The sequence below is a fragment of the Scyliorhinus torazame genome, chromosome 2 (assembly GCF_047496885.1).
Source record: "Scyliorhinus torazame isolate Kashiwa2021f chromosome 2, sScyTor2.1, whole genome shotgun sequence".
In the NCBI taxonomy this organism is placed as follows: domain Eukaryota; kingdom Metazoa; phylum Chordata; class Chondrichthyes; order Carcharhiniformes; family Scyliorhinidae; genus Scyliorhinus; species Scyliorhinus torazame.
Window position 1 is genome coordinate 82225155 of NC_092708.1, and position 569069 is coordinate 82794223.

General features: G+C 48.1%; 5 protein-coding genes across 8 annotated transcripts in view; 3 read left to right on the plus strand and 2 right to left on the minus strand.

The window, feature by feature from the left end:
* The window catches only part of faima (Fas apoptotic inhibitory molecule a), a 43029-nt gene extending 6721 nt beyond the window's left edge, over positions 1-36308 (plus strand). For both annotated transcript variants that reach the window (XM_072473175.1, XM_072473174.1), the window contains 4 exons: positions 5941-6074; positions 20221-20449; positions 33622-33671; positions 35122-36308. In XM_072473175.1, the coding sequence (XP_072329276.1) occupies positions 5964-6074; positions 20221-20449; positions 33622-33671; positions 35122-35271 (540 nt within the window). In that variant the 5' untranslated portion in view covers positions 5941-5963 and the 3' untranslated portion in view covers positions 35272-36308. The remainder of the gene's footprint in view (positions 1-5940; positions 6075-20220; positions 20450-33621; positions 33672-35121) is intronic.
* A 16850-nt stretch (positions 36309-53158) lies between these two features.
* On the minus strand, positions 53159-201958 carry parp9 (poly(ADP-ribose) polymerase family member 9). The gene is made up of 13 exons (XM_072473177.1): positions 200068-201958; positions 156550-156784; positions 155282-155409; positions 151243-151273; positions 149558-149647; positions 125046-125983; positions 114101-114331; positions 113775-113996; positions 92020-92089; positions 77902-78465; positions 61204-61352; positions 54664-54838; positions 53159-53466 (listed from the first exon to the last, which is right to left on the minus strand). Exons 2-13 carry the CDS (start codon positions 156740-156742, stop codon positions 53177-53179), a joined length of 3081 nt encoding a protein of 1026 aa, XP_072329278.1. The 5' UTR covers positions 156743-156784; positions 200068-201958; the 3' UTR covers positions 53159-53176.
* Positions 201959-202314: 356 nt separating this feature from the next.
* parp14rs1 (poly(ADP-ribose) polymerase family member 14-related sequence 1) lies at positions 202315-294723 on the plus strand. Its single transcript, XM_072473176.1, has 18 exons — positions 202315-202604; positions 217167-217309; positions 226551-226590; positions 241300-241482; positions 242261-242521; positions 248198-248434; positions 249225-251479; positions 251569-251805; positions 251904-252125; positions 254546-254624; positions 265720-265872; positions 267772-267834; positions 269657-269833; positions 276818-277024; positions 277103-277732; positions 278507-278652; positions 289006-289183; positions 290695-294723. The coding sequence occupies exons 1-18, from the start codon at positions 202412-202414 to the stop codon at positions 290979-290981; spliced, it is 5691 nt and encodes a 1896-aa protein (XP_072329277.1). The 5' UTR covers positions 202315-202411; the 3' UTR covers positions 290982-294723.
* Positions 294724-306734: 12011 nt separating this feature from the next.
* Positions 306735-472823, plus strand: lmln (leishmanolysin-like (metallopeptidase M8 family)). Of its 2 annotated transcripts, XM_072473178.1 has the most exons (17): positions 306735-306888; positions 340811-340908; positions 341023-341053; positions 368065-368147; positions 369025-369142; positions 372023-372201; positions 388451-388556; positions 390472-390566; positions 390813-390930; positions 400099-400206; positions 416671-416747; positions 432546-432656; positions 437170-437302; positions 442932-443091; positions 453346-453476; positions 461099-461309; positions 471159-472823. In XM_072473178.1, the coding sequence occupies exons 1-17, from the start codon at positions 306754-306756 to the stop codon at positions 471257-471259; spliced, it is 1995 nt and encodes a 664-aa protein (XP_072329279.1). In that variant the 5' UTR covers positions 306735-306753; the 3' UTR covers positions 471260-472823. The 2 variants fall into 2 exon arrangements, with proteins under 2 accessions (XP_072329279.1, XP_072329280.1); XM_072473179.1 differs by lacking the exon at positions 432546-432656.
* A 48739-nt stretch (positions 472824-521562) lies between these two features.
* Positions 521563-555421, minus strand: LOC140388943 (glycerol-3-phosphate dehydrogenase [NAD(+)], cytoplasmic-like). Of its 2 annotated transcripts, XM_072473180.1 has the most exons (8): positions 555195-555354; positions 542469-542646; positions 531479-531619; positions 528779-528917; positions 528378-528490; positions 523342-523575; positions 522914-523020; positions 521563-522505 (listed from the first exon to the last, which is right to left on the minus strand). In XM_072473180.1, the coding sequence occupies exons 1-8, from the start codon at positions 555236-555238 to the stop codon at positions 522409-522411; spliced, it is 1053 nt and encodes a 350-aa protein (XP_072329281.1). In that variant the 5' UTR covers positions 555239-555354; the 3' UTR covers positions 521563-522408. The 2 variants fall into 2 exon arrangements, with proteins under 2 accessions (XP_072329281.1, XP_072329282.1); XM_072473181.1 differs by lacking the exon at positions 542469-542646 and having other exon boundaries at positions 555195-555421.
* Between the last annotated feature and the right edge of the window lie 13648 nt (positions 555422-569069).

Sequence of the window (569069 nt, forward strand, 5' to 3'; positions counted from 1 at the left end):
TTTCATTTAGTTCTTTTGAAAAGATTGTTTTTCAGGATTGCCACAAAATGATAACCATAAATGATTTGTTGCCAGATGAAATATGTGTGATAAGGTACTCTGCATCAATGGAAGAAAATCTCATATTGGAACAATATTACTGTGCAAATATTCCTGTTAAATCAGCAACAATTGTTGTCCCCAAGGCATAAATCTAATTCCAAGACAATTAATAGCATAGCTTTGGAATTTGTTTTCAATGTGCTGAAAGAATTTGTGTAAGAAATTGGATATTGCAGGGCCAAAACTTCCAACTAGTGTTGATAAGTCACGGCCCACTGGAATGACAAGAGTTTAAAGCACACTTACCCACTCTTGTACACATTTTTGAAACCCCCCATGCCCAGAGCTGCTTGTGGCCTGCAACAATTAGTCCCCACAGGTTCTAGCAGTGTCAAAATCAGGGAGGCATGCCCCTTTTTTTACTGCATTAGCTGCATGAGGCAGATAGATTTCAATTGTCCAGACCAGGGAGAAGGTAGGTGGATGGGATTTGGGTGGTCAGGAAGGTGGTAGGGGTTGATCGCCGGGGGTAGGGATTGGGGCAGCGGTTTTGTCAGGGGTGGAGGTCGGTCATCGGGAGATGTTGGGGTTCGGATGAGTTGACGGGAGTGTGGGTATAAGGGTGGTTGTCAGTGGGCTGGGTGGGGTTGGTCATCGGGTGGAGGTGGGGAGGGTTGGGCATGGGGGCAGGCGGGGCGGGTAGAGGATTAGAGTCGGGTTTGGGCAAAGTGAGTCATGTGTGGCGGTGTTGGGGGGAATCCCATGGGGTGGTCAGGGGAAGTGTGATTATTTGGAGGGTGGGTAAGTCCCCTGGGTGCATTCAGGAATGTGGGGAGTGTCCTGTGCGGGGCTCAGTCTGGGTGTTTAAAATATTTATATTGTGTTAGAAGTGGTTTTATTTTGTTAACATAACTGACAGAACCATCGGAAGTCAGTGATTTAAATTTCTTTGTTGGATGGTTCCCAACGCACCACAATTGTGCAGGGAACTTGGTGCTTCTGGACAATTGCCACTTAAACTCTTACCTGGGAACTTCCAAGTGGAATTCCCCAGCGCATCTTTGGGGTAGTCCCCAAATCCGTCTCCAGAGTGCCAGGATGTTATGTGCCTATTAGTTCTCTATATTTATTTTTTGTCGACTCCTGATCAATTTTTAAAATTTGTTCTGAATTGCAAAGAACATTTAATAATGGAACCGATGCTGAGGCTGTATAAGGCTCTCGTCAGACCTCATTTGGAGTATTGTGAGCAGTTTTGGGCCTCGTATGTAAGAAAGGATGTGCTGGCCTTAGAAATCATCCAGAAGAAGTTCACAAGGATGATCCCTGGAATAAAGAGCTTGTCTTATGAAGAACTCAAAACATTAGCTCCCTTCTCACTCCACAGATGCTGCAGACCTGCTGAGATTGTCCAGTATTTTCTCTTTTCGTTTCAGTTTCCAGCATCTGCAGTAATTTGCTTTGATAAGGTTCCTTCTGCTTTTCCAGCAAACACAAGAAATAGAAGCAGCGGTAGGCCACCAAGCCCCTCGAGACTGCCCCGCTATTCAATGTGATCATGGATGATCTATGCCAGTCTCAACTCCTGTTTTGTCCATTTCCCCATAGTCCTCTGTTCCTCGATCTATCAAACATTTATCCACCTCCACTTTAAATACTTCTAATGATCCACCCTCCAGGGAATTCCAGAGATTTACCACCCTCTGCGAGAATACATTTCCATGCACCTTAGTTTTAAATGACCAGGCCTTTATCTTGTAGCTATGTCCCTTTATTTGACACTCCCACTAGTGAAAGCATCTCACCATCTACCTGTCAAGCCCCCTCAAGATCTTGTATGTTTGAATAAGGTCTTCTAAGCTCCCAAAGAATACAGACCCGGACTATTTAGTCTCTTTATCGGACAACCCCGAAGGTTAAGACGGTGGTTTACATAGAACATACAGTGCAGAAGGAGGCCATTCGGCCCATCGAGTCTGCACCGACCCACTTAAGCCCTCACTTCCACCCTATCCCCCTAACCCAATAACCCCTCCTAACCTTTTTTGGACATTAAGGGCAATTAAGCATGCCCAATCCACCTAACCTGCATGTCTTTGGACTGCGGGAGGAAACCGGAGCACCCGGAGGAAACCCACGCAGACACGAGGAGAACGTGCAGACTCTGCACAGACAGTGACCCAGCAGGCAATCGAACCTGGGACCCTGGCGCTGTGAAGCCACAGTGCTATCCACTTGTGCTACCATGCTGCTCTTTTACATTTTCCTGTGCTGTTTAATGGAAGAATCCAAGTTCAAAGCTTCAATCCTCGAGTCTCAGTTTCATACTTTAAAATCTACATTACAATATGCATTAGGGTAAACGAGAGTGAAAATTGAAGCGGATGGTATTGCAATGGAACAAGTTTGTCTATTTAGGACAAATAACAACAGAAAATGTTAGCTGTCAGAAGGATAGAAATAACCACGGTAATTCCGTGAAGATGAAAGATGTGTTAATAACAAGGCAGGCTTGTAAAAATGAAAATATTCATAAAATGCTACATTCTAACCACTTTCATGTATACCTCCGAAAGCTAGCCAGTAAAGGAAAGACTGGAAGAAAATTTAGCCTTTGAAACATGGGTGCTAAGGTGTATGCTTAAAATTCCAAAAACAGGCTATCAGAAAAATGAAGAGATACTTAACCAAAAAGAACTCTTAAAGTGACGTCCAAAAAAGAAAATGTCAATATTTCAACTTTTTGATCAGAGCTGAAAAGTTGCAAAGATCTCTTCTAGAAGATAAAGTGGAGGGCATCAGAAAGAGAGGTTGACCTGTGCATAGTTGGATGACCGAAATCCCAGAGCAATTGCAGACAAGCTACAGTGGATGTGTGTTGATGGCGTAGGACAAACCAGCATGATATATCTCTCCTGCTAGGAAAAGCTACTGGCAACAGGTGGGCGGCAAGGTGGTGCAGTGGTTAGCACTGCTGCCTCGGAGTGTCGATGATCCAGATTCGATCCCGACCCAGGTCATTGTCCGTGTGGAGGTTGCACGTATCTCCACCCCCATAACCCAAAGATATGCAGGGTAGGTAAATTGACCACGCCAAATTGCCCCTTAATTGGGGGAAAAAATGAATTAGGTACTCTCGATTTATAAAAAAAAGGGGAAAAGCTACCAGCGACAGATAAGTATAGCACGTGTAAGCCATTTTAGATAGAGATGTTCCCTTGTAAGAAAATCAAATTTTAGGCATGTTTTCAAACTGTATAGATTAGTGATCAGATATGAGGATTCAATATTTTATAGAAAATAATGATGACCACCAAGATTTAATATTTCTGGTAGTGCAGTCTGGTTGTAAAATAATTCTGTGTCCTGCCTTAGGCAACTACTGAAAGGAGCTTTATGCAAGCACATTAACCAGAACGCTGTGAAAGAAAATTAAACTTGTTAGCTGTCTTACTAATGTGAAACATCACTTGCAGTAATGATTATAATGGAAATTTATTAATGCTATTTGTCAGTACTGCGAATGGAACATCATGGTATATTACTAAAGTACTATAATGCACTACCTACAGTAATCAGTCCAGTGCGCTGAGCAAATAATATGGAGTCCTTTGTAAGATCTGCTTTATTTAATCTGCTACTGATCAAAGCATAATCTGAAGATCATGTTTGTCAGCTATGACTCAGTAGACAGCACAACTGCCATTGAGTCAGAAGGTTCTGGATTCAAATCCCACTCCACTCCGTTTACTAGCAAATCTATTCATAAAAGGATCTTAAAATCTGGTAGGAAACTAGTTGAGTGTGTCAAAAATGTAATTTTCCTGAGTTACTGAATGTTCAAGTAAGTGTACAAGAATTTGTCTATTTAGATCCAAATTCTTAATATGGTCATTAGGGAAGTTGCTGAGTTGCAAAATTAGCTAAGACAAACCAACTGAGCATTGATAACTGGATCGATGGACTGTTACATTCCAGCTCTTAACATCTTTGCTGCATGTTATTCTTTGCCATTATGCTAATTGTATAAGAAAATAATAAATTGGTTTCTACAGCATTCTGGGAGGGGATTACTATTACCATAGCCAATAAGTAAAACTCTTGCTCGTAATATTCATAATAATAATGTAAATTGAATCTATTTCCTGCATCGTGAAGTAAAGTAGGATTTCAAAAAAAGATTTGAACGCAAATGTGCAGTAATGATGTTCAGCCTACGAAGATAGTGTACCAAACTTATCAAGTAATTCTGCAATATTGTTTATTTATTAAACATAACTAAGGAAACAATTAATAGTTTTTAGGGGAAGATTATTTTGTTAAATAATGAACAGTATTAATTGGTAGAAAGAATTATCTCATTTTCTAGGAGTATTTTCTCATAAAATATGCCTTCATCTTTTCATATGTCTGCCTTTGTATTTACTCTCTACACTACAGGAATATGGATCTATATTTCATCATTTCCCACTATCCAAGGATCTATCTCTGACTGTCTTTACAAATTTTTTTTAAAAAATGCTATGCATTGCTCATCTCTATTCGTGTTTTCACCTGTTAGAATGTGCAGTTTACAGAATTTACAGTGCAGAAGGAGGCCATTCAGCCCATCGAGTCTGCACCGGCTCTTGGAAAGAGCACCCTACCCAAGGTCAACACCTCCACCCTATCCCCATAACCCAGTAACCCCACCCAACACTATGGGCAATTTTGGACACTAAGGGCAGTTGTCAGTTATGGACTTGTTGCTTTCTGCTTCTTTAACTGTGTCTTTCTAAGTTTCTTACATTGAAGTATTTGCTGCTGTTTATTTGCTACCATTGTGATCTGGAGTGCTGACTTTGAACACCTGTATTTGAACTTTCAAATACAATAAACATGTTGAAATGATTTATTAGATTTTATGATGCAAAGAAATTTTCAATAGTATTATGTGTGTCAATTAGAATTCTAGGTTACCATGACAAAGTTCACAGTTTTGGTATCTAGTTGGGCAACAAGATGGCAGATGGTGTATATAATGTAGGGAAGTGTGAAGTTAGTCACACTGGTCAGAATAGAAACACAGAATTTTTTTTAACAAGTGTGAAATGTCAGTGTTGATATTCAAAGAGACTAGCATGTGCTGAAACAAAGAACACAGAAAGGTAGCATGCAGGTACAGCAAACAGTTAGGAATAAGCAAAATACTGTGGATGCTAGAATCTGAATCAAACAAACAAATGCTGGAAGAACTCAGCAGGGGAAGCGAAACAGAGTTAATGTTTCAAGTCCATTGGCTCTTGATGAAGAGCCAGACTCAAAGGAATGTTGGTCTTCATTTCAAGGAGATTGGGGTACAAGAACGCAGAAGTCTTGCTGTAATTGCACAGGGTTTCGTGAGATCACATCTGGAAACTATGCAGTTTTGGTCTCCACATATATGAAAGGATATGCTTCCATTGGAGACGGTACTGTGACCATTTACTGGATTGGTCCCTGGGATGAGGGGGTTTGAGAGGCTGAGTAAATTGAACTTTTATTCTGTAAAAGAGTTTTGATAGGGTAGATGCTTGTTTCTGCTGACCAGGTAATCTAAAACATGCAGTCTCTGGATAAGGCGCAAATCATTTAGGACTGAGATAAGGAGAAATTATTTCACTCTAGAGGTTCTGATTTTCTGGAATTGTCAACTCTAGAGGATTTTCCATTTTTGAATATAATTAAGATTGGAATAGATGGATCTTTGGTCTCAGAGAATTAAGGGATATGGGTGTGGGCGGAAACATTGAGTTGAAGCTCATGTTCGTATTGAAAGGCAGAGCAGGCTCAGTGGGGTATCTGGTCTATTTCTGCTTCTGTTTCCATGTTTTTGAGCGTATGCCTCTTGCCTAAGAGATTATATTTTTGTATTTTTAGGTCTCAATATACCCACTGAGAGAATGGCTGACCTCGTGGCATTTTGGGAAGTTGCACTGAGTGATGGTGTGCACAAAATAGAATTTGAGCATGGCACCACCTCAGGAAAGCGAGTGGTGTATGTTGATGGAAAGGTAAGATGTTCAAAGTTTATTTCAATATTGTCTCAATTATTACATTTAATTTTCCAAGTTTTTACATAAGCAAACTCTCCTAGTGAACACGTATAATAATCGCTTATTGTCACAAGTAGGCTTCAATGAAGTTACTGTGAAAAGCCCCTAGTTGCCACATTCCAGTGTCTGTTCGGGGAGGCCGGTACGGGAATTGAACCCGCGCTGCTGGCCTTGTTCTGCATTACAAGCCAGCTGTTTAGCCCATTGTGCTGAACCAGCGTATACCTTATGGTCTAATGCTAATCCATATAAACCCAAAGGTTATAGGATAGGTCCTTGATTGGAACATTAATTGGGATGCTGAGATTGATATTGATGTTGGTTCGGAAGAGTGAAAATTGAGCAAAAGTTCTTGTCGACTATTCAATAAACATGTTGGGAAACACACATAAGTGGATGTTAGTTGAGAACAAAATCAACCTGTGCTGCAATGCTTCCTATTGTCAAGTAAGCGGAGGTGGTGGCATAGTAGCATTGTCACTGGACTAGTAATCCAGGGACCCAGGGTAAGGCTCTTGCCATCCAGATTCAAATTGCACCAGGCAGATGGCAACATTTGAATTCAATAAAAATCTGGAATTGAAAGTCCAATGATGACCGTGAAACCATTCTCGATTGTCGTTTAAAAACCCATCTGGTTCACTTTATGGAAGGAAATCTGCCATCCTTACCTGGCCTGGCCTACATGTGACTCCATATCCACACCAATGTAGTTAACTCTTAAATGCCTGTGCAAGCCTGGCCCAGCCAGTGACACCCACATCCCATGAATGAATAGAAAAAAAAGGTTGTCAATACTGAGTTCCCACAAGAAGATTGGTCACCTGAGCAAAGTATCAAGGGACATGTTAATGATTATTTTGTTAATGATGCTGAAAGATCAATGCTCAGGAGGGAAAAAAATCAAATTTTGCTATATATACATGCATAAATTCATCAAAAGATTATTTATTTAAAAATCAGCTTATGACGTATGGCCGAATTGAGGTAAGTTTTACAATCAACATATTGCAAATAAAAGATAAAATACAAAAAATGATAGAACAGATTAAGATAGTGTATTGAACATCCGATTTGGGTCTTTACACTATCAGGGTTCAAACTTTGCTAATTGTGCAGATGAGGTATGGTATTGGACTATTCGTAAATCTTGTAATTTTACATCTTAATTCAGGGTCAGTTGTTTGAGTTCCATAGCTGGTGGGCACTGTTGGTCACTGCTAAGAATTTTTTGTTAAACTTCTTGAGTATTGCTGAACAATATTTTGTCGAAGCTTTTTATGTTGCATAATCACAAAAATATCAACGTCAAGGAAAACCGCAAGCTTATACTGTATGAAAAGAGAGTGCTGATTGGTTGACAAGTGGACTTTGATTGGTCAAAGTGTTGCTATAGAGAGTGCATCATTTAATGGTGACTGACAGTTAACTACTAAACATTGTATGAAAATTTAAACCAGGCAGCTTGACTCTGATTTGTCAAGACGGTGTAGAAACAGTTTGGGTAGTAATGATAAAGGTAAGAAGTCACTACTGGGAGTGATGTACAGGCCATGTAACAGTTACCATATGGTAGGACAGGATTTAAAGAAAGAAATAAAGGGAGCTTGTCAGAAAGGTACGGTGATAATCGTGGGGAGTTTTAATCTACATATAAACTGGAAAAATCAGATGGGCAAAGGTAGCCTAGATGAGGAATCCATAATGTTTTCAGTGTATTTTCTTTGAATGACTTGTTCTGCCACCAACCAGAAGCAGGCTATATTAGAGCTGGTATCGTGCAGTGAGATGAGATTAATCGATAACCTCATAGTGAAGGCATCTCTTGGTGGCAGCAATCATCATGTGATTAGATTTTGCATTCAGGTTTGAGGGAGAGAACAGTGGGTCCAAGACTAGTATTTTATTTTAAACTTAAATAAGGGCAGTTATGAGGGCAAGAAAGCACAGCTAGTTGAATTGAACTGTCAAATTAGGTTACGGGAAAGGTCAGTAGAGATGTAGTGGCAGACATTAAGGGGCTAAGCAGCATGGTGGCACGGTGTTTCACACTGCTCCAGGAACCCGGGTTCAATTACGGCTTTGGTGACTGTCCGTGTGGAGTTTTCACTTTCTCCCCGTGTCTGCGTGGGTTTCCTCCCACAGTCCAAAGATGTACAGGTTAGGTGGATTGACCATGCTAAATTGCCCCTTATTGTCCAAAAAGGTTAGTGTTCGTGGGTTACGAGGATAGGGTGGAGACATGGGTTTAAGAAGGGTGCTCTTTCCAAGGGCTTGTGCAGGCTCAATGTGCCGCATGTCCTCATTCTGCGCTGTAAATTCTATGATTGCCCTGAGGAATGAACCACAAAATGGCTATCACTTTTTTTATTCGTTCATGGGATATGGGCATCGAAGGCTGTGCCAGCATTTATTGGCCATCCCTAATTATCGTTGAGGGGCAGCTAAACGTCAACCAGATTGCTATGGGTCCGGATCACGTGTAGGCTAAACCAGGTAAGGATGGCAAATTCTCTTCCCTAAAGGACATTAGTGAACCAGTGGGTTTTTACGACAATCGACAATGGTTTCATGGTCATCACTAGAATTTTAGTTCCAGATTTTTATTGAATTCAGATTTTACTATATGCAGTGGCGTGATTTGAACCTGGGACCCCAGGCAGTACTCCAGGTCTCTGGATTACTAGTCCAGTGACAATACCACTATGCCACCAGCTCCCTGAAACAGGCGCGATGTGTGCACTTGCTCATTTTGTTTGCAAGTGCCCTGTGTATTAATATATGTAGCTTCCACTGTATGCAAATGTGCCACACTGTGAGCCCGACTGACGATTTTAAATTGGTTGTCAGCATAATTTTCAGCAGATGTTGTCCAATCGCGGGATTACATCTAATGTAAACTGTGTCTTGGGCAGCATGTTGGCGCAGTGGTAAGCACTGCTGCCTCACGGTGCCGAGGACCCGGGTTCGATCCCAGCCCCGGGTCACTGTCCGTGTGAAGTTTGCACATTCTCTGTGTTTGCATGAGTCTCACCCACACAACCCAAAGATGTGCAGGGTAGGTGGATTGGCCATGCTAAATTACCCCTTAATTGAGAAAAAAAAGAATTGGGTCCTCTAAATTTATTTAAAATAAACTGTGTCTTGAGTTTCCGAGCATGGCTTAGGTATGTATCTTGCCTGTTGCGAACAGCGGAAAGGTACATGCAGTTTGATATGCCACCAGTCTTTGGGATGTATGGCCGACATACCTAGCATCACACTGGCACTGAAATTCATATACTATGTTGCTCATTTGTGTGATGGGCGGAAAGTGTTTTGGCTTGACCACATTGTTAGTAACGAACACCGCTCTGCATAACAATTGCATACAGCATGAGATGGTCAGTGTTGTAGTATTTCTGGCGACTCCCCTCTTTCGTCAAAGAGCTGTATACACTTGGATTTTATAGGATCGTGAAATAGAGGATACCTTAAAACAATTTCAGTCTGAAATGATACTTGAATGCTGCTCTCTGAGCGTTTAAAATGTGGTGGTGCCCAAGTTGGAAAAGGAAGAAGATGCAGTGTGTTCTTTTCTAGTTCTGGTCAGGTCACTGAACTTCATCCTGCATAGTTCTTCTGTCACTGGAGCATGGAACTGTCAAATATTGCCTATGTCAACTTTCTGTACCTCTCCATGTGCCCCTCAGCTGACCTCCCAAGTTGGTTTAGCTTATCGAAGCTAATGAACCACTCTGACTAGGTATCTTTCCCCTCAAAGAAGGCGTGCATAAAGAAATATTGTTGGTGGGTGCAAATTTGGGAGAAAATGTGAAAAAGGAGGAGAATATTTTTTTTAAAACAGTGCAAACACTCTGGAAAAGCAGAGTGGTTAGCACTACTGCCTCACAGCGCCGGGGAATCAGGTTCAATTACAACTTTGGGTGACTGTGTGGAGTTTGCAGATTCGCCCCATATCTGTATGGGTTTTCTCCGGATGCTCCGGTTTCCTCCCACAGTCCAAAAATTTGCAGATTAGGTGGATTGGCTATGTTAATTTGCTCCTTTGACAAAATACAAATTTCTTTACCCGTCAGTCTGGCCTCAATAAAAGTCAAGATGGATTTGCAGATACAGCATTAGTTATTTTATTTGGCTTGCAAGTTTGATTCATTTCACAGAGGTATAAGACACATCCAGTCTCCTACACCCCAGAAAGCAAATGAACAAAGAGATCTATGCAAATCAATTCAAATGGTATCAAGTTTCACATACACGACTCCCATAGGTCATCCTATACCCCTCCTGACCTGGTCATACATTCTGATTGGCTCACTTCCAATCCCTTCCTCTGGCCCCTATTACCCAGCATCCTTTTCTCCTCCTTTGGTGGACACACCTCCTCCTTGCTTTGCCATGCAGTCTGAAATCCTTTGTCTGTGAACTCACCAGAATGAGACTGGCCTATCTCTACATTACAGTAACTAATACCTCTAAAGTAACTATTTTATATCACGTTCGTCATTCCCTCCTTTTATCATTCCATGATAACCGAACTATACAATCCATAGCTACGGTCCCTCATATAAAAAGATCCGTCACTGCATCTCCAATTCCTGGCGTAGCCCCCCTTCATCTGCTGCACCCTCATGGATTTTGACAGCTAAGATTTTAGGGGCGTTGATCTGTTCCAGTGTACCCCGCATTCTACCCATCACACATTTAAGGATGGCTGGGCCCACAAAGATGCAGCCAATAGCCACTGCTAAATACATGGCCATATTTATCAACCAGTCCTTCCAACCTCCAAATCCCCAGTTACCCCAAGAGCCAGGATCCTGCATTCCGTCCAGGTGATCCCGTATGTGATCCATAAATTTAGTGATGTTAGCGGTCAAGTCTTGAACTCCCATGAGACACTTGCCCTGTACTATGGCGCATACCCCACCCTCACGGGCCAGGAGATCGTCAAGAGCATACCGGTTCTGCATTGCAAACAACCGCAGCTGAGACAATTCCTTGGTTATTGCCCCGAGGGCTCCCAAGGTTTCATTTCCCAAGATGGTAGGCCACAAATAAAATAATTCCTATCGCTGACAGCCAAGGAACCCCCACACCTCCCAGTGTCAAGACGCTCCGAATTCCCCACCGGGCTGAGGGGCCCCGGTTGGGTGCGAAAACCTGAGGTTTTTTCCAGTTCTCGCAGAATTCAGCTGAGACTGCCCGGCATGCTAACTGATTATGCAGCATCCACGCCGAAGGGCAGGGGACTGTGGTAGGGACTAGAGTCCCAATAGCAATTTGGCGGGGAAATGGGGGTGACAAAACATTGGTCGCTGTGCCATTAAATAAAAAGTAGTATCCTTGCTCCGTGTGCAGGCTAGCATCACAATCAGTATATCGGTTGCGTAAGGATCCCCCAGTAGCCCAGTTTATCCAGCTTTGGAACGCCCATTCGGGCCGCCTAGCAATGCGGAAAGCCCTAGTCCCAACAGTGATATGAGAAACATTCGCCCAGCCACAAAGGAGCTGGAGGCCGGGGTTGAATAGAACGCCAGTGGTGTTGTAACAAACGCATTGGCCAGACGCCTGGGTGATATGACACCTCCTGTCCGTACAGGTGGGGAACAGACATGTTATATTCGTTTCCACCTCTACCAGCAAACAGCCGTATCCTTCACTGCTGAAACAATTCTCGTACGACCGGGAATCCCTATTGGGAGCGAAGTGGCTCGGTATGTACGCCCTCCACCGTTGCAGCCTATCATACTGTGAATGGGGATTATCCCGAGGAAGGGGAAGGCAAATAACCGTTGGTGCTGAACCCGGATCGTAAGGAAGAGTGACTTGCTCGGGCGGTGGCTCGGAACGCTGACAATGAACCACCGTTTGGGGAGTGCCCCAAAGCGGTGAAACAGAAAATAACCTAGACACCGCTGCGGGGTTCGGGTAGCAGACAACCCGTCCGTGGCCATACAAGCGGTGGTAAATCTGGTAGAAGTGATTCATACTACCCAGGTTTTCCTCAGTTTGGCCTTTAACTAAATTAAGTGTATCTCCCGATAACCTACGTTCTAGCTGTACTTCCCTTCTCACACGCCCCGTCCTCTCTCTAGTCCCTCTCTCTCTCTCTCACAGCCTCTTCCTACGCTCTCCTGACGGTCTGATGTTACCTTTATCGGACCAATCTTAACACATCCAAAATCAACTTTACATGTACTCCAAAAACAAGGCAATGTCCATATAATGTTCCCTTCCCATCGCCGGGACCGGTGCAATTGCTTCATGACTCCTGCATTCTCCTTAACCTTGACGACCTTCCACGAGTCAATACCATGTCCTCGTATATGGGGGCAGCGAAGAACATCACCTTTGCATAACTGAAATGTCCTTGTAGCTTGGTTGGGGTTACAAATGTAGATAATATTTCCCTTTTCCATGTCCGTCGCCAATAACACTCCAAGCGAGGTGAGGCCGAATATCACACAGACGGTGCGTAGCCACCCCATCATGCTCCACACCTGTAAAATAGCACTGGGGAAGGGAGGCAGGTTAATCTGTCCAAGAAAATGAGGCCCGTTATCAGAACTCAACTGAGCTGGTATACTGTACCGGGGAATGATTTCCCGCATCAGAACTTTAACCACAGTAGCAGCTTTATTATCGGTAGTCGGATACGCCTCAACCCATCTGCTGAACCCATCCACAATGTCCAAAACATATTTATAACATTGACACCTTTCCAACTCAATGTAATCCATTTGTAGCGCCTCAAAGGGACCACTGGGCAATGGGGTTTGCCCCATCCCACAAGGGATACCTTTTCCGGTGTTATATTGCTGACAAATCAAACACCGATTACTGATACTCTGGGCCAACCCCTGCATTTTAGGGTGCCACCAAGTGTCCAGCAACTAATCACTAGTCCCCCGAGCCCCACAATGAGTTGCAAAGTGTACTCATTCGATTACCCATAAAGCCAGTACATCAGACCTACAAGTCTGATGTGCTGGCGTGGTCCATAAAGAGGAAACAGAATCATATGTACAACCTAACCGTTTCCACATTTGTTTATCACTCTCAGGAGCGTCCTCCTGTAACCTTATGACGTCTTGGATGGTTGGCATTGACTTGTCAGAAGCAGACATATTTATAGTAGATAGTTTAGTCTGACTTAACATTTTAGGCACCATCTCTTGCTGAATTTGCGCGGCTGTCCGCGCTGCACAATCTGCTTGTTCATTACCAACGTCAACTGGGGTCTTACCATTTGTGTGGGCAGCGCATTTAATGACGAAAATCTGCACGGGCATAAGGAGGGCCTGCAGTAAGTCATTAACTAAACCCCGGTGGGATATTTGACCACACATAATCATGTCAGGTTGTTCTGACGAAATATCACTCAAATCGTCCCTTATTGTGGTAGTTTCCTGAATCAAGGCTAAACAGTCGTGGCCAGGTGCGTCTTCATGGACAGGGGGACCACTAAGAAAACAGGCTGGATTGATAGTGGTACAGTGTTTAAATGTCAGACGTGGATTGTTCAAAAGGTATATCTCATACCTATTCTGACGAGCTGTGGTAAGATGCTGAGTCTGCAGTTGCCTCAGTAGTGCGATGACCGAGTGGAAGCTATACACCGTAATATCCTGTTGGAGTGTGAGAGCATGTAACGGCTATGCAATGGCATTGATTGAACGTAAATCCTGTACTAATCAGTACTGGTCTGGCTTGGCTGGTTTAGGCACAGCAAGTATGGGGGTGTTACATTCTGATTGGCAAGGGACCAAAATACCCTGTTGCAACAGCTCTCGGATTAATTTGTCCATAGACGAGGCTGCAGTCGAGTGTTAATCGTTTCAGGGACCTCAAAATATTTTATGGCAGTGCCGTCTGGCGTGACTTGAAGTGCGTACTCTGTTGGATCTGAATGATCCACTGCCCTCCTTACCATAGGCCCCAAATCCCTGGCATGGTACTGGTCGTGGACCTGACGTGTAATATGAGGGCTTACCGAAGCTGACTGTGGCCATAAATGTGGTGGTATTGTAACAAAATCGGCTGTACCTTCTTTTCCCGTGACTGTGGCTGTAACTTTGACTGGCCATTCGGTCCCAATTAATGGCCGGTATTTGTCCTCCAACTCCCTGTTTTGTCCGGTTCTGTCATAGGCCAGGGTAACGTGATGCAGTGAATGTTCAATGTCTAACGTCCACCACTGGGGGTGATAGAAATATAGCACTGTTGTCTCATCCTCCATGATTGGACCGTTACCGTTTTGTCTCCGTACTCTAGCTGTAGCTGGAAGATACACAGTAAATCTCGGGCCAACAAATTACAGTCCAATCCAGTAGTCACTACAAACTGATGATCTGCAGACTTATTCTCGTAAGTGACTGTCACAGGTTCAGAAATAGGATACTCACACACCTGTCCTTGGAACCCCAACAAATGCTGGGTGTGGTCAGATAGTGGTAGGCGAAGTTCTGATTGCTGAGAAGACATGGCTGCTCCAGTGTCGATTACAAATGGGTAATGTTCATCTCCTATCTGCAGAGAGATAATAGGTTCCCTGTCCGATTGGAGAGTCCTTATGACTAAATTAGCTAGTCAATCCTGTGTTGGGAAAGGGTTTGCCTAGGAGAAGTCAGTGTATCTTGTCTGTCCTCCCCTTGGTGGGTACCCCCTCCTTCTGCTGCCTGTCTTTTAAAGGGGCATTCCTGTTGCCAGTGATCTGCACGGCCGCAATTAAAACATGCATTGCTCCCTCTATATCTGCCCCATCCTCTTCTCCCAGTAGACCAATGGCCCCTCAGAGGGGGCGGCGGTTGTAAAGCTGTTGGTGCATACGGTGGGCCATAAAAAGGAGCTGAGGGTCCCTTTGGGTGGGTTTGATATCCTCCCCCTCGCTGATCCACTCACCCAAAGTCACAATATTGGGGCTCCAGCTGGAAAGCTACCGTTTCTGCTGCTTGTTGGGGTCGCAGATCATCCTTTTTCATTACATACTCAGTCTTAATCTTTGTAACTGAGCCTCCTTCCTGGCCTACACCCTCCTTCCAATAAAATCTGACTGCCCTTGCCATCTGGGAAGGGTCGTTCTCTGTCCAATTCATGTTATTACATTTCACAGCAGTAGCCACGGAAGGTGGTAGGCAATGCATTAACATAGCACAATATTGAGGGGAATTCTGACCATTTTGATATGGCAAGTCGCCTGACTGCCCACGGTAGATTTCATTAAAACGTTCCAGAAATTCCTCTGGCTCTTCAATCTTCTTAAGTTTTAGGTCTAAGATAGCAGAAATATTTATGGGCTTTTGAAATGTGCTATTCAACGCATTCAGGATTTGTGTCCCACTATCGTAGTCTTAACGCATGGGCTTGCTGAAGTGCGGCGTGGCTAGCATAATTCAGGTGATTGGTATCTTCCTAATCGGTAACTGTCTCCAAGTCTCACCAGGGGGCACTCTAGCTATTTCCTCTGGTTCTTCCAAGACTTCGACGTCCCTCCTTGTCACTAGAGGGAGTTCTTTCTCTTTCAATCCTGGCATCTCCCTTTGTTCTCGAAATTTGCGGTTTCCCCTTGGTCTGAAGGGATTCAGGCGGTATGCTTAATTGTTTCTGGTTAGGATCAAGCCCTTCTCTCGCTGTCCGAGATCGGGTCCTAGAGCTAACTGGGCTTGCGGAACAGAGCTCCTCTTCCCCTACTGATCGTGAAGATGGTAAATCGGGACCCACGCTATCAACCAAAAGGGCTGGAGTTACTGGCATGATTGGAATCTGGGGAGCAGTGACTGGATATAAATTATTATACTCTGGTGGTTCTGGAATTAGTGCAGACAATGCTACAGGTGCAGTCGGAACTTTTACTGACATTTTTAAATCATCAAATTGATCATTTCCTGTCAATTCAAGGCCAGCCATTGAACTACGTAGCCCATCTTTTGTTTGACCCGAGCCTTTCCTGTCTTTACTTGCGCGTTTTTTTTTGAATGCACATTCCTTTTTCAAGACCTGTAATGGGTTTTTTTCCCTGTTCACTAATTGGAATTCCCATTTTAAGGGCATTGTCCTGCCAACTTGATAACATCCTATCTCTTTCCTCTTGACAATATTGTCTCCATAATCTAATTAACTCTTTAGCTTTCATACTTTGGCTCTTTCTTTTTTTTTAAATTATATGGTTTTTTTTTATTTGCTTATTTACAACCAATGGCAAATTTTTTTTATTTTTTTTTCCTTGGCAAAACGATTGAAAAGGTTCTAACAGTGTTCTTTTAAAACTTAAAATGTTTGAAAATTCAAATTGAATTACTGCAACTTGCAAGCTTAGCTCTGATCTCAACTCAGAACTAAATTTCCGATTTGCTTAACACAAACTTGTATAACATTTACAACTTAATTAATTCTTTATCTTAACAATTTTTCTTTTAACAAGTTTTTCTTACATTCTCAAAAATGTTGGCTGCTATCAATGAGGGAGGTGATGTATACCGGAGCAAAGTCAACTGTCATCTCCAGATTTACACTTTTTAAAATGGTGTCAGTGATCATCTTTAAGTTTCTATTAATTCACAAATAAAATGAGATAAACATTATTTCAAGTAAGTAAAACTTAAGATTCTGGCAATTTCAATCAATTGCTTTCGAAAATAATAACTTTTATCAAAGAGGTGGAGAAACCCACTGGTTTCCTTTAATTAATTCAAAACGTAACTTTGCTGGAGTTCACTGACTCAAAGGAAAGGTATCCGATTACACTACAGGCTGCTGCTGTTATCTCAAGGCCTGAGTGAGAAGCACTGTCTGTCGTCTTTAACTTTGGCTGCTGCTGTTAACCCTTTGAGAGACTTCTGCTTCAACCAATATGCAGCATCCAGCTATATGGATGTTCTTTGTCTTGAAATTTATCCAAGCAATTCACCACAATCTCAACTAGTCCTCAGGACTGCGCCCTTCGTCACCACAGTCCAAGGGTACAATTTTAGCTTAATCAACTATAGATTTAAAACACTCGCACACGGAATTGAATCATCTGTTTTAGATGTCACATCAACCCATAACCTAACCCAAGCCGAATCAGAACTCACACATGGAATTGAACCACCTTCAGATTTTAAAACACTTATTTAACTGAACCCTCATCTGCTGAAGTCACATCAGTCGTCAACAACACAATTAACCCAAAACTGAACTATCAATTACGATATCCCATCAGTTTAATTTGCTAATCCCCAGACTGACCTTTGATTTCGTCGAGACGATCTTTCCGTACCAACCGCGAGTGACCAGACTAATCAGACGATAAGAAGAGGGGAAAAAGCAATGCGCGGTCATTTTCCAGCTATACATTGTGGGCCCCTTCTTCCCACTCTCCCTGTTCATAATCAGTCTAATTCTGATTTCGCGGTTGGTCAGAACCGTCTTGAGAAATCCCGGGTTTCGGCACCAAATGACAAAATACAAATTTCTTTACCCGTCAGTCTGGCCTCAATAAAAGTCGAGATGGATTTGCAGGTACAGCATTAGTTATTTTATTTGGCTTGCAAGCTTGATTCATTTCACAGAGGCATAAGACACATCCAGTCGCCTACACCCCGGAAAGCGAATGAACAAAGAGACAAAGGGATCTCTGCAAATCAATTCAAATGGTATCAAGTTTCACATACACGATTCCCATAGGTCATCCTATACCCCTCCTGACCTGGTCATACATTCTGATTGGCTCACTTCCAATCCCTTCCTCTGGCCCCTATTACCCAGCATCCTTTTCTCCTCCTTTGGTGGACACACCTCCTCCTTGCTTTGCCATGCGGTCTGAAATCCTTTGTCTGTGAACTCACCAGAATGAGACTAGCCTATCTCTACATTACAGTAACTAATATCTCTAAAGTAACTATTTTATATCACATTCGTCACCTTTGTGTCCAAAAATGTGTAGGTTAGATTAAGGATTTGTTGGGATAGGGTGGGGGTGTGAGCTTGGGTGGAGTGCTCTTTCAAAGGGTCGGTGCAGACTTGATGGGCCGATTGGCCTCATTCTGAACTGTGAGGATTCAATGATTCTATGAAATTACAGACAAAAAACTGCCCGTCACTTACCTAAAATTCCTAGGCCATACTCTCTCGTTCTATTACCCATCCTAGATTTCCTGGGAATCTTATTGGCTACAGTGAACACATGGTAGTTTATCTGTTCTTTATTTTTAAAGGTGCCGCATGATTAATGAGCTTTGCAGGAGATTTCTGCTTAAACAGTCATTCACATTAAAATGGGCTTAAATTTATTTTTAAATTAATTCTTTCATGGGATGTGGGCAACATAGCAGTGTCCTTGGGCCAGTGCCTATCCCTAACTGCCTTCAACTGAATGACTTGCTAATATTTCAGAGGGCAGTTGAAGTCAACCAGATCTGGAGTCACATGTAGGCCAGACGAGACAAGGATGGCAGATTTCCGTCTTTAAAGGACGTTAATCACCAGATAAATTTTTACGACAATCAAAGGTAGTTTCATGGTCATGCATTTTCGGGCACTATCTTCATGTCCCACCAGTGATAACCCCCTGTGGCGGGTTCCTACGTGCCATAGCAGTGAATAATGCAAAGCATTGTTGACATCAGCATGATCAGAAGATCCCGCCGCCGGCAATAGCGAGCCACCTCGGCTGCTGGAAATGGCGAGTCCCGCCCATTATCACTACACCACAATCTCCCTTTATGTCATTATTTGTCAGCTACGTTGTTGCAGGAAGCTTCGGGCCTATATCAGTGGTGGTCAACCTGCGGCTCACGTCAGAGTGCACCTGTTGAGTCTTGTCAACGGTGCAGCAGACAGGCAGAGGAATCGGGAATTAATTCTGGTCTGGGATCGCACTGCTACATATTGACGCCAGGCTGCGCCGCTCGCGGAAGTTCGCACCAGGCTGCGCCGCTCGCGGAGTTTCTCGTTCGTGCCAGGCCGCGCCGCTCGCGGAGGTTCGCGCCAGGCCGCGCCGCTCGCGGAGGTTCGCGCCAGGCCGCGCCGCTCGCGGAGGTTCGCGCCAGGCCGCGCCGCTCGCGGAGGTTCGCGCCAGGCCGCGCCGCTCGCGGAGGTTCACGCCAGGCCGCGTCGCTCACGGGAGGTTCTCGCCAGGCCGCGTCGCTCACGGGAGGTTCTCGCCAGGGCCTGCTCTCTTGCAGTTGATTCCAGGATCGCAATGTTGCAGTTCCATTAATACTGTTAGTGTAAATATTACATTTGATTTTGCCATTTGAAGACAGTTCTCCTAATCTGGGAATGTTACAGAGCCACAGAATATGAATATTTATTTAAGCATCTTCTGTAACTGGTTATGAAATATTTGACGTGTGTTAAATGTATTTAATCTTATTAATGGGGTCATGGTTAATGCAAACGCCCAATTTCACTCATGCGCCCCACGGACATGATGGAGGGCCAATCATGCGGCCTACTCCCTAGCTTAGGTTGCCTATCACTGGCCTATATGGTTTTGTTGGTGCATCAACTTTGCTCATTTGGGAGCTCTCTCATTTCTTATAAGATTACAAGCTCAAAATGTAGCTTGATATCCAGTGGAGTATTAACGTTGCTTTGTTTGAGATGCCATCTTTAAGACATAAAAGATTCCACAAGACTATTCAAAGAACAGGGAGATCTCCAACTGTCTCGGCTAGCATTCTTCCCTCAAGCAGCGACAGAAATAGATTATCTTATTATCTTAATAATTTATTTGTTATTTGTGAGACTTCGCTGTGTGTAAATGAGCTGCTTTGTTTGCCTACTTAATTGTGCCTACTTAATCTTTGAGATGCAGTCACAATAATGAATTGATTTGAAGTCACTCTGCAAGGTTCTGATGACTTGATTAGGCACAATATTAATCTACGTTTGTTTATTTCTGCTGTCCATACAATGGTTTGATACACTCTCGCCTCTGCTGATTAATTTGGTTTTATTAATGTCTTAATGGCCCATTATGATTTTTAAATGCTCCCATTAGTCTTTGATTCAGCATACAATATATTTTATTTTGGATGACTAACCTTTGGTATAACATCTGAAAATCTTCAATAATTGAAGTTTTTATTTTTTTGTACAAACAATATTTTATTGTCAGGAAGTTATACGGAGAGACTGGATGTTCAAACTTGTTGGGAAGGAAACCTTTACAGTTGGGTCTACTAACACAAAAGCAACAATCAACATTGATGCAATTAGTGGTTTTGCTTATGAATACACATTGGAGATCAATGGGAAAAGTCTGAAGAAATATATGGAGAATAGGTCAAAGACGACAAACACATGGATATTAAATCTGGATGGAATAGATTCTCGAGTAGTCCTGGGTAGGTGATGTGAGGGTAGGAAATGTTTTATTTTTTCACGAAGTGATTGTATATTAAATTATCCTGGTTGGTGAAATCCCATCCAAATGTGTCTCTCATCACTCTCTCTAGTCTCATTTGATGCACACCTGCTGTACTTTCAACCTCTCATTCCAACCGCTTGTCACATTATCATTCTCTCTGACCTAATGCTGACTGAATATCAAGATCAGGATTTTTCAGCCCCGCCATGGCGGATGCCGTGAGCCATTCAAATGCCAGTTGACTTCAGTGGGATCCCACCGGCAGGAGGGGCCAGAAGATTCCCGCCCAGAAACTCTCTTTCCTCAGAGTCTCTTCTACCTTTTCAAATTGCTGCTATCACCCCCTTCAAAAGCCACTCTTCAACCATCCAACTTATCAAACTGTTATGTACAACCTCCTTTCCTCTCCATGGTCCTTGAATGCCAACCAATTATGTGCTCACATCTTCCATCATTGCGTTTCAAATTCTTTCAGTCACTGTTATTTTCTCCTACAGTGTAACTGCCCTGGTCGAAGTCACTAACAGCATTCGTTGGTTGCAATTATGATAAATGATTCATACCCCTTCTGTCATCTTCACCCTTTCTCTGGCATTCATTGGGCAGGTGTGGGGAGGACGTCTAGAACAAGAGGGCATAACTTCAAAAGTCAAGGATGATGTGAGGAAGCACTTCTTCACACAAAGCAGTGAAAATTTGCATCTTCTATTCCAATCCCAGACCAGACCCAACAGTGGTTAAGATACTGGACCGAAACCCCGACATTTTAGTTTATTTTGCAAAACTGCGGAAAGAATGATTCACTCCAGGAGTGATTGCATGAAGAAATAGAGATTTGGTATTTTTAAAACTAAACTTTATTATGCATACATTATTAAACTCTAACTTCACAACCAAAAACATCAGCTTACAATTGCACCTTAAACAATCCTACTCTATTCCTCATTAAACAACAAGAAAAGAAGCATACAGCTCTCAATCCTTCTTAAAATCAGCATGGCATGGGGTAATACTTGCTTCACAGACAGATTTGGACTCCTGTTAGAGCCCCTTCAGACTCTAGCTAAATATCTTCAAAAAACTGGTTCAGCTGCCATATTTCAGCTTCTTCCTTGTCCTCTGACAAGACTGCTTTGTTTTAAATATTTTTACTCTTTTTTTTTTTAAATTATCCTACTGGAGAGAGAACTGCCTTGTGGTCAAAACAAGAGTTGACAGGTCAGACAGATTAGACTTCAACTCCTCATCAAAACTTTTCTCAAACTCTCTGAATCTCTTAGCGCCACCCAGCAATGACATTATCTCCCCAAACTGAAAAAACAAATTAACTTTACAGGGACTGAAAGCACATTAACTCCCCAGGACTGCCCCCAGTCAAACCACAGTGCATTAGCACAGACTGAAAAATACATCCTTGTGGTCAATTTCACCTGGCTCCTAAAAGCTTGCAGGCCCTGCAAAACAGGATTATCTTTAAAAAGCATTGCCACTGCAGTCAAACACACTATACCCCAGGCGTTTAACCCTTAAATTGTCCAATACAGCGTGATTTTACGGCCATTCTGCGCCCGCAAAGCAGCTCGCCACAATGCCTTGCGAGATCTAATGCGATCTCGCGAGACATTGCAATGTAAATCCTGCCCATTGTGGGCGGAATCACTTTTTAGCAAATCTGCAAGACAGCTAGTCTCCCTTTAATGTGCAGATTCCCAAGGTACCCAAGGCGTGGAATCTATCTCCTTCACCTCAAAGACCTTGGGTGAGCGCTGTTCAGTACTGATCCCCACAAACGGAGACCCGACGGATTAGCACTCGTGGTAGTCTCCCAGGGGATCGGAGGCCCCCAGGTGCATGTCCTCTGGGCAGGGTAGTACCATGGTGAAGCGGTATAAAATACAGTTACCACAATCCCAGTCCATGCTTCTGCACAAATGCCTCGGCCTCCTTCTGAGTTTTAAAGTAGCCATCTTTCGAGTCATAAGTCACTCAGAGGGTAACCACATCAAATCGAACTTTACATTAATACAACACAGCCTTGGCCTTGTTGAAAGCTGACCTCCTCCTGGCCAGCTCCGCTCCAGCATCATGATAGATCCTCACAACATAGCCTTCCCATCTGGAGTCCTAAAGTTCTTTTGCCAACCACCGAACTCTTTCTTTCCGTTGAAAACTGTGAAAGTGCACGATGATCGCATGCGGTGGCTCACCAACACTGTTTCTGCCTCAACGACTCTGGCCCTCCAAGCCCTCCGGCAACCCAATCACCCTCGAATAAATGGCAGAGGAACAGAATAGTTACTTTGCATCAGTCTTCACGGTGGAAGACACCAGTGGGATGCTAGAGCTCCAGGAGAATCCGAGGGCACAGATGAGTGTGGTGGCCATCACTAAGGAGAAGGTTCTGGGGAAACTGAAAGATCTGAAGGTGGATAAATCACCTGGACCGGATGGACTAGGGTTGTAAAAGAGATAGCTCAGGAGTTTGTGGAGGCATTAGGGATGATCTTTCAGGAATCACTGGAGGCAGGGAAGGTCCCAGAGGACTGGAATATAGCTAAAGTAACACCTCTGTTTAAGAAGTGAGGGAGGCAGAAGACGGGATATGATAGGCCGGTTAGCCTGATTTCGAACATTGGTAAGATTTTAGTCCATTATTAAAGATGAGATCACGGAGAACTTGGAAGTGCATGGTAAAATAGGACTGAGTCAGAACGGCTTTGTCAAGGGGAGATCATGTCTGACAAATCTGTTAGAGTTCTTTGAGGAGGTAACAAGGAAGTTCGACAAAGGAGAACCAGTGGACGTGATTATTTAGACTGCTGAATAAGTTTTTTTTTATTAAATATTTTATTGAAAATTTTTGGTCAACCAACACAGTACATTGTGCATTCTTTACACAATATTATAACAACACAAATAACAATGACCTATTTTATAAACAAAAAATGAATAAATAATAAATAACAAAAATGAAAACTAGCCCTAATTGGCAACTGCCTTGTCACAAGTAACACTCTCCAAAAATATAATTTAACAGTCCAATATATAATTATCTGTAGCAACGACCTATACATACTATACAGTATATATTAACAACCCTGAGAGTCCTTCTGGTTCCTCCTCCCCCCCCCCACCCCTCCCCCCCCCCCCCCCCCCCCCGATCCTGGGCTGCTGCTGCTGCCTTCTTTTTCCCATTCCGTCTATCTTTCTGCAAGGTATTCGACGAACGGTTGCCACCGCCTGGTGAACCCTTGAGCCGACCCCCTTAGGACGAACTTAATCCGCTCTAGCTTTATAAACCCCGCCATGTCATTTATCCAGGTCTCCACCCCCGGGGGCTTGGCTTCTTTCCACATTAGCAATATCCTGCGCCGGGCTACTAGGGACGCAAAGGCCAAAACATCGGCCTCTCTCGCCTCCTGCACTCCCGGCTCTTGTGCAACCCCAAATATAGCCAACCCCCAGCTTGGTTCGACCCGGACTCCTACTACTTTTGAAAGCACCTTTGTCACCCCCATCCAAAACCTCTGTAGTGCCGGGCATGACCAAAACATATGGGTATGATTCGCTGGGCTTCTCGAGCACCTCGCACACCTATCCTCCACCCCAAAAAATTTACTGAGCCGTGCTCCAGTCATATGTGCCCTGTGTAATACCTTAAACTGAATCAGGCTTAGCCTGGCACACGAGGACGACGAGTTTACCCTGCTTAGGGCATCTGCCCACAGCCCCTCCTCGATCTCCTCCCCCAGCTCTTCTTCCCATTTCCCTTTTAGTTCATCTACCATAGTCTCCCCTTCGTCCCTCATTTCCCTATATATATCTGACACCTTACCATCCCCCACCCATGTCTTTGAGATCACTCTGTCCTGCACCTCTTGTGTCGGGAGCTGCGGGAATTCCCTCACCTGTTGCCTCGCAAAAGCCCTCAGTTGCATATACCTGAATGCATTCCCTTGGGGCAACCCATATTTCTCGGGAAGACCCCGGTGGTGGTGGCTACACTGAAGATTTGGGGACAGTGGAGACGGCATAGGGGAAAGACTGGAGCCTTGGGGGGGTCCCCGATAAGAAACAACCATAGGTTTGCCCCGGGGGGAATGGATGGGGGATGGCTCCCAGACTCGCGAACTTCCCATCCACAAACAGATCTTTCAGTTGCGTTATTCCTGCTCTTTGCCACATTCCATATCCCCCATCCATTCCCCCCGGGGCAAACCTATGGTTGTTTCTTATCGGGGACCCCCCCAAGGCTCCAGTCTTTCCCCTATGCCGTCTCCACTGTCCCCAAATCTTCAGTGTAGCCACCACCACCGGGCTTGTGGTGTAGTTCCTCGGTGAGAACGGCAATGGGGCTGTCACCATAGCCTGTAGGCTAGTCCCCCTACAGGACGCCCTCTCTAATCTCTTCCACGCCGCTCCCTCCTCCTCTCCCATCCACTTACTCACCATTGAAATATTAGCGGCCCAATAATACTCACTTAGGCTCGGTAGTGCCAGCCCCCCCCCTATCCCTGCTACGCTGTAAGAATCCCTTCCTCACTCTCGGGGTCTTCCCGGCCCACACAAAACCCATGATGCTCTTTTCAATCCTTTTTTAAAAAAAAAGCCTTCGTGATCACCACCGGGAGGCACTGAAACACAAAGAGGAATCTCGGGAGGACCACCATCTTAACCGCCTGCACCCTCCCTGCCATTGACAGGGGTACCATATCCCATCTCTTGAAATCCTCCTCCATCTGTTCCACCAACCGCGTTAAATTTAACCTATGCAATGTGCCCCAATTCTTAGCTATCTGGATCCCCAGGTAACGAAAGTCCCTTGTTAACTTCCTCAGCGGTAGGTCCTCTATTTCTCTACTCTGCTCCCCTGGATGCACCACAAACAACTCACTTTTCCCCATGTTCAATTTATACCCTGAAAAATCCCCAAACTCCCCAAGTATCCGCATTATTTCTGGCATCCCCTCCGCCGGGTCCGCCACGTATAGTAGCAAATCGTCCGCATACAAAGATACCCGGTGCTCTTCTCCTCCCCTAAGTACTCCCCTCCACTTCTTGGAACCCCTCAACGCTATCGCCAGGGGCTCAATCGCCAGTGCAAACAATAATGGGGACAGAGGGCATCCCTGCCTTGTCCCTCTATGGAGCCGAAAATATGCAGATCCCCGTCCATTCGTGACCACGCTCGCCATTGGGGCCCTATACAACAGCTGCACCCATCTAACATACCCCTCTCCAAAACCAAATCTCCTCAACACCTCCCACAAATAATCCCACTCCACTCTATCAAATGCTTTCTCGGCATCCATCGCCACTACTATCTCCGTTTCTCCCTCTGGTGGGGACATCATCATTACCCCTAACAACTTCCGTATATTCGTGTTCAGCTGTCTCCCCTTCACAAACCCAGTTTGGTCCTCGTGGACCACCCCCGGGACACATTCCTCTATTCTCATTGCCATTACCTTGGCCAGGACCTTGGCATCTACATTTAGGAGGGAAATAGGTCTATAGGACCCGCATTGTAGCGGGTCCTTTTCCTTCTTTAAGAGAAGCGATATCGTTGCTTCAGACATAGTCGGGGGCAGTTGTCCCCTTTCCTTTGCCTCATTAAAGGTCCTCGTCAGTACCGGGGCGAGCAAGTCCACATATTTTCTATAGAATTCGACTGGGAATCCATCCGGTCCCGGGGCCTTTCCCGCCTGCATGCTCCTAATTCCTTTCACCACTTCTTCTACCTCGATCTGTGCTCCCAGTCCCACCCTTTCCTGCTCTTCCACCTTGGGAAATTCCAGCCGATCCAAGAAGCCCATCATTCTCTCCCTCCCATCCGGGGGTTGAGCTTCATATAATTTTTTATAAAATGTCTTGAACACTCCATTCACTCTCTCCGCTCCCCGCTCCATCTCTCCTTCCTCATCCCTCACTCCCCCTATTTCCCTCGCTGCTCCCCTTTTCCTCAATTGGTGTGCCAGCAACCTGCTCGCCTTCTCCCCATATTCGTACTGTACACCCTGTGCCTTCCTCCATTGTGCCTCTGCAGTGCCCGTAGTCAGCAAGTCAAATTCTATATGTAGCCTTTGCCTTTCCCTGTACAGTCCCTCCTCCGGTGCTTCCGCATATTGTCTGTCCACCCTCAAAAGTTCTTGCAGCAACCGCTCCCGTTCCTTACTCTCCTGCTTCCCTTTATGTGCCCTTATTGATATCAGCTCCCCTCTAACCACCGCCTTCAACGCCTCCCAGACCACTCCCACCTGGACCTCCCCATTATCATTGAGTTCCAAGTACTTTTCAATGCACCCCCTCACCCTTAGACACACCCCCTCATCTGCCATTAGTCCCATGTCCATTCTCCAGGGTGGGCGCCCTCCTGTTTCCTCCCCTATCTCCAAGTCCACCCAGTGTGGAGCGTGATCCGAAATGGCTATAGCCGTATACTCCGTTCCCCTCACCTTCGGGATCAATGCCCTACCCAGCACAAAAAAGTCTATTCGCGAGTAGACTTTATGGACATAGGAGAAAAACGAGAACTCCTTACTCCTAGGTCTGCTAAATCTCCACGGGTCTACACCTCCCATCTGCTCCATAAAATCTTTAAGCACCTTGGCTGCTGCCGGCCTCCTTCCAGTCCTGGACTTCGACCTATCCAGCCCTGGTTCCAACACCGTATTAAAATCTCCCCCCATTATCAGCTTTCCCATCTCTAGGTCCGGAATGCGTCCTAGCATCCGCCTCATAAAATTGGCATCATCCCAGTTCGGGGCATATACGTTTACCAAAACCACCGTCTCCCCCTGTAGTTTGCCACTCACCATCACGTATCTGCCCCCGTTATCCGCCACTATAGTCTTTGCCTCGAACATTACCCGCTTCCCCATTAATATAGCCACCCCCCTGTTTTTCGCATCTAGCCCCGAATGGAACACCTGCCCCACCCATCCTTTGCGTAGCCTAACCTGGTCTATCAGTTTCAGGTGCGTTTCCTGTAACATAACCACATCTGCCTTAAGTTTCTTAAGGTGTGCGAGTACCCGTGCCCTCTTTATCGGCCCGTTCAGCCCTCTCACGTTCCACGTGATCAGCCGAGTTGGGGGGCTTCCTACCCCCCCCCTTGTCGATTAGCCATCACCTTTTTCCAGTTCCCACGCAGCTGTATCTCCCCCAGGCGGTGCCCCCCCGCCCATCCTCTCCCATGCCAGCTCCCCCCTCTCCCCAGCAGCAGCAACCCAGTAATTCCCCCCTCCCACCCCCCCCCCGCTAGATCCCCGCTAGCGTAATTACTCCCCCCATGTTGCTCCCAGAAGTCAGCAAACTCTGGCTGACCTCGGCTTCCCCCCGTGACCTCGGCTCGCACCGTGCGACGCCCCTTCCTTCCTGCTTCTCTATTCCCGCCATGATTATCATAGCGCGGGAACCAAGCCCGCGCTTCTCCCTTGGCCCCGCCCCCAATGGCCAACGCCCCATCTCCTCCACCTCCCCTCCTCCCCCCATCACCACCTGTGGGAGAGAGAAAAGTTACCACATCGCAGGATTAGTACATAAAACCCCTCTTTGCCCCCCACATTCGCCCCACCACTTTGTTCGAACGTTCTTTTTAATAACCCGCCCATTCCAGTTTTTCTTCCACAATAAAAGTCCACGCTTCATCCGCCGTCTCAAAGTAGTGGTGCCTCCCTCGATATGTGACCCACAGTCTTGCCGGTTGCAGCATTCCAAATTTTATCTTCTTTTTATGAAGCACCGCCTTGGCCCGATTAAAGCTCGCCCTCCTTCTCGCCACCTCCGCACTCCAGTCTTGATAAACGCGGATCACCGCGTTCTCCCATTTACTGCTCTGAGTTTTCTTCGCCCATCTAAGGACCATTTCTCTATCCTTAAAACGGAGGAATCTCACCACTATGGCTCTGGGAATTTCTCCTGCTCTCTGTCCTCGCGCCATCACTCGGTATGCTCCCTCCACCTCCAATGGACCCGCCGGGGCCTCCGCTCCCATTAACGAGTGCAGCATCGTGCTCACATATGCCCCGACGTCCGCTCCCTCCACACCTTCAGGAAGACCAAGAATCCTCAGGTTGTTCCTCCTTGCGTTGTTTTCCAGTGCCTCCAACCTTTCCACACATCGTTTCTGATGTGCCTCCTGCGTCTCCGTCTTCACCACCAGGCCCTGTATATCGTCCTCATTCTCGGCTGCCTTTGCCTTCACGACCCGAAGCTCCCGCTCCTGGGTCTTTTGTTCCTCCTTTAGCCCTTCGATCGCCTGTAGTATCGGGGCCAACAGCTCTTTCTTCATTTCCTTTTTTATCTCTTCCACACAGCATTTCAAGAACTCTTGTTGTTCAGGGCCCCATGTTAAACTGCCACCTTCCGACGCCATCTTGGTTTTTGCTTGCCTTCCTTGCCGCTGTTCTAAAGGATCCACTGCAATCTGGCCACTCTCTCCTCCTTTTTCCATCCGTATCCAGGGGGGATTCCCTTCTGGTTTACCGCACAGTGTTTTTAGCCGTCAAAATTGCCGTTGGGGCTCCTATCAAGAGCCCAAAAGTCCGTTTCACAGGGAGCTGCCGAAACGTGCGACTCAGCTGGTCATCGCCGCACCCAGAAGTTCGTCAACTGCTGAATAAGTTAAGAGCCCATGGTGTTAAGGGCAAGATCCTGGCATGGACAGAGGATTGGCTGACTGGCAGAAGGCAGAGTGGGGATAAAGGAGTCTTTTTCAGGATGGCAGCTGGTGACCAGTGATGTACCACAGGGGTCGGTGCTGGGAACACAATATAAATTAACCATCTGGAAGAAGGAACTGAAGGCACTGTTGCTAAGTTTGCAATGATACAAAGATATGTAGAGGGACAGGTAGTATTGAGGAAGCAGGAGGGCTGCAGAAGGACTTGGACAGGCTAGGATAGTGAGCAAAGAAGTGGCAGATGGAATACAATATGGATAAGTGTGAGCTTATGCACTTTGGAAGGAGGAATGGAGGCATAGACTATTTTCTAAATGGGGAAATGCTGAAGAGAATCTTGAACAAGGACTCCCAAGTCCCTTTGTGCTTCTGATTTCTTATGGTTAACATGCAGGTTCAGTTGGCAGTTAGGAAGGCAAATGCAATGTTAGCATTCATGTCGAGACGGCTAGAATACAAGAGCAGGGATGTACTTCTGAGGGGTATTGTGAGCAGTTTTGGTCGCGTATCCAAGGAAAGATGTGCAGGCCTTGGAAAGGGTCCAGAGGAGTTTCACAAGAATGATACCTGGAATCAAGAGCTTGTCGTATCAGGAACGCTTGAGGTCCCTGGGTCTATGCTCATTGGAGCTTAGAAGGATGAGGGGGGATATTATTGAAACTTACAGGATACTGTGAAGTCTGGATAGAGTGGACGTGGAAAGGATATTTCCACTTGTTCGAAAAACTAGAACCAAAGGGCACAATCTCAGACAAGGGATGATCCTTTAAAACAGAGATGAGAAGGAATTTCTTCAGCCAGAGGGTGGTGAATCTGTGAAACTCTTTGCCGCAGAAGGCTGTGGAGGTCAAATCACTAACGAAAGAGAAAATGCTGGAAAATCTCAGCAGGTCTGGCAGCATCTGTAGGGACAGAAAAGAGCTAACGTTTCGAGTCCGATGACTCTTTGTCAAAGCTAACAGACAGAGAAAGTGGGAAATATTTATACTGTGGAGTGAGAATGAAAGATGAGAGAAAATGCTGGATCTCCGAGTAAGCATTCTCCAAGGCGGCCTTCAGGACACGCGACAACGCAGAATCGCCGAGCAGAAACGTATAGCCAAGTTTCGCACACATGAGTGCGGCCTCAACCGGGACCTGGGATTCATGTTGCATTACATTCATCCCCCACCATCTGGCCTGTGAAATCCTACCAACTGTCCTGGCTTGACACAATTCACACCTCTTTAACCTGGGGTTACCCCATCTCGAGATCTGTAAAGATTTAATCATCTGCTAATGCTCGCATTCCGAGCATTGTCTGGCATCTTTGAATTTGTCTATATATATATATATGTTTCTGGAACCTACCTCTTCATTCACCTGAGGAAGGAGCAGCGCTCCGAAAGCTAGTGACATCGAAACAAACCGTTGGACTTTAACCTGGTGCTGTAAGACTTCGTACTGTGCTCACCCCAGTCCTACGCCGGCATCTCCACATCATTATTTTTACTGGGCACCCCTTTGCTGTGGGAGCCTAAACCCATGAAACTAACCAAACTCCAGCCCAAATCTCCTCCAAAAATCGGGCAAAAGGGCTTAAAGAAAGGTTCTCTGGCTAAGGGGAGCAACTTTGTGTGCGACTGCTCTTCCACATGTCGCCACCAGAAGTCCCACATATCCACATTAACATTCATCTGTCATTTGTGTTTGATTCTGCTAATCTCTGTCTTCCTACAGTATTTTGCCATACCAGTTTTCCAAAATTCCGTTGTGTTTTCACCAAATGTCCAAGAGCAAATAAATAATCTAGTCCCAAGATCAAAAGTGAACCCAGTATTAGACGTGGGGTACATCACTTCCAACTCTTCTCCAACTTGAGCAGCCTTGGTTTCTTGTCTTCAATCAATGTTATAATCCATTTACTACACTCTATATTACATCATTCTCCAAATTCCACTTTATTTGTAAATAAATTATGTAAAATATTTGTTTATTATCTCTGCTGTATCTTTATCTTAGACACTGCATCAATTCTCCTCACCCCCATTGTCTTTTAAATTATTTTAATTATAAAAGCCCTTAACGTTTCCCTTTTTTGTATTGATCTGTGTGTCTTTTTCATACTACCTCTATTCTTTTTCACCTCCCCCACTACACTTTATATATTGCTTGTGATTTTCTTCAGTGTGATATATCCAAGGCTCCAATATAATGTTTTTCTTTTATACGTGTCTTTGTGCAATTAACAAAATAACCTGCATAATTTTCTAAACCGTCATTACAAGTGCATTCATTTTTAATTTTATATCTCCTAATTTGACAAAAGCAAATGAATGTTTTTGCATTCATTCACATCTATTTTATTTGCTACCACCATAAAAATCAAACTGATGATAATTTTTGATAAGTAAATGTGAAGCGATTTTACTGTTGTTCGAAGGAAAAGAAAAGTAACCCTTAGGGTGAGTCTCTTGTAATATTGCCACGTCCGCCTTCAATCCCCTCAGATGCGCACAAACGCGAGCCCTCTTAACCGGCCCATTTAGCCCTCTGACGCTCCAAGTAATCAACCTAGTCGGGGGGCTTCCCCACCCCCCACCGATTAGCCATCACTCTTCTTAGGCCAGCCGCCAGCTCGCATCCCTCGGGCCCGCCCTCGGCCTCCCGCTGTCCTTGACCTCCCCTTTGTCCCCGAGCAACAGTTCCTCCCCTGTCAGCAGAGCAGTTCCCACCCCTCCTCTCTCTCTTTCCCCCCCCCGCCCCCCCCCCCCCCCCCCCCCTAGTAACAGTACCAGAAACCCAACCTCCCATATCAAATTTATCACCTGCTCACCCCCCACTGCGCTTCTGTGAGCTAGCTAGCCTGGTAGCTCCTGCCCATGGCACCAGCCATCCTATCTCCCCATTGTTCTCCCTCCTCCCCGCTTGGACATACATATTCAAAGAATCACAGTCCCCAATAAAGAAAGGAGCAAAAGCAACCAAGGGGAGAAAAAAGGGACAAGGAACAACAATAATACCTTGTTACAGAGAGCACTGCATATTCAAAACACAGAAGTGATTTTGACCAAATCGCCACAGCAATGCCTTCCCCCAGGATTCAGTGACCTTAATCCCCTGCTAGCCTTTTGTCCTTGATAAAGTTCATAACTTCGTCCGGTGATTCAAACGTGACCCAAAGACGCGCTTGATACAACATCCCAAACTTCACCCTCTTCTTGAAGAGGGCCGAATTTGCTCTATTAAATCCGGCTCGCCTTTTGGCCAGTTCCGCGCCCGGGTCCTGATAGATGCGCAACTCACAGTTCTCCCACACGCAGCTCTGTACCTGCTTGGCCCACCACAAAATCTGTCATTGTCCAGGAACCGGTGCATTCACACCACCATCGCCCTCGGCGGTTCATTCGCTTGCGGCTTCCTTGCAAGAGCTCTATGCGCTCTGTGCACTTCCAAGGGTCGCGTAAACGCTCCATCACCCATTACCTTTTCCAGCATACTTGCCACATATGCCCTCGTGTCCGAACCCTCACTGTCCTCAGGGAGGCCGACCATCCTCCGGTTCTGTCTCCTGGACCTGTTCTCCAAGTCCTCCAACTTCTCCTGCAACCTTTTCTGATGGTCCTTCATCAGCCCCACCTCGGCCTCCAAAGCGGTTAAATGGTCCTCTTCCTCGGACACCTTTTCCTCCACCTTCTGAATCGCCAGTCCATGGGTTTCTAGACCCTGTTCCACGCGATCAATCGATGCCTTAATCGGGACCAGCGTATCTTTCTTTAACTTGGCGAAGCTCTCCTCAAAGAACTTCACCAGCTGTACCATTGACCACTGTGCCACCACCCCAGAATCCTGCACGTTCGCCATGTTTTCCTGCGCTGCAGCCTCTGCACACGTCTTCCTTGCTTGACTATGTCTCCTTACACGGCCACTTCTAGTCCACTGCTCCATACACTGGTGGGTATTTCTCCTCACTGTCTCACTCTCCACCGATTTATCCAGTAAAATTCCAAAAAAACCGGGAGAAAAGGTCCAGACGTTTTGTCACAAGCGGGAGCTACCAAATGTGCGACCTCCTACTCCATGGCCACCACCGGAAGTCCCAAAGGAAAATAAAATTAAAGGAATGGTTTGGCTCTGTTATGCCAGAAAAGAGAGAAATTGAAAGCAATTGTAAACTCTGGCATGGACAGCACGGTGGCGCAGTAGTTAGCACTGCTGCCTCACGGCGCCAAGGACCCAGGTATGTTCCTGGCCCCGGATCACTGTCCGGATGGAGTTTGCACATTCTCCTTATGTCTGCATTGGTGTCAGTCCCACAACCCAAAAAGATGTGCATGGTAGGTGAATTGGCCATGCTAAATTGCCCCTTAATTGGGAAAAAAAGAATTGGGTACTCTAAATCTTTTTTTAAATTGTAAACTCTGGTATTTTTGTGTTTTCCCTGACAATTTGATCATTTTGTGATATCTTGCTTGTGGCTCTTGCAGAGAAGGACACTATGGATGTTTGGTGCAATGGGAGGAAAGTGGAGACGGCGGTAAGTTTTTGAATGTTAGAGATGTTTTTTTCTTTGATGTTGAGAGGCAGGCATGCTAACTAAAATATGCCTTTGATCATTAAACCATATTTTTCTTTTAGGGTTTCATTTTGAGCAAGGAAAGGTTTAACAGATCCACTGCACTAATTAACTTGAAACTTTGCGCATTCAACTTGTGGATGAAATTTTACAGTCACCCACCAGTGTGTAAAATTCCCCAGGTGGCCTGCCTTCCACCGCCGATAATCGGCAAGGATCAAGTATAATCCGGTCACTTAGCTATTTTGGCTGACACTTCAAGAATGTGCCGTTGGGTGAGTTACCAACGGGTACTTCAACCTGCAGTCAACAATCACTCTGTGGGGATATAAAATGGAAAAATAAAAGAAGCAAACTTAAAGGTGAAACTTTTCTCAGTGGGAACCTGTTTTCTGCTACAGAAAATCCAGTTTATAAGTAACTACATAAATGTTTTCAAGGGACTTGACTCCATTGAATTTGTATTTGCAACTTATTGTAGTCAATGAGGAGCCCCGAAAAGGTAAGTCAAAAGTAGTTTATTTCCTACTCAGTTAGGAAATACAGCAATTAAGCAACACTCCCAAGTCCCAGCTGGGACCATCCTAAGATGCCTTCTCCCTCTTGGGCCGGCTTTTATCTCGGGGAATTAACGAGCCCTGCCTTTAGGCCTCCATCCCTCAGCAGGGGAGCTCTTATTCCACAAGGCCCATGGGGAGATCGATCGGATCATCCTTGTGGGAGTTATAACACAACTGTTCTCCCACATCCCCCACCACTGACCTACCACATTCATGAAACACATCTCAGTGCATTTCCTATAACGTTTATACCCCAAATTATTAATCAACTGATGTTCGTTATATAGACGTTTCTAAATAGATCTGCGTAATTTCATCAGCAATCTTATCAGATTGGATAGATTTTAGTACAAACTGCACTATAATAATGAGACATTTTCTTGAACTTTGAGTAAAATATAGCTTTATTGATGCTTTTCCCGCTTGCTTAATCTACTGCTTTACAGATAACAAAGTGAAATAACTTTGGATGTGAAATGCAGAATAATTTCAGTTTAACGGAGTTGATGCTCTTATTACGGAGTCGAGAATACTTGTGTTCAAGCCCCACTCCAAGTCTTGAGCACATTATGTAGTGTAATAGCATGGGAAAGCGGCAATGCCAGTTATGTCATAATTCAGATGAGATGTTAAACTGAGGCCCTCACTGCCTTGAAAAGGTCTTTGTGCTATTTGACGAACAGTGTTCCACTATTAAAAACAGTTACAGATCATTCAGCTCATATTATTTGCTGTTTATGGATTTATGCACAAATTGGGTGCCACAGTTGCTACAATTTGAAAGTGTTTGAGGGCATTGAGGATGATCTATATTAATACAAATCCCTTCCTTCAACTATTTTATTTTGTAGGGTGAATTTGTGGAAGATGGTACTGAAACCCATTTTACTATCGGTAACCATGACTGTTGTATCAAAGCTGTTAGCAGTGGGAAACGAAGAGAAGGAATCATCCACACTCTTATTATGGATGGCCAGGAAATCCCCGAATCTGCAGAGTGACTTCCTGTAGACCAACTGCACAAGGGAACAATTATTCTACAAAGAAATGGGTACATCAGTTGTCATAATTTCAAACATGTCACAACAATGAAGGAATACTACTCCTGAAGATATCAGTTGAGAAAATGCATGTTGCAGTGCATAAATCACACTTCGGTGACAATTTGAATTAGTTAACTAATCTGACCATATAAAATAAGCATTTTATAATGAACTACAGTTTTGCTGTCCCCTGTATTTAAAAACAAACGGGGTGTCATATGATCGAAATTTCTGGTATAGGTTGTCGATGAATAGAACACTAAGTACAAGTAATGAATTAGGAATTGTTAATAAATTCAAAAATTGAAACATATCATGTTAATTTTGACATTTTTAGTTTTAATAACAACTTTTAATTCTTAATGTAAACAATATTTCACTGTGACAATAGGCCTCTATTTCATATAGTCTTAATTTTGACATTTTTAGTTTTAATGACAACTTTTAATTTTCTTAATGTAAACAATATTTCACTGTGACAATAGACCTCTATTTCATATAGTCTAATCTAATTAAAAAACCATGGAGTCAAATAAAAAATAGGAAGATTATTATTGTTTTTAAGTTGCACTGTGCACTTCACCTTACTAAAAAGCAGAGTTACATAAAATAGGTCAGAATCAGTTTCTTCAATCTGTTTGTGTGATATTTTAATGAATGGCAATCTGACACAACATTATAATGGGCTAAGAAAGGAACTTTATGCTGACAGATGACATTCAGCCTATATACTGTTCCGTTAATACATGTCCAGGTTCAGATCAATGTTTTCACGTTGCGCCACAATATTTAGCCGGGCCAAATTTAACAAATTGCTCCCCTAAACAGCATGTTATATAAATGTTTTTAAAGTTTTTATTTAACTAATCCATGTACTCTTTACATTGAGAAATATGGGCCCAAGCACGCGCATTGTTTTGGTACAGTTCTTTTCTACAGAAGACTTTTATGATACGGACTGTTTTTAATACAAATAAAATACAAATGGCATCATAGTTATGTATGATTTTCTCTGAGCATAAAAACACAATTCACAGAGTATTTGTTTATGGTTTTACTTTCCTGCGTTTCTCAAAGCTGGTGGATTGTGTGCCCAAGTTGCTTTGAAATTCAGTAAACAATCAGAAAAGTTCATTGCATTGATAATGCAGGGACTTAGGCCACTCTTCTCTCTGCCTTAGGTGACTTCTCCTCACACATTTTCTCTCCTGCCCCACACATTTATCACCAACAACCTCCTAACCTTCCACACACATCTTATTTTGAACTTATCTGCAACTTCTTACCCCGCCCTCGCTCTCATTCTTCAACCTCATCACTTCTGTGGGATGCACCTCAACATTGCCATATCTAATTTCTGATTATTTAACCACCTTGCCTAGCACCAATGTTTGCTGCCATTTCTTTAATGACTCTCTATGTTCAGGTATGACCCTTTTCCTTTGAAAACCACCCCACTCAACAAAAATCCAAATTTGGCTCTTCCATCCCCATCAAGAAACCTTACCACACCAGGTTTAAGTCCAAAAGGTTTGTATGGAATCACTAGCTTTCAGGTGAGTGAAGAGGTAGTTCTCCTGAAGCAACCATGACACCACATCACCCTGCCACGGCAACATCTGCAAGACATGCCAGATCATCAAAATGAATATCACCATTACACGTGAGAACACCATTCACCAGGTAGGCGGTACATACTTGTGCGACTTGGCCAACATTGTCCACCTCACGCACTGCAAGAAAGAATGTCCCGAGGCGTGGTACATTGGCAAGACCATGCAGATGCTGCGACAACAGATAAACGGACATCGTGTGATAATCACCATGCAGGAATGTTCCCTTCCAGTCAGGGAACACTTCAACAGTCAAGGGCATTCAGTCTCTGATCTTTGGGTAAGCATTCTCCAAGGCGGTCATCAGGACGCATGCCAACGCAGGATTGCCGAGCAGAAACTGGTAGCCAAGTTCCGCACGCATGAATACGGCCTCAACCGGGACCTTGGATTCATGTCTCACTACATTCACTCCCCACCATCTGGCCTGGGCTGGTGAAAACCTACCAACTGTCCTGGCTTGAGATGATACACACCTCTTTCATCTGTGATTATCCCACTCTCCAGTTGCACCGTCTGGACCTGGAAGACTTAATTATCTGCAAAGACTCGCATTCAAAGTGTCATTTTGCATCATTGGCTTTGTCTATATATGTGTTTGCGTAACCTACCTCTTCACTCACCTGATGAACGAGCTACGCTCCAAAAGCTAGTGATTCAAAATAAACCTGTTGGACTTGAGCCTCTTACTGTGCCCACCCCAGCCCAATGCCGGTATCTCCACATCATGATTCCCATCAAAGTATGACAATTATTGAATCATTCCCTTTTGTCCAGGTTTCTTGAATGTGTTGTTGCTTTTCAGCTGTGAGCTGACCCCCACCAACCCCTTGTTAAAATCCGTTCAATCTGATTTCCACCTTGGTTGAATTAACCAAATTCTATCCTCTGCAACAGTGACCAAGGTGCTTTATCCTTACACATTCTTCCTGCAGCATTCAATTAATTGATACTAGCTTTTCCTTCACTAATTGTTCTCTTACCTCAGTGAAACTAGCCTTGCTCAGGGAGCCAGCACATCTCAAAGAAGAGTTATTCTTCCAAACTGCACAGTAACCTTCAGATATCCTTGCAAATTATTCTTATTGATCTACATGCTGGTCTCCATCGAGATGGGTTGGTGTTACAACCCAACGGGCAGGTACAGTGTCTGCAACATCAGAGTCCTCACCAGAATATGATCTCTCCAGATGAGGGAGTGGAGCAATACCTTGAAGCAAGGGTTCCATGGGACATAAATATCCTGGCCCAAGTGAGGGATGGGCGCAGGAGACCCTTCGGGGAGTAGGAAGTGTATCTAAATAAATAAATAAATATTTAGTTTTCTAACAGTCATCGCTCCCATGAGTTCGCTCGCCTCGACCTTTACACTGGCGACGAGGGTGAAGTGGAGCTGTAGGAGAGGCCATTTCCTCCAGACCTGGCCCACCTCAACTAGGTCTCAAGAGGCTTCCCACCTGGCTGCAGGTATGACAATTGGAGGTGTTCGACACATACGGGTGACGGGACTCAATATATTGAGCGGATGCGTTATTTTTTTCGGCTTAACGCTATTGTGGGCAATGATAGGCAAACTGAGACACTCCTCACGGTCTGCGGAGCAAAAAGGAATAGCATTATCAAAGGTTTTGCCCGACACCTGAGCAACCACTTCGATCCAAAACTGCCACTTATAGTCTGCAATTTTCATACGGCCGCACAGCATCGGGGAGCTGTAGCCAGTTTTTTGGCCGTGTTTTACAAATTTGGCCCAGCTTTCTTGGAGTCAGGCTGGTCTGCGGCATCTGCGACGTAGCAACCCAAGAACACTTGCTGGGGAGAACACACCTTGAATTACAGAAGGTGTTTTTTTTTTTAATATGTTTTATTGAAAATTTTTTCCCAAACAACAATTTTTCCCCTCTTACAAAGCAAACGCAACAATAACAATACAGAAATTTTTAACAATACACAAGTAACAAAACCCCTTTATCTTTGACCTAAACCCCCCCCCTCCCCCTCCCCCCCCCCCCCTTCCCCCTGGGTTGCTGCTGCTGGTCATCTGTCTTCCCTCTAACGTTCCCCTAGGTAGTCGAGAAATGGCTGCCACCGCCTGGTGAACCCTTGAGCCGATCCTCTCAGGGCAAACTTTATCTGCTCCAGTTTAATGAACCCCGCCATATCATTTACCCAGGCCTCCAGTCCGGGGGGTTTCGCCTCCCACATGAGTAGGATCCTGCGCCGGGCTACTAGGGACGCAAAGGCCACAACGTTGGCCTCTTTCGCCTCCTGCACTCCCGGCTTTTCCGCAAATCCAAATAGAGCTAACCCCCAGCCTGGTTTGACCCGGGCCTTCACCACCCGCGAAATCACTCCCGTCACTCCCTTCCAATACCCTTCCAGTGCCGGGCACGCCCAAAACATATGTGCGTGGTTTGCCGGGCTCCCGCCACACCTCCCACATTTGTCCTCCACTCCAAAGAACCTGCTCAATCTTGCTCCCGTTATGTGTGCTCTATGTAGCACCTTAAATTGAATCAGGCTAAGCCTGGCGCATGAGGAAGAGGAATTTACCCTGCTTAGGGCATCAGCCCACATACCCTCCTCTATCTCCTCCCCTAGTTCTTCTTCCCACTTTCCTTTTAGTTCGCCCACCGACTCCTCCCCCTCTTCCATCATCTCTCGGTAAATCTCTGACACCTTGCCCTCTCCGACCCACACCCCTGAAAGCACCCTGTCCTGTATCCCCTGTGTCGGGAGCAACGGAAATTCCCTCACCTGTTTAGTAAATGCCCTCACCTGCATATATCTCAAGAAATTTCCCCGGGGCAACTTATACTTTTCCTCCAATGCTCCCAAGCTCGCAAAAGTCCCATCTATAAATAAATCTCCCACCCTCCTAATTCCCAACTGGTACCAGCTCTGAAATCCTCCATCCATTCTTCCTGGGGCGAACCTATGGTTGTTCCTGATTGGGGACCCCACCAGGGCTCCCCGCACCCCTCTCTGTCGCCTCCACTGTCCCCAGATATTCAATGTTGCCGCCACCACCGGGTTCGTGGTAAACTTTTTAGGTGAGATCGGTAGCGGCGCCGTCACCAGCGCCTCTAAACTCGTCCCTTTACAGGACTTTCTCTCCAGTCTTTCCCACGCCGCTCCCTCACCCTCCATCATCCATTTACGTATCATTGCCACATTGGCGGCCCAATAGTAATCGCCCAAGTTCGGTAGTGCCAATCCTCCTCTGTCCCGACTACGCTGAAGGAACCCCCTCCTTACTCTCGGAACATTCCCTGCCCACACGAAGCTCGTGATGCTCCTGTCTATTTTATTAAAAAAGGTCTTGGTGATTAGTATAGGGAGACATTGAAATACAAATAAGAACCTCGGGAGGACCATCATCTTAATTGCTTGCACCCTGCCCGCCAGCGATAGAGGCTGCATGTCCCACCTCTTGAAGTCCTCCTCCATTTGTTCTACCAACCGTGTCAGATTAAGTCTGTGCAAGGTTCCCCAGCTCCTAGCGATCTGAATCCCCAGGTATCGGAAGTTTCTTTCCACTTTCCTTAGAGGCAAGCCTTCTATCTCTCTACTCTGGTCCCCTGGATGTATCACAAATAATTCACTCTTCCCCATGTTTAGCCTATACCCCGAGAAATCCCCGAACCCCCTCAAAATTTGCATAACCTCTATCATCCCCCCGCTGGGTCCGACACGTATAACAATAGGTCATACGCATATTACAGAAGGTGGTTGATACCACCGTGTCCCAGGAAGGTGCAGAACGAGGGATTCAGGAGCTGCCAGGCAAAGAGCGCACCCCCCATCTCCCTCCCCCCGGGCTGCAGTTCAGGACTTCTGCCACTGGGGCGCACCCCAAGCAGCTGGGACCAGCGTTTTCCTGACAAGAGGCGCAGACACTCCCCCACATCAGACGCCCGGCCAGCGGGACGGACGCACAGGTAGCCAGAGAAACCAACAGGAGAGACGGCCGTATGAAAGCCCATCCACCCACCGCTGCACCTCCAATGACCATCCCAGCGACTGGCCCATTTCTTGGAGGCAACCAGCACCTTTACTGTATCTCAGATCAATGATTTTCCTATCCAGATGGAGCTCGATACCGTCTCTAGTCAGCTGCCACACGTACAACCCTGCAAGCTCGGGCATCCACAATTTTGTATTGTGAGACAACGCAAGGATGGCCGTTGGGGATTCGGGCATCTTTGAGGTCCCTGTGGAATACGGTATGCAATCCGCCAACCTACCATTGATGGCTCCAGCTTGGTAGGGCAGGATTGGCTGTAGCGCCTTTCACTGGATTGACAGCAGGTGTGCCTCGTATATCCCGATGGCCGGGACGTGGTACTGCCGTGATTTCAGGACAAATTGAGGACCATCAATGGAACCTCCACCAAGATTTCTGTGTACCTTGAGGCCCAGCTGAGATATTTTCAGGCCCGCCCCATCCCTTGCGCGTTGAAGCCTAAGGTGGGCGTGGAGTTGGACCGCTTGGAGCAGTTGGGGATCATCCACCCTGTGCAGTTTGCGGATTGGGCTGCGCCGATAGTGCCAGTCATTGTAGCCCACGGGCCCATCCATCCGTACGGAGACTATAAAATGACGGTAAATTGGACACCCCTTTCAGACCGTTACCCGGTGCTCAGAATTGAAGACCTATACATTAGGCTCAGTGGCGGGCGTACTTTCACCAATCTCTAGATGAGCCATGCTTATTTACGGTTAGTCTTGGACCCAGCCTCATGGAAATATGGGAGTGTCAATACCTATCAGTCTTTGCACGTATGCAAGTTTCCCTACAGTGCAGAAGGAGGCCATTTGCCCCATCGAGTCTGCACCGGCCATTGGAAGGGGCACCCTATCCCCATTTGGGCCGTTTGTCTTTCAAAAAGGGTCGGTGCAGTCTCGATGGACCAAATGCCCTCCTTCTGCACTGTAGTATTCTGTGATCAGATGGAGGATGGCACGGAACGTCCTATTGCGTTTGCTTCCAGCACCATGGCGGAAAAGGAGTGGAACTACGCACAAATTGAAAAGGAAATTCTGGTTGTGGTTTTGCGGTAAAGCAGTTCCACCAATACCTTTACAGTTAATACAAACCACAAGCCCATCCTAGGCTTGTTTAAGGAGGATAGGGTGATTTCCCACCTGCCCCCGGGCTGGGCGCTGCTCCTGGGAGCTTACGAATATGTGTAGAAACATTTGCCGGGAGCTAAGATGCCACACGTGGATGCCCTCAGTTGACTTCCGCTGTCCACCAGCATGCAAGCACCCACAACCTCCAGTGAGGTGATTTTGGTGTTACACTTCATGGGCTCCTTGCTTATCATAGCAGTCCAGGTGAAGACATGGACACAGACAGACTCACTGTTGGCCAGGGTCTGCCACATAGTATTGTATGGTGCTCAACATGCTCTTCCTGATGATCTGCATGCATTCACCATGAAGGTGACAGAGCTCCGTGTCGTGGATGGCATTCTGCTGTGGGGCTCCTGGGTGGTTATTCCGAGATGGGCCAGGGCAAATCCTGCAGCGGACACCTGGGGGTCTCGAAGATTAAGACAGATATGGACATCGAAATGCTGGCAAAACAATGTACGCGTTGCCATGAGCATCAGAAATCCAATCCCAACCCCCTCCTATCCAATCCCCAGCTCCACTCCACCCAAGGGAGCAGCTGGGCCAACCATGGCCCGACTCCATGTGGATTTCGCCGAACCTTTCCAAGGCGCCATGTACTTATTCACCATAGACACCCATTCGAAGTGGATGGAGGTCCACCATATGTCCATGACGACATAGCGGGCTATGATTGAGAAGCTTCAACAAACCTTCAGCACCCATGGGCTTCCCGAAATGTTAAGTGTCAGAAACAGGAGAGCTTTCACGAGCGCGGAATTCGCACTTTCATGAAGATGAACGAGGTCCGCCATGTACGGATCGTGTCTTACCACCTCTGCTCCGACAGATTGGCCGAACGGACAGTACAGACTTTTAAGTTAGGAATGCCGAAGCAGACCTCTGATTCCCCAGAGACCCGTCTGGCTCGTTTCCTCTTCTACTACTGCAACACGTCTCACACCACGACCGGGGTAGAATCTTTGGAGTTATTAATGGGCCGCCGGCTGCTCATGCGGTTGAGCCTCATCCTGCCGGATATTGGAGAGAAGGTCCATGACCAGCAGGAACACTCTGAAACACGTCGATCCAGGGCCATGAGGGAATTCTCTGCATGTGACGCGGTCTATGTCCAGAGTTTCACCGGGGAGGCATTGTGGATCCCGGCGATAGTTGTACAGTGGCCGGGCCATGTCTCTTTTTCGGTGAGCATGCATAGAAAGTAATTGAATAGGTACGTGGACCACCTCCGCAACCATGCCCTACAGTTCCTCGAGGGAAAGCCAAAGCCCCCAGGTCCAGTAGTGGCCCTTCCTTCAATACCGGGTGAGGGGGACAAGCTCCTGGATCTTGAGATGCGGGATGCCTACGCATTGGACCCTGAATAGGACATGGAGATCTTGCCAGCAGAGAGGTCACAACCAATCCGTGGTGGGGTGGGATGGTGTGTGTTAGAACCCTACCGAAGGCAACAGGGTCTGCAACATCAGAGTGTCCATGCCCTCACCCGAATATGATCGCCCCAGATGAGGGCGGAGCTATATCCTGAAGCAAGGGTTCCATGGGACATAAATATACAGGGCCAAGTGTGGGCCAGGCACGGGAAACCCTTCGGGGAATAGGAGTTGCATCTAGCAGGTTAAATAAATATGGAGTTTTTGAACAGTCGTTCTCTGTGTGATCACTCGCCTGGAAATTTACAGTCAGTTTCTATGTGTCTGCTCAGACCAATTCAATTTTTTTCATCTCTACCCTTAACCAATGACTCCATCAAACCCACGCAGATACTGGGAGAAAGTGCAAACTCTACACAGACAGTGACCCAAACCAGGAATTGAACCCAGGTCCCTGGTGCTGTGAAGCAACAGTGCTAACCACTGTGCATATTGTTGTGGAGGAGTCAGATGTTCCTACAGTTGAATATCAGAAAGCCGGGAGTCCTGTTTTAGGCAGGAGACATGTAGGGAGCTTGGTGCAGCCATGTGGCTACTGTTCAAGTCTTCTTATTAATAAATCCTTTTGTGGACTTCCGGTGGTGGCCATGAAGGAGTAGGTTGCACAATTGGTGGCTCCCGCTCCTGATGGACATTCTGGACCTTTTCCCCCCGACTTTTTTCGGAATTTGTTTGAGGGGTCGGTGGTGGATGAGACTGTGAGGAGGAAACCCACCCAGCATATGGAGACACGGTACAGAAGTGGACATAACGGAAGGAAGAACCGAAACGAGCAGACACGTGTAGATTCTGCAGCAGAGGAAAGCATGGCGGATCTGCAGAGTACTGGCTCGGCAGCCCAGTGGACACCGGACCAGCTGGTGGAGTTTATTCGGGAGGGCTTTGCCAAGCACAAAAAGGAATGCCTGGACCCGATCAAGGAGTCGATCATTCAGCTGGAGCAGAGACGGAGGCCCAAGATCGGGCGGTCCAGAAGGTGGAGGAAACAGTGGCTGAGCATGAGGAACACCTAACTGCACAGGTGGGGCTGATGAAAGAGCACCAGAAAAGGCTGCAACACAAGGTGGAGGACCTAGAGAATAAGTCCTGCCGGCAGAACTTGAGGATCGTTAGCCTCCCTGAGGGATGTGAGGGAACGGACGCAAGGGCTTATTTGGCGAATATGCTCGAGAAGTTAATGGGCGACGAGTCGTTTTCTAGACCCCTGGAAGTGGACAGAGCACACAGAACGCTTGCGAGGTTGCCACAGGCGAATGGGCCACCGAGGGCGATGGTGGTATGAATGCACAGATTCCTGGATAAGGAACAGATTTTGCGTTGGGCCAAGCAGACACGGAGCTGTAAATGGGAGAATAACATTCTGTGCATCGACCAAGATCTGGGTGCGGACCTGGCCAAGAGAAGAGCGGGATTCAACCAAGTGCAATTGACCCTTTTCAAGAGGAAGGTGAAGTTTGGTCTACTTTATCCAGCTCGTTTATGGGTCACCGATGAAGAGCGGCAATTTTACTCCGAGTCGCCGGATGAAGCAATGGATTTTGTGAAAAGCAACGGTCTCAATAGAGACTGAGGTGACTGATCTTTGCTGTCGAGACTCTGCTAAAATTGTTCTTACTCTTGCACTGTATGAGAAATGCCCTTTGTAATGTTTTTTGGGCTGTTGCAATGTTTTGTGAGTTAACTTTATACTGATGGGGGAAGGGTGGGTGAATCTTTGATGTTTTTTCTTTGCGTCTCTTTGGGTGGAAGTGTGCCTTTCAAATAGGTATGTCCGAGCGGGGGGAGTGGGAGGGAACAATAGGAGGTAAGATGTCTGGCGCCATGGGGTGGGGGGGGCACCAAGCCGGCTGGGCAGGTTGGCTCACCAAAGCGTATTGGGGGGGTGAGCAGATGTTTTGTTTGTTAAAGGGGGTTGCATTTATTGTGCTGTTAACGGGGGGGGGGATTGCTCTGCTAAAAGGGGAGGGACTGTTGTTTGGAGATAAATGGGAAGTCGGGGACGGAGGCTACCCTGAGGGCGGGCCGGAGGGAGCGCGGGGCACGAGCTGGAGGCTGGCCTAAGAAGGGGGATGGTTGATTGGCAGGGAGGGGTGAGAGGCCTCCCGACCAGGCTGATCATGTGGAACGTCAGAGGTCTGAATGGGCCGGTTTAGAGGGCTCGCGTGTTCGCACATTTGAGTGGATTAAAGGCGGACGTGGTAATGCTACAGGAGACACACCTGAGGGTAATTGATCAGACCAGACTGAGGAAGGGATGGGTCAGACAGGTGTTTCACTCGGGGCTGGATTCTAAGACTAGAGGGGTCGCGATCCTGATTAATAAGTGAGTGTCATTTGAGGCAGGGAGAATAGTTGCGGATGTGGGGGGTAGATATATCATGATGAGCAGAAAGCTGGAGGGGTGCCGGTGGTGCGTGTGAATGTCTATGCACCAAACTGGGATGATGTGTTTGTAAGAAGGATATTAGGGAAGATCCCTGATCTGGATTCACACAAGCTGATCATGGGGAGGGACTTCAATACGGTCATTGACCCAAGGCTAGGCCTGTCGAGTTCAAGGACAGGCAGAGTGCCGGCAATGGCGAAGGAACTAAAGGGGTCCATGGAGCAGATGAGTGGGGCAGACCGATGGAGGTTTGGACAGCCAAGAGCGAAGGAGTTCTCCTTATTCTCACATGTACAATGATTTGGAGCACACTGAAGACAGTGGTCAGAGGGGAGCTGATTTTGATTCAGGCCCATAGGGAGAAGGAAGAGAGGGCAGTGGTGGATAGGCTGGTCGGGGAAATATTTCAGGTAGACAGGAGGTACGCGGAGGCCCCGAGATAGGATTACTGAAGGTACGACGGAGGCTACAGGTGGAATTTGGTTTGTTATCTACGAGGAAGGCAGTGGAACAGTTGAGGAAGGCGAGGGGGGTGATATATGAGTATGGAGAGAAGGCTGGTAGAATGCTGGCGCACCAGCTCAAGAGAAGGGAGGCAGCTAGGGAGATAGGGAGAGTGAAGGACAGAGGAGGGAACACAATCTTGGACCGCAGACTATACGAGACGGAACCCCCAGCTGGAGTGGAAGGAATGAGGTAATTTCTGGTAGCGCTGGAGTTCCCGAAGGTGGACGAAGGGTTGGTAGAAGGGCTGGGAGCCCCGATAGAGATTGAAGAAATAGCAGATGGACTGGAGGCGATGCAGTCAAACAAGGCCCCGGGACCAGATGGTTACCCAGTGGAGTTTTATAAAAAGTTTTCTGAGATGCTGGGCCCACTGTTGGTGAGGATGTTTAACGAGGCAAGGGAGCGCGGTGTTCTTCCTCCGACAATGTCACAGGCCTCGGTCTAGCTGATCCTGAAGCGGGAAAAGGACCTTGAGCTATGCGGGTCTTACAGGCCGATCTCCCTGTTCAATGTTGATGCCAAACTGTTAGCGAAAATCTTGTCCTCAAGGATAGAAGGCTGTGTCCCAGGGGTGATAGGGGAAGACCAGACAGGGTTCGTTAAGGGTAGGCAGCTAACGACCACCATTAGAAGGCTCTTGAATGTAATCATGATGCCCACAGAGGGAAAGGAGGTGAGGTAGTGGTCGCAATGGACGCAGAGAAGGCCTTTGACCAGGTGGAATGGAACTATCTGTGGGAGGTGTTGGAGCGGTTCAGGTTTGGTCGGGGTTTCATTAACTGGGTCAGGCTGCTGTACCAGGCACCAGAGGTGAATGCTCGAACGAACCGACTGATGGGCTAGTTTAGACTGCACCGGGGGACTAGGCAGGTTTGTCCCCTCTCTCCGTTGCTGTTCGCTCTGGCCATTAAGCCACTGGCTATGGTGTTAAGAGCTTCCAGGGGTTGGTCTGGGTGGAACACAGGGTCTCGCTATACGCCGACGACTGGCTCCTGTATGTTTCCGACCCGTTAGAGGGGATGGGAGAGATCATGAGGATTTTAGGAGAATATGGCCGTTTTTCGGGGTACAAATTGAATATGGAGAAAAGCAAGATGTTTGCGATCCAGGCATGGGAGCAGGAGAGGAGAATGGGAGAGCTGCCGTTCAGAGTGGTGGGAGGTAGCTTGCGTTATTTAGGGATCCAGGTGGCACGAGACTGGGGGCTGTTACATAAACTGAACTTGACCCGGTTAGTGGAACAAATGAAAGAGGACGTCCGAAGGTGGGTATGCTCCTGTTATCACAGATTGGGAGGGTACAGACAGTGGAAATGACGGTCCACCGGTGATTCCTGGTTGTTTTTCAGTGTCTCCCCACCTTTATCCCAAAGGCTTTTTTCAAGCGGGTAAATAAGGTGATCGCCAGTTTTGTGTGGGCGGGTAAAACCCCGTGAGTGAAGAAGGTGATGCTGGAGCGTGGCCAGGGGGAAGGTGGGCTGGCGCTGCCGAACTTTAGCACCTATTACTGGGCGGCAAATATAGCCATGATTAGGAAGTGGGTAGTGGGGGAAGGGCCGCTGTGGGAGCGAGTAGAGTTAGCACCTTGTAAGGACACGAGTTTAGGGGCATTGATCACGGCACCTCTGCCGTTCTTGCCGGCCCGGTACTCCACAAGCCCGGTGGTAGTGGTGGCCCTGAGAGTCTGGGGGCAGTGGAGGAAACATCGGTTTGTGCTCCAATCTGTAGCAATCATCGGTTTTGCCCCAGTGAGACTGGATGGAGAGTTTGGGGGATGGCAGAGAGCAGGGATCGGGAGGATGGGAGATTTGTTTATAGGTTTGAGGGAGTTAGAGGAGAAGTTTCAGTTGACGGGAGTGAATGGGTTTAGGTATCTGCAGATTTGGGACTTCTTGCGAAGGCAGGTTCCAGCCTTCCAGCTCCTACTGCCACGGGGGATACAAGATAGGGTAATTTCTAGAGCATGGGTTGGAAAGGGGAAGGTCTCAGATGTCTATAAAGAACTCTTAGAGGCAGAGGAAATGCAGACAGATGACTAAAGCACAAATGGGAGGATGGGTTAGGGGGAGAGACAGAGGCAGGTCTCTGGGCAGATGCGTTTAGCAGGGTCAACACATCCACATCATGCGCCAGGCTCAGCCTGGTCTTTCACCAGGTGCACTATGGTGGCCCGGATGAGCAAGTTTTTGGGCGATAGAAGACCGGTATGTAGGAGGGCCAGCGAACCATGCCCACATGTTTTGGTCATGTTCAAAGCTTAAGGGATTCTGGCAGGGGTTTGCAGATGTCATGTCCACGGTGTTGAAAACAAGGGTGGCACCGAGTCCAGAGGTGGCGATTTTCGGAGTGTCGGAGGACCCGGGAGTCCAAGGGGCGAGAAAGACCGACATCTTGGCCGTTGCCTCCTTGGTAGCCCGGAGATGGATACTGTTAGCATGGAGGGACTCGAAGCCCTCAAAATCAGAGACCTGGGTCAATGACATGGCTGACTTCCTCAGGGATAATGTAACCCATCTCTTAAAGTCCTCTTTTACCTCCTCCAGGAACTTTGTTAAGTTCCATTTGTACATTGTTGCCCACTCCCCTGTCACCTGGACCCCAGATACCTAAACCTGTCTCTATCTTAAATGACAACACCCCCAAATTGGCTCCCCAACCCTCCTGGTTCACCGGAAACACCTCGCTTTTTCACAGATTCAACTTGTAGCCCGAGAAGGCCCCGAACCTTTAATAAGCCCATGATTCTCCCCAAACTCCAATGGGTCTGAGACAAACAGCAACAGGTCGCCTGCATACAGCAGCACCTGGTGTTCCCTACTCCCCCTCACAATTCCCTGCCACACCGCTGACCCCCCTTAAGGGCCATGGCCAAGGGGTCTATCGGGAGAAGAACAACCGTTGACAGCAGACAATCCTGCTTCGTTCCTCTATGCAACCTGAAGCTCCGCAACTCATCTCGTTTGTCAGTACACTCGCCACTGGGGCCACATACAGCAGACACACCCATGCCACAAACTTTGGCCCAAACATAAACCTTCCCAGAACCTCACAGGTACTGCTACTCCACGCGGTCAAAAACCTTCTCCGCGTCCATAGATACCACTACTTCCGGTACTGGAAAGTTGCCTACCCTTCACGAAGCCCATTTGGTCCTCTGCAACCATCCCCAGAATGCATCTTTCCATTCTCGCCACTACAACGTAGGCAAAAGTTTCAGATCTGTATTCAATAGTGATATGGGAATATAAGAACCAAATTCTAGCAGGTACTTCCCTTTCTTCAGAATAAACATGATCATTGCTTGGGTCAGTGTCTCCAGCACTTTCCCTTTCTCCAGCGTCTCGCTAAACGCCCCAGTAAATGTGGTGCCAACTCCATCACAAACTCCTGATAGAACTTCGCCGGGTAACCGGGGCCTTCCCGACTTCATCCCTTGTATATTTTCCATCACCCCTCTCAACTCTAATGGCTCCTCCAGCGCCTGCCTCTTTTCCTCATCCAGCTGTGAGAATTCCAGCCCGTCCAGAAACCACCCCACATCCCCTTCCACACACCTCCGAATTGGCCGTATACAATTTCTCATAATACTCCCTGAACCCCTTATTTATCTTCCCCAGCTCCGACACTACCTTCCCCCTTCTCTCTGCCTGGACTCTCAGGATTTCTCTGGATGCGGCCTGCCTCCATAGCTGATGGGTTCGTCTTCTCTCCATGTTCAGATTGCACCTCCCTCACCTTCCGTAGCTACCAACAGCCTTTCCCTTAGCCAGCCTGTCGAACTGCCCCTGTGATTTGTTTCTCTTCGCCAATCCCTCCACGTGGGTGCCTTCAAATATTCCCTGTCAACCTCAACTCATCCAATAATTGCCCCTACTCCTCTCTCCTCCTATCTCCGTGCGCCTTGATCGAGATAATCTCTCCCTGAACCACCTTCAATGCCTCCCAGAATGTGGCCGCCGATACCTCTCCTATTTTGGTTCAACTCCACATAGTCCTTAATCACCGACCACACCTTATCACAGAACCTCCTGTCCACTGAAACTCCCGACTCTAACCTCCATCCCGGCCTCTGCTCCTGCCTCGAGCTACGTTGAACCTCCAGCCAATGGGGTGTGTGGTCAGAAATCACAATTCCCGCATATTCTGCCCACACCACCACCACCAACATCTCTCGACTCACCACAAAATAATTGGTTCTGGAGTATACCTTGTACACTTGCGAGAAGGAGTACTCCCTCGCCCCGGGTTCTTAAACCTCCACGGGCCTACCATGCCCATCCTTTCCAGAGACCCTCCCAGCTCTTTTGCCAACTTCAGCCTTTCCATTGATTTGGGGCTCGATCTGTCTACTCTCGGCTCCAGCACGCAATTGAGGTCCCCTCTCATAATCAACTGATACGTGTCCAGGTCCAAAAACGCTCCCAGAAACCGCCTCTCAAACCCCAAGTTGTTCTAACTCCTCCGTCTTCCAGCAAAGTTCAGGTCACCCCCAATTTGGTGCATGTACATTCACTAGCACCACTGGCATCCCCTCCAGCACCCCCTCATCATCACGTATCTCCCCCTGAATCCTGCACCTTCTTTGTACTTACGAACCCCGTCTTTTTACTCAATAGGATGGCCAACCCCCGTGACCTTGAATCAAACCCAAGTGAATACGTGGCCATCCATCCCTTTCTTAATTTAACATGGTCCTTCGCCCCGAGGTGTGTCCCAGACAAGCACTTTCCTCTCTCTCCCCTGCAAGCAGTTGGCAGCAGCAACAGGCTCTCCTTTCCCTCCATTCAATCATCGTAGTACCGTTCCCCATTGCCGTAATCCAGGCTTCAAAGTCCAGAAAAGGCAGCCAGCATACAGAATAGCACGCCAGGTCCAGAAGCAGGGTTACAGACAGAGGCAGCAGGAGCTCAGAGACAGATTTCCCTCCTGCACCTCAGAGCATAAGCTACTTAGATGAAGTGTGAGGTCCCCCAATGAGGGGGGGAGGGGTGGTGGAAATCATTAGCAATTGCATCTATATAAATAGAGCTGGCCAGTGTGGTACCAGCTAGTGAAGGAAGCAGTGGTGACCTCTGCTGTGTATATATTATTGAAAATAAAGTTACTTTCTGTTTGACTCTACAAACCCGTGCTGGATTCTTCGTGGCCCTCACAAAAGTGGTGTTCTCATGGGATGCAGGAAGGGTACAACCCAGATGGGCCAGTGCCGTCGGCTGGAAATCATGCGGGTGAATGAACATGTGGTCAATGGGAGGGATGGGTCAGTCTATATGGCATTAACTCAACTGTGAGGCCTGGATAGAGTGGACATGGAGAGGATGTTTCCATTTGTGGAAAAAACTAGAACCAGAGGAGACAATCTCAGACTAAAGGGACGATCCTTTAAAACAGAGATGAAGAGGAATTTCTTCGCCAGAGGGTGGTAAATCTGTGGAACTCTGCCGCAGCAAGCTGTGGAAGTCAAATCACTGAGTGTCTTTAAGACAGAGATGGATAGGCTCTTGATGAATAAGGGGATCAGGGGTTATGGGGAGAAGGCAGGAGAATGGGGATGAGAAAAATATCAGCCATGATTGAATGGTGGAGCATACTCGATGGGCCGAGTGGCCCAATTCTGATCGTATGTCTTATGGACAGGTCATCTGGGTGCCAGCCAGTGGGTTTTCATCTCTGAAACGTGCGCCAACCTCCATGTTGGTGACCGATCTATCCCCGGCCACCCCCGTCACCTGCAGGGCCCATTCCTCATAGTTGGGGGGATTGGACATTAGGTGGTAACGGTCAGGGTGGAAACTAACTGGAAATGGTTGGTGGGGGACCAGGTCAAGGGAAGGAGTCCAGCCAAGTCGGAATCAGGGGTCAGATTGTGGTTTGGGGTGGGGGGGGTGGGGTGTAGTATCGCGGCATGATGCTTAGTGGATGCGGTGGGGGGAGTCGCCTGTGGGATCATGAGTGGGGGGGGGGGGGGCGGGCGGATCCCTTGCGGGGATCGATCTGGGTATATAAAATAGTGACGGTGAAGTTAGAGGTTTTATTCCTTCTGACTTTTTAGAGTAACTATTAGTGTAACATTGGCAAAACCATCTGAAGTTAGCAACTTTAATCACTTTTTGTCAGATGGTTCCCAGCCCTGCGCAATTGTCCAGTGGAAGATAGTGTTTAAGCAATTGTGGTGCAAAACTGGGAACTTCCAAGAAGAATTCCCCAGTGTATCTTTGAGTACCCCTCCAAATCCAACACCCTGCTGCTATTCTCTCCTGATCCTGAATGCAGTGGATCAGTGACTTCTAGAGGCACATATACTGGCCTGGTGCATTGCTTGACGCTGGTCCTGAACACAACCTGCAGTTAATACTTTGCTCTGGGATTCGATTGTCTGTGGTGTATCGAGGGCAGGAATTATAGATCTGACAAATGCTTTGACATACTCAGAACTGCTCACTTGAGTTTGCAGTTGAGAATTAACTTTTTAAAATAAGCAACAATTAAATAGGATCAGCAACCTTCACTGTCCTGATGTGACTGGCAATGCTCTGTACTCACCCGCCCCACAATGAATGAAATGGAAATCGCTTATTGTCACAAGTAGGCTTCAAATGAAATTACTGTGAAAAGCCCCTAGTCGCCACATTCCGGCGCATGTTCGGGGAGGCTGTTACGGGAACAGTGGACAATGGAGGAATTGTAATATGCATAGATTGAAGCCACATATATTAATACTTAACCAGTTTATGCTGTTGGAACTGAAATTGATGGATACAGTACTGATCAGATTTAACAGATGGTTCACATGCTCAGCTGCCTTTCGCATGCAATAAGATATTTCGGATAAGCTAGAACACTATTATAAATAACATACGTTTTGAATGGATGTACATTGTCCATAGTATTTTCACTGTACTCATAACAATCATAATCTCTGTGATTTAATGAAACATGAGATGTGGAAATTTTGCAACAGTTGCCAGTGTAAACCTCGGCTTCAAAAATGTGAACTATTTTCCCAACACCAGCGATTTCTTTCATGAGATGACTCAGGTCATTGATGAAGTAGATCCCATCACCAAACTTTCTCGCTATAAAATCAAAACAATATATAAATTTAAAGGAAAATGATTTTTCCCCCATCATAAGTCTATTTAGCTTCTATCTTTTCCACCCAAAATATAGGCCAATCAGGTGAACGTTGCATCCACATCTTTAGCCTATATCACTCTTAAATTAAAAGGATGGAATGTAATCTGGCCCTTTGGAGTGAGCTGGGCTAGGTGGGTGGGGGGAGAGAGGGTGGGGGGTGAATGGAGGTGGTACGGGAGGGGCATAGAATCAAGAGGAAAGGCTGTGGGCAGGATGAAGTGTGCATTGCCTTCTTGAGTATGATTCATTCAGGACCAGGGAAGGTTGATGAAGTCTCCCTGCCTAGAAGCCATTGATGCCATAGTTAACCAATTGTAAGGATTTCTTCCTATCACTGATGGCATTCTGATTGCAGTGGTTCAGAGGGGGCGGGTGGGGGGGTTCCACTATCACATAGGCCGACCGTCCAGTAAAAGTTAGGGACCACCCTACCAGTTTGGAGATTGGTGGATATACCAGACTGCGCACCTTATGACCCTTGGACATACCCTTAATCCTGGTTAACCCCCCTTAATCCTGGTTAACCCCCAATGAAACACCAATTGGACCTCAGCAACAACTTCCCATCTCTCACCAGGGCCTGCTTGACTTGCCCTGGATAGCCCAACCCTCTTCTGCTCCTGCCTGGTTGCAATCCCGGCAGTATCTATCACTGCCAGTAGCGGACTGAAGAACTGTTGGCCCTCTGATTAGCCAGCAGCTCTTGGAGGTGGGATATCTTCCCTTAAAGTGATGGGAGCCGCAACACCAGGCTGTTAATTGCCTGAAGGGAATAAAATCACGCCAGGGCTCCTGGAAACTGCAGTGGCAGGGTTGGCAGGCTTTCTGGCGCATCTTGGGGACTATCACCAGCAGCATTAAATTCAGCACAAAATGAGATTCTAACTGGGCAATATTAGTTGTATGAACATACTTTTCGAATAACGAGAGTGAAAAGTAATTTAAAAAAACATTCTTCCTATTCCCATTCCAAAAATCCATAACTGGGCATGTTATGGATCTCCTTGTTAATAATTAGACTGGTTAAATAACACTAAACTTTGGAACAGGTATTCAGTAAAGTATAATTACTGTACTACAGGATGATATCACAGGATTTCATTAAGTATTTTTATGACAGAATAAAAAATACTTACCATAGTCTTGTGAATACATTTCCTGAAATCCAATCCTGCAGATAAAATTGCAAAACTGCTCTGGAACTCTCTGGTACAATTTAGAGATTTGGCTGTCAATCTTTGGAGTTGATGTATCCAATTCCTTCTTCAGTGAATGGCAATTCCACAAAACAGGATTCTCTATTTTTTCAATCTGTATCAGAACAATACTTTTATTAAAACATCTGGAATGGTATTTTTTTGATGCTACTAATATAACTAAACTTCCACATACAACTCAAACAAAATAAATAATTGGGACAGTGCAATTTCATGTCTCTGTTTTATATATATATCCTGCCTCTTTTGGGGAAATTATCCAATTTCCTTTGAATGAAACAGCAGCAGGGAGATCAAGCTCAGATAACAATGACATAAAACACACAAGCTTATAGGTTGAGCCCAATAGCCTAAAAAGATGTACATAGACCTAAATCGGTTGGTGACAAACTGTCATAATCCCTCGAGGACCATGGGGAAACCATTGTTGATCTCCCCATGGGACTTGTGGTGTATGAGCTGCCCAGGTAGGGGGTGGAGGCCACCCAGCTGGAGCTTGTTAAAGAGCTACACATGAAAGCCAGTCCAAGCAGGGCTTGGAGTTGTTAGTTGTCCCAACAATGACTGCATTGGGAAAGAGTTATTGCTGTAGACAGAGTATTGTACGTTTTTCAATAAAGCGTTGTTCCACTACCGCTGGCTTCCTCAAGTTACTAATCTTGTGACAAGGACAAAGGAGACTCTGGACTCGCTTGTTGAACCGCCTAGCCATCCAGGATGATTACTACCCCGGAACGCGTGGACATAAAAGTTTAAAATGCCACTGCTTGGTAAGCTGGAAGCCTTTGATGCAGGCTGGAAGATTGCAGCCAGTATGCTGAGCGCATGAGGTACTTCTTTCAGGTAACAGTATTTTGGGGGAAGACCATCAAAAAGTCATCCTACTGACCATCTGCAGAGCCTTGAATTTTGGAATTATAAAGAGTCTCACTCACCCGGCCACGCCAGACTCCAAATTATTTGATGAGCTGGTTGGTATCTGAACATCACAACCTTAAACCTTCCGTTATCATGCAGCTGCATAGGTATTTATCAGTGGTGCGGTCTCCAGGAGAACCAGTCACTTACTTCATAATCTTCCTTAGACAACTGGCAGAACATTGCAAGTTAGAGCCATTCCACTCTGAAATGTTGAGGGGTAGGCTGGTTTGTGAGATAAACAACATGGCCACTCAGAGGAGGTTGTTGGCGGAGCCCACCTTAGATTTAAAATGGACCGTCAAGCTGTCACTATCCCGTGAGCACGCAGAGAAAGGATCTGCAAGAGTCCAGGGACTATCGCGTCCATAATTTGCAATTGTTTTGAATTCCCGCTGCATCTCGGGGCAATGCCAGTCAGGCCAGATCACCTCCCAAATGGAAACTGCAGAAGCAATTCTGCAGCCGAGCAAAGCACTTGAGAGCAACAACAGACCTACGGGATACCTCCCCCGAGGACAAAGTGGAGAACCGACCACATTGCTAAATGAGTGGTCGAAGGACATGTGAAAAAAATGAAATGAAAATCGCTTATTGTCACAAGTAGGCTTCAAATTAAGTTACCGTGAAAAGCCCCTAGTCGCCACATTCCGGCGCCTGTTCGGGGAGGCTGGTACGGGATGGTCTGAGCTGCCAAATGCTGTACAGAGAACGCCATCTGAGACAGCCACCGAGATCATCGCGAGGCAGGGCCTTGTACGTGGCCCCCCTGGATGAGGAGGACTGTTTGATACAGCTGAACTGCGCCACAGCTCGAAGGTAGCACCGATCTGGGTTACATTACAAGTGGGTAGCCTGTAGTGATGGAAATGGACACTGGAGATGCCATCTCCATCATTTACCATCAGACGTTTTGACGACTTCATGAAGGGATCATGCCATTGACGTTGTGTGACACCAAGTCGAGGTTGGAGACCTATACCGACAAGCAATTGAGCATCGTGGGGACCACCATAACTCCGGTAACACATGGGCAACAGTCGATCCGTCTTCCCTTGGTTGTTGCCATCATCCCATCTGTGGGCCAGCTCCACCCAAATACCATACGGGGTGGCATTGCACATTAGGATTAGCGGCCAAGTTGGATCATAGTGTGTGAGGAACTGTGTGGAGTGGAGCCCATAAGAGGGCTAGTTTGACAATGAACTTACCATAATAATTTACCAGGTCTGGAAATGACTGATGTTCAGTGCTGTTCTTCAGGGTTGGGGCCCCTTTTATGGCCCGAACTTTGTTCTCCACTCGGTGTAGATCATCCATACCCTGTATCCTAAGTAAGTCACCACTATAGCTGGAACATATACTTGCTCCTCTTTAGCTGGACACCCACTTGGGAAAGCCGCCTGAGCACTACTTGCAGGTTGTCCATCTGTTCTTTCTCTGTGGTGCCCATGATGAGCGCATTGTCCAGATAGACGGTCACCTTTAGTAGACCTTGCAGGATGCTTTCTATTACAAGCTGAAAATTGCCAAGGCGGCTAAGACCCCAAACGGAAGGCGGGTGTATTCAAATAACTCACTATGGGTGTGATGGTCACACATTTTCCAGACACTGGCTGTACCTGTAAATAAGCGTGGCTCAAGTCAAGTTTTGTAAAAGAACACCCTTCAGCTAGTTTTGTGTACAAATCTTCCGCACTAGGCATACGGTACAGATCCAGGCATTACACTCTGTTTACTGACAGCTTGTAATCCCCACAGTCGGACAGATTTGTCGTGCTTCTTTACTGGCACTAAGGGTGTGGCTCACTCTGCAAATTTTCCAAGGCATATAAACCCCAGATCCTTCAGGCGCTGTAGCTCTGTGTCAACCTTGGCAAGCAATGCCTAGGGGACTGGCCTCGCCCTAAAGTACCGGGACTGAGCGTCAGGATCCACATAAGTATGGGCCTTGGCCCCTTTTACTCTGCCCAGACGCTTCTAGAACTCTTTGGTATATTTGCCCAGAATGTCATACAGATTCCTGGTGCCCATCTGAAAAACCTGTTGTCAGTTGCAGGATTGGCAACCAGTCACACCCAGAAAATTGGGTCCCAGTTCAGAACACCCATCGCTTTTGACTCGAGGACCCTGTCAGACGCAGATTAAATCAAGAAGGAGGGCTTGACGGAAAAACCTGGAGTCAAGAGGTTCCATCAATATGTTTACGGGAGGCACTTCTGTATTGTGACTGACCACAAGTCAATGCTTGGCCTTTTTAGAGAAGATAAGGGAATGCCACCCATTCCCATTGCATCAGCCAGAATTCAGCTTCTACTCGCCACGTATGAATATTTGTTTTAACACCACCCGGGTACAGAATTGCCCATGCTCTCAGTAATCTACCATTGCCCATGAATTCCCCATCCCCGCCAGTGGTAGATGAAGCGGTCATAACTATGAATCTTATGGATACCTTGCCAGTGACAGCTACTCAGATACGAGCATGGAAGCAGCCGGATCCAAGACTGTCAAAACTTTGCCACATGCTTTTGATTGGCGGAATGCAAGGGACCCTTCCTGTCGCCCTGCAGCCTTTTGCCCAGAAGCTCTCGGAGCTCAGCGTGTAGGACGGTGTCATATTGTGGGGAGCCTGTTTAGTCAACCCCACCGCAGGGTCAGGAGTCCCTACTGAAGGACCTACTCAGTGGTCATCGGGCACCTCTAAGATGAAGATGCTGGCCCATTGTTATGTTTGGTGGCCCGGCATCGATGGGGATATTGAGAGGGTCATACACAGCTGCCCGGCGTGCCAGGAACATCAGAAGCTTCTCCCAACGGCCTTCCTTAATCCATGGGAATAACCGTCCATGGGTACGACCGCATGCAGACTTTGCAGAGTCTTTCATGGGGTCCATGTTCCTCATCATTGTGGACGCCCACTCAAAGTGGCTTGACATTAACAATTTGGCCTCAACAACGTCCAGGTCTACTATAGAAAAGCTCAGTGCTCATTCAGCACCCATGGGATTCCTGAGGCCTTGGTGACAGACAATGGGATGCCCTTCATGAGTGAGTTCTTCATGTTTGCGAAATGGAATGGCATCCGGCATTTTACAACCGCCCCGTATCATCCCCCATCGAATGGCCTGGCAGAAAGGGTGGTCCAGACTTTTAAATGGGCCATAAAAAAGCAAACCATGGACCCCATGGAGACGCAACTGCCGGAGTTCCTTTTACTTCTGCAAAACGCCTCATGTGATGACGGGGTAGCCTCTGCAGAGCTGCTAATGGCTGATGGGCTGAAGACGTGGAACTCGGTTGAGCCTCACGTTTCTGAACCTCAGCATGAAAGTAAGAGACAGAAGCGGCATATTGACCAGAGAACACCAGGGCAGCAGTTTCGCTCAGGGGACGTGGTCTATGCCCTCAACTTTGGTGTTGTGGCACTTTGGTTCACAGGTGTCATGCTGGAGAGAACAGGAACAGTCTCCTACAAAGTTAGGATTCAGGGGAGAGATCAGCGGAAGCATTTGGGCCACCCAAAGATGTGGGAGCCGCGCTATACAACACCTACCGCAGCATTGGCGATCCCTTCGTGCCAAGAACCACCCTCAGCCAGGGGACCCAACCATCTACAGATGGCCCAGCATCTGGCCCAGCAGGAGGAGAATGACTCTGGCTTGGAATGGACGCGGAAGTATCCTTGCAGACGACGGTGTCATGTCTGGGACTGAAGTCCCGTCAATAACTCTTCAGAGGTCGCCCAGGAAAGGTGGCCAACGAACCAATATACACCGCCTGACCCAGAACCGCCGCAAACGCAGCCATGGGCAAAGCGGTGCAGAAGGCCCCCCAATGTTAGTGACTGAAGGGGAGTTTTCAGACTTTGCGAGGAGGGGTGTCATAACCTCCAATAACCTCCACGAGGACCACGGGGAAACCATTGTCAAACTCCCCATAGGACTCGTGGAGTACGAGCTTCCCAAGTTGGAGGTTAGGGGTTTCATGGGACCCCGAATCCCTGCTAACCTTCCCTACACCATACACCCACATGCCAACCAGCTGGAGCTCGTTAAAGATCTACACATAAAAACCGGCCCAAGCAGGGCGCCGAGTTGCTGGTTATCCCAACAAGGATGACTCTTTCTAGACTCAAAAACATTAGCTCCCCTTTCTCTCCACACATGCTGTCAGACATGCTGAGATTGACCAGTACTTTCAGTTTTTGTTTCAGATTCCAGCATCTGCAGTAATTTGTTTTTATCTTTGTCAGTAATTGACTGCCTGCTGAAATGGAGACTGCTCATACATTGTTCAGGAGTGACATTCTGTTCCAGAAGATCCATATCCTTTACACCTCTTGTGCCCTTTCTGCTTCAGCCAACTTCTTTGACACTCTGCAGCTTTGTGCTTTGACTTTGTTTCTGCTACTCTTCCCCTGGGTGTGCCAGCATCAATAGTCATCCCACCAACGTACGGATATTTTTGAATACCACAGCAGCCAGCAAAGTAAACTAATTGAGCTGCAGTCAATCATCACCTGATTCACCAACAGCTCTGTACTCTCAGATAGTCAACCAAAAGAAAGATGTCTCCCAAAATTCTATCAGCTGGGATTGGAGCTCATTAGACTCAAAACAGGATTCCCACCATCAAAATGGTGTACGTATGGTGCATTGTTAATGCCAGTGCAGCACTAAAAGATCCAGAAAGTAACTTAAAGGGGAAGAAGAACCTCAAGAATGAGAACATATTTTGGCCTTCATTTGCATTTTTACAACCATTTCACAGAGTCTACTGCTACCTTCCATCAGGCAGTTTTCGTTGGCAGAGAACTGGGAATTTCATGGGACCCCTAATCCCTGCCAACCTTCCCTACACCATACCCCCACATGCCAACCCAATAAGGACATGAGGATCCATCCCAACAAAATTTGAGGGAAAGAAAATCCCAATCAGTGAGGTAGTGGTAGACCTGACATGCAAGAGAGTATAATTCCAGTTGTCGTCAACATTTGAATCTGCTCCGTGACACAGAAGCAAACTGACAACTTCCGCATGCCCAAATGAACAGGCATTGTGTAGTGGGATCAGGTCGCCATCATCGCGCGCGTGAACATCTGCAGCATTTTGTAAGAAATGTTCTTCTGACATTTTATCCCAACTTATCTCAGGCAAGCTTATGAAGAAGAAAGCACCCCAATATATCTAAAGGAGTAGAGAAAGCAAAACTGTAAACAATATTATTATGTATGGCAGGGCACCAGGGCAAGAGAGCTGGTTCCGAAGTTTTGAAAAGGAAATTTAAGACCAGCAACAATAAGTATTTATCAACAGTGTAATCAGCAACATGAATTGGTTTCCAGGGGGGTTAGTTGAGACGAGGGTACTGACCCTATTTATTAATAAGCGTGATGCTAAATAGAAGGATTGTGAATTTAGTATTCTAGAAATACTGAGGTAAAGGGCTGAAAAACTTAAAATTATGATATTTGTCATGTTCAATAAGACTATAGATTTAAGAATTTAAAAGTACGCTTAAAAAGACACCTGTCTTACCTTCAAAATGTGAAGACCTACATCTGCAAGATAGTTAGTTAGATTCTGAAATTCCGGTCTGGTTATGTCCATTGATATTTTCTGAAAAGTTAAACTATCTCGTACTTCCCAGTTACTTGGTAATTTCTTCAAATAATCTTGTCCCTGAACTAAGAAATTGTTATGAAAAGATTGTAATAATATTAGTATCGAATACGGATCAATAAATGAAATAAAAAGTCAGCTGTTTAAAGAACCTTTAAACATGTTTACGTATTTAATGTCTACTAACTTATTTATTCTGCTGGGTGATGAAGGAAAAACTAAGGACTTAATATCACTGGTGTTGGGTGGGTGTGCACTTCTGCCCAATGTTCCCCCCAAAAAACTAGGGGTTCCCTTTATCAACATACATCAATGGAGGAGGAAAAATACTGGGCAGAATTCTCCGTTTCTGAGACGAAGAGCTGGATTCTTCGATTTTGAGACTAAGTGCCGATGCCGGCGTGGAAACCGTGGCATTTTACGACAGAAGGGCGCAACAACTGCACCAATTCAGCTTCTTTAAATGGGCTAGCACCATCGCCACATGGAACACAACAATCAATTCATGGAAAACGGCGCCGGATTCGCAGGTCCGTGATTGGCGCACATGACGCTCACACGCCACAGCCACACTTAAATGGTCCATTCCCCCACACACACCATCCCAGTCAACAAGATGGCTGGAAGGAGAGCAGCCCCACGGTTCAGGGATGCTGAGCTGAACACCCTCATGGCCGCTGTGGAGGAGAGAAGGATGCCCCTGTACCCTGGCCCGGGAGGAAGGCCGCCAGGGCGCCGCCATTCGCCGTGCCTCGGCGGATGTGGCAGAGGCGTTCAGCAGCGTGGGAAACGTCGCCCAGACTGCCATACAGTACCGGAAGAAACTCCACGACCTCCTCAGGGCAGCCAGGGTGAGTTGGCTGCTCCATGGCCCTGGCACTAACCCCCCCCACACATTCCTGTAACACGATGAGGAGGTATTAACCCTGCTTAGGTCATCCGCCCATAAACCAGCCTCTATCTCTCCTAGCTCGTCCTCCCACTTGCCCTTAAGCTCCTCCACTGGAGTTTCCTCCGCCTCCGAAATCTCCTGGTAAATATCTGAAACCTTCTCCTCTCCCACCCAGGTACTTGAGACTGCTCTATCCTGTATCCCCCGTGGCGAAAGCAGCGGAAAGGCCGGAACCTGCTTTCTCAGGAAGGCTCGCACCTACAAATACCTAAACCTGTTCCCTGCTGGCAATTCAAATTTATCCTTTTAAGCTGGGAAAGCTCCCATCTATAAATATATCCCCCATCCTTCTAATTCCTGCCCTTTGCCATCTCCGGAACCCACCATCCAGCCTACCCGGTATAAACCGATGATTATTATAAATCGGGGTCCAAACCGATGCTCCCTCCACTCTCTTATATCTCCTCCATTGCCCCCAGATTCTCAGAGCCGCCACCACCTCCACCACCGGACTTGTGGAGTATCGGACCGGTGAGAACGGCAGAGGTGCCATTATCAGTGCTCCCAAACTGGTTTCTTTGCACGACGCCACCTCCATCCGCTCCCACACCGACCCCTCCCCCACTACCCACTTCCTAATCATGGCTATATTAGCCGCCCAGTAGTAATTGCAGAAGTTCAGCAGCGCCAACCCACCGTCCCCCCGACTACGCTCCAGCAACACTTTCTTCACTCGCGGGGTTTTACCCGCCCACACAAAGCCCAAAATAACATTATTCACCCGCTTGAAAAAGGCCTTTGGGATGAAGATGTGGAGGCACTGAAAGACAAACAGAAATCTGGGGATGACCGTCATTTTCACGGTCTGCCCCCCCCCCCCCCCCCCCCGCCAGTGATAGCGGGAGCATGTCCCATCTCTTAAAGTCACCTTCCATTTGTTCTACCAGCCAGGATAGGTTTAACTTGTGCAGTGCCTCCCATTCCTGGGCCACATGGATTCCCAGATACTTAAAACTCTTCCCTACCATTCTAAGCGGCAGCTCTCCCAGTCTCTTCTGTCCTCTTGCCTGTATCGCAAACATCTCGCTTTTCCCCCTGTTCAATTTATACCCTGAAAAATTGCCAAATTCCCCCAGGATTCGCATTACTTCCCCCATCCCATCCAACGGGTCTGAAATGTACAAGGGCGGGTCATCTGCGTAAAGCGAGGCCCAGTGCTCCAGCACACAACCCCCCCCCCCCCCCCCACCCACACACCCCGAACCAGCCCTTTCCAGTAACTAGAGGCTCTTAACGCCATGGCCAATGGTTCTATGGTCAGAGCAAACAGTAACAAGGAGAGGGGGCACCCTTGCCTCGTCCCTCGGTGTAGGGTGTAGTTTAAAGTACCCCGACCTCAGCCGGTTCGTATTCACATTCACTGCTGGTGCCTGATAGAGCAACCACACCCAATCAATAAAGCCCTCACCAAACCCAAACCACATTCAATAGAGAAATTGGCCTGTATGACCCACATTGCTCCGGATCCTTCTATCGTTTCAAGATCAATGAAATCGAGGCCTGCGACATTATTGGGGGGAGGATTCCCTTCTCTCTTGCTTTGTTAAATGTCCTCACCAGCAGTGGGCTCAATATCTCTGAAAATGTCTTATAGAATTCCACCGGATAACCGTCAGGACCCGGGGCTTTGCCCGACTGCAGGCCCTCCAGCCCCTTGCTTATTTCCTCAATCTCAATTGGGGCTCCCAGCCCTTCCATCAGATCCTCATCTACCCTCGGAAACATCAACTGATCCAAAAACTGCCTCATCCCCTCCATCCCAGCCGTGGATCCACTCCCTCAGTAGCCCCGGGGCCTCCGAGTATCTCCTGCCCACCTGGAGTATCTCCTCCACTAACCTAGCCCTCTCGGCCCATTCCGCCTTTTCTCTGTGGGCCCATATCGAGAGTAATTCCCCTCTGACCACTGCCTTCAGAGCTTCCCAAACTGTCGCTGAGGAGACCTCCCCTGTATCATTTGTTTCCAGGTAGTTCTGGATGGATTTGTTAACCTGCCCACAGATCGCTTTGTCCGCTAGCAACCCCACATCCAGTATCCAGAGGGAACGTTGCCCTCTCTCTATACTAACCCGTAGATCCACCCAATGCGGGGCATGATCCAACACTGCGACTGCCGAGTACTCAGTATCCACCACCTCCGGTATCAGCGCCCTGCTCAGAACAAAAAGGTCGATGCGAGAGTATCCCTTGTGGACATGTGAGAAAAAGGAAAACTCCTTCGCCCTTGGCCATGCAAACTTCCATGGGTCTACTCCCCCCATCTGTTCCATAAACCCCTTCAATTCCTTTGCCGCAGCCGGCCTCCTCCCTGTCCTGGATTTTGACTGGTCCAATTCTGGATCAATGACTGTGTTAAAGTCTCCTCCCATGATCAGGTTAAGTGACTCTAAGTCTAAGATCTTACCTAAAACCCGCCTCATAAATTCCACATCGTCCCAATTCAGAGCATATATGTTCACAATTACCACTTGCACCCCCTCCAGCTTCCCACTCACCTTTATGTACCTACCCCCTTGTCTGACACGATTCCCCCTGCCTCGAATGCCACTCGTTTGTTGATCAAGATCGCTACCCCCCTGGTCTTTGAGTCCAGTCCTGAGTGGAACACTTGGCTAACCCACCCCTTTCTCAATCTCATCTGGTCTGTAACCTTTAGGTGTGTCTCTTGTAGCATTGCCACATCCGCCTTCAGCCCCCTCAAATGCGCAAACACGCGAGCCCTCTTGACCGGCCCATTCAGCCCTCTGACGTTCCATGTAATCAGCCTGCCCCCCCCCCCCCCCCCCACCGACTAGCTATCACCCTTTTTAGGCCAGCATCTAGCTTGCACCCTCCGCCTCCTCGAGCTCCCCCTCGGGCATTCGCTGTTCCCAACCTCCCATTTGTCCCCTAGTACCAATTCCTCCCCTGTCAGCAAAGCAGCAACCCTCCCCCTCTCCCTCCCCCCCTAGCAACAACACGAGAAACCCAACCCCCCAAGTCAAGCACCAGCTTAACACCTGCTCACCCCCCACTGCGCTTCCGAGTCAGCTGACCCATGCTGACTTGATAGCGCCCACCCCTGGCACCAAGCAGTCTGTCTCCCCATTGTTCTCTCCCCTCTCCTCCACTTGGACAAACATATTAAAAGCATCACATTCCCAGTAAACAAACATCAGAAAAAAAACACTGAAGAAACAGCCACTTTAGAAAAAAAACACCCAAAGAACAGAACCAACCCCAAAGCCCATCCCCCCTCTAACCAGCTCACTGCAAGACAAAGTTACCTTTAGTCATCCAAACAGCCTCTTATTACAGCACTACTTATACAGCCCAGCACAACAAATCGTCGCCACAGTACTTCTCCAGGGCTTCAGTGTCTTTTAATTCGCCTCCAGCCTCTTTTCTTCATCTGGTGTTTCAAAGTAGAAGTCCCGTTTCTCATGTGTGACCCACAGACAGGCTGGGTACAGCAACCCAAACCACCCCCTTCTTAAAGGGGGCCGTTTTTGCCCGATTAAACCCAGCTCGCCTCTTGGCCAGATCCGCGCCCAGGTCCTGATAAATGCGAAGCACACAATTCTCCAACTTGCTGCTCCGTTCCTTCTTGGCCCACCGCAGAACGTGTTCCTTGTCCAGGAATTGGTGAAAGTGTACCACCATCGCCCTCGGCGGCTTGTTTGTTCGGGGCTTCTTCGCGAGGGCTCTTGTGCGTTCTATCCACTTCCAGGGGCCGAGGGACCACCTCAGCCCCCATCAACTTCTCCAACATGTCCGTCACATAAGTGCTCGCATCCGATCCCTCACTGCCTTCAGGAAGGCCGACAATTCTAAGATTCTGCCTCCTGAACCTATTCTCCAGGTCCTCCAGCTTCTCTTGCATTCTTTTCTGGCGGTCGTTCATCATCTCCAACTTGGTCTCCAGCACGGTTCTGTACTCCTCGTGCTCAGACACCTTTTTCTCCACCTCCTGGATCGCTCTCCCGTGGGTCTCTTGATTCTGCACAACTTAATCAATCGAAGCCTTAATCGGGTCCAGCATGTCCTTCTTCAGCCTGACGAAGCAATCTTCAAAAAACTTCAACAGCTGCTCCGTCGACCACAGTGCCGTCTCCGCGCGGCCCTTGCTCTCCGCCATGCTTTCCCGCGTTGCCGGCTCTGCTCGCGTCTTCCTTATAGGACTTTGTCTTCTCACATGGCCACTTCCAGTCCAATTCTCCATATACTGGAGGGGGATTTCTCCTCACTGTCTCACTCTTCATTGATTTATCCCATCAAATCCAGGGGGAAATGGGGGAAATGGTCCAAAAGTCCGTCACAGGCGGGAGCTATCAAATGTGCGACCTACTCCTCCATGGCCGCCACGCAGGTCCTGTCTAATCATACATGTCATCTTGTGTCTTACAGTACCTGCCAGAGAAGGGGCCGGTCTATCCGGAGCTCCACGTCCCCAGCCAATGCCAGAGCCAGTGCCCCCCCAGACAGACACGCACTGATGGTGAAAGCAGCCCGAACACCAGCCCTCCATCAAGACTCAGCATCATCCTGGAGGGCCGCTCCAGAGTAGTCCAGGCACCTGTAGTGCATCTTCAGGATGCTGAAGCACCACTCGGTCACATTCCTAGTTGCTATATGGGTGTCGTTGTAGCGGGTTTCCACGTCGGTCTGTGGCCTCCAGATAGATGTCATCAGCCACAGCCACAGAGGGTAACCCCGGTCACCCAGGAGCCAACCACTCAGCCGGGGGTGGTGCCCCTCGAACATGTCAGGAATCACCGAAAGTGCCAGGATGAAGGAGCCGTGCACACTGCCTGGGTATCGGGTGCAGAGGTGCACGATGCACAGCTGATGGTCATAGACCAGCTGGATGTTTATTAAGTGGTACCCTGTTCAGTTAGTGTATGACCTGTTATCCGCAGGTGTCCGTAGGGCGACATGCATCCCGAGTATCGCCCCCCCCCCCGGACCCGGGGCATCCCGGCGATGGCAGAAAACCCCGATGCCGGGGCATCATGGTGGGCTTGGTCCACATGGAAATGGATGTAATGATCCATCTGGGCATGTAGGGCCTCCATGACGGCCGGACGCACCTCTTCACCGAAGTCCGTGAGGTCCCGGACAGGTTCCCACTCGGCGACTGAAGGACCCTGTCGCGTAGAGGTTCAGGGCGACCGTCACCTTGACGGTCTCCGGGAGCGGATGTCCTCCCCCATATCTCTGCGGTGCCAGCTGCACCATCATCTGGCAGATGTGTACTCAGCCAGAGTCTCCGGTGGCATGCCCGGTCCGACAGGCCCTCGAATGTCAGTACACACGAAGCCTCATGTGGCGCCTCCTTGGCACCTCCTCCTCCGCGACCTGTTGGGCAGCCGGCCCACCATCCTGTGCCGCCACCACCTGCCCCTCTGCTAGCCATTCCACTGCTGGTTGCTCTGCTGCTGCCCGCTTCGCTGCTGCAGCTTCCCCCTCCTCTCCAAGCGGCCCCCGCTCACGCGGCTGTAGGGCATCTCGCAGAGCTGCGACCATCACCATGGCGGCATTGCAAGTTGAACGCCAAACGCCATTGTCTGCAGGGGGTGGAAGGCCAACAAGTTAGCATGGCCCATACTCCTGTGCCCAGCCAGGTTCCATGGGTTGCATGGTGGCCCCGAGTGGCACTGCGGGCTTCGCCCATGCATGTCCTTCCCCTACCCCTGCACCACTGCGCTGTCGGTATCCAGCACCATCGGTGCCCCTGGTCCTGCTGCCAGGGGTACCATTGGCTGGCACTGCCCTCACTGGGGCTGCCTTGGGTGTGGCCCTGGGTGGTCCCCCGGTGGGTGGTGGCCGGTTGAGCGGGGTGTTTGGGACGCGCTGTGGCGGGGGGGTGGACTGTGGGATGTGGGGTGAGCGCACCCATATGGCCGGTGTCACTGTGTAGAACCAGGGGCTGAGGTGGGTGGTCAGTGGGTGTGCAGCAAGATAGCTGTCATTATGCCGGTCCATGCCTGGGCAGTGTCCCAGTCCTGTGGGGGGGCCATCTCCATCGGCAACTCAGCCCATTGGAGGCGTTGAATCCCAGAGGCACCGGAGAATAGGATGTCAGGCCCGCTAATGATAGCCTACTGTACTTTAACCCCACGCGGCGAGTGACGCATTTATGCCATTTTCGGGTGCCGGAGAATACCGATTTAGCGTCAAACCGGTGCCTACCCCGATTTTGCCATCGGAAGCTATTCTCCGCCTGATCACGATTCGATATTTCGGCGTCAGCAATTGGTGAATCCCACCCGTGGGTGCGATTCTCCGAGCCCCATGCCGGGCCGGAGTATTGCCACAACCGCGCTGCGACGCCCCGATGCCGGCACGCGATTCTCCGAGGTGCGGTGAATCGGCGCCATTTGCAGCGGTGTATTTGATGCAGCGCTGGCCGCGAGTCGCTGGAATCGGCGGGGCTGCCGATTCCCTGACCCAGACGGGCCAAGCGGCCGCGCGGAAACGGCAGAGTTCCGCCGGCGCCGTTCACCCCTGGTCGCTGCCGGCAGGAACTCTGCGCGAAGGGTCGGGGGGTCGGGGGGGCAGCCTGTGGGGCGGGGAAAAGTGCTCCTTCACCGGGGGGCGCCTCCGATGGGATCTGGCCCACGATTGGGGCTCACCGATCGGCGGGCCGGCCTCCCCCCCCCCGCCCCCCGGGCCTGCTTTGTTCCGCTTCCGGCCTTAGAACCCCCACACCATGTTGCGTCGTTGCCGGAGCATTTCGTGAGTCTACCGCGCATGCGTGGGTTGGCGCCACCCCCAGTCCACGCCAGGATGTAAGGCTGGAGCAGCGTGAACCGCTCCAGCGCTGTGCTGGCCCCCTGTAGGGGGCAGAATCCCTACTGCCCGCTCCCGTTTTGCGCCGTCGTGAAACGCGATGGCGTTCATGACAGCACGAACACTTAGTCTCCATTTTGGAGAATCGCACCCTACGTGTTGACGGCAACGCAGAATCCGTGAGCTTTTACGACAGAAAAACCGGTGCCGCATCTAGATTATTGTTGAGGGTCTAGCACCGTGCCGCGTGGAAACCAATCAATTCCAATGAAAAACGGTACGAGATTCGCTGGGTCCATGATCAACACTCTGGAGGCTGACAAGCTGCAGCCACACATACACATTACATTCCCCACACACATTTATCTCAGCCAAAAAGATGACACTCGTTGTGCTGGAGCGTGCCCATACAGCTGATGGGTCGAATAGGCCAGAGGGGGTGCCTGGGGGCGGAGGGGGGGGGGGGGGGGGTGAACCTATACAACCCATGGCACTAAGTTCACAGTGGGCTGTTTGCGATGTGTGCAGCTGCTTGGCTGCCTTGCTGGCTGTGACAATGGTGTTCCATGCCCGCCCACCCCGACCCCAAAGCCCACCTCCTGACCACCCCCCGACTACTCCCCCCGGCCCTGGAAGAAGCCCCCCAGCCAGCGGCACAACTGTCAGTAAACTATGGCGATGTTGGACACCTTCCCAACCCCTCTCTCTCCCTCAGCAGCCGCCACGCCAGTTTCATAGAACATAGAACGATACAGCGCAGTACAGGCCCTTCGGCCCACGCTGTTGCACCGACATGGGAAGTCAAAAAACAAAAGCCATCTAACCTACACTATGCCATTATCATCCATATGCTTATCCAATAAACTTTTAAATGCCCTCAATGTTGGCGAGTTCACTACTGTTGCAGGTAGGGCATTCCACGGCCTCACCACTCTTTGCGTAAAGAACCTACCTCTGACCTCTGTCCTATATCTATTACCCCTCAGTTTAAGGCTATGTCCCCTCGTGCTAGCCATTTCCATCCGCGGGAGAAGGCTCTCACTGTCCACCCTATCTAACCCCCTGATCATTTTGTATGCCTCTATTAAGTCTCCTCTTAACCTTCTTCTCTCTAACGAAAACAACCTCAAGTCCATCAGCCTTTCCTCATAAGATTTTCCTTCCATACCAGGCAACATCCTGGTAAATCTCCTCTGCACCCGCTCCAAAGCTTCCACGTCCTTCCTGTAATGCGGTGACCTGAACTGTACGCAATACTCCAAATGCGGCCGTACCAGAGTTTTGTACAGCTGCAACATGACCTCATGACTCTGGAACTCAATCCCTCTACCAATAAAGGCCAACACTCCATAGGCCTTCTTCACCACCCTATCAACCTGGGTGGCAACTTTCAGGGATCTATGTACATGGACACCTAGGTCCCTCTGCTCATCCACACTTCCAAGAACTTTACCATTAGCCAAATATTCCGCATTCCTGTTATTCCTTCCAAAGTGAATCACCTCACACTTCTCTACATTAAACTCCATTTGCCACCTCTCAGCCCAGCTCTGCAGCTTATCTATGTCCCTCTGTAACCTGCAACATCCTTCCGCACTGTCGACAACACCACCGACTTTAGTGTCGTCTGCAAATTTACTCACCCACCCTTCTGCGCCCTCCTCTAGGTCATTGATAAAAATGACAAACAGCAACGGCCCCAGAACAGATCCTTGTGGTAAGCCACTTGTAACTGAACTCCATTCTGAACATTTCCCATCAACCACCACCCTCTGTCTTCTTTCAGCTAGCCAATTTCTGATCCACATCTCTAAATCACACTCAATCCCCAGCCTCCGTATTTTCTGCAATAGCCTACCGTGGGGAACCTTATCAAACGCTTTACTGAAATCCATATACACCACATCAACTGCTCTACCCTCGTCTACCTGTTCAGTCACCTTCTCAAAGAACTCAATAAGGCTTGTGAGGCATGACCTACCCTTCACAAAGCCATGCTGACTATCCCTAATCATATTATTCCTATCTAAATGATTATAAATCTTGTCTCTTATAATCCCCTCCAAGACTTTACCCACAACAGACGTGAGGCTCACCGGTCTATAGTTGCCGGGGTTGTCTCTACTCCCCTTCTTGAACAAAGGGACCACATTTGCTATCCTCCAGTCCTCTGGCACTATTCCTGTAGCCAATGATGACATAAAAATCAAAGCCAAAGGCCCAGCAATCTCTTCCCTGGCTTCCCAGATAATCCCATCAGGCCCCGGGGACTTATCTATTTTCAGCCTGTCCAGAATTGCCAACACCTCTTCCCTACGTACCTCAATGCCATCTATTCTAATAGCCTGGGTCTCAGCATTCTCCTCCACAACATTCTCTTTTTCCTGAGTGAATACTGACGAACAATATTCATTTAGTATCTCGTCTACCTCTTCAGACTCCACAACAACTTCCCATCCCTGTCCTTGACTGGCCCTACTTTTACCCTAGTCATTCTTTTATTCCTGACATACCTATAGAAAGCTTTTGGGTTTTCCTTGATCCTACCTGCCAAATACTTCTCATGTCCCCTCCTTGCTCGTCTTAGCTCTCCTCTTTAGATCCTTCCTCGCTACCTTGTAACTATCAAGCGCCCCAACTGAAACTTCACACCTCATCTTCACATAGGCCTCCTTCTTCCTCTTGACAAGAGATTCCACTTCTTTGGTAAACCACGGTTCCCTCGCTCAACGCCTTCCTCCCTGCCTGACCGGTACGTACTTATCAAGAACACGCAGTAGCTGTTCCTTGAACAAGCTCCACATATCCAGTGTGCCCAACACTTGCAGCCTACTTCTCCAACCGATCCCCCCCAAGTCATGTCTAATGGCATCATAATTGCCCTTCCCCCAGCTATAACTCTTGCCCTGCGGGGTATACTTATCCCTTTCCATCACTAACGTAAACGTTACCGAATTGTGGTCACTGTCCCCAAAGTGCTCACCTACCTCCAAATCTAACACCTGGCCTGGTTCATTACCCAAAAATCCAATGTGGCCTCTCGTCTTGTTGGCCTGTCAACATATTGTGTCAGGAAACCCTCCTGCACACATTGTACAAAAAACGACCCATCTAATGTACTTGAACTATATATTTTCCAGTCAATATTTGGAAAGTTAAAGTCTCCCATAATAACTACCCTGTTACTTTCGCTCTTATCCAGAATCATCTTCGCCATCCTTTCCTCCACATCCCTAGAACTATTTGGAGGCCTATAGAAAACTCCCAACAGGGTGACCTCTCCTTTCCTGTTTCTAACCTCAGCCCATACTACCTCGGAAGAAGAGTCCCCATCTAGCATCCTCTCCGCCACCGTAATACTGTTTTTGACTAGCAGCGCCACACCTCCCCCTCTTTTGCCTCCTTCTCTGTGCTTACTAAAACACCTAAACCCCGGAACCTGCAACAACCATTCCTGTCCCTGCTCTATCCATGACTCCGAAATGGCCACAACATCGAAGTCCCAGGTACCAACCCATGCTGCCAGTTCCCCTACCTTATTTCGTATACTCCTGGCATTGAAGTAGACACACTTCAAACCACCTACCTGAACACTGGCCCCCTCCTGCGAAGTCAAATCTGTGCTCCTGACCTCTATACTCTCAATCTCTCGTACCCTAAAACTACAATCCAGGTTCCCATGCCCCTACTGCATTAGTTTAAACCCCCCCAAAGGGCACTAACAAATCTCCCCCCCAGGATATTTGTGCCCCTCAGGTTCAGATGTAGACCATCCTGTCTGTAGAGGTCCCACCTTCCCCAGAAAGAGCCCCAGTTATCCAGAAATCTGAATCCCTCCCGCCTGCACCATCCCTGTAGCCAAGTGTTTAATTGCTCTCTCTCCCTATTCCTCATCTCATTATCACGTGGCATGGGCAACAACCCAGAGATAACAACTCTGTTTGTTCTCGTTCTGAGCTTCCATCCTAGCTCCCTGAAAGCCTGCCTGACATCCTTGTCCCATTTCCTACCTATGTCGTTAGTGCCAATGTGGACCACGACTTGGGGCTGCTCCCCCTCCCCCTTAAGGACCCGGAAAACACGATCCGAGACATCACGTACCCTTGCACCTGGGAGGCAACATACCAAACGTGAGTCTCTCTCGCTCCCACAAAATCTCCTATCTGTGCCCCTGACTATCGAGTCCCCAATTACTAATGCTCTGCTCCTCTCCCCCCTTCCCTTCTGAGCAACAGGGACAGACTCCGTGCCAGAGGCCCGTACCCCATGGCTTACCCCTGGTAAGTCCCCCCCCCCCCACAAGTATCCAAAGTTTTATACTTGTTACTCAGGGGAACGACCCTCTTACAGTTACCCATCTATCTCCAATCTTTGGTGTAACTAATTCCCTGAAGCTGCTATCTATGACCCCCTCTGCCTCCCGAATGATCCGAAGTTCATCCAACTCCAGCTCCAGTTCCCTAACTTGGTCTTGGAGGAGCTGGAGATGGCTGCACTTCCAGCAGGTAAAATCATCAGGCATCCCTCACCTCAAACATCCTGCAGGAGGAACATTGCACTCCCTTCCCTGCCATCCCTCTAACTTCCAACCAAGATCTGGTAAATAAAAACATTTTTAAAAAATAAAATAATAATAATAATATAATATGGCACTTACCTCACACCAATGACTTTTTTCTTAGGTTAGAGGAGGAGGGCGGGTGGGAGACACTACACGTGCAGTGTCTCGGGTTTCCCCTCCACCAGAATTTATTGGTTGGGGGGGGGGCCTTCCCAGAAGTCCGCGGGGCGAACTTCCGGTTCCCGCCTTATATTAAAAAAACAGAAAAGAAGAACAGAAACGGGACCAGGTAAGTGTTTTTAAAGTAAATACTCAACTCCCAGAAGTCCCTTGCGCACCGCTCCCGCCGAAATCCAAAGGGCTGCTCCTGCAAAGGTAAGGGTTTTTAAAGTAAATACTCACCTCCCAGAAGTCCCTTGATTTTTAAAAGCACAAGTGAACCGCGCCGTCGGGAACTCGGCCCATTGGAGGCGGAGGATCGCAGAGGCCCCGGAGAATACCGGGTCGGGCCCGCTAATGATATGCAAATGGTGTCTATTGTAGATGCGCTCTGGAATCCAATGATGCCGCTGTTGAGGTGCTGGAGCATTCCAACTTGGTGGCACATCGCTACCTGCCGCGATTTCGGCTTCGGAACAGATTCTCTTCCCAATCGCCTTTCCCGATTTCGGCGTCAGCCAAGGAGAATCATGCCCAATAAATAAATATTTCTTTAGCGCCTTTCATGACTTCAGGACAACTCAGAGTGCCTCACTGCTTTTTCAAGTATTGTCACTGCTATAAAGTGAAAAATATGCTGGCAGACCACTTTATGCACTGCAAGCTCCCATTGGATCTTTTACATTCATCTGAGAGGGTAGATGTGGTCTCGGATTAACATCTCACCTGAAGACTGGCACCACAGACAGTGTAGCACTCTTTCAATACTGCAAGCCAATCTGCTGAACTCTCTGGCGTGGGACTTGAACCCATAGCCTACAGAACTCCAGAGAAAGAAATGCTCTAATGTCCATGCTGTCAAGGGTACACCTGAACTACCTACTGCTGCAGCAGCTCTGGACTGCCTGGCTGAGATAGCAGAGCGAGGGCAAGTGGCCATGGTGGGGGGCGGTGAAGTGAGGGAGAAGGTGCTGGGGCTGCAGATGAAATGTGGTTGTTCTGTTATGTAGCCGAGTGGCTCATTTAAATATGCAGATCTAGATCTCGCCCAGTCAGGGAGAGATCCAGATCATGATGTCTCACCAGACTTCATTAAATCTCGCAAGACATTTGAAGCTTGCAAATCTCGCAAAAGGCCTCTCATGGGATTTAACACCAAGTCGGGTGCAACGAGGCAACTAAATCGTGCCCGTAGAGTAAAAAAGCAAGGAAGTTATGATAACACTAGCTGGCCTTGACTGAGGTATTGGCTGGAAATTTCCAGCCGGTCCCGCCGCAGTGCACTGGTTTCCCAGTGGTGAGGGGTTGATTCAACGGGAAACCCCATTGACAATGGCAGGAGCAGAAGGTTGAGGATCCAGTTGCAGATGGAGGAGCCAAGTCCTAGGTTTTGGAGCTTTGATATGAGATTGGCTGGGATTTTGGTGTTGAAGGCAGAGCTATAGTGAATAAATAGGAGTCTGATGAAGGAGTCCTTGTGGTTGAGATGCTCTAGGGATGAGTGTAGGGCCAGGGAGATGGCGTCTGCTGTGGGCCGGTTGCGACGGTATGCGAATTGCAGTGGATCTAGGCGTTCTGGGAGTATGGAGTTGATGCGCTTTATGACCAACCTCTCGAAGCACTTCATTACGATTGATGTCAGGGCCACCAGACGGTAGTCATTGAGCCTGGTTCTTAGGGTTGTAATCCAATTGCAATGAACATTAGAGGATATATACGCTTCAGGAGAGATAGATGGAAATGTAAAAGTGGTGGGGGAGTAGCATTACTGGTTAAGGATAATATTATAGCCGTACTGCGGGAGGACACCACGGAAGGCTCATGCAATGAGGCAATCTGGGTAGAGCTCAGGAACAGGAAGGGGGCAATCACAATGTTGGGGGTTTATTACATGCCCCCAAACTGCCAGCAAGAAATAGAGGAGCAGATAGGTAGAGAGATTTTGGATAGGTGCAAAAGTAGCAGGGTTGTTGTAGTAGGGGATTTTAATTTCCCCTATATTGACTGGGACTCACTTAATGCTAGGGGTTTGGATGGGGCAGAGGTAAATTATTGGAGAGAATTCTCAGGGACAGGATTTATACCCATTTGGAAACAAATGGACTCATTAGCGATAGACAGCATGGTTTTGTGAAGGGGAGGTCGTGCCTCACTAACTTGATCAAGTTTTTTTGAGGTGATAAAGGTGATTGATGAGGAGAGGGCAGTGGATGCTGTTTACATGGACTTCAGTAAAGCCTTTGACAAGGTGACTCATAAGACAATAAGACCATAAGACACAGAAGCAGAATTAGGCCACTCGACCCATCGAGTCTGCTCCGCCATTCAATCATAGCTGATATTTTTCTCATCCCCATTCTCCTGCCTTCTCCCCATAGCCCCTGATCCCCTTATTAATCAAGAGCTTATCTATCTCTGTCTCAAAGACACTCAGTTATTTGACCTCCACATCCTTCTGCGGCAAGGAGTTCCACAGATTCACCACCCTCTGGCTGAAGAAATTCCTCCTCATCTCTGTTTAAAGGATTGTCCCTGTGGTCTGAGATTTTGTCCTCTGCTACCAGTTTTTCCGACAAGTGGCCACATCCTATCCACGGCAACTCTATCCAGGTCTCGCAGTACCTTATAAGTTTCAATTAAACCCCCCCCTCATCCTTCTAAACACCTACAAGTACAGACGCAGAGTCCTCAACATTTTCTAATACAACAAGCTCTTCATTCCAGGGATCATTCTTGTGAACCTCCTCTGGTCCCTTTCCAAGGCCAGCACATCCTTCCTTAGATATGGGGCCCAAAACTGCTCATAATACTTCAAATGGGGACTGACCAGGGCCTTATATAGCCTCAGAAGTACATCCCTGGTCTTGTATTCTAGCCCTCTCGACATGAATGCTAACATTGCATTAGCCTTCCTAACTGCCCACTGAACCTGTATATTAACCTTAAGAGAACCGTGAACAAGGACTAGCAAGTCCCTTTGTGCTTCTGATTTCCTGAGCATCTCCCCAGTTCTGGTAGCGATCACTACCAGATAGGCGCTCGTGACTATCGACTTGTACCAGCTTTTTAATCCCGCAGGCTCAGAACCAATTCGAGAGACCATTCATTTCCCTGACCTGGTGGGCCATTTCCAAAGTTAAGTATTGGCCTTTAGTGGTAGGTAGTAGTCTAGAAGTAGGATTATTGCATAAGTATTAATTGCTGTATATAATAAATGAGCGTTGATTTAACTCTTACTAAGCGGTGTGTTGCATTATTCATCATTACTTGGATTTGAACCACGTGGTGGTATCAGAAAGATACCTGGCGACTCATGAGCAAAGGTGACAGAATAAGAATAAAGTAAACTAAGGCTAAAACGAGCAACATTAATTAAACCTGTCTCGTTATACACTACTAGAACCAAAATAGCCTCACTCTGGTGGATCCACAACATTTTCTGTGGGATTTTCCATCAGCGGGATCCTCTGCTATGCCGGCAGCGCACACACGCACGCGGGTTTCATGACAGTGTGGGGTGGCCACAATGGGAAACCCCATTGGCTGGCTGCGGAAACGGAGAATCCGCTGCTGGCGGGGGTGGGCCGCGCCGGAAAGAGGCTGGCGGGACGGAGAATCCCTCCCATTGTTCGAGAAAACTGTGCCGAATACACTGTATGAATTCTCTTTCATGGCTACCTCTACGTGGATTTTCCCAATCCATGTGAAGATTAGAGTCACCCATGATTAAAGTAGTGTCAAGGCCTTGAAGTGCATGAAGAAGAGATTTACTTGAATGTACCCATGACGAGGGACTTCAAAATCATGAGTGGCTCTGAAAGAGCAAACAGAGAAAAATGTTCCAGTAGCAGAAGAGTCAGTACCCGAGGACACAGATTGGCAAAAACACAGATTACTGTATCTGGAATGGACTGTCTGAAACGTTCATGGGGAAAGAACAGCGTAAGGAGATTCATTTGAGTGATCTACCACAGAGCTGATACTGCCAAGCTGAGCCCCATGATCTCCATCTGTGCTGCATCGTTTTATGATTCTACAACTTTGTCACAAAGCCACATACAGTTATAGCATTAAAAATAAACTAATGCAAGTTAAAATATTGGAGTTCTGATGGTGAAATAATGAAATATATTAAACACTAGTTGTGGAACAAATCTTAACATTTTACTCACTGAGCCTTTCAACTTTGAATTCTTCCCGCTGATCATTCAACGCCATAAATCGTTTTAAACATATTGCTTGCTGAGTACCATCCACTTCAAAGCTCACAAGCGTTGTCTTGTTCAGGAAGGCCTTCTCTAAAGTGAAGCTTTCAGTGGGACCATAGCGATATCTCTCACCCTCACATATGTAGACCCATTGTACAAGGAATTGCAGATGTTTGGCTTCGAGTGCCTGTACCATTTCCTCCTGCAAGTCACAAAGTAAGCTTTCTACATGAAGTGCTACTTCCAATATCTGAAAATGAGGTCCACTTAGTTCAATGAATGTCCCAATTTCATTCACTATCTTGAGCATTTGTATTTGGTTCTTTGTTTGAAGGGCCATTATGGCTTCATTTTCAGCTACAGTAAAGTAATTGATGCTTTTATTTGCTATGATGATCTGTTCTTGTGGTGTTAAAATGAAATCATTGATCCAAAACTGAGCACATTCCAGAAAGGAATAATCTTGACCACAAACTTTGATGAGTATCTCTGTTTTTTCCTCCTCTTCAAGACTGAAAGTCACGGTATCTACATGTACAATAGAAAATAACATCAAAAAAGCAGGATGTTTGATGTTGGAGCGCTTGAATTTGACATTTTCTATTTTAAAAAATGTTTTTATTATGGTTTTTCTTTTTATGCAAATCAAAGATGAAATTGAAAATACACAGAAACTATATACATCGGTTACAATTCACATTTTTATACAAGTGCCCAGCTTTAACTTGGCCTCCTAATCCCAACTCCCCCTTTCTTCCGGATCCCCCTCTCTTCCTTGCAAAATCAGCGTGTCTTCTTTGTTTATTGGACATCAAACCTGGACCTGCTGGCGGAGTGTAGTATTGCATACGCTGCTTCGTGTGAGGTTGTTCATGTGGGGTATGATTTGGTTTTGTGCCTCGTTGTTACCTCCCTCACTCCTTCTTTCACCCCCCCTCTCCCTTTTACTCCCCTCTCTCTTCCAGTTTGCGTCTGTGGTTCTTCTGTGGATCACCCCTCCCCCTGGCTTATTGGCTGCTGGCTACAAACAGGTCTTTGAACAGGTTGGTGAATGGCCTCCACGTCTTGTGGAAGCCCTCTTCCAAACCCGGATAGTGAATTTGATTTTCTCCATTTGGAGAAATTCCGATAGTTCGGACAGCCAGTTCGTATCTTTGGAGGGTGCTGCCAATCGCCAGCTGAGCAGGATTCTTTGGCAGGAAATTAGGAAGGCAAAGGTTAGGGCGCCATAAAGATTTCTGGCTGTTCTGATACCCTGAAGACTGCAACTTTTGGGCATGGCTCCATCCTCATCCCTACAACCTTGGACATCGCCTCAGAGAAGTTTGTCTAACACTCGATAAGTCTAGGGCATGACCAGACCATGTAGGCGTGGTTGGTCAGGCCCCCCTGGCACCGATCACTTTTGTCCTCCACCTCTGGGAAGAACCTGATTGTTCGGGTTCTGGTTAAGTGTGCTCTGTGTACCACTTTCAGCTGCATTAGGCCTTATGCAAGTGGAGGTGAAGTTGACCCTGTGCAGTGCTTCGCTCCAGAGTCCCCACCCAATTTCAAACCATAGGTCTTGCTCCTATTCATCTCATGTCTCATACAGTGGAGACCGTGCCTTTCCTAGTAGTTGCCCATATAGGACCCCACCGTTTTCCCTCCCTAGGTTGTCCGCATCCATTAGATCCTCTAATAATGATTGTTGCAGCACCTGTGGGTATATCTTTGTTACCTGACGTAGGAAGTTTTTAATTTGCATGTATCTTAATAGGTTTCCCCCGGTCAGTTGGAACTTCTCTGTCAGTTACTCTATGTTATCAGGCTGTCGCCTGTCTAGAAGTCCCTAACTGTCAGTGTCCCCCATCCTGTCTCCACCTTTTGAAGGTGGGGTCCTATTTGGCTGGTGTGAACCTGTGGTTGTTAAAGATGGGGACCTTGATGGACATTTCGGTTAGACCGAAGTACTGTCTTAGCTATCACCACTGGGCTCGTTGAGTGCTTAGTCGCTGGAGCTGGGAGCGCTGGCATGGCCAGGGCCCAGACCCCTCCTTCGTTCTTACCCATTTAAAAAAAATATCTTTATTGTTTTTTTCCAATTTCTAAGAGTAATAGCTCATGTGTATCTGGTATTTACAAACAAGTTTGTGTCTTATTTACAAGAGTTACATGAGGTCCCTCCACCACTCCACTCCCCTTCCCTCGTTGGTAATTCAGTTTCCCTCTTAGTGTTGCCAGCTGCCGGAGTGCCCCGTATTGTGATCTGCTTCTTTCTGCTGGGGCATTTTAGTTTTTATTGTTGTAGGGAGGACCTGCGTGGCCCTTCCCCATCCTCCCTTTGTCCCCGTGCTTCATTTTGTGCTTCCCTTGGGTTCCCTTCCCTCCCCTTCCCCCTCTGTCCCTTTCTTTTGTGCATGCCTTCCCTTGTCTTGCTCCCTCTCATCCCCCACACCCTTCCCAGTCGCTGCTGGCCTCAAACAGGTCTTGCTATAGGCTGATGAATTGCCCCCACGCTTTGTGGAAGCCCTCGTCCGACACTCGGATGGTGCACTTGATCTTCTCCAAGTGGAGAAATTCCAACAAGTCTGTCCGCCAGTCTGCAGCTGTGGGTGGTGCTGCTGATCGCCAGTCGAGCAGGATTCTCCACTGTGTGATTAGGGAAGAAAAGCCAGGGCTTTGGCCCTTTTCCCCATATGAAGCTCTGGCTGGTCGGATACTCAAAGACTGTCACTCTAGGACACGGCTCCACTCTCACCCCCACAACCTTGGACATCGCCTCGAAGAAGGCTGTCCAGAACCCGACAATTCTGGGGCAGGCCCAGACATGTGGGCGTGGTTGGCTGGCCCTCTCTGGCACCTTTCACATTTATCCTCCATCTCCAGGAAGAACCTGCTCATTCAGGTTCCAGTGAGGTAGGCTCTGTGCACCACTTTGAACTGCATGAGGCTTAGCGTAGCGCATAAAGAGGTGGAATTGGCCCTACTCAGTGCTTTGCTCCAGAGTCACCAACCCACTTCCGTCGTCAATTCGTCCTCCCATTTCCGTCTAGCTTCTTCCAGTGGTAGTCTTGCCCTGTCCAACAGTATATGTTCCCACAGTTACCCCTCTCCTTACTATCTGTGTTAATTAGTCACTCTAGTAGAGTGTCTCTCAGGGCCCTGGGGTACTTTGCCGTCTCCTTGTGGAGAAAGTGTTTAATTTGGAGGTGCCTGAGCTCTTGTCCTGTCGGCAGGTCCAAGTGTTCAGTCAGTTCATCCAAGGTCGCAAATCTGTCTCCTATCTAGAGGTCCCTAACTGCTAGTGTCCCCCCGTCCTGCCTCCATTTTTTAAAGGTGACGTCAAGCATGGCTGGCGGGAATTTGTGGTTATCGCAGATGGGGGCCATGGAGGGCATCTTGGTTAGACCAAGATACTGCCTCACTTGGTTCCATGTCTTCAGTGTGACTACCACCACTGGGCTGGATGTGTACTTTGATGGGGGGGGTGGGGGGGGGGGGGGGGGGGGGAGTGCTGTCGTGGCGAGGGCTCAGATGGTTGTTCCCTTGCAGAAGGACTCCTCAAGCTTCACCCATTCCATGTTCAGTTCTCATATCCATCCCCTCACACTCTCAGCTGTGGCGGCCCAGTTGTACGCCTCCGGTTCCTTTATCCATGCCTTTACTCTTTCTGCTGTTGCTGCCTAGTGTTAATAATGCAGGTTTCGGAGGGCTAGGCCCCCGATGCTTCTTGTTCTTTGCAGGATTTTTGGAGATCCTTGGGTTCTTCCCCATCCCCCACCCACACACAAACATCATGATCACTTTTTTCACTGAGTTGAAAAAGGCCTTGGGGATGTAGATCGGTATGGATCTGAACAGGAAGAGGAACCTGGGTAGTTCTTCTCGATCGTCTGCACCCACCCCGCCAGGGAGAGTGGGAGTGTGGTCTTTTTTAACTTCTTCCACCAGGCTGGTCAGGTTCCACTTGTGGACTCCTGTCCAGTCATGGGCGATTTGGATCCCCAGGTAGCGGAATTTGTTTTGGGCCTGTTTAAATGGCATTCCCTCCAACTCTGCCCCTTCCCCTTGCGGATTCACCGGGAAGATCTCACTTTTGCTCAAGTTGTGTTTGTAGCCCGAGAAGGTTCCAAACTCTTTCAAGAACACCATGATTCCCTCCATGCTGTTTTGTGGGTCCACGACGTAGAGGAGCAGTTCATCTGCACAGAGTGAGACTCTGTGCTCTCTGTCTCCTCTCTGGATCTCCTTCCAATTGTTAGCTGCTCTGAGGGCGATCGCTAGTGGCTCGATCGCTCGGGCGAACAGCAGCGGGGACGAAGAACATTCCTCCCTGTGCTTCTGTGCAGCTGGAAATACTTGGAGCTGGTGATGTTTGTCTATATGCTTGCCATGGGAGTGCTATACAGGGGTTTCACCCAGACGGTAAACCCTGTTCAAAAGTCGAACCGTTCCAGTACCTCAATGAGGTTGTAGCCACCTGAGTTGGCCACTTCCCGACTTAAAATGGAGAACCGCAAAGGCTGAAGGGAAATTCAGCCAACACAGGCAAAAAACTAGCAGGTGCAAGTTCACTGTGTATTAGACTCTGCAGAAACCCAGACAGCATTGATACAAGCAGCCATCTGCATAGTAATGTAGCAGCCATCTACATAGTAATGAGCGATCCCCGGGAACAATCGAAACATTTTAAGGTAAACAAGGCCAAGCCAGACTCCTCGGCGCCAGCAGGAGCCAACACAAAAGAGGTTAACGGACACTTAAAGACCGCCCAATGATCAGGGAACCGCTCCAGCATTGGGGACATCGAACCAAGTGATTGGAACGAAATCCAATCACTTGAAACCAGGTATGGGGTCCGCCCCGAAGGGCGGGAAGCCCCTGGGGACTATAAAGTAAAGCCCCCAAGTTCAAATCGTCCTTCTTGACAGGATCACTCAGCAACACGATGAGAGTGAACTGTCCATCAGCCTCCAAGCAAGTAAGTCTCAAGTCAACGCTCGCTCCGAGATAGGCGCTCCTAGCTACCAGTCCATACCAGCTTTTGAATCCTGCAGACTCAGAACCCGAACGAAAGGCCATTTGTTCCCCTGACCTGGTGGGCCAGTCCGAGGCTAAGTATAGGCCTGTTAGTGATAGAAATAGCCTAGAAAGTAGAGTTTATGCATGAGTAGCGATTTACTGTGTATAATAAATGTGTATTGATTTGAATCTTACTAATTGGTGTGTTGAGTTATTGATCATTACTTGAACTTGAACCTCGTGGCGGTCTCATAAAGATACCTGGCGACTCTAGAGCAAAGGGTATAAAACAGAGCCAATTGAACCAACCAAAAGTTAGCAACATATTACTGGCGACATCCTGACGGGACCCGATCTAGAAGTGGCTTAACCACTCCGGGAGAACCCAAAAATTTGAATTAGAAATCCAATTGGGAACAGAAAAACCATAAGTGTTCAAGCAGTTCTGATCAATCCTCATAATTCGGAAGTGTGTTAATGCATGCGTAACTAACAGGGCGATAAGGTAAACTGATAGATTTTTGTTGCGACAAAACTGTCGGGAGTTTGTATTCCGGAAAATAGCGAAAGCTGTACCCGTAATTACAGCACCGCCTTAATACCCCTGTCCCAAATTTTAAGAGAAGTATTCAGAGGGGAAAGATGGCAATGCAGGCAATGCAACGCCTCATGAACCCCGACGAATTTGTGGTCGCAGCGACCAACAGTAGAGTAGGACAGTGTCCCGTTTGGGAAGAGGAAATCAGAAAGTACCTCAAAGGGAAAGGATGACCCCTTTGGAGCGAATTCTGTGAAAATGAGGAAACAGGTCCCTGGAGTATAGGACATACTTGGTGGGAGAACCTGAGCGAAATCCATAAGAAAAGCTTGGGAAAAGCTCGCAGACCAAGCAGGCCAGCAGCACGGTTCAATTCCCGTACCAGCCTCCCCGAACAGGTGCCGGAATGTGGCGACTAGGGGCTTTTCACAGTAACTTCATTGAAGCCTACTTGTGACAATAAGTGATTTTCAACAGTGGCCCAATTACGGGACGCATGCGATAAAATCAAACCGTTCCTCCAAACCTCAGACCCCCACCACTTCTTTGCAGAGTAAAGCAGCAGGCGACCATGTACGGCCTGGATGAGCGAGAGCACGTGAAGCTCACCATTTTGAATTTAGACCCTTCGGTCGTAGCTGCCCGTCCCGACCCACAGAATGTAGGAGGAGGCACCCTTGCAGAAATGCATACCGCGATCCTAGACGCGATCGGGTATAACAGGGGTGACCCCGTAGAAGGCCTCAATAAGTGCAGGCAAAAGAAAGCCGCGCACCCCACAGCGTTTGCTGGACGCTTGTGGATCCAGTTCGCAGCAGTTTTCGGAGACTTAGACCGTGCCCATTTGTCCCCAGACGACATGGCCAAATGGACCCGCACCCTTATCTTCCATGTCACAGAGACAGGACAGAAAGCCTGTACAAATTATGACCCCTCAGAGGAAGCCCAGAATGAGAAATGGGTTTTAAAAAGATTGTCCCGCTCCTGGGAGCAATCTGTTCAAAACAAACCCACAAATAAAAGTCCCGAAGAACAGCAGGCAGATGCAGACATACACACAGTTAAGGCACACCAGAACCCCGCATGGGTAAATTAAGGCAGGAACAGCCCCCCACAAAAGCCACAGGAGTGTTACAACATTATTGAAAAATTCTTAACAAACATATTTTTTTTAAATAAAAACTGAATACTTTGCATCAGTATTCACCAAAGAGAAGGAATTGGTGGATATTTAGTCTGGAGAAGGGTGTGTAGATAGCCTGGGTCACATTGAGATCCAAAAAGACGAGGTGTTGGACGTCTTGAAAAATATTAAGGTAGATAAGTCCCCAGGGCCTCATGGGATCTACCCCAGAATACTGAAGGAGGCTAGAGCGGAAATTGCTGAGGCCTTGACAGAAATCTTTGGATCCTCACTGTCTTCAGATGATGTCCCGGAGGACTGGAGAATAGCCAATGTTGTTCCTCTGTTTAAGAAGGGTAGCAAGGATAGTCCAGGAAACTACAGGCCGGTGAGCCTTACGGCAGTGGTAGGGAAATTACTGGAGAGAATTCTTCGAGACAGGATCTACTCCCATTTGGAAGCAAATGGACGTATTAGTGAAAGGGAGCATGGTTTTGTGAAGGGGAGGTCGTGTCTCACTAACTTGATAGAGTTTTTCGAGGAGGTCACTAAGATGATTGATGCAGGTAGGGCAGTAGATGTTGTCTATATGGACTTCAGTAAGGCCTTTGACAAGGTCCCTTATGGTAGACTAGTACAAAAGGTGAAGTCACATGGGATCAGGGGTGAGCTGGCAAGGTGGATACAGAACTAGCTAGGTCATAGAAGGCAGAGAGTAGCAATGGAAGGATGCTTTTCTAATTGGCGGGCTGTGACTAGTGGTGTTCCGCAGGGATCAGTGCTGGGACCTTTGCTGTTTGTAGTATATATAAATGATTTGGAGGAACAGGTAACTGGTCTGATTAGTAAGTTTGCAGACGACACAAAGGTTGGTGGAATTGCAGATAGCGATGAGGACTGTCAGAGGATACAGCAGGATTTAGATTGTCTGGAGACTTGGGCGGAGGGATGGCAGATGGAGTTTAATCCGGACAAATGTGAGGTCATGCATTTTGGGAGATCTAATCCAGGTAGGGAATATACAGTGAATGGTAGAACCCTCAAAAGTATTGAAAGTCAGAGAGATCTAGGTGTACAGGTCCACAGGTCACTGAAAGGGGCAACACAGGTGGAGAAGGTAGTCAAGAAGGCATACGGCATGCTTGCCTTCATTGGCCGGGGCATTGAGTATAAGAATTGGCAAGTCATGTTGCAGCTGTATAGAACCTTGGTTAGGCCACACTTGGAGTATAGTGTTCAATTCTGGTCGCCACACTACCAGAAAGATGTGGAGGCTTTAGAGAGGGTGCAGAAGAGATTTACCAGAATGTTGCCTGGTATGGAGGGCATTAGCTATGAGGAGCGGTTGAATAAACTCGGTTTGTTCTCACTGGAGCGATGGAGGTTGAGGGGCGACCTGATAGAGGTCTACAAAATTATGAGGGGCATAGATAGAGTGGATCGTCAGAGGCTCTTTCCCAAGGTAGAGGGGTCAATTACTAGGGGGCATAGGTTTAAGGTGAGAGGGGCAAGGTTTAAAGGAGATGTACGAGGCAAGTTTTTTACACAGAGGGTAGTGGGTGCCTGGAACTCGCTGCCGGAGGAGGTGGTGGAAGCAGGGACGATAGTGACATTTAAGGAGCATCTTGACAAATACATGAATAGGATGGGAATAGAGGGATACGGACCCAGGAAGTGTAGAAGATTGTACTTTAGTCGGGCAGCATGGTCGGCACGGGCTTGGAGGGCTGAAGGGTCTGTTCCTGTGCTGTACTTTTCTTTGTTCTTTGTTCTTTGAACCCCGGTCGCGAACTGTGTTGCTTGCGTCATGGGGCGGAGAATCCAGGCCAATGAATAAACAATTAACACAATGGCCAATTCTGATGTTTCTAAATTAATAGAACTTTCATTGAGCTAAAATGAGACAAGCTAAAATCTTGATCTGGAGAGGAAAATAATTGAGACAGTGATGAATTCATGAGTGAACGATACCAGATGACATAAAGCCAAAGAGAGGGCAGCACGGTGGTGCAGTGGGTTAGCACTGCTGCCTCACGGTGCTGAGGTTCCAGGTTTGATCCCGGCTCTGGGTCACTGTCCGTGTGGAGTTTGCACATTCTCCCGTGTTTGCGTGGGTTTCGCCCCCACAGCCCAAAGATGCGCAGGGTAGGTGGATTGGCTACGCTAAATTGCCCCTTAATTGGATAAAATGAATTGGACACTCTAAAAAATTTATTTTTTTAAAAAACTAATGCCAAAAGATGTGGCCTTATGGTATGGGCTCAAATTCAATTATAACTTTTGTGGGTAAATTTATGAGAATAAAACAATCCCTCCCTCAATGTCAGTAAAACTAAGGAGCTGAGCATTGACTTCAGGAAGTGAAGTATTGTACACACCCCTGTCAGCATCAACGGGGCCGAGGTGAGATGGTTGACAGCTACAAACTCCGAGGTGTGCACATCACCAAAAATCTGTCCTGGTCCACCCACGTCAACCCTACGACGAAGAAAGCACAACAGCGCCTATACTTCCTCAGGAAACTAATGAAAATCGGCATATCCACATTGATTCTTCCCAATTTTTACAGATGCACCATAGAAAGCATCCTATCTGGCTGTATCGCAGCCTGATATGGCAACTGCTCAGCCCAAGACCGCAAGAAACTTCAGAGAGTCATGGACAGCACCCAGTCCATCACGTAAACCCACTTCCCATCCATTGACCCTGTTTGCACCTCCCACTGTCTTTGGGAAGCGGGCAGCATTAACCCACCCAGGTTATTCTCTCTTCCAACGTCTTCCATCGGGCAGAAGATACAAAAGTCTTCGTGTGAGCCTTGGTACACGTGACAATAAATCTAAATAGAACCACAAAAAGTTATAGCGCACAAAAAGGCATTTAGCCCATTGTGTCTGCACCAGCTAGAAAAAGTTGCCACCCATTTTAATCCCAACTTCCAACAACTGGTCCATAGCCTTACAGGCTACAGCACGTCTGGTGCAGATCCAGGTACCTTAAAATAACTTGAGTGTTTCTGCCTCAACCATAAATCCGGATGCCAGTCATCTGACACCCTGTGAGTGAAAAATGTTTTCCATATGTCCTCTCTAATTCTTCTAACAAACATCTTAAATCTATTCACCCCCCCCCCAGTAATTAGTCCTTCAGCTTTGGGAAATAAATCTTTCCCGTCAACTCTATCTAGGCCCCTCATAATTTTGTACACCTCAAACAGGTCATCCCTCCGCCTCCTCTGTTATAAGGAAAACAACCCTAGCCTATCCAGTCTTTCATTGTAGCTGCAATTTTCAAGCCCTGACAACGTTCTTGTAAATCTCCTCTGTACACTCTCCACAGCAATTATATCCTTCCTGTAATATGATGACCATAACTGTACATAAAATTTCAGCTGTGGCCTAACCAGCATTTTACACAATTCCAGCATTACATCCCATGACCCCGCCAGCTGAATCTTTTTTAAAATAAATTTAGAGTAACCCAATTCATTTTTTCCAATTAAGGGACAATTTAACGTGGCCAATCCACCTACCCTATACATCTTTGGGCTGTGGGGGCGAAACCCACGCAAACACGGGGAGAATGTGCAAACTCCACATGGACAGTGACCCAGAGCCGGGATCGAACCTGGACCTCAGCGCCATGAGGCAACAGGGCTAACCCACTGCGCCACCGTGCTGCCCCAGCCAGCTGTATCAATGGTGGTTGGAGAGACCCAAAAACTCGTTTCAGACCAATTACAGTAGGAGCTTCTGATGCTGTCCACCATGGCAGATTGGGAATCCTGCTGGAGGCTGACATGAAACCGGTTTGCAGCATGCTAATTGGATGCAGATGAAGGCCCAGCCATGTCTGATTTGCTATGCCATCATAAAAACTAGGAGCAGGATTAGGCAATTCAGCCCTTCGAGCCTGCTCCACCATTCAATACAATCACGGCTGAGCTCACCTCGGCCTCAACTCCACATTCCTGCCCATTCTCCATAATTCTTCAACACATCACTAATTAAAAATCTGTCTATCTCCTCCTTAAAATTCTCAGTGTCCTGGCATCCACCATACTCTGGGGTAGTGAATTCCACAGATTCATTACCCTTTGAGAGAAGTAATTTCTCATCATTAAATCCGCCCCACTATTCAACAGAGGAGGGAGAGAGTAAACAGGAAATTCTGGGCTAGGTAACCTGATATCAATAAAGAAAAAATACTGAAATCTATTATCAACAGTGTGGTAATTGAGAGATAGGAACTGAGGGAGATCAATATTAGTAGAGAAATGGTGCTGGGCAAGTTGATGGGATTGAAGGCAAATAAATCCCCAGGACCTGATAATCTGCATCCCAGAGTGCTTAAAGAGGTGGCTCTGGAAATAGTGGACACATTGGTGGTCATCTTCCAGCATTCTATAGACTCTGGAACAGTCCCTGCAGATTGGAGGGTAGCTAATGTCACTCCAATATTCAAAAAGGGAGGTAGAAAGAAAACAGGGAATTATAGACCAGTAAGCCTAACATCGGTAGTGGGGAAAATTCTTGAATCCATTATCAAGGACTTTATCGCAGAACATTTAGAAAGCAGAGGCAGGATCAGTCAGAGTCTGCATGGATTTATAAAGGGGAAATCATGCTTGACAAATCTGTTGGAAATCTTTGAAGATATACCTAGTACAGTTGACAAGGGGGAGTCAGTCGATGTGGTATATTTGGACTTTCAGAAAGTGTTTGACAAAGTCCTGCATAAGAGATTATTGCGCAAGATTAAAGCGCTTGGGATTGGGAGAAGTGTATTGAGGTAGATAGAAAACTGGTTGGCAGAAAGGAAACAAAGAGTAGGAATTAATGGGTCCTTTTCAAATTGGCAGGCAGTAACTAGTGGGGTGCCACAGGGATCAGTGCTGGGACCCCAACTATTCACAATATATATTAATGATTTAGATGAGGGAACAAAATGTAACATCACAAAGTTTGCAGATGATACCAAGTTGGGTGAGAGGGTGAACTGTGACGAGGATGCAAAGATCCTACAGCATGATCTGGACTGGTTGGGCGAGTGGAAAAATCAATGGCATATGCAGTATAATTTGGATAAGTGTGAGGTTATTTACTTTGGAAGCAAAAACAGGAAGGCAGATTACCAGTCACTGAAGGTAAGCATGCAGGTTCAGCAGGCGGTAAAGAAGGCTAATGGTATGTTGGCCTTCATTGCAAGAGGTTTCGAGTACAGGAGCAGGGATGTGTTATTGCAATTACATAGGGCCTTAGTGAGGCCATACCTAGAATATTGTGTGCAGTTTTGGTCTCCTTTTCTGAGGAAGGATGTTCTTGCTCTTGAGAGAGTGCAGCGAAGGTTCACCAGACTGATTCCAGGGATGGCGAGACTGTCATATGAGGAGAAATTGACTAGGTTATGATTGTTCTCGCTGGAGTTCAGAAGAATGAGAGGTGATCTCACAGAGGCGCATAAAATTCTAACAGGACTAGACAGGGTAGATGCAGGGAAGATGTTCCCGATGGTGGGTGTGTCCAGAACCAGGGGTCACAGTCTGAGGATTCAGGGTAAAACATTTAGGACAAAGATGAGGAGACATTTCTTCACACAAAGAGTGTTGAGCCTGTGGAATTCATTACCACAGGAAGTAGTTGATGCTAAAACATTGAATATATTCAAGAGGCGGCTAGATATAGCACTTGCGACGAATGGGATCAAAGGCTATGAGGAGAAAGCAGGGTTAGGCTATTGAGTTGAATGATCAGCCATGATCGTGATAAACGGCGGAGCAGTCTTGACGGGCCAAAAGGCCTCCTCCTGCTCCTATCTTCTATGTACTTATGTCTCTATGTTGCCTTTTTATTTCTATCAATGGAAAAAACACCCTAGTCCAGAACACATCACAGAATCACAGATTATCACAGAATTTAAAGTGCAGAAGGAGGCCATTTGGCCCATCAAGTCTGCACTGGCTCTTGGAAAGAGCACCCTACCCAAGGTCAACACCACCACCCTATCCCCATAACCCAGTAACCCCACCCAACACTAAGGGCAAGTTTGGACACTAAGGGCAATTTATCATGGCCAATCCACCTAACCTGTACAACTTTGGACTGTGGGAGGAAACTGGAGCACCCGGATGAAACCCACGCACACACAGGGAGGACGTGCAGACTCCGCACAGACAGTGACCCAAGCCGGAATCGAACCTGGGACCCTGGAGCTGTGAAGCAATTGTGCTAACCACAAGGCTACCGTGCTGCCCATCTGGACAAACATGGTGTGCACAAGTCGAGACTTACCTGAAGAAGCATGGGGGCTGCCTTCAGAGTTTGTGTGGAAGTCACCAGTCACCTTGGAACACCACCATCAAAGAAGTCCATTTTCAAGCCTCAAGGTGTCCCTGGAAGTCCAGTTTCTTTATTCAGGAGATCTATCTTCTTTCTTCAGAAGATACATTTTCTTTCTTCATCGGTGGGTCAGTGATGTCAGGCACCTTTTAAATATGGCACCCAGATATGATGGCAGGGGGCATGCCATCAGCTCCATACCGCCATTGAAGATGGTGTAAAACCCAGAGATGTATTATTAATTATGTTGGGGATGGCAGATATCGCCTGGGTTCCCACTGACCTCTGCACGTAGAAAGTCTCCCTGTTCCTGCCCCGTCACAAAACTTCAGCCCATAGTGTTCATAGCAGGTCCATAAAAACAAACAAAATTCTTCTACAGCTGTTGATCTGAATGGATCTTCAGCAGTTGTTTGTGGAAGCTGCAACTACAGGCAATTAAAGGCTGTTTCTTTTGTAGCTTCAGAACAACTGCAGATGAACAATTGTTTTAATGGTACATATCCACTGTTTTAAAACTAACTCATGACATAAATTGAGTGAGGGTTACAGAGCAATGAACTAAGGTTTTGCATTATAAATAATGATAATGGATATTTTAAACATTTAGCATCTCTATAACCAATTCCTACCATGGGGTTTTGAAATCATTCGACAGTAAATATTAATAACTTTGAAGTTGGCAAATATAGATATGAGCATGGACAGCTGTAAAAGAATAGTTATTAGAACCTTTTCACATCATGATGGTATGGGAAAGTAACAATCGCAAACTTAATGACCTTCACAGAATAGGTGAACAAAAGTGTGAGAAGAAACGCAGACTTGAGCTACCCTCCAAATGAGATAAAGGGAAGAGCTGCAGCCTGTGTAATTCTGCTCATTTAGTGAAATATGGTAATGAAAAGATACAAGAATATTACAGAGCTTTTGTATTCGGGAGGCACCCTGTAGAAACAGATTGTATCTGCCAAGGATGCTTCTGAATAAAAGTCTGTTACTGCAACTTACAGTTTTGAGTGATTTGAATCTAGTACTACAACACTACCATCCACTCTTGTTTTATGTTGCTGACTTACCACTGAAAGATGAGGGGCCACTTCTTTGTGCAGTTAAGTATTTTACTCTACATAATTCCTGCAGAAATGCCTATATGTCAACATACAGATAAATTGTCACTGTTACCAACTTATTTTGTTCGCACATTACATTAATCTTGCATGACAATTTTATTTTTGGTAAGAGTTTCAATACACTAAGTATTTTTACATGTATTTTAATTGAGTTAAAAACATGCACTAAAAGAATTTGAACACAATGTGATTCAGAAACTTAGAAGTTCACTTAATAAATTGTGAAAAGAAGAAATGATAGGTGGAATAGCAACTTAATGAGGGATGACTCCAAAATCTATACCACATGACAATTGAACGTGTGTTAATTTTCTTAGGGACAAGAGTACTCCTTTCAGGTTTTGTTTACAATTACCTGTAAATTATAGTTATTAAAGCTTAATCATCTTTTTCTCTACAGTCATTTAATTTTGAAAAAGGTGGAACGGTCCTTCGAGCAGTTGAACTTGTGCTAGTTTTAAGGTACTTGGCAGAATATTTGGCAATTTGCAATTTTTTCTGAACTTAAAGATAGTCGGTCATTCAACAAATGGACCATACCCCATTATTCAGTAAAACCTATTTGTCAACTCTGTTTAACAGTTGTTAAGAACCTGTTGTTGAAACTTGTTAAGTTGTTAAATGCTAGAGTATTCCAAATCCCAAAAGGGAAACTTGGAATGCCGGTTCCTAATTGTATTTTTAAAAATTTGCTACGATGTGAGGAAAGATGTGAATATCAGTCTTATTGGAATAATTAAACAAAATAAATGTGTATTAAACAGCAAAACACACAAGAAAGGCAGCTAAAAATATATACACTTAACTGCAATAATGACTGCACACAACATTGTTAAATTGATCTAGTTTCAACCCCTTCTATGTTCCTAAACCCAGAGGTACACCTCCCCAAACAACACCCCATAGGTTGTAAAACCATAAACAAACTCCATCACTAGTTACCATACTCAGCACATGTATCTCTTTTGGGAATTACTTTTGGTTTAGAATAGTAACAACTGCAGATCAACATAATTCCCCAGGCACTGACTTTTTTGGAGTGAATACAGTTTCCTGCTGTCTAAGGCTGTGATGTTAGAATCCATAGAATCCCTACAGTGCAAAAGGAGGTCATTTTACCTTTTGAGTCTGCATCAGCCCTCTTGAAGCGCACCATATCTCGGCCCACTCCCCTGTAATATCCCTGTAACTCTGTAACCCCACCTAACCTGCACATATTTGGACACTAAGGTGCAATTCAGAGTGGCCAATCCACCTAACCTGCATATATTTGGACTGTGGGAGGAAACGCGAACACCCGGAGCAAATCCACACAGGCACAGGTCCATGCTGACAGTCACCCAAGGCTGGTATCAAATCTTAGACCAGTTCTGCTCAGCTCAGCTCACCCTTTTAGAATATAAGTGTGAAATAGACCCTCATTTTCTCTTACCATCTGTGTTTTAACTCATGAAATTCTATGCCCTATTGTTATCCACTTCTCTTTGGTAAATATTGGGGTACAATGTTGCTAGGCTATTCCACATATCAAAAATATCAGTCAACCTGTCTTCTAAACCAATTCCCATTTAAAAATAGTTTGCTCTCATTCATTCACCAGGACACATTCCCAATTATTAGATTCCTTAATTTTCATTTTATCACAACATCTTGATACAGTCTTCTTTCCATATCCCATGCAGCCTTAATTGAGTGTACACTCGTAAAAGTTGAGCTTGTGTATAAGTTGACCCCAAGAGATTTGGCCTAAAAAAAGTAAAAATTGATACACCTCATGCAAATGTCAACCCTAGTTTTTCAGTAATGAAAGTGTGCTGTGATTAATAATTAATACGGTTCATTAATGCAAAGGCACGTGCAGGAACTTTAGATTTTCCTTCTTCCAATTCTAGTCTCAATCATTAGAGAATCAAAAAGCCTAAAGTGTATCACATGATCCATCACGATGCTTTCTAGAAAGAATGCTAATTACACAGTTAAATATAAATTGAGAAGAAAAGTGGATTAATGAGCATCAGCAAAATTGCCATATAAACAACAGCATAGCCGTCCAACTCCATGCCCTCAGCGACGCAAAGAAAGATGGTATTTTAGAATTCAAAGCCAATACCAGGAGGTGCGCAGGTTCATGAAAAGGCATGGTATAGTACTCTACCAGAAAACAAACATTTAACTGCATCCGTCATCTGAATTTGAAGATAAAATCCTCAAATTCCATTGCTCTGTCATCTGACATTGAGAGAAAAAGGCAATTTGATTGGAAATATGGAATCACTGATAAACTGTGACATGTCAGCAAAATAGAACCATTACTAACTTTGGTGAAAAAAAATCCTGGAAATGCAGAGATAAAGGACATGATCTATCAGAATAGGGACAGAGTCCCATTGTGCACATGATTAGCCGGGTGTTTCCCGGCGCTCAGAGTGCCGAGATACACCCTGCTTTCTAACGCCCATTCGGGCAGATTGGGGGCCTCAGCAGGGGATGTAAAGCTGAGGCCACACTTAATCACGTTCCCTGAACTGACCAGAACTCCTCAGTGCAGGGAGAGTTCGGGACATCATTTTTAATGGCGTTCAGATCTCCTAAGCCTCTGACAACACCCCTGAGCCCCCCTAATCCCAACTCATATATAATAAGGGGGTCCTTGCCACCTACCCCACCGCCCCAGCATTCCCCCCCCCCCCCCACACACACACACAGCACAAACCCCCAGCCCGACCCCGCCATGTGGAAAATGCCAGCTTGGCACTTTGACAGTGCCAGCCTGGCACCCTGGCAGTTCCCCTGACAGCTGGCAGTGCCACCTGGACACCTTGACAGTGCCAGGCTGGCACCCAGATGGCACTGCCAAGCTGGCAATGCCAGGGTGTCACCTTGCCCAGAGGATAAGCACATGGGGGCCTCTGATCCCCTGGGGGACCCCCACGAATGCCGTTCCGTCTGGTCCTGCTTGTGGAGACTAGCACTGAATGGCACTCGCCCAAGGTCTCAACGCGAGGGGGTTAGATCCTATGCCTTGGTTAGACCTCAGGTACACATATTCGAGTGATACTAGCTGTCTCACTCTAAATGCAGGTTTGCCAGAAAGTGATCCTGGCCACAAAGGGTGGGATTCACATTCACGTTATATTTTGTGAGGCGCAGTGAGCCGAGTAGATCCCGGAAGTGGGATCTCCCGGCATCTATCAGCGGCACCTCATTGCTTTTTGGGCACAAGACAACCAGTAGATCTCGCCCATAGGCAGTGGAGTGTTTGAGATATATTGAGCATTACAAAGATCTGTGGCGGATTCGGTCTTGCAATACATTTGCAGATTTGATTAAATGTGTATGTTTTATGGGTGTGATCTAACAGGAAAAAAAATCAGGGTTCACTTTTTGGCACATTGGGTACAGTGCTGAGAAACACCTCACTATTCAACAGTACTTTGCCAGTTTTTTTGCCTCGGCGGGAAACGCCCCGTCAAAGCTGAATTTACATCACTTCCTGGGCGGCACTGCCAGGGTGCCGGGGTACTGTCAGGGTAATTAACGTTGCTGCAGTGCCAAGGTGCCTGTGTGCCAGGTTGGCACTGTCAGGGATCAGACCTGGGGGGGGGGGGGGGGGGGGGGGAGGGCCTTGCCAATTGGAGGGGGCGATAAAGGGGATCACCGGGGCCTCAGGAAGGTGGGGGGTGAAGATCGGGGATGTCTATCAAAATGGCTCCCCAATCTGGGAGCAGCCATTCCTGTTGGAGAGATCAGGGGCGTCATTCGCCCTCCCCCCGCCGGGTCGGAGAATCGCCGGGGGCTGCCGTGAATCCCGCCCCCGCTGGTTGCCGAAGTCTCCGGCACCGGAGATTGGGCGGGGGCGGGAATTGCGCCGCGCCGGTTGGCGGGTCCCCCCGCTCGATTCTCCGGCCGATAGGCCGAAGTCCCGCCGATAAATTGCCTGTCCCGCCGGCGTAAATTAGAGTACCTATTTACCGGCGGGACAAGGCGGCGTGGGTGGGCTCCAGGGTCCTGGGGGGGGGCGCGGGGCTATCTGACCCCGGGGGGTGCCCCCACGGTGGCATGGCCCGCGATCGGGGCCCACCGATCCGCGGGTGGGCCTGTGCCGTGGGGGAACTCTTTCCCTTCCGCCTCCGCAACGGTCTCCACCATGGCGGAGGCGGAAGAGACTCTCCCCACTGCGCATGCGCGGGAAACTGTCAGCGGCCGCTGACGCTCCCGCGCATGCGCCGTCCCGACATGTCATTTCCGCGCCAGCTGGCGGGGCAACAAAGGCCGTTTCCACCAGCTGGCGGGGTGGAAATCCCTCCGACGCCGGCCTAGCCCCTCAATGTTGGGGCTCGGCCCCAGTCGGCGGACATCGCGCCGTTTGGGGAGAATTTCGCCCCAGTTCGCCAGCAGGCCATTGGTCTAAGTGTGGCCTTGACGGGGAGAAACGCCCCGAGGTAAAAACAAGGCAACGCGCCATTGAATAATTCTCGGCACTGCAGCAACGTTAATCACCCCAACAAACTTAGATTAGATTTATTGTTACGTGTACTGAGGTACAGTGAAAAGTATTGTTATTGTTATTATTTACAGCACATTTGGCACAGTTCCCAAAAGAGTTCCCCAGCTAGTCCCATTCCCCAGCTCTATCTCTGTAGCCCTCTAAATTCATCAGTTTCAACTATATATCCAGCTCTCTTTTGAAACCTCCTATGGAATCCGCCGCCACCACTCTCCCAGGCAATGCATTCCAAACCCCAACAACTCTCGCAGTAAAGTAGTTTCTCCTCATCTCACTCCTAGCTCCCTTGCTGACCATCTTGCTGACCAACTGTAGGTGGGAAATCACGGTTGAGGAAGAAGGAACACATTTTCGAAGCTCCATTTTGGAAAGTGGCATCATCAGAACAAATGCGACAGAGGCGAAGGAGTTGAGAGAAAGGGATGGAGTCTTTACAGGGTGGAGGGAGCGAAGAGCTGTAGTCCAGATATCTGTGGGAGTCAGTGGGCTTGTAGTGGATATTAGTAGATAGTCTATTGTCGGAAATGGAGCCAGAAAGATCAAGGAAGGGAAGGGAAGTGTCTGAGATGGACCAGGTGAAAGTGATAGAGGGGTGGAAACTGGAAGCGAAGTTGATGAATTCTCCGGGTCCGGACGAGAGCATGAAGCGGCACCAAAATAGTCAGCAATGTATCGATAAAGGAGTTGTGGGAGGGGACCCGGGTAGGCCTGGAACAAGGAATGTTCCACATACCCCATAAAAAGACGAGCGTAGCTAGGACAAATGCAGGTACCCATTGCTATACCTTTGATTTGGAGAAAATGGGATGAGATAAAGGAGAAGTTGTTGAGAGATAGAAAAAGTTCAGCCAGGCGGAGGAGAGTGGTGGTGGATGGGAACTGTTCAGGTCTCTTTTTGAGAATGAAGCAAAGAGCTCTCAGGCCATCCTGGTGTGGGATGGAGGTGTAGAGAGATTGCACATCCATGGTGAATAGAATGCGGTTAGGGCCCGCGGACTGGAAGCTGTCAATAAGACGCAGGGCATCAGAGGAATCCCGGATGTAGGTGGGGAGGGAATGGACCAGAGGAGTGAGGATGGAGTCAAGATAACAGGAAATAGGTTCCGTAGGACAGGAGCATGCTGACACAATGGGCCTGCCGGGACAGTCCTTTTTGTGGATTTTGGGAAGTAGATAAAAGTGGCTGTCCGGGGTTGTGAGACTATGAGGTTGGAAGCTGTGGGGGGGGGAAGGCATCCGGAAGAAATGAGGTCGCTAACGGTGTTGAAGATAATGGCTTGATGTTCAGTGGTCTGGTCATGGTCCAGGGGGGGTAGGAAGGAGTATCTGAGAGTTCTTAACAACTCCTTCTTAACAACTGTTATAACTTGCCAGGACACCTTCAGAGAATTATGCATTTGAACCCAGAGGTCCCTCTGCTCTTATACTCCTCTGAAAGTTGTACAATTGAGCCTATATTGCCTCCCCATGTTTCTTCTACCAAAATGCATTACCTCACATTTTTCTGCATTGAAGTTCATCTGCCAGGTATCTGCCCATTTGACAATATCCCGCTGAAGTCTCAGCATCATCCTCACAATTCACTGTTCTCCCTAGCTTAGTATCATCTGCAAATTTAGAGATTTTGCCCTCAACATCCACTTCTAAATCATTTATATAAATCAGAAAAAGCAAGGGTCCCAACACTGACCCCTGGGGAACACCACTTTAACTCGTCTCCAGTCGTGGAAATGTCCATCTATACCTGCCCTCTGTTTCCTATCTCTTAGCCAACTTCTAATCCATGCTGCCAAGGACCCATCAATCCCAATCATTGTTAATTTGCTAACCAACCTGCCAAGTGGCATTGTATCAAATGCTTTCTGAAAGGCCAAATATACAACATCCACGGCACTAACCTCATCCATCAGTTGCACCGCATTGTTTTTTGGATACGAAACAACCAGTAGATCTCACCCATAGTCAGTGGAGTGTTTGAGATGTGTTAAGCATTATACAGATCTGTGGTGGATTTGTTCTTGCAATGCATTTGCATGTTTGACGAAATATGTCTATTTTATGGGTGTGATTTAACAGGGGGAAAAAAAAAAATCAGAATCCACTTTTTGCCGCATTGATCGGGATGTTTTTTGGTGCCTGTGTCACCCTATCAAAAAATTCAATTAAATTTGTCATACATGACCTGCCCTTGACAAAGCCATGTTGACTGTCTAGTATTAACTTATTTTTCTCTAAGTGTATATTTATCTCACCCCATGTTATGGCCGCCATCAGTTTTCCCACTATTGATGTCAAGCTGGCAGGTCTGTAGTTTCCCGAGTTATCCATTGCCCCTTTCTTAAACAATGGCGTCACATTTGCAATCCTCCAGTCCGCCTTGACTAATGCTGTGTTCAGAGAGGCCTGGAAAATTTCTGTCAACAGCTGCGCAATATGCTCCCTTACCTCTCTTAGCAATCTAGGGTGCATCCCATCAGGGCCTGGCAACTTCTTTACCTGGAGTGCTGACAACCTTTTTTGCACCTTTTATTTATCTATCACTATACTGCTCAGTTGCTCAACATCTACATCTACCGGGGCGCCAGGATCTCTGGCCATTCCGTGACTTGCATTCATGTTCGGGCCTGTGACCACATGTTCCACAGCCTGGTTCTCCCTCTGCAGATTCTGGGGGAAGTATCTCGTCGGGACAACTTGATCACTGGCCAGCAGACTAGGCGTGCATGGCTTTCGGTCCTTGGGAGGGTTCAATCGCTGGAAGGGTGTGTGTCCTATGGCATTAACGTCCATTCCCTGGATTTCCTGCGCCCCTCACTCAGCGCTCTCACGAGATAGCAAAATTTGCACATTCTGCTGTAGGTTTATGACTAGTTAGGTCAACAGTTTCTTTTGAGTAGCCACATTATTTATTCCACATACCAAATAGTCACGCAGCATTTCCAACAGGGACATGCCAAATTCATAGAATTCAGCTATCATTCATAATCTCAGCAAAAGCTCAGTGTTGGACCGGCCTGGGGTTTTTTCTGCTGAATTAAAATGATACTTCTGCACATTCATGGATGGTGTCGGGTTGAAATGTTGCCCCACTAGTATCACCAGCTGCTCAAAAGTATGGTGTCAGGCGCCATAGGAGAGCTGAGGCTCCATAATTCACCGTCGGTATGTGCCCCGCAGCCAGTTAGCAGAATGATTGTCTGGTGATCATTTTCTGTGATATTATTGGCCCAGAAAAAGTAGTGCATCCTTTCCACATACTGAGACCAATCTTCCAAATTTGCGTCAAATTATATATCGGGCGCGATTCTCCCAAAGGGAGACAAAGTACCGACGCCGGAGTGAAACCCAGAGTGTTTCACTCCGGTGTCGGAGCCCGCTCCCAGCCCCCTATTCTCCCGCCCCTGGGGGGCTAGGAGCGGGGTCGCGTATTTTACACGCGCTGGGCCTTGGTGCCGCGTAAAAAGCGGCGCCACGTAGATGACACGGCTGGCGTCACGTAAATGAAGTCACCCGCGCATGCGCAGGTTGGCCGGCACCAACCCGCGCATGCGCAGTTGCCGTCCTCCTCGAGGCCGCCCCGCAAGAAGATGGCGGATGGATCTTGGGGGCAGCAGAGGAAAGGAGGTCCTTCTTTAGAGAGGTCGGACTGCCGATCAGTGGGCCCCGATCGCAGGCCAGACCCCATCGGAGGCCCCCCCCGGTGAAGGAAACCCCCTCCCCCCCCCCCTCCCACAGGCCGCACCCCCCCCCCCCCCCTCCCAGCGTTCCCGCACAGTTCCAGTTCCCGCTGGCAGCGGCCAGGTGTGGACGGCGCCGGCGGGAACCTGTCGTGTCGGAGCGGCCGCTCGGCCCATCCGGGCCGGAGAATAGCGGGAGTACCAGAGAATCGCCGTTGTGAGTGTCTCGGGGGATTCTCCGGCTGGCGCGGCGCAGAACCCGACGGGGCTGTTCTCGCCGGTTGGGAGAATGGCGGGATGGCGTCGGACCAACGTCGCGCGATATAATGGCGCGGCTGGCGATTCTCCCAATCGGCGCGGCCTCGGAGAATCGCGCCCATCATCTTCAGAACAGAGACATGGCAAAGGAAAATTCTCCAAACTTTATCCAACAGGTTAACCGACAGAGTAGCAGCGCCGGCAGCATCAAACCAGTTCAAACCTCGTTGAACCCTCGTTGCCAATTTTGTAGACCATGATGGAGCGCACACTGAGTTGTTAGAAAAAAATAAAGGTTTACGATAACTATTATTAATTGCATGAAAGAACCCAGCCGGGTCCTTCCTGTCAAACTGGCCGACATGATACAGAAGATAACACTTCATGGTTAAGGGATCCCCGCCTGCTTTAACGGGGGAGCTCGCATTCGGCGAGGCTCACGGGGAATTTAATCATTGCCACCTCGTGAGTCCCATTACTAGGCTTTTGGAGCTAAATTGCCTACTCTTTTGCTATGCTCCTCTGGGTAATAAAAAACGAATCTCGGACCACCTGTCACTGACTGGGGTGAGGTGTCTTTGATGGTCATGCCTCCATACGCAGCTCATCAAGGCAAAATAAATTCCTTGCTGCTGCAAGCAACATGTAGGCAGGTACTTGTGGTTGTTAGTCAGGTGGGGAGGGGGCAGATCTTTGCTTGTTAACTGCGCAAGCCACTTTAGTATACTGAGCAAGGCAGAGTCAGCTTTCAGTCCACTCACTGGAGACAAATATTAAACAGGAATTCCACATCCTTAACAGTAGAACAAACACATGGAGATTGAATGTATACCACACAACCTATAAACTGGCAAAAACAAGCATAATACATACAACATCAGCCCAACTGGTTCAGACATAAGCCGCACCATTGCAGGTCAGCTACATAATTACACATTTCAGCATATTTTGTAATTATATGACAAATTGTTAGCAGAAAGTTTTTTTTTCCAATTAAGGGGCAATTTAGCGTGGCCAATCCACCTAACCTACACATCATTGGGTTGTGGGGGCGAAACCCATGCAAACATGGGTACAATGTGCAAACTCCATGTGGTAGTCACCACTGTTGTATTATATTGTATATAATGGGTATTACGGTAAGGACCCTGTACGACAGGTACGGGGGTAGATCCCTGCCTGCTGGCTCCACCCAGGAGGCGGAGTATAAATGTGTGTGCTCTCAGTTCAGCAGCCATTTCGTAAGCTGCTGTAGGAGGCCACACATCTCTGTGTAATATAGCCTCGATTACATTCGACTCTCGTCTCATTGTAATTGATAGTGCATCAATTTATTACACAGAGATTTTCAGAGTTGGATCTCCGCATCAAGCCGGATCGCCTGCAGCTGCATCCTCAAGCAGACAACTCTAAAAAGGACTTCCAACATTGGCTAGCTTGCTTTGAAGCATGCAGCGGGTCTGCGCCCAATCCCAGAAGCACAGAAGCTCCAGATTCTGTACACGCGGCTGAGCTCCAACGTTTTTCCCCTCGTCCAGGACGCGCCTACCTACGCAGAGGCCATGGCGCTATTGAAGGAGAATTACGCTCAGCAGACCAACAAGATCTACGCCAGGCACCTCCCATCCACGTGCACCAACGTCCGATGAGTCTGTGGAAGATTTCTGGTGTGCCCTGCTCGCCCTGGTGAGAGACTGTGACTGCCAGGCCGTTTCGGCCAATGAACATGCGAACCTGCTAATGAAAGACACGTTCGTTACGGGCATAGGGTCTGACTAAATCCGCCAGCGCCTCTTAGAAGGGGCCACGCTTGTCCTCGCGGCGACCAAGAAACTAGCGCTCTCGCTCACGGTCGCCTCACACAATGTACAGGCTTATGCCCCCGACTGCACTTCCCACCCCCGTGCATCGTGGAGACCGCCAGTGGCCACCCCATTGTGGACCCCACCAGCGACCGCCTTCAGCCAACCCCACGCCTGCGACGGGTGACAGCCAACCAACCCCGGGGGACCCAAGTGCTACTTCTGCGGGCAGACAAAACACCCTCGGCAGCGCTGCCCGGCGCGGAGCGCGCTCTGCAAGGTCTGTGGCAAGAAGGGACATTTTGCTGCAATGTGCCAGGCCCGCTCAATCGCCGCTATTGTCCCGGCACCCCCCATGTGCGGCCAGTGGGCGCCGCCATCTTCCTCTCCTCAGACCACGTGTGGCCCGTGGGCGCCGCCATCTTGCTCCACTCATAACACGTGCGGCCCGTGGGCACCGCCAGCTTGCCTGCCCCAGGACACGTGCGGCCCGAGGGCGCCGCCATCTTGCCTGCCCCAGGACACGTACGGCCCGTGGGAGCCGCCATCTTACCCGCCTCAGGACCCCTGCCCATCGGGCACCTCATCGGACCGCTCATCGCCTGCAACCGCCGCCGACCAGCCGCGTCTAACCTCGGTCACGATCGACCAGTCTCGACCGCACAACCTCGCGACCGCTTCGACAAAGGTGAAGGTCGAGGGTCACAAGATACCCTGCTTTCTGGACTCTGGGAGCACTGAGAGATTCGTCTACCCCGATATGGTAAGGCGCTGCTCCCTCGCGGTACACCCCACTAACCAAAGAATCTCCCTGGCCTCCAGATCCCACTCCGTGGCGATCCAGGGGTACTGCATCGCCACCCTCACTGTCCAGGGCGTAGAGTTCAGCGGCTTCCGGCTCTACGTCCTCCCCAACCTCTGTGCTGCCTTGCTACTCGGCCTGGACTTCCAGTGCAACCTCCAGAGCCTAACCCTGAAATTTGACGGGCCCCTACCACCCCTTACTGTTTGCGTCCTCGCGACCCTTAAGGTCGACCAGCCTTCCCTGTTTGCAAACCTCACCCCGGATTGCAAACCCGTCGCCACCAGGAGCAGATGGTACAGCGCCCAGGACAGGACCTTCATCAGGTCTGAAGTCCAGCGGCTGCTGCGGAAAGGTATCATCGAGGCCAGCAACAGCCCCTGGAGAGCCCAAGTGGTAGTGGTGAAAACCGGGAAGAAAAACAGGATGGTCGTTGACTACAGTCAGACCATCAATCGGTACACGCAGCTCGACCGTACCCCCTCCCACGCATATCTGATATGGTCAATCAGATTGCACAGTGCCGGGTCTTCTCGACAGTGGACCTGAATTCTGCCTAACACCAGCTCCCTATCCGTAAGGCGGACCGCCCATACACTGCGTTTGAAGCAGACGGCCGCCTTTACCATTTTCGTAGGGTTCCCTTCGGCGTCACCAACGGGGTCTCGGTCTTCCAACGGGAGATGGACCGAATGGTTGACCGGTACGGGCTGCGGGCCACTTTCCTGTACCTGGACAACATCACCATCTGCGGCCACGACCAGCAGGACCACGACGCTAACCTTTCCAAATTTTTCCACACCGCCACACTCCTCAACCTAACTTACAACAAGGAGAAGTGTGTGTTCAGCACAAACCGATTAGCCATCCTCGGCTATGTTGTTCAGAACGGAGTTCTAGGGCCCGACCCCGATCGCATGCACCCCCTCATGGAACTTCCCCTCCCCCACTGCCACAAGGCCCTCAAACGATGCCTGGTATTACGCCCAATGGGTCCCACGCATTCAATCCACCGCTTTCCCACCGACGGCCAAGGCTCACCAGGCCTTCAACCGTATCTGCTATCACCAGAGACTGCCAGGTCTGTGCGGAGTGTAAACCACACTTCTACCAGCCAGGCCATGCGCCTGATGAAGGCCTCCCGCCCCTTTGAACGCCTCAGCGTGGACTTCAAAGGACCCCTCCCCTCCACCGACCGCAACACGTACTTTCTTAATGTGGTCGACGAGTATTCCCGATTCCCCTTCGCCGTCTCAAGCCCCGATATGACGTCTGCCACCGTCATCAAAGCCCTCAACACCATCTTCGCTCTGTTCAGTTTCCCCGCCTACGACAACAGCGGCCGGGGATCCTCATTTATGAGCGAGGAGCTGCGCCAGTTCCTGCTCAACAGGGGCATTGCCTCAAGCAGGACGACCAGCTACAACTCCAGGGTAAACGGGCAGGTGGAGCGGGAGAATGGGACAGTTTGGAGGGCCTTCCAGCTGGCCCAATGGTCCAGAAATCTCCCGACCTCCCGCTGGCAGGAGGTCCTCCCCTGACGCACTTCACTCCATTCGGTCACTCCTGTGCACCGCGACCAATGAAACCCCTCATGAACATCTCTTTGCCTTCCCCAGGAAGTCCACCCCCGGGGTTTCGCTCCCAACATGGCTGGCAGCTCCAGGACCCATTCTCCTCCGCAAGCATGTGCGGCTCCACAAGGCGGACTTGTTGATTGAGAGAGTACAGCTACTCCATGCGAACCCACAGTATGCCTACGTAGCGTACCTCGACGGCCACCAAGCCACATTCTCCCTCAGGGATCTGGCACCAGCTGGGTCCCCACACACCTCCCCCTGCCCCGGCGCGACCCTTGTTGCTAACTTTGCCTCAGTTCAATTGCTCTGGTTTATCACCTTTGCTCTTGAGTCGCCAGGTATCTTTATGATACCGCCACGTGGTTCAAGTCAGAGTAATGATCAATAATCCAATACACCGATTAGTAAGGTTTAAATCAAAGCACATTTATTATACACAGTAATCACTACTCATGCACAAATTCTACGTTTAAGCTACTTCTACACCTAACAGGCCTATACTTAACTTGGAACTGGCCCACCAGGTCAGGGAAACAAATGGCCTTTTGTTCGGATTCTGAGCCTGCGGGATTCGAAGTTGGTACAGATTGGTAGCTAGGAGCGCCTATCTCGTAGTGAGCGTTGAATTAAACTTACGATTCGATCTTCACTGCTCCGGTCACGGTCAATGTTGGTTCGTTGTTGCTGGGTGACCAGGGCAGGACAAAGAGCTCGAAGAGGTGGAGAGGAAGAGAAGAGAGCGATTTGAACTTGGGGCTCAATTCTTATAGTCCCCAGGGGTTTCCCGCCTTTCGGGGCGGACCCTGTACCTGGTCCCAAGTGATTGGACTTTGTCCCAATCGCTTGGTTCGATTTTCTCCAATGCTGGAGCAGTTCCCTGATCGATGGGCGGTCTTGAGGTGGTCGTTCACCTCCTTTTGTGTAGGCTCCTGCTGGCGCCGAAGAGTCTGGTTTTGCTTTGTGTGTCTAAATGTTGCTTATTGTTCCCGGGGATTGCTCATTAGTATGCAGATGGCTGGTGTTTTGTTATGCTGATGGTTGCTGGTATCGATAGTGTCTGGCCTTTCCAGAGGTAAATACACAGCCAACCTGCAGCTGCTCGTTTTTGTCCTGTTGGCTGATTTTCCCATCAGCCTTTGCCGTTCGCCATTTTGAATCGGGATTTGGCCATTTTAAGTGGCTACACACCCTCCTTGTGATCCTAACATGAAGCGTGAAGGATCACATAACTATGTTGCTTTCCATTCCCTGACCTGGGGGGGGGGGGGGGGGGGCACTTCTTTTATGGCCTCTACACTGACCATAACTATGCAAAAAAATTTTACTGACAGTTCTAAGGGCGCTATGTCAAACAGGGACATGCATTACAAAACAATAAACTGGGAACCTCTAACTATTCTTGGTGTGAGGTGGAGTCGCTCTCGTCGTTGCGGACGAGTCGGAACGAGTTATCTCGGTGCCAATAGTTGGTGTCTAGCTGTGTGGGGACAGAATCGGGGTCATCATGGTAGTTCGGTGGTCGGTGGTGTGGTTTGTTTCGGAAAGTAATCATGATGGGATCACTTGGATCATGGTCAGAGTCGCTGGGTGCGGGTCCTGTTGCATGGGGATAGTAGGAAGGCGTGCTGTGGCTATCGTCCGAGTCACAGTCGCTGTCTCTGCTGCTGCAGTCTGTGGGCGTTCCGGGGCGGAGTGTATATTTCGGGGCTGGAGTCGAGGTCGAGTCCGTGGCTGGGCTGGACGTGTTGGGGGATGGTAGAGTTACATTGGCTGCGGGCGGGGCGTGGTGTACTGCGTCGAGCATGACATGTTGTGCGTGGTTCGACTGTGTTCCATATGCCTTCAGCTGGTTGATATGGAACCACGCAGTCTTACCGTTGGGATAATATATTTTATATACGGAAGGGCTTACTTTGTCCCCAATGGAGTACGGACCCGAGTATTTTGGTGACAGGAATGAGCTGGGGTTATATACGGAGACCATAACTTGCTGTCCTATACTGTACTCGGTCGCATGCACTGTCTTGTCGAAACAAGCCTTGCTCTGTTTCTTTCTGGTGCCCAATTTTATTGCGGCTGCTAGCTGAGCCGTTTTAACATTTTCAACTAATTGCTCCACTGCTTTCTCGTGTGTGAGGGCCGTCACTTCGGGGCTTGTCAAGTCTAAACCTAATAAATATTCTGTGCCTTTCATGGGGCGTCCGGTCATGAGAGTGTGTGGGGTGTAACCTGTGGAAGTAGAAATTGTGTTACGCAAAAACATCAGCGCAGACGGGGGAACTGAGTCCCAAGTGGTGTTGTTCTGCTGGACCATTTTTCTGAGGGTGGATTTTAGGGTCCGATTCATGCGCACCACGATACCACTCGACTGTGGGTGGTATGCTATGTGGGTGATGCCAAATATCGTGAGGACGTTCTGCATGACACGTCCCGTAAAATGGGAACCGTGGTCGGATTCAATGCTGCGGGGAAGTCCCCATCTTGTAAAGATGTGGTGGGTTAGAATCGTGGCTGTGGTTTTTGCTGCGTTTGTGCAGGCTGGGAATGCTTCCACCCATTTCGTAAATGTGTCAATTACCACAAGTACATGTTTATAGCCATTCCTGCAAGGGGGCAATGGTCCTATAAAACCAATCTGGAGGTTAGTCCAGGGGCCATTAACGGGTCGGGTGTGGCTGAGTTGAGCCTTTTTGGCATATCTGTCCGGATTATTCTGGGCGCAGATAAGACAATTCTCGATGTAATGGTTCACATCTTCCTTTAAATTCAGCCACCAACAAAGCTGCTTGAGATGGGCTGTAGTGGGATCGATTCCCTGATGTCCATGACCATCATGGAACAAACCACTCAGTTGATTCCTGTATTGTTCAGGAACCACATAAAGGGTGTCTTTTAACACCACACCGTCATGTGTGGTCAGAGTATTTTTAAGCCTCTCATAGGGTGCTGGATATTTTCCTTTTACAATCTCCGTGAGATTGCTGACCCGCTTCTGGGCCTCCACTAGATCCTCGATGTTTGTCTGTGAGACCTGAATTGCACTCACTGGTGCGCTTTCGGGGGGTGTCCAAAGGTATCCATGCCTGGAACCTGCCTTAGCCAGTGCGTCGGCTTTCACATTTCCAGGGGGGGGAGGAACGATGGTGACTGCGGACTTTGATTATCCCAAAAGTCCTGTTCTGGGCTTTTTGTAAAATATGACGGAGCAATGGGGCCGAGGGGAGGGGTTTTCCGTCTGCGGAAACAAATCCTCTTGCTTTCCACAGGGGCAGAAATTCCGTGAGGCTGTCCGAGTATATGTCTGCTGGGCTGGGGAAGGAATCCTGGTGTTCCACTATATACTCGATGGCCGCGAGTTCTGCTGCCTGCGTGCCTAAGTGGCCTGGAAGTTTTAACGATATTTCCTCAAGGGCGCGTCCTCGACATAGATACCGCAACCTGTTATGCGGCTCCCATCCAAGACTGTGGAAGATCCATCCATATAGATCTTTATGGGCTCACACATGTCCGTGTGCTGGGGGCTCTGGGTTGAACTACCTATCTTTCTGGGGGGTGTTTTCGCAATAAAGGGGCCTGTGTTGTGGTGTGGAGGGACAATCTCACATTCATGGGGGGTTCCGGGGTACTGTAAATTGTCGGCTAAGTAGGTGTGTGTCTTTGTCCTTTTAACAGTTATGTCCCGTCCCTGCAAGAGAAGGGTCCATCTAGCTGCTCTAATCTGGCTTACTGTACCGTCCTTGAGTCGTCCGTCCAGTAAAAGTTGGGTGGGGGTGTGCTCGGTGAGAATTGTGATGGGGTTCAGTCCGGTAATGTACGAAAAATACTGAACTGCCCAAAATACTGCGAGCAGGTGCCTCTCACAGGCTGAAAATCCCTGCTCCACAGCATCTAGAATTCTGGAGGCGTAAGCTACGGGCCTTAACTGATCGTGCCGTTCCTGGAGGAGGGCGGCCGAAAGGGTGCGGTCTGTGGTCGCTACCTCTATGGCGTAAGGGGAAAGCGGGTCTGGAACTTGTAGTGCGGGGGCTGCTATGAGTGCCTGTTTTAAAGTGTCCACAGCATCCGGATGTTGCGGATACCATTCCCAGGGGGCTCCTTTCTTTAGGAGGTCTGAGAGGGGTGCTGCCTTGCTGGCGAAACCGTCAATGTGGTTTCGGCAGTAGCCGACCAATCCTAAAAACGACCGGAGGGCTGAAACGTTCTGGGGAAGGGGCAATTTAGCAATGGAGTCAATCCTTTTATGCTCGATCTCGCGTTTACCATGTGTGATAATTGTTCCCAAATATATCACTTTATCTTCCAAAATCTGGGCCTTTTTGGGGTTGACTTTACAACCGATTGAGTGTAAGAGTTCCAGGAGTTCGGACAGAAGCTCAATGTGCTCTTCCTTGGTGTCTGTCTGGAGTAGTAGGTCATCTACATACTGCACCAGACATTCGGGGCGAGAGAATTTGGCTAAACCATTTGCCAGCTGTCGCTGGAAAATGGAGGGGGAGTTGTGGAAGCCTTGTGGCAGGCATGTCCACGTGTACTGCTGTGCTTTAAAGGTGAAGGCAAATTTGTACTGGCATGCCTTTGCCAATGAAATGGACCAGAATCCATTACTGACATCCAAAACCGTAAAGAATCGGGTATGGAGTCCCTGCTTGAGCATGGTCTCGGGACTTGTGACTACTGTGGGGGCTGCTGCGGGGGTGACTTTGTTGAGTTCCCGGTAATCGATGGTCAGTTGCCATGATCCATCGGGCTTTCTCACTGGCCAAATCGGGGCATTATTAGTGGAGGCTACTGATCTAAGTACTCCCTGCTCTAATAAGCTTTCTATTACCTTGGAGGTTTCTCCCTCTGCCTCTTGGGGAAATCCATACTGTTTTTGGGGTCTAGGGTCAGGTCCTGTTATTTGTACAGAGCCAGTCATCCGTCCACAGTAGTGCTTGTGGGTCACGAATGCTGCCCTGTTCTTTTGCAGGACTGCCCTAACCTGTTTGTCCGTACTAAGCGTGGTCGGGTTGAACTAAAATTCGCCTACTGCGCTAATTTTGTTCACGTACTCTCCTATGTTGATCATTGCGGGAGCTCTTTTAGATTTTGCCATCTTCCAGACACACTGGTTGACTGGATCGAATGAAAGATTATGGGAATTAATGAAATCAATTCCCAGAATGTGCTCTGCTGTGTGGAGCAGGTCAACTAAAACCACAGGGTGCTTGGTGGTAATGTTACCGATTTGAATGGGTACAGGGGCTGTAATGTGTCCCTGCTGTGAGTGGCCTGTAAAGCTGCTGAGGGTGATGGTGGCTATAGTGGGCAACGTGTCTTTTTGAAACATGGTGGAGGAATTTATTGTGGTGCGGGACCCTCCTGTGTCCCATAGAAACTCGATGAGCTGTCCCCGAATTTTCGCTGCAACTACCGGTCGTCCGAACATATCCCAAAGGGTGTCGCAGACCCAACTGGGGGAGCCCGTACACCGTCAGTCCGTTCCGGTCAGGTCCGTCTGATCTGAACGGGCGCTAACACTATGAATGGGCTCTGTCTTTTTCTTACTCGGAGTGCCCGCCTGCTGGGCTCTCTGTGGCTTTTTAGGGGCATTGCACTCTCTTGCGAAGTGTTCCAACTGTCCACAGTTGTAACACTCCTGTGACTTGGGTGGGGGGCTGTTCTTTCCTTCATTCGCCCATGCGGGGTTCTGGTGTGTTTTTACTGACTGCATATCTGCTCCGGCCTGCTTTTCCTCAGGATTCTTGACTGCGGGTTTACTTTGTATAGATTGCTCCCAAGCGCGGGATAATCTTTTCACTACCCACTTCTCGTTATGGGCCTCCTCTGAGGGATCATAACTCGCGCAGGCTTTCTGTCCTGTTTCTGTGGCATGGGAGATAAGGGTGCGGGTCCATTTGGCCATGTTGTCTGGGGAAAAATGGGCCGGTCTAAGTCTCCAAAGACTGCTGCAAAGTGAATCCACAGGCGTCCAGCAAACGCTGTGGGGTGCTCGGATTTCTTTTGCCTACATTTGTTGAGGCCATCTACGGGGTCACCCCGGTTATACCCGATCGCATCCAGGATGCATTTCTGCAAGGGTGCCTCCTTCTGTGGGTCGGGAAGGGCTGCTGCTACTGAAGGGTCTAAACTTAAAACCGTGACCTTTACATGCTCTCGCTCTTCCAGGCCGTACATGGTCGCCTGATGCTTGACTGTGGCAAAGAAATGGTGGGGGTCTGAGGTGGGGAGGAACAGTGTGACCTTATCGCACGCGTCCCGTAATTGGGTCACTGTTAAGGGGGTGGAGTATAAAAATTCCGCATCGTCCGATGTGGCTGTGCGGTGGGTGGTTACAGGGTTCATTGGAGCTTGAACTATCTGCTGCGTGGGGGGTTGGGGCGCTTTCCTTTTTTGTGGCTTTCCTTGCGCACATGTTCCCTGAACATATCTCTACGCTGTTTCATTCAACTCTTCCCAATCAGGGCCGTCTTCCTGATCTAATTTGTCTCCAAAGGTTTCCTGGAAACCTTTCTGAACAGAAAGCAGCGATTGCAGCTCTGCAATCTGCTTCCGGCACTTTGCGTGATCTAGCGTGCTTTGTCTTTGTTCTGTGGTGGCAGCATGGAGTGCTCTTAATGCTGCCTTTAGATCGCTGCACTGTCTCTGTAATGCTTCTACCTGTTTTTCCGTTTCCTCACGTACCAGGACTGCACGTTGCGTGTCCTGATAGTCCTTTTCATACTGGGACTGGAAGCTGCTTAGGTGCGCCAGGCAAGACTGGTGTGCCCTTTTGGCATCCTCCACCTCTACATCTTTTGCTGCCAACTTCCTTCTCAATTCCAAATTCTCCTTTTCTACCTCGCTTACATCGACCTTACTCATTCGATGTATGCCCTCAACTTCTTTCCAGAGCATCCTCATGACCTCCTCTGTGCCTCGCAATTTTGCCAAGCAGGACATGATTGCCATCAGCTTGCGAGCTTTCGCTAAGCTCTTTTTGTGGATCTCGCTCAGGTTCTCCCACCAAGTATGTCCTATACTCCCGGGACCTGATTCCTCGTTGTCACAGAATTCATTCCAAAGGGGCCATCCTTTCCCTTTGAGATATTTCCTGATCTCTTCCTCCCAAATGGGACATTGTCCCACTCTACTGCTGCTGGTCGCTGCGACCACAAATTCCTCTGGGTTCATTAGGCGCTGCATTGCCTGCACTGCCATCTTTCCTATCCGAATGCTGCTCTTCAAATTTTGGGACAGGGGTATTAATCCGAATACTGCTCTTCAAATTTGGGACAGGGGTATGAAGGCGGTGCTGCAAATACGGGTACGGCTTTCGCTACTTTCCGATATACAAACTTCCGACAGTTTTGTCGCAACAAAAAAACTATCAGTTTTACCTTATCACCTTGTTAGTTACGCATGCATACACACACTTCTGAATTCAGTATTGATCAGAACTGCTTGAACACTTGTGGTTTTCTGTTTCCAATTGGATCTCTAATTCAAATTCTCGGTTCTCCCGGAGTGGTTTTCCACTTCTAGATCGGGTCCCGTCAGGAAGTCGCCAAATAATGTTGCTAACTTTGCCTTCGTTCAATTGCTCTGTTTTATCACCTTTGCTCTTGAGTCGCCAGGTATCTTTATGATACCGCCACATGGTTCAAGTCCGAGTAATGATCAATAATCCAATACACCGATTAGTAAGATTTAAATCAAAGCACATTTATTATACACAGTAATCACTGCTCATGCACAAATTCTACGTTTAAGCTACTTCTACAACTAACAGGCCTATACTTAACTTGGAACTGGCCCACCAGGTCAGGGAAACAAATGGCCTTTCTTTCGGATTCTGAGCCTGTGGGATTCGAAGTTGGTACAGATTGGTAGCTAGGAGCGCCCATCTCGTAGCGAGCGTTGAAATAAACTTACGATTCGATCTTCACTGCTCTGGTCACGGTCAATGTTGGTTCATTGTTGCTGGATGACCAGGGCAGGACGAAGAGCTCGAAGAGGTGGAGAGGAAGAGAAGAGAGCGATTTGAACTTGGGGCTCAATTCTTATAGTCCCCAGGGGCTTCCCGCCTTTCGGGGTGGCCCCTGTACCTGGTCCCAAGTGATTGGACTTTGTCCCAATCGCTTGGTTCGATTTTCTCCAATGCTGGAGCAGTTCCCTGATCGATGGGTGGTTTTGAGGTGGTCGTTCACCTCCTTTTGTGTAGGCTCCTGCGGGGATTGCTCATTAGTATGCAGATGGCTGGTGTTTTGTTATGCTGATGGTTGCTGGTATCGATAGTGTCTGACCTTTCCAGAGGTAAATATACAGCCAACTGCTCATTTTTGTCCTGTTGGCTGATTTTCCCATCAGCCTTTGCCGTTCGCCATTTTGAATCGGGAGTTGGCCATTTTAAGTGGCTACACCCTCCCCTCCCCCGGCGGACACCACCGCAGTCCCCGCTCCAGGACAATCCGTCCTCCCCTAGCTCCCACCCGGGAATGAAGAGGATTTTGACACACTCCCGGAGTCACCGAAGACCAAGCCGACCCCTGAGTCACCACCAGCACTGCGGCACTCTCAACAACAGATCAAGGTGCCCAATCGTTTAAATTTGTAACCTTCTCTGTAATTTTAAAACCAATCTGTATGTATATAGTTTTCCACCACCCCCGCTGGACTCATTTTTAACAGGAGGTGAATGTGGTAGTCACCACTATTGTATTATATTGTATATATGGGTATTACGATAAGGCCCCTGTACTACAGGTACGGCAGTAGATCCCTGCCCGCTGGCTCCGCCCAGGAGGCAGAGTATAAATGTGTGTGCTCTCCGAACAGCAGCCATTTCGTAAGCTGCTGTAGGAGGCCACACATCTCTGTGTAACAAAACCTCGATTACATTCGACTCTCGTCTCATCGTAATTGATAGTGCATCACTCCACACGGACAGTGACCCAGAGCCGGGATAAAACCTGGGACCTCGGTACCGTGAGGCAGCAGTGCTAACCACTGCACCACCTTGCTGCCCGCGCAGAAAGTTATTAATTAAATCTTTTTAATAAACAATTTAAAACTTAGCTTATATGACTACATTACCTCATACATTGTTGATTCTGCTGGATTAAGCACAAAGTGAACAGTGGTAAATCTAAAGTTTGCATTTAGTTCAACATAATTGATCAATTGTTCAATGAATAGTCTTGCCAACTTGTTTGGGTCGATCGCGTGAGGTGCAGAAGCGGTCACAGGAATAGCAATTGAACGAATGTCATCTTCTTTCGCAAGTTCGAAACATCTGGCAGCAATCTTCTTTAGAAGCTTTTAAAGAATATAAAGAACAGTATCCTAATCAGGATATATTTTAAAAAACTTCATGGATTCACTAAATAAAATATAGATAATGTATTAAAAATGGTGCTTACGTTTTCTATACCAAAGAACACTTGAGGGTAAAATGCCACGTGATAGACATATTCACAGCTCAAGTTAAATCCTGGTGTTTTCAATATTTCTCCATAAGATAGTAGCTCTGTCTTTTTAATTCTATGAAGCTCCTTTTGAAGCTCTGGACCAGCTATTTGTGCAACTGCTCGAGAAACTGTGCCTGATTTCAGATTTAGATCCCTAAATACGGTATTCATAATCACATCAGTCTGTGTTAAGACAGAAAAGGTATGGATAGTAACATTCTAACACATTCATGGAAGTCAGACTAAATTTGAATAGACAATGATGAATATTCACATTTTACCAAATGTACCTGACCTTACAAAAGTTAAAATCCAACTGTATTTAAAATAATGACTCAGAAATTCAATCGCACCTTGATTTGGCTGCAGTTTCAAGCCTGCTCCACCAGTTAATAAAATCATGGCTGATCTTTTTGTGTTCCGAATTCCACTTTCCCATCTACCTCCGCTAACCTTTCATTCCCCTATTTAGAGTAGCCAATTTATTTTTTCCAATTAAGGGGCAATTTAGGGGGGCGAAACCCACGCAAACATGGGGAGAATGTGCAAACTCCACACGGACAGTGCGCTAGAGCTGGGATCGAACCTGGGACCTCGGCGCCGTGAGGCAGCAATGCTAGCCACTGCGCCACCGTGCTGCTCTCATTCCCCTATTTGACAAGAACCTGACTACCTCTGTCTTAAAAATATTCAATGACACCGTCTCCACCTTCTGAGGCGGAGAGTTCCAAAGTTCCACACCTTCTGGGAGATTAAAAAAAGCTCCCCATCGCTGATTCAAATGGCGACTCATAATTTGAAAACACTGCTCCCTAATTCAGGGCTCTCATATACCTAAAGGCACCCAGAACCATTGAAAGGAGGTGCATTCTGGCCTCAGAAAACACATTTGGAAGGATAAATATGGCTGAAACAAGTGCTGAGAGAGCACTAAACTTCACAAGGTCCATCTTGGAGGCTGTTGCACAGGCAGTAGATTACAGAGAGGAGAAATCCTTCCCTCCAGGGCAGGAAATACTACAGGATTTTGACCCAGTAGCAGAGTTCCAAATCTGTACATGCTTTGAGGCATCCCAAAGCCATGAAATGCACTATATGAATGCAAGTCTTTCTTTCTTTAAAGTATTTGAAAATTTGTCCCTAATGTCTGTGTATCCACTTCATTGAATAAGGGGAGGTGGTGGCGTAGTGGTATTGTCACTGGACTAGTAATCCAGTGATCCAGTGTACTCTGGGTTCTAGGCTTAAATCATGTCACAGCAGATGGTGAAATTTGAATGCAATAAAAATCTGGAATTAAAAGTCTAGTGATGACAATGACATTTCCATTGTCGTAAAAACCCATTTGGTTCTCTAATGTCCTTTAGGGAAGGAAATCAGCCATCCTTACCTGGTCTGACCGACATGTGACTCCAGGCCCACAGCAATGTGGCTGACTCTTAACTGCCCCTCAAGGGAGTTGTAATTCTAATCTTGAAGTGTGGTTAAAATAATGTTTTTTTTTATAAATAGGTGAAAAACATAAGTGACTAGGGCAAGACACCACTATCAGTTCCCCAAATATTAGGGCCTCTGTCCAATGCCTGTCACCAGTACGGTGCCAGTGGTTAGCACTGCTGCCTCACTGCATCATGGACCCGGGTTTCATTCCGACCTTGGGTGACTGTGTGGAGTTTGCACGTTCTCCCCGTGCCTGTGTGGGTTTACTCCAGGTGCTCCGATTTCCTCCCACAGTCCAAAGATGTGCAGGTTAGGTGATTTGGCCATGATAACTTGCCGCCTAGCGTGCAGGGATGTGCAAGTTATGTGGGGTTATACGGTTGGGGTGGGCGATGGGAGTACACCTGGGTAGAGTGCTCTTTCGGAGGGTCGGTGCAGACTCAATGGGCCAAATGGCCTCCTTAAGTACTGTAGGGATTCGATAGATTCTATGGAATGCCCAAACATCATGATACAACTTCCATTCCCTTGCATCTTTGACAAAGGGTCATCTGGACTCTAAACATTAGCTCTTTTCTCTCCCTACAGATGCTGCCAGACCTCCTGAGATTTTTCTGTATTTTCTCTTTCAGTTTCAGATTTCAGCAGTAATTTGCTTTTTCCATTCCCTTTCATTCCGCTGGCATTTTCTTGAAGATCTTTGACAAGCCAAATTGGGTATTTGCTTGCTTCGTATGCATTTTGGGATAAGTTGCAGGGCACGTGTATTTTAAGGTACCAGTGGGTGGAGCATGTATTGTATACACTTCTCCCAATGGTACTATGCAGTTAAAGAGACAATTGTCAACAGTCCAGAAGACAGACATATAAGGTTTCTTAGAAATTTCCTCCAAACTTCACTAAAATCATAGACCCCCTGTGCCAGTGGGAAGGCAGCAAATTTTAATTTAATTCATTCCTTGTAGTATAGAATATTGGCATGGGGGGAGGTGCTAATTAGATGGTGTTTCAGATAGTTTAGGGTTCAGTCCCTGCTCCAGTTGAGGCCTGCCTCCTCACCCTGTCCTGTGGTAAAATTGTGGCATAAACCATGTTCTGACCCTTGAATAATCGAAATGCTGGAGAAGATGAAGAATACAGAGCATAATGTACACCAAGCATTCCTTCTAATGAGCTAAATATATTTGATACCCTAGCTAGCAAATGCCCAAAATTACATAAGAACATAAGAACTAGGAGCAGGAGTAGGCCATCTGGCCCTTCGAGCCTGCTCTGCCATTCAATGAGATCATGGTTGATCTTTTGTGGAATCAGCTCCACTTTCCCGCCCGAACACCATAACCTTTTATTCCTTTATTCTTCAAAAAACTATCTGCCTTTAGCTTGAAAACATTTAATGAAGGAGCTTCAACTGCTTCACTGGGCAGGGAATCCCATAGATTGAAAACCCTTTGGGTGAAGAAGTTCCTCCTAAACTCAGTTCTAAATCTACTTCCCCTTATTTTGAGGCTATGCCCCCTAGTTCTGCTTTCACCCGCCAGTGGAAACAACCTGCTTGCATCTGTCCTATCTCTTCCCTTCATAATTTTATGTTTCTATAAAATCCCCACCGCATCCTTCTAAATTCCAACGAGTACAGTCAGTGTCTACTCAACCTCGACTCGTAATCCAACCCCCTTATCTCTGGGATTAACCTCGTGAATATGCTCTGCACACCCTCCAGGGCCAGTACGTCCTTTCTCAGGTAAGGAGACCAAAACTGAACACAATACTCCAGGTGTGGCCTCACTAACACCTTATACAGTTGCAGCATAACCTCCCTAGTGTTAAACTCCATCCCTCTAGCAATGAAAGACAAAACTCCATTCGCCTTCTGAATCACCTGTTGCACCTGTAAACCAACTCTTTGCGACTCATGCACTAGGACACCCAGGTCCCTCCGCACAGCAGCATGTTTTAATATTTTACCATTTAAATAATAACCCCTTTTGCTGTTATTCCTACCAAAATGGATAACCTCACATTTGTCAACATTGTATTCCATCTGCCAGACCCTAGCCCATTCATTTAAACTATCCAAATCCCTCTGCACACTTCCAGTATCCTCTGCACTTTTTGCTTTACCACTCATCTTAGTGTCATCTGCAAACTTGGACACATTCACCAACTCCAAATCATCTATGTAAATTGTGAACAATTGTGGGCCCAACACTGATCCCTGAGGGACACCACTAGCTACTGATTGCCAACCAGAGAAACACCCATTAATCACCACTCTTTGCTTTCTATTAATTAACCAATCCTCTATCCATACCACTACTTTATCCTTAATGCCATGCATCTTTATCTTATGCAGCAATCTTTTGTGTGGCACCTTGTCAAAAGCTTTCTGGAAATCCAGATGTACCACATCCATTTGGCTCCCTATTGTCTACCGCACTGGTAATGTCCTCAAAATATTTCACTGAATTAGTTAGGCACGACCTGCCCTTTATGAACCCATGCTGCGTCTGTCCAATGGGACAATTTCCATCCAGATGCCTCGCTATTTCTTCCTTGATGATAGATTCCAGCATCTTCCCTACCAACGAAATTAAGCTAACTGGCCTATAATTACCCGCGCTTTCTGCCTACTTCCTTTTTTAAACAGTGGTGTCATGTTTGCTAGTTTCCAATCCGCCGGGACCACCCCAGGGTCTAGTGAATTTTGGTAAATTATCACCAGTGCATTTGGCAATTTCCCTAGCCATCTCTTTTAGTACTCTGGGGTGCATTCCATCAGGGCCAAGAGACTTGTCTACCTTTAGCCCCATTAGCTTGCCCATCACTACCTCCTTAGTGATAACAAACGTCTCAAGGTCCTCACCTGTCACAGCCTCATTTCCATCAGTCACTGGCATGTTATTTGCATCTTCCACTGTGAAGACCGACCCAAAAAACCTGTTCAGTTCCTCAGCCATTTGCTCATCTCCCATTATTAAATTTCCCTTCTCATCCTCTAAAGGACCAATATTTACCTTAGCCACTCTTTTTTGTTTTATGTATTTGTAGAAACTTTTACTACCTGTTTTTATATTCTGAGCAAGTTTACTCTCATAATCTATCTTACTCTTCGTTATAACTTTTTAGTTGCTTTCTGTTGCCCCCTAAAGATTTCCCAATCCTCTGGTCTCCCACTAATCTTTGCCACTTTGTATGCTTTTGCCTTCAATTTGATACACTCCCTTATTTCCTTAGATATCCACGGTCGATTTTGCCTCTTTCTACCGTCCTTCCTTTTTGTTGGTATAAACCTTTGCTGAGCAATGTGAAAAATCACTTGGAAGGTTCTCCACTGTTCCTCAACTGTTTCACCATAAAGTCTTTGCTCCCAGTCTACCTTAGCTAGCTCTTCTCATCTCATTGTAATCACCTTTGTTTAAGCCTTCAATTTACCTTCTCACCCTCCACCTGTATTTTAAATTCCACCATATTGTGATCACTCCTTCCAAGAGGATCCCTAACTATGATATCATTAATCAATCCTGTCTCATTACACAGGACCAGATCTAGGACCGCTTGTTCCCTCATAGATTCCATTTCATACTGTTTTAGGAAACTATCGCGGATACATTCTATAAACTCCTCCTCAAGTCTGCCTTGACCGACCTGGTTAAACCAATCGACATGTAGATTAAAATCCCCCATGATAACTGCGCTACCATTTCTACATGCAGCAGTTATTTGTTTATTGCCCTCCCCACCATAATGTTACTATTTGGTGACCTATAGACTACTCCAATCAGTGACTTTTTTGCCTTACTATTCCTGATTTCCACCCAAATGGATTCAACCTTATCCTCCATAGCACCAATGTCATCCCTCACTACTGCCTGGATGTCATCCTTAAATAACAGAGCTACACCACCTCCCTTACCATCCACTCTGTCCTTCCAAATAGTTTGATACCCTTGGATATATAATTCCCAGTCGTGACCATCCTTTTTAAAAAATATATTTTTTATTGAAATTTTTCAAACAAAAATGTTTCCGTTTTTACAACTCAACAAGGGATTATACATTAAACATTATTTAAATAATATAGTGAGCTTACAACAAAAACTAGAAAAGAAAAACAAATAGCAAAAACACAGAATAGTGTTTATCCCCCTACCCTGTTCCCCGGGGTGCATTACAAAATGTTTGCTCTTCCCCATATTTAGTTTGTATCCCGAGAACTCTCCAAACTCCCTAAGTATCTGCATTACCTCTGGCATCCCCTTTACCGGGTCCGCAACATATAGCAGTAGATCATCTGCGTAGAGCGACACTCGGTGTTCCTCTCCCCCTCTAAGCACCCCCCTCCACTTCTTAGAATCACTCAGCGCTATGGCCAGTGGTTCAATTGCCAACGCGAACAGTAACGGGGACAGGGGACACCCTTGTCTTGTACCCCTATGTAGCCGAAAATATCCCGATCTTTGCCGGTTTGTAACTACGCTTGCCATCGGGGCCCCATATAAGAGTCTGACCCATCTAATAAACCCCTCACCGAACCCAAACCTCTTCAGCACCTCCCACAGATAGTCCCACTCCACCCTATCGAATGCCTTCTCTGCATCCATCGCCGCCACTATCTCTGCCTGCCCCTCCGGTGGGGGCGTCATCATCACCCCCAGCAACCTTCGTACATTAACATTCAGTTGTCTCCCCTTTACAAACCCTGTCTGATCGTCATGCACCACCCCTGGGACACAATTCTCTATCCTTGTCGCCATCACTTTGGCCAGCAGTTTGGCATCTACATTTAGGTGTGAGATAGGCCTGTATGACCCGCATTGCAGCGGGTCTTTATCTCGTTTCAGGATTAGCGATATCGTCGCCTCCGACATTGTCGGGGGTAGCATCCCCCTTTCCTTAGCCTCATTAAAGGTTCTCGCCAAAAGCGGGGCCAACAGATCCATATACTTCCTGTAGAATTCCACCGGAAACCCGTCTGGTCCCGGGGCCTTCCCTGCCTGCATGTTCCCCTGTCCTTTAATCACCTCATCCACCTCGATTGGCGCCCCCAGACCTGCCACCTCCTGCCCCTTCACCTTCGGGAACCTTAGCTGGTCCAGAAAGTGTAGCATTCCTTCTTTTCCCCTCGGGGGTTGGGACTTGTGTAGCCTCTCATAAAAGGTCTTGAACACCTCGTTCACTTTCCCTGCTCTCTGCTCCATATTTCCCGTTTCGTCCCTAACTCCCCCGATCTCTCTCGCCGCCATCCTCTTCCGAAGTTGTTGGGCTAGCTGCCGGCTCGCCTTTTCCCCATACTCATATTGCATCCCCTGTGCCTTCCTCCACTGTGCCTCTGCCTTTCCCGTGGTCAGCAGGTCAAACACCGTCTGTAGTCTTCGTCTTTCTCTGTATAGCCCTTCGTCTGGGGCTTCCGCATATTTTTTATCCACCCTCAAAATTTCACCTACTAATCTCTCTCTTTCTTTGCCCTCGTTTCCCCTTGTGGGCTCTGATGGAGATCAGCTCTCCTCTAACCACCGCCTTCAGCGCTTCCCATACTACCCCCACCTGAACCTCCCCATCGTCGTTGACCTCTAGGTATCGCTCAATACACTCCCTCACCCTTCCGCAGACCCCCTCGTCCGCCAGTCGTCCCATATCTAGTCGTCAGAGTGGGCGCTGCTCCCTTTCCTCTCCTAGTTCCAGATCCACCCAATGCGGGGCGTGGTCTGAAACGACTATGGCCGAGTACTCCGTTCCTGACACTTTCGGGATCAGTGCCCTTCCCAAAACGAAAAAGTCTATCCGGGAGTATACCTTATGGACGTGGGTGAAGAAAGAGAACTCTTTAGCCATCGGCCTGGCGAATCTCTACGGATCCACTCCCCCCATTTGTTCCATAAATCCCTTAAGCACCTTGGCCGCTGCCGGCCTTCTCCCGGTCCTGGATCTGGACCGGTCTATCCCTGGATCCAGCACTGTGTTAAAGTGCCCCCCCCATTATCAAATTTCCCACCTCCAGGTCCGGGATACGTCCCAGCATTCGCTTCATGAATCCCGCGTCATCCCAATTCGGGGCATATACATTCACCAGCACAACCGCCTCGCCCTGCAGTCTGCGACTCGCCATCACATATCTGCCTCCACTGTCCACCTCTATGTTCTTAGCCTCGAATGATACACGTTTCCCCACCAATATTGCCACCCCTCTGTTTTTCGCGTCCAACCCTGAGTGGAATACCTGTCCCACCCATCCTTTTCTTAGTCTAACCTGATCCACCACCTTCAGGTGCGTCTCCTGGAGCATGACTACGTCCGCCTTCAGTCTCTTTAAGTGCGCAAACACCCGTGCCCTCTTAATCGGCCCATTTAAGCCTCTCACATTCCAGGTGATCAGCCGGATTGGGGGGCCATTCACCACCCCCCCCCCTCGTTGACTAGCCATCCTCTTTTTTAGGCCATCTCCTCATCCAGGTCCCGCGCACTCGTCTGTCCCCCAGACAGCGCCTTCCCGCCCCGACCACCTCATCTCTTACCAGCTCCCCCTTGCACTCAGCAGCAGCAACCCAGTTAATCCACCCCCCCCCCCCGCTAGATCCCCCTCTAGCTTGATTACTCCCCCCATATTGCTTCCGGAAGTCAGCTAACTCTGGCTGACCTCGGCTTCCCCCGTTCACTCTTTGACCTCCCTGCGTGTGGGGCTCCCTTCCTTCCTGCGCCCGTTTTCCCGCTATAATTTCCATAGCACGGGAAAATACCCGGGCTTTCCTCTCGGCCCCACCCCCTATGGCGCAGTTCCCTCATTCCCCTCCCCTGTCCCTTTTCCCACCGGCGCCCACATTTCTTCGTGTCCCCCCCATCGGGGGGAGAAAAATTCCCCGTCCAACATTGCTGTACAATAGCCCTCCCCTTTCCCCACTTTACATTTCTGTACCACCACCTCGCTGCTTCTCTCCAGACATCAAACTCTCAAATCTAGTCCAGTTTCACTTCTTGGATGAATGTCCATGCCTCCTCCGCCGTCTCGAAGTAGTGGTGCTTGCCCTGATGCGTGACCCACAGTCGCGCCGGCTGCAGCATCCCAAATTTTATTTTCTTCCGATGGAGCACCGCCTTGGCCCGGTTAAAGCTTGCCCTCCTTCTCGCCACCTCCGCACTCCAGTCCTGATACACACGTATCACCGCATTCTCCCATTTGCTACTCCATGCCTTCTTGGCCCAGCTCAGTACCATCTCTCTGTCCCTGTAGCGATGGAACTTCACCACTAATGCTCTTGGTGTTTCACCTGCCTTTGGTCTTCTCACGAGGACCCGGTACGCTCCCTCCACTTCCAGGGGGCCCGTTGGGGCCTCAGCTCCCATTAGTGTGTGGAGCATCGTGCTCACATAAGCCCCAACATCAGCTCCCTCTGCTCCTTCGAGGAGACCTAGAATCCGTAGGTTTTTCCTCCTCGAGCTGTTCTCCAGGGCTTCCAGCCTTTCTATGCACCTCTTGTGTAGTGCCTCGTGTGTCTCTATTTTTACCACCAGGCCCTGTATCTCATCTTCATTCTCAGCTGCCTTTGCCTTCACTCCATGGAGCTCCATCGCCTGGACCTTTTTTTGTGTTTCCTTCAGTCCCTCGATTGCCAGTAGCATCGGCGCCAGCAACTCTTTCTTGAGCTCCTCCACACGTCGTCGGAGAAACTCCTGCTGGTCCGGGCCCCATACCATCTGGGCTTCATCTGCCGCCATCTTGCTTCTCCCTTCTCTTCTCTGCCGCTGCTCCAAAGGATCCTTCGCAATCTGGCCACTACCACCGCTCCTTTCCATACACACCCGGGGGGGACTCCTTCCTTCGTCACCCCACACTGGGTTAGGTTGAAAAGAATTTCCGTTGGGGCTCCCGATAAGAGCCCAAAAGTCCGTTGGAACGGGAGGTGCCGAAACATGCAGCTTAGCAGTGCATCACCGCAACCGGAAGTCGTTGTGACCATCCTTTAACCATGTTTCAGTAATGGCCACTAAATCATAGTCATTCACAAGGACTTGTGCCATCAACTCATTTACCTTATTCTGAATACTACGATCATTCAGGTAAAGTACCCTTATGTTGGCTTTTATACCTCAGTTTTGAATCTTAATACTTCTATCAGTAATCTCTCCTAAGTTATTTTTCCTTTTAACTTTTCTCCTAATTTTCCTTATTGTTGAACCCATATCGACATGTAACAACCTGCTACGTCGCTTTCCATTAATGTTTTTACTTCCCGTTTTATTCCTTTTAGTATTACTGGGCCTGAACTCTCCTCAGTCACTGTACCCTGTGGCCCTTTTTGATTTTTGACGATGGCTTCTCTGCCTTACACTTTCCTCCTTACTGCTTTTTGTTTCTGTCCCCATTTTACTTCCCTTCGACTTCCTGCATTGGATCCCATCCTCCTGCCACATTAGTTTAAACCTTCCCCAACAGCACTAGCAAACACCCCCCCCAGGACATCAGTTCCAGTCCTGCCCAGGTGCAGAACGTCCGGTTTGTACTGGTCCCACATCCCCCAGAACCGGTTCCAATGCCCCTTCCCTCTTGCACCATCTCTCGCGCATGCGCAGGTTGGCGCCCATTTGGTGCCGGGAAGGGAGGCCAGTGCATTGCTGGCCCCCTGTGGGGGCCAGAATCGGTTGTCCCCGTGCCCGTTTCGCGCCATCGTGAAACGCAATAGCCTCCATTTTGGAGAATCACGCCCCCTAAGTCCTGATATCTGACAATTGGGCATCCCTGCTACTCAGCTCTCCATGTGCAGTGACTGGTTAATTCAACTGCAAATCAAATTGACTATAGGTGTGAGATCCCTCGACTGCTAGCCTCATTGGGAAAAATGAATGAAGCCATTCCAACATTTTAAATGTGCATTTGACTGAAATGAGTGAATGAACTCCTCAAGCTGATCCAATTTGCTGCGGTTACCATTTCTGTACTGCATGGGCAGTACAGTGGCGCAGTGGATAACACTGCTGTCTCACAGTGCTGCGGTCCCAGGTTCAATCCCGGCCCTGGATCACTCTACATGAGGAGTTTGCACATCCTCCCCGTGTTTGCGTGAGTTTTGCCCCCACAACCCAAAGATGTGCAGGGTAGGTGGATTGGCCATGCTAAATTGCCTTTTAATTGGAAAAAATGAATTGGGTACTCTAAATTTTTTTTTAAAAACTATTGCTCCAGCAGCTTCATTTTGATCTAACTGCATTCCCAACAATAGGATATGTTGTTTGGATTTACTCACTTGTGAGCTGAAGTTAACTGAATCACCTTAATATTATTTGAAATCTTTCTTAGGCCAAATAGGCAAAAGAATTGAAATGCGATAATGAAAATCCTAAAATTTAATTCAATAAAAATAGATTTGAATTCACTCTGTCAGAATAAACCAATGGCCCTCTGTATGATTTTAATATAGCAAAAAAATTACTTTTTAACTGGAGAATATTAAGCTATACATACGTTCTGTTCTTCAATATTTTCTCTCCTGATTTCTATATGAAGATTCTGGAACCTATACATATCCCGAATCCGATTTGGCATGAAATCTATACTTAGCAAATGTTTCTGGTTTGTTTCACCAAGGATATTCTTGCAAGCGTTTTCCATTGCTGTAGTTGTCGGCTCGCTGAAGTCTACTAAATGGATCTCTTTCAAAGGATTTTTTGGCATCCATATCCCATGAAACGTTTTGACTGAAGTCACTATCAATTCCACACATCTTTGTAATGGGAACCCATTTCCAAAACCTACAGCTGGTATTGCAATTGAGGTCATTTGTAATTCATTTGCCAACATAAGGCTATTTCTGATGGCATAAGACAGCAAACGATCATTTTCTGAATGAGGATTCATATTCCAAATAGGTCCTACTGCATGAATGACCATTTTACATGGGAGCTTTCCCGCCCCAGTGACTACTGCAGAACCAACTGGTACTGCCCCATGTTCTTGTACAATTTTGACACTTTCAGTCACAAATTCTGGCCCAGCTGTTCTTGCCAAAGTACGAGCAAGTCCACAGTCATGTTTCAAATATTCATTGGCAGAGTTCACAACAACATCTACCTTATGTTTTGTCAGATCATCTAAGCATATAAAAATATAAAGCCCTCCTTGTAGGATCTTCATGTATCTTACTCCAGTAGGAAAAGAGGTTATTGGATGGATTAGCTCTTCCATTGCAGATAAATTCTCAGCAGTGGTTTTTGCCACAGATACTGCTTGGTTATTTTCATTAGTACAGAGTGCAGCAGTGCAGTTAAATTTCCCCAAAATTATTTTAAATAGCAATGTCTTTTTATCCTGAAGAAACTGACCAACATCATTTTGAACTGGAATCTCAATGCACATTTCTGCCTGGCTCAAGTCTTTATGTTCATCTTCAATCTGCTTTCCACCTGCTTGAAACAGAACAATTAAAAACAATCTTCAGAGAGTCACATGATGTTAGAAAGGGGCAGCTGTGACAGCAACCATTTTTTGTTTCCACAAGTCTATGTTGCAATATGGAATTGAGTTTTCATTCCCATTAATTTTAACTTTATTTTAAATAATTTTATATTGAATCCAACATCACTAGAAGGGGCCAAAAGGCCACGCACCTTGTCTCAATTATTTTTAAACTTTTAAAGTCCAAGTCAGGCTACAAATATTTAAATAGTTTGCCTTAAAATTAAGACGAAAGGAAGACGGAAATGTATCATTTTATCTACTATATTGTTATGATCCAGCAGGTGGTAATTGCCATGCAAATCAAATCCCAAAGAGAAACTTGGCAAGCTTATCACAACTTTTTTCTTTTTGAATTTTCAAAAAGAGAAGATATGCACGTTGATGTCAGAAGCCAAAACTTCGAGTGACATGTTGTAAGATCTTAAGTATTAACTTAAAACATGCATTAACAAAAGAAAACTTAAACATACAAAATTACATTTACTCAGTTAAAAATAGACTTGTAGAACATTCCCCAAAAGATTTTCTCCTCAGTTATTTTCACAAATAAACACCCCTTTAAGGCAACAACTCCCAGGAGATATTTAATCTATAAAATCCAGTAATACTACCCTAAAGCAATCTCTTGTTGCTGCCAGGGAGGTATGGCACAGGGCTCTTTCTCTCTTTCTCCATCTCCCACTCTTGTGTGTACATTCAAGAAACTTTAAAAATAAAACCTGCTTTCTGGAAAACAAACATTTTTCTGCAGTTGGCTGAAGGCTGCTTCACATTGCCTCTTCATGGCCTTTTCCAACCACAGAAGAACACTCCAGGAGGTGTCATGTAGGCACTCCCCAACACAGCAGTCACACCTCCCCTCAAGTAGTTTTATTCCCCTCTTTCATCTTTATTTCATTGTCCCCCTTTGAAACTTACCTTTCCCAGAATTTAAAAATGTTTTCCCTATTCATAAAATCATAGAATTTACAGTGCAGAAGGAGGTAATTCGGCGCGTCGAGTCTGCACCGGCCCTTGGAAAGAGCACCCCACTTAAGCCCACACTTCCAACCTATCCCCGTAACCCCACCGAACCTTTTTGGATACCAAGCACAATTTAGCATGGCCAATGCATCTAACCTGCCATCTTTGGACTGTGGGAGAAAACCCACGCAGCCATGGAGGGAACATGCAGACTCCGCACAGAGAGTGACTCAAGCCGGGAATCCGCCTGGGACCATGGAGCTGTGAAGCAACTGTGCTAACCACTGTGCTACCGTGCTGCCCCCCCAAAGTCAGGTCAAATTAAATTTAATAATCTTGCTTTATTTATTTATGACCTTCTCCAAGTTGTAAACCTCTTTCAACTTCCATTTGAAATGTAACAACCAAATACAACAAACTTTATGCAAATTTCTACCGTTGTCTTATTTATGTGCAGAAAATTCAACTTGGCCGTAGTGTAGCCACCTGAGTTGGCCACTTCCCGACTTAAAATGGAGAACCGCAAAGGTTGAAGGGAAATTCAGCCAACACAGGCAAAGACTAGCAAATACAGAAATCATGTATATTGGAACCTGCAAAACAACCAGACAGCACCGAAAGAAGCAGCCATCTGCATAGTAATGTAGCAGCCATTTACATAGTAATGTGCGATTCCCAGGCACAATGGCAACAGTTAAGGTAAACAAAACCAAGCCAGACCCCTCGGCGCCAGCAGGAGCCAAGACAAAGGAAGGCCAACGGACACTTAGGGACTGCCCAGCGATCAGGGAACTGCTCCAGCATTGGAGAAATCGATCCAAGTGATCGGAAAGTAGTCCAATCACTTGGAACCAGGTACGGGGTCCGCCCCAAAGGACGGGAAGCCCCTGGGGACTATAATGTAAAGCCCCCAAGTTCAAATTGTCCTTCTTTGGCAGGGTCACTCAGCAACTTGAACCAACCCATGATAGTGACCTGTCTTGTTGCCTCCAAGCAATTAAGTCTCAAGTCAATGCTCGCTATGAGATACGCGCTCCTAGCTACCAGTCCATACCAGCTTTTGAATCCTGCAGACTCAGGACCTGAACGAAAGGCATTTGTTCCCCTGACCTGGTTGGCCAGTCCGAAGCTAAGTATAGTCCTTTTAGTTAAAGGAATAGCCTAGAAAGTAGAGTTTATGCATGAGTAGCAATTTACTGTGTATAATAAATGTGTATTGATTTGAATCTTACTAATTGGTGTGTTGAGTTATTGATCATTACTTGAACTTGAACCTCGGGCGGTATCATAAAGATACCTGGCGACTCTGGAGCAAAGGTTATAAAACAGCCAATTGAACCAACCAAAAGTTAGCAACTGTACTTACTTCAAGTGCCTGCCTTTCACTTAGATGCCTTTGATGTTCTCAACCTTGTAGGTGCTCAGTCACCAGCTTAATCAAAATATTTTCACACAGTCACAAGTCTGCTTCATAGAAATTTGCATTAAACCCCAAAATGTTTTTAAAAAACATATTTCTTCAAAATATCCAATCATATCTAATCAGGCACAATTCATTTAATTCTTGAGAGATCTTGTTGCTCAGATTCCTGGAATTGTCTTTCCTTTCTTATCACAAAAAGCTTAAGGTATCTGTTTATTAAACCATATCAATGAACTTAATAAAACTGAACTAGCAAGGTATACTTTTTCAATGTCTTGTTCTTATGTAGATTTCAGACTGCAAAATCTGCACTTTACATACAGAAGTATGTAACACATCTTGACATGCTTTCTTGAGCACACATAGAAAATGCGGGACAAGAAAAGATTAGCTGGTTAATTTAGTCTGGCCCATATAGATATGATGCCTTCTGCACCAGATCAGAAGATCCCCAACCCCATAGCTGCCATATAGGGAAAGGTAAAAATAAAAAAGATTATAACCTAAGATTTTGATTTATTGTCACGTCTACTGAGGTACAGTGAAAAGTATTATTCTGCGTACAATCCAGGCAGATTGATCTAGACATGAAAAAACATTGGACATATGATACACAATGTAAGTACATAGATATAGACATCGGGTGAAGCATATGGAGTATAGTGCTACCACAGTAAAGAAGATGCGTAGATACGTCAGTTCAGTCCATAAGAGGGCCATTCAGGAGTCTGGTAACAATGGGGATGAAACTGTTTTTGAATATGTTAGTGCGCATCTCAGACTTTTGTGTCTTCTGCCCGATGGAAGAGGTCAGAAGAGAGAATAACCCAGGTGGGATGGGGTCTTTGATTATGCTGCCCACTTTCCCAAGGCAGCAGGAAGTGTAGACAGTCAAGGGATGGGAGTATGGTTCAGGTTAAGGACTGGGCTGTGTTCGCAAGTCTCTGTCGTACCTAAGGTCAATTAGGGAAAAACAAACGTGGAAAATATGATCCAAGTTTGTCTAGAAGACCAAATTTGCAATGATTCACATTCATTTGTTCTTACCTGTTGTACAAATCAGTTTCCCCTCCAGCCAAGCACTGGTACAGTTCCTTCTTCAAGGTGCAAAGTGAATCAGCATCTACCACATAAGCTAAGGGTCTGTTCCATTCATCTATTAATGGCTAGGTGAGGAAAGACCATTTATAATTCATCCTATTCCTTTCCTGTGTAAATTATGCACACACTCTGGTCACTGACAACCTATTAAATAAAACTGATTTGTCAATATGCACCTATTCTAGTAACTTCACAATTTTATAGGCCTCAATCAAATCGCCTCCATACTCTACATGTCTGGAAAATATGTTGGTTCAGCTTCTTAAGACCATCTGGGTAACTAAGCTACTTTAAACTGGAAATCACTCTTATGGCCCTTTTGTATGGATAATTTCCAAAGGTTTTATTTAACCTGCCATGTGAGGAGATCAGAGCTGGGCCCAGTGTTATAAATAAGCCCTAAACATGTCTTGTTCTTGGATAAAATGGAATGTTTAGTTAAAAATGTATAATCCTATGAATGCTGTGTGATATTCTCTTTGCTTTTGCTTTAACATCAGGATCTATTTCATTCACCACAAGTTTCAGTTCTATTCCTGGTAAAGGATAAGGTTGACATTGGTCCAGTCCACATGCATAGAGATGCATTTACCAAAGTGAAATACTTTGAAAATGCCAACTTTTTCTTCCAACATATCAAGATATTTACAGTGGTTGAGTCTCTGCCATGGTCCTTAAATTTGCACAAATTTTTGCATCATCTGCAAACGTGTAGATCATTCCCAACACCTTCAACCACGTAGTTGAAGACCATCAACATTTAGAGTCAGAAGACCATCAACATTTACGCTGCAGAAGGTCACTTGGCTCAATGTGTCCATGCCAGCTGAGAAAGGCAACGAGGCCTAATCCCACTTGCCAACTCCTGGTCCATATTTTTGTAGGTTTTGGCATTCAACACATATCCAAATCCCTTTTAAATACAATAAGGATTTCTGCATCTACCACCCTTTCAGACAGAGCTCCAGAACCCCACATCTGTTTCGTTAGGCTAAATAAATTTATCCCCAACTCCTCTCTAATCCTTCTGCTTTAAATCCCCAGATATTGGCCGTACTGCTAAGGGAAATAAATCCTTCCTTTCCACCTTAGGAAAACAAATCTAGTTCTAAGGTATGACATTATCATAAATGAAAGAACTGCAAGGGGTTAATGAAATGTCTAAATCAACCAGTAGGGGGAGCTAGATGTACAAGTATATCAGGCATTGATGCTAAGCCTTAGGGGAGAGAAGTGAAGGAGATAGCTAGAGTACAAATTGAAGGAAAGATAGTGTGAGTGAGGGCAGATCGTAATTAATGTAATAGTGTACGGTAAACTATGTCAAAACTGGGCTTTCTTCAAACAGCAGTTTGAAGTTTTACTATCTGCCTCCGCGCTAGAAAATGCTTCCAATCAGAGAAAAATAGCACTTCTTCTTAATTTGACTGAAACACAAGCATTAGAGCTTTATAACTCCTTTGAATTTACTGCAGATAAGGATAAAACAAATTATAACATAGTGCTACAGAAGTTCAATTACACTGCAAGAAGCAGGTGAACAAGATCAATGATCGCTACATGTTCAGAAAAAGGCTGCAAATGAAAGGGGAATCGGTAGATTCTTTCATTGCTGATTTAAAGTTAAGAGCGCAGTCAAGTAACATTTCCTCCGTTGCTGATTCAATGCTTCGCAATCAAGTTGTATTTGGGATAAATGACAAATGTTTGGGAGAAAAAATGCTAAGACAACCGTTTGCTGCTAGATGAAGCGATTAATATGTGAAAAGTCAGTGAACAAGCATCCTCTGAATATGGGAGTTCAGGGCAAACGAAAAATGCGCAAAGTCGGGAAACGTGGCAGACGCCATTAATGCTGTGTTGCAGCACAGAAAACTGCATACAGCGGCTGGCCATTTTGAGAGTGGCGTCACGAACGTGATGCATGTGCACATGCTGTGGCCACGCCCAGATTAAAATGAATTGTCCGGCAAAAGGCAAACAATGTTCAAATTTTTGCAAGTTATATCACCTTGCAGTACAGTATCATTTTTCAACAGCTTCTCCGGTAAAGAAATTTTAAAAATCCTACCATGACTACACAAAGGTGCAAAGTGTTCAAAGTGAAGAAAAAAGACAAAATATCTTAACTGATAATGAAGATTCCTCCTTATACAGGCTAAAGGATACGTTCATGGTTGATGCATTTACTAGGATTAATACACTGGATTATAATAACAAACCAGTACAACAGCTCAGATAATTAAAGAGTGGACTGTATGACTAGAAATAAATGGTTCAGATATTCCATTTAAAATTGATACAGGAGCATACACAAATCTTATTACAAAAAAGAATTTGAGACAAGCGTACCGTACACCGCAAATACAGATATCTACCTGTAGGTTAACTGATTATAATGGGAATAATAATAATAATCTTTGTCATAAATAGGCTTACATTAACACTGCAATGAAGTTACTGTGAAAAGCCCGTAGTCGCCACATTCCGGGGCCTGTTCGGGTACAAGGAGGGAGAATTCAGAATGTCCAAATTACCTAACAGAACGTCTTTTGGGACTTGTGGCAGGTAACCGGAGCACCCGGAGGAAACCCACACAGACACGGGGAGAACGTGTAGTCTCCGCACAGACAGTGACCCAAGCCGGGAATCGAACCTGGGATCCTGGTGCTGTGAAGAGAAAGTGCTAACCACTGTGCTACTGTGAATATCATTACCACAAGAAGTTCCTGCCATCTCATTGTTAGAAATGGTTCTATCGAAATGCCAATTGACTTAGAGATATTGGAAAATGACAAGTCATTGTTAATTGGAGTGGATGCTTGCGATAAATTAAACCTAGTTGAAAGGATACACCCAACCAAGACTTTGAATGATGAGCATAAAGAACCATGACAAGATTTGGTTGTTGTTGATACCTTATCCAGAGCTACCACTGATTCTGGCAACTCAGATACAGATATAGTACACACAATAGAAGCACAAGCCTCATTTGTTGCTGAGATGCTACCAGTGTCTGACAGAAAACTATGACTTATCAAAGAAGAAACAGAAAAGGACCTGGCACTCTAAAAGGTAATCAAATACCTCAAAGAAGTTTGGTCCAATGGATGTTGCTCAGTTTTTTGCAGTATCAAAGATGACATCACAGTAATTGATGGGTTCCTACGCAAAGAAGACAGAATAGTTATTTCTTCATGCCTCCAGAGGAGTATTTTGGAAATGATACACGGGGGTCATCAGGGTACTGAAAAATGTCATAGACGAGCAAGACAATCTGTGTACTGGCCTGGAATCAACAAGGATGTGGATAATCATGTGCAGGAATGCACAATCTGTCAAATGTATCAGGCGGTGCAGTGCAAAGAAAGTATGGAAGAAAATGAACTCATCACCAATCCATGGATCAAAGTTGGTACAGATTTGTTCTATTTTAAAGGTTGTGACTATCTAGTGGTCATTGACTATTATTCCAACTGTCTCGAGGTGATTACTGTGGTATTATCAGGTATTGCAGTACCCGAGAGGTTGAAGACCATTGGTTAAACCTAGGAGTTTACCATTGGCTGTTTGGTATGTAGCTCCGCCCTGACAGGCGGGGTATAAGAACCGGTGCCATCCCAGCAGCCCTCATTTCTGTACCGAAGCTGCTGGGGAACAGTTCTAGTCTATTAAAGCCTTCAGTTATGTTACTACCTCGTCTTTGATTGTAATTGATCGTGCATTAATTTAATAGACTACACTTAAGCTGAAAGGATGGGTCTCCGAATCAAGCCGGAGTGTCTACAACTCAGCCCCCACGCGGAGAACTCGGCGGTGATATTTAAGCACTGGCTGGCGTGCTTTAAAGGCTACCTCGAGACGGCCAGAGGCATCCCCTCAGGAGAACAGAAACTGCATCTCCTGCACTCAAGGGTAAGCCCTGGGATCTACACCCTCATCAAGGAGGTGGAGGACTTCGATATCTGCCCTGTAAACCAGGTCTACGTGCGTCACCAGCTTGCAACTAGACGGCAAAGCTCCGGAGAATCGTTAGCGGAGTTCTACCGTGCGCTACTGGTGCTGGGCGGAAACTGGCTGCCTGCAAGTTTTGGGGAGCAAGCACACGGAACTCCTAATCCGGGATGTCTTCATAGCAGGCATGAGCTCCTCAGAGATCCGAAAAAGACAGCCTGGGACTTAGAGAGGCACGGGCCCGGGCAGGGTACATGGATGTTGCCTCCAGAAACGCGCAGTCCAATGTGCCAGACCGCGCGGCGGCCCCCTGGGCTGCGTGGCATCCCGCAGTGGCAGCCCCACAGACCTTCCCCGTGTTCCCGCCGGCCTGCGCTGTAAGATGGCCCGCTAACTCCGTCGGGCCCCGCTGTTTCTTCTGCGGGCAGGCTAAGCACCCCCGCCAGCGCTGCCCGGCCCCCACCTCCACCTGCAAAGGGTGCGGCAAGAAGGGCCATTTTGTGGGGGTCTGCCAGGCACGAGCCGTGGCCGCGGTCTCCAGCGACTCCGGACCGATGCGGCAACCTTCCCTTCGGGCCCCAGGCGGCCAGCACTCACCGCCACCCCCCTATCCTAGGGCCACGTGCGACCCACGGGCGTGGCCATCTTGCCCCTCGGACACCACGCTGGAAGGATGGGCGGCGCCATTTTGTCCATCCCCGCCGCCATTTAGCCATCCCCGACCACCATGTGCGACCCATGGGAGATGCCATCTTGGAAGGGGCCCCAGGCCCCCAGCACGGCCGTCTACACGCTGCCCGATCAAAACCCGCAACTACTTCATCTGGCCTCGGTGACTCTGGGCCAAAATCGACTTCGAACACTCGCAACAGCAACGGTCTTCATCAACGGCCACGAGACGTCTTGCCTGATCAACTCTGGGAGCACGGAAAGCTTTATACACCCCGACACGGTAAGGCGCTGTTCACTTGTTACCCACCTTGTAAACCAAAGAATCTCCCTGGCCTCCGGGTCACACTCGGTGGAGATGAAGGAGTTCTGCCGAGCAAACCTCACTGTCCAAGGCAGGAAATTCAACAAGCTCCGCCTTTATGTCCTGCCGCACCTCTGAGCGGCTACACTCCTGGGGTTGGACTTCCAATGTAACTTGCAAAGCCTGGCCTTCAAATTCGGTGGCCCTATACCCCCCCTTACTGTCTGCGGCCTCGCGACCCATAAGGTCGACCCACCTTCCCTGTTTGCGAACCTCACCCCGGATTGCAAACCCGTCGCCACCAGGAGCAGACGGTACAGTGCCCAGGACCGGACCTTCATCAGGTCAGAGGTCCAAAGGCTACTGAGAGAAGGGGTCAGTAAAGCTAACAACAGTCCCTGGAGAGCTCAAGTAGTGGTGGTAAAGACCGGGGAGAAACATAGGATGGCCATTGACTACAGTCAGACCATCAACAGGTTTACGCAGCTGGATGCATACAGTCTCCCGCGCATATCCGACCTGGTAAACAGGATCGCGCAATAGGTCTTCTCCACGGTGGATCTCAAGTCCGCCTACCATCAGCTACCCCTCCGTACTAGTGACCGCAAATACACTGCCTTCGAAGCAGATGGGCGGCTCTATCAATTTTTAAAGGTTCCCTTTGGTGTCTCTAATGGGGTCTCGGTCTTCCAACGCGAGATGGACCGAATGGTTGACCGGTACGGTTTACGCGCAACGTTCCTGTATCTTGATAACGTCACCATCTGCGGCCATGACCAGCAGGACCACGACACCAACCTCCGGAAATTTCTCCAGACTGCGAAAATCCTTAACTTAACGTATAATAAGGATAAATGCGTATTTAGCACCGACCGCCTAGCCATCCTCGGCTATGTGGTGGAAATGGAGTTATAGGCCCCGACCCTGAACGCATGCGCCCCCTTATGGAATTCCCCCTCCCTCACTGCTCCAAGGCCCTGAAGCGCTGCCTCGGGTTTTTCAGTTATTACGCCCAGTGGGTCCCTAACTACGCAGACAAAGCTCGGCCCCTAATCCAGACAACAACCTTCCCCCTGTCGACGGAGGCCCACCAGGCCTTCAGCCGCATCAAAGCAGACATTGCAAAGGCCACGATGCGCGCCATCAACGATTCCCTCCCCTTTCAGGTCGAGAGCGATGCGTCCGACGTAGCTCTGGTGGCCACCTCAATCAAGCGGGCAGACCCGTGGCCTTCTTCTCCCGTACCCTCCATGCTTCCGGAATTCGTCATTCCTCGGTCGAAAAGAGGCACAAACCATAGTAGAAGCTGTGAGACATTGGAGGCATTACCTGACCGGCAGGAGATTCACTCTCCTCACGAACCAATGGTCGGTTGCTTTCATGTTCGATAATGCACAGCGGGGCAAGATAAAAAACGACAAGATCTTGCGGTGGAGGATAGAACTCTCCACCTACAACTACGAGATCTTGTACCGTCCTGGGAAGCTAAACAAGCCTCCTGATGCCCTGTCCCGCGGCACATGTGCCACTGCACAAGTGGACCGCCTCCGAGCCCTCCACGAGGACATCTGCCACCCGCGGGTCACTCGTTTTTTCCGCTTCATTAAGACCTGACAACCTGCCCTACTCCATCGAGGAGGTCAGGACAGTCACCAGGGACTGCCAAATCTGCGCGGAGTGCAAACCGCACTTCTACCGGCCAGAGAGGGCGCACCTGATAAAGGCTTCCCGTCCTTTTGAACGCCTCAGCATGGACTTCAAAGGCCCCCTCCCCTCCACCGACTGCATCACGTATTTCCTGAACGTGATTGACGAGTACTCCCGGGTCCCATTCACTATCCCCTGCCCAGACATGACCGCAACCACCGTCATCAAGGCCCTCCAGGGTATCTTTACACTGTTCGGTTTCCCCGCGTACATACACAGTGATAGGGGGTCCTCCTTTATGAGCGACGAACTGCGTCAATTCCTGCTCAACAGGGGCATTGCCTCAAGCAGGACGACCAGTTACAACCCCCGGGGAAATGGGAAGGTAGAGAGGGAGAACGGAACGATCTGGCCCTACGATTCAGGAATCTCCCAGTCTCCCGCTGGCAAGAAGTCCTCCACGCCATCCGGTCTCTGCTCTGTACAACTACCAACCAGACACCTCATGAACGTCTACTTGTCTTCCCCAGGAAGTCCTCCTCTGGGACCTCGCTCCCAACCTGGCTAGCGACACCCGGACCCATCCTGCTTTGGAAGCACGTGCGGGCGCACAAGTTGGACCCGTTGGTCGAGAGGGTCCACCCGCTGCACGCTAACCCCATAAATCGCCACCTCTGGACCAGCGCCACCCTGGTTTTTAAAACCTTGGACATGACGTCCGCAAACCCTGCCAAAATCCGCAAAGCTTTGGACATGTCCAAAACATATGTCCTCCACCTGTCTTCCACCCCAAAGAATCTGCTCATCCGGGCCACTGTCATGTGAGCCCGGTGCACAACCTTAAATTGTCAGGCTGAGCCTGGCACATGTTGCGGACGTGTTGACTCCACTCAACGCATCTGCCCATAAACCATCCTCTAACTCACCTCCCAGCTCCTTCTCCCACATACGCTTCAGCTCATCGGTCTGCGTCTCCTCCGATCCCATAAGCTCCTTATAGATGTCCGAGACGCTCCCTCCCCTATCCACCCTCTGGAAATTACCCTATCCTGAATCCCCCTCAGCAGTAGGATCGGGAAGGTTGCCATCTGTTTACGAAGGAAGTCCCGCACCTGCAGATATCTGAATTTGTTTCCTCTCGCCAGCCCAAACTTTTCCTCCAGCGCCCCCATACTCGGAAAGCGACCCTCTATGAACACATCCCCCATCCTCTCAATCCCCGCTCTCCGCCATACCCGGAAACCCCCATCCATACTCCCCGGGGCAAACCGATGCTTATCACAAATTGGGGCCCAGACCAATGCTCCCACTGCTCCCACATGCCGCCTCCACTGGCCCCAAACTCTCAGGGCCGCCACCATCACGGGGCTGGTGGAGTACCGTGCCGGCGGGAGTGGCAGAGGGGCAGTTACCAACGCCCCCAGACTGGTGCCCTTACAAGAAGCCGCTTCCAGACGCAGCCACCGACACCTCCCCCACCACCCACTTCCTGATCATGGCTATGTTAGCCGCCCAGTAATAGTTGCTAAAATTTGGCAGCGCCAGCCCTCCCTCTCCCCGGCTCCGCTCGAGCATTACCTTCCTTACCCGTGGGATCTTGCCCGCCCGTGATCACCCTGTTTCACCGTGTGTCACCCACGCTTAAAAAAGAACCGCGGATTAAAAATGGGGAGACATTTAAATACAAATAGCAACCTCAGGAGGACCTTCATTTTCACCGTTTGTACCCTCCCGGCCAGCAACAACGGGAGCGCATCCGATCTCCGGAAATCATCCTTCATTTGGTCCACTAGCCGGGCCAGATTCAATTTATGCAGCCGGTCCCATTCCCGCGCCACTTGGATGCCCAAGTATTTAAAACTACCCCCTACTGACGTAAACAACAGCTCCCCCAGTCGCCCCTCCTGTCCCCTCACCTGAACCATAAACATCTCACTCTTATCCATGTGTAGCTTATACCCCGAAAACCAGCCGAATTCCCCTAAAATCGTCACGATTTCCTCCATCCACCCTACTGGGTCCGAAACGTATAGCAGATAATCCGCACAGAGTGAAACCCTGTGCTCCACCCCCACCCACCCCCCAGACCAGTCCCCTCCAGCCCTTTGAAGCTCTCAGAGCAATTGCCAACGGCTATATAGCCAGCGCAAACAACAGTGGGAAGAGGGGGCATCCCTGTCTCGTCCGCCGGTGCAGTCTAAAATAGTCCGAAGTTGATCTGTTCGTCCGCACACTTGCCACAGGAACCTAGAGTAACCTGACCCAGTCAATAAAGCCCCACCCGAATCAGAACCGTTCCAGTACCTCCCACAGATAATCCCATTCTACCCGATCAAAAGCCTTTTCTGCATCCGTTGCGATCCATCTCCCTACCTTCTGGGGGCATCATGATCACATTTACCAGCCTTCTTACATTGGCCACCAACTGCCTACCCTTAACAAACCCCGTCTGGTCCTCCCCAATAACGTCCGGAACACAGTCCTCAATCCTGGAGGACAAGATTTTGGCCAGCAACTTGGCATCCACATTCAGCAGGGAGATCGGCCTGTAGGACCCACACAGCTCCGGGTTCTTGTCCCACTTAAGAATCAGTGAAATCATTGCCTGGAACATCGTCGGACGCAGCACCCCTCTTTCCCTTGCCTCATTGAACATCCTCAACAACACTGGCCTCAGTATTCCCGAGAACCTTTTATAAAACTCCACTGGGTATCCGTCCGGACCCGGGGCCTTACCCACCTGCATGGCCTTCAAGCCCTCCACTACCACTTCCAGCCCAATTGGGGCCCTCAGCCCTTCTACTCGCTCTCCATCCACCGTTGGGAAATTCAGCCCCTCCAAAAAGCGCCTCATCCCCTCCAACCCCGTAGGGGGTTCCGACCTGTACAGCCTGCTGTACAAATCTCTAAACACCTTATTCCCCCCCGACCGAATCACCAACCAGGTCCCCCTCACCGTCCTTTACTTTCCCTATCTCCCTAGCTGTCTCCCTCTTGTGCAAGCATTCTGCTGGCCTTCTCCCCATGTTCATAGATCGCCCCCCTCACCTTTCTCAGCTGCTCCACCGCCCTCCCTGTGGTCAGCAAGCTAAATTCCGCCTGCAGCCTCCGCCGTTCCCTCAGGAGCCCTCCTTTGCCTTTGAGATATTTTCTGATCTCTTCTTCCCATACGGGGCACTGTCCTACTCTACTGGTCGCTGCGACCTTGAATCCTTGGCGGTTCAGAAGGCATTCCATTGCCTTCATTGCCATTTTTCTCTCTATCTCTGGTGTCTACCGAATTTGGAACAGGGAGTGATAAAGTTGTGATGTAAACATGGGTGCGGCTTACTCTAATTTCCGGCCTACAAAACTCCCGACAGTTTTACGCAACAAAATCTCTCAGGTTTACCTTATATCCCTGTTAGTACGCATGCAATAACACACTTTTGTTTAGCACAGGGCTAAATCGCTGGCTTTGAAAGCAGACCAAGGCAGGCCAGCAGCACGGCTCAATTCCCGTAACAGCCTCCCCGAACAGGCGCCGGAATGTGGCAACTAGGGGCTTTTCACAGTAACTTCATTGAAGCCTACTTCTGACAATAAGCAATTTTCATTCATTTCATTTCCGAATCTTGGAGGTTTGATCAGTATTGTTCTTACACTTGTGGTTTTTCTGTTTCCAATTGGATTCCAATTCAAATTTGGGTTCTCTCGGAGTGACTAGGCCACTTCTAGGTCGAATCCCGTCAGATGTCGCCAGTAAATGTTGCTCTCTTTATTTGGTTCCAAGTATGGCGGTCAATATGGTCACCTTCCTTAATCCTAATTACGTTTGCTTTAGAGTCGGTAGGTATCTTTCGATACCGACACAAAGTTCAAACCCGAATACTGATCAAAGAGCCGATACACCAGTTAGTTAGTTTGAATAGTCAATACTATTTATTTACACACACAGCAATATCTACTCATGCACAAAATACTACAGACTAAACTATCGCTAATGCTGAAGCCTATACTCCTATACTTAGCTTCGGGTGCCCACTCAGTCAGAGGTACAATGGCAATTGTTCGGATCGGAGGCTGCTGGGGTCGAAGCGGTAAAGGAGAACGGCTAACGTCGTCCGTCTGGTAGCGAGCATTGACCTTGGACTCACTTGCTTCTGGGGTAGCTGGTGGACGGTTCTCTCCGCTTTGAGAGCCAAGTCCAATAGAGCGATTCTCTCTCGGGGCCTTCTTCTTATACCCGAAGGGGCTTCACACGCTTTTGGGCGAGCCTCCAACTTGGCCCCAATCAATTGGGCCGTATCTTGATGACTCGTATTGATGTTGACCAATAAAGGGGTGGGTGCCGTGATGGCTGGGCGGGTCCTATGTGGCCGTTGGCCTGGCTTTGTTTGCGCTTTCAGTTTGGGGAACTGGCGCCGCGAGGTCTGGAGCTAGATTGGTTCCTTGAGTATCTTTCCTTTGTTCCCGGAGATGGGCCATCAATATGCTAATAGACCTACAGTTTCAGTCTCGTCTGGGAGCTGCGGTCCCAATACATGTTCATAGAACATTACCGCACAGTACAGGCCCTTCGGCCCTCGATGTTGCGCCGACCTGTGAAACCACTCTAAAGCCCATCTACACTATTCCCTTATCATCCATATGTCTATCCAATGACCATTTGAATGCCCTTAGTGTTGGCGAGTCCACTACTGTTGCTGGCAGGGCATTCCACACCCTTACTACTCTCTGAGTAAAGAACCTACCTCTGACATTTGTCTTATATCTATCTCCCCTCAATTTAAAGCTATGTCCCCTTGTACTAGACTTCACCATCTGAGGAAAAAGGCTCTCACTGTCCACCCTATCCAATCCTCTGATCATCTTGTATGCCTCAATTAAGTCACCTCTTAACCTTCTTCTCTCTAACGAAAACAGCCTCAAGTCCCTCAGCCTTTCCTCATAAGATCTTCCCTCCATACCAGGCAACATTCTGGTAAATCTCCTCTGCACCCTTTCCAATGCTTCCACATCCTTCCTATAATGCGGCGACCAGAATTGCACACAATACTCCAAATGCAGCCGCACCAGAGTTTTGTGCAGCTGCAACATGACCTCATGGCTCCGAAACTCAATCCCTCTACCAATAAAAACTAACACACCGTACGCCTTCTTAACAACCCTCTCAACCTGGGTGGCAATTTTCAGGGATCTATGTACATGGACACCGAGATCTCTCTGCTCATTCACACTGCCAAGAATCTTACCATTAGCCCAGTACTCTGTCTTCCTGTTATTCCTTCCAAAATGAATCACCTCACACTTTTCTGCATTAAACTCCATTTGCCACCCCTCAGCCCAGCGCTGCAGCTTATCTATGTCCCTCTGTAACTTGTAACATCCTTCCGCACTGTCCACAACTCCACCGACTTTAGTGTCATCTGCAAATTTACTCACCTATCCTTCTACGCCCTCCTCCAGGTCATTTATAAAAATGACAAACAGTGGCCTCAAAACAGATCCTTGTGGTACATCACTAGTAACTGGACTCCAGTCTGAACATTTCCCATCAACCACCACCCTTTGTCTTCTGCCAGCTAGCCAATTTCTGATCCAAACTGCTAAATCTCCCTGAATCCCATGCCTACGTATTTTCTGCAGTAGCCTACCGTGGGGAACCTTATCAAACGCTTTACTGAAATCCATATACCCAACATCAACTGCTTTACCCTCATCCACCTGTTTGGTCACCTTCTCAAAGAACTCAATAAGGTTTGTGAGGCACAACCTACCCTTCACAAAGCTGTGTTGACTATCTCTAATCAAATTATTCCTTTCCAGATGATTATACATCCTATCTCTCATAAACCTTTCCAAGATTTTGCCCACAACAGAAGTAAGGCTCACTGGTCTATAGTTACATGCTCTCTGCCTGCTTGCTTTCTTAGCATTGCCCATAGTTCCCTGCAGTCTTTGCAAATATCCATTTTGTATTCTGGAAGTGGCCATCCCAGATGGCTACACCTTCATGTCCTCCTTCACATACCCCCCTTTCATGGGCATTTCCACCCTCAGGCCCCGGCCCTTCGCAGTGCCAACCTGGCATATGGGCACTCTAGCAGTGCCAACTGGCACCCACCATGGCACGGCCAGGGTGCCTTGTCCCAGGGAAGTGCCAGAGTACTGCCCTGCCCTGTCCTTGACCATCCGGGGCTCAATGGCCTCCGAGAACCCCGGAGTGGCAACCATGCCTCCGCTTGTGGAGCCCAATACGAATCTGAGCCCGGGTGAAGCCTCGCTGGTTCAGCCAGCGACCCCCAGATGTTGAAGAATGTGACCTCAAGTAAGCCCTGCATATTTAAATTAGCCTAATGGCTCATTGAAGTGTGATTATTTGAATCACACCCAGCAAGGTCGTGATCCAGGCGCCACAACTCAGGTGACTCACGCGAGGTTTCACACTTGGCGGGAATCCCGATTTCGGTCTCTCGTGATGAACCCGGTGTGCCCAGATTGGCGCTGGATGCAATACAGTGGTAGAATTGCACCCCTCTTTTATACCTTCTCTAGTATGATTACATCCTTCCTGTACTTGGTGACCAGAGTTGTATATTCAGAGTTCTAACAAGTGTTTTATGCAGCTCCAGCATAACCTTTTTGCTCTTATATTCTATGCCATGATAAAAAATGAAAATATCCCAAACCTTCTTAACCACCTTATCTACCTGTTCTGCTGCCCTCAGGGATCTTTCTATCCTCTACGCTTCTCAGATTCCTACTATTTGTTGTATATTCCCCTGCTTTGTTTGTTCAGCACAAATGCATCACCTCACATTTCTCTGGATTGAATGCTATTTAACACTTCTCTGCCCACCTGATTAGTCCATTTATATTTTCCTGCAGTCTACAGCTTTCTTCCTCATAATCAACCAAAATGCCAATTTTGTACCATCTGCAAATATTTTAATTATGCCCTCAACACATACCTTTACGCCATTGATATATACTATGGAAAGCAAGGGCTCTAGTGGAATCCCAGCAGAAACAGTCTCCCAGTCATAAAATCACACTTGCCCCTCAGTGACATGGAGCATTAGTTTTCCAAACCGGTGCATTAGTTTTCACATGTACACTGACAACACATCTAGTCCTAGCCCATCATTACCTCTCTTCATTCCTCTGCTGTTACTAAGTTATCCAACTGCTTTTCCAGTATCCAGTGCTGAATGAGCAGCGACTTACTCAAATTAAATTTTGGAAATGATTGTGTCTTCAGTCTCAGTAACAAAGACTGTTCCCTCGCTACCAACACCATTACTCTCCCTGGCAACCAGCTGAAGCTAAATGAGACTATTCGCAATGTTGGGCCCAGGTTTTAACTCAGAGTTGGAGACACTGTGCCTGATCGAAAAAGATACCAGGATTGAGAGCAGGAATACCCACTCCATTTCCAACGAACCAATTTTTGTCGGTAGGAGGAAAGTGGCAAGATGTGATTCACAAATGGGGGAAACCTGTCTGAACTCAATGCTGAGTTCAAACTGACCCCCTTTTTGCTGCAGCGAGATCGGTTTCCTGCAATGTGTCACATACAAATTTGAATGCTTATCAAAGATAGATAAAATTCCTGGAACTGTCAAGCTGTCAAATTACTTCAAAACTTTACCCGTTAAATTTTGAGAAAATAATCCCTTAATTGAAAAGAATCAGTGTTTTCAGTTTCAATAGCTGTTTGTTGATATAACTCTAAGGATCTGCATTATAGTATAATTACTGCTTTCACAGCCTAATATTATCACTGCGAGAGGCTGTAAGTTCACAGTTCGACAGCTCCAAGAGGTTATTAAGGGGTTAGCTGTCTAATAATGAATACAAATCCTTGTGTTTATCAGGGATTAAATAATTGAAGGGATTTAAATGTATTTAATGTTGTTTTTATCAATGATGTGGAGATGCCGGCGTTGGACCGAGGTGAGCACAGTACGAAGTCTTACAACACCAGGTTAAAGTCCAACAGTTTTGTTTCAATGTCACTAGCTTTCGGAGCGCTGCTCCTTCCTCAGGTGAATCTGAGGAAGGAGCAGCGCTCCGAAAGCTAGTTTTTATCAATGGGAGTGATTTTTTAATATTGCGCAATCTGTAGTCGATGTAATTTTGTCTGCCAATGGTGGGTACGGAGACCATGATTCAGCAACTGCATTGCTCCCGGTGTGGATTCAGGCCTGCTGGTTGAACAGCGGAAGAGAGCAAAACTGCGATTCACGCTGGACGTGAACCATTTTGCAAATCAACCGGCCTGCTCCCAATGGTGAGTTCCAGATTCCGCCCAAAAATGGTGAGAATATCACGAATGCTAATTTGGATTCATTTCAATCTCAATCCCCTTAATCCAAAAACACCATCAAACCTTTTTAGACACTAAAGGGCAATTTTAGCATGGCTAATCCACCTAAACTGTACATCTTTGGGCTGTGGGAGGAAACCGGAGCACCTGGAGGAAACCCACACAGACACGGGGAGAAGCTGCAAACTCCATACAGCAGTAACGCAGGGTCAGAATCAAACCCGGACCCTTGATGCTCTGAGGGAGCAATGCGAGCCACTGGGCCATTGAGGCTGCCCCCACTGTGCTTGTGGTTACCAAGGTAGGCAGACACCATAGAAGGCAGCAAAGACAACACAGGCTGGAGGTGGCACCACATGTGCAGGGAGCCGCCGCACACACTGAAGACCCAGCGGTCCATCAGGCTGAGGATGGAATCAGAAGAGAAGACCAGCGATGGTCTAAGGTGTACAGGCAATATTGGTCCTTCCATGAGCTGATGGACAGCATATGCATCTCAATAGAAGACTGCATCTCAATAGAGAGACAGTGCAGCACCTGTGCCACATCCTCACGGACATGGCACCACGTGGAGGAGGAGGACACCCATTCCCGATGACCATGAAGGTCACTGCTGCCCTAAACGTCTATGTCACTGGTCATTCCAGGACTCAGGCACGGATCTGTATGGCACATCATAATCTTCAGCTCACAGGTGCATCCGCGAGGTGATGGATGCTCTGGATGCCCGGGCATCAGACTATATCACTTTCGACCTGGACCAGCTCCACCAAGTTGCCCAGGCTGCAGGTTTTGCCCCGATCACTGGGATGCCCGATGGAGTTGCCCTGCAAGCATTGGTTGCTTTAGCACAGTGGGCTAAACAGCTGACTTGTAATGCAAAACAAGGCCAGCAGCGCAGGTTCATTTCCCGTACCAACCTCCCCATACAGGCGCTGAAATGTGGCGACTAGGGGCTTTTCACAGTAACTTCATTGAAGCCTACTTGTGACAATAAGCAATTATTAAGCACTGGGGCATCAGGGAGTGTCCTATATTAACAGGAATGAATTCCACTCTCCAAATGTTCAGATCATGTGCGACCACCGCCTCAGGAGCATGTACCTGTGTGCCAGCGACCCTGAGAGCATGCATGATAACTACATCCTGGAGCACTCGGAGATCCTCGGTGTCTTAGAGGACTACGCAGGACGACGGGTTGGCTTGTGGGCTAAGGGTTACCCACTGAGGACATGGCCGATGATGCCAGTGTGGAGGCCTGAGACCTGATACAATGGGACCCATGCACCCACCCACGCTGTCACTGAGCTGTGCATTGGACTGCTCATGATGAGGTTCCGATGTATGACCGCTCTGGCGGTGGCCTGCACTACATCCCCAGAGGGTCTTCTGCTTTGTGGTGGTCTGCTGTGCCCTCTGCATTCTGTCACAGCAGCGGGGCGACATGCTAGAGGAGGAGGAGGCGGAGGGACATATGGCCTCATCAGTGAAGGAGGAGGAGGTAGTCCAGGAGGGGCTGGAGGATGACCCCACGGAGAAGCTGAAGGACGGAGAAGCTGAAGGATGGAGGGCAAACTGCGATGATTGGAGGGGAACAAAGTGGGTGGGGGTGCAACAAGGCCCACTGTGCAGATTAACATGACAGAGGCTTCACATGTATCAGATGTGACATATTTTAACAGCGAACATTTTACTGTGACAGATTTCCAATCCCCCTAGCTACAGACAGTGACCTCACCAGTGCCCACTCAGTGACCTTTCATGGTCGAGTGCAATGTCGAGGTGCGTCCCCTGGATGCACATCAGAGGTGGAGGTAGCCTGCACTTTATTTGCCCTGTAGCCTTTGATGCTCTTGGCAGACATCCTCTGGAGGGCCTGGAGCCATAGGCCCCAGACGACTTACTGGTGTGATTGGCATTGCCATGCCACTCTCGGACTGGGACATGATTGCCCTCAGCCATGGTCGTCCCAGATTGAGCTATGATTTGGACACCACCACTCCAGGCACAGACATCATGGTCAAGTTTTCCATTGCAGTCGTCACCCAGGTACTGTTGGCCTCGGTGCCATGCATTGTCAGCTTCCTCTCCTGTGCCTGAAGCCTTTGGGACTCCTCCAATCAGTCTTACAGTCACTGGAATGTCGCGGACACACCCTCCCGAATCTCACAGCTCTTGTCCTTTCATCTGCATCAGCTCAGGGAGAACCTTGACCAGAGGCTCGGCATCTGGCTGGGATCCAGCGGTGTCCTGGGATCCAGCAGACCTCCAACTGCTGTCTCCCTTGGATGTTCCTGCCTCCACCTGATGTGCATCAGGAGCTGTGTAGTGCTCACCAGATTGAACCCCCAAAGCCTGTCGATAATGGGCTAGTCAGTTGGCTTGTAATGCAGAACAAGACCAGCAGCGCGGGTTCAATTTGCATACCAGCATCCCCGAAGAGGCGCCAGAATGTGGCGACTAGGGACTTTTCACAGTTACTTCATTGAAGCCTATTTGCGACAATAAGCGATTATTATTATTATTATTAATGTCGCCCACCGAGGTGAGTCTCTCGTCGCTGGTGGAAGATGCGGGTGATGGCTGCGATGCATTGCCGATGTTCTCTTCGGAGTTCTCCTCCGAAGTATTCTCTTGGGTGATGGGGAAGATATGACTCCGGATGGCCCAACTTCATCAGATAGCGATCCATGGACATGTGATTAGTGAGAGGGAAGGATCATTTTGGCAGACATGAACAACTCACTTGAGACAGTTCATCTGGATGGACAGTGGATCCGCACCTCTCTGGTGCAGGCCAACCTCACTGTCTGTGACTGATCTTTCCTCAGGCAACCCCACGATCTCCAAGGCCTGTTCCCCATAGGGAGTAAGGACTCAAATCTCTGGAATTCCTCCCCCCCCCATCTTGGCCCTTTCCCACTTATTATGGGCTATCTTGGGGAGGGTGATATTGTGGATATTTATGGGCAGATGTTGTTGACAGAGCAGGCTTTGTTGGAAGTAAAGGGGAAATGGAAGGGTGAACTCGCGTTGGTTTTTGAGTGAGGTGTGGAGTGAGGCTCCGCACAGAGTCAACTTCACCTCCTCATGTGCAAGGTTAAGTTTGATCCAGTTCAAGGTGTTGCACAGGGCGCACCTGACCAGGGCACATAAGAGTGGGTTCTTCGCGAGGTGGAGGATAGGTGTGACAGGTGCTAGGAAGGGCGAGCAACCCGTACATACATATTTTGGTCTTTCCGCGAGCTTGTAAACTTCTGGGTCCCCTTTTTTGAAACTATGTCGGGGTTCTTGGGTATTCAGTTGTAGCAGTGCATGCTGGAGGCCATTTTTGGAGTATCGGGCTCACCAGTGCAGCAGACAGCGATGAAGGTGGATGTCCTGGTCTTTGCCTCCTTAATATCCCGGAGGCGAGTTCTGCTTGGGTGGAGGGCCTTAGTGGCGCTTCAGGCCTCGGCCTGGCTGGGGGGGCTCATGATTTTTGTGTCACAAGAAGGTCAAGTGTACCATGAGGGAGTCGGTGGAAGGGTTCTACTCCAGGTGGCAGCCTTTTATCTCCTTTTTCAGGAGACTGGTTACCGTCAGCTGTTGGGGGGGGGGGGTACCTTTTTGTTACATTTTTGCTTTCTTTATGACCAGCTGAAGGGCAGGGATGATGAAGGGGCGTTCAGGTGGGTGTAGATTATATTGAGGTTTTCTGTATTGTTGTTACTTTGTTATAATGAAAATCTTTTCTGAATAAAAATATTTTTAAAAAGATGATGGGCTAGCTTCATCTGCAGGGACAAAGAGAGGACATTGTGACCTGAATGCTTGATGGATCAGGGCAGTCTTATCGTGAATCCCGCCCCCGCCGTTGCCGAATTCTCCGGCACCGGAGATTCGGCGGGGGCGGGAATCGCGCCGCGCCGGTTGGCGGCCCCCCCCCCACGATTCTCCGACCTGGATGGGCCGAAGTCCCGCTGCTAGAATGCCTGTACCGCCAATGTAGATTAAACCACCTCTCTTACCGGCGGGACAAGGTGGCGCGGGCGGGCTCCGGGGTCCTGGGGCTGGGGGGGGGGGGGCGCGGGGCGATCTGGCCCCGGGGGGTGCCCCCACGGTTGCCTGGCCCGCGATCGGGCCTGTGCCGTGGGGGCACTCTTTTCCTTCCGCCTTCGCCACGGTCTCCACCATGACGGAGGTGGAAGAGACTCCCTCCACAGCGCATGAGCGGGGATGCCGTGAGCGGCCGCAAACGCTCCCGCGCATGCGCCGCCCTGCAACGTCATTTCCGCGCCAGCTGGCGGGGCCGAAACCAGTCCGGCGCGGACTTAGCCCCTCAAGGTTAGGGCTGGGCCCCCCAAGATGCAGAGGATTCCGCACCTTTGGGGCAGCGCGATGCCCGACTGATTTGCGCCGTTTTTGGCACCGGTCGGCGGACATCGCGCCGATACCGGAGAAGTTCGCCCCAGATGTGAGGAAGGTGCGAGGAGTCAGCCAGTGGATTGAGGAGGGGTTTGGGAATTTTAGGGGTGGCTGGCAAGGAGGGAGATGGTAACTTACTCTTGCAGCTCATTGAGGTCGTTCGTCCTCTTCCTACATTGGACAGCGGTCCTCCTGGTCATGCTGCCCACACTGATAGCAGCTGCCACTGCCTCCCAGGCAGCATTGCAGACCCTGGTTTTCCAACTCCTTCAGGGGAACAAGCTGCCCCGCCTCTCACCCACAGCATCCAGAAGCCTTGTCAGGTCAGCAATGCCAAAGAGAGGAGCAGGTCTGCGTGCTGCCACGCTTGTGTGTTGACGGGGAGTGAGTGGTGACGGAGCGCTTAGAAGCATCTTCCCTTTATTAACGGTGAGCTGCTGAGGCGCGAGTCAGGCAAATCAGACGGCAAAAGAGCCAGGCATGTTGAGGTTCCTGTGAGGGCTCATTTGTGGCCGTTGAATACAGGCCGCGATCTCAGCAATGCAGCCGACGTGAAACTCCCCGTCAAACGTGCGCAAAACTGGAGCACTGCCCAATATATATCATTGAACAATTTCCTGTGAAACATAAAAAGTGTTTTTTTTTAAATCAAGGAAAATCGTTCTTTTATCAATGTGGTGAGACAATACTGTTTCTTTGTATTCTGATACTTGATCATTGACCTGAAATAGTAACTCTACCTTCCTCTCTCTGCTTGAACTCCTGAGTTTCTATCATTTCAGTTTTGTCTTCCTTTAAAATCTCCTTGTCTTGCTCAAATGTCTCTTGTTCTTTTTGGTCACATCACATAAAGGCATGTAGAAAAACAGTAGAAATAATAGGAGTTATTAAATATCAAACTCTGCAGATTTAATAGCAAATAAAGCAACAAAGAGAGAGTTTAATAGTCGTGATATGCAGAGAAAATTAGAAAGATCCAGCAACTAGTTTACAACTGGTTTCTAAAGAGATGTAACAATTTGCCAATAATAATTACTAATAAACAGACAAATAGAATTCCCCTTGTTTTACATAGTTCTGTCGTTTTTTTGGATCATCTTCTGCCTAAAGTGGCTTTATCCTTTATAAGATCACAACAAATGGATTTCTGTTGCTAGCTGACCTAGATTTTAATTTAGTAGAACTTAGTTTGCCTGCTTAACTAAACCATTTAAAAAGGCTTTAGAATGGATTATTCGGTCGCGACAACCACAACATCGCCATGGACAGGATGCTGACCGTGTAAAGGACCACTGACTTGGATAGGAATTACCGGTTGCCAGGCGGGCGCGGCCAAAGAATCCCGCCCTTTAGCAACAAATGTATTCTGCAGTCGGCGAACAAGGTCAAGTCATCATTTCATACGAAACATTATCTAAAAAGGCATTTTGTGATTTGAACACCTGCTGCCAAACTATGCAACATTTTCACACACTAACTGCTAGGAATGTAAATTAGCAATTGACCAGCAACAAATGATTACTGGGAAATATCCCAAATACTCTGTCATTGAAGAATAAGTAATTAATCCGGCATTTTAAAGAGTTGGATTCTATTTATTTCTGTTGATCTACTGACATACTATCTGAATTTTAAACATACTAGGAATGCCTAAGGGGAATCAGCTGCATTATTACGCCAAGATCCCAATCAAAACAAAACTGTCCGTGATTCGTCTTATGCTAAACCTAATGATCAAGGTCCTTGACTCCCCTTTTTTGTTTTTTCTTATTCGGTTCTCCTGGCTTGTCCCAACACAACCCCTCTCCTTCCTCACATGGCCACTGTCTTTTGTTGTTCAGTTTTGCTCCCACTAAGCACTGACCTTTGTCCTCCTATTAAGACATTCTTCTGTTCTACCTGTTGGTGAGAAGGGTTGAGGTTGTTTCCCATTTCGTCTGGGCTAGCCATCCATTTGAAGTCCTGAAGTCTGCAATGTACTATTAAGTATATATTTTGTTCTTTTGCTCCTTTAGTTAATGAATTACTGTGTTATTGTTTTATTTTATTCCATAAACCTTAGTATTATTTGATATTTCAGTGTTTGAGTTATTACCTGATGGTTATATCGTTGTCAAATTAAAACAGCTTGAAGGGTTAATTTGGGATCAGTGCAACTAAATTAAATTGAGTCTAAATTTATGAAAAACCCCTACTCCCTATTTTAAACATGCGCTATTAATGCAACCAGAAAAATACAATCTTAGAGATAGAAGCATTTTTAATTCATAGCGCTTACCAATATAGTTCTCTAATCTTTTAGATATTTCCAATTCTGAAATTAAGCATATTACTCAATTTTGCCAAAATGTCTTGGAATTGTAAAAATTACTTTCAGAGCTAAAAAGACTTGCTAAATACCATCATGATACGAGGAAACACTTACCAATGTTGTGCTCATCTTCAATCTCAGTAGTCTATCAATTAAAATAATAATGAGAAAAATTTTGAATAATAAACCCAGTTTTAAAGTAAAATAATTGTAAAAGAAAGATACTTACACTAGACAACAACATTATACATTCCACAAATTTAAGTCTTGAGAAAGAGGGAGTTACCTTAAAAGACTTTGAGGTAATTCTCCCCTTGGGGCAGGACATCTACTCACCTCATCTCAATCCACTTTCCAGAGATGGGGATCATTATGTTTGCATGCTATATTCCCAATAGGATTCATGTTGTCAAGAGACAGCCCACCAGTGTCAAGGCAATGCTACAATGAGTTTGTTGCTGCGCCAGGAGAGGAAGGCTAGTCATTAATGATCCAACAATATGTCCCACTGAAGATTTGAAAACAGGGCCTTCAGCAGGTAAACATTGGGGGCAGAAAAGAAAGACAATAGATAATTACAAGGCCCTCCCCATCCATGGGATACCCCTAGAGTCGCTACTGCCAATCCCATGGACCTACCGCCACCTTTTTACCATGGGGTCTTCATGAAGTGCAGGTACCAAAAGTTGATGGGAGGGAAACCCAGAGACCCAGGCTCCACCCTGTCCCCGTAGCCATTTGTGTGCAGCAGATTGGAAAGTAGCAGTCAGCTGCAGTTATGACAGGGTGAAATGGTGGTTGGCTTCACTGCCCACATCTTCTGCCCAATTTTGGTGGCAAAGAATTCCCTCCATTTTGTCTTGATTTCACTGCAGTGAATATGTAAGCGCATTTTTGCTGTTCTGGAGGAACATGGGAATATCATTGGTCAGGCTAGTGTAGCCAACCTTCTCTTTCTCCACTATGTATGTATATATTAACATATATATATGCACGCCAGGTTGCTGGGAATTTGTTGTATCTGGATGTAGATGTTTGGTCAGTGTTGGGTGGACATGTAATGCCCATATTATCAGATAAATCTGTATGAAGTCTCAGTATCTTGACAAACAGAGGGTGCTTCTAAGTATATAATCAAATAAATATTGCCTCCCCCATTCATTGCATGTACATCAGGCAACTGGAGTCTATGTCAAGATAACTACAAAATAGTTCCAATTTTTTTTAAACAGCTGAATTTCAAAATATTTTAATTTTGATACACCTATTCTCAATAGACTGTAGTTCTGACCACTGATTACTATTTCCTAATTTATTTCCATAATTCCTCTATGATGTGGTGGGAATGCCTGAGGTCCCAGCATTGATCCCCACTCCCATTGGGTGCTGATTGGACTCCAGAGCTACTGGCTATTCAGTTAGCTAGCAACTCTCTAAGGCAGGACTTCCTCCCAAGAAAGGGCGGGGGTTGGGAAGAGAGTCTCAGCTTAAAGCAATTAACGTTACTCCCAGCGTTAACTTATTGTAGGGCAGTCGATGAAATAATGGGCAGGCTGTGCCTGATCCTTTAGCTGGAGGAGGGTCAGCTCAATGTCCTTAATTATGGATTTAAGCAACTATGCCTACAACTAATGTTAGGATTCCCCTCTTCCTTAAATAGTGAGTGATAGAAACCTACTTTAAGGGTAGAAATGATTTAGTGACATTATACTATTAAAAATCATATATTAGGGGCGTTTGCCAGACGGCAGGTGGTGGAATTCCCACAGCTACTGCCACACACAGTACAGGACAGGGTGCTCTCGGGGGGGGTGGGTGGGAGTGGGGAAGATCTCGGAAACTTACCAGGTGATGCAGGAGGAGGAGGCCTCGGTGGTGGAGTTGAAAGGCAAGTGGGAGGAGGAGTTGGGAGAGGAGATCGAAGAGGGGACGTGGGCAGATGCCCTAGGGAGGGTGAACTCTTCCTCTTCATGCGCGAGGCTCAGCCTCATACAGTTTAAGGTGCTGCACAAGGCACACATAACCGGGGCAAGGATGAGCAGGTTCTTTGGGGGTGAGGACAGGTGTGTTAGGTGCTCAGGGAGCCCAGCAAATCACACCCATATGTTCTGGGCATGCCCAGCGCTGGAGGAATTTTGGAAGGGCGTAGCGAGGACGGTGTCGAGGGTGGTAGGATCCAGGGTCAAACCGGGCTGGGGGCTCGCAATATTTGGGGTGGTAGAGGAGCCGGGAGTGCAGGAGGCGAAAGAGGCCGGAATTCTGGCCTTTGCGTCCCTGGTAGCCCTGCGAAGGATTCTCCTTCAGTGGAAAGATACGAGGCCCCCAAGCGTGGAATCCTGGATCAGCGATATGGCAGGGTTCATTAAATTGGAGAGGGTGAAATTCGCCTTGAGAGGGTCGGTACAAGAGTTCTTTAGGCGGTGGCAACCGTTCTTAGACTTTCTGGCAGAACGATAGACATTGGTCAATGGCAGCAGCAGCTCAGGGGATGGGGGGGGGGGGGGTTACTTTATTTTTGTTTATGTTATTTACACTGGAGGGTCTGTATACACCTGTTGTCTTAAGTCGGGGTGTTAATGTTAACTTATTATTTAGGTACGGGGGGGGGGGGGGGAGGGGTTTGGGGGGTTGCTTTTTTAGATTGGGTTTTGTAATTAACCCTGTTGGGTTCTTTTTTCTTTCTCATTTTGTTATTGATATTTTATGAAAACCTTTAATAAAAATTTTTTTTTTTTTCAATTAAAAAATCATATATTAGCCATGACAGCAGAGAATGCTGAGAGCATGGGTAAAGATCTGATAAGGAAGTCAGTTTTCAAACTGACTATCCGCGTTGCAGAATAGATTCATTGTTATCACTACTGGGCAGACATCCCAGTTTTAGAAAACATGGTGGGAAACAGGTGGTCCGATCACACCATATTATAGAAACAGAAGTTTTCCCATGCCATATTACCTCTTAAAACTTGATAGACAGACATTTCATCAAATTAAATGAATTATAATTATTTTAACCCAATCACAGTTAGAAAGGGGATAGAGCCTCAAAAGATTATGATTCCTTAAGAGACTGGGAGAAAACTTTTGTCCACTCTCTCTCTGAATTCATCTTTAACCTAACCTTTAAAACCTATTTCTACTTTGCTTTGCAAAGAGCTATTTACTTTTGTTTCATTTTTGTATTGTCCATTTTGATCTGAAGAAATTACCCCGAACTGAATTGTATCTTGAATTCAACTCATCTGTATTTGCGTTGGACAAACAGCTTTTAGATTCTGTATTCGTATAAAATTTGACTTGATCAATAGACTTTGAAACTGACATAAATAAAGATATACTTGACTTCACCCAAGAAGCTCAGTCTCGAGTTCTGTAAGATTGATATATAGTGCGGTGACACATAAATATATTAACAAAATACAGATTCATCAGTGAGTTATGTTTTCTATCCTCCAATTCCAGATCTAAGGAATTCTGGAACATCAAAGCAAATGCATCCACAATGGGCACTCATTTCTGACCCTTTCCGCCGGTGGGACCTTTCAGTCCTGCTAAAGATTGTGCCACCAGCCCTTCCTGCAACAGGTTCCCCAGCAGCAGGATGGCCGAGCCACACAAAAATGCTACAGACATCGGCGGGACTGCACATTCCTGCTAATAGTCAATGGCGAGCCAACGGAAAACGCATGGGGGGGGGGGGGGGTTAGGTCGGAAAATCACACTATGGGCTGGATTTTTCGGCTGCACTCACCGCAAGATCGCCACGGGCAGGACAGGGCCCATGTAACGGTCCGTTGACCTCGGGCGGAAATTTCCGGTCACTGGGAGGGTGCTGCCGAAGAATTCCACCCTCTATCTCTGCAGTTACCTTTTTTTAATAACCCTAGGGTGAAGGTTGTCAAATGCAGAGGGTTTATTGTCACCTAGTTCCATTAATTTCCCCACAATTTATTTACTTATGCTTTCAGTTCCTTTTTGTTTATTTAGAAATATCTATGGCAGTGGAGGAGATGTGGGTGTTCCATTTGAAATCAGAGCACAAGATGAAGCTAAGATTGTCAATAAGTGAGAAAGAACCAAATGGATCATTGAAAGGTTTTCTGAGCAAAAGTTTCGAAATGAAAACAAAATTTTACTCTACAATAAACATTACCTCTTCTGTTTCTTCATATGACTCTCTTGAACGGACAGTAAAAAAGTCATCAACTGGGATTTCAATGCGAAGTTTAATTTCTTCATCTTTATATGTAACGTGCGTCTTTTCAGCAATACTGCTTAACACTAGCCAGAAAGGAAGATCTCTTGTTATTGCACTGTTATTAATATTGTTTGGAAAACAACAATGTGACTGTTTTAAAATAAGTTAATAGCATAATGTTAACCAGAAAAATAAACTATCGCGTCCCTTTAGAGTTATGACTTGTCTGAATATAACTAAGTAAACACCAAAGGTCAGAGTGAGTAAGTTTCTCTTTCAAGAAATAAATTAAACTAATAATGTTGCATTAGATACAGCATATATTCTTGGATGTCATGGAAATACAGTGGAGTATTAATAATGTCCAGTAACCTCTGGGCATCAGGCACGTAACTGGCTTCCTTATCTGCGACCCTGCAGCCTGTGACTGAAGGCCTCAGAAATGCACTGCCCTATTGAATTCTCACCTGGCCTGAGTCGGAAGGTGGGGCAGGAAAGGACTGGCCTGATCTGGAAGTAATAAACTAGAAGGGGAGTGGCACTTCTACTCTGATTGCCACCCCACAGAGGTTCAGGCCCAACTTTGTCACAGGACTAGACATCCAGAGGCCGAGGCTAATAATACCCTGGGACATATGGCTCAAACACCACCATGACAGCTGGTAGAATTTGTATTCAATTAATTAATTTTAAAAACTCAATTGCTTAATTGAAAAACATTGGAAAACAAAGTTAGTCCCAGGAATGGGGACTATGAAACTAGCATGGGCTGTTGTAAAAATCCATCTGGTCCACTAATGTTCTTCAGGGACTTCAGGGAAGGCAATGTGCCAGTGTGTGATTCCAGACTCAAAAAATTGGGGTTCTCTCTTAACTGCTAAAGCAAACTACTCAGTTGCTCACTTGGCTGGACAGCTGGTTGCCGTTGCAGAGCAAGGCCAGCATTGTGGGTTCAACTCCCTAACTGGCTGAGAATGTTCATGAAGGCCCGCTGCCTCAGCCTTGTCCCTCACCTGAGGTGCGGTGAGCTTCAGGTTAAATCACCACGGTCAGCTCTCCACCTCAAAGGGGAAAGATGCAGCCTGTGGTCAACTGGGACTATGGCGACTTTACCTCACTCAGTTCAATGGCAATTACGGGATGGGTAATAAATGCTTGTATAAACTTGTATGAATCCGTGAAATTTTTTTTAAAATCCATGATGATGAAAGATCAACGTTCACCTTCTCTATTTGTTCCCGCCAGGATAACCAGAATTTGATGGGAGTCAATTTTCTCCAGCACACAGTCGGCCTGAAAGCTGTTCGCCAGGTCTTTGAAGTGAGTGTATAGGATCCATTGCAACTCGTCAACAGAAACATCTTCCTTCCAGCTCACGATCAAAGTCGACCGACCGTCTGGAAATGCAACTGCCATTTTGCCTGAACTCTGCACACCAGGTTTCCCTCAATAGTCTTTCTGGGGGAAAAAAGGAAAGCTTGAAATTGTGATCATTACCGAGTGCGGACATATACCATTGAACCGTCTGCCCACCACACCAGTGGCAGGAGAGGCAAAGATTCAGAGCGACACATTCGGGATCGAATATCTCTGAGGAAAGTTTGCACCTGTCCAATTTGTAATTGATTAATTTTACCCTTTTCATATTAAAAATGCTGGAAATACGATATGTAAATAAATAGGCTGTGTACATAATGAACTGAGTCACACGTTTTAATATGTAGGCTATTGTCAATGTCCCACTCGCGCATTATACGGATCTAGTAAGGCACGTTCATGGCGCGTATTTGACTTACTTGCGATACTGCTCACCTTTGTTGCCCGTGGCAGCACATTGGGGAGCTGAACCTGTCAACAATCAGTTTTTTTATTAACATTGCACGTCACCAAATGCAATTATTGCGTTGAGGAGAGGGAGTGGAACAAGGTGCGAGTTGTGGCATTAGTCAAAAATTGGGCACCCAGGAGACTCTTCCAGGTTGCAGGTTTCCTGCTGGAACACCGGGTTGCCCAAGGAGGGGGAAAACAGCGATTTTTTTACTCGACTGGTTTGATTTCAAATGGAGCCCAATTGAGCGTTCTGGAAATTGTCCAGACAGTAACACCGATCAATTGTTTGGCCCCGGGTCTTCCCCCTTGGTTTCCAAGGCAAAGACTGAAATAAAATTGATCTGAACAGGATCTTTAACTTTGATTTTTGGCTGAGGCAGACCGAAGGCCAACTGACATTGTCCTTCTCTGAAACTTGAAAGTATATTAACATTGAGCCTGTGTCAAGTTTAACTCGAAATTAGTTCCCAGCGTTATTGCCAAGGGCAAAATATTGTTTTGTAATGAGGGCAGTATTCGCAAAACATTGAGGGACAAATTAACGGGCGGCAGAGTGCCATTTTCCTAAACTGATTTTGCATCAAAATTGTGATTATAATGTTAAGTATAGTCAAATATTGGATTAGTTTAAAGAGAACTGGTCCTGTGACTAAATTGGGATGCCAATGAGAAATAGTCCCGGAGACTTGCAGAATTCAAATCTAGTTTAGCCCTTTGTGTAGATTTTGTAAACCTCGAAAGAGTCCACACCGAGTTGCAGAGAGAAATAAAGTTTTATTATAATAACTATTATTTACAGAGCACAAACGATCCCAGCCAGGTCTCTTCCCCCGTCTGTACACAAACTGGGCGACTTTGTACAGAAGTTTAGCTGTACATGGTTTCGGTTTCCCCGTCCCCTTTAACGGGGAGCTCGTATTCGGCGAGGCTAACTGGGAGTCTAATCATGACCACTTGGTAAGTCCCGTGCGGGTAATGACAGTACATTAACGTTAACCTGTTTAAAGCAAAAGCATGACAGACCTTTGCTTTGCCCCACTACTGAGTGTCCAAAGTAAGGAAAATGTGCTTAAATCAATGGTAAGTTACGTTTCTGGGCATCCTAAATTTAAGCCACCGGAAAGTTTTAGCTTTAACCTGCTGTCTTACCATTATGTGGAGATGCCGGCGTTGGACTGGGGTGAGCACAGTAAGAAGTCTTACAACACCAGGTTAAAGTCCAACAGGTTTGATTCGATGTCACTAGCTTTCGGAGCGCTGCTCCTTCCTCAGGTGAATGAAGAGGTATGTTCCAGAAACATATATATAGACAAATTCAAAGATGCCAAACAATGCTTGGAATGCGAGCATTAGCAGGTGATTAAATCTTTACAGATCCAGAGATGGGGTAACCCCAGGTTAAAGAGGTGTGAATTGTGTCAAGCCAGGACAGTTGGTAGGATTTTGCAGGCCAGATGGTGGGGGATGAATGTAATGCGACATGAATCCCAGGTCCACACAACCCTGCCATGGCAATCTCTGCAAGATGTGCCAGATCATCGACATGGATACCACCATTACACGTGAGAACACCACCCACCAGGTACGCGGTACATACTCGTGCGACTCGGCCAATGTTGTCTACCTCATACGCTGCAGGAAAGGGTGTCCCGAAGCGTGGTACATTGGTGAGACCATGTAGACGCTGCGACAATGAATGAACGGACATCGCGCGACAATCACCAGGCAGGAATGGTCCCTTCCAGTCGGGGAACACTTCAGCAGTCAAGGGCATTCGGCCTCTGATCTCCGGTTAAGCGTTCTCCAAGGCGGCCTTCAGGCCGCGCAACAACGCAGAATCGCCGAGCAGAAGCTTATAGCCAAGTTCCACACACATGAGTGCAGCCTCAACCAGGACCTGGGATTCATGTCGCATTACATTCATCCCCCACCATCTGGCCTGCGAAATCCTACCAACTGTCCTGGCTTGACACAATTCACACCTCTTTAACCTGGGGTTACCCCATCTCTGGATCTGTAAAGATTTAATCACCTGCTAATGCTCGCATTCCAAGCATTGTCTGGCATCTTTGAATCTGTCTATATATATGTTTCTGGAACATACCTCTTCATTCACCTAAGGAAGGAGCAGCGCTCCAAAAGCTAGTGACATCGAAACAAACCTGTTGGACTTTAACCTGGTGTTGTAAGACTTGTAAGACTTCTTACTGGTCTTACCATTCAGCATGGAAAGAAAGATGTTCATGGTTTAAGAGAACAACACAAATAAACAAAAGGATTGCTAATATACAATAACGTGTGTTATTGAAAATATGGAAAGGTGTGTCATTTGAAACATGGAAGTCTGGCAATATCTGGTCTGAGAGAAACAGGAGAGAATACAGGGAAAGATCCCACAAAGGGTTAACAGCAGCTGCCAGGGAAGGATTGTAAAATGCAGATATCCTTGGTCAAGCAGACTTAGCAAACAAGACAAACAGGGTTTTGAATGAAGCCAAAAACAATGGCTCACACCTTCATTGAAAGTAACTATCTTAGTAAGGATCTGGAAAAGAATGGATGAGGTTCAGTTGAATTTGGTGATAATTCTAGGTGTGAAAATTTGCTAATACCAGGTAAATTAATGAAAACTGGAGACTATCAGTCTACGCGAAACATAATTCAAAGCCAAAATCAAAGTCAAAATTGAGCTGAGGACACAATTGGAAAATAAAACTATAGAAATGACAGGAATTAAAAGTAACACCTCTTGAAACCAAAGCATTTTGAACATCACAAAGGAAACAATGTAATCAGATCTATGAGATGAAGTCATGTCAAAAAGAATACTTAGTTGTATTAGAATGTTTAGATCAAAGATACTTTTTACAATCAAAGAAAATAAGAGTTACTTTACAATAACATCATAAAAACGTAATTGTTAGAAAGAGAATATAAACCGAGAGGCCAGAGCAGGAACTACCCAGAACCAGAACTCGGAGGGAGAGAGAGAGAAGCAGAAGCAGAACCAGAACCAGAAGCAGAACTCAGAGAGAGAGAGAGAGAGAGGAGAAGCAGAGTCAGATTACAGTCAGCTCGGTCATGGGAAAGAGACAGGGCAGAGCAGCCGAGCTAAAATAGCTAATACATCTAAGGAAGACTAGAATTTAAAGAGTAGGCAAATTCAGCTCCGAGTCAGCTCAGAGATTGCTCTCACAGCTCTGTACATGGGAAAGATAGAACACAGCAACCAAGCTCACCAGCGAATACATCTAAAGCAGACCAGACATTAAAGAAGATTGATTGTCAAGTTGGGCCTGAAGGTCCCTTCAACCAACCAGAAGGATCCAGAAGCAAGATCTTTTTACTTTTCTGTAAAGACAGTGATTGCATCTTTTAAAAAGAGAAAAAATATATAATAATAAAATAACTTAAAAGTTTTAACCTGAAACAGTGGTTATTAGTCTACTTTACTTACTTAGCAATGCGGGACCCAGCATCGATGCTACTAAGTGGTAAGTACATGAAATCTTCAGTGAAGGTATGGGTTATACCGGGGGATAACTTGAAAACATAGTTTGACCTGAATAGCACCCACTCTAGCCTGTATCGGAGTCGGGGAGTGAGAATTCCTGATCACCATTTAGAATGTCGGCCCTTTTTGGTATAGGGGGCTTCTAAGAATAGTGGTGAGTTTTCAAAAACACGTGGAACTTTTCACCTCGTGAAACGTCTCAAGCCATTTCAAAGGAACACTATTAAACAATGTGTGACACCAAGTCACATAAGGAGATATTAGATCAGATGACCAAAAGCCCAGTGAAAGAGAAGGATTTAGGAAACATTTAAAAGGAGGAAAGCAAGGCAGAGAGGTGTAAGGAGAAAATTTCAGAGCTTGGGGCCTAGGCAACCAAACGCTGTCCACAAATGGTGGAGAGTTTCTTTCCCAATGTCATGAACAACATTATTGAGTCTGTAGTAAGTCCCGTTATCCTATCATCTGTGTGCTGGCTGACCTACATTGGCCCCGACCAAGCAACAACTTGATTTTAAAATTCTCAACCCAATTTTCAGATCCTTTCATGGTCTCACCCCTCTACATCTCTGAAATCCTCTCAAGCCTTACAATTGTCCAAGATATCTGCACTCCAGTCTAAGCACACAAAGGAGAGGGATAACATCACTTATTTTCCAGTTGTAATGCAGATAGATTTACCTATCAGTTGATTAGAACACCAAAAAGGACAAACAGCTATCACATCTGGAATACTGTACACAGTTTTGGTCTCCTAACTTGAGGAAGGATGTAAATGCATTTGCAGTTGTTCAGAGAAGGTTCACTAGATTAATTCCAGGAATGAAAGATGTGACTTATGAAGAGAGATTGAGCATTTCAGGCCTATACTCGATGGAATTGAGAAGAATGAGAGGAGATCTAATTGAAGTATTTAAGATGCTTAAGGGGATTGACAGGGTAGATGTAGAGTGGATATTTCCCCTTGTTGAACATTCTAGAGCAAGAGGCTGTAGTTTTAGTCTAAGGGGTGGCAGATTTAAAACAGAAATGAGGAGGAATGACTTCATTCAAAGGGTCGTGAATCTGTGGAATTCTCTACCCCAGAGCACAGTGGACGCCGGAACAATAAACAAATTTAAGGAGGGGATAGATAGATTTTTAATTAGTAATGGGATGAAGGGTTATGGGGAGAGGGCAGGAAGGTGGAGATGAGACCGAGATGAGACCAGCCATGATCGTATCGAATGGTGGTCAGGCCCAAGGAGCTGAATTCCCTACTTGTGCTCCTAGTTCTTATGTTCTTAGTTTATAATTCCAGCTTGTACCAACCACAAAACCTTAAAAGTCTGAACTGATTTTATCCATGCAGCAGATATTTCAGCAGCTTTTGGCAGAAACTTTCTAAAAGCTGTAAAATGGCACTCCCAAATACATTCTCAGATAGCATTGCCTTTCTAGAAATAAAGATTTACATTTATACACAATCTCAGGACATCCCTTTGGTGCTTTCTAGCCAGTTAAGTACTTCTGAAGTGCAATCTCTATTGTAATATAGGAAAATGAAGCAGCCATTTTTCACACAGCAAGCTCCCATAACAGAAATTTGATTATTGTGGGAGTCAAACAGCTATTCGCCTATAGTGCTCGTCACTCCCCACTCAAAGTTTCAGTTCAAGAACTTCATTCAAATCAAGATGAATGTTCTGCTCATTTATCGATAAATGCACCACTGCTGATTACACCGTGGTCATGCCAGTGTTCGCCATTGCAGTGGGCCTTGTTCACCAGCATCACAACCTTCTCGAGGGCCCACTGCCTCGAGATGCTTAAGCCACTTCCCACCCTGGTTTAGCACACTGGGCTAACAGCCTCCCCGAACAGGCGCCGGAATGTGGCGACTAGGGACTTTTCACAGTAACTTCATTTGAAGCCTACTTGTGACAATAAGCGATTTTCATTTCATTCATTTTTCATTTCACTGGCTTTTAAAGCAGACCAAGGCAGGCCAGCAGCACGGTTCAATTCCCGTACCAGCCTCCCTGAACAGGCGCCGGAATGTGGCGATTAGGGACTTTTCACAGTAACTTCATTTGAAGCCTACTTGTGACAATAAGCGATTTTCATTTCATTCATTTTTCATTTCACTGGCTTTTAAAGCAGACCAAGGCAGGCCAGCAGCACGGTTCAATTCCCGTACCAGCCTCCCTGAACAGGCGCCGGAATGTGGCGACGAGGGGCTTTTCACAGTAACTTCATTTGAAGCCTACTTGTGCCAATAAGCGATTTTCATTTCATTTTCATTTCATTTCCTGGCCTTGTGCCAACCCGGTGCCTCCTCATCTGGATGAGAGTCAGGGCAAAGCCAGGATTTCCTGGACCTCCATCATCGGCACATCAGTGGATCTGTGATTGCATTGAAGTAATAATTTAGTGAGCATATCCTTTATAAGTGCCCTCATCTGAAAGCCAGGAAACCATGCTAAGCCCTTTGCTTGGTTTCCATCTAGACATGACAATCCCATCCCAACCCTTCAGTGAAGGAAAATCTGGAAGACGAGAAATGGATGTTCCTCCTATTCATACGTGACAGAGCAAAGAAACATCGCTTTTTGACCAAGGTGATGAGATCCAGGAGCAAGAAGCCTCCCTCTGATGCATTCCAGTTGTGTTAAGAACGCTGCTGATGTTAGACGCAAGGGGCGCGATTCTCCCATGCCGCCCCGTATGGGAGAATCGCCGTTCGCACGCCACCAAGGAACAGTGTGCCCCGGTAATGGGGGAAATGCTAGAATCCATTATAGAATTTTTAATAGCAGAGCACTTGGAAAACAATGACAGGATAGGACAGAGTCAACATGGATTTATGAAAGGGAAATCATGCTTGACAAATCCACTAGTATTCTTCGAGGATGTAACTAGTAGAGTTGACAAGGTGAAGCCAGCAGATGTGGTTTATTTGGACTTTCAGAAGGCTTTTGAAAAAAGTTCCATTTAAGAGGTTAGTGTGTAAAATTAAAGTGCATGGGATTCGGGGTAGTATGTTGAGATAGATAGAAAACTAGTTGACAGACAGGAAACAAAGAGTAGGAATAAATGGGTCTTTTTTCGGAATGGCAGGCAGTGACTAGTGCGGTACCACAGGGGTCAGTGCTAGGGCCCCAGCTATTCACAATGTATATTAATAATTTATATGAGGCAGGGCAGCATGGTGGTACAGTGGTTAGCACTGCTGCCTCACGGTCCGAGGTCCCAGGTTCGATCCGGCTCTGGGTCGTGTGGAGTTTGCGCATTCTCCCCATGTTTGCATGGGTTTCGCCTCCACAACCCAAAGATGTGCAGGGTAGGCGGATTGGCCACGGTAAATTGCCTCTTAATTGGAAAAAATGAATTGGGTACTCTAAATTTTTTTAAAAATAATAATAATTTATATGAGGTAACTAAATGTAATATCTCCAAATTTTCAGAGGAAACAAATCTGGGTGGGAGGTTGAGCTGTGAGGAGGACGTAGAGATTCTTCAGTGTGATTTGGAAAAGTTGAGTGAGTGGGGTTTGTTGTCTGTGGGGCCAGTTTAAGTGCTGCATTAGCGGAGAGCTGCCGATCTCAGTCCTAAATGGTTTACTTGTATCCTCAGACTGCCACCCTTTGTTCTGGATTCCCCATCATCAGAAACATGCATCTACCCCAATGTTTTTCAAAATTTTTGACCGGGACCCATTATTGCCAACCGGCCATTCTTCGGGACCCACGCTGGCCGACCTTCGTGCCTCCACCGGCTGACCTTCACAACTCACGCCGGCCGACATTCACGACCCACCATTTTCTCTTATCTTTAATGCGAGAGATGAGCCTGGGCTTATACTCCAGAGTTTAGAGTATAAGCGAAGAACGAGAAACGACCTCATTGAAACAGGCACTATTCTCTCAGGACTCTACAGAGCAGATACAGAATGTAAGTTTTCCTCAGATGGGTAGTTTACAGCCTGGGGATATCGTCTGAAAATTACAATGCAACGATTTTGGACATATATGAGGAGGAATTACTGAACTCAACATTTTTCTGGGTCAGCGGACTGACGTCAGGAGGAGATGGTGTTTCTCTCTGGGCTCCAGGCATGCGCACTGATGAGCAGGCAACACGCGCAGCGCGCACACCTGGTCGTCATTTTTAAAGCCGCTCGCAGCCGGCATTTTCATAAATCCATGTTGACTCTGTCCTATCCTGTCACTGTTATCCCAAGTGCTCTGCTATTTAATCTTTTATAATGGACTCTAGCATTTTCCCCACTATCGACATCAGGTTGACTGGTCTATAATTCAGTTTTCTTTCCACTTCCCTTTTTAAATAATGGGGTTACATTAGCTACCCTCCAATCTGGAGGAACTGTTCCAGAGTCTGTAGAATCTTAGAAGATGACCCCCAACGACATCCACCATTTCTAGGGCCACTTCCTTAAGTACTCTGGGATGTAGATTATCTGGCCCTGAGGATCTATAGGCCTTGAATCCCATCAATCTCCCCAACACCATTTCTGTACTAATACTGATTTCCTTCAGTTTCTCCCTCTCACTAAACCCTGTGTTTGACAACATTTCTGGTTCTGGTTTCAGCTTGAACCATATTAAAGATACATTTTATTAATGGCAATTTCAGGTAGTTGAAAATGCAACAATGTCCCAGCATCAATGCTAATGGAAAATCGTTGCTGAAGCAGAAGAAACAAAGCGCTGCATGACAATGGAGAGAGTAATAATCAAGCTACTTTGGATCTCATCATCTTTCATAAGAGGTCAGTTGATGTATTATGTGACAAGTTGCAAATCTGCCCTATTTCAGTTTGTGAGAATATCTGTGCTCCTTCAAATAATGACTTAATCTCCTCACTGAAAAACTTTAACCAACCATAGCATATCCAACTTTCTTGAAGGCCTTAATTTTAACTCTTGGAATAATTTTATTTAAACTATGCCATAGGAATAGATTGGATGTTAGGTGATTTTTCTTTTCCCAGAGAATAGTGAGCCACTGGACTAAATCTTTGGCTGGTGCGGTAGATGCTGACTCTCTGCATGCATTAAAAAGCGAGTTGGACCAGTTCTTCACTTGGGCAGAGACTCATCATATTGAATGCATGAAAATATTTTTATGTATAAAATACTTGGCCCATTTGGTCTTCTGGACTGGCTTTGATTGGCCAAGGATATTGGAAAGAACATTTCCAGAGTATTGTTTTCCATTATTGTCCCTGTTTCTGCTTGATTAGCTAAGACCATAAGACATAAGACTTAGGCTTTTCTTTAATTACTAAAAGGAGACACTGTGTGGCCCCTGTGTCATCAAGCAGAAAGAAAAATGACAAAATGTACAATTTTTAAGAGGGTACAATGAAGCAAGAACTGAAACAAAACAAAGAAATCTTATTGACTCTTTTGGCTAAACCAACACTCCAGTCCCCACAGTGACCACTGGTCACAGAAGGCCTGAAACCTACCGAAGGATATGGCCTGTTCCTTCTGCAGGGCCACCCAGGCATGGACAAGGCCACAGGAGGTGGTAGGAAGCCAGATCACAACCCCAATGGACCCTGTCCAACCTGGACTTGTGGATGGCCAAGAAAAGGACTAATTTCCATTGATGCTGACTGTTTAAAGCAGAACTAAACTTAATGCTGAACAAGCTTACAACAGGAATGTGGCGACTAGGGGCTTTTCACAGTAACTTCATTTGAAGCCTACTTGTGACAATAAGCGATTTTCATTTTCATTTTTCATTTCAATGTTTGCAGATTCCCAGAGGTACTTGTATCAGGCAATGGCACCACTTTTACAAGTTCAGAGTTTGCAGATTTTCTGAAAGAAAATGTCCATACCGCACCTTAGTACCCGTCCTCAAATGGTTTGCCAGAACGTTCCGTCCAGACATTCAAACTCGGGATGCGAAAACAGACCTCGGATTCCCCAGATAACCGCCTCGCCCGTTTCCGAATCGGACATGGAGGACTGGATTTTTCCGCCCGGCCCGCCACAAGAGCGCCACGGGCGAGACATGGACAATGGGAAAGTCCATTGCCCTCGCCCGGAGTTTTTGTCCACAGAAGTTGACACAGGTCCGGGAGATGACCACGGAGCAAGGGGTGGAGGAACCACCCAGACACTCAAACAAGAAGTGATGCTCCGCGGTCCGTTATACCCCTCTGGGTCCGGAACAACGGATGCTAGAGAGACAACCCCAGGCGAAAAGGGCAAACTGTCAAAACATTTGCCTGGTTTCTGAATACGCATACGAGAAATGTATCTTCCAAATGTTATTTTTTCGGAGAGCAATGCCGATCGAAGTACCCGATGACTTCATCGTATCTCTTACTCACCTCTTCGCTATCAAAAGCAAAAGTATTATATCTTTCAATTGCTTGTGGACCTGCTACTGTGAACAGCAATGCAATTCGCCTTTCATCAGGCTATGCCTGCAGGCCAAGGGCTGAGACATGGAGTTTAAACTGCTGTTTGAAAACGTGCCAGTTTTCGTCTACGTTACCCGATACTTGAAGCTGGTTGGATGCCTTTCAACCTTCCATCTCAAACTTCAATGTCTTTTATTGTGTTCAGTCGGCAATGGTCGCAGTTCACCAGGTTGGTCGAAGAATACTTTATTTTTTCTTTGTTTTTTTGTTCTTTGGCCAATTTAACTTCGCCTTTTCTGTTGTTACCGTCAAATCTTCAACACTCCTGTTCCACGCTGTGTTCCATGATCTTGTCTCTGCAATGAATCTACAGAACTGCTAGTGACTTAACTAGAATGATGTTTTGTTGATGTACATGTGATAAAGTAACAATCAGAATGTTATATAGACCAAGTTATAGAACATAGAACATAGAACAATACAGCGCAGTACAGGCCCTTCGGCCCACGATGTTGCACCGAAACAAAAGCCATCTAACCTACACTATACCATTATCATCCCTATGTTTATCCAATAAACTTTTAAATGCCCTTATTGACTGAGTCACCTAAACTCTCCTGGAACTATCCTTATGTGCGACTGTCCTGGTGTACGCCTTACAATCTTCTCCCAGTGGCCAGATGTCACATGACTGATGTCTGACGCCACCTATCAGTAGGAGGTTGCACTGCTGAGTGCATGTAACCTTGTTCACAGGAACATCACCACACACCCTAGTGGAACCAGGTCGTCGCTGCAAGATTAAAATGGGAAGTCAGCCCCGGTCCAAGGGACCCGAGGACAATTTGCAACTTGATTTTACTGGGCCTTTGCCTCAGGTACAGGGTAAAACATATTGTTTGGTGGTTATAGATCAATTCACCTGATGGGTGGAAGCATTCCTGTGTAAGGACACCACCGCTAGCACCATGGCTTTATATTGGCTAATTAAATAATACCAAGGTGGGTGGGGTCCCTCCAACTGGATTCTGACCAAGGGGCCCATTTCACAGGAAAAGCTTTGAAGAAAGCCTGTAAAGTTTTAGGAATCCAGCAGAGATTCCACATCCCATACTATCCTCAGAGCTCAGGAATGGTAGAGCGGATGAACCGAACATTAAAAACAGCCTAGCCAAAGCTATATTGCAGGGAGGGATTAATTTGGTACGGGCCTTGCTCACAATATTGTTGCGACAAAGAGCCACCCCCGCCCGGGGAACAGGTCTAACCCCTTTTGAGTTAATGACAGGAAAAGCAATGCGCCTCCCTGAAGAGGTGATAACCAGAGGGGCAGAACTCAAGATAAACAAAGGAACTGTACTCCAATGTAAGAAAGATCTGGTAGACCACCTGCATGTCCTTAAGGGTCAGGTAATCGCAAAACAACAGCATAGAGAAACTTGCTGGAGAACATACCCCAAAACTACCAACACTGGGGGACAGGGTAATGGTCAAACTCATGACAGGTAAAAAGAGACTAAGGGTTCAATGGGGTAGCCCCTATGAAGTAATCATCGGCGGACAAACATGTGCCCTAAAAGACAGGAAACCCTGTCCGCGATGGCGGCAGTGGACACAGTTGCAACCGTAGCCTCACAAGTAGTCCCACAGTCACAAAGATTGAGAGACACCTCTGGTGGGTCAGTGAACCCAAGGAACAGGGGGTAGCCGTGGCATTTGTAGCTGCTGCACTTGTGATAGGAATCACCTGGATTTGTAGGTGGGCCACTAGAGTAGCCAAGGCTAAGGAACAAAGGCACAGAGGGGATGCAGACGAGGAAGGATTGGAGATGATGCGAATTATAAATTACTAACTCAGCACCGAAAGGCATTTGTTTATATCTGCACGATCCTATTTCTAGCACGCTTTGGGGCCCCACTTCATCTCTGGTTGCAACCACGACATCAACCTCCTCGACATGGGCTCAGACGGAACCAGACATCGTTGACACATAAACCAATGGTCCAATGTCACACGAGTGCGTCGGGAGGCTGTAAATGTCATGAGTGACGTAAGGGGAAGGAGTGGTATAGGTTTTTGTTATTACCGGACTCATGATTATAAAGCAAAAAGTGCAGAGGATACTGGAAGTCTGCAGAGGGATTTGGATAGGCTAAGTGAATGGGCTAGGGTCTGGCAGATGGAATACAATGTTGACAAATGTGAGGTTATCATTTTGGTAGGAATAACAGCAAAAGGGATTATTATTTAAATGATAAAATATTAAAACATGCTGCTGTGCAGAGAGACCTGGGTGTGCTGGTGCATGAGTCGCAAAAAGTTGGTTTACAGGTGCAACAGGTGATTAAGAAGGTTTTGTGAGGGCCACGAAGAATCCAGCATGAGTTTTAAGGATACAAAGTAATAACATTTATTTACAATAACATATATATATATATAACAGCAGCAGCAACATCCCTTGCTGCACTCTCCTTCCTGCTGATTCCAAACTGGCCAGCTTTATTTATACTTGGAGTTTACTAATGGTTTCTCCGCCACCCTCATTGGGGAAGCTCATACTCCCACAGGATTGTGGGATTGTCATTAGTCCCCAGCCAATGGTAAGCAGGCAGGTTATAACAGAAGGCAAATGGAATTTTGTCCTTCATTACCAGAGGGATGGAGTTTAAGACCAGGGAGATTATGATGCAATTGTATAAGGTGTTAGTGAGGCCACACCTGGAGTATTGTGTTCAGTTTTGGTCTCCTTACTTGAGAAAGGACGTACTGGCACTGGAGGGTGTGCAGAGGAGGTTCACTAGGTTAATCCCAGAGCTGAAGGGGTTGGATTACGAGGAGAAGTTGAGTAGACTTGGACTGTACTCGTTGGAATTTAGAAGGATGAGGGGGGATCTTATAGAAACATATAAAATTATGAAGGGAATAGACAGGATAGATGCGGGCAGGTTGTTTCCACTGGTGGGTGAAAGCAGAACTAGGGGGCATAGCCTCAAAATAAGGGGAAGTAGATTTAGGACTGAGTTTAGGAGGAACTTCTACACCCAAAGGGTTGTGAATCTATGGAATTCCTTGCCCAGTGAAGCAGTAGAGGCTGCTTCATTAAATGTTTTTAAGATAAAGATAGATAGTTTTTTGAAGAATAAAGGGATTAAGGGTTATGGTGTTCGGGCCGGAAAGTGGAGCTGAGTCCACAAAAGATCAGCCACGATCTCATTGAATGGTGGAGCAGGCTCGAGGGGCCAGATGGCCTACTCCTGCTTCTAGTTCTTATTTTCTTATGATGTATGTACAAATGGGACTCTACATGTTCCTGCGGGGTAGCTGATATGAATTACCTGCATTTCTGAAATACTTAGGCCCTCTATTAATTAGGAACCCAGGATCAAGGGAATTACAGGTAACAAGTGTGGTATTATCATAACTGTAAGAGCTGCAAGGGTTAATGAATTATTGAGAGTAGCCACTAGAGGGAGCTACAGTTACAAGTATATAAGGCAGTGATGCTAAGCCTTGTGGGAGGCAGTGTGCAGGAGATAGCTAGAGAGAGTCAGAAGTACAAATAGTGTGAGTGAGAGCAGATCATAGTTTATATCAGTATTAAGATTAGCTGTAGATGAGTGTAGTTTAAATGTTAATAATCAACTGTGTATTCTTTAGGAGTATGTGTCGAATCCAAATTAGTAGTGTTAATACATTTCTAGCTTTGTTTAAGTTCAAGCTATTTTGTGGGCTTTGTGAACACTACTCCAACCATCCTGAAATAAGCATCACATAGAACACCACAGGAGTCTATTTCTATTAGTAAGCAACAGTTAGATTAGGAAAAATTAGCATAACGCGATTGAAGAAACAATCCAGAAGCTACAAAACTCAGAAAATCTACAATGAAGACTAATCGGAAGATGGAGGGTCTCAAAAAGCCTGACCACTTCAGGACAAATGGTAAACTATGCCAAAACTGGGCATTCTTTGAACAGCAGTTTGAAGTTTTCCTTTCGACCTCTGCGCTTGAAAGTGCCTCCGACCAAAGGAGAATAGCACTCCTATTAAATTTGGCTGGACCACAAGCATTAGAAATTTATAATTTGTTTGAATTCAGTGCTGATGAGGATTAAACTAAATACAACTTGGTGCTACAAAAGTGCAATACACACTGTAAGAAGCAGGTGAATGAGCGCTACATAGATTATCATAGATTATCATAGGATTTACAGCACAGAACAGGCCCTTCGGCCCACGATGTTGTATTCAGAAAAGGCTGCAGGTAAGAGGTGAGTGGGTGGATTCTTTCATAACTGCTTTAAAGTTGTGAGCGCAGTCCTGTAACTTTTCCTCAGCATCTGATTCCATGCTGCATGATCAAGTTTTTTGGGGGATAAATGACACATGGTTGCACAAGAAAATGCTAAGGCGACCGATTTTACCGCTTGAAGACGCGATTAATATGTGCAAGGCCAGTGAACAGGCATCGACTGAATATGCAGAGTTTGTGGCAAAAGAAGAACGCAAAATCGGGAAATATGGTAGACAACATTAATGCTGTATTACAGCAAAGAAAACTGCGTACAATGGCTGGCAGCCATTTTGAGAGTGAAGTCACGAACGTGATTACGTGCACACGCTGTGGCCATGCCCACAGTAAAAAAAATTGTCCGCCAAAAGGCAAACAATGTTCCAATTGTTGCAAGTTGAACCACTTTGCAGCACAGTGTCATTTCTCAGCAATTTCTCCAGTAACCAAATTTTAAAAGTCCTACAGTGATTTCAGACAGATCCAAAGTGTTAATAGTGAAGAAAAAAAATCCAATATCTTAATTGCCAACCTTTCACACTTACTGATACTTTCTTTTTTTTTTCTTTTTTTAAAAATTCTCCTCCTTTTTACACATTTTCTCCCACATTTACATCCATCAACAATAATCAGCAAGATATGTCAGTCCCCATAGTAACAACGCTCCCATCTACCCACCAACCCCCAAACCTCAACCCGCATGTTTACATAAACAAATGGCAAAAAGGAATCAGGGATTACCCGTAGTCACCCTTAATCTTACACAGCTCTTCCCCCCCCCCCCCCCCCCCCCCCGCAACCGCAGGTCTCCAGCTCCTCCTGTCCACTGCCTCTTGTAAAACTCCTCCTCCCAACCTCGGTTCCTTCCCCCCAACTTTCCACCCCGGCTAGACCACTCGGACCCTGTTCTGCCAGGCTCCGATGGCCGCAGCCCCTCCCCCCACCTCACTCCCGTTCACTGGCCGGCTTAAACCGGCCAGCGTGGAGGCCCCCGCCCGGGTCCCTTTCCCACTTGCCCGGCCCTAGGAAAGCCCAAAGATCCCCTTTTAGCACACAAACCCCGCATATCCGCCTACACCCCAAAGAACTCTCGTTTCGAGTGAAAGTCCCGTCCCTTCCCTTGTCCAAATATATACCACATTGGCTCCTTTAATCTCTACACTCGCGCGCAGTGATAAAAAAGAAGAAAATACAGTCATGAGGTTACATCGGCACGTGGCCATTCCTCAATTTGTCAGTTCTGCCACAGTCCTTCTGCTTTCGCAAACTCCTCCGCTGCTTCCGCCGTTCCAAAATAAAAGTCCCTGAGCTTGTAAGTCACCCTCCGCTTCGCTGGATATACAATGCCGCATCGCACCTTGCTAATGTACAGTGCCCTCTTCACCCGGTTGAAGGCAGCCCGCCTACTTGCCAGCTCCACCGTAAAGTCCTGGTATACACGTATACCAGCTCCAGCCCACTGCACCACCCGCTTCTGCTTGGCCCAGCTCAGGACCTTCTCCTTCACCCTGTACCTACGGAAGCACAGAGTCACTGCCCTTGGCGGCTCACTCACCTTTGGTATAGGCCTCCACGATCGATGAGCCCGATTCAATTCATATCGGGAGGATCCTCCCCCTCCCCCAATAATTTTGCCAGCATCGCGGCAAAGTACTCAGTCGGCTTCGGTCCTTCAACTCCTTCGGGCAGCCCCACAATCCTCAAATTCTGTCACCTGGATCTGTTTTCCAGGTCTTCCATTTTTCCTCGCAGATCCTTGTTAGTATCCATCACTTTCCGCATCTCTTTCCCCATCGAGGCAAGTTGATCACCGTGCTGCAATAACATCTCCTCCACTTCCTTCAGCGCCTCCCCTTGCTCTCGCACCTCCGCCACTGCACTCGCCACCTCCGTCCTCACTGGAGAAACCACCTCCTCCACCAGCACACTCAAAACCTCCCTCATCTCCTTCCTCACCGTCTCCATGCATTTCGCAATCTGCGCCAACTGCTTTTCAAATTCCGCAGCCATCACCTTAGTTATTTCTTCAGCCGTAAGCAGTGCGGCCTTCCCTGGTGCTCCAGCCTCCATTTTCCCTGGTGACCCCGCGGTGACCTTTCCACTCCCCGACGGACCTCCAGCTGTTTTTTTTTCGGCCGTTTTCTTGCTCACCCTCAACATTTTTCTCTGTTCCTTTTTTCCTCCTGTGTCTTCACTGTGCCTCCTCCGTGCCTTCTCCCTTCTTCTGCCGCCTCCGCGGACCCTGGGACCGGGCTTAAAGCCCCGAAAATGCCGTTGCCGACCGGGAGCCCTCCATTGTGCGGCCGCCTCCCGCCCGCCGTCACCGGAAGTCTTACTGATACTTTCATGATTGAAGCAGTCACGAGGATTAATCTACTAGATGGCAATGATAGACCAGTACAAGAGCTCTGGAAGATAATTAAGGAATGGACTGTATCATTAGAAATTAATGGCCAACAAATATCATTTAAAATTGATACTGGAGCACACGCAAATATCATCACAGAAATATATTTAAGACAAGCTTATAAGACACCACTGAAAAAGCAATCTACTTGTCGGCTGACAGATTACAACGGTAACACAATAGTCACAAGAGGACCCTGCCGTCTTGCTGTTAGAAATGGGGACTTTGAGATAGTAGAGGAGGAGAAACCATCATTAATTGGGGTGGATGCTTGTGAAAAATTAAACCTGGTAAAGCATATTAATACAACCGACAGAGTGACAGATATGCTGCAGGTTGACATTGGGAAACTCTTGGACAGGTATGCTCATGTCTTCTCGGGGCTGGGCACCTTACCCTTTACTTATTCGATTAAGTTAAAAAAGGATGTCAAACCGGTGATACATGTACCATGGTGAGTGCCAGCTCCATTAAAAGAGCAGCTCAAAACTGAGCTTGAACGCATGCAACAACGGGATGTCATCTCCATGGTCATGCAACCGATGGACTGGGTCAGTTCAATGGTCTGCATGCACAAAACCAACGGAGACCTACAGATCTGTATTGATCCAAAAGACCTGAATGCCAACATTATGAGGGAACACTACCAAATATCCAAGAGGGAAGAAATCACTTCTGAAATGGCTAATACAAAGCTATTCACAACGTTGGGCGCATCCAGGGGTTTTTGGCAGCTCAAACTGGACGTTGCAAGCCGTAGCTATACACATTTAATACGCCTTTCAGAAGGTACTGTTTTAATCGGCTACTGTTTGGTATAATATCGGCATTGGAGATATTTCATCGGGCCATGGAGACTGTTATCGAGGGGATTCCAGGGGGTACGGGTATACATGGATGACATCATCATCTGGTCCAACATCCCAGAACAGCATCTGAACCAGCTCAAGAAAGTGACAGAGTTCAGCACTATGGTCTCAAATTGAATCATGACAATTGTCAGTTTGGCATCCACAAGTTAAAATTTTGGGGGGACATAATATCACAAGAAGGAATGCAACCGGATCCAGTCAAGATCAAAGCCATTGGGAAAATGTCAGTTCCGACGGAGAAGAAGACAATTCTGCGAATGCTTGGTGTGATGAACTTTATGGGGAAGTTCATTCCCAACTTATCAAATCGCACACGGGCTCTAAGGAATCACATAAAGAAAAATGTTGAATTTGAATGGACGTCTGAGCATGCAGCGGAGTGGCAGGATATGAAGTCCGCCCTGACCACTGCTCCACTGTTAACATTCTGTGACTCCACGAGAGAGATGAAGATCTCCACTGACACCAGCAAACCGGGCATTAGCGCAGTCTTCCGACAGAAGGATGACCACAAGAATTGGACACCAATTGCGTATGCATCTTGATCAATGACTCCCACAGAGCAGAGATACACGCAAATTGAAAAAGAATGCCTTGGCCTCGTAATAGGCGTCACAAAATTTCACAACTATGTATATGGCCCGCAGCATTTCTAAACTAGAGATTGGGGGGGGAAGGGAAAGTCAGGGACCCAAGAGGTGAAGTAATCAGTGGGGAGCGTAGCTGCTTAGGAATACAAAATACACGAACAGACAAAACTCAAGAGTGGTTACAATTGTCCCCATCCCACAAAATATGACACAGTGTATGGAACGGCTCAGTAAACCAAGGTCCACCACACTAAGAAAACAAAAAGGGACGGTCAATAGAGAATTAAAGGTGCTATATTTAAATGCGCGCAGTGTACGGAACAAGGTAGATGAGCTTGTGGCCCAGATTGTGACTGGCAGGTATGATGTGGTAGGCATCACAGAGACATGGTTGCAGGGGGTTCAGGACTGGCATTTAAACATCCAGGGATTCACAACCTATCGAAAAGACAGAGAGGTGGGCAGAGGGGGCGGGGTTGCCCTGTTAATTAGGGATGAAATTAAATCAAGAGCACTAAACGACATAGGGTCAGATGATGTGGAGTCTGTGTGGGTAGAGTTGAGGAACCACAAAGGCAAAAAAACCATAATGGGAGTTATGTACAGGCCTCCTAACAGTGGTCAGGACCGGGGGCACAAAATGCACCACGAAATAGAAAGTGCATGTCAGAAAGGCAAAGTCACAGTGATCATGGGGGACTTCAATATGCAGGTGGACTGGGTAAATAATGCTGCCAGTGGACCCAAGGAAAGGGAATTCATTGAATGTTTACAGGAGGGCTTTTTGGAACAGCTTGTGATGGAGCCCACGAGGGACCAGGCCATTCTGGACTTAGTGTTATGTAATGAGCCAGACTTGGTAAAAGATCTTAAAGTAAGGGAACACTTAGGAGGCAGTGATCATAATATGGTCGAATTCAATCTCCAATTTGAAAGAAAGAAGGTAGAATCAGATGTAAAGGTGTTACAGTTAAATAAAAGTAACTACAGGGGCATGAGGGAGGAACTGACGAAAATCGACTGGGAGCAGAGCCTAGTGGGAAAGACAGTAGGACAGCAATGGCAGGAGTTTCTGGGAGTAATTGAGGACACAGTACAGAGGTTCATCCCAAAGAAAAGAAAGGTTATCAGAGGGGGATTAGGCAGCCATGGCTGACAAAGGAAGTTAGGGAATGCATCAAAGCAAAAGAGAAAGCCTATAATGTGGCAAAGAGTAGTGGGAAGTCAGAAGATTGGGAAGGCTACAAAAACAAACAGAGGATAACAAAGAGAGAAATAAGGAAAGAGAGGATCAAAAATGAAGGTAGGCTAGCCAGTAACATTAGGAATGATCGTAAAAGTTTCTTTAAATACATTAAAAACAAACGGGAGGCAAAAGTTGACATTGGGCCGCTCCAAAATGACGCTGGTAATTTTGTGATGGGAGACAAGGAAATAGCTGAGGAACTAAATAAGTACTTTGCGTCAGTCTTCACAGTAGAAGACATGAGTAATATCCCAACAATTCCGGAGAGTCAGGGGGCAGAGTTGAATATGGTAGCCATCACAAAGGAGAAAGTGCTAGAGAAACTAAAAGGTCTAAAAATTGATAAATCTCTGGGCCCAGATGGGCTACATCCTAGAGTTCTAAAGGAGATAGCTGAAGAAATAGTGGAGGCGTTAGTTATGATCTTTCAAAAGTCACTGGAGTCAGGGAAAGTCCCAGAGGATTGGAAAATCGCTGTTGTAACCCCCCTGTTCAAGAAGGGAACAAGGAAAAAGATGGAAAATTATAGGCCAATTAGCCTAACCTCAGTTGTTGGCAAGATTCTAGAATCCATTGTTAAGGATGAGATTTCTAAATTCTTGGAAGTGCAGGGTCGGATTAGGACAAGTCAGCATGGATTTAGTAAGGGGAGGTCGTGCCTGACAAACCTGTTAGAGTTCTTTGAAGAGATAACAAATAGGTTAGACCAAGGAGAGCCAATGGATGTTATCTATCTTGACTTCCAAAAGGCCTTTGATAAGGTGCCTCACGGGAGACTGCTGAGTAAAATAAGGGCCCATGGTATTCGAGGAAAGGTACTAACATGGATTGACGATTGGCTGTCAGGCAGAAGGCAGAGAGTTGGGATAAAAGGTTCTTTTCGGAATGGCAACCGGTGACGAGTGGTGTCCCGCAGGGTTCAGTGTTTTGTGCCACAGCTGTTCTCCTTATATATTAACGATCTAGATGACGGGACTGGGGGCATTCTGGCTAAGTTTGCCGATGATACAAAGATAGGTGGAGGGGCAGGTAGTATGGAGGAGGTGGGGAGGCTGCAGAAAGATTTAGACAGTTTAGGAGAGTGGTCCAAGAAATGGCTGATGAAATTCAACGTGGGCAAGTGCGAGGTCTTGCACTTTGGAAAAAAGAATAGAGGCATGGACTATTTTCTAAACGGTGACAAATTTCATAATGCTGAAGTGCAAAGGGACTTGGGAGTCCTAGTCCAGGATTCTCTAAAGGTAAACTTGCAGGTTGAGTCCGTAATTAAGAAAGCAAATGCAATGTTGTCATTCATCTCAAGAGGCTTGGAATATAAAAGCAGGGATGTACTTCTGAAGCTTTATAAAGCATTAGTTAGGCCCCATTTAGAATACTGTGAGCAATTTTGGGCCCCACACCTCAGGAAGGACATACTGGCACTGGAGCGGGTCCAGCGGAGATTCACACGGATGATCCCAGGAATGGTAGGCCTAACATACGATGAACGTCTGAGGATCCTGGGATTATATTCATTGGAGTTTAGGAGGTTGAGGGGAGATCTAATAGAAACTTACAAGATAATGAATGGCTTAGATAGGGTGGATGTAGGGAAGTTGTTTCCATTAGCAGGGGAGACTAGGACCCGGGGGCATAGCCTTAGAATAAAAGGGAGTCACTTTAGAACAGAGATGAGGAGAAATTTCTTCAGCCAGAGAGTGGTGGGTCTGTGGAATTCATTGCCACAGAGGGCGGTGGAGGCCGGGACATTGAGTGTCTTTAAGACAGAAGTTGATAAATTCTTGATTGCTCGAGGAATTAAGGGCTATGGAGAGAGAGCGGGTAAATGGAGTTGAAATCAGCCATGATTGAATGGTGGAGTGAACTCGATGGACCGAATGGCCTTACTTCCACTCCTATGTCTTATGGTCTTATTTCATCGGCAAAACGGATCACAGGCCGTTGGTAAATATCATAGGAAAATACCTAAATGAGATGTCTCCGCGGTTACAGCGGATGATGATGAAGCTCAGACGATATGATTTAGAGCTGGCTTGCACACCAGGGAAAGACCTAGTTGTGGCAGATACCTTATCCAGGGCAACCGTTGATGCTGAAACATCAACACCAGAGAAAGTCCAAACAGCGGAATCTCAACCCTCTTTCTTTACCGGGATACTACCAGTGTCTGACCGAAAACTACGCATAATCAAAGCCGAAACTGAAAAGGATTTGGAGTGGATTGGTTTACTGTCACGTGTATCAAGTTACAGGAAAAGTATTTTTCTCCGAGCAGCTCAACATAATTAAGTACATTAAAATAAAATAAAACAAAAAGAAAATACATAATAAGAATATAAGAACTAGGAGCAGGAGTAGGCCATCTGGCCCCTCGAGCCTGCTCCGCCATTCAATGAGATCATGGCTGATCTTCTGTGGACTCAACTCCACTTTCCGGCCCGAACACCATAACCCTTAATCCCTTAATTCTTCAAGAATCTATCTATCTTTATCTTAAAAACATTGAATGAAGGAGCCTCTACTGCTTCACTGGGCAAGGAATTCCAGAGATTCACAACCCTTTGGGTGAAGAAGTTCCTCCTAAACTCAGTCCTAAATCTACTTCCCCTTATTTTGAGGCTATTCCCCCTAGTTCTGCTTTCACCTGCCAGTGGAAACAACCTGCCCGCATCTATCCCATCTATTCCCTTCATAATTTTATATGTTTCTATAAGATCCCCCCTCATCCTTCTAAATTCCAACGAGTACAGTCAGAGTCTACTCAACCTCTCCTCGTAATCCAACCGCTTCAGCTCTGGGATTAACCTAGTGAATCTCCTCTGCACACCCTCCAGTGCCAGTACGTCCTTTCTCAAGTAAGGAGACAAAACTGAACACAATACTCCAGGTGTGGCCTCATTAACACCTTATACAATTGCATCATAACCTCCCTGGTCTTAAACTCCATCCCTCTAGCAATGAACGACAAAATTCCATTCGCTTTCTTAATCACCTGTTGCACCTGTAAACCAACTTTTTGCAACTCGTGCACTAGCACACCCAGGTCTCTCTGCACAGCAGCATGTTTTAATATTTTATCATTTAAATAATAATCCCTTTTACTGTTATTCCTACCAAAATGGATAACCTCACATTTGTCAACATTGTATTCCATCTGCCAGACCCTAGCCCATTCACTTAACCTATCCAAATCCCTCTGCAGACTTCCAGTATCCTCTGCACATTTTGCTTTACCACTCATCTTAGTGTCATCTGCAAACTTGGACACATTGCCCTTGGTCCCCAACTCCAAATCATCTATGTAAATTGTGAACAATTGTGGGCCCAACACTGAACCCTGAGGGACACCACTAGCTACTGATTGCCAACCAGAGAAACACCCATTAATCCCCACTCTTTGCTTTCTATTAATTAACCAATCCTCTATCCATGCTACTACTTTACCCTTAATGCCATGCACCTTTATCTTATGCGACAACCTTTTGTGTGGCACTTTGTCAAAGGCTTTCTGGAAATCCAGATATACCACATCCATTGGTTCCCCGTTATCTACCGCACTGGTAATGGCCTCAAAAAATTCCACCAAATTAGTTAGGCATGACGGCCATTTATGAACCCATGCTGCATCTGCCCAATGGGACAATTTCCATCCAGATGCCTCGCTATTTCTTCCTTGATGATAGATTCCAGCATCTTCCCTACTACCGAAGTTAAGCTCACTGGCCTATAATAGGGCAACACAAGGTACACAATGTAACTACATAAACATCGGCATGGGTGAAGCATATAGGGGTGTAGTGTTAATCAGGTCAGTCCATAAGAGGGTCATTTAGGAGTCTGGTAACAGCGGCAAGAAACTGTTTTTGAGTCTGTTTGTGCGTGTTCTCAGACTTTTGTATCTCCTGTCCGATGGAAGAAGTTGGAAGCGTGAGTAAGCCGGGTGGGAGGGATCTTTTATTATGCTGCCTGCTTTCCCAAGGCAGCGGGAGGTGTAGATGGAGTCATTGGGTGGGAGGCAGGTTCGTGTGATGGACTGGACTGTGTTCACGACTCTCTGAAGTTTCTTGCGGTCTTGGGCCAAGCAGTTGCCATACCAGGTTGTGATGCAGCCAGATAGGATGCTTTCTATTGTGCATCTGTAAAAGTTGGTGAGAGTTAATGTGGACATGCCAAATTTCCTTAGTTTCCTGAGGAAGTATAGGCGCTATTGTGCTTTCTTGGTGTAGCGTCGACGTGGGTGGACCAGGACAGATTTTTGGTGATGTGTACCCCTAGGAATTTGAAGCTGCTAACCATCTCCACCTCGGCCCCGTTGATGCTGACAGGGGTGTGTACAGTACTTTACTTTCTGAAGTCAATGACCAGCTCTTTAGTTTTGCTGGCATTGAGAGATAGATTGTTGTCGCTCCACCACTCCACTAGGTTCTCTATCTCCCTCCTTCATTCTGACTCTCCAGATTTGACATTCCAGAAGGTGAAGAAATACCTAAAAGAAGGATGGCCTACCGGATGTCGATCTGCCTTTTGAGATATAAGAGATGATCTTTCTGTAATAGATGGTTTCCTACTCAAGGGAGATAGGATAGTGATTCCTGCCAGTTTACGTTTAGGAATTCTGCAGCAGATTCACGAGGGACAATCGGTATATTGGCCGGGAATCAACAAAGATGTTGATCAGTATGTAAAGAATGCACAATCTGCCAGATGCATCAGCCAATACGGAGGAGAGAAAGCGTGAAAGAGATGGAAATCGTCACCAGTCCACGGGACAAAGTGGGCATGGATTTGTTTTATTTCCAAGGTCGTGACTATTTGGTTGTCATAGACTATTACTCCAACTAGCCAGAGGTGATGATGCTGAATGATTCGAAAGCAAGGTCTGCCATAAGGGCAACAAAATCAATTTTTGCACGCCATGGGATACCTTTAAATATTGTCTCTGACAATGGTCCGTGTTTCTGAAGCTGGGAATGGACAGTTTGCAGAACAATACAACTTCAATCACATTACTTCTTGCCCATGTTATCCTCAGTCAAATGGCAAAGCAGAGAAAGGAGTAGGAATAATAAAGAAATTGTTCCACAAAGCGATTGATGATAATCAATATCTATCGTTGGCATTGTTATCATACAGACCAACACCACTGTCAACTAGATTATTACCTGCTCAGATGCTAATGGGTAGATGACTTTGCACATTACCTGAGATAACCATTCCAGAAATGGATAATCAAGAGATACACAAACGTATCACATCAAAGAAAAAGAGGACGATGGTAAACGAACCAAACCTCTGTCTGAACTTCAAGAAGGTGACTTCGTACAGATTCAGAATCCTGAAGGAGGATGGCACCACGTTGCAAAGGTTCTGAGACAAGTCGCACCAAGGTCGTACTTTGTCAAAACTGAACAAGGATCTCTGTTCAGGAAAAACATGAAAAGCTCTATTGCGAATCAAACATAGTGCTAAATATCAACCTCAGAATGTTAATCCCCCAGATAACATCTTCAAGGACATGGACTTTCCCAATCCTTGCTTGACACAGACACAGCAAGAAGATATGGCAGAGCAATTGAATACCTTGAAGACGCCATTAAGAAGGTCCATAAGAAGAAGACCGCCTGAAAGACTTAATTTGTGATGACTGTACAGCTAATCATTTTATCATTTAAGTGATGTAACAGTTATTTACGAATTAATGTACAAAATTATAACAAGTTTATGATGAATACTAGCTAATAGTCAGATTCACACCTGAAATGTAATGGTGAAAGAAAATATCAGAACCAAAGTTATAATAATTTTATTTTACAAAGGAAGGGGTTGTGGTAGTATCATAACTGTAAGAACTGCAAGGGTTAATGAAGTGTTGAGAGTAACTACAAGAGGGAGCTACTGTTACAAGTATATAAGGCAGTGATGCTAAGCCTTGTGGGAGTGTATGTGCAGGCGAGAGAGTCAGATAGTGTGAGTGAGGGCAGATCACAGTTTAAACCAGTATAGAGATTAGCTGTAGATGAGTGTAGTTTAAATGTTAATAATCAACTGTGTATTCTTTGGAAGTACATGTTGAATCCAAATTAATAGTGTTAATAAATTTATAGCTATTTTGTGGTCCTTGTGAACACTACGCCAACTATCCTGAAATAAGCAACACAAAGAACACCACAATAAGGGAAGCTGGGACGAAAGACCCTTGCCCCCAGGCAAGATGACATTGTTTTTTAAAATGACAGATCAGAAAACCCGCAGGCCCGAATGTGCTGAACAAATCTATGGGACATGGGTTAGTCCTGACCCCCATTGACGAATCAGTGACAATAATACTTGGATATGAACATGTAAAAGTTATGATTAATCTCACCAACCTACGCTTACCAGCCTAATGCCATGGCCAGGGATTATATGTGACCCCGGAGCAGGAAATTTTGGAGGGGAGTGGACTGAAAACACATAAGGGATGACAGAGAAGCATAGTGGAGCTAACGGTTGGAGGATATGGGGCATGAGTTTCAACAGAAAACGCCTTGACATTGCAGAAATAAGTGAAGAGATTGAGATCATGAAAGGGCATATGAGGACTTCTGGTGACGACAATGAGCTGAGCAGTTGCACGTCAAGTGGCCCTCCTTCCGCAGACTTGCAAAATAACCACTTTTTATTGAAAACTCGCCAGAAAACTCAGCAATTCTTTGCCCCAACCTTAGCAAATTAGGGGGGAAAGGAGAGGATAAAAAGGTCCAGAAAAAAACAGTGCAGGGGTGGAAGGGGCCTGGAACACAGACAATCGGACGTGCCGATCAGCACAGGAGGGGGAAGAGCTCACGTTTTGCCAGAGGGAGAAGGGCAGACCAGCCACTCACAAAGCTCTCCCTCACCAGGGGGGGGAGCTGGATGGCATTCTTCTCGGAAGCACTGAGGGAACACTGGCAGGAGACAACAACAGATATCCAGACTGCAGTGAAGGATGCAATGGCCGAAACCTTGGCACAGATACAGCTCGCCCTGGACAGAGCGGAAAAGAGACTGGAGGCCCAAGAAGCAATGATCAAGAACTTGGAGAAAGCCGCAACCGACCAGAGTGATCAGATCGTGGCACTGGAGAGAGAGGTGGAGCGGTTAGTCGCGACACAGGGCATTCTGAGGGGAAAAATTGAGGATCAAGAGAACCGTTCAAGAAGGCAAAACGTGCAGATCGTGGGCATACTGGAGGGTACCAAGGGCAAGGACCCCACAGACTTTGTGGCCCAGGGTAACCTGGTGGGAAGGGAGACTTTCCCCAACCCACCAGAAATAGACAGGGCACACCGGTCGATGCGACCGAAGCCCAAAGCCAGGGATCAACCAAGGGCAGTAATAGCCAAACTGCACGGGTACCAGGGCTGGGAGAGAATCCTGCGCTGGGCCAGGCAATCCAAGAACTGTCGTTGGGAAGGACACAGAAGCAGAATCTATCATGACATTGGGGCTGACCTGGCCAAGTGCCGGGCGGAATTTAATAGAGAAAAGGCCGCGCTGCACAAGAACGGCGTACGCTTTCGTATGCTGTACCCAGCCAAGCTCTGGGTCACGCATCAGGTCAAGGAACATTTCTTCACAGCCCCAGCCGAGGCGGACAAGTTCATCGCAGAGTGTGGGCTGGAGCAGCGACAACAGGGGAAACGATAAGGAGCCCACGGCAAGGAACGGCAACGTGGCAAGGAGTTGACACGGGAGGAGGAGGAAGAGAGGTACCTACACTCCACCCCTCCCGAACACATCCTGAGCGACAAACGGCAAGTCACCTCCTGAGAGACCGCTTTACGAGGGTAGCGGCAGAGGGAAGGCGGAGTGGCAATCAGGAAAAGTACAGGGTAAGACGGGGAAAGAATGGCCAGGAAAGCCACAGACCGGGCGAGGGAAAAACGGTCATAGCCCTGACCTCCTCGGTGGAGTAGGGCAGGTTGCGGGTCTTGATGTAGTGGAGAAACCGGGTGATCCCCGGGTTGCAGAGGTGGTTGTGGATGGCCCGGAGTCGGTTATCTTGCACGCTAGCGCATGTGCCGCGGGACAGGGCATCTGGGGGCTCGTTGAGCTTCCCTGGACGATATACAATGTCGTAGTTATAGGTGGAGATTTCAATCCTCCAACTCAAGATTTTATCGTTCTTGATCTTGCCCTGCTGTGCATTGTTGAACATGAAGGCTACCGACCATTGGTCGGTGATGAGGGTGAACCTCCTACCAGCGGAGTAGTGCCTCCAATGCCGCACAGCTTCCACAATGGCTTGAGCTTCTTTTTCGACTGAGGAGTGTCAAATCTCGGAGGCGTTGAGGGTACGGGAAAAAAAGACTACGGGCGTGCCTGCCTGGTTAAGGGTAACGGCGAGGGCGACCTCTGACGCTTCGCTCTCCACTTGGAAGGGGATGGACTCGTTCAACGCGCGCATCGCGGCTTTGGCAATATCTGCCTTGATGCGGCTGAAGGCCTGGCGGGCCTCAGCCGTCAGGGGGAAGGTGGTGGCTTTGATCAGTGGGCGGGCTTTGTCCGCATAGTTGGGGACCCACTGGGCATAATACGAAAAGAACCCAAGGCATCTTTTCAGGGTCTTGGGGCAGTGGGGGAGGGGGAGTGCAGGAGGGGGCATATGCGGTCGGGGTCGGGCCCTAGGACTCCGTTTTCCACGACATAGCCGAGGATGGTCAGTCGGGTTGTGCAGAAAACGCATTTCTCCTTGTTATAGGTGAGATTGAGGGCTTGGGTGGTTTGGAGACATTTCTGAAGGTTGGCGTCGTGGTCCTGCTGATCATGGCCGCAGATGGTGACGTTGTCCAAGTACGGAAATGTGGCCCGCAGCCCATACTGGTCCACCATTCGGTCCATCGTTCTTTGGCAGACCGAGACCCCGTTGGTGACGCCGAAGGGGACCCGGAGGAAGTGGAAGAGGCGGCCGTCTGCCTCAAAGGCCGCGTAGTGGCGATCTTCCGGGCGGATAGGGAGCTGGTGGTATGCGGACTTCAGATCTACCGTGGAGAATATCCGGTAGTGTGCAATCTGATTAACCATGTCCGCTATCCGGGGAAGGGGGTACACATCAAGTTGCGTATGCTGGTTTATGGTTTGGTTATAATCTACAACCATCCAGTTCTCTTCCCCGGTCCTGACGACCACCACCTGGGCTCTCCAGGGCTATTACTGGCCTCGATGATCCCCTCCCTCCAGAGCCGCTGGTCCTCTGACTTGATAAAAGTCTTGTCCTGGAAACTGTACCGCCTGCTCCTGGTGGCGACGGGTTTACAGTCGGCGGTGAGGTTCGCGAAGAGCGAGGGAGGGTCGACCTTAACGGTCGCGAGGCTACATACAGTGAGAGGGGGTAGGGCCCGCCGAACTTCAGGGTCAGGCTCCTGAGGTTGCACTGGAAGTCCAGTCCCAACAGGAGAGGAGTGCAAAGGTCGGGGAAGACATATAGTTTTAATTGGCATACTCGGCGCCCAGTATCGTGAGGTTCACGACACAGTACCCCCGGATCTACACCGAATGTGATCCGGAAGCGAGGGAGATTGTTTGGAATGCGGGGGAAATTTGGAGAGAACAGCGCCTTACCGTGTCTGGATGTACAAAGCTCTCCGTGCTCCCAGAGTCAAACAGGCAGGGCGTTTCGTGCCTATTGACTCGTACGGTCATCATCGAGTTCCTGAGGTGCTTGGCTCGTGACTGGTCGAGGGTGACAGCACCGAGCTGCGGGTAGCCGGCGTGGTCGGAGGTGGTGGGGTGGTCCCAAGATGGTTGCCCCCATCGGTCGCACGTGTCGGGCGGCGTTGAAAATGGCGGCCACGATGGCGGCCCCCATGAGTCGCACGTGCTGGGTTGGGTTAGAGATGGCTGCCCCCACAGACAGCACGAGGCTGATGACGTGTCCGAAGGGGGTGGTACCGGCAGGCACGCAGCCATGGTGCGGGGTCTGAGGGCCTGTGAATCTGAAAATCGGGCCTGTGATTTAGGAGTTTTGGATCTGGCCAGGCAGACTTTGGCAAAGTGTCCTTTCTTGCCACAGTCGCTACAGGTCGCGTTCCGAGGCGGGCAACTCTGCCTGAGGTGCTGGTTCTGGCCGCAGAAATAGCAGGGCAGCCCCCCCGAGTTGGGCGGGCAGCCACGCGGCACAGGCCAGGGGCACCCTCTGATCGGGTGTCCCCAAGGGGACCGCGTGGTCGGAGGGGACAGCATTGAGGCTCTGGAAAGCTACTTCTAAGGAGGCGGATAGTTTTACTGTCTCTTCTAGGTCGAGGGCGCCCTTTTCGAACAGGCGCTGTCTGACGTAGTTTGACCGCACTCCAGCCACATCGGTGTCCCGGATGGTGAGTTCCAAGTGCTGCGAGGCTGTGACGTCCTTGTGGATGCAATTTCTAGCGAGTAACTTCAGGTCGCGTAGGTATTCCTCCGGCGATTCCCCAGGGTGTTGACGACGCATGGTGAGGAGATGCCGCGCAAACATTTTGTTCACCGGCCTCACGTACTGCCTTTTGAGGATCGCGACCGCATCTATATATGTGGTCTCTTCCTCGATCTGCACGGTGATTCTGTGGCTCACCCGGGCGTGGAGGAGACTCAGTTTCTGTTCCTCGGTGACAGTAGGCGAGGAGGAGGTGGTGAGGTAGGCCTCAAAACAGCAGAGCCAGTGCGACAAAATTCCTTTGGCTTCAGCTGCCTGTGGGTCGAGTTCCAGTTGATCAGGTTTGAGGACGGCTTCCATAGTGATATTGTAGCTGATTAAATTGATGCGACCATCAATTCACACGAGACAGAGAGTTGAAGTGAACAGTGGTTTTAATCAGCTAGAACTGTGCCTGCCTATGACTGCTCTGTACTGAGTGCCGCCTACAGAACTCTCTACCTCCCCCGAGGGGGCGGAGCCAGGGGCAGAGCCCACGAGGGCACCAACATAATACAATGGGTTTAAACTAATATGGCAGGGGGGTGGGCATGGGAGCAATAGGTCAGAAGGTGAGGGTATTGAGGGAGAACTAGGGAATAGGGCCAGTATGGCTCTGAGGCAGAGCAGACAGGGAGAAGTTGCTGAACACAGCGGGTTTGGTGGCCTAAAGTGCATATGTTTTAATGCAAAAGTATTACGGGTAAGGCAGATGAACTTAGAGCTTGGATTAGTACTTGGAACTATGATGCTGTTGCCATGACAGAGACCTGGTTGAGGGAAGGGCAGGATTGGCAGCTAAACGTTCCAGGATTTAGATGTTTCAGGCGGGATAGAGGGGGATGTAAAAGGGGTGGCGGAGTTGCCCTACTGGTTAGGGAGAATATCACAGCTGTACTACGGGAGGACACTTCAGAGGGCAGTGAGGCTATATGGGTAGAGATCAGGAATAAGAAGGGTGCAGTCACAATGTTGGGGGTTTATTACAGGCCTCCCAACAGCCAGCGGGAGATAGAGGAGCAGATAGGTAGACAGATTTTGGAAAAGAGTAAAAACAACAGGGTTGTTGTGATGGGACACTTCAACTGCCCCAATATTGACTGGGACTCACTTAGTGCCAGTGGCTTAGACGGAGCAGAGTTTGTAAGGAGCATCCATGAGGGCTTCTTAAAATAATATGTAGACAGTCCAACTAGGGAAGGGGCTGTACTGGACCTGATATTGGGGAATGAGCCCGGCCAGGTGGTAGAAGTTTCAGTAGGGGAGCATTTCGGGAACAGTGACCACAATTCAGTAAGTTTTAAAGTGCTGGTGGACAAGGATAAGAGTGGTCCTAGGGTGAATGTGCTAAATTGGGGGAAGGCTAATTATAACAATATTAGGCGGGAACTGAAGAACCTAGATTGAGGGCGGATGTTTAAGGGTAAATCAACATCTGACATGTGGGAGGCTTTCAAGTGTCAGTTGAAAGGAATTCAGGACTGGCATGTTCCTGTGAGGAAGAACGATAAATACGACAATTTTCGGGAACCTTGGATAACGAGAGATATTGTAGGCCTCGTCAAAAAGGAAAAGGAGGCATTTGTCAGGGCTAAAAGGCTGGGAACAGACGAAGCCTGTGTGGAATATAAGGAAAGTAGGAAGGAACTTAAGCAAGGAGTCAGGAGGGCTAGAAGGGGGTCACAAAAAGTCATTGGCAAATAGGGTTAAGGAAAATCCCAAGGCTTTTTACACGTACATAAAAAGCAAGAGGGTAGCCAAGGAAAGGGTTGGCCCACTGAAGGATTGGCAAGGGAATCTATGTGTGGAGCCAGAGGAAATGGGGGAGGTACTAAATGAATACTTTGCATCAGTATTCACCAAAGAGAAGGCATTGGTGGATGTTGAGTCTGGAGAAGGGTGTGTAGATAGCCTGAGTCACATTGAGATCCAAAAAGACGAGGTGTTGGGCGTCTTGAAAAATATGAAGGTAGATAAGTCCCTCGGGCCTGATGGGATCTACCCCAGAATACTGAAGGAGGCTAGAGAGGAAATTGCTGAGGCCTTGACAGAAATCTTTGGATCCTCACTGTCTTCAGGTGATGTCCCAGAGGACTGGAGAATAGCCACTGTTGTTCCTCTGTTTAAGAAGGGTAGTAAGGATAATCCAGGGAACTACAGGCCGGTGAGCCTTATGTCAGTGGTAGGGAAATTACTGGAGAGAATTCTTCGAGACAGGATCGACTCCCATTTGGAAGCAAATGGACGTATTAGTGAGAGGCAGCATGGTTTTGTGAAGGGAAGGTCGTGTCTCACTAACTTGATAGAGTTTTTCGAAGAGGTCACAAAGATGATTGATGCAGGTAGGGCAGTTAATGTTGTCCATATGGACTTCAGTAAAGCCTTTGACAAGATCCCTCATGGTAGACTAGTACAAAAGGTGAAGTCACACGGGATCAGGGGTGAGCTGGCAAGGTGGATACAGAACTGGCTAGGTCATAGAAGGCAGAGAATAGCAATGGAAGGATGCTTTTCTAATTGGAGGGCTGTGACTAGTGGTGTTCCACAGGGATCAGTGCTGGGACCTTTGCTGTTTGTAGTATATATAAATGATTTGGAGGAAAATGTAACTGGTCTGATTAGTAAGTTTGCAGACGACACAAAGGTTGGTGAAATTGTGGATAGCGATGAGGACTGTCTGAGGATACAGCAGGATTTAGATTGTTTGGAGACTTGGGTGGAGAGATGGCAGATGGAGTTTAATCCGGACAAATGTGAGGTAATGCATTTTGGAAGGTCTACTGCAGGTAGGGAATATACAGTGAATGGTAGAACCCTCAAGAGTATTGAAAGTCAGAGAGGTGTACAGGTCCACAGGTCACTGAAAGGGGCAACACAGGTGGAGAAGGTAGTCAAGAAGGCAAGCTTGCCTTCATTGGCCGGGGCATTGAGTATAAGAATTGGCAAGTCATGTTGCAGCTGTATAGAACCTTAGTTAGGCCACACTTGGAGTATAGTGTTCAATTCTGGTCGCCACACTACCAGAAGGATGTGGAGGCTTTAGAGAGGGTGCAGAAGAGATTTACCAGGATGTTGCCTGGTATGGAGGGCATTAGCTATGAGGAGCGGTTGAATAAACTTGGTTTGTTCTCACTGGAATGACGGAGGTTGAGGGGCGACCTGATAGAGGTTTACAAAATTATGAGTGGCATAGACAGAGTGGATAGTCAGAGGCTTTTCCCCAGGGTAAAGGGGTCAATTACGAGGGGGCATAGGTTTAAGGTGAGAGGGGAAAGGTTTCGAGTAGATGTACAAGGCAAGTTTTTTACACAGAGGGTAGTGGGTGCCTGGAACTCGCTGCCGGAGGAGGTGGTGGAAGCAGGGACGATAGTGACATTTAAGGGGCATCTTGACAAATACATGAATAGGATGGGAATAGAGCGATATGGACCCAGGAAGTGTAGAAGATTGTAGTTTAGTCGGGCAGCATGGTCGGCACTGGCTTGGAGGGCTGAAGGGCCTGTTCCTGTGCTGTACTTTTCTTTGTTCTTTGTAATGTAATGTAATACAATGGTGAATGGTCGCAGTAATACATTCACCACAACTATATAAACTTAAATCTGGGCCAAGCCCACCAGGATGCCCAAGCAGAAGGCTTTGCTGCCATCGCTGACATGCCCCAGGTCCAGGGGAAGATCGAAGGCACACATGTTCCCCTGCAAGCACTGGCTCATCAGGGAGTGCCCTTTATCAATAGAGAGGGCTTCTACACCCTGAATGTACGTTTGATGTGTGGCCACCAGCTGCGCACAATACCCTGGCAGCTCGCACTCGTGGGTTCCCCGCACCGTCGAGGTGAGGGGTTGGCTCTTCCGTGACAAGGGTTATCTACAGAGATCTTGGCTAATGACGCCTGTCCAGAGGCCTCAGACCGACGCAGTGAACTGTTATCGAGGCACCCAAGCAGCAACCAGGAGCATCATTGAGTGGTGCATCGGTGTCCTGAAGATGTGCTTCCGATGTTTGGGCCACACTGCTGGGGCGAGGGTCTTTAACATCATGATGGCCTACAGTGTCCTGCACAATATCGTGCAGCAAAGGAGGGACATACTGGAGGAGGAGGAGGAATGCCAGGCCTCATCTGACAAGGAGGGTGTCCAGGACAAACCAGTCATGCGATACTCACAGGGTAAGCTGCCCTACAAGGTGGCCTCACACTTCTGGTCTCGTTCCCTGCTGCCTCGGAGGGTGACCCCAGGTGGAATTTTCAGTTGTCCTGGGGGCCCTGCTCTGTGCCATCCTCTAACACCTGCACCCCACACCACCAACCGCACACACCCCTCAACTTGGCACAATCCCTACACCCAGCCCAACCCATCCCTCACACCCTTCAGACGGAGGATTAAGGCAGGTCGGAATGTTGGTGAAATGGTGACTATATACATTATTGTGCCCTAACCTCCACCTCTAACCTATGTGCTGCACCATGCCAATTTAACTGGTGTCTAACTTCCTTACTTTATGTAACCTATCGCTCCTTCTAGGTATGACCCCAAGCTGCGTATCTTGCCCTCTGACCTGCGATGGCTTTGGCAGCCATCGGCTGAGGGCCTGGACCTGGATGAGCACGGACGACTTTCGGGTGTCACATGTGACAAGTGCCTCCCTTTTCTGCCCGCTGCCCATCAGATATGCCAGAGTGGAACTTCCGGGTGTGGCGATGACCAGCTGAGTCGCACGTTTCGGCAGCTCCCGGTGAAACGGACTTTTGGGCTCTTGATAGGAGCCCCAACGGCAATTTTGACGGCTAAAAACACTGTGCGGTAAACCAGAAGGGAATCCCCCCTGGATACGGATGAAAAAAGGAGGAGAAAGTGGCCGGATTGCAGTGGCTCCTTTAGAACAGCGGCAAGGAAGGCAAGCAAAAACCAAGATGGCGCCGGAAGGTGGCAGTTTAACATGGGGCCCTGAACAACAAGAGTTCTTGAAATGCTGTGTGGAAGAGCTCAAAAAGGAAATGAAGAAAGAGCTGTTGGCCCCGATACTACAGGCGATCGAAGGGCTAAAGGAGGAACAAAAGACCCAGGAGCGGGAGCTTCGGGTCGTGAAGGCAAAGGCAGCCGAGAATGAGGACGACATACAGGGCCTGGTGGTGAAGACGGAGACGCATGAGGCACATCAGAAACGATGTGTGGAAAGGTTGGAGGCACTGGAGAACAACGCAAGGAGGAACAACCTGAGGATTCTTGGTCTTCCTGAAGGTGTGGAGGGAGCGGACGTCGGGGCATATGTGAGCACGATGCTGCACTCGTTAATGGGAGCGGAGGCCCCGGCGGGTCCATTGGAGGTGGAGGGAGCATACCGAGTGATGGCGCGAGGACCGAGAGCAGGAGAAATTCCCAGAGCCATAGTGGTGAGATTCCTCCGTTTTAAGGATAGAGAAATGGTCCTTAGATGGGCAAAGAAAACTCGGAGCAGTAAATGGGAGAACGCGGTGATCCGCGTTTATCAAGACTGGAGTGCGGAGGTGGCGAGAAGGAGGGCGAGCTTTAATCGGGCCAAGGCGGTGCTTCATAAAAAGAAGATAAAATTTGGAATGCTGCAACCGGCAAGACTGTGGGTCACATATCGAGGGAGGCACCACTACTTTGAGACGGCGGATGAAGCGTGGACTTTTATTGTGGAAGAAAAACTGGAATGAGCGGGTTATTAAAAAGAACGTTTGAACAAAGTGGTGGGGCGAATGTGGGGGGCAAAGAGGGGGGTTAAAAAGGGGGGAAAGAGGAGTTTTATGTACTAATCCTGCGATGTGGTAACTTTTCTCTCTCCCACAGGTGGTGATGGGGGGAGGAGGGGAGGTGGAGGAGATGGGGCGTTGGCCATTGGGGGCGGGGCCAAGGGAGAAGCGCGGGCTTGGTTCCCGCGCTATGATAATCATGGCGGGAATAGAGAAGCAGGAAGGAGGGGGCGTCGCACGGTGCGAGCCGAGGTCACGGGGGGAAGCCGAAGTCGGCCAGAGTTTGCTGACTTCTGGGAGCAACATGGGGGGAGTAATTACGCTAGCGGGGGATCTAGCGGGGGGGGGGTGGGAGGGGGGAATTACTGGGTTGCTGCTGCTGGGGAGAGGGGGGAGCTGGTATGGGAGAGGATGGGCGGGGGGGCACCGCCTGGGGGAGATACAGCTGCGTGGGAACCGGGTGAGGAGCTGGAAAAAGGTGATGGCTAATCGACAAGGGGGGGGGTAGGAAGCCCCCCAACCCGGCTGATCACGTGGAACGTGAGAGGGCTGAACGGGCCGATAAAGAGGGCACGGGTACTCGCACACCTTAAGAAACTTAAGGCAGATGTGGTTATGTTACAGGAAACGCACCTGAAACTGATAGACCAGGTTAGGCTACGCAAAGGATGGGTGGGGCAGGTGTTCCATTCGGGGCTAGATGCGAAAAACAGGGGGGTGGCTATATTAGTGGGGAAGCGGGTAATGTTCGAGGCAAAGACTATAGTGGCGGATAACGGGGGCAGATACGTGATGGTGAGTGGCAAACTACAGGGGGAGACGGTGGTTTTGGTAAACGTATATGCCCCGAACTGGGATGATGCCAATTTTATGAGGCGGATGCTAGGACGCATTCCAGACCTAGAGATGGGAAAGCTGATAATGGGGGGAGATTTTAATACGGTGTTGGAACCAGGGCTGGATAGGTCGAAGTCCAGGACTGGAAGGAGGCCGGCAGCAGCCAAGGTACTTAAAGATTTTATGGAGCAGATGGGAGGTGTAGACCCGTGGAGATTTAGCAGACCTAGGAGTAAGGAGTTCTCGTTTTTCTCCTATGTCCATAAAGTCTACTCGCGAATAGACTTTTTTGTGCTGGGAAGGGCATTGATCCCGAAGGTGAGGGGAACGGAGTATATGGCTATAGCCATTTCGGATCACGCTCCACACTGTGTAGACTTGGAGATAGGGGAGGAAACAGGAGGGCGCCCACCCTGGAGAATGGACATGGGACTAATGGCAGATGAGGGGGTGTGTCTAAGGGTGAGGGGGTGCATTGAAAAGTACTTGGAACTCAATGATAATGGGGAGGTCCAGGTGGGCGTGGTCTGGGAGGCGTTGAAGGCGGTGGTTAGAGGGGAGCTGATATCAATAAGGGCACATAAAGGGAAGCAGGAGAGTAAGGAACGGGAGCGGTTGTTGCAAGAACTTTTGAGGGTGGACAGACAATAGGCGGAAGCACCGGAGGAGGGACTGTACAGGGAAAGGCAAAGGCTACATGGAGAATTTGACTTGCTGACTACGGGCACTGCAGAGGCACAATGGAGGAAGGCACAAGGTGTACAGTACGAATATGGGGAGAAGGCGAGCAGGTTGCTGGCACACCAATTGAGGAAAAGGGGAGCAGCGAGGGAAATAGGGGGAGTGAGGGATGAGGAAGGAGAGATGGAGCGGGGAGCGGAGAGAGTGAATGGAGTGTTCAAGACATTTTATAAAAAATTATATGAAGCTCAACCCCCGGATGGGAGGGAGAGAATGATGGGCTTCTTGGATCGGCTGGAATTTCCCAAGGTGGAAGAGCAGGAAAGGGTGGGACTGGGAGCACGGATCGAGGTAGAAGAAGTGGTGAAAGGAATTAGGAGCATGCAGGCGGGAAAGGCCCCGGGACCGGATGGATTCCCAGTCGAATTCTATAGAAAATATGTGGACTTGCTCGCCCCGGTACTGACGAGGACCTTTAATGAGGCAAAGGAAAGGGGACAACTGCCCCCGACTATGTCTGAAGCAACGATATCGCTTCTCTTAAAGAAGGAAAAGGACCCGCTACAATGCGGGTCCTATAGACCTATTTCCCTCCTAAATGTAGATGCCAAGATCCTGGCCAAGGTAATGGCAATGAGAATAGAGGAATGTGTCCCGGGGGTGGTCCACGAGGACCAAACTGGGTTTGTGAAGGGGAGACAGCTGAACACGAATATACGGAGGTTGTTAGGGGTAATGATGATGGCCCCACCAGAGGGGGAAACGGAGATAGTATTGGCAATGGATGCCGAGAAAGCATTTGATAGAGTGGAGTGGGATTATTTGTGGGAGGTGTTGAGGAGATTTGGTTTTGGAGAGGGGTATGTTAGATGGGTGCAGCTGTTGTATAGGGCCCCAATGGCGAGCGTGGTCACGAATGGACGGGGATCTGCATATTTTCGGCTCCATAGAGGGACAAGGCAGGGATGCCCTCTGTCCCCATTATTGTTTGCACTGGCGATTGAGCCCCTGGCGATAGCGTTGAGGGGTTCCAAGAAGTGGAGGGGAGTACTTAGAGGAGGAGAAGAACACCGGGTATCTTTGTATGCGGACGATTTGCTACTATACGTGGCAGACCCGGCGGAGGGGATGCCAGAAATAATGCGGATACTTGGGGAGTTTGGGGATTTTTCAGGGTATAAATTGAACATGGAGAAAAGTGAGTTGTTTGTGGTGCATCCAGGGGAGCAGAGTAGAGAAATAGAGGACCTACCGTTGAGGAAGGTAACAAGGGACTTTCGTTACCTGGGGATCCAGATAGCCAAGAATTGGGGCACATTGCATAGGTTAAATTTAACGCGGTTGGTGGAACAAATGGAGGAGGATTTCAAGAGATGGGATATGGTATCCCTGTCACTGGCAGGGAGGGTGCAGGCGGTTAAGATGGTGGTCCTCCCGAGATTCCTCTTTGTGTTTCAGTGCCTCCCGGTGGTGATCACGAAGGCTTTTTTTAAAAGGATTGAAAAGAGCATCATGGGTTTTGTGTGGGCCGGGAAGACCCCGAGAGTGAGGAAGGGATTCTTACAGCGTAGCAGGGATAGGGGGGGGCTGGCACTACCGAGCCTAAGTGAGTATTATTGGGCCGCTAATATTTCAATGGTGAGTAAGTGGATGGGAGAGGAGGAGGGAGCGGCGTGGAAGAGATTAGAGAGGGCGTCCTGTAGGGGGACTAGCCTACAGGCTATGGTGACAGCCCCATTGCCGTTCTCACCGAGGAACTACACCACAAGCCCGGTGGTGGTGGCTACACTGAAGATTTGGGGACAATGGAGACGGCATAGGGGAAAGACTGGAGCCTTGGGGGGGTCCCCGATAAGAAACAACCATAGGTTTGCCCCGGGGGGAATGGATGGGGGATATGGAATGTGGCAAAGAGCAGGAATAACGCAACTGAAAGATCTGTTTGTGGATGGGAAGTTTGCGAGTCTGGGAGCGCTGACCGAGAAATATGGGTTGCCCCAAGGGAATGCATTCAGGTATATGCAACTGAGGGCTTTTGCGAGGCAACAGGTGAGGGAATTCCCGCAGCTCCCAACACAAGAGGTGCAGGACAGAGTGATCTCAAAGACATGGGTGGGGGATGGTAAGGTGTCAGATATATATAGGGAAATGAGGGACGAAGGGGAGACTATGGTAGATTAACTAAAAGGGAAATGGGAAGAAGAGCTGGGGGAGGAGATAGAGGAGGGGCTGTGGGCAGATGCCCTAAGCAGGGTAAACTCGTCGTCCTCGTGTGCCAGGCTAAGCCTGATTCAGTTTAAGGTATTACACAGGGCGCATATGACTGGAGCACGGCTCAGTAAATTTTTTGGGGTGGAGGATAGGTGTGCGAGGTGCTCGAGAAGCCCAGCGAATCATACCCATATGTTTTGGTCATGCCTGGCACTACAGGGGTTTTGGATGGGGGTGACAAAGGTGCTTTCAAAAGTAGTAGGGGTCCGGGTCGAACCAAGCTGGGGGTTGGCTATATTTGGGGTTGCACAAGAGCCGGGAGTGCAGGAGGCGAGAGAGGCCGATGTTTTGGCCTTTGCGTCCCTAGTAGCCCGGCGCAGGATATTGCTAATGTGGAAAGAAGCCAAGCCCCGGGGGTGGAGACCTGGATAAATGACATGGCGGGGTTTATAAAGCTAGAGCGGATTAAGTTCGTCCTAAGGGGGTCGGCTCAAAGGTTCACCAGGCGGTGGCAACCGTTCGTCGAATACCTCGCAGAAAGATAGACGGAATGGAAAAAAGAAGGCAGCAGCAGCAGCCCAGGAACGGGGGGGGGGGGGGGGGGGGGGGGCGGGGGGGACCAAAAATTTTCAATAAAATATTTATTTTTAAAAAAGGAAGAAATAGCGAGGCATCTGGATGGAAATTGTCCCATTGGACAGACGCAGCATGGGTTCATAAAGGGCAGCTTGTGTCTAATTAATTTAGTGGAACTTTTTGAGGACATTGCCAGTGCATTAGACAATGGGAGCCAATGAATGCGGTATGTCTGGATTTCCAGAAAGCTTTTGACAAGGTGCCACACAAAAGGTTGCTGCATAAGATAATAATGCATGGCATTAAGGGTAAAGTAGTAGTATGGATAGAGGATTGGTTAATTAATAGAAAGCAAAGAGTGGGGATTAATGGGGGTTTCTCGGGTTGGCAATCAGTAGCTAGTGGTGTCCCTCAGGGATCAGTATTGGGCCCACTTTGTTCACAATTTACATAGATGATTTGGAGTTGGGAACCAAGTGCAATGTATCCAAGGTTACAGACGACACTAAGGTGAGTGGTAAAGCAAAAAGTGCAGAGGATACTGGAAGTCTGCAGAGGGATTTGGATAGGTTAAGTGCATGGGCTAGGATCTGGCAGATGGAATACAATGTTGACAAATGTGAGGTTATCCATTTTGGTAGAATAACAGCAAAAGGGATTATTATTTAAATAACAACATATTAAAACATGCTGCTGTGCAGAGGGACCTGGGTGTCCTAGTGCATGAGTCGCAAAAAGTTGGTTTACAGGTGCAACAGGTGATTAAGAAGGCAAATGGAATTTTGTCCTTCATTTCTAGAGGAGTGGAGTTTAAGACTAGCGAGGTTATGCTGCAATTGTATAAGGTGTTAATGAGGCCACACCTGGAGTATTATGTTGTTAGGTCTCCTTACATGAGAAAGGACGTACTGGCGCTGGAGGGTGTGTAGAGGAGATTCACTTAAGTTAATCCCAGGATTGAGGGGGTTGGATTACGAGGAGAGGTTGAGTAGACTGGGACTGTACTCGTTGGAATTTAGAAGGATACGGGAAGATCTTATAGAAACATATAAAATTATGAAGGAAATAGATAGGATAGATGCGGGCAGGTTGTTTCCACTGGCAGGTGAAAGCAGAACTAGGGGACATAGCCGCAAAATAAGGGGAAGTAGATTTAGGACTGAGTTTAGGAGGAACTTCTTCACCCAAAGGGTTGTGAATCTATGGAATTTCTTGCCCAGTGAAACAGTTGCGACTCCTTCATTAAATGTTTTCAAGATAAAGATAGATCGTTTTTTTAAGAATAAAGGAATAAAGCGTTATGTTGTTCGGGCGGGAAAGTGGAGCTGAGTCCACACAAGATCAACCATGATCTCATTGAATGGCGGAGCAGGCTCGAAGGGCCAGGTGGCCTACTCCTGCTCCTAGTTCTTATGTCCTCGTAGGCCAGTCTCTGAAGGTAAATATGCAGGTGCAGGAGGCAGTAATAAAGGCAACGAGTATATTGGTCTTTATAGCGAAAGGACTTGAGTACAGGTTCTTGGATGGCTTGCTGCAATTATACAGTGCCTTGGTGAGACCACACCTGGAATATTGTGAGCAGATTTGGTGTCCTTTTGTGAGTAAGGCTGTTCTTGCTCGAAAGAGAATGCAGCGAAGGTTTACCAGACTGATTCCTGGGATGGTGGGACTGACGTATGAGGAGAGATTTAGTTGGTTAGGATTATATTTGCTGGAGTTCAAAAGGATAAGGTGGGGATTGCATAGAAACCTATAAAATTCGAACAGGACTAGACAGGGTAGATGCAAGAACATAGAACATACAGTGGAGAAGGAGGCCATTCGGCCCATCGAGTCTGCACCGACCAACTTAAGCCCTCACTTCCACCTTATCCCCGTAATCCAATAACCCCTCCTAACCTTTTTGGTCACTACGGGCAATCTACCTAACCTGCACGTCTTTGGAATGTGGGAGGAAACCCACGCAGACACGGGGCGAACGTGCAGACTCCGCACAGACAGTGACCCAGCAGGGAATCGAACCTGGGACCCTGGTGCTGTGGAGCCACAGTTCTAATCATTTGTGCTACCATGAAGAAGGATGTTCCCGATGGCGGGGGAGTCCAGAATCAGAGGTCACAGCCTGAGGATACTCGGTGGACCATTTAGGACTGAAATGAGGAGAAATGTCTTCCCCCAGTGAGTGTTCAATCTGCGGAATTCGCTACCACAGAAAGCAGTTGAGGCCAATGTTTTCAAGAAGGAGTTAGATATAGCTCTGGGGGCTAAAGGGATCAAAGGATATGGAGTGAAAGCAAAAACAGGTTACTGAATTGGATGATTAGCCATGCTCATAATGAATGATAGAGCAGGCTTGAAGAACAGAATGGTCTACTCCTGCTCCTATTTTCTATATTTCAGGCTGAGGACCTACCTTGCACACCTGCACAGAAGAAAAGAAAAAGACTGGTGCAGAAAATATGTCAGATGTCATGGATAGGACACCATTATCTGGTCGGTGTCCCAGAGAGTAGGAGATGGGAGGGAAACAGGGAGGAGGGCAGGAGAAATCCCCAAAAAGATGTCCCTGGTAAGGGACAAAATCCGGGGACAGAAATAGATCCCAATAAATTAAAAGAGAAGAATAATAGGTTCTAACTTCATGAAAGAGCTGCAGAAAACAGACTTTAAGTGAATTGAGCACAAGAGAAACCGAAAGGTCTGAGAAGGGAGCTGAAGGTTGGTGACAACATGCTGCGGGCCGCTGGGACAAAGGTACCCTTTCGGAGCAGTGGTGCTTTGCATGGCACAGCCGAAGATCTGGAATTATGCTTGGGAATTGAAGCTTTATTGTAATTGGAGATACAAGAGGAAAGAACCTCAGGAGGCAAGACTGAAATTGTACAATGTGGTCATTGTTGAACGTGTCTGAAGTCGGAGCTGTCTTTACAAAGAGTTCTAAGGCAACATCTTCAAATGTGGAGTTTGGAACCATTCGTGAGAAATACAAAGTTACAATGAGATTTTGTTTTGCTCACAACATGACAATAGTCACCTTGAGTTGTTGAAAAATTCATGGAATTGGGTTTGGTCACATCTGCAATGTATTGTGCAGTGTGATTTGTCCAACCACATTTTGCTTGTTAGTTCACATGTATCTCATACTTACTCTGAATGTTAGATATTGTAAATTGTCTTACCTTTTTGAATTTGTGTAATAAAGTTTATTTTTGTTTCTTCCAAACCTGTAGAATCTTGTGGCTTTATTTGTTTAGTAAGCACTTTGAATCTCAAACATTATTCTACTTCAAACAAAATGTTATTGATCTTTGGCACCAATATGTGAAATTTTTAAAATTATTTTATGGGATGTGGGCATCAATGGCTAGGCCAGCGTTTTTATTGCCCATCACTAATTGCTCTTGAGAAGGTGGTGGTAAGCCACCTTCTTGCACCACTGATTTTTAAAATTAATTTGGTGTAGGCACAACCCCAGTACTGTTTGGAAATGAGTTCCAGGATTTTCACATAGCGACTGTGAAGGAATGGCGATAGAGTTCCAAGTCAGGATGGTGTGCTTCGAGGGGAAATTGCATGTGGTGGTTGGTCCAGGCATCTGCTGCCTTTGTCCTTCAAGGTTTCGGTCATGAGTGTGGAAGGTTCCATCTAAGAAGCCTTGCTGCGTTTCTGCAGTGCATTTTGTAGATGGTACTTACTGTTGCCACGATATATCAATGGTGGAGGGAGTGAATGTTGGAGGTGATGGATGGGGTGCCAATCAAGTGGGCTGCTTTGTCCTGGATGGTGTCAAACTTCTTCAGTGTTGATGGAGCTGCACTCACCCAGGCATGTGGAGAATATTCCATCATACTCCTGACTTGTGCCTTGTAGATAGTGAACATGCTTTGCGGAGTCAGGAGGTGAGGTACCAGCCGTAGAGTTCCCAGTCTTTGACCTGCTTTTGTAGTCACAGTGTTTATATGGTTGCTTCAGTTCAGTTTCTGGTCATTGCTAACCCCCAGGATATTGGTAGCTTGGGATTCAGTGATGGCAATGCCACTGAATGTCAAGGAGCGATTGTTGGATTCTCTTCTGTTGGAGATATGCTTTGTCCGGCACTTGTATGATGTGAATGTTACTTTCCACTTGTCAGCCGAAGCCTGGGTATTGTACAGCTCCTGCTGCATTTGAACATGGAATGCTTCAGTATCTGAGTTGGAAATGGTGGTGAACATTGTGCAATCACCAGCGAATATCCCCACTTCTGACCTTATGCTGGAAGGTCATTGATGAAGCAGCTGAAGGTGGCCAAGCCTATGACACTACCCTGAGGAACTCCTGAAGTCATGACCTGGGACTGAGATGATTGGCCTGCAACAACCACAACCATCTGCCTTTGTGCCAGGTATAGTTATGAGCCGTCCTCAAGAAGGAGAAAGCAGCATCTACTGACCTTCAAGTTGTTGATGAAGGGACGCTTGCTAGATGCACTCCACACGATAAAAGTTCTGATTTTTTTTGCTGGCAGGGAACTTATTTCCAGTGAGGTAGCTTTTTAATATGTCATGCATGTAAAAAAAAAAATCCTGACATTGTTCATTTGGGAGCTTGACCCACCTTAGCGTTCCAGGAACATTCCACAAGTTCATCCTGATGTCAGGAAACTGATTTTGGATCAAATTACATTCCCCTGTCCTCCACGTTCCCCACCGTGGTGGGACCATCAGATTCCACACATAGAATCATAGAATTTACAGTGCAGGAGGCCATTTGGCCCATCATTTCTGCACCGGCCCTTGGAAAGAGCACCCCACTTAAGCCCACTCCTCCACCCTATCTCCGAAACCTAGTAACCCCACCTAACCTTTTTGGACACTAAGGCCAATCCACCTAACCTACACATCTTTGGACTGTGGGAGGAAACCGGAACACCCGGAGGCAACCCACGCAGACATGACTCCGCACAAACAGTGACACTGCTGGGAATCAAACCTGGAACCCTGGAGCTGTGAAGCAACAGTGCTACCCACTGTGCTACCCAAGGCATGAATTAGTCTCAGACGAATCAATGTCTAAAAGTTGTACCGTTTAAATGTTATTCCCCTGGTGGGTCTCTCGGCCCCACCTTCTCAGCGTAGCCCCTCACCAAGGTGTGCTGATCCTCATGTTAAATCACCACCAGTTATCTCTCCCAATCAAAGGGAAAAGCAGCCTATGGCCATCTGGGCCTATGGTAACTTCACTTACTTTCCTCAATGATAACAAAAACAACTTTTGCAGGATGCTGAAGCACAGTAATGTTGTATAACGGGAGGCAACTGGAAAATGTCTAAAGTTTACAAACTGGAATATCGAAAGGGTGCTTTTAAAATGTTTTCTGGGACTTAATTTTAGAAATATCAGCGAGAGCCCCACTTGCAATCACGAAGTCCACGTTACAAATACCTCTTTGGCTTTACAAGGGTTTTGTTTTTCAAGAAACGAAAACGAAACCGATTGGAAAACATTCGAGGACGGAAGAGGCGTTTAATTCGCCTGCGGACCATGGCGGCAGAAGCTGACTATCCGTACCCTCTACTGATAGAGGGGGACTGGGGTCCAGACATCGCCAAACTTCTGAAAACTAAACTTCAGCTTTATTTCCAAAGCAAAAAGAAATCTAACGGCGGAGACTGCGTCGTGGAATATGACGATCTTCTGAAAACGCAAGCAGTGGTCCGGTTCGCCTGTCAGCAAAGTGCGTGAGTTTGTTTAATCGCTGATAATTCACACTTTCAAACACAGCTCGTCAAAATTCATCGTTACCCAGTCAAAGCCAACGATTATATTAGAAACTCGTTCGGTGGCCTTTGGTCATCCTCGATTTGGCCTCCCTCATTTCACACAAAAAGCAGTATTTGGGCAGGGTTTGTTAAGAGTTTAAGAGCAGAAAATGCAGGGTCTGTGGAGAGAGAAAGAGGCATGTCCAATGTACCAAAGAGGTTACTCTGATTATCTTTCCACAAATACTGTCTGACTTGATAGGTTTTTCCAGCGCTTTCAGTTTTTATTTCCGCCTGGGCAATGTTTTGCTATTTCAGAGCCAGGCAGTGGTGGGATTCCCCATTGAATCAAGGGCGGGGACGGCGGAAGTTTGGCTGAGCGCGCCATTGGAAGCCGGTGGCCGCCACAGGAAGGACAGGCACCTGAGTCCCAATATTGGAGAGCCACCCAGGGTCACAATAAGTAATAGGAGGGATTTGGGGGTTGGTTTTCAGCTGCCCTCTCCTTCCCAACCTCCAGTCTTTCCAGCAGGCACTGAGTGCCTTTGATCATGGAACCGAGCCCCCACAGATTTAGCTGCCGTGAATGACAGGCCCCCATGTCACTGGGTTAATACCAGTACTAGCGGAATGAGGACCTTGAATGGTCAGTAATTGGCCACTTAATGCCCTCAATTAGCAAAGAACCTCGTTCTGGCAGAGGCAGAAGGGCCTATAATACATTGTGGTAAGCCACCATCTTGTCTTTACATGCCCTTCCTACCTCCAAACTTACCACAAATGATAGTAGATCCTGCCCTGAGAGCCTTAAGAAGTGGTGGGAATTGTTATACTTTGCTTAAAAGCATTAATTTTAACACACGTTTCCATAGTGATTCCAATGATGGCAACATTTATTTTAGTTCTCTGGAGCAAATAGACAGCCACTGAGCACCAGGAAGTAAAAGGCAAATATTTAACATTTTACCAGTATGCAAAGCTCTTTTATTCTAGTAATTTGCTGCAGAAAAAGCTTCTAATTTCCTTCGAAAGCCAACAGTTTATGGAACTGAACGTTGTAGATATTCCCAGCAGGGTGACAATGCCTACAAATCACTCCTTCAATCAGTTTATTGATGTCAGTTTTATAGAGGGAGGAAGGGGAAATGAGAGAGAATCTATCCAACTCCTCTTGACATTCAATGGCATTACCAATGTTGAATCCCCCACTATCAACATCTGGGGGTTACCATTGACCAGAAACAAGAGACTGGGAATTCTGCAGTGAATAATTAATCTTTTGACTCCCTAAACCCTGTACGCCATCATCTCCAAGGTACAAATCAGGGGTGTAATGAAATACGGTGCACTATAAAACAAATATAATTCCTGCAGTCATGGTTACCAAAGGTTTATTGTGAAAATGAGCAACTTTAGGATAACAGTAAATAAATAGCACGGAGAAATTAATGGGACTGTAAGCCGACAAATTGCCTGGACCTGGTTGTAATAATAATCGCTTATTGTCACAAGGAGGCTTCAATTAAGTTACTGTGACAAGCCCCTAGTCGCCACATTCTGGCACCTGTTCAGGGAGGCTGGAATTGAACCCGCGCTGCTGGCCTTGTTCTGCATAACAAGCCAGCTGTTTAGCCCACTGTGCTAAATCAGCCCCTTTACCCTAGGATTATAAAGAAAGTGACTATAGAGATAGCAAATGCATTGTTCTGACCTTCCAGAATTCCCATGATTCTAAAATGGTCCCTATGGATAATAAGGTAGCAAACATAACATTACTATTTAAAGAAGGAGGAAAGAGAAAAACAGGCATGTGTTGTCCAACTAACCTGACATAAGTACGTCAGCTCATGTTTGCTCATTGAGTCCCTAGTGCTCCTTCTAACTCTATTTAAATCACAGTTTTGCTGCAGAGAAAGAGGATGGGAAAAGATGATCCTGGAACACTTTCAGCAGACGAGATCTAGACCTGATAATACATTTCATGTTCCAGACCTGTCTGGTGGTAAATGGATAAATCAGTTGTTTACTTTATCATTTCAAGTCCCTTGGAACTCGGGGAACTGTAAGCCTTATCAAGGGAACAGCCAGTGTGAGAGACAATGATTTCATTAGGGAGTTCGGCATTCAGACATTGTATTGATGATCTGCTATTAGCTCTTTAATAATAATAAATAATCATCTTTATTATTATCATAAGTAGGCTTACATTAACACTGCCATGAAGTTACTGTGAAAATCCCCGAGTCGCCACACTCCGGCGCCTGTTCAGATACACTGAGGGAGAAGCCAGAACATCCAATTCACCTAAGAAGCACGTATTTTGCGACTAAACCGGAGCACCCGGAGGAAACCCACGCAAACACTGGGAGAATGTGCAGACTCGGCACAGACAGTGACCTAAGCTGGGAATGGAACCTGGGACCCTGCCGCTGTGAAACAACAGTGCTACCCACTGTGCTACCGTGCCGCTTCTAGGGGACTGGGCTCCATGACCACATGTAAAGCTCCCGAAATGGTGCTCAACACATTTCCAACTTTGGGCAGGACCAAAACATACATATACGTGATTTACAGGACCCCCCCACCACCGCCCTCCACATCACTCACGGACATCCTCCACCCCCTCGAATAGCTGGCTCATCCTAGCCTTTGTGAGGTGCACCCTTAACACTACTTTCATCTGCCCCAGCCTCGCACACAAAGTCGAGGAGTTAACCCTCCACAGCACCTCGCACCACTCCCAACCCCTCCCACTTTGCCTTAACCTCCTCCATGGAGACACCCCATCCTACTCCAAAATCCTCCTGTAAATTGTCGAGACAATCCGCCTCTCCAACCCCACCGCTGACAGCACCGCCTCCAGCAACGAGGAGGCAGGCACTATTGGGAGGGTCGGGAAGATTTTCCTCACAATGTCCTGCAGCTGCATATACCTGAAACATTCGCCCTGCATCAGCCCGATCTTCTCACCCAACTCCTCCAAACTGTCAAATCGCCCTACCAGAACCTGATACTTCATTTCCTTAATCCCTCTCTTTTCCCATCCCCAAAGCCTTGCTTCCATCCTTCCCAGCTCGAACCCATGATCCCCCTAATTGGCATCCCCCCCCACCCCGAGTATAGAGGGATTCAGATTGTTAAAATGAATGGGCAAGAAAGTGGTTGATGCAGTATGATGTGGGAAAATGTGAACTTGTCCACTTTAGCAGGAAGAATTTTTTAAAAATATAAATGGAGAGTGACTGCAGAACTGTACTGTGCAGAGGGATCTAGGTATCCTGGTAGATGAATCACAAAACATTAGTCTGCAGGCACAGCAAGTGATTATGAAGGCAAATGGTATGTTGGCATTTATTGCAAGGGGTATGGAATATGAAAGTTTGAAAGTATTGCTACAGTCCTCCAGGGCCTTAGTGTGACCACATTTGGAGTACTCTATATAGTTTTGGTGTCCTTACTTCAGAAAATATATTATTGTATTGGAAGCTGTTCAGAAAAGTTTCACTTGACTGAGTGTTACGGGCCAGGGTTTAGAGAATACCAAAGTGTATCAAGTTCACCTGACCCACAACTTTTAATCGATTTTGGTAATGGGGATCACTCTACAGGTGTGATGGAACAGAGATCTAAAGTACTTTGAAAACAAACAATCTTTATTCTATGAATCCGGTTAACATTTTATAAACACACAGTAAACATGTTAACAACTATCAACTCAAATACTCCCCCCAAAGAATACAGTCCTCTATAAGTAACCCTTAATCTTTCCTAGCAACATCCATAAGGCAAATACCCTCCTTAACAAAGATAGCAGGTTTTACATTCTCTACTGAGAGCAGTTATCACTTTTAAATTAGCAAGTGATCTGAAGACTCTCTTTATGCGAGAGATCAAAATTACATCTTGTTTGGCTGGATGCAGCTCCAACTCTGAAAACGAAACTAAACACACACTGCAGCTGCTAGCTCACAAATGAAAGTAAAGCAGGCAGACATCCCAGCTCCACCCACACACTGACATCAATGCAGCTATTTGACAAACACCCATTTCTTAAAGGTACTCTCACATGACACCAACCCCAAGAAAAAAACCCATCAACTTCAAGATGGTTTCATTTTTCACCTTTTTGCTTTTCTTTAAGAAATATTGACAGTGAATACACCTTTTTTTTTAACATAACAAAACACGCAAACATTTATAATAACATAGTCCATTTTAGTTCTTCTTCCTCCAACTGGAATCCCCCTTGATTTGCAGTCACTTTGGATAAGAAGGTCTCTGCACGATCCATCCATTTCTCTACTCCTCGGCATTTCTCTTTGAAGTCAGATACTTCAGTTCAATCCGATCACAGAGCCCCTTGTAATTCTCCAATACAAGAGCATTGGTTAACACAGCCTTCAGGCAGTCAAATGCCTGTTGACACTCCACTGTCCATTTTAATACCTCCCAACTTATCTCCACAAACGTGCCCATGTGATATCAATAACCCTTTCAGGTCAGTTTGTTTTTCCTCTCGAAGATAACTCAACAATTTATCCCAATTTTTAAGAACATCCTCCTTTTCCAATTTAATTTGAGGAATGTCAAATTCAAAGTCATCTGGATTCAGTTCTTCACTTTGAGTTAGAATCATTAAAACCTCCTCCATTTGCTCTCCTTCCCTTTCAAAGTACCTTTTAAGCATATTCACATGACACACTCGGTGAGTTTTACTTCTATCTGGTGTTCTTATCACATAATTCACCTCACTTAATTTCATTTCAACCTGATAAATTTCACAAAACCTTGCTTTTAAAGGTTCACCTACCACTGGTAACAATACTGAAACTTAATCTCCACTGGAAAAACTGCAACTTTTGATTTCTTGTCCGCTACCCGTCTCATCACATTTTGTGCAACTTTTAAATGTTGTCCAGCCAATTCACCTGCCCTTATTTAATCATTCCCTAAAATTTGACACGTAATCCAATAATGTAAGTTCCGACTGTTCACTCACCAATTTTTCCTGAATCAATTTAAGTGGTACTCTTACCTCATGACCAAAAATTAGTCGAAAAGGACTGAATTTGGTTGACTCATCAGGTGCATCCCTAATTGTAAACAGTACGAATGGAATTCCTTTATCCCAATCCTCTGGATAATTGTGACAATAAGCTCTCACCATTGTCTTTAATGTCTGATGCCATCTTTCTAACGCTCCCTGCTATTCAGGATGGTACGTAGTTGATTTAAATTGTTTTATTCCAAAGCGATCCATAACTTCTTTGAATACCCTTGAGGTAAAATTTGATCCTTAATCCGATTGCATTTCTGTGGGTAGTCCATGTCCAGGAAAGAATTTAAGTAACTCCTCCACAACCTTTTTAGCTGTAATATTGTGTACTGGAATGGCCTCTGGAAACCTAGTAGACACATCCATTATTGTCAAAAATATTGATTCCCACTTTTCATTTTAGGAAGCGGTCCTATGCAATCAATTAAGACTCCTTTAAAACGTGCCTCAAATGCTTGAATGCGTCTTAAGGGCGCTGGTTTTATTACTATTTGAGGTTTCCCTACCACTTGACATGTGTGACATGATTGACAAAATTTAACTATATTTTTATGTAGTCCAGGCCAATAAATAAATTTTTGGATTTTAGCTTGAGTTTTCCTAACTCCCAAATGACATCCTACTGGTACCTCATGTGCTGCTCGCAACATCTCCTTATAATACTAATAATCGCTTATTGTCACAAGTAGGCTTCAATGAAGTTACTGTGAAAAGCCCCTAGTCGCTACATTCCTTCGCCTGTTCGGGGAGGCCGGTACAGGAATTGGACCCGCGCTGCTGGCATTGTTCTGAATTACAAGCCAACTGTTTAACCCACTGTGCTAAACCAGCCTCTTTATGGACTTCTGCCCACTTTGTATCCACCTGTATATGTAAAGGTCTCCAATTTCTCATCAAGACATCATTTTTATGGTAATATCATTCTGGTATACACTCAGATTCCTCTTCTGTGTATGCTTTCTGATACATCCGTTTAATTCCTATGTCTTTCTGTTGTAACACCGACAATTACTAAAGCAGTCAAAACACATGTCAAGAGGAAGAAGGAGGTTTATGTAAAGATGAGACATGAAGGTTCAGTTAGGGCGCTCGAGAGTTACATGTTCGCTAGGAAGGACCTAAAGAGAGACCTAAGAAGAGCCAGGAGGGGACATGAGAAGTCTTTGGCAGGTAGGATCAAGGAAAACCCTAACGCTTTCTATTGATACGTCAGGAATAAATGAATGACTAGGTTAAGAGTAGGGCCTGTCAAGGACAGTAGTGGGAAGTTGTGCTTGGAGTCCGAGGAGATAGGAGAGGTGCTAAATGAATATTTTTCATCAGATTCACAATGGAAAAAGACAATGTTGTTGAGGAGAATACTGAGATTCAGGCTACTAGACTAGAAGGGCTTGAGGTACAAAAGGAGGAGGTGTTAGCAGTTCTGGAAAGTGTGAAAATAGATAAGTCCCCTGGGCCGGATAGGATTTATCCTAGGATTCTCTGAGGAGCTAGGGAGGAGATTGCTGAGCCTTTGGCTTTGATCTTTAAGTCATCTTTGTCTACAGGAATAGTGCCAGAAGACTGGAGGATAGCAAATGTTGTGTTCTTGTTCAAGAAGGGGAGTAGAGACAACCCCGGTAACTATAGATCAGTGAGCCTTACTTCTGTTGTGGGCAAAATCTTGGAAAGGTTTAAAAGAGATAGGATGTATAATCATCTGGAAAGGAATAATTTGATTAGAGATAGTCAACACGGGTTTGTGAAGGGTAGGTCGTGCCTCACAAACCTTATAGAGTTCTTTGAGAAGGTGACCAAACAAGTGGATCAGGGTAAAGCAGTTGATGTGGTGTATATGGATTTCAGTAAAGCGTTTGATAAGGTTCCCCACGGTAGGCTACTGCAGAAAATACGGAGGCATGGGATTCAGGGTGATTTAGCAGTTATGATCAGAAATTGGCTAGCTGGAAGAAGACAAAGGGTGGTGGTTGATGGGAGATGTTCAGACTGGAGTCCAGTTACTAGTGGTGTACCACAAGGATCTGTTTTGAGGCCACTGCTGTTTGTCATTTTTATAAATGACCTGGAGGAGGGCGTAGAAGGATAGGTGAGTAAATTTGCAGATGACACTAAAGTCGGTGGAGTTGTGGACAGTGCGGAAGGATGTTACAAGTTACAGAGGGACATAGATAAGCTGCAGCACTGGGCTGAGCGGTGGCAAATGGAGTTTAATGCAGAAAAGTGTGAGGTGATTCATTTTGGAAGGAATAACAGGAAGACAGAGTACTGGGCTAATGGTAAGATTCTTGGTAATGTGGATGAGCAGAGAGATCTCGGTGTCCATGTACATAGATCCCTGAAAGTTGCCACCCAGGTTGAGAGGGTTGTTAAGAAGGCGTACGGTGTGTTAGCTTTTATTGGTAGAGGGATTGAGTTTCGGAGCCATGAAGTCATGTTGCAGCTGTACAAAACTCTGGTGTGGCCGCATTTTGAGTATTGCGTGCAATTCTGGTCGCCACATTATAGGAAGGATGTGGAAGCATTGGAAAGGGTGCAGAGGAGATTTACCAGAATGTTGCCTGGTATGGAGGGAAGATCTTATGAGGGAAGGCTGAGGGACTTGAGGCTGTTTTCGTTAGAAGAAGGTTAAGAGGTGACTTAATTGAGACATACAAGATGATGAGAGGATTGGATAGGGTGAACAGTGAGAACCTTTTTCCTCGGATGGTGATGTCTAGCACAAGGGGACATCGCTTTAACTTGAGGGGAGATAGATATAAGACAGATGTCAGAGGTAGGTTCTTTACTCAGAGAGTAGTAAGGGCGTGGAATGCCCTGCCTGCAACAGTAGTGGACTCGCCAACACTAAGGGCATTCAAATGGTCATTGGATAGACATATGGACGATAAGGGAATAGTTTAGATGGGCTTTAGAGTGGTTTCACAGGTCGGCGCAACATCGAGGGCCGAAGGGCCTGTACTGCGCTGTAATGTTCTATGTTCTAATTTTCCTGAACTAACAATATCTGCCTCATCCTCCACCTGTTCTTGTTCTTTTCCAACCATCTGATCAAAAATTGTTTCTGATAATTGAATTTCAACTTTATCTTCACTCTTTGATTTCTCATCTTGTCTTAACCTGTGACTGCGATCTTGTTACTACACAATCCGGAAAAATCCCAGGATATTCGTCCTCCAACACTTCAGTTGTCTGATTTTCCACTGGCTTATCAACCACAGTAGGCATCACTCCCGCCTGCGATCCAGCTATATCATTACCCAAGATAAACTGTATTCCTGGATTACCCCTACTACCACTTCACCATGCTTCACTGGGCTTTCCAACCTTACCTTATATAATGGAACACTACTCTTCTCACCCTGAATTCCACATATTACCATCTTTTCTGGCAATTTTCTTCCCAAACCACATAACTCCTCATCTCTCACCATTAAAGATTCACTAGCTCCCGTATCTCTTAAAATTGTGACTTCTTTACCTACTCCTCCTGGTACACATGAGTAAACTTTACTCACACAAGTAAATTATTTAAAGAGATCTGGCACCTTCTTATCAATCACCTCTTGATCAGGCTGTACAATCATTTGCACCTCCTTCACTTTGCTTGGGCTTTCCTTTACCACTTTAACAAACCCCACTGTCTTATCCTGTTTTACCACATCAGACTTCCCAGTGCTTTTCTTCAACCACCAACACTTACTTTACATGGCCTAGTTATTACAATGAAAACATTTGAAACTTTTCATTTCTCTTTCACCCTCCTGGATTTCTTTTTTAATCTGAGGTACACTCTCATTATCTCCCATCAGATCTCCTTTACCTCTACCACTTGAGTATTTCTCATGTTCCCAGTTTCTACCCCCCACAGGCTGAAACTGATGTCAGAAACCAAGCTTTGATTTATGAACTAATTCATAATCATCTGCTATTTCTGCTGCTAAACTTGCAGTTTTAACCCTCTGCTCTTCCACATGAGTTCTCACTACATCAGGAATTGAATTTTTAAACTCCTCCAAAAGTATAATTTCTCTGAGAGCTTCATGTCCATTTTCAAAGCCCTTATCCACCTATCAAAATTACTCTGTTTGATCCTTTCAAACCCCATGTATGTTTGACCAGGTTCTTTCCTTAAATTTCTAAACCTTTGTCTGTAGGCTTCAGGCACTAGTTCATATGTACTTGAGATGGATTTTTTTCACCTCCTCATACGTCCCAGATACCTCCTCTGATAGTGATGCAAACACTTCACTAGCCCTACCTTCCAGCTTTGTTTGAATCAGTAATACCCACATGTCCTGTGGCCATTTCATTTGGTTAGCCACCTCAATGAAATGAAAAAGGCTTCTACCTCCTTCTCATCAAACCTTGGCAATCTTGGACATATTTAAATAGATCCCCACCAAGCCTTCGACTATGACGCCCTTTCTCTTTATCCTCATCACTATCCTCCAACTGTACGTTTCCCTTTACATCCACCAATTTTAACTGACTGTCATGTTTCATGGCCATTTTCTGAAGTTCAAACTCTCTCTCTTTTTCTCTTTCCTCTCTCTCTTTTTCTTTTTCCCTGATCTGTACCTCCCTTTCTCTTGCTTTTTGTTCTGCTAGGACTATTCTTTCTTTGTTTCTTTCTTCTCTCTCCTTTTCTTTTTCCCTGATCTGTAGCTCTCTTTCTCTCTCTTTTTCTCTTTCCTCTCTCTTTTTTCCCCCCCTGATCTGTATCTCCCTTTCTCTTCTCTTTCCTCTCTCTCTTTTTCATTGTCCCTCATTGCGTATTCAAGCTGCTTTAATTCTTTCATATTCCAGTTGTTTAATCTGTAACTGAATTTTTGCCAGTTCCAGTGAGTCAGACTGTATCTCGGGCAATTTTAAATGCTCAGCTAGCGCCGTAAGTACCTCTTCTTTTCGCATGCTGTCAGGTAACGTTAACTGCAATGTTTTTTGCCCAATCTAAAAGCCTTTTTTTAGTCTCTGTTCGTCAGGTACTGCGTGTGACCTTCTCCACCCCCAAAAACCTCCGAGCCTCTGAAAGAGCCATTGTCCACAACACACACTCTACTTAAACTGGTATACCACACCTGAAAAGCAACAACAAATATGCTCACTAGTTCACTAAGCCAGTCCAATCATGAAAGATAAACTTTTATCCCTCAAGCTCCCAATTTGTTATGGGCCAGGGTTTAGAGAACACCAAAGTGTATCATGGAATTCACCTGACCCACCCTTTTAATTTCGGTTATGGGTAGCACAAGGGCCCACTCTACAGGTGTGATGCAACAGAGATCTGAAGTACTTTGAAACAAAAGAATGTTTATTCAATGAATCCAGTTAACATTTCATAAACACACAGTAAACATCTTAGCAACTTTCAACTCAAATACTTCCCCAAAAATACAGTACTCTATAAGTAACCCTTAATCTTTCCTAGCAACATCCCTAAGACAAATACCCTCTTTAACAAAGATAGCAGGTTTTAAATTCTCTACTGAGAGCAGTTATCACTTTTAAATTAGCAAGCGATCTGAAGACTTTCTTTACATGCAGAGAGATCAAAATGGCACATTGTTTGGCTGGATGCAGCTCCAACTCTGAAAACTGAACTAAACACACACTGTAGCTGCCAGCTCAAAAACAAAAGTAAAGCAGACATACATCCCAGCTCCACCCACGCTCTGACATCCACTACTGCTATTTGATAAACACCCATTTCTTAAAGGTACTCTCGCATGACATGAGTCCTGGGATGGAGGGGCTAGCTAATGAAGAAAGATTGAGCAAGTATATCCCCTCTACATTGGAGTTTAGAAGAATGAGAGATGATCTTATTGAAACACATGAGGTTTGACGGGGTAGATGTTGAGAGGATATTTCCTTTCGGAGGAAGTTTAGAACTAGGAGACATAGCTTAAAAATGGGGGGTCTCCTATTTAAGGCTGGGTCACTAGTCTGCAGAATTCTCTTCCACAAAGAGCAATGGTGGATGGGTCGTTGACTATATTCATGACTGAGTTCAGTAAATTTTGACGACAAGGGAATTAAGGATTATGGTTGGAGGGAGGCAGGAAAGTGGAGTTAACACCACATTCAGATCAGCCATGATCCTGCCAAATTTAGCGCAGGTTCGAGGGGCCAATTGCCCTACTCCTCTTAATTCTTGTGTTCTTGTTTCAAAGGTAAAGGTGAAGGTGCAGTTGATTAAATTAGTAGCTGCAAAAATATCGGGGTAAACAGAGGGCCAAAAGTTTGACATGGAATTTTGAAAGTGCAGTTGTAAATTCATTGAGGGATAGTTTATCTAGGGTTAAATACAGAAATAAGCAGGGTTAGTGTTGGGTAGGGCAGGGTCCCCGGTTCAATTCTGGACTTGGGTTACAGTCTGTGCAGAGTCTGCACGTTCTCCCTGTGTCCGCGTGGGTTTCCTCCAGATGCTCCAGTTTTCTCCCACAAGTCCCGAAAGACGAGCTTTTAGGTGAATTGGACATTCTGAATTCTCCCTCTGTGTACCCAAACAGGTGCCGGAATATGGTGACTGGGGGCTTTTCACAGTAACTTCTTTGAGGTTTAATGTAAGTATTAATGTAAAGCAATTCCAAGATGGCGCCGGAGCGAGGCGACCTCTTGCAAGCTGTGTCCAGCATACCCTCCAATTTATCTTTTACTCTCGTTATATTCTGCAGTCTCCTTCCTTCCCTATGTACGGTATGCATTGTTTGTACAGCATGCAAGAAACAATACTTTTCACTGTATACTAATACATGTGACAATAATCAAATTAAAAGCCTACTTGTGACAATAATGATTATTATTATCTTAAAATATGTGTCTCATTGTTAAGCTAAGGGGTAAAGAAGTATCATAATCCAATTTTTTCATGTATAATAAATGTTTTTTCCTTATTGTTAAAACTAATTAGCCGCCCTGTGACTCTGTCCTCCAATTTATTTTTTTAAAGTATGGTCTTTCGAGTCAGGGTTCCATTCTGGGATCTTCCTGTCCAGTTATATCAAATGGGATCGTAACAGTATAAATATCATATCCATGACTGATTGATACAAAACTAACCCCACCTCACACCAGCTTTTTGATAATAAGAACAAAGACCAAAGAAATGTACAGCACAGGAACAGGCCCTTCGGCCCTCCAAGCCCGTGCCGACCATACTGCCCGACTAAACTACAATCTTCTACACTTCCTGGGTCCGTATCCCTCTATTCCCATCCTATTCATGTATTTGTCAAGATGCCCCTTAAATGTCACTATCGTCCCTGCTTCCACCACCTCCTCTGGTAGCGAGTTCCAGGCACCCACTACCCTCTGCGTAAAAAACCTGCCTCGTACATCTACTCTAAACCTTGCCCCTCTCACCTTAAACCTATGCCCCCTAGTAATTGACCCCTCTACCCTGGGGAAAAGCCTCTGACTATCCACTCTGTCTATGCCCCTCATAATTTTGTAGACCTCTATCAGGTCTCCCCTCAACCTCCTTCGTTCCAGTGAGAACAAACCGAGTTTATTCAACCGCTCCTCATAGCTAATGCCCTCCATACCAGGCAACATTCTGGTAAATCTCTTCTGCACCCTCTCTAAAGCCTCCACATCCTTCTGGTAGTGTGGCGACCAAAATTGAACACTATACTCCAAGTGTGGCCTAACTAAGGTTCTATACAGCTGCAACATGACTTGCCAATTCTTATACTCAATGCCCCGGCCAATGAAGGCAAGCATGCCGTATGCCTTCTTGACTACCTTCTCCACCTGTGTTGCCCCTTTCAATGACCTGTGGACTTGTACTCCTAGATCTCTTTGACTTTCAATACTCTTGAGGGTTCTAATAACAGCTTAAATCTTCTGTCAATTGCACATCCTGCTCTGGTGAATCGTCCTTTAACATATAGAATCACAACAGTGCTGAAGGAGGCTATTCGGCCCATCGAGTCTGAACCGACCGTCTGAAAGAGCACCCAACCTCAGCCCATGGCCCACCCTATCCAGTAACCCAATAAACCCACTAATCGTTTGGACACTGAGGGGCAGTTTAGCATGGCCAATCCACCTTAACTACACGTCTTTGGGCTGTGGGAGGAAACTGGAGCATTAGGAGAAAAACCACGCAGACACAGTATAAACTCCAAACAGTCTGTCACCCAACACTGTAATTGAATCCGGGTCCCTGATGCTGTGAGGCAGCGGTGCTAATCTGCTGCCGATATAAAGGTATTTTGATGGGAATATATCTGGGTTTACCAGCAGCATCGTGTTGGTGAAGGAGTTTTCATATCATAGAATTTACAGCGCAGAAGGAGGCCATTCGACCCATCGAGTCTGCACCGGCTCTTGGAAAGAGCACCCTACCCAAGGTCAACACCTCCACCCTATCCCCACAACCCAGCAACCCCACCCAACACTAAGGGCAATTTATCACGGCCAATCCACCTAACCTGCACATCTTTGGACTGTGGGAGTAAACCGGAGCACCCGGAGGAAACCCACGCACACACGGGGAGGACGTGCAGTCTCCGCACAGACAGTGACCCAAGCCGGAATCGAACCTGGGACCCTGGAGCTGTGAAGCAATTGTGCTATCCACAATGCTATCGTGCTGCCCTTCTGTAATATTTTTGAGATTACATTTCCAAGGGCTGTGGGGTTGATGCAGTGAAAGTATTGTTATTTTGTAAATCCTGTTGACAGCTTGGCCACAGGATTTCAGTGGTCAGGATAGTCGCTTAGATTTGAGCGACACATACCATTGTGTGGTCAGATTGCTCCAGCTATTGGTTAATGTATTCATGAAGTCAATCCATGGTGTGAATGATTTATTACCATTTCAACTCCCAGGTGTTTTTTCAAGTACAAATCCCATTGGTTCCTGGAATTTGAAACTTGGTCCATTTCTGACGATTGTCAATTTACAAAGCCTTTGCAGTACAGCCACTTTACCCGTTGCTGTCAGCCCACTTTAAGTCAAATTTGTCCTGGCTGCACCTTGTCAATTAGTCAAATACAATTTGTCTTGATCAAACCTGTGTAAATTGCCACCATTCATGTCTTTCCAAGTGATGATTAATTTTGACCTGGCTGAGTATCACTAATCTTTCCCAACCACGGACATTCGGCTAACTCGCCTGTAGTAATCTGGTTTCTCAGTCTCCCCCTTTTTGTACAGGAGTGTAAACATTTGCAACCCCCCAGTCCACTGGCAGCCCTGATAGATATTACTCAGTGATTGTGGTTTCCCAGCTGTTTGGAAGTCTTTAGCCTCTACTTGCAACCTTTTCTGATTGTTGTGCTGATATTTAGAATTTTTGATGTATTAAAACAGTCTGCAGTCTGTTACTTTGTATTGTTGCAGCTCAATGTGTGATAATACTGCTTCAGACTCTTGAGATAAATGAACCTATTAATTTCCACTATTCCTGCCAATACATTGTACATACATACAATACAATCTTACAGTTGTTCCTCCTAATGTTTTCTTCAGCAAGATGCAGTGTATTGGAGAAAGAGGCTCATGAACTTGATTTGCAAAAGAGGGGCAAAGTTCACCTTACAGTCAGACCGCTACCTCAAGCTGCTGCTGGAGGAAACCGGACAGCAGCAGCACAACAGACTCCAGAACAATATGTAAGTTTATATGTCCACATATGCCTTGTTTAAAGCACATTCTAAATGTGTGCTTTTATTTAAACATGGTTCGTAAATAACAGAACATGCCCAAGTTGAACTGGCTCCATTTTCGTTTCAGCACCGTTACTGCACATGTGCCAAGAACCTTCCCGACATACTCACTCTCCTTGCTTGCTTCCCCTCTCCCAAGACCCTCACTCCCTCCCACTCGCTGCCCTACCGGCCATTTCCCTCCTCTGACCCCTCATTGCTCCCCAATCATTGCCTCACTTGTCATCTCTCTCCCAGGTTCTCGCAATGCGTGAGGGCTTGAGATAGGGGTGGTGATGGGAGTGAGCGAGGGTTTGGAAGAGATGCGGTGAGTGAGAGGTAGAGGAAAGTGGTGAGCAGGAGGGACAGGGAACTGGCAAGTGGGAGAGAGTGAGGGTTGGGAGAGGGAAGTGTTCAGTGTGAGGGAGTTAGGGGAGAGAAGCGATGAATGAGGGTGTGTGAGGGAATTGGGAGATGGACAGGGAGCAGGTGAATGAGGCAGCGAGTGGAAGGGAGCCAAGAGAAGAGGTGAGCAGTCGGGAGGGGGTACGGCGATTGGGATGGAGTGATGGATCTAGGGAGAGGGAAGCAAGGAGAAGGAAGTAGCAACAGCGAACCTGTGGCAGATGTAGTGAATGGGAAGTTGTGAGCAGGAGATAGGTAATAAGAATAGTAAGTTAGTAAGTCTATTAACTTGAAAGAGAATATTTGGACCAATTAGATGCAAGATAGCCAATTTTTTAATGTAAAAATTATGGGTTGGGAACCTAACGCACCCTTATTACATGGGCCGGGATTCTCCATTTGGGAGACGCTGGGACTGAATTGCATGTGGGTCGTGTTCCCGTTGGGGCGCTGTTTCTGGAGCAATTCAGGACATGTTAATGGAACAGCATTGTACCCACGTGAATCAAGAGCAATTTTCATTCCCGCTGGCATCGAATTCGCTGCGGCCAGAATTGGTGCTGGAGAGCTTGACAAGCCGGAATTAGTTATAGAACTCCACTCCCCACACACTCTCATTCCAGCCAAGAAGATGGCCCGAAGGAGAGCAGCACCGCGCTTCACAGACGCGGAGAATGTTGGATGCAGTCGAGCAGAGGCGGGACACCCTCTCCCCAAGGGTGGGCAGGAGGCTACCGCCTGCGGTCGTTAACCAGGCCTGGTGGCTGAGGTGCTCAGCGCGGTGGAGCCTCACCAGGAGGACTGGCATGCAATGCAGATAGAACTCCTTACGTAGCTCGGGTGAGCCACCACCTTTGTTCCCTTGGCATCACTCCTGTCCCTCACTCCACACATCACACCCCCACTCCTTTTTAAAAAAAATTTAGAGTACCCAATTCATTTTTTCCAATTAAGGGGCAATTTAGCGTGGCCAATCCACCTACCCTGCACATCTTTGGGTTGTGGGGGTGAACCCGACGCAGACACGAGGAGAATGTACAAACTCCACACGGACAGTGATCCAAAGCCGGGATCAAACCTGGGACCTCAGTGGCGTGAGGCAGCAGTGCTAACCACTGCACCACCATGCTTCTTACTCTAGTAAGTTTCTCTTACTAGTGGAAACGCCTTCTCAACATGCACTCCATCTAGGTGTCGGCAAGTTTCAATGATATTCCCCCCTCATCCTTCTAAACTCTATCGAATACAGACTCAAAGTCCTCAACCTTCATTCTGGGGATCGTAGTTGTGAACCTCCTCTTGACCTTCTCCGAGGTCAGATGAGGCCTGGTGTTCTTCCACCTCATCCAGCATGTCCCCCTCTGTTGTGCGATGTTGTGTAGGACACAGCAGGCCATCACGATGTTAGAGACCCTCCCACGGCTATATTGTCGCACCTCACCGGAGTGGCCCAGGCATCAGAAGTGCATCTTTGGGATGCCAATGTACTGCCTAATGACCGTCCTGATTGCTGCGTGAACGTTATAGCAATCCTCCATGTTGGTTTGGTGCCCCTGGACAGTCATCATTAGCCAAGACCTCAGCAGGTAATGCTTGTCACCTGCGAGCCAGCCCCTCACCTTGAAGGTGCCGGGAACTGATGAGTGTGTGGTGCCAGGGTATCAGGCGCAGACGTGCTCCCAGTGCCCTATGGTGTGCAGGTGCACCTGTTTGTGGATGTCCGCGAGATCCCAGACAGGTCTCCGCTCAGCCGCTGGAACGACCCAGAGGCAAAAGTTTCAGGGCGACCGTCACCGTGGCACCTACTGAGAGCGGTTATGATGTGCAGCTGATGGTCACACACCAGCTGCACATTCAGGGTGTGGAAACCCTTCTGATTGATGAAGCCGATGATCCTAGGGGAATATGTGTGCCATCAATCAACGTGGACCTTGGGCATGGCAGCAGATCCTGCTGTCCGGGCATCCTTATGGGCGTTGTCCAGATTTTGTACATAGTCTGCGGCCCAGGAGCATAGGGCATCCATCACACTGCAGGTGCACCTGTGTATGGATGTCTGCCAGATCCCAGACATGTCCCCGCTTGGCCGCTGGAAAGACCCAGAGGCAAAAGGTTTCAGGGCGACCAAAGGTTTCAGCAGCTACTGGGAGCGGGTATCCTTCTCCAAACCTCCGGGGTACCAAGTGCGGCATCAACTGTCACAGGTGGCGCATGGTCTCCTTGGTTAGCCAAAGTCTTAGGCGGCACAGGTGGTCAGACATCTTGAAGGACAGATGCTGCAGGTATGAACGTACCTTGATGCGGCATCTCCTTCGCATCTCCTCCTTGGCCTGTAGGACTGCTGGCACTGGAGCCCCACTGGCTGGTCCCTGCTTTTCTGGGGGGAGTCCTCTTTTGCAGGGTCCTCCCTGAACAGACCCTGTGTCTTCAGCCTCTGTGCGTCTGCAATGGCCAGGTAGGTAATAAGCATTCCTTGCTGTTGTCCGAAATTCATCCTTTGCTGTGGGGAAGAGAGAAGACACAATCCAACAGGCTACATGGTAACCCTGAGTTGCACTTCGGCTCCCATCCCCACCCCTCAGCCATTCCCCCAATATGTTGCCTTACACACTGCACCATTGTCCCAGATGTGAGTGGCACCGGGCCTGTGATGTCTGGAGCCACTATCTTCACCAGCCGTCCATACCAACAAGGGTACTGGTAGCTGCCACAACCCATGTCTCCAATAGGCTCTGCAGCCCCTGTCCTGCCTCTCCAGTGGAGTCGACTGTGGATGTCCTCATAGGGTGGGCTGTGTGTGTGGCTCGCCAGCAGGGTGGCACCTGGCTGTGAAATGAAAATTAAATGAAAATCGCTTATTGTCTGTGCAGTGGAGAGGGTCACTGTGTGCCACCAATTGCCTCCATGCTTAGAGGTTTATGTGTGGGCATGTCCTAAAGGCGGGGGTGAGGCAGGGAAGTGTGTGTCTGCGGGGAGCATTGCTGCAGTGTGATGTGGGTCCTGGGTGTGACACTCAGGCAGTGACAACCTGACTGGAGCAGGATGGATGGGAGCAGGGGAGCAGGAGGCAGGCAGGACTTGGAGACAGCTGGTGTGGAGTGGGCTAGATGATAGTGTCACTGATGAGGCCTTGAGACCTCTGCCCTGAGAGGGGATGTGTGCCAGGGATGGTGCCAAAGGACACGGTGAATGTGTCCTTTGTTTGGGGTGAGCTCTGCTATTCCCCAGCTTCCCCAGCAGTGGGGCTGCGCTTCTGGTGAGTGAACTGAGGAGTGGAAGCACCTGGTGCGTCACTGATTGAGATTGGCCACGCCCATCCCACTGATGGGTCACCTGGGGTCTTGAGGGTTTCCAGAGGGGCGCAGCCTGGGTGGGCTCTCAAACGATCAGAGACTCTGTGAACATTTACAGGGCACAGTGAGTAGTCAGCATACTGAGCAGCCAGGGGCCTGCAACTTGTGCTAAATGTGCTAACTTGTGCTAAGACCAGGGATGTTCTTCTGAGGCTGTATGGGTGGGATTCTCCACTCCCACGCCGAAGTGGCCGCGCCGTCGTGAACGCCGTCAAGGTTCACGACGGCGCGGAACGGCCCCGGTCCCGACCGATTCAGGCCCTGACAATGGGCCCGGATCGGGGCCACGTCATCTACACGCGCCAGGCCTTGTCGCCCGCGTAAAAGCGGCGCCGCATAGATGACGCGGCCGGCGCCGCATAACGGGTGTCATCAACGCATGCATGGTTGTAGTCCTCTCTAAATCCGCCCTGCAAGAAGATGGGGGACGGATCTTGCGGGACCGCGGAAGGAAGGAGGTCCTCCTTCAGAGAGGACGGCCCGACGATCAGTGGGCACCGATCGCGGGCCACCCCACATTCGAGGTGAAGCCCGGTGCAGGATCCCCCCTCGCCCCAACACAGGCTGCCCCTCCAGCGTTCATGCTCCGCCCATGACTGCAGCGACCAGGTGTGCACGGCACCGGGGGGAACCCGCCGTTTTGGCCTGGCCGCTCGGCCCATCCGGGCCTCAGAATAGCGGGGGTGCCGGAGAATCGCCATTTTGGGTATCTACGGTGATTCTCCGGCCTGCGGCCCGCAAAACTTGACCGGGCCATTCCCGCCGCTTGGGAGAATCGCGGGAGGGCGTCGGACCGGCGCCCCCGGAAATTTTGGCGGCCCAGGCGATTCTCCCAACCACCGTGGGAGTGGAGAATCGCGCCCATAAGTCTGGTCAGACCCCATTTGGAGTATTGTGAGCAGTTTTGGGCCCTGTATCGAAGGAAGGATGTGCTGACCTTGGAAAGGGTCCAGGGGAGGTTCACAAGAATGATCCCTGGAATGAAGAGCTTGTCGTATGAGGAACGGTTAATGAGGCTAGAAATAGGAAGATAGAGCAGCTAAACACGTGGCTAAACAGCTGGTGTAGGAGGGAGGGTTTCCGTTATCTGGACCACTGGGAGCTCTTCCGGGGCAGGTGTGACCTATATAAGAAGGACGGATTGCATCTAAACTGGAGAGGCATAAATATCCTGGCTCCGAGGTTTGCTAGTGTCACACGGGAGGGTTTAAACTAGTATGGCAGGGGGGTGGGCACGGGAGCAATAGGTCAGAAGGTGAGAGCATTGAGGGAGAACTAGGGAATAGGGACAGTGCGGCTCTGAGGCAGAGCAGACAGGGAGAAGTTGCTGAACACAGCGGGTCTGGTGGCCTGAAGTGCATATGTTTTAATGCAAGAAGTATTACGGGTAAGGCAGATGAACTTAGAGCTTGGATTAGTACTTGGAACTATGATGTTGTTGCCATTACAGAGACCTGGTTGAGGGAAGGGCAGGATTGGCAGCAAAACGTTCCAGGATTTAGATGTTTCAGGTGGGATAGAGGGGGATGTAAAAGGGGTGGCGGAGTTGCGCTACTGGTTAGGGAGAATATCACAGCTGTACTACGGGAGGACGCCTCAGAGGGCAGTGAGGCTATATGGGTAGAGATCAGGAATAAGAAGGGTGCAGTCACATTGTTGGGGGTTTACTACAGGCCTCCCAACAGCCAGCGGGAAATAGAGGAGCAGATAGGTAGACAGATTTTGGAAAAGAGTAAAAACAACAGGGTTGTGGTGATGGGAGACTTCAACTTCCCCAATATTGACTGGGACTCACTTAGTGCCAGGGGCTTAGACGGGGCGGAGTTTGTAAGGAGCATCCAGGAGGGCTTCTTAAAACAATATGTAGACAGTCCAACTAGGGAAGGGGCGGTACTGGACCTGGTATTGGGGAATGAGCCCGGCCAGGTGGTAGAAGTTTCAGTAGGGGAGCATTTCGGGAACAGTGACCACAATTCAGTAAGTTTTAAAGTGCTGGTGGACAAGGATAAGAGTGGTCCTAGGATGAATGTGCTAAATTGGGGGAAGGCTAATTATAACAATATTAGGCGGGAACTGAAGAACATAGATTGGGGGCGGATGTTTGAGGGCAAATCAACATCTGACATGTGGGAGGCTTTCAAGTCAGGAAAGGAATTCAGGACCGGCATGTTCCTGTGAGGAAGAAGGATAAATACGGCAATTTTTGGGAACCTTGGATAACGAGAGATATTGTAGGCCTCATCAAAAAGAAAAAGGAGGCATTTGTCAGGGCTAAAAGGCTGGGAACAGGCGAAGCCTGCGTGGAATATAAGGAAAATAGGAAGGAACTTAAGCAAGGAGTCAGGAGGGCTAGAAGGGGTCACGAAAAGTCATTGGCAAATCGGGTTAAGGAAAATCCCAAGGCTTTTTACACGTACATAAAAAGCAAGAGGGTAGCCAGGGAAAGGGTTGGCCCACTGAAGGATAGGCAAGGGAATCTATGTGTGGAGCCAGAGGAAAGGGGCGGGGTACTAAATGAATACTTTGCATCAGTATTCACCAAAGAGAAGAAATTGGTAGCTGTTGAGTCTGGACAAGGGTGTGTAGATAGCCTGGGTCACATTGAGATCCAAAATGACGAGGTGTTGGGTGTCTTAAAAAATATTAAGGTAGATAAGTCCCGAAGGCCTGATGGGATCTACCCCAGAATACTGAAGGAGGCTGGAGAGGAAATTGCTGAGGCCTTGACAGAAATCTTTGGATCCTCACTGTTTTCAGGTGATGTCCCGGAGGACTGGAGAATAGCCAATGTTGTTCCTCTGTTTAAGAAGGGTAGCAAGGATAATCCAGGGAACTACAGGCTGGTGAGCCTTACTTTAGTGGTAGGGAAATTACTGGAGAGAATTCTTCGAGACAGGATCTACTCCCATTTGGAAGCAAATGGACGTATTAGTGAGAGGCAGCATGGTTTTGTGAAGGGGAGGTCGTGTCTCACTAACTTGATAGAGTTTTTCGAGGAGGTCACAAAGATGATTGATGCAGGTAGGGCAGCGGATGTTGTCTATATGGACTTCAGTAAGGCCTTTGACAAGGTCCCTCATGGTAGACTAGTACAAAAGGTGAAGTCACACGGGATCAGGGGTGAGCTGGCAAGGTGGATACAGAACTGGCTAGGTCATAGAAGGCAGAGAGTAGCAATGGAAGGATGCTTTTCTCATTGGAGGGCTGTGACCAGTGGTGTTCCACAGGGATCAGTGCTGGGACCGTTGCTGTTTGTAGTATATATATAAATGATTTGGAGGAAAATGTAACTGGTCTGATTAGTAAGTTTGCAGACGACACAAAGGTTGGTGGAATTGCGGATAGCGATGAGGACTGTCAGAGGATACAGCATGATTTAGATTGTTTGGAGACTTGGGCGGAGAGATGGCAGATGGAGTTTAATCCGGACAAATGTGAGGTAATGCATTTTGGAAGGTCTAATTCAGGTAGGGAATATACAGTGAATGGTAGAACCCTCAAGAGTTTTGAAAGTCAAAGAGATCTAGGAGTACAGGTCCACAGGTCATTGAAAGGGGCAACACAGGTGGAGAAGGTAGTCAAGAAGGCATACGGCATGCTTGCCTTCATTGGCCGGGGCATTGAGTATAAGAATTGGCAAGTCATGTTGCAGTTGCATAGAACCTTAGTTAGGCCACACTTGGAGTATAGTGTTCAATTCTGGTCGCCACACTATCAGAAGGATGTGGAGGCTTTAGAGAGGGTGCAGAAGAGATTTACCAGAATGTTGCCTGGTATGGAGGGCATTAGCTATGAGGAGCGGTTGAATAAACTCGGTTTGTTCTCACTGGAATGAAGGAGGTTGAGGGGCGACCTGATAGAGGTCTACAAAATTATGAGGGGCATAGACAGAGTGGATAGTCAGAGGCTTTTCCCTGGGGTAGAGGGGTCAATTACTCGGGGGCATAGGTTTAAGGTGAGAGGGGCAAGGTTTAGAGTAGATGTACGAGGCAAGTTTTTTACACAGAGGGTAGTGGGTGCCTGGAACTCGCTACCGGAGGAGGTGGTGGAAGCAGGGACGATAGTGACATTTAAGGAGCACCTTGACAAATACATGAATAGGATGGGAATAGAGGGATACGGACCCAGGAAGTGTAGAAGATTGTAGTTTAGTTGGGCAGCTTGGTCGACACGGGCTTGGAGGGCCGAAGGGCCTGTTCCTGTGCTGTACATTTCTTTGTTCTTTGTTGTTGGTTGAGGACTCTGGGTCTGTACTCGTTGGAGTTTAGAAGGATGAGGGGGTATCTTATTGAAACCTACAGGATACTGCGAGGCCTGGATAGAGTGAACGTGGAAGGATGTTTCCACTTGTAGGAAAAACTAGAACCAGAGGACACCATCTCAGCCTAAAGGGACGATCCTTTAAAAGAGAGATGAGGAGGAATTTCTTCAGCCAGAGGGTGGTGAATCTGCGGAACTCTTTGCCACAGAGGTCCGTGGAGGCCAAATCACAGAGTGTCTTTAAGACCGAGATAGATAGGTTCTTGATTAATAAGGGGATCAGGGGTGATGGGGAGAAGGCAGGAGAATGGGGATGAGAAAATATCAGCCATGATTGAATGGCGGAGCAGACCCGGTGGGCCGAGTGGCCTAATTCTGCTCCTATGTCTTATGGCCTTAAATATTTTAGCCATGATGGTCTGCGCCAGGCCACTTGACCCCAAACCCACGGAGCAGTCAGAAAGTTGCTCCCGGCTACTCCCCCCGGCTCTGGCAGCCATCTCTTGATTTGTCGTAAACACCCATCTGGTTCTACCTGGAACGACGGAGGTTGAGGGGCGACCTGACAGAGGTCTACAGAATTATGAGGGGCATAGATAGAGTGGATAATCAGAGACTTGTTCCCAGGGTAGAGGGATCAATTACTCGGGGGCATAGGTTTAAGGTGAGAGGGGCAAGGTTTAGAGTAGATGTACGAGGCAAGTCTTTTACACAGAGGGTAGTGGGTGCCTGGAACTCGCTGCCGGAGGAGGTGGTGGAAGCAGGGACGATAGTGACATTTAAGCGGCATCTTGACAAATACATGAATAGAGGGATACGGATCCCAGAAGTGCAGAAGGTTTTAGTTTAGACGGGCAGCATGGCCGGCGCAGGTTTGGAGGGCCGAAGTGCCTGTTCCTGTGATGTACTTTTCTTTGTTCTTTGTTCTAATGTCCTTTAGGGAAGGAAGTCTGTCGTCCTTACCTGGTCTGGCCTACATGTGACTCCAGACACACAGCAATGTGGTTGGCTCTTAACTGCCCCCTCACAGGCAATTAGGGATGGACAGTAAATGCTGGCACAGCCTGCGATGCCCACGTCCCATGAACGAATAAAAAAAAATTACAAATGCTAAATGTGGAATTTTGTGCAAATTGCAAATGAAGTTTTGATTCCTTTTAAATCTTGACATTATTTTTGTGCTTTAACAGGACCTGAATTCCATGAGAAAACGGCCAAAAACAGAGCAAGGTACTTTTACTTTCTTCTAAAAGGTTAAACATCGATTCTCTTGGGTGGCATAATGGTGATGTTGCTGGATGGTAATGCAGAAGCCCAGACTGATATGCCTGGGGACATAGGTTCAAATCCCACCATGTGACTGGTGGAACTTGTATTCAATTAATAATTGAACAATGAAGCTGGTGACCATGAAACTCTCGTTGATTTTGCAAACAGCTATCTGGTAATCCTTTATGGAAGGAAATGTCCCATCCTGACCTGCACTAGCCTCCGTGTGACTCCAGACCCCAATAATGTAGTTGATTCTTAAATGCCTTCTGAAATGGCCTTGCACGTCACTCAGTTCAAAAGCGATTAGGATGGGCAATGAAGGAGCGGCATGGTGGTGCAGTAGTTAGCATTGCTGCCTAACGGCGTCGAGGACTAGGGTTCAATCCCGACCTCAGGTCACTGTCTGTGTGGAGTTTGCACATTCTCCCCGTGTCTACATAGGTCTCACCGTCACAAACCCAAAGATGTGCAGGATAGGTAGATTGGCCACGTCAAATTGCCCCTTAATTGGAAAAAAGAAAATTGGGTACTCAACATTTTTTTTTTTAAGGTTTGGACAATGAATGTTGGCCTTTCCAGCGATGCCCTCATCTCATTAAAGAATACAGAAAAATAAGAGATTTTCATCGGACATATTCCTCCCATTAACATGTTTTGGAGAGTTCATGAGGGCATATTTTCCATATACAGAATGATATAATAATACTCTTGATTGTCACAAGAAGGCTTACATTAACAGTGCAATGAAGTTACTGTGTATAGCTCCTAGTCGCCACATTCCGGCTCCTGTTCGGGTACACAGAGGGAGAAGTCAGAATGTCCAATTCACCTAACAGCACGTAGCACAGGGCTAAATCGCTGGCTTTGAAAGCAGACCAAGGCAGGCCAGCAGCACGGTTCGATTCCCGTAACAGCCTCCCCGAACAGGCGCCGGAATGTGGCGACTAGGGGCTTTCCACAGTAACTTCATTTGAAGCCTACTTGTGACAATAAGCGATTTTCATTTTCATTTCTTTCGGGACTTGTGGGAGGAAACCGGAGCACCCGGAGGAAACCCACACAGACACAGGGAGATCGTGCAGACAGTGACCCAAGCAGGAATTGAACCTGGGATCCTGGAGCTGTGAAGCAACAGTGCTACCCATTGTGCTACCATGCCACCCATATATTTATGTGCACTGAAAGTTACTAATGTAGGATACCTGGAATTAAGTCACTAAGGCTGAAATTGGAAGAAAATACTTGTGTAAAGGAGTTGAAAATATTTTGATCAGATGACCGTAAATCAATGTTATTGGGGGGTGGGTGGGGGGAGGTAGTTGGTTGCACGATTATGAATATTAGGAAGATCCAAAATGAGAAAACTATGCCTCCGTATTTTCTTTAAATAAATGCATTCTTCTTGTAATTGACTGCAATTGTAGTGGATGGTAAGTGTTTACTGTAATTTTAATGGAACCTTATTTCAATGATCTTATTGAATGGTGAAACAGGCTCGAGGGCTGGATGGTCTACTCCTGTTTCAATGATCCTTTTATACAGTTTCTCAAGTTTAATTCACATCTTAGAAAATGTCACTTACATATTTGAGGGTTTCTATTCTGTTGCCAGTGAAAAGGCTATTATTTTACTTAAGAATATGGCAATGTTCAGCATCTGGAAGGACCATAAAATCTGTTATTCCTGCACTGATAATGTGCCAGAAATATTTGAACTCTTCTGGTCATCATTCACCAGCTCGCAGAGCTGTATACCTGCCTCCACTTGGCTTGTTCCCAGGCTCCAGGTGATGGAAACTTGCTGGGACAGCCCTTTCGATGCACCCTCCAGCACGAGAGACCTTGGGCGGGATTCTCCGACACGGTCTCCGACAAGGTCTGGAGCTGCTTTATTTGGATCCCAGTATATTGCACCATTTTCCCACCACACTTCCAGCAAGAGTGCCAGAAAAGATTTGGATTTTAAGACCCACTAACCTTTTGCTCAGGGGTCCTAATTCCGAGCAGTGGACTTCCGGTGGTGGGGGTGTACTGAGCGGACGCATGGAAGGTGGATTTCCTCTTCAGAAATCAAAATTAGGTTCTTTTAGTCAAAACAGCCTGCCAGAACCGGGGAACAAAGGTTGTCCTCACCCTCTCCAATCAAAATACAACTAGTGATGACGAACAACGGCAGCCCCAGAGGCCGAAAAGAGGCAAAAAAGCAGCAGAATCCAGGAGAAGCAAGCGAATGGGGTGGCGGACCCACAAGGCGAAGAAATTCCAGCCACACCTAAAAGAGCGGGACCAACAAGCTGCACACGGAGCTCCACCTCGCTGGAGGGCCAGATGGAAGACGTTCCTCACCAGGGAGCTATGGGAGCTCAAAGAGGACATCAAGGCTAACATAAAAGCAGCGGTCAAGGTGGCGGTCACGGAGCCTCTAGCCACCAATCAGGTGGCCCTGAACAAGGCAGAGAGGCATCTAGAGGCCCAGGGGAAGACTGTTAAAGAGCTGGAAAAGGCCTCAACAGACTAGAGTGACCAGATCGTCGCCCTGGGGATGGAGATAGCAAGGTTGGTGGTGAAGCAGACTACGCGGCCCAGATGCTGGGAAACCTGCCGGGAAGGGACAGTTCCCCCAACCCGCCAGAAATAGACAGAGCCCACAGGTCACTCCGACCGAAACATAAGGCTGAGGAGCAGCCGATGGCCATAATCGCCAAGATGCACTCTTATCAGGACAGGTAAAGAATCCTTTGCTGGACCAGGCAAGCAAAGGCCTGCAACTGAGAGGGACACCAGATTCAGATATACCAGGACATTGGGGCAGACCTGGCCATGCGCCAGGTGGAGTTTAACAGAGCAATGGTGGCCCTGTTCAAAAGTGGGGTGAGGTTTGGGATGCTGCACCCAGCCAAATTATGGGTCACTTTCCAGGGCAGGGAATACTATTTTACGGCCCCTGGGACATGGACAAATTTGACCAAGAGAACGGGCTGGGACGGCAGCAAAGAGGCAACGGTGAAATGGTCACCCCGAGAGACTAAAACACTGAAAAGGCAATTTGTGCGGTATTGTACCGCCTCACTCTAAACCTGAGAGCTAAAGCGCAGAAAGGAAGGGGCGAGGACAGCAGAGTGCAGGAGAGGGGTAGGATGAGGAAGAAAAGGAGCAGGTGAAGGGTAGGCTTAGACCGACCCCAGAAGTGGGGGCACCACACTAGCGCCAGAAGGTAAGAGTGAGGGTGGGGGGGGGGGGGGGGGGCATGGCACATCTTCCACCAGCGAGAGAGTGGCTGGCAACAGGAAGGGTGTACACCACTGGTGGGTGGATAGTTAGGGGCTGGGGGGTGTGAGAACGGGGGGGGGGGGGGGGGGGGGAGAACAGGGAAGGGAGGGAGGGAGGGGGAAGCAGAAACATAGGGGGAACAAAGAGACAAGGGAGGACTGGTTTTAGGCTGGCTATGACAGACTGCACATGGCGACAAAAAACACAATCACACCACAGACAGCCATTTTGGAGGGTCCCCAAACAAAGGGAAATCCCGGAGTGCAGGGGCTCACCCACATGGTGTACGCATAGTCGGTGGCCTTGTTGGGTGGCTCCTGGACTAAAGGAAACCCTGGAGCGCAGGGGCTCGGCCTCATGGTGAGTACGATAACCAGGAGGGTAAAAAAAAAAACATTAGAATAGTGACCTGGAATATCAGGGGACTTAACAGCCCAGTGAAAAGATCCAGAGCGTTCGTCCTTTTTTTAAAAAAAATGTTTAATTGAATTTTTTTTCCCAAACAACAATTTTTCCCGTCTTACAAAGCAAACACAACAAGAACAATACAGACATTTTTAACAATACACAAGTAACAAAACCCCTTTATCTTTGACCTAAACTAAACTAAACCCGCGAAATCACTCCCGTCACTCCACTCCAATACCCCTCCAGTGCCGGGCACGACCAAAACATATGTGTGTGATTTGCCGGGCTTCCGCCACACCTCCCACATTTGTCCTCCACTCCAAAGAACCTGCTCAATCTTGCTCCCGTTATGTGTGCTCTATGTAGCACCTTAAATTAAATCAGGCTAAGCCTGGCGCATGAGGAAGAGGAATTTACCCTGCTTAGGGCATCAGCCCACGTACCCTCCTCTATCTCCTCCCCTAGTTCTTCTTCCCACTTTCCTTTTAGTTCGCCCACCGACTCCTCCCCCTCTTCCCTCATCTCTCGGTAAATCTCTGACACCTTGCCCTCTCCGACCCACACCCCTGAAAGCACCCTGTCCTGTATCCCCTGTGTCGGGAGCAACGGAAATTCCCTCACCTGTTGTCTAGTAAACGCCCTCACCTGCATATATCTCAAGAAATTTCCCCGGGGCAACTTATACTTTTCCTCCAATGCTCCCAAGCTCGCAAAAGTCCCATCTATAAATAAATCTCCCACCCTCCTAATTCCCAACTGGTACCAGCTCTGAAATCCTCCATCCATTCTTCCTGGGGCAAACCTATGGTTGTTCCTGATTGGGGACCACACCAGGGCTCCCCGCACCCCTCTCTGTCGCCTCCACTGTCCCCAGATATTCAATGTTGCTGCCACCACCGGGTTCGTGGTAAACTTTTTAGGTGAGATCGGTAGCGGCGCCGTCACCAGCGCCTCTAAACTCGTCCCTTTACAGGACTTTCTCTCCAGTCTTTTCCACGCCGCTCCCTCACCCTCCATCATCCATTTACGTATCATTGCCACATTGGCGGCCCAATAGTAATCGCCCAAGTTCGGTAGTGCCAATCCTCCTCTGTCCCTACTATGCTGAAGGAACCCCCTCCTTACTCTCGGAACTTTCCCTGCCCACACGAAGCTCGTGATGCTCCTGTCTATTTTATTAAAAAAGGTCTTGGTGATTAGTATAGGGAGACATTGAAATACAAATAAGAACCTCGGGAGGACCATCATCTTAATTGCTTGCACCCTGCCCGCCAGCGATAGAGGCTGCATGTCCCACCTCTTGAAGTCCTCCTCCATTTGTTCTACCAACCGTGTCAGATTAAGTCTGTGCAAGGTTCCCCAGCTCCTAGCGATCTGAATCCCCAGGTATCGGAAGTTTCTTTCCACTTTCCTTAGAGGCAAGCCTTCTATCTCTCTACTCTGGTCCCCTGGATGTATCACAAATAATTCATTCTTCCCCATGTTTAGCCTATACCCCGAGAAATCCCCGAACCCCCTCAAAATTCGCATAACCTCTATCATCCCCCCCGCTGGGTCCGACACGTATAACAATAGGTCATCCGCGTATAACGAGACTCGGTGTTCTTCTCCCCCTCTAATCACCCCTCTCCATTTCCTGGAGTCTCTCAACGCCATGGCCAGAGGTTCAATTGCCAACGCGAACAACAATGGAGACAGCGGGCATCCCTGTCTTGTTCCCCTATATAGTCGGAAATACTCCGATCTATGTCGACCTGTAACTACGCTTGCCGTTGGAGCCCCATAAAGAAGTCTAACCCAGCTAATAAACCCGTTCCCAAACCCAAACCTCCTTAACACTTCCCATAAATACTCCCACTCCACCCTATCAAATGCCTTCTCTGCGTCCATTGCCGCCACTATCTCTGCCTCCCCCTCCACTGGGGGCATCATTATCACCCCTAATAGTCGTCGCACGTTAACATTAGGTTGTCTCCCTTTTACGAACCCTGTCTGGTCTTCGTGCACCACCCCCGGGACACAGTCCTCTATCCTCGATGCCAGTACCTTTGCCAACAATTTGGCGTCCACGTTCAATAATGAAATGGGTCTATAGGACCCGCACTGCAACGGATCTTTATCCCTCTTCAAAATTAACGATATCGTCGCCTCCGACATTGTCGGGGGTAGAGTCCCCCCTTTCCTGGCCTCATTGAACGTCCTCACCATCAACGGGGCCAACAAGTCCACATATTTTCTGTAATACTCCACCGGGAACCCGTCTGGTCCTGGGGCCTTCCCTGCTTGCATGCTTCCCAGTCCCTTAATAACCTCGTCCACCCCAATCGGTGCCCCCAGGCCTACCACCCCCCGCTCCTCCACTTTCGGGAACCTCAATTGGTCCAGGAACTGCCGCATCCCCTCTTCTCCCTCTGGGGGTTGAGACCTATACAGTTCCTCATAGAAGGTCTTGAACACCTCATTTATCTTTCCTGCCCTTCGCACCATGTCTCCCTTTTCATCTCTAATTCCTCCTATCTCCCTCGCTGCTGCCCTCTTTCGCAATTGATGAGCCAACAGGCGACTAGCCTTTTCCCCATATTCATACCTCCTCCCCTGTGCCTTCCTCCACAGTACCTCCGCCTTTCTGGTGGTCAGAAGGTCAAATTCCGGCTGGAGTCGTCTCCTCTCCCTGTACAATTCCTCCTCCGGGGTCTCTGCAAATTCCCTATCCACCCTTAAAATCTCCCCCAGTAATCTTTCCCTTTCCTTGGCCTCTGTTTTCCTTTTGTGGGCCCCAATGGAGATCAGCTCTCCTCTGACCACCGCTTTTAGTGCTTCCCATACCACTCCCACAGGGACCTCGCCATCGTCATTGACCTCCAGGTATCTCTCAATACACCCCCGCACTCTTGCACACACTCCCTCATCCGCCATCAGTCCCACATCTAATCGCCAGAGTGTTCTCTGCTCCCTTTCCTCTCCTAATTCCAGGTCCACACAATGTGGGGCATGATCCGAAACCGCTATGGCTGAGTACTCAGCTTCTTCCACCCTAGAGATCAACGACCTTCCCAAAACAAAAAAATCTATCCGGGAGTACACTTTATGGACATGGGAGAAGAAGGAAAACTCCCTAGCCCTAGGTCTAAGAAATCGCCATGGATCCACTCCCCCCATTTGGTCCATAAACCCCTTAAGTACCTTGGCCGCTGCCGGCCTTCTTCGGGTCCTTGAGCTGGATCTATCTAGCCCCGGGTCCAGCACCGTATTAAAGTCCCCTCCTAAAATCAAGTTTCCTACCTCCAGGTCCGGTATACGCCCCAGCATCCGTCTCATAAATCCCGCATCGTCCCAGTTTGGGGCATACACAAACAAAGAACAAAGAACAAAGAAATGTACAGCACAGGAACAGGCCCTTCGGCCCTCCAAGCCTGTGCCGACCATACTGCCCGACTAAACTACAATCTTCTACACTTCCTGGGTCCGTATCCTTCTATTCCCATCCTATTCATATATTTGTCAAGCTGCCCCTTAAATGTCCCTATCGTCCCTGCTTCCACTACCTCCTCCGGTAGCGAGTTCCAGGTACCCACTACCCTCTGCGTTAAAAACTTGCCTCGTACATCTACTCTAAACCATGCCCCTCTCACCTTAAACCTATGCCCCCTAGTAATTGACCCCTCTACCCTGGGGAAAAGCCTCTGACTATCCACTCTGTCTATGCCCCTCATAATTTTGTATACCTCTATCAGTTCGCCCCTCAACCTCCTTCGTTCCAGTGAGAACAAACCGAGTTCATTCAACCGCTCCTCATAGCTTATGCCCTCCATACCAGGCAACATTCTGGTAAATCTCTTCTGCACCCTCTCTAAAGCCTCCACATCCTTCTGGTAGTGTGGCGACCAGAATTGAACACTATACTCCAAGTGTGGCCTAACTAAGGTTCTATACAGCTGCAACATGACTTGCCAATTCTTATACTCAATGCCCCGGCCAATGAAGGCAAGCATGCCGTATGCCTTCTTGACTACCTTCTCCACCTGTGTTGCCCCTTTCAATGACCTGTGGACCTGTACTCCTAGATCTCTTTGACTTTCAATACTCTTGAGGGTTCTACCATTCACTGTATATTCCCTACCTGCATTAGACCTTCCAAAATGCATTACCTCACATTTGTCCGGATTAAACTCCATCTGCCATCTCTCCGCCCAAGTCTCCAGACAATCTAAATCCTGCTGTATCCTCAGACAGTCCTCATCGCTATCCGCAATTCCACCAACCTTTGTGTCGTCTGCAAACTTACTAATCAGACCAGTTACATTTTCCTCCAAATCATTTATATATACTACAAAGAGCAAAGGTCCCAGCACTGATCCCTGTGGAACACCACTGGTCACAGCCCTCCAATTAGAAAAGCATCCCTCCATTGCTACCCTCTGCCTTCTATGGCCTAGCCAGTTCTGTATCCACCTTGCCAGTTCACCCCTGATCCCGTGTGACTTCACCTTTTGTACTAGTCTACCATGAGGGACCTTGTCAAAGGCCTTACTGAAGTCCATATAGACAACATCTACTGCCCTACCTGCATCAATCATCTTAGTGACCTCCTCGAAAAACTCTATCAAGTTAGTGAGACACGACCTCCCCTTCACAAAACCGTGCTGCCTCTCACTAATACGTCCATTTGCTTCCAAATGGGAGTAGATCCTGTCTCTAAGAATTCTCTCCAGTAATTTCCCTACCACTGACGTAAGGCTCACTGGCCTGTAGTTCCCGGGATTATCCTTGCTACCCTTCTTAAACAGAGGAACAACATTGGCTATTCTCCAGTCCTCCGGGACATCCCCTGAAGACAGCGAGGATCCAAAGATTTCTGTCAAGGCCTCAGCAATTTCCTCTCCAGCCTCCTTCAGTATTCTGGGGTAGATCCCATCAGGCCCTGGGGACTTATCTACCTTAATATTTTTTAAGACACCCAACACCTCGTCTTTTTGGATCACAATGTGACCCAGGCTATCTACACCCCCATCTCCAGACTCAACATCTACCAATTCCTTCTCTTTGGTGAATACTGATGCAAAGTATTCATTTAGTACCTCGCCCATTTCCTCTGGCTCCACACATAGATTCCCTTGCCTATCCTTCAGTGGGCCAACCCTTTCCCTGGCTACCCTCTTGCTTTTTATGTACGTGTAAAAAGCCTTGGGATTTTCCTTAACCCTATTTGCTAATGACTTTTCGTGACCCCTTCTAGCCCTCCTGACTCCTTGCTTAAGTTCCTTCCTACTTTCCTTATATGCCACACAGGCTTCGTCTGTTCCCAGCCTTTTAGCCCTGACAAATGCCTCCTTTTTCTTTTTGACGAGGCCTACAATATCACTCGTCATCCAAGGTTCCCAAAAATTGCCGTATTTATCTTTCTTCCTCACAAGAACATGCCGGTCCTGTATTCCTTTCAACTGACACTTGAAAGCCTCCCACATGTCAGATGTTGATTTGCCCTCAAACATCCGCCCCCAATCTATGTTCTTCAGTTCCCGCCTAATATTGTTATAATTAGCCTTCCCCCAATTTAGCACATTCATCCTCGGACCACTCTTATCCTTGTCCACCAGTACTTTAAAACTTACTGAATTGTGGTCACTGTTACCGAAATGCTCCCCTACTGAAACATCTACCACCAGGCCGGGCTCATTCCCCAATACCAGGTCCAGTACCGCCCCTTCCCTAGTTGGACTGTTTACATGTTGTTTTAAGAAGCCCTCCTGGATGCTCCTTACAAACTCCGCCCCGTCTAAGCCCCTGGCACTAAGTGAGTCCCAGTCAATATTGGGGAAGTTGAAGTCTCCCATCACCACAACCCTGTTGTTTTTACTCTTTTCCAAAATCTGTCTACCTATCTGCTCCTCTATCTCCCGCTGGCTGATGGGAGGCCTGTAGTATACCCCCAACATTGTGACTGCACCCTTCTTATTCCTGATCTCTACCCATATAGCCTCACTGCCCTCTGAGGTGTCCTCTCGCAGTACAGCTGTGATATTCTCCCGAACAAGTAGCGCAACTCCACCTCCCCTTTTACATCCCCCTCTATCCCGCCTGAAACATCTAAATCCTGGAACGTTTAGCTGCCAATCCTGCCCTTCCCTCAACCAGGTCTCTGTAATGGCAACAACATCATAGTTCCAAGTAGTAATCCAAGCTCTAAGTTCATCTGCCTTACCCGTAATGCTCCTTGCATTAAAACATATGCACTTCAGGCCACCAGACCCGCTGTGTTCAGCAACTTCTCCCCGTCTGCTCTGCCTCAGAGCCACACTGTCCCTATTCCCTAGTTCTCCCTCAATGCTCTCACCTTCTGACCTATTGCTCCCGTGCCCACTCCCCTGCCATACTAGTTTAAACCCTCCCGTGTGACACTAGCAAACCTCGCGGCCAGGATATTTATGCCTCTCCGGTTTAGATGCAACCCGTCCTTCTTGTACAGGTCACACCTGCCCCGGAAGAGCTCCCAGTGGTCCAGATAATGGAAACCCTCCCTCCTACACCAGCTGTTTAGCCACGTGTTTATCTGCTCTATCTTCACATTAACCAACACGACCTCCATTCCCTCCAGCCTGCCACTCACCATTACATATCCACCTCCGCTATCTGCTACGATGTTCTTTGCTTCAAATGCTACCCGTTTCCCCACCAAAATGGCCACCCCTCTATTCTTTGCGTCCAGTCCTGAGTGGAACACCTGTCCCACCCATCCTTTCCTTAGCCTAACTTGGTCCGCCACCTTTAGGTGCGTCTCTTGGCGCATAACCACGTCTGCCCTTAGTCCTTTCAAATGCGCGAGCACTCGGGCCCTTTTTATCGGTCCGTTCAGGCCTCTCACGTTCCACGTGATCAGCCTCACTAGGGGGCTACCTGCCCCCCTCCCGTGTCGACTAGCCATTACCTTCTCTAGGCCAGTCCCATATCCCGCCTCTGCGCTCCCGCTCGCTCCCCCAGCGTCGCACACCATTCCCGCCCACCCACTCTTTAGCCATTTCCTTTTGGATTTCCGCAGCAGCAACCCAGTTGTCCCCCCCCTCCCCCTCCCTGCCCCCCCCCCCCCCCTCCCCGCTAGATCTCTTTCTAGCATGATTGCTCCCCCCATATTACTTCCATAAGTCAGCTGACTTCAACTGACCCCGGCTACTCCTGCTCACTCCTCGACCCCCCCGTGTGGGGAACTCCCATCCGCCTTGCGCCTGTCTTCCCGCCTTATTCTTTCTGGCGCGGGAACATCCCTTTACCTGACCCGCCTCTTATGGCGTAGCTCCCTTTCCCCTCCCCTCCCCTTCCCCATTCTCCAACTATGTCCCGTCTTTCCCCCCTCACCGGCGCCCACATTTCCCCAATGTCTCCCCCCTTCCCAATTTACTTCTCAATTAACTTCAACCATAACATTAACAATAACATTTCCTGCAGCATCAGTCCCTCAGTTCCGATCCAATTTCTCTTCTTTGATGAAGGTCCATGCTTCCTCCGCCGTCTCAAAATAATGGTGTCTCTCCTGATACGTGACCCATAGTCTTGCCGGCTGCAGCATCCCGAACTTCACCTTCCTTTTATGCAACACCTCTTTGGCTCGGTTGAAGCTCGCCCTCCTTCTCGCCACCTCCGCACTCCAATCCTGGTATACCCGTACCACTGCATTCTCCCATCTGCTACTCCGCACCTTTTTAGCCCATCTCAGGACCTCTTCTCTATCCTTAAGGCGGTAAAATCGCACGATTATCGCCCTGGGTGGTTCTCCCGCTTTTGGTCTTCTCGCCGGAATCCGATTTGCCCACTCCACCTCCAAGGGGCCCGTAGGGGCCTCAGCACCCATCAGTGAGCTCAGCATCGTACTTGCGTACGCTCCACAGTCCACTCCTTCCACACCCTTAGGGAGACCCAGTATCCGAAGGTTCTTCCTTCACGCTCCATTTTCTAGGGCTTCGATCCTTTCAGTATACTTTTTATGAAGTGCCTCGTGCGTCTGTGTCTTAACCGCCAGGCCCAGGATCTCGTCCTCAATATCTGTCACCTTCTGCTCCACCACGCGGAGCTCTGTCTCCTGGGTCTTTAATGTCTCCTTGAGCCCCTCAATTGCCTGTAGCAACGGGGTCAGCACCTCCCTCTTCAGCAGCTCCACGCACCGTCTCACAATTTCATCCTGCTCAGGCCCCCATGTCGCCTGCGCTTTCTCCGCCGCCATCTTGTACTTCTCTCTTTCTGACCCTTTGGTCGACGATTCCTCGCGCTGCAGCCGCCGCCGCCGCCAGTTGTTTCCTCCTTCGTTTGGGGGGGACTCCCTTCTCACACACCCCACACCGGGTTGCGTCGTCGAAAAATTCCCCGTTGGGGCTCTTAAAAGAGCCCGAAGGTCCGTCAGAGCTGGAGCCGCCAAAGCGTGCGGCTAGCTAGGTATCACCGCAACCGGAAGCCCCTTCAGTGGCCTTGATGAGGTCTTTTCACAGTTGTTCCCTCTGCTGCTAGAATTCACCTTTGATACAGGCCCTCAGGTCAGCTTGCAGCTTTAAGCTTGCCCTTCCCCCGCCTGCATGCTGGAAGAGGCCCTGTTTATCCTGCAGTTGCAGCCAAATCTTTTAATGTTTCTGCCGTGTCTGGGAACCCAGAGACATACCCTTCCTGGGGGACACTGTCGGGGGAATATTGCAGCCTTCTTCCCACACCGGGAAATGTCAAACAAATGACGTGGGAGCTCTGTAAAAGAGCCCAAAAGTCCGTTCCAAGCAGGAGCTGCCGAATATGCGACCTAGCTCTGCATAGCCGCACCCGGAAGTCGCGTTCGTCCTTCTCAAAGGTATAAAAGCCGACATAGTCTTCCTCCAAGAAACACACCTGAGGGAGAAGGACCGACTGCAAGTAAGGAAGGGCTGGATGGAGCAGACCATTCTTTCTATAGAACAAGAGCTAGGGGGTAGCCATACTGCTTAAGAAGAGGACAACAGTTACTGCGATGAGGACGGTTACGGACCCGATACGTCATGGTCAATGGTGTCCTGGATGGGGTATCAGTGGTCCTTGTCAACGTGTATGCTTCCAAATTGGTTGAGACAAAGTTCATAAAGAATAAAGAGGGCCATGGTGGAAACTCCCAACATAGACACGCACCGATTATTCATGGGTGGTGGGGGGGAAGGAACGGACTTTAACGGTGTACAGGACCCATGGTCGGACAGATAAAATCCTAAATCGTGGAAGACCTCAGAGGGCGAAAGAACTAGGAGCATTTATGGAACAGATGAGGGCCGTTGACTTGTGGAGGTTCACACACCAAGGGAGAAGGAATTCTTCTTCTTCCAGGTAAACAAGGGGCGAGATTCTCCACTCCCGCGCCGGTTGGGAGAATCGCCTGGGCCGCCAAAATTTCCCAGGACGCCGGTCTGACGCCCTCTCGCGATTCTCCCAAGTGGCGGGGACGGATCCGTCGAGTTCTGCGGGCCGGAGAATCACTGGAGACACCCAAAATGGCGATTCTCCGGCACCCCCGCTATTTTCAGGCCCGGATGGGCCGAGCGGCCAGGCCAAAATGGCGGGTTCCCCCCGGCGCCGTCCACACCTGGTCGCTGCCGTCGGGAACAGCGCGGGAACACTGGGGGGGGGGCGGCCTGCGGGGGGGAGGGGGGATCCTGCACCGGGGGGTACCTTAAATGTGGCATGGCCCGCGATCGGTGCCCACCGATCGTCGGGCCGTCCTCTCTGAAGGAGGACCTCCTTCCTTCCGCGGCCCCGCAAGATCCGTCTGCCATCTTCTTGCGGGGCGGACTCAGAGAGGATGGCAACCACGCATGCACGGGTTGGCGCTGGCCAACCCGCGCATGAGCGGGTGATGTCAGTTATGCGGCGCCGGCCGCGGCATCTATGCGGCGCCGCCTTTACGTGGCGACAAGGCCTGGCGCGTGTAGATGACGCGGCCCCGATCCTAGCCCATTGTCAGGGCCTGAATCGGTCGGGATCGGGGCCGTTTCGCGCCGTCGTGAACCTCGACGGCGTTCACGACGGCGTGGGCACTTCGGCGCGGGAGTGGAGAATCCCGCCCATCGTATACACTTCTTTGTGGTGGGGAAAGCGGTGCTTCCAGGGATAGTAAGGGCGGAATACTCTGCAATCATATACTCTGACCACGCTCCACACTACATGTATGTGAAGTTGGAGATGGGCCGTGCCTAACGCCCTCCCCCATGGAGGTTGGACATAGAATTGTTCCTACTGAGGAAAATCAAATTCGTCATCCGGCGGTCGGAAGAGGGCTTCCACAAGACGTGGAAACCATTCACTAACTTTTTCCAGGACCTGTTTGTAGCCAACAGCCAATAGAGCAAGGGGAGGGGGGGTTCCATAGATGGGCCACAAAGCACCTTCCACCCCACCCCACCCTGATTGAAACTTGTTAATATGTTTAATAGATTAGGGTTGGACTCTATCGGTTACTGTATCGCTTTATAGTCTGTTTGAATACACGGATATAAAATAACAAAAAGTCAGTAAAAACATTTTTTTTAAATTCCGAACAGTGTTTTGTCACAAATCGACATCAAGGCTTATTGTCACTAATGTTGCCGCCTGTACCTGATCTTTCCTTCCTACACAAACCACACTTTTTTTAACTCACTTTTTTGATGTTTATCTTGGAGCATTGGAAGCAGGAAGTAATTTTTTCTCATGGAATGAGAAGCCAGCCGGAGAGAGCTACAGGTATCCCCCAGTACACGGAACCTCCGCCCGCCCGACTTGTAAATACTGAGAGTTGGAGGTCACTTTATGAAATATTTGCTTTAAAGTTTTTGCAGCTTTCCGCAGTGACTCCATTCTGTTGTGTCTTTAAAGTGCTGTTCTTTAAATGGTTTATTTTAATGGATTAAAATTTGATGTTTTGACTTTTCCAAAAAATTGTTTTTATCTAATTATTGTCTTTCCCATCTGTGTATGGCAGGTTTTTTTAGTGAGTAGTTGTATGTTTTTCACCTAGGAGAACTAGCTGAGCAAAATCTTTCTGAAGAACAAAAAACACTTACTGTTACGTTACCAAGCGACGACATTAGCAATGAACATGTCCAAAAATATTTTGAAAGTGGCATTTCTGGCGGTGGGCCACTTATGTCGTTCGTCAGAGAGGGCAGGGAAATAACACTGACGTTTGAAAATGCTGAAGGTAATCAAAGGCAGAGAAAAGGCGAAGATCATTATTTATAAGAAAGAGAAGCGATTTTAATATAGAATTATTTTCCGAATTTTCGTAAGCATATTCATTTTGTTTTCAGAATGGCGGTAAGCTAGGGGCTTTTGACAAATATACAGGATATCGATTGAAAAAACAATGACCAAATATTTTCGACTCAAAATTTAAAATTCACACCGCCTGAAAATTTGGAGGGTGGGATTTTCCCGCTGTTCCCTCCGGCGGGATTTTCTGGTCCCGGCAACAGTGACTGCATTCCCACTCTCTCCCCCTTTCCCCCCCAAAACCATTGGTTACCCAGAGTCGGAAGGTGCGAACAACAGGAAACCCATGTTGACAGCGGTTGGACCGGAGATCCAGCTGCTGGCCAATGGTCGCTACAGCTGCAAACTGGCACTTGGGCCTCCCTGTTCCATAGTAACGAGGTACTCTCCATCTGACTCAACAAACTTGGGAGGTCAGCACCAGAGAGAGGGCCTTGGTGCTTGTGAACCTGGACTAATTGCTAAGATTGTGACCACATGTTTTTGGCATTATTGTCTTATTGAGCTGCAAATTAACATTTTTTTTGTATCATTACTTCAATATGCTGTCATTTTCTAAAACATCATGTGCAATTTATACCTTCGATCAGTTTTGCACCTTATGAATTTCCAAAATACCAAAGAAATGGTTCAATGGGAATGGGAGGAGTAAATGTTTTGACGTAACTAATGTTTGTTGTGCTGATTTTGTGATTCTTCTTGTTAAGATGCTGAGGCAGTGTTGAACCAACAAGCCCATTCAGTGAAGAATGTTCAATTAATGGTGAGGAGGTTTCACGATGAAAAGACTAAAGCCCCTCCACAATCCTCAGCTGTAGTCTTACAAAATCTTCCTGAAAATGCCTCGTGTGAAATGTTAAATCTACTCATCGAAAATTATACTGGATTAAGTGAAATACCTGACAATTTCAGCGTGGAAATATTGAGCGAAAGGAATGTGGGTGTTGTGACTTTCAAAGCTGACGTTGGTAAGAGTTATTCAGTTAATATTTAGTTCAAGGTAATAGATCACAGTAAGTGTACAGCACTGAAAAAGGCCACTTGATCCATCATGTCTGCGTTGGTCAAAACACAAACCATCCAGTCTAATTGCACTTTCCACCATTTTTTAAAAATAAATTTCCCCCCAATTATGGGGCAATTTAGCGTGGCCAATCCACCTAACCTGCCCATCTTTGGGTTGTGGGAGTGAGACCCGCACAGACACTGGAAGGATGTGCAAACTCCATGTGGACGGTGACCCGGGATCGAACCCAGGTCCACGGCGCCGTGAGGCAGCAATGGCAACCACTGCTCCACCGTGCCGCCCCTCACTTTCCACCATTTGATCCGTAGCCTGTGGGTTACGGCACCTGAGCTGAAAATCCAGACAACTTTTAAATGAGTCTACGAATTATGTATGGCTCATCGGCCCTGCCGCCTGGGGCAACTGCCATGGATCATGACAGGGAGGGAGGGGGCGCCTTCAGTGGAACCAGAAGATCCCGCCGGTAGGTAGGGCTGGCGAATCTCACCATGAGTTATTACAATGATGCCCACTTTGAGGAATATAAATTACATGCACACTTTTCCAGTGGCCAGAAGGGCACTCGCTCTACTGTTTCCTGATATGCGGGTCTCATGCATCCAGCAGTAACCCAACGTAAAGTTACTTACTCATTCGGACCAATCACCAGAAAGATAAAACATTGAAACATTGAACATTTATGGCACAGAAGGAGGCCATTCAGCCATTGTGCCTAAACAAAAAGATCTATTCAGCCAACGTTCCAGTTCCAGGCTCATTGTCCTATAGGTATGGCATTTCCTGTGCATATCCAAATGATTCTTTAAAATGATGAGAGTTTCTGTCTACCACTCTTTCAGCCAGTGAGTTGTGCACCACTATTACTTCTAAGTGAAGAAGAAAATCTCCTCAAGTCTCCTCTAATCCTTCTGCAATTATTTTAAAACTATGCCCCTTGGTTATTGACTTCATTGCCAATGGGAGTAGGACATTTTGACCCACTCAATCAATTTTTTTCCCTCGCTTTTAGTCAGATAACAGAAAATTGTGCTGTGTGATTTTGGGCACTGGCATCCTTGTGCAACCCATTCATCAGGAGCCAGCAACACAAACAATTTAACAGCAACTTTGTATTCAGGTTTATTTCATTTATCCTGGTATTAAGACATTTGGGAATAGCATTAGAAAGAAGCCATTGAACAGACACCTAGTCCCAAAAAGCCCAGGCTACTATTCACCACTACCCCACTGTTACACTTTGTGTCTGGGCTTAAACTGCTCTTAATTTGACTTTCAAATCACAAGAAACTCCTTTGGCAGAGAAGGAACGATCCCTGTGATGTCAATATGTCACATATGGGCGCTGGTATAGCACAGGGCTAAATCGCTGGCTTTGAAAGCAGACCAAGGCAGGCCAGCAGCACGATTCAATTCCGGTACCAGCCTCCCCGAACAGCCGCCGGAATGTGGCGACTAAGGGCTTTTCACAGTAACTTCATTTGAAGCTTACTTGTGGCAATAAGTGATTTTCATTTAATTTTTTCATTTCATGATAAGCAGAGGATATTGTTAAATATAGCCACCAGCTAGTTATTGTATTTTGCTGTGTATTCAACAGCACATTGGCCAGATAAACATTTGGAACTCTGATTCGAAACATGGTTAACAATATTCTTGTTTTAAATTCACATATCTAACAAGGTATATGTCTGTTCCTGTATATGCAATAACCAGCTGGTATTATGTTTATCAGTGTTAGTGAGCATTTCAAAGATACCCTGTTGAAAATGCTGGTGTTGTAATCTATCCCTCTGCAGAATTTCGTGTGTGTTAACATGTAAAGTAATCGTGAACTGAGATGGGCTTGTGCTTTTGCAGTTTAATTTTGTGAATGTGCTGATTAGGCTGTTTTCATAGAATCCCTACAGGGCAGAAGGAGGCCATTTGGCCCATCAAATCTGCACTAACCCTCTGAAAGTATCCTCCCTACCCCATCCCGCCACCCTTCCCTATCCCCGTAACCTAACCTGGACACTAAGGGGAAACTTAGCATGGTCAATCCGCTTAACCTGCACATCTTTGGACTGTGGGAGGAAACCGGAGCACCCGGAGGAAACCCACAGACACAGGGAGAACATGCAAACTCCACACTTACAGTTACCCAAGGCTGGAATTGAACCCGGGTCCCTGACACTGTGAGGTAGCAATGCTAACCACTGTGCCACTATACCGCCCACAGCTCTGGCTGAGACTTTACCAGTGGAGTATTTTGTAGAACTTCATTGTTTTTGCACTTGCAGAGCCAATCTTTCTTTGTGTTTTATCAAACTGTCTTGTAACCTTCAAACCTTTGTGTCTATGCACTCCAGGAGACTTCCGTTTTTGTGCATACTGAAAAACTGTACCATAGGGGCTGGTTTAGCTCACTGGGCTAAATCGCTGGCTTTTAAAGCAGACCAAGGCAGGCCAGCAGCACGGTTCAATTCCCGTACCAGCCTCCCCAAACAGGCGCCGGAATGTGGCGACTAGGGGCTTTTCACAGTAACTTCATTGAAGCCTACTCGTGACAATAAGCGATTTTCATTTCATTTTCATTTAAATTATACTGCCTCTCCAAGCTTTTCATTCCACAGTGCATCAAGTCACACTTATTAAGTTGCATTTTTAATGTGTCTGCCCATTTCATCACTCTGTCAACATCTTCCTGAAAACTTTGTTCACTATTTACCACTTTGTCAAGATTTATAGTACTCCGACATCCAAATCAAATATTTTATGTATCAAGTAAAACAAGTAAACTAATAGTCTTAATGCCAAGCCCCGGCGGATCACTACCACCCTTCCATCTCCCCCACCCTCATATACTTTGTACCAATCAGAAAAATGGCCATTCATCATGTTTCTCTATCTCCAATCCTAGTCGCAAGTTACCAAGTTTATCATCCCTTATGCAGCATGCAATTCTATTTTTGGAATAAGATGGTTATGTGTAGTTTGTGCACTGCTTTTTAGAAATCCATATATTTACATTTACTACACTACCTTCATCAACCCTCACTGTGCTTTATGAAAGAATGCAGTCAAGTTAGTCAGACACTATTTGCCATTAGCAAACCATGCTGGCTGCCCTTTACTAAGCAATGCTTCTCTAAGTGAGAATTAATTTAGTCCTTGACAATCAACTCTAGTAGTTTTCCTACCATTTTCTGTGAGGCTGATTAGCCTGTAGTTATCAGGTTTACTCCCTCCCATTTTTAAACAGGGTTGTAACATTCGCATTGAATTGGCGTTCTATCTACAGCTACACTTGTTATTCCAGGGTTGGGGGCGGTGAGGCAAAATTGGATAACCTCTGTGTAGTAACCCCCACAAGGACCATGTGTTATGGGCCAGGGTTTAGAAAACGCCAAAGTATATCATGGAGTTCACCTGATCTACAACTGTTAATTCATTTTGGTTACGAGGAGCACAAGGGCCTGCCTTTCAGGTGTTATTCAACAGAGGCCTCACGCACTTTTAATCAAAAACAAAGTTTATTCTACAAATTTAGTTAACATTTTTATAAACATACAGGCATTTTTATCAACTACAAACATAAATACCCCTCACTGCTACAGTGCTCTATGTATAACCATTAATACATTTCCCCCTTAAACTGTTCCAATTTAATAACCAGATACATAAACCAGAAAACCCTTTTCAAAGATGTGGCCCAGCACATAGCACTCAAGACCTGGTTTAGATACTCTTATATCCTTTCCAAAACAGCAAGTTTGAATTTCTTCCAGAAAACAATTATTTCTTTTCAAGTTATCAAGTAATCTGGAAACAGCTTTTAAAAATACAGAGAGAGAGACAAGACAAGACTTCTCTGTCTGAGTCCAGCAGCCAAATGTGAAAACTAAAGCAAAAAACTCAGAGCCACACAAGCCCAAACCAAAACGAAAGTAAAACTCAGAGCCACACCCAGCTCCACCCACACAATGACATCAGTGAAGCCATGTGATAATACAAAACATTTTTTAAAGGGACACTCCCATGACACACGTGAAACTCCTGGAGTACAAGGTCCCCAGATAGGGGGTGGCGGCCACCAGCCTGGGGCTGGTTATATACTAAGAAAAGCTGGACAAAAGCAGGGCCTGCTGTGGGTAGTTCTCCCAGCAAGGGCTGCTCTGGGAGCAATAGGCTGCTATGAGCAGAACTCTGTAAATAGTTTAATAAATTAATGTTCAATTGTCACTGGTGTCCCCAAGTTACTAAACCCTGAAAACAGGTGTGATTAACCCAAGTCAGTTTCTTCCAATGCAGGTAGCATACTCCGTGCTACCTGCTCAGTCATATGATTGTAGCGTGCATCCCAGTGCTAAACATGCTGGTGAGTAGTTGTGTGCCTCAACAAGGGGCCAGGTTTATGTGAAATTGGCAACATTTAAAGCTAACGTACACTACTTAAAGACAGCCTGCATCACTTAAAAGGGGAGTGTGTTCTAGCCAGTGTAATGCTGCAAGTGGCCAGGAAAGTCTGTCTAAACAGCAAGAAATTCACTCTGTTGCAAGAGGATAGTGGATGATAGCAAAATGATAGGGTGATAAATAGTGAGGAGGGTAGCCTTTGATTACAGGAGGGTATAGACGGGCTGGTCGGATGGCCGATCAGCAACACATGGAATTCAATCGGGATAAGTGTGAGGTGATGCACCTGGGCAGACAAAGAAGGCAAGGAATACATGACAAACAGCAGCACACTGGAAGCACCAGGATCAAAGGGACCTTGGTGTGTATGTACACAGGTCCCTTAACGTAGCAGAGCAGGTGGATAAGGTGGTTAAGAAGGCATATGGTAACGGATGAAGTTTGCGCTGAGAGGATCAGCTCAGAGATTCTCCAGGCGTTGGCAACCATTCCTTGACTATCTAGCGGAACGTTAGGGGAAAATAGATAGCCAGCAGCAGCAGCCCAGAAAGAGAGGGGGGGGGGGCAACTTGTTTTTGTTCTAGTTGGGGTGGAGGGGGGGGGGAGCACCATTTCTTGTTACTTTGTTAGTTCACTACTTTATTTAAACAATGTTATCTATTAGTTATTGTGTTACCGTTTCTGTTGATTTGTAAGGGGGAAAAATTGTGTTTGAAAACTTTAATAAAATATATATGTATTTTTTAAAAGAAGGCATATGGTATACTTGCCTATATTATGCGAGGCTTGGAGTTTAAGAGCAGGGAGGTTATGCTGGAAAGGTATCACAGATTTTCTAATTAATGATTTAAATATGGGATATTGAACATGTTCATAAACAGTAGAAGCAAATTTTAGTCCCAAGTTGAGAGTGCTGCTGAGGTGAACAAACTACTCACAAAATAGAATGGGTGAAAGACAAAGACTATAATGGAGAACTTAGAGTGGTGCAAAATGTTCTACTCTCCAGGATTAAGTGATGAGCTCAGAATTTTAAAATTTTTCTGTAGTACTGCCTCATTACTCTTGCTTTTCCAAAATTATTGTTTTCCATATAGACAAAAGCGTTATGAATATCAATCTACCATTTCAATTCCTAAATGATGCTATTTAGTCATAATCCTCAGAAAAATTGACATACAAAATACTGTGATCATCTTTTATTCTTATCATTTACTTTTAGATATTACTGAATTCATCAAAAAGTGTTCCAGAAAGGTTTGGAGTAACGCACAAAATGTTGTTGCAAAGAAACTAGAAGTAACAATAAGTGTAAGAGTGGAGAACCTGCCGCCTCATGTCAGTGAAGATTTGTTGAAATTATACTTTGAAAATCCTAAAAATGGATTTGGAAATGTGACTGCCATTGAAATAATACCTGAGGACAACGTAGCTATTGTTTCTTTTGAAAATTCTGAAGGTAATGTTTGCATACTAGAATTTGGAGACCGTTTCAACTAACTGGGCTCAGTTTAAATCACTGCAATAGTGGGCCCATCCATTGTCTCTAACTGATGGCAACACTCCACAGTCATTCCTGGTCACCCTGGTGTGATTTAATGCCAATCAGGCTCATACTTGGTTTGTGTTTGTGGATCCTGCAGGACGGATGGCCTGCCTGTGACTGCTGACAGCATTTACTACCAGTGGTGCTACCAGAAGTGGCCGACTGCATTAGGTCCAGAAGGAGGAAAAGTCATTTGAAGCCCCGGAACATGGGTAAATGGGCAGATCCATTGGGGTTAGTCAGGCAGGGCCTAGCAAGGGGTGGGTTCTTCACTTGGGGCACCCCTTGTCACCGGCAGGTCCCTCCATTGAGCATAGGGTGCTTGAGCAGGAGCAACCCCCCCCCCCCCCCCGCCCCCCAACCCATTTGTCACAGGTGGGCATGTCAGTATACAGCTGGCAATCTGCCGGCGTGGCATGTTCATCTCTGCCACTGATTGGGCTCTCACCCTGCGACTGACGGTATTCTAAGTGATCATAAATTGGCCACATAGGCTTCAGTTGACCTAAGGATGGGGAGGCCATCCTCAAATCTTTCCACCCCAGACTTAATTGGGAAAGTCAGGAAGCAACTGAATCTCTAGTCCGCAAATCCCACCCCTTAAAATGGCATCACCAACCCTCCTTCACCATCAGTCACACTTCCCAGCCCACTCCTTAAAAAATGTTTCAAAAACGTAATTTTCTGTTTGTTTTATTTACAGTTCTGGACACCATTCTGGCTAATACACACATGATTAATAAAACACCAATCCATGTCTATCCATATTACAAATCTTTGGGTTCAGCTTTGTACGGGAATAAAAGACCAGTTGTGAAAGTTCCAGATCCCTTCACTTTCGATATTGATCCCTTCATCCTGAAGTTCATTAAAAGTGATAGACAGCGAATTGCAGAAATTGTTGACAAAATGTCACTGCACCACTGTAAGACTGCACTGCCAGAATCCGGCTTATCAAACTCAATCAAGATATCTCCAGCCTTTTCAAGACAAGAAAGGTCTTTCGAAAAACTTGTAAAGAATTGGAAAAAGGAAGCAGCAGGCAATTTAACTGGGATCCTGTTAAAATACAAAACTGTTGAAAATCATGTGAGTCAACAGATCTGGGAAATAATTCGGAGAGATCTTGATCCGCATTTGAGCCAAAACGTCGCTGTTCTACCAGATATTTCAAAGGGAAAAGTTATAGTCACTGGAGAATCAGACAGTGTGGATACTCTGCAACGGACATTCAAATCAATTATGGATAGTGCCACTGAAAAATTAGAGCGGGAAAAACAAAGTGTGACTGAAACAGTGATTTGTAATCTTGCTGTACGCAATTTATTATTGTGTACTGGCCTTGAAAAGCATATTTCCACAGTGTTTCCAAACCTCAGTATGCAATTCAACTCAAATACAAGCCATATAACACTCCATGGTCTGCCTTCAGATGTTTATCCTGCCAAAAGTAGAATTTTGGAAATAATTGTTCAAATGAAACAAAAGCAAATTGATATGAACCCTCACCTTATTAGTTTTCTACAAATATTAGATGCCAATGAAGTTTCCTGCTGCTTGTTCATATCAAATGGAATCAATGCTGTGTATAACATTAAGGATAACTGTGTTCTACTGGTAGGAGATACAGACCATTCTTTACTTACAGCAGAACGGCAGATCAAAAAACACCTCTATTTCGAGTGTATTGAAATAGAAGATCAAAATGTCATTCGAATGCGTGAATGGGCACAACTGAAAGAAAAACTGGACAGGAAGCTGAATTCCTCCAGTAAACAGGTTGAAATGAATGAGATACCACTGGATGGGCATATGCAGGCCATTATCACTGGCTACTCTGATGCTGTTGCAGAAGTTTTTGAAATGCTTTCAGATTTTGTCAAGAAGAACACAATCATTCAAAGACTCGTCCTATTTAAGTCTGGTGGAGTCCTGCAGTTTCTGATGGGCGTCATGAAAATAGATGTTTTCGATGCACCACCAAAGGGCGTGAAAATAAAAGTTAATAACATGGCAAATGGTGTTTTTGTATCTGGTCCCCAAGAGAATATCTGCCAAGTGGAGAAGTTACTTTTGGATGCAGCTTCCACCGTAGTTAATTCAGTCTTGAATATTACCAAACCAGCAACAAAGAAGATTTTCAAAGAAAAAGAAGATATGTATGTTACCACCGTGATGCATAAATTTAACTGTGTTCTAAAAACTATTGAGCATGGTGTCTTGGGAGATGATGGTGAATCCAGCCAGGGTTCCTGTAAAGTACAATTGCCTGGTGGGACTTTAGTTATTGTTTATAGAGGAGACCTCTGTAAGAATCAAGTTGATGTGATTGTCAATGCAGCAAATGAAGATCTAAAGCACATTGGTGGCCTTGCAGGAGCTCTACTGAAATCAGCTGGTACCTCATTGCAAAATGAGTGTAACTGGATTGTTAACAAGCAAGGAGCTCTTAGTCCTGGTGATGCAGTTATTACTGATGCCGGTAATTTACCATGTTCCAAAGTGATTCATGCAGTTGGTCCAAGATGGATGGAAACTGATGCAGACACAGCTAAGAAACGCTTAAGAAAGGCTGTGTTGCAAAGCTTATATCTTGCTGAATCCCACAATCTAAAGACTATAGCAATTCCCGCTATTAGTTCAGGAATATTTGGATTTCCATTGCCTTTGTGTGCAGAAGTAATTGTCAGATCAATCAGAGAGCACTGTATTGATTTACATGGTGGCAGCAAACTGAAAGAGATCCACTTGGTAAACAATGATGAAAAAACAGTTCATGCTGTTTCAGTTGCCGTCCAGAAAATATTAGGTGAATTTTCACTTCATACACCCGTGCAGCCAGAAAGGCTGAACATTGACAGCAGGATAAAGAGCAGAAACATGAGTTGTCTGCATAAAGCCCAAACAAAAGAAGGTCTAAATATCATTGTGGACAGAGGCAATATTCAAGATGTAACAGTAAGTTTTCACTGACGTTTTTGAGATTGTCATTCATTCCAAAAAACATATTTGATCTTTTCTTACAATCATTTGGTGTCTATTTCCAGGCTGATGTCATTGTCAATGTCATAGGAATGGATTTTGATCTTAGTAGTGGTGCAGTTTCCCAAGCACTATTACAGAAAGCTGGTCCAAAGCTCCAACAGTTACTGTTCAATGAAAAACACACTAAAAAACATGCAATAGGAAAAATTTATGAAACAAAAGGATGCAATCTTAACTGTGAACAAGTCTTTCACGTTATTGCCCCTTCATGGGATCAAGGAAAAAGAGATGCAGAAAAGGTAATAATGCATTCTAATGTTAATCTCAAAGCAGCAATTTCTGTTTTTGAAGTATTACGTTATTGGATAGAAACACCTGGTGTGAAATTACTTTCCAGCTGTTAAGAAATATAATCAAGGACTGCCTGAAGAACACAGAAGGATTACAGCTGAACTCCATCGCTTTCCCAGTAATTGGAACCGGCAAGTTGCTTTTTCCGAAGGATCTTGTTGCAAGTTTGATGTTTGAAAAAGTTCTAAAGTTCAGTAGTAAGAGGAGTACAAAGAATCTTAAGAATGTTCACTTTGTGGTGCATCCTGATGATGGTCCTACTTTGCAGGTATGGGTTTATTATAGGTGAGCTTTATTTTCAAATCTCTTGCGTTAAACTATTTCTAGTGAAGCAAAACATTGATCGTCAAAATTGATGATTAGTTTGTTCATTAAAGTGCAAAATATAATATGAAGTCCATAGGCATTAATTATGTATCTTCCAGTGAATAATTTTGGCTTGACCAATTTGATTTGATACCCAAACAGCACTGCCTCCATTTCTATTTTAGTGTAGTTACTGAGCATGTGCCAAGAGCCGCGTCGCAACTGTGCATGCTTCGCCTCTAATTTAACCACACTGCTGCTCCGCGTGCTGCCTTTCCTGACCCTTTCACGCCCTCCTAATCGCTGACTCTCCTGACCCTCTCACTCCTTCCCGCTTGCTACACGGTAGCACAGTGGATGTGGGCGGCACGATAGTAGTGGATAGCACAGTTGCTTCACAGCTCCAAGGTCCCAGGTTCGATTCCCGGCTTGGATCACTGTTTGTGCAGTGTCTGGATGTTCTCCCCATGTCTGCATGGATTTCCACCAGCTGCTCTTGTTTCCTCCCACAGTCGAAAGATGTGCAGGTTAAGTGGATTGGCCATGCTAAATTGACCCTTAGTGTCCAAAAAGGTTAGATGGGTGTTGGATTCAGCAATTATAGAGAGGGGTCCTTTAAAGTATTAGCTAAAATGATTCCTGAATTACTGAATTTGTACTTATAATTATAAATACTGTCCATGGCTGTATCAAATGTTACAAATAATGGACTACAAGTTCTTGACATGATCTGATATGATATGAAGGTACATTAAACAAGATTCAAACAATATATAGCTGAGACCAGACATGACATGGGGAGTTTGAACGTGGGACAGAAGTCATAAGACACTTCGAGAGAAACGGAGAAAGCGTTTTCCAGTTAATTTCATGTGAATGTACCAAAATGTGTTTTTAAGAAATAAAAATGTTGCTTCCATTCATTCAACTTATCTTTGAACGCGAGATAAGACGAATCTTATTGGGTTACAGGGATAGGGTGGAGGTGTGGGCTTAGATAGGGTGATCTTTCCATGGGCCGGTGCAGACTTGATGGGCCGAATGGCCTCTTTCTGCACTGTAAATTCTATGTCTTTGTCTTGCCCCCTCCCTCCTTCCCACTCCCTGCTCTGCACGCCACTCTCTCTTCTAACCCCCTGAGTGAGAGCTCGGTAACCGTGCAGTCCAGACCTTAACCAATCGGCACATGAAAATGTTATTCTCAAATCGTGTTTGCTTCTTTTGCCAATTACTTTAAATCAGTGCACCCTCATTCTCAATCCATTCATGGGAGTGGTTTCCGCCTATTTACTCTGTCGAGACCCCTCATGGCTTTGAATACCTCTATCAAGTATCCTCTGAGTCTTTTCTCCAAGGAAGACAGTTCTAACTTCTCCAATCTATATCCATAATTGAAGTTCTTCATCCCTGGAACTTTTCTCATGAATCTTTTATGCACCCTCTCCAATGCCTTCACATTCTTCTTCAAATGCCGCTTCCAGAACTGGATGCAATATTCTATGCCGGTATTGATAAATTTAGGATGCTGTATACTTTACTCAATACTCTCTCAACCTGTCCTGTCATCTTCAGTAACCTATGCACGTATGCACCCAGGCCCCTTTGCTCCTGCACCCTATTCAGAATTGTACCCTTTATTTACTACCGTCTCTCCATGTTCTTCAAAATGAATCACTTCACATTTTTCCACATTAAACATCATCTGCCACCAGTGCACCCATTCCACCAACTTGGCTATGTCTTTTTGAAGTTCTATACAGTCCTCCTGTACAGATCACAGTTTCATTTTACTGCTGTTTATAAATTAGGGAATCTACCTGACAGTCCAACTAGAAGAGGCCACATCCCACCACCAGGCCGCAGGCACATGTGCTGGCATGTCAGGTCCTCCACGACCTGCTGGTTAAATACCAGCTGTGACAGGATGAGGCTTTTAAGTGAGCTGAGGGCTCCAATGGCCTCCAGGCAAGAGGGCCATCCTTCTTGACCTGGAAAGAGGCGGGAAGGCAGTGCAATGTCCACCTCAAAAGTTCCCGACCCATCGTACATCTCTGAACCCGCCTCCTGTGGGGGCATTAAATTCTGCCCGTGAACTTTGATTCCTTATCCACAGTTTTTCCTGACCTGAGTGATTTTCCATTTTTATTTTAGATTTTCAGCATGTGCAATAACTTGTTTTTGTTTACATTATTCATTACATGATAATAAAAAAAAAGTTACTGTTTTATTACTCATTAACTCTAATTTGTTCCAACATTTCTGATTTTATTCCTGTAAAATTAGAGAAACATGCTTGCAATCCAAAACAGTTTACAATCTAAAAGTAACAGTTTCAAAACTTGGCCCCATTGTTCTCAGTCTTAACAATATTTTTTTGCTCAGGCAATGTCTGGTGAATTCAAAAGAATTTTTCTTTCTCAACCAAGAATGACGCATCCCGCTGCACAACAGGGACCCTCAGGTAGGTGATTATTTGTTTCAAATACTGATTCAAATTGCCCTACTCCAATGAAAGCATTGAGGATGAACAAAACATTTCTTTGCACAATGCTAATTACCCGCCATCATCCAAAGTTTATTCAATCCAGGCTTATCTATTCATAGCTAAGTTAAATCTAATCATAGATAGTTAAAAATATGCATTGCATCCTTCTTGTATTTTGGGATTATGCAAGTATTCCACTATTTGTTATATGTCAGAAATCGTGGCCGGGATTCTCCAAACTCCCGGCCAAGTGTTGACGCCGGGCTTGTCAAAACCGGCGCAAGCGACGCCGGCGTCAACGGTCCTCCGGGCCCAGGCATCCACCCCTTCCTAGGGGACTAGTACGGTGCTGGAGTGCTGTGCGCTCGAAAGCCGACGTGACACTGCCGGCGCGGTCATTTGAACAGGGATTCAGAATGTTACTATCAAGTTTATAATTATTTAATGTCACTTTTATTATATATTTATATGAATAAATGTTGGATCAAAACTGATTTTAGATATTTCAGATTTTCATCTGCAGAATTTTGCTATTTCGTCACTGTTTTTAAGTATTTTTTCCTCCTTCTCCCTCCTGTCCAATGCTCATCTCCATGTCCGGAGTTTGAATATTCCATGGTTGGATTTTTGCATCATAATACCAAATTTATAAATCAACCACCTTTAAACATTAAAATATTTTTCATGGCAATGTCTGTTCGCCCTGGAATTCTATAGGTGTTTGACTGCATTTTGGGCAGGACACCTGCCAAACCCATGGTGAAATGTCTTTTAAGCTGTTTGTGCTGTTTCGTGCGAGAGTCCACTGGTCATCTGCAAGGGTTTTGGGTCCACAGTCCATCATCATGTATGTCAAATCTGCCATTTAGATTAAACTTATTGATTTATTTTTGTCAAGACTGGTCATGTGTTTGACTGCCTGTGTTTTCATTTTTCTGTTTGATTATATGCAACAATTTCTTTTCACTTAACTTCACAAAATACCTGGCATCCCACATTCCACTTTCTCCCGAATTTCTCTGAATCAATTTGCTGCACCAAACAAGTCTAGAATCACATTTGGCCAACAAAGAATATTTCAGGGTGTACTAACACAACTTTTCAATACTGCAGTACCTAACAGATTACTATGGAAAGTTAAAGTGCAAGGGATTGCGGGCGGCATCGTAGCACAGTGGTTAACACTGTTATTTCACAGCCACCAGGGTCCCAGGTGCAATTCCCGGCTTGGGTCACTGTCTGTGTGGAGTCTGCACATTCTCCCGGTGTCTGCGGGTGTGTGCTCCCGTTTCCTCCAACAAGTCCCGAAAGACGTGCTGTTAGGTAATTTGGACAATCTGAATTCTCCCTCTGTGTACCCGAACAGGCGCCGGAATGTGGCGACTCGGGGATTTTCACAGTAACTTCTTTGCGATGTTAATGTAAGCCTACTTGTGACAATAAAGATTATTATTGAGATGGATAGAAAGCAAATAAGAAGCAAAATTTTGGAATAAAGGGACGGTATGATGGCGCAATGGTTAGCACTGCTGCCTCACGACGCCGAGGACCCAGGTTCAATCACAGCCCCGGGTCACTGTAACTGTGTAGTTTGCACATTCTCCCTGTATCTGCGTGAGCCTCACCCCCACAACCCAAAAAGATGTGCGGGGTAGGTGAATTGGCCACGCTAAATTGCCCCTTTATTGGAAAAAGAATTGGGTACTCTAAATTTATATTTTAAAAGTTGGAAGGAATGGGTCTTTTTCCAATTGGCAGGCAGTGACTAGTGGGGTACCGCAGGCATCTGTGCTAGGATCAACTGTTCACATTATATATTAATGACTTGAACGAGGGAGCTAAATGTAGCATTTCCAAATTTGCAGATGATGCAAAGTTGGGTGGGAGGGTAAACGACGAGGAGGATGCAGAGATTCTTCAGTGGGTTCTGTTAGGCTGAGTGAATGGGCATATGCATGGCAGATGCAGAATAACGTGGATAAATGTGAGGTTATCCACTCTGGCAGCAGAAATAGGAAGGCAGATTATTATTCGAACGGGTGTAAATTGAGAGAGGTAGATACTCAGCGAGACCTTGGTTTCCTCGTGCATCAGTCGCTGAAAGTAAGCACGCAGGTACAGCAGGTAGTAAATAAGGCAAATGGTATGTTGGCTTTCATAGCGAGGGGATTTGAGTATAGGAATAAGGATGTTTTACTGCAATTGTATAGGGCATTGGGGAGGCCACACCTGGAGTATTGTGTGCGGTTTTGGTGCCCTTACCTGGGGAAGGATGTTTTTGCTATGGTTTACCAGGCTGATTCCTGGGATTGTGGGGCTGTCATATGAAGAGAGACAAAATCAGTTAGGACTATATTCATTGGAGTTTAGAAGAGTGAGGGGGGATCACATAGAAACTTATAAAACTCAAACAGGATTAGACAGGTGTTATGGGCCATGGTTTAGAAACTCCAGTGTGTATTAATGGAGTTCGCCTGACCTATAGGTTTTTGTTGAATTTGGCTAGGATGAGCACAAGAGCCTACTCTTCAGGTGTTACACAACAGTCTTCCTAGACACTTTAATCAAAATAAGTTTTATTCTAAGAACTTATTTAACATTTATATAAACACACAGCAAGAATTTTCATCAATTACAAACATAAAGACGCCCCCCCCCCCCCCCCCCCAGCTGCAGTAATCTATGTATAACACTTAATGAATTCCCCCTTAACTGTTCCAATTCAAAAACAAAACCTCTTAAACAAAAAAAAAACCTTTTCAAGGGCGTGGCCCAGCACTCTGCATTCTCATTTGAATGAAACTGGCTTTTCCTGAGATTCTGACCCCGCCTTACCAGCAGGTGTAATCCCTTCTGGAAAGCAAACTATGGGCGGGATTCTCTGGGAATCGGCGAGATGGCCCGCCGCCGGCGCCACAAACGGTGCGAAACACTGCGGTGTCGGCCCCCCGGAACGTCGTGAATTCTCCGGCCGGGAATGGGCTAGCAGCGGCGTGACACCATTCGCAACGGCGTCATTGACGCCGCGCGGCTTCAGTGATGCTGTGCGGCGTCGCACCACAAAAGACGACCCCCCCTGGAGACCCGTCAAAATGGTCGCCCGCTGCACAGCGCCGAGGCTCCAGGAGCGGGACATCGAGGCGCTCCTGGATGCAGAGGATGGAGGCCCTGTAGCCCGGACACGGCCGCAGGGTCGCCCCACGCCTCAGCCGGCACCTGTGGAGGGAGGTGGCAGAGGCCGTCAGCGCCGTGGCCATAACAGCCAGGACAAGCGTCCAGTGCCACAAGAAGGTCAATGATCTAGTCCGGGCAGCCAGGGTGAGTACCCCACCCCCGATGGGCGGCACAGCCCGAGGTGAAACCGACATGGCTGCACCCACCCATGCAGGCTGCAGAGGCAGGATGGGTTGTGAACCTCTGCCAACATACACACAACCGCTGGTCCGCATGTACATGTCTGTCTAACACTGTTGCCCTTTATCCCTGCCACCCTCCCACCCCCCACAGGAGAAGCGCGCTTATAACAACCGGGTGCATGAGAGGACCGGAGGGGGTCCACCTGTATTGAGACCTCTCACCATTCATGAAGAGAGGGCCCTGGACCTTGCAGGCGGGCCCGAAGACCGGCAGGTTGCGGATGCAGAGGTCGGGGGTGCACCACCAAGTCAGACCCCCCACTGCCTGCCCCCTTTCCCCCATATGCCCCCTTCCCTCATATCTCCCCCTGCCCCCTATCCCCGTTTGTGTGTCTAACCATGCATGCTGTATTGTGTATTGCAGGACCAAACGTCGACTCACCCGTCCCCACGGGATGCTGACCGCCCCCAGGGCAGCCACAAGACAGGGACAGACCCAGCCCATCAGGCATACGATGCCCCCAGGACGTGTCCTGGTGCCCACGAGCCAGGAACAGACCCGGAGCACCAGGCGGACGTCGCCCCCATCTAGTGCGAGTGCGGCGATGCCGGCGGGCCACACCCAGCGACGAGGAGGGCAGCCATAGCAACAGGCCCCCGTCGGAGCCGACCCAGGAGACTGACACACGGGACACACCCACCCAGGACACCCACCCAGGACTCACCCACCCAGGACTCACCCACCCAGGACTCACCCACCCAGGACTCACCCACCCAGGACACCATCACCCAGGACACCATCACCCAGGACACCATCACCCAGGACACCGACACCCAGGACACCGACGCACAGGACAGCGACGCACAGGACAGCGACGCACAGGACAGCGACGCACAGGACAGCGACGCACAGGATACCGACACCCAGGATACCGACGCACAGGATACCGACGCACAGGACACCGACGCACAGGACACCGACGCAAAGGACACTGACGCACAGGACACTGGCGCACAGGACAGCGACGCACAGGACAGCGACGCACAGGACACCGACGCACAGGGGACGGATGGACAGGAATCACCACTCCAGGGGATCCTGGACTTCAGGTCGGATGAGGAGCACGACAGTACGCCACTGCTATCTCCTACACCCTCCACCATCTCAGAGACACTCACCTCGGTTGGGCACTTTAGCGATGAGGCATCTGGGACACTAACTGGTGCGCACAACACAGCCGTCCCGGTACAGCAGGTGGAGGCAGGAGCAGCCGAGGGGCAGGCAACCATCTGGCGCCCAGACGGATCCCGGGTTCCTGGAGTTACCACACCCACCCATAGACCCGATCCAGTCACAGACCAAGGGATGATCGAAGGGGGTGACGGCCGGCTTGCGGCAGCTGCAGACGCAGGTGGAGGAGTCCACCCGTGCCCAGGAGCAGGGAGTGGTGCCGGTCATGCGTGCCACCCAGGCCGACAACCCACGGGTGGTGCGACGGTGTCAGACATGGGTCGCAGTATGCAAGGCCTGGGGCTTTCCGTGCAGGCAGCATCCGTGGCCCAGGACATGGCTTCCCTCTCACAGGCAGCCATGAGCCAGAGCCAGCAGAAGATCGCAGAGGCGCTCAACGCCATGGCCCAATCTCTGCAGGCCGTGGCCCAGTCTCAGCAGGCCATCGCTGAGGGCATCGGCGCCATTGCCCAGGTGCTGGCTGGCGTCACCCAGACACAGACAGGGATGGTCAACTCCCTGAGCTCCATGGCTGCAAACGTGCAGACCCTTGTTGATACCAGGGCGGGCCTCCAGGACTGGCAGCACCAGGTGTCGGGGGGCCGTTGGATGCTCGGTCCATTCGCATCCCCGGCCCATGTAGAGGCCCAGAGGCCATCGGGCACCCCAAGGGAGGAGGAGGTGCTGGGGCCCGTTCCGGGTCCCCCTGCAGGGGTGGTCCCGGAACACTGCGACACCTCAGACTCCCCCCCCCCCCCCCCCCCCCGCCCCCCCCCCAGTTGCACGGGCAGCAGCCTGGCCCATCCGGGCCGCCCCAGGAAATGGCCGCCAAAGGGGTTCCTAGTCACTGGGCAGGAATCACAGGAGTCCACCTCAAGTTCTGCTGTACCGTCTGGGGAACCACCTAGACGTAGTCATAGGGCCCGTAAGGACAGAAAGTTAGACACAAGTTGGCACAGGTGCAGGGCACAGATTAGTTATAGGGGCTAGGGCATGTGTATGAACTGTTTGTTAATTAAAATCACTTTCCCACCTTCAGAAGCAGTCTTTGTGCTCTGTCCGATGCATGATGCATGCAGGGGGGGTGGTATGAGGTGAGCGCCAGTGTGTGTGTGTGAGGTGTGATAGAACGTCGGCCTCAGGTGAGTGTGCCCCCCCCCCCCACCCCCCGAGTCGCCCTCGCCATCCCGCCGGACAGACGACTGGACAGTGCGCTGCAGTGTCACGGCCGCATGCAGGGACGGTCCGGGTGGAGGGTGTTACTGTGGCCATGGGTCAGCCATTGTCCAACGATGTAGAGCCCAGAGCTCATCGCAGAGCGGGATTGCAGATCCACCTGCGGCACAACGGGCCGGGCTCACAGGGTCGCCGGTGGAAGCGATGCAGGCCATGGAGGATGATGGGGGGGGGGGTGAGGGTGGTTGGCGGTGGGTGGGTGGGGTGAGGGTGGTTGGTGGTGGGGTAAGGGTGGTAAGCTGGTGCCATAGTGTGCAGTCTGTGTCCATACTCGGTGATTCCCACGCCCACCTAGTCCGTGAACCGGGCGGCTACCAGCCTGTCCCGTGCCCGCTGGCCCAGCCGGTAACGGTGGACGGTCTTCCGTCCATGGACCGTCCACCCCGTCTGTCCTGAACATTGCCCCACCCTCCTCAGCTGGGGAGCTCTGTGCCTCATCTTGCTGCTCCTCCCCCTCCTCTGCCTCGACACATTGCCCCTCTGCTGGGCTATGTTGTGCAGGACGCAACAGACCACAACGATGCGGCCTATCTGACGGGTACTGGAGGGCCCCTCCAGAGCGGTCCACAGGCACCTGAAGCACATCTTCAGCAGCCCAAAGCACCTCTCTATCACACCCCTGGTCGCTGCATGGGCATCGTTGTAGCGGTTCTCCGTGTCAGTCTGTGGCCTCCGTATAGCCGTCATCAGCCACGACCACAACGGGTAACCCCTGTCGCCCAGCAACCAGCCCCTCAGCCGGGGGGGAGGGGGGCGCCTTGAACAGGGTGGGGATGAAAGATTGTGCCAATACGAATGAGTCATGTACACTGCCCGGGTACCGGGCTCAGACGTGCAGGATCATCATGCGGTGGTCACAGACCACCTGAATGTTCATGGAATAGGTCCCCTTCCTATTCGTGAACACAGCCCTGTTCTCCGCTGGTGGCCGCACGGCGACGTGCATCCCATCGTTCGCCCCTGGACCATGGGCATCCTGGCCACGGCAGTGAATCCCGCTGCCCGGGCATCCTGGTGGGCACGGTCCACAGGGAACTGTATATAGCGGTCCACAATGGCATACAGGGCGTCTGTCACTGCACGGGTGCACCGGTGCCTGCGAGACACCGGAAAGGTCCCCACTCAGTGACTGGAATGAGGGTGTCCTCCCCCAAGCCACGCGGTGCCAGGTGTGCCATCAGATGGCAGATAGGGGCGACGGTTTCCCGGCTCATCCAGATCTCCTCCTGCATGCCCGGTCAGTGAGGTCCTGGTATGACGAACGGGGCCGGTATATACGGGGCCTCATCGGGCATCTCCGTCGCCGTGGCACCACCACCACCTCCTCCTCCTTGTCCTGTCGGGTGGGCAGCCCTTATGCCTGGTCGGATGCCACCTGCCTCCCTGTGGCACGCTAGTCTGCAGCAGCCTCCGCCGCCTCCCTGGAACGCTCCTGCTCCAGCACCCCAGGGCATCATGTAGAAGTGCGGCTCCCGCCACGGCGGCCAACATCGCTGGGTGATGACCAAACATAACGGCCTGCATGGGGGGGGTGGGGGGGGATAGACGACATGTCATCATTGCCCATACCCCGCCCCGCAGCCAGGCGAACACCCCCACCCCCCCCCTTCCGTTCCGGCACGCACCCTCCCCATCACTCGCCCTCTCCGGCTCCTGCCCGGCATGCACCCCCCCCCCCCCCCCCGGCACGCACCCTCCCATCACTCGCCCTCCCCGGCACGCACCCCCCCTCCTCCCCGGCACGCCCCTCCCCATCACTCGCCCTCCCCAGCCCCTCTTTCCCGGCATGCACCCTCCCATCACGCGCCCTCCCGGCCACCCCCCCCCCCCCCCTCCTCCCTGGCACGCACCCTCCCCTCTTCCCCGGCACGCACCTTCCCCATCACGCGCCCTCCCCCCCCCCCCCTCATCCTTGGCACGCACCCTCCCCATCCCCCCGCCCCCCCCCCCCCCCCTCCTCTCCGGCACGCACCCTCCCCAATGCCCCCCCTCTCCTCCCCGGCACGCACCTTCCCCATCACCGGCCCTCCCCGGCACCCCCATCTCCTCCCCGGCACGCAACCTCCCCAATGCTCCCCCCCCCCTCTCCTCCCCGGCACGCGCCCTCCCCAACCCCCTCCCCCCTCTCCCGGGCACGCACACTCCAACGGCTCCTGCGATCCCCCCCCACCCACCAACTGCGGCCGTGCCGTCCCCTCTCCGGCGGCCGCCCTACGCTGACCCCTACCTCCGCCCTCGCCGGCATCAACCAGTCGTGCTGGTTGACGCCGTTAAGTAGTTGGTTTGATTTACGGCGGCTTGGGACTTCGGCCCATCCGACCCGGAGAATTGGGCCGATTCCGGGGCCCATTGCGTCGCGCCGGTCCTCGCCATTCTGCGAGGCGCGCTGCTCGATTCACATCGACGGGATTTTTGGGGGGCCGGAGAATATCGCAGGCGGCATCAGGGCAGGATTTACGCCGCCCCCCGCCGATTCTCCGACCCAACTGTTTTAAGTTACCAAAACAGCAGGTAGCTATAATCAATGTTTTTTTTTACTGGAACAGATATTTAAAATTGAAATAGAGAGAGACAGGCCGAAACACTTCTTTCTTCTGCCTGGGTCCACAGCAGTCAAAACTGAAAGCAAAAACAGCTCACAGAGCCACAGCCCAGCTCCACCCACAAAGTGACATCACTGAAGCCATGTGATCAGGCAAAAACATTTCTTAAAGTTACACTCCCATGACACAGGGTAGATTCAGAAAGAATGTTCCCGATGGTGGGGAGTCCAGAACTAGGGGTCATAGTTTGAGGATAAGGGGTAAACCTTTTAGGACTGAGGTGAGGAGAAATTTATTCACCCAGAGAGCGGTGTATCTGTGGAATTCACTACCGCAGAAAGTAGTTGAGGCGAAAACATTGTGTAATTTCAAGAAGGAATTAGATATAGCACGTGGGGCGAAAGGGATTAAGGGATATGGGGGGTTGGTGAGATCAGGGTATTGAACTCGATGATCAGCATGATCATAATGAATAGCAGAGCAGGCTAAAAGGGCCCTCCAGCTTTGTAAACTCGATAAACAAATACATGGTCGACACATGAGAACATTCAGAAAAAATATCTCAACCGTGCCTATCTATTTATCCAATCAGCTCAATAGTTCTTTTTACCTCCATCACCACATACATAGCCTGACATCCCTCTCTAGGCCTCATGGATATACCCAATTCTGATACATCAATCCCAATCTTTCGCAACATACTCGTCTAATCCAGCTGAGGCTGATAAAAACATTGTACAATTCCACATGTGTCCCAGCTTCCATCACAGTGATATCTTTGCAGCTCTTTGAGAACTGGAAAGGTACAAATTGATTTATTTTAAAAAAATATATATTTTATTCAAAATTTTGGCCAACCATGACAGTACATTGTGTATCCTTTACACAGTAATGTAACAATATAAATAACAATGGCCAGTTTTAAACAAGAAATAAATAATATATAAACAACATCAAAATTAAAAAATAAAACTAAATGGCAACTGCCTTGTCCCAAATAAATACTCTCCAAAAATACAATTCAGCAGTCCAATATACAATTACCTATAACAACAACCTATACATATTATACATATACACTAACATCCCTGAGAGTCCTTCTCGTTCCTCCTCCTCCCCACCACCCCCCCCCCCCCCCCCCACCCCGGGTTGCTGCTGCTGTCTTCTTCTTTTCCATTCCCTCTATCTTTCTGTGAGGTATTCGACGAACGGTTGCCACCGCCTGGTGAACCCTTGAGCCGATCCCCTTAGGACGAACTTAATCCGTTCCAACTTTATAAACCCTGCCATGTCATTTATCCAGGTCTCCACACCCGGGGGCTTGGCTTCCTTCCACATCAACAGTATCCTGCGCCGGGCTACTAGGGACGCAAAGGCCAAAACATCAGCCTCTTTTGCCTCCTGCACTCCCGGCTCCTCTGCAACCCCGAATATAGCCAACCCCCAGCTTGGTTCGACCCGGACCCCCACCACCTTCGAAAGCACCTTCGTCACCCCCACCCAAAACCCCTGTAGTGCCGGACATGACCAGAACATGTGGGTGTGATTCGCTGGGCTTCTCGAGCATCTCGCACACCTATCCTCTACTCCAAAAGATTTACTGAGCCGTGCTCCAGTCATATGCGCCCTGTGTAACACCTTAAATTGTATCAGGCTTAGCCTGGCACACGAGGACGATGAGTTTACCCTACTTAGGGCATCAGTCCACAGCCCCTCCTCAATCTCCTCCCCCAGCTCCTCTTCCCATTTCCCTTTCAGCTCATCTTCCATAATCTCCCCCTCGTCCCTCATTTCCCTATATATGTCTGATACCTTACCGCCCCCCACCCATGTCTTTGAGATCACTCTGTCCTGCACCTCCTGCGTCGGGAGCCGCGGGAATTCCCTCACCTGTTGCCTCGCAAAAGCCCTCAGTTGCATATACCGGAATGCATTCCCTTGGGGCAACCCATATTTTTCGGTCAGCGCTCCCAGACTTGCAAACGTCCCATCTACAAACAGATCTCTCAATTGTGTTACTCCTGCTCTTTGCCATGTTCCAAATCCCCCATCCATTCTCCCCGGAGCAAACCTATGGTTATTTCTTATCGGGGACCACACCGAGGCTCCCGTCTTACCCCTATGCCGTCTCCACTGCCCCCAGATTTTCAGAGTAGCCACCACCACCGGGCTTGTGGCGTATTTCTTCGGTGAGAACGGCAACGGCGCCGTCACCATAGCTTGTAGGCTAGTCCCCCTGCAGGACGCCCTCTCCAATCTCTTCCATGCCGCTCCCTCCTCTTCTCCCATCCACTTACATACCATTGAGATATTGGCGGCCCAGTAGTACTCACTTAGGCTCGGTAGTGCCAGCCCCCCCCATCCCTACTACGCTGCAAAAATCCCCTCCACAAATTGATTTCTAAGTTGGTTATGTTTTCCATATGGTGTTTAACCGTCAAAAGGGAGAATCTTCTTGTTTGATAATGCCCAAGGTAATTTAATCGTGGAACTTATTGGAGCAAAATAATAATGCATCTGAGCATGGGCGTTTATGGTTATAGATTCTTGATCATTTCCACCTATGTGCTTGTTGTTATGTGTTTTATTAGTCCTTGTACTCATGCTTACAATGTGTTTTTAGCAGACTGCTTTTTCTTTTTGTTGAAGAAAATAACAAACTGATCATTAATATTGGTGCTTTCATTTATTTTAAACCATTACAGTATTTTTGTTTGGAAGAGTCTCTTCAACTGCCGCAGGTCATGTTGAAGTTCAAGTAGGACCGATTTTGCTACAAGTAGTAACAGGAGACATAACAAAAGAGACCACTGATGTCATTGTTAATTCAACAAATAATAACTTCACTCTACATGCAGGTATTACAGCACAATGTTCACAAATGATTTGCTGAGCCAAATATAATTCTTTTAATTTCTGCACACCAAAATATTACACAGCTGCAACTGGCTTGGATTTGACTACTAATATTGGTGAGGCATTCAGCATTCATTCAGGGTGAAGCTGACAGCTATACCTCGTGGTCATATGTGCAGTTAAAATGTGGAATTCCAGAAGTTGCTGCCAGAGATAACCTGCTCCTCCATAGAGTGCATTGTTACAGTCCCTACCGAAAGACTCAATATTGAAGGCAATGTAATGGTGTGAACTTGAGCTACTTATCTATTAGTAACACATTTAGGACAGTTGAAAAAGTTAGAGATAAATAATGCATTCAAGAATAAATTGAGATTTTAATACCATAATAATTATAATTATTGCTGAATTTTATGAATCTGATTTAAATCTCAGTTATATTCCCAGCTTTATTCCTCCTGGTTTGGACTCTACGTGTCTCAATTAAGATACCTCTATCCAATTGGTTAAAGAGCTTTGTAATTTCTTGCCCTGCTCTAAAGATGACACAGATCCTTAAAAGAAAGAAACACTGAAACAGACAACTGGATCAGTGGACGTCTTCAGTCCTGTTCTTTTGCTGCAGAAAGTGAATTGTGGACCAGAGGCAGCTCCAAACATTAAATAATCATAATATGTTAAGCTACAAAGATAAACTAATAAAAATACAATTGAAAGAAAGAAGAACTTGCATTTATGATATCTATATTTATATCAGAATTAACGTACAGGTCCACAGGTCACTGAAAGAGGCAATACAGGTGGAGAAGGTAGTCAAGAAGGCATAATGCATGCTTGCCTTCATTGACCGGGGCATTTAGTATAAAAATTGGCCAGTCATGTTGCAGCTGTATAGAAGCTTAAGTTAGGCCACACTTGGAGTATAGTGTTCAATTCTGATCGCCACACTACCAGAAGGATGTGGAGGCTTTAGAGAGGGTGCAGAAGAGATTTACCAGAATGTTGCCTGGTATGGAGGGCATTAGCTATGATGAGAGGTTGAATAAACTCACTTTGTTCTCACTGGAATGACGGAGGTTGAGGGGCGATCTGATAGAGGTGTACAAAATTATGAGGGGCATAGACCGAGCGGATAGTCAGAGACTTTTTCCCAGGGTGGAGGGGTCAATTACTAGGGGGCATAGGTTTAAGGTGCGAGGGGCAAGGTTTAGAGGAGATGTACGAGGCAAGTGTTTTACACAGAGGGTAATGGGTGCCTGGAACTCGCTGATGGAGGAAGTGGTGGAAGCAGGAACGATAGTGACGTTTAAGGGGCATCTTGACAAATACATGAATAGGATGGGAATAGAGGGATATGGACCCCGGAAGTGTAGAAGATTGTAGTTTAGTCGGGCAGCATGGTCGGCACGGGCTTGGAGGGCCGAAGGGCCTGTTCCTGTGCTGCACTTTTCTTTGTTCTTTTGTACCCTTGACAAAGCCCATCTGGTCCACTTCTGGTACACAGTTCTCCAGACTCTTGACCAGAACTTTTACGTGTATTTTCGCATCTACATTAAGCAGTGAAATGTGTCTAAATGATCCGCATTCCATCGGTTCTTTGTCTTTTTTGGGTATCAGCGATATGGTGGCCTGTGTTAGCGTAGCAGTCAGAGTGTCCCTTGCTAGTGAGTCTGTGAACATATCTCGTAGGTGTGGGGCAAGAGCTGATGTGAACGTTTTATAGAAGTGTACGTGCTAGAGACACGGTTAATTTGGTTTAAATAAACACATCAATCTTATGCCTATTTTGTTGTGTACTGTCAAGTATGATTGGTGCTTGGATGAATTACTGATCAGTTATAAAATAAGGAATTGTCTTATGCTGCTGTAAATTAATAGTTAATTTATGCATTTAATTTCAGGTGTTTCCAAAGCAATTTTAGATGCTGCTGGTCTAACTGTGGTCAATGAATGCCAAAAACTAGGTATGGTTCATGTAGAGATTTCTTATGCTGCCTTGTTACCCACATTGAACAATGTAATTTGTACTTGCAAATATTCCAGGTTGACAAATTTCTGTCTTAAAACTGAAACAATGTTTTTATACAAAAATATCAAGCAATGCAATAAGACAGAATGAGGAGCTGTCTGATTATGGAGGAAGTGTTGATTGGATGCAAAAAAAAAGATTCTGGGTGGGTCAGGAAAGGACTTGACAAGAGGAACCTGGTTCTTGATGAAAAGAGTCTCGGAACAGTTTGCATCATATTCTCTTCCGTCATCCTCTACACAAGGCTTTCAACACCCTGCCTACAATAATACTGGACTGTAGTTCCTGCAATGCTTCCAAACTGGAGATCCCAGGGCCCCTTACCAAAGACTCCCTGCTCTAAATTCCGCTCCATGCTCAGTCCTAGATCATAATACTAGTTCTGCCTTATCCCACGATTTTCCCTGATGCTTGCAGACACTTGGAGCGCGATTTAACTAAATGGGATCAAAATCCCATAGCGAGCACGTTTAACTGCGTGATTCCCAGCACTCGAAGCGCCGAGAAACACATGGCTATGAAACACCACTCGCACCAGATAAGGGGCCTCAACGGGGAATGCGCGGCCGAGGTCGCACATAGCCACATTTCTAGACTAAGGGGAGGCATTCAAATCTCCAAGTGTGCAATAGGAAAAAAATAATTGGCTACTCGAATTTTTTTTAAAAGTATTTGTAAACAACCTGTCCCATGTACAGCCAATTTGGTTCAATCGTCACATTCATAAAATAGCAATACATCAGAACTGAACAGGTAGGAAACATAATCAAGTTTCTTTCTATTACGTAGCAAGCAGGTACAAAAGTACCAATTAAAAATTAGCAGTCAGAAATGTGTGATCAATAAAATAACGAGCAAGAAGCAGAAGCAACAAAATAACTCAAAATGTCTTATGAGGAATGGTTTTATCCATCAGCTTGTTTGATCAGTAATCAGAGGACATATTAAGGTTTGTAATTTTCTTTTATATAAGTCACCAGTTTTATGTTTATACTCGTTTCAGTATTTAAAACAGTTGCTTAAAAGTAATGACATTTCCCTTTGAACCTCTGTCCATTTACTGCTGGTGCAGTGTTTGAGTTTACTGTAATTCCCACAACTATCACTTCATCACTATTGCCTACCCGAAGTACACCAGATGGTAGAGCATAAAACCTAGAATGCGTTTGAATCACTCTGCAAGCATATAGCTCACCATATAGGCCCAGAATTCAAATTAAGACTGCCTCATTTCTGAGCCCAATGGGCACTCGCTGGAGAAGGAGCACCCTCTTGAGGTATCTCTGAGAAAAAAGTGAGGTAAGTAATTATGTTGCTTTTTTAATTTGTAAAATTATGTAAATGTGTTGTATTTTCTGATGTACCAAGTCTGTCATTCTCACCAGCCTCATATCCCAGACATTTCTACTTGCAGTTTCTAGTTAACAAGAAACCAAGTCTGTTCCGTCCTTTTAACTCGGGCCTTGTGTCCTGTTGAATCTTCCCTCGTTACACATTTCAACAAACTCTTTGCTCTTTATCATTATGTTGTAATTCCCTTACTTCTGATCCATTCCCAACTGATTGGTCCACTGCTCGGTCATGTCCTGAATGGAATGTGGATGATACCATAGAAAATAATTACAATATCTGTCTTTATGAAAAGCAATTAAAGTATAAGGGGAAACCTGCACCGTTAATTACAGAACTGTCACTTCTGCCATTATTTCAGTGTAACAATGAGCATACAGTGAGATAATTCTCTATTTATTTTGAAGGCTCACAGCCAAACAATGGAATAATAATAACAAATCCGGGAAACCTTCAATGTCAAAAGATAATTCACATGGTTGGACAAACAGATCCAAATCAGATAAAAGCTTTTGTTGGTACAATTCTTCAGACATGTGAAAATTCAAAATTCTCCTCAGTTGCTTTCCCTGCACTTGGAACAGGTTTGAATTTTGCTCATTCATTTTATTTGTTATTTTATATTTTCGTTCTACATTTAAAATAAATGAAACCCAACGATAGTTACTATCCAGATTGGGGTTGCAAAAAAAAACTAGTATGCACAAGTTGTGCTTTTGATGTGGTTAAATGTCCTAACTATATGAATGGGGTGGAGGGAGTGAGTCAAATAAGACAGGCATTGGAGTAACCCACTCTAGTAATGACAAAGCCACGTAGGAAGGTTTCACTGGAGCGGAGGTAAGAATGAAAACAGGAGATATTGTGGGGATGGAAGTACGCTGTCTTTGTAATGGATTCAATATCACATTTGAAACCCTCCACCATGAAGAACTGTGGCAGCTGAGTGTACCATCTATGCACTGCCAGAACTCACCAAGATTTCTTAGGCAGCACCTTCCAAACCCACGACCACTACCATCTAGGAGGACGAGGTCAGCAGATACCTGGGAACCCCAGCACCTGGAAGTTCCCTTCCAAGTCACTCACCACCCTGACTTGGAAATATATCGCTGTTCCTTCACTGTCGCTGGGGCAAAATCCTGGAACTCACTCTCTAACAGCACAGCGGGTGTACAAACACCTCAAGGACTACAGCAGTTCGACTTCCGGTTGCGGCGATGCGGAGCTAAGTCGCACGTTTCGGCAGCTCCCGCGATAACGGACTTTCGGGCTCTCCAGAGGAACCCCTACGGAACTTTTTTGATTTGATCCCGTGTGGGAAGGTGCAGTAAGGTCCCCCCTTACGGTATATGGCCGAGATCAGCGGTGGAGCGGCGAGAAAAGAGGCTCTGGAGCAGCGGCAAAAACGAGGGGGAAAAAGCAAGATGGCGGAGGGCGGAGATCGAGCAGCATGGGGGCCGGACCAGCAGGAGTTCCTTAAGCGCTGTGTGGAGGAGCTTAAAAAGGAGGTGCTGGCGCCAATGCTGTTGGCGATCGAGGGGCTGAAGGAGACCCAGAAGACCCAGGCGGTGGAGCTTCGTGAGGTGAAAGATAAAATGAATGATAACGAGAACGAGATCCTGGGCCTGGCGGTAAAAATGGAGGCGCACGAGGCGGTGCACAGGAGGTGGGCCGAGAGAATCGAGGTCCTGGAGAACAGGTCGAGGAGGAAGAACATCCGGATTCTGGATCTTCCCGAAGGAGTGGAGGGAGCTGATGCCGGGGCGTATGTGAGTACGATGCTCCATTCGCTGATGGGAGCGGAGGCCCCTCCAACCCCCCTGGAGTTGGAGGGGGCTCATCGGGTCCTGGTGAGGAGACCCAAGGCTGATGAGCCGCCAAGGGCGATAGTGGCAAGGTTACATCGCTTTGCGGATAAAGAAAGTGTGCTGAGATGGGCCAAGAAGGTGCGGAGCAGTAGATGGGAGAATGCAGTGATCTGAGTTTACCAGGATTGGAGCGCGGAGGTGGCAAGGAGGAGAGCTGGCTTCAACCGGGCCAAGGCGGCGCTGCATAAAAAAAGAGTCAGGTTCCGCATGCTGCAGCCTGCGCGACTGTGGGTCACTTATCAGGACCGACACCATTATTTTGAAACGCCAGAAGAGGCTTGGACCTTTATTCAGACGGAAAAACTGGACTCGAACTGAGGGGATGTGGTTGTGGGGGGGAAATGTTGGTTGTATATAGGGTTGTAAATAGTGGTAAAGAATACTTCATGGGTGGGATGATGGATGGTGATGTGGGTAGAGTTCTGGTTAAAATTCCTTTTTTCTTTTCTGTAGACGAGATTATGATGATGGGGAATGTGGGCGTCGGTGCTGGAGGGAGGTGAGACTCGGGGATGAGGGAACTGGGATAATGGCCGCAACAGGAGCTGTGCCACAGGGTGCGGGGCTGGTTCAGGAAAGCACGGGCTTTTTCCCGTGCAAAAAGTGGGGGGGGGGGGGGGGTGGAGGAAGGTAAGGAGGAGGAGAGACTCCTATACGGGGAGATCAACGGGAAGGCAGGGGAAGCCGGGGTCAGCAGAAGTCAGCTGACTCACGGAAGCAATATGGGGGGAGCAAAAGAGCTAAATGGGGATCTAGCGGGGGGGGGGGGGGGGGGGGGGGAATAGAGAGGGGGGGATTTTAGGGTTGCTGCTGCACTGTCCGAGGGGGGAACTGAAAATGGAAGAGGTGGTCGGGACGGGGGTTCACCGACTGGAGGATGCGGGAGGCGCGGGCATGGGACTGGCCTAAGATAGGAGAAGGCAGACGTGGTCATGCTTCAGGAGACACATCTGAAGGTGGCAGATCAGGTCAGGTTAAGGAAGGGATGGGATGGGTAGGACAGGTGTTCCATTTGGGGCTGGATGCGAAGAATAGAGGGGTGGCAATACTGGTGGGAAAGCGGGTGTCGTTTGAGGCCAAGAACATAGTAGCGGACAAGGGAGGCCGATACGTGATGGTGAGTGGTAGGTTGCAGGGGACGGAGGTGGTACTGGTGAATGTATATGCCCCAAACTGGGACGATGCTGGATTCATGAAATGGATGTTGGGGCGTATTCCAGACCTGGAGGTAGGGAGTTTGATAATGGGTGGGGATTTTAACACTGTGCTGGACCCAGCATTAGATCGCTCCAGATGTAGGACAGGGAAGAGGCCGGCTGCGGCCAAGGTGCTTAGGGGGTTCATGGACCAGATGGGGGGCGTAGATCCATGGAGATTTGCCAGGCCTTTGGCCAGAGAATTTTTTTTTCTCCCACGTACATAAGGCCTACTCCCGGATAGATTTTTCTGTTCTGGGCAGGGCACTGATCCCGAAAGTGGAGGGAACGGAGTATTCGGCCATAGCCATTTCAGGCCATGCCCCACATTGGGTGGAGCTAGAGCTGGATGAGGAGAGGGACCAACGCCCGTTGTGGAGGTTGGATGTGGGACTGCTGGCAGACGAGGAAGTGTGCGGGAGGGTGCGGGAGTGTATCGGGGAGGTGCAGGTGGGAGTAGTATGGGAGGTGCTGAAGGCGGTGATCAGGGGAGAGTTAATCTCCATCAGGGCTCATAGGGCGAAGAGAGAGGGCAGGGAAAGGGAGAGGTTAGTGGGGGAGAATTTAAGGGTGGACAGGAGCTATGCAGAGTCTCCTGATGAGGGACTACTCAGGGAGAGACAAAGTCTCCAGACGGTGTTCGACCTGTTGACCACAGGGAAGGCAGAGGCACAGTGGAGGAAGGCACAGGGGGCGATATATGAATATGGGGAGAAGGCGAGTCGGATGCTGGCACATCAGCTCCGTAAGAGGGCGGCAGCGAGGGAAATAGGCCGAGTCAAAGATGGCAGGGGAACTACGGTGCGGAGTGCGGGGAAAGTGAATGAGGCTTTTAAGGCCTTTTACGAGGAGCTGTATAGGTCCCAGCCCCCAGGGGGAAAAGAGGGGATGCGGCGATTCTTGGACCAATTGAGGCTCCCAAGGGTGGAGGAGCAGGAGGTGGCTGGTTTGGGGGTGCCAATTGGGGTGGAGGAGCTGGTTAAAGGACTGGGGAGCATGCAGGCAGGGAAGGCCCCGGGGCCGGATGGGTTCCCGGTGGAGTTTTATAGGAAGTATGTAGACCTGTTAGCCCCGTTGCTGGTAAGGACCTTCAATGAAACAAGGGAGGGGGGACCCTGCCCCCCACAATGTCGCAGGTGACGATCTCTTTGATCTTGAAGCGGGATAAGGACCCACTGCAATGTGGGTCATATAGACCGATCTCGCTCCTTAACGTAGATGCTAAGTTGCTGGCAAAAATGTTGGCCACGAGGATTGAGGACTGTGTCCCGGGGGTGATTCACGAGGACCAGACGGGATTCGTAAAGGGTAGGCAGTTAAATACTAATGTGCGAAGGCTCCTAAATGTGATAATGATGCCATCGGTGGAGGGAGAAGCGGAGATAGTGACAGCCATGGACGCGGAGAAGGCCTTTGATCGGATAGAGTGGGAGTATCTCTGGGAAGTGTTGAGGAGGTTTGGGTTCGGGGGAGGGTTATTAGTTGGGTTAAGCTCCTGTATAAAGCCCCGGTGGCGAGTGTGGTCACGAACCGGCGGAGGTCGGAGTATTTCCGGCTGTATCGAGGGACGAGGCAGGGGTGCCCCCTGTCCCCTCTGCTGTTTGCATTAGCAATTGAACCTTTGGCCATGGCGTTAAGGGAGTCGGGGAAATGGAAGGGGGTGGTTCGAGGGGGAGAGGAACATCGAGTGTTGCTGTACGCAGACGACCTGTTGCTGTACGTGGCGGATCCAGTGGAGGGGATGGTTGAGGTAATGCAGATCCTACAGGAGTTTGGAGACTTTTCGGGCTATAAGCTCAATGTGGGAAAGAGCGAGCTCTTTGTGATCCATCCGGGGGACCAGGGAAGAGGGATAGACGACCTACCGTTGAGGAGGGCGGAAAGGAGCTTTCGATACTTGGGGATTCAGGTAGCTAGGAGCTGGGGGGCACTGCACAAACTTAATTTGACGCGGCTGGTGGAACAGATGGAGGAGGATTTTAAAAGGTGGGACATGCTGCCACTCTCGCTGGCGGGTAAGGTACAGTCGGTTAAAATGGTGGTCCTCCCGAGGTTTCTTTTTGTATTCCAATGCCTCCCAATTGTGATTACTAAGGCCTTCTTTAAGAGGGTAAGCAGGAGCATTATGGGATTTGTGTGGGCGAGCAAGACCCCGAGGGTAAGGAGGGGGTTCCTGGAGCGTAGCAGTGATAGCGTTGCCGAATTTGGGTGGTTACTATTGGGCAGCCAACGTGGCAATGATCAGTAAGTGGGTGATGGAGGGAGAGGGGGCAGCTTGGAAGAGGTTGGAGGTGGCGTCCTGCAAAGGAACGAGCCTGGGGGCTGGTGACGGCACCGCTGCCGCTCTCGCCGACAAGGTACACCACGAGCCCGGTGGTGGCGGCAACGCTAAAGATCTGGGGGCAGTGGAGACGGCACAGGGGTGCGACGGGAGCCTCGGTGTGGTCCTCGATTAGGGACAACCATCGGTTTGTCCCAGGAAGGATGGACGGGGGGTTTCAGAGCTGGCATCGGGCAGGGATCAGGCAGGGGGACCTGTTCATTGACGGGACGTTTGCGAGCTTAGGGCCGCTGGAGGAGAAACGCTTTCAGATACATGCAAGTGAGGGCGTTTGTGAGGCGACAGGTGAGGGAATTTCCACTACTCCCGGCACAGGGGATTCAAGATAGGGTGATTTTGGGCGTATGGGTCGGAGAGGGCAAGGTGTCGGCGATATACCAGGAGATGAAAGAAGAGGGGGAGGCTTTGGTAGAGGAGCTGAAGGGTAAATGGGAAGAGGAGTTGGGGGAGGAGATTGAGGAGGGGCTATGGGAGGCCCTAAGTAGGGTTAATTCCTCTTCCTCGTGTGCCAGGCTTAGCCTGATACAATTTAAGGTGGTTCATAGAGCACATATGACGGGGGCGAGGCTGAGTAGGTTCTTTGGGGTGGAGGACAGATGTGGGAGGTGCTCAGGAAGTCCGGCGAACCATGTCCATATGTTTTGGTCATGCCTGGCACTGGAGTGGTTCTGGAGGGGAGTTGCGGGAACAGTATCTAAGGTGGTGAAAGTCTGGGTCAAGCCAAGCTGGGAGCTAGCACTATTTGGAGTAGTGGACGAGCCGGGAGTGCAGGAGGCGAAAGAGGCCAGCATACTGGCCTTTGCGTCCCTAGTAGCCCGGCGAAGGATCTTGCTAATGTGGAAGGAGGCGAAGCCCCCCAGCGTGGAGGCCTGGATAAATGATATGGCAGGGTTTATCAAGTTGGAGAGGATAAAGTTTGCCTTGAGAGGGTCTGCGCAGGGGTTCTACGGGCGGTGGCAACCGTTCCTAGACCATCTCGCGGAGCGTTCGATGATGGTCGGACAGCAGCAGCAACCCGGTGGGCGGGGGAAGGGGTGTTTCTTTGGGGGGCATTTGAGCAAGAAAACACATGAATGATCCGGAAACTGACATTTAGCACAGGGCTAAATCGCTGGCTTTGAAAGCAGACCAAGGCAGGCCAGCAGCACGGTTCAATTCCCGTAACAGCCTCCCTGAACAGGCGTCGGAATGTGGCGACTAGGGGCTTTTTCACAGTAACTTCATTTGAAGCCTACTTGTGACAATAAGCGATTTTCATTTCATTTCATGTACGGGAAGAATCCAATGTACAAAGTTCTCTATCTTATTGACTTGCCATGATCATGTCTTGCCACGCAAGCTTTCTTTCTTTTCTTTGTTACAGGGGGGGATTTTGTTTGTATGGAGGAAAATATTGTTGAAAAATTCTTAATAAAAACATATTCTTAAAAAAAAGGACTACAGCAGTTCAAGAAGGCAACTTACCACCACCTTCAGAAGAACAAATAGAGATGGGCAATAAATGCTGGCCTACCCAGCGACACCCAAATCCCGAAAAGAAGAAAGAAAAAAAGTCCATCAATTCCTAATCCTAGAGTTATTGCTACCAACTAAAACCAACCTGCCAGCCAGTCAAGAAATGCATTTTCCTGGCTGCAAATGTTTCTTTTAAGGCAGCTGCTCTGAAGTGTAAAAGACAGTAGCTGAATGGGCCCTGATAACAAAGTGGATGCCATTCACTAAGAAGGACCTGGCAGCCAGTTTTAGCAGTCGTGGTTTGGTAAGCTGGTAAATGCATGTAATATTAAATGAGTGCTTAAACCCAAGTATGAATAATGTTAAAATGGGAGTACTTAAGTAATGTTAAAAGAAGGTATAATAGGGCAAGAAGATAACCAAAGCAGAAGTAAATTTTTAATCACTTGTATTTGGAATTAATATGTTTTGTTGTTTAGCATTAATACGTAATGAACCTACACCTGAATAGCATTATTATTGTAACTGGAACTTTTTCGTGTCGTGGGTCATGAACTGAAATGGTTCAGGATTTGTATGATGAATGTAGAAATCCTCGACTTGCCATAATTTAAAGGACTAATTTTAGGCTTCCGAATGATTTTGAAGGTGACCAGAAGGCCAGATCATGTATCCAAATTTTAAATATTATTTTCACTCCAACAGGACAAGGAAAAGTAAACCCTTCCCAAGTTGCTGATGCAATGATTGATTCAGTCAGTGATTTGGTAAACAGAAAATCTCCAACTTCTTTGCAGAAGATTCGCATTGTCATTTTTCAACCTCACATGTTCAATGAATTTCATAGCTGTGTGCAAAAACGTGAACGATCCAATCTTCCAGAAACCGAATCCTTATGGAATAAGGCAAAGAGTAAGTTTCAGAACATTTTACAAAAACAAATTATGTATTACTGTCTTATTCTAACGTATAATATTTTGCTATTCCTAGATGCAGTCACAGGATTGTTTTTTGGGGATTCAAGTAAAGAAAAGAAGCAGTATGTCACTGAAGACCATATTGTATTAGAAGATCAGATAGAGCCGGTTCTGTTTGAGATCTGTGGAGGCACCAAACAAACTGTAGAAAATGCTAAAACCTGGATAGAAAACTTAATTGCAGCCGAACACGATGAGAAAGTCATTAGCAGTGAATACATATTTCAATTCTCTGAAAAAGAGCAGGAAGAATTAAGGACCCTTCAGAGGGATCTGCAAATTGTTTTAGAGCTGGAACGTAAACAATCTGGGTCATGGATCAAAGTTTATGGTGCCGCTAAGGATGTTTCGAATGCTTATTCTATTATTCAGGAAATGGTTAACAATCTCAGAAGAAAGGAACTCCGAAGAAGAGATGAGGAACTTCTCAGCAATTTGCTGGAATGGCAGTTTGAACAGGGCACTCAGTTCATACCATTTGACAGTCCTGCAAACTTCATGTTGGAAAAGGCATTCAAGGAACAAAGAACTGGATTAGTGATTGAATTGCAGAACAGAAAATGTACCGTGGACTTAAAGAAGGAAATTGCAGTTGACAATCAGGGAAATTCAATTAAATTGAAACGGGTTTCAAAAACGGAAGGTAAATTTTTAATGCAACATCATTTACACTGCTCTTGATTATTAATTTGGACCCACTTTCTTTCAAAAGATGAAGTGGCTGGTATTCTGGAACAGAACACTCCATTTGCTTCATGTCGATAATAACTTTATGTGGATTTCTTTTTGGCATATCGTTTTGGGCAATCCTAATTCAGCAGAAGTCCACATTGATTCACAATACGAAACTGCGTAGAGTTGTATCACCAATTGGAAATAAGTGATAAGGGTTCCGGATGACCTTGCGTGGTAGGGCACTGATTGGAGTTGGAGATGTTCGGGCAATGTATTCATTCAATAACTTTCTAATGCATATAATAATTTACAAACATTTCACTGTTGGTGATTACAACTTCTTAGATAAATGAATTGAACCAATCAATAGATGCCATATTTCAGGGGCTGGATCCCGTCACCCCAGATTTCTGGTCCAGCACGTTGTCGGGATGATCCGTTTCGCCGGCTGGTCAATGGGGCTTCCCATTGTGGGGCAGCTCCACGCCGTCAGGAAACCCCCAAGCTGCCGGCAAAATGGAGCATCCCGACGGTGGAGAATTCAGCCCCAATGTTTGTAACTAAGTGGAACGGTATATTTGCCCACACATTGTCTTGTATCTTGTACACGATGATAATATTTGATGCTTAAAGTGGAGACATATCCTGGCTCTGAGAGCCGCCTCTTCGAACTAAAAGGAAAGTTCAATTAACCAGTGAACTATTATTAAAATATGGTGTGATACATTTAATGCATCTGCAGGATCGTCACTCGACAACATTCCAAGACATTGGGATAATATGCAAAAATCACAACACAAATCTGTGCAGCTATCAAAGCAATCACTGGAGTATCAGGACGTGGAGAAATCAGTCAGAAATTCAACTAATCAGTTTCAGATTGTGAAGGTATTTCATACTTTAATCCTCTATCATGGCATCACAACCATAATATGAAGTGCACTTCATCACCTGTTTAATTGGTGTTTTATTTATATCCCAGTGTGTCACAATACACATTGGTTCCCAAGATAATAATCATAAACTGTCAGCGGTTGAGTAATCACAACATGCAGGAACACAAGGAATAGGAGCAGGAGAAGACCATTTGATTTGATTTATTATTGCCACATGTATTAGTATACAGTGAAAAGTATTGTTTCGTGCATACTATACAGACTATACCGTACATAGGGAAGGAAGGAGAGACTGCAAAATATAATGTTACAGTCATAGTTAGGATGTAGAGAAAAGATCAACTATTAGCTGTGGCCCATCAAGGCTGCTCTGCCATTCAATTCGATCCTGGCTGATCTTGGGATTCATCTCCATTTTCCTGCTCTTTCCTCATGTCCCTTTATTCACTGAGAGACCGAAAATCTGTCCTTAAATTAATTCAATGTCGGCACATCTGTGGTAGAAAATTCCAAAGATTTACACCTCTTTGAGTGAAGTAATTTCTCAATGATGTTGTGTAAGTGATTGGCTCCTTATCCTGAGACTGTGCCCTGTGGTAGTATGCATTAGGGGTCATGTGGGACTGTGAAGCCATGATGCTATTGGCTGACAGATCCCGGGTCCTGGTTGGCTGTTGACCCCTAGCTCCGCCCTGAAGGCGGAGTATAAGAACCCGGGCTTCTCCCCGCCGCTCCAGTCTGTTGCTGAACTGCGGAGAACAAGTCACGCTTAATAAAGCCTCATCGATTTCATCTCTATTCGTCTCTCTCGTAAGTCATTGTGCGCTACAATTTATTAAGCGTGCTTAAAGGACTATGGAGCTCAGGATCGTCACGGAATGCCTGCGGATCAGCCCCCACGGAGTGAACTCAGCAGCAGTTTTTAAACACTGGCAGGCTTGTTTCGAAGGCTACCTCCGAACGGCCCCCGGCCGGATCACAGAAGACCAGAAACTACAGGTCCTGCACTCAAGGGTAAGCCCGGAGATTTACCCTCTCATAGAAGATGCAGAGGATTTCCCGACGGCGCTGGCAGCACTAAAGAGCGTCTATGTCCGCCCAGTGAACCAGGTCTACGCACGCTACCAACTCGCAACGAGACGGCAAAGTCCCGGAGAATCGTTAGAGGAGTTCTACGCCACGCTGCTAATTTTGGGCCGGGGCTGCAGCTGCCCGCCGGTAAACGCGACTGAACACACGGACATGTTAATTCGCGATGCGTTTGTGGCAGGTATGAACTCTCCCCAAATCCGCCAAAGACTTTTAGAAAAAGAGTCGCTAGGACTCTCAGAGGCACGGGCCATCGCAGCTTCCCTAGATGTGGCCTCGCAAAACGCCCACGCCTACGGCCCCGACCGCGCGGCAGCCCCTTGGGCTCCGTGGACCCCCGTCGCGACAAACACCCCCCCCCCCCCTCCCTCACAGGCTTGCGCGGTTAAGACGCCAGATCATCCCGGGGGGGCCCGCTGCTATTTCTGCGGGCAAGCGAAACACCCCCGGCAGCGCTGCCCGGCCCGCGCAGCGATTTGCAAGAGCTGCGGCAAAAAGGGCCATTTCGCGGCTGTGTGCCGGTCTCGGAGGGTCGCCGCTGTCCCCGGAGAAGAAAGAGTCCAGCGCATCCCAAACGCTCCCCAACCCCCCCCCCAGCGCCCCATGTGCGACCCGCGGGCACCGCCATTTTGGGTCCCGGCCACCACGAGGGGAGGATGGGCGCCGCCATCTTGTGAACCCCCAGCCATGTGCGATGCATGGGGGTGGCCATTTTGTCCACCCCCGACCACGTGCGATCCGTGGGGGCGGCCATTTTGTCCAACCCGGCCGCGTGCGATTCATGGACGCCGCAATCTTGGATGACAACAAATGACCCCAGCATCGACGGCTCCACGGGGTCCGAAGAAGACGCTGAGACACTACGACCACATCTGGCCTCGGTGATGCTGGATCAAGCACGGCCCCGGACGCTCCAGACGGCGACAACAACGGTGCTGATCAACGGACACGAGACACCATGCCTGATCGACACCGGGAGCACCGAAAGCTTCATCCACCCCGACACGGTAAGACGCTGTTTTTTGACCATCCGTCCCAGTGCGCAAAAGATTTCCCTAGCTGCAGGATCCCACTCCGTAGAGATCAAAGGGTTCTGCATAGTGACCCTAACGGTGCAAGGGAGGGAGTTTAAAAACTACAGGCTCTACGTCCTTCCCCAACTCTGCGCACCCACATTACTGGGATTAGATTTCCAGTGCAACCTGCAGAGCCTAACGTTTCAATTCGGCGGCCCAATACCCCCACTCACTATCTGCGGCCTCGCAACCCTCAAAGTTGAACCGCCATCCTTGTTTGCAAACCTCACCCCGGATTGCAAACCCGTCGCCACTAGGAGCAGACGGTACAGCGCCCAGGACCGGACATTCATTCGGTCCGAAGTCCAGCGGTTGCTGAAGGAAGGCATAATCCAGGCCAGCAATAGTCCCTGGAGAGCCAGGTGGTAGTAGTAAAGACCGGGGAGAAGCAAAGGATGGTCATAGACTATAGCCAGACCATCAACAGGTACACACAGCTAGATGCGTACCCTCTCCCCCGCATATCCGACATGGTAAATCGGATTGCCCAATATAAGGTCTTCTCCACCGTGGACCTCAAGTCCGCCTACCACCAGCTCCCCATCCGCCCAAGTGACCGCAAGTACACAGCCTTCGAGGCAGACGGGCGACTATACCACTTCCTAAGGGTCCCATTTGGCGTCACAAACGAGGTCTTGGTCTTCCAATGGGAGATGGACCGAATGGTTGATCAACACGGGTTGCAGGCCACGTTCCCGTATCTCGACAACGTAACCATCTGCGGCCACGATCAGCAGGACCATGACGCCAACCTCCAAAAATTCCTCCAGACCGCTAACGCCTTGAACCTCACATACAACGAGGACAAGTGCGTGTTTAGCACAAACCGGCTGGCCATCCTGGGATACGTAGTGCACAATGGGATAATAGGCCCCGACCCCGAACGCATGCGCCCCCTCATAGAATTTCCCCTCCCCCACTGCTCCAAAGCCCTGAAACGCTGCCTGGGGTTCTTTTCATATTACGCCCAGTGGGTCCCACAGTATGCAGACAAGGCCCACCCACTAATACAGACTACTACCTTCCCCCTGTCGACAGAGGCTTGCCAGGCCTTCAGCCGCATCAAAGCGGATATCGCAAAGGCCACGATGCGCGCCATCGACGAGTCCCTCCCCTTCCAGGTCGAGAGCGACGCCTCCGATGTAGCTCTAGCGGCCACCCTTAACCAAGCGGGCAGACCCGTGGCCTTCTTCTCCCGAACCCTCCACGCCTCAGAAATCCGCCACTCCTCAGTGGAAAAGGAAGCCCAAGCCATAGTGGAAGCTGTGCGACATTGGAGGCATTACCTGGCCGGCAGGAGATTCACTCTCCTCACTGACCAACGGTCGGTAGCTTTCATGTTCGATAATGCACAGCGGGGCAAAATTAAAAATGACAAGATCTTAAGGTGGAGGATCGAGCTCTCCACCTTCAACTACGACATCTTGTACCTTCCCGGATAGCTGAACGAGCCGTCCGATGCCCTATCCCGCGGCACATGTGCCAACGCACAAATAGACCGTCTCCAAGCCCTCCATGAGGACCTCTGCCACCCGGGGGTAACTCGGTTCTACCATTTTATAAAGTCCCGCAACCTCCCCTACTCTGTGGAGGAGGTCCGTACAGTCACCAGGAACTGCCACATCTACGCAGAGTGCAAACCGCACTTTTTCAGGCCGGATAGAGCGCACCTGATCAAGGCTTCCCGTCCCTTTGAACGCCTCAGTCTGGATTTCAAAGGGACCCTCCCCTCCACCGACCGCAACACATACTTCCTGAACGTGGTGGACGAGTACTCCCGTTTCCCTTTTGCCATCCCCTGCCCCGACATGACAGCGGCCACAGTTATTAAAGCCCTTAGCACCATATTCACACTGTTCGGTTGCCCCGCATATATCCATAGCGACAGGGGGTCCTCCTTCATGAGTGACGAGCTGCGCCAGTTCCTGCTCAGCAAGGGTATAGCCTCGAGCAGGACGACCTCGAGCTACAACCCCCGGGGTAACGGGCAAGTAGAGAGGGAGAATGGCACGGTCTGGAAGACCGTCCTACTGGCCCTACGGTCCAGGGATCTCCTAGTTTCCCGGTGGCAGGAGGTCCTCCTGGACGCTCTCCACTCCATCCGGTCGCTGCTGTGTACCACCACTAACCAAACGCCTCATGAGCGCCTCCTTGTCTTCCCCAGGAAGTCCTCCTCCGGAACGTCGCTGCCGACCTGGCTGGCGGCCCCAGGACCCATCTTGCTCCGGAAACATGTGCGGGCGCACAAGTCGGACCCGTTGGTCGAGAGGGTTCATCTCCTCCACGCGAACCCGCAGTACCCCTACGTGGCGTACCCCGACGGCCGACAGGACACGGTCTCCCTGCGAGACCTGGCGCCCGCCGGCAACACGCACACACCCCCCGACACCGATCACCCCCTCCCTACCACCGGCGCACCCCATGACCGCCCCCTTCCCGGGAGGATCGGTCCTCCTCCCATGTCCGACCAGGAGTGAAACAGAAGCAGACACCGAAAAGCTCCCGGAGACGACAACGCTGGAACAAGCACCTGCACCACCACCGGGGCTGAGGCGATCGACAAGGAAGACCAGACCGCCCCGCTCGACTCGTGGCATCGGTGTAACACAAGAATGTTGTTGGACTGTAACGAGAATGTTCTTTTCTTCTTACGAATATTGTAAATAGTTCACAAACCCTGTACATAGCCCAGTGTAGGGCAAAGTGTAGGGCATTGTAATGACATGCCAAAAAAAATTTTCCTCCCAGGACCAGCCTTGTAAACCCCTACCACCATGCGAAGCACCACCCCGCCGGGTTCATTTTTAACAAGGGGTGAATGTGGTAGTATGCATTAGGGGTCATGTGGGACTGTGAAGCCGTGATGCTATTGGCTGACAGATCCCGGGTCCTGGTTGGCTGTTGACCCCTAGCTCCGCCCTGAAGGCGGAGTATAAGAACCCGGGCTTCTCCCCGCCGCTCCAGTCTGTTGCTGAACTGCGGAGAACAAGTCACGCTTAATAAAGCCTCATCGACTTCATCTCTATTCGTCTCTCTCGTAAGTCATTGTGCGCTACATGCCCCATGTTTCAATCTCCCTGACCAGTGGAAACAATCTCTCAGTGTCTACCCTATCAAGCCCCTGTAGTTTTCAATGAGTTCGCCTCTCATTCTTCTCAACTCCAGAGAATACAAGCCCAATTTACTCAGTCTCTGATCACAGAATAACCCCCTCATCCTAAAGACCAATTTTGCTGTCCCACCTCCAATGCAACTACAAACATAATTAATATTAACATAACTTGTATGCTTTTACAAACTGGGAATATTCCTTTGAAATACTGTCTATATTGGAATAGATTTGGGGGCAGTTGAAGGACCAGAATGGGTTTTGAAGGCTATCATCACAAATTCTCCCAATGGCGTTCTCATAGAGTCATCGGGCAAAGTTTTCATTATGGAATCTTGAATCTTCTTGACATTATGATCTGGTTTCATCCTGGCAGTGTTAGCACTACCATTTTCACCTGGGGGGAGGTAGTGGCAAAGGTAGGCCAGTATCAATATAGATATTATAAAAGACTTGCAACGACTTTGGCCCAGTAATACAGATTAGTGTAAAACCCCTGAACTGTCACTCCCTACCGCACTCCCCTCCAACCCCAATCATTTCCACTTTTACAATGTTAACGCTGTTCTTTTGCTTGCCAGTTTGCCAGTAGTTACTGCCTGTGATGTCAAATCCATAATGTAAACTGTCAGAAGTAACAACATAGTAACCATACTATTTAATGGTTATGTAGCTTTTCCACAGCACTGTCATAACTCACTTTAGTAAATATAGATATAATTCAGGGCGGCACAGTGGTTAGCACTGCTGTATCACAGCGTCAGGGACCCAATCTTTGATTCCAGCTTTGAGTAACTGTGTGGACTTTGTATGTTCTCCCCGTGTCTGCATGGGTTTCCTCTCAGTGCTCAGGTTTCCTCCCATAGTCCAAAGTTGTGCACATTAGGTGCATTGGCCATGATTAATTGCCCACTTTTAATCACCGTTGAATCTTCTTACCCCCAATTCATGGTTCATATCTCCACATTCCTCCACTCCCCAGGTGTGATTTAGAAAGGCTTTCAACATGCTGTCCGCCCACCGCCTTGCTGAAAATTGAAGACATTTTTAAATGCCCTCTTCAAGAACAGTGCTGACAGGTTATTGGGTGGCACGGTAGTACAGTGGTTAGCACTGTTGCTCCACAGTGCCAGGGTCCTAGGTTCGATTCCTGCTTGGGTCACTGTCTGTGCTGAGTCTGCACATTCTCCCCGTGTCTGCGTGGGTTTCCTCCGGGTGCTCCGGTTTCCTCCCACAAGTCCCGAAGGATGTGCTTGTTAGGTGAATTGGACATTCTGAATTCTCCCTCAGTGTACCTGAATAGGCGTCGGGAGTGTGGCGACTAGGGGATTTTCACAGTAACGTCATTGCAGTGTTAATGTGAGCCTACTTGTGACAATGATAAAGATTATATTATAAACAGCAGTACACAGAGTTCCCGATTCCTGCACCGCTGAAAATAACCAGAGACGAAATTGGGGACAGGTCTTCTGATTCTGTGCTCTGGCTGCCATTTTATTCTCCCACTCGACTTAGTGCGGCCTGAATGAGACCTGCCGGGATGATTGTCTACTTCTGTCTTCCCCTGTCACGTATTATAATGCCAAAGGTAGAATGTGGTCCTTTTTTTTAATAAATATTTTTATTCTCCATTTTCACAGTTTCTTCAGAATTTACACCCCACCAACAAACCGTAAACGGTAACGAATATCATGTCAATCTCCCTACCAACAACAGCGATCCCATCCTCCCATCACCCCCCAAACAACGGCCCACCTGACAATATAAATATCAAATAAAACTAAACCTCCAAAGGTGGAAAAAAGAAAAAGGAATCAGGAATCACCTATGGTCACCATTGACATATACAGTCCACCCCCCACCCTGATATTCAATGCCATCCAATCCCCGAAAGAGTACCGTGAATGACACCCATGAATTGTCAACACCCCCCACCCCATCCCAGACTCCTCCGCTCCACTTCCTCTTGTAAACTCCCCCCAACCACAGTTCCTTCCCCCAACTTTTCACTCCGGCTAGACTCACCAAAACTTTTTCTGCCAGGCTCCGATGGCCGCAGCCCCTCCCCCCACCTCATTCCCGTTCACTGGCCGACTTAAACCAGCTGGTGTGGAGGCCCCCGCCCGGGTCTCCTTCTCCCTTACCCGGCCCCAGGAAAACCCAAGAAATCCCCTTTAGCACACAACCCCCGCATACACACCCAAGCCCCAAAGAACCATCATTGCAAATGAAAATCCCATCTCTTCCCTTGTCCATTTATATACAGCGTTGACTCATTTAGTACATACACCAACACGCAGTGAAAAAATAAAGTTACATGAGGCTACATTGGTACACAACCATTTCTCAATTCTGCCACAGTCCTTCTGCCTTCGCAAACTCCTCTGCTGCTTCCGCCGTCCCAAAATAAAAGTCCTTGGATTTGTAGGTCACCCTCAATTTAGCTGGATATACTATGCCGCACTGCACCTTACTGATGTACAGTGCCTTCTTCACCCGGCTGAAGGCAGCCGGCCTCCTCGCCAGCTCCACCGTAAAGTCCTGGTATATGCGTATACCAGCTCCAGCCCACTGCACCACCCCCTTCTGCTTTGCCCAGCACAGGACTTTCTCCTTCACGCTATACCTATGGAAACACAGAGTTACTACTCTTGACGGCTCACTCACCTTTGGTATAGACCTCCACGACCAATGAGTCCAATCCAGTTCATATCAGGAGTAATCGTCCCCCTCCCCTAATAGCTTCACCAACATCGTGGCAAAGTACTCCGTTAGCCTCGGGCCTTCCACCCCTTCGGGCAGACCCACAATCCTCAGATTCTGTTGCCTGAATCTGTTTTCCAGGTCTTCCATTTTGGCTCGCAGACCCTTGTTGGTCTCTATCACCCTCCACAACTCCTTCCCCATCGAGGTGAGTTGATCACTGTGCTGCGATAATGCCTCTCCCACTTTCTTCAGTGTCTCACCTTGCTTCCACACCTCCGCCGCTACGCTTGATACCGCCGCCCTCACCAGGGCAATCGCCTCCTCCACCAGCACGTTCAATATTGCCCCCATCTCCTTCTTCATCGCTTCCATGTGTTTTGTGAACTGTTTTTCAAGTTCCACAACCATCACCTTGGTCATTTCTTCTGCAGCGAGCGATGCGGCCTCCCTTGGTGCTCCAGCCTTTGCTTTTCTTACAGTTCCTACGCTGACTTTTTCACTCCCTGGCGGACTTCCGTTAACCCTCTTTTTCACGGCTGTTTTTCTCCCAAACTTGGATATTTCTCCTCCCTGTGCTTTCTTACAGCCTTTTCAGCCTCCGTTGCCCCGGGATCGGGCGTTAAAACTCCGAAATTCCTATTCCCGAGCGGGAGCCCCCCAGTGTGCAGCTGTCTCCCGCCCGCCGTCACTGGAAGTCCAGTAGAATGTGGTCCTTAAGCAACCATTAGTTGGCTACTTAAAAGTCTCAATAGGCTTAAGGGTACATGGGCTGACTGGCACCTTATCCATCCCTTGTAATATGGGAGAGAGGACAGGAAGATGGTGGGCTAGCCACCCACTTTATTTTGCGTTTCCCCATCGTCTTAAAATATACCAGCAGGTGGCTGCAAAATTCACCCCAGAGTTAAAGTTTCAGGTCATGACCTTTCTTCAGAACCAATATAATTTAGAAATGTAAGGAACTACGAGCTAATACATTTGTACGTTTTCTCTGTTTTTATTACATGTCTCTGTTTGAAATGTTAACTCTTGCTCTCTCCGTAAATGCTGCCTGACCTGCTGCGTATGTCCAGCATTTTCTGTATTTATTGCAACTCCTCGTTTGTACTGAAAACCTCTATTTATGAAGCCCAAGATCTCATATGGTTTGCTAACTACTCTCATGATATGCCCTGCCATCTTCAAAGGTCTATGTGTACAAATCCCTAGGTCTCTCTGCCCCTTTACACTCTAGAACTGTGCCAGTTAGTCTAAATTGCCTCTCCCTAACGCGTCTGCCAAAATGCATCTCCCCACACTTTTCAGTCTTAAAATCCTGAGCTATTTATCTGCACATTCTGCTAGCCGATTGACATCTTGTTGCAGTCAATTGGCATCATTCTACTGTGTTCCACTATTCATGACATTTATGAGCAGTGCTTTCCTTTCATTAACCTCTATTACTTCATCAAAACATTCATTTAGATTAGGCAAGCACGATCTGCCTTTTACAAATGATTGAGTTTGGTTATGCTGCAACCACAGAGGATGCTCTTACTGCAAATGTATTTTCACTGCCTGTGATGCCAAATACACAATGTAAACTACAGCCTACAACTCCCCAAACCTGTTCAATGAAAAGTCAATGATTTAATAACAAGACTTTTCCAAAGTTATGAGTCTAATGCAACTTCCATTTCAGCATCAAAAGACAATGCAATGAAAACTGCTTATCTTTTAAGTGGTAAATAAAAATTATGAAGAGCTTTATTTTGTATTAGTCTAATTTACCTTAAACCTCCTCGTCACTTATTGGATAATCTCTGCTGCATTAACCAGTCCCCATCTTACCACTGTGTCAGGAAAGTTACTGAGAGAACTTCGGAAGAGACTTCACAATTTATTTCCTTCCCAATGGAACCAGGCAGATATAAACATGAAGAAAACTATCCAATTGTATAAGCTTTTCATCTGTGATTTTTCACATGTGTAGGCAGCAATTGATGAGACTTTTATGCCACTCAAAGCCACTTATGAAAATGGTCACTGAGTTATGAACAGAAAAAGCATCAATGTGTAGCTCATGCGCATGTGTTAAAACCAACCAACCACAAATTCTCATCCAGGCCACCAAGTACAAGGCATTATTTCCAGCTGTATGGTGGTATTGGAATTTTCCAGATATTTCCTGAATAATTGATTCCAAAAGGAGTCGGAAAAATAGTTCTGAAAACCTGAAAAGACAGGAAATACCAGAAACACTCAGCAGATCAGGAGAGAACAGAAGAGTTAATATTTTGGGAGTGGACGCTTATGAGCAGCCAACTTTGTTTGGTCCCAAGTACCAGTTTTATTTTAAAATTAACTAAGACATTTTCTTAAACAGATTGAAAGGTTACAAAACCCATTTCTTTGGAAGAATTATATGATTAGAAAACAACTGTTGGAAGAAAAGAATCCTGCTGGCACGACAAATGAAATGATCTTATTTCATGGAACAGCTCAAGACACACTTGATTCAATCAGCCATCTTGGATTTAACCGTAGCTATGCGGGAAGGAATGGTAAGGAAACATTGGGCTCGATTCAGCCAAATGGGAACAAGAAGTCCCATAGCGAGTGCGTTTAGCCGCGTGTTTCCCAGCGCTTGCAGTGCCGAGAAACACATGGCTATTCAACGCGACACGCGTAGTATAAGGGGCCTCAGTGGGTAATGCATGGTTGAGACCGCACATAGCTCCATTTTACACACTGGGAACTCTGTTCGCTGGAACTCCACAGTGTAGCAAGAGATCAGGACAACATTTTTAAATGGTATCCCAACCTACGATGCCCCCGAAGTGATCCCCGACCTCCCCTCCCAGCCAGACAGCACAATGGGAGAGTCCCTGACCCCTCCCCCAACACCCAAGGCAAAGGCGATGAATTCCAAAGCCTCAGGTACCTCAGGAATCTGCACATTAGAGTGAGACCAACTGTCTCGCTCTAATATGCAGATTTGCCAAAAGGTGATCCCGCCTATTGTGGCCAGGATTTACTTCACAACATCTCATGAGATCGCGTTGAATCTCATGAGTCGTTGCGAGCCTGGTAGATCCCAGGAACGGGGTCTTCCGGCTGTTACCAATCAAGCTGCTTTTCCGGCGCAGAAAAGCCATTTGATCGCTTCCAGGGGATTTTCACAGTAACTTCATTGCAGTGTTAACGTAAGCCTACTAATAAAGATTATTATTATTACTATTTCCTTGTCTCAAAGGAAAATGTATCGATGCTGAAAAGACCAGTGATAATTATTTTGATATTTACCAGTCATCGGAACTGCAATTTTTTGTTCATTCTTAAAATCTTTGTAGCTATTTGAATTAAAAATATCGGTATGCTGCTTTTAAAAAATGTAGTCTTAAATTTGAGCCGCCTCAACAAATTGCGGCTGATTTTTGTATGTTAACAGCTCCATTTATGCTGCAACATTGGCCAGTGGACGGAAGAAATTGGAAAAAAAGCTTGCCACCCAACTAGATTTTTGACAAGCCTCTGCATTGAAAACTACATCAAACTAAAATCACCCCACTGCTCCAAAACTCTCCATTTAAATGTTTTTTTATTCATTGGACGGAGGCTGTGCCAGCATTTATTGGCCACCCCTAATTGCCCTTGAGGGAACAGTTAAGAGTCAACCACATTGCTGTGTGTCTGGAGTCACATGTAGGCCAGACCAGGTAAGGATGGCATTTCCTTCCCTAAAGGGCATTTCCGAAAATCGACAATGGTTTCATGGACATCACTGGACTTTTAATTCCAGATTTTTATTGAGTTCAAATTTCATCATTTGCAGTGGTGGGATTTGAACCTGGGTCCCCAGAGCATGGGTCTCTGGATTACTAGTATAGCAACAATACCACTGCGCCACTACCTCCCCATGTATTGATAAATGTAGATTTAGTGAAGGCAGGTGCTTAACCTGGGAATGTAAAACTCCTATGGTTATGGTATATTTTCTAGAAAAGACAAACATGACGATGTTTCGAGTATATCAAATGAAATGAATGCACAATTGACCTTTTTTTCTTTTTAGCCACAGCATATGGGAACGGCACCTATTTTGCTGTACATGCAAATTATTCGGCTGGCGGAACATATGCAAGAGTTGATGCTAACGGATTTAAGCATATGTATCGTGCCCGAGTGCTTACTGGAGTCTTTTGTCGAGGAGCCGCAGGGATGGTCACCCCCCCTGCAAAAAATCCAGCAAATCCTACAGATTTGTATGACAGTGTTGTCGACAATGTACAGGCACCATCAATGTTCATCATTTTCAATGATATTCAAGCATATCCAGAATATTTGATCACCTTTAGATAACAGCAGCAATCCAGACAGAAAATCCCACTTCATTTTCATGGGTTATTATATGCTCTTTACATTGGTGTAACTCAACTAAAATTGGAATTCAACTCTTTCCGTCAACATAGTGGTAATTCCATGCTGAAATCATAATTTTTAATCTGGGGAAATCAGTTTGAAAAGCCATCAAATGTACTGGTTGGTAGTGTTTGAAAACTGTTGTTTTAGATATATAAGATCAAGTCCTAACCATGATCAGACTCTCTAGATATCTATGGTGAAATGATCTTGGGCAGTCTCAAATCAGTTTTCAGTAGGCACAGGCCCTCAGAATAGATGCTGACAGATTGGCAAGCAAAGGTTGTACGGATACTTTTGCAACTAGAAGAGTTATGCTAATGTAACCGGGCTGCTCGCCCGATTATTTGTGCAATCATTTCACTGTTTACTGACTTCTTCTGCATAGATCAATCTCTAGTGATAGTAGAAACATGGAAATTGGTAGCTGGAGTAGGCCATTCGGCCCTTTGAGCTTGCTCCGCCGTTCATTATGATCATGGCTGATCATCCAACTCAGTAGCTTGGTCCTGTCTTCCCCTATATTCTTTGATCCCCTTTGCCCCAAGTGCTATATAATAATAATAATAATCTTTATTAGTGTCACAAGTAGGCCTACATTAACACTCCAATGAAGTTACTGTGACAATCCCCTCGTCGGCACACTCCGGCGCCTGTTCAGGTGCACTGAGGGAGGTGTTAGACTGCAAATTAACTAACAGCACGTCTTTCAGGTTTTTGTGGGAGGAAATCGGAGCACCCAGAGGAAACCCACGCAGGCAAAGCGAGAACGTGCAGATTCCGCACAGACAGTGACCCAAGCAGGAATCGAACCCGGGTCCCTGGCACTGAAGCAACAGTGCTACCCACTGTGCTACCGTGCCACCCATATCTAACTGCTTCTTGAAAACAGTGTTTTGGCCTCAACTACTTTCTTTGGTAGGGAATTCCACCGGCCGACCACTCTCTGGGTAAAGAAATTTCTCATCATCCCTGCCCTAAATGATCTACCCCGTATCCTCAGACTGACCCCTGGTTCTGCACACCCCAACCATCAGAAACATCCTTCTTGCATCTAGTCCTGTTAGGATTTTATAGATTACAATGAGATGCCTCTTCCCCACCCCTCATTCTTCTGAACTCAAGAGAATACAAACCTAACCAAATCAAATTCTCCTCATAGGTCAGTCCTGCCATCCCACTAATCAGTCTGGTAAACCTTTTATGCACTCCTTCAATGGTAAGCGATAAGGAGATCAAAACGTTTTTTTAAAATTAATTTATGGGATGTGGCCGTTGCTGGTTAGGCCAGCATTTATTGCCCATCCCTAGTTGCCCGTCAGAAGGTGGTGGTGAGTTGCCTTCTTGAACCGCTGCTGTCCTTGAGGTGTAGGTACACTCACTATGCTGCTAGGATGAGTTCCAGGATGTTGCCCCAGTGACAGTGAAGGAGTGGTGATATATTTCCAAGTCAGGGTGGTTAGTGACTGCACACAATATTACATACGTGGCCTCACCAAGGCCATGTATAATTGCAGCAAGCCACCCCTGCTCCTGTACTCGAATCCTCGAGCTATGAAGGGCAACATACCATTTGTCGTCTTTACCGCCTTCTGCACCTGCATGCTTACCTTCGACTGATGTACAATTACATCCTTGTCTTGTTGCACATTCCCCCCTCCTGATTTATGACCATTCCAATAATAGTCTGCCTTCCTGTTTTTGCTACCAAAGTGGATAACCTTAAATTATACTGCATCTGCCGTTTTTTGCCCACTCACTCAACTTGTCCAAATCACACTGAAGAATCTCTGCATCACCACATCACAACTGTCAAGCACCACATGGCTTAGCTGTCGTGAGTTTGAAAGAGGAAGCCGGAACTATTTTCTCCGATCCTGTCCATTGATAGTGTGAAGCCAAGTATCAAGTTACTATTCAAACAAATTCCCTTATTTTTCTCGAAATCTTAAGGGAGAACCTTTTGAAACTTGGAGCTGCTTGTTTCATTCACAAAACAGGGATCCGTTTCACTGCAAATTGCCGTGGAGTTCTCAGGTGTTTGACTCCCAGATTCTCAAAATAACTCTCATCCCTGCACTGATGTCTGGGCAACACGGCAGCTCATGAAATCACTGTGATGTACAAATGAGTTGGGCTCAAAACACAGTGATGCATGCCTCTAGTTCTTCTGTCTTTTGTACTGCTCAGCGGCTGCCATTGTATCTTGGTCCTGCCTAATTTTTGCTCAGAACATTACCCAGCTGAATCCACTTCGTTTTACTGATACATGTGGCTGAGGATTGTTTAATAGTTGCTGCTCTCTCTGGGCAGATTCATCTAATTTCTGACAGAAAATTCTTAATTTGGGGAGTCACTTATGCAAAAAGGAAGTGAAAGTGAGTTAGGATGGGGACTACTGTAAGTAGATAACAATACTGGGATGAAGCCACTAGGATTCTATGCTGATGATGGGCAAATATGTCTGCCCGTTGCTCTAATATTATTTGAATATGCTCCAAACCAGAACCTAAATGAGAAGTAAAGATCAGAAAGACTAGTGGAAAGGCAGCACGGTGGTACAGTGGTTAGCACTGCTGCCTCACGGTGCCAACTCCCAGGTTTGATCCCGGCCCTGGGTCACTGTCCGTTTGGAGTTTGCACATTCTCCCCGTGCCTGCGAGGGTCTCATCCCCGCAGCCCAAAAGATGTGCAAGGTAAGTGGATTGCTCCTTAGTTGGAAAATAAAATAATTGGATACTCTAAATTTAAAAAAAAAAGAAAGACCATTGGAGATGAGTGATGTTGGATTGCACTGCTTTTGGGCTTGACAGAATATTCGGGCTTAGAGATGGCGTCATATGATAACATATGTAACATATGGAAAACAAAGGCAAACCCATTTGGGGTGGTTATAGCAGAGGAAAATTCAGCCATTGTGTTTAACAGCTTTGTTTACTGCGCTGTCTGAGAGGGCTACTTTAAGATACAGAATTCATAAATTAGATCCATTGGTTGAGGCATTACTGCTGACCGTAGTACATCAAAGGAAACTCATTGTTTAGCCTCAGTTGGAAATGGTAGAGTCGAATCTCAATCTTTAACCTATTTTCTCTTGGATGTGTAAAGCTGCAGATTTGGACATTATCACTCTCTCTTGGCTCGATGTGTCCAAAGAAACATTTTGCAACGTTGTCTGAGATTGTTCCTTATCCACTATTAGCTAATGGATTTTAATAATTTAGGGCACCAAAAATAAAAATTGCTGAATGATTTTTATATTAAATTCTTTAACTGTCATTGCTTTCTGGGAAACTTCAAAATAAATCATTGAAAAAAATTACATTCTTCTTATTCACACATTATATTTAAGATTACCGTCAAAATCAAAAGTGTAACTTTACATTGTTCTTTGTATTAATAAGTCGGTTATTGTTTAAAAATTCATAGAAGTCTGCAGTGTGATGATATGCATAAGCAATCATGTATATAATGATGTACATGACCTCCAACCAGCAGGAGGCAGTGTAAATCTACATGTGACTCTGTACCTCGGGGAGTTGGGAGTTAATCGTGTTGGTGGATAGTCATACTTGCAATAGCTCTAGGATCATTTATTAGTATTAGTAATTTGTAATATCTTTCTTATAGTTATCTTTATTACACATTTGTTTTATAATAAATTACTTTAACTAGTCAAGAATTAGATGGTCTATTGTGCATCATTCCTACCGGCCATAGCACAAGAACATGACATGCAGCATTAAAAAAACCTTCAGTCATCGCTCGTGTGTTGGTCAAAAACAACCACCTAACTATTCTAATCCCATTTTCCAGCACTTGTCTGCCTTGGCATCGCAAGTGCACATCTATAAACTTCTTAAATGTTATGAGGGTCTCGGCCTCCATGTTTTCAGGCAGTGAGTTCCACACTCCCACTACTCTCTGGGTGAAAACGCTGGGTTTTTCCTCACATTCCCTCTAAACCTCCTGCCCCTTACCTTAAATCTTATGTCCCCGGTCATTAATCCCTCCATCAAGGCAAAACGTTTCTTCCTGTCTAATCTATCTATGCCCCTCATAATTGTATACATCTCAATCATGTACCCCTTCAGTCTCTTCTGCTCAAAGGAAAACAACCCCAGTCTATCCAATCTCTCTTCCTCGCTAAAATTCTCCAGCCCAGGCAACATCCTGGTAAATCTCCTCTGCAGCCTTACAAGTTCTCTCACATCCCTCCTATAATGTGGATTTGAGAACTGCACCCAATACTCTACTTGTGGCCTAATATAATAATAATCTTTATTGTCACAAGTAGGCTTACATTAACACTGCAATGAAGTTACTGTGAAAAGGCCCTTGTCACCACATTCCGGCGCCTATTCAGGTACACAGAGGGAGAATTCAGAATGTCCAAATTACCTAACAGCACGTCTTTTGGGACTTGCGGGAGGAAACCGGAGCACCCGGAGAAAACCTGCGCGCACACGGGGAGAATGGGCAGACTCCTCACAAACAGTGAACCAAGCCGGGAATCGAACCTGAGACCCAGGAGCTGCGAAGCAACAGTGCCACCCATGTGCTACCATGCTGCCTATTTTGGACTGTGGGAGGTAATCGGACACCCGGAGGAAACCCACGCAGAGTTGGGGAGAAAGTGCAAACTCCACACAGTCACCTGAGGCAGGAATTGAATCTGAGTCCCTGGAGCTGTGAGGCAGCAGTGCTAACTACAGTGCCACCATGCTGCCCGTCACAGATTTACCTAAAAGTGTCCGCTCCCAGTCCCCTCTGCCAAATCATATCTGATCTTATTAAAATCGGCATTCCCACAGTTTAGAACTTTGATCTCAGGCTCATTCTTGTCTTTTTCCATAACAATCTTGAATCTAACATAATTATGATCACTGTCTACAAAATACTCCCCACTGATACTTTAACCATTTGCCTGGCTTTGTTAACTAAAACTAAGTCCAGGACCGCCCCGTATCTTGTAGGACCTACATACTGCCTTACAAGGTTTTCCAGGATGCAAAAAATTAAGAATTCAGCTCCTTCAGATCCTTTTACACTATGGCTACTCCAGTCAATGTTGGGAAAGTTGAAATCCCCCACTATCACTGCCCTATTACTTTTCATGCTATACTTGTTTGGCACATCTTTCATATTGATTAATGAATCTACCCAATATATCCTAATGTACAGTTATAATTTGTCAAACAATATCGTGCTCGGGTAGCACAAGTGGCTAGCACTGTGGCTTCACAGCACCAGGGTCCCAGGTTCGATTCCCCGCTGGGTCACTGTGAGGAGTCTGCACGTTCTCCCCATGTCTGCGTGGATTTCCTCTGGGTGCTCTGGTTTCCTCCCACAGTCCAAAGACGTGCAGGTTAGGTGGATTGGCCATGCTAAATTGCCCTTAGTGTCCAAAAAGGTTTGGAGTGGTTATTGGGTTATGGGGATAGGGTGGAAGTGAGGGCTTGGGTGGGTCGGTGCAGACCCGATGGGCCGAATGGCCTCCTTCTGCACTGTATGTTCTATGTTCTCATAGAAAAAGAATAAGAAAGAACTGCTGAGTTTAGTTGATCATACTGTTTTTTAATTTGTTGAGTGGATGGGAATATTGTTGGCAAGGCTAGTATTTGTTGTCCACTTTAATTGCCTTTGCTGAGCTGCCTTTTTGGGCATTGCAGCCCCTGGAGTATAGTTACACCCATGGCACTCTTTAGAAGGGTGTTCCAAGCGACAATGAAGGAACAGCAATAGAGCTCCAAGTCAAGATGTCTTGTGGCTTGGAGAGGAATTTGCAGGAGGTTATGTTCGCCTGCATCTGCTGTCCTTGCCTTTCCAGGTAGTAGAGGTCATGGATTTGGATGCCGCTGTTGTGGGGGTTTGAAGTAGTGCATCTTCTAGATGCTATACAATGAAGGGAGTGACTGTTTAAGGTCATGGATGGGATGCTGATTAAATAGGCTGCTTTGCCAGCATGGTGTGGAGCTTTCCGAGTGTTGTTGTTGTGCTTATCCAGGCAAGTGGAGAGCATTCCATTACATTGTTGAGGTGTTCCTTGTGAATAGTGCATGAGCTTTTGAGAGTCAGGAGGTAGTTACTCATTGTAAAGTCCCCAGCCTTTGACCTGCTCTTGAGGCTACATTATTTATAAAGCAGGTCCAGTTAGGTTTCTGGTCAATGGCAACCCCCAGGATGCTGATACAGTGGTGTAATGTCATTCATTGACTGTCAAGTCGAGATGGTTAAATTCCCTCTTGTTGGTGATTGTCATTGCGTCGCACTGGTGTGTTAAGAATGTTAATTGCCACTGATCAGCCCAAGCTTGAATATTATTTGAACTGTGTTTGTGTAACTACCTCTTCACTCACCTGATGAAGGAGCTACGCTCCGAAAGCTTGTGATTCCAAAGAAAGCTGTTGGACTTTAACCTGGTGTTGTAAGACTTCTTATTGTGCCTCCCCAGTCCTACGCCGGCATCTCCACATCTTGAATATTGTTGCGAGCAGGACTACTTCAATATAAGAGTTACAGATCATACTGAAAACTGGAATTATCATGAACATCCCAACTTATGAACTAATGACAATACCCTGAGGTACACCTGCTGCAATGTCCTGGGATTGGCTTCCACCAACAATGACCATCTTCCTTCATGCTAGATATGTCTCCCAAGTAATGAAAAGATCCCCCCCCCCCCCCCACTCCAAATTCTATTTTGCTCGGACTACTTGATGTCAAGTGTAATCACTGTCACCTCACATTTGGATAAAAATAACTAAAGGTTAGGAAGGCACAAAAATATATTCGACTGCATTTTGAGGCGCCCTCTTGGGCAGAAACGAGGGAAGTGGAGGCAGAAATACTGGCATGAAGGTTTCCTGTTGCTATGCCAAGTGTCAATGACTTTTTTAGGCAGGACAGCACTGAGAACCCATTTGATATGCTAATAAGGCCAGTAATATAGCTAACAAGCTCTTATTGACCTTGTTATCTGCCATGTTCAGACTTTGGTGCGGCCACACAGTCTGCACCAGGCAAAATTAATTTTAGGGGCCTTCAGAAGTGGGATAGGAGGTGGGAGTGTCGGAAAATCAGAAGAGAATGCACTCACCTTGATCCCCCGTGCTACAGCGCAGCAAGATAACATTTAAGATTGTTGATTGCCATTTGCATGTATCTTTACTTCGGCATTTTACAATCAGCGCATGGGATTATGGGCCTTAAGAATCGCAACCGTTTAAATCTGACAACACTGAATTATGGCCTCGGTGCGCCCTCTGGGGAGTGACGGCTATTTCTGACTGTGGGTTGATTGTGGTGGTGGACTCTCGGTAACCGTGAGAGCTGATTCGGCTTGTTACAACACCCTGGCTACTGCACGGTCAATTGCAGTACCACTTAACCCGGAATCGCAACACAAGTGAATTAACCAATAATTCTTAGAAGAATACCCACCTTTGGCTGCCCAATAACTACAGTCACCAGGCTTGTAAGTTTAAACACACTTACTATTTATTTATAACAAGAACTATAATGCAATATGCAACTGGTTAACGATTAACTAATTCCTAACTCTCAGTTTTGACTCCCCCCCCCCCCCCCCCACCCTCTATACACATGCATACACATACTAGACAGAAAAACACAGATAGTTGGAAGGAGGTAGAAATAATAAGCAAAATGAAAAAGAGTCTTTGTTTCAAACGATGATTTTTAGCACACCTTCCTTCAAGCTTGCGAGTTAAAGTTCCTGTCTGCAGTCTGTAATGGTCTTCTCTGTAGATTAATTTATTCAGGTTCTCAGTAATTTCAAGAATACAGCACTCAAGAATCTTTCTGGGGAGATATCGCAGGTTCGGGTCTTTGCAGCCTGTAATGGTTTTCCTGAAGATAGATTCATTCAGGTATCCTGCAGGAAATACAGCACTCACCAGGTTTGCTGGTGAGAAACACACTCAGGTTTTCTGGTGAGATACACAGAGGAGAGAGAGGAGCAGGATCTGGCCTTTGTGCAGAAACTCCTTGGGATTGAGGCTGTATAAGGCTCTGGTCAGACCCCATTTGGAGTATTGTGAGCAGTTCTGTGCCCTGTAACTAAGGAAGGATGTGCTGGCCTTGGAAAGGGTCCAGAGGAGGTTCACAAGAATGATCCCTAGAATGAAGAGCTTGCTGTGTGAGGAGCGGTTGAGGACTCTGGGTCTGTACTCATTGGAGTTGAGAAGGATTGGGGAGGGGGGGGGGGGGTGCTGCGGGGAATTTTATTGAAACTTACAAGATACTGCAAGGCCTGGACAGAGTGGATGTGGAGATGATGTTTCCACTTGCAGGAAAAACTAGAACCAGAGGACAAAACCTCAGACTGAAGGGACGATTCTTTAAAACGGAGATGAGGAGGAATTTCTTCAGGCAGAGAGTGGTGAATCTGTGGAACTCATTGCCATAGAAGGTCATTGCTGTGGAGATCAAATCACTGAGTGCCTTTAAGACAGAGATGGCCAGGTTCTTGATTAATAACGGGATCGGGGGTAAGGGAAAGAAGGCAGGAGAATGGGGATGAGAAAAATATCAACCATGATTGAATTGCAGAACAGACTTGATGTGCCGAGTAGCCTAATCCTGCTCCTATATCTTATGTTCTTTACTTTCTGGACCCTTCCAGCCAATGACAAAGGCAACACATCCCACCTCCTAAAGTCCTCCTTCATCCCCTCCACCAGCTTTGCCAGATTCAACTTGTGCAGCTGGGCCCAACCCTGTGCCACATGTAGCTCCAGATAGCGAAAGCTCCCCTCCCAACCTAAATGGCAATCTCGTTAAGCTAACCCCCCACCCCCTCCCCCCATCCCGTGTATTAATTCACATAATCCTGTCAAAACTCTCAAACGGGTTTGCAATATATAACATGAGGTAATCAGCAATCTAAAGAGACCCGGTGCTCCACCTGCACCTCCTTCTCAATGCCCCACCTCCCCCTCAAAGCCCTAAATGCCATTGCCAATGATACGGTTCAATCGCTAGGGCAAAGAGCAAAGGGGAGAGTGGGAACCCCTGTGTCATTCCCTGGTGCAACCCAGAAATACTCTGAATTAGTCGGCACACTCTCCTTAGGAGCCCTATACTACAATCTCACCCAGTCGACAAACCCCCGCCCAAACCTAAACCGCCCCAGCACCTCGAATAAGTATGGCCACTCCATGTGGTCAAACGCCTTCTCCATGTCCACAGCCACAACCACCTCCCGGCTGATTGGGGGCATTCAATAGCTTCGCAGTGTTGGCCGATAGCTTCCACCCTTTCACAAACCTTGTTTGGTCCTCTCCTATCAACTCTGGCACACAGTTCTCTATCCGCACCCCAGCACCTTCACCAATAACTTTGCATCCACATTTAACAACGATATTGATCGGTACAACCCACATTGCTCCGAGTCTTTGTCTTTCTTTAAAATGAGCGAGATAGCCACCTGTCAGCCTGTGAGGAAACTCGCCCCTGCCCACCGACTCATTGTATATCTCCACCAGCAGGGACCCCAGCTTCGATCCAAACCCGTCCAGGACCAGGGTCTTCACTGACTGCATCGCATCCCACAATCCATCACCTCCCCCAGTCCAGTTGGGTTCTCAGCCCCTGCATCCTCACCTGATCTACCCTCGGGAACTCCAGCTCCTCCAGAAACCATCTCATGCCCTCATTCCCCACTGGGATTCAGAGATGAACAATTTCCGATTAAAGGCCTCAAAAACCCCTTTTACCTCCTCTGGCTCCGTTGCCAAACAACCCCTCTCCCCCCCCCCCCCTCCCCTCCCTCCATCCCTCATCTGCTCAATCTCCCTCTTCGATGCTTGTCTCCTCAGCTAATGTGTGAGAATCCTGCTCACCTTCTCCCCATACTCTTACACAGCCAGCCTCTGGCCATGCACAGTTGTCTCACTGCCTCCCCCATAGACCTTAGCCCAAACTCCATTTGGAGCTTCTGTCTCTCCTTCAGCAGTGCCCCCTCAGGTGCCACCGAGTGTCTCCAGTCCATGGTCAGAATGGCCTCCACCAGCCTCCGCTCCCTCACATTATGTACCCTAATTGAGATAAACTCCCCTCTAATCACTGGTTTCAAAGCCTCCCACAAGGTAGCCGCAAAGACCTCCCCTGTCTTATTATGCTCCACATAGTTCCAGGTAGTCACCCCCATCTTCTCTCAGACTGCCTTACTGGCCAATAATCCCACATCCAACTTCCACTGTGGCCTCCTCCACCCACAAGTCCACCTCGTGTGGCGCATGGACAGACACAACGATCGCTGAATCCTCGGTCCCTAACCATCCCCGACAACGGTGTCTTGTCCAGGACAAAAAAAAATCAATCCAGGACATGCAAAAAGAATGAAAATTCCTTCACTCTCAGCTTCTCAAACCGCCGTGCCCCCCCTCCCCCATTCACTCCATAAATCACATCAACAACTTTGCTATTGCTGACACCCTCATAGATCTCGGACACGACTGGTCCAGCCTAGGATCCAGCACCACATTAAAATCCCCTCCCCCATGATCAGCCAGTGTCCAGTACCAGGATCTTTGCCAGGACTCGCCTCGAAAATTCCACATTGTCCCAATTTGGGGCATAAATGTTCATGAGCATCACGGGCACCCCCGACAACCTCCCACTCACCATCACAAACTTACCCCAGGTCCGCCACTGTGTTCTCCACTGCAAAGGACACCCTCTTATTAATCAGCACTGCCACCCCCTCCCCCCCCCCCCTCGTCTTCATACCCAGCCCTGAAATACCTGGCCCACCCATCCCTTCCTCAGCTTCGTCTGATCCACCCCTTCAAATGAGTCTCATGCAAAAACACAACATCCGCCTTCAAACTCCTCAAACGCGCGAACACGTGCGACCCCTTAACCAGTCCATTTAATCCTGAACATTCCATGAAATCAGCCCTCCGGTCGGCTGTATCTCCGTTTTAACCAGCCCTCCCTAAGATGTCTGCCCTTAACCAACTGCACCACACCAACTCCATCCACATTAGCAAACCGCTCACCATCCCCATCAGAGACGAAGAGAAAGAAAACAACGCCCCCCCCTCCACAACAGATCTATCCCCCCACTTCACTCCTGTTAACTAGCATATCTGCTAGCATGATGGCCCCCCCATCCGAGGCAACTGGCTTCCCCCCCCATTCTCTTGTACCCCGCTCTCCACATTCTCATTCATACCCACAACCCAAATAGCCCACATGATCAAAACATGATACAACATCAATCCAGTCAAAAAGGGCCAACACTCCCCCCATTGGTATCTCCATATTCCAAAGTTCTTCAAATCCCCTAGTCCATGGTCTTGTAAAAACTTACCCGCCTCCTCCGGCGTGTCCATGTCGAACCCCTGGCTCTGTTACATGACACACAACCAGGCTGGATACAGCATCCCAAACTTCATTCCTTCCTTGAACAGGACCACTTGGACTCTGTTGAACCTAGTCCGGCGCTTCACCAGCTCCGCACCCAGATCCAAGTAGACCCAAATCATATTTCCTTCCCAGCTGCACTTCCTTGTCTCCTTCGTACACTGCTGAATCTTCTCCTTGACCAGATATCTGTGCAATCATACCACCATCGTCTTCGGCTCCCCCGCCTTCGGTCTCCTCCTCAACGACCTGTGCGCTCAATCCATCTCGAGAGATCGGTCGGAGACCCCCTCCCCCACCAGCTTCCCAAGCATGCCCATTACATCCATCGTGGCCTGCGTTCCCTCAATGCCTTCAGGCAACTCCACAATCTGGAGATTCTGCCTCCTCGGCCGATTGTCCACTTTCGCCTTTAGCTTCCTTTGGCCCTCTGCCACCAGTGTAATCACTGCGTCCAACAAGGCCAGCAGGTCCTCATGGTCCGTCACCAACTCTTCTACTTTTTGGAGCGACGCACTATGTGCCTCCAACCTCTGCTCCACTCTCTCGATGGCTGCCCGAATCGGGTCAGCCATATTAACCAGGTGCTTGGAGGCCTCCTGCCTTTGTTGCCGGAACCTGACCATCAAATACTCCACCAACTGTTCCGTGGACCACTGAGACAGTGATGCCACAGAGCTCTCCGCCATCTTTCTTTCTTTTGCACTCCTCAAAAGCTCCTGGATTGATGTAATCTGTCTTTCATAGGGTTGAGAATTGCCCACCCTGTGATTTTCTTTCTGTTGCTAAATTTAGGATGGTTGGCGTAGTGTTCACAGAGACCACAAAATAGTTTTAAATTGAAAAAAGCTATAAATTTATTTACACCACTAATTTGGATTCGGCACTTACTCCTAGATAATACACAATTCATAATAAACATATAATGTACACTCATCTATTACAAATCTCTACACTATAACATTAACTATGATCTGCTCTCACTCACACTATCTTTCAGTCTGTTCTCCAACCTTCTCGTCAACCACTCACCTAAGGCTCATCAATGTCTTATATACTTGTACATCTAGCTCCCTCTAGTGGTTGAGTTAAACATTTCATTAACCCTTGCAGTTCTTACATTTATGATAATGTCACACACCCGAAGGAGAACCCTTAGCTCTGTCTGTTGCTGTATTCTGTACCACCAAACATCCCCGTAAATGGGTAACAAGGACCAAACAATTCCACCTCAAGCAGAAGCCACCAAATGTGTGACTACTCACTCCATAGTCGCCACTAGTAGTCACTGCCACTATCTCTCATCAGGCAACAGGCTTGTAGAAACGGCGGAATGCACAATCTTTTACTTTTTTAAAATAAATTTAGAATACCCAATTCATTTTTTCACAATTAAGGGTCAATTTTAGCGTGTCCAATCCACCTACCCTGCACATCTTTTGGGTTGTGGGGGCGAACCCACGCAAACATGGGGAGAATGTGCAAACTCCACACGGACAGTGACCCAGAGCTGGGATCGAACCTAGGACCTCGACGCCGTGAGGCTGCAGTGCTAACCCACTGCGTCATTGTGCTGCCGTTGGAATGCACAAATGCACAATCTTGAAGGAGATACCGCCAGGCTGAGAAAGATTTTTTTAAAAATGGGGGTCAATTAATCTAACAAGATTTGGATTAATTGTCATATGTTCCGAGGTACAGTGAAAAGTACTGTTCTGCGTACAGTCCAGACAGATGGTTCCATACATGAAAAAAACATAGGACATACGATAGATACACAATGTAAATACATAGACACAGACATTGGGTGAAACATACGGAGTGTAGTACTACTCAGTAGAGAAGATGCGTGGTGACATCAGTTCAGTTCATAAAAGGATCATTCAGGAGACTGGCAACAGCCGGGAAGAAGCTGTTTTTGAATATGTTAGTGCGTGTCCTTAGACTTTTGTTTCTCCTGCCCGATGGAAGAGGTTGGAAGAGAGAATAACCTGGGAATAGTCTTTGATTATGCTGCCCGCTTTCCCCACAGCAGCGGGAGGTGTAGAGAGAGTCAATGGATGGGAGGTGGGTTCGCGTGATGGATTGGGCTGTGTTCACGACTCTCTGTAGTTTTTTAGGGCCTTGGGCCGAGCAATTGCCATACCAGGCTGTGATACAACCAGATAGGATGCTTTCTCTGCTGCATCTGTAAAACTTGGTAAGAGTCAATGTGGACATGCCAAATTTCCTTACTTTCCTGAGGAAATATAGGCACTGTTATGCCTTTTTGATTGTAGAGTCGATGTGGGTGGACCAGGACAGACTGTTGGTGATGTGCACACCTAGGAATTTGAAGCTGTCAACCATCTCCACCTTGGCACCATTGATGCAGACAGGGGTTAGTACCACACTTTGCTTCCTGAAGTCAATGACCAGCTCCTTAGTTTTGCTGCCGTGGAGGGAGAGATTGTTGCCGTTACACCACACCACTAGGTTCTCTATCACCCTCCTGTACTCTGACTCACCGTTGTTCGAGATCCGACCCACTACAGTTAGCAAACTTGTAGATGGAATTGGAGCCAAATTTTGCCACACAGTCATGTGTGTATGTGAAGTATAGTAGGGGGCTAAGTACGCAGTATTATGGGGCTCTGGTATTGAGGACTATTGTGGAGGAGATGTTGTTTTTTATTCTTACTGATTGTGGTCTTTGGGTCAGGCAGTCGAGGATCCAGTTGCAGAGGGAGGAGCCAAGTCCTGGGTTTTGGAGTTTTGATATGAGCTTGGTGGGGATTATGGTGTTGAAGGCAGAACTGTAGTCAATTAATAAGAGTCTGACGTAGGAGTCCTTGTTGTTGAGATGCTTCAGGGATGAGTGTAGCGCCAGGGAGATAGCGCCTGTTGTCGACCGGTTGTGGCGGTATGTGAATTGCAGTGAATCAAGGCATTCTGGGAGTATGGAGTTGATGTGTCTCATGACCAACCTCTCGAAGCACTTCATAATGATAGTTGTCAGGGCCATTGGACAGTAGTCGTTGATCCTAGTGAAGAATAAATTTTGGCTGAAAAAAAGCATATACTCTCTTGATCTCAATAATAGGTTAAAAAAATGATGGACTGGGAAACATACTTGGTGATTATTAGTATGGTGACTCTCACGACTGGTGGAACCATAGCATTAACAGAGATAACCATCTATGAAAATTACGCCATGATATCCGGGACTCAAGAAACAGCAACCATGAAAGCATGAAACAGTGTCCGATGGGGAAACAGCAAAAATGAATGACCTGGAGAACTGTAACAGGACCTGAAAATGGTACTGTCTAGAGGAATATTAGAAAAACACTGTATGATAATGTACACCATGAATTTTAGAAGTCCTGGATTGGTGTCCTGTCCAGATCAAGAGATAATATAATTGAGACTAATATATTGTTAGGCCAAGGAGATGGGAACACAGATAGGACTACTGTTAACACTTAAAACCTCCAAAATCTGTATGAAAAATTGAGAGTTTTGACAAGACAAGGGAAACTTGCAGGTGGTGGTGTTCCCATGCATGTATGTAGAGGTTGCAGTTGCTGTCCAAGGAGCCTTGGGGAGTTGCTGCAGTATATCTGGCACATGGTACACACACCCCTGTGTCATGTTGGGTGCTCTGCTACATAGGCGAACCAACACGGTTGCGGATGGTACAACTCAGTTTTATTACTAACAATAACAACATCTGTAAACTGGTTACTGTGGTTCGTTCATTACCCTCTAACCTGTGGACCTAGCCCTAACACTATCTTGGAGAAGCACTCAGCACATGGTGAATGTCTGTGTGGCTTGCTGTGAGCTCTGTGCCCTGAGCTGTCTCCTGCTGGAATGAGGGGGAAGTGTCGCGTTCCCCGTTTTATGGTGTGTATGCTCTTGCCTGTGATTGGCTGTGATGTGTGTGTATTGATTGGTCCATTGATCTGTCCATCAGTGTGTATGTATGTTTGCACCATGATGTTTAGCTGAATATCATGACACCCTGTACACCAATGACGGAGGAAGCAAATGTTTAAAGTGGTGGATGAGGTGCAGATGAAGCAAGCTGCTTTGTCCTGGATGGTGAACTTCTTGAGACCTGGGAGCCAGGTCTAGGAAGAACAGATTTACTAATCTGATTGACATTATGAGTTTTTTAAATTTCAGATTGACATTTATTCCAGAATACAATATTATTGGATGCCAGAGTGCTGGCTCCCACTCCGCTTGCGACTCACAACTTGTGGAGTTCTGGTGAAGCACTCAGCACTGCGCCTGCGTCCTGCCGGCACGATGACGTCATCGCGGCACCATGATGGCGTCCGGCTTCAGTCTGTGCTGGAGAATCCGGACCTGGGCCTTTTATCTTGTTACCGGCATGATGTGTACCGTCATCGAAACCAGCACCTGTTATACATGTAAACACCGTGCTCCGGATCTGAGGGAGGTGAGCAATCGTTACAGGAAAATCAACCGACTCTATGAAGGAATAGAGCTGGAGAGTGAGAGACTGAGATTGAGCCAGAACAGGTGCTGAGAGACTGTCAGTGGGCACAGAAAGGGAGTGTGACCGGGGAACAGAATGGGCACAGACAGGGAGTGTGACCGGGGCACAGACAGGGAGTGTGACCGGGGCACAGAAAGGGAGTGTGACCGGGGCACAGACAGGGAGTGTGACCGGGGCACAGACAGGGAGTGTGACCGGGGCACAGACAGGGAGTGTGACCGGGGCACAGACAGGGAGTGTGACCGGGGCACAGACAGGGAGTGTGACCGGGGCACAGACAGGGAGTGTGACCGGGGCACAGACAGGGAGTGTGACCGGGGCACAGACAGGGAGTGTGACCGGGGCACAGAATGGGCACAGACAGGGAGTGTGACCGGGGCACAGAATGGGCACAGACAGGGAGTGTGACCGGGGCACAGACAGGGAGTGTGACCGGGGCACAGAATGGGCACAGACAGGGAGTGTGACCGGGGCACAGACAGGGACTGTGACCGGGGCACAGAATGGGCACAGACAGGGAGTGTGACCGGGGCACAGACAGGGAGTGTGACCGGGGCACAGAATGGGCACAGACGGAGTGTGACCGGGGCACAGAATGGGCACAGACAGGGAGTGTGACCGGGGCACAGACAGGGAGTGTGACCGGGGCACAGAATGGGCACAGACAGGGAGTGTGACCGGGGCACAGAATGGGCACAGACAGGGAGTGTGACCGGGGCACAGACAGGGAGTGTGACCGGGGCACAGAATGGGCACAGACGGAGTGTGACCGGGGCACAGACAGGGAGTGTGACCGGGGCACAGAATGGGCACAGACAGGGAGTGTGACCGGGGCACAGACAGGGAGTGTGACCGGGGCACAGAATGGGCACAGACAGGGAGTGTGACCGGGGCACAGACAGGGAGTGTGACCGGGGCACAGACAGGGAGTGTGACCGGGGCACAGAATGGGCACAGACAAGGAGTGTGACTGGGGCACAGAATGGGCACAGATAGGGATGTGACCGGGGCACAGAATGGGCACAGACAGGGAGTGTGACCGGGGCACAGAATGGGCACAGACAGGGAGTGTGACCGGGGCACAGAATGGGCACAGACAGGGAGTGTGACTGGGGCACAGAATGGGCACAGATAGGGAGTGTGACCGGGGCACAGAATGGGCACAGATAGGGAGTGTGACTGGGGCACAGAATGGGCACAGATAGGGAGTGTGATCGGGGCACAGAATGGGCACAGATAGGGAGTGTGACCGGGGCACAGAATGGGCACAGACAGGGAGTGTGACATAGGCACAGATAGGGAGTGTGACCCGAGTACAGACAGGAGGTGTGACCCGGGTACAGACAGGAGGTGTGACCGGGGCACAGAATGGGCACAGATAAGGAGTGTGACCGGGGCACAGAATGGGCACAGATAGGGCGTGTGACCCGGGCACAGACAGGGAGTGTGACCCCAGGCACAGACAGGGAGTGTGACCCGGGCACAGACGGGGAGTGCGACCCGGGCACAGACGGGGAGTGCGACCCGGGCACAGGCGGGGAGTGCGACCCGGGCACAGGCGGGGAGTGCGACCCGGGCACAGGCGGGGAGTGCGACCCGGGCACAGGCGGGGAGTGCGACCCGGGCACAGGCGGGGGAGTGCGACCCGGGCACAGGCGGGGAGTGCGACCCGGGCACAGGCGGGGAGTGCGACCCGGGCACAGGCGGGGAGTGCGACCCGGGCACAGGCGGGGAGTGCGACCCGGGCACAGGCGGGGAGTGCGACCCGGGCACAGGCGGGGAGTGCGACCCGGGCACAGGCGGGGAGTGCGACCCGGGCACAGGCGGGGAGTGCGACCCGGGCACAGGCGGGGAGTGCGACCCGGGCACAGGCGGGGAGTGCGACCCGGGCACAGGCGGGGAGTGCGACCCGGGCACAGGCGGGGAGTGCGACCCGGGCACAGGCGGGGAGTGCGACCCGGGCACAGGCGGGGAGTGCGACCCGGGCACAGGCGGGGAGTGCGACCCGGGCACAGGCGGGGAGTGCGACCCGGGCACAGGCGGGGAGTGCGACCCGGGCACAGGCGGGGAGTGCGACCCGGGCACAGGCGGGGAGTGCGACCCGGGCACAGGCGGGGAGTGCGACCCGGGCACAGGCGGGGAGTGCGACCCGGGCACAGGCGGGGAGTGCGACCCGGGCACAGGCGGGGAGTGCGACCCGGGCACAGGCGGGGAGTGCGACCCGGGCACAGGCGGGGAGTGCGACCCGGGCACAGGCGGGGAGTGCGACCCGGGCACAGGCGGGGAGTGCGACCCGGGCACAGGCGGGGAGTGCGACCCGGGCACAGGCGGGGAGTGCGACCCGGGCACAGGCGGGGAGTGCGACCCGGGCACAGGCGGGGAGTGCGACCCGGGCACAGGCGGGGAGTGCGACCCGGGCACAGGCGGGGAGTGCGACCCGGGCACAGGCGGGGAGTGCGACCCGGGCACAGGCGGGGAGTGCGACCCGGGCACAGGCGGGGAGTGCGACCCGGGCACAGGCGGGGAGTGCGACCCGGGCACAGGCGGGGAGTGCGACCCGGGCACAGGCGGGGAGTGCGACCCGGGCACAGGCGGGGAGTGCGACCCGGGCACAGGCGGGGAGTGCGACCCGGGCACAGGCGGGGAGTGCGACCCGGGCACAGGCGGGGAGTGCGACCCGGGCACAGGCGGGGAGTGCGACCCGGGCACAGGCGGGGAGTGCGACCCGGGCACAGGCGGGGAGTGCGACCCGGGCACAGGCGGGGAGTGCGACCCGGGCACAGGCGGGGAGTGCGACCCGGGCACAGGCGGGGAGTGCGACCCGGGCACAGGCGGGGAGTGCGACCCGGGCACAGGCGGGGAGTGCGACCCGGGCACAGGCGGGGAGTGCGACCCGGGCACAGGCGGGGAGTGCGACCCGGGCACAGGCGGGGAGTGCGACCCGGGCACAGGCGGGGAGTGCGACCGGGCACAGGCGCTGAGTCTGACCCGGACACCGGCGTGGAGTCTGACCCGGGAACAGGCGGGGAGTTTGACGCGGGCACAGGTGGGGAGTCTGACGCGGGCACAGGCTGGGAATCGGGCACAGGCTGGGAGTCTGACCCGGGCACAGAGTATGCACTGCGAGTATGTATGATCCAGGCCAACAAATGCACTCACACAGTTTGACCCAGGCATGGAGGGTTTAAAATTTTGGATACTTTGGGACCAGTTCTTGGTGACATGGCATCCGTGCTGGTCAACAGTTTGCACCTAAAAAGAATTGGGACTGATTACCTTGTTAATACATGGAAGTGTATTAGGGAAATTGTGAACTAACAATATGGTATGGAAATAAAGCAAAAAATACTGGACAATCACGGCAGGTCTGACAACCTCTGTGGAGAGAGAAGGGAGTTAACACTTTGAGTCTGGATGATTCTTTGTCAAAGCTGCGATTTAAAAAAAGGATTTGGGAAGAAAATGGGGAGATACGGAAAGTAAAATGAAAAACCTTGGGGCATGTCATTTTAATAGTATGAACTCTAACCGCCATGGATAGGGGGAGATTATTCCACCACTGCAAATCCTGCATTTGATACTGTTAAATAGATTGGTGTTATTTACCTTATCATAGAATGTACAGTGCAGGTGGAGGCCATTCGGCCCATCGAGTCTACACTGGCCCCTGGAAAAGTACCCTACCCAAGGTCAACACCTCCACCCCATCCCCACAACCCAGCAACCCCACCCAACACTAAGGCCAATTTTGGACACGAAGGGCAATTTATCATGGTCAATCCACCTAACCTGCACATCTTTGGACTGTGGGAGGAAACCGGAGAACCCGGAGGAACCCCACGCACACACGGGGAGGATGTGCAGACTCCGCACAGACAGTGACCCAAGCCAGAATCGAACCTGGGACCCTGAAGCTGTGAAGCAATTGTGCTATCCACAATGCTACCGTGCTGCCCATGAAGTGAGGCCCAGTTGTGGTCTACCCAGGTCCCCAGATAGCCGAAGCTTGTCTTAGCAAGGCGAGAAGGTAACATCCCCAGTTGGGCTTGCCTCCCAGGGAGGTTAACCAGGAAACGTTCACTCTTGTCTAAGTTCAATTTGTATTCAGAGAAGGAGCCAAAGGTGTTAAGCAAATTAAGAAACCTTTGTATCCTCATGGCTACTATTGAGGTCTCAGAGGACTGGAGAATAGCCAATGTTGTTTAAGTAAGGGAGCAGGGATAATCTAGGAAATTATAGGCGGGGGAGCCTTACATCAGTGGTAAGGAAATTATTGGAGAAGGTTCTTAGGGACAGGATTTACTCACATTTGGAAACAAATGGACTTATTAGCAATTGGGTGCATGGTTTTGTGAAGGGGAGGTTGTGTCTCACTAACTTAATTGAGGTTTTTGAGGAAGTGACAAAGGTGATTTATGAAGGAAGGGCAGTGGATGTTGTCTACATCGACTTCGGAAAAGCCTTTGACAAGGTCCCTCATGGCAGACTGGTACAAAAGCTGAAGGTACATGGGATCAGAGGTGAACTGGCAAGATGGATACAGAACTGGCTCGGTCATAGAAGACAGGATAGCGGTGGAAGGGTGCTTTTCTGAATGGAAGGCTGTTACGACTGGTTTTCCACAGGGAATAGTGCTGGGACCTTTGTTCTTCATAGTATATATAAATGATATGGAGGAAATGGTTTGATTAGTAAATTTTCGGACGACACAAAGATTTGTGTAGTTACAGATAGTAAAAGGATTGTCAGAGGATACAGCAGGATATAGATCGGTTGGAGACTTGGGTGGTGAAATGGCAGATGGTGTTTGATCTGGACAAATGTGAGGTAATGCATTTTGGAAGGTCTAATACAGGTGGGAACTATACAGTAAATGGGGCAGAACCCCGGTATTGACAGACAGGGAGATCTGGGTGTACTGGTTGACAGAGCTCTGAAAATGACAAGGCAAGTCGATAAGGTAGTGAAGAAAACATATGGCATGCTTGCCTTCATCTGTTGGGGCATTGAGTATAAAAATTGGTAAATCATGCTGCAGTTGTACAGAATCTTAGTTAGGCCGCATTTGGAATATTTTGCGTACAATTCTGGCCACCACACTAAACAGGAGGATGTGGATGCTTATGAGAGAGTACAGAAGAAGTTTACCAGGATGTTGCCTGGTCTGGAGCATATTAGCTATGAGGAAAGGTTGAATAAACTCGGATTGTTTTCACCAGAACGACAGGGGTTGAGGGAGAAGCTGATAGAGGCGTACAAAATTCTGAGTGGCATGCATGGAGTGGATAGTCAGACCCCTTTTCCCAGGGTGGAAAAGTCTTACTAGGGGACATAGGTTTAAGGTGCGAGGGGGAAATTTAGAGGAGATGTGCCTGGCAAGATTTTTACACAGGATGGTGAGTGCCTGGAATGCACTGAGAGGAGAGGTGGTGGAAGCAGATATGATAGCGACGTTTCAGAGGCATCTTGATGAATATATGAATAGGATGGGAATAGAAGGATATGGACCCTGGAAGTGCAGAATGTTTTAGTTTAGACAGGCATCATGATCAGCCAAACAAAAGAACTAAGCTCATTACCCCCAAAAACTACTATAATGAACTGCAGCGAACCCTCCAAACCACTCCTATTAAGTAACCCATTACTTAGCAGGGAGGCTCCCAACTGGAAAAATAGAAAAATAGATACAAACAACAAAATACCAAAACCCCATTTTTAACTTGCGCACTGAAAAGAAGCTATATATTAATACAACAAACAGAACCCCACATAATGTAAAACCCCATTTCTAATTATTATGAGCCAGGGTTTAGAGAACACCAAAGTATATCCTGGAGTTCACCTGACCCACAACTTTTAATAGATTTTGGTTATGGGGAGCACAAAGGCCCACTTTACAGGTGTGATGCAACAGGGATCTAAAGTATGTTTAAAGAACAACAAAGAACAAAGAAAGGTACAGCACAGGAACAGGCCCTTCGGCCCTCCAAGCCTGCGCCGACCATGCTGCCCATCTAAACTAAAATCTTCTACACTTCTGGGTTCCGTATCCCTCTATTCTCATCCTATTCACGTATTTGTCAAGATGCCCCTTAAACATCACTATCGTCCCTGCTTCCACCACCACCTCTGGCAGCGAGTTCCAGGCACCCACTACCCTCTGTGTAAAAAAACTTGCCTCGTACATCTCTAAACTTTACCCCTCGCACCTTAAACCTATGCCCCCTAGTAATTGACCCCTCTACCCTGAGAAAAAGTCTCTGACTATCCACTCTGTCTATGCCCCTCATAATTTTGTCGACCTCTATCAGGTCGCCCATCAACCTCCTTCGTTCCAGTGAGAACAAACCGAGTTTATTCAACCTCTCCTCATGGCTAATGCCCTCCATACCAGGCAACATCGTGGTAAATCTCTTCTGCACCCTCTCTAAAGCCTCCACATCCTTCTGATAGTGTGGCGACCAGAATTGAACACTATACTCCAAGTGTGGCCTAACTAAGGTTCGATACAGCTGCAACATGACTTGCCAAATGTTATATTCAATGCCCTGGCCAATGAAGGCAAGCATGCCGTATGCCTTGTTGACTACCTTCTCCACCTGTGTTGCCCCTTTCAGTGACCTGTGGACCTGTCCACCTAGATCTCTCTGACTGTCAATACTCTTGAGGGTTCTACCATTCACTGTATATTCCCTACCTGTATTAGGCCTTCCAAAATGCATTACCTCACATTTGTCCGGATTAAACTCCATCTGCCATCTCTCTGCCCAAGTCTCCAAACAATCTAAATCCTGCTGTATCCTCTGACAGTCCTCATCGCTATCCGCAATTCCACCAACCTTTGTGTCATTCGCAAACTTACTAATCCGACCAGTTACATTTTCCTCCAAATCATTTATATATACTGCGAACAGCAACGGTCCTAGCACTGAATCCTGCGGAACACCGCTAGTCACAGCCCTCCAATCAGAAAAGCACCCTTCCATTGCTACTCTATGCCTTCTATGACCCAGCCAGTTCTGTATCCATCTTGCCAGCTCACCTCTGATCCCGTGTGATTTCACCTTTTGTACCAGTCTGCGATGAGGGACCTTGTCAAAGGCCTTACTGAAGTCCGTATAGACAATATGACCACCCCTTCACAAAACCGTGCTGCCTCTCGCTAATACGTCCACTTGCTTCCAAATGGGAGTAGATCCTGTCTCGAGAATTCTCTCCAGTAATTTTCCGACTGCTGACGTAAGGTTCACTGGCCTGTAGTTCCCTGGATTATCCTTGCTACCCTTGTTAAACAAAGGAACAACATTGGCTATTCTCCAATCCTCCGAGACATCACCTGAAGTCAGTGAGGATCTAAAGATTTCTGTCAAGGCATCAGCAATTTCCTGTCTTGCCTCCTTCAATATTCTGGGGTAGATCCCATCAGGCCTGGGGACTTATCCACCGTAATATTTTTCAAGACGCCTAACACCTTGCCTTTTTGGATCTCAATGTGACTCAGGCTATCTACACACCCTTCTCCAGACTCAACATCCACCAATTTATTCTCTTTGGTGAATACTGATGCAAAGCATTCATTCAGTACCTCGCCCATTTCCTCTGGTTCCGCACATAGATTCCCTCTCCTGTCCTTCAGTGGGCTAACCCTTTCCCTGGCTAGCCTCTTTCTTTTTATGTACGTATAAATAGCCTCGGGATTTTCCTTATCCTATTTGCCAATGACTATTCGTGACCCTTTTTAGCCCTCCTGACTGCTTGCTTAAGTTCCTTCCTACTTTCCCTATATTCCACACAGGCTGTTCCCAGTCTTCTAGCCCTGACAAATGTGTCCTTTTTCTTTTTGACGAGGCCTGCAATATCTCTCATTATCCAAGGTTCCCGAAATTTGCCATATTTATCCTTCTTCCTCATAGGAACATGCCGGTCCTGAATTCCTTTCAACTGACATTTGAAAGCCTCCCACATGTCAGATGTTGATTTACCCTCAAACATTCGCCCCGAATCTGGTTCTTCAGTTCCTGCCTAATATTGTTATAATGAGCCTTCCTCCAATTTAGCACATTCACCCGAGGACCACTCTTAACCTTGTCCACCAGCACTTTAAAACTTATTGAATTGTGGTCACTGTTACCGAAATACTCCCCTACTGAAACTTCTACCAACTGGCCTGGCTCATACCCCAATACCAGGTCCAGTACAGCCCCTTCCCTTGTTGGACTATCTACATATTGTTTTAAGAAGCCCTCCTGGATGCTCCTTACAAACCCTGTCCCGTCCAAGCCCCTAGCACTAAGTGAGTCCCAGTCAATATTGGGGAAGTTGAAGCCTCCCATCACAACAACCCTGTTGCTTTTACTCCTTTCCAAAATCTGTCTACCTATCTGTTCCTCTATCTTCCGCTGGCTGTTGAGGGGCCTGTAGTAAACCCCCAACATTGTGACTGCACCCTTCTTAATCCTGATCTCTATCCATATTGCCTCGCTGCCCTCTGAGGTGTGCTCCCGCAGTACAACCGTGATATTCTCCCGAACCAGTAGCGCAACTCCTCCACCCCTTTTACATCCCCCTCAATCCCGCCTGAAATATCTAAATCCTGGACCGTTTAGCTGCCAATCCTGTCCTTCCCTAAACCAGATCTCTGTAATGGCAACAACATCATAGTTCCAAGTACTAATCCAAGCTCTAAGTTCATCTGTCTTACCTGTTATACTTCTTACATTAAAACATATTCACTTCAGGCCACTAGTCGCTCTGTTTTCAGCAACATCTCCCTGTCTGCTCTTCCTCAGAGCCATCGTGGCCCTATTTCTTAGTTCTCCCTCAATCTTTTCACCTTCTGACCTATTGCTCCGGTACCTACCCCCCTGCCATACTAGTTTTAACCCTCCCATGTGACACTAGCAAACCTCGCGGTCCGGATATTTATGCCCCTCCAGTTTAGATGCAACCTGTCCTTATACAGGTCACACCTGCCCCGGAAGAGCTCTCAGTGGTCCAGATAACTGAAACCCTCCCTCCTACACCAGCTGATTACAGGTTGTAATCCTGAGATTACAACCTCTGAGGTCCTGTCTTTTTACTTTCTTCATAGCTCCCTGAACTCCTGCTGCAGGACCACATCCCCCTTCCTGCCTGTGTCGTTAGTACCAATATGTACCACAACCTCTGCCTGTTTGCCCTACCCCTTCAGGATGCCCGCTATCCGTTCTGAGACTTCTGGACCCTGGCATCAAGGAGGCTACATACCATCCTGGAGTCTCTTTCACATCCACAGAAGCGCCTATCTGTGCCCCTGACTATAGAGTCCCCTATGACTATTGCTCTTCTGCGCTTTGACCCTCCCTGCTGAACATCAGAGCCAGCCGTGTTGCCACTGCTCTGGCTGCTGCTGTTTTCCCCTGATAGGATATTCCCCCCAACAGTATCCAAAGCGGTATACCTGTTTGAGAGGGGGACAACCACAGAGGATTCCTGCACTGACTGCCTGCCCCTTCTGGTGGTCACCCATGTCTCTGCCTGCACCTTGGTTGTGACCACATCTATATAACTGCTATCAATGATGCTTTCCGCCACCTGCATGCTCCTATGTGCATCCAACTGCTGCTCCAACCGAACCATGCGGTCTGTGAGGAGCCCCAGTTGGGTGCACTTTCTGCAGTGTAGCCATCCGGGACGCTGGAAGCCTCCCGGACCTGCCACATCTCACAGTCAGAGCACTGAACCCCTCTAATTGACATTGCGTTAACTAATTAATAAATTATATTAAAAAATAGATTTTTTTTTTTAAGTTACTGTTAACTATATGTTTCCTAGCACTAGATTTCTACTATAAATGTAAATGATAATTACAGTACTCTCCGGTCTCTGGTTTAGATACCCCTCTAAATTATGATTAAGTAATTAATTAATTATGTTTAATTTGTTTAACAATGTTTAATTTTTAAATTTAGTGCAGATTCCTGACCAGCCAATCAGGTCACAGCTTTCCTGTGACGTCACTTTTCAGCCCCCCCCCCCCCCCCCCCCCCCAGTCGGATCACTCCGAATAGCAGAATATCTCTCACTTACCTGTTCCCAAGCTGCTACCCGGCTCTCTCACACTCTCTCCTGCTCACGAAAATGAAAGCTGCTGGAACCTGGGGGTAAGATTTTATGTCACCTACCTTCCCAGAGTGCTCCCTGGTTTGCCCCCTGCTTCCCGGAATGCACTCTGGATCTCTCCCTGCAGATTACCAGTTACAAAGCCAAACGAAGAAGGCAGAACAAAAAGAGAAACAGCACCTCCTCTCACTCCGCGCCAAATTACCACACTGCCCCAAATTACCAAGTTCCAATTCCTACTCTGGCTGTGTCTCACTCAGGATGTGCCTCCTTCACGTGCGCAGAATAAACAACGTTTATTCTATGAATCCAGATAACGTTTTATAAACACACAGTAAACATCTTATCAACTACCAACACTGATAATCCCCACAGATACAATACTCTTTTTTTAAAAATATATATTTTATTAAAATTTTTCAAACAAAACTTTTTCCGTTTTACAACTCAACCAGGTACTATACATTAACTGGTAAATAACATTATTTAAATAGTATAGTGAACTAATAACAACAACTAAACAAGAAAAAACACAAATAACAAAAACGCAAAATAGTGCTCCCCCCCCCCTCCCCCCTGGGTTGCTGCTGCTGCCATTTCTATCTTTTCATTATCGTTCCGCGAGATAGTCAAGGAACGGTTGCCACCGCCTGGAGAACCCCTGAGCCGATCCTCTCAACGCAAATTTTATCCGTTCCAAACTTATGAACCCTGCCATGTCGTTTATCCAGGCCTCCACGCCTGGGGGTTTTGCTTCCTTCCACATGAGTAGAATCCTGCGCCGGGCTACTAGGGACGCAAAGGCCAAAATATCGGCCTCTTTCGCCTCCTGCACTCCCGGCTCTTCCGCAACCCCAAATATAGCTAACCCCCAGCCAGGCTTGACCCGGACCTTCACCACCTTTGAAATTACCCTTGCCACGCCCCCCCAGAACTCATGCAGTGCCGGACACGACCAGAACATGTGTGTGTGGTTCGCCGAGCTTCCCGAGCACCTCCCACACCTGTCCTCCACCCCGAAAAACCTGCTCAGTCTTGCTCCCGTCATATGTGCTCTATGTAGAACCTTAAATTGAATCAGGCTAAGCCTGGCCCACGAGGACGAGGAATTTACCCTACTTAGGGCATCAGCCCATAGCCCCTCCTCAATCTCTTCCCCCAGCTCTTCTTCCCATTTCCCCTTCAGCTCCTCTATCATCGCCTCCCCCTCGCCCCTCATCTCCCGGTATATTTCGGACACTTTGCCCTCTCCGACCCATACCCCAGAAATCACTCTGTCGTGGATCCCCTGCGTCGGGAGCTGCGGACATTCCCTCACCTGTTGCCTTGCAAATGCCCTCACTTGCATATACCGAAAGGCGTTCCCCGGGGGCAACTTATATTTTTCTTCTAGCGCTCCCAGACTTGCAAACGTCCCGTCTATAAACAGGTCCCTCAACTTCCTAATTCCTGCTCGTTGCCAACACTGGAACCCCCCACCCATCTTCCCTGGGACAAACCTGTGGTTATTCCTTATCGGGGACCACACCGAGGCACCCATCACTCCCCTGTGTCGCCTCCACTGCCCCCAGATCCTCAAGGTTGCCACCACCACTGGATTTGTGGTGTACCTTTTCGGGGAGAACGGCAGCGGCGCCGTCACCAGCGCTTTTAGGCTCGTTCCCTTACAGGACGCCATCTCCAGCCTCTTCCACGCTGCTCCCTCTTCCTCCCCCATCCACTTAAAACCATCGACACATTGGCGGCCCAGTAGTAGTCGCTCAAACTCGGCAGCGCCAGTCCCCCTCTGTCCCTACTACGCTGCAGGAACCCCCTCTTTACTCTCGGGGTCTTTCCTGCCCACACAAAGCTCGTAATGCTCCTGTCTATTTTTTTGAAAAAGGCCTTTGTGATCAGAATGGGGAGGCACTGAAACACGAAAAGAAACCTCGGGAGGACCACCATTTTAACTGCCTGCACTCTGCCCGCCAATGATAGCGGCACCATATCCCACCTCTTAAAGTCCTCCTCCATCTGCTCCACCAGTCGCGTCAGGTTAAGTCTATGCAGGGTTCCCCAGTTCCTGGCCACCTGGATCCCCAGGTATCTGAAGTTCCTTTCCACTCTCCTCAGCGGCAGAGCATCTGTCCCCCTTCCCTGTTCCCCGGGGTGCATTACAAAAAGCTCGCTCTTCCCCATATTTAGTTTGTATCCCGAGAACTCTCCAAACTCCCTAAGTATCTGCATTACTTCTGGCATCCCCTCTATCGGGTCCACAACGTATAACAGTAGATCATCTGTGTAGAGTGACACTCGGTACTCCTCTCCCCCTCTAAGCACCCCCCTCCACTTCTTAGAATCCCTCAGCGCTATGGCCAGTGGTTCAATTGCCAACGCGAACAGTAACGGGGACAGGGGACACCCTTGTCTTGTACCCCTATGTAGCCGAAAATACCCCGATATTTGCCGGTTTGTAACTACGCTTGCCACCGGGGCCCTATATAAGAGTCTGACACATCCAATAAACCCCTCACCGAACCCGAACCTCTTCAGCACCTCCCACAGATAGTCCCACTCCACCCTATCGAATGCCTTCTCTGCATCCATCGCCGCCACTATCTTTGCCTCCCCCTCCGGCGGGGGCGTCATCATCACCCCCAGCAACCTTCATACGTTAACATTCAGTTGTCTCCCCTTTACAAACCCTGTCTGGTCGTCATGCACCACCCCTGGGATGCAGTCCTCTATCCTTGTCGCCATCACTTTTGCCAGCAGTTTGGCATCTACATTTAGGAGTGAGATAGGCCTGTATGACCCGCATTGCAGCGGGTCCTTATCTCGTTTCAGGATTAGCGATATCGTCGCCTCCAACATTGTCGGTGGTAGCATCCCCCTTTCCTTAGCCTCATTAAAGATTCTCGCCAAGAGCGGGGCCAACAGATCCATATACTTCCTGTAGAATTCCACCGGAAACCCGTCTGGTCCCGGGGCCTTCCCTGCCTGCATGTTCCCCAGTCCTTTAATCACCTCATCCACCTCGATTGGCGCCCCCAGACCTGCCACCTCCTGCCCCTTCACCTTCGGGAACATTAACTGGTCCAGAAAGTGTAACATTCCTTCTTTTCCCCCCGGGGGTTGGGACTCATATAGCCTCTCACAAAAGGTCTTGAACACCCCTGGAAAGCTGGTTCACTTTCCCAGCCCTCTGCTCCATATTTCCCGTTTCGTCCCTAACTCCCCCGATCTCTCTCGCCGCCATCCTCTTCCGAAGTTGGTGGGCCAACTACCGGCTCGCCTTTTCCCCATACTCATATTGCATCCCCTGTGCCTTCCTCCACTGTGCCTCTGCCTTTCCCGTGGTCAGCAGGTCAAACTCCGTCTGTAGTCTTCGTCTTTCTCTGTATAGCCCTTCGTCTGGGGACTCCGCATATTTTTTATCCACCCTCAAAATTTCCCCCACTAATCTCTCTCTTTCTTTGCCCTCTTGTTTCCCCTTGTGGGCTCTGATGGAGATCAGCTCTCCTCTAACCACCGCCTTCAGCGCTTCCCATACTACCCCCACCTGAACCTCCCCATCGTCGTTGACCTCCAAGTATCGCTCAATACACCCCCTCACCCTTCCGCAGACCCCCTCGTCCGCCAGTAGTCCCATATCTAGTCGCCAGAGTGGGCTCTGCTCCCCTTCCTCTCCTAGTTCCAATTCCACCCAATGCGAGGCGTGGTTTGAAATGGCTATGGCCGAGTACTCCGTTCCTGCCACTTTCGGGATCAGTGCCCTTCCCAAAACGAAAAAGTCTATCCGGGAGTATACCTTATGGACGTGGGAGAAGAAAGAGAACTCTTTCGCCATCGGCCTGGCGAATCTCCACGGATACACTCCCCCCATTTGTTCCATAAATCCCTTCAGCACCTTGGCCGCTCAGATACAATACTCTATAGGTAACCCTTAATAACTTTCCTCGGGCGAAGTATGCTATAGGCTCAGTCCAATTCAGGCAGGGATGTGAATCCACCCTCATCCACCATTTTGCAGAACATGCCCAAGAGGTATTCAGTGGCGCAGGGCTCTCAACCCTTCCGCAACCCTACAATATGGATATTTTTTCTTCTGGACCTGTTTTCTAGGTCATTCGTCTTGGCTCTCAGTGATCTATTAGTTGAAAATGAAATGAAAATGAAAATCGCTTATTGTCACAAGTAGGCTTCAATGAAGTTACTGTGAAAAGCCCCTAGTCGCCACATTCCGGCGCCTGTTCGGGGAGGCTGGTACGGGAATCGAACCGTGCTGCTGACCTGCCTTGGTCTGCTTTAAAAGCCAGCGATTTTGCCCAGTGTGCTAAACCAGCCCCTGCGCCGGAGTGTGGCGACTCGGGGATTTTCACAGTAACTTGATTGCAGTGTTAATGAAAGCCTACTTGTGACATTAATAAAATTATTATTATATTTTTCCCCAGAGCCGCTCGAATGGTGGCCAAGGCCTCTTCAACAGATTTCTTGAGGTCTCCCGACATAATTCGTCGGTGCTTTTCAAATTCTTTTGCCAAGGTATTATAAAGAATCTCTGCCGTTAGTGTAGTGGACAGAGAACCAGAAACGCGACACTGCCATTTTACTTGCCGTTGAGCTTCGAGAGTTTCTGCTCCCAGTTTCCTTTTTCCCTGACTTTTTTTGGCATTTCAGTCATAAAAGACGTCTATTCTGATAACTATATGGCTTTCCGAAGAATAAATGGGGCAAGAAAAGGGGCAAAAGGCACAGTACTCCAGCAGGAGCCATCTCGTGTGCGTCATCCCCCTATATTAGCACATTCCTCCTCACCTCCATTCCAATAGGACACCTCTTATTTTGAAACTGTTGTCTAGTTCTAGATTCTTCCAAGAGGGGAAATATTTCCTGCTGAGTTTATCCAGAATTTTCAGTTTTTATTTCAGATTTCCAGCATTTGCATTATTTTGATTTTATTTCATTACTACAGTTGGTGCTTGGTGGCCTTGGTCTGTTGTTCCCCCGATATATTTTAGATTGCAATAGGCACAGTAATTTAGCATTGAGAAATTGGAAGCACAAGTGATTATCACTGTGGCTTCACAGCGCCAGGGTCCCAGGTTCGATTCCCCGCTGGGTCACTGTCTGTGCGGAGTTTGCACGTTCTCCCCGTGTCCGCGTGGGTTTCCTCCGGGTGCTCCGGTTTCCTCCCACAGTCCAAAGACGTGCAGGTTAGGTGGATTGGCCATGCTAAATTACCCGTAGTGTCCATAAAGGTTGGGAGGGGTTATTGGGTTGCGGGGATAAGGTGGAAGTGAGGGATTAATGTGGGTCGGTGCAGACTCGATGGGCCGAATGGCCTCCTTCTGCACTGTATGTTCTATGTAATTCTATGTAATTCTATGTAATATTAGACCACTGGAAGCCAATTATAGAGTAGTTATAATGGGGGGGGGGGGCTTTAGTTATCCATATATAGACTGGGGCAGACAGTGACCTCGTGGTAATGGCACTGGACTAATAATCCAGATGTCCAGGCTATTGCTCTGGGGTTACTGGTGGCAGCTGATGGAATTTAAAAATTCAATGAATAACTCTGGAATTAAGAACTGGTCTCAGTCACGGTGACCATGAAACCATTGACGATGTTGTAAAAACCCATCTGGTCCACTAATGTCCTTTTGGAAAGGAAATCTGCCATCCTTGCCTGGTTTGGCCTGCATGTGACTCCAGACCCATAGCAATGTGATTGCCTCTTAACTGCCTTCTGAAATGGCCCAGCAAACCACTCAGTTCAAGGGTAATTAGGAATAGGCAGCAAATGCTGCCCTTGCCAGTGATGCCCACATCCATGAAAAAGAAAGTAGTTATGGAGCGAACACTAAGAGAAAAATATAAGAGAGAGAGAGAACATAAGAAATATGAGCAAGAGTAGACCATTTGATCCATTGAGCCATTCAGCAACATCATGGATGATCTGAATATGGCCTTAACTCCACAAACTTCACTCCCATAACTCCTGACCCCTTGTCAGTCAAATACCTGATCAAAACATCTGTCCAACTCGGCCTTGGATATAGTCAATGACCCATCCTCTGCTGCTCTCTGTGCAAGAGAATTCCAAGGATTAACGACCCTCTGAGAGACAAAATTCCTCCTCACCTCCATTCCAATAGGACACCTCTTATTTTGAAACTGTTGTCTAGTTCTAGATTCTTCCAAGAGGGGAAATATTTCCTGCTGAGTTTATCCAGAATTTTCAGTTTTTATTTCAGATTTCCAGCATTTGCATTATTTTGATTTTATTTCATTACTACAGTTGGTGCTTGGTGGCCTTGGTCTGTTGTTCCCCCGATATATTTTAGATTGCAATAGGCACAGTAATTTAGCATTGAGAAATTGGAAAAATTCATCTACCTATATATTTGCATTTAAAGTTTTTTTGTTTTACAGTAATAACTTTGTTCCAATTATGGATGTTACTGAAGGACATTAACTCATTTAATTAGCCAGAAATAAAACACGTTATATTGGAAGCAAGATGTGCAGGACTAGAGCCTGAGCGAAACAGGATGTGGGTGGGAGGATTTGGAAATACTCTGGAACCTCAAACCCTTATGAATAGTTGTCAGCTCCCTGACTCTGCTTCAGGAATTTCTTTCTCAGGACCAGGCTCAAGTTAATGCGCAAAATATTTGTTGAGTGGATTTGGGTTCCGACGGGGGGAGGGAGCGGTCGCGTGTGTGTGGTGGTATGTATTAGTGGTAATATGGTACCTGTGAAGCCGAGAGGCTATTGGCTGACAGGTCCCGGGCCCTTGTTTGATCTGCCGACTTCTGGCTCCGCCCTGAAGGCGAAGTATAAGAGCTCGAGTTCTCCCCGCAGCCTCATTCTGTTACTGAGCTGCTGGGGAACAAGTCTCGCTTAATAAAGCCTAGATAGACTTCATCGCTTCTCGTCTCGCGTAAGTCATTGTGCGCTACAATTTATTAAGCGAGCTTAAAAGACTATGGAGCTCCGGATCGCCCCGGAGTGCCTGCGGATCAGCCCCCATGCAGCAAACCCGGCGGCCGTGTTCAAACACTGGCTAGCATGCTTCGAAGGCTACCTTCGAACGGCCCCCGGCCGGATCACGGAAGAGCAGAAAATGCAGGTCCTGCATTCGAGGGTAAGCCCGGAGATTTACTTGCTTATAGAAGACGCGGAGGATTTCCCGACGGCGCTCGCGTTGCTGAAGGGCATCTACATTTGGCCCGTAAACCAGGTCTACGCACGCCACCAACTCGCGACGAGACGGCAAATTCCCAGAGAATCGCTCGACGAATTCTACGGCGCGCTGCTGATTTTGGGACGAAACTGCAACTGCCCGCCGATGAACACGATCGAGCACACGGACCTGCTAATCAGAGTTGCATTCGTGGCAGGTATGAACTCTCCCCAAATTTGTCAGAGACTTTTAGAAAGAGAGTCACTAGGACTCTCAGAGGCACGGGCCCTTGCGGCCTCCCTTGATGTGGCCTCCCAAAACACCCGCGCCTACGGCCCCGACCGCGCGGCAGCCCCTTGGACTCCGTGGACCCCCGTCGCGACCGACTCCCCTGCACCCCCCACTCCCCCGCAGGCTTGCGCGGTTAGAGCGCCAGACCATCCCAGGGGGGCCCGCTGCTACTTTTGCGGGCAGGCGAAACACCCCCGGCAGCACTGCCCGGCCCGCGCAGCTACTTGTAAAAGGTGCGGCAAAAAGGGCCATTACGCGGCAGTGTGCCGGTCCCGGGGGGCCGCCGCAATCCCTGGAGAAGAACGAGGACAACACATCCCAAACACCCCCCAGCGTCCCATGTGCGACCCGCAGGCGCCGCCATTTTGGGTCCCGGACACCACGAGGGGAGGATGGGCGCCGCCATCTTGTGACCCACCAGCCACGTGCGATTCATGGGGTGGCCATTTTGTCCACCCCCGACCACGTGCGATTCATGGGGCGGCCATTTTGTCCACCCCCGACCACGTGCGATTCATGGACGCCGCCATCTTGGTTGACAACAAAGGACCCCAGCATAGATGACTCCACGGGGTCCGAAGAAAACGCCGCTACACTACTGCCACGACTGGCTTCGGTGACACTGGATCAATCGCGGCCCCGGACGCTCCAAACGACGACAACAACGGTGCTGGTCAACGGATACGAGACGCCATGCTTGATCGACTCCGGGAGCACGGAAAGTTTTATTCACCCAGATACGGTAAGACGCTGTTTTCTGTCCATCCATCCAAGCACGCAAAAGATTTCCCTAGCTGCAGGCTCCCACTCAGTGGAGATCAAAGGGTTCTGCATCGCGAACCTAACGGTGCAAGGGAGGGAGTTTAAGAACTACAGGCTCTACGTCCTTCCCCAACTCTGCGCGCCCACATTACTGGGATTAGACTTCCAGTGTAACCTCCAGAGCCTAACATTCCAATTCGGCGGCCCAATGCCCCCACTCACTATCTGCGGCCTCGCAACCCTCAAGGTTGAATCACCGTCCTTGTTTGCAAACCTCACCCCGGATTGCAAACCCGTCGCCACTAGGAGCAGACGGTACAGCGCCCAGGACCGGATGTTTATCCGGTCTGAAGTCCAGCGGTTGCTGAAGGAAGGCATAATCCAGGCCAGCAATAGTCCCTGGAGAGCCCAGGTGGTAGTCGTGAAGACCGGGGAGAAGCAAAGGATGGTCGTAGACTATAGTCAGACCATCAACAGGTACACGCAGCTAGATGCGTACCCTCTCCCCCGCATATCCGACATGGTCAATCGGATTGCCCAGTACAAGGTCTTTTCCACCGTGGACCTCAAGTCCGCATACCACCAGCTCCCCATCCGCCCAGGTGACCGCAAGTACACTGCCTTCGAGGCAGACGGGCGGCTATACCATTTCCTAAGGGTCCCATTTGGCGTCACGAACGGGGTCTCGGTCTTTCAACGGGAGATGGACCGAATGGTTGACCAGCACGGGTTGCAGGCCACGTTCCCGTATCTCGACAACGTAACCATCTGCGGCCACGATCAGCAGGACCACGACGCCAACCTCCAAAAGTTTCTCCAGACCGCGAACACCCTGAACCTCACAAAACGAGGAAAAATGCGTTTTTAGCACAAACCGTTTGGCCATCCTGGGATACGTAGTGCACAATGGAGTGATAGGCCCCGACCCCGAACGCATGCGCCACCTTATGGAATTTCCCCTCCCCCACTGCTCCAAAGCCCTGAAACGTTGCCTGGGCTTCTTTTCATATTACGCCCAGTGGGTCCCCCAGTATGCAGACAAGGCCCGCCCCCTAATACAAACCACGACCTTCCCCCTGTTGACAGAGGCCCGCCAGGCCTTCAGCCGCATCAAAGCGGATATCGCAAAGGCCACGATGCGCGCCATCGACGAGTCCCTCCCCTTCCAGGTCGAGAGCGACGCATCCGATGTAGCTATAGCGGCCACCCTTAACCAAGCGGGCAGACCCGTGGCCTTCTTCTCCCGAACCCTCCACGCCTCAGAAATCCGCCACTCCTCAGTGGAAAAGGAAGCCCAAGCCATAGTGGAAGCTGTGCGACTTTGGAGGCATTACCTGGCCGGCAGGAGATTCACTGTCCTCACCGACCAACGGTCGGTAGCCTTTATGTTCGATAATGCACAGCGGGGCAAAATTAAGAATGACAAGATCTTAAGTAGGAGGATCGAGCTCTCCACCTATAACTATGAGATCTTGTATCGTCCCGGAAAGCTGAACGAGCCGTCCGATGCCCTATCCCGCGGCACATGTGCCAACGCACAAATAGACCGCCTCCAAGCCCTCCACGAGGACCTCTGCCACCCGGGGGTCACTCGATTCTACCATTTCGTAAAGTCCCGCAACCTCCCCTACACTGTTGAGGAGGTCCGTACAGTCACCAGGAACTGCCACATCTGCGCAGAGTGCAAACCGCACTTTTTCAGTCCGGATAGAGCGCACCAGATCAAGGCTTCCCGCCCCTTTGAACGCCTCAGTTTGGATTTCAAAGGGTCCCTCCCCTCCACCGACCGCAACGCATACTTCCTAAACGTGGTGGACGAGTACTCCCGTTTCCCCTTTGCCATTCCCTGCCCCGACATGACAGCGGCCACGGTCATTAAAGCCCTGGGCACCATCTTTACACTGTTCGGCTTCCCCGCATACATCCATAGCGACAGGGGGTCCTCCTTCATGAGTGACGAGCTGCGTCAGTTCCTGCTCAGCAAGGGCATTGCCTCGAGCAGGACGACCAGCTACAACCCCCGGGGGAACGGGCAGGTAGAGAGGGAGAACGGCACGGTCTGGAAGACCGTCCTACGGTCCAGAGATCTCCCAGTTTCCCGGTGGCAGGAAGTCCTCCCGGATGCTCTCCACTCCATCCGGTCGCTGCTGTGTACCACCACTAACCAAACGCCACACGAGCGCCTCCTTGTCTTCCCTAGGAAGTCCTCCTCCGGAACGTCGCTGCCAACCTGGCTGGCAGCCCCAGGACCCATCTTGCTCCGGAAACATGTGCGGGCGCACAAATCGGACCCGTTGGTCGAGAGGGTTCACCTTCTCCACGCGAACCCGCAGTACCCGTACCCCGACGGCCGACAGGACACGGTCTCCCTGCGGGACCTGGCGCCCGCCGGCAACACACACACACCCCCAACACCGATCACCCCCTCCCTGCCACCGGCGCACCCCACGACCGCCCCCTTCCCGGGGGGATCGGTCCTCCTCCCGTGCCCGCCCAGGAGTAAAACAGGAACAAACAGCGCAACGCTCCCGCAGACGACAGCGCCCGAGCCAGCACCTGCACCACCACCGGGGCTGAGGCGATCGATGAGGAAGACCAGACCGCCCGCTCGACTCGTGGAATCCGCGTGACACCAGGAAAGCAAGAATTTTGTTGTAAAATAATTTTTTTTCCCTTATTGTAAATAGTTCTGACAAACTTGTACATAGCTAAATGTTGGGCTAAATATGTATAGCCACAGTTCGAAATTTGTTCCACGGCCAGCCTTGTAAACCCCTACCACCATGCGAACCACCACCCCGCCGGGTTCCTTTTTAACAAGGAGTGAATGTGGGGGTATGTATTAGGGGTAATATGGTACCTGTGAAGCCGAGAGGCTATTGGCTGACAGGCCCCGGGTCCTGGTTGGATCTGCCGACTTCTGGCTCCGCCATGAAGGCGGAGTATAAGAGCTCGAGTTCTCCCCGCAGCCTCATTCTGTTACTGAGCTGCTGGGGAACAAGTCTCGCTTAATAAAGCCTAGATAGACTTCATCGCTTCTCGTCTCGCGTAAGTCAGTGTGGAAATGAAATGAAATGAAAATCGCTTATTGTCACAAGTAGGCTTCAAATGAAGTTACTGTGTAAAGCCCCTAGTCACCACATTCCGGCGCCTGTTCGAGGAGGATGTTACAGGAATTGAACCGTGCTGCTGGCCTGCCTTGGTCTGCTTTCAAAGCCAGCAATTTAGCCCAGTGCTAAACAGCTCCTGCTCGGGATCACAGTTTTGTTCCGTTCTTTGTTGGGAACTTGCGCACAAAACACACAAATTTGTCTGTTTGCCCCCCCCCCCTCAGCAAGAGGGCGTGGAAGAGGTGTCAAGCAAGACACCAAAGGAAGGAAAAAGAAACACTTTAAAGTTGGAGACATGGACACTCGGGAGCGGACGATGGCACGAAAGGTGGCTCCCGTCCTGTCTGGAAACTCTTGACCTGGTGAAGGGGAAGGGAACCAAACCAAATCAGACAAAGAAACGCAACTCTGAGGCAGACCAGACCTGGCGAATTAGAACAGCGGGGAAAGGGAGAGCAGCTTCTGGGTGAGGAACAGCGTAGAGAGAGGCAGACCCAGCGAGTTAGAACAGCGGGGGAAGGGAGATCAACTTCAGGGTGAGGAACAGCGTAGAGAGAGGCAGACCCAGCGAGTTAGAACAGCGGGGCAAGGGAGAGCAGCTTCTGGGTGAGGAACAGCGTGGAGAGAGACAGACCCGGCGAGTTAGAACAGCGGGGGAAGGGAGATCAACTTCAGGGTGAGGAACAGTGTAGAGAGAGGCAGACCCAGCGAGTTAGAACAGCGGGGCAAGGGAGAGCAGCTTCTGGGTGAGGAACAGCGTGGAAAGAGACAGACCCGGTGAGTTAGAACAGCGGGGAAAGGGAGAGCAACTTCAGGGTGAGGAACAGCGTAGAGAGAGGCAGACCCAGCGAGTTAGAACAGTGGGGCAAGGGAGAGCAGCTTCTGGGTGAGGAACAGCGTGGAAAGAGACAGACCCGGCGAGTTAGAACAGCGGGGGAAGGGAGAACAGCTTCTGGGTGAGGAACAGCATGGGCCTAAAAAGCCCACCAAACCCAGCCAAAGGCGAAAGGCACACACGATGATTATGGCTGGAAAAAATAACAAATCGAAGGGACGACAAGTTGCAAGGAACAGCAGCACCGAGGGAAAAGCACAGGAGCGGCAGGCACGCAGGCAGGTGGCCCCAGGAGACGGGACGGAGGTTCAGGCGAACCTGGAAGGGGAAAAGCTGGCGATCCAAACAGCGGAGCAGGAACAGGACGTGGCAAACATCATCCCCCCACACAGGGGGAAAAGTGGATTTCGTGTTATTCACCCTGTGGTAACACAGACTGCAACTGGATGCAGTTGTACTGGAAAGTAGACACCAAACTTAGACGTTAGTTCAATATGTTTCATTGAACTTCTGGAGCAGTGCACACAGCATGCTCTGGATTGACACTCTATTAATCTAAGTGTGCTAACTATAACTAACAAGAACAGACTAGCTCTGAACCACGTGTAGAAGGTGCTAACTGATATATACACCCTGACTGTCACTACAGTTGTCACCAGTGGAAAGAGGTGGAGTGCTGATGCCTCATGTGTTTTATAGTGGGAAACCCCCCTCTGTCTTCTCAAGAGTATTGAAAGTCAAAGAGATCAGTCAAGAATATTGAAAGTCAAAGAGATCTAGGAGTACAGGTCCACAGGTCACTGAAAGGGGCAACACAGGTGGAGAAGGTAGTCAAGAAGGCATACGGCATGCTTGCCTTCATTGGCCGGGGCATTGAGTATAAGAATTGGCAAGTCATATTGCAGCTGTATAGAACCTTAGTTAGGCCACACTTGGGAGTATAGTGTTCAATTCTGGTCGCCACACTACCAGAAGGATGTGGAGGCTTTAGAGAGGGTGCAGAAGAGATTTACCAGAATGTTGCCTGGTATGGAGGGCATTAGCTATGAGGAGCGGTTGAATAAACTCGGTTTGTTCTCACTGGAACGAAGGAGGTTGAGGGGCGACCTGATAGAGGTCTACAAAATTATGAGGGGCATAGACAGAGTGGATAGTCAGAGGCTTCCCCGGGGTAGAGGGGTCAATTACTAGGGGGCATAGGTTTAAGGTGAGACGGGCAAGGTTTAGAGTAGATGTACGAGGCAAGTTTTTTACGCAGAGGGTAGTGGGTGCCTTGAACTCGCTACCGGAGGAGGTGGTGGAAGCAGGGACGATAGTGACATTTAAGGGGCATCTTGACAAACACATGAATAGGATGGGAATAGAGGGATACGGACCCAGGAAGTGTAGAAGATTGTAGTTTAGTTGGGCAGCATGGTCGGCACGGGCTTGGAGGGCCGAAGGGCCTGTTCCTGTGCTGTACATTTCTTTGTTCTTTGTTTGTTCTTTGTCTGGTGATTTGTTATGTTCTGTCCTGTGTGTTGATTAGCTGTACTGGGTGTCTGTCACTGCCTGTCTGTATCTCATTATGTGCTTGAGTGCATATCATGACAACCCCCCCTTTAAAAAAAAATATTGTCGGTTGCTTAGAGCATATGCGACAGTATATACAGATATAACTATTTACAGTAAATGGCGAGTGAATAAATATGTACATGGAAGGTGGAAGGTGTCTAGTGTGCAGATACAGAACAATATGTACAAGATAAATGTCTACAAGTCCAATCTTTGGGGCTGGCTTCAGATCCTTGTCGACCGCCTGAGAGGTGGAGGTGGGGACGATGGCGCCTTGACAGGCGGGATGGCAGCCAGACTGGTAGCCTTGTGGCGCGAGGTGTCCGGAGGAGGCATAAAAACATCTGGAAAGGGGAGATTTGGTGGTGGGCTGACAAGTTTGCCCTTCTGTTGCGCCTGACAATGGAGCCATCAGCCATACGAACCACAAACGACCTGGGAACAGCCTGTCGAGCAACAACAGCTGGGGCTGACCAGCCTCCATCAGGGAGCTTGATGCGAACAGCATCTTCCGGCGATAGCACAGGCAAATTGGTAGCATGAGCATCGTACATCAGCTTTTGCCGGTTCCTGAGTTGCTGCACCTTTTGCAGCACTGGGAGGTGATCCAGGTCTGGTAAGTGTATGGCCGGAACAGTCGTCGGCAGGTCTCTATTCCTAAAGAGTTGTGCCGGCGACATACCGGTGGACAGAGGGATTGCACTGTACGCCAGCGGCGGAAGGTTGAAGTCAAAAGCAGAGTCCGCAGCCTTGCAGAGCAGTTGCTTCACGATATGGACCCCTTTCTCAACCTTCCCGTTAGACTGCGGGTAGTGTGGGCTTGAGGTAATGTGTTTGAATTGGTACAGCTTGGTGAAATTGGACCACTCTTGGCTGTGGAAGCAGGGACCATTGTCACTCATGACAGTGAGCGGAATACCATGCCTGGCAAATGTCTCCTTGCAGGCCTTGATGACTGTCCTTGATGTGAGGTCTGACAGCTTCACAACTTCCGGGTAATTTGAGAAGTAATCTATGATAAGCACATAGTCACGCCCATTGGCATGAAAAAGGTCGATTCCCACCTTGGACCACGGAGAGGTCACGATCTCGTGTTGCTGGAGTGTTTCTTTGGCCTGAGCAGGCTGGAAACACTGGCAGGTCGCACAATTGAGGACCATGTTGGATATGTCCTGGTTGATTCCTGGCCAATAGACTGCCTCGGACTCCGGGCCCTGTGCCTATATTTTTCGACACCGAGGTGTCCCTCGTGGATTTGTTTGAGCACTAAGCTCTGCAGACTGTGAGGAATAACGATACGATCTAGCTTGAGGAGGATCCCCTTGACGACTGTCAGGTCGTCCTTGACATTAAAGAACTGAGGGCATTGCCCTTTCTGCCAACCATTTGCAAGGTGATGCATTACACGCTGCAGAATAGGGTCCTCGGCAGTCTCTTCTCGAATGTTGATCACTCTTTAATCTGAGGCCAGAAGGTTGCACCTGTGCCTCAATTTGGCAGATGAAGTCTACCTGTTCACAGGGCGAGGTGATGGAGCGTGACAGGGCATCCGCAATTATTAACCCCTTGCGTGGTGTGTATACTAACTCAAAATCGTACCTGCGGAGTCAATGGAGAATGCGCTGAAGCCTGGGCGTCATGTCTTTCAAGTCCTTATGAATGATATGGACCAAGGGTCTGTGGTCAGTCTCCACTGTGAAGGTTGGGAGACCGTAGACGTAGTCATGGAACTTTCCAATGCCGGTTAAGAAGTCCAGGCACTCTTTTTCTATCTGGGCATACCTCTGTTCAGTAGGAGTCAGGGCCCTTGACGCATAAGCCACTGGAGCCCAGGACGAGGAGTCATCCTTCTGGAGGAGCACCGCACCGATGCCATCCTGGCTGGCGTCCGTGAAGATTTTTGTCTCCCTTTCCGGGTCAAAAAACGATAGTACCGGAGCAGTGGTGAGCTTTGCCTTTAACTCGAGCCACTCTGCTTGATGTGTGGGTAGCCACTGGAATGCAGTGGACTTCTTCACCAGATGCCTGAGAGCCGCGGTGTGTGATGCGAGGTTGGGAATGAACTTTCCCAAGACGTTTACCATACCGAGGAAGCGTAGTACTGCCTTTTTGTCTTCCGGGGTCTTCTCATGGTTTTGATAGTATCATAGAATTTACAGTGCAGAAGGAGGCCATTCGACCCATCGAGTCTGCACCGGCTCTTGGAAAGAGCACCCTACCCAAGGTCCACACCTCCACCCTATCCCCATAACCCAGTAACCCCACCCTACACTAAGGGCAATTTTGGACACTGGGCAATTTAGCATGGCCAATCCACCTAACCCGCACATCTTTGGACTGTGGGAGGAAACCGGAGCACCCGGAGGAAACCCACGCACACACGGGGAGGATGTGCAGACTCCGCACAGACAGTGACCCAAGCCGGAATCGAACCTGGGACCCTGGAGCTGTGAAGCATTTGTGCTATCCACAATGCTACCGTGCTGCCCGTCGATGGCCTTGACTTTGTCCGAATCTGGTTGCACACCCTGCTGGGATATCTGATCGCCCAAGAACTTGATGGATGACGTGCCAAAGGAGCATTTGGCCTTGTTCAACTTGAGGCCGTTTGCATGGATACATCGAAAGACTTGTTTGAGACGAGCAATATGTTCCTCAGGAGTCGTGGACCATATCATTACATCATCTACGTAGACACGCACCCCCTCAATGCCCCCCGTCATCTGCTGCATGATCCTGTGGAAGATTTCAGAGGCTGAAACAATGGCGAACGGCATCCGGTTATAACAGTACCTTCCAAAAGGTGTATTAAACGTGCAGAGCTTCCTGCTGGACTCGTCCAGTTGTATCTGCCAGAAACCACGCGATGCATCTAGCTTCGTGAAGAATTTGGTGTGTGCCATCTCACTGGTTAGTTCCTCCCGCTTCGGGATCGGGTAGTGTTCCCGCATTATGTTCCGGTTAAGATCTTTGGGATCTATGCATATGAGCAACTCTCCTGAGGGCTTTGTCACACAGACCATCAAGCTGACCCAGTCAGTCGGTTCCGTCACTTTAGAGATTATGCCCTGGTCTTGGAGCTCCTGCAGCTGCGCCTTTAAACGTTCCTTCAGAGGAGCCGGCACCCGGCTTGGTGCATGGATCACAGGTGTGGCATCAGGCCTGAGTAAGAACTTGTAGCAGTGCGGCAGTATACCCATTCCACTAAACACATCCGGGTATTGCGCCAGTATGTCATCAATGTCAGCCTGAAGATCCACATTGGCAGAGGACATGGCATGGACCCGCTGTACGAGATTGAGTAGCTTGCATGCATGGGCACCAAGCAGGGATGCCTTGTCAGGCTTGATGATTTCAAATCGCAGTGTGGCATTGATGGATTTGTTGGAGACATGAAGATGACAAGATCCTAATGCAGTTATGGCATTGCCATAATCAAGGAGCTGGCAGGCCGGCGGAAGAATTTTGGGTTGCTTTTTAATGTGGTCAAAATCTGCTTGAGAGATGAGATTGGCTGAAGCACCAGTGTCCAGCTTGAACTGGATGCTGCATTGGTTAACGTGTATGATAGCACGCCATTTGTCCGCAGAATCCACGTTGAGGATAGATAGGCATCTCGCTGAATATGAGGAGGCATATTCACATGTCGTGATGATGCCCACACGATATGGGGACTCCAGGCAGTCGTCCTCTGGATCCATAGTGCTACCAGGATCAGAATCCAGTAGCCCTTGCTGTACACATCCAACACGTTGGAAATGGGATCGCTGGCCCTTGACCGGTGGTGCAGACCTACATAAGGCTGCATAATGTCCACGCTTCCCACAATTTAAACATCGCCTGCCTCTTGCAGGGCATTGCCGCTTTAAGTGGCGGTGCCGCAGTTCGGGCACGTCATGACGTTGACGCGTTACGCTCCGTGCGTCGTCGCACATGCGCAGTGCGGGCAGCCGACGTTCGCACCTGCGCAGTTTGGTCTTCGGCCGCTTCATTCTCCCGTTCGTGGTGCGCATGCGTGGGACCCTGGGAAAAGGGCAGCACGGTAGCATGGTGGTTAGCACAATTGCTTCACAGCTCCAGGGTCCCAGGTTCGATTCCCGGCTTGGGTCACTGTCTGTGCGGAGTCTGCACGTTCTCCCCGTGTGTGCGTGGGTTTCCTCCGGGTGCTCCGGTTTCCTCCCACAGTCCAAAGATGTGCAGGTTAGGTGGATTCGCCATGCTAAATTGCCCTTAGTGTCTAAAATTGCCCTTAGAGTTGGGTGGGGATACTGGGTTATGGAGATAGGGTGGAGGTGTGGACCTTGGGTAGGGTGCTCTTTCCAAGAGTCGGTGCAGACTTGATGGGCCGAATGGCCTCCTTCTGCACTGTAAATTCTATGAAAAGCGTGCAAAATGGCCGCATTCATCGATACTGAGGCGCCGCATCCGGGTGATGGCCTGTACACTCTCTGCCTTGTGGGAGGCAAGTTGTTCATGTTCTGCCGGTTGAAGACTGGAGTACCGACTTCTCGCCTGTTCATGCACTTTACACGGCTCGATTGCGACTGGCAGGGTCATGTTTTTTATTTTAAGGAGCTGCTCCCGCAAAGCGTCGGAGTGGATCCCAAACACGATCTGATCCCTGATGATGGAATCAGCGGTGTCACCATTGTTGCAGGACTGCGCTAATATACGGAGATGAGTAAAAAGGATTGGAAAGGTTCATCTTTACCCTGAAGGCGTTGCTGGAAGACATAGCACTCAAAGCTCTCGTTCGTTTCAACTTCACAGTGACTGTCGAATTTAGCTAAAACGGTCTTGAATTTGGTCTTGTCCTCGCCATCGGCAAAAGTGAGCGAGTTGAAAATTTAACGGCTTGGTCCCCCGCAGTCGATAGGAGCAGCGCGATTTTTCTGGCATCGGACGCATCCTCGAGACCCGAGGCCTCAATGTAGAGTCTGAACTTCTGCTTGAAGACCTGCCAGTTGGCGCCGAGATTGCCGGAGATCCATAGCTGTGGCGGGGCCTGGATCTTCTCCATGCCGCTGGAAGGCACTTGCTGGTCGTCACTGAATCACTCATGGTAAATCACTTAGATAAAGTAGACTACTGGTACCATGCCGTGTTATTTACCCTGGGGTAACACGGACTGCAACTGGATGCAGTTGTACTGGAAAGTAGACACCAAACTTAGACGTTAGTTCAATACGTTTTATTGAACTTCTGGAGCAGTGCGCACAGCTTGCGCTGGGTTGACACTCTACTAATCTAAGCGTGCTTACTATAACTAACTAGACCAGACTAGCTCTGAGCCACGTGTAGAAGGTGCTAACTGATATAGACACCCTGACTGTCACTACAGTTGTCACCAGTGGAAAGAGGCGGAGTGCTTTTGCCTCATGTGTTTTATAGTGGGAAACCCCCCTCTAGTGTTCTGTCTGGTGATTGGTTGTGTTCTGTCCTGTGTATTGATTGGCTGAACTGGGTGTCTGTCACTGCCTGTCTGTATCTCATTATATGTATGAGTGCATATCATGACAGCGGAGAAGCGTGCTAAAAAGGGAGCTAAACACCATAAAGGAGGCGATCAGGACGGAGCTCCACATGATGATGAAGGAGGTGCTGTCGGAGACAACAGACAAAATTCAGCGGACCATCGAAGGCCTGGGAAGGAAGGTGGAGGCGCAGGAGAAAACAAATTGGCGTTGGAGAAGGCCAACTGATTATGGGGGGCGACTTTAACTACGTGCAGGACCCACTGACCGACCGATCAATCCTCAGAGCAGGGAAAAAGACTGGCCTGGCTAGGGAACTAGGAGCTTTCATGGAGCAGATGAGGGCAGTGGACTTTTCACAAGTGCACAAGGTGTACACCCACATCGACTTCTTTGCAGTGGGGAAATCGGTGCTTCCAGGGATCACGGGAACAGAATACTCAGCGATCGTTATCTCTGGCCATTCTCCACACTCTATGGATGTGAGGTTGGAGACAGGCCGTGCCCAGCGCCACATGTGGAGGCTGGACACGGACCTCCTGGCCGACAAGGCCTTCTGCCAAAAAACACCGCGGGCCATAGGTGACTAGATCAGTAACAACCAAAATGGGGGTCTCACCCTCCACGTTCTGGAAGGCTCTGAAGGCCGTGATTAGAGGAGAGATCATAGCCTACAAGGCAAACAGTGATAGGGAAGAGAGGGTGGCCATGCAATAACTGATGGACCCCATTCTGGAAGTCGACAGAAGATATTCCGAGGCCCTGACCGTAGAGATGCTGGCGGTGAGGAAAAAGCTGCAAATGGATCCACTGGGAAAGCAGTGTACCAACTCCGCCAGACCGGGGTACCTTCTACGAACACCGAGACAAGACTGGCCGCCTATTGGCTCACCAGCTGAGAAAGCAGGCAGCCACGAGGGAAATAGCGCAGGTAAAGGATAGCAGAGGCAGACTGGTAACAGAACCAAAGGAGGTCAACCGGGCATTCTACCAGGCTATGTACACCTCCGAGCCCCCCAATGGGGATGCGGGAATGAAACAGTTCCTAGACGGACTGGAACTACCAGTCATGGGGGAGGACAGACGGGGGTAGCTGGAAGCACGAATAGACCTGGGAGAAATCATAGAGCGCATCAGCTCCATGCTGGCGGGGAAGGCACCGGGACCCGACGGGTTCCCGGCAGACGTCGACATAAAATCTGCCTCAGTCCTGGCCCCACACCTAAGGGACATGTTCGCGGACTCACTGGCATGGGGCACCCTGCCCCCCACGCTAGAGAAGGCCACAATTTCACTGATACCCAAAAAACATAAAGACCTGACGGAATGCGGATCATACAGACCCATTTCACTGCTGAATGTAGACGTGAAAATACTCGCAAAGGTCCTGACCAAAAGCCTGGAGGGCTGTGTACCAGAGGTGGTCGCAGAGGACCAAATGAGCTTTGTGAAGGGTAGGCAGCTCACAATGAACATCAGGCGGCTGCTGAACGTAATAATGACCCCTCCCAGGGGGGAGATCACCAGAGGTGATCGTCTCCCTGGGCGCCGAAACGGCCTTCGACAGAGTTGAATGGAACTACTGCCTCGAGGTACTGGAACGGTTTGGGCCAGGAGTGGGGTTCACCACCTGGGTGAGGCTCCTTTACAACGCTCCCAAAGTGAGTGTCCGAATTAACACCACCAGCTCTGAATACTTCCAGCTACAGAGAGGAACAAGACAGGGCTGCCCCCTGTCCCCACTCTTGTTCGCGCTAGCGATCGAACCCCTGGCGATAGCCCTGCGGGGCGCGAAAAGCTGGAAGGAATCGGGAAAGGCGACAGAGAGCAGAGAGTTTCACTCTATGTAGATGACCTGCTCCTCTATGTCTCGAAGCCACAGGAGGGACTGAAGGCAATACTACAAATCCTGAAGGAGTTTGGAACCTTTTCGGGCTACAAACACCCTGGGCAAAAGGGAGGCATTCCCAGTGAACCCAAATGGGGGAGGGGTAGAGCTGGAGGGGCTCCTGTTTAAAACGGCCCAGAATATTTTCCTTTACCTGGGGATCCAGATCGCCAGAGACTGGACACAGATCCACAAGTGGAAACTGACCAGCCTGGTGGAGGAAGTAAGAAAACACCTTCAAAGGTGGGGCTCACTCCCACTCTCCCTGGCGGGGAGAGTGCAGACGCTCAAGCTGAACGTGCTGCCAAGGTTCCTCTTCCTGTTTCGATCCATTCCGATCTTCATCCCCAAGGCCTTTTTCCAAAATGTAGACAGTCTAATCATGGGGTTTGTGTGTGTGTGTATGGGGGGTAAGAACCCGAGAATTCCCAAACCGACACTGCAAAGAAGGAAAATCAAAGGGGGGGCGTGGCTTTACCAAACCTACAGTACTACCACTGGGCAGCAGCGTCACAAAGAGTGAGGGGCTGGGTACAAGAACCCAGCGCAGACTGGGTACAAATGGAGGAGGCCTCCTGTAATGGAACGATCCTCCGGACCCTGGCTACAGCAGCACTCCCATCCCCCTCAACAAGACACACAATGAGCCCAGTGGTAGCGGCCATGCTGAGAACGTGGACCCAGCTGAGACAACACTTCAGGATAACTAAAATGTCCCCCATGGCCCCCATCTGTGGCAATCACAGATTCGCCCCAGCCATGCTAGGTACCACCTTCAAAAGATGGAGGCGGGACGGGGGCACATTGACTGTCGGGGACGTCTACGTAGAGCACAGACTGGCGACACTGGACGAACTGACAAGGAAGTGGAAACTAGCAAAAGGACAGGAAATGAGACGCCTCCAAATGAAACACTTCCTCCGCAAAGAGACAGTAGGGTACCCCGGGGCCCCAGAAAACACACTAATAGAGTACCTGATAGGCTACGTGGGAAAATATACAGACAGTTACTGGACAGAGCCCGAACACCAATGGACGAGACCGGACAAAAAGTGGGAGGATGAACTGAGGATAGAGGTAGGATGGGGACTCTGGGGCGAAGCACTGAGCAGGGTGAGCTCCACCTCCTCCTGCGCAAGCCTAATGCAGCTCAATCTGGTGCACAGAGCGCACCTGACCAGAACCCAAATGAGCAGGTTCATCCCAGAGGTGGAGGATAAATGTGAACGGTGCCAGAGGGGCCCGGCAAATCACACCCACATGTTTTGGGCTTGTTCCAAACTTGCTGGGTTCTGGACAGCCTTCGAGGCAATGTCCAAGGTTGTGGGTGTGAGGGTGAAGCCATGCCCGATAGTGGCAATCTTTGGGGTATCGGAGCAGCCAGAACTACACATGGGGAATGGGGCCAACGCCCTAGCTTTCGCTTCCCTAATCGCACGCCGGAGAATCCTGCTCGGCTGGCGATCGGCAGCACCACCCAAAGCTGCAGACTAGCTCGCTGACCTTTCAGAATTTCTCCACCTGGAGAAGATTAAGTATGCCATCCGCGGGTCGGAAGAAGGCTTCATGGATACTTGGGGGCAGTTTCTCGGCCTGTTCCAAAACCTGAGTGAGGCCAGCAATGACGAGTAAGTTAACAATAAAAAACCAAGATAGATGAGGAACCAAAAGACTGCACTACCCAGAGGAGGCGGCGGGGAGATGGAAGGAAAGTGGGGAAACCACAAGAGAAAAGGATGGAGGGGAGGTAACCCCCCTCTTTTCCTGAAGATAAAAGCAAAATACAGCTGAAGCCGGGGGGTCAACGAGGAGTAGGGAGGAACTATAGACCGATCCAGAGGGTGGTGAATTGTGTATAGGGTCAATTAAACGAAAGACAAAATATACCTGTCTGGACAATAGAGTACATTAGCGCGGATAAGAAAAATGTGATGTGTATTTGTATATACAATTGTTTATAAATATGAGAAATCCCAAGAAAAAATGATTTAAAAAAATTAAAAAAAATATCTAGGGCTGGATTCTCCGATCGCTGACGCCAAAATTGCATTTGGCGATCGGCTGGAAAATCCATGTTTATGCCTGAACCGGGGGCGCCGCCGTTTATGCGATGCTCTGCCCCCTCAAAAACGGTGTACTCGGGGCGTACGTCGCACGCCGTATGGACGGCCACAGGACGTCACCTGAGGCCCTCCCCCGATGCTTTGTCCACGATGGGCCGAGTCCCCGATGGCATCGCTCAAGTGTGCTCACACAGTTCGGGGACCTCGCGTGGCGGCTGCGGACTGTGGCCAGCACCACCACAGTCGGAGGGGGGGGGAGCCGTTCCACTGGTAGGGGGGACTTCGGCGGGGACTGGTGGGACTGATGGCAGATGGTCCGGGGGTGGCGAGGCTGGTTACAGAGGCAGTATTTGGTAGGCGTGGCTGCCGTCATGTGCATGCGTGGCCACGGACCCGGCCATTCTGCAGCCTTGTCCGCAGATAAAGCCAGGTGCTGCGCGGTTGCTAGCCCCCCACCAGGCGGAGGATCAGTGCGGAGGCGCCGGAACTTTCTGGTCGTAAGACCAGACGGATTCTGCGGACATTGCCGCAGGATCGGAGTATCAAGCCCCTAATCTTTATTTCATTTTGTATGTTGATGTCTTTTCTAACAATGCCATTTTTTTTGTGCCAGGTGATTTACCAAGTTTATTTAGAGCCAAGTCGAATTACCAGGAGGAGTATTGATCAGCATCTAAGAATAAAAATTGTGTATGATTTAAGTATTGAATAGTAAGTATTATGATTTGTTGTATTGAACTTTGTCATGTGATAATAGTTTATGAAATAACATCACAGACTTGAAGTTTTAACATTGATAACTTATTTTTAAATTTTATATTACAGTTTACCCACGGATAAAAAATATTTAGTTAAGGTATGTATAAAATCCATCCATTTTACAATATATAACTATAAAAGTATATTTCAGTTGTAAATTGTATCTGAAATTCACTTCTTGGCATTATGTTTCTGAGAATCAAAATTAAATCTGAAAGTGCCTCATTCAAATTTTGATGCCACAAAAATGTAAGCTACAGTGTTGGAAGAGAATGATTAGTACTTAACTTAGGAACACAAGGGAGCGCTGACCGAGAAATATGGGTTGCCCCAAGGGAATGCATTCAGGTACATGCAATTGAGGGCTTTTGCGAGGCAGCAGGTGAGGGAATTCCCGCAGCTCCCGACACAAGAGGTGCAGGACAGAGTCATCTCAAAGAAATGGGTGGGGGACGGTAAGGTGTCGGATATATATAGGGAATTGAGAGACGAAGGGGAGACTATGATGGACGAACTAAAAGGGAAATGGGAAGAAGAGCTAGGGGAGGAGATTGAGGAGGGGATGTGGGCAGATGCCCTAAACAGGGTAAACTCGTCGTCCTCGTGCGCCAGGCTAAGCCTGATTCAGTTTAAGGTATTACACAGGGCACATATGACTGGAACACGGCTCAGTAAATTTTTTGGGGTGGAGGATAGGTGTGCGAGGTGCTCGAGAAGCCCAGCGAATCATACCCATATGTTTTGGTCATGCCCGGCACTACAGGGGTTTTGGATGGGGGTGACAAAGGTGCTTTCGAAAGTAGTAGGAGTCCGGGTCGAACCAAGCTGGGGGTTGGCTATATTTGGGGTTGCACAAGAGCCGGGAGTGCAGGAGGCGAAAGAGGCCGATGTTTTGGCCTTTGCGTCCCTAGTAGCCCGGCGCAGAATATTGCTAATGTGGAAAGAAGCCAAGCCCCCGGGGGTGGAGACCTGGATAAATTATATGGCGGGGTTCATAAAGTTAGAGCGGATTAAGTTCGTCCTAAGGGGGTCGGCTCAAGGGTTTACAAGGCGGTGGCAACCGTTCGTCGAATATCTTGCGGAAAGATAGATAGGGGAGAACAAAGAAGGCAGCAGCAGCAGCCCAGAACTTGGGGGGTGGGGGGTGGGGGGTGGGGGGTGTGGGGTGGGGGGGGGGGGGGGGGGGTGTGGCCTGAGACAAGGCAGTTGCCAATTAGGGCTAGTTTTTATTTTTGTTATTTAATATTTATTTATTTGTTGTTGTTTTCTTTTGTTCTTGTTTAAATAAAAAAGGTCATTATTATCTGTATTGTTATAATGTTGTGTAAAGGATGCACAATGTACTGTGTTGGTTGACCAAAAATTTTCAATAAAATATTATTTAAAAAAAAAACTTAGGAACACAAAGAAATGCAGCAATAACATTTATTTCTTAATGACCCTTCATTAGAAGCGGATTGTATGAGCACTACCGTCCTCTCTCCATAGATGCCGTGTTCCCAACATTTTCTTTTCCTGAGTAAAATGTGGCATAGTTAAGTATTGATGTCTCAGTAAAGCTGCAGACAGAGGAATTTTGAAACTATTTTTCTGATTGAATGGGGTGATGTTTTTAAGTTATTGCTGAGGCTCATAATTTGTAAATTTAGAAGTGTCTTGATATATGTATGGTGAATGGCATATCAAGTCAACTAGATATGGTCAGATGTCAAGTGATTTGTTGAACAAAAGGAATGTGTAAGAAAGCAACAACTGGTCTCTTAAAATAATTAGTCATTAGAGAAATGTTTAAGGTTAAAAATCATTGTCAATATTTGTAAAAACCAACATTAGAGGGATAACTGGTACAGAGACTATTTGTTTGTGAGTTTTTCAATACGAGAGAGATTTTCCTGGTTAAGTTTAAAATTAACCTAATATGAATGTTGGAATAAAGGACATTAGAATTGTCTCATCATATGCTAGAATGTACACAATAGATATAACTGACAAAATATTGTGAACATTGAAGCAGTATTTTCTTTGTGATGATGCACCCTTACTTTCGCCAAAGGTGGACACTACTGAACTCCAAAATAATTAAAATAATTAATTAGAAGACAGTTCAAGCAAACAAGCTGATAGTAAAGCAGTGTGATCAGAGTGTAGCCAATAACCCTGAAAAACCATATGAATGTGCAAACAAATGAGTAGCAAGATACAAGACTAACAAAATCGTGGCAACAGTTGTCAGGACTGGTGTCCTACAGAGTAACAACCATTATCAAAAGTGGTTAAAAGTGATGGTGAATGCCCACCTCTTCCTGTTTATTTCCTTAAAAAGTAATTCCTGCTCATCGTTTCGATAGCATTTCTTTTCAGCGGATTACAATGGGATTTGATTAATTCAGTTTATTTAATCTTTTTTGCTTAGTGTCCTGAATGTCTCAAATATTTCTGCTGCATAAGTCTAGAACATAGAACATAGAACAATACAGCGCAGTACAGGCCCTTCGGCCCACGATGTTGCACTGAAACAAAAGCCATCTAACCTACACTATACCATTATCATCCATATGTTTATCCAATAAACTTTTAAATGCCCTCAATGTTGGCGAGTTCACTACTGTAGCAGGTAGGGCATTCCACGGCCTCACTACTCTTTGCGTAAAGAACCTACCTCTGACCTCTGTCCTATATCTATTACCCCTCAGTTTAAAGTTATGTCCCCTCGTGCCAGCCATTTCCATCCGCGGGAGAAGGCTCTCACTGTCCACCCTATCCAACCCCCTAATCATTTTGTATGCCTCTATTAAGTCTCCTCTTAGCCTTCTTCTCTCCAACGAAAACAACCTCGAGTCCATCAGCCTTTCCTCATAAGATTTTCCCTCCATACCAGGCAACATCCTGGTAAATCTCCTCTGCACCCGCTCCAAAGCCTCCACGTCCTTCCTATAATGCGGTGACCAGAACTGTACGCAATACTCCAAATGCGGCCGTACCAGAGTTCTGTACAGCTGCAACATGACCTCCTGACTCCGGAACTCAATCCCTCTACCAATAAAGGCCAACACTCCATAGGCCTTCTTCACCACCCTATCAACCTGGGTGGCAACTTTCAGGGATCTATGTACATGGACACCTAGATCCCTCTGCTCATCCACACTTTCAAGAACTTTTCCATGAGCCAAATATTCCACATTCCTGTTATTCCTGACATTTTCATCACAAACTTTGAGGGCAGTTTATGGAAATTTGATTCTTAAAATGGAAACTACAGCACTGTTCTCCCTCGGCTTCTTTCTCACTATCTCTTGCTATTATGAGGAATAACAGAGAGACTGAGCCAGAGCAGGTACTGAGGGAGATTGAGCCAGCTGTGACAGAGAGAAAGAGAAAGATTGAGAAAGAGCCAGAGCAGGCACCAAGATAGAGAGACTGAGCCCGAGTGGGCACTGGAGAGCGAGAGAGAGACACAACACCAGAGCGGGCACTAGTACGTTCCCAGACCAGACCCCAACAGTGGCTAGGATACTGGACCAAAACCCCAATATTTTTGTTTATTTTGTAAGACTATGCGGATAAAAGGCTTCACTCCAGGAGTGATTGCATGAAGAAATAGGCATTTGGTATTTTAAATTAAAACTTTATTATTAACACAGTATTAAACCCTTTAACATCACACCTGAAAATAGCTTACAATTACTCCTTAAACAATACTACTCAGTACAGAAAATATACAGAAAGAAATAGGCATTTGGTATTTTAAAGCAAACTTTATTTTTTTTAAAAATTTGTTTTTATTCAAAAATTTTCAATAATTTTTACAAACATTACAAAAAGAAAAACAACGAAAAGAAAACATGGCAATAAAACAGAAAACAACTTAACCATTTAACAATTTAACAAAACAAGGTGAGGCATCTGCCCTTTACAAATGAAAACCATCCACCGCCCAAACCCCCCCCCCCCCCCCCTGGTTTGCTGCTGCTGCTGACCTTCAGCTAACGCTCCGCGATAAAGTCAAGGAACGGTTGCCACCGCCTGGAGAACCCCTGCAAGGACCCTCGCAAGGCAAACTTTATCCTCTCCAACCTGAGAAATCCCGCCATGTCACTGACCCAAGCCTCTACGCTTGGGGGTTTCGCGTCCCTCCATATTAACAAGAGCCTTCTCCGGGCTACCAAGGAGGCAAAGGCCAGAACTCCAGCCTCTTTCGACTCCTGCACTCCCGGATCGTCTGATACCCCAAATATTGCTATCCCCCAGCTCGATTTTACCCGAGTATCCAAGACGTTGGACATAGCCTTTGCAAAGCCTTTCCAAAATCCTGTAAGTGCCGGGCATGCCCAGAACATATGGACATGATTTGATGGGCTCCCTGAGCACCTCACACACCTGTCCTCCACCCCAAAGAGCTTACTCATTCTTGCCACTGTCATATGGCAGCACGGTAGCATAATGGTTAGCACAATTGCTTCACAGCTCCAGGGTCCCAGGTTCGATTCCCTGCTTGAGTCACTGTCTGTGCGGAGTCTGCACGTTCTCCCCATGTGTGCGTGGGTTTCCTCCGGGTGCTCCGGTTTCCTCCCACAGTCCAAAGATGTGCAGGTTAGGTGGATTGGCCATGCTAAATTGCCCTTAGTATCCAAAATTGCCCTTAATGTTGGGTGGGGTTACTGGGTTATGGGGATAGGGTGGGTGTGTGGGCTTGGGTGGGGTGCTCTTTCCAAGAGCCGTTGCAGACTCGATGGGCCAAATGGCCTCCTTCTGCACTGTAAATTCTATGAGACTGTAAATGCTATATATGCGCCCGGTGCGGCGCAAGATGAGGAGGAATTGACCCTGCCCAGGGCGTCAGCCCACAGGCCCTCATCCAGCTCCTCACCCAGCTCCTCCTCCCACTTGCCCTTCAGCTCCTCCACCGAGGCCTCCTCCGCCTCCTGCAGCTCCTGATATATTTCCGATACTTTGTCATCCACCACCCAAAACACCGGAGACCACCCTGTCCTGTATCCTCCGGGCAGGCAGCAGCGGGAATTCCCTCACCTGCTTTTTCACAAACGCCCGAACCTGCATGTATCTCAAGGTATTCCCCGGGGGTAGCCCAAATTTCTCCTCCAGCACCCTCAGACTAGCAAACGTCCCATCAATGAACAAGCCCCCATTCTTTTGATACCCGCCCTGTGCCAACTTAGGAATCCCCCATCTATTCTACCCGGAACGAACCTGTGATTGTTCCATATTGGGACCCAGACAGAAGCCCTTGCCTCCCCGCTGTGGCATCTCCACTGCCCCCAGATCCTCAGTGTTGCCGCCACCACCGGGCTTATGGTATACCGCGTCGGCGGAAGCGGCAACGGTGCCGTTATCAGTGCCCCCAAGCTAGTATCTTTATAAGACGCATCTTCCAACCATTTCCACACCGCCCCCTCTCCCTCCATTACCCATTTCCGTATCATGGATATATTCGCTGCCCAGTAATAGCTGCAAATGTTTGGCAGCGCCAACCCATTCCCCCCCGACTGTGCTCCAAGAACAGTCTCTTAACACGCGGGATCCTGTTTGCCCACACAAATCCCGTAATAATCCTGTTTACCTGCTTGAAAAAAGACTTGGGAATGAGAATGGGAAGGCACTGGAAGACGAACAAGAACCTGGGGAGGACCGTCATCTTTACGGACTGCACCCTGCTCACCAGGGAAAGTGGCAGCATGTCCCACCTCTTAAAGTCCTCCTCTATCTGATACAACAATTTGACCCACCCTATAAATTCCTCTCCAAACCCAAATCTGCCGAACACTTCCCACAGGTACTCCCACTCCACCCGATCGAAGGCCTTCTCCGCGTCCATTGCCACTACCACTTCTGCATCTCCCCCTTCCGAGGGTATCATGATCACATTCAGGAGCCTCTGCACATTCGTATTCAACTGCCTGCCCTTCACAAACCCCGTATGATCCTCATTTATTACTCCCAGGACACAGTCCTCAATCCTAGTGGCCAAATTCTTGGCCAACAGCTTGGCATCCACATTAAGGAGACATGGGATTCAGGGTGATTTAGCAGTTTGGATCAGAAATTGGCTGGCTGGAAGAAGACAAAGGGTGGTGGTTGATGGGAAATGTTCAGACTGGAGTCCAGTTACTAGTGGTGTACCACAAGGATCTGTTTTGGGGCCACTGCTGTTTGTTATTTTTATAAATGACCTGGAGGAGGGCGTAGAAGGATGGGTGAGTAAATGTGCAGAAAACACTAAAGTCGGTGGAGATGTGGACAGTGCAGAAGGATGTTACAAGTTACAGAGGGACATAGATAAGCTGCAGCGCTGGGCTGAGAGGTGGCAAATGGAGTTTAATGCAGAAGAGTGTGAGGTGATTCATTTTGGAAGGAATAACAGGAAGACAGAGTACTGGGCTAATGGTAAGATTCTTGGAATGTGGATGAGCAGAGAGATCTCGGTGTCCATGTACATAGATCCCTGAAAGTTGCCACCCAGGTTGAGAGGGTTGCTAAGAAGGCGTACGGTGTGTTAGCTTTTATTGGTAGAGGGATTGAGTTTCGGAGCCATGAGGTCATGTTGCAGCTGTACAAAACTCTGGTGTGGCCGCATTTTCAGTATTGCGTGCAATTCTGGTCGCCGCATTATAGGAAGGATGTGGAAGCATTGGAAAGGATGCAGAGGAGATTTACCAGAATGTTACCTGGTATGGAGGGAAGATCTTATGAGGAAAGGCTGAGGGACTTGAGGCTGTTTTCGTGAGAGAGAAGAAGGTTAAGAGGTGACTTAATTGAGGCATACAAGATGATCAGAGGATTGGATAGGGTGGACAGTGAGAGCCTTTTTCCTCGAATGGTGATGTCTAGCACGAGGGGACATAACTTTAAATTGAGGGGAGATAGATATAGGACAGATGTCAGAGGTAGGTTCTTTACTCAGAGAGTAGTAAGGGCGTGGAATGCCCTGCCTGCAACAGTAGTGGACTCGCCAACACTAAGGGCATTCAAATGGTCATTGGATAGACATATGGACGATAAGGGAATAGTGTAGATGGGCTTTAGAGTGGTTTCACAGGTCAGCGCAACATCGAGGGCCGAAGGGCCTGTACTGCCTGTAATGTTCTATGTTCTATGTTAAGGAGCGAAATCGGCCTATGGGAGCCACATTGCAACGGGTCCTTATCTCGCTTGAGGATAAGCGAGATCAGAGCCTGTGACATCGTCGGGGGAAGGGTTCCCTTTTCCTTAGCCTCATTGAAAGTCCTCAACAACAGCGGACCCAGCAGCTCCGAGAATTTCCTATAAAACTCTATGGGATACCTATCCGATCCCGGGGCCTTGCCCGCCTGCATACCCCCTAACCCCTTAACCAGTTCCTCCATCTCAATCGGGGCCCCCAATCCCTCTACTCGCCCCTCCTCCACCTGTGGAAACCTCAGTTGGTCGAGGAACTGCCTCATCATCCCCCCCCCTGGGGTTCTGACTCGTACAGTTTGCCATAAAAGTCCTTGAAGACCTCGTTAATCCTTGCCGAGCTCAGCACCTTGTTACCCCCGCTATCTCTAATTCCCCCAATCTCCCTGGCCGCCTCTCTCATCCGCAGCTGATGCGCCAGCATCCTACTTGCCTTCTCCCCATACTCGTACACTGCTCCCTGTACCTTCTTCAACTGAGCCTCAGCCTTCCCCGTGGTAAGCAAGTCAGACTTTGCCTGCAGGCTCCGGCGCTCCTTCAACAACTCCTCCTCGGGGGATACCTCCTGTCCACCCCAAGTATCTCCCCCACCAATCTCTCCCTCTTCATCCTATCCTTCTCCTCTCTGTGGGCCCTGACTGAAATTAGCTCCCCTCTGACAACTGCTTTCAGCGCCTCCCAGACCACTCTCACCGAAACCTCCCCATTATCATTGGTCTCCACATAGCTTTGGTTACACCTCCGAACCCCGCCCATAGACCACCTCGTCTGCCAGTAGTCCCACGTCCAGTCTCCACAGAGAGCGTTGGCCTCTCCTCCCCCAGCCCCAACTCCACCCAGTGCGGGGCATGGTCCGAGATCGCAATGGCTGACTATTCCACCCCCTCTACTCTCTGGATTAGCGCCCTTCTTACCACGAAAAAATCAATCCGCGAGTACGCCTTGTGCACATGGGAGAAGAAGGAAAACTCCTTCGCCCTTGGCCTGGCAATTCTCCACAGATTCACTCCCCCCATCTGGTCCATGAACCCCCTCAGGACCTTGGCCGCTGCTGGCCTCTTACCCGATCTCGACCTAGACCGATCCAGTGCCGGGTCCAGGACCGTGTTAAAGTGTCCCCCCCCCGCCCCATTACCAAACTGCATGACTCCAGATCCGGAATCCTACTCAACATCCGCTTCATGAACCCTGCATCGTCCCAGTTCAGAGCATACACATTCACTAGCACCACCCGGGCCCCCTGCAAACTGCCACTCACCATAACATATCGACCCCCTTTATCCGCCACAATACCCGCTGCTTCAAATGCCACCCGCTTGCTCACCAGAATTGTGACCCCCCCCCCTGTTCTTCGCATCCAGCCCTGAGTGGGAAACCTGCCCCAGCCATCCTTTCCTCAGCCTGGTTTGATCCGCGATCTTCAGGTGCGTTTCTTGTAGCACGGCTACATCTGCCTTTCCCCCCTTTAAGTGCGAAAACACACGGGCCCTCTTGACTGGCCCATTCAGGCAGCCCCCCAGGCGGAGGCTCCTCGCCCCGATTCTCCCCTTTAACATCGATTCCCCCTCAGTAAGCACAGCAGCATACCAGCCCGCCCCCATAACCCCCCCCCCCATTCAAGCATCCGCTTAACCCCCCTACCCCCCATTGGACTCCCGTGAGTCAGCTGACTCATGCTGACTCTGGCTGCTCCCGCCTCCACCTCCAATCCCCCTGTGGGTTCCCCGTACAAATCTCCAACCCCCCCCCCAACCTAAGTGGGGTAGAGAGAGTCGTCGTCATCCCCCGTCCCCCCCCACACCCCGTGTGAACAGGCAAAGAAAAACAAAACAAAGTACCGTACACTCAAACCCCCAGCTTCAGGTGCCACCCCCACCATTTTGCGGGTAAACCGTGCTCCCTGTCTGGGCCGACCCTACCTCCTGTGACGCAGCTCTTCCCAACTGTGACCTCGCCTAAAGCCTCGAGGGCCCAGGGCAAAGGGGCCCCAAAAACACGGGGGAAACCCCAACATAACACCGCCCCCCCCCCACCCACAACAACCCCCACAACATACTGCAGTCCATTAACTCGAGTCCAGCTTCTCATTCCTGATGAAAGTCCACGCCTCGTCCGGCGTGTCGAAATAGTGGTGCCGGTCCTGATATGTAACCCACAGCCTCGCCGGTTGTTACAGCCCGAACTTCACCCCCTTTCCGTGGAGGACCGCCTTGACCCGGTTGAATCCCGCACGTTTCTTGGCCAGCTCTGCACTCCAGTCCTGATAAATACTGGAGTTCTGTGTTCTCCCACCTGCTGCTCCGCTCCTTCTTCGCCCATCGCAAGACACACTCCTTGTCGGTGAAGCGGTGGAACCTTACCACCATAGCTCTCGGCGGCTCGTTCGCCTTTGGCCTCCTTGCCAGGACTCTGTGCGCCTCATCCAGCTCCAGGGGCCTCGGGAAGGCCCCCGCACCCATTAGTGTACTCAGCATCGTGGTCACGTACGCCCCAGCATCCGACCCCTCCACGCCTTCAAGGAGACCCAGAATCCGCAGGTTCTGCCTCCTTGACCTATTCTCCAGGTCCTCCAGCTTCTCCTGCCATTTTTTGTGCAGCGCCTCGTGCGCCTCCACTCTAACCGCCAGGCCCAGAATCTCACCCTCATTATCAGAGGCCTTCTGCTGCACCTCCTTGATCACTGTCCCCTGCATATTCTGGTTCTCCACCAACCTTTCAATCAACGCCTTCATAGGGGCCAGCATCTCTGCCTTTAAATCCGCAAAGCAGCTTCTTAAAAACTCCTGCTGCTCCCGGGACCACTGGGCCCACGCTGCCTGATCCCCACCAGCCGCCATCTTGCTTTTTCGCGCCTGTTCTCTTCTCTTCTCCAAAGCTGCTTTTTTAACCGCCCCACTCCTGGTCCACTCCATACACCTGGGGGACCCTCACTGTTTCCTTCCCACCCCGGGATTCGTCGTCGAAGTGCCACTGGAGCTCCTTAAAAGGGCCCAAAAGTCTGTTATCGGCAGGAGCTGCTGACCGTGCGACCTACCTAGGCATAGCCACAACCGGAAGTCAAACTTTATTATTAACACAATATTAAAGTCTTTAACATCACATCTGAAAATAGCTTACAATTATTCCTGAAACACTACTACTCAGTACAGTAAATACAATGCACTTAATTACTATCTCTATTCTCAATTAAACAACAAGAAAGAACAAATATACAGCTCTCATTCCATCCTACATTCCAAAGGCACAGAGTAATACTTGCATTCAAGAACAGATTTGTCTCTTGTTGAAACCCTGCAGACTGTGGCTGGATATCTTCAAAAAGCTTTTTCAACTCTTTTTTTCCGTTTCCCCCTTATCCTCAGACAAGTTTGCACAGCTTTAAATACTATTAATCTTTTTAACTATCCTACTGTGAGAGCAAAATACGTTACTTGTGGTCTAAAGGGTAGCCAGAGTAGAACTCAACTCAAAAATCTTTCTCAAATGTCGAAATACCTTAGCTCCACCCAGCAATTACATCATCTCCCCAAGCTGAAATCAAATTAACTCTCCAGGCTGAAAAAATTTGAACTCCCCAGGACTCCCCCTAGTTAAACAACGGTGTATGAGCCTAGGACCTTGACTCTAGCCAATTTCACCTCTGGTTCCTAAAAGAGTGGGCACAGAGAGAGACAGAGCCAGAGTGGGTACAGAGAGAGAGACAGAGCCAGAGTGGGTACAGAGAGAGAGACAGAGCCAGAGTGGGCACAGAGAGAGAGACAGAGCCAGAGTGGGCACATAGAGAGAGACTGAGCCAGAGTGGGCACAGGGAGAGAGAGACTGAGCCAGAGTGGGCACATAGAGAGAGACGGAGCCAGAGTGGGCAGAGGGAGAGAGAGACTGAGCCAGAGTGAGCACATGGAGACAGAGACTGAGCCAGAGTGAGCACAGGGAGAGAGAGAGTGGACAAAAAGAGAGAGAGAGAGAGAGAGAGAGACTGAGCCAGAGTGGGCAGAGAGAGAGAGACTGAGCCAGAGTGGGCACATAGAGAGAGACTGAGCCAGAGTGGGCAGAGAGAGAGAGACTGAGCCAGAGTGGGCACAGAGAGAGAGACTGAGCCAGAGTGGGCAGAGAGAGAGAGACTGAGCCAGAGTGGGCACATAGAGAGAGACTGAGCCAGAGTGGGCAGAGAGAGAGAGACTGAGCCAAAGTGGGCACAGAGAGAGACTGAGCCAGAGTGAGCACATGGAGACAGAGACTGAGCCAGAGTGAGCACAGGGAGAGAGAGACTGTCAGAGTGGGCAGAGAGAGAGAGACTGAGCCAAAGTGGGCACCGAGAGAGACGGAGCAGAGTGGGCAGAGGGAGAGAGAGACTGAGCCAGAGTGAGCACATGGAGACAGAGACTGAGCCAGAGTGAGCACAGGGAGAGAGAGAGTGGGCAGAGAGAGAGATAGAGAGAGACTGAGCCAGAGTGGGCAGAGAGAGAGAGACTGAGCCAGAGTGGGCAGAGAGCGAGAGACTGAGCCAGAGTGGGCACATAGAGAGAGACTGAGCCAGAGTGGGCAGAGAGAGAGAGACTGAGCCAGAGTGGGCACAGAGAGAGACTGAGCCAAAGTGGGCACAGGGGGAGAGAGACTGAGCCAGAGTGGGCAGAGAGAGAGACTGAGCCAGAGTGGGCACAGGGGAAGAGAGACTGAGCCAAAGTGGGCACAGAGAGAGACTGAGCCACAGTGGGCAAAGAGAGAGACTGAGCCAGAGTGAGCACATGGAGACAGAGACTGAGCCAGAGTGAGCACAGGGAGAGAGAGAGTGGACAAAAAGAGAGAGAGAGAGAGAGAGAGAGACTGAGCCAGAGTGGGCAGAGAGAGAGAGACTGAGCCAGAGTGGGCACATAGAGAGAGACTGAGCCAGAGTGGGCAGAGAGAGAGAGACTGAGCCAGAGTGGGCACAGAGAGAGAGACTGAGCCAGAGTGGGCAGAGAGAGAGAGACTGAGCCAGAGTGGGCACATAGAGAGAGACTGAGCCAGAGTGGGCAGAGAGAGAGAGACTGAGCCAAAGTGGGCACAGAGAGAGACTGAGCCAGAGTGAGCACATGGAGACAGAGACTGAGCCAGAGTGAGCACAGGGAGAGAGAGACTGTCAGAGTGGGCAGAGAGAGAGAGACTGAGCCAAAGTGGGCACCGAGAGAGACGGAGCAGAGTGGGCAGAGGGAGAGAGAGACTGAGCCAGAGTGAGCACATGGAGACAGAGACTGAGCCAGAGTGAGCACAGGGAGAGAGAGAGTGGGCAGAGAGAGAGATAGAGAGAGACTGAGCCAGAGTGGGCAGAGAGAGAGAGACTGAGCCAGAGTGGGCAGAGAGAGAGAGACTGAGCCAGAGTGGGCACATAGAGAGAGACTGAGCCAGAGTGGGCAGAGAGAGAGAGACTGAGCCAGAGTGGGCACAGAGAGAGACTGAGCCAAAGTGGGCACAGGGGGAGAGAGACTGAGCCAGAGTGGGCAGAGAGAGAGACTGAGCCAGAGTGGGCACAGGGGAAGAGAGACTGAGCCAAAGTGGGCACAGAGAGAGACTGAGCCACAGTGGGCAAAGAGAGAGACTGAGCCAGAGTGAGCACATGGAGACAGAGACTGAGCCAGAGTGAGCACAGGGAGAGAGACTGAGCCAGAGTGGGCAGAGAGAGAGAGACTGAGCCAGAGTGGGCACAGAGAGAGACTGAGCCAAAGTGGGCACAGGGGGAGAGAGACTGAGCCAGAGTGGGCAGAGAGAGAGACTGAGCCAGAGTGGGCACAGAGAGAGACTGAGCCAGAGTGGGCACAGAGAGAGACTGAGCCAGAGTGAGCACATGGAGACAGAGACTGAGCCAGAGTGGGCAGAGAGAGAGAGAGACTGAGCCAAAGTGGGCACAGGGGGAGAGAGACTGAGCCAGAGTGGGCACAGAGAGAGACTGAGCCAGAGTGAGCACAGAGAGAGACTGAGCCAGAGTGGGCACAGAGAGAGACTGAGCCAGAGTGGGCACAGAGAGAGACTGAGCCAGAGTGGGCATAGAGAGAGACTGAGCCAGAGTGGGCATAGAGAGAGACTGAGCCAGAGTGGGCACAGAGAGAGACTGAGCCAGACTGAGCACATGGAAACAGAGACTGAGCCAGAGTGAGCACAGGGAGAGAGAGACTGTCAGAGTGGGCAGAGAGAGAGAGACTGAGCCAAAGTGGGCACAGAGAGACTGAGCCAGAGTGGGCACAGAGAGAGACTGAGCCAGAGTGAGCACATGGAGACAGAGACTGAGCCAGAGTGGGCAGAGAGAGAGAGACTGAGCCAAAGTGGGCACAGAGAGAGACTGAGCCAGAGTGGGCACAGAGTGAGACTGAGCCAGAGTGGGCACAGAGAGAGACTGAGCCAGAGTGAGCACAGAGAGAGACTGAGCCTGAGTGGGCACAGAGAGAGACTGAGCCAGAGTGGGCACAGAGAGAGACTGAGCCAGAGTGGGCACAGAGAGAGACTGAGCCAGAGTGGGCACAGAGAGAGACTGAGCCAGAGTGGGCACAGAGAGAGACTGAGCCATGGTGGGCACAGAGAGAGACTGAGCCAGAGTGGGCACAGAGAGAGACTGAGCCAGAGTGGGCATAGAGAGAGACTGAGCCAGAGTGGGCACAGAGAGAGACTGAGCCATGGTTGGCACAAAGAGAGACTGAACCAGAGTGGGCAGAGAGAGAAGAGACTGAGTCGGAGTGGGCACAGAGAGTAACTGAGCCAGAGTGGGCACAGTGAGAAGAGACTGAACCCGAGTGGGCACACAGCTAGAGACCGAACCAGAGTGGGCACACAGCTAGAGACTGAGCCAGAGTGGGCAGAGAGAGAGAGACTGAGCCAGAGTGGGCAAAGAGAGAGAGACTGAGCCTGAGTGGCAGAGAGAGAGACTGAGCCAGAGTGGGCACAGAGAGAGACTGAATCTGAGTGGGCACAGAGCGAGAGAGACTGAGCCAGAGTGGGTAGAGAGAGAGAGACTAAGCCAGAGTGGGCACAGAGAGAGACTGAGCCAGAGTGGGCATAGAGAAAGATTGAGCCAGAGTGGGCATAGAGAAAGATTGAGCCAGAGTGGGCACAGAGAGAGACTAAGCCAGAGTGGGCACAGAGAAAGATTGAACCAGAGTGGGCACATAGAGAGAGACTGAGCCAGAGTGGGCAGAGAGAGAAGAGACTGAGTCAGAGTGGGCACAGAGAGAGACTGAGCCAGAGTGGGCACAGAGAGAGACTGAGCCAGAGTGGGCACAGAGAGAGACTGAGCCAGAGTGGGCACAGAGAGAGACTGAGCCAGAGTGGGCACAGAGAGAGACTGAGCCAGAGTGGGCACAGAGAGAGAGGGAGAGACTGAGCCAGAGTGGGCACAGAGAGAGACTAACCCAGAGTGGGCACAGAGAGAGACTGAGCCAGAGTGGGCACAGAGAGAGGGAGAGACTGAGCCAGAGTGGGCACAGAGAGGGACTAACCCAGAGTGGGCACAGCGCGAGAGAGACTGAGCCAGAGTGGGCGGAGAGAGGGAGACTAACCCAGAGTGGGCACAGAGAGTGACTGAGCCTGTGTGGGCACAGAGACAGACTGAGCCATGGTGTGCACAAAGAGAGACTGAACCAGTGTGGGCAGAGAGAGAAGAGACTGAGTCGGAGTGGGCAGAGAGCGAGGGAGAGACTGAGCCAGGGTGGGCATTGAGAGAGAGACTGAGCCAGAGTGAGCACAGTGAGAAGAGACTGAACCAGAGTGGCAGAGAGAGCGACTGAGCCAGAGTGGGCACAGAGTGAGACTGAGCCAGAGTGGGCAGAGAGAGAGACTGAATCTGAGTGGGCACAGAGAGAGACTGAGCCAGAGTGGGCAGAGAGAGCGAGAGACTAAGCTTGAGTGGGCACAGAGATAGATTGAGCCAGAGTGGGCGCAGAGGCTGAGCCAGAGTGGGCAGAGAGAGAGAGGGAGAGACTGAGCCACTGAGCCAGAGTGGGCACAGTGAGAGAGAGAGACTAACCCAGAGTGGGCATTGAATGACTGACCCAGAGTGGTTCTGACTTCTGAAACATTTGTTCAGTCAAACACCGTAGTGTAAATGATACATTTATGAACTTCAAAAAATATTGGGTGCGTTTTTCTGGCTGCGTTGCACACAAGCGAGAGCATAACGCAGCCAAGAATCTTGGGAAAGTCCTCCCAGCGGGTCTCCCGACAGGTTCCGCGCCTCACGAGATTCTCCGAAGTCCTGCAAGTTGTCGGAGTCCGAACCCCGCCCCAAGTGGGTGGAACCGAATGATGCTCGCGGAAGGAGGTCGTAAACTACTTATGACCTACCTGTGCCTCCCTCAATTCTTTGGCCTCCCCAGGGAGGCTGCAGCCAGATGCTGATCAGTGCTGGTCCACACAAACGGGGACCAGGCGGAACGGAATTGGGTGGGGATCTCCCGGGCCATTGGAGCTCCCAGGGTGGTCAGGGTAAGTGCAGGGTAGCCCCTTGACCCTCCCCCTGCAACAGGGGCATCGTAGCACTGCCCAGCTGGCACCTCGGCACTGCCAAGGTGCCCGGATGGCACTGCGAAGCCTGCAGGAGCACTGCCAGGGTGACCGTGCAAGGTGCCCAAGTGCCAGGGTGGCATTTCCAAGGGCCGGGGTTACCCACAAACTCACTTTGAGATCGGGGTACCCTTTCAAAATGGCGACACGATCTCGGAGTTCAGCTTCCCAGTGCTAAAAAAAATTTCACGCGTGGGATAAACCAGTGAGAAACTTCCCAGGGCCCCAAAAGATGACTACGAGTCATTGAATAGCGGTGGGGAACTCGCCGGCAGTTCCGGCAGGAAGTCCCTGAAAAACCCGACACAAATTAACTTCAAAAAGTTGGTGCAGAATCGTGTCCATTGTATGACATTGCTGGCATAATCACTTCTTTCACAAAATGCAACGTCTGTGAAATGATTGTGGAAAGCCTGTCAAGGGTGAAAATAAACTCTTTCAACAGTGAGTTATCTGCCAGATTGTTTAGATTTTTAGTTTTATGAGTAATATTAGCAAATTCCTTTTTAGTTACCATTGCAGCAAAGGTTTTTTAGGCTGGCGATAATACTGCTGATGATTCATACACTAGTTGCTTTCATGATAATAGGCTTTAAGATTTGCTCTTCCATTCATAGTAACTGATATACAAATACCAGAACCTGGCTTCCAGGCTCTGAGAATGATTTCTGATGTTGGAGAACAACATGTGTCCTCCCACTCTTGATTTGCAAGTGCTCTGAGGTTAAAGGCATGGTTCTATTCTTATTCTATAATACAACCTTGACCTGTGCTTACGTAATACGTGGTTTGGATATTTAGCTTCAGCCACAGCTTATAATCTTTTCAGCCCATGCCTCTGCTACAGGTTTTGTTAACAGTTCATTAAGTCCTTGGGCCAAATGTTTATCCTGTTCCGTACACTGTTATTTGTATGCAAAGACAAGAGTAATGATAGGCTGGGTTGACTTTTTAAATTGTCATGAAACATTCTAACAAATAATTTATTGTATAATTTTAAAATATCCTCTTTTGACATTTATATACAGAGGCTGCAGGTATAACTTTTGATGGTGCAGTCATCTCATGATCGACCCTATAAGTAAACGGGCCTCTTTGCAAGCTCATAATATAGTTTGAAAATGTGTGCAAAAGTCAGGATTTGAAACTTGCAGATTTTGCTGCTTAATTGTTTCACTCTGTCATACAGTACTGAGACATCTGTACCGCAGCAAATCATAGTTACAGCATTGTCAGCAACTTTCATGCAAGCTGTTTGTTTTAAAAGGAAAGGTTACACAGTTCTGTGCATTGAACATAATAAGATCCTATGAAAACTTTATGGTGGGTAAGATTAACTGTAGTAAAACAAGGGGCAGCACGGTGGCACAGTGGTTAGCACTGCTGCCTCACAGTGCCGAGGTCCCAGGTTCAATCCCGGCTCTGGGTCACTGTCCGTATGGGGTTTGCACATTCTCCCCATGCTTGCGTAAGTTTCACCCCCACAACCCAAAGATGTGCAGGGTAGGTGGCTTGGCCATGCTAAATTGACCCTTAATTGGAAAAAAATGAATTGGGTACTCTAAATTTAAAAATAAATGTAGTAATACATGCACTGGATCAGTGAAGACACACAAAAACATATTTCTTGTGCTGTATTTTTAAATGAAACATTAATTTAGATTGTTCAATTTGGTCTATATAAAAAATTATTCCTAAATGGATTTCTGGTTAAATTAAGTATCCCCCAGTTTGTCCCTGTCGGCTTACAATTTAGGAAACCTTTGGTTGATGGTGACCTGTTACACACAGCATGATTCTGCCAAGCAAATTGTAGCCACCTAAGTTGGTCAACTCCCGATTTAAAATGGAGAACAGCAAAGGCTGAAGGGAAATTCAGCCAACACAGGCAGAAACCAGCAGGTGGAAGTTACTGTGTATTAAACTCTGCAAAAGCCCAGACAGCATCGATACCAGCGACCATCAGCATAATAATGTAGCAGCCATCTACATACTAATGAGCAATCCCCGGGAACAATTGAAACATTTGGGATAAACAAAGCCAAGTCAGACTCCCCGGCGCCAGCAGGAGCCAACACAAAAGAGGTTAACGGACACCTCAAGACCGCCCATCGATCAGGGAACCGCTCCAGTATTGGAGAAATCAAACCAAGCGATTGGAACGAAGTCCAACCACCTAGAACCAGGTACAGGGTCCGCCGCGAAAGGCGGGAAGCCCCTGGGGACTATAAAGTTAAGCCTCCAAGTTCAAATTGTTCTCCTTGACCGGGTCACTCAGCAACGCGAAGCAACCCCTGAGAGTGAACGTTCCAAGCTGCCGCATCCCTGAAGTAAGTCTCAAGTCAACGCTCGCTACGAGATAGGCGCTCCTAGCTACCAGTCCATACCGGCTTTGAACCCCGCAGTTGCAGATTCCGAACGAAAGGCCATTTGTTCCCCTGACCTGGTGGGCCAGTCCGAAGTTAAGTATAGGCCTGTTAGTTGTAGGAGTAGCTCAGACGTAGAATTTGTGCATGAGTAGCGATTACTGTGTATAATAAATGTGCTTTGATTTGAATCTTACTAATTGGTGTGTTGAGTTATTGATCATTACTTGAACTTGAACCTCGTGGCGGTATCATAAAGATACCTGGCGACTCGAGAGCAAAGGTTATAAAACAGAGCCAATTGAACCAACAAAAATTTAGCAACATATTACTGGCGACTCCGCCGGGACCCGAACTAGAAGTGGCTTAACCACTCCGGGAGAATCCAAAAATTTGAATTAGAGATCCAATTGGGAACAGAAAACCACAAGTGTTCAAGCAGTTCTGATCAATCCTCATAATTCGGAAGTGTGTGTGTGCATGCGTAACTAACAGGGCAATAAGGTAAAACTGATAGATTTTTGTTGCGACAAAACTGTCGGGAGTTTGTATTTCGGAAATTAGTGAAAGCCGTACCCGTATTTACAGCACCGCCTTAGCTCCCCTGTTCCAATTTTAAAAGAAGCATTCGGATAAGAAAGATGGCAGTGCAGGGCCTCATGAACCCAGAGGAATTTGCGGTCGCAGCGACCAGCAGCAGTAGAGTAGGACAATGTCCCGTATGGGAGGAAGAAATTAGGAAGTACCTCAAAGGGAAAGGCTGGCCCCTTTGGAGCGAATTCTGTAACAACGAGGAAACAGGTCCCGGCAGTATAGGACATACTTGGTGGGAGAACCTGAGTGAGATTCACAAGAAGATCTTAGGAAAAGCTCGCAAGCCGATGGCAATCGTGTCCTGTTTGGCACATTTGCGAGGCACAGAGGAGGTCGTTAGGGCGCTCCGGAAAGAGATAAAAGGCACACATCGAATGAGCAAGGTCGATGTAAGTGAGGTAGAAAGAGAGAACTTAGAGTTGAGGAAGAAGTTGGCAGCAAAAGACAGAGAGGTGGATGATGCCAAGTGGTCACACCATTCTTGTCTGGCGCACTTAAGCAGCTTCCAGTCCCAGTATGAAAAGGCCTATCAGGCCACGCAACGTGCAGTCCTGGTACGTGAAGAAACCGAGAAGCAGGTAGAAGCATTGCAGAGGCAGTGTAGTGACCTGAAGGCAGCGTTAAGAGCACTCCATGCTGCCACCGCGGAGCAAAGACAAAGCTCACTAGACCACGCAAAGTGCCGGAAGCAGATTGCAGAGCTGCAATCGCTGCTTTCAGTCCAGAAAGGATTCCAGGAAACCTTTGGAGCAAAGTTAAATGAGGAAGACGGCCCTGATTGGGAAGAATTAAACGAGACAGCGCAGAGATATGTTCAGGGAACATGTGCGCAGGGAAAGCCACAAAAGAGGAAAGTGCCCCAACCCCCCACAGAGCAGATAGTTCAGGCTCCAATGAACCCAGTAACCCCCACCGCACCGCCACATCAGACGACACGGAATTTTTGTATACCACCCCCTTAACAGTGACCCAATTACGTGACGCGTGCGAGAAAATCACACCGTTCCTCCCCACCTCAGACCCCCACCATTTCTTTGCCAGAGTAAAGCAGCAGGTGACCATGTACGGCCTGGATGAGCGAGAGCACGTAAAGCTCACAGTTTTGAGTTTAGACCCTTCGGTCGTAGCAGCCCTTCCCGACCCACAGAATGTAGGAGGAGGCACCCTTGCAAAAATGCATACCGCGGTAAAAATACATAACGGGTGACCCCGTAGATGGCCTCAACAAATTCAGGCAAAAGAAAACCGAGCACCCCACAGTGTTCGCTGGACGCCTGTGGATCCACTTTGCAGCAGTTTTTGGAGACTTAGACCGAGCCCATTTGTCCCCAGACAACATGGCCATATGGACCCGCACCCTTATATCCCATGCCACAGAAACAGGACAAAAAGCCTGTACGAATTATGACCCCTCAGAGGAAGCCCACAATGAGAAATGGGTTTTAAAAAGATTGTCCCGCGCCTGGGAGCAGTCTGTACAAAACAAACCCGCAGTTAGGAAACCCGAGGAACAGCAGGAAGAGCAGGCAGACATGCATCCAGTTAAAACGCACCAGAACCCCGCATGGGTAAACGAAGGAAGGAACAGCCCCCCACAGAAACCACCGGAATGTTACAATTGCGGACAATTAGGACATTACGCACGAGAATGTCAAGCCCCCCTGAAACAGCAATGGAGTCAGTCCACAAATGCCCCCCGAACCAGCAAAGACACCAACCGCCCCAACCCCCCACCCAGGGAACCATACCCAAGGGAACAATGCCACCAGAGAGCCTGCTCCACCTGATGTGCCCCAGGGGTCATGTTACAACTGTGGGCAGCCAGGACACTTCGCCCGAGATTGCAGGAGACCCCCACCAGCTAGACTAGCCCCCAGATATGCAAGAGAACACCACCCACAGCAGCTACAAGGTCCCAGCTGCCCAATGCAAACTGAGCGCTTACCCACCACTTCTCATGGCAGCGTTACCTCAGCAAGGCCACTTCATTTTTGTTTCGCTCCTCCTTCCTCTCTTCTTCGGTCACGCTGCACTCCCTCCATATGCTAGTTACACCCCAGTCCAAATGTGATTCACGATGTCCTGTATTCTGATGGAACCTGCAGCATGTTTGTTGTTGTTTGTACTTGTACTGTTAAATGTTGTATGTTAGACTGGAATTTCTTTTCCCACAGCCCCACGCCCTTTCGGCCGAAACCTCTGCGAACTTTCCTGCAGAGACTTGGTAATGTCCCAGACGCCAGTTCAGAGGAACCCGTCTGTCAACAGATACACAGACCCCCGTTCGTAACTGCCCTTCTGGTTCGAAGGAAGAACCAATATGGCAACCCCCCACGATGACTACATTTCTTGCCCGTTCTTGTCGGTTGCTCAGGCAGTGGTGAAACGGCATTGGGACCCGCCCTGCCTGGGAACCCCCCCTCTGGTCAGCTACACTCGGGTAGGGCACACACGGCATTGGTCGCCGTCCTACCCGGGGACTCCATCCAAATCGTACCTGTCGCGGCCCATACGCACCTCATTTCGGAAATTTTTGGTTCAAAAAGTTTTGTTTTGTTTTCAGGTAACCCTTAGGTTGCCAACCCTCTGCTATTTACTTCCTCAAACATTTGGATGGTAAACCACACAGTCTGCGAGACGGCTCGCACTGGTTCAGTATTTGTAAGTGTGTCTTGTCCTGAAATTTGGTTTTTGAAAAAAAAATGAGAGAGTCACACATAGTGACCAATTATTAAGGGAGTAATTGGCACTAAAGGACAGACAGGCTATCATACGAGATGTTAAACTAAGATAGTAACAGACACTATGCTTGATTCCACAGAAGCTCCAGGACCAGAGAAGAGAAGTGAAAGAAGAAGAACCATGAGGACGTCCTCCGCGTTGCTCATCCAAATGGACATTTGGTTGCGCGCGAATGCGAACCCCCTGACCTCAACCCCTCCCAGCCGTTAATGATTCAATTCCCCACAGTACCCAGAGCCCAGTCACAAACGACACCACACCATCTTGGTGTGACAGGTTTATAACCTGGTACTCCCTGTCCTACTTGATAGAGTCCGTATTGGTATTGGCGATACTCTGCTGCGTCGTGCAGACTATCCGTCTGAGAAAATGGAGAAGGAGAGCCTACCGTGCTCGCACCCCGGTAGATAGGATCAGATCCCCAATTTTCAGATATGACCAGACCCCCGACCCCCACGATCTATAATAAAGAACAGTCGTTTGCATTTTTTGTTGTAAATAAAGAAATGTTCTTGAGCAATTGTACAATCCTGAGCTTGACCGCCAAGCCAGAAAATGTGTATAATACTGCTATGATTTTGTTTGTATGGTTGAGGAAGTTAGAGTGATGAAATGTTTAAGTGAGTGTAGTTTATTAAGGATAGTTAGAGGTTCCGATTTTCTTGTTTTGTAATGCATGTTCCTGTTTGACATAGCGCCCCTTAGAATTGTCAGATAAAATTTTTTTGCATAGTTATGGTCAGTGTAGAGGCCATAGAAGAGTGCTCGCCGGGTCAGGGAATGAAAAACAACGCAGTAATGTGATCCTTCATGCTTCGCGTTAGGATCACAAGGAGGGAGTGTAGCCACCTAAGTTGGCCAACTCCCGATTTAAAATGGAGAACAGCAAAGGCTGAAGGGAAATTCAGCCAACACAGGCAGAAACCAGCAGGTGGGAGTTACTGTGTATTAAACTCTGCAAAAGCCCAGACAGCATCGATACCAGCGACCATCAGCATAATAATGTAGCAGCCATCTACATACTAATGAGCAATCCCCTGGAACAATTGAAACATTTGGGATAAACAAAGCCAAGTCAGACTCCCCGGCGCAGCAGGAGCCAACACAAAAGAGGTTAACGGACACCTCAAGACCGCCCATCGATCAGGGAACCGCTCCAGTATTGGAGAAATCAAACCAAGTGATTGGAACGAAGTCCAATCACCTAGAACCAGATACAGGGTCCGCTGCAAAAGGCGGGAAGCCCCTGGGGACTATAAAGTTAAGCCCCCAAGTTCAAATCGTTCTCCTTGACCGGGTCACTCAGCAACGCGAAGCAACCCCTGAGAGTGAACGGTCCAAGCTGCCGCATCCCTGAAGTAAGTCTCAAGTCAACGCTTGCTACGAGATAGGCGCTCCTAGCTACCAGTCCATACCGGCTTTGAACCCCGCAGTTGCAGATTCCGAACGAAAGGCCATTTGTTCCCCTGACCTGGTTGGGGCGGGGGGAGGGGGGGGGGAATTTATCAGAGATCTAAAGATCAGCTTCAGCACGGTGTGAATTTCCCATGCAATTCTCCACTGGTGCCCGCCATGGTGTAGGGAAACCCGCTAGAGGCTGACCTGAAACTGATTTGCATCCCGTGAGTGGGATGCAGATGAAGGCCTGACTGGAATCTTTCTCTCACGTTTGATTGTCCACAACGTCATGTCAGCGGAAAAACATGCCTGGGCAAAACATGTTTGGAACATTGTGGTGCACAGATGTCGGTACTCACCTGAACAATGCCTGGGGCTGCCTCCAGATTTTGGAACGGAGGCCACCAGCAACCCTGGATCCGGAGCTCCACAGCAGTGGGTGAGGGAAGAATCTGCAGGTGGATCATCCAGATTTACTGTCATCAAGAACATAATACCTAGGAGCAGGAGTAGTCTATCTGGCCTCTCGAGCCTGCTCCGTCATTCAATAAGATCATGGCTGATCTTTTTGTGGACTCAGCTCCACTTACCTACCCGCTCGCCATAACCCTTAATTCCTTTACTGTTCAAAAATCTATCTATCTTTGCCTTAAAACCATTCAACGAGGTAGACTCAACTGCTTCACTGGGCAGGGAATTCCACAGATTCACAATCCTTTGGGTGAAGAAGTTCCTCCTCAACTCAGTCCTAAATCTCATCCCTCTTATTTTGATGCTATGCCCCCTAGTTCTAGTTTCACCCGCCTGTGGAAACAACCTCCCTGCTATCTATTTGTTTCATAATTTTATGGTTTTTCTATCGGATCCCCCTTAATCCTTCTAAATTCCAATGAGTATAGTCCCAGTCTACTTAGTCTCTCCTCATAAGACAATCCCCTCAACTCTGGAATCAACCTAGTGAATCTCTTCTGCACCCCCTCCAGTGCCAGTATATTCTTTCTCAAGAAAGAAGACCAATACTGTTCACAGTACTTCAGGTGGGGCACACTATCCAGCTGCAACATAACCTCTCTGTTAAACTCCATCCCTCTAGTAATGAAGGACAAAATCCCATTTGCCGCCGCCTTTTAAAAAAAAAAAAAAAAAATTTTAGAGTGCCCAATTCATTTTTTTCAATTAAGCGGCAGTTTAGCGTGGCCAATCCACCTACCCTGCACATCTTTGGGTTGTGGGGGCGAAACCCACGCAAACACGGAGAGAATGTGCAAAATCCACACGGACAGTGACCCAGAGCCGGGATCGAACCTGTGACTCGGCGCCGTGAGGCATCAGGGTTAGCCCACTGCGCCACCGTGCTGCCTTCCATTTGCCCTCTTAATTACCTGCTGCACCTGCAAACCAACCTTTTGCGATTTATGCACAAGGACACCCAGGTCCCTCTGCACAGCAGCATGCTGCGATCTTTTACTATTTAAATAATAATTTCTACCAAAATGGATGACCTCACATTTACTAACATTGTACTCCATCTGCCACACCCATGCCCACTCACTTTGTGAGTGCCTTTTGTGCGGCACCTTATCGAATGCCTTCTGGAAATCCAGATACGTCATATCCACCAGTTCCCGTTGTCCACCGCGCTCGTAATGTCCTCAAAGAATCACAGTAAATTAGTTAAACATGGCTTGCCTTTCATGAACCCATGCTGCATCTGTCCAATGGGATAATTCCTATCCAGATGTCTCGCTATTTCTTCCTTGATGATAGAATCATAGAATTTACAGTGCCGAAGGAAGCTATTCGGCCCATCGAGTCTACACCGGACCCTGGAAAGAACATCCTATCAAAGCCCACACATCCATCCTATCCCCGTAACCCAGTAACTCCACCTAACCTTTTTGGACACTAAGGGCAATTTAGCATGGCCAATCCACCTAACCTGCACCTCTTTGGACTGTGGGAGAAAACCGGAGCGCCCGGAGGAAACCCGCGCAGACACGGGGAGAACGTGCAGCCTCCACACAGACATGACCCAAGCCGGGGATTGAATCTGGGACCCTGGAGCTGTGAAGAAACTGTGCTAACCACTGTGCTACCGTGCCCCCCCGCATGGGGGAGCGGATTTAGATTCAAGCATTTTTCCCACTGCAGAAGTTAAGCTAACCGGCCTTTTGTCCATCTTTTTTAAACAGTGGCGTCACATTTGCTGTTTTCCAATCTGCTGGAACCGTCCCAGAGTCCAGGGAATTTTGGTAAATTACCATGAGCACATTTGTTATTTCCTCCGCCATCACTTTTAGTACCCTGGGATGTATTCCATCAGGGCCAGGAGACGTGTCTACCTTTAGATCCATTATTTAGATTTAGATCCATTAGCTTACCCAACACTAGCTCCTTCGTGATAATGATCGTTTCTAGGTCCTCACCTGCCGTAGCCGCCTTGCCGTCAATTATTGCCATGTTATTTATGCCTTCCAATGTGAAGATCGACACAAAATACCTGTTCAATGCCTCAGCCATTTCCTAATTTCCCATTATTAAATCTCCCTTTTCATCCTCTAAAGGACCAATGTTGACCTTAGCCAGTTTTTTTTTCATTTTATATATTTGTAGAAACATTTGCTATCTGTTTTATATTCTGAACTAGTTTAGTCTCATAATCCAACTTACTTTTCTTTACAGCTTTTTTTGTGGCTTTGTGTTGACCAAGATTTCCCAATTCCCACTAATCTTTGCCACTTTGTATGCATTTTCTTTCAATTTGATACCCTCCTTTAATTCCTTAGATATCCATGGCAGATTAACCTTTTTCCGACAGTAATCCTCCTTCCAGTAATCCTCCGGCTTTGGACAAGACCAAACCATATGAGCGTGATTTGCGGCCACCGCCACCCCCGCAACGTTCACACACACATCTTCTCTCCCCCCCCCCCCCCCCCCCCACCCATCCCGCAACGCTCACACACATCTTCTCTCCCCCACCCCCACAACGTTCACACACATCTACCCCCTCAAAGAGCCGGCTCATCCTCGCCCTTGTGAGGTGTGCTCTATATACCACCTTCAGCTGTATCAGCCCCAACCTCGCGCACGAGCTGGAGGCATTCACTCTCCGGAGCACCTCACACCAGAACCCCTGCTCCATACCCTCTCCCAACTCTTCCTCCCACTTTGCTTTGATCCCTTCCAGCGGTGCCTTCTCCTCTTCCAAAATAGCTCCCTAAACTGTCGACACCATCCCCTTCTCCAGTCCCACTTTCATCAGCACCTCCTCCATCAATGTGGAGGTCGGCTCAACCGGGAAGCTCTGTATCTCCTTCCTGGCAAATCTCCGTCCCACTTCCCTGGATCAAATCTTATTACCAGACTCCCTGAATATTTCCCTGGGGCCATCGGGAGCAGTGCTGTTGCTAGCGCCTTCAAACCCAACCTCTTAGAAAAACTCTCCTCCATTTTGACCCACTGGGAATCAACTCCTCTGACCCAGCTCTGCCCTTTCTCCACATTCGCTGCCCAGTAATAATACATTGAGTTTGGAGGACCCAAACCCCCTGTTCTCTGTTTGATCCTCATTTCAAGTTGGATGGTCTGAGCGATGATGTGTGATTCTGTTTGCGCATGTGCAACCAGTCTTAACAGTGAAGGCAGAGTTCATCAACTTTATCAGTGCCAACTATTGAAATTCCTCTTTGTACTTGACAGTGAAGAGTGGTATTATGTAATCACTAACAATATGTATAAATCTGTTATGTAGTTCAATATAATTGGGGCTGGTATAGCACAGTGGGCTAAACAGCTGGCTTGTAATGCAGAACAATGCCAGCAGCACGGGTTCAATTCCCGTACCGGCCTCCCCGAACAGGTGCCGGAAAGTGGCGACGAGGGGCTTTTCACAGTAACTTCATTGAAGCCTGCTTGTGACAATAAGCGATTATTATTATAATTATATTATAATTCCATATTAACTGAATGTTGTATGTTGTACAAATAACATCTCAAATTTGCATTCCAACATATGTACTAATTTTGTATTCAGCATTTTTCCTTTGTATTAAGGATAAAAGCTAATAGGGGTTTTCAATTTCTTCTGTTGGAAAAACAAACAAAACTATGGAAACCATTATTTCCTCATCTGCAGCATTAAAATAGCAAAAAGAATTCTGATGAATGTTTCCCTTTTCAGTAAATCATTGGATCTTTATTTGATATGCCTTTCTTGTATTGTACTTCAGTTATGTAATGATTTTTAGATTTAATTCTGGATAACCCATTGTTTATTTTATCCCTATTTGTTTCTTTTCCATATCAGAATAAGCTCTTCCCAAAAGCAATTAAGTATTTACAAAAGGCATTCCAAGTTCGTAAAGTAGTTGGCCCAATTCTACTAAGCAGGTATGATGAAAACTTGTGTTGCCTATATAAACTACTATTATAAAATTTTTGATTTTAGAAAAAAAATCAATATATTTAAGTAGATCGTGAAGGGCAGTGGCCTTTCACTTCTGGTAGCTGTGTTCAAATTGGATTGGATTTGTTTATTGTCACGTGTACCGAGGTACAGTGAAAAGTATTTTTCTGCGAGCAGCTCAACAGATCATTAAGTACACGAGAAGAAAAGGGAATAAAAGAAAATACATAATCCAACCCACACTAACAGAATAGAAGACCTCCACATGCTGTTGGTGATAAAGGTGTAATGTGAATTGAGTTTGTGCACTTCTGGTTAAATTCCTTCTATAAATGGCGGTGCTAAATTGGAATTCACTCAAGCACAGTTAGCTGTTGTGGTCAGTGGAAATAAATTTAAAATGTCTGGTAAGGGTGCTCTACTGAAGATGGTGCTGAGGCACATTGTTGGGGCAGAAGAGATTTATTCTACAATTAACTGTGCAGTATCTAACCTGGGTGCTTGATGCTGATATTGAGCAGCCAAACTAGACAGTGATCCATTCACCAGCATTGACCTGCTCACCATTAATGGCACAAAAACATTCTCAATCCAAAATATATATTTTTGTATACCAGTAAAATATACTTTTTTAAGACTCATGTGTTCAAACCATTAAATGCAATTTATTTTTGCACGATTGTAAAACATTAACCGTGTTCAGTGCCCATATGTCTTGTGGAATACTTATTAATATAAAGTTTATATTAATTATATAAATGCTAATATACTGTTGCCGCTTATTTGCATTTAAGAATTTATTAAGTCTTTAATATTTATTATTAACATATATAAACTAAACTGTCAATTTGTTTTTGGAAGGCCATGTGCGACCAATCAGTACTTAAGAAAGAAGGATGACCCGCACATGTATTGTCAAGGTGCCTGTGCTGAGATCACAAGATGTGGTCCAGTGATAGTGCCAGAAGGACATTTACAGGTAAAACTCTGATAGTAATGGCATTAAACTGACTTCAGTATTTTTTAATATGTTCTATATTTTTCAAGTGTCAAGGTTTTGTATTTCAAGAGTATATTTATTTTAAAACTAGTTGATCCCCTGTGATGTTGTACATAGAGAGTCAAACTAAATGGGCTCTTCATGTTAAGTGGAGTTGGAGGCCAGAATAATCGTATCAGGACTGAGGCAACATTGGGACTGGAAGAGGTTAATAAGCACAACACTGTCATGGGAGGAGTAAGATATTGCAGCAAGATGATGGGGCACAATGAGATTTTGTGGGGGGGTGCAGCAAAGTAGATGGAGTTTGGGGGAAGAAACTAATGCAGGGGATTATAAGTTCCTGATGTGGGAAGTGAGTTTGAGGCTGGCAGACAAAGTAATAATAATAATACATGAGTGCAGAGTGGAAAAAGAGAATGATATCAATGATATAACAGGAGAATGATGGTGAATGATATCACCATCAGTTCAATACAATCATTAGACAGGACTAGGTACTCGTACATCCTCATCAGAGTTAAAGGAATAGACAGGATAAAGTCATAAAAACATGACAAAATGGTGCACCCCCTCCCACAATCATCACAAGATATCATGATGAGTCTACTGCGCTACGGTCGGGTGTGCACCAGCGTATAACCCCCTTGATCCTGCAGTGCCAAAGGCATCACCGACCCATTGCAGCATCCTCTCAACGGATACCAGACCCATTTTTACCCACGTGGAAGCCGAGAGCAGATTAATCCTGACAAAAACAAAAGAAGATGCACAAAAATCCCAGTCCAAAGGGGAGTTACACATAAGCCACATGACGTACTAAGTCCAAATCGAGGCCGGAGGCAGAAACAAAATCATTCCAGACAAATGGAAAGAGAGGACTGGCAGCGATACGTTTGGATTACAGTCAAGCTGAAGGGCCACCCAGCCAACAAGAGAATGGGAGCTAAATGCTCCCACATCTCCAACCCACTCATCATAGAATTTACAGTGCAGAAGGAGGCCATTCAGCCCATCGAGTCTGCACTGACCCTTGGAAAGAGCACCCTACCCAAGCCCGCGTTTCCACCCTATCTCCATAACCCAATAACTCAACCCAACCTTTTGGACACTAAGGGGCAGTTTAGCATGGCCAATCCACCTAACTTTCACATCTTCGGAGGAAACCGGAGCACCCGGAGGAAACCCACGCAGACACGGGAGAAAGTGCAAACTCAACACACTCATCCGAGCCGAATTTGAACCTGGGACCCTGGAGCTGTGAAGTAGCAGTGCTAACCACTGTGCCGCTCTCAAGCAGAGAGAGACCCAAGTGGAAAGATGCAGTATAATGCGGATAAATGTACGGTTGTCCACATCAGTAGCAAAAATAGGAAGGCAGATTATTATTTGAATGGGTGTCAATTGACAGCTTCAACACACGCCCAGTTGTCTGAATTTTCATACAACTCCCTTCAGGTTTCAGTGGCTTTGAGATAGCTGTGAAACTAACAGAAAGCACAAACTCTCTTTGATGTGGTCCAGGAGCTGTCAATCATAGCTTGATGTTTATGAACATTGAGTTTAGTTTAATTTGACAGCTGATTACTTCAAAGCCACTCAAGGGTGAAGGGAAGTGAATGAAACCATGCAGACAGCTGGGTGTGTGTGGAAGATGTCAATTGCAGCCTAGGGAAAGTAATTTCACAGAGTGATGAATGAAAGGCAGGCAGATCAAAGATCTGAGGGGTTTTTCTCTTTCCAGGAATTGACAGGTGCTGCTTTCCCTGCCTGAGCCAGCAGGTGTATTGAACAGGTGAGTCTTAAAGCAGTGATTTTTTTTCACTGCTTATCTGGACTACTCTCTAGCTTCCAGGTAGGGGTCTTTCTTCGGTGGGGTGAGGGAGGGCTTCCAGGCAGGGGTGTCTATATTTGGGGGTCTTCCAGGCAGGGGCTCTCTTCTGGGGTGATATCTGTAATTAGGGGGTGTCTGTTGGGGGTCTTTTTAATTCACGGTTCTCTGGTAGGGGTCTCTTTAATTAGGAGGTTTCTGTGGGAGGGGATCTGGTGGGCGGGTCATGCGTTGTGGGGGGGTAGGGTGGCCCTCTAATGAGCTTTGGGGGCAACTCCCTTAATGAGGGACCACGTTTGTGGAGCTTCACCACCACCCTCGACGCAGCCCCTGTGGCCATCACCCGCACCCCACATGGCCCAGCTCACTTGTTAGCGGTCCCTTGAGCCCCCAGCACCCCACCACATACCGGCAGGTCATCCCTGGGCCCGGTCCCTAGCACAGGCAAAATACCAGCTGGGCACCTTGGCACTGCCAGGCTGACCATGCCAAGGTGCCCGGGTGGCACCAGCGGTGTAAGGGTGCCAGCCTGGCCAGGGACCGACCACTCCGGGGTCTCCGATCGCCTGGGAGACCTCTACCCCCCACCGGCCCAAGTGCCATTTCGCCTGGTCCCCAGTTTGTGAGGACCAGTGTTAAACGGCACCTGGCTGGGGTCTCCTCGGTGAGGCCGATAGATGGCGGGTGCCGGTTAGATCCAGCGGCAGCATAGCTAGGTGAGCTTTTAAACTCTTTTAATTATGCGAGTCTGGGTCCTGCCCATTGTGGGCATGATGCAGATTGCGATGTCTCAGGAGATCTTGTGAGGTGTAACGACCGTCGGGGGTCACGGGAGAGGCAGGATGCGGGAATCGGCCAGTAAATCGGATCGTGGTTTTAAAAAGTAGAAACAGAACTGTGTCAGAAACATTTTTTGGATGGCGCGCAAATAGAATGAAGGGTGTGACAGTAACCCATGTCACCGTTGGAATTAACTTTGAAATAAAACACCGCAGTGTGATGTATTAATGTTTATTTGATCTATCCAGCAATGCAGGGTATGTAGTGAAAATGGAAAATCTTGTGGATCTGCAGGGTTAACCGATGGTGCAGGTGTCTTGGATGCTGACTTTTTACTTTATGTGAGCGCACTGACCACAGAACGCTGTGGACAGGAGGACATTGTAGCCTATGCAGCATACTGCCAACTGGAAGCAGAATTGGACAGGTGAGATCCATTATGAATAGCCCTTGGTATTTAAATAATTGTAACTCGATTTTGAAGCATTCAATTTCAAAATGCCCTCCACAATTCGTAAAATATGAAATCCCGATTCTTATTTGGGACCCTGTCTGTGTAGAACGAATAAGATTTGAGTTTAAAAAATGGGCATTGAAACTCATAATACACTGCTTTGGTTTTAGTGCTAAGATACTGATATCTGGGGCACGATTTACTGGCCGTATCCCACCGGCATCGGGACGGGATGGGGTGGTAGATCCCATGAGAGATCTATCCCGGGATTTAACGAGATCCCGCGAGACATTGAGATCTGGATCCTGCCCACAATGGGTAGAACCCAGAATCGCACAGTTCAAAGAACTAAAACGTTCACCAGCATTCAGCATCTATCGGCCTCGCCGAGGAAACGGTCACAAACGGGGACCAGGCAAAATGGCACTTATGGAAAAGTCATCCAGGTGATCGGTCACCCAGGTGATCGTGCCTGGGCAGCACGGTAACATAATGGTTAGCACAATTGCTTCTCAGCTCCAGGGTCCCATGTTCGATTCCCGGCTTGTGGAGTCTGCACGTTCTCCCCGTGTGTGCGTGTGTTTCCTCCGGGGTGCTCCGGTTTCCTCCCACAGTCCAAAGCTGTGCAGGTTAGGTGGATTGGCCATGATAAATTGCCATTAGTGTCCAAAATTGCCCTTAGTGTTGGGTGGGGTTACTGGGTTATGGGGGTTAGGTTAGAGGTGTGGGCTTGGGTAGGGTGCTCTTTCCAAGAGCCGGTGCAGATTTGATGGGCCGAATGGCCTCCTGCACTGTAAATTCTATGATCTATTCTATGATCTATAATCGGAGGCCCCCGCGCAGATCCATCTGCACCAAAGCAGGATACAGTCAACAACACAGAGTTACATTATAGCCATAGCTTCAAAGGAGGAATAAAACACCCGGGAACCCCAGGAATTTGGGAAATTACAGTGATACCCACAACACAAAAGGCCCGCGGTTAAGAAGGATTTCATATCTCAGGCAGAAGGGGGGGACCTCGTTCCAGAGGTTCTGGTCGTCAAGGCAGCCCCTGGGAGGAGGGCCATCCCATCTTGCCCCAGCACTAGGGAATTCACCTTGACAACCAGGGGGTGTCGACCGACTCAACACCCACAACTCCTCATGACTGGCATCCGGGTACTTCCGGTGGCGGCAATGGAGTGAGTGGTTGCACATTTGCAGCTCCCGCTCAATGTTTTTTTTTTTTAGCTTTCCCCCGTCGTAGGGTGGAAGTTTGGATGATAAAAGATGCAGGAGTGATAGGAGAAAATGAAACTCCACTGGTGTGGCTGGTGTATGGATCCATGGTTCAGAAGTGGGTCGAGAAGAAGGGAGCTGGTGGAGCAAGAGAAACTTCATGCGCCACAGGTCAAGATGGCGGAGGGTAAAGGGCCTGTCCTGCCCGCCCAGTGGTCGACGGAGCAGTTGTTGGACTTCTTAAATGAGAAGCTCAGCCGGTAGAGGAGGGAAGCCCATGGGGACCTAACCAGGGTGGTAGAGCCGCTGAAAGCAGGGATTGACTGTGGAGCAGAGGCTGTAGTCCCAGGGAAATGTGATTCGGAGAGTGGAGGAGACAGTGGGGGAGCACGAGGAGCACTCGCCTCATTGGTGGCCGAGGTGGGAGTGATGCGGGAGACCCAAAAGTAGCTGAAGGAGAAGGTGGAGGATGTGGAGAACTGCCCCAGAAGAAAAAACCTGCGATCGTGGGGAGTCCGAGGGCATTGAAGGAGCGGGCGTCGGCACGTGTGTGGCCAAGATGTTGGAAACATTGATGGGGGAGGGGGCCTTCAACCGGCCCCTGGGGGAGGGGGCCGCAGGTGGGTGAGCCGCCGAGGGCGATGGTGGTGCGGCTGTACCTTTTCCTGGTCAAGGAAAAGATTTTGCGCTGGGCAAACAGGAAGTGCCTCTGGGAAGCGAACAAACTGTGGGTGTACCAGGACCTGGGCGCAGATCTGACGAAGAGGAGGGCTGGGTTAACCAGGTCAAGGCTGCCCTCTTTAAGAAGGGTTTGTACCCAACCCGCCTCTGGGTGATCTTCCAGAATTGGGAATATTATTTTGGAACACCAGAGGAGGCGACGGAATTTTTGAGGGACAATGGACTGGCAGGAGAAGGAGGATATTCGACTTTTGAGGCGGTGTGAGGGGGTGTTTTTTTCGTTTGATGGTTGTTGGAGGGCTTTTCTCCTTTGAGATGTTTTGTTGCGCTTGGTGGCGGGTTGCTTGGGGAATGTCAAGGGTGAGTGCACCTTTTTTCTGTTTCTTTGTTTCTTGGGGAAATGTGAACGGGCCAGGGGAGGGGAGTCAGTGGGGGGTAGGAGGCTTGGAGGCCTTGGGCAGGGACTGTCAGGTTAGCTAGGTGGGCTAGTTAATGGGAGCACTATGGGAGTGTGGTCAGGAAGTTGGGGGAGGGGAATGTGATTGTTGTTTTGTTTGGGAGAGAAGGAAGGGCGGCTTCTGACAAGGGTGTGGTTGTTGTGGCGCAGCGGGAAAGGGAGTGATGACAGTGGATATTCGAGGGTGGGCCTGGAGGGTCGTGTGGCACGGGCTGGGGGCTGGCCCAAAAAGGGATCTGGTTGATCGGCAGGGGAAGGGGACGGGGAGCCGCCCAACTAGGCTGGTCACGTGGAACATGAAGGGACTGAATTGGCCGGTTAAACGGTCACATGTGTTCGTGCGCCTGAGGAGTCTGAAGGTGGACGTGGATTTTTTTTACAAGAGACGCATCTAAAGATAGGGGATCAGACAAGGCTGAGGAAAAATTATGTAGGGTAGGCGATCCATTCAGTATTGGACATGAAGACGAGGAGGGTGGTGGTGTAAATAAATAAGCGTGTGGCTTTCGAGGTGGCATTGTGGCAGATTCAGGAGGGAGGTTTATGATGGTGAGTGGAAAGCTGGAGGGGATGCCGGTAGTCATGGTAAATGTTAATGCCCCAAACTAGTGCTGGGGAAGATTCCTGATGTGGACTTGCACTGGTTGATCAGGGGAGGCCGGTGCCAGGGGGGCAATGTACAAGTACGGGGAGAAGGCAAGTAGGATACTGGTCCATTAACTTAGGAGGCAGGAGGCGGCGAGGGAGATTGGAAGAGTGAAGGATGGAACGGGAAGAGTGCTACGTGACCCGCTTGGGGTGAATGGGGTGTTGGAGGAATTTATAGGAAGCTATATGAAGCTATATGAGTGGGAGCCATTGGCCGGGGGTTCGGGAATTCAGCGGTTTCTGGATGAGTTGGAGTTTCCCAAAGTTGATGAGGACCTGTGGAAGGGCTGGCGACCCCCATTGGGTTGACGGAGGTGATGCAGAGTATGTGGGCGCCAAGCTGCTGGCGAAGGTGCTGGCTTCGCGAATTGAGGACTGTGTCCTGGGGGTGATAGGTGAGGATCAGACGGCCTTTGTGAAGGGGAGGCAGTTGTCGGCAAATGTAAGGAGGTTACTTAACGAGTTTATGATGCCCCCAGAGGGGCAGGACGTGGCAGTGGCAATGGATGCAAAGAAGGCTTTGACCAGGTGGAGTGAGAATATCTGTGGAGGGTGTTGGGACGGTTTGTGTTTGGGCAGGGGTTTGTGGATTAGGTCCAGTTGCTGTATAAGGCGCCGGTAGCTAGCATGCGGACGAACCGGGTGAGCTTGGTATATTTTGGGTTGCACCATGGGACAAGGCAGGGGTGCCTGCTCTCCCCCTTGGATTTTTGCCTTGGCGATAGAGCCATTGGCAGTGGCACGTAGAGCGTCGAGGGATTGGAAAGGGATTGCGGGGGGGGGGTGCTCGTCGAGCACAGGGTTTTGTTGTATGCGGACAACCTTCTGCTATATATTTCGGACTCACTGGGGGCATCGGCAGAATTATGGGGATTTTGAAGGACTTTCGCCAGTGTTCCGGATACAAACTGAACATGGGAAAGAGGGAGGTGTTCCTGATTGAGATCAGGGGGCAGGAGAGAAGGTTGGGAGAGCTGCCGTTCAAGGTGTTGGGGGCGAGTTTCAGGTTCTTGGGCATTGAGGTGGTGCGGGGTTGGGCGCAGCAGCACAAGTTGAATTGGGCTCAGTTGCTGGAGCAGATGATAGGGGGGTTTTAAGAAGTGGGATGTGCTGCCATTGTCGTAGGCGGGATGTGTACAGGCAGTGAAGATGACGATGCTGTCAATGCTCTGTTCGTATTTCAGAACCTCCCGATCGTAGTCCCAAAGTCATTTTTTAAAAAGGTCAACACGTTGATTTCGGACTTTGTGTGGGCGGAAAATATGACAGATTATTTTCTTTTTTAAAATTTAGAGTATCTAATTCATTTTTTTCTAATTAAGGGACAATTTCGCGTGGCCAATCCACCTACCCTGCACATCTTTGGGTTGTGGGGGCAAAACCCAAGCAAACACGGGGAGAATGTACAATCTCCACACGGACAGTGACCCAGAGCGCCAGGTTCGAACCTGGGACCTCGGCGCCATGTGGCAGCAGTGCTAACCACTGCGCCACCGTGCTGCCTTAAATATAATGAATTATTACTGGGCGGCTAACATCGCTATGGTTAAGAAGTGGGTATTGGCAGAGGGATCAGTAGGGGGGTGGATGGAGGTGGTTTCTTCCAGGGGGACGAGTTTAGGGGCACTGTTGTTGTCGCCTCTGCAGTTCTCGCCGGCCAGGTACTCCATGAGCCCAGTGGTGGTGTCGGCCTTGAGAGTATGGGGGCAACAGATACAGCATCTGAAATTGGAGGATGCTTTGGTGTGGGCACTAATTTGTGACAACCATAGGTTTGTACCGGGGCAGGGGAAGATGGACGTGAGGTTTCGGGGGTGGCAGCAGGCAGGGATTGAGCCGTTTGGGGACCTATTCGTAGGAGGTAGTTTTACGAGGTTGGACCTGGAGGAGGAATATGAGCTGCCCAATGGGAATGGGTTCAGATACTTAAATGGTCCAGTACTTTGTGAGGAGGCAGGTGACATCCTTTCCCAGGTTGCCGCCCCTAGGGCTGCAGGATAAGGTGCTGTCGAGAGAGGAGGTAGGGATGGGGAAGGTTTCCGAAGTTTATATGGAGCTGATGGACTGGGAGAGAGCCCCGATAGGAGATGTTAAGCAGAAATGGGAGGAGGGGCAAGGGGTGGAGGTAGAGGCTGAGATGTGGGAAGAGGCCCTGCAGAGGGTGAATGCATCCTCGTCGTGTGCAAGGCTGAGCCATATTCAGTTCAAAGTAGTTCACAGGGCGCAAATGACGGTGGCAAAGGTGAGTAGATTCTTTAAGGGAGTAGAGGATAGGTGTGGACTGTGCGCGGGGAGGCCTGTGAACTTTGTCCACGTGTTTTGCCTGTGTCCGAAACTGAAGGGGTGCTGGCAGGGATTTGTCGATGTAATGTCCGAGGTGTTGGGGGTAAAGGTGGTCCCGAGCCCAGAGGTAACGATATTTGGCGTGTCGGAAGACCCAGAAATCCAGTGGGTGAGAGAGGCAGATGCTTTGGCCTTTGCCACCCTGATAGCCCGGAGACGGATTTTGCTTGGGTGGAGGGATTGGGAGACACCAAAAGTGAGAGTGTGGGTGAGTGACCTGCCGGAATTCCTGAGGTTGGAAAAGATTAAGTTTGTCACGAGAGGGTCGATTGATGGGTTCGCCCGGAGGTGGAAGCTGTTCATCAACTTCTTTATGGAGGATTGAGGTGTCAGCAGAGGAGAGGCGGGGTGGGTTGGAATAAGGGGGTCAAAATGGGTACGGCAGGATGGGAGGAGGAGAAGGGTGGGTGTGGGTGCGGGTATTGGTTATTTATTATGCTCAATTGTACAAATTTTGAGACTTCCAGGTGCGGCGATGACCAGCTAAGTCGCACGTTTTGGCAGCTCCCGGTGGAACGGACTTTTGGGCTCTTAATAAGAGCCCCAACGGCAATTTTAACGGCTAAAAGCACTGTGCGGTAAACCAGAAGGGAATCCCCCCTGGATACGGATGGAAAAAGGAGAGGAAAGTGGCCGGATTGCGGTGGATCCTTTAGAGCAGCGGCAAGGAAGGCAAGCAAAAACCTAGATGGCGTCGGAAGGTGGCAGTTTAATATGGGGCCCTGAACAACACGAGTTTTTGAAACGCTGCGTGGAAGAGCTTAAAAAGGAGATGAAGAAGGAGCTGTTGGCCCCGATATTACAGGCGATTGAAGGGCTAAAAGATGAGCAAAAGACCCAGGAGCGGGAGCTTTGGGTCGTGAAGGCAAAGGCTGCCGAGAACGAGTACGATATACAGGGCCTGGTGGTGAAGACGGAGATGCACGAGGCACACCATAAACGATGTGTGGAAAGGCTGGAGGTGCTGGAGAATAATGCGAGGAGGAAGAATTTAAGGATTCTTGGTCTTCCTGAAGGTGCAGAAGGGGCGGACGTCGGGGCATATGTGAGCACGATGCTGCACTCGTTGATGGGATCGGAGGCCCCGACGGGTCCACTGGAGGTGGAGGGAGCCTATCGAGTTATGGCGCGAAGACCGAGGGCTGGAGAAATTCCTCGAGCCATAGTGGTGAGATTCCTCCGTTTTAAGGACAGAGAGATGGTCCTAAGATGGGCAAAGAAAACTCGGAGCAGTAGATGGGAGAACGCGGTGATCCGCGTATATCAAGACTGGAGTGCGGAGGTGGAGAGAAGGAGGGCGAGCTTTAATCGGGCCAAGGTGGTGCTTCATAAAAAGAAGATCAAATCTGGAATGCTGCAGCCGGAAAGACTGTGGGTCACATATCGAGGGAGGCACCACTACTTTCAAACGGCGGATGAGGCGTGGACATTTATTGTTGAAGAGAAATTGGAATGAGTGGGTTATTAAAAAAGAACGTTTGAGACAAAGTGGTGGGGCGAGTATGGGGGGAAAAAGGGGGGAGAGATGATTTTTATGTTGTTAATCCTGCGACCCGGTAACTTTTCTCTCTTCCACAGGTTGTGGGGGAGGGAGGAAGGGAGGTGGAGGAGTTGGGGGCGTTGGCCATTGGGGGCCGGGCCAAAAGGGAAGCGCGGGCTTTGTTCCCGTGCTATGATAATCATGGCGGGAATAGGGAAGCAGGAAGGAGGGGGCGTCGCACGGTGCGAGCCGAGGTCACGGGGGGAAGCCAAGGTCGGCCAGAGTTTGCTGACTTCTGGGAGCAACATGGGGGGTGTAACTACGCTAGTGGGGGATCTAGCGGGGGGGGGGGGGGGGAGGGGGGGATTTACTGGGTTGCTGCTGCTGGGGAGAAGGGGGAGCTGGTATGGGGTGGGGTGGGCGGGGTGGGGGGGCACAGCCTGGGGGGGACAGAGCTGCGTGGGAACCGGGTGAGGAGCTGGGTAAAAGGGGATGGCTAATCGACAAGGGGGGGGGGGGGGGGGTAAAGAGCCCCCAACCCGGCTGATCACGTGGAATGTGAGAGGGCTGAACGGGCCGATAAAGAGGGCACGGGTACTCGCACACCTAAAGAAACTTAAGACAGATGTGGTTAAATTACAGGAGATGCATTTGAAACTGATAGACCAGGTTAGACTACGCAAAGGATGGGTGGGGCAGGTGTTTCATTTGGGGCTAGATGCGAAAAACAGGGGGGTGGCTATATTAGTGGGGAAGCGGGTAATGTTTGAGGCAAAGACCATAGTGGCGGATAGTGGGGGCAGATACGTGATGGTGAGTGGCAAATTACAGGGGGAGGCGGTGGTCTTAGTGAACGTATATGCCCCGAACTGGGATGATGCCAACTTTATGAGGCGCATGTTAGGACGTATCCCGGACCTAGAGGTGGGGAAGTTGCTAATGGGTGCAGATTTTAACACGGTGCTGGAACCAGGGCTGGACAGATCGAGGTCCAGGACTGGAAGGAGGCCGGCAGCAGCCAAGGTGCTTAAAGACTTTATGGAGCAGATGGGAGGAGTAGACCCGTGGAGATTTAGCAGACCTAGGAGTAAGGAGTTTTCGTTTTTCTCCTATGTCCACAAAGTTTATTTGGGAAGGGCGTTGATCCCGAAGGTGAGGGGGACGGAGTATACGGCTATAGCTATTTCGGATCACGCTCCACATTGGGTGGACTTGGAGATAGGGGAGGAAAAAGAATGGCGTCCACCCTGGAGAATGGACATGGGACTAATGTCGGATGAGGGGGTGTGTCTAAGGGTGAGGGGGTGTATTGAAAAGTACTTGGAACTCAATGATAATGGGGAGGTCCAGGTGGGAGTGGTCTGGGAGGCGCTGAAGGCAGTGGTTAGAGGGGAGCTGATATCAATCAGGGCACATAAAGGAAAGCAGGAGAGTAGGGAACGGGAGCGGTTGCTGCAAGAACGTCTGAGGGTGGACAGGCAATATGCGGAGGCACCGGAGGAGGGACTGTACAGGGAAAGGCAAAGGCTACACGTAGAATTTGATTTGCTGACTACGGGTACTGCAGAGGCACAGTGGAGGAAGGCACAGGGTGTACAATACGGATATGGGGAGAAGGCGAGCAGGTTGCTGGCCCACCAATTGAGGAAAAGGGGAGCAGCGAGGGAAATAGGGGGAGTGAGGGATGAGGAGGGAGAGATGGAGCGGGGAGCGGAGAGAGTGAATGGAGTGTTCAAGGCATTCTACGAAAGATTATATGAAGCTCAGCCCCCGGATGGGAAGGAGAGAATGATGTGTTTTCTGGAACAGCTGGAATTTCCTAAGGTGGAGGAGCAGGAGAGGGTGGGACTGGGAGCACAGATCGAAATGGAGGAAGTAGTGAAAGGAATTAGGAGCATGCAGGCGGGGAAGGCTCCGGGACCGGATGGATTCCCAGTTGAATTTTACAGGAAATATGTGGACTTGCTCGCCCCGTTACTGATGAGAACCTTTAATGAGGCGAGGGAAAGGGGACAGCTGCCCCCGACTATGTCAGAGGCAACGATATCGCTTCTCCTAAAGAAAGAAAAAGACCCGCTGCAATGCGGGTCCTATAGGCCTATTTCCCTCCTGAATGTAGACGCTAAGATTCTGGCCAAGGTAATGGCAATGAGGATAGAGGATTGTGTCCCGGGGGTGGTCCATGAGGACCAAACTGGGTTTGTGAAGGGGAGACAGCTGAATACGAATATACGGAGGCTGCTAGGGGTAATGATGATACCCCCACCAGAGGGGGAAGCGGAGATAGTGGTGGCGATGGATGCCGAGAAAGCATTTGATAGAGTGGAGTGGGATTATTTGTGGGAGGTGTTGAGGAGATTTGGCTTTGGAGATGAGTATATTAGATGGGTACAGCTGCTGTATAGGGCCCCGATGGCGAGCGTGGTCACGAATGGACGGGGGTCTGCATATTTTCGGCTCCATAGAGGGACGAGGCAGGGATGTCCTCTGTCCCCATTATTGTTTGCACTGGCGATTGAGCCCCTGGCAATAGCATTGAGGGGTTCCAGGAAGTGGAGGGGAGTACTCAGGGGAGGAGAAGAACACCGGGTATCTCTGTATGCGGACGATTTGTTGTTGTATGTGGCGGACCCGGCGGAGGGGATGCCAGAGATAATGCGGATACTTGGGGAGTTTGGAGAATTTTCAGGATATAAACTGAACATGGGGAAAAGTGAGTTGTTTGTGGTGCATCCTGGGGAGCAGAGCAGAGAAATAGAGGACTTACCGCTGAGGAAGGTAACAAGGGACTTTCGCTACTTGGGGATCCAGATAGCCAAGAATTGGGGTACATTGCATAGGTTAAATTTAACGCGGCTGGTGGAACAGATGGAGGAGGACTTCAAGAGATGGGACATGGTATCCCTGTCACTGGCAGGGAGGGTGCAGGCGGTTAAAATGGTGGTCCTCCCGAGATTCCTTTTTGTGTTTCAGTGCCTCCCGGTGGTGATCACGAAGGCTTTTTTCAAAAGGATTGAGAAGAGTATCATGAGTTTTGTGTGGGCCGGGAAGACCCCGAGAGTGAGGAAGGGATTTTTGCAGCGTAGTAGGGATAGGGGGGGCTGGCACTGCCGAGCCTAAGTGAGTACTACTGGGCTGCCAATATCTCACTGGTATGTAAGTGGATGGGAGAAGAGGAGGGAGCGGCGTGGAAGAGATTGGAGAGGGCGTCCTGCAGGGGGACTAGCCTACAAGCTATGGTGACGGCGCCGTTGCCGTTCTCACCGAAGAAATACACCACAAGCCCGGTGGTGGTGACTACTCTGAAAATCTGGGGGCAGTGGAGACGGCATAGGGGTAAGACGGGAGCTCGGTGTGGTCCCCGATAAGAAATAACCATAGGTTTGCTCCGGGGAGAATGGATGGGGGATTTGGAACATGGCAAAGAGCAGGAGTAACATAATTGAGAGATCTGTTTGTAGATGGGACGTTTGCAAGTCTGGGAGTGCTGACCGAAAAATATGGGTTGCCCCAAGGGAATGCATTCCGGTATATGCAACTGAGGGCTTTTGCGAGGCAACAGGTGAGGGAATTCCCGCAGCTCCCGACGCAGGAGGTGCAGGACAGAGTGGTCTCAAAGACATGGGTGGGGGACGGTAAGGTATCAGACATATATAGGGAAATGAGGGACGAGGGGGAGATTATGGTAGATGAGCTGAAAGGGAAATGGGAAGAGGAGCTGGGGGAGGAGATTGAGGAGGGGCTGTGGGCTGATGCCCTAAGTAGGGTAAACTCATCGTCCTCGTGTGCCAGGCTAAGCCTGATACAATTTAAGGTGTTACACAGGGCGCATATGACTGGAGCACGGCTCAGTAAATTTTTTGGAGTAGAGGATAGGTGTGCGAGATGCTCGAGAAGCCCAGCGAATCACACCCACATGTTCTGGTCATGTCCGGCACTACAGGGGTTTTGGGTGGGGGTGACAAAGGAGCTTTCGAAGGTGGTGGGGGTCCAGGTCGAACCAAGCTGGGGGTTGGCTATATTCGGGGTTGCAGAGGAGCCGGGAGTGCAGGAGGCGAAAGAGGCTGATGTTTTGGCCTTTGCGTCCCTCGTAGCCCGGCGCAGGATACTGTTGATGTGGAAGGAAGCCAAGCCCCCGGGTGTGGAGACCTGGATAAATGACATGGCAGGGTTTATAAAGTTGGAACGGATTAAGTTCGTCCTAAGGGGATTGGCTCAAGGGTTCACCAGGAGGTGGCAACCGTTCGTCGAATACCTCACAGAAAGATAGAGGGAATGGAAAAGAAGAAGACAGCAACAGCAACCCGGGGGGGGGGGGGGGTGGAGGAACCAGAAGGACTCTCAGGGATGTTAGTGTATATGTATAATATGTATAGGTGGTTGTTATAGGTAATTGTATATTGGACTGCTGAATTGTATTTTTGGAGAGTATTTATTTGGGACAAGGCAGATGCCATTTAGTTCTGTTTTGTTTTTTGTTTTGTTTTTTAATTTTGACGTTGTTTATATATATTATTTATTTCTTGCTTAAAACTGGCCATTGTTATTTATATTGTTATATTACTGTGTAAAGGATACACAATGTACTGTCATGGTTGGCCAAAAATTTTGAATAAAATATATATATATTTTTTAAATTGTACAAATTTTCTTTTGCTCTTATTTGTGTGTTTGTTACTTCTATAAATGCCTTAATAAAATATTTTACAAAACAAATGACTGATATCTGGAACAGCACAGATAGTCTGAAGGCTACACCAACCCCTGGCTTCGCAGACTGGATTAGATGTGCTCCATTAAATTTCTCTAATGCAGGAACTTCCTTGTGTGCCTCCATTGCCTCCATAAAAACACCCCGCATCTCTTTGAATTGGGCCTTGATGACCTGTACCTCAGAACTGAGATCTTCAGCCAGAACAGCATCCTCGTTGGCAGCAATCATCCGCCGATGCATACTGCACCATCAGGGCGGGCGGCAGCCCACTCAAAAGCAACTGCTCCACTAAAGGCAGGGTGCTGCCCCAACTCCTTCCAGCTGCCATGAACAAGCAAGGATTTAAACATTTCAACTCTGCTCCATCGTGCAGAAATACCAACTGACAATTCTCAGGATATGTAAACCAAGTAAAGACAAAAAAGAAATGTGCAAAGACAAAAAGATGGATTAAATGATGAGCAGAGCCAGAGCTCGCAAAATCACAACCACTCCTGCGCTCGCATCACATGACCTCGGATAATTTTTGATATCGATCATGAGTTGGCTCAATTGACAAGGATCATTTCTAAGTAAATTTAGATGGCTGTAGTTGTTACCCATGTTCTATACTGTAGGGGGAGCTGCTTCATTTTTACTCGGGGGCAAAGGTAAGAATTTCTATCATTAAAAACATTAAAATACACTGTAATCTCTGCAGAGCCCGAACGGGAGAGACAACAGGACCATGCCGTAGGGTAGAAATAAACAACAGGTTTATTACGGTATACACAAAATAACAAAACTATGACTCCTCTCCCCGAAGGGCCACCCTTCCTGACCTGCACCCAGTCAGAGACTTTATACTGAGTAGTTTCACCTTGTTAAGGGCAAACCCCACCCCCACTTACCGGGTGAGTTCATACCCAGCTGTGTAAGGGGGAAATTGTATGGAGCACAGTCCTTTGCCCCCAAGTGGCCAAAACACCCTCCAGTCTGGAAATCCAGTTCAGAAACATCAGTCGTCCAGAAACATTTTGAAGCAACTCACAACATGGACGATATAGTATTTGGATAAGTAAATGTTTTATCACTGATTTATGGTTAAATCTCATGGAATCCAGGGTGAGGTAGCCAATTGGATACGAAATTGGCTTGGTGACTGAAGCCAAAGGGTGGTTGTGGAGGGTTGTTTTTCAAACTGGAGGCCTGTGACCAGCGGTGTGCCTCAGTGATCGGTGCTGGGTCCACTGTTATTTGTTATATATATTAATGATTTAGATGAGAATATAGGAGGCATGGTTAGTGAGTTTGCCGATGACACCAAGATTGGTGGCATAGTGGATAGTGAAGAAGGTTATTGTTATAACCTGCCTGCTTACCATTGGCTGGGGACTAATGACAGTCCCACAGTCCTGTGGGAGTATGAGCTTCCCCAATGAGGGGGGCGGAGAAATCATTAGCAGACTCCCTGTATAAATAAAGCTGGCCAGTTTGGAACCAGCAGGAAGGAGTAAGCAGTAAGCGAGGTTGCTGCTGTTGTGTAAATAAATGTTATTTCTTTGTATCCTTGAAACTCGTGCTGGATTCTCGTGGCCCTCACAAAAGTTATATAAGATTGCAACAGGATCTTGACCAATTGGGCCAGTGGGCCGATGACTGGCAGATGGAGTTTAATTTGGATAAATGTGAGGTGATGCATTTTGGTAGATCAAATCAGGGCAGAACCTACTCAGTTAATAAAACCATAAGACATATGAGCAGAATTAGGCCACTCGGCCCATTGAGCCATTCAACCATGGCTGATATTTTTCTCATCCCCATTCTCCTGCCTTCTCCCCATAACCACTGATCCCCTTATTAATCAAGAATGGTAGGGAGTTGGGGAGAGTTACAAAACAAAGAGATCGAGGGTTCATGGCTCCTTGAAGGTGGAGTCGCAGGTGGACAGGGTGGTGAAGAAGGCATTCAGCATGCTACGTTTTATTGGTCAGAATATTGAATACAGGAGTTGGAACGTCTAGTTGAAGTTGTACAAGACATTGGTAAGACCACACATGGAATACTGTGTTCAGTTCTGGTCACTCTATTATAGGAAGGATATTGTTAAGCTAGAAAGAGATTTACGAGGATGCTACCAGGACTTGATGGTCTTAGTTATAGGGAGAGGCTGGATAGGCTGGGACTTTTTCCCCTGGAACGTAGGAGGCTTAGGGGTGATCTTACAGAGGTCTATAAAATAATGAGGAGCATAGATAAGGTAGATATCTTTTCCCAAAAGTAGAGGAGTATAGAACTAGAGGGTATAGATTTAATGTGAGAGATACAAAAGAGACCAGAGGGTAAATTATTTCACACAGACGGTGGTGAGCATTTGGAACTAGCTGCCAGAGGCAATGGTAGAGGCAGGTACATTTTTTTCCTTTAAAAAACAGACAGTTACATGGGCAGGGTGGGTATAGAGGGATATGGGCCAAATGCGGGCAAGTGGGACTAGCTTAGTGATAGAAACTGGGCGGCACGGACAAGCTGGGCTGAACGGCCTGTTTCCATGCTGTAAACATCTATGACTCTGTGCTTCAGGTAAATATTTACATCTGACATACTATCCAGTTCACACATTTGTGGTTAGGCATTCTGGGTGTCATTCTACAGAGAATTCCAAAATCCAGTAATGACTTGGTCCCAATCATGCTCGACTGGAGAAGTTATATTTGGTGGGAGAAAAGTATAGAGGGTACGCTTCCCTTGAAGTAAGGTAGCCATACAAAACTGTTTGACCTGTGACTCCAATAACCTTGATATCAACTGAATGGAGTGTTGTGGAAGTAACTGAAACAAGGATCAGTAAACTTTGTTGTGTGGCTCCTGTGTTTCCTGGTATTGTTACAACTGCCCTCATGTAACTGAGTCAGTGTTAAACTACAAATCCTAGCTGCAGCAGAGGATGTGATTTGGACAGATTAGTTAAAGAGTGTTGTGGGGAATAGAGAAAGTATGTAATGTTGGAAATTGAAAGAAAATGCTAATGAAAAGTAATAAAGATTAAAAGTATTTGAATCAATTATTGCAGTCTGTTTCCATAAGATAGACAAAAGTAATATGATACCTTGCTACTTCTGATGGTGATTATCTTCTCATCTGATTTAATTGCCAATCCCTTTTTTAAAAAAATATTTTATTAAGGCATTTATGATTTTATAACAACAATTTCAAATGTAAACATAACTCAATAAATAACCTCCCCCCCAACCAACAACATACCCAGCCAACGTGGCTTATGCACACAGTTCCCCAGTCCCCCATCCTCCACTCACTGATCCCGCCTAAACTATTCCCCCCCTCCAAAAACCTCCATCTCGCCTCCCCAGCACAAACCGGTGATTCCCACAAATTGGAGCCCACAACGACGCTCCCTCCATTCCCATATGCTTCCGCCACTGCCCCCATACCCTCAGAGCTGCCACCACCTCCGTGCTTGTGGAATACCGAGCCAGCGAAAACGGCAGAGGTGCCTTTACTAATGCCCCTAAACTTGTGCCCCTACATGATGTGGCCTCCATCTGCTCCCACACTGACCCCTCCCCCACTACCCACTTCCTGATCATGGCTATATTTGCCGCCCAATAATAGTTTCTAAAGTTCGGTCGAGCCAGCACCCCCCTCCCGGCCCCGCTCCAACAACACCTTCCTTCCTCGCGGGGTTTTACCCGCCCACAAGAACCCAGAGATCACCGCATTGAACCATTTAAAAAAAGCTTTGGGGATAAAAATAGGGAGACACTGGAATACAAACAGAAATCAGAAATCTCGGGAGAACTGTTATCTTTACGCTCTGTGCCCTCCCCGCCAGTGACAGCGGGAGCATATCCCACCTCCAAAAGTCCTCCTCCATCTGCTCAACCAATCGGGTCAGATTTAATTTATGTAACTGCTCCCAATTCTGTGCTAACTGAATTCCCAAGTATCGAAAACTTCCTCTCACCACTTTAAACACCATCTCCCCCAATCTCCTCTCCTGCCCCCTCGCCTGGATCACAAAGACTCACTCTTACCCATATTCAATTTATACCCCAAAAGCCAACCAAATTCCCCCAGGATCCGCATAATATCTCCCATCCCCCCTAACGGGTCAGAAATATACAGGAGTAGGCTGTCCGCATATAACGAGACCCAGTCACCCCCCCCCCCCCCCCCTGGACTAACCCCTTCCAGTCCTTTGACACTCTCAGCGCCAACGCCAACGGCTCTATAGCCAAGGCAAACAGCAATGGGGAGAGTGGACATTCCTGCCTCATCCCCGGTGCAGTCTGAAATAGTCCAAGCTCACTCGGTTCGTCCGCACACTCTCCACCGGTGCCTGGTACAGCAGCCGGACCCAGTCTCCAACAGACCCAAACCTTTTTGCGCATAGAAGTTATTGGCAAAATATTTACTTTCTGGCAAAATGCATGTTTGTTGGGTTTTTCAGTGTTTCTTCATAGTGTTCTCCATACTCATGTACAAATGATCTTCTGTTATTCAGCCTTGGAATTGTATTAGGGTATGGAATACTTCAATGATACTAACATATTGTGGATGTTTAATCAACAAGTAGTCCAATATAAAAAAAACTAACAAGTTAAATTATTTAAAAATGAAAGATTAGAAAAGTTACACTTTATTTCTACTAATGAATCATTTCCGCTGAATATTTCAGGCCTATTGCAGGATATGCAAACCTGTGTCCAAGTATGATCCCCACTGAGCCACAAGAATTCAGAGGCATGTTGTCAACAGTGAAACATGAAATTGTCCACGCATTGGTAGGTTCATTGCAGACATGCTTTAATCTCAAAATCTTGGTACTCTCACCCTAACAGCACTGTGGCCTAGATCACATAGACTGCAACAGTTCAAGAAAGCAGCTCATCATCACCTTGTCAATGGCAATTAGGACTGGGCAATCAATACTGGCCTAGCCAGCGATGCCCACATCCCATGAGTAAAAATAATTATTAGGGAGATTATGGTAATCAAAGTTTTTGTTCATTAAGAAATGTCACTTAACTTTATGCACTTATCTGTGCCAGAGAAACAGGAAAATGCAGAACTGGAAAAATCTTTGGCACAGTCCAAAAAATTAACTTAATCACCCTCAATTATCTCTTAGATTTGCCACATGATCTGCCTTCACTGCTTCTCTAGGTCACAAGCTCTGTGTAAAGTAGTTAAATGTAATTCTAAATCTTTCCTCTTCTAATCTTGAACCTGTGACCCCTAATTTAAAACATGAGGCAATCTTGAACATATTATTGGTCTTTTGCCTAATTCCTGAATGCTTGATTGAGCTCTCCCTTGGGCCCACACTTCTCTAGAGTAAACAATTCTAAGCTTCTCAAGTTTTACTTATAAGGCGGGATTCTCCAGCCGCATCCGCCTGGCGACCGGAAAATCCTGCCCAAGGAAAATGACCTTCTCCTTTGTCCCCGGCTCGCCCGTGGCGTTCTTGCATCAGGCAGGGCAGAAGAATCCAGCCCATAGTGTTTGAAGCTCCCCGACTGGTTCAGATCTTTAACAAAGTACATGTTTGGTTCCCTGTTTGCAACTTGGTGCAAAATGGGAAGCCTGGCAACTTTCACGACTCGGGTTACTGGTGAACAAGAGGAGCAGGGTACCTCTTTTATGGGCATCTTGGGGGCCCCCCCAGAAGGTTCACCCCCACCCTTCAAGGTCTTCTGCTATCCTGAGGTTTCCTGTCCCAACCAGCCTGTCCATTGAGCCCCCTACCTCCCTCACCAGGCCCTGATAGTCTACCTCTGCATGCCTAAACAAGCATTAAATGGGGATGGGTTCCCTCCTGACATTTATGCCAGGGGGGCAAGAACCTCGGCATGACCTAAATTTTGCCCCCCTGTCCTTTTACCTATATTTGCACCCTAATGTGACAAAACTGGAACACAAATGTGTATACACAAATGAATAAGGAAATAGAGCTGAGCAGCAACATAAATACAGCTTACAAAGCTTGTTGTTGGATTCTCTATTAAAGCAATGAGGGATATACTGGTGTTATGAATTCATAGATTGTGAAGGTATATAGTTCATGCAGGTATCCAGTTTTGGGATGCTACATTTGTCCTGCTTTAGCATGGCAGTAGTACCATACTTATTACTGGATAAAGGATGTCCCACAGTTCACTTTCCACTAATGCTATTACGGACAGATGTATCTGAGGCTGGTAAATTGGTGAGGACGTAGTCATGTCAATTCCTTCCTGTATCAATTTCCTCATGACAGGCCCAGCTACGTTTTTCAGAGTGTGATAGCTCACTGTGAAAAGGGATTCCGTTCATGAGGTGACTCCATGTATCGTATAAAATGATTATTTTTCATGGGTTTGAACACCTTGTATAGGAATTTAACCAGTTTAGTTTCTATAATAGATGCAGATGCTGGAAATTTGAAATAAAAACATAGATAAAACTGAAAATACTCAGCAGACCCAGCAGCATCCAGAGGGAGAGAATGGACTTATTGATTCAGGTCAATGACATGGAATATTAACTATTTCTCTCTCCACGGATGCTGCCAAACGTGTTTAGTGTTTCCAGCATTTTGTTTTTACATTTCCCATTAGATTTGATACCGGAAGAAATTTCTGCCGTGCAGCTTTACTATAGTGTAGTTTGTTTTTACTAACACACATGAAAAAGTGTTTCCTTTCCACTTCAATTTAGGGCTTCTCTGCAGGACTTTTTGCTTTCTATCGTGATGATGAGGGAAAACCTTTAACGACAAGAAAGGCAAATGGTCTTCCACCTTTTAATGAATCGTAAGCTAGTTATTTTGTGATTTTCAAATCTTGGGAACACCTGTTTAGCTGTCATCGAGTGTGTAAGAGATTTGTTTAAATACATCTTGTAGTTGTGATTAAGCATTATTTCCTTGTTTGTTTAATCAAAAGCCAAAATATTTGCATGATGTTGTAAATTCTAATTTGTATTGGCTATTGTTTAGATTTTTTTCAAATGTCTTGAATAATATTACTATCACAGTTCACTAATTTGTATTTGAATAGACTTGGATTATATCAGTGGAGTGACAGAGTTGCGCGCAAGGCAGTCAGGTTGTGGGACATACGAGGGAACAAGAAGCTTAATCATGAGGTCCTCCTTCTTGTAACTCCACGAGTTGTTGTGAGTATTAACAAAAATACTTCTATTATTTTTTTCAAACTTTCATAATGGATAATGGGGTTGCAATAGATGTATTTTTTTCTTTTGGAAAAATAAATTTAGGGTACCCGATTTTTGTTTTTTTCCAGTTAAGGGGCAATTTAGTGTGGCCAATGCACATACGTGCACATCTTTTGCGTTGTGGGGTGAGACCCCCGCAAACACGGGGAGGATGTGCAAACTCCACAGGAAAAGTGACCTGGGGCCGGGATTGAACCCGGGACCTCGGTACCATGAGGCAGCAGTGCTAACCACTGTGCCACCATGCAACAGATATTTGTGTTTCACTTTTTAAAAAAACTTTCAATAAAGTGTCCTATCGGAGACCACAGTGCGAGCAGAATTATAGAATTTTTCATTATTAGATTTATTGAAGGTTTGAAACTTAATTTGAAAACACCATGTTGATGTACACCTATGTAACCGCGTTAGATTTGCATTTTCCATTCGTGTTTTAGATTTGTGAAATTAAGGCGTAAAGGTGTACTTCAGATTGGTAGGCATTTTTTCTTTGAAATGAAGATACTACCAAAATACTGATTTTTGGCATCTGGAAAACTGATTTCTGTTGGAAAAGGCTGACAGCTCTGCTCATGTTGATAAGATGTAGCTTGTGACATTCTCAATTAATCTGTTCTCAATTTGAGTCAAATAATACCAATTAAGGAGAAAAGCAATATGTGAAAACTAATGTTGGAGTCAGCAGGAGCATATTGAATTCTGAGTATAAGCCTAAATGTGATGAATGTAGTTTAACACATAAATGTGAAGAAGTACATTTTGGAGGGAAAAATAGACTAAAATATATGTTCAACTTTAGTTCTCAATGTAGTGGAGGGACAGAAACATCTATAGGCACAGATCTTTAAAAGCCATGTTACAGGTGGGATAGGAATGTTAGATTTTGTGGATTTCTTATACCTCTTAGCCCAGTTGCTTTTGGTTTTCCTTGATTCGCAAATTGATAATCTTTAATTCTTTATCCCAGGGAAGGGACAAGTGAATAGCTGCTGTAACATACATCAACTTGCAGTTGTTAAGCTGAGCCAGTTGCTCAATGTTAGAAAATAATAAACAATTCAGGCCATGGATGTACTTGAAAAGGACAGGCTAATGGATATTTTTTGAAAAAGGACTGTTCCTAGTTACCGGCTGCCATCCTGAAAAAGACCTCTTTATCCCCACTCTCTGCCTTCTGCCAGTCAGTCAATCCTCTATCCATGCCAGGATGTTACCCTTAACACCATGGGCTCTTAACTTATTTAACAGTCTCCTATGCGGCACCTTGTCAAAGGCCTTCTGGAAATCTAAATAAATCACATCCACTGGTTCTCCTTTATCTAACTTCCTTGTTACCTCCTTAAAGAACTCAAACAAATTTATCAGACATGACCTCCCTTTGGCAAAGCCGTGCTGACTCAGTCCTATTTTACTATGCACTTCCAAGTACTTTGCGATCTCGTCATTAATAGCAGACTCTAAAATCTTACCAATGACCAAAGTCAGGCTAACCGGCATATCATTTCCCGTCTTCTGTCTCCCTCCCTTCTTAAAAAGCGATGTTACATTAGCCACTTTCCAGTTCTCTGGGACCCTTCCTGCCTCCAGTGATTCCTGAAAGATCAGTGCCAAGGCCTCGTTGATCGCCCGAAGGTGGATCCTGTTAGGGTGGTGATCAACCTCTCCACCCTGTGCCCTGGCGTGGCAGGGGGATCTGCTGGAATTGTTGACTCTGGTGAAGGTCAAATCTGAACTGAGGGGAAGGATGGAGGGGTTTTACAATTCATGTGCGTTATTCATTGTGCACTTTCGAGAATTGGATTAAATCGGGGACTTCCGGTGGCGGCCATGGAGGAGTAGGTCGCACATTCGATAGCTCCCGCCTGAAACGGACTTTTGCACCTTTTTTCCCGGACTTTTGTGGACTTTATGAAATAAATCGGTGGAGTGAGCAATAGTAAGGAGGATTTCCCCCCCCCGATGTATGGATAGCTGGACCAGAAGTGGCCGTGTGAAATGAATTAGTCCCGATAGAGGGAAGCGAGTGGAGCTGGAAGTGCGGCGAAGCATGGCAGACGGCAAGGACCAGGGAGCGGCGGCTCACTGGCCGAAGGAGCAGCAGATGGAGTTTTTCAAGAGTTGCTTTGCCGAGCTACAAAGGGATACGCTTGACCCGATGAAAGCATCGATCGACCAAATGGTCGCGCCTCAGGCGGCGCAGGGGAAAGCAATTCAGAAGATCGAGTTAAAACTCCAACCAATAGGACGAGATAACTGTACTGGAGCACAAGGTGGAGGTGCTAGATGACCGCCACAAGAAGATGCAGGAGAAGCTGGAGAGCAGGTCCAGGAGGTAGAATTTAAGAATCGTTGGCCTTCCTGAAGGTATTGAGGGACCAGATGCGGGAGCATATGTGTCGGGTATGCTGGAGTCGTTGATGGGAACGGGGGCTTTCCCTCGACCCCTGGAGCTGGACGGAGCGCACAGAGCCCTCGCAAGGAAGCTCAAGGCGAATGACCCGCCGAGGGCCATGGTGGTTCATTTTCACCGTTTTTCAGATAAGGAGCGCGTCTTGCGGTGGGTCAAGAAGGAAGGGAGCAGCAAGTGGGAGAACAGTGAGGTGCGCATCTATCAGGACCTGAGAGCGGAGCTGGCAAAGAGACGTGCGGAGTTCAACCGGGCAAAGGCGACCCTCTTTAAGAAGGGGGTGAAGTTTGGGGTGTTATACCCAGCGAGGCTGTGGGTAACGCATGAAGATCGAAACTACTATTTTGAATCGGCAGATGATGTTTGGACATTTATTAAAGAGAAGAAATTGGACTCGAGTTAAAAGGCACTTAAGCTTCGAAGATGGGATGTGGCGGTGGTTTGTATTGTGTTCTGTTTTAAACAAGATTGTGTTTAGTCTTGGGCAAGATAGTGGGCTGAGGGATGGTTGGAGGGCACTTTGTTTAGCAGGGAATTGATACAGGGGGGGAGGGGGAGGGGGGCCCTGAAGTTCGCATTGTCCTTCGGGAGATTGGGTTTTGTTTTAAGTGAATGTGTCTGTTCTGCTTTATGGTTATGTTTCTTGAGAGCTGTTGTTTACTTACTGGGGAATGTGATCCTGAAAATAGTTTTTTTTCTATGTGGGGAGAGGGGTCCGATCGGCGCCAGGGGCGGGGGTTATCGGGGTCAACATGGATCAGCTGACTCTTGAAGCGTAGTGGGGGGTGAACTAGGGTTGAGTTGGTGTTTGACTTGGGAGATTAGGTTTCTGGTGCTATGGGGGGGGGGGGTCTGTTTTGCTGGCAAGGGAGAATTTTTTTTCAGGGAATAAATGGCAGGTTGGGGGCGACTGCTTCTTAAAGGGGTGCTCGGGGTAGCGAGGGGCGTGGGCTCGGGGCTGGCCTAAAAAGGGTGATGGCTAGTCGGCGGGGAGTGGGGGGGTGTTAGCGGTAGCCCCCCATCCAGGCTGATTACGTGGAAAGTGAGAGGTCTGAATGGGCCAGTGAAGAGAGCACGCATGTTCGTGCGTTTAAAGGGACTAAAGGCAGACGTGGCAATGCTGCAGGAGACACATCTAAAGGTCACAGACCAGATGAGATTAAGGAAAGGTTGGGTTGGTCAGGTGTTCCACTCAGGGCTGGACTCGAAGAACAGGGTGGGTAGCAATTTTGATCAGTAAGCGAGTGGCATTTGAGGCTGGGAGAATTGTGGCTGATAAAAGGGGAAGGTATGTAATGATGAGTGGGAAGTTGGAGGGGGTCCGAGTGTTGCTCGTGAATGTCTACGCCCCGAACTGGGACAACGTGGATTTTATGAGACGCGTGTTAGGCAAAATCCCGGACCTTGAGTCACACAACTTGATCATGGGGAGGGGACGGGACTTCAAGACGGTTATTGAACCTGGACTGCTCAAAATCCAGGACAGGGAAGAGGCCGGCGGCGGCAAAGGAGTTGAAGGGCTTTATGGAGCAGATGGGGTGTGCGTAGACCCATGGAGGTTTACATGGCCAAGGGTAAAGGAGTTTTCCTTTTTCTCCCACGTCCACAAAGTTTATTCCCGTATTGACTTTTTTGTTCTGGGCAGGGCGTTGATCCCGAAGGTGGCGGGGACGGAATACTCGGCGATTACAGTCTCGGACCGCCCCCCACGGGGTGGATTTGCGGCTTAGGGAGGAGAGAGGGCAGCATCTGCTGTGGAGACTGGATGTGGGGTTGTTCGCGGATGAGATGGTTTGCGGGCGGGTAAATAAGAGTATTCAGAACTACCTGAAAACAAACGACACGGGAGAGGTATCGGCAGCGACGGTCTGGGAACCCTGAAGGCAGTTGTTGGAGGGGAACTAATATCTGTCCGGTACCATAGAGAAAAGAGGGAAAGGGTGGAGAGGGAGAGACTGGTGGAGGAGATACTTCGGGTGGATAGGAGGTATGCGGAGGCCCCGGACACGGGACTCCTGAGGGAGCGGCGCAAGCTACAGACGGAATTTGAATTGTTGACCACAGGGAAAGCGGTAGAACAGTTGAGGAAGGCTAAGGGGGCGGTCTATGTGTATGGGGAGAAGGCGAGCAGGATGCTGGCGCACCAGCTTAGGAAGAGAGAGGCGGCCAGGGAGATTGGTGGAGTAACGAATAAGGAGGGTAACTTGGTCTTAGACCCGGAGGGGGTGAATTAAGTTTTTAAGGAATCCTATAGCAAATTATATGAGTCGGAGTTTCCGGCGGGAGCTGAAGAGATGAGGCAATTTCTTGACCAGTTGAGGTTCCAGAGGGTGGAGGAGGGCCTAGTGGAGGGGCTGGGGGCCCCAATCGAGATAGAAGAAATCGTTAAGGGGCTGGAGGGCAGGCAGTCGGGCAAAGCTCCGGGGACGGATGGCTTTCCGGTGGAATTTTTAAAGAAATTTTCAGAGATATTGAGCCCACTGCTGATGAGGACCTTGAATGAGGCGAGAGAGAAGGGAATCCTCCCCCCTACAATGTCGCAGGCCTCGATCTCACTCATTCTTAAAACGGGAGAAGGACCCTGAACAGTGTGGGTCATACAGGCCAATCTCGTTACTAAATGTGGATACCAATCTATTGGCTAAGATCTTGGCCACAAGGATGAAATGAAATGAAAATCGCTTATTGTCACAAGTAGGCTTCAAATGAAGCTACTGCGAAAATCCCCTAGTCGCCATATTACGGCTTATTCAGGGAGGCTGGTACGGGAATTGAACCGTGCTGCTGGCCTGCGTTGGTCTGCTTTAAAAGCCAGCTATTTCGCCCAGTGTGCCCGGATTGTGTCCCGGGGGTGATAGGGGAAGACCAGACTGGATTTGTTAAGGGCAGGCAACTTAATGCCAATGTGCGGAGGCTTTTAAATATTGTTATGTCCTCGGAAAGAGAGGAAGCAGAGGTTGTGGCAACAATGGATGCAGAGAAAGCTTTTGATCGTGTGGAGTGGGAGTACCTGTGGGAGGTGCTGGGTAGATTTGGGTTTGGTGAGGACTTTATTCGGTGGGTCCGATTGCTGTACCAGGCGCCTGTGGCAAGCGTACGTACAAACCGGCTCAGGTCGGGGTATTTTAAATTGCACCGGGGGACGAGGCAAGGGTGACCCCTCTCCCCATTATTATTTGCTCTAGCCATTGAGCCACTGGCCATGGCATTGAGAGCTTCAAGGAACTGGCAGGGGCTGGTGTTGGGGAGGGGGGGGGGGGGGTGGCGCACCGGGTCTCGCTCTACGCGGATGATGATCTCCTTTATATTTCGGACCCACTGGAGGGGATGGGGGAGGTCATGCGGATCTTGAGGGAATTTGGCAGTTTTCGGGGTATAAACTGAACATGGGGAAGAGCGAGTTGTTTGTGATCCGGGCTAAAGGGCAGGAGAAGAGACTGAGTGAGCTGCCGCTGAGGAGGGTAGAGAAGAGCTTTCACTACCTGGGAATACAGGTGGCTCGGAAGTGGGATTCGTTGCACAAGCTTAATTTGACACTGCTGGTGGAACAAATGGAAAGGGACTTTAAAAGATGGGACATGCTCCCGCTGTCACTGGCGGGGAGGGTACAGACCGTTAAAATGCCGGTCCTCCGCAGATTTCTGTTTGTATTCCAGTGCCTTCCCATCTTCATCCCTAAGGCCTTTTTCAAGCGGGTGAATAAGATTATCTCGGGATTTGTGTGGGCGAACAAGACCCCGCGAGTAAGGAGAGTGTTGCTGGAATGCAGTCGGGAGGAGGGTGGGCTGGCGTTGCCGAGCATTTGCAACTACTACTGGGCGGCCAACATAGCCATGATTAAGAAGTGGGTATTGGGGGAGGGGCGGCATGGGAGTGGTTGGAGGCGGCGTCATGTAAAGGCACCAGTTTGGGAGCGCTGGTAACGGCACCTCTGCCGTTCCCGCCGGCCCATTACTCCCCAAGTCCGGTGGTGGTGGCAGCACTGAAGATCTGGGGGCAGTGGAGGAGACACAAGAGGATGGAAGGTGCGTCGGTCTGGGCCCCGATATGTAATAACCACAGCTTTCTACCGGGCAAGCTGGAAGGCGGTTCCAGAGCTGGCAGAGGGCAGGTATCAAAAGGATGGGTGATCTGTTTATAGATGGGAGCTTTCCCAGACTTCAGGCGCTGGGGGACAAGTTTAAACTGCTGTCAGGGAATGGCTTTAGGTATTTACAAGTGCGGGCCTTCCTGAGAAAACAGGTGGTGGCCTTCCCGCTTCTGCTGCCACGGGGGATACAGGATAGAGTAGTGTCCGGTACCTGGGTGGGGGAGGGGAAGGTGTCGGACATCTACCAGGAACTGCTGGAAGCGGAGGAAACCCCGGTGGAGGAACTTCTAGAGCCGGGTCTGTGGGCGGAAGCCCTAAGTAGGATCAATTCCTCCTCATCATGTGCTAGGCTCAGTTTAATCCAGTTTATGGTAGTCCACCGGGCACACATGACGGCAGCGAGGATGAGCAAGTTTTTCGGGGTAAAAGACAGATATGCGAGGTGTGCGGGAAGCCCAGCAAATCATGTCCATATGTTTTGGGCATGCCCGAAGCTTGGAGGGTTCTGGCAGGGGTTTTCCAAGGCAATGTCCAAGGTGCTAGGTATGCAGGTGGTGCCGAGTCCAGAGGTGGTGATCTTTCGAGTGTCAGAAGATCCGGGAGTTCAGAGAGTGAAAGAGGCCGACGTTCTGGCTTTTGCCTCCCTGGTAGCCCGGAGACGGATCCTTTTAATGTGGAGGGACTTGATACCCCCGAGTATAGAGACTTGGGTCAATGACATGGCTGGGTTTCTCAGCCTCGAGAAAATAAAGTTTGCCTTAAGAGGATCAACGCTAGGGTTCTCCCGGAGGTGGCAGTCGTTCCTCGACTTTCTTGGGGAAATTTAAAATTTGGGCAGTAGCAGCTTTCCGGGGGGGGGGGTTATGTTATTTCATGTGGGCTGTGAAGATAGAGCCGATTGGGGAAATATCTATCTTTTCACCTTGTTAATGTTTAATATTTACTGTTCTTTTTCTGTTATTGTTATAAAATTTTACAAATACTTCAATAAAAATATTTTTTTTAAAAGAGAACTGGATTAAATCAAACATAAGTAAAAAGTCTTACAACACCAGGTTAAAGTCCAACAGGTTTGTTTCAAATCACCAGCTTTCGGAGTGCTGCTCCTTCCTCAGGTGAACAAAGAGGTAGGTTCCAGAAAAAACATATGGACAAAGTCAAAGATGCAAGATGATGCTTTGAATGCAAGCATTTACATGTAATTAAGTCTTTACAGATCCAGAGAGAGGGGTATCCCAGGTTAACAAGGTGTGAATTGTCTCAAGCCAGGACAGTTGGTAAGATTTCACAAGCCCAGGCCAGATGGTGGGGGGTGACTGTAATGCGTCATGAATCCCGGTTGAGGCCGTATGTGTGCAGAACTTGGCTATAAGTTTCTGCTCGGTGATTCTGCATTGTCGTGCGTCCTGAAGGCCGTCTTGGAGAACGCTTACCTGGAGATCAGAGGCTGAATGCCCTTGACTGCTGAAGTGTTCCCCGACTGGAAGGGAATATTCCTGATTGTCGTGTTGTAAGACTTCTTACTATGCTCACCCCAGTCCAACGCCGGCATCTCCACATCATCGAACAGTAGGGGGGGGGGGGAGACTGTATGTGTTAATGGTGACTATGGGGGATTCCTGATTCCTTTTTGCCATTTGTTTATGTTAACGTGCGGGCTAATGTTTGGGGTTTGGTGGAAGGATAGGATCGTTGTTATTGATGTAGGGATTGACATTGCATTCATTACTGATTGTTGGGGGTAAATTTGGGATAAAATGTGAAAAAGGAGGAGAATAAACACATTTTTTAAAAAAATAAATAAAAAGACAAATACTTTATTTTTATCAACAGAAATGAGATTTTATTTTAAAAAAGCAACGTTAAATACAAGATCAGTGAAAATATGTTGACTTTGAGTCGTCTATTAGGTTTCAGCTGGAATTATTATCTGTAGTTTTGAATATATATTGATAGATATTTGAACCTTGTGATGGATGGAAAATAAAATCACAATATGGCAACAGGGACTATATGAAAATCTTATGAGAGATTTAGAAAAGAAACTAAAGCTCATAAATGAAAAATTGTACATGTTCAAAATCTGAATTAAGACAAAATGCCCATCAGTGTTTTGAAGTGGAAAAGGTGGGCTAAATTATTTGTGTAGCGCCTTTGTCACAATAGAACTAGATGTAAAATGTAAGAATCCTGTCACTATTCAGGATGGTCAAAATCTCACTTCAGCAAACCTGAGTTTGATTCTCTCCATGCATAGGAATCCATACAATGAACATTGTAGACATAGATTGGAGGATGAATATGTAAATGACTGCTTCACCGTATGGAGTATCCAGGATTCTGAATAATGATGTGGAAGAGGGTTTTGAATAATTTTCTCACAGAAACAACAAATTGAAATGTTGGGTGTAAAAGTGAGGGCGCTGTTTAAATTGATGACATGCCATGACAAAAGAATTAAAATGGAACACAGTTAAGTGAAGGCAGAATGACAACTTGATGACTAATGGCGCCCTGCTAATTATGGTATGTTATAACAAAATACATGAAGTGATTTGACTGGAGAACCTATTTTTACTCTAACCATTAAATTTGACTTTCCATTGGGCAGGAAGAAGCCCAGAAGCACTTTAACTGCCCAATCCTCGAAGGAATGGAACTTGAAAATCAAGGGGGCATGGGTACAGAACTGAATCACTGGGAAAAGCGGTTGCTGGAGGTAAGATTTATTGAAGCTTTGGAGGTAAGATTTGTTGAAGCTTGTTTTTGTAAGGGCCACGAAGAATCCAGCACGAGTTTTAAGGATACAAAGTAATAACATTTATTTACTATAACATATATACATAACAGTAGCAGTAACTTCCCTTGCTACATACTCCTTCCTGCTGGTTCCTGAACTGGCCAGCTTTATTTATACTAGGAGTTTGCTAGTGGTTTCTCCGCCCCCCTCATTGGGGAAGTTCATATTCCCACAGGATTGTGGGATAGTCATTAGTCCCCAGCCAATGGTAAGTAGGCAGGTTATAACATCCCTCCCCCCCCAAAGTCCAAGGAATCCACCGAAGACCCTGGCGAAGGAGGGCGTCGGACTCGTTTGGCCGCAGGCCGGACACCATTTGCACGCGGCGCTGGATCAGGCGGCGTGTAACGAGACGGAGACCGGCGCTTCCGTGATCAACGTTGCAACGGTTGTACATCCATGGCCCGTGGACCCGAGGATTCCCCCTCTGATGCATCCTGTGTCTCCATCTCGGAGTCAGAGTCTGCTGCCTCCGTCATGTCAGCGTCTCTATCTCCATTCGGTCCCATAACGACCTGCGCAGGCTTTGAGTGAGGCACCAGTGGAAGATTGTGAGGACTACCTTCCCTTGTCTCTGGTCTCTGCGGCTGTTGAAATGAGCTCCGGGGGCGGGGAATCTTTTGAGGGGATGGTCTTCTGGACCGAACGTGGTCTACATGTTTTCGCTGGAGACGACCCTGGGCTTGCACTTGGTAAGATATAGGGCCCGTTTGGCAAAAGATTACACCAGGAACCCATTGGGCACCACCAGCAAAATTCCGAACGAACACTGGGTCACCGGGCGCAAACTGCCGAATCGGCCGATGCCGAGAAAATCCCTGTCCCTGCCGTTCTTGTGTGCAGCGTACTTTTGCGCCAATGTCCGGGAAAACCATACTAAGGCGGGTGCGAAGTCTCCGGCCCATTAGGAGTTCTGCGGGAGCTACCCCAGTCACTGCATGGGGGGTGGTCCTGTACGTAAACAAAAAGCGAGCCAGTCTCGTGTCCATTGATCCGGAAGACTGCTCCTTTAGGCCTCTTGAATGTCTGCACTGCGCGCTCTGCCAACCCATTTGAAGCCGGGTGGTAAGGGGCAGTGCAGATATGGCGGATGCCGTTCATCTTAGTGAACCTCGCAAACTCCTCACTTGTGAATGGAGTGCCGTTATCCGTGACCAGCACCTCGGGGAGGCCATGCGTACTAAACGATAAACGCATCTTTTCAATTGTTGCGCAGGACGTTGTCCCCTGCATCTCATGCACCTCTAGCCATTTGGACTGGGTGTCAATTAGTAGAAGGAACATGGATCCTTGAAAAGGGCCTACGAAATCTGCATGCAAGCGTGCCCAAGGCCGCCCTGGCCATTCCCAGTGGTGTAGGGGCGCGGCCGGCGGAAGCTTCTGATGCTCCTGGCAAATGGAGCAGTTTTGGGCCACCTTCTCAATGTCGGTGTCGAGGCCTGGCCACCAGACATAACTCCGGGCCAACATTTTCATTTTGGTCACGCCTGGATGCCCATTGTGCAAGTCTGTTAGTATCAGCTCCTGGCCTTTTTCCAGGACAATCACACGCGTCCCCGACAAGCAGATGCCGTCTTCTATGCTGAATTCTGACAGCTTGGAGGAAAATGCCCGCAACTCGCCTGGGAGCTGTCTATGCTGCCCACCATACAGGACTATGTGTCGAACCTTTGACAGGACTGGCTCCGTCTGGGTCCACTCACGGATCTGTGATGCCGTGACAGGCAAGGTGTCCACAAAATTTAGGGTTGCAACCACCTCACCGGTCGTGGGGGTCGACATGGGGCCGGTCGATAAAGGCAATCGGCTCAGTGTGTCGGCATTTGCTATCTGCGTACCTGGTTTGTGCTCCAGAGAATACTCGTATGCAGCAAGCAACAAAGCCCAGCACTGGATCCGTGCAGAAGCAATGGGCGGTATTGGCTTATCCTCTCTGAAAAGTCCCAGCAGGGGCTTATGATCAGTCACGATAGTGAAATGGCGGCCGTACACGTACTGGTGGAAGCGTTTCACCGCAAAAACCACTGCCAGGCCCTCCTTCTCGATCTGCGCGTACTTTTTCTCCGCTGCAGTCAATGTGCGGGAGGCGAAAGCTATCGGTCATTCGGCCCCGTTCTCCATCTTGTGGGACAGGACGGCCCCAATACCTTACGGGGATGCATCACATGTGACGAGCAAAGGCTTTCCAGGATCATTGTGGGTTAGTAACCCAGACGACGGCAATTGTTGCTTTACCCGCCGGAAAGCGGTTTCTTGCGGCTGACCCCAAACCCAGGTGTGATTTCTCTTTAGCAGAAGGTGCAAAGGGGCCAGCGTAGTTGCCAGATTGGGGAGGAACTTCCCGTAATAGCTTACGAGACCGAGAAAAGAACGAAGCTGCGAAGTGTCAGTCAGGGCGGGGGCATGTTGAATTGCACGCACCTTCTCTACGACAGGGTGCAGACCTTCGCGGTCCACCCAATAACCTAGATAGACTACTTCCTTTGCCTGAAATACGCACTTGGTGCGACGTAAACGGACTCCAGCCTCCGAAAGGCGTCTAAGGACAGCCTCCAGATTTTTCAAATGTTCCTGCTCCGACATCTCTGTAATCAAAACGTCATCTAGGTAGACAGCCACACGTGGTAAACCTCTCAAAATGCCCTCCATAACACGTTGAGAAATTGCGCAGGCAAAGGATACTCCAAAGGGCAACCGTGTATATTCATACAGGCCCCGGTGTGTATTAATCGTTGCATATGGTCGGGAGGCAGGGTCCAGCTCCAACTGTAGGTAGGCGTGACTCATATCTAATTTTGTGAACAAGAGTCCACCTGCAAGTTTCGCGTAGAGATCCTCTATGCGAGGCATTGGATATCGGTCGAGTCGGGAAACCGTATTCACTGTAAGTTTATAGTCGCCACACAAGCGAACTGTGGCATCTGGCTTCATTACAGGTACAATTGGTGCTGCCCAGTCAGCAAAACGGACGGGCCTGAAAATACCCAAACTCTCCAAACGAGTGAGCTCCCCTTCTACCTTCTCGAGCAAGGCGTAAGGCACTGGGCGCGCCTGGAAATAGCGCGGCGTGGCTCCTGGTTCAACTTGGATACGGGCTACGGCCCCTTTTATTTTCCCCAAACCAGGCTAGAATACATCTGGGTATCGTCCTCAGTCAACCCTTCAGAAACTGTTTGGAGGATGTGCTGCCATTGCAACCGCAAATGGCGCAACCAGTCCTGACCCAACAGGCTGGGACCATGGCCGCGCACCACGATAAGTGGGAAACGCCCCTCCTGGCGTCCATAGACAACAGGGGTCATTGTAGTTCCTGCAATGTCCAGTGGTTCCCCCGTGTAGGTGGCCAACCTGGCCTGTGAGTCGGTTAAATTAAGGGTCTGTATACCCTGCTTGATGCGGTCGAATGTCCTCTGGGCGATCACGGAGACCGCTGCGCCAGTATCCAACTCCATCTCAAGCGGGTGGCCATTGACCCGTACTGTCACCTTAATGGGGGCCACACGGGGAGCTGCCACACAATGCAGCTGCAGGCAGTCGTCCTCCGTCTCCACGTCCTCAGGAGTAGTCACCGCAGCTTCATCCACATGGAAGGTACGGCCTCTGGGCTGGTCCCAGTTACGGCCCCTGGGCTGGTCCCAGTTTCGGTCGGAACGACGGCGCCTCTGGCGCCCCCAGGACCGCCGTCCGCGAGTCTGACACGGACATGGCTCCTCATCCATTGGCTCTGGAGAAGGCTCCCTTCGGGGAGTAATGTCCGACGGCCACTGGCGTCGGTCCGGACGTTGCCTCGCCCAAGGTACCGCAGGAGTGCGGGGGGACGTTTTCAGACAGAAGGGGTTGCGCCCCAAGGCATGCACTTCCATTCCCTGTAGCTCCTGTACTCCTCGCTCTGCGCTCTCTCGGGACAATACTATTTGAATGGCCTGTTGAAAAGTCAATGTTGGCTCCACTAACAACTTTCTCTGGGTGGCCGCATTGTTAATACCGCAAACCAAACGGTCGCGTAACATTTCCGACAAGGTCTCACCATAGTCACAGTACTCTGCAATCCTGCGTAGCCTGGATAGAAAATCGGTAAGGAATTCTCCAGGGGTCCTCTCAGCGGTATTAAACCGGTATCGCTGGACTATCGTGGACGGGGTTGGGTTAAAATGTTGCCCCACTATCTTTACAAGTTCATCAAACGTTTTGGTGTCCGGCGCAGCTGGGTACGTAAGGCTCCTAATCACCCCAAACGTATGCGGGCCGCAGGCGGTGAGCAATATGACCACCTGGCGCTCGTTTTCGGTGATATTGTTTGCCCGGAAATAGTAACGCATCCGTTGTGTGTACTGGTTCCAGCTTTCCAGCGCAGCATCAAAAACATCCAAACGTCCGTACAGAGGCATGGTATAATAGAAAACAACTTCCAACCTGTATCCAACAAAAATCCAGGGAGGTGGCTTCAGCAGTGTAAACAGCTATTCACTTTAACCTTCGTCGCCAGTTTTGTAAGGGCCACGAAGAATCCAGCACGAGTTTTAAGGATACAAAGTAATAACATTTATTTACTATAACATATATACATAACAGTAGCGGTAACTTCCCTTGCTACATACTCCTTCCTGCTGGTTCCTGAACTGGCCAGCTTTATTTATACTAGGAGTTTACTAGTGGTTTCTCCGCCCCCTCATTTGGGAAGCTCGTACTCCCACAGGATTGTGGGATAGCCATTAGTCCCCAGCCAATGGTAAGTAGGCAGGTTACAACACTTGTGTTAAGAAAGTTTTCACCAAAGCTACAAGCCGTAATAATTTGGCTGTTTTTGTAACAATTTTGTGTATTTTAAAGGCAGATTCAAAATGCCATGCGAAGAATTTGCAAATCCTAACCCCTATTTCCAACGCTTTGTATAAATGTTTTTGTGGATTCTACATTAATTAAAATGTCACTTAATTAATCCAATAGTCTGTTTTTCTTTCAGTTGGCATATATATGTTTCGTAAATGATTTGCTGCTGAAGTAGATATTACTTTTTGGAAGTTCTTTTATGGTTTAATTGTTTGCTCCAAGCTTTGGACATGGTACAGATTTGATGCCCCTCACTTTGGAAGTCTTGTTGGATGTAGAGTTCTCCTGTCGTTGGGAGAATAAAACTCGGAGGACAAAACCAATCATGCAAATTATGTATCTAGCCTGCATTTTCACTTCAATTTCTAATGTAAGACAATGGATCTTTGCTATAACATTGTCTTTGGCAACTGATCAAAAAGTAGTATTGGTTGGGGTATATTTAGAGAAAGGACAATTTTACTTTTTTTCTGTTGTGCTACTTTATTAGTGAACCACAAGCCGCGAGTACGTTTGTTGTATTGACCAAATGACCACACAACCAGTATGTTAGTTCAAAAGACAGTTTATTATTAAACACAAGACTTATCTCTCTGTGCAATGATACACGCGGCTACGTATTAAACTACACTTATCAACTAAGATTACCTTTACTTAACCTCTGGATGACCGGCTCTGTGCAGGTAGATAAGGCCTTTATCTGAGTCCCCACGTGTGTCAGCTGGAAATCGTCAGGTTAGTCTCGGCTGTGGCTTGTCCCTCACAGGTAGCGATCGCCGTCTTGAACTTGGCTGATTGTTATGCTGCGATTGGAGTGGGCACAGGCCGGTCCCAAAAGAGACAGAAATTATGGCTGTGTTATCTTTTAACTGGCTTGAGTTTTCCCTGCCTCTTTTGTGGGCAGTTTCTGGGTCACTGTCAATCAATTCCTCAGGGCTCCACCCTGTGATTGGTCACATCCAATCAGGGGCTGCCGCATCACTTTTGGGGTGGGCACTCAGTGGGCCAATCCTGGGAAGGCTCCGAGCAGGAGCTCGGTGCCGCCTAGTCTGGAAGATGATGCGATGGACCTGATGGTCCCATTGTTACTTTAATCGCCTTGAATGGCTCATTTGCAGGTGTGAATTCCTGCAGCTTGTCTGTGTCCCAAACCTGGGTTTCAGATGTCTCAACTTGTATCATCAGTGATACTTTGGTTGATGGGCAGTATTCATGGAAGGTTATTTCAAGTCATGAGAAAAACTGGAATTCAAACCAGGACAAACTTTATCACTAAAGTGCTTCACAACCTTTAGAAGCATTTTTAAGAATGTATTTTCGGGATGTCAGTATCGCTAACAATTCGTGCTCTAGTTGCCCATGAGCTTAGTTTTGTGGATAAAGGGCTCCTACAAAGTTACAGGATTTTGACCTAGTGATGATGAACGAGAGAAATGTATGTTCAAGTCAAGGTGATGTGTGACATAGAGTGTGCCCTCATGCACCTGCTTCTGTTATCCCTCTAGATGGTGGAAGTCGCTAGTTCAGGAGGTGCTGCTGAGGAGGCCACAGTGCATGTTGTAGATAGTACAGAAGAGAGGTCAAAGTATTTGGAGGCAGCAGGCAAATTCACAATCCGCTAAAAAGCCCACGAAAACCCATTGACCAGATGGCAAATGAGAGAAAAGTTGCCTGCATATGTAGAAGAGACAGAATCTGTGAAGAGCTGCTTCTCAATCTCAGATTCTGTCTCTCCCATGCTGCTCCAACACCTCCAGTCACTGGTTCCCTCTCTCCTGCTCTTGCTCTACCTCAAGAGACAGCCTATGGTTAGAGGAGCAGCAAGAGTGGGAGGATTGGAACCTGATAGGAAGATCTGGAGCAGTTATTTGATTATAATGTTGCTGCCATTAGCTATCAATTGGATTGGATTTGATTTATTGTCACTTGTGCCAAAGTACAGTGAAAAGTATTGTTCTGCGTACAGTCCAGACAGATTGTTCCATACATGAAAAAACATAGGATATACATACACAATGTAAATACAAAGACATGGGCATTGGGTGAAGCATATGGAGTGTAGTACAACTCAGTAGGGGAGTCATTCAGGAGTCTGGTAACAGTGGGGAAGAAACTGTTTTTGAATTTGTTTTTGCGTGTTCTCAGACTTTTGTATGTCCTGCCCGATGGAAGAGGTTGGACGAGAGAATAACCCGAGTGGGAGGGGTCTTTGATTATGCTATCCGCTTTTCCAAGGCAGTGGGAGGTGTAGACAGTCAATGGATGGGAGACGGTTTCGCGTGATGGACTGGGCTGTGTTCACGACTCTCTGTAGTTTCCTATGATCTTTGGTCAAGCAGTTGCCATACCAGGCTGTGATGTAGCCAGATAGGATGCTTTCTATGGTGCATCTGCAAAAATTGGTAAGAGTCAATGTGGACATGCCGAATTCCCTTAGTTTCCTGAGGATGTATAGATGCTTTTGTGCTTCCTTGGTTGTAGCGTTGACGTGGGTGGACCAGGTCTGATTGTTGGTGATGTGCACACTTAGGAATTTGAAGCTTAAGTTTAATGAAGGAGTGATGATTATTCAGGACATTGATGAATTATTATAATTATGCTTCTCGATGAGTCCAAATATCTTTTGCAACATATTGAGAGCCTAGGACATCTTTGCAAAACATTTTTCAACCACTTCCCACTCTGCCACATATGTTTGCAGAGGCTGGGGAAAATTTCTTAACCAAGCTGTGCCTTTGATTTGATGGTAAAATTTATTGCTGAATTCAAAGTTAATTTTGTTAAACCTAAATATAGTAACCAGATTATAGCTTCATCTGGTCTGTCAGGTTGGGGAAATGTATTAAACATATTTTGGACAGCCTTTGCCTTGTTTCTGCATTTGTGTACAGACTTTCAATGTTCATTGTAAAAAGTATGGGATGAGGTGGGTGTGGGGCACAGCACGGTTAGTGAGGTAACCACCTCTATAAAGTGATATGTGTCCTTAATGTAATTAGGGTGCTTCTGTGCTAAAGGGTTCCAATCGATGCCTCATTAAGGCATGAATGATGATGTGAGGAGGCACATTGACTTGGGGGAAAAAAACTCACTGAAAAGAGAAGTCTATATGAATTAAACCGTTTGTCCTCAGATGGTTAGCTTGATGCTGCAGAATTAATTTTTGTGTATTAACTGTGTTGAACGGGTTGGACTGTTGGAATCAGTATCCCGACCTGTTCGTCAGCACTCACTTTAAAAAGAAGTATTCAGAGGAAAGAAACTTTAAATTGACAAAATAAAACCAAAGAACGCTAGAGCATGTTAATGCTTGCAATTACTTTTCAAAAGGGAGAGCGGATGTGAGACTAATTATGTGAAACCCTTATCCCAATTTTTACTTCGGAAACTAAGAACGAGATATTTATTTATAATAAAGTAACCAAAGCATCTTGTTTATTAGATGTCCAAGTGAAAAGATGTAGTACCGTATACTTGGTATTTGTGCTACCGTATGTATCTCAACACAAAAACAGAAGGTAATGTTACTATGTGACGGCATCACCAAATATAGGAGGTAGTAGAAATGAAAACAGAACCCTTGAAAACCAAAACGTAGCCCTTGAGGGGGAAAGAAAACTATTTTGACCCCTGGCACAGAGTCAATGTATCAAGTCTGTATGACTCTTCAGAGCTTTGAAGAAGTATCATATGGACGTTAAACATTAATTCTGTTTCTCACTCCTCAGATACTGCCAGACCTGCTGAGTTTTTCTAACATTTTCTGTTTTTATCCCAAATTGTGCATGTTCTTTTTTTTAAATATGTTTGTATTAAGAATTTTTCAATAACAATATTTTCTACCTTACAAACAGAAGCCCCCCCCCCCCCCCCGGAACAAAAAAGAAAAACAAACTCGCGTGGCAAGACATGAACACGCCAAGTCAATAAGATACAAAACTTTGTACAGTGGATTCTTCCCGTACATGTCAGTTTCCGGATCCTACCATGTATTTTCTTGCTCAAATGCCCCCCAGAGAAACTTCCCCCCCCCCCCCCCCCTCCCCCCAACCGCTGTGTCCCCCCCCCCCCCACCCCTGGGTTGCTGTTGCTGCTGTCCGACCTTCCTTTAACATTCCGCGAGATGGTCTAGGAACGGTTGCCAACGCCTGTAGAACCCCTGTGCAGACCCTCTCAAGGCGAACTTTATCCTTTCCAACTTAATAACCCCAGCCATATCATTTATCCAGGCCTCCACGCTGGGGGGCTTCGCCTCCTTCCACATTAGCAAGATCCTTCGCCGGGCTACTAGGGACGCAAAGGCCAGAATGCCGGCCTCTTTCGCCTCCTGCACTCCCGGCTCGTCCACTACTCCAAATAGTGCTAGCCCCCAGCTTGGCTTGACCCGGGCCACTCCCCTCCAGAACCCCTCCAGTGCCGGGCATGACCAAAACATATGGACATGGTTTGCCGGACTTCCTGAGCACCTCCCACATCTGTCCTCTACCCCAAAGAACCTACTCAGCCTCGTCATATGCGCTCTATGAACCACCTTAAATTGTATCAGGCTACACCTGGCACACGAAGAAGAGCAATTAACCCAACTTAGGGCATCAGCCCATAGCCCCTCCTCAATCTCCTCCCCCAGCTCCTCCTCCCATTTACCCTTCAGCTCCTCTACCAACGCCTCCCCCTCTTCTTTCATCTCCTGGTATATCGCCGACACCTTGCCCTCTCCGACCCATACACCCGAGATCACCCTGTCTTGAATCTCCTGTGCCGGGAGCAACGGGAATTCCCTCACCTGTCGCCTCACAAACGCCCTCACCTGCATGTATCTGAAAGCATTTCCCGGGGGTAGCCCAAACTTCTCCTCCAGCGCCCCTAAACTCGCAAACGTCCCGTCAATGAACAGGTCTCGCATTCGTCTAATCCCTACCCGATGCCAGCTCTGAAATCCCCCGTCCATCCTTCCTGGGACAAACCGATGGTTGTCTCTAATCGGGGACCACACCGTGGCTCCCGTCGCACCCCTATGCCGTCTCCACTGCCCCCAGATCCTTAATGTTGCCGCCACCACCGGGCTCATGGTATACCTTCTCGGCGAGAACGGCAGCGGTGCCGTCACCAGCGCCCCCAGGCTTGTTCCTTTGCAGGACGCCATCTCCAACCTCTTCCACGCCGCCCCCTCTCCCTCCATCACCCACTTACGGATCATTGCCACGTTGGCTGCCCAATATTAACCCTCCAAATTCGGCAACGCCAACCCTCCTCTGTCTCTGCTACGATCCAAGAACCCCCTCCTTACCCTCGGGGTCTTGCTTGCCCACACAAATCCCATAATGCTCCTGCTGACCCTCTTAAAAAAGGCCTTAGTGATCACAATTGGGAGGCATTGGAATACAAAAAGAAATCTCGGGAGGACCACCATTTTAACCGACTGTACCTTACCCGCCAGCAAGAGTGACAACATGTCCCCCTTTTAAAATCCTCCTCCATCTGTTCCACCGACCGCGACAAATTAAGTTTGTGCAGTGCCCCCCAGCTCCAAGCTACCTGAATCCCCAAGTATCGAAAGCTCCTTTCCGCCCTCCTCAACGGTAGGTCGTCTATCCCTCTTCCCTGATCCCCCGGATGGATCACAAAAAGCTCACTCTTTCCCACATTGAGCTTATAGCCCAAAAAATCTCCAAACTCCTGTAGGATCTGCATAACCTCAACCATCCCCTCCACTGGATCCGTCACATACAGCAACAGGTCGTCTACGTACAGCGACACTCGATGTTCCTCTCCCCTTCGAACCACCCCCTTCCATTTCCCCGACTCCCTTAACGCCATGGCCAAAGGTTCAATTGCTAATGCGAACAGCAGAGGGGACAGGGGGCACCCCTGCCTCGTCCCTCGATACAGCCGGAAATACTCCGACCTCTGCCGGTTCGTGACCACACTCGCCACCGGGGCTTTATACAGGAGCTTAACCCAACTGATAAACCCTCCCCCGAACCCAAACCTCCTCAACACTTCCCAGAGATACTCCCACTCTACCCGATCGAAGGCCTTCTCCGCGTCCATGGCTGTCACTATCTCCGCTTCTCCCTCCACCGATGGTGTCATTATCACATTTAGGAGCCTTCGCACATTAGTATTTAACTGCCTACCCTTTACGAATCCCGTCTGGTCGTCATGAATCACCCCCGGGACACAGTCCTCAATCCTCATGGCCAACATTTTGCCAGCAAGTTAGTGTCTACATTAAGGAGCGAGATCGGTCTATATGACCCATATTGCAGTAGGTCCTTATCCCGCTTCAAGATCAAATAGATCGTCGCCTCCGACATTGTCGGGGGCAGGGTCTCCCCCTCCCTTGATTCATTGAAGGTCCTTACCAGCAACGGGCTAACAGGTCTACATATTTCCTGTAGAACTCCACCGGGAACCAGTCCGGCCCCGGGGCCTTCCCTGCCTGCATACTCCCCAGTCCTTTAACCAGCTCCTCCACCCTGATTGGTGCCCCCAAACCAGCCACCTCCTGTACCTCCACCCTTGGGAACCTCAACTGATCCAAGAATCGCCGCATCCCCTCTTTTCCCTCTGGGGGCTGGGACCTATACAGTTCCTCATAAAAGGCCTTAAAAGCCTCATTCACTTTCTCCGCATTCCGCACCGTAGTTCCCCTGCCATCTTGGACTCCACCTATTTCCCTCGCTGCCATCCTCTTAGGGAGCTGGTGTGCCAGCATCCGACTCGCCTTCTCCCCATATTCGTATATCGCCCCCTGTACCTTCCTCCACTGCGCCTCTGCCTTCCCTGTAGTCAACAGGTCGAACTCCGTCTGGAGACTTCGTCTCTCCCTAAGCAGTCCCTCATCCGGAGCCTCTGCATAACTCCTGTCCACCCTTAAAATCTCCCCCACTAACCTCTCCCATTCCCTACCCTCTCTCTTCACCCTGTGAGCCCTGATGGAGATAAACTCTCCCCTGACCACCACCTTCAGCGCCTCCCATACTACTCCCACCTGCACCTCCCCGTTGTCGTTAGCCTCCAGATACCTTTCAATACACCCCCGCACCCTCCCACACACCTCCTCGTCTGCCAGCAGTCCCACATCCACCCTCCACAATGGGCGTTGGTCCCTCTCCTCCCCCAACTCCAGCTCCACCCAGTGCGGGGCATGGTCTGAAATGGCTATGGCCGAATACACCGTTCCTTCCACTTTCGGGATCAATGCCCTGCCCAGAACAAAAACAACTATCCGGGAGTAGGCCTTATGAACGTGGGAGAAAAAAGAAAATTCTTTGGCCAAAGGCCTGGCAAATCTCCACGGATCTACTCCCCCCATCTGATCCATAAACCCCCTAAGCGCCTTGGCCGCAGCCGGCCCCTTCCCCGTCCTAGATCTGGAACGATCTAATGCTGGGTCCAGCACCGTGTTAAAATCCCCATCCATTATTAAACTCCCTACCTCCAAGTCCGGAATACGCCCCAACATCCGTTTCATGAATCCAGCATCGTCCCAGTTTGGGGCATATACATTCACCAGTACCACCTCTGTCCCCTGCAACCTATCACTCACCATCACGTATCGACCTCCCTTGTCTGCTACTATGTTCTTGGCCACAAACGACACCCCTTTTCCCACCAGTATTGCCACCCCTCTATTCTTCGCATCCAGCACCGAATGGAACACCTGTCCCACCCATCCCTTCCTTAACCTGACCTGATCTGCCACCTTCAGATGTGTCTCCTGAAGCATGACCACATCTGCCTTCAGTCCCTTTAGGTGCGCGAACACTCGGGCCCTCTTAACCGGCCCATTTAGGCCTCTCACATTCCACGTAATCAGCCGGATTGGGGGGTTCCCTACCCCCCTTCTCCCCCCCCCCCCCCCCGACTAGCCATCTCCTATCTTAGGCCAGGGGACCCCCGCCCCGACCACCTCTTCCATTTTCAGTTCCCCCCTCGGTCAGTGCAGCAGCAACCCTAAACTCCCCCCCCCCCCCCCCCCCCCCCCGCTAGATCCGCATCTAGCTCTTTTGCTCCCCCCATATTACTTTATTACTTCTATGAGTCAGCTGACTCCTGCTGACCCCGGCTTCCCTCGCCTTCCCGTTGATCTCCCCGTGTGGGAGTCTCTCCTCCTCCTTACCTTCCTCCATCCCCCCCCCCCCTTTTTGGCGCGGGAAAAAGCCCGCGCTTTCCTGAGCCAGCTTCGCCCCCTATGGCGCAGCTCCTGTTGCGGCCATTATCCCAGTTCCCTCATCCCCGAGTCTCACATCCCTCCAGCACCGACGCCCACATTCCCCATCATCATCATCTTGGCTGCAGAAAAGAAACAAGGAAATTTTAAGAATTTTATCCAGGACTCTACCCACATCCCCATCCATCATCCCACCCATGCAATATACTTTACCCATATTTACAACCCCCTGTACAACCACATCTCCTCAGTTCGAGTCCAGTTTTTCCATCTCAATAAAGGTCCAAGCCTCCTCTGGCGTTTCAAAATAATGAACATAGAACATAGAACAATACAGCGCAGTACAGGCCCTTCGGCCCACGATGTTGCACCGAAACAAAAGCCATCTAACCTACACTATGCCATTATCATCCATATGTTTATCCAATAAACTTTTAAATGCCCTCAATGTTGGCGAGTTCACTACTGTACCCCTCAGTTTAAAGTTATGTCCCCTCGTGCCAGCCATATCCATCCGCGGGAGAAGGCTCTCACTGTCCACCCTATCCAACCCCCTGATCATTTTGTATGCCTCTATTAAGTCTCCTCTTAACCTTCTTCTCTCCAACGAAAACAACCTCAAGTCCATCAGCCTTTCCTCATAAGATTTTCCCTCCATACCAGGCAACATCCTGGTAAATCTCCTCTGCACCCGCTCCAAAGCCTCCACGTCCTTCCTATAATGTGGTGACCAGAACTGTACGCAATACTCCAAATGCGGCCGTACCAGAGTTCTGTACAGCTGCAACATGACCTCCCGACTCCGGAACTCAATCCCTCTACCAATAAAGGCCAACACTCCATAGGCCTTCTTCACAACCCTATCAACCTGGGTGGCAACTTTCAGGGATCTATGTACATGGACACCTAGATCCCTCTGCTCATCCACACTTTCAAGAACTTTACCATTAGCCAAATATTCCGCATTCCTGTTATTCCTTCCAAAGTGAATCACCTCACACTTCTCTACATTAAACTCCATTTGCCACCTCTCAGCCCAGCTCTGCAGCTTATCTATATCCCTCTGTAACCTGTTACATCCTTCCACACTATCGACAACACCACCGACTTTAGTATCGTCTGCAAATTTACTCACCCACCCTTCTGCGCCTTCCTCTAGGTCATTGATAAAAATGACAAACAGCAACGGCCCCAGAACAGATCCTTGTGGTACTCCACTTGTGACTGTACTCCATTCTGAACATTTCCCATCAACCACCACCCTCTGTCTTCTTTCAGCTAGCCAATTTCTGATCCACATCTCTAAATCACCCTCAATCCCCAGCCTCCGTATTTTTTGCAATAGCCTACCGTGGGGAACCTTATCAAACGCAATGGTGTCGGTCCTGATAAGTGACCCACAGTCGCGCAGGCTGCAGCATGCCGAACCTGACTCTTTTTTTATGCAGCACCTCCTTGACCCGGTTGAAGCCAGCTCTCCTCTTTGCCACCTCCGCGCTCCAATCCTGATATACTCGGATCACCGTGTTCTCCCATCTACTGCTCCGCACCTTCTTGGCCCATATCAGCACACTTTCTTTGTCCGCGAAGCGGTGGAACCTTGCCACTATCGCCCTTGGCGGCTCATCAGCCTTGGGTCTCCTCGCCAGGACCCGATGAGCTCCTTCCAGTTCCAGGGGGTCGGAGAGGCCTCCGCACCCATCAGCGAATGGAGCATCGTGCTCACGTACGCCCCGGCATCAGCTCCCTCCACTCCTTCGGGAAGACCCAGAATCCGGAGGTTGTTCCTTCTCGACCTGTTCTCCAGGACCTCAATTCTCTCGGCCCACCTCCTGTGCACCGCCTCGTGCGCCTCCATTTTTACCGCCAGGCCCAGGATCTCGTCCTCGTTGGTATTCACTTTCTCATTCACCACACGAAGCTCCACCGCCTGGGTCTTCTGGGTCTCCTTCAGCCCCTCGATCGCCAACAGCATCGGCGCCAGCACCTCCTTTTTCAGCTCCTCCACACATCGCTTGAGGAACTCCTGCTGGTCTGGCCCCCACGCTGCTCGCTCTCCACCCTCCGCCATCTTGTTTTTTTCACCCCGTTTTGGTCTCTGCTCCAGGGCCTCTTTCCTCGTCGCTCCACCGCTGATCTCTGCCATCAATTGTGAGGGGGGACCTCACTGCACATTCCCACACGGGATTGAATCAAAACAGCTCCGTTGGGGCTCCTCTAGAGAGCCCGAAAGTCCGTAGTCACGGGAGCTGCCGAAACGCGCGGCTTAGCTCCGCATCACCGCAATCGGAAGCCAAATTGAGCATGTTCTTTACATCAAGGCCTCTCGTATGGTATTTGTATGAGAACCTTTAATGGCTGTTTCATTTGTTTGGTGGGAGTACAATAGCAGTTGGCTAATGTAAATGATTTTTAGAAGTTTGATATTCTGTGGATAGTTTCCCTTAAACATTTTTCACTGTAACATGTTTTCATGTAGTTTTGATGCTGATCATATTTTCCCATCGTGGATCTGTAGCAATCTGTAGCGATTTTAACTTGTTTGTTTCTTTAAGATACATAGCAAGTGCACCAACATGTGATACTACACTGTAGTGAGACATGGATGAATCCAATGCCTGCTTAATTGCCACTCAGCTGCATCAAAATGAGGAAATGTCAAAGATTTCCAACAAGAAAGAATATTGAAGAATAGGGACATCGGAAAGAGCAGAAGTAGGTCATTCAGCCCCTCAAGCCTGCCACCGCCATTCAGCTAGATAATTGCTGACCTTCTACCTCAATGCTATTTTGATACACTGCCCCCTTGATATCTTTAATATCTAGAAAGTTATTGATCTCTGTCTTGAACATACTCAGTAACTGAGCCTTCGCCGCCATATGAGGTGCACCACCCTTTGAGTGAAAAAGTTTCTCCTCATCTCAGTCCTAAATGGTCTCCCCCTAATTCTCCTCCTGGTGCTAGAACTCCCAGCCAGGGGAAACATTCTTTCTGCATCTGTTGTTGTGCCCTGTAAGAATTTTGGATGCTTTAATGAGATCACCTCTCATTCTTCCAAACTCTGGAGAAAAGAGGCCCACTCTCTTCAACCTCTCTAGGAGAATAGATTATTTTACTTGGGACTGAGTTCAGACAATCATTGATAGAATCCACCTCTGCTTGTGAATTAGCAATAATGTATGAATTAAGGAGACCTTATTTAGAGAGAGACTATTTGCCTTCACCAGAAAAGAAAACTGGGAAAACATGAGCTCCTGATAGCTATTTCTATAGCCACAGTGGATCCTGAAAGAAAATCTAAACAGTCGGAGCATCAGGATGGTTTGATTAGCCTTTTAAGTTCTATATTACATTTTGTTCTTTTTTTTCTATACAGAATGAAGCAATGACAGGATCTCACACACAGAACAGAGTATTCTCTAGGTTAACCTTGGCAGCGTTAGAAGATACTGGGTAAGATGGATGATATGTAAACAGACTTTCATACTGCACAGTAACTTGGGAAAAACTTTACTTTTTCATTCAAACTTAAATCAAAATATTTCAAATAGTATTGATGAATGACAAAACTGTGAACACTGGAAAAAGGAATTATTTATTTGGAGCATTTATGACCTTTCAGCAGATGGTTCAAGCAGAAACCTCAGGTGTTGGGCAATACTTCAACTCTTGGACATTCATGGCCAATCAGAATATTTTAAATTAAAAGGAAAATGTTAGAAAACTACAAAACGGGGCAGCACGGTGACGCAGTGGTTAGCACTGAGACTACAGCGCTGAGGACCCGGGTTCGAATCCCGGCCCTGGGTCCTGTCCATGTGGAGTTTGCACATTCTCCCCGTGTCTGCGTGGATTTCACCCCCACAACCCAAAGATGCGCAGGTTAGGTGGATTGGCCATGAGAAATTGTCCCTTAATTGGGAAAAAAAAAATTGAGTACTCTAAATTTATTTAAAAAAAGAAAACTACATTTTCAAACTTGCTTTATGCAGGATGTTGAAAGTACCCCTCGTCTCTCTTATTTGCTTTTGAAAAGCTGACAGAGGAGGTTGTGTCAAATGTTTGTAGGTCGTATGAGGAAGCAAATAAGTGGAAGACAAAGTGTAGTTTAACAAATTCTGGAATTGAAGGAGTTGCAGATTCAAATCGAATGTGGATTTAAGTTTAGAGAAGTGCTGTTGACGCAAACAAGGGGAGAATGTGCAACTCCACACGGACAGTGACCCAGGGCTGGGATTTGAACCCGGATCCTCAGGACCGTAGGCTGCAGTGCTAACCACTGTGCCACGTGCCTCCCTACTTTTTTTAATATAAATTTAGAGTACCCAAGTATTTTTTTTTCCAATTAAGGGGCAATTTGGCGTGGCGAAGGGCAGCACAGTGGCGTAGTGGTTAGCATTGCTGCCTCACGGCGCCGAGGTCCCAGGTTCGATCCCGGCTCTGGGTCACTGTCCATGTGGAGTTTGCACATTCTCCCCTTGTTTGCGTGGGTTTCACTCCCAGAACCCAAAGATGTGCAAAGTAGGTGGATTGGTCACGCTAAATTGTCCCTTAATTGGAAAAAATGAATTGGGTACTCTAAATTTTAAAAGAAAAAATAAATAAAAAATTTAGCGTGGCCAATCCACCTAACCTTTGGGTTGTGGGGGTGAAACCTATGCAGACATAGGAAGAATGTGCAAACACCACACGGATAGTGACCCAGGGCCAGGATTCGAACCTGGGTCCTCAGCGCTGTAGTCCCAGTGCTAAACACTGCGCCACCGTGCCGCCCTACAATTAAATTAATTTTTTAAACTTAAGCTTTTGTCATTTTATACAAAATATACAAACAACAGTAAACTAAAAAAGAACAATCTAATCTATGCAACCATTCTCTCGAAACAGATCCCCCCGCCCATTAGCTCCCCCCCCCTCTTGCCCCCTCTAGCAGATAACAGTGACCAATTCTTTGAAGTACAATATAAACGATTGCCATCTCTAGTAGAAACCTTCAATTGAACCCCTCACAGTGTATTTGACCTTCTCAAGGTGCAAAAACTCCATTGTCACGGCAAGGTGCTAAGTGGGGTCGACAGCCTCCTTCTTAACAGGACTCGCCTCTGAGCAACCAATGAGGCGAAGGCAAGGACACCTGCTCCCGCAGCTCTGGCAAGCCCGAAATGCTCAAATATAGCCGCTAAAGGACAGGCTCCAGCTTAATGTTCAGGATCGCCGACATGATGCTGAAAAAAGAGACTCAAAAACCCACAAGCTTGGGACAGGACCAGAACATGTGCATGTGATTAACGGGCTCCCTCAAACAGCGCTCGCACCTATCCTCAACCCCAGCAAAGAAACTACTCTTTCTGACTTTAGTAAGATGCGCCCTAAACACTACCTTGAGCTGGATCAGGCTCAGCTTTGCAACGATGGCATGGCATTCACCCTGCGAAAGTCCTCACTCCACACCTCCTCCTCTAATATAGGCCCCAGCTCCTCCTCCCATTTGGCTTTCACCCTTCCATCGAGACCAGACCGTCCCCCAAAATCCGTTCATATGTGCCGGACATACTGCCTTCTTCCGAACCTGAACAGGAAAGTATCCTCTCCAGCAAGGATGATGACGGCAGCACTGGGAATGTTGGAAACATACGCTTAACAAAATTTTGTACCGTGATATACCCAAACAGGTCCGAGCCCAAGAGCCCGAATTTCTCTTTCAATTTTTCCAGGCTGGCAAACCATCACTCACTTTCTCCATTCTCCCCCCCCCCCCCCCCCCCACACACAAATGCAGCATCCAACTTTGCCGGCTCAAACGAGTGGTTAACACAAATGGGGGCCAACCTTGATACTGAAATGTTGCCAGAGTTGCCTCCATAGTTTTAAAGTCGAGACGACAACCGGATTTGATGAGTACTTTGCCAGAGCAAATGGCAGAGACACCGTCACCAAACTGGACCCTCTACACCACCCCAATACCTTCTCCGTGTTGCCAGCCCAGTATCATGTGAGAGTACCTTTAAGAAATGGGTGTTTATCAGTGATTTCAGAGTGTGGGTGGAGCTGGGCTGTCTGTCAGCTTTTTACTTTCGTTTTAGGCTGTTTACTGCAGGGTGTGTTTTTAGTTTAGTTTTTCAGAGCTGGATAGCTGCAGTCACAGCCAGAAGGGGTATTAGTCTCTCTCTCTGTAATCTAAAAACTGTAAATCGATCCTTTGGTGATTTAAAACTAATAACTGCTCTCAGTAGTGACTTTAACGTGATGTGCTTCTGTTAAAGGTTATGTAAGTCTTATGGATGTTAAAAGGAAAGCTTAAAGGATTACTTAGTGTTGTAGTCTTTGGAGGTTGTATTTGAATTAATGGTTGCTAAGATGTACAGTATGGGCACGATTCTCCACTCCCGCGCCGGTTGGGAGAATCGCCTGGGACGCCAAATTTTCCCGCAACGCCGGTCCGACGCCCTCCCGCGCCCTCCAAGCGCCGAGAACGGCCCCGTCGAGTTCCGCACTGTGCAGGCCGGAGAATCGCCCGAGACACCCAAAATGGCGATTCTCCGACACCCCTGCTATTCTCAGGCTTGGATGGGCCGAAGTCCCGACGGCGTGACCCCAGTTCACGCCGTCGCCGTTCACACCTTTTTAAAGTCGTCAGCCAGTCGTGCTGGCTGACGCTGAGCAGGGAGGAGGTGAGCGGACTGTTCCGCAGCTCCTGGAGATCGGATCGGCTTACCCGAGAAGGCTGCGGCCAAAGTGGGGGTGTGGGAGAGTGTGCAGGTGGGAGAGGGGTGTGGGAGAGTGTGCAGGTGGGAAGGGGAGGGTGATGAGGGAGAGTGTGCAGGTGGGAGGGGGGCGGTGGGCGGTGAGGGAGAGTGTGCAGATGGGAGGGGGGATGAGGGAGAGTGTGCAGGTGGGAGGGGGATGAGGGAGATTGTGCAGGTGGAATGGGGGGGTGACGGAGAGTGTGCAGGTGGGAGGGGGGTGAGGGAAAGTGTGCAGGTGGGAGGGGGGGATGAGGGAGAGTGTGCAGGTGGGAGGGGGGAGGGAGAGTGTGCAGGTGGGGGGGGTGAGGGAGAGTGTGCAGGTGGGAGGGGGGATGAGGGAGAGTGTGCAGGTGGGAGGGGGGGTGACGGAGAGTGTGCAGGTGGGAGGGGGGGTGAGGGAGTGTGCAGGTGGGAGGGGGGATGAGGGAGAGTGTACAGGTGGGAGGGGGGTGAGGGAGAGTGCAGGTGGGAGGGGGGGATGAGGGAGAGTGCAGGTGGGAGGGGGGATGAGGGAGAGTGTGCAGGTGGGAGGGGGTGAGGGAGAGTGTGCAGGTGGGAGGGGGGGTGAGGGAGAGTGTGCAGGTGGGAGGGGGGATGAGGGAGAGTGTGCAGGTGGGAGGGGGGATGAGGGAGATTGTGCAGGTGGGAGGGGGCTGAGGGAGAGTTTGCAGGTGGGAGGGGGGATGAGGGAGAGTGTGCAGGTGGGAGGGGGGATGAGGGAGAGTGTGCAGGTGGGAGGGGGGTGAGGGAGAGTGTGCAGGTGGGAGGGGGGGATGAGGGAGAGTGTGCTGGTGGGAGGGGGGTGAGGGAGAGTGTGCTGCTGGAGGGGGGCGAGGGAGAGTGTGGATGGTATCGTCCATCCGCGGATGCCACATGTCAGCCGCCCTGATATGGCAGGATGGTGACGAGGACACGGCCGCAGGTTGCGTGTGGCTGATGGGCACAGGCGAGTGGCACACTGGTGAGAAGTGCGGTGTGAACTGACCGTTGGGCGCAGACAGTGACCAGGTGTTAGGCTGGCTGCGTGTCTGCAGCGCGACCAAGCCACCGGGGGACACAGGGACCCCATGCAACCCGGCTGGTGAGGTGTGGAAGAACCTTGGTGTAACATGTCATTTCTCTGCCCCCCACCACCCTCCTGCAGGTCACCATGTATGCCAACCAGACAGCGATGTTTACTACCGTGGTTGGAGCCGCAGCTCTGGAGTTTGCATCCGGCAGCATAGAGTCGGACGGCCCACAGTGGCTGCAGATGCAGCGGTTGCCGGTGCAGCAGAGGGGATGGCCGCGGAGTGGCCCGTCGTCGACCCGCTGGCCGCAGGCGCTCAGGACCCCAATGTACAGGGGGATGCCGAGGGGAACATTGACCGCCAGATGGCGAGGAATGCAGAGAAAGTGCTTGGGGGGGAGCAGGAGGAGGAGCAGGTGGAGCTGGAGGATCCACTAGTGGTGGTGCTAGGGTGCCACAGGCGTCCAGCAAGGCCGAGGGTGTACCGTGACAGAATGTCGTTCGAGGCCCTAACGGACATCACATGCAGGAGGAGACTACGGTTCAGCAGGGAGACGGTCACACATATATGCCAGCTCTTAGCGCACCTCGCACCACGTGGAATGGGAGGAGGACACGCGATACCAGTCTCCGTCAAGGTGACGGTGGCCCTAAACTTTTATGCGACCGGTTCCTTCCAGGTGCCAAGCGGGGACCTATCCGGGATATCACAGGCATCGGTCCACAGGTGCATCAGGGCAGTCACCGACGCCCTGTACGCCATCACGGACAGGTACATTCAATTCCCCGAGGACCGAGCACAGCAGGAAGCACGGGCACGTGGATTCGCCAATGTGGCCGGGATACCAATGGTCCAGGGTGTCATCGATGGTGTGCACGTCCCCATGCACCCACCTGCAGACAACAGGGAAGTGTTCATGAACAGAAAGGGCGCATACTCCATGAACATTCAGGTGGTGTGTGACCCCCACATGAAGATCATGCACGTGTGTGCAAAGTACCCCAGCAGTGTGCATGACGCCTACATTCTGGCACAGTCGTTCATCCCCGCAATGTTCGATGGATATCCCCCCCCCCCCCGGCTGAGGGGCTGGTTGCTGGGCGAGAAGGCCTATCCAACGCGGAGACCCTATACAACGAGGCACATGCAGCAACCAGGGGTGTGGTGGAGCGGTGCTTCGGGCTGCTGAAGATGCGCTTCAGATAACTGGACCGATCCGGAGGGGCCCTGCAGTACCAACCCGACAGGGTCGGTCGCATAGTTGTGGTCTGCTGTGCGCTGCACAACATTGCCATGCAGAGGGGAGATGATCTGGTGGAGGAGTCGGAGGGAGGACCCGACGGCACCGGAGCTAACGCAAACGAGGGGGATGGGGAAGAGGAGGATGCGGAGGATGAGGATGATGGGGCGCATCAGGGTGGGGGGAGGGGCGCAGGACGCAGACACTGCCCGGCTGCTCATTACATCCAGGAGGCTGCGTGACGGCACCGCCGCGGACAGCGGGCAAGCGACGTGTTGGTGGCCGCACGGTTCACGCACTGTGGGGGTGGGATGCGCTGAACACTGCCACTTGCACCGTCACTCCTGTACACGGGCACCACACAGCACCCACCCCCCCCCCGCACCGCATTCACGGCAACAATTCCACATCACCTTACCACTGCGGCACTACGGGATTGCACAACATTGATGATTGGGTAAGCGGGTGTGATCAGTGCCATGTTGAATGATGACAGCCCGCTCTGCGATGAGCTGTGTGCTCAGATTCGCCAGCCGAGGTCTGACTCATGGCTATAGCTGAACCATGCACTCCGGTGGTCACAGCCTTCGTGATGGATATTTCACCACATGCCCGTGTGGGGGTGGCTGGCGTCGGTGTACCGAGGACAACGGTGTCCGATTATGGGAGGTGGGGGGGGGGAAAGGATCAGCACATCCGGAACAGACCTTGAACGGCTCATATACCACTCAGCCAATCGGGCAACCTCACAAGCCCCTGGCACCGGACATAGCACACAGTCTTACAAGTCAAATTTAACAGTGAGTTTATTCGTGTGGTTAACATAGGTGCCCTACCCACTACAACTAGACTGCCCTGCACCCGTGCCAACTTCTTACGTGCCTAACGTCTTTGCCTTACGGGCCCTACCACTACGTCTAGGTGTGTTCCCAGATGGTATAGCAGGAGTGGAGGCGGACTGCTCAGAATCACGCCCTTCGACATGGCTCCCCGTCGGCACACGTTTCCTGGGGCGGCCCGGATTCGATGGGCCAGGCTGCTCGGCGGGCGTACTGGATGGCGTGGTGCCACCCTGACCTGCCCGCTCCCCACCAGATGCGCCAGCGACGGAACGGGGGGAGGCCGAGTGTACCGGAACATCCCTTGATGGAGCTACCGGGACGGGCCCCAGAACCTCCTCCTCCCTCGGGGAGCCCGGTGGCCCCCGGGCCTCACTGTGGGACGGAGATGCGCTTGGAGACATGCCCCGTCGCACCACCGACACCTGGCGCTGCCAGTCCTGGAGGCCTGCAGCGGTATCGACCACGGTCCGAATGTTCGCCGAGACGGAGCCCAGGGAGTGCCACATTCCTGCCAAGGTCTGTGCGATCTCGACCTGTGAGTGCGCGACGCCATCTATCACGTGCGCCAGGTAGTCAATGCTCTCCGCGACCGACTGCTGGGACTGTACCATCGCCTGCTGGGACCAGGCCATGGCATGGTGAGACTCAGCCAGGGCCCGGAGAGCGACGGCAATGTCCTGTTGGCTCTGTGAGATGGCTGCCTGTGAGAGGGCAGCCCTCTCCTGGGCCATTGATGACGCGTGCACGGTAAGCCCAACGCCTTGCAGAACCTGACCCATGGCCGAAACGCTTTCACCCATTGCCTCCACCGCGGACGCCACCCGTGCGGTGTCGGCCTGGGTGGCTGCGATGAGCGGCACCACTCCTGGACGCGGATAGACTCCTCCAGCTGCGTGTGCAGGTCCTGGAAGATGGCCCTCATCCCATTATTCAGTCCCTGGGTGTCCATACGCATCGGTTGTCCGGGTGGGTCAATTACATCCAGGAACCCGGGAACCGTCTGGGTGGCAGCTGGTTGCTGCGCCTGGGCTGCCCTCTGACCGTCCAGCCCCTCGGCTGCTCCAAACTCCACCTGCTGTACCTCGGCTGTGGGGTGCGCACCAGACTGTGACCCAGGAGCCTCATCACTTATATGCCCAACCGAGGTGGGTGTCTCTGTGATGGTCAACGGTGTGGGAGACAGCAGTGCCGCAAGCTCGAGGTCATCATCCGTCAGGAAGTCTGGTGTGTACTGGTCCCCCTCATGGCCAGGCGCAAGCTCCATGTGGGCCATGTTGTATTGACCTCCAGGTGGATCCAGCGGGTGTGTGGCCGTAATGTGCGCTTCGGCATGACTGTCCACCCTGTGCCCCTCACTAATGTCTGTCTCGGTGGTCTGAGCGTCCCGGTCCTGCATCCCAGACTGAGAGGTCTGCCCTCCTGTCTGACCAACTGCCAACCTCTGCCGTGCGTCCCTGGGTGCAGTTGCAGTTGGCGATGTTGCACTGTTTCCTGGGCGAGACGCCCCTGAAGGTTAGGCGGGTGGCCCTGGGGAACATAAAGATTCGGGGTTCGTTAGACACGGTGGCCCGGGTGTATGGTGGTGGTGGGTGCACAGTGTGAGGGGGAGGGGATCGGGGGTGCAATGGCCAGAGTGTGAGGGGGTATGGGATCGAGGGTGCAATGGCCAGAGTGTGAGGGGGGATGGGATCTGGGGTGCAGTGGCCAGAGTGTGAGGGGGGATGGGATCTGGGGTGCAGTGGCCAGCGTGTGAGGGGGCAATGACGGGTTGGGGGGGTGAGGACATTCAGGGTTCTCTCACTTGTTTCTGCGCCTCCGACCTGGCATGGCGCGATCTCCCGGGTGGCGGATCCCCCAGCGAGGTCCAGGGCCCTCTGCTTGTGAATGGTTAGGGGGTGCAGTACAGGAGAACCCCCTCCGGTTCTCATGCGCTCACGCTGGTTGTGCGCTGTCTTGACGTGGGGGGGGGGTTGGATAAAGCATCACCATTAGGCGGGTATCATCAGGGCATGCAGATATTGACAACATTGTTGCTGGTTCAGGAGACAGCACGCCATGGCTTCGCTCCAGGAGGGTCCCGGGGCTCATGTGGGTCGAGTAGATAGTTGGGCACTGTGGCCCCCCCCCCCCCCAACCTCCCCTGACCCCGCCAACATCGCCCCTGATGCCCCAGTCCCCCCCAACACACCCAACCCCCCCTGACCCCCCCCCCCCCCCCCCCCCCCCCCCCCCCCCCGGGGGAAGGGGGGGGCCAAGGGGCACCCTCATGGCACTTACCCTGGCAGCCCGGGTGAGGTCGTGCAGCTTCTTGCGGCACTGCTCCCCCGTCCGGGGGGTCTGCCCCACAGCACTGACTGCGCCTCACCGCGCTGGATGGCTGGTGATGCCCACGTCTTGGACAGATGGTGTCCCTTCTATGTTCCACCTCATCCACCAGGGTGTCCAGGTCCATGTCCCGGAACCTCGGTGCGGCTCTTCGGGGCTCAGCCATCTCCTCTCTTCTCCTCCGGGTCCTCTGTGCGTGGATCGCGCCATTTATGATGCAGCGCCGCATCATTCGGGCGTCGCGATCCTAGCCCATTTTCGGGCCCTGAATTGGTCGGGATCAGGGCCGTTTCGCGCCATCGTGAACCTCATAGAACACAGAACGATACAGCGCAGTACAGGCCCTTCGGCCCACGATGTTGCACCGAAACAAAGGCCATCTAACCTACACTATGCCATTATCATCCATATGCTTATCCAATAAACTTTTAAATGCCCTCAATGTTGGCAGGTTCACTACTGTTGCAGGTAGGGCATTCCACGGCCTCACCACTCTTTGCGTAAAGAACCTACCTCTGACCTCTGTCCTATATCTATTACCCCTCAGTTTAAAGCTATGTCCCCTCGTGCTAGCCATTTCCATCCGCGGGAGAAGGCTCTCACTGTCCACCCTATCTAACCCCCTGATCATTTTGTATGCCTCTATTAAGTCTCCTCTTAACCTTCTTCTCTCTAACAAAAACAACCTCAAGTCCATCAGCCTTTCCTCATAGGATTTTCCCTCCATACCAGGCAACATCCTGGTAAATCTCCTCTGCACCCGCTCCAAAGCTTCCACGTCCTTCCTATAATGCGGTGACCAGAACTGTACGCAATACTCCAAATGCGGCCGTACCAGAGTTTTGTACAGCTGCAACATGACCTCATGACTCCGGAACTCAATCCCTCTACCAATAAAGGCCAACACTCCATAGGCCTTCTTAACAACCCTATCAACCTGGGTGGCAACTTTCAGGGATCTATGTACATGGACACCTAGATCCCTCTGCTCATCCACACTTCCGAGAACTTTACCATTAGCCAAATATTCCGCATTCCTGTTATTCCTTCCAAAGTGAATCACCTCACACTTCTCTACATTAAACTCCATTTACCACCTCTCAGCCCAGCTCTGCAGCTTATCTATGTCCCTCTGTAACCTGCTACATCCTTCCGCACTGTCGACAACACCACCGACTTTAGTGTCGTCTGCAAATTTACTCACCAACCCTTCTGCGCCCTCCTCTAGGTCATTGATAAAAATGACAAACAGCAACGGCTCCAGAACAGATCCTTGTGGTACGCCACTTGTAACTGAACTCCATTCTGAACATTTCCCATCAACCACCACCCTCTGTCTTCTTTCAGCTCGCCAATTTCTGATCCACATCTCATAATCACCCTCAATTCCCAGCCTCCGTATTTTCTGCAATAGCCTACCGTGGGGAACCTTATCAAACGCTTTGCTGAAATCCATATACACCACATCAACTGCTCTACCCTCGTCTACCTGTTCAGTCACCTTCTCAAAAAACTCGATAAGGTTTGTGAGGCATGACCTACCCTTCACAAAGCCATGCTGACTATCCCTGATCATATTATTCCTATCTAGATGATTATAAATCTTGTCTCTTATAATCCCCTCCAAGACTTTACCCACAACAGACGTGAGGCTCACCGGTCTATAGTTGCAGGGGTTGTCTCTACTCCCCTTTTTGAACAAAGGGACCACATTTGCTATCCTCCAGTCCTCTGGCACTATTCCTGTAGCCAATGATGACATAAAAATCAAAGGCCCAGAAATCTCTTCCCTGGCTTCCCAGAGAATCCTAGGATAAATCCCATCAGGCCCCGGGGACTTATCTATTTTCAGCCTGTCCAGAATTGCCAACACCTCTTCCCTACATACCTCAATGCCATCTATTCTAATAGCCTGGGTCTCAGCATTCTCCTCCACAACATTATCTTTTTCTCGAGTGAATACTGATGAAAAATATTCATTTAGTATCTCGCCTATCTCTTCAGACTCCACACACAACTTCCCATCCCTGTTCTTGACTGGCCCTACTCTTACCCTAGTCATTCTTTTATTCCTGACATACCTATAGAAAGCTTTTGGGTTTTCCTTGATCCTACCTGCCAAATACTTCTCATGTCCCCTCCTTGCTCGTCTTAGCTCTCTCTTTAGATCCTTCCTCGCTACCTTGTAACTATCCATCGCCCCAACTGAAACTTCACACCTCATCTTCACATCTTCTCATCTTCACATAGGCGTTAACGACGGCGTGGGCACTTTGGCGCGGGAGTGGAGAATCGCGCCCTATGTTTTAAAAAGTTAACTTGAGTTCATAGAATAAACATTGTTTGTCTTTAAAAAATACTTTTCCATTTCTGCTGTACCACACCTGTAGAGTGGGCCGTGTGCTCCCCTACCACAATCTATTAAAAATTGTGGGTCAGGTGAACTCCATGATACACTTTGGGGTTCTCTAATCCCTGGCCCATAACACCAGTAATAAAATACCAGATTTGGCGTCACTTCAAATCCTCAGAGATTTTCCGCCCATATGAAACCTGATATGAGCTGCCCAACCCCCAGGAATCTTGGCAAAATGTTAATCTTGACTGATTGACCCCAGCCCACCAACGACAATGGGAGGCTGTCCCACATTTGCAGGTCATTTCCCTACTCACTGGGATGGTATAATTCAATTTACGCAGCCACACCCAGTCCCGAGCCACTTCAACCCCAGATACCGAAAGCCGGCCAGGCGCAAAAATTCTCTCTCTCTCTCTCTCTCTCTCTCTCTCTCTCTCTCTCTTCCCCCCCCCCCCCCCCCCCCCCCCGAAGTGCTGACCAAGAAATACTCACTCTTCTCTAAATTTAACTTGTATCTAGAAAAGGAGCCCAAGTGCTTCAGCATACACATTAGATCTCCCATAACTGGCCTGGTGTCCCCACATATAGCAGAAGATCATCTGCATACAAGGGCACGTTTTGTTCCACACCACTTCTAACTATCCCGCTCTACTTAGTTGAGGCCCTCAGGGCAATGGCTCAATCGCTAACACGAACAGAACGGGAGACATAGGACACCCCTGCCTTGTCCCCCTAAACAACCGAAAAGACCCAAACTCATGGGGCTGGATTCTCCAATTCTGAGATTAAGTTCTGACGCCAGCGTAGAAAAGGTGGCTTATTTGATTGATGTTTCAGTACTCCTCCATGTTGAATGCCACTTGGAGGAGGCATTTGAGGGAGGCAGGGGCACAGAATGTACTTTGGATGGGTGAATTAAATGTCCATCACCAAGTGTGGCTTGGTAGCATCAGTGCAGACTGAGATGCCCGAATCTTAAAGGACATAACAGTAGACCGGGTCTGCTGCAAGTGGTGAAGGAACCAACACGAGGGAAAAACATAATTGATCTCATCCTCACCAACCTGCATACCACAGATGCATCTGTCCATTACAATATCGGTAGAGTGACCACGACACAGTTCTTGTGGAGATCAAGTCCTGTTTTCTCATCGATCATCGTGTTGTGTGGCACTTCCATTGTGCTAAATGGGATATATTTTGAACAGATCTAGCAACTCAAGATTGGGCAACCATGAGGCCCTATGTAACCATCAGCAGCAACAGAACTGTACTCAACCATAAATTGTAACCTCATGGCCCATCATATCGCTCATGCTGCCAAGCCAGGGGATCAACCCTGGACAATTAAGAGTGTAGGACGGCATGCCAGGAACAATACCAAGCATGCGTAAAAATGAAGTTACAAGCTAATGAAGCTACAACACAGGACTACTTGTGCACCAAGCAGCATAAGTAGCAAGCGATAGACAGAACTAAGCATTCAAATGCTTAGATCTGCAGTCCTATCATATTCAGTCGTGAATGGCGGTGGACAGTTAAACAAATCACTGGAGGGAGGAGGCTTCACAAATATCCTCATCCTCAATGATGAGGAGCCCAACACATCAGTACAAAAGACAAAGCTGAATGAAGCAATTGTAACAATCTTCAGCCAGAAGTGTCTGGTGGATGATCCATCTTGGTCTCCTCCTGACATCCACAGCATCAGCCAATTCGATTCACACCACATGATATCAAGAAACAGCTGAAGGCATTGGATACTGAAATGACTATGGGCCTTGACAATAGTAGTGAAGACTTATATGCTCCAGAACTTTCTGCGCCCCTAGCCAAGCTGTTCCAGTACAGCTCCAACACTGGCATCTACCTGGCAATATGGAAAATTGCCAAGGAACGTCCTGCACACACAAAGCAGGACAAATCAAACCCGGCCAATTACCACCCCATCAATCTACTCTTGATCATCAGTACCTTGATGGAAGGGGTCATCAACAGTGCTTTCAAGCAGTACATGCTCACTAATAACCTGCTAATTGATGCTCAGTTTGCTTTCCACCAGATCACTCAGCTGCTGACCTCAATACAGCCTTGGTTCATACATGGACAATAGAGCTAAACTGCAGAGGTGATAGTGACTGCCCTTGAGATCAAGGCAGCATTTGACTGAGTGCTAGCAAGAAGCCCTAGCAAAACTAGAGCCAATGAGAATCGGGAAAACTCTTCACTGGTGGGAGTCATACGTAGCATAAAGGAATATAGTTGTGGTCATTCGAGGTCAATCATTTCCATTCCAGGACATCACTGCAGGAGTTGCTCAGGGTAGTGCTATTGGCCCAACCATCTTCAGCTGCTTCATCAATGACCTTCCTTCTGTCATATGGTCAGAAGTGGGGATGTTCATGGATGATTGCACAATGTTCAGCGCCATTTGCGACTCCTCAGATACTGAAGTAGTCCACGTCCAAATGCAGCAAGACTTGTCCAGGCTTCAGCTTACAAGTAACATTTGTGCCAACCAAATACAAGACAATGACCATCTCTGATAATACAGAATCAAACCACCGCCCCTTGACATTCAGTTGCATTACTATCGATGAATCCTGCTACTGTCAACGTCCTGGGGAGCTACCAATGACCAGAAACTGGACTAGCCATATAAAGGCTATGGCTACAATTGCAGGTCAGAGGCTAAGAATCCTGCAGCGAGTAACTTGCCTCCTGTTTTGCCAAAGCCTGTCAACCATTTACTAGGCACAAGTATATGATTGTGATGGAATGCTCTCCACTTGCCTGGATGAATGCAGCTCCAACAGCACTCAAGAAGCTCAACACTATCCAGAACAAAGCAGGTCACTTGGTTGGCATTCCATCCACAGACACTCATTCCCTCCACGACCAATGCATAGTTGCAGCAGTGTGTACCATCTACAAGATGAACTGCCACATCTCATCAAGGCCCCTTCAACAACACCTTCCAAACCCACAACCTTTACCATTGTGATGAATGAAGGAAATAGTTATATTTTATATTAAATGCAGTAATGTTATTTTTTAAAACTGAGTTTAAGATGCATACATCAGTATGCCTGCTAAAGCTGTGATTAAGGGACCATGAAGGTAATCCTTGGTTTTACAGGAGGAATGTTCTACTGATAGTTTTGAGAAGCATTTATTTATTTACAGTTAGGTGGCTGATGGAATATTGTTTTCATTTGGAGGTCCCTGGGGTGTAGCTAATTTAAAAGAGATATTGGGCTGGATTCTCCGATTCTGGGGCTATGTCCCCACGCCGGCAAGGGAACGGTGGCGTTTTACGCCAGAAAAAATGGCGCAAAACGGCCACTGATTCCCCATTTTGCTGGGGGCTAGCAGGACGGCAGCGTAGAGCACCCGGCTCTAGCTGCCGATACACCCCAGAGAATTGCCAGGTCCGTGGCCGCGCATGCGCACGGCAGTGGCTGCGCCTTGCTGCATGACGGAGGCCGCTCGCAGACCCCGCCCGCGAAATAGTGTGCCCCCTTCAGCCGGCGCACACTCCCTGGACCACCCCACCACAGTGCCCCCAGCCCTGAATAATGTCCCCCCCCCCCCCGCCTGCGGATTGGCCCTCGCCCAACAGTGGCGGTGTGGACTATCCGCAGCCGCCACGCCGAGTCCCCGACGGGTGACACCACACGTGCCCCACCCCGTTGGGAACTCGGCCGGTTTGGGGGGGGCCTCAGGTAATGTCCTGCAGCCGTCGATACGTAGGACAGTGTACTCCTAGAGTATGCCCCTTTGGAGGGGGTAGAGCATCGCGAAAGTGCGCCACCCCCGATTTGGTTGGGAACTTGGATTCTCCAACCGGTCGCCGAATGCGATTTCGGCGTCGGCGACCCAGAGAATCTAGACCATTGTATTTGGTCCTGGCTAACCAGGTCATGCGACATCTTGTGGGAGGAGACAGAAGAATGTCTTATGTTTTGGGTACAGATGATGTAATGAATAGGAGGAGCCAGGTCTATGTGTAGTTTCAGTTTGTCATTGAATTTTAGTTTGTCAAGAAGCGTCTTGCAGTTTGCTCCCAAAAGGTAACTCACCATCCTGACTTGGAAATATATCACCATTCTTTCACTGTCGCTGGGTCAAAATCCGTGAACTCCCTCTCTAACACACTGTGGGTTTACCTACAGCGACTGCAGCGGTTCAAGTAGGCAGCTCACCCCCACATTCTGAAAGGGCAATTAGGGTTGGGTACTAAATGCTGGCTTGGCAGAAATGCCGACATCCCATGAACAAATTTTTTAAAAAGCTATTGTCATACAAGGTGACCGATACCTGAAGCAAATAAGAAAATAAAAAATAACTATCCTATTGTCTAAGTCTTCTCAGTCTGCAAATGATACTTACGACTAGGTCAGATGGGCATCCATTAGCACTAACCCAAGTTTTGCAGCAAGTTAATGTGATGATATAACCTTAAAATTTGACTCTGCTGTTATTTATAAAAGAGTAATCAATGATCAGGGTGCTTGACAAACACTTAAGTAGGTACTTGAACAAGAATAAAGTTGCCTATATTAAAAACAGAAAATTTGTAAGAAGGTAACTGAGTTTCAATCTCGACCATATCAAAATGGTTTAGTTTTTGTGTGGTACAAATATTTGGAAATATTCTTTAAAAGTTTAAATTGTAGTAATTCTTTTCTCTTTTCTACCACGATCCCCCTCCCACCACCACCCTCAGTTGGTACAAAGCCAATTATAGCATGGCAGAGAGACTGGAGTGGGGTGAAGGTATGGGCTGTGACTTTGTAACAAAAAGCTGCAAGTTCTGGATCGACCAACAACGGAAGATGTGAGCATTGCGTTATGTATGAATATATATTTAGAAATATAGCGCCCCTAATGACTCTCAGCAGTTTAATGAGATGTTGCAATGAAAAAGTACTGCCAAAAATGATGACTAATGATACTTTGATTGTCACGCATTTAACTTTATTAATTATAATGTGCCATCATATGCGTGACTTCCAAATACATTGTACTCAAATATTCCTCTTTTATAAGCAAACCTTTACTTCCAACAAACCGTAATAGGATCTTACAAATGAAGTATTGGGGCTAATGTACAAAATTGTATGAACAACAACTGATACAGAATTGCACCATGTATTCATTACCCTCATCAGGTAAGAGTAGAAATCTTGCTGACAAGTTGAGTCAGGCTAAAAATCAGGAATCAAGTTTGTTAAGTGAAGAAAAAACAAAGAATGTCAGTTTTCGCTCAATTACAACCTTGCACTATGATGACAGGAGCATCATGATTAGACACGTCTTTACATCACCTCCCCCCCCAAAAAAAGTATGTAATCTCCTCGGCGAGCAATAAAACAGAAACAGGGGCAGTAATGGAAAACAATACTCTGGAAATGTTCTTTCCAATCTCCGTGGGCAATCAAAACCAGCCCAGAAGATCAAATGGACCAAGTGTTTTGTACATAAAGATACTTACTTGCATTCTATATGATGAATCTCTGCCCTAGTGAAGAACTGGTTCAACTATCTTTTGAACCATGCAAAGAGTCAGCATCTACCGCGCCAGCCAAAGATTTAGTCCAGTGGCTCATTACTCTCTGGGAAAAGAAAAATCACCTAACATCCAATCTATTCCTATGGCATAGTTTAAAGAAAATTATTCCAAGAGTTAAAATTAAGGCCTTCAAGAAAGTTGGATAGGCTATGGTTGGTTAAAGTTTTTCAGAAAGGAGATTAAGTCATTATATGAAGGAGCACAGATATTCTAACACTGAAATAGGGCAGATTTGCAACTTGTCACATAATACATCAACTGACTTCTTATGAAAGATGATGAGATCCAAAGTAGCTTGATTATTACTCTCTCCATTGTCATGCAGCGCTTTGTTTCTTTTGCTTAAGCAATCATTTTCCATTAGCATTGATGCTGGGACATTGTTGCATTTTCAACTACCCGAAATTGCCCTTAATAAAATTTCTCTTTAATATGGTTCAAACTGAAACCAGAACCAGAAATGTTGGCAAACACAGGGTTTAGTGAGAAGGAGGAACTGAAGGAAATCAGTATTAGTACGGAAAGGTGTTGGGTAAATTGATGGGATTGTTGGCCTATAAATCCTCAGGGATAATCTACATCCCAGAGTGCTTAAGAAAGTGGCCCTAGACGTAATGGATGTCATTGGGGGCCATCTTCCATGGTTCTACAGACTCTGGAACAGTTCCTATAAATTGGAGGGTAGCTAATGTAACCCCACTATTGAAAACGTTAGTAGAGAGAAAACGGAATTTTAGACTGTGACGGATTTAGGTTATTCAGGACCTGGTACTTTATTATTAACCTTCGCACTAGGTTAACCCACCAAAAGAGGGAAATCCATTTCTCTGCTCAGACTCAAAATAGATCTCGCGAAGGGAGAATGCTTTTCCAGGTCTCAGACAGTTAAACAGGATCTCAGTTACTTTTTATGGGAAAAGTTCAGATGCATCACTCATAACTAAATCCCTGTCGTCGTGGGTCCTAGTCATTTATGACTTCCTAAATGAGTGTCTAGGGTTTTAAACTTTTTGAGAGTACGTCTACACAGTATAATTTTTAATAAAAGTATTTTTATTGTAAATTACTCTAAATTGTTACATACAGAATTGCAGAGTTAAAAATATAAATTGATTAACAGTCTTTAGTTATCTGTTAATAATATAAAAACCCGTTAACATTCCGTTGTTATCTGCTGACAATATAAAACCCGTTAACATTCCTTTGTTATCTGTTAACACACTAACTTCTCTTAAGAGAATGAGATATCTAAAACATGGAAAATCCTAAAGTATCTCCTATCAATTTCTAATACATTTCTAAGAAGTTTAACAGAAACATACTTACAAAACCATGATGGTCTTTGTTTGACGAGGCAAGCTTGAAGAACAGAGCTTTGACCCACACTCCCGCAGGGGAGTGAGAGGTACCTCTCTTCAAAAATGTCCCTCTTTTTATTCATAAAACCTTTTAATCGGTCAAGGACTGTCTCTGTTATCTTATCACTTATTGTTGGTTAATTGCCTATCGCCAAATGGCTAATTAAAACATTTTTAAAAATAAATTTAGATTACCCAATTATTTTTTCCAATTAAGGGGCAATTTAGTGTGGCCAATCCACTTACTCTGCACATTTTTGGATTGTGGGGGCGAAACCCATGCAAACGCGGAGAGAATGTGCAAACTCCACACGGACAGTGACCCAGAGCCGGGATCGAACCTGGGACCTCAGCGCCATGAGGCAACTGTGCTAACCACTAGGCCACCGTGCTGCCCCCCAAATGGCTAATTTGATGTATTATCATCAATATATGTTTTAATGATCTTAGTGTCTGCGTGAATGTCAGGTGTCTTAAGATATATTGGCGAAGAGGGACTCGTATAGAGATCTGTCTCTTTTCAGTGTTGCCATGTTTCTTAGATATATAGATTGCCAACCAGACACTTTTTGAGGGTGTTATTCTAAGTGTTAAGAGTTATATAGTTAAGGAAGGATTTGTGTATTGTTTATCTGAAGAATGTTCATGTCCTCGTGGTTTCAATTATTATGGGTGATGAGGAGTGATCTAGAGAATTTACGGTGTGTCAATGTAAGGATTTCCTTATCCTGTATTTGTTTGGAATGTATTAATGATCCTTGAAGTCAGCTAGGAGTTTCTCCCTTCAAATGGTGACTTCTGGATGACCTTTAGTTGAAGTGGTTTTATTCCATTTTGAATTAAAATACTGGTCGTATTAATTTCTGTTGCCTTATTTCAAACCAAATTCTGCGGCGAACGTGATATTCATCATAAGACTAGTCAACCTGATGTCGGTAGTGGGGAAAATACTAGAGTCCATTATAAAAGATCAAATAGCCGAGCACTTGGGATAACAGTTACAGGATAGGACAGAGTCAGCATGGATTTATGAAAGGGAAATCACGCCTGACAAGTCTACTGGAACGAGTAGAGTTAACGAGGGGGAGCCAGTGGATGGGGTTTGTGGTTTATTTGGACTTTCAGAAGGCTTTCGACAAAGTATCATATAAGAGATTAGCGTGGGATTGGGGTAGTTTATTGAGATTGATAGAAAACTGGTTGACAGACAGTAAACAAAGAGTAGGAATAAACGGGTCTTTTTCTGAATGACAGGCAGTGACTAGTGCGGTAGCACAGAGATCAGAGCGGAGACCCCAGCCATTTACAACATATATTAATGATTTTGATGAGGGAACTAAATGTAATATCTCCAAATTTGCAGATGACACAAAGCTGGGTGAGAGGGTAAACTGTGAGGAGGATGCAGAGATGCTTCAGTGTTTTAGACACGTCAGTGGGTGGGTAAGTGCATGGTAGATGCATATAATGTGGATAAATATGAGGTTATCCACTTTGGTAGCAAAAACAGGAAAGCAGATTATTATCTGAGTGGCTATAGATTGAGAGAGGGGAATGTGCAATGAGACCTGGGTGTCCTTGTACACCAGTCGCTGAAGGTAAGCATACAGGTGCAGCAGTTGGGAAAGAAGGAAACTTGTATGTTAGCCTTCATAGCAAAAGGATTGGAGTGCAGGAGCAGGGATGTCTTGCTGCTCTTATACAGGGCCTTGGTGAGACCACACGTGAAATATTGTGTGCAGTTTTGGTCCCCTTATCTGAGGAACGATGTTCTTGCTGTAGAGGTAGTGCAGCAAAGGTTTATCAGACTGATTCCTGGGATGGCAGGACAGATGTATGAGGAGCGATTTAGTTGGTTAGGATTATATTTGCTGGAATGCAGAAGGATAAGGGGGGGATTGCATAGAAACCTATAAAATTCTAAAGGTTCTAAACTGGGTCGATGTAGGAAGGATGTTCCCAATGACAGGAGAGTCCAGAACCAGAGGTCACAGCCTGAGGATACTCGGTAGACCATTTAAGACTGAGATGAGGAGAAACGTCTTCACCCAGTGAGTGGCGAATCTGCGGAATTCGCTACCTTGTTTTCAAGTGGCCAATGTTTTCAAGAAGGAGTTAGATATAGCTCTTGGGCAAAAGGGATCAAAGGGTACGGGGGAAAGCGGGAACAGGTTACTGAGCCGCATGATCAGCCATGATTGCAATGAATGACGAGGCAGGCTCGAAGGCCAAATCGCGTACTCTTGCTCCTATTTTTTATGTTTCTATGCAAGATTGATTTAATGTAATTCAAGAGATAAAATTAGTTTGTACTACTTTTCTGTATTCTTCAAATTAAGATGTTAAAACTGAATATGAAAGTTTGTTTAAAGTGATTATATTGAACTGTGATATATAATGATATGAATATTTTTCTTCAGGAATAAGAATGTAACTCCATATTGTGACACACTGAGGACATCTCCATTACAGTTGACATGTCGGCAGGACCAGAAGGCTGTGGCCGTATGCAATTTAGAAAAGTACCCAATACATCTACCAACAGAGTATCAGGTATGATGGAATGCCTCCCTTTCTGCATCCAGGTTATGGGATTGGATTTGTTTATTGTTGCGTTTACCGAGGTACAGTGAAAAGTATTTTTCTGCATTCAGGTCAAACAGATCATTTAGTACATGAAAAGAAAAGAAAACACGTAATAGGGCAAAACAAGGTACACAATGTAAATATCTCGACTCCGGCATTGGGTGAAGCACTCAGGAGTGTAGTATTAATCAGATTAGTCCGTAAGTGGGTCTGGTAACAGCAGGGAAGATGCTGTTTTTGAATCTCTTTATGCGTGTTCTCAGACTTTTGTATCTCCTGCCCAATGGAAAAAGTTGGAAGAGTGAGTAAGCCGGGTGGGCGGGGTCTTTGATTATGCTGCCCGCTTTCCCCCGGCAGCGGGAGATGTAGATAGAGTCAATGGATGGGAGGCGGTTTTGTGTGATGGACTGGGCGGTGTTCACGACTCTCTGAAGTTTCTTGCAGTCTTGGGCCGAGCTGTTGCCATACCAGATTGTGATGCAGCCAGATAGGATGCTTTCTTTGGTGCACCTGTAAAAGTTGGTAAGAGTCAGTGTGGACATGCCAAATTTCCTTAGTTTCCTAAGGAAATATAGTCGCTGTTGTGCTTTCTTGGTGGTAGCGTCGACGTGGGTGGACCAGGACAGATTTTTGGTGATGTGCACACCTGGGAATTTGAAGCTGTCAACCATCTCCACTTTGGCGCTGTTGATGCAGACAGGGGTATGTACACATTACTTCCTGAAGTCAATGACCAGCTCTTTAGTTTTGCTGGCATTGAGGGATAGATTGTAATCGCTGCACCACTCCACTAGGTTCTCTATCTTCTTCTGTATTCTGGCTCGTCATTGTTCGAGATCCGACCCACTATGGTCATGTCGTCAGCAAACCTGTAGATGGAGTTGGGACCAAATTTTGCCATGCAGTCGTATGTATATAGGGAGTATAGTAGGGGGCTAAGTATGCAGCCTTGCGGGGCCCCGGTATTGAGGACTATCGTGGAGGAGGTGTTGTTTATTCTTACTGATTGTGGTCTATGGGCCAGAAAATCGAGGATCCAATTGCAGAGTGAAGCGCCAAGTCCTAGGTTTTGGAGCTTTGATATGAGCTTGGCTGGGATTATGGTGTTGAAGGCAGAGCTGTAGTCAATAAATGGGAGTCTGATGTGGGAGTCCTTGTTGTCTAGATTCTCCAGGGATGAGTGTAGGGCCAGGGAGATGGCGTCTGCTGTGGACCGTTGCGGCGGAATGCGAATTGCAGTGGATCTAGGCATCGTGGGAGTATGGAGTTGATGTGCTTCATGACCAACCTCTCGAAGCACTTCATTACGATCGATGTCAGTTGAGTGTAATTTGTTTAGAAAGCTACTGCTGCAAAAGATTCAACTTCTCAACCAGTACAGCTGAAATTCATATTGCCTTCAAATCATTGGCTTATTTTAAAAATTAATCTTTTTAATCTATATGACAATTTAAAATAAAAAACTATATTTTGAGGTTGAATGTTCCATTTCAAATTGCTTGTTTCTTTGGGGGAGATAGAGTAGCTATTTAAGTCGGAACGGCAGTTGTGAGAGATATCTTCCAATCATTTCCTGTTTCAGCCAAAAGATTTCTATCTGAATCCGAATATACAACATATGTAGGATCATGCTATTGTATGCCCTGACAAAATTATGGCTGATCTGTTGAAGATCTGTGCTCCAGAACTAGCCCCAACCCTAATCAAGCTGTTCTTCTTTGTCTTTGGAGGCAAAGATGACAACGTTCTGTTGTATCTGTCCAATTCAGATACTTCAGCCAGCTCCTTAATCAAAGTTTACCCAGGGTGTCTTTATTTACGAGGAGAACAAAGTACAGACAGATATAATGCAACACACTTTATTAAATATAGTTAACCCATAAATTACCCACTATATATACAAGAAACGCCCAGGATTCGACAATGCTACCCGCAAAGGTGGTTTTGTATGCTGTAGATCCGATCCCCGAGTCCCTCTGATTACTCTTTGCGAAGGTGATTCTGCTGGCTGTTTCTTCCTTGCTTGTTTCCTTCCTGGTCTGATCTGCTCCTGGCCGCCCCCCCCCCCGTCTCGAGTCTCCGCTTTGAGTCTTCGCTTCCTAAATGTCCAGAATGTCTATTTTTATCCCCCTGTCGCCACCCACCTCCTTTTCCACCTGCCCTTGGCCTTCTGCTGATGGAGTCAGGAGACAGGGTCTCAGCGCCCAATGGTCTAGTTGATGACCTGTTGACAGGGCACCTGAGCCCACCCTAGGAGGAGCGATGATTGTTTGATGGGTTATCAGGAACTGTGAATAATAGACCAATGCATCTCAAGTAGGAGCGATAATTACTTGATGGGTTATCGGGGCTGCTTCAGACATGCCCCGGCAGCCTGTCTAAGTTCTGTGTCTTGGGATATTCGGATTCAAGTCGCATATTCTGCAGGCTTCTTGCTGGAGCTGACTGTGGTTTCAATTTAAAGTACCCAATTCTTTAATTTCGGATATCCAATTTAATCGGCCTTAAAATAGGCCCTGATTATATTACCACAGTTCATCATCTGAGGTGTTTGGTAGGGTTTGGATGGTTACATAGTGAGTGCTAAGGCTGATGTATACCTGGAAGGTTCTGCTGTAAATGGGACAGGATACCACAAACTATTGAATTTTGGATGAGTTGCTGGCTTTGGATTTTCTCCACTTGCATTTTCTCTTTGCCTATGACAGGCACTTGGTTTCAAAGAAGGCCCCACCAATTTTTAATTTGGTTGCAACAGGTACAGCGATCCTGGGTGGACTTCTCCCAGGTCTCAAAGTCAATATCAAAACTCCTAAGTGAAGCCTTCAGGGTGTCTTGATTGCACTTCCTTTAACCTCTATGAGAGAGCACCCCAGATTCAAGCTCTTCATAGACTATTTGCTTTGGTGAGTGAGTTCCAGGCATTCTGGCTACTTGACCAGCCCAATTCAGTTGGAACTGTTTCATTCTGGTGAGGATGCTTGACATGCCAGCTTGGTGTCTGATACTTTGTCTTGCCATCTGATTTTCAGAAGCTTCTGAGGCAACTCAAGTGAGCATGGTTGAACTTCTTGACGCTTGTAAAGTGTCCAAGTCTCACATGCATAGGGCAGAGTGGGCAGGGCTATTGCTATATTGACTTTCAGTTTTGTAAACAAACGTACTCCTCTTCATTCCTTCCAAAAGCTTTCTTGGCTGACTATCAAAGACCTTGGTCAGTTCAGTAAACAGGGCAAATACTCCCACTCCACCTGATCAAAAGCCTTCTCTGCGTCATTACCACTGCCACCTCTACGTTCTGTCCCTCCGGGTGCACCATTATCACATTTAATAATAATCTTAACATTTGCCGATAATTGCCTCCACTTTACAAACCCCGTCTGATCTTCTCCTATCACCCCCGACACACAATCCTCGATAAGCGAGGCCAGGATCTTTGCCAGCAACGTAGCGTCCACATTTAAAAGCAATATTGGGCGATAGGACCCACACTGCTGTGGATCTTTATCCTTCTTCAGTATTAGGGATATGGTCACCTGCGATAATGTAGGGGGGAGTTCCCACTTTTCCCTCGCTCATTATATGCCCTTACCAGCAGAGGTCCCTCCCAAACATCTTATAAAATTCCACAGGGAACTCATCTGGGTGCCTTCCCTGCCTGCATTGGCCCCATGCTCTTCATCACCCCCACCAGCCCAATGGGGGCCCCTAACCCCTCCACCTGTTCCTTCTCCTTGGGGAATTCCTGCCCATCCAGGAACCGCCCCATTCCCCCCTCCCCGGCTGGGGGCTCCGATTCATAAAGCCTCCTGTAGAACTCCACAAATACTCCCATTCACCCCCGTACCACTCTCCCCTCCCGTCCTTCACTCTTCCAATCTACTCGCCGCCAATCATCTCAGACCAGGACATCTCTGCAGGAGTCCTCAGGGCAGTGTCCTAGACCTAACTGTCTTTAGCTGCTTCATCAATGATCTTACCTCCATTATAAGATCAAAATGAGGTTCTATGTCTCTGCACTAGCACCCCTGCCTCTGAGCCCGAAGCTCCATGTTCAAGTCCTACTCCAGGACCTGTTGACTACGGAAGAAGCGTTCGTGATGAGGTTGAAATGGGTTGATAATCAGCCTGCTAATCCTTCCAACACTTCCCCACTTTTCTCCAACATGGAATAAAATACAGAATTAGGGATATGGACACCTGTGATAATATGGGGGGGAGTTGCCACCCAATGATTGTGGTGTTACAGTTTACAACTGTTCGCGATCCATATTCTGTTTCTTTACTTGTCCCATTGCTACCTTTTTCCTTGTAAAACCACTTCTGTCTTCCACCCTATTGCAGACCTATCCATTTGTGCTTTCCTTCTTTCCACCTTTTGCCTGTATCTGTACCTGTTTAAAGCATATCCATAAGACATGAAAGGGATCATAAACCTTACTTTCAACTTACTTAAAAATGGACTTTGCTGGACCAAAATCATAGGTGTAATAGGTCGCTTGATATGTAAGTTGACTACAGTTCTGGAAACCTCCAACAGTAATTACAGAACAAAATTAAACCCTCATCCTTGTGACATCTCAGACCTGTCATTGTGTAGACCCATTATAATCAACAAAACAAGGGAGCAAGCAAATGGTCTGTCACTGCAGCCTGGACTTATAACAAAGAGAGAGCTATTGAAACTCATTATACCTGCAGAGGCCATCAGCCATCCCCTAAAGTGAACAATGGATTTTGACCTGAGGCATAGAAACTGATTGGTAACCTGAAATTGATCATCAGCGGGCAAGATCACATGAAAAGCTCCTATGGAAAAGTATAATGTTACATTCCTGGAAGTAGGACTCCAGGCTTACAACAAAGCCTGCTTCAGGCTTAAACCTGAACATGCCTGCCATTGCCTGTCGAGCAAACCGAGTCACTGTATTCCATCCTCATCTTCCTGAGTCATTACCAACTTTAAAGGAATTCAGCACCTCTGGCAGAACCTTAACTCCGAAGTGAAGGACCCCTCACTGGATTCTAACATTCTGGACACTAGCATTCACATGAATTAATATTCCTATCTTTATTTTTTATAAATTATTCCTAGTTGTAAAACTCTTTTCTTTCCTATCTCCTCCTTGTGCGTTCATGTGTGAATGTCGTTGAAATGACAATGCCCCCGTGTTCGAATCTATGAATAAAGAATACTTCTGAAGCACCTTAAAGAGAGTTTGCTGCAAGTCACTTTTAAATTGACTTCACAAGCAGAGGGTTTAGGGAAACACACCAGTGCCTAATTCAACAATTAAAACACCTCTGCTTACAGACAGATGGCAAGAAAAATAATGCTCAGTTGTCCCTCTCCCCTCTGCGTATCACCTTTTAACTGCAACATTTTCTAATTCTAATAAAATATCATTGACCTAAATGTTAACTCAGTTTCTCTATTTAAAGCCTTTTCCATTTATATTTCATCTTTCCAGCATATGCTGTACTTTGCCTTTGTATCGTCTGTTGTGTTGCGCTGAATTTCTTCTGGCCCTTAATTTCATCATCAAAACAAAATTGTGATAATTTGTTAATCATGACTTATATTTGTTTCCTACAGTATTTTGATCACCTTGATGGTGTACGAGAGGGAGAGCTGCAGTACTATGGTGGATCAGTGGAGATAGCTGACTACTGCCCTTTTAGCCAAGAGTTCAGCTGGTACATCCGTGGAGAATTCCAACGAGGCTCTGATTGCAGGATTTCTCAAAATCAGCCAGGTTGGTCACATACCACAACTTATTTCATCGTCTTTGAACCATGGTCAGATCAACCCTTGCTCTTGCAGAGTTGTGATGTATTTCTTTAGCCTTTGTATTTACATAGTTATGCCATCCAAGTGCCTCATTAGAAACATTTTCCTTATTACACTTTATTATTGTACAACTTGTAAAAGCATTTTCAAGCAATAATGAAGAACTGTGTGTATCTTTATTTGTAAATCTGCAACTTTACCTTGGCAATGATCATTTAGTAATTATTTTTACCAATATCAAATTAATGCATTGACTGTAACAGTGACAGTATCTCTGTTGAGGTGTCCTCAGTGTCGGTTTTTCCTAGCACTCTGTCCCCGTTCTGTGGCCGAGCACACTTTCTCTGGCAACGGAAGGAAGAAATAAAGGGCCGCACACCGTTCCCGTGTGTGTATTGTACCTCTTCCGCTTTGGCGGCCTTGTTGCAATGTATTTCTAGTTGAACCCGGTACCTGATTCCCTGTCGGGAGGGAAGCCGAGTAACCCCCGTCTGGCTACCAAGAGCGCTGCTCATATCTATCCTCCACCCCCGAGAAGAACCCACTCATACATGCCCTCGTCAGGAGCGCCCTGTGCACCACCTTGGATCAGGCTTAACATGAGGATGTGAAGTTGACCCTGTGAAGAGCCTCACTCCACACTCCCTCCTGAAAGACCAAACCCAGCTCATCCTCCCACTTTCTCTTTACTTCCTCCAACGAATCTGCTCCGTCGCTAACATTTGCCCACAGGTATCTGAAATCTTACCCTCCCCTGACTTGGCCATGGATGTGGCCCTGTCCATAAATGAGGACCATGCACCAGAGGAAATTATGGCAGCTCCTTGCATAAAAAATTGCGAACCTGAAAGTACCCAAGTACATTCCCTCTTGAGAGCTGGAACTTCTCTAATAACTCATCTGGCCGGCGATCCAACCCCCCAGAAACATGTCTCTAACCTCCAACATCTCCCTCTCCCATGCCCTAAATGATGAATCTAAGCCAGACGGCACAAACTTAAGGGGCTGGATTCTCCACACCACGACACCGAAAGCACGACAAGCGCCGGGGCGGAGAATCCATTTCCAAGTACTGAATTGGAACCGGCGCCAGTTCCCCGATTCTCCGGGCCCTGAAAAGCCGCCGCGCTGCATGTCACCTACCTACGGCCATTGCTAGAGGCCCGCTCCGCCCCGACCGGCCGAAGTCCTGATGGTGTGGATCTAACATGGTCTTGCCAGTTGGGATACTAGCGTGGAGGTTGCAGACTCGGCCTGCGGCCACCCTGGTCGGGGGCGGGCTGATCAGAGGGCAAGGGGCCTTATACACGGCCGGGCAATGTTTGGGCGGGTGGTCAGGGTAGGGTCCCCGGCCGATCGGGGGCACTATGTTCAAGGTCCAGCTCCGCAGTCTGAATTCACCATGGAGCACGGCACGGCCGCTGGAGGCCGCTGCCGTGTGCATGCGCGTTATCCGACCCGGAAGTGCGGGGGCCTGTATCAGCAGCAAAAGATACTAGTTTTTTGCTGGTTCACTGCTAGCCCCCTACAGGACTAGGAATATCTGGCCCTTTCACGCCAGTTCTTTTGCCGTGAAAGTTCACAGTTTTAAGACGGCGGGGACATAGGTCCCAAAAACAGAGAATCCAGCCCATGGTTTCTATTATTCAGAGCCAACAGAGACATAGAGCCCAGTTTAAAATGCTGCCTAAACTGGGCAGCACGGTGGCGCAGTGGGTTAGCCCTGCGGCCTCACGGCGCCGAGGTCCCAAGTTCGATCCCGGCTTTGGGTCACTGTCCGTGTGGAGTTTATATCTGCTGACAGCTTAATTTTCCCCAAATAAGTTGATAAACGGCTGCCACCTCCGGGGGAACCCTAACATCGATCCCCTCAGGGCGAACTTGATCTTCTTAAGCCTGAGAAACCCACCCATACCCCCGACTTTGGGGGTTCCCTCCATGCCAGTAAGATCCATCTCCGGGCTACCAGGGGGGCAGTGGCCAACACATCAGACTGTTTTGCCCCCTGGACTCCCAGGTTTTCCGACACATCAAGAATCGCCACCTCTGGACTGGGAACCATCCATGCCTTCAATACCGTGGCCATGACACCGGCAAATCCCAGCCAAAATCCCCTATGCCTCGGACATGCCCAAACATGTGGACATGATTTGCAGGCCCTCCTGCACACTGCCCACACTTATTCTCCACTCCTTCAAAGAACCTGCTCATACAGGCCACAATCATATGCGCTCTATGAACTACCTTGAATGGTACCAGACTAAGTCTGGCACACGACGAGAACGCATTCTCCCACAATCCCGCCTCTAATTCCTTGCCCAATTCTACCTCCATTCACTTCACCTTCACTACCTCCCTGTCACTTCACCTCCCCCATCGGGGTTCCCTCCCATTCCATGAGTTCTTTATACATTTCCGAGACCTTCCCCTCTCCCACTCCCGTTTTCAACACTACCTTGTAACCCCTGGGACGGTAGGTACAAGAAGGTCGAGATCTGCCTCCGCACAAAGTCCCTCGCCTGGAGGTAATGGAACCCATTTCCCCTGGGCAGCTCAAACTCCACCTCCAGATCCTCCAAGCACAGAAAGCTGTTGTCAATAAACAGAGCCCCAAACCGCTTGATCCTAGCTCGCTGCCACCTCCGAAACCCCCCATCCAGCCCCTCGGAGCAAACCGATGTTTGCCACAAATAGGTGCCCATACCGACAACCCCTCCACTCCCATGTACTTCCGCCACTGTTCCCACACCCTCAAGGCTACCACTACCACCGGGCTTGTGGAGTACCGAGTTGACGAGAATGGCAGAGGTGCCGTTACGAGTGCCCCTAAACCTGTGCCCCTACATGAGGCCGCCTCCACCCGCTCCCACACCGACCCCTTACCCACTTCCTGACCATTGCTATGTTCGCCACCCAGTAGTAGTTCCTGAAATTCGCTCAGGCCAGCCCCCCCTCCCCTCGACCCCACTCCAGCAGCACCTTCTTCAGAGCCCTCAGACTTGACCCTCTGCACAAAACCTCTCTATCTGCCCCCATGTAGAGTCCGGATCCTTGAACCACTCCCGCACCAGATCAGTATTTTCCCTCCTGTAATAGCATGACAGATTGGGTATCCCCACTCAACCCTATCGAACGCCGTCTCCGCATCCATTGAAATAATCACCTCTGGCTTGGTCTCTAAGGAGGGTGACAACATTGCATTTAACAATCTCCTAATATTGGCCGACAACTGCTGGCCCTTAACAAATCCAGTCTGCTCCTCCAAAATCACCGCTGATAGGCAGGGCTCCTACCTCACTGGTAACACCTTAGCCAACAACTTAGTGTCAGCGTTTAACAACAAAATAGGCTGATACAACCCAAATTCCATGGGATTCTTGTCCTTCTTCAGGATCAAAGAAATCGCGCCTGCATCAGCGTGGCCAGCAACACCCCCTGGGACATAAAATCATGAAACATATTGAGCAGAAGTGGGATCAACTGGCCAGCAAACTGTTTGTAAAGATCAATGGGGAACCCATCCGGACACGGTGCTTTACCTGTAGGCATTAACCTAATGCCCCTGTGCCCCTACATGAGGCCGCCTCCACCCGCAAGTTATGACCTCCTCTGGCCTTATCAGCGTCTCCAAGTTCTGCCATATCTCCTGCTCCACATCCGCGAGGTCAACCCATTCAAAACTTGGCTCATTGATGCACCCTCCTCTGGAGGCTCTGACTCATATAACCCATGGTAGAAAGCCTCAAACACCTCATTAACCTTCTCTGGGGCAGAAAATATCCCGCCACCTGAGTCAACTGCACTATTTTCTGAGAGGCTGCTTGCTGCCTCAGCTGGTGAGCCAACTGAAGACTGGCCTTCTGCCCATACTCATAGAAAGTCCCCCTCAAGTGACACAGCTGTGTCACCGCCTTACCCGTTGACAACATTTCAAAATCAATTTTCAAATTCTTTCTTTCCGCCAATAACTCCAGTGTCAGGGCGATTGAGTACTGGCGGTCCACCTCCAGAATAGAGTCCACCAGCCTCTGCAACCCCACCTTCCCAGATTTATCCCTATGCGCCCTACAAAAGATTAGCTCTCCCCAATAACTGCCTTCAGGGCTTCCCAGAGCCTGGAAGGTGAGATTGCCTCATTCCTAGATCATAGAATTTATAGTGCAGTTGCATTTGGCCCATCGAGTCTGCACCGGCCCTAGGAAAGAGCACCCTACCTAAGCCCACACCTCCACCCTCCGGAGCACCAGGAGGAAACCCACGCAGACATGGGGAGAACGTTCAGACTCCGCACAGACAGTGACCCAAGCCGGCAATTGAACCTGGGACCCTGGAGCTGTGAAGCAACTGTGCTAACCACGATGCTACACTGCTGCCCTTTCCTGTTGAACTCAACATACTTCCCAATGGCAGAGGATGCATGCTCACAAAAACTCTTATCCGCGAGCAACGCCGTATTCAGTCTCCACGAGGCCTCTGAGAGCGGCACGACTCCAACATCAGATCCACAAAATGTGGAGCATGATCTGATATAAAGATCGCCAAGTAACCCACCACACTCACTCCAGGGAGGAGAGACCAACCCGCCATGAAGAAATCAGTTAGAGAGGATACTCAATGGACATGAGAAAACCTGAGTGGAAAAAGTCCATTTTCACTTTACGCATTAACTTGCTTATTTTGGATCATGTTGTATAGGTAAAGTCGCCATAGTCTCAAATGACCATAGACTGCTCCCCCCTTTGAGGGGCACAGCTGACTGGTGGTGATTTAACCTGAGGATCACCACACCTCAGGCAAGGGGCAAGGTTGAGAAGGTGGGCCTTCATGAATAACCTCAGCCGGTATGGGAATGAACCCACGCTGTTGGCCTTGCTCTGCATCATGAACCACTGTCTAGCCAAGTGAGCTTGTAGTTCACAGAGAGGCGGCGAGAGCGAGTGAACATAAGGCTTTATTAATCATGAACTTACCTAGCCAGAGTCAGTAGTACAGATGAATGACGCCCACAAGAGGCCGGCCTATATATGCCCCGGTGTGGGCGGAGCCATACCGGGGTTACAGTGCAGTACCTGGAAGCAGTTCATATCACCACTTCCAGGTCATAGGTCACAGGTTATGGTATCATGCATGCATTATGGTGACTACATGCACCACATTCACCCCCTGTTAAAAAATCAAGTCCGACAGGGGTGACGTGGGGTCATTACTATTCAGTCTATCTGGAGGCCGGAACGTTCTCTTCGACCTCCTCCGCTCTGGCGGTGCGGCAGGCACGGTTGTCGCAGGTGGTGACTCCAGGGGCGTTGTGTCTGGAGCTTGATCCTCAGTCCAGGGTGTCGGAGACGGTTGGGGTGCGGGGGTAGGGTGGGGGTGATGGGTGGCGGCAATGTCGGCGCGGGACAATACAGGAGACCCAGGGGGGCCTATGGGGCGCTGTGAGTGGCGGCGGGCAGCAGGGAGGGGGGGGGATGTAGGCGGGAGGGGCGCGTTGGCACGGGAACCAGCTGGCGCCAGGTCCTGTAGGGGGACCGTATCTTGCCATCCGCCCTGGTGCGCAATATAAACGTACTGGGGGTTAGCGTGGAGCAGCTGGACCCTCTCAACCAGGGGGTCGGTCTTATGGCTCTTCGTGTGGCTCCGGAGAAGGACTGGCACGGAGTTTTCAGCCAAGCTGGAAGTGAGACCCCGGAGATGGACTTCCTGGGGAAGACAAACAAACGATCGTGAGGGGTCACGTTCGTGGCCGTGCAGAGGAGCGATCTGATGGAGTGGAGGCATCAGGGAGGACCTCCTGCCAGCGGGGAAATGGGAGACTTCTAGACCTAAGGGCCAGAAGAATGGCCTTCCATACCGTCGCGTTCTCCCTCTCCACCTGCCCGTTTCCCTGCGGGTTATAGCTCTTAGTCCTGCTCGAGGCGATGCCTTTGTTGAGCAGGTACTGACGCAGCTCATCGCTCATGAACGATGTGCCCCAGTTACTGTGGACATAGGCAGGGAAACCGAACAGCGTGAAGATGCTGTGCCGGTGCCTTTATGACGGCGGCTGACGACATGTCTGGGCAGGGGATGGCGAAGGAGAAGCGGGAGTACTCATCGATGATGGTGAGAAAGTATATATTCCGGTTGGTGGAGGGGAGGGGCCCTTTGAAGTCGATGCTTAGGGGCTCAGGGCCGGGAGGCTTTTACCAGGTGGGCCTTGTCTGGTTGGTAGAAGTGTGGTTTGCACTCTGCGCAGACTTGGCAGTCCCTGGTCATGGCCTTGACCTCTTCGGAGGAGAAGGGCAAATTGCGGGCCTTAATGAAGTGGGTAAGCTGGGTGACCCCCGGGTGGCAGAGGACATTGTGGATAGCCCGAAGTCGGTCATCTTGCGCGCTGGCGCATCTGCCGCGGGACAGGGCATCCGGGGGCTCGTTGAGCTTCCCAGGACGATACTTGATATCGTAGTTGTAGGTGGAGAGTTCGATCCTCCACCTCAAGATTTTATCATTTTTTATTTTGCCCCGTTGTGCGTTGTCAAACATGAAGGCGACCGGTCGTTGGTCGGTGACGAGGGTGAACCTCCTACCGGCTAGGTAGTGCCTCCAGTGCCGCACGGCTTCTACAATGGCTTGTGCTTCCTTCTCGACCGAGGGGTGTCAAATTTAGGAAACGTGGAGGGTCCTAGAGAAAAATGCCACTGGCCTGCCTGCCTGGTTGAGTATGGCGGCCAGTGCGACGTCTGACGCATCGCTCTCTACCTGAAAAGGGATGGACTCATCCACTGCGTGCATTGCGGCCTTGGTGATGTCGGCCTTGATGCAGCTGAAGGCTGAGCGGGCATCATCCGTCAGGGGGAGACTGGTGGTTTGAATCAGTGGGCGGGCTTTGTCCGCATAGTTGGGGACCCACTGGGCGTAGTATGAGAACAGCCCCAAGCATCGTTTTTGGGCCTTGAGGCTGTGGGGAGGGGGGAGTTCTGTGAGGGGGCGCATGCGGTCGGGGTCTGGCCCGAGGACTCTGTTCTCCATGACGTAGCCGAGGATGGCCAGCCGGGTAGTACGGAAGACACACTTTTCTTTGTTGTATGTAAGGTTGAGGGATTGGGCGGCTTGGAGGAACCTCTGAAGGTCGTCGTCATGGTACTGCTGGTCATGGCCGCAGATGGTCAGTTGTCCAGGTACGGGTATGTTGCCCGCAAACCATACTGGTCCACCATTCGGTCCATCGTTCTCTGAAAGACCGAGACCCCATTAGTGACGCTGAAAGGGACTCTGAGGAAGTGGAAGAGTCAGCCGGCTGCTTCAAAGGCAGTGTAGTGGCGCTCTTCCGTGCGGATTGCGAGCTGGTGGTAAGCCGCCTTCAGATCGACCGTGGAGAACACACGGTACTGTGCGATCTGGTTGACCATCTCCGCTATGCGGGGGAGGGGATACGCATCCAGTTTCGTGAACCGGTTAATTGTCTGGCTGTAGTCCACAACCATTCAGTTCTTTTCCCTGTTCCGGACGACCACCACTTGCGCTCTCCAGGGGCTGTTACTGGCCTCTATGATCCCCTCACTCACTCACTCAGCAGTCGCTGGACTTCTGACTTGATAAATACCATGTCTAGCGAGCTGTACCGCCTGCTCCTGGTGGCAATGGGCTTACAGTTCGTAGTGAGGTTCGCAAAGAGTGAAGGGGGGGGGGGAGACCTTGAGGGTCGCGAGGCTGCATACTGTGAGGGGAGGGCAAGGGTCCGCCGAACTGTCAGGTCAGGCTTCGGTGATTACACTGAAAATCCAATCCGAGCAGTAGGGGGGGGGGGGGGGGGGGCGCAGAGGTGCGGGAGGACGTAGAGCTTGAAACGGGTATACTCTGCGCCCTGTATCGCGAGGTTGGCGATACAGTACTCCCGAATCTGGACCAAATGAGACACGGAGGCAAGAGAGATTGTTTGTGAGGCGGGGTAGGTGTGGAGGGACCGGCACATTACCGTGTCGGGGTTGACAAAGCTCTCCGTGCTCCCGGAGTTGAAGAGGCAGGGAGTCTCGTGCCCATTGACCCGGACGACCATCATGGAGTTCCTCAGTGGTTTCGGCTGCAACTGGTCGAGGGTCACCGCCCCCAGCTGTGGGTAGCCTGCGTGGTCGGTGGAGTCGCAAGATGGCGGCCCCCATGTCTCGCACGTGTCGGACGGGGTCGAAGATGGCGACCAAGATGGCCGCCCCCATCGGTCGCACGTGTTGGTCGGTGCTGGGGCTGGCAGCCAAGGTGGTGGCCCTCATGAGTCGCACGTGTCGGTCGGTGTTGGGGCCAGCGGCCAAGATGGCGGCCCCCACGATTCGCACAATGCCGGTGACGCATCAGGGGAGGGCGATCCGGGCAGGCACGCAGCCACATTGCGGGGTCTGTGGGGCTGTGAGTCCATGGGTTGGGCCTGGTGCGCTTTCGATTTCTGGGCCTTGGATCGGCCCAGACAGACTCTCGCGTAGTGCCCCTTTTTCCCGCAGTCGCTGCACGTCACAGTGCGGGCTCGGCAGTGCTGCTGGGAGTGTTGGTCCTGGCCACAGAAGTCGCATTGCGGTTCTCCGGGCTGGGCTGGCAGAAGCGCCGCGCAGGCCTGTGGCGTAGGTGATAGTGTCCAGGAGGGGGTCGCCGGGCCCGGGCCCGCGGGGAACGCGCTGAGGTTCTGGTAGGGCACCTCGAGCGAGGTAGCTAGCTTTACCGTGTCCCGCAGGTCGGAGATTCCGTTTTCCAGCAGACGTTGCCTGATATAGTTCGAGCGGTCCCCCGCCATGTAAGTGTCCCGGATCTGTGAGTTCATATGCTCTTCCGCCGTCACATCTCGGTAGCTGCAGTTACTTGCGAGTAGGGTCAGGGTTTCCAGATACTCGTCTAGCGATTCTCCGGCGCGTTGACAGCGAGTAGTGAGGAGGTGCCTAGCAAACACCTCGTTCATGGGCTTCACGAAGCGCGCCTTGAAGGTTGCGACCGCTTCCTCATACTTTGCTGCTTTTTCAATCATTACCGAGATTCGATGGCTCACCCGAGCGTGGAGGAGTCGCAGTTTGAGGGTCTCCGAGGGAACCGTTGCTAAGGAGTCGATGTAGGCCTCGAAGCATCAAAGCCAATGTTCAAGTATTTCCTTGGCTTCGGACGCGCGGGCGTCGAGTTCGAGCCTGTCTGGCTTTAGAACGGCTTCCGTGGTGCTGTTCATGACTAATAAATTGATGTACCTTCAATCCACAGAGAGGCGGTGAGAGCGAGTGAACATAAGGCTTTATTAGTCATGAACTTTCCTAGCCAGAGTCAGTAGTACAGATGAATGCCGGCCACAAGAGACCGGCCTATATATGCCCTGGTGTGGGCGGAGCCAGAGGCAGAGCCATACTGGGGTTACTGTACAGTACCTGGAAGCAGTTCATATCACCACTTCCAGGTCATAGGTCACAGGTCGAACTATATCAGGCATGCATTATGGTGAATACATTCATCACAGTTATATTTACATAAGCACACATCACATAACTGCTACAACAATTCCTTTGGTCTTATTTCATTTGTTGACTTCCTCTGACCCTGGGGACAGTGTTCTACTGTCACTTCCCCATATTTTACTTTACAATTATATCTTATTTTGTCTAAGCATTATATATGTGATAACTAGTCTAGCCCTCATTTAGCTAGTACTATACTGATAGGCTGGTAAAATTCTAATGCGTTGCACCATGTTATCAAGAAAACATAGATTTAAAATATTTCCAGCTCTCCCTTTATCTATGTACATTTTGTAGATAATCTTTACTAAGTATTATTTCTCGAGCCCTCTGTTGTCCCTATTCACTGTTAATTCAAGGGAACCCAACCTTGAATTCTGTACGTCCAGATTCATTTTATTGTTAATCTCTCTGACAGGTACAGGTATTTCATGTGTGATTACTTCATTAGTAAGTTCCTCTGTGAAGCATATGTCAGTGCCATGATTGAAAACCTTTCAATGAAGTACCTTGGAATGTTTTTCTGCATCAAGAGCACCATATAAATGCAAGTTGATGCTTGTTTGGCTTTATTCGTAGTTTGTTAAAAATCAGCTCAAGAACATGACTTGGTTCATTTCATTAGATTAACTGATAGACTCCTAGTGGGGTGCAGTATTTGGAGCAGCAGTTGTTCAATATGCTCTCTGTATTTTGATCTGACTTGTGGATATATTATATTGAATTGCCGATGTTGAAATGTTAATCTGTTTGTATTCCAGAGCCTTCTCGAAACTATGGTGCTGAAGAATATGGACCAGACTCGGTCTGCCTAACTCAGAAATCTCGTTTTGTTATGCAGCAGTGCAACAAGAGACCAGGCTCTCCAGACTGGGGTAGTGGGTGTTATAGGGTGAGTTGCAGTGTCTGTTTTGAACAAAGATTTTTTTTTAAACTCTCAAAGGAAAATGAGACTTTCATTACAGGCAATCTTATGTACAGTAGAGTAGGAATTAACGGGTCTTTTTCAAATTGGCAGGAAATGACTAGTGGGGTAGGGTAGGGATCGGTGCTAAGACCCCAGCTATTCATAATCTATATTAATGATTTAATAATGATCTTTATTAGCGTCATGAACAACATCGACTCCTCAGCAACGGCTTACATTAACACTGCAATGAAGTTACTGTGAAAATCCCCTAATCTCCACACTACGGCACCTGTTCGGGCACACTAAGGAAGAATTCAGAATGTCCAATTCACCTAACTTAGCCATAATTCTGTAGTGGGTAAATTGTTAGAAGATATTCTGAGGGACAGGGTTGACAGGCATTTAGACAGGCAAGGGCTAATTAGGGAAAGTCTGCATGGCTATGTAAGGGGAAAGTCATGTCTCACCAATTTGATTGAGTTTTTTGAAGGGGTAACCAAGAAGGTAGATGAGGGCATTGCAGTGAACATTGTCTACATGGACTTTAGCAAGGCCTTTGACAAGTTACCGTATGGAAGGTTGTTGCAAAAGGTTAAATCTCACAGAATCCAGGGTGAGGTAGCCAATTGGATACAAAATTGGCTTGGTGACCGAAGCCAAAGATTGGTTGTGGAGGGTTGTTTTTCAAACTGGAGGCCCGTGACCAGCGGTGTGCCTCAGGGATCGGTGCTGGGTCCACTGTTATTTGTTATATAAATGATTTGGGTGAGAATGTAGGAGGCATGGTTAGTAAGCTTGCAGATGACACCAAGATTGGTGGCATAGTGGATAGTGAAGAAGGTTATAAAAGATTGCAACAGGATCTTGACCAATTGGGCCAGTGGGCTGATGAATGGCAGATGGAGTTTAATTTGGATAAATGTGAGGTGATGCATTTTGGTAGATCAAATCAGGGCAGGACCTACTCAGTTAATGGTAGGGAGTTGGGGAGTGTTACAGAACGAAGAGACCTAGGGTACAGGTTCATAGTTCCTTGAGGGTGGAGTCGCAGGTGGACAGGGTGGTGAAGAAGGCATTCAGCATGCTAGGTTTTATTGGTCAGAATATTGAATACAGGAGTTGGGACGTCTTGTTGAAGTTGTACAAGACATTAGTAAGACCACACATGGAATACTCTGTTCAGTTCTGGGCACCCTATTACAGGAAGGATATTGTTAGACGAGAAAGAGTGCAGAAGAGATTTACGAGGATGCAACCAGGACATAATGGTCGCTATAAGGAGAGGCTGGATAGGCTGGGACTTTTTTTCCTGGAGCGCAGGAGGCTTAGGGGTGATTTTACAGAGGTTTATAAAATAATGAGGGGCATAGATAAGGTAGATAGTCAACATCGTTTCCCAAAGGTAGAGGAGTCTAGAACTAGAGGGCATAGGTTTAAGGTGAGAGGGGAGAGATACAAAAGAGACCAGAGGGGAAATTTCTTCACACAGAGGGTGGTGAGCATCTGGAATGAGCTGCCAGAGGCGGGTACAATTTTTTCCTTTAAAAAACAGACAACTACATGGGCAGGGTGGGTATAGAGGGTTATGGGCCAAAAACGGGCAAGTGGGACTAGCTTAGTGATAGAAACTGGGCGGCATGGACAAGCTGTGCCAAAGGGCCAGTTTCCATGCTGTAAACATCTATGACTCTAAGCACGTCTTTCAGGACTTGTGGGAGGAAACCGGAGAACTTGGAGGAAACCCACGCAGACACGGAGAGAACGTGCAGACTCCACACAGACAGTGACCCAAGCCGGCAATCGACCCAGGTCCCTGGCATTGTGAAGCAACAGTGCTAACCACTGTTCTACCATGCCACTCATTTAGATGAGGGAACTAAATGTAATATCTCCAAATTTGCAGATGACACCAAGTTGGGTGGGAGGGTGAGCTGTGAGGAGGATGCAGAGATCCTTCAGTGTGATTTGGACAAGTTGAGTGAGTGGGCGAATGAATGGCAGGTGCAGTATGATTTGGATAAATGCAAGGTTATTGCAAAAACGAGAAGGCAGACTATTATCTGAATGGCCATAAATTAGGAGAAGGGAATGTGCAACGAGACCTGGGTGTTCTCGTACACCAGTCATTGAAGGTAATAATAATAATCGCTTACTATCACAAGTAGGCTTCAATGAAGTTACTGTGAAAAGCCCCTAGTCGCCATATTCCGGCACCTGTTCGGGGAGGCCGGTACAGGAATTGAACTTGCGCTGCTGGCCTTGTTCTGTATGACAAGCCAACCGTTTAGCCCACTGTGCTAAACCAGCCCCAAGCATGCAGGTACAGCAGGCGGTAAAACAGGCAAATGGTATTCTGGCCTTCATAGCGAGAGAATTCGAGTACAGGAGCACGGATGTCATGCTGCAATTATACAGGGCCTTGGTGAGGCCACACCTGGAATATTGTGTGCAGTTTTGGTCCCCTTACCTGAGGAAGGATGTTCTTGTTCTAGAGGGAGTGCAGTGAAGATTTATCAGACAGATTCCTGGGATGGCAGGATGAACATATGAGGAGAGATTGAGTCGGCTGAGATTGTATTCGCTGGAGTTCAGAAGAATGAAGGGGATCTCATAGAAACCTATAAATTCTAACAGGACGAGACAGGGTAGATGCAAGAAGGATGTTCCCAATGGTGGGTGTGTCCAGAAGCAGGCGTCACAGTCTGAGGATATAGGGTAGACCATTTAGAACACAGATGAGATATTTCTTCACCTAGAGAGTGGTGAGCCTGTGGAATTTGTTACCACAGGAAGTAGTTGAGGCCAAAACATTGTATGTTTTCAAGAAGCAGATATAGCTCTTGGGACGAAGGGGATCAAAGGATTTGGGGGGAAGGAGGGATTAGACTATTGAGTTAGATGATCAGCCACGATCATAATGAATGGGGGAGCTGGCTCGAAGGGCTGAATGGCCTCCTCCTGCTCCTATTTTCTATGTTTCTACAGATAGTATACTCTATATTCACCATGATATGTTTGAAATGAATACAGTTATAGGGTAAGAATATTGTGTAAAGTTTATGTTTAATGAAATCGGTATTCCATAAGAGTGCTATTGAGATTCCACAATAGTTAATAGAAATTGTACTATCTCAGTGTAACTCCCAAGTAATATTATAAACTGCAGATTAAAATCTCAAACTCTTGAGAAACATTTTTCTTCTCGGGTAGTAATCATTGGCACTCATCCTGGTGTGAGCATGTGACTAAAACAGCATTTTCTAGTAGAGTTTTAAAAATATGATAAAAATCTGAAATAAAGACAGAATACTGCAGAAAATACACAGTCGATTAGTGGGCATCTACAAAAGGAAGATAGACAATAACTCATCAAAAAGATCCTGTTGAAAATGTTTCATCAGAAGAGTCTCAATCAAAACATATTTTGCCATCAGCTGCTGACTAACTATTGTCAGGTTGGGCCTATACCCAGTCAAGTTTAGAAGAATAAGAGGTGATCTTATTGAAACATCTTCGGTCCTGAGGGAACTTGACAGGGTAGATGCCAGGAGGATATTTCCACTTATGCAGGAGACTAGGGACCAGATTCTCCATTTCTGAGGCTAAGTGGGAAGGATCTGAGGCATTTTACATGGAAAAATTCAGCGCCGTCCCTCACCAATCCTGTGACCGGTGAAGGGCTAGCAACCACACCGTATAAAAATCCCGGCCTCCACAAAATAAACAGCAGGAGAATGGCCTGCTATGGTCGCACCGTAAAGCATGGCGCTGGCCATGCACGGACCCGGCCTACCAGACACTGCCCCCCTGGTCACCCCCCACCAGTCCCCCCAGCCCTTGTGAAATGGCCCCTGGCCAGAAGCAGGTCTCTCACCCGACTGTGGCGAAGCTGGACACAGTCTGCAACTGCCACGCCGGGTTCCAGCACGGCTGAGACCGCGTGGTCAGGACCCGGCCCATCGGAGGCGGAGCATCACGGGAGGGCCTTCAGGTGACGCACTGATATATCCCAACGGCATACGGAACCTGCGTCAAACCTGCGTCCCTGATTTCGGCATCAAAAGGGATTCTCCGCCCAATCGTCGATTACGAAATCGCCGCCGGGGAATGGAGAATCCTGCCCCAGAACAATGGGATATGGTTTAGAATAAGAGGATTCCCTTTTAAGACTGCGATGAGGAGAATTATGGGGGCAGACAGGAAAATGGAGTTTAGACCACAACCAGGTCAGGCATGGTCTTATTGAATGGCAGGGCAGACTCGAAGGGCTGAATAGCCTACTCCTGCTCCTAAATCCTATGTTCCCAACCCACAATTTATTTTCAGTGTTTCCATTTAGGGGTCAAAACCATGGATGCCGAGACTTTGATGGATCTTTGATTCAGCCATTGAGAGTTCACAACATAAATACAGAAAACAAGTTTCTAGGAACAGAGGATATACAAACGTCACCATTTCTGAACCCATCATCTACAATCTGAACCACAGATGCAGCATACATAAAAGAATCCTAAAATCTATCACTAAGTTTGAAATAAACAGTAAAATATAGGCTTATCACTTGTCTGAAAAATGTATAGCTACAGAACAATTGAAAGGTCTCTGCTCTTGATTACACTTTACAGCTGCCTAAATGATTGAAATAGTTTGTTGAATGTAGCATTGATAAAATGATGTTTTTTTTAATCCTGATTTAACAACAAATTTTAAACTTTATTTGTGCTCGACCTCCTTAAAAAGAAAAGCACCTGCTTATCTAGATAATGTTCAACACTTGCTGTCTCACCTGGCTATTTTAAAGGCCAGATATTTGGAATTTTCAGTTGAACAATGTCGGCAAGACAAGTGACAGTGCAGTTAACTTTCAGCAGTGATTTATGGCCAGGAGCTTTGAATATCTGATTTCAATAATCGGGTGCTGAGAGTGGATGTTCCAGTGGGAAAGGTTTACTCTGTGTTTCTTTAATAGGCTGTTAATCAAAGACGAATACACAAATATATTTTGAATCTTTGACCTGACTTGTGGAAGTACACTGACATATATGTACAGGGACAGCACCAAAATTAAATTACCTGGTAATTTATCACATTTCAGGTTCTGAGATCTTGTAAGTGAACTGGTTACCATTGCAACAGCATAATAGTCATTACATTTCATTCATTGTATGTGTACCACTTTAAGATGTTTGTGAGAGAAATGATGAGATTCATAAATAGGAATCTTTGAAAAACTTGATAAATTAGAAAATCTGATCATGGCCTTATTTTACTGAAAAGATGTTAATAATATATAACATAAGAACTCGGAGCAGGAGTAGGCAATTCAGCCACTCGAACCTGCTCTGCCACTCAATATGATCATGACTGACCTAATCTCAGCCTCATCTCCACCTTCCTGCCCGCTTGCCATAATCCTTCATTGCTCTACTAATTAAAAACCTATTTGTCTCCTCAAATTTGTTTAGTGTTCCAACATCCACTACACTCTGGGGTAGAAAGTTTTACAGATTCTCAACCCTTTGGGTGAAGTGATTCTTCATTTCTGGAGTCAGGCGTGCTGCTGTTGCGCCACAAGCACAAGTGTCATTCCTCATTTCTGTTTTAAAATGCCATCCCTTAGACTAAAACTATGGCCTCCCATTCTATAATGTCCAGCAAGGGGAAACATCCACTCTACATCTACCCTGTCAATCCCCTTTGGCATCTTAAATACCTCAATTAGATCACCTCATTCTTCTAAACTCCATCAAGTATATGCCTAAACTGTTCAATCTCTCTTTATAAGACAAGTCCTTCATCCCTGGAATCTTCTCTGAACCGCCTTAAATGCATTTACATTCTTCCTCAAGTCTCAGACTGAAAGGACGATCCTTTAAAACAGAGATGAGGAGGAATTTCTTCAGCCAGAGGGCGGTGAATCTGTGGAACTCGTTGCCGCAGAAGGCCAAGTCACTGAGTGTCTTAAGGCAGAGATAGATAGGTTCTTGATGAATAAGGGGATCAGGGGTTATGGGGAATAGGCAGGAGAATGGGGATGAGAAAATATCAGCCATGATTGAATGGTGGAACAGACTCAATGGACCAAATGGCCTAGTTCTGCTATGTCTTATGGTCTTTAGTAAGGGGACCAAAACTGTGCGCAGTACTCCAGATGTGGTCTCACTAATTCTCACTAACTTGCTTTCACACCTATTTTAGTGTGACTGCAAATTTGACTATGGTGCACTCTATCCCTGCATCCAAGTCATTAATATAGATTGTAAATAATTGGATCCCAAGGACCGAACCCTGTGGCACACCACTAATTGCAGTTTGCCAACCAGAAAATGACCCATTTATCCCGACTCTCTGCTTTCTGTTGGTTAGCCATACCTCAATCCAAGCTAATATATTACCCCCAACCCCATGGGATTTTACCTTGGGTATTAACCATTTGTGTGGAACCTCATCAAATGCCGCCTTGACGTCCAGATACACTATATATACAGGCCCCTCATTATCCACTTTGTTTGTTACGTCGTCGAAGAATTCTAGCAAATTATTCAAACACGACTGATGGATTGCATTTTGACTTTCCAAATGTCCCATCACTACTTCCTTAATAATGAATCCAACAGTTTCTCAACAGCAGATGTTAAACTAACTGTTCTATAGTTTCCTACTTTCTCCCTTTTTGAACGGGGGCATTACATGAGCCATTTTCTAATCCATTGGAACCAGAAAATTTTGGTACATTATAATCTGTTAGTGAAAAAAAGCTACAGGTGCTGGAAATCTGAAACATTCAATTTGGTTGCAGATATCATTCAAATTTCTTTTTGGCATTCAGAAAATTATCAAAGGTGGAAGGAGAGAAAACTCTGAGCAAGAGACCAAGCATCCTGATGTATTGTTTACTAATTTTTTTAAAAGCCTTAAGTTTTGAAACTGAAACATTTTCTGAGTCACTTAGCACATGGCACTTAGTAATCTCTATGGTTGACCTAACCCCTGGCAATTTAAGTACTGGAACACTGTTCAACTCTGACCTAATAATTTTGTATTAACAACTATGTCATAACAACTATGTCATAATTTTGCAACATCTGTGGCAAAATATGAGTGCACTTTCAAAAACAGAAGGAAAAAAGGGAAGCAAAAAGTTTGATTTTATTTTTGTCTTTGCAAACATGTGCAAAAGAAAAATGGCTGGTTAGCTCAGATGGTTAGAGCGTAGTGCTCATATCGCCAAGGTCGCAGGTTTGTTCCCCGTACTGGCCAACAATGCAAACCTGCCACGGAATCACCTCCTCGTCTCCTACGTTTTCAGACAACCTGTCCAGTTGTGCCTCCGCGGCATTTTGACTCAGCTGCGGCAGCACAGAGTCCCTTTCGGGGGCTGGTTTAGCACAGTGGGCTAAACAGCTGGCTTGTAAAGCAGAACAAGGCCAGCAGCGCGTATTCAATCCCCGTACCGGCCTCCCCGCACAGGTGGCAGAATGTGGCGACTAGAGGCTTTTCACAGTGACTTCATTTGAAGCCACTTGTGACAATAAGCGATTTTCATTTCCAGACTATGCTTTGTAATTTGAAAGATAAATTAATCTTTCTGTTTTGGTCCTTAGGTTTCCTGTACAACTGAGGGACTGATTGTTTGGGTTTCTGATAAGTCCTATTTATGCAGTCGAGCAGGGCAAGTACTAGCTATTAATGTTATGAAGAATGACTGGGTCTACGCAGGAAGCCTGGTATGCCCATCTTGCTTTGACTTCTGCAGTACTTGTCCACCAGAGCGTGATCCACCATTAAGTAATTTCACAAGGACGATTCCGATAGGTAATGTATATTTTTTCTTGCAGTGTATTTGTTGTGCGTCTGAGCTATTTTGTTAAAAGACCATTGTCTGAACCAAAAATAATAATAAACTTAATTCAGAACTATGTTATTATGTTCGCCATCATTCCATACTATTAGGATTTCTGAATCTTGTTAAAAATTAAGATATATCTTGTAAATTGTTAAGTATACCACATTGTGGTATTATTACACGTGAGGTAACTAAAGCAACGTGTATTTTAAATGAAATATGTAATGTTGAAATGTTTTCTTGCCCCTGTGATAAATCATGTATTCTCCGTGTTTTAGGAGTGGGTATAAAGGAACTTATTTATGCATGTTGCACTCCTGCAATCTGAATACTGTAGCATGGGCTGACCCTGAAAACTGCAATGGGAGTAGACAACATGCAATTAGACACACAACTTTATACTTTGATTCAGGAATTTGTCTGAGGGAAAGATTTAGGTTTTCACCTTCTGCGTTCCGTGGAACATTTCTTACCCACTGAGAACACAGGATCTTAAAATCACCCCTTATGATATTCAACAGACCTGCTAATCATATTTTGCAAATACTTGGCCCACCAGTAAATGACAAACACCTGCAAGTTTCAGAGCATAACTTTGGTTCACTACACATCCTTTCAAGCATCATATGCCTCAGTGTTTGTTGTAAGATAATAGTATTGGGGCATACTTTGAGATGAATGATCAACTTCCCCTGACACTGTTTTGATAATCATAGAATTTACAATGCAGAAGGAGGCCATTCGGCCCATCGAGTCTGCACCGGCTCTTGGAAAGAGCATCCTACCCAAGGTCAACACCTCAACCCTATCCCCATAACCCAGTAACCCCACCCAACACTAAGGGCAATTTTGGACACTAAGGGCAATTTATCATGGCCAATCCACCTAACCCGCACATCTTTGGACTGTGGGAGGAAACCGGAGCACCCGGAGGAAACCCACGCACACACGGGGAGGATGTGCAGACTCCGCACAGACAGTGACCCAAGCCGGAATCGAACCTGGGACCCTGGAGCTGTGAAGCAATTGTGCTATCCACGAGGCTACCGTGCTGCCCAAATGAAAATCGCTTATTGTCACCAGTAGGCTTCAATGAAGTTACTGTGAAAAGCCCCTAGTCGCCACATTCCGGTGTCTGGTACGGGAATTGAACCGTGCTGCTGGCCTGCCTTGGTCTGCTTTAAAAGCCAGCGATTTAGCCCAGTGAGCTAAACCAGCCCCCAAATGTCACCGCTTTCATTGTGTGTGCACAAATTGGGCTGAATTCTCCTCGTCCCGACATCAGCAGCTAGAATTGCGATTGGATGAAGAATAGCGGGCAATGCAAAAATCGTGATTTGCACCCGGCGCTGATTTCGACACCATGCTTGAGTCCCCCCACTGGCAGCATTTGTGAATTTTATGCCCCGTGCCTGTGGGTCCATGCAAAACTGTCTGCATGGATTCAAATCTCATTAGTGGGTTGGACACAATGCTCCACCCCTCCAAGATGCCCTATCCCCCTCAGGCGGTGGTCACACGTGCGCAAATTGGTGCAAGTATTTACAAGCGTGGCCTGGACATCATAGCTGTTGAGGGGGAGCAAGAGAGTTAAAAAAAACTATTAAAACATGTTAGGCTCGCTGGGGGTTGGGTGCCTGGGCCTGGGGGGAGGGGCGAGGAACGACTTGGTCGGGGTGTCCCACTAGGGCTCGGGGTGGCTCAGAGAGCCTCTGATCATGTGAGAGCCACCCGAGCCATCCTGAAAACCCTCAAACCCCAGCAGTATCATCAAGGGGGTGGGCTTGGCCAAGCTCAATCACCGCCCCACCAGTTGGCACTACTCAAGTGGAGCCCCACTGCCAAGGAAGCAGGGAATTAGGAGAGCTTATCTCAGCCAAAGGGCCTGAGTCTGTTGCCCAACCTGGGAAAGAGGGTGTCCCTCCTCAATGGCATCGAGCAGTGGGCCCACTTCAGACTCCCAAAATTGAGGGGGTCAGATCTTTTCTGAGCCATGTGTGGTCAGTGGAGTGGTTATAAGCAGCTCCAGCTTGTCAAGTCCTTTAGCAGAAACATTAGCCCCAGAGGTTATGCCGCCAGAGGGGACGGGAATTATTTCCAAACAAAGAACAAAGAACAAAGAAATGTACAGCACAGGAACAGGCCCTTCGGCCCTCCACGCCCGTGCCGACCATACTGCCCGACTAAACTACAATCTTCTACACTTCCTGGGTCCGTATCCTTCTATTCCCATCCTATTCATATATTTGTCAAGATGCCCCTTAAATGTCCCTATCGTCCCTGCCTCCACTACCTCCTCCGGTAGTGAGTTCCAGGCACCCACTACCCTCTGCGTAAAAAACTTGCCTCGTACATCTACTCTAAACTTTGCCCCTCTCACCTTAAACCTATGCCCCCTAGTAATTGACCCCTCTACCCTGGGGAAAAGCCTCTGACTATCCACTCTGTCTATGCCCCTCATAATTTTGTATACCTCTATCAGGTCGCCCCTCAACCTCCTTCGTTCCAGTGAGAACAAACCGAGTTTATTCAATCGCTCCTCATAGCTTATGCCCTCCATACCAGGCAACATTCCAATACAAGTTTGCAGTGCTGGCCGATTTGCATGTCCTTAATCTCAGAACAAATAATGCCCCCAACAGGAACGGGAATTCCACGCTATTCAGTTATAGCAGGAACACCATGGTCGCAATTTTCTGTAAAAATTTCAAGTGCTATAGCAAGCAGGAATTGCCACAAGTTTGCCGCCGCTCGGCCCAGCAAGGCCGTCATCACTATTCAACGTTAATTGATCTACCTAACGAGGCTTCTCGGCCCGAATGAAGGCTCGCCAGCTGATTCGCCGGAACTGTGCTCGCCAGCTCCTCACTAACAACGTCGAACAGCACTTAAACGACGCTTGTTCAGCCAACCCCATCCAACTCGCAACAATGGCGCCGAGGAGACCAGCCCCAAGATTCAGGGGTGCTGACCTGGGTAGGCTCCTGGATGCGGTGGAGGCCAGGAGGGATGTCCACTTCCCCCGAGGGTCCCAGAGAGTGAGCCACAAGGCAGCCAGTGCTGCCTGGGACGAGGTTGCGACAGCAGTCAGCTCGGACAGTGTGACCAGGAGGACTGGCCTTCAGTGTCGGAAGAAGGTCAACGACCTACACCGGGCAGCATGAGTGAATAGACACCAACCCCCCACCGCCCCCAACCTCCAAGGGAGCATTACCCAGGTGACCCCCAACCCTCCCTCCATCCCCCTCCCCCTTCAGCACTCCCCCCACCCACCCTTTCAATCCTTCCTCCACCCCAACCCTCCCTTCACACTCTCCCCCACAACTGTGAACCACGCATGTGTCTAACGATGCCCTCTCAGTGTCTCCTCAGGAAAGTCTCTCCCATAATCGGCAGGAGAGGGCCCAGACTGGCGGTGGGGTGCCGGACTTGCGAATTGTCACCTCCTACGAGGAGCGGACCCTGGAGGTGACTAGTGTGGCCAACGACAGGGCAGTCCGCCATGCGGAGGCTGGCGGACGGCGCAGAGGTGAGGGACTACCAGGCTCCACCCATAGGACCTGTCAAACGTGAGTAGTGATTGCCTTACTGACTGACCCCACCCTCCACCAGCGCAGATACACACACCTCGGTGGGAAATGTTAATGATCAGGCTTCTGGGCCACAATCTGGTGAGCATCACACTGCTACTGATGTACATCTGGTGGAGGCAGGAACGCCCAGGCGAGACAGCAGTTGGAGGTCTGCTAGATCACTGGACCCAGCTGGAACAGAGTTATCCGGGGCTGATGGGGACGAAAGGGACCAATCTGGACGTTCAGAGGGAGATGTGAACATCACTCTAGCAGACCCATAGCCGATTGGAGGAGTCACAGAGTCTATGGGCGCAGGAGATGACGCCGGCAATGAGTGGAGGTGGAGAGCCTGGTGCCCAACGTCGGCACCATTAGTGAAGGTGTCCAAGGCGTCACGCAGTCGGTGACGGCCATGGCTGAGGGTCTTGGCAGTATGCCGACCTTGATGGGGTTCTGAGAGACGTCCTGCTCTCACATGGGAATGGCCAAGGCACTGCGGCGCTTGTCTCAGTGGGCATGGCTGAGGCACTACAGAGCATGGCCCGATCAGTGGGGGATGTGTCCCAGTCACTGAGGGGCTTCACCGAGGTCATCGACATGATGGGCGGAATATGGGGATCGACCAGGGTTGGGAGAGCCAGATGATGCAGGGGCAGCCGGGTCTTGGAGCAGCTGCCCCTCCATCCCAAGGTGAACACCAGAGCCCTATGGGCACCGGCCGGCTGAGTGCCAACCCGGACCCGTCCCATGGGGCGGCAATGGTGGCCACCAGCACTCCCGTGTTCCACCCCCATGATGAGACCGGACCTCGGGGGTCAGAACATGGGACAAAGCACTACAGCTGTGCATGTGCCGTCAAGAAGTGAGCCGGGGACCTCCGGCCCCAGAGGACGCCCGCTGGGGCAAAGAAGGCCACGGGATGAGGTAAGCAGCTGGCTGCCTCCACCTCTGATGTGCACCCTGGGGAACATCAAGACGTAGTGGTAGAGCAAGGAAGGCCAGGCACGCTGAGCATCACTGAGGGCACCGGGGGACGGTGGAGTTGGGGGCCAGCGGGGCTGTAGGGGAGGCACTATCAGGAATGGGGTATAATAATAATCTTTATTAGTGCCACAAGTAGGCTTACTTTAACACTGCAATGAAGTTACTGTGAAAATCCCCTCGTCGCCACACTCCGGCGCCTGTTCTGGTACACTGATGGAGAATTCAGAATGTCCAATTTGCCTAACAAGCACGTCTTTCGGGATTTGTGGAAGGAATCCGGAGCGCCCGGAGGAAACCCACGCAGTCACGGGGCGAATGTGCAGACTCTGCACAGACAATGGCCCAAGCTGGGAATCAAACCCGGTCCCTGGCATTGTGAAGCAACAATGCTAACGACTGTGCTATCGTGCCGCCCCAGGGTATTGTACAGGACATTAAACAACTTACTGAACAAACATTATGATGCCTCTGTCACTTTCTTCCGCAATGCGGGCTAACCCCCGGACCCTTTGCCTGTCTCTCCAGGCAACGCCCTCCTCCCCGTGACACCAACCCACCCTCCGGTAATGGTCATGTCCCGGGAGCTGTATCCCATCCCTTGGGTGTTCGGATGTTGGCTGCTGCGTGTGTGGTGTTTACTCCCACACAGTGTCCAGGCATCAAGGAGCGATCAGAATGCTAAGCAATGACTCCCACTTGCTACATGGCCTGTCTACCTACGGAACCCATTTGGCATGTGTCAAGTGCTCACTTAACCACGATTGCCAATTCCCTGTTAGCGATTGCCTTCAGCCGCACAGCCAGAAGCTGCAGCAGTCGGTGGGGGTTTGGGGTTTTCGGGACAGGATACTGGCATGGTAGAGCATTGACTGACTGGCAGAAGGCAGAGAGTGGGGATAAAGGGGTCTTTTTCAGGATGGCAGCCGGTGACTAGTGGTGTTCCGCAGGGATCAGTTTTGGGACCACAACTATTCACAATATAAGATGTGGAGATGCCGGTGTTGGACTGGGGTGAGCACAGTAGGAAGTCTTACAACACCAGGTTAAAGTCCAACAGGTTTGTTTTGAATCACTAGCTTTTGGAACACTGCTCCTTCCTCAGGTGAACCTGAGGAAGGAGCAGTGCTCCGAAAGCTAGTGAGTCACAATGTATATTAACGATCTGGAAGAAGGAACTGAGGGTATTGATGCTAAGTTTGCAGATGATACACATATGTAGATGTACAAGTAGTGTTGAGGAAGCAGGGAGACTGCAGAAGGACTTGGACAGGCTAGGAGAGTGGGCACAGTAGTGGTAGATGGAATACAATGTGGAAAAATGTGAGGCTATGTACTTTGGTAGGGAAAATAGAGGCATAGACTATTTTCTAAATGCGAAAAGGCTTCAGAAATCAGAAGCACAAAGGGACTTAGGAGTCCTAGTCCAGAATTCTCTTAAGATTAACATGCAGGTTCAGTTGGCAGTTAGGAAGGCAAATGCAATGTTAGCATTCGTGTTGAGAGGGCTAGCATACAAGAGCAAGGATGTACTTCTGAGGTTGTATAAGGCTCAGGTCAGGCCCCATTTGGAATATTGCGAGCAGTTTTGGCCCTTTATCTAAGGAAGGATGTGCTGGCCTTGGAGAGGGTCCAGAGGGGGTTCACAAGAATGAGCCCCGGAATGAAGGACTTGTCATACGAGGAGCAGCTGAGGACTCTGTGCCTGTACTCGATTGAAGGATGAGGGGGGATCTAATTGAAACTTACAGAATACTGAGAGGCCTGGATAGAGTGGATGTGGAGAAGGCATTTCCACGAGTATGAGAAACTAGAACCTGAGGGCACAGCCTCAGATTGAAGGGATGAGGAGGTATTTCTTCAGCCAGAGGGTGGTGAATCTTTGGAACTCTTTGCCGCAGAAGGCTGTATACACCAAGTCACTGAGTGTTTTTAAGACAGAGATAGATAGGTTCTTGATTAATAAGGGGATTAGGGGTTATGGGGAGAAGGTAGGAGAATGGGTCATAATAGCATGGTGGAGCAGAGCCAATGGGCCCAATGGCCTAATTTTGCTCCTATATCTTATGGCCTAACTCTGTCAGGGAATAAAGTGTACATTGCTGAAAAAAGAGACGAGCTGTCAGTCATTTTTAGTCCTGCACTCATTGGGACAGATTCAAGAATGCCAAATGTCAAATAATTTATATTGCATGAGAAAATGGTGCTGATTTATTGGCAAGTTGATTGTGATATTACCACAGAACTGTTGTTTACCCCATTCCTATTCATTCAAAAAGTTACAATGTGTGGGCATGTTCCTTTTTGTCTACAGAGGACAGGTCCTTGCGTATGAATATATGCAGCTTCTAAGGGAGACAGTGGGGTGTCGTAGTATTGTCTTTTTTATTGGAAATCTTTTCTTGAGGCATTTATAATTTTAACATATTAACATTCTAAATAACAGAACGATCCAACACACACAAAAACAAAAGGCGAACTTGATTTTCTCTAGCCTGAGAAACTCTGCCATGTCAGTGACCCACACCCCCGACTTTGGAGGCTCCGAGTCCCTCCATCCCGTCTCTGGGCCACCAGGGAGGCAAAATGTCAGCCTTTCTCCCCGCTTGGGCTCCCGGATCTTTCGGCACTCCAAATATTGCCACCCCTGGACTCAGAGTCACCCTCCCTTCCAGGACCTCTGACATGACATCTGCGAATCCCTTCCAAAATCCCCTCAGCTTCGGACACGCTCAAAAAGTACACAATTCACCAGACTTCCCCCGCACCTGTCCTCCGCCTCCTCAAAAAACCTACTCGTCCGGGCCACAGTCATATGAGCCTGTGGACCACCTTAAACTGGATCAGACTAAGCCTGGCACACAACGAGGATGCATTGATTCTTTTCAGGGCCTTCTCCCATAGTCCAACCCCCCCCCCAAAAAAAACCTGTCTTCCCACTTCCTCTTCACCTCCCCGATTGGGACCCCTTCCCACTCCATCAATTCCTTATATATTTCCGAGACCCTCCCTTCCCCAACCCCTATTTTTGACATTGCCTTATCCTGTAGTCCCCTTAGAGGGAGGCGAGGGAAGCTTGGAACCTGCCTCCGGACAAAGTCCCGCACCGACAGGTACCGGAATCCGTTCCCACCCGGTAACTCAAACTCCTCCTCTAGCTCCTCCAGGCTCGGGGAAACCCTCCTCAATGAAAATGTCCCCAAATCTCTCAATCCCTTCCCGCTGCCACCTCCTAAACCCCCATCCAGCCCCCCCGGAGCAAACCAGTGATTATCATAGATCGGTGACCACACCGACGCCCCCTCCAGTCTCATATGCTGTCTCCATTGCCCCCACATTCTCAGGGCTGCCACTACTACTGGGCTTATTGAGTACCGAGTGGCGAGAACGGCAGAGGTGCCGTTAACAGAGCCTCCAGGCACGTGCCCTTACACAATGCCGCCTCTACCCGCTCCCACACTGACCCTCCCCCACTACCCACTTCCTAACCATCGAAATATTAGCCGCCCAGTAATCATTAATAAAGTTTGGAAAGGTCAAGCCTCCCTCCCCGAGCCTCCGCTCAAAAGGACCTTCTTCACCCTTGGGGCTTTCCCAGCCCAAATAAAACCCGAAATCGCCGCGTTCATTTTCCTAAAAATGCCTTTGGGATAAAGATTGGGAGACACTGAAACACAAACAGTAATCTCGGGAGGACTGTCATTTTCACAGTCTGTACCCTCCCCGATAATGTCAATGGGAGCACGTCCCACCGACGGAAGTCCCCTTTTATTTGCTCAATCACCCTGCCCAAATTTAGTTTATGAAGCTGACCCCAGACCCTTGCCACCTGAATCCCCAGATAGCTAAAACTCCTTCCCACCATTTTGAACGGCATCTCTGTGTAGTGGGATTGTCATGGGACAAGTATTCCAGAGACTCAGGGTAATGTTTGGGGTTCGTATTCCACCAGGGCAGATGATGAAATACAAATTGAATAAAAATCTGTAATTAAAGGTCTAATGGCGACCATGACACCATTGTCAAATATCGTAAAAACCCATCTGGTTCACTAGTGTCCTTTAGGGAAGGAAATCTGTTGCCCTTCCCTGGCCTGACTTACTCCAGATCCACTGCAACATGGTTGACTCTTAATTGCCCTCAGAGATAAGCAATATATGCAGGCGCAGCCAGAAACGGCCACATCCCATGAACACATTTTTGAAGTGTGTCACATTGTGAGCCTGACTGATGATCTGAAATTGTTAAATAAATGATTGCCTCCTTAGAAATTTGGTATTCTTTTGTCTGTCCTAATGAATAAAAGATGAAAAGCTTTGACAGCATGTCCCCTTTTTCAGTGGTACTCAAGTTCTGCACTACAAGTATACTTGTACAAAACTACAAAGTATACATGCACATTTAAAAATGGAAGCTGATTAATGCGTTTCCAGCAATGGTCTTTTAACAACCTTAAAAACAAACATTTGAAAATCCTGTTAGCTCCATTTGTGATTAAGTAACAAAACTCTTTCTAAAGTGAACATCTTGAATGATTGACCAAAAGCTTACATATTTCCTCATTTCTAAAACGTTTTCAGCTAGTTTGTGTTCTCAGACTTACAAATAAAATATTTTAACATTCAGCTTATGTTGTTAATCTCCAAAGGAGATGTTTTGGTTCAGTGAGGAAGGAAAATTCTATGTAGCACTTCATTAAAAATGTCCACCGTATCTTTCAATTCAAAACTGGCATAAAATAGTCATGGAGTCTATCCCGATGGAATTCCTGACATCTGTGGTCCGTTCTAAGTCCGATACATTCCGTAAAGTGGGACCCTTATCTCAAATTCATAGGCTCCACTTTGTCTGACCACCTGCAAGGTTTCTCAGGAGCTATATTGCAAGTTGTGATCTTGCTATACATAAAGGTGTGCACCTTGATATTCATCCTATCAAGAAAAATAAATGTCCATTGGCAGCATGGCCTTCTAGCAGTGATATTGGCTGGAATTCTCCGGTCGTTGCGATTAAATTTTCCTGCCGACAGCGCACCCCCACCACCGGGTTTTGCGGCAGCATGTGGTGCTTACAATGAGAAATCCCATTGAGAGGCGGCTGAGAAATAAGCAGCTGGCAGACCGGAGAATCCGCCCATTGTTATTATAATGGTTGAATCTTCACAAAACATAATAAAGCAAATGGATATGTTCTGTGGTCCAGAAAATTTAAATTATTTCAGTAATTTTGAGATTTTGTTAATGTTTTTTTCATTAACTCTAGATCCTTGCTCCAGCTCATCAGGACTGGTAGTTACTCTTTGGTTACTAGTGGCTAACTTCCTCCCTCTGGTCGTTGGCTTCTTCCTTTGTGTGTGGAATTAACTTCAGTGCACTCTCTTATCAAAGGATGTTCTAAAGTGGTCCAATTTGAACACTGCCAGAGCAAAGCATTACTTTTCGACGGAATCTACCAGGTGCTTTTACCAAAAGGACTGAATTCTATCTTCTTGGTAGGTACGCGGCATGATTGCGACTTTTAATCTCAGTTGATTAAACACTCCAAGAAACCATGGCTATGTCGAATGACATGGGTGCTAATTCTATACTTTGTGTATTGAACAAAACTGAACTACCTCTACAATACTCCCATGGTAAAATGAGCTAAATCTTCCGTGATTACCTGAATAAGCTCAGTGATTTTGAACATCATATATAAATGGTACTGACTGGCACAAATTGTCGAGTAGACTTCACGAGCATGTCAATCATACAATTACTATTTGCACTTGTGTTGCTTGTTTTACTGTTTACTTGTGCCTCAGTTTTATCAAAAAATCCTGCACAATTGTTAATGATTGGTAGAACTTCTGTATTGATGATTCTGTGAACACCAGAAATTTGTTTTGATTATTGTTCTATTCTAAGTTAAGAAGGTTTACTTCGGATGTCATGTATAGCAATAAGTAATGGAGCACATTGTCACCCATTTTGTAACTCTTTCTTTGCACTGTATGTTCTCTAATCTGATGAAAAGATGCCTGGAATCCTGGGCACCATAGAAACTGGGTATACAACATTATTTAAAAGAATAAATCAAAGGATTAAAATAAAATATTGAAGATTAGTGGATAACATTTCCACTTTTTCCACTTAGATCCCTAATGGCTCAATGGATTTAGACATTGAATTGCTAAATAAAAAAGGTCCCAAGTAGGGGCAGGCTCAGTTGTGATGCTCCACAAGGATCAATTATTGTGAATACTTACGGGAAAGGCTTGTAAATGAAGAGTTGTCACTTGTGTGAGTTATTGATGGGTGCCAAGCACCTGTGCCCCAACAAGTCCGTTTTTAAAAAGCTTATTTAAGGTAAAATTACACCAGATGGCTCCCTTTACGATGGACCCATAGAAGTCAAGGCAGTCTATGTGAGGTCATTTTATCTGTGATCATTTAATCAGAACATTTGAGGGTAAAATTACCAGGATTTTACTGGTCAGGTAACCATCCTGAACAGGGGAAAACAAGTTTCCAATTTGGTATCCCTTTGTTATTTTGTGGTGGAGAGTTGAATATTAAAGAATTATGATTGTGCAATATATGTTTTGCAGGCACGTATTAGTGTTAGTCAGTTCTGGTTTATTTTTCTTGATAGGGGCAGGGGTACGAATCACAAACTGTGTTCCATTACAAAGCAGATCGGGTAAGCTTAGCTATGTGAAGAATTGCTGGACTTGAGAATTACTGCTGTTAAGGTAACAGTTTTCATGTGCATTGCAGTTTTACATTCCACCAAACAAAAAGAAAATGTGACACAAAACTACTGTCAACTGTAATCTTTTAAACTGTTCTGTGGTCTACTTGGCACCATTTCATAGATTTCACAAGGTAATAATGTAGACCAATTAATTTTACTTGACACTATCAATAAAAAATGACCATGGCTTTACAGTGGTGTTGTGCATCCTTTTCCTAGACATGCTTTGTGGATTTGTTGGTTCAGTTTTAGGGAAGCAGTCTAAGCTATTGTAGGCATAAAAACATAAGTGTTATACTTACTGTTAACTGTTACTTGAATAATATTAGAATGTTCATACCGATTTGATTTTGTTGTGTGCGTTTTGAATGTAGGTCTCAAGAATGTAACCAATGTATCTCAGGTTATGCATCGTGAATGTCAGCTAAACCCATCTATTTCGATACTTACAAATATTCTGGACAACTCTTTGTGCATTATGCTGTTAACTGTGAACTTATCAGACACTTTCTAGTCAAATATAATACTTGCTAGTATGAACAAGATGAAGATAAAACTATGTGTAATATATCCAGTGGGTTTTTTTTCAGATTGTTTCCCAATAATTATATATTAGGAAATTCATTGTGTAAACATAGGTGACTAGCGACTGCCGCACTTTGTTTATTAGAATGTTCAAATGTGCTTTTTATATTTATGTAAATTTAAGAAATGTTGTAGATTATCCTTATGCTCTTAGTGGTTAGGTCTAGAAGAAGTAACTGACCTTCATAGGTCGCTATTTAGATTATAAATGTAACAATTGCTAAGAGTATTCAAATAACTTGTTTTTGAAAACATTGCAAAATGGAGAATGATGGGAATTGCACTTAAAATAACCATTACACTGGATTGGACAATTTATTATTTGTTAAATTTACTATCAGTTTCAGTGAGATTGGTTTACTCCGTGTGACTGACGTCTGGGCAGGTTCTTGAGAAATCCATGGAATGTGTTTTGGTCGCATTTGGGGTGTGTTCAACAACAGTTTGCCTGTTAATTCACATGTACCTCATACATTCCCTGAATGTTAAGAGTATAAGATAGATAATATAAAATATTTAATCTTTCTGATCTTGTATAGTAAAGCATTTCTTTGATTGTTCCAAATCCGTGGAATCCTGTGGCATTTTGTACTTAGTATGTGTCTTGAAACTCAAACTGTTTACTTTAAACAAAGCGTTATTGGTCCTGACCTGGGTCTCACCAACAACTTGGAATCTGGCTAAAGATCATAACATATATGATTTACAACTAGTTAGTGGATGTATTTATGATCTATAGCACTCTGATCTGAATATTGCTGTTTAGCTTAGCTTGCCCCCTTGCAACTTGAAGAAATTTTCTTTGGAACAATTACCTTCACAATCGAGTGTGTGATAAATGCATCATACTGAACATTTACAAACCAAAACAACCCTAGATATTTCTATTTATTTGGATTGATTAAGGTGATCTGTGCTACAGTTGTAGAATCCAAAATTCTAGGTTTAGGTAATTCTGACTTCATTGTGCCAAGACAGGCACTGTCCGCAGTGAACTACAAACAAATCTATTAATGGATAAATAAAAAACAGAGGAGGTGTTCTCAAGTAATGTAATGTTACAGGACTAGTTTATACCCCTAAAGGACAAGAGCTCTACTAGGCAAAAAAGCAGCCATAAACAAAAAAAATAAGGGCCAACATAAAAATAAAGGCTAAAGCATATAAAAATACGAGTAAAGATCCTGATATTAAGATATGCAATGAACAACAAAAGTTGATTAAAACGTTTTTTTTAAGAAAATATTTTATTGAGGCATTTATAATTTTAACATTTTCACATTTTAATTAAACACATGCAAAAACCCCACAATAACGTACCCAACTCCCCCCAGCCCTAAACCCTAACTACTAACTACCCATACATTAGATTCCCTGCCCTTATTCGTCACTTCCATGCCCCCTCCCCCCGACGGTCAATTTTCCTTGAAGAAGTCGATGAACAGCTGCCACCTCCGAGCAAACCCCTGTACTGAACCCCTGAAGGCGAACTTAATGTTCTCGAGACTAAGAAACCCTGCCATGTCACTGACCCAAACCCCCGACTTTGGAGGCTCCAAGTCCCTCCATCCCAGCAAAATCTGTCGCTGAGCTACCAGGGCGGCAAAGGCCAAAACGTCGGCCTCTCCCGGATCTTCCGCCACCCCAAATATTACCAGCTGTAGACTCGGAGTCACCCTTTCTTCCAGGACCTGTTGCTAACTTTTGGTTGGCTCTTAATTCGTAATTTGCTCTGTTTGTTTAACCTTTGCTCTAGTCACCAGGTATCTTTATGATACCACCACGAGGTTCAAGTTCAAGTACTGATCAATAACTCAACACACCAATTAGTAAGATTCAGATCAAAACACATTTATTATATACAGTTAGTCACTACTTATGCATATAACTCTACGTTCTAGACTATTTCTATCACTAAAAGGCCGATATTTAGCGTTGGAATTGGCCCACCAGGTCAGGGGAACAAATGACCTTTCGTTCAGGTCCTGAGTCTGCAGGATTCAAAAGCTGGTATGGACTGGTAGCTAGGAGCGCCTATCTCGTAGCGAGCGTTGACTGGAGACTTACTTGGTTGATGTGGCCACTTGGGCAGTTCACTCTCAGGGGTTGATTCGCGTTGTTGAGTGACCCTGCCAAGAAGGCCGATTTGAACTTGGGGGCTTTACTTTACAGTCCCCAGGGGCTTCCGCCCTTTGGGGCGGACCCCATACGTGGTTCCAAATGATTGGACTGCGTCCCGATCACTTGGACCCCGTACCTGGTTCCAAATGATTGGACTGCGTCCCGATCACTTGGATCGATTTCTCCAATACTGGAGTTGTTCCCTGATCGCTGGGCGGTCCCTAATTGTCCGTTGGCCATCCTTTGTCTTGGCTCCTGCTGGCGCCGAGGAGTCTGGCTTGGCTTTATTCACCTTAAGTGTTACAATTGTGCCTTGGAATCGCTCTTTACTATGCAGATGGCTGCTGGTTTCAGTGCTGTCTGGTTTTTGCAAGTTCCAATACACAAAAACTTGCTTGTTTTTGCCTGTGTTGGCTGAATTTCCCTTTAGTCTTTGCGGTCCTCCATTTTAAGTCGGGAAGTGGCCAACCCAGGTGGCTACAGACCTCTGACATGACATCTGAAAACCCCTGCCAGAATCCCCTCAGCTTCGGACACGCCCAAAACATATTTGCCGGTTCGCAGGGCTCCCCCCACACCTGTCCTCCACCTTCTCAAAAAACCTACTCATCCGGGCCACAGTCATATGAGCCCTGTGGACCACCTTAAACTGGATCAGGCTAAGCCTGGCACATGACGAGGTTGCATTGACTCTCCTCAGGGCCTTGTCCCATAACCCGACTTCCAAGTCCCCACCCAGCTCTTGCTCCCACTTCCTCTTCACCTCCCCGATTGGGACCCCTTCCCACTCTATCAGTCCCTGTATATTTCCAAGACACCTCCCCCAAACCCTGTTTAAGACATCATCTTATCGGACAAAATCCTGTACCTGCAGGTACCGGAACCCGTTCCCACCCGGTAACTCAAACTTGTCCTCTAGCTCCTCCAGGCTTGGGAAACCCTCCTCAATGAAGAGGTCCCCAAATCACTCAATCCTTGCCTGCTGCCACCTCCTGAACCCCCCCCGGAGCGAACCGGTGATTGTCTAAGATCGGTGACCACACCGACGCCCCCTCCTGTCTCAAGTGCTGCCTCAACTGCCCCCACACTCAGGGCTGCCACTACCATTGGGCTGGGGGAGTACCGAGTCGGGGAGAATGGCAGAGATGCCGTTAGCAAAGCCTTCAGACTCATGCCCTTGCAAGATGCTGCCTCCACTTGCTCCCACACCGACCCCTCCCCCAGTACCCGTTTCCTAACCATCGATATATTAGCCGCCCAGTAGTAATTCATAAAGTTCGGAAGAACCAAGCCCACCATTCCAGAAGGACCTTCTTCACCCTCGGGGCTTTCCCGGCCCATATAAAACCCGAGATCGCCGCATTCATCTTTCTAAAAGATGTTTTGCGGATGAAGATTGGAAGAAACTGAAACACGAACAGCAATCTCGGGAAGACTGTCATTTTCACAGTCTGTACCCACTCCGCCAGTGAAGGTGGGAGCACGTTCCACTTGCGGAAGTCCCCTTTCATTTGCTCAATCAACCTGCCCAAATTTAGTTTATGAAGCTGACCCCAGACCTGTGCTACTTGAATCCCGAGGTACCTAAAACTCCCTCCCACCACTTTGAACAGCATCTCCCTCAGTCTCCTCTCCTGCCCCCTTGCCTGGATCGCGAAGACCTCGCTCTTGCCCATATTCAGTTTGTAACCTGAGTGTCAACCAAATTCCTCCAGCATTCCCATAATTCCTGCAATTCCCCCCCCAATGGGTCTGTTATATAAAGGAGCAAATCATCCGCATAGAGCGAGACCCAATGTCCCACCCGCCTCTCACTATCCCCCGCCAAATGTTCGATGCTCTCAATGCCATTGCCAAAGGCTCTATGGCCAGGGCAAACAGTAGTGGGGAGAGTGGACGCCCCTGTCTCGTCCCCTGGCACAGACTAAAATATTCTGATCAAACCCGGTTTGTCCTTACATTCGCCACCGGTGCCTGATATAGCAACCGGACCCAATCTACAAATCCCTGCCCAAACCCAAACCTTCCCAGAACATCCCACAAGTACTTCCACTCCACCCGATCAAAGGCCTTTTCTGCATCCATGGCCACCACCACCTCGACCTCACGCCTCTCCGCATTCCTCCGGTCCACCTGTAAAATTTTGCCTACAATCTGTCCAACTCGACCCACTCAGCCTTCTCCTTATGGGCCCAAATTGAGATGAATTCCCCCCTAATAACCGCCTTCAGTGCCTCCCAAACCCTCCCCGCCAAAACCTCACCCGTGTCCTTGATCTTTATATAACCGCAAATGGCCTCCCTCACCCGCTCACACGTCTCCTCCAACGCTAACAACCCCCATCCAATCTCCATTGCGGGCGCTGGGCGTCCCTTGCTAACTTGCAAGTCCACCCAGTGTGGGGCGTGACACCACAATTGCGGAATGTTCAGCATCTACCACCTCGGCCAGCAGTGATTTGTCCATCACAAAGAAGTCTATCCAGGAATATGCCTCATGCTCATGGGAGTAGAATGAAAACTCCTTACTCCTCCGGCTCCCAAATCTCCACGGATTGACACCTCCCATGCACTCCATGAACCCCTGAAGCTCCTTTTCCATAGCTGATACCTTCCCAGACATAGAACTCGACCGGTCAAGCCTTGGATCCAGGACCGTATTGAAATCAACCCCCATAATCACTCAATGTGAATCCAGGTCCGGGACCTTCCCCAGTACCCGTCTAACAATTTCAACATAATCCCTGTTTGGGGCATATATATTTACCAATGCCACGGCCATTCCCTCCAGCTTCCCACTAACCATAACATATCTACCCCCTGCGTCCGCTTCTATATTCCCCACCTCGAATGCCATCCGCGTATTAACCAAGATCGACACCCCCTCGATTTAAAGTCTATCCCCGAATGGAACACCTGTCCAACCCATCCCTTCCTTAACCTAATCTGGTCCCCCAACTTCAGATGTGTCTCCTGCAAAATGGCCACGTCCGCCTTCAGTTGCCTCAAGTGCGCAAATACAAGGGCCCTTTTGACTGGCCCATTCACTCTCAACTTTCCACGTGACCAGCCTGGTCGGGGGGCAACCCGCCACACACCCCCTTCCCCTGCCGACCAGCCATAACCTCTCCTAGGTCAGTCTGCGGCCCCGCACTTCCCCTGGCCCGCCCTCGGGCAACTACCGTGATCAACCCTCCTCCACTTTGAAAGTCCCCTCCCCGTCAGCAGTATAATCCAACCCCCCCCCACTCCTATCTCTCCTCCCCCCCCCCCCCCCCCCATCAATCTTCAGCTCACCCCCCACTTTGCTTCCGTCAACTAGCCCACCTTTTAGCCTGGCAGCCCTCCCATGGTGCTGAGCATTCTACCCTCCACTGATTCCCCTCCCCCTCTCTTAGTGCAAACAGTCAAAACAAAAGCAAGAAGTAAAAACAAACAATCCCTCCCAAGGTCCGAACACAGAGACCCACCCCTCATCCCTTAACAAAGCACTGCCAAACCGACCTAACCCCAAACAGAACCGAAGAGCGGAAGAAACGAAAGAAATCCAAACAACATAAACCCAAAGTTTTCTTCAACATAGTTGAGTACTCCTCAATCAAAGTTCAAGATGCTCCTTCTCCTGCCAGTCTATTTTTCTTCATAAAGTCCGCTGCCTCCTCCGCCGAGCCAAAGTATAACTCCCAGCCGCCATAGGTCACCCATAGTCGAGCCGGGTACAGTAGTCCGAACTTTACGCCCTTCCTGTACAGGGCCGACTTGACCCTATTAAAACTCGCCCTCTTTGCGAGCTCTGCTCCCAGGTCTTAGTACACTCTAATCTTTTTTTAAAATATGTTTATTCAAAATTTTCAACCAAACACTCCAGAAAGTGTTTGCTGCTGTTTCGACCTCCACCTAGTGTTCCGCGAGAAAGTCTAGGAACGGTTGCCACCGCCTGGAGAACCCCTGCACAGACCCTCGCAAGGCAAACTTTATCCTCTCCAACTTAATGATTCCTGCCATGTCATTGATCCAAGCTTCCATGCTCGGGGACTTTGCATCTCTCCACATTAGTAGGATCCTCCGCCGGGCTACCAGGGACGCAAAGGCCAGAACTCCGGCCTCTTTCGGCTCCTGCACTCCCGGCTCGTCCGATACCCCAAATAGTGCTATCCCCCAGCTCGGATTGACCCGGGTGTTCACCACTTTGGACATAGCCCTTGCAAAGCCCCTCCAGAACCCCTCCACGCCGGGCACGTCCAGAACATATGGGCGTGATTCACTGGGCTCCCCAAAATCTCACACATCTGTCCTCCACCCCAAAAAACCTACTCATCCTCGCCCCTGTCATATGCGCCCTATGTACTACTTTGAACTGTATTAGACTGAGCCTAGCACATAAGGAGGAGTAATTGACCCTGCCCAGGGCATCAGCCCACAGACCCTCATCCAGCTCCTCCCCGAGCTCCTCCTCCCACTTGCCCTTAAACTCCTCCACCGAGGCCTCCTCCGCTTCCTGCAGCTCCTGATAAATCGCCGAGACCTTGCCTTCTCCAACCCATACACCCGAAATCACCCTGTCCTGAATCCTTCGTGCTGGAAGTAGCGGAAATTCCCTCACCTGCCATCTCACAAACGCCCTCACTTGCATATATCTAAAAGCGTTTCCGGGAGGCAACCCAAATTTCTCCTCCAGCGCCCCCAGGCTAGCAAGAGTCCCATCTATAAACAGGTCCCCCATCCTTTTAATTCCTGCCCGATGCCAACTTAGGAATCCCCCATCCATCCTGCCCGGCACAAACCTATGATTATCCCGTATCGGGGACCAAATTGAGGCCCCCACCTCACCCCTATGTCGCCTCCACTACCCCCAGATCTTCAATGTCGCCGCCACCACCGGGCTCGTGGTGTTCCGCGTCGGCGGTAGCGGCAACGGTGCCGTCACCAGTGCTCCCAAACTAGTACCCACACAAGACGCCGCCTCTAGCCTCTTCCACGCTGCCCCTCTGCCTCCATTATCCATTTACGGATCATCGCCACATTAGCTGCCCAATAATAACCACACAGATTCGGCAGTGCCAGCCCGCCCCTGTCCCGACTGCACTCCAGAAACACCGTCTTCACCCTCGGGGCCTTGCTCGCCCATACAAACCCCATAATACTCCTGCTTACCCGCTTGAAAAAAGCCTTGGGGATTAGGATGGGCAGGCACTGGAACACGAACAAGAACCTCGGGAGGACCGTCATTTTTTTTGAATATGTTTTTATTAAGAATTTTTCAACAATGTTTTCCACCTTACAAACAACCCCCCCCCCTTGACAAAGAAAAGAAAGAGAACTCGCGTGGCAAGACATGAACATGGCAAGTCAATACGATACAGAACTTCGTACATTGGATTCTTCCCGTACATGTCAGTTTCCGGATCATTCATGTGTTTTCTTGCTCAACGCCCCCCAGAGAAACCCCCCTTTTCCCCCCCTCCCCCCTTTCCCCCCCCCCACCCCCCATGAACGATGTCCCCCCCCCCTGGATTGCTGTTGCTGCTGTCCGACCTTCATCTAACGCTCCGCGAGATGATCTAGGAACGGTTGCCACCGCCTGTAGAACCCCTGCTGCGCAGACCCTCTCAAGGCAAACTTTATCCTTACCAACTTGATAAACCCAGCCATATCATTTATCCAGGCCTCCACGCTGGGGGGCTTCGCCTCCTTCCACATTAGCAAGATCCTTCGCCGGGCTACTAGGGACGCAAAGGCCAGAATGCCGGCTTCTTTCGCCTCCTGGCTCGTCCGCTACTCCAAATAGTGCTAGTTCCCAGCTCGGCGTGACCCGGACTTTCACCACCTTAGATATTGTTCCCGCCACTCCCCTCCAAAACCCCTCCAGTGCCGGGCATGACCAAAACATATGGACATGGTTCGCCGGACTTCCTGAGCACCTCCCACATCTGTCCTCCACCCCAAAGAACCTACTCAGCCTCGCCCCTGTCATATGCGCTCTATGAACCACCTTAAATTGTATCAGGCTAAGCCTGGCACATGAGGAAGAGGAATTAACCCTACTTAGGGCATCAGCCCATAGCCCCTCCTCAATCTCCTCCCCCAACTCCTCCTTCCATTTACCCTTCAGCTCCTCTACCAAAGCCTCCCCCTCTTCTTTCAGGGAGGAGCGTCATCTTGACCGACTGCACCCTACCCGCCAGGGAAAGTGGCAACACATCCCATCTCCTAAAGTCTTCCTCCATCTGGTCCACCAACCGTGTCAAATTAAGCTTATGCAGGGCTCCCCAGCACCTAGCTACCTGGATACCCAGGTATCGAAAGCTCCTCTCTGCCCTCTTCAACGGCAGCTCCTCTATCCCCCTTTCCTGGCCCCCCGCATGCAATACAAAGAGCTCACTCTTCCCCACGTTGAGCTTGCAGCCCGAGAAGTCCCCAAACTCCCTATGAATCCGCAAGACCACAGCCATCCCCTCCACTGGATCTGCAATATATAACAACAGGTCATCAGCATACAACGACACCTGGTGTTCCTCCCCTCCACGGACCAACCCCCTCCAGTTCCTAGATTCCCTTAATGCCATGGCCAGCGGCTCAATTGCCAGCGCGAACAGCAAAGGCAACAGGGGACACCACTGTCTCATCCCCCAGTACAATCTGAAATATTTCGAACTCCGCTGGTTCGTAGACACGCTCGCCACCGAGGCCCTGTATAACAACCTGACCCACCCTATGAACCCTTCCCCGAACCCAAACCTGCTAAGCACTTCCCATAGGTACTCCCACTCCACCCGATCAAAGGCCTTCTCCACATCCATAGCCGCCACCACCTCCGCTTCCCCCCCCCCCCCCCCCCCCCCACCGAGGACATCATAATCACGTTCAGGAGCCTCCGCACATTCGCATTTAACTGCCTGCCCTTCACGAACCCTGTCTGGTCCTCATGTATCACTCCCGGAACAAAATCCTCATAGCGAGGACCTTCGCCAGCAACTTGGCATCTACGTTAAGGGGCGAGATCGGCCTATACGAACCGCACTGCAGTGGGTCCTTATCCCGCTTGAGAATCAGTGAGATCAGCACCCGAGACATTGTCGTGGGCAGAGTCCCTTCCTCCCTCGCCTCATTGAAGGTTCTCACCAGCAACAGGCCCAACGGATCCACATACTTCCTATAAAATTCAACCGGGAACCCATCCGGTCCCAGGGCCTTGCCCGCCTGCATGTTCCCCCCAGGCCAGCCACCTGCTCTTCCTCCACCCTCGGGAACCTCAGTTGACCTAAGAACCGCCGCATCCCCTCTCCCCCCTCCGGGGGCTCTGACTTGTACAGGTCCCCATAGAAATCCCTAAATACCTCAATTATTTTAACCGCACTCCGCACCGTATTCCCCCCCCCCCATCCCTGATTCCTCCAATCTCCCTCGCCGCCTCCCTCTTACGTAGCTGATGCGCCAGCATCCGACTCGCCTTCTCCCCATACTCATACACTGCCCCCTGCATTTTCCTCCACTAAGCCTCTGCCTTGCCCGTGGTCAATAAATCAAATTCCGTTTGGAGGTTCCGTCACTCCCTCAGCAGCCCCTCTTCGGGGGCCTCTGCATAGCTCCTGTCCACCCTTACTATCTCCCCCACCAACCTCTCCCTCTCCATCCTCTCTCTCTTCTCCCTTTGAGCCCTAATTGAAATTAGCTCTCCCCGAACCACCGCCTTCAGAGCCTCACAAACCACACCCACCTGCACCTCCCCATTATCATTGGCCTCTATGTATCTCTGAATGCACCCCTGGACCCGCCCACAAACCTCCTCATCCGCCAACAGTCCCACATCCAGGCGCCACAGCGGGCGCTGGTCCCTCTCCTCAACCCAACCCCAACTCCACCCAGTGCGGGGCGTGGTCCAAAATCGCTATAACCAAATATTCCGTTCCCTCCACTCTTGGGATCAGTGCCCTACTCATCATAATGAAGTCTATCTGTGAATAGGCCTTATGTAAATGGGAGAAAAAAGAGAACTCTCTAGCCCCCGGCCTGGCAAACCTCCACGGATCCACACCCCCCATCTGGTCCATAAAACCCCTTAGCACCTTGGCCGCAGCTGGCCTCTTAACCGTTCTGGACCTGGATCGGTCCAATGCTGGGTCCAGTACCGTATAAAAGTCCACCCCCATTATCAAGCTCCCCGCTTCCAGATGCGGGATCCGACTCAACATGCGCTTCGTAAACCCTGCGTCGTCCCAATTCGGGGCATACACATTCACCAGTACCATCCGGGTCCACTGCAACCTACCACTCACCATCACGTATCGACCCCCATTATCCGCCACAATATTCAGCGCCTTGAACGACACCCGCTTCCCCACCAGTATTGCAACCCCTCTGTTCTTCGCATCCAGCCCTGAATGAAAGACCTGCCCTACCCATCCCTTTCTCAGCCTGATCTGATCTGCCACCTTCAAATGCATCTCCTGAAGCATAACAACGTCTGCCTTCAGTCCCTTTAAATGCGCGAACACCCGGGGCCCTCTTGACCGGCCCATTTAGGCCCTTCACATTCCATGTTATCAGCCGGATCAGGGGGCTACTCGCCCCCACCCCTCCCCCGCCCTCCTTGCCGACTAGCCATCCCCTTTCTTAGGCCAGCCACGTGCCCACGCCTCCCGCACGCTCCAGTCCCCCAGGCGGCGAACCCCCGCCCCAACTCTCCCTTTTACCACCAGCTCCCCTTCGGTCAGTACAGCAGCAACCCAGTTCCACCCCCCCCCCCCCCCCCCACAGCTAGACCACCGTCTAGCCCCCTTGTTCCCCCCATTGCACTCCCGTAAGTCAGCTGACTCCTGCTGACCCCGGCCGCTCCCGCCTTTGCCAACGGCCCCCCGTGTGGAATCCCCATCCCATTCCCCCCCCCTTGTGAGCACCCATCCAGCACCGCCCCTCCCCTCAGACCCTGCCCCCCCCCCCCCTTCCTCAGTGCAGGAAAAACCCCACGTTTTCCACCTGGCCCGGCCTCGCCCCCTATGGCGCAGCTCCTTTCTCCTACAACCTCACCCCAGTTCGCCATGACCCAGGGCCTCCTGCACTCCCCCCTCGCACACGGGGACTGGCCCCTGCAAAACAGTACCGATGCCCACAGACCCACAAAACCCACATATCATATCCACTCACCCATTCCCACTCCCCAGCTTTCCCACACAACGAAAAAACAAACCCAACCCCACATCAAATCCTTAGTTCGAGTCCAACTTCTCGTTTTGTATAAAGGTCTACGTCTCATCCGGCGTATCAAAATAATGGTGGCGATCTTGAAAAGTGACCCACAGTCGGGCTGGCTGCAACAGCCCGAACTTCACCCCCTTTCGGTGGAGCACAGCCTTGGCCCGGTTGAATCCAGCTCTCTCCTTAGCCAGTTCTGCACTCCAGTCTCGATAAATACCGATCTCCGTATTCTCCCACCTGCTGCTCCGTTCCTTCTTCGCCAATCTCAGGACACACTCCCTGTCCATGAAGCGATGAAACCTCACCACTACAGCCCTTGGCGGCTCATTGGCTTTAGGCCTCCTTGCCAGGACTCTGTAAGCCCCATCCAGCTCCAAGGGCCGCGGGAAGGCTCCCGCGCCCATTAACATGTTCAGCATTGTGGCTACATATGCCCCAACGTCGGACCCCTCCACCCCTTCAGGGAGACCCAGAATCCGGAGATTCTTCCTCCTCGACCTATTCTCCAGGCCTTCGAACTTTTCCTGCCACTTCTTGTGCAGCGCCTCGTGCGCCTCCACTTTCACCGTCAGGCCCAGAATCTCGTCCTCGTTTTCAGAGGCTTTCTGCTGCACCTCTCGAATTGCCACCCCTTGGGCCTTCTGGGTCTCCACCAGCTTTTCTATCAACGCCTTCATTGGGGCCAGCATTTCTGCTTTCAGCTCCGCAAAGCAGCTTTTCAGGAACTCCTGCTGCTCCCGCGACCATTGTGCCCAAGCTGCCTGGTCCCCACCCGCCGCCATCTTACTTTTCCACACCAGCTCTCCTCTCTGCTCCAAAACCACTTTTGTAATCGCTCCACTCCTGGTCCACTCCATACAATGCTGGGGGAACATTACTGCTGCCTTCCCACACCAGGAATCGTCGCCCAAGTGCCGCTGGAGCTCCTCAAAAGGGCCCAAAAGCCAGTTCTTGGCGGGAGCTGCCGAACATGCAACCTACCCAGGCATTGCCGCAACTGGAAGTCGGTACACCCGAATCTTAACGTCTTCCCAAGTGCATCACCTCGTCTGCATGGCCCACCTCATATATGCGTTCCTTGTCCAGGAACCGGTGAAATCGTACCACCATCGCCCTCGGCGGCTCATCCCCTGGGGCTTGCGCATCAGTGCCCTGTGGGTCTGATCCACCTCCAACGGCCGGTCAAACGCACCTTCCCCGAGCAGCTTCTCCAGCATTTTCCAACATACACACCCGCATCTTGATCCTTCGATTCCCTCCGGCAGACCCACGATCCGGATGTTCTGCCTCCAAGAACGATTCTCCAGGTCCTCCACTTTCTCCAGCAGTCGCTTCTGCTGATCACGCATCAGCCCAATTTCTGCTGCCATCGAGGTGGACTGTTCTTCATACTCCCCCGCCTGCTCCTCCAGCCTCTGTATCGCCTGTCCCTGGTCTGCCAGTCTCGTCTCCACGCAGTCAACTACCGCCTTGATCGAGTCCACCGCCCAGGCCAGATCCTCCGCACTTTCCTCCCGCTGTTGGGTGAACTTCTCATTTAGGAAGCTCACCAACTGGTCCATCGACCACTGAGCCGACAGTGCCAGACCCTGCCCATCTGCCATCTCTGCTTGCGTTGTCCACACCACACTCACCTCAACCAACTGGGTTGTTTTTTTCCCGGGCACTTCTGAGCCGTATCTCCATAAAGTAGGGGTCACTCTCTTCTGCTCTCACTTCTGTACCTTTTTCCTACAAAATTCCTGTGACAAACCGGTGTAAAGGCCACAAAAAGACCACCATGAGCGGGAGATGCCAAACATACGACCACTTGACTCCATGGCCGCCACCGGAAGTCGATTAAAATGTTTTACCCATAAGAAGGGAGTATATTTATTTAGATTTCCAGAAGGCCTTTGACAAGGTGCCGCATAGGAGATTGTTAAATAAGTTAAGAGCCCATGGTGTTTAGGGTAAGATCTTGGCATGAATAGAAGGCAGGAGAATGGGGATGAGAAAAATATCAGCCATGATTGAATGGTGGTGGATTTCCAGTGACGGCGGGCAAGAGGCAGCCGCACATTGGAGGGCTCCTGTTCGGGAACGGCATTTTCGGGGTTTTATGCCCGGTCCCAGGGGCAACGAAGGCAGCAAAAGCAGGGAGAAGGCACAGTGAAGGGAAATGTCAAAAATAAGTTAAAAAGCGGCTGAAAGTCCATTGGGAGTGGAAAGGCCACCACGGGGACGGTAAGGAAAGTGGAGGCTGGGGCACCAGGGGAGGCCGCATTGCCCACGGCTGAAGAAATGACTGAGGTGATGGTCGTGGAACTCGAAAGGCAGTTCACAAAACACATGGAGGCGATGAGGAAGGAGATGGGGGCGGTATTGAAAGTGTTGGTGGAGGAGGCGATTGCCCCGGTGAGGGCGGCGGTGCGGGAGCAAGGTGAGGCGCTGAAGGAAGTGGAAGAGACATTATCGCAGCATAGTGATCAACTCACCTCGATGGGGAAGGATCTGGGAAGGTGATAGAGATCAACAAGGATCTGTAGCCAAAATGGACGACTTGGAAAACAGATCCAGGCGACAGAATCTGAGGATTGTGGGTCTGCCCGAAGGAGTGGAAGGCCCGAGGCCGACTGAGTATTTTGCTATGATGTTGGCGAAGCTATTGGGGGAGGGGGATGACCCCTCCCAATATGAACTGGATCGGGCTCATCGGTCGTGGAGGCCTGTACCAAAGGAAAGTGAGCCGCCAAGAGTAGTGACGCTGTGTTTCCATAGGTACAGTATGAAAGAGGTCTTAGACACTTAGACCATAAGACATAGGAGTGGAAGTAAGGCCATTCGGCCCATCGAGTCCACTCCACCATTCAATCATGGCTGATTTCAACTCCATTTACCCGCTCTCTCTCCATAGCCCTTAATTCCTTGAGAATCATCCCGGCCTCCACCGCCCTCTGTGGCAATGATCTTGTGCTGGGCAAAGCAGAAACGGGTGGTGCAGTGGGCTGGAGCTGGTATACGCATATACCAGGACTTTACGGTGGAGCTGGTGAGGAGCCGGGCTGCCTTCAGCAGAGTGAAGAAGGCACTGTACATCAGTAAGGTGTAGTGCGGCATAGTATACTCAGCTAAGTTGAGGGTGACCTACAAATCCAAGGACTTTTATTTTGGGATGGCGGAAGCAGCGGAGAAGTTTGCGAAGGCAGAAGGACTGTGGCTGAATTGAGAAACGGTCATGTACCAATATAGCCTCATGTAACTGTATTTTTTTCACTGCGTGCTGGTGTTTGTGCTAAATGAGATGGGACTTACACTTGCAATGATGGTTCTTTGGGGCTTGGGTGTGTATGCGGGGTTTGTGTGCTTAAGGGGATTTCTTGGTTTTCCTGGGACCGGGCAAGGGGGAAAGAGACCCGGGGGGGGGGGGGCCTCCACACCGGCTGGTTTAAGCCGGCCAGTGAACGGGAGTGAGGTGGGGGGAGGGGCTGCGGCCATCGGAGCCTGGCAGAACAGGTTCCGATGAGTCTAGCCGGGGTGGAAAGTTGGGGGGAAGGAACAGAGGTTGGAGGGAGGAGTTTTATAAGAGGAAGTGGAGGGAGGAGTCGGGGGGGGGGCGGGGGAGGGCGGGGGGGCGGGGGGGGGTTCCAATTCATGCGTGTCATTTACGGTACTCTTTCGGGGATTGGCTGGCATTGAATGGGAGGGGGGTGGACGCTATAGGTCAATGGTGACCAGAGGCGATTCCTGATTCCTTTTTCTTTTTTTTTCCTTTACTTTTCCCACCGTGGGATGGTTTGTTTTATTTGATGCTTATATTGTCAGGTGGGCCATTGTTTGGGGTGGTGGGAGGATGGGATCTTGTTGTTGATAAGGGGATTGACTCTGTATTTGTTACCGTTTACTGTTTGTTGGTGGGGTGTAAATTCTGAAGAAAATGTGAAAATGGAGAATAAAAATATTTTACAAAAAAAATGATTGAATGGCGGAGCAGACTCGATGGGCCGAGTGGCCTAATTCTGCTTCTATATCTTATGGTCTTACAGTATGAAAAGAAACTTTAACGCATGTTAAAATCAGCAAAAATATTATTTACGATTATATTAGAAAAAAGAGCTGGTCATAAGCAATATGGGTACTTAGTAAACTGGTGTGATATTATAAATGGAAGTAAGGAAATGGTGAACATGTTGAATAATCACTTAGTGTAAGTATTTAAGGTAGAGGAAGGGGACACCCAGGAAAATTAATATTCGATCAGGGATGGTGATTTCACAGAAATAAACTATTTCCACTCATTGTGGAGTCTAAAGACTGGGGAACATAGTCTAAAAATTAGAACCAGACATTTCAGGAATCAAGTTAGGAAACACTTCTGCATGCAAATATGGATAGAAGTTTGGAACTCTCTTTTTGCAAATAGCAATTGATACCAGCACAGTTGTTAATGTTATATCTGATATTGATAGATTGTGTATTGAGGAATATGGGGTAAAGCTGATCATGTGGAGTTAGGTATCAGATGAATCTAGATCTGATTGAATGGCAGAATATGTGGTAGGTAGTGATCTGAAAGCATATAACATCATGGGAAGTGAATATGGAAGACTCTCAGGGCTATTCCACTTGGCTTTACACCTGCGGCACAGTGGTTAGCACTGCTGCCTCACAGCGCCAGGGACCCGGGTTTGATTCCGACCTCGGGTGACTGTGGAGTTTACACATTCCTCCTCTGTCTGGGTGGGTTTCTTCCGGGTGCTCCGGTTTCCTCCTACAGTCCAAAGATGTGCGGGTTAGTTGGATTGGCCACACTAAATTGCCCCGAGGTGGGGTTACAGGGATAGGGCAGGTGAATGCCCCTCGGTAGGGTCCGCTTTCAGAGAGTCGGTGCAAACTTGATGGGCCGAATGGCCTCCTGCACTGCAGTGATTATATGATCCTAGTGATGGGACAAGACCTAACTAGCTTGGTGGTGGAAGAGTGGGGGATGTTGGCTGATACATGAATCTGTGAATGCAACATCCCAAGGGTCTTTGATATGCGTAAATAATAGAGCAGATGCAGGGGTTAAAAATCTGGAACCCACCTTGCATTATGCAAATGTCATTAAATGGGTTATTTGAGACCATTAATCAGGCCATTTACCAGAATAAAACATTGGGCTGAATTCTCCCAAATTGCGTGAACTTCCGGTCTCGTTACACTCGCGCTCAAGAACAACGAGGTCGGTGAATAGTGGGAGAGGCCAAAAACGGGAACCGCGCCAGGCACCAAACAGTTTGCGATGCAACCGGCCCGCTCCCATAGATGAAATCGGAATCTCGCCGTAGCGTGGCGAGAAACCAATTATCACGACATAAGCCCCATTTCCATACAGTTAATGAGAGCCACCCCATATCCAACGGCCTCCCGTCATTCAGCGGCCTCCCCAGCAAGTGGTCACGCTGGCGCTGATTAGTACTCCTTTAGAAAATCGTGAACCTGACGGAAGGGCATCTGTGGGGAGACGAGGAGGGGAGTCCCTATCTTTGTTCACAGGCAAAGAGCCCGGGGGCACTGGGCTTGCCGGGGAACCCTCGGCTGGGGGTGGGGGTACCCTCTACATGGGTGGGTTTCCTTGGCAGGGTGGTTGGGAGGTACTGGGGGGATCAATCGCTGGTGGCATCACCATGCCAACCCCAACCCCGTTCCGGGAAAACCATTGTCCCTGCCTGTCTGCCCAACTGATCACCCATATACCCCACCGACCGCTGGGTCCATTGGCTGTGTGGCTGAAGGCTATCGCTAACAGGGGATTGTTGGCAATCGTGGGTAAGTGAGCACTTGACACATGCCAAGTGGATTCCCGTGGGTGGGCGGGCCGTGTAGCATGTGGGAGTCATTGCCTAGCATGCCAATCATACTTTGATGCCTGGACATTGTGCCTAAACACTGGGAAGCCAACATCCAAACACCCAGGGGATCGGACACATCTCCGGGTACATGTCCACGGCTGGACGCCGGGTGAGCGCCATGGGAGGAGGGCGTTGCCTGGAGAGATTGGCAAAGGATCCGGGGGTCAGCCTGCAATGCGGAAGAAAGTGACAGAGGCATCATAATGGTTGTGCAAAACATTGTTTAATGTGTCTACTCCCCAACCCCACCCCCTACCTACACCCTGTCCCCCTCACCCCACCCTTCCCCCCTACCCTGGTGCCCTCAGTGCTCCTCAACATGCCTGGCCCTCCTAGCTCTACCACTACGTCTTGGTGTTTCCCCAGGATGCACATCTGAGGTGGAGGCAGCCAGCTGCTTGACCTCATCCCATGACCCTGAAGGGCGTCCCCTCGGGTTGGAGGGCCCCGGCTCCTTGTCAATGGCACATGCACAGCCATGCTGCCCTGGCCCGTGTGCTGAGCCCGAGATGCTGCCTCATCAGAGGGGTGGAACTCGGGAGGACTGGTGGCCACTATTGGCGCCCCATGGGGTGGGTCCGGGTTGGTACTCAGTGCCCCCTCGTCCCGGTCAGTGGCCATAGGGCCCTGGGGTTCACCTTGGATCAAAAGAGCAGCTGGATCGAGCCCCAGCTGCCCCTGCATCATCTGGCTCTGCCCGTTTTGGTGGTTCCCCGTCGTGCACACCATTGTGTCAACACCCTCGGCGATGCGACACGGCGATGCCCACCTGCGAGTGGGACAAGCTCCGCAGTGCCTTGGCCATGCCCATATGAGAGCGGGACATGTCCTGCAGAAGCTCCTCAGGGTCGGACTGGCACTGGGTGACATCTCCCAGCGAGGTAGACATACTGCCGAGACCCTCAGCCATGGCCGTCACTAACTGCGTGATGCCTTGGACACCTTAATTAATGGTGCCAATGTCGTACACCAGGCTCTTCACTACGGTCGCCACCCTTGCCTCGGTGCCACTCATTGACGGCGCCATCTCCTGCGCCTGCAGGCTTTGGGACTCCTCCAAGCTGCAATGGATCTGCTAGAGTGACACTGACATCTCCCTCTGATGTCCCAGCCACTCCCAATCATCTCCAGCAGCTCTGGGTAACCCGGGTAGCTCTGAGCAGCATGGTAGCATAGTGGTCAGCACTATGGCTTCACAGCGCCAGGGTTCCAGGTTCAATTCCTGCTTGGGTCACTGTCTGTGCGGAGCCTGCATGTTCGCCCCGTGTCTGCGCGGGTTTCCTCCGGGTGCTCCGGTTTCCTCCCACAAGTCCCGAAAGACATGCTGTGCTATTAGGTCATTTGGACATTCTGAAATCTCCCTCTGTGTACCTGGACAGGTGCCGGAATGTGGCGACTAGGGGCTTTTCACAGTAACTTCATTGCAGTGTTAATATAAGCCTATTTGTGACAATAAAGACTATTATTATTATTATACCCTGTTACAGAGGCTCAGCATCAAGCTAGGATGGAACTGGGTCCAGGGATCCAGCAGATCTCCAGCTGCTGTCTTGGCTGGGGCTTGCTGCCTCCACCAGATGTGCATCATCATTAGTGTGGTGCTCACCAGATTGTGCCCCAGAAGTCTGACCACTAATATGTCCCACCGAGGTGTGTGTATCAACGCTGGTGGAGGGTGGGGATGACAGCTGTGCCACGACTATAACAGTTGCATCTTTGGAGCTCCCCACTCAGGTATTCTCCTTACAGTCAGGAGAGGGTGCCTCCTGGGATGGGACAGTACCATCAGCCGCTGAACCTGGGGGAGAATGGACATGTGGTCAGTGGGAGGAATGGGTCAGTCAGCAAGGCAATCACTACTCATGTTTGACAGTTCCTCTGGGTGAAGCCTGGTGGTCCCTCACCTCTGCAACGTCCACCAGCCTCCGTGTTGGTGACTGCCCTGTCCTCGGCCACACCGGTCACTGTCATAATATCTACTCATGTATATACTGAAGTGCAGACAGGCAGTGATTGACATATAGGACGACACAACACAGTGCAGCCAATCACCAGACAGGACACCACCACTATAAAGCCAGAGGGCACTAGATTTCCCGCTCTCTCTGGACCCAGCCACTGAGACAGTCAGAGTCCACGAGCTAGCCAGTGCAAACACCATGCGGTAGCTAGTAAGTCTGGTCAGGCTAATACAAGGTCTCCAGTCAGTTCAGTATAGTGTCGACCCACAGCTGAACATGTATATCAGTTCTATCGTTGAATAAAACAGTGTTGGATTTTCTCCAGTCATTTTGGGAGGGTTTGGCATGGTGATTCCGCCAGGTGTTTGGGTGCAATCCAGCCAGTATTCACCCACACTTAGTCATTGTTTTGGAGCTTGGGCGTTTCTCATTGATAAATCCCACACGTAGAATTGTTTTCAAAATTGGAGAACTAAAGCCGCCGGCAAGACTAGCTCCTCAGAAATTGGAGCGCCAATTTTAAAGGGTGCCCAGATCTCAGAGTGAGGTTGAGGAGCCCCCCTCCCCACCCCAGACATGGGCAACACCCCCAACTCTTGACCTCGGCGGGCAATCTCCCACCCCCGCCCCCCCCCCCCCCCCCCCCTCGGCCCCACACCCATTCATCATTGTGGGCATTGGGGTTTCACTCTCTTTCTCCCCCCCACCCCCCAAGTGAGTATACCCCGCTACGGTTTCACTGAGAACCCTCCCATCCTTAGGACCCAGCCTTTCCGTCGCTGCCGCTCTTTCAGCCCCCCCCTTCACCCCCTTTCATAAGAATGGCCCCCCCTCAGGCCCTACCCCTTGGCACTCTGGCAGTGGCACACCTGTAGTTTGGTACTGCCAGGGGCATTGCCCTGCCCTGTCCCCGAACATCCCAGTGACCTCCGAGCTCACGCCGATGCCAGTACTTTTTTAAATAAATATTTTTATTGAAATTTACATTTGTACACTGTACAGGAGACAATTGAAATGATTATTATTTACAATTTATGACTTCATGTGACGGTAATGGACTGAGAGTCACACATCAGGTGGCTCTCCTCCAGAGTACAATTTAATAGGCATTTTTAGACAAATCTAGCCCAAACATTTTGACTTATTTCACCCACAAGTAAGAATGGGAGAGAATAGGCACAGTATGCCAGCGAATGGGAGCTCAAGAGGCCGCAGAGAAGGTAGAAGCAGAGGAAAAGGCCAAGAGCAGCGGGTGAGTGAGTCGGCAGACCCACGAGGCCCACCCCGGAGACAGAGAGACCGATGATTCGAACAACCCCCCCACCCTCCACCCGGCACGAAGATGGATGGGAGACGTTCCTGATGAAGGAATTGATGGTGTTGAGAGAGGCGATATAAGTGGAGATCAAAGTGACGGAGGTGTTGGTCGCCATGCAAACGGTGATAGACAGAATGGGGAAGAACCTGGAAGCTCAGGAGAAGACGATCCCAGAGCTTGAAAAGGCGTCAATGGATCAATCCTGTTGCTCTGGAGACCAAACTAAAAAGGTTGGTGGTGACCCAGGGGAGCCTGAAAGGGAAGGTCGAGGACCAGGAGAATCGGTTTCGGCGCCAAAATATCTGAATCGTGGGTCTGCCAGATGCTGGGCAACTTAGTCGGGAGGTACAGCTTCCCCAAGCCGCTGGAGATCTCCAGAGCGCACAGATTGCTCCAACCGGAGCGCAAGGCGGGAGAACAGCCAAGGGCATTAATTGCCAAATTACATGGATACCAGGATTAGGGGAAGATCCTGCGGTGGGCAAGGCGGACGAAGGTGAGCAACTGGAAAGGGCATAGAATACGAATATGCCAGGACATTGGGGCAGACCTGGCAAAACACAGGGCCGAGTTCAACAAGGCAAAATCAGCCCTGTACAAAAGTGGAGTGAAATTTGGAATGCTGTTCCCAGACGGACTCTGGGTCACGTTCCAAAACAAGGAACAGAGGCTGAGTTTGTGCAGGCGAACAGCCTGGACCAGGGGCAGACAAGGCGGCGTTGAGGACAAAGAAGAGGAGGAAAAGAGAAAAGAACTGTGATGGATTTGTACTATGTTTGCGTGGGACAGTACTGCCTCACTTCGATCAAAAACATCAGATCACAGGGAAGGGTGAGCAGAGAAACTCAGCTCGATGGGGGATGAGCTGCGGAGCGTGGTCGAGGCCAATAAGGGGCTTCAATCAAAGCTGGAGGACCTGGAGAACCGCTCGAGACGGCAACATTTGAGGATTGTGGGTTTGCCTGAAGGGGTAGAGGGCTCAAGGCAGGGGTAGAGGGCTCGAGGTAGACTGAGTACTTTGCCAAGATGTTTGCGGAGTTGACGGGGGAGGCTGAGGAGCCCTCTCAGTATGAACTGGACCAAGTCATCGGTCCCTGAAGTCGAAGCCAGAGTTAAATGAGCCGCCAGGGGTAGTGATCATCTGCTTCCACAAGTACCACATGAAGGAGAAGGTGTTGAACTGGGGAAAGCAGAGGTGCAGTGGGCTGGTGCTGGAGTTTGCATATCCAGGACTTGACAGTGGAGCTGGCAAAGCGGCGAGCGGCTTTCAGCCGAGTTAAGACAGCATTATACAACAGCGGGCCGCGATTTGGTGTGGTGTATCCAGTGAAGCTGAGGTTGACATACAATGCCAGAGATTTCTACTTCGAGACAGTGGGGGCGGCGGAGGCATTCGTGAAGGAAGAAGGCCTGGAACAGAAGTGAAAAATGAACTGCAGAGAGGTTGTGGACTGGGAATGGGGAGCTGGGAGAGGGTGTAAATGTGTTATTGTTTGACCTACATTATTCTTTATTTAATTCACGTGTTATAGAGTTTTAGTTTTTGTTTTGATTGTCATTCTTTGTTGCAATGGTTTTATGTTATTTTATTGAGTTGTTTGGGTTTGATTATTTTACTGGGACTGTGCGGGAGGGGAGGGAAAGCCTTGGGTGGGGGGCCCCCGCACTAGCTAACTCAACAGGTTTCGATGGACCGAAGAGGTGTGAGGGGATTGATACTGGGTGAGGGTTTTTTGAGAGGAAGTGCAGGGGGGCTTCTGGGAGGAGGAGGGGTGTCGATGTTAACAATGGATAGGGGTGGGTCAGGCTCATGGGGCAAGGCCCGGTGTTACGATGATGGTGGATAAGAAGGGATTTGATTTGATTTGATATGTTTAATTTATTGTCACATGTACCAAAGTACAGTGAAAAGTATTTTTCTGCTGCCAAGGGAACGTACACAGTACGTACATAGTATACAAAAAAGAATAATCGACACAGTACATTGATAAATGGTACATCGACAAACAGTGATTGGTTACAGTGATATGAAGTGGAAAAGAATTTTAGTAAGTCAGATAAAAGAAACAGGTCTGGGTCAGAGAGCTCGCAGAGAGTCGCCATGCTCCAGCGCTATCTTGGAATGCATCCAAATTAGACGGGGGGGTGAGAGACCTCCGGTTAGGATAGCTACATGGAACGTGAGGGATTGGGTGGCCCAGTCAAGCGATCTAGGATGTTGGCGCATCTGAAAGGTTTGAAGGCTGATGTGGCGATGCTGCAGGAGACTCACTTGAGGGTGAAGGACCAGGTGAGGCTTAGGAAGGGCTGGGTTAGCCAGGTGTTTCATTCGGGATTTGATGGTAGGGCTCGAGGGGTAGCGATCCTGGTTAACAAAAGAGTACGGTTCCAGATGGAGAAAGTGGTTGCAGACCAGGGAGGCAGGTGTGTGATAGTGACAAGGGGCATTGGAGGGGAGGCTGATGGTGCTGGTAAGCGTGTATGGTCCCAACTGGGCAGCACGGTGGCACAGTGGCTAGCAATGGCGGCAGGGTCCCAGGTTCGATTCCCTGCAGGGTCACTGTCTGTGCCGAGTTTGCACGTTCTCCCCGTATCCGCATGGTTTTCCTCTGAGTGCTCCGGTTTCCTCCCACAGTCCAAAGACATGCAGGTTAGGTGGATTGGCCACGATAAATTGCCTTTCGTGTCCAAAAAAAATGTTAGGAGGGGTTATTGGGTTACGGTGATAGGGTGGAAGTGAGGGCTTAAGTCGGTCGGTGCAGACTTGGTGGGCCGAATGGCCTCCTTCTGCACTGTATGTTCTATGTAGGATTTGTGAAGAATGTGTGTGGGCCATCCCTGACTTGGATTCACACAAATTGATAGTGGGTGCAGACCGGAACTTGGTGCAGAAGCCGAGATTGGACAGGTCATGGCCATGCTCGCTTGTCCTGTCGGGGGGACGAAGGCACTGGCTGAAGTTATGGCGGAAATGGGAGGGATGGATCCTTGGAGGTTTCTGCACCCGGGGGAGCGGGAGTACTCTTTTTCTTTCTCTCCTTGGTCCACAAGATTTATTTGCAAATTGATTTTTTTGTGGTGGGAGAAGCGCTGTTGGCAGGGGTTAAGGGATCGGAATACTCGGCAATTGCGATATCGGACACACTGGGTTGATGTGGTGTTGGAGAGGGGGCAGTGCAGATGCCGGGTTGGAGATTAGATGTGGGGCTGTTGTGGGACCGAGGGTTGTGTGATAAGGTTGGGAAGTATATCGAGGAATATGTGGGGTTCAATTGTACGGGGGAGGTTTCGCAGGCGATGGTTTGGGAAGCTCTAAATTCAGTGGTGAGGGGGGAGGTGATCTCGTTTAAGGCAGAGGTGGACGGGTAGACGCCAAAGTGTAATAGATGAGATGCTGGAGATAGACAGGAGGTATGCAGAAGACGGGGATCCAGCGAAGTTGGAAAAGAGGAAGGATCTACAGGCGAGTTACGACCAGCTGTCCACAAGGAAGGCGGTGCGCCAATTGAGGCGGGCAAGGGGACGGTTTACAAATGTGGAGAGAAGGCAGGGCATGTTGGCAAGCCAGCTAGGGAGGGAGGCAGCGGCGAGGGAAATTGTTCAGTTGCGGGATGGAGCAGGGGAGTTGGTGGTTGTTCCGGATCAGATTAATAGGGTATTTGAGGAGTTTTACGAGAGATTGTATAGGTCGGAGGGGCAGATGCAGGAATTCCTGGATTGTTTGGAATACTCGAGGTTGGAAGAGAGGGATAGGGACATATTGGATGGTGTGATAGTGGAGCAGGAGATAAAAGATGCGATTGGAAGGATGCAGTTGGGGAAGTTTGCAGGGCCAGATGGGTTCTGTGGTGATGTGCATCAATGTAAGTGCATGAAGGCTAGCTAGACACTAGAGGGAGCACCAGTGACATCACACACACACACTCAACCAATAGATCAGTTAGATAGGACACGACCAATAGACATTCACGATACACACACAGGTGACACCACCACAGGAGGGCATTACACCAACCCATATATAAAGGACACCACACACATGATCTGCCTCTTTCCAGTGGAGACAGTCAGTGAGTAGAGACACAGGGTTGATTCAATATTACACCCACCACGTGGATTGCAGCAACTGGTTAGTCAGTCTGGGTAGCTATAGTAGGATTAGCAGTAGTGTCGAACCCGAATAATAGAAGTATAAATAGTTTAATAAACGTGTTGAAGTTATCTCCACGTCTGAACCTTCCTTTGTCAAGTGCAGCACAAGGAAGCGGCTTATGTTACACCTAGAACATAACAAATCATGGTACCAGGACTGAACTGTTTCAATCCATATAGCCATACCTCAGCGCACAGTGACAACCAGCAACGATACCCAGGCAAGATGTTCGAGATCCGGGTACCGCAGCAGCTCCAGTGCCACGGCGATCTCCGCGAAAACTGGCGGGTATTCCGGCAAATAAACAAACAAAGAACAAAGAAATGTACAGCACAGGAACTGGCCCTTCGGCCCTCCAAGCCCGTGCCGACCATGCTGCCCGACTAAACTACAATCTTCTACACTTCCTGGGTCCGTATCCCTCTATTCCCAATGTTTGAAATCTTCCTGGTAGCGGCCGAACTAGAAGACGTGGCCGATGCTGAAAAGACAGAGCTTCTCCTCACCATCACCGGTGCCAGAGCAGAAGAAATCTTTTAAAAATTCAAGTTCTCCAAGGGGCAAAACAGGAGCGACTTCCAGGCAGTCCTGGACAAATTCGGCAAATACTGTGAGGAAAATACACTCCAACCAGCAAGAAAAGGTAAGAGAAGCAGCAGTACTCACCACAAGGCCGAGATCCCGGAGCAGAGAACAATTTTGATCGCCGGCCATCTTTCTAAAGGGACTGCAATTGCGCGAGAAGCGCACAGAACAGGAAGGTCTGTTTGCGCATGCGCGAATGGGAACAAGGCTCAACGTAAAGGAACAGCGATCTGCACATGCGCAATCGCTTCCTACGCACTATGTCACATGCGTCATGACGTCAGCGGCCCCGGACCATGTCCATTTAAAGGGGAAACAGCCCAAATCAAAGAAAAAATCTTTTAAAGCCGTAAAACAACCTTCCTTCACCTGGAATGACAGCACAATGCCTCAAATTGAACCAGGAAATAAAATTAACCTCCAAAGAACCCTGCAACAAGCAGTTACCTACGCCCAAACCGATGATTCCGACCTTGAATACTTCGATACCGACCTTTACATTTTCTCTGGACCTCAAAGAACAAAGAAATGTACAGCACAGGAACAGGCCCTTCGGCCCTCCAAGCCCGTGCCGACCATGCTGCCCGACTAAACTACAATCTTCTACACTTCCTGGGTCTGTATCCCTCTATTCCCATCCTATTCATGTATTTGTCAAGATGCCCCTTAAATGTCACTATCGTCCCTGCTTCCACCACCTCCTCCGGTAGCGAGTTCCAGGCACCCACTACCCTCTGCATAAAAAACTTGCCTCGTACATCTACTCTAAACCTTGCCCCTCTCACCTTAAACCTATGCCCCCTAGTAATTGACCCCTCTACCCTGGGGAAAAGCCTCTGACTATCCACTCTGTCTATGCCCCTCATAATTTTGTATACCTCTATCAGGTCTCCCCTCAACCTCCGTCATTCCAGTGAGAACAAACCGGGTTTATTCAACCGCTCCTCATAGCTAATGCCCTCCATACCAGGCAACATTCTGGTAAATCTCTTCTGCACCCTCTCTAAAGCCTCCACATCCTTCTGGTAGTGTGGCGACCAGAATTGAACACTATACTCCAAGTGAGGCCTAACTAAGGTTCTATACAGCTGCAACATGACTTGCCAATTCTTATACTCAATGCCCCGGCCAATGAAGGCAAGCATGCCGTATGCCTTCTTGACTACCTTCTCCACCTGTGTTGCCCCTTTCAATGACCTGTGTACCTGTACTCCTAGATCTCTTTGACTTTCAATACTCTTGAGGGTTCTACCATTCACTGTATATTCCCTGCCTGCATTAGACCTTCCAAAATGCATTACCTCACATTTGTCCGGATTAAACTCCATCTGCCATCTCTCTGCCCAAGTCTCCAAACAATCTAAATCCTGCTGTATCCCCCGACAGTCCTCATCGCTATCCGCAATTCCACCAACCTTTGTGTCGTCTGCAAACTTACTAATCAGACCAGTTACATTTTACTCCAAATCATTTATATATACTACAAAGAGCAAAGGTCCCAGCACTGATCCCTGTGGAACACCACTGGTCACAGCCCTCCAATGAGAAAAGCATCCTTCCATTGCTACTCTCTGCCTTCTATGGCCTAGCCAGTTCTGTATCCACCTTGCCAGCTCACCCCTGATCCCGTGTGACTTCACGTTTTGTACTAGTCTACCATGAGGGACCTTGTCAAAGGCCTTACTGAAGTCCATATAGACAACATCCACTGCCCTACCTGCATCAATCATCTTAGTGACCTCCTCGAAAAACTCTATCAAGTTAGTGAGACACGACCTCCCCTTCACAAAACCGTGCTGCCTCTCACTAATATGTCCATTTGCTTCCAAATGGGAGTAGATCCTGTCTCGAAGAATTCTCTCCAGTAGTTTCCCTACCACTGAAGTAAGGCTCACCGGCCTGTAGTTCCCGGGATTATCCTTGCTACCCTTCTTAAACAGAGGAACAACATTGGCTATTCTCCAGTCCTCCGGGACATCCCCTGAAGACAGCGAGGATCCAAAGATTTCTGTCAAGGCCTCAGCAATTTCCTCTCCAGCCTCCTTCAGTATTCTGGGGTAGATTCCATCAGGCCCTGGGGACTTATCTACCTTAATATTTTTTAAGACACCCAACACCTCGTCTTTTTGGATCTCAATGTGACCCAGGCTATCTATACACCCTTCTCCAGACTCAACATCTACCAATTTCTTCTCTTTGGTGAATACTGATGCAAAGTATTCATTTAGTACCTCGCCCATTTCCTCTGGCTCCACACATAGATTCCCTTGCCTATCCTTCAGTGGGCCAACCCTTTCCCTGGCTACCCTCTTGCTTTTTATGTACGTGTAAAAAGCCTTGGGATTTTCCTTAACCCTATTTGCCAATGACTTTTCGTGACCCCTTCTAGCCCTCCTGACTCCTTGCTTAAGTTCCTTCCTACTTTCCTTATATTCCACGCAGGCTTCGTCTGTTCCCAGCCTTTTAGCCCTGACAAATGCCTCCTTTTTCTTTTTGACGAGGCCTACAATATCTCTCGTCATCCATGGTTCCCGAAAATTGCCGTATTTATCCTTCTTCCTCACAGGAACATGCCGGTCCTGAATTCCTTTCAACTGCCACTTGAAAGCCTCCCACATGTCAGATGTTGATTTGCCCTCAAACATCCGCCCCCAACCTCGCAAGCCCAATGCCAGCTCCGCCGCAAACAGTGATGATATGGTCCTAGAAGACAATGACACAGACGAACCTTTCACCTTGGGAGGCTACCCCAGTACCAAATCCGAACCGCAACTGGACGTGTTGCACATTGGCGACCCCCGTATTGAATCCGACGCAGACGCGGATTCGTTCTTCGGATTTGAGGATCTTCAGCCCAGCAGATATGACATCCCGACTCATGAGTGCAGGATTAAGCTGCAGCCTGAAATTAAGAGACAGAGAGCGGTACAAGCCCACAGATAGCGGCCTGCTGCCCACAGAGCGTGGCCCACGCACCGCTCAGGGTTCCCAACTCTACAAAAGACAAGCAAGACTCCACACCGCAATCCTTGCACGAACAAGAAGTGACTCCAGTGTCACAAGCCTCCACAGCGAGCTCGTGGACAGACTCCACGATAGAAGAAACGCAAGACTCCAGAGCGCAGTCCTTGCACACACAAGATGTGATTCCAGTGTCACAAGCCTCCGCAGCGAGCTCGTGGACAGCCTCCACGATAGAAGCAACGCAAGACTCCGACGCGCAGTCCTTGCAGGAACAAGAGCATGAGGGTCTAGCAACCGCCTCTGACCAACTAGTGGCAGATGATGCAAGTCTGCCATGCTCAAGTAAACAGCAAGAAGACTATGACAGTCTACCACGCTCCAGTGCACAGCAGGACGACCATGACGGTCTATCATGCTACAGTGAAGAACAAAGCGACGATGACAGTCCAAGCCCAAATGAAGGACAACAGCAAGACAATGGCACTCCACCCACATTGGTTGCGCCACCAGATGAAGACTCTGACAATTTACCCAACCCAAGTGAACAACAAGGAGCTACTGAGGCTCTACCCACAGTATGTGAGACGAGTGACGACAGCATCCCACTTCCCATGCAAGATGTGCAAAGTGACAGACCTCAGCTAGTGTGTACAGAGGCACTCGACGATCACTGTGAGACCACTGGTGACTCTGGTGACACCATGATACTTCCACCCTCATTCGCTCGAACCTCTCCACACGTCAATGCATTCCTGCATGTTCCGACTCCAAACGTGCAGCTTCAAGAAATATCAGCTGACTCCAGTGAACCTGCTAAGACTCCGGACGGGGAGCATCAACAAACGAACACTGACTCAGTTAAAACAGACCAGACTCCAGATGGGGAGCAACCAAACGCCGACTCTGATTCACGTAAGCCGGACTTTACTCCAGACAGGGAGTGCCGCAACCTCAGTGATGGCACGCTCAGTGTGACAGCAGATGCCACAACGACAGGAGATGGATCACTTAACAATGACACTGGGTCAGTAATAACAAGCAGCGGTTACAGTCCAAGAGGAATACACCAATATTCACCACAGCTATTTCCACACATTTTTTCCACACCAGCAGTGCAGCCAATGACAGCTCATACTGGGCAAACCCAGTATTCAGGCATGCAGCAGCCAGCAGTCTATGCAACATATTCTCAAACAGGCCAGCACTACGGATTGCCCACTAATGGAATCAAGACCGAAGGAGGACTACCGCAAGCGCAATCTGCACTACAGACTGGATGCCTTAGTTACAGCCCAGGATTTGCTGCACCCCAGCCTGGCTAGACGGCATATTCCTACCAGATGCAAGGTTCTAGTTTCACACCATCAGGTATTTATGCGAGCAGCAATTCTGTTTCCAATTCGACAAGCTTCAACGGTTCTCAGCAGGATCACTCTTCCTGCACAGCACGTGACCAGAACCAGTATGTACAGTCTTACCCAACTTCAACATATGGCACATCCATGACCTCGAATGATACTGTTGATGGTACCTCTTCAACGTCAACACTTTATCAGCTGCAAGATGCCATCCGACAGCACCATCACAAACATCGGAAAAGAAAGGGACTCCAAATCAGACAGCAAAGTGATTTGACCACTTCTTGGTTCCTGTGGCACAGAGACGTTGATGGCGTTCATAACCAAGAGAGACATTTGACCATGATGATTGATGGTTTTTTGGACTCACGAATGATTTGGACTTATTGTTTAATCACTGTTCCCCTGACTTGTATATACCTTAACGTATCTACCTGTTTTTTGTTCAATTTTCTTAAAGTGTACAGAAAATATGTAACATATAAAAAAGGGGGGATGTGGTGATGTGCATCAATGTAAGTGCATGTAGGCTAGCTAGACACTAAAGGGAGCACCAGTGACATCACACACACACACTCAACCAATAAATCAGTTTGATAGGACACGACCAATGGACATTCACGATACACAAGGAGGAGACACGACCACAGGGGGGCATTACACCAACCCATATATAAAGGACACCACACACATGATCTGCCTCTTTCCAGTGGAGACCGTCAGTGAGTAGAGACACAGGGTTGATTCAATATTACACCCACCACGTGGATTGCAGCAACTGATTAATCAGTCTGGGTAGCTATAGTAGGATTAGCAGTGGTGTCGAACCCGAATAATAGAAGTATAAATAGTTTAATAAACGTGTTGAAGTTATCTCCACGTCTGAACCTTCCTTTGTCAAATGCACCACAAGGAAGCCGCTTATGTTACACCTAGAACATAACAAATCAGGTTCCTGGTGGAGTATTACAAGAAATTTAAAGATAAATTGGCGCCGTTAATGGTGGGGTTGTTTGAAGAGGCAATAGGGAAAGGGGTGTCGCCATGGGGGAGGCATCAATCTCCCTGTTGCTCAAGAAGGATAAGGATCTGACAGTGGGTCATATACTCCCATATCACTTTTGAATGTGGACGCAAAGGTGTTGGCGAAGGTATTGGCGTGTAGGTTGGAGGAGTGCCTCCCGAAGGTGATAGGCGAGGATCAGACGAGGTTTGTGAAGGGGAGGCAGCTCTTTTCGAACAATAGGAGGGTGTGGAATGTGGTTATGGTACTGGTGGAGGGGAGGGAGACAGAGGTGGTTGTGCCATTGGACGCCTAGAAGGTGTTTGACTGAGTAGAGTGGAGGTATTTGATGGCAGTTCTGGAGCAGATTGGGATTGGGCCACGATTTGTAGATTGGGTAAGGCTGCTGTATAGGGAGCCGAGGGAGAGTGTCCGCACGAATAACTTTAATTCAGGATATTTTGCTCGGCATCGTGGGACCAGGCAGGGATGCCCTCTGTCCCCCCCTGCTGTTCGCGTTTGTGATTGAGCCGTTGGCCATCATGTTGAGGAGTTTGAAGGTGTGGAAAGGGATAGTGTGGAGGGCAGGGGAGGGGGCGGTAGAGCATAGGGTATCTTTGTATGCGGGCGACTTGCTGTTGTGTGTATTGGAACCGAGTGAGTCGATGGGGGGGTATATTTGAGTTGCTTCGAGTATTTGGGTCTTTTTTCGGGATATATACTTAATTTAGAGAAAAGTGAATGTTTTTGTGGTGTCTCGGCCAGGGTTGGGGGCCGGGATGGGGGGACTACCATTCCATAGGGAGGGGACTTTAGATATCTGGGGGTGCAGGTGGCACGGGATTGGTGGGGGGGGGCACCGTAGGTACAATATTACTAGTTTGGTGGGGAGGTGAAAGCTGATCTACCAAGGTGGGATGGTCTCCCTTTGTCGCTAGCAGGTCGGGTACAGGCAGTTAAAATGAACGTGTAGCCGCAATTTTTGTGAAAAGGTGATTACCTCGTTTATATATTATAGTGGGTAAAGTCTTGGAGGGGATTGTAAGAGACAAGATTTATAATCATCTAGATAGGAATAATATGATCAGGGATAGTCAGCATGGCTTTGTGAAGGGTAGGTCATGCCTCTCAAACCTTATCGAGTTCTTTGAGAAGGTGACTGAACAGGTGGACGAGGGTAGAGCAGTTGATGTGGTGTATATGGATTTCAGCAAAGCGTTTGATAAGGTTCCCCACGGTAGGCTATAGCAGAAAATACGGAGGCTGGGGATTGAGGGTGATTTAGAGATGTGGATCAGAAATTGGCTAGCTGAAAGAAGACAGAGGGTGGTGGTTGATGGGAAATGTTCAGAATGGAGTTCAGTTACAAGTGGAGTACCACAAGGCTCTGTTCTGGGGCCGTTGCTGTTTGTCATTTTTATCAATGACCTAGAGGAGGGCGCAGAAGGGTGGGTGAGTAAATTTGCAGACGATACTAAAGTCGGTGGTGTTGTCGATAGTGTGGAAGGATGTAGCAGGTTACAGAGGGATATAGATAAGCTGCAGAGCGGGCTGAGAGGTGGCAAATGGAGTTTAATGTAGAGAAGTGTGAGGTGATTCACTTTGGAAGGAATAACAGGAGTGCGGAATATTTGGCCAATGGAAAAGTTCTTGAAAGTGTGGATGAACAGAGGGATCTAGGTGTCCATGTACATAGATCCCTGAAAGTTGCCACCCAGGTTGATAGGGTTGTGAAGAAGGCCTATGGAGTGTTGGCCTTTATTGGTAGATGGATTGAGTTCCGGAGTCCGGAGGTCATGTTGCAGCTGTACAGAACTCTGGTACGGCCGCATTTGGAGTATTGCGTACAGTTCTGGTCACCGCATTATAGGAAGGACGTGGAGGCTTTGGAGCGGGTGCAGAGGAGATTTACCAGGATGTTGCCTGGTATGGAGGGAAAATCTTATGAGGAAAGGCTGATGGACTTGAGGTTGTTTTCGTTGGAGAGAAGAAGGTTAAGAGGAGACTTAATAGAGGCATACAAAATGATCAGGGGGTTGGATAGGGTGGACAGTGAGAGCCTTCTCCCGCGGATGGAAATGGCTGGCATGAGGGGACATAGCTTTAAACTGAGGGGTACTAGATATAGGACAGAGGTCAGAGGTAGGTTCTTTACGCAAAGAGTAGTGAGGCCGTGGAATGCCCTACCTGCTACAGTAGTGAACTCTCCAACATTGAGGGCATTTAAAAGTTTATTGGATAAACATATGGATGATAATGGCATAGTGTAGGTTAGATGGCTTTTGTTTCGGTGCAACATTGTGGGCTGAAGGGCCTGTACTGCGCTGTATTGTTCTATGTTCTATATGGGGGGGGGGGGGGTTGAGAGAAGGTGGCTAGGATTAGGAAGGTGTTGTTGCAGAGAGGACGGTAGTCAGGGGAGATTGGGTCTCCCGAATGTACTGCATTATTACGTCTGTGTAGGGGATCGGAGCTGAGGGCGTTGGCAACAGCGCCGCTCCCGATGGTCTCGGGGAAATACTCAGGGAGTCCGGTAGTGGTAGCGACATTGAAGGTCTGGAGGCAGTTGCGCCAGCACTTTAGGCTGGGGGTGAGATCAAGGGAAATGCCGATTCGAGGGAATCTCAGATTTGAGCCAGGGAAGTGGGATGGGAGTTTTCGGAGATGGGAGGAGAAGGGTGTTAGGGTACTGAAGGATTTGTTTCTGGGGAGCTGGTTTGTGGGACTGAAGGAGCTGGAGGCGAAATATGGGTTGGGGCAGGGGGAAATGTTTAGGTATATTTCGCTAAGAAGGAGATACAGAGATTTCCGCTGGTGCCGCTCCCCACACTGTTAGAGGAGGTACTGACGACAGGGGGAATGGAGAACGAGGTGGTGTCAGCGATTTATGGGACGATTCGGGGAGAAGAGAAGGCACCGCTGGAGGGGAATAAGACAAAGTGGGAGGAAGAGTTGGGAGAGGGCATAGAGGAGGGGTTGTGGTGTGAGGTGCTTTGGAGGGTGAATGCCTCAACATTGTGCACGAGGTTGGAGCTGATACAGCTGAAGGTGGTGTATAGGGCGCACCTGACAAAGGCAAGGATGAGCCAACTCTTTGAGGGGGTAGAGGATGTTTGTGATCATTGCGGGGGGGGGCTCCCACAAACCACGTTCATATGTTTTGGTTCTGTCCAAAGCTGAAAGGGTATTGGAGGGAGGTTTTCAGGGTAATTTCGAAGGTGATACATGTGAGGCTTGAGCTGGGTCCTTTGGAGGCCATATTCGAGGTATCGGATCGACCGGGGTTGGAAGTGGGTGCGGAGGCAGATCTTGTGGCCTTCGCCTTGCTGATCACCCAAAGGCAGATCCTGTTGGGGTGGAGGTCAGTCACTCCACCCTGTGCCCTGGCGTGTCAGGGAGATCTATTAGAGTTTTTGGCACTCAAGAAGTTGAAATTTGAGTTGAGGGGAAGGATGTGAAAAAGGAGGAGAATAAAGATTTTTTTTTAAAAGACAAGCATGACTAGGGAATTGGTAACATTCATGGAGCAGATTGAGGCAGTGGACCCATGGCGGTTACTGCACCCAGGTGAGAAAGAATTCTCATTCATCTCACCAGTACACTATGGGTTGGATTCTCCGATTTTGAGGCTTCTCACCAGTACACGAGGGGCTGGATTCTCCAATTTTGAGGCTATGTCCGGAGGAAGTGCCTAGTTCTACGATGAAAAAATCGGTGAGGCCACAGCACCGACCCTCCGACCAGTGAGGGGCTAGCAGCCGTGCCACGTAAAACGCACGGCCTTTATGAAATAAACGGCCGGAGAATTGCTGGGTCCGAGGCTGCGCATGTGCACAGTGCCGACCTGCAGCGGTCGCGCTGTACAAGATGGCGCCTGCCACGCGCAGACCCGACCTGCCAGATAATGCTCCTTTGCACACCCCTCGCTGGAGCCCCGACCGGCCAGCGGCACAGCTGCTCCCAGACTGCGGTGGTGCTGGACACAGTCCGCAGTTGCCACACCAGGTTCACGAGAACTGTGAGCACAAGTGAAACGCGCCGTCGTGAACTCGGCCCAACGGGGGTGCAGCTTCGGAGGAAGGCGTTCAGGTAACATCCTGAGGCCGTCCCAATGGTGTGGTAACATCCCCGATGATGCTGTTTTGGAGGGGGCGGAGCATCCGGAAACCGGAGCCGCCACCGATTCTGTCATCAACAGGGATTCTCCGGGAATGGAGAATCGCGCCCAAGGCATATACCTGTATCGACTTCTCTGCAGTGGAGAATCGGTTCTACTATTTCTACCAGAAATAGTAAGAGTGGAATACTCCGCAATAGTCATCTCCGACCACGCTCCACATTACATGAATGTGAGGTTGGAGACGGGCCGTGCCCAATGGCCAGCAGGGAGGTTGGACACGGACATCTTGGCCGATAAAGCCTTCTGACAGGAAACATTACAGGCCATAGATCATAGAACATAGAACGATACAGCGCAGTACAGGCCCTTCGGCCCACGATGTTGCTCCGAAACAAAAGCCATCTAACCTACACTATGCCATTATCATCCATATGCTTATCCAATAAACTTTTAAATGCCCTCAATGTTGGCGAGTTACCTACTGTAGCCGGTAGGGCATTCCACGGCCTCACCACTCTTTGCGTAAAGAACCTACCTCTGACCTCTGTCCTATATCTATTACCCCTCAGTTTAAAGCTATGTCCCCTCGTGCCAGCCATTTCCATCCGCGGGAGAAGGCTCTCACTGTCTACCCTATCTAACCCCCTGATCTATTAAGTCTCCTCTTAACCTTCTTCTCTCCAACGAAAACAACCTCAAGTCCATCAGCCTTTCCTCATAAGATTTTCCCTCCATAACCAGGCAACATCCTGGTAAATCTCTGCACCCGCTCCAAAGCCTCCACGTCCTTCCTATAATGCGGTGACCAGAACTGTACGCAATACTCCAAATGCGGCCGTACCAGAGTTTTGTACATCTGCAACATGACCTCCTGACTCCGTAACTCAATCCCTCTACCAATAAAGGCCAACACTCCATAGGCCTTCTTCACAACCCTATCAACCTGGGTGGTAACTTTCAGGGATCTATGTACATGGACACCTAGATCCCTCTGCTCATCCACACTTCCAAGAACTTTACCATTAGCCAAATATTCTGCATTCCTGTTATTCCTTCCAAAGTGAATCACCTCACACTTCTCTACATTAAACAAACTCCATAGGCGAGTACGTCACTAGCAACCAGAATGGAGAAGTCACACCTTCCACGTTCTGGGTGGCACTGAAGGCGGTGATTAAGGGAGAGATTATCGCCTACAAGGCACTAGAGACAGGAAAGACAGGGCGGCCAGGCAACAACTGATCGACTTCATCCTGGAGGTAGACGGAAGATACTCTGAGGCCCCGACCGTAGTGCTTCTTGCGGAAAGGAAAAAGCTACAAATGGACTTAAACCTGCTATCCACCAGGAAGGCAGTGAACCAAGTCCGCCAGGCACGGGGCACCTTCTATGAACATGGAGAAGGCTAGCCGCCTGTTGGCTCACCAACTGAAAAAACAGGCAGCCACGAAGGGAGATAGCCCAGGCAAAGGACAGCAGAGGCAGACTGGTAGCCAAACCAAAAAAGGTCAACCAAGTTTTTCACGGCTTCTACCGAGGACTGTACAAGTCTGAGATCCCCGCCAGGGACTCGGGGATGAAACAGTTCCTCGATGGACTGGACATGCCAGTTATGGGGGACGATAGATGGAGGGGGCTAGAAGCACCAATAGGACTGGGAAAGATTATGGAGAGCATCAAGTCCATGAAGGTGGGGAAGGCGCTGGGACCCGATGGGTTCCCAGCGAACTTCTATAAAACGTTTGCATCAGCTCTTGCCCCAAAGCTATGAGATATGTTCACAGACTCACTAGCAAGGGACACTCTGCCTGCTACGCTAACACAGGCCACCATATCGCTGATACCCAAAAAAGACAAAGACCCAATCGAATGTGGATCATTTAGACACATTTCACTGCTTACTGTAGATGCGAATATACACGTAAAAGTTCTGGTCAAGAGTCTGGAGAACTGTGTACCAGAAGTGGACCAGATGGGCTTTGTCAAGGGTACAAAGAAGAAAAGAACAAAAAAAAGTGCAGCACAGGAACAAGCCCTTCAGCCCTCCAAGCGTGCGCCAACCATGCTGCCCGTCTAAACTAAAATCTTCTGCACTTCCGGGGCCCGTATCCCTCTATTCCCATCCTATTCATGTATTTGTCAAGATGCCCCTTAAACGTCACTATCGTCCCTGCTTCCACCACCTTCTCCGGCAGCGAATTCCAGGCACCCACTACCCTCTGTGTAAAAAAACTTGCCTCCTACATCTCCTCTAAACCTTGCCACTCACACCTTAAACCTATGCCCCCTAGTAATTGACCCCTCCACCCTTGGAAAAAGCCTCTGACTATCTCCTCTGTCTATGCCTCTCATAATTTTGTAGACCTCTATCAGGTCGCCCCTCAACCGTTCCAGTGAGAACAAACCAAGTTTATTCAACCTCTCCTCATAGCTAATGCTCTCCATACTAGGCAACATCCTGGTAAATCTCTTCTGCACCCTCTCCAAAGCCTCCACATCCTTCTGGTAGTGTGGCGAACAAAATTGAACACTATATGCCAAGTGTGGCCTAACTAAGGTTTTATACAGCTGCAACATGACTTGCCAATTATTATACTCAATGCCCCGGCCACTGAAGGCAAGCATGCCGTATGCCTTCTTGACTACCTTCTCCACCTGTGTTGCCCCTTTCAATGACCTGAACTCCTAGATCTCTTTGACTGACAATACTCTTGAGGATTCTATCATTCACTGTATATTCCCTACCTGTATTAGATCTTCCAAAATGCATTACCTCACATTTTTCCGGATTAAACTCCATCTGTCACCTTGCCGCACAAGTCTCCAAACGATCTAAATCCTGCTGTATCCTCTGACACTCCTCATCGCTATCCGCAATTCCACCAACCTTTGTGTCGTCCGCAAACTTACAAATCAGACCAGTTACATTTTCCTCCAAATCATTGATATATACTACGAACAGCAAAGGTCCCAGCACTGATCCCTGCGGAACACCACTGGTCACAGCCCTCCAATCAGAAAAGCACCTTTCCATTGTTGCTCTCTGCCTTCTACGACCTAGCCAGTTCTGTATCCATTTTGCCAGCTCACCCCTGATCCCGTGTGACTTCACCTTCTGTACCAGTCTGCCATAAGGGACCTTGTCAAAGGCCTTACTGAAGTCCATATAGACATCCACTGCCCTACCTGCATCAATCATCTTTGTGACCTCCTCGAAAAACTCAAGTTAGTGAGACACGACCTCCCCTTCACAAAACCGTGCTGCCTCTCGCTAATACGACCCAAAATTGCTTCCAAATGGGAGTAGATCCTGTCTCAAAGAATTCTCTCCAGTAATTTCCCTACCACTGAGGTAAGGCTCACCGGCCTGTAATTCCCTGGATTATCCTTGCTACCCTTCTTAAACAAAAAAGGGTAGACAGCTAACTGCGAACATCAGACGGCTACTGAATGTGATACTGACCCCATCCCGGGAGAGAACACCAGAGGTGATCGTCTCCCTGGACGCAGAAAAGGCCTTCGACAGAGTCAAATAGAAATACTTTATTGAGGTACTAGAGCGTTTTGGGCTAGGGACGGGGCCCACCTCGTTCCATTCCTATACGACGCCCCCAAGGTGAGCGTTCGGACCAATACCACCAGCTTTGAATACTTCCAGGTGCACAGAGGTACCAGGCAGGGATGCCTGCTGTCCCCGCTCTTGTTCACTCTGGCAATTTACTTTTTAACTAATCTTTATTGTCACAAGTAGGCATACATTAACACTGCAATGAAGTTACTGTGAAAAGCCCCGAGTTGCCACATTTCGGCTCCTGGTTGGATAAACGGAGGGAGAATTCAGAATGTCAAAATTACCTAACAGCACGTCTTTCGGATTTGTGGGAGACCGGAGCACCCGGAGGAAACCCAAGCAGACACGGGGAGAACGTGCAGACTCAACACATGCAATGACCCAAGCCGGGAATCGAACCTGGGACCCTGGCACTGTGAAGCAATAATGCTAACCACTGCTACCATGCAATTGAAGCCCTTCCGATTGCCCTGCGAGATGCAAGAGTTGGAAGGGTATTCGAAGAGGATGCAGAGAGCAGTCTCACTCTATGCGGATGACCTGTTCCTCTACATCTCGGACCCGCAGAACAGCTTGGAAGGAAATCATGAAGCTCCTGGAAGAGTTTGGGCCCTTCTCGGACTTCAAACTCAACCTGGGCAAAAGTGAGGTACTTCCAGTGAACCCGAACGGGGGAGGGACAGAGCTGGAAGGTACACCACCATTCAAAATAGCCCAAAACAAATTCCGCTACCTGGAGATTCAGATAGCCCACGACTGGACACTGATCCACAAGTGGAATCTGACCAGTCTGGCGGAGGAAGTTTAAAAGGACCTACAGAGATGGGATGAATTCCCGCTTTCCCTGTGCAGATGATCAAGGTGAACATACAGCCAGGGTTCCTCTCCCTGTTTAGATCCCATGGGGAGGCATTGGCTTAGTGTTATTGTCACCAGTAATCCAGAGACCCAGGGTAATGCTCTGGGGTCCCACCATGGCAGATGGTAAAATTTGAATTCAATCAAAATCTGGAATTAGAAGTCTAATTATGACCATGAAACCGTTGTCGTAAAAACCCATCTGGTTTACTAATGTCCTTCAGGGAAGGAAATCTATCATCCTTATCTGATCTGGCCTACATATGACGCTAGACCACACAGCGATGCAGTCGACTCTTAACTGCCCCCCTCTGGAATAGCTTAGCAAGTCATTCAGTTCAAGGGCAATTTGGGATGGGCAAAAATAGCTGGCCCAGCCAGCGACGCCCACACCCCAAGAACAAATAGTAGCGGAATTTGTTTCAGGCTATTTTAAATGGGAGACCTTCCAGCTCTGTCCCACCTCCGTTCGGGTTCACCGGGAAAACCTCACTTTTTACTGTTGTTTCGCAGCGTCAGGTTCGATTCCCGGCTTGGTTCACTGTCTGTGTGGAGTCTGCACGTTCTCCCGTGTCTGCGTGGGTTTTCTCCGGGTGCTCCGATTTCCTCCCAGATGTCCTAAAAGACGTGCTTGTTAGGTGAATTGGACATTCTGAATTCTCCCTCTGTGTACTCTAACAGGTGCCAGAGTGTGGCGACTAGGGGATTTTCACAGTAACTTCATTGCATTGTTAATGTAAGCCTACTTGTGACACTAATAAAGATTATTATTATTACCCAGGTTGAGTCTTTAGTCCGAGAAGGCCCCAAACTCTTCCAGGAGCTTCATGATTTCCTTTCAGTCATTCTGCAGGTCCAAGATGTAGAGAAGCAGATCATCCGCATAGAGTGAGACTCTGTGCTCCCTGCCTCCTCTTTAGATATCCTTCCAGTCCCATGCATCTCTCAGGGCGATTGCCAGGGATTCAATGCCAGGGCAAATAGAAGCGGGGACAGCAGGCATCCCTGCCTGGTGCCTCTGTGCAACTGGAAGTATTCAGAGCTGGTGTTGGTCTGAACTCTTGCCTTGGACACAGTAAGAAGTCTTACAACACCAGGTTAAAGTCCAACAGGTTTGTTTCGATGTCACTAGCTTTCGGAGCGCTGCTCCTTCCTCAGGTGAATGAAGAGGTATGTTCCAGAAACACATATATCGACAAATTCAAAGATGCCAAACAATGCTTGGAATGCGACCATTAGCAGGTGATTAAATCTTTACAGATCCAGAGATGGGGTGACCCCAGGTTAAAGAGGTGTGAATTGCATCAAGCCAGGACAGTTGGTAGGATTTCGCAGGCCAGATGGTGGGGGATGAATGTAATGCGACATGAATCCCAGGTCCCGGTTGAGGCCGCACTCGTGTGCGGAACTTGGCTATAAGTTTCTGCTCGGCGATTCTGCGTTGTCGCGCGTCCTGAAGGCCGCCTTGGAGAACGCATACCCGGAGATCAGAGGCTGAATGCCCTTGACTGCTGAAGTGTTCCCCGACTGGAAGGGAACATTCCTGCCTGGTGATTGTTGCGCGATGTCCGTTCATTCGTTGTCGCAGCGTCTGCATGGTCTCGCCAATGTACCACGCTTCGGGACATCCTTTCCTGCAGCGTATGAGGTAGACAATGTTGGCCGAGTCGCACGAGTATGTACCGCGTACCTGGTGGGTGGTGTTCTCACGTGTAATAGTGGTATCCATGTCGATGATCTGGCACGTCTTGCAGAGATTGCCATGGCAGGGTTGTGTGGTGTCGTGGTCACTGTTCTGAAGACTGGGTAGTTTGCTGCAAACAATGGTTCGTTTGAGGTTGCTCGGTTGTTTGAAGGCAAGTAGTGGGGGTGTGGGGATGACCTTGGCAAGATGTTCATCGTCATCAATGACGTGTTGAAGGCTGTGAAGAAGATGACGTAGTTTCTCCGCTCCGGGGAAGTACTGGACGACGAAGGGTATTCTGTCTGTTGTGTCCCATGTTTGTCTTCTGAGGAGGTCGGTGCGGTTTTTCGCTGTGGCGCGTTGGAACTGTCGATCGATGAGTCGAGTGCCATATCCTGTTCGTACGAGGGCATCTTTCAATGTCTGTAGATGGCTGTTACGCTCCTCCTCGTCTGAGCAGATCCTGTGTATAAGGAGCGCTTGTCCATAGGGGATGGCTTCTTTAATGTGTTTAGGTTGGAAGCTGGAGAAGTGGAGCATCATGAGGTTATCCGTGGGTTTGCGGTAAAGCTCTCATTCCACGTACTCCCCGCATTGGAGATCTCTACTGCCTCCCGAAAATACATAAGACTAACACACCAGGCCGCCCTATCGTTTCAGGCAATGGGACCTTGTGTGAGAACCTCTCTGGCTACATCGAGGGCATCTTGAAACCCATCGTACAAGGTACGCCCAGCTTCTGTCGCGACACGACGGACTTCCTACAGAAACTCAGCACCCATGGACCAGTTGAACCAGGAACATTCCTCGTCACAATGGACGTCTCGGCACTCTACACCAGCATCCCCCATGACGACGGCATTGCTGCAACAGCCTCAGTACTCAACACCGACAACTGCCAATCTCCAGACGCAATTCTGCAACTCATCCGCTTCATTCTGGATCACAACGTCTTCACCTTCGACAACAAGTTCTTCATCCAGACGCACGGAACAGCCATGGGGACCAAATTCGCACCCCAATACGCCAACATCTTCATGCACAAGTTTGAACAGGACCTACTCACCGCACAGGACCTTCAACCGACATTATACACCAGATACATCGATGACATATTTTTCCTTTGGACCCACGGCGAAGAATCACTGAAACGACTACACAATGACATTAATAAGTTCCATCCAACCATCAGACTCACCATGGACTACTCTCCAAAATCAGTTGCATTCTTGGACACACTCGTCTCCATCAAGGACGGTCACCTCAGCACTTTGCTTTACCGCAAACCCACGGATAACCTCATGATGCTCCACTTCTCCAGCTTCCAACCTAAACACATTAAAGAAGCCATCCCCTATGGACAAGCGCTCCGTATACACAGGATCTGCTCAGACGAGGAGGAGCGTAACAGCCATCTACAGACATTGAAAGATGCCCTCGTACGAACAGGATATGGCATTCGACTCATTGATCAACAGTTCCAACGCGCCACAGCGAAAAACCGCACCGACCTCCTCAGAAGACAAACATGGGACACAACCGACAGAATACCCTTCGTCGTCCAGTACTTCCCCGGAGCGGAGAAACTACGTCATCTTCTTCACAGCCTTCAACACGTCATTGATGACGATGAACATCTTACCAAGGTCATCCCCACACCCCCACTACTTGCCTTCAAACAACCGAGCAACCTCAAACGAACCATTGTTTGCAGCAAACTACCCAGTCTTCAGAACAGTGACCACGACACCACACAACCCTGCCATGGCAATCTCTGCAAGACGTGCCAGATCATCGACATGGATACCACTATTACACGTGAGAACACCACCCACCAGGTACGCGGTACATACTCGTGCGACTCGGCCAACGTTGTCTACCTCATACGCTGCAGGAAAGGATGACCCGAAGCGTGGTACATTGGCGAGACCATGCAGACGCTGCAACAACGAATGAACGGACATCGCGCAACAATCACCAGGCAGGAATGTTCCCTTCCAGTCGGGGAACACTTCATCAGTCAAGGGCATTCAGCCTCTGATCTCCGGGTAAGCGTTCTCCAAGGCGGCCTTCAGGACGCGCGACAACGCAGAATCGCCGAGCAGAAACTTATAGCCAAGTTCCGCACACATGAGTGCGGCCTCAACCGGGACCTGGGATTCATGTCGCATTACATTCATTCCCCACCATCTGGCCTGCGAAATCCTACCAACTGTCCTGGCTTGATGCAATTCACACCTCTTTAACCTGGGGTCACCCCATCTCTGGATCTGTAAAGATTTAATCACCTGCTAATGGTCGCATTCCAAGCATTGTTTGGCATCTTTGAATTTGTCTATATATATGTTTCTGGAACAGACTTCTTCATTCACCTGAGGAAGGAGCAGCGCTCCGAAAGCTAGTGACATCGAAACAAACCTGTTGGACTTTAACCTGGTGTTGTAAGACTTCTTACTGTGCTCACCCCAGTCCAACGCCGGCATCTCCACATCTTGCCTTGGAGGCATTGTACAGGAGTTTCACCCACGAGGTGAACCCCATCCCCAGCACAAACCGTTCCAGTACCTCAATGAGGTACTTCCATTCGGCTCTGTCAAAGGCCTTTTCTGCGCCAAGGGCGATGATCACCTCTGCTGTTCTCTCCCCAGATAGGGTCAGTATCACATTCAGCAGTTAGCTGTCTATCCTTGACAAAGCCCGTCTCTGCAACCTCTCCTGGTATGCAGTTCTCCAGTCTCTTGGCCAGGACCTTCGTGAATGTTTTCACATCTACATTCAGCAGCAAAATGGATCTATATGGTTCACATTCAGTCGGGTCTTTGTCTTTTTTGGGTATCAGTAATATGGTGGCCTGTTAGTGTTGGAGGCAGGGTGCCCCTCGCTAGCGACTCTGCGAACATCTCCCGTAGGTGCAGGGCAATAGTTGGTGCAAATGTTTTGCAGAAGTCTGCTGGGAACACGTCTGGTCCAGGTGTCTTCCCCGCATGCATGGTGTTAATGCTCTGCATGACCTCAGCCAGTCTTATTGGTTCTTCCAGCTCCCTCCATCTATGTTCCCCCACAACTGGCATGTCCAGTCCACCAAGGATCCGTTTCATCCCCGAAACCCTATCGGGGGGCTTGGAGGTGCACAGTCCCTGGAAAAGGCCTCAAATGCTTGATTGTTAAGGACGGTACTAATTGCCGCCCGAGTGAGGCCATGTTTGTGTGGCTGGTGACTACCGGGAGCCGGGTGAATGCGGCTTAATGGTTCATTAAATATCTGGATTGCACCAGTGGGTCTCACCTGCACAACCTAAAGATGTGCAGGGTAAGTGAATTGGCCACGCTAAATTGGCCCTTAATTGGAAAAAAATAATTGTGTCCTCTAAATTTATATGTTTTTAAAATTCCTCCTGCTGAGAGGTCAGTTTAGACCTTGACCATCACCTTAGACTTCATACTAGGCTTAACATGGGGATTGTGGTTTCTGTGAGGAGAGGAGGAGAGTGAGAGGAAGAAGGGCACAACGGGAAGTCCAGGATGCACTGGTGATGTATGAGTGTAACAGAGCTGCGTCAGATCCAGAGGGTGATAAAGCCATCGTGAATCCCCAAAGGAAACATCAAATGAATTATGCAGCCCTTCAAGTGTGTTGGCCGAGACTCAGCTATCATGTCCAAGACACAATGCAAGAGGAGGCTCAGGCTCCCGAGCTAGTCACATCCCTTTGTGACATACTGGCAGGGGAAGTTTTGTCCAACTGCATTGGGGTTCATCCAATGCCTGTAGCATTCAACTGTTGCACTCAACTTCTCACACAACGTCTTCATGATAGGGTCCTTTTAGGCACATGTAGAGACATCGGTGTCATTATGTAGCCTGCCACTACTGTATCAAGGTCTTGGAAACATAGAAAATAGGTGTAGGAGTAGACCATTCACCCCTTCGGGCCTGCACCACCATTCAATATGATCATGGCTGATCATGCAAATTCAGTATCCCCCTCCCACTTTCTCTCCATACCCCTTGATCCTTTTAGCCGCAAGGACCACGTCCAGCTCCCTCTTGAATATATCCAACAAACTGGCCCCAACAGCTTTCTGTGGCAGAGAATTCCACAAGTTCACACTCTCTGAGAGAAGAGGTTCTTCCTCACTTCAGTCCTGAATGGCTTACCCTTATGCATAGGCTGTGACCCCTAGTTCGGACGTCCCCAACATTGGAACATTGTTCCCACATCTAGCCTGTCCAGTCCCATCAGGATTTTATATGTTTCTATGAGATCCCCTCTCGTTCTTCTAGACTCCAGTGAGTACAAGCCCAGTCGATCCAGTCTTTCTTCATCTGTCAGTCCTGCCATTTTAGGAATTAGTCTGGTGGACCTTCACTGGACACCCTCAATAGCAAGAATGTCCTTCCTCAAACTAGGAGACCCAAACTGCACACAATACTCAAGATGTGGCCTCACCAAGGCCCTGTATAACTGCAGCAAGACGTTCCTTTAAAAAAAAAATTTAGAGTACCCAATTATATATATTTTTTCGAATTAAGGGGCAATTTAGCATGGCCAATCCACCTAGCCTGCACATCTTTGGGTGGTGAGGGTAAAACCCACGCAGACATGGGGAGAATGTGAAAACTCCACACGGACAGTGACCCAGGGCCGGGATTCGAACCTGAGTCCTCAGCGCCACAGTCCCAGTGCTAACCACTGCGCCACATGCCGCCCCTGCAAGACATTCCTACTCCTATATCCAAATCCTCTCGCTATGAAGGCCAGCATGCCATTAGCTTTCCTCACCGCCTGCTGTACCTGCGTGCCAAACTTCAGCAACTGTTCCACCATGACACCCAGGTCTCATTGCACTTCCCTTTCTTCCAAAGGGCAGGAAATTACATCCCTTTCACAATGGATGGGCAGAATCAACTGGAAAGAGCCAGAGGGTTGGAGGCAGAATAATGGGAGTCATTGACTGCACACTCATTGCCATAAAGGCTCCAGCTGGACAGCCCTTTATTAACAGGAAAAGATTCCACTCATTGAATGTTCAGTTTGTTTCTGATTATCACTGACGGATAATGCAGATATGCACCAGGTACTGGGGAAGCAGCCACAACCCCCTCATTCTGCATAACTTCACAGGTGCCAGGCCTATTCAATGGCCCTAATGCACTGGATGAATGGCTTCTGGGTGAAAGGGTGTCCATTGAAAAAATGGCTCATGGCGGCAGTGAGGGCACCCAGAACAGATGTCGGGAGGAGCTAAAATGACAGCCATGAAAGCACCAGGGCCATCGCTGAACAGACCATTGGACTACTGAAAATTAGATTCAGATATCTTGACAGGTCATGAGGGGTGTTGCAGGACATTCCATCGTGTGTGTCCCTGATGATGTGCTGTGCCTGCCCTGTTGTTGAGCAAGAGGTGCTGACAGATCGGTGCTGTTAATTTGAGGATATAGGCAAGGATAAGGTGAGGGGACACAGTGATGTTCAGGCAGGAAGTCCTGGACTTGATCACATGGATGGCCATGACACCAGGGATGTCTTAATAAGGGCGGCACGGTAGCACAGTGGTTAGCACTGTTGCTTCACAGCGCCAGGATTCCAGGTTCGATTACCGGCTTGGGTCACTCTCTGTGCAGAGTCTGTATGTTCTCCCAGTGTCTGCGTGGGTTTCCTCCGGGTGCTCCAGTTTCCTCCCACAGGTCCCGAAAGATGTGCTGTTAGGTAATTTGGACATTCTGAATTCTCTTTCTCTATACCCGAATGTGGCGACTAGGGGCTTTTCACAGTAACTTCATTGCAGTGTTAATGTAAGCCTACATAAAGATTATTATTATTAAGGCAGAGGATTCAATAGTTTATGAAGCATCTGCCCAAAGCTTATTCCAAATGGAACGTGAAACTGATGTTACCATCCTTTCAACACACTTACCATATCCAATTAGTGACCATTGATGCATCCTTCCCTGCCTCCCTCAAACTATTAAAGCTAAAGTCCAGCTCTCTAAAGTGCCACAGCAATAACATATTAAAATAACGCCTGCATGAGCGACAGTGAGGTCAGGAATTATTTATATAATAATTCTGAGATATTACATTATCAGCCATCACAAACAGACATGTGGCCCATTTGGTGACTACTATGGCATTCTCTTGACACACTTCCTTGTGCTCTGGTGAATCGCTTCTCCCCCCCACTTGCTTGCAGATACACTGGAGAGAGATGGCTGATCTGCTGTCTCCCTTGCCCGGGATGACTTTGGTGGGCTGAGGCCGAGTGGCCCATGACATGAGAAGACCCATGCTGATGAGCACAGATGGTGCTTGTCTCTGTAGCAGTAAATGAGGACTGCGTTATCGGCAGATGGACGGAGGGTATGCTGCCCCCATCAGAAGTGCCCTGAGAGGTGCTTCCAGATGGTGGCAGCTGCTGCTCATTCTCTGCCACTAGGTCCATGTGGTCCTCACCTCCTTCCCATGAGGTCCCAGGAGCTCGCTCAATGCCCATGCATCCAATCCCCCTGTCTGCCGATGGTTCCTGAGCTCAGAGACAGGGAGATGGTGTGCAGGCCAGAGAGCATACGCACAATTGCATCTGCAATGCACCTTGTTTGCCCCTCTCGGCAATCGCCAGTCTGGCCATGGAGGAAGCTGGGCACTCAAGAGTGGGTGATTGCAGTGCACATGATTGCATGGACACCTCCAATGCCCTCTGGTTTATTGTTGGATTTCCACGGACCTTGCGCTGGACATCCGTCATCTGTTGTCTCGTGCATAACTCCAGAGACGCACTATCTGACTCAAAGGCAATTTCTGGATCACCTCAAATACTGCTCTGACTGCCAGAGGCCTGCTCCTGCAGCTGCACAAGTGAATGTGAAGTGGCCTCATCATATTGTGCCTGCCTTTGTAGAAATCATAGAAATTACAATGCAGAAGGAGGTCATTCAACCCATCGAGTCTATAACGGCCCCGGAAAGAGCACCCTGCCTAAGCCCACACCTCCACCCTATCCCCGTAACCCAGCAACCTACCTCACGTTTGGACAGTACGGGGCAATTTGGCGTGACCAATCCACCTAACCTGCACATCTTCGGACTGTGGGAGGAACATGCAGATTCCGCACAGACAGTGACCCAAGCTGGGAATGGAACCTGGGTCCCTGATGCTGTGAAACAACAGTACTAACCACTGTGCTACCGCACCGCCCCCTGATGTGCTAATACCTGTTGACATGACAGTATCTGCACTGATACCTGAGCCAGAGAGAGGATGTGGTGGCGTTCTTCCTCATTCTCAAAGAGGAATGACAGCCTGGCAACGACATTCGAGTCAGCAGAAGAATTCACAGGCCTCAAATAGCTGTTTGAAAGAGTGAGGTATCGAACAGGAGGGCAATCAAGAAAGAGAATTAGGTTCAACTAGGTGGCTCATATGGACAGATAAGGGAGTTGAGCCAAGTATTCTACTAGTGAATCATAGTCTTACACAAAAAATTAGTTCTGTGACATTGCAAAAAACTGTGTGGAGTATTGTGGAGTCAACTTGTTTAAATGATTCAGCACTACCATTTTCTGAAAAACCTGCCAAACGATTCTTATGACAAATATTTTTATTGTGATTGAGATATAATCGGATACAGTTATACAGTTTTTAATATCATGTTGGAAAAACAAAGTTGGCTATCCTCCACTGTTAATACCGCCTCACATTCATCTAACCATAGTCTTGTGTTGACTACTGAAGTGGTTTATTTTTAACAGTTAAGATGTTGATCCATGCACAAAAGTCTCATAATAACAAACTGCAATTACAGTACTTTTTAAAGATTCCAATGCTTCATTTGTGTGAAGCCAAATATGACAATGAGCAAGTTATATTATTGAAAACAATTGCACTAAAATATTTCTGCACATAAAAAGATTAAATGTCTTCAATGTAAACATTAGCTTTAATCAATTCATTTTATTGAACCAAGGATCAGCATGTGCAGTCAGTTCTCATAATTCTGAAATCTTCAGTTAGTCAACACCCACTATTGAATGAAACAGAACTGGATGGTCAACATTTGCTGCATGATCTAAAGGCCAACCTTTATTAATGTAAAAATTAAGGCTACCAGAAGAAACATGTTGAGAAATTACATTGGCAAAAGTAGGGAATGACGGAAGATGTTTATGAAACATTAATAAGTGTTCTAGAGATTACAAGTTTTCTTAAGTACATACAAAAGCTACATTTCCCTGGTTAAAGTGGAGAATTATTGTGAGATATAGAAAGCAATTTTTGCTATGTTTCACAAAATGCGTATTAAAAGATCAGCTTATCAAAATAGTAAATTTAGAATAAGGCTAATAAAATAACCTGTTGCTATACTTATCCTTCACCTGAAAGGTAATAGGTTGTGATTATCACATGGATTTGTAGGAGTTGGTTTGAGTTACTGATGTTCTGGGTGGTTCTGAAGGCATGTGACGAAGTCTCCGACTGGCCTACACTCATAGCAGATTTCATAAACTGCGGCAAAGAGTGGAAAACTGTAAAAATAAATAAATAAAGTTTAGTCCGAGACATTTTAATATGGAATAGGCTCCTTATCCCCAAACTTGAAGTAGCAAGTGGAGGAAATACACTTTTCAAAAAATGAACATACACATTTGAGATAATCATAAATTCTCATATATTTTACTGTAGAATGGATACAGTGGCACAGTAATTATATTACTGAATAATAACCCAGTACGTTTTGGTCACTGGTCCCAATACCTCCTTATGTGACGTGGTATCAAATATTTTTGAATAACACTTTGGATGAAGCACTCTGGGACATGGTACTACATTAAAATAATTAGTTTTTATATTATTATTCAATCCATGATACACCAACACATTCATTAAAATTATAGGCAAATAAACTAACATATTTACTCTCAAAAAATACTTACTTGTTGACCAAGTTCTTCTGTTTAAGTAGTTTGTGAACCTCAGCTGAAGTCTGAGGACCTTGCAACTTCTGCCCATTCAGCATCTCTTTTTCCAACTCCTCAATGGACTGGATAAAATATAAGTGAAAGACTATTATAATCTAGTGTATGACTGTACCGTCTGTATTTCGATTATTCAGAAAAGTCATAATTAATGTAAAATACATAGTGCAATAACAGTGATGAAGTCTTGATGAGACATAACCAAAAATAAGAATGACATGTATTACATTATATGAAATTGCGTGCTTTACCTTTCCACTCATTAATATGTGCTCGTTTTCATGAAAAACAAAAATTAAAATGAGAATTTTTTTCTTCAGTAAAGCACTATTCAAAGGCATATAATCTTAAAAACACTGTCACAACTGAGTTAAAATAATCCTTACTTTTCCAGTTCTCGCAAATGCTTCTGCTACTCTTCTGTTGCGCCCTCCGTAGCAAGTTGTGATGAGATCAGCAATTCCACAGCTCTCCAGGAAGGTAGCAGATGTAACTGGTCCTTCAGAAAAGAATTTGGCAAAAGCTACCATTTCCATCAATCCCAAGCGGATAACAGCAGCTTTAGTATTGTCACCAAAATTAAGTCCATCGCAGAATCCAGCACCAACAGCAACGATGTTCTCGGAAGAAAAACAGTTGATAAAAATTAGGTTAAGATACAAAATAGGCATTGGAAAATTGTAGTTCAGGCTGAATATTCCGTATGAAATGAACTACAGATGAAGCAACACAAATCAAGTATGAAATGTGCATTTTAGTGAGGCTTTAAAAAGACTTCAAAATAAGCTGTCCTATTTTGTCTCTCTTATTAATAAGTTTTCAATCTTTTACACCCAGGATTTACGACCAGAAGTCATCAGATTTTCTATTTATTAACGTAAAGGCATGTTAAGTCAAAACACTGGACTGGATTCTTCGATTTTGAGGCTATGTCGGAGGAAGTCTCTAGTTTTACGATGAAAAAGTCAGCGGCAACCTGCACCAATGCTCCGCCTGGTGGGGGGCTAGTAGCCGCACCGCGTAAAATCCCAGGCGTTCCCGACAGAAACGGCCGGAGAATTGCCGGGTCCGTGGTTGCACATGCGCACGGGGGCGGAGCATCGGGGAAGGGCCTTCAGGTGACGTCCTGAGGCTGTCCCAATGGCGTGTGTAGTACTCACCGATGATGCCGTTTTGGAGGGGGGAGGAGCATCCGAAAACAGGCGCTGCCCCCGATTTCGGCATCAAAAGGGATTCTCCGCTCGATCGCCGAATATGATTTTGGCGTCGGCAAGCGGAGAATCCCACCCACTTTCTCTGATGAATGCACTGATTTTCTTTGGGTAGCTAACAGTCTGTTAAAAGTCAGAACAGAGGAGCTCCGAACATGTCAACATTTACAGGGCGGTCTCTGAAGCGTTAAATATTTGTAATGGGCTCTTATACAGAAAGGTTGGAAAGCCATTCACTGCCAGCAGTAGCAGTTCTATTGAAGATTTGGGTTAAAAGTTAAGATAGTGCACGTAATTAAGTTGTTTATACATTTTATCAGTATTTTCTAATATTTCAGAAAGAGATTGGGTTTCAACCTCAGCATGGTGGACAATGAGCAATTTGAGATTTGTTGCCTGTTTCACACCTTGTTTGATTTTTCGTCTCCATCAATGGGTGACCAATCTGATAGGCTGGGGAAGGAAACTTGCGCTATGTTGAAAGTTATCCCTATTTTAATTCCAAATATAATTTTAAAATCGTTCATTTCATCTTTCGAAACATTAAATCACTATCCTGATTCTCATACCATGATGTGGAGATGCCGGCATTGGACTGGGGTAGGCACAATATGAAGTCTTACAACACCAGGTTAAAGTCCAACAGGTTTGTTTCAAATCACCAGCTATCGGTGAGAAAAGGGGCTGTACACCGAAAGCTAGTGATTCGAAACAAACCTGTAGGATGTTAACCTGGTGTCGTAAGACTTCTTACTGATTCTCATGGAAATTGTAGCATACTACAGTTAGACAGGAAATGTTATCTGTCATTAAAGAATTCCTAAATCCAAACCAGAACCTAACCGGATAACAGAAATATTATTGTATATTTAATAGTTTTATATTTATGTATCCTTACATAAATATCTCCCACTTTCTATCCCTTTTAGCTTTGACAAAGGGTCATCTGGACTCGAAATGTTAGCTCCTTTCTCTCCTTAGAGATGCTGCCAGACCTGCTGAGATTTTCTAGCATTTTCTCTTTTGGTTTCAGATCCCAGCATTCACAGTAATTTGCTTTTATCTGTAGCACTGGTCCTACTTCAAATTCAGTGTAGGAACAGTTTGGCCCACTCACAACTTTAAGCTCGGATTACTAATTGAAATAATTACACTTAATTCTGTGGTGCAATGTGGCTTGGTTTAAACTTTCATTGTTTTACACAGTAATTTAACTAGTACAAATACTGTAATAAGGACATAAGAACAATAATGGATGTTGTCCCAGTTTTTTCTTGCTACCAATTCAGGAATTGCCAATACACACTGTACTTTTGCATATTTCCCTGTTCATGATATTAACAGTTCTCTCTTTAAGAACTATTCCCCTCTCCTTCAAAATTGCCATTATGACCCCTCTCAAAAAATCAACCTTGTACATCATCACTACGATCTCTCTTTCCTCTCCAAAGTCCTTGACCATGTTGTCACCTCTCAAATCCATTCAAATCTTTCCTGGAACTCCATGTTTGAATTCCACCAATTAGAGTTAGGTTTCATCCCAGTGGTTTAGCTCAGTTGGCCGCCTCATTACCCGAACAGGTGCTGGAATGTGGCAACTAGGGGCTTTTCACAGTGACTTCATGGCAGTGTTAATGTAAGGCTACTTGTGACAATAGAAGATTATTATTATTATCCTCAACGTAGAACCAAATAGCTCTTATCAATGTCACAAGTGGCATGCTATGTAACTGCGACAAAGATAAACTTTCCCTTCTCATCCTTCTCGACATGTCTGCAGTCTTTGGCACAGCTGACCACACCCTTCTTCCAAATTCTCTTCAATCTTGTTCAGCTACGTGGGACTGCACTCATCTGGTTCCAATCCTGTCTATCTAACTGTAGCCAGAGGATGAACTGAAATGGTTTCTCGTCCCTCTCCTGCATTGTTACTTCTGGTGTTCTCCAAGGATCTATCCTTGTTCCCTTCCTATTTCCTGTCCACATGCTGCCCTTTGACAACATCATCCAAAAGCATAGCATTAATTTCCACAGGTATGCTGACAATATCCAGCTGTACCTAAGCACCTCTTGCCTCCTTCACCATATTATTTCAATTAATTAAATTATTTAAATTAATTAAAACTCCCACAAGTCCCGAAAGACGTGCTTGTTAGGTGAATTAGTCATTCTGAATTCTCCCTCAGTGTACCCGAACAGGGCTGGAGTGTGGCGACTAGGGGATTTTCACAGTAACTTCATTGCAATGTTAATGTAAGCCTACTTGTGACACTAATAACGATTATTATCATCAAACTGTTGATCTGACATCCAGTACGAGCAGGAATTTCCATCAATTATCTCCTGGGAAGAACAAAGCCATAATCTTACTTCCTGGTGACAAACTCAACTACCGACTCCTCTTCCTGATAAGTGTCTGAAGCTAAACCAGATTGTTTGAAATCTTGGTGTTGTATATGAGATAACCTTCCGATCACAGATCCATGCCACAACTAAGACCACCTATTTCCACCTCCGTAACACCACCCACCTCACCCCTGGATCAGCCCATCTGCTTTTGAAGCCCTCTTTTAATGTCTTTGTTATTTCTAGACTCAACTATTTCAATGTACTCCTAGCTGGCCATCCACCATAAATCTGAGGGAAATTCTTCTGCCTGTCTCCTTACTTGCACTAATTCTTATTCACTAATTATCCTTGAACTTGCTGACCGACATTACCTCCTGTTTAAGCAATGCCTCTATTTTCAAATTTTCATCCTGGTTCTTAAATCCCTCCATGGCCTCCCACCTCACGATTTCTGCAATCTCCCCCAAATCCACAGCCCTCCAATATCTGTCCTCGTGTAATTCTGGCCTTTTCAGTATCTCCAGTTTTACTTCACCACTGGTAGCTTAGCCTTTAGCTGCCTTGCTCTGGCCCTAAGCTCTGGAATTTCTTCCCTAAATATCTATATACCTCTCTCTCCTTATTGAAGACACTCCTTAAAACCTACGGCCAGAGGTTTGCACCCCCCCCCCCTCCTCCTTTACCGGCTTCCTGGCAAAATCATCTGGTCCCGCTAAAGTCTACAGTGTTTAGCTTAGCTTGTCTACCCTACCTCTGGGGAACCTCCAGTGGGGAGGTGACTTGGGCAGCACGGTGGCTCAGTGGTTAGCACTGCTGCCTCACAGCGCCAGGGACCCGGGTTCAACAGCCTTGGGTCACTGTGGAGTTTGTACATTCTGCGTGGTTTTCCTCCGGGTGCTTCAGTTTCTTTCCACAGTTCAAAGATGGGCAGGTTCGATGGATTGGCCATGAATAATTGTCCCTCAGTGACCAAAGATGCGCAAGTTAAGTTATAGGTTTACAGGAATAGGGCGGGGTGGACTTAAGTAGTGTGCTCTTTCCAAGGGTCAGTGCTAACTCGATGAGCCAAATGGCCTCCTTCTGCATGTATGGGTTTCTATGATTTGGCAAGACCAGAAGATCCGGCTGGCAGGAAGGGACAGAAAATCCTGCCCTATTCCTTTGACCAAGCTTTTGCATATCTTCCCTTACCCTGTATATCACCTGATGTAGCTGATGTCAAATTCTGCTTTAGTGCACCTGTGAAGCAACTTAGGACATGCTGTTGTATTAAACATGCCTTATGAATGCATGTTATTGTATCAAAAGTGCCATATGAATACCTGTTATGGTAAGGTATGAAAATTCAGGGGAATTATTGAAAAATGGGTTTATCTAAATGCAATCAGAAGAAAGTAAAGAAAATCCTGATGTAAAATATTTCCTGGTGAATATTTTCATAGTATCATAGAATTTACAGTGCAGAAGAAGGACATTTGGCCCATCAAATCTGCACCGGCCCTTGGAAAGAACACCCTATGTAAGCCCACACCTCCACCCATATCCCACCTAACCTTTTTTTTTGGACACTAAGGGGCAGTTTAGATGTGCACCTAACCTGCACATCTTTGGACTGTGGGAGGAAACCAGAACACCTGGAGGAAACCCACGCAGACATGGGGCGAATGTACAGACTCCGCACAGACAGTGACCCAAGCCAGGAATTGAACCTGGGACCTTTTAGCTGTGAAGCAACAGAGCTAACCACTGTGCTACCGTGCCATTTTAAACAATGAAAGCTCTCAAATCCATAGGAAATCCTTTTGAAGCATATTTACAATCTATCATCCAGATTTATTGATTATAATTTGTCAGTAACTTACTTTCAAAGCTCCGCACAGTTCCACTGTGTCACATTCTTCTACTACATTAATTCTGAAATTTGGAGTCTGCATCAGGTTCTTAAAGATCTCTCCATGAGTTTTATTTTTGGATCCTGGTAAACACAGACGTAAAATAAAATCAGATACACGTAGAGCCCGAAAGTTGCTCACAAAGCCTTTCCACAGATCTCACATTGCAATGTGATTAACCACATCCAGGATGCTGCAACAGCGTGATGACTTAGTTCCCGTTGAACAAAATTCTTTGCATGCACTTAGAAGCACTAGGAATGCATTAGAGCTGAGTGACATAATGCAAAGTAAACTAGAAGCTTAGATCTAACTTTAGTTTAAAAAAAAATCAGAAGAATGCCAAGAGCGCACTGTGTCATATTTCTTACCAATTGTTGTCTCACAGAATTTTTCATCTGCTACCTCTTTAGCAATGTTGGCACCCATCAGTACAGACATTTCAATGCCAAGTTTCTCATGAATTATATGTGATATTAATTTAAGGCCATCAGGACCTTCATCAATTCCCTAAAGAATTAGACATAAAAATTAACTTCAGTACAGATAGCCCAACACTGTCAGTTTAGAGAAATAATATAGGAAATAGGAGCAGATGTTGACCACATAGCCCCTCAAGCCTTCTTTGCCATTCAAAGAACAAAGAAATGTACAGCACAGGAACAGGCCCTTCGGCCCTCCAAGCCCGTGCCGACCATACTGCCCGACTAAACTACAATCTTCTACACTTCCTGGGTCCGTATCCTTCTATTCCCATCCTATTCATATATTTGTCAAGATGCCCCTTAAATGTCCCTATCGTCCCTGCTTCACTGTATATTCCCTACCTGCATTAGCCCTTCCAAAATGCATTACCTCACATTTGTCCGGATTAAACTCCATCTGCCATCTCTCCGCCCAAGTCTCCAGACAATCTAAATCCTGCTGTATCCTCAGACAGTCCTCATCGCTATCCGCAATTCCACCAACCTTTGTGTCGTCTGCAAACTTACTAATCAGACCAGTTACATTTTCCTCCAAATCATTTATATATACTACAAAGAGCAAAGGTCCCAGCACTGATCCCTGTGGAACACCACTGGTCACAGCCCTCCAATTAGAAAAGCATCCCTCCATTGCTACCCTCTGCCTTCTATGGCCTAGCCAGTTCTGTATCCACCTTGCCAGTTCACCCCTGATCCCGTGTGACTTCACCTTTTGTACTAGTCTACCATGAGGGACCTTGTCAAAGGCCTTACTGAAGTCCATATAGACAACATCTACTGCCCTACCTGCATCAATCATCTTAGTGACCTCCTCGAAAAACTCTATCAAGTTAGTGAGACACGACCTCCCCTTCACAAAACCGTGCTGCCTCTCACTAATACGTCCATTTGCTTCCAAATGGGAGTAGATCCTGTCTCGAAGAATTCTCTCCAGTAATTTCCCTACCACTGAAGTAAGGCTCACCGGCCTGTAGTTCCCGGGATTATCCTTGCTACCCTTCTTAAACAGAGGAACAACATTGGCTATTCTCCAGTCCTCCGGGACATCCCCTGAAGACAGCGAGGATCCAAAGATTTCTGTCAAGGCCTCAGCAATTTCCTCTCCAGCCTCCTTCAGTATATTCAATAATAGTATGTCTGCTCTTCTACGTTATCCCCATTTTCCTACCCTATCATGATGTCCCCTGATTCTCTTGGTGTCTGAAAATCAAATATATTGCTCTCAGTATTGAATGGAATTAACAGTGAAGCAACCATAGCTTCTTAGGGTAGAAAATTCCAAAGATTCACTACTTTTGAAATCTAAAATCTAAATGGCTGATCTCTTATCCTAAAGACATATCACCATAAGACAAGGGTAGAAGAAATGCGGACTCACTCGAGCAATGTTGTGAGTGAATTTGAAAAGAATGTGTTTATGATGGGTGTGATTCTCCGGCCACGTTGCTCTCTCACCTCCCGGGATTTTCCGAAGTCCAGCGAGGCGTCGGAGTCGGAACCCTGCCCCAAATGGGTGGGACCGAATGACGCTTGCGGAAGTAGGTCGAAAACCTACTCACGACCTACCTGTATGGGATCCACCGGCCTCCCTAGAGAGGCTGAAGCTGGGCGCTGATCGGTGCTGGGCCACACAAACGTGGAGCAGGCGGAACGGCACCCGGGGGGTCTCCCGGGCCACCGGAGACCCCAAGGTGTTCAGGGTAAGTGCAGGGTGCCTCGGTAAGAGAGTAGATCGTCACATTCTGACCAATACAGTTCTGGCCATGTCACAATGAAAAATGACTAAGTTTGTTAAGACTTATCTGGATAGACTCATGAACAGCCTGGGTATAGAAGGATATAGGCGGTTGGTCTAGATAGTGGACGTGATCGGCGCAGGCTTGGAGGGCTGAAGGGCCTGTTCCTGTGCTGTATTGTTCTTTGTAATCTCAGATAATTGTGAACAACGTGTCACCCAAAGATAAATGGTTCATGATTAACACAGCGCGTGGCAGTGCCTGTTAACATGTTGGTGCCTTTAGTTTCTGTACTTGCATCTAAAAAGTAACTATTTCAGCAGGCACAACAGGAAGTGAGTTACAAGTTGTTTTTTCGACATTAGATGTCAATGAAACAAAATATGAAGAGTGGCAAATTGAGGTATGGCAGCATCAAATATGAAAGCAATAGAATAGTATTAAATAAAGTACATGATTCAAATCATTTTCAGTTTCTTAAAATACTACTATAATAGATCCTTGTTAACACTCCGGTATAAGCCACACATTAAGAGACCATGAAAAAAAGTCCTTGCTATAAATATTTCCTGTGTCACTCTCAGTTACTATTCTAGAAAGGATAGGGTTGTAAGTGCCAAATTTCCATAGTCAAAAAGAAAGAAACAGATGTAGCAGTCAGGAAGTGCGAAGCCAGCATAGTCTAAACTATGGTAGAAAAAGCGTAGTGTAGGAAAACAAAATTCAGCAGCACAATTCTTTTGTTTTAATTTTTCCAATTTAATGTAACCAATCCCTGCACATGTGGTAGAATAAATATCCCAAACCTGGAACCTCAGTCTTTTGCATCAATTGAACTCTCAATCCTTACCTTTATCAGTGAAATTCCAATTGCATTATCCTTCACATTATTTTTCATTTTATCACAAAGTGGTCCAATAAACTGATGGGGTAAAACAAAGACAAGTATATCTGCTCCATCTGATGCTTCAACAATGTCTGGCACAGCAATCTGTAAAATAGGAAATCATTTGCAAACTGAATACCATAAATGATTCAACTAGTTGAAGTTATTCATGTTGTTGGACTGTGCCCAAATCAATTTGAAAAGTATAGGTAAGTAAACCATCAATCAAGCTAACCCAATATGGTGAAAGACATACTGCGTGCATTCTGGGATGCAGTAAGAGTTAGTTAAAAGGGAGTCTAATTAAACACAGTATCAGCCCCTGGCAAAATTCAAGAATACCAACATAATTTCACAAGATCTTGGAAGAGCACAGCTATCAGAAAGTCTGTCTCCTTAATACAACGTATCTCTGCAAAGCAAAGACAGACCAAAAAAAACACTAACCTTTACAGCACAAGGCATTCTTTCACACATCATGTTTGTGCCAGCTGTTTTCTGGAGCAATCCAAAATTAATCCCACTGGTGCGCTCTCCCTTGATCTCTGAATTTTTATCTGCTCCAAATATTCATCCAGTTTTTCTAAAATGTCTCAACCACACCCTTCAGCAAAACATTTCATGTTCCAAGCCCCTACATTTCTTCTAACCATTCTCCTCTTTTCTTAGTGCTAATTTTAAATTGGTAATCTTTTGTCACTAATCCCTCAACCATGGGAAATAATAATTTCCTATTCACTGTCAAACCCAGCTTTTTAAAGAAATTCTACTAAATCTTTTCATAGCTTTCTTTCAACTCGTGGAATTAGGCACAGTGGAATTAGACTACATGTCATTTTGGGCAGGATTCATGAGGTGATTCCTGGATGCGATCCAGATCGCAATTCACCCACAGTCATTTTTTGGAGGAGCTTGGGGAGATTCTCACTGAAATATCCCACACTGAGAATTTTTTCTGGATTGGGGAAAGATGCCGGCAAGACAGGCTCGTCTGGGGGGCGGCACAGTGGTTAGCACTGCTGCCTCATGGCCCCAAGAACCCAGGTTTGATCCCGGCCCCGGGTCACTGTCCGTGAGGACTTTGCACATTCTCCCTGTGTCTGCGTGGGTCTCACCCCCACAACCCAAAGATGTGCATGATAGTTGGATTGGCAATGTTAAATTGCCCCTTAATGGGAAAAAAACTGACTAAATTTACTCTAAATTTATTTTTTAAAAAGACCTTCTCATCTGAGATTGGGGTGATCTTTTTAAAGGATGCCCAGATTGTAGTGATATTCAGATATCACAACAGATATCAGACTCGATGGGCCGAATGGCCTCCTTCTGCATTGTAAATACTATGAGATATCAATATGCATGATCAATGTATGATGTGATTCAGAAAAGTGAACAAGACATAGAATAGCTAGAGTGAGAGAAGTTAGAACTAGTTTGTTATAATGGTGTATAGTTATATAGTTATCTGTATTGTACTTTAATTCTTTATTGTTAGTTTAGTATTGAGTAAAATGACTCACATTTATTATTTTATTATTCATTAATTAGTTCATCTTTCAACAAGAAGACTATTGGTCATTTTATCATCCTGGTCGATTCAAGAGTAATATATATATTTTGGATAAGTCATTATTTAAAACATAACATGGTACCAGTGAGTTATAAATCTTTTAAGAAAGACTAACAAAGATTTAGGAAAGAAAAGAAGAAAGAAAAAAGGAACAAATGGATTCAACTATTCGACTATAGCAATCATCGCAACTTTGACGCAAACGACCTATCAATGGACCAAGTTCAAGCACCAAGGCATCTAAAGACCACTGATAATGTAAATTTAAATTGGAAGTTGTTCAAGCAGCAATTTCAACTTTACCTAGAAGCTAGTGATTTAAGTGCAGCACCAGAAGTTAGAACATAAGAACTAGGAGCAGGAGTAGGCCATCTGGCCCCCTCGAGCCTGCTCCGTCATTCAATGAGATCATGGCTGATCTTTTGTGGACTCAGCTCCACTTTCCGGCCCGAACACCATAACCCTTAATCCCTTTATTCTTCAAAAAACGATCTATCTTTATCTTAAAAACATTTAATGAAGGAGCCTCTACTGCTTCACTGGGCAAGGAATTCCATAGATTCACAACCCATTGGGTGAAGAAGTTCCTCCTAAACTCAATTCTAAATCTACTTCCCCTTATTTTGAGGCTATGCCCCCTAGTTGTGCTTTCACCCACCAGTGGAAACAACCTGCCCGCATCTATCCCATTTATTCCCTTCATAATTTTATATGTTTCTATAAGATCCCCCCTCATCCTTCTAAATTCCAACGAGTACAGTCCCAGTCTACTCAACCTCTCATATAGAACCTCTCAATAGAAGGATTGCGTTATTTCTATCCCTTGCAGGACAGCAAGGAATCAAAATATTCAACTCATTTCATTTTAGTGCTGATGAAGATAAAACCAAATTTGATCAAGTGATAGCGAAGTTTGATAAACATTGTAAAATGTTGACAAATGAGACTTTAGAATGACTGAAATTTCATCGGAGAATTCAAAAAACTGGTGAACCTGTGAATAATTTTATCACAGATCTCAAGCTCTTAGCTAAAACCTGTAACTATGAAAATCAGCATGATTCACTTGTCAGAGACCAAATAGTATATGGTATACTTGATGATATCAGAGGAGCGTTAATTCGTCAAAATGATTTAACTCTACAAATCGCGATTGACAAATGTATTTCGGCAGAACAGAACAGAAGCCAGTATCTAGCATTTTATCCAAAAGAAAAAAGCACAAATCTCTACCTTGAGGCAGAGAAAATTAAAATGGTGTCGCAAGCAAAGCCGAAATCTGTAAGGAACGGAAGCTATCCTCTGCAAGCATTTTCGAGCTCTGCACATGCGCACTATGCACCAAAATGCGAGACGTTCAAGACGTCTGCGCATGCGTGTACGTCACAATTACGTCATGACGACCACGTAATTACGTGTCACAGATGGGTAACGCCCACTTAAAGAGGAATTGTCCAGCTTTTGGCAAACGATGTTTAAAATGTCAATTACTCAACCATTGTGCTTCACAGTGTCAATCAACTGCTACATACATTCCTCCTACACACAAAGTATCACAAAGTACGAGCTGTGGACAAAACAGAAGAAATCAACACTCAAGAAGATTTCACGGAAGATGACGATATGTTCTCATTAGAAAATACTTTCTTCATTGGTTCGTCCATCAAGCATGATCTACAAGCAAGCAAGGATCATCTTAAAACAGTGAAGTTACCTCATCGAGAAGATGAGAAAATTCTTCAAGCAACGGAAGAACAAAAAGTCAACATTGTAAGCAACGAATGGATGACTACTGTGTATGTTAACACAATTTCAATCACTTTTAATTGGATACTGGCGCCTCGTGAATCTTTTGAATTCCAAGGACCTGTCCAAGATCAAGAGTCATTATGAAATGATTCCTCCAGAATGCTCATTGCGTGATTACAATGGCAACCCCATTTTTTCACATGGATCCTGCTACCTAAGTGTCACAAACAGAGACATTCAACAACAAATAAGGTTTGAGATTGTCAATGGTACTCGTTCATTATTACTTGGAGCACAAGCATGCAAAGATTTGCAACTCATACAGAGAATCTTCATGAATACCTGTCAATCAAGTGCACTCAATTATGATGTTCAGCAACTCTTACAGCAATACCCAAATGTTTTTCAAGGTATGGGCACATTACCTTTTCAGTATAAAATCCAACTGAAACAGGATGCCAAATCGGTGATCTATCCACCTTGACGTGTTCCTGCTCCACTTAAAGATTGACTGAAAGCTAAATTGTCAAGACTTCAAACTCAAGGAATAATCTCTAAGGTTACTCAACCTGCAGCCTGAGTAAGCTCCCTAGTCTGTGTCAAGAAACCTCCAGGCGAAATAAGAATCTGTATGGACACAAAAGATCTCAATAAAAGTATCAAGAGAGAGCATTATCCAATACCAAAGAAAGAAGATATCACTGCTGAGATGGCAAATGCTAAAATATTTACCAAGCTTGATGCGTCTCAAGGATTTTGGCAGATGTAGTTAGAAGACTCCAGCAAACTTCTTTGTACTTTTAATACACCTTTTGGAAGGTACTGTTTCAAAAGATTGTCTTTTGGTATAATATCTGCTTCTGAAATTTTTCACAGAACAATGGAACAGATGACCGAGAACATAGAAGGAGTTTGTGTTTATGGTGACGACATATCAAGCGTCTTCAGGAGGTTTTTCAAAAAATTGACAACTATGGTTTAAAGTTAAACAAGGCCAAGTGTACGTTTGCAGCCTCATCTTTAACATTCCTAGGTGACAACATAACAGCTGAAGGCATTAAACCAGATCAAGACAAAGTGTAAGCTATCAAGGCAATGCAAATTCCCAAAGATAAGAAGGCTGTCTTACGCTTTCTTGGATTTGTCAACTTTCTAGGAAAGTTCATTTCAAATCTATCTGCGAGAACAACTGCTCTACGTCAATTGATCAGAAAGAACACAGAATTCATCTGGACTGACAAACATACTGCAGAATGGACTGCTTTGAAACAACAATTGATATAAGCTCCATGCTTATCATTTGTTGACCCTACAAAACCAACCAAAGTTTCAATTAATACAAGTAAAAAATGGCATTGGTGCTGTTTTACTGCAACAAGACCGTTTTGATAATTGGGTTCCTATTGCCTATGCGTCAAGATCGATGACTGACACGGAGTATAGGTAAGCACTAATCGAAAAAGAGTGTCTAGGGTTAGTCAAAGGGATTTCCAAATTCTACGACGACATATATGGTCTACCCAAATTCACAGCGGAAACTGACCATCGTCCACTAGTACACATCATAGAACAAAACTTAAATGACATGTCTCCCAGACTTCAATGTTTAATGATGAAATTGAGAAGATACGATTTCACACTGAAGTATACACCAGGCAAAGCATTAGTAATTGCTGATACTTTATCTAGGTCAGTCAACACTGACACTCTCCAAGAACAATCCATCAATGATGTTGATTCACATTTGCAGCTATTCAAAGAATACTTACCTGTATCAGATGTCACATTTCAGCAAATTTGCATTGAAACACAAAGATACCATGTTGATGAAAGTTATGAAACATCTTCAAGAAGGATGGCCTAAAGGCAATTGTCCGCAATATCAATCCATTCAGTCAGAGCTGACTATTGTAGATGGTGTACTGCTGAGACAAGATCGCATTATAATTCCACAAAGCATGCGTTCTGAAATGTTGTCGAGATTACATGAGGGTCATCTATGCATTGAGAAATGTAGAAGACATGCCAGGCAGTCTATCTATTGGCCTGGTATCAACAATGATATTGCGAACATGATATTGATATGTTCAACATGTCAATCCCATCAAAGTCAGCAATGCAAAGAACCACTGCAACCACATGATATAGTGATCTTTTTCACTTTTTTGGAAAAGACATTCTTGTAGTCATTGACTATTTTTCCAATTTTCCTGAGTTAGTGAAGCTGAACGACATCACATCCAACAATGTCATAAAGGCATGCAAGGAGATATTTGCCAGACATGGTATTCCCAGTATCGCAATGTCTGACAATGGTCCTTGTTTTTCAAGTCATGAATGGCATGATTTCTCATTGAAATACAATTTTCAACATGTTACTTCAAGCCCACACTTTCCGCAATCAAATAGAAAAGCAAAAAAAGGTGTTTGTATCATGAAACAGCTACTTAGCAAATCTAGAGAATCTGATTCTGATTTTTACTTAGCTTTACTCAATTACAGAACATCTCCTCTATCAACTGGCTTATCTCCATCTCAAATGTTGTACAACAGTGTTGAGGACAACATTACCTCAATTACATTTTCCTGATCAAGAACAACAAAATCTTTTTAAAAGAATGCAACAACAGAAAATGAGTCAGAAAAGATATTTTGATCAACATTCGAAAGAACTGTCTACTCTATCTGATGATGATATAGTTAAGATTCAGACTTCCTGAATGAGGTTGGTCTGACAAAGCTCACATAATTAGGCAATTCTTACCATGATCTTATCTGATCAGAACTTCTGATGGAACCGTTCTAAGAAGAAATAGAAGAGATCTACTTCAAGTGAAAGATACTGTCAACGTTTTTCCAGATCTTGATTTGAACCAGACTGTTTCCAAACAACTTGAAAAAAGGATGCAATCCAATGTACTGATTCACAACAAACTGGAGAATTCTTCATCACCTTTGAAGTTGAGAAGACCGGCAGGAGAAGAAAACCCAATCGAATTTGTGAACTTTTTTACTAAACTAGTGATTACAGTATACTGTTTACACTATGTTTCTTATGTAAATTTTCTTTTCAAATATTTCAAAGAAAATGTTAAAAAAGTAATATTCAGATATCAATATACATGATCAATGTATGTAAATGTAGTAGTCATTTCAACACTAGATGGCTCACAGTCAGATACTATAAGAACTGGTTTCCCGCCTTTTCTAAGTCAGATGGTGATGCAGATGATGATGTGATTCAGAACAGTGAACAAGCAAGACATAGAATAGCTAGAGTGAGAGAAGTTAGAAACTAGTTTGTTAATAATAATAATCGCTTATTGTCACAAGTAGGCTTCAATGAAGTTACTGTGAAAAGCCCCTAGTCGCCACGTTCCAGCGCCTGTTCGAGGAGGCCGGTACGGGAATTGAACCCGTGTTGCTGGTCTTGTTCTCCATTACAAGCCAGCTGTTTAGCCCACTGTGCGACCTCCCACAGGCATGGCCAACACCCCCAAAGCTCGACCCTAAAGTGGCAACCTTCTCTCCCCCCGCCCCTCCCAATCACTAAATGTTCATGTCACCCCCCCCCCCCCCCCCCCCCACATGCGCAAGGGTTTACCTGGCCCCACCCCCATCTGTCCTTGTCACATCAGGTTGGCACTTCCAGGGTGTCATGGGCAGTGCCAGGGAACTGCCCTGCCCTGTCCCCGACCACCACGGAGCTCCAATGGTCACCGAACCCCCCCCCCCCCCCCCCCCCCCGGGTGTGGCCATCACTTCCGTTTTTTGTGTTTGGAAACCAGTATTGATTTGCACCGGCATCATGGTGGGGTCGGTGAATTCAGGAGCCAGGAGACTCAGGCCTCGATCGGGCTGTACATATTTAAGTGAGTTTCAAAACTCATTCAAATATGCTGGTCTGCCCAGTGAGGGCATCGGGTGCCACTGATTGCAAGCATTGTGATCCATTCACCACACGGTGCAAAATTGGTGAATAGCGGGATCGGTGTTGTGCGCAATGCAGCTGTAAAATCTCGCCCAGCATCGCATTACCTCCTCATAACTATAGGTTTGCATGCTGGTATCATCCTGAAGAATCTACACAGCACACGCTCAGTGATTGCTTAAAAATAAATTTAGAATACCCAATTCGTTTTTTTCTAATTAAGGGGCAATTTAGCGTGGCCAATTCACCTATCCTGCACATATTTTTGGGTTAGGGGGGTGAGACTCACACAGACATGGGGAGAATGTGCAAACTCCACATGGACAGTGACCCAGAGCCAGGATCGAACCCAGGTCCTCGCCGCCGTGAGGCAGCAGGGCTAACCCACTGCGCCACCGTGCTGCCCGATGCTCAGTGATTTTAATGTACTTATTTTAAAGTTCAGTGCCCAAAGCCCTAACTGTGACACTTGAAACCTAGTGCATATAGGTTTTAAATTAAAGGGGTGATTCTAACTGCTCCCTAAACTATATTGGGTATAAATTTATCATGCCGTCCTAACTCATTCATTCTATGTTTCTGGTTTATAAACCCTCAATGTTATTGACTTACTTTCTGGCTTTATCTACCAACATTCATACTTATTTGGGGATGATGTACTTGAACTGTGGTTCTCTCTGTCAACCATACCCTCCAGTGTTGTTCCATTAAGTATACAAAGCCATTTCTTGCCAGTCACTTGAATATAACACCTTATATGTTATGTAACGGCCAGAAAAAAAAGTGTATAAGATGTCACAGAGATTTTTAATGAGTTATTGTGATCCTGCAATGCACTGCCTGAAAGGATGGTGGAAGCAGATTTCTTAGAAACTTGCAACGGGAATTAGGTAAATAGAATCATAGGAAAGAGAAAATGCTGGAAAATCACAGCAAGTCTGGCAGCATCTTTAGGGAGAGAAAAGAGCTAATGTTTCGAGTCCGATGACTCTTTGTCAAAGTTGTTTTCTCTCCCTACAGATGCTGCCAGACCTGCTGAGATTTTGCAGCATTTTCTCTTTCGTTTCAGATTCCAGCATCCACAGTAATTTGCTTTTATTTAAATAGAATCATAGAATCCCTATAGTGCAAAAGGAGGCCATGCAGCCCATCGGGCCTGCACAGACCCCTCTAATAAGCACTCTGCCTATTTACAAGTGTCCACCTTGCCCTATCCCCATAATCCCATAACCAAACTTGCACATCCATAGATATTAAGAGGCAATTTGGCGTGGTCAATCCATCTAACCCTCACATCTTGGACTGTGGGAGGAAACCGGAGCAGCCGGAGGAAACCCAGGCAGTCATGGGAAGAATGTACAAACTGCACACAGGCAGTCACCCGAGGCTGGAATTGAACTCGGGTCCCTGGCGCTGTGAGGCAGCAGTACTGACCGCTGTGCCGCCCACTTAAAGGGAAAACAAAATTGCTGGACTATGGGGGGGGAGTGCAGGAATGGGAGACTAATGGGTCTGAGGATATCCCCACAGGGCCAGGAGAAGAGGCCCCTGGTGGGGACATCCTCGCACAGGCCTCGAGACTTCAGCCAGGTGGCAATGGGCCCTTAAGTAGCCCATATTTGGTCACTTAAGGGCCTCAATTTCTGCCAGGCCAGGGATGGGCAGGTAATAATAATAATCTTTATTGTCACAAGTAGGCTTACATTAACACTGCAATGAAGGTACCGTGAAAAGCCCCTGGTTGCCACATTCCGGCACCTGTTCGGGTACACGGAGAATTCAGAATGTCCAAATGACCTAACACCATGTCTTTAGGATGTGGGATGAAACCGGAGTACCCAGAGGAAACCCACGCAGACACGGGGTGAACGTGTAGACTCCACACAGGCAGTGACCCAAGCCAGGAATCATACCTGGGACCCTGGCGCTGTGAAGCAACAGTGCTAACCAGTGTGCTAGTAGGTTGCGGGAACCACACAATTTTACCTGCAAACCGCTGGCAGGGAATTGTGAAATTCTACCCTGTGAGTCCATACACTCATTTCCTACATTTATTTTTCAAAATCTTTCATTCTGTTAACCTATACCTTCCTGAAGTATTTTAAAGTTGTCACTATTTTATGCCGCCAGTAAATTTTCAGGTTCTGTTCTATTTAATCCCATGGTGAACTTTAATAAATTTGCATCAGGTCAGCAGGGTTAAAATCACTCATATGTTACATTTAGGATCCCATTATTTAAAATTGAACATTCATAGAGCTTCATACAAAAAATTTAAGGTTTGCATAACAGATCAGATGGGCAGCACGGTGGCACAATGGTTTGCACTGCTATCTCACAGCTCCAGGGCCCGGGTTCAATTCTGGCCTCGGGTGACTGTCTGTGTGGAGTTCTCCCCATGTCTGCATGGGTTTTCTCCGGGTGCTCCAGTTTCCTCCCACAATCCAATGATGTGCAGGTTAGGTGTTATTGGCCATTGTCATGTGAGAGTAGCTTAAAGAAATGGGTGTTAAAAGGACAGCTTAAGGATTACTTAGTGTTGTATTCTTTGGGGGTTGTAAGTGAATTAATAGTTGCTAAGATGTTCACTGTAGGTTTGAAAAAGGTTAACTTGAGTTCATAGACTAAACATTGTTTTGCTTTAAAAAATACTTTTCCATTTCTGCTGTACCACACCTGTAGATTGGGTCATGTGCTCCCCATACCACAATCTATTAAAAGTTGTGGGTCAGGTGAACTCCATGATACACTTTGGCGTTCTCTAAACCCTGGCCCATAACACCATGCTAAATTGCCCCTTAGTATCCAAAAATATTTGGTAGGGTTACGGGAATAGGGTGGAGGCGTGGGCTTAAGAGTGCTCTTTCCAAGGGCTGGTGCAGACTCGATGGGCCGAATGGCCTCATTCTGCGTTGTCTATGATCGAGAATCTCAAAATCTAACGTACAAAGTCCAAGGTTGCATTCTGTTTCTGTTCAAAATAACCTTACCTGCTAAAAGGAAGTGGGAGATTTTGTAAGACAGCCTATGTTGAAATGTAAGTAGACTTTGGTAAACTGTTATCTGGGGCAAAGTTCAGAAACTCCCATTTATGAGTCTGTGTAACTCTGGCATGTGAGCAACTGATTACAACACATTTCCCTTCCACCATTTTCTTAGCTTCTTATTCATAAACAACAATTTCACAGTATGTATGAGCATAACATCTTTTTAAAAAAGCAACTTTGAAATTTCAATCACACATAACTTAACACTACCGTGTAAATTTTCCCAGCATGAAATCAGAGCTTATTCTGTGAATTAGAAATTGGCAGTCATTTGGCACCTCTTGAAATGGTAATGTCTTGCTCATGTGTGTACTATGCAGCACGAGTTGTCTTTTGAATACGAAAGTTATATGCCTGATTTTCATTATGACCTTAATGTCTATCGCAACCACCACCAAAATAACAATACTTATATTGTGATTTAATTACATGTTGCATCCTAAGATTTTTTTAAAAAGCTATTTCATGTAAACACATCCATCTTGAAGTTCAATGTTTGAGCAAGATCCATTTTGTTAAGAAGTTATCATGAAGGATTTAAAAGATTATACATTGGGAGCATATCAGCTTATCAGAGCGCCACAATACCATGCAGACTACGAAATGGCAAGTAAAATGTTACAATTTTTGTCCAATGTTTCTTGAACTTTGACTTACCACATTTTCTGGAAGCTTATGACCTGGCAAGTACTTAACATTTTCATGGTCTGTGTTTATTATATCTGTGAGTTTTCTACCATTTATGATTTCTTCATAAACCCACATTTTCACTTTAGGGTCAAAATGGGTTGACTTTGCTGTATTTTTGCCAATAATCATGGCAATAGCAGAACCCCTGAAAGAGATAGACAGAGGTCAGTCGTAAATTGTGACAATCATGCCAAAAAAAAATCTTCCCTACCAATACAAACTAAACCTCCACAATCATCCCTGCATCACTGGGTCTGGGCGGGACTCTCTGTACAGCGACGTCGGAATCGCAAATCACGATCAGGCAGAGAATCAGGCGTCAGCCAAAAATAGAGGTTGCCGCCAGGCGTCCAACGGAACGCCATGCTCCAGTGCCTCGATTGCAGCGTGAATGCATTCCACGCCTTGCGCCAGCGTGCAAATTGTACAGTAACGGTCATTAGCATATCATTAACGGGCCCGACCCGGTATTCTCCGGCCTCCCACGATGCTCCACCATCACCAGGCAGGAGTGACAGTGGCGTGGTTCACTCGTGGTATTTAAAAACGGGAACCAGTCAGTGTGGCTGCTGAGGGTGAGAGAGGAGATAATTCAACTTTCCAAATGTGCAACCGTGTTGTCAGTTGTGCCACTGGCTGGGGAGGGGGAGGGGCAGGGGAGGGAGGGAGGCCTCTGCCACGGCCACAGGGAGTAGTGGGGGTGACCAGGAGATGGGCCGTTTTTTCAGGGTCCCCCCACAAAGTTCAGGGTGTCTCGGCATGAGCTGCCATAGCTGCGGCCTGCAAGGCAGCCACCTGGCTGCGCACTCCACTGACTGCCCACTGTGACCTGTAAATGTGCACGGGGCCACCAGCCATAGGTGCCCCAGCCCCTCCCGCCAGGAACCCCAGCCACCCCACCAACGAGATGTGCGTGGACCAGAACAGCCAGTGGCCCACCAAGAGCTGGCACGTCAGTACACCAATCCAAGGCGCTGCCCCACTGCAGGGAAAGTGGGGGTGGGGTGGGGTGCAGAGCATACCCTGAACAGCCACATGCACCGTGGCCCTTGCCACCCTCCTTGGCACACGGCCCCCTCAGTGGCACCACCAGCTAGCCCACCCTGCAGGAACACCAGGTGGCACCAAGCCTCGCCTGCCTTCTGTGCCTCTGCTCCCAACCATCCTGCCCCGGATAGGTGGGCATAGCGGACCAACGGCACGCGACAGCTATGGTGCCCACCCGTGCGTGGTCCCTGCTCACATGCATGCCACCAGACATGGCACTGTCAGTGGCACAAGGCCCCACCCCCACAACGAGGCAGCACCTTGCTTGAGACATATCACGCGCCCACGGTAGACCCCACAGCTGGGCCAGGGACGGGGTGGCGAGTGGTGAGCGGTAACACACCCGTAGGCTCTACCACACGATGCTCCCACATCTCTGGCCCAGGCCCCTACCACTTCCAAGGGTGGCGACTGGGGGTACCCCTGGCTGCCCTCGGGACCCTAGCCCATGCCGTCCTCCAACACCCGCACCCCATATCACCCCCCCCCCCCATACATGCTCGGGACACCAGGTTCAAATCTCGCCAGTGCAATTAAAACCGCAATAAAAATCTGGAATTAAAAGTCGAATGATGACCATGAAAGCTTTGCCAATTGTCGTAAAAGCCCATCTGGTTGACTAATGCCTAGCCAGCGGCGCCAATGTCCCATGAAGGAATAAAAAATAAATTTGTGACAGTGCTATGTACAATAACTGTGCCTTAGCACCTAACGTTATAATGTGCTGCACCTATGCCAACTTAACTCGTGTCTAACTTTCTAACCATACGTGTCCGAATGCTCTTTCTAGGTGGTCCCCCAGTTGGTACATCACAAGTGGGGGAAACCTGCTGTGTAATCCACCATGTGACCTGGGTCCCCTCTGGACTGACCGGGCCCGTGTCTCAGGTGACGTGGTGCCATCCGTTCTGCCTGCTGCCCATTGGATACGCCTGGGGCAGAGGGGGGAGGGGGGGGGGGGGCTGGAGGGGAGATTCAGAGGTGCTACGACTTTCCGGCAGGGGCCCCATCACCTCATCCTCCCTCGGGGTGCCCGATGACCCCCAGATTACTCCTTGGGATGGGGGGAGTGGCTGGAACGAGCTCCAGGGGACTCCGCTGTTACCCCGCACTGCCAGTCCTGGAGGTCCACTTTCGTCTCGACCTGGGTCTCCGTGCATGCAGCATAGGGACTATGCCATGTCCTGTGCCACATTCTTGTGGGACTGTGCCATGTCACTCGGGGACCATCCCATCACCCTCAGGGACCGTGCCACGTCCTTCTGGGAATGGCTCAGGTCAGCTAGCGGCAGGCCAATGCTCTACGCCCGCAGCCATGACCCGTTGTGCCTGGGCCACGCTCTGGAGCACCATAGCAATGTCCATGTGGCCGTGGTACATGGCTGCCTGTGACATGGCCGCCCTGTACTGCGCCTCAGCCACTGTTCGCACACTTTGCCTCAGACCTTGGACATTCTGACACATGGCCGAAACCTTTGCATCCAAGGCCTCCACCTGAACACCACCCGTGTGGCGTTGGCCTGGGTAGCACACATGGTAGGCACCGCCTCCTGCAGGCAGTTGGACTCCTCCAACTGCAGGCGCTGGATGGTTGCGAACACCACCTCATGTAGTCCCCGGCTCTGCGCCTGCATTTTCAACATCGATGGGATCGCCCTTTCCAGAAGCGCTAGACCTGTCTGGACAGTAGCCAGTCCCTGGGGTCGAGCCACGCTCCGACCATCTGCCCTCTTGGGGGTTTCCATCTCTACCTGATGTGCGTGCCCTGTGTGGTGCGCACCAGATGGTGCTCCAGGAGCCTCTTCACTAAAATGCCTAACAGAGGAGGGTGTCTCTGGGATGGTGAACAGTGTTGGTGACAGCAGTGATGAGAAGTCGGTATCATCCCTGGACGTGTGCTCTTGGGCATTGCGGGGTTGTGGCAGGGGCATGGGACCACGGACAGTTCCACCTTGTCACCAGGTGAACCGCCGGTTGCAGCTGGCGGTGGGGGAACACCAGCCGGCTCCTCATCGTCTGGTGGTGACTCTGCAAGACACAAGACAAACACATTGTTAGATCATGGGTTGGGGGGTGGTGTGGGAGGGGTGACTCATGTGCCATAGGAACATCACAACGCATTGGGCGCTCAGTTGGTTGTCCCATGCTGACCACCGCCTCGGTGACTGCTGTTCTCACACCCTGCCAACCAGGGACAAACGCCGTCTGCTCCGCGATGATCTTTTCTCCCTCTTGTGGTTGAGGGCCGCCTTCTCCTGTGGGGACGGATAATGCACAGTGTGAGACACTCGGACGTGGACAGTGCAGGGGTTCCGCAGCTGATGGCCTGTGTGTGCAGGGCACCCGGCCATGGTGGGCACTATGCGTGTTGGCCTGTGATGCAGGGTGGGGTGCGAGGGGGCTGCCAGCAAGGGAGGGGGGGGATGAGGGGTGTGGGTGTGTTGGAGCGTGGTGGGGTGTCAGGGGCACAGAGGTGGTGAATCATTGACTCGTCATGTCTGGCCAGGGGATTGCCCATCCTCACCCAGCACTGCCTCCCATTCCGCCTGGTGGGGGCCGCATGGTGGGGCGGGGTGGGGGACAAGGATGGTGCCAGGGGCATGGAGTCGATCACTCACCCGGACTGCCCCAGTTGTGCAGCTTTTCCGGGCACTGCTGCCCAGTCTTTACGGTGGGGCCCAAGCGCTTGCGGCCTCTGCCACAGGCCCAGCTGACTTTGGTGGGTGGCAGCTGCCTTCCCACACCGGGCAGCAGGGTGTCCCACCTCTCCTCCAAAGCATCCAGTAATATCTCCAGCTCTGCATCTGCGAATCGTGGGGCCGATCTCCGGGGTGGCATCTTCTTGGCTGGGATGAATGTGGGGAGAGGAGTGCTTATATGCAGCTCCAGTTTGTCAGGCTGTCCAGTGCCAATCCCGACCACAGCAAATCTGAACCCGGTGTCTGTTGGAGTCGCACTAGTTCCACATGGCACGTGTGCTGGCCCATTACCATGTCCTGGATTGCTCTGGGACCATGGAATACCTGCCATTTAGTCCCGGTGTTGGAGAATCCAGCCCCTGATATTTTAGTTTAGTGGGTAATGAGATCATGTTTATAAAAGTGAGGCACCAATTAATTCACAAATGCACGGGAGAGGGGGAGGCATGGAAAAAGGATGTGCTATCTTCCCAACCGGAATTGGGTTAGAAGGCTTTGGAACCATGCTAAAAAGATTTCAAGGTAACTTGATTGAAAAGCAGGATTTGAGGTTCTGAAATGGAGTCTGTGCAAAAGTGCAGCAACCGACACCCATAATTCTCCAACCATCCTCTGTGGCAACATCAGGGAAGCTTTATTTTGTTGCAGACCAAAGTAACATGTAGAAGTTTCATTGAAATCTGTAGTAACCATATCCCCTGACACTCTCTTCTCCCCAATGCCCCAACGCCACCCCCCAACTAAGGACCCAGAACCAGCCAGTATTACATCTTCCTTGGAAGCACAAACTCCAATTCTGGGAGCAGTTAAAAAGAGATTCAACAGCACTCTAGCTTTTAGATCCAGGAGTGGGATGTGGTCTGATATCTTCCAGAATTTTCAGGATCATAGGAACATAGGGACAGAATGAGGCCATTTAGCCTCTCGAGTTTGTTCCATGGAGATCATAGTTGATCTCCATCTCAACTCTATTTTCAAATGATCTGGCCTCAATAGCTTTTTGCAATTTCAGATTTCTGCAAATAGAAATGGCAAATATCTAGATAAAGAAACAGGGTTAATGTGTGGAATTTAACAGAGCTCGCTGGAGCAGGCATGATGGCAGGGGGTTGGGGAGATGAGGCATTGTGTGCAATTCCCAATGGCGGGAAAAGTGTCCCGCATTTAGTAGGGGGAGGGAAGGGCCCGATGCAGATCAGGTTCATTAATGAGCTACTTGGGAGCAATCATCCTTGAGCCCACCGGGATTTATTGGTGAATCAGGGATTTAGTGTAGTTCGCATGGGTCTCCCATGCCTCTCAAAAGCCACCCAGCAAAACCTATTGGGTTTGCCTGCAGCCTTATGGGTTCGCATGGGTCTCCCATGCCTCTCAAAAGCCACCCAGCAAAACCTATTGGGTTTGCCTGCAGCCTTATGGGTGGGGTCGTCACTCATTCACAGGCACCCAGTCCCCGAACAAGGCACCTTGATTACACACTGGTTTTAGGATTTACATAGATTACAAAATACATCTTAATCAGCAATGGTCTCATTAACACAAGTCCCTTTTAAGCACACAAAATGACTATGGGTAAATACACTCTCCTCTCTGAACCCAAGTGAATGTTTGTGGATACTTCCTCAGAATCCCCCCCGATGATTGTCACATGAGAGTTCCCAAACCCCACTCCCAAAAATACGCTTTAAAATCTTCTTTCAAGTGGGCGGCACATTAGCGCAGTGCCTAGCACTGCTGCCTCACGGCACCGAGGACCCGGGTTCGAACCCAGTCCTGGATCACTGTCTGTGTGAAGTTTGCACATTCTCCCCGTGTCTGCGTGGGTCTCACCCCCACAACGCAAAGAGGTACAGGGTAGGTGAATTGGCCACGCTAAAATCCCTTTAATTGGAAAAAACATGAATTGGGTACTCTAAATTTATTCCAAATTTTTTTTTTAAATCTCTCGTAATGTGTGCACGTTTTCCACCTGTCTGCACGCCTTCCTCCAGGTGCTCCGCTTTCCTCCCACAGCCCAATGATTTACAGGTTAGGTGGATTGGTCATGCTAAATTGCCACTTAGCCTCCAAAACTATATAGGTTAGATGGGTTACAGGGACAGGGCGGGGAAGTGGGTCTAGGTAGATTGCTCCTTCGGAGGGTTGGTGCAGACTCAAATGGCCTCCTTCCGCACTGTATTGATTTTATGATTCTATGAATTATGCTTTCCCTCAGCGGTTTGCATTCCGAAATCCAGACTGGATTTTCCAAATTACACTTTTAAACAAAGCTTCCACTCCACTTTTAACAGCAAATACAGTGCAGGATTTTACACCAACCTCTTTTGGATTTCTTTGTCTTGGCTGCTGTGCAAAGTGCTCCCAATTCTTTAACACTCCATTCCCAGAACATATTAAAATATCAGACTTCTGATTTACCTTTGAAGGCTGCAGTCCCACTTAAAATCTGGTTACTGCAGTGACTCTTTTACTCAGAACACGTCGTTTTCTATTCCTTGAATTCTTCTAAACCATACCTTGGTCTCTGTTCACTTAATTCCAGACTTCTTGGACACTTTTCTACATTTCTTTAGTTTTCTTCACTAGCTGGACTTTAGAGGCTGGATTCTCCGTCCCGCCACGCCACATTTCTATTTCACCCTGCCGGTGGGATGTTCCGTTATGCCGGCCGGTCAATGGGGTTTCCCATTGTGGGGCAGGCTGTTGGGAAACCCTGGGCTGCCGGCAAAACAGAGCAGCCCGCCGGCGGTGACTCCAGCCCTAGATGTCTGGCATCTGCTTTCTTAACCATTACTCCATAGTATGGCTTTTCTTCTCACAATACTGAGAGTGATGTTCCCTCTCTAGCCTTCTAAACCAACTGCTTCTAGCAGACCTGTGAGAGCTGCCTTCTCTCTCACAATCTATTCCCAACTGCCCACAAATTAGCTGAACTAAAACTTAAAAGCCTACCTTACAAGGCCCCAGTTATTTCACTGTCTCTGGGGCAAGATCCTGGAACTCTCTCCTTAACAGCACAGTGGGTGTACCTACACCTCAACGATTGCAGCGCTTCAAGAAGGTAACTTACCACCACCTTCTGAAGGGCAAATAGGAATGGGCAATAAATGCTGGCCTAACCAGCATAGCCCACGCCCCGTAAAGGAATTTTTAAAAACTAAGCAACACCTAAGTATTTGTGCTATTTATTTATTCGTCACATCGTAGTCTTCTCGAAGCAAAATAGAAACACAGTTGGAACTTAACCAACCCCCACACATACAAACACCTTCGTCCAGCATAAATCTAACTATAGGTTTCACCCTTCCAAGCACAGAAATATTAAATTAAACACACTTAAACCTATACCTTATTTCTAATGTTTACCAATACAAATATAAATCCCTTAACACTACCTTTGTTTTCCTAACAATCATGCACGGTCATGTACGAGGTGTGTGTCTGAAGTTCCAAGTACAGGATTAGAGGATATGTTTGTTATCAGAAGGGGAAGGGGGTTATGGAAGTGGTGACAAAGATAGACTATCTTAAACGGATGGGAATATTATTATTTCCTGCTTCAATGCCATTTGCAGCATTCCCTGAAGAGTGATAATTATCCAGATGCTCTTCCCCATCAAATTCTGACTAGATAGGTCGATGCCTAGATTTTTTATCTTGCCAATGTTCTGCTGAGAACAGGTTACAATTATGCGAGGTAAAATGCTACATTTTTCTCAGGCCCTCATAACCAATCGGGTAATGAAAGGGTACATTTAAGATCCCTATTGACCTTTCACTTGCCGTTCATACAGGCATATGCGTCATTGTTGTTAGCCTCTGGCTGCTGTTGAGTAAAGAGTCAAGAGATCTGCTCCTTTTCTCAAACACCTTTGGGCGCGATTTTCCACTCCCACGCCGGTTGGGAGAATTGCCTGGGCCGCCAAAATTTCCGGGGATGCCGGTCTGACGCCCTCCCGCGATTCTCCCAAGCGGCGGGAACGGCCCGGTCGAGTTTTGCGGGCCGGAGAATCGCCGGAGACACCCAAAATGGGGATTCTCCGGCACCCCCGCTATTCTGAGGCCCGGATGGGCCGAGCGGCCAGGCCAAAACGGCGGGTTCCCCCCGGCGCCATCCACACCTGGTCGCTGCAGTCGTGGGCGGTGCATGAACGCTGGGGGGGGGGGCCTGTGGGGGGGGGCCAGGGGGGATCCTGCACCGGGCTTCACCTGGAATGTGGGGTGGCCCACGATCGGTGCCCACCGATCGTCGGGCCGTCCTCTCTGAAGGAGGACATCCTTCCTTCCGCGGCCCCGCAAGATCCGTCCCCCATCTTCTTGCGGGGCGGATTTAGAGAGGATGACAACCACACATGCGCGGATGACGCCTGTTATGCGGCGCCAGCCGCGTCATCTATGCGGCGCTGCTTTTACGCGGGCGACAAGGCCTGGCGCTTGTAGATGACGCGGCCCCGATCCTGGCCCATTGTCAGGGCCTGAATCGGTCGGGACCGGGGCCGTTCCGCGCCGTCGGGAACCTCGACGGCGTTCACGACGGCGCGGCCACTTCGGCGTGGGAGTGGAAAATCCCGCCCCTTTATTTTTCTTTGAACACACTCAGCACCAAACTCTGTCATCACATCACATGCCCCAAAGGCCACCTGTAGCCTCTTTACATATCAGTGCCAATTATTGGATCAATGAGACATCCAATTGGAATGTTTCTTAACCCATTTCTTAACAATTGTAGCACTTCTATGTTGTTTTTCTCAGTGGAGTCATTATTTATGACAACAGATGTTCTGCCTTGTTACTCACAAGCTATTCTTTCTTGAAGAACTCATGTACTTGTGACATTGGTCTAGAGTTTAGCCTGGGGGCTAAGCCCAGGAAGTCCGGGAAAACGGTTACTCCTGTATATCTGCACAACGTAACTACCCGACTAACAGACTTTGGAGGCCTCTCTGACTGGAAGCCTGCATCATAGGGCCGAAGCCTAAAAGAGCAAATGTATTGGGGGAATGAGAGAGATCGTCGGGTTGGGGAGGTGGGGTGAATTGGGAGGGGTCCTAATATCAGTTGGGGCAGGGGGGTGCATCAAGGGTCCTTTTATAGAGGTAGGGTCAGTCTGATGGTTTACTGCATGGATCCTCATCAGCAAAAGCAGTGCAACAAAAGCATTTACTTGATGGATTCAGTCTCCTCATCTCCTTTTCTTGTCAAATTTCCTGAAAGCCAGGAAACCCAGCCACCTATGATTAAGAATAGATTGACGGTTCAAATGAAGGCACACTGCGCTATTAGTATATTTAAATTACCAATATGATCCTTGTAGCTGAGTGGTCTCCCGCCCCTTGTCCTGACTCTATTAAAACGGAAACTGGCAGGTTTGAGGTGGTTCAGCTCCTGTTCCAGATATATTTTTGCATTTTAACAACCTCAATTCTGGGGAGTTAGTATTCAGCTTATTAGCCATCCACTTTTTCTTCAGGGCAACAACAACAGCACAGTGGTTAGCACTGTTGCTTCACAGCACCAGGGTCCCAGGTTCGATTTACAGCTTGGGTCACTGTCTGTGAGGAGTCTGCACGTTCTCCCCGCGTCGGGTGCGCCCGTTTCCTCCCACAGGTCCCGAAAGACGTGCTTGTTAGGTGAATTGGACATTCTGAATTCTCCCTCTGTGTACCCGAACAGGCTCCGGAGTGTGGCGACTGGGGACTTTTCACAGTAACTTCATTGCAGTGTTAATGTAAGCCTACTTGTGGCAATAATAAAGATTATATTTCATATTGTATTTTATGCACCATGTACCTTTCTTTTCTCTGGAAATTGGTCACCACCTCCAAAAATAAAAGGAGGGATATGTAAGAACAGGAGGCAGAAGGAGAAGGATGTTAAGAAATGGGTGGGTATCTGTTGGACTTCTGAACTCCTTTTATTTATCCAACTAGAGAGGAATGTGAGAGCAAAGAGCACAGGGCGGGCTGTAAATATTGTAATAACTTACAGCTAATATTCCATTGGCATGGGGGGTTCTCAACATGTTTTTTCATAGAAACTGGTTGAGAGGTATGGCTTCGTGTTGTGGAAATGATGGAGGTTTAACAATTGCAAGCTCATAAAGAATGTCGGTAACTTCCATTGCAAGCTTGGGAAAGCCAGCAATCCCGTAAAACTGGATGGCCCTATATTATTCATCCTTTCATGTGATCCTGCATTGTACGATCCACCAGTACTGCGGAACCCTCATGCCAGTCACCTGCCACATATTCTGCACAATACAACATTGACATTCCTTGGATGTCTGAATTGACCACAACTTCTTTAACGCTTCATTGAGAAATGCACTCATAATAAACAGCTCCATGCTGAGATATTCAAAACGTATGAGTCAGGACATTGATTGGGGAGGTGATGGTGGTGAGGAAAGGGAGAGATGCTGCGAGTTGAGGATCAGATCTTCAACTTCTGCCTCATACAACTTTCCTCCAACTTCTGTTGTTTGTCAATGACGTACAAAAGAAATCCCACATTTGTCCCTCTTGCATTAGCTGAGATCTCCAGTGTTCACATAATCCTCCAGGTATTCAGAGGCAAGTACAAATGGTGCCAAGGCTCAAAACAAAAATAAAGCATTGAAAAAAATAATTCCCAGTTGCAGTACTTGGTGCATAAACTGTCAACAGTATTCGTGCTCAATAGGTCCTCACTTGCACCAGTTAAAGAATATAATAGAATTGATACCATTTGGCCCATCGAGTCTGTACCGATCCTCTGAAAGAGCACCCCCATTTCCCGTAACCCCACCTAACCTTTCGACGCTATGGCACAATTTTAGCATGGCCAATCCATCTAACCTGAACATCTTTGGATTGTGAGAGGAAACTGGAGCACCTGGAGGAAACGCACACAGACACAGGAAAAACGTGCGGACTCCACACAGACCATCACCCAAGACCCAAAGCTGAATTGATCCTGGGTCTCTGGTGCTGTGAGGCAGCAGTGCCAACCACTTTGCCTCCATGTTGCTTACAATTCTCTATCTAACTTGCCATAATATGAGCAAAACGCCTGGAAATTCAGGACACCAGCACCTCTTCCCGTACCAGTCTCCCCGAACAGGCGCCGGAATGTGGCGACTAGGGGCTTTTCACAGTAACTTCATTTGAAGCCTACTTGTGACAAGCGATTTTCATTTCATTTCATTTCTAAATATATGTAAATAAGCATGAGGTCATGGTGACCAAATAATAATAATCAATCTCAGCAGTTGGGCGGCACGGTGGTGCAGTGGTTAGCATTGCTGCCTATGGTACTGAGGACCCGGGTTCGATCCCTGTTATGGGTCACTGCCCTTGTGGAGTTTGCAAATTCTCCACGTGTCTGCGTGGGTTTCACCCCCACAACCCAAAGATGTGCCGGTTAGGTGGATTGGCCACGCTAAATTGAAAAAAATAATTGAGTACTCTAAAATGGTTTTTAAAAAATAAAATAAATCTCAGCAGTTTTGTTTTGGGCAGAAACAGTATTTAAAAAATAAAAACCTGAATTTGTTTTTTGCATCTTTCATGACCACCGGCCATCCCAAAGTGTTTTCTCAACAGGCAGCACGGTAGCATTGTGGATAGCACAATTGCTTCACAGCTCCAGGGTCCCAGGTTCGATTCCGGCTTGGGTCACTGTCTGTGCGGAGTCTGCACATCCTCCCCGTGTGTGCGCGGGTTTCCTCCGGGTGCTCCGGTTTCCTCCCACAGTCCAAAGATGTGCATGTTAGGTGATTGGCCATGATAAATTGCCCTTAGTGTCCAAAATTGCCCTTCGTATTGGGTGGGGTTACTGGGTTATGGGGATAGGGTGGAGGTGTTGACCTTGGGTAGGGTGCTCTTTCCAAGAGCTGGACTCGATGGGCCGAATGGCCTCCTTCTGCACTGTAAATTCTATGATTCTAGAGTCAATGGCATACTGTTGAAGTGTAGTCATTGTCGTGATGTAGGACACCACCAGAGAACACAGGTCGGGGCACGTGTCGATTATATGCACCAGGGTTTGCACTTTGCCACAGTTGCACAGGGGTGAGCAAACGGTGCCCCCACCCCCTCTGCATAAAATAAAGGTATTCCTCATGGGTTCCTAATGCTATTCACCTTAGATTGGTGTTCTCTGGTTCTCTGCCCTTCTGCCAGATGGAAACAGTTTCCCCTATCTACTGTGTCCAGACAGACCCCTCATCAACTTTGGGATAAAGTTTTTCTAACATACTGAAATAAATAATCTTTCATTACAAAAAAAAATACCCAGATGAGAGAATCGAGGCACAATGTCAGGAAATGGAGGTCATAATTTAATGACTGGATCTTCACTAATGAAGATTAGTCAGCTGCAGTCTGTTACAATTCGTGATCTATTATAATTTTGCTGTTGCCAATTACACACTATTGTTTATTTTCTTGATCTTCGTGAATGAAGCCTATTGAAGTTTCTGGCAGCGCTGGAGGCATTCCAAGCTGCTCTGCATGCCACGATGAGCACTCACCAGGTGGGCAGCATGGTAGCATTGTGAATAGCACAATTGCTTCACAGCTCCAGGGTCCCTGGTTCGATTCCGGCTTGAGTCTGCACATCCTCCCCGTGTGTGCGTGGGTTTCCTCCGGGTGCTCCGGTTTCCCCTCACAGTCCAAAGATGTGCAGGTTAGGTGGATTGGCCATGATAAATTGATTGCCCTTAGTGTCCAAAATTGCCCTTAGTGTTGGGTGGGGTTACTGGGTTATGGGGATAGGGTGGAGGTGTTGACCTTGGGTAGGGTGCTCTTTCCAAAAGCCGGTACAGACACGATGGGCCGAATGGCCTCCTTCTGCACTGTAAATTCTATGAACTTGAGTAAAAGAACCGAACCAAGGATCCTCCCAGTGAGGCGACACAGCACTCGCCATATCCGAAATAAACACATTTAGCCAGCGCCCAACATACCAGTTGCCGGATCCAACGATGGAGACCATCTTGCGACCAGACATGTTGTGGTGTTGTGATATCCAAGAAGTTCGGGATAGTTGAGTTGCGACTTGTGCTTTTTTGGAGTGTTTGCAGCTCTTCCAGGGAGAGGTTCAAGTCAGTGCGGACCTGGTGTAACTTCCTTGCTGCCTTTCCCGGAGCCAGTGATTGGCTTGTCGCTCTGTCGGTCATACAATCATATTTACATTGCACTGCTATTGTTGCCCAGGAGAGGAGACATTTCTCATTCAAACCCAACTTCAGCTCTCAGTATTTCCTCTGATCTGAAACGTTTCTCAACCTTTGGATTTACCACAGCGCGGTTGGATTAAATATGACACGTTGAATTATTTTTTTAATGTGTTTTTCAGCTCAGTGAAGGTGTGAATTCAATCATTGCAGGCTTCATGCATATAGCCAGAACACCCAGCCGATATATTGTCGCCGTTGTTTTGGGACCCACAATGAGAGTGAAATAAAAACAGAAAACGACCATCTGAAAAGCGCAAGTCACTTTAGATTTCCAGTTTTTTGATCTAAAGTTGGACCAAATGGCCTGTTTCATTGCTGTAAATTCTGTGAAACAAAAGCCACCTTCAGACATCTGGAAATTTACCACTACAGATTAAATTATGCCACTCAACTAAAAATCACATTCAGGCAATACTTGGTTTAAAATAACAAAGAATGTTGTGTATCGTGCACAATGTATTGTCATGAGTGAGAATAAAACGTGTGCTTCTGAATAAATTCCCCTTTTCATTTTCCCAACCTCACCTAGCACTGTTCCACGGGTATTAATCACCATCTGGTATATTTAACTTTCCAAAGCCATTTTCTTTTTAAGTAGAAAATTGGAAATCATTGCGTTTTCTGTGTTCACATTTCAGTTCAATTTATGAAGCAACTTCATCTACACAGTCGCAATTTGTATTTGTTATCAGGCAATACATTTGAGGAGGGGAAACAAGGCCAATGGTGTGCACAATAAATGCTAGAATACCTAAGTGTAGATGAATAGAAATCTTTAAGCAAGTGCATGGTAATAGGACAGGTACGGAAGATGGTTAAGAAGGCATACAGATACTTCCCTTCAGCCTTGTAGTTGAGGGGTCTGACACATGCAGGATTAATGTGGGACTGAGTACAGTACTGTCCACACTGTTATGTAAGAGAGCACATAGCCCACACCCAGGATCAGGCTAGTGTTGGACAGAGCTGTGTGCACCAGCTCCAAGCTTATTCAGAAGCACACATTTTATTCTCATTCATGACAATACATTAATAATAATAATAATAATTGTTATTGTCACAAGTAGGCTTACATTAACACTGCAATGAAGTTACTGTGAAAAGTCCCTAGTCGCCAAATTTTCGCGCCTGTTCAGGTACACAGAGGGAGAATTCAGAATGTCCAATTCATCTAACATTGTGCACAATACAAAATATTCTTTACATTAGTTGTAAGAGTCAATATAGACTTACAGTTAGCCTACATATGACTATGGAGACGTCTTCAGACTTATTAAACCTCAACCAACACATTACAGCATGGTGGCAGCTTCTGGAAAAATTCAAAACCTTGCAGGCAATTCAGAGAAAAACTAAAATGCCGAAAGACTGAGAAAAAATTTCAACAAACCATTTTGACCTGAAAAGAAGCTCCAGAAACAGAGGCAGAGAAGAAAAATTGCCAGGATAAAGCGCCAAAGAAAGACTTGGCAGCTGAAGGCAGGAATGTAAAATTCCTTACTAGTGAATCTCCTTTGGATGTCCCGTTTCAAAGCCTCGAGCGCAGGGGTGAACTAAGTCTTTTTAAACTCCAGGCTCTACCAAATCCTGATAAATCGTTAAATAATTCAGAGTCAGAAGTGTAGTTTGAAAACTCCGTCCCTGAACCCCAATCCCTGAATCAGCGCCTGAACAAGTGACATCTGAGCTCGCTCTAAGATGAAAAAATAATTAAATAAATAATCCGGGAGAATCTCAGCTAAAAGAAAACAAAAGCCACGATTCAACAAAATTGTGACTCTAAAGTAAAACACTGAGCAAGAGAACTCTGTAAAGTGTAGACTATCGATCCAGGCATCCATTGTTAGAATATTATTTCAAGCAGAGCACAATCCCTATTATGATGGAGCCGCATTAGTCAGAAAGTGTGCACTCAGAGGAAACTCACGCAGACACAGGGAGAACGTGCAGACTCTGCACAGACAGTAACCCAAGCAGGAATGAACCTGGAATCTTGGAGCTGTGAAGCAATAGTGCTAACCACTGTGCTACCATGCCGTGCAAGTAACCAAGTGTTTAGATGAGGGAAGTGTAGTTGATGTAGTTTACGTGGATTTCAGTAAAAGGCGTTGACAAGGTCATATGTAGGAGGGAATAAACAAACTGAGTCCCTGAGACCGAATCAAATTTCAACAAAAATTGATTTATTCAGCATGCATGAAGGAGAGCTGAGCTTGGAGCTGTAAACTCCAGGCTGCTTCCAAGCTGCTCTGCTAAATCAAAGTTTTACACAGTTCTTATACCTTTCTTTGTGATACAGCATGTTACGTTACATTAGGTCATCCACACTGATAGTCTGAATTAGTTACAGTTGTGTTCCGATCACATTATGCAGGTCCATTGTCCTGTATGCTTTACTTTAATCGCTTTCCGGGCATCTCTTGTCTACCTGTTTTACAATACAAAAACGATATATCCGACAAGCACATATTGATGGTGTGGTAATTGTCCCATCTCCCTGATATTTGTGATGTGGAGATGCCGGCGTTGGACTGGGGTGAGCACAGTAAGGAGTCTTACAACACCAGGTTAAAGTCCAACAGGTTTGTTTTGAATCACAGGTTCACTCACCTGAGGAAGGAGCTATGCTCCAAAAGATAGTGATTTTAACCTGGTGTTGTAAGACTTCTTACTGTACCCTGATATTTGATTACTTTCTAGAGGCACAATGGCTTACCTATACAATTGTAACTCGATTTTGAAGCATTCAATTTCAAAATGCCCTCCACAATTCGTAAAATATGAAATCCCGATTCTTATTTGGGACCCTGTCTGTGTAGAACGAATAAGATTTGAGTTTAAAAAATGGGCATTGAAACTCATAATGCTAAGTTTTAGTGCTAAGATACTGATATCTGGGGCACGATTTACTGGCCGTATCCCACCGGCATCGGGACGGGATGCGGTGGTAGATCCCAGGAGATATCTATCCCGGGATTTAACGAGATCCCGCGAGACATTGAGATCTGGATCCTGCCCACAATGGGTAGAACCCAGAATCGCACAGTTAAAAGAACTAAAAAGTTCACTGAGCTGTGTTGCCACCGGATCTAACCAGCATTCAGCATCTATCGGCCTCGCCGAGGAAACGATCACAAACGGGGACCAGGCAAAATGGCACTTATGGAAAAGTCATCCAGGTGATCGGTCACCCAGGTGATCGTGCCTGGGCAGCACGGTAACATAGTGGTTAGCACAATTGCTTCACAGCTCCAGGGTCCCATGTTCGATTCCCGGCTTGGGTCACTGTGCGGAGTCTGCACGCTCTCCCCGTGTGTGCGTGGGTTTCCTCTGGGGTGCTCCAGTTTCCTCCCACAGTCCAAAGATGTGCAGGTTAGGTGGATTGGCCATGATAAATTGCCATTAGTGTCTAAAATTGCCCTTAGTGTTGGGTGGGGTTACTGGGTTATGGGATTAGGGTGGAGGTGTGGGCTTGGGTAGGGTGCTCTTTCCAAGAGCCGGTGCAGACTCGATGGGCCGAATGGCTCCTTCTGCACTGTAAATTCTATGATCTATGATCTATTGTGGAGTCTGGCTAAACAGTATTGATTCTTTATTGTTACCAGGACCTCGGAGAGATGTCACCTGGGGTGTTACTGGGTTTGCTATCTGAGATATAGTAATTGGTTGTATCTGTCCACGGTTGAGTGTGAACACTGTCTTTTAACCCTCGAGGGGTGAGAGGTTTAGGGGGGATTTGAGGAAAAACGTTTTTACCCAGAGAGTGTTGACAGTCTGGAATGCACTGCCTGGGAGGGTGGTAGAGGTGGGATGCCTCACATCCTTTAAAAATTACCTAGATGAGTAGTTGGCACATCATAACATTCAAGGCTATGGGCCAAGTGCTGGCAAGTGAGATTAGATGGGCAGGTCAAGGACTTTCATGTATCAGTGCAGACTCGATGGGCTGCGGTGCCTCTACGGCATGGTAGCACAGTGGTTAGCACTGTTGCTTCACAGCACCAGGGTCCCAGGTTCGATTTCCGGCTTGGGTCACTGTCTGTGCAGAGTCTGCACGTTCTCCACAAGTCCCAAAAGACGTGCTGTTAGGTGAATTGGACATTCTGAAATCTCCCTCAGTGTGCCCGAACAGGCGCCAGAGTGTGGTGATTAGGGGCTTTTCACAGTAACTCCACTGCGGTGTTAATGTAAGCCTACTTGTGACAATAGTAAAGATTATTATTAGTAGTATTCTGTAATTCACTCCTGGCCAGAGAAGACAATACCCAAGTCGGCCAGCAGGGAGACCATACCGATGCTATGAGCAAAGCTCACCCACAAGTGAGATCAATGTCCTGCAATTTCAGCCCAGTGTTTTCAGTGCAACAGAATTGGACACCACAGTGAACTGTGCATGAGAAAAATTGAAGGAAGGCCAAAGATCATCCATGAGGTTGAGACTGCATGCCCAGAAGATGCACCTCCGTGCTGTTAGGTGGGGTCAAAATTCTTGTTTTTTCATTTTGGAATGCCAACATTTCAGTCAATGTCATTTAACAAATTTTAAATTAAACACAGGAGCCGGCATAACAGTCCTCTCAGACAAATACCGTGGCTAAAAGACCTCTGGCTTCACACAATAGACAAGCTGGTCTATGGACCCGGACGAATCTGACTTCCAGTTGATTTTGGAACCACTAAGATACTGCGACAAACAAATCTTTGAGCTGATGTATGTCCTCCACCCACCCATAGTAACTACAATGTCTCAAAGAACAAACAACAAAGAAAAGTACAGCACAGGAACAGGCCCTTCGGCCCTCCAAGCCTGTGCCGACCATGCTGCCCGACTAAACTAAAATCTTCTACACTTCCAGGGTCCGTATCCCTCTATTCCCATCCTATTCATGTATTTGTCAAGATGCCCCTTAAACGTCAATATCGTCCCTGCTTCCACCATCTTATCCGGCAGCGAGTTCCAGGCACCCACTACCCTCTGTGTAAAAAACTTGCCTCCTACATCTCCTCGAAACCTTGCCCCTCGCACCTTAAACCTATGCCCCCCAGTAATTGACCCCTCTACCCTGGGAAAAAATCTCTGACTATCCACCCTGTCTATGCTCCTCATAATTTTGTAGACCTCTATCAGGTCGCCCCTCAACCTCTGTCGTTCCAAATTTATTCAACTTCTCCTCATATCTAATGCCCTCCATACCAGGCAACATCCTGGTAAATCTCTTCTGCACCCTCTCTAAAGCCTCCACATCCTTCTGGTAGTGTGGCAACCAGAATTGAACACTATACTCCAAGTGTGGCCTAACTAAGGTTCTATACAGCTGCAACATGACTTGCCAATTTTTATACTCAGTGGAGGTTGTAAAAAAAGAGCAACCAACAATCTGATGAGCCTCAACCTGCAGTGCCAATGGCGACTGCAGGTCAACGATGCAATCACCAAACATACATTGCAACTCCAAGCCAGCCTGGCAAAACCACAAAAAATGCTCGAACCTAGTAGCAGCCGTCCATTGCCAAAAGTGAATCGCAGAGATGAGCAGACCACTAAACTTCATTCTAGTCACAGAAATGCTCTCCGTCCATTATAGAGGACATCACCACACAACGATGGAAGAAGTGAAAGAAACACCAAGCAGACAAATACAATGTTTGTCGACCCTACAATAAATTAGTTAGGGGAGCAACCACCAACCTGCACAACAGCCAAACTGACCAAGTGTGATTCAATACAAAAGAAGGAGAAAAAACGTATGGAAACATACCAGATGCCAGAACAACCTCCAAACCTACAGGAAGAACCAGCAGCAACAGAGACTACCGCTACTCCAACAGTAACGTGAACAAGATATTGATGGGTTATAATGCCTCCAGATCCCTTGACCCTTTGAATTCAAGGACTGGAAGGTGGAAGATGGAGTGCTAACTCAATGTAAATGTAAATAACAACGTAGGACATAAGGTAAACTATAAATGGAATAAATGGGTCTTTTTCTGATCGGCAGGCAGTGACTGGTGGGGTACCGCAGGGATCAATACTCGGACCCCAACTATTCACATTATATATTAATGATTTGGACAAACGAGCTAAATGTATTATCTCCAAATTTGCAGATGATACAAAGTTGGGTGGGAGGGTGAGCTGTGAGGAGGATGCAGAGATGCTTCAGTGAAATTTGGACAGGCTGAGTGAGTGGGCACATGCATGGCTGATGCAGTATAATGTGGATAAATGTGAGGTTATCTGCTTCAGTAGCAAAAATAGGAAGGCAGATTATTTGAATGGGTGTAAATTGAGAGAGGTGGATACTCAGTGAGATCTTGGTGTCCTTGTGCATCAGTCACTGAAAGTAAGCGCGCAGGCACAGCAGGCAGTAAAGAAGGAAATGGTATGTTGGTCTTCATAGCGAGAGGATTTGAGTATAGGAACAGAAATGTTTTACTGCAATTTTATAGGGCATTGGTGAGGCCACACCTGGAGTATTGTATGTAGTATTTATGTCTTTATCTGATGAAGGATGTTCTTGCTATGGAGGAAGTGCAGTAAAGGTTCCCCCAGGCTGATTCCTGGGATGGCGTGACTGTCATAAGAGGAGAGACTAAGTTGGTTAGGATTCTATTCATTGGAGTTTAGAAGAGTGAGAGGAGATCTCACAGAAACTTACAAAATTCTAACAGGATTAGACAGGGTAGATTCAGAAAGAATGTTCCCAATGGTGGGGGTGTCCAGTACTAGGGTTCATAGTTTGAAGATAAGGGGTAAACCTTTTAGGACTGAGGTGAGGAGAAATTTCTTCACCCAAAGAGTGGTGAATCTGTGGAATTCGCTACCACAGAAAGTAGTTGAATCCAATATGTTGTGTAAATTCAAGAAGGAATTAGATGTATGTCTCAGGGCTAAAGGGATTAAGGGATATGGGGAAGGCGGGATCAGGGTATTGAACTTGATGATCAGCCATGATCATAATAAATAGCGAAGAAGGCTCAAATGTCCTCCTCCTGCTTCTATTTTCTATGTTTCTCTCATCGCTTAAAATACATTTGACAAAGACTTGGGTTGGGGGGGGGAGAAGAGGTATAGTATAAAGGCCAGGCACAGTGGTTAGCACTGCTGCCTTACAGCGCCAGGGACCAGGGTTCGATTCCGACCTTGGGTGATTGGGTGGAGTTTTCATGTTCTTCCCATGTCATCATGAGTTTCTTCCGGGTGCTCCAATTTCCTCCCACAGTCCAAAGGTGTGCAGGTTAGGTGGATTGACCATGATCAATGCGCTGGGTTGGGGGGATAGGGTGAGGGAGTGGGCCTAGGTCTTTCAGAGGGTTGGTGCAGGCAGGATGGGCGGAATGGCCTCCTTCAGCACTTTAGCGATTCTAAGGAATGTTGTTGTTTATTGTGAGGGAAATTGATTACAAAAGTAGGGAGGTTATTCTTCAGCTGTACAGGGCATTGGTGAGACCATATCTGGAGAATTGTTTACAGTATTGGTCTCCTTACTTAAGGAAAGATATGACTGCATTAGAAGCAGTTCAGAGGAGGTTTACTAAATTAATACCAGGAATGGACAGGCTGTATAATGAAGAAAGGTGGGGGAGGTGAGGTTTGTATCCATTAGGGGGTGGCATGTGGCACAGTGGTTAGCACTGGGACTGTGGCGTTGAGGACCCGGGTTCGAATCATGGCCCTGGGTCACTGTCCGTGTGGAGTTTACACATACCCCCCATGCCTGCGTGGGTTTCACCCCCACAACCCAAAGGTATGCAGGTTAGGTGGATTGGCCATGCTAAATTGCCCCTTAATTAGAAAAAAATAATAATTGGGTACTCTAAATTTATTTAAAAAAAGGTTTGTATCCATTAGAGCTTAGAAGATTAAACGTCAACTTAATTGAAACCTTTAAGATCCTGATTGGTATTGACAGGGCAGATATGGAGAGGATGTTTCATAGAACATAGAACAGTACAGCACAGAACAGGCCCTACGGCCCTCGATGTTGTGCCGAGCATTGTCCGAAACCAAGATCAAGCTATCCCACTCCCTGTCATTCTGTGCTCCATGTGCCTATCCAATAACCGCTTGAAAGTTCCTAAAGTGTCCGACTCCACTATCACAGCAGGCAGTCCATTCCACACCCTAACCACTCTCTGAGTAAAGAACCTACCTCGGACATCCCTCCTATATCTCCCACCCTGAATCTTATAGTTATGCCCCCTTGTAACAGCTACATCCACCCGAGGAAATAGTCTCTGAACGTCCACTCTATCTATCCCCTTCATTATCTTATAAACCTCTATTAAGTCGCCTCTCATCATCCTCCGATCCAAAGGTTGAGGGAGCCCTAGCTCCCTCAACCTTTCCTCATAAGACCTATCCTGCAAACCAGGCAGCATCCTGGTAAATCTTCTTTGCACCCTTTCCAATACTTCCACATCCTTCCTATAATGAGGTGACCAGAACTGCACACAATACTCCAAATGTAGTCTCACCAGGGTCATGTATAGTTGCAGCATAACCCCGTGGCTCTTAAACTCAAGCCCCCTGTCAATAAACGCTAACACACTATAATCCTTCTTCATGGCTCTATCCACTTGAGTGGCAACCTTCAGAGATCTGTGGACATGAACCCCAAGATCTCTCTGTTCCTTCACATTCCTCAGAGCCCTGCCATTGACCCTGTAATCCACATTCAATTTTTTTCTTCCAAAATGAATCACCTCGCACTTATCAGGGTTAAACTCCATCTGCCATTTTTCGGCCCAGCTCTGCATCCTATCAATGTCTCTTTGCAGCCTACAACAGCCCTCCACCTCATCCACTACTCCACCAATCTTGGTGTCATCAGCAAATTTACTGACCCACCCTTCAGGCCCCTCCTCCAATTCATTGATAAAAATCACAAATAACAGAGGACCCAGCACTGATCCCTGTGGTACACCGCTGGTAACTGGTCTCCAGTCTGAAAATTTTGCATCCACCACCACCCTCTATCTTCTATGTGATAGCCAGTTACTTATCCAATTGGCCAAATTTTCCTCTATCCCACACCTCCTTACTTTCTTCATGAGCCAACCATGGGGAACCTTATCAAACGCCTTATTAAAATCCATGTATACGACATCAACTGCTCTACCTTCATCTACACACTTAGTTACCTCCTCAAAGAATTCAATCAAATTTGTGAGGCACGACCTACCCTTCACAAATTCGTGTTGACTATCCCGGATTAAGCTGCATCTTTCCAAATGGTCATAAATCCTATCCTTCAGGACCTTTTCCATTATCTTTTTTTTAAAATATATTTTATTCAAATTTTTCAGCCAAACAAAACAGTACAAAAATTTTTCCCTTTTACAACAATAAAACAATATAAATAATAGTGACCGTTTTTTAACAAATAAATAAATAATATATAAACTAAATGGCAACTGCCATAACAAAATATTAACTCTCCCAAATAATAAAGTCAAACAAGCCACTATACATATCCAAGTAAAAATATCCATACAAAAACACCCCTGAGGACCCACCCGAGCCCTCCCCCCCCCCCTGGGTTGCTGCTGCTACTTTCCCAGTTCCTTTATCGTTCTGCGAGATAGTCAATGAACGGTTGCCACCGCCTGGTGAACCCTTGAGCCGAACCTCTTTATCCGTTCCACTTTTATAAACCCTACCATGTCGTTTATCCAGGCCTCCACGCCCGGGGGTTTAGCTTCCTTCCACATTAACAATATCCTTCGCCGGGCTACTAGGGACGCAAAGGCCAAAACATCAGCCTCTCTTGCCTCCTGCACTCCCGGCTCTTCTGCAACCCCGAATATAGCCAACCCCCAGCTTGGCTCGACCCGGACCCCCACCACCTTCGAAAGCACATTTGCCACTCCCACCCAGAACCCATGCAGTGCCGAGCATGACCAAAACATGTGGGTGTGGTTCGCTGGGTTTCTCGCGCATCTCCCGCACCTATCCTCTACCCCGTCGCCAATGCTTGTAGGCTGGTTCCTTTACAGGACGCCATTTCCAGTCTCTTCCACACCGCTCCCTCCCCTTCTCCCATCCACTTACACACCATTGAGATATTGGCGGCCCAATAATAATCACTTAAGCTCGGCAGTGCCAGTCCCCCCCTATCCCTGCTACGCTGCAAAAAAACCCTTCTCACTCTCGGGGTCTTCCCAGCCCACACAAAGCTCATAACACTCTTCTCAATTTTTTTGAAAAAAGCCCTCGTAACCATCACCGGGAGGCACTGGAACACAAAAAGAAATCTCGGGAGGACTACCATTTTGACCGCCTGCACCCTGCCCACCAGTGACAGGGACACCATGTCCCATCTCTTAAAATCCTTCTCCATCTGTTCCACCAATCGTGTTAAATTAAGCCTATGTAGGGTTCCCCAGTTCCTGGCTATCTGGATCCCTAAGTACCGGAAATCTCTTGTTATCCCCCTCAGCGGTAAATCATCTATTCCCCTGCTCTGCTCCCCCGGATGCACCACAAACAACTCACTCTTCCCCATATTCAATTTGTACCCCGGAAATTCCCCAAACTCCCTGAGTGTCCACATTATCTCAGGCATCCCCTCCACTGGGTCCACAACATACAGCAATAGATCATCTGCATACAATGATACCCGGTGTTCTTCTCCTCCCCTGAATACTCCCCTCCACTTCCTAGAGCCCCTCAGTGCTATGGCCAGCGGCTCAATTGCCAATGCAAACAGTAACGGAGACAGGGGACACCCCTGTCTTGTCCCTCTATAAAGACGGAAGTAATCGGACCTCTGCCTATTCATGATCACACTTGCCACCGGGGCCCTATATAGAAGCTGTACCCATCCAATAAACCCCTCTCCAAAACCAAATCTCTTCAACACTTCCCATAGGTAGTCCCACTCCACTCTGTCGAATGCTTTCTCAGCGTCCATCGCCACGACTATCTCCGCCTCCCCCTCCGGCGGGGGCATCATCATCACCCCTAGCAGCCTCCGTATATTCGTGTTCAGCTGTCTCCCCTTAACGAACCCAGTTTGATCCTCGTGGACCACCCCCGGGACACAATCCTCTATCCTTGTCGCCATCACCTTGGCCAGGAGCTTAGCATCCACGTTCAGGAGGGAAATAGGCCTGTAAGACCCGCATTGCAGCGGTTCTTTTTCCTTCTTTAAGAGTAACGATATCGTCGCCTCCGACATAGTCGGGGGCAACTTCCCCCTTTCCCTGGCCTCATTAAAGGTTCTCGTCAAAAGCGGGGCCAGTAGGTCCATGTATTTCCTATAAAATTCCACCGGGAACCCATCCGGTCCCGGGGCCCTCCCCGCCTGCATGCTCCCAATCCCCTTTACCACCTCCTCCACCTCAATCCGTGCTCCCAGTCCCGCCCTCTCCTGCTCCTCCACCTTCGGGAATTCCAGCCAATCTAGGAAATGCATCATTCCCTCCTTCCCTTCCGGAGGCTGAGCCTTATACAGCCTCTCGTAGAATGCCTTAAACACCCCGTTCACCCTCTCCACTCCCCGTTCCATCTCACCTTCCTCATCCCTCACCCCACCTATCTCCCTCGCCGCTCCCCTCTTCCTCAGTTGTTGGGCCAGTAACCGGCTCGCCTTCTCTCCATACTCATACTGTACTCCCTGTGCCCTCCTCCACTGTGCTTCTGCCTTGCCCGTGGTCAGCAGGTCAAATTCCATATGTAGCCTTTGTCTTTCCCTGTACAGTCCCTCCTCCGGAGCCTCTGCATATTGCCTGTCTACCCTCAGAAGTTCTCTCAACAGTCGCTCCCTTTCTTTGCTCTCTTGCTTCCCTTTATGGGCCCTTATGGATATCAGTTCCCCGCTGACCACCGCCTTCAGCGCCTCCCAGACCACTCCCACCTGGACCTCTCTGTTATCATTAAGCTCCAGGTACCTTTTGATACACCCCCTCACCCTTAGACATACCCCCTCATCCGCCAACAACCCCATATCCAATCTCCAGAGTGGGTGCTGCTCCTTTTCCTCTCCTACCTCCAGATCTACCCAATGTGGAGCGTGGTCCGAAATGGCTATGGCCATGTACTCCGTCCCTGTCACCTTCGGAATCAGTGCCCTTCCCAGGACAAAAAAGTCTATCCGTGAATACACCTTGTGAACATGGGAGAAAAATGAAAACTCCTTACTCTTAGGCCTAATAAATCTCCAGGGGTCTACTCCTCCCATCTGCTCCATGAAGTCCTTAAGCACCTTGGCCGCTGCCGGCCTCCTCCCGGTCTTAGACCTAGACCGGTCCAGCCCTGGATCAAGCACCGTATTGAAGTCTCCCCCCATTACCAGCTTTCCCGCCTCCAGATCCGGGATACGCCCTAGCATACGCTTCATGAAGTTTACATCATCCCAGTTCGGGGCGTATACGTTCACCAGAACCACCGCCTCCCCTTGCAATCTGCCACTCACCATCACGTACCTACCCCCACTGTCCGCCACTATGGTCTTTGCCTCAAACAGTACCCGTTTCCCCACTAAAATAGCCACCCCCCTATTCTTCACATCTAAGCCCGAATGAAACACCTGCCCCACCCATCCTTTACGTAGTCTGACCTGATCTGCCAGTTTCAGGTGCGTCTCCTGCAACATGACCACATCTGCCTTTAAGTTCTTTAGGTGTGCGAGTACCCGTGCCCTTTTAATCGGCCCATTCAGCCCTCTCACGTTCCACGTGATCAACCGGGTTGGGGAGCTCTTTACACCCCCCCCCCCCCCCCATGTCGACTAGCCATCCCCTTTTCTAACCCAGCTCCTCACCCGGTTCCCACGTACCCGTATATCCCACCGACGGTGCTCTCCCGTCCCGACCACCCCGCCCCATAACAGCTCCCCCTTCCCCTTAGCAGCAGCAACCCAGTTAACTCCAACCCCCCCCCCCCCCCCCTGCTAGATCCCTTTCTAGCGTAGTTGCACCCCCCTATGTTGCTCCCAGAAGTCAGCAAACTCTGGCTGACCTCAGCTTCCCCCGTTTATCCTCGGCCCCTCATTGTGCAAGGCCCCCTCCTTCCTGCGTCCCCGTTCCCGCCACAATTACCATAGCGCGGGAGCAAAGCCCGCGTTTCCCACTTGGCCCCGCCCCTGATGGCGCAGTTCCCTTCTCCTTCCCCTTTCCTTCCCACCGGCACCCACAGTTCCCCATACTCCCCCCCCTCCCCCCCAACGAGGGGAAAAGAGAAAAGTTACAAAATTGAAAGATTGAAAAAATTCCCCCCCCCTTCCCCTTCCTCGTCCCACATAATCACCCCACCACTTTATTACAGAAGCTTTTTCTCTCGCCAGACTATTCCAGCTTCTCGTCCACAATGAATGTCCACGCCTCTTCTGCCGTCTCAAAGTAGTGGTGCTTCCCTTGGTGTGTGACCCACAGTCTCGCCGGCTGCAACATTCCAAATTTAACCTTTTTGTGGAGCACCGCCTTGGCCCGGTTGAAACTTGCCCTCCTTCTCGCCACCTCCGCACTCCAATCCTGGTACACGCGGATCAACGCGTTCTTCCACCTGCAGCTCCGAATTTTCTTCGCCCATCTTAGAACCATCTCTCTGTCATTGTAGCGGTGAAACCTCACCACTATGGCTCGAGGTATTTCTCCTGC

Coding starts and splice junctions, on each gene's coding strand:
- parp9 (XM_072473177.1), bottom strand. CDS start 156,742: ATGGCAGTTGCATTTCCAGACGGTCGGTCGACTTTGATCGTGAGCTGG. Junction 114,332..125,045: donor AAAATATTGAAGAACAGAAC/GTATGTATAGCT, acceptor GTCTTAACACAG/ACTGATGTGATTATGAATAC. Junction 78,466..92,019: donor TGGCCCCTCATCTTTCAGTG/GTAAGTCAGCAA, acceptor TTGTACATGTAG/ATACCGTGACTTTCAGTCTT.
- parp14rs1 (XM_072473176.1), top strand. CDS start 202,412: ATGGCGGCAGAAGCTGACTATCCGTACCCTCTACTGATAGAGGGGGAC. Junction 217,310..226,550: donor AACAGACTCCAGAACAATAT/GTAAGTTTATAT, acceptor GTGCTTTAACAG/GACCTGAATTCCATGAGAAA. Junction 254,625..265,719: donor TGCACAACAGGGACCCTCAG/GTAGGTGATTAT, acceptor AAACCATTACAG/TATTTTTGTTTGGAAGAGTC.
- lmln (XM_072473178.1), top strand. CDS start 306,754: ATGATGGCGTCCGGCTTCAGTCTGTGCTGGAGAATCCGGACCTGGGCC. Junction 390,931..400,098: donor TTGTAACTCCACGAGTTGTT/GTGAGTATTAAC, acceptor TCCATTGGGCAG/GAAGAAGCCCAGAAGCACTT. Junction 461,310..471,158: donor CACAAGGACGATTCCGATAG/GTAATGTATATT, acceptor CATTAACTCTAG/ATCCTTGCTCCAGCTCATCA.
- LOC140388943 (XM_072473180.1), bottom strand. CDS start 555,238: ATGTCTGGTCGCAAGATGGTCTCCATCGTTGGATCCGGCAACTG. Junction 542,647..555,194: donor ATCGTTGGATCCGGCAACTG/GTATGTTGGGCG, acceptor TATCTCTTTCAG/GGGTTCTGCTATTGCCATGA. Junction 523,021..523,341: donor CATTTGCGAGAACTGGAAAA/GTAAGGATTATT, acceptor TATTTTATCCAG/TCCATTGAGGAGTTGGAAAA.